At 50.6% G+C, this 462,354-nt stretch overlaps 2 protein-coding genes across 9 annotated transcripts in view; one reads left to right on the plus strand and one right to left on the minus strand.

Annotated features, from left to right (window-relative positions):
* smarcc2 (SWI/SNF related, matrix associated, actin dependent regulator of chromatin, subfamily c, member 2) overlaps positions 1–126,331 on the minus strand; it is a 341,362-nt gene extending 215,031 nt beyond the window's left edge. For 4 of the 5 annotated variants that reach the window (XM_067976775.1, XM_067976773.1, XM_067976776.1 and 1 more), the window contains exons 1-10: positions 126,191–126,331; positions 113,446–113,565; positions 105,796–105,881; positions 75,924–76,005; positions 75,720–75,812; positions 73,170–73,239; positions 29,785–29,854; positions 17,528–17,603; positions 7,042–7,173; positions 6,326–6,441 (exon numbers count right to left, since the gene is read on the minus strand). In XM_067976775.1, coding sequence (XP_067832876.1) covers positions 6,326–6,441; positions 7,042–7,173; positions 17,528–17,603; positions 29,785–29,854; positions 73,170–73,239; positions 75,720–75,812; positions 75,924–76,005; positions 105,796–105,881; positions 113,446–113,565; positions 126,191–126,301 — 956 coding nt within the window. In that variant the 5' untranslated portion in view covers positions 126,302–126,331. The remainder of the gene's footprint in view (positions 1–6,325; positions 6,442–7,041; positions 7,174–17,527; positions 17,604–29,784; positions 29,855–73,169; positions 73,240–75,719; positions 75,813–75,923; positions 76,006–105,795; positions 105,882–113,445; positions 113,566–126,190) is intronic. The other variant, XM_067976774.1, reaches the window with a different exon arrangement.
* Positions 126,332–212,210: 85,879 nt separating this feature from the next.
* LOC137307312 (calcitonin gene-related peptide type 1 receptor-like) lies at positions 212,211–434,962 on the plus strand. Of its 4 annotated transcripts, none has more exons than XM_067976778.1 (14): positions 212,211–212,301; positions 346,816–346,912; positions 349,082–349,181; positions 355,449–355,599; positions 361,684–361,794; positions 363,883–363,995; positions 368,217–368,308; positions 372,409–372,535; positions 378,764–378,917; positions 423,181–423,241; positions 428,356–428,422; positions 429,026–429,244; positions 430,872–430,913; positions 432,735–434,962. In XM_067976778.1, the coding sequence occupies exons 3-14, from the start codon at positions 349,110–349,112 to the stop codon at positions 432,939–432,941; spliced, it is 1,416 nt and encodes a 471-aa protein (XP_067832879.1). In that variant the 5' UTR covers positions 212,211–212,301; positions 346,816–346,912; positions 349,082–349,109; the 3' UTR covers positions 432,942–434,962. The 4 variants fall into 4 exon arrangements, with proteins under 4 accessions (XP_067832879.1, XP_067832882.1, XP_067832880.1 ...); XM_067976779.1 differs by lacking the exon at positions 212,211–212,301 and adding an exon at positions 307,206–307,676; XM_067976780.1 differs by lacking the exon at positions 212,211–212,301 and adding an exon at positions 322,446–322,530.
* The last annotated feature ends 27,392 nt before the right edge of the window (positions 434,963–462,354 follow it).

Here is a 462,354-nt window from a genome sequence, read left to right on the forward strand (position 1 = left end):
AGGGGCAGAGAGAGAGAGGGGCAGAGAGAGGCAGAGAGGGGCAGAGAGAGAGTGGGGCAGAGAGAGAGTGGGGCAGAGAGAGAGTGGGGCAGAGAGAGAGTGGGGCAGAGAGAGAGTGGGGCAGAGAGAGAGTGGGGCAGAGAGAGAGTGGGGCAGAGAGAGAGTGGGGCAGAGAGAGAGTGGGGCAGAGAGAGAGTGGGGCAGAGAGAGAGAGAGAGAGGGGCAGAGAGAGAGAGGGGCAGAGAGAGAGAGGGGCAGAGAGGGGCAGAGAGAGAGAGAGGGGCAGAGAGAGGGGCAGAGAGAGAGGGGCAGAGAGAGAGGGGCAGAGAGAGAGGGGCAGAGAGAGAGGGGCAGAGAGGGGCAGAGAGAGAGGGGCAGAGAGAGGGGCAGAGAGAGAGGGGCAGAGAGAGAGGGGCAGAGAGAGAGAGGCAGAGAGAGAGTGGGGCAGAGAGAGAGTGGGGCAGAGAGAGAGTGGGGCAGAGAGAGGGGCAGAGAGAGGGGCAGAGAGAGGGGCAGAGAGAGAGGCAGAGAGAGAGGCAGAGAGAGGGGCAGAGAGAGAGAGAGGGGGGCAGGGAGAGAGACGGGGGGCAGGGAGAGGGACGGGGGGCAGGGAGAGAGACGGGGGGCAGGGAGAGAGACGGGGGGCAGGGAGAGAGACGGGGGGCAGGGAGAGAGAGAGACGGGGGGCAGGGAGAGAGAGAGAGGGGGGGGCAGGGAGAGAGAGAGAGGGGGGGGCAGGGAGAGAGAGAGAGGGGGGGGCAGGGAGAGAGACGGGGGGCAGGGAGAGAGACGGGGGACAGGGAGAGAGACGGGGGGCAGGGAGAGAGAGAGAGAGGGGGGCAGGGAGAGAGAGAGAGAGGGGGGCAGGGAGAGAGACGGGGGGCAGGGAGAGAGACGGGGGGCAGGGAGAGAGACGGGGGGCAGGGAGAGAGACGGGGGGCAGGGAGAGAGACGGGGGGCAGGGAGAGAGACGGGGGGCAGGGAGAGAGACGGGGGGCAGGGAGAGAGACGGGGGGCAGGGAGAGAGACGGGGGGCAGGGAGAGAGAGAGAGGGGGGCAGGGAGAGAGAGAGGGGGGCAGGGAGAGAGAGAGAGGGGGGCAGGGAGAGAGAGGGGGGGGCAGGGAGAGAGACGGGGGGCAGGGAGAGAGACGGGGGACAGGGAGAGAGACGGGGGGCAGGGAGAGAGAGAGAGAGGGGGGCAGGGAGAGAGACGGGGGGCAGGGAGAGAGACGGGGGGCAGGGAGAGAGAGGGGGGGGCAGGGAGAGAGACGGGGGGCAGGGAGAGAGACGGGGGGCAGGGAGAGAGACGGGGGGCAGGGAGAGAGACGGGGGGCAGGGAGAGAGAGAGAGAGGGGGGCAGGGAGAGAGAGAGAGAGGGGGGCAGGGAGAGAGAGGGGGGGGGCAGGGAGAGAGACGGGGGGCAGGGAGAGAGACGGGGGGCAGGGAGAGAGACGGGGGGCAGGGAGAGAGACGGGGGGCAGGGAGAGAGACGGGGGGCAGGGAGAGAGACGGGGGGCAGGGAGAGAGACGGGGGGCAGGGAGAGAGACGGGGGGCAGGGAGAGAGACGGGGGGCAGGGAGAGAGACGGGGGGCAGGGAGAGAGACGGGGGGCAGGGAGAGAGACGGGGGGCAGGGAGAGAGACGGGGGGCAGGGAGAGAGACGGGGGGCAGGGAGAGAGACGGGGGGCAGGGAGAGAGACGGGGGGCAGGGAGAGAGACGGGGGGCAGGGAGAGAGACGGGGGGCAGGGAGAGAGACGGGGGGCAGGGAGAGAGACGGGGGGCAGGGAGAGAGACGGGGGGCAGGGAGAGAGACGGGGGGCAGGGAGAGAGACGGGGGGCAGGGAGAGAGACGGGGGGCAGGGAGAGAGACGGGGGGCAGGGAGAGAGACGGGGGGCAGGGAGAGAGACGGGGGGCAGGGAGAGAGACGGGGGGCAGAGAGAGAGTGGGGCAGAGAGAGAGTGGGGCAGAGAGAGAGTGGGGCAGAGAGAGAGTGGGGCAGAGAGAGAGTGGGGCAGAGAGAGAGTGGGGCAGAGAGAGAGTGGGGCAGAGAGAGAGTGGGGCAGAGAGAGAGTGGGGCAGAGAGAGAGAGAGAGAGGGGCAGAGAGAGAGAGGGGCAGAGAGAGAGAGGGGCAGAGAGGGGCAGAGAGAGAGAGAGGGGCAGAGAGAGGGGCAGAGAGAGAGGGGCAGAGAGAGAGGGGCAGAGAGAGAGGGGCAGAGAGAGAGGGGCAGAGAGGGGCAGAGAGAGAGGGGCAGAGAGAGGGGCAGAGAGAGAGGGGCAGAGAGAGAGGGGCAGAGAGAGAGAGGCAGAGAGAGAGTGGGGCAGAGAGAGAGTGGGGCAGAGAGAGAGTGGGGCAGAGAGAGAGTGGGGCAGAGAGAGAGTGGGGCAGAGAGAGGGGCAGAGAGAGGGGCAGAGAGAGGGGCAGAGAGAGAGGCAGAGAGAGGGGCAGAGAGAGAGAGAGGGGGGCAGGGAGAGAGACGGGGGGCAGGGAGAGGGACGGGGGGCAGGGAGAGAGACGGGGGGCAGGGAGAGAGACGGGGGGCAGGGAGAGAGACGGGGGGCAGGGAGAGAGAGAGACGGGGGGCAGGGAGAGAGAGAGAGGGGGGGGCAGGGAGAGAGAGAGAGGGGGGGGCAGGGAGAGAGAGAGAGGGGGGGGCAGGGAGAGAGACGGGGGGCAGGGAGAGAGACGGGGGACAGGGAGAGAGACGGGGGGCAGGGAGAGAGAGAGAGAGGGGGGCAGGGAGAGAGAGAGAGAGGGGGGCAGGGAGAGAGACGGGGGGCAGGGAGAGAGACGGGGGGCAGGGAGAGAGACGGGGGGCAGGGAGAGAGACGGGGGGCAGGGAGAGAGACGGGGGGCAGGGAGAGAGACGGGGGGCAGGGAGAGAGACGGGGGGCAGGGAGAGAGACGGGGGGCAGGGAGAGAGACGGGGGGCAGGGAGAGAGACGGGGGGCAGGGAGAGAGACGGGGGGCAGGGAGAGAGACGGGGGGCAGGGAGAGAGACGGGGGGCAGGGAGAGAGAGAGAGGGGGGCAGGGAGAGAGAGAGGGGGGCAGGGAGAGAGAGAGAGGGGGGCAGGGAGAGAGAGGGGGGGGCAGGGAGAGAGACGGGGGGCAGGGAGAGAGACGGGGGACAGGGAGAGAGACGGGGGGCAGGGAGAGAGAGAGAGGGGGGCAGGGAGAGAGACGGGGGGCAGGGAGAGAGACGGGGGGCAGGGAGAGAGAGGGGGGGGCAGGGAGAGAGACGGGGGGCAGGGAGAGAGACGGGGGGCAGGGAGAGAGACGGGGGGCAGGGAGAGAGACGGGGGGCAGGGAGAGAGACGGGGGGCAGGGAGAGAGACGGGGGGCAGGGAGAGAGAGAGAGAGGGGGGCAGGGAGAGAGAGAGAGAGGGGGGCAGGGAGAGAGAGGGGGGGGGCAGGGAGAGAGACGGGGGGCAGGGAGAGAGACGGGGGGCAGGGAGAGAGACGGGGGGCAGGGAGAGAGACGGGGGGCAGGGAGAGAGACGGGGGGCAGGGAGAGAGACGGGGGGCAGGGAGAGAGACGGGGGGCAGGGAGAGAGACGGGGGGCAGGGAGAGAGACGGGGGGCAGGGAGAGAGACGGGGGGCAGGGAGAGAGACGGGGGGCAGGGAGAGAGACGGGGGGCAGGGAGAGAGACGGGGGGCAGGGAGAGAGACGGGGGGCAGGGAGAGAGACGGGGGGCAGGGAGAGAGACGGGGGGCAGGGAGAGAGACGGGGGGCAGGGAGAGAGACGGGGGGCAGGGAGAGAGACGGGGGGCAGGGAGAGAGACGGGGGGCAGGGAGAGAGACGGGGGGCAGGGAGAGAGAGAGAGGGGGGCAGGGAGAGAGAGAGAGGGGGGCAGGGAGAGAGAGAGAGGGGGGCAGGGAGAGAGAGAGAGGGGGGCAGGGAGAGAGAGGGGGGCAGGGAGAGAGAGAGAGGGGGGCAGGGAGAGAGACGGGGGGCAGGGAGAGAGAGAGAGAGGGGGGCAGGGAGAGAGAGAGAGAGGGGCAGAGAGAGAGGGGCAGAGACAGAGGGAGAGATAGACAGAGAGAGAGGGGGTGGGAGGGGGGAAGAGAGAGACAGAGAGGAGGAGACAGAGAGAGAGAGAGAGAGAGAGAGAGGAAGGGCAAAGAGAGAGAAAGAGTGGAGGAGGAGGAGAGAGAGGTAGAAGTGAGGGAGAGACAGACAGAAAGCCCTGACCTGCTCCTGGCCTTCAGCCTTTTCCCAGTGTGTCAGCTCAGGTCCCAGCCTAAAGTGAATTTTAATTTGGAAAGCACTTCAAATCCAATATTTGCTGATTACATACAAGAATACAATCTGCAAATACAGTCACAACAGACTTCACACTTAAAAATGGCTGCAGACCTGGACCCAGATTGATTGAAAGGAACTGGCCCTTGCTCCCAGACCCAACAACCCATTGCCGCCCCTCCCCCACCCCGCCAACTGCTACCATTCAGTGCTCCAAACCCTAGCTCCCTCCCCAGTGCTGTCATATCCTCAGGTCTTCTGCCTCCATTGCTGACAGACCATGGAATCTGCTCTTCTCACAATGCTGCCATATGGCAAACCACCTCTACCAAAGCTCTGCAACCCCTAGAACTGCTGGTAAACCCCAGCATCAATCTGCTATCCATAATCTACCATCTTACGGTGTAACCTGAGCTTTAAAAAAATGCTAAGACATAAAAATTAAAGATGAAGATAAAGGTAATATTATTAGGAGACAACTAATTTCCAGTTTTCATGGGAAAATGGTCAGAATTGCATAATTCAATCCCCAGAACACCAATAAAAACCACAGAACACCATGCAATGAAAACAGAATCAAACTTAGTCACGGTATATCAGTGGCCCTCATGATTCAATTTGCATAACATCCCTGTTATAAAACAATGTATCCTCTGACACACCATGAGTAATACCACGGGAAATCTGCCAGTAGGTAGATTATAAATGTTGTTAAATGTACACTTTTGAGGTTTGCAGTGACTTAGTAAATGCAATAAAAAACAGGCTGAGAATTCTCCATTTTCTTTACTGAGCACTGAGGTTGTACGTGCAGGGAGACCCAAAAAATAACAGCCCAGTTGTACAAAGCAACCTCCAGGAATGGAGCAAAACCATGCCCCAGGTCCCCAAGAGAAGGAATGACTCCGAGAACAAACTTATTGGTCAAATTTCCAAGACTTGGAGAATTCTTTGAGTAAGTTTAAAGTTTTGTTTGGGAATTATTTAAGTTTTTGTGTGTTTCTTGTGTTAGAAACCTTATTTTTAATATCCTCAGGTCACTGGCAAAGCAGGATGGCGGCTGAAAGGGTTTTTTCCCCCAAAAAGTATTTTGAACAATTTAATTAGTTCCCCTTCTCCTTGCTGATTGTTTATTGGTAATTATTTATTAATTCTTCATTGGTACTTTTACTACCTGTTCTGTAATATTTCAGGCAACCAACCACATTTAATTCACAGCGATCTGTTGCTTTTTTACAAACATATTTGAGCCAATCATGGATGCGTGATGGAGAATGTGAAGTATACTTTGCATATATGACACTTGGAAGTGTGACGGACGCGTGTGAGACTTTTAGTTATTTCAGTATATTAATAACCTGAACACAGCACTACTGAACCAGTAATACATTAATTACTCTTTTCACTTATCCCAGAAACGCAATAATGATTTTTGCTTTGAAGAGGGCTTCTTGGGACCAGAAGCCAGTCCAGGCAGTGTATTAGAAGAATTGGTGATTCTCACACTATATCAGCACATACCAACACCTCTAAATGCTACTTCTGTGGATACCACTTTTTGGCTCCTGCTAGCTTTAAGAACAGGGCAGGACAGTAATGTGCTCTCCAGAAACTCAGGGTAACAATGTTGGAAGGATTCAGATTTTCTCTTTTGAGCACTCAAATTTAACACTGGATCAAAACCTGACATTGCCCCTTTAAACTTTCTCAATCTCCCCAATCCCAAGGTCATTGATCTGACACAACCTTCCACTTGCAATGTTTAAAGAGGTGGTCAAAGTGGGGACCCAGATTTGTACAAAGTGGCCAATATAGCATTGCTCTTTTAAGTGTTTCATATTTTGATTAACCTTTTGAGTGGTATAATATTGTTAATTTGCCTGATTTGTTTTGATGAAAAAGAGATTATTTCACTTTCTTTCAGAGGGTGAAGTCTGGGTCAGCAGCCTGGGATACATGAATGTTGGTATACCTTTCTAGATTTTGCCTAAGAAATTCACAAAGGAGGAAAATAAACCTTTAACATTTCTAACTTTAAAGCAAGTAACAATTTCCCAAGACAAGGGAAGTGCCTCACCCTTTCTTGGTGTTCTTTTTCTTGGAGTCAGCTGTAGGAGAAGGAGAAGGGGAACGTTTCCTCTTTTTGTGACTGCTTCCCTTCTTATCTCTCCGATCTGAGTCAGGGCTGTGCACCTTTGAATAAACGTTTAAGAGTCACTCACCTTCCGCACAACCACTGAAACCTCAATCTCACTGAAAGCACCAAATCACCAAGTGCAATTCTGTGTGCTTCCAGACTAGAAAGTCTCTCAATAAGAAATTACGTAGTTATGTCAGTCAGCAAAAGGATACCAACTAATGAGTAAGGTAGAAGAGCTAACAAAGTCCAGAAACAGTTACTAAAAGAAACTTCTCGGGGCTGCTAAATACGGGGGAGTGGAAGTGAATGAAGAGAGATTTTGGCCACTGAATTCTGATGGGAAAGCGAATGGGAAAGGATCTTGTATTTGATTTTTAAACTTCGATGAGGTACACATTTACCTGAAGTCAAATGGTTTTTTCCTTCCTAACTATTTTCAAATAACAAAATATAGTGAACTGAAAACTGTGTACTGAAAGTTTCCATCTGCGTGCTTTTACCAAAGTACATTGCAAGTTCAAATTTAAACATAACCACCAAAAGGAACAATCTTTAGAAAAACAATATTGAGTCACAAGTAGCAGGGCCAATCCCTCCGCTGACTGAAACTCACAAGTCATGAAAGAGGTAAATTGGAAAACAGTGGGAATTACCTCTTCTGTTAATGTTTTGGCAGAAATTCTTTTCCTTCGAACAACAGGAGCCCTGTCATCATTCACCTCATAGTCCTCTTCATTCATCCATTCATTAAAGGTGTCAGTGTCCATTATCCACTTAGCATGGACCTTTCAACAAACAGGAAGTTTAGTTAGTCTTGAAAATTAGTCCATATACCGGCACAGGAGTTAAGAGCAGATGAATGCTGGAATTTTTCCTGAAAACGCAGCTAACACTGTCAGCAGAAGGTGGGGGCAGGTAAGAAACCCGTTTTCTTTCTTTACTAAAATGCATTGTTTTATCTCCTCAACCCACCAGCAAACAATACAGTAGCCAATGAGGAAGGGGTATCAGCATTAGAATGCGGGGGGGGGGGGGGAATATTACTGATTAAAGAAGGGGTATCACCACTAGAATGGGGGGTAATATTACTGATTTAAGAAGGGGTGTCACCATTAGAATGGGGGGGGGGGAATATTACTGATTAAGGAAGGGGTGTCACTTGTAGAATGGGGGGGAATATTACTGATTAAGGAAGGGGTATCACCACTAGAATGGGGGGTAATATTACTGATTAAAGAAGGGGTATCACCATTAGAATGGGGGGGGGAATATTACTGATTAAGGAAGGGGTATCACCATTAGAATGGGGGGTAATATTACTGATTAAGGAAGGGGTGTCACTTGTAGAATGGGGGGGGAATATTACTGATTAAGGAAGGGGTATCACCACTAGAATGGGGGGTAATATTACTGATTAAAGAAGGGGTATCACCATTAGAATGGGGGGGGGGAATATTACTGATTAAGGAAGGGGTATCACCACTAGAATGGGGGGTAATATTACTGATTAAGGAAGGGGTATCACCATTAGAATGGGGGGGGGAATATTACTGGATAAGGAAAGGGTATCACCATCAGAATGGGGGGGGGGAATATTACTGGTTAAGGAAGGGATAACACCACTAGAATGGGGGGAGGTAATATTACTGATTAAGGAAGGGGTATCACCATTAGAATGGGGGGTAATATTACTGATTAAGGAAGGGGTATCACCACTAGAATGGGGGGGGGGAATATTACTGGATAAGGAAAGGGTATCACCATCAGAATGGGGGGGGGGGGAATATTACTGATTAAGGAAGGGGTATCACCATTAGAATGGGGGGGGGGGAGAATATTACTGATTAAGGAAGGGGTATCACCATCAGAATGGGGGGGGGGAATATTACTGATTAAGGAAGGGGTATCACCATTAGAATGGGGGGGGGGGGGAGAATATTACTGATTAAGGAAGGGGTATCACCATCAGAATGGGGGAGATTATTACTGATTAAGGAAGGGGTATCACCATCAGAATGGGGGAGATTATTACTGATTAAGGAAGGGGTATCACCATTAGAATGGGGGGGGAATATTACTGATTAAGGAAGGGGTATCACCATTAGAATGGGGGAGATTATTACTGATTAAGGAAGGGGTATCACCATTAGAATGGGGGAGATTATTACTGATTAAGGAAGGGGTATCACCATTAGAATGGGGGAGATTATTACTGATTAAGGAAGGGGTATCACCATTAGAATGGGGGAGATTATTACTGATTAAGGAAGGGGTATCACCGTTAGAATGGGGGAGATTATTACTGATTAAGGAAGGGGTATCACCGTTAGAATGGGGGAGATTATTACTGATTAAGGAAGGGGTATCACCATTAGAATGGGGGAGATTATTACTGATTAAGGAAGGGGTATCACCATTAGAATGGGGGAGATTATTACTGATTAAGGAAGGGGTATCACCATCAGAATGGGGGGGGAATATTACTGATTAAGGAAGGGGTATCACCATTAGAATGGGGGGGGAATATTACTGATTAAGGAAGGGGTATCACCATCAGAATGGGGGAGATTATTACTGATTAAGGAAGGGGTATCACCATTAGAATGGGGGAGATTATTACTGATTAAGGAAGGGGTATCACCGTTAGAATGGGGGAGATTATTACTGATTAAGGAAGGGGTATCACCGTTAGAATGGGGGAGATTATTACTGATTAAGGAAGGGGTATCACCATTAGAATGGGGGAGATTATTACTGATTAAGGAAGGGGTATCACCATTAGAATGGGGGAGATTATTACTGATTAAGGAAGGGGTATCACCATTAGAATGGGGGAGATTATTACTGATTAAGGAAGGGGTATCACCGTTAGAATGGGGGAGATTATTACTGATTAAGGAAGGGGTATCACCTTTAGAATGGGGGAGATTATTACTGATTAAGGAAGGGGTATCACCATTAGAATGGGGGAGATTATTACTGATTAAGGAAGGGGTATCACCGTTAGAATGGGGGAGATTATTACTGATTAAGGAAGGGGTATCACCGTTAGAATGGGGGGGGGGATATTACTGATTAAGGAAGGGGTATCACCGTTAGAATGGGGGAGATTATTACTGATTAAGGAAGGGGTATCACCTTTAGAATGGGGGAGATTATTACTGATTAAGGAAGGGGTATCACCTTTAGAATGGGGGAGATTATTACTGATTAAGGAAGGGGTATCACCTTTAGAATGGGGGAGATTATTACTGATTAAGGAAGGGGTATCACCATTAGAATGGGGGGGGGGAATATTACTGATTAAGGAAGGGGTATCACCATTAGAATGGGGGGGGGGGAATATTACTGATTAAGGAAGGGGTATCACCATTAGAATGGGGGGGGGAATATTACTGATTAAGGAAGGGGTATCACCGTTAGAAACGTGGAGATTATTACTGATTAAGGAAGGGGTATCACCATTAGAATGGGGGAGATTATTACTGATTAAGGAAGGGGTATCACCGTTAGAATGGGGGAGATTATTACTGATTAAGGAAGGGGTATCACCATTAGAATGGGGGAGATTATTACTGATTAAGGAAGGGGTATCACTGTTAGAATGGGGGGGGGAATATTACTGATTAAGGAAGGGGTATCACCGTTAGAATGGGGGAGATTATTACTGATTAAGGAAGGGGTATCACCGTTAGAATGGGGGGGGGGATATTACTGATTAAGGAAGGGGTATCACCGTTAGAATGGGGGAGATTATTACTGATTAAGGAAGGGGTATCACCATTAGAATGGGGGAGATTATTACTGATTAAGGAAGGGGTATCACCGTTAGAATGGGGGGAGATTATTACTGATTAAGGAAGGGGTATCACCTTTAGAATGGGGGGAGATTATTACTGATTAAGGAAGGGGTATCACCATCAGAATGGGGGGGGAATATTACTGATTAAGGAAGGGGTATCACCGTTAGAATGGGGGAGATTATTACTGATTAAGGAAGGGGTATCACCTTTAGAATGGGGGAGATTATTACTGATTAAGGAAGGGGGTATCACCGTTAGAATGGGGGGGGAATATTACTGATTAAGGAAGGGGTATCACCATCAGAATGGGGGAGATTATTACTGATTAAGGAAGGGGTATCACCGTTAGAATGGGGGGGGGGGATATTACTGATTAAGGAAGGGGTATCACCGTTAGAATGGGGGAGATTATTACTGATTAAGGAAGGGGTATCACCGTTAGAATGGGGGGAGATTATTACTGATTAAGGAAGGGGTATCACCATTAGAATGGGGGGGGGGGAATATTACTGATTAAGGAAGGGGTATCACCATTAGAATGGGGGGGGAATATTACTGATTAAGGAAGGGATTAGGAGGGGTGGACCAAACTCTTGATCAAAGCGATGGGTTTTGATGACATTTTTGAAGGAGGGGGAAGAGGTGGAGAAGTTTAGGGAGGGGAATTCCAGAAATTTGGGCCAGCTGGCTGAAGTTATGGCCATTAGTGATGGGGCAGAAGGAATGCACAAGAGGTTGAAGTCAGAGGCAGTTTGGGAAAAGAGAGCTGGAGGAGAGTGCGGACACCCGGAGGGGTGAGGCCATAGAGGGATTTAAAGACAAGGAGCCAATGTAGGTCAGCAAGCACAGAGGTGGTGGACGAGCGCGACTTGGCATGGGACAAGATATGTGCAGCAGAGTTGTGGACAAGTTGGAGTTTTATGGGGTGAGGGGTGGAGGTTGGGAGGCCAACAAGGAGAGTGCTGGAATAGTCAAGTCTGGAAGTGACAAAGGCTTGATAAGGGTTTCAGTGACAGATGGGCTGAGGTAGATGGAAGAAAGCGAGAGGATATGGGTCTCAAGCTCAGCTCAGGGTTGAACAGGATGCTGAAGATGTGAGTAGTCTGGTTCAGCCTGAGCCCTTGGCTAAGGAGGGAGTGCAATTTGTGACACAGCTGATGTTGATGGCTTCGGTCTTCCCAGTATTAAGCTGGAGCAAGTTAAGATTCATCCAAGGCTAGATGTTGAACAAGCAGTCTGACAGCAAAGAGTGGGTCAAGAGGTGACGATGAGGTAGAGCTGAGTGTTATAGTTGTATCTGTAGAAGCTGACCCCATGTCTGTGGATGACATTGCTGAGAGGCAGCACATAGATAAGGAAGAAGAGGGGCCAAGGATAGATTCTTGGGGGACTCCAGAGATAACGATGCAGGGTCGGGAAGAGAAGCCAATGCTGGAGATGCTTTTGGACAGGTAAGAGTGGAATCAAGCAAGGGCAGTCCCACTGAGCTGGACAACAGGGGAGAGGCGTGGACTTGCTGCAAAACGATGGTTAGGCGACATCTGGAATACTGTGTGCAGTTTTGGGCCTACTCGCTATAGAAGGGATAAAATAGCCCTGGATAAAGTACAACACAGATTCACCACAATGACACCAGGGCAAGGGATCTGAGTTAAGAGGAAAGGGCAACAGCAACTAGGGCTGTAGATTGAGGGGGAATTTGATGACGTGCTCAAAACGATAAAAGGATTAGACAAGGTAAACGTGGATAGATTATTCCCATTGGTAGGGAACTTGAAGACAAGAGGGCATGATCTCGAGAAAAACATTAGATACATAAAGGGTGAGATTAAAGAAACTTTTTCATGCACAGTTATCGGGATATGGAATGCTTTTGTTGATACTAAATTGATTATGCATTCAAAAAAGCACTGGGTAATTACTGAAAGAATATAAAAGGGTCTGGGGTGAAAAAAGGAAAATGGCACTGTGTAAATTCAGCCCTTGAGAGGGGTCTAAATTGGTTCCATTTATGTAAACATTTCTACGTTTACATATGTGTCTCAAATGACAGTATCCTTTTCCTGGCTTATGTAATAATGAGCCCGAGAGTGATTTAGCACAAGGTGAAGCTGAACCTGGTGTGAACAAAGGGAAATTCTCCTTTCCAGGTTACATGGTCAGCCAGCTCAGAATGGAGCTGAACCAGATCGGAGTGTCAAACACGCAAGAACTGCCTCCTTGCAGATAAGTGGCAACATTTAATAATGTTACTTATTCATTTAAGAATTCATTTTATTTCAAATTCCGATTCAAATACTGTCTCTCTTTTATCTCTAAATTAAAACAATTGTTCCAAGTTTTGTATCCATAAATATTACACACAAAGAGCAGGAGGCCCAGGAGTAAACTTGAGGATGATCTGTACAACAATAATCTTGTTAACAGCAGTCAGAATGGATTCGGAGGGGGAAGATCCTGCCTGACCAACCTCAACTTCTTTGAGGAAGTAACAGCCCAAGTGGACAGTAGGAAACTCGATGACATTACTGACCCAGACTTCCAGAAGGCACTTAATGAAGTTCCATATGAAAGGCTATTAGTTAAACTCAACACTGTAAAGATTCAGGTAAACCTAGGAATGTATCAGGAAGTGGCTGAAGGGTAGGAAACAACGAGTACTTGTTAGGGGAGTTACGTGTGGCTGGAGGGGAAAGTACTGAGTGGGATGCGTCAGAGATTGGTGTTTGGACCAATACTATTTTAATTACATCAATGAATTGGATGCAGAAAGTAAATGTGAAGTTGCCAAATTTGAAGACAATATCAAACTTGAGGGCAGTGGAATCGGAGGAGGTAGCTCAGAAATTACAGCATGAGTTGGACAAAATATGTATATGCACAGAAAAATGGCAGATGAAATTTAATGCAAAAAAAAAGTGTAAAGTGCTGCAAATAGGAAGGAATCATGGGCGATAAACGTACTCCATGAATAATGTGGAAATAGTTAAGGATGAAGCCGAAAGAGACCCAAGCAGTCTTAGTGGACTCAACACTAATGGCCTAGTAATTCAATGACACCGCGCCCATTTTACAAGTGTAAAACGGGCGCAGAAACAACCAATATGGCAGGCGGCGTACACGTATTCTAAGCCGGAAGTGTTGGTATAGATATTAAAAGAGGCATCCAGGGCTGACACTTTTAACGGCATTAGGCCCTTTCTATCTGCAAATAGGGGCCTAACCCCTGTTTGAGGCCCCGTGTAAATTGGGCTGCCCTGAACGCAGCTGGTTGCTGGCTGGCTGCGCTCAAGTAAACCACATGCGGCCTAACCGGCGGTCCTTAAAGGGACCGTTCCAGGCCGCCACCAAAAAGGTAGGTTTTGTAAAAAAAATTACTTACCTGAATCTGGAGCCGGGAGCCGCAGAACCGCACCTCCAGGCTCCACATTAAAACCAGGGGTTGCTGCCGTCCCCCTCCCCCTCCTGATTACCTCCCTCCCCCCGGTCCCTCCCTCCCTCTCCCAAGGCCGTTGCATCCCTCCCTCCCCTGGTCCCTCCTTCCCTTGGTCCGTTCCCCCCTCCCCCCTCTGGTCTGTCCCCCCTCCCTCCCCAGGTCCATCCCTCCATCCCCCACTCCCTCCCTCCCTCCCCTGGTCCCTCCTACCCTTGGTCCGTCCGTTCCCCCCCCCCCTCCCTCCCTCCCTCTACCAGTCGCAGCATCCCTCCCTCTCCCTGGTCCCTCCTTCCCTTGGTCCGTCCCCCCCTCCTCCCCAGGTCCACCATCCCTCCATCCCCCGCTCCCTCCTACCCTTGGTCCATCCGTTTCCCCCCCCCCCCCTCCCCCTCCCTCCCTCTACCAGTCGCTAGCATCCCTCCCTCCCTGGTCCCTCCTTCCCTTGATCCATTCCCCCCCTTCACTCCCTTGTCCCTCCCCCGGTCCATCCCTCCATCCCCCGCTCCCTCCCACCCTCGCTCCCTCTCCCGGTCGCTCGCTCTCTCCCTCCCTCCCTCTCCCAGTCGCTCGCTCTCTCCCTCCCTCTCCCGGATGCTCCTCCCTCTCCCGGTCGCTCCCTCCCTCTCCCGGTCGCTCCCTGCCTCCCGGGCCGCTCCCTGCCTCCCGGCCGCTCCCTGCCTCCCTCCCTCCCTCCCTCTCCCGGTCGCTCCCTGCCTCCCTCCCTCCCTCTCCCGGTCGCTCCCTGCCATCCCTCCTCCCTTCCTCTCCCGGTCGCTCCCTGCCTCCCTCTCCCGGTCGCTCCCTGCCTCCCTCCCTCCCTCTCCCGGTCGCTCCCTGCCTGCCTCCCTCCCTCCCTCTCCCGGTCGCTCCCTGCCTCCCTCCACCTCCCTCCACCCGGTCGCTCCCTGCCTCCCTCCCCTCCCTCTCCCGGTCGCTCCCTGCCTGCCTCCCTCCCTCCCTGCCTCCCTTTCCCGGTCGCTCCCTGCCTCCCTCTCTCCCGGTCGCTCCCTGCCTCCCTCCCTCCCTCTCCCGGTCGCTCCCTGCCTCCCTCCTCCCTCTCCCGGTCGCTCCCTCCCTCCCTCCCTCCCTCTCCCGGTCGCTCCCTGCCTCCCTCCCTCCCTCTCCCGGTCGCTCCCCTGCCTCTCTCCCACCCTCTCCCCGGTCGCTCCCTGCCTCTCTCCCACCCTCTCCCGGTCGCTCCCTGCCTCTCTCCCACCCTCTCCCGAGAGAGGTGGGGTAGCAATCCCTCCTTCCTTCCCTCCATCTCCCGGTCACTGCCTCCCTCCTTCCTTCCCTCCCTCTCATAGAGATATAGAAAATAGGAGCAGGAGTAGGCCATTCGGCCTTCGGGCCTGTACCACCATTCAATATGATCATGGCTGATCCTCTATCTCAATACCATATTTCCGCTCTCTCCCCCCATACCCCTTGATGCCTTTTGTGTCTAGAAACCGATCTAGTTCCTTCTTAAATATATTCAGTGACTTGGCCTCCACTGCCCTTCTGTGGTAGAGAATTCCACAGGTTCACCACCCTCTGAGTGGAGAAATTTCGGTCGCTGCCTCCCTCCCTCCCTCTCGGTCCCTCCCTCCCCTCTCCTGGTCGCCCCATCTTTCTGATTGCTACCCCCCCCCCCCCCCCCTCTCTCGGTCACACCCATCCTTCCCATTCGCTTTCCCTCCCTCTTCCGAGACCTACATGAGGTTCGCTGCCGGCAGAGCAGCAGCCCAAATTGAAATGTCTTCGCTGGCGAACTGTCCGGTGACGCCCAGTAGGTATCTGCAGCTCGCCAGTCTGATGTTAATGAGGCCCGATGCCCAATATTGGGTGGACCTTGGGCCTACCCATTCCAGTGCTGCACCCAGTTTGCGCCGGCAGGCCGTGAGAACCAATTTCTAGGCCAATATAGCCAACCAATACAGAGCAGCAATCAACAAAGCCAATAGAACATTCAACTACATAGCCAAAACAGTACAATGCAGGTCAAAGGAAGACATGATCAAAACTGTACAGAGTTCTGGTCAGACCCACCTTGAGTCCTGTGTCCAGCTCTGGTCAGACCCACCTTGAGTACTGTGTCCCAGTTCTGGTCAGACTCACCTTGAGTACTGTGTCCAGTTCTGGTCAGACCCACCCCGAGCACTGTGTCCAGTTCTGGTCAGACCCCACCTTGAGCACTGTGTCCAGTTCTGGTCAGACCCACCTTGAGCACTGGGTCCAGTTCTAGTCACTGAGACACAAGGGAGACATTCGAGTGCTGGAGACAGTGGAGAGAAGAGTCCCAGTGTCAGGCCGGAGTTATGGGGAAAGACTGGAGAAACTGGGCTTTTCAAACTGGAAAGGAGGTGACTAAGAGGTGATCTTGTAGAGGAATATAATATAGTTAATGGAATGGAGAAGGTAAATCCAAAATATTACTTCAAATAAATTGAGAGAATGGGACAAGGGGGTCACAGGGTCAAAGTAATAAAGAATAAATTTAAGACTGATATCGAAATTCTTCAGAGTGATCACATGGAATGGTCTACTGGACAGAGGAGGGTATGCAAAAACCCTGAAATCATTTAAACAACTAGATGTTACAGTGGGGGGAATGTAGGACCTTACTGGGTGGATGAATTAAGATGGGCCGAATGGCCTTCCTTATCTCTAAATATATCGTGACTGGGGTGACGTGCCAAGATGCTACCAATGGTGGAAGGCCTGCAACTGCACTCTGAAGATTCAAAGCACTTTTCAATGATATTTTTGTCAGTATAGGGAGCGTTACAGGTCAGTGATAGATAAACGTTAGAAATCCTGTTACAGCACCAACTACTGGCATCTGGGGGAATAATTACAGGTCAGTGTGGACATTTTAACATGAGAATCTCCAACGAAATATTTACATAGGGTTTTTCAGTGGAATGTGTGAGCCATGTACCAATTTTAACATGTTATGGATTAAACATCTTGAGTCAAATGTGTGTCTCTAGCTTCACATCTCTCAAAAGCGTTATGACAAATGCCGGGAACCCACAATTGCCAGGCAATGACCATCTCCAACAAAAAAAGGCCATACCTCCTCTCCTTGACCTTCAATATCTTAGGGGGTTCACCATTGACCAGAAGCTGAACTGGACCAGCCACATAAATGCAGTGGCTACAAGAGCAGGGCAGAGGCTTGGTATTCTGTGACGAGTGGCTCACCTCCTGACTCCTCAAAGCTTCTCCACCATCTACAAGCCTCAAGTCAGGACTGTGATGGAATATTCACTACTTACCTGGATGGGTGCAGATGCAACAACACTCAAGAAGCTCGACACCATCCAGGACAGAGCAGTTTCCTCTATCAGCATCCCTGCTACTGGATTCAATATCCACCCCCTCCACCACTGGCACACTGGTTCCAGTATGTACAATCTACAGGATACACTGCAGTAACTCATCAAGCTTATCTCAACAGCACCTACCAGCTCTGCGACATCTACCATCAAGAAAGACAAGACCACCATCACCTTGAGACCAGGAGAGGGGGTTGCAGAGGCTGATGGGGGCTTGGGGTCCTGGGAGGGGTGGGTAAGAGGCTGGAGCAGCTATTGGTGACAGGGTCATGGCGCAGGATGCACTATTCAGAAAGCCCTGTATTAATACAACAGCAGCTTTTGCTGATTAAATAAAACAGGCCTTTCTAAGTTTTGAACATGATCTAAACAACAAAATAAACAGACTTTGGTTCTGCGTTACCTATGTTCAGTTTCCAAGGTAATTCTTTATTGAATATCCAAAAATAGTTCAGTATTTTCAGACACAGCGACATAGACGCATGAATGGGCAACACATCTGCCAATTTTTTTGTATCCTCTCTGAATATTATAACTATGTACATTTTAATATATCAGCAATTATAAAACTGCAAACCTTCCGGGGTCGCTCAGTAGGTGGGGGGTCCTCCACTGATGCCTCAATTTCACTGGCTGGAATCCACGTATCATAACTGGAGGGACACAACACAGGGAGAATTTCTACACATGGTCACAGTGCTAATATCTTCACCTACAAGTTCTTTGAAGTTACCCCTACTCCTTAACAAAATGTTATTAAAGCATTAAAACTTTTCAGATCCAGCCTCTAGATTGCTGCTTATAACAATGTTCTATCAGCATTCTGGTAAGCCTCCTTTTTCTGTTTCATTCTCAATTCTAATCTCAATTTCTTTAGTCATCAGGGAGCTCTAGCTTTGGACGCTCTTCCTTTCCCCCTCATAGGAATGTGTTTAGTCTCTACCTGAATGATATCCTCTTTGAAGGCCTCCCATTGCTCATTTATTGTTTTACCTGCCAATCTTTGATTCCACTTGGGCACGATCCCCATTCAACTCACTGAAATTTGCCCTCCTCCAGTTAGGTATTTTCACATTTGATTGTTCCTCGTCCTTTTCCGTAACTATTCTAAACCTAATGATATTATGATCACTGTTCCCCAAATGCTCCCCCACTGAAACATGCTCCACTTGCCCCACTTCATTCCCCAGAACTAGATCCAGTACTGCTTCCTTCCTTGTCGGGCTGGAAACACACTGATCAAGAAAGTTCTCTTGTACACATTTCAGGAATTCCTCCCCCTCGTTGCCCTTTACACAATTATTTTCCAAGTCTATATTAGGATAATTGAAGTCCCCCATTATCACAACTCTACTGTCTTTCTGAAATTCAAGAAATTTACATCTTTCTGATCAAAAAATTTATGCGTAGTGAGATTTCGGCGTAAAACTGGCGCATATCAGTTACGCGCAAATTCCCTCGGGAAAAAACTGCAAGACTCTGCTCTGACGCTGTAGTCACGCCAAAACTTTCCAGGAAAGTGTGGTGGGATATTGGTTTGACAATCTGCAGATGGTAAGGATGCTGGGCTGGGCTTTTTTGAACTGTTTGTCTGTTCAGTAGTCTCAGACAGTTGTGTCGCACACCTGGAATCAGTGTCTATGTGCTGTCCACCACCCCGCAAAGTGCTTCGAGGCACCTCTCCACACCAGGAACGCTATAGGAACATAAATTATCACTCACACTTTTCAATACCTCAGTGCAGAGATTAACTGACAGTTTTGAATTAAAAGGTGTGAAACACTGTATCTGCCTGGGACATAAAACTGATTAAATCAGGTGCACACCCTCTGCCTCCTAAGGTTGTCCTGGATTGGCTCGCCGATGGATATTTCTCCCCTCTAACGAAGACTGACCCACCTTGCTTTATGTTGCACCATACCCCCTGCCCTAACCACTGTGGTGGCGCCATGCACTCGTCTCCAGATCCCTTACCCTATATCCTTACTCCTCCAGCTCCTTCTCTACACTTGAATACCCAACCCTCCAATCTGTTCAAGATCCCCTTTGTCTGCCACCTCCTCATGTCTCCAGATGCCTTCTTCACTCTTGTCAGATTTCAACCCTCTGTACTGAGCAACTCTTCATCCTCAGTGATTTCAATTTTGACTTGAACTCATTCTCCTACCTCTGCTGACTTCCTCGCCCTGCTCATCTCGATTAAGTTCATGCTCCGCATCAAATTCCCAACCACCCCTTCAATCTCTTAATCACACCTGGCCCTGGAGCGCACTGATCACTTTCTCATCTCCTTTCTCCAACACAACCTCCTGCCTGCTTCAAACCCCTCCACTGTCACTTTCCATGCTATGAAAAAAAATACCTCCCATTACCCTCACAAGCGCCCTTGCAATCCCCAACCTTCTTCTCATCTGGCCTGCCACCTGAGGCAACATCAATGCTTCTGTTGATCTGCTACACAATTGCCGCACCTCTACTTTTGCCACCCTTGCCGCTCCCCGCCTCCCAGACAGTCTCCCACTCCCATCGCTGCCCCTGTACAATAGCTACTTCTGCAGGCTGCAAGGTTGAATGCACGTGGCAAGCAACGGGGCTAGCTGGCTCTCTCAAGCTCTTGTGTCGCTCCCTTTTCAAGGCCAAATTCTCAAACTACTCAAAGATCATCCTGAAGCGCAGGAATAACTCCAAAATCCTATTCTTCACTGCCAACCATCACCTCAGATCTTCTCCCACTCAACCTTCATCCTCATCTCAGACACCAAATAGGAGGAATTCATCGAATTCATGTACAAAACAAAGCCATCCACACACCTACATCTGCATTGTTTAACTGCCCCTCCATTACTCTCCAACTCCCAGCATTCCCTCCTCCCAAATGAATTCTCACTCATCCTGTAGTTCATAGTTTATCCCCCATCACTTTCTCAACCATATATCTCATGCATAAAGTGCACCATCTGCTCCCTTGATCCCCTCCTGTTCCAGCTCCTGACTGCCCAACTTCACATTCTCATCTGCATATTTGTTGACATCATCAACCAATTTCGTATCCATGCTGCTACTGCCCCCTTTATTCTATGGGCTTCAATTTGCAATTGTTTTGCAAATGTTAGACCCTTGTTCAAAAAAGGGTGTAAGGATAAACCCAGCAACTATAGGCCAGTCAGTTTAATCTCAGTGGTGGGGAAACTTTTAGAAATGATAATCTGGGACAGAATTAAGTCACTTCGACAAGGGTAGATTGATTAGGGAAAGCCAGTGTGGATTTGTTAAAGGCAAATCGTGTTTAACTAACTTGATAAGAGTTTTTTGATGAGGTAACAGAGAGGGTAGATGAGGGCAATGCAGTTGATGTGATGTATATGGACGTTCAAAAGGCGTTTGATAAAGTGCCGCATGGCAGGCTTATCATCAAGATTGTAGCCCATGGTATAAAGGGGTAGTAGCAGCATGGATACAGAATTGGATAAGTGACAGGAAACAGAGTGTAGGGGTGAACGGTTGTTTCTCGGACTGGAGGGAGGTGTACAGTGGTGTTCCCCAGGGGTCGGTGCTGGGACCACTGCTTTTCTTGATACATATTAATGACTTGGACTTGGGTGTACAGGGCACAATTTCAAAATCTGCAGATGACACAAAACTTGGAAGGGTAGTAAACAGTGAGGAGGATAGTGATAGACTTCAAGAGGATATAGACAGACTGGTGGCATGGGCGGACACGTAGCAGATGAAATTTAACGCAGAAAAATGCGAAGTAATACATTTCGGTAGGAAGAATGAGGAGAGGCAATATAAACTAGAGGGCACAACTCTAAATGGGGTACAGGAACAGAGAGATCGGGGGGTATATGTGCACAAATCGTTGAAGGTGGCAGGGCAGGGCGAGAAAGTGGTTAAAAAAGCATATAAATAGAGGCCTAGAGTACAAAAGTATGGAAGTCATGATGAACCTTTATAAAACACTGGCTCGGCCACAACTGGAGTATTGGGTCCAGTTCTGGGCACCACACTTTAGGAAAGATGTGAAGGCCTCAGAGAGGGTGCAGAAGAGATTTACTAGAATGATTCCAGGGATGAGGGCCTTTCGTTACGTGGATAGACTGGAGAAGCTGGGATTGTTCTCCTTGTACAGAAAAGGCTGCGAGGAGATTTGATAGAGGTATTCAAAATCATAAAAAGTCTAGACAGAGTAGATAGAGAGAAACTGTTCCCATTGGCAGAAGGGTCAACAACCAGAGGACATAGATTTAAGGTGATTGGCAAATGAACCAAAGGTGACATGAGGAAAAACCTTTTTACACAGCGAGTGGTTAGGATCTGGAATGCACTGCCCGAGGGGGTGGTGGAGGCAGATTCAATCATGGCCTTCAAAAGGGAACTGGATAAGTACTTGAAAGGAAAAAACGTGCAGGGCCACGGGGATAGGGCGGGGGAGTGGGACTAGCTGGATTGCTCTTTCACAGAGCTGGTGCGGATTCGATGGGCCAAATGGCCTCCTTCCGTGCTGTAACCTTTCTATGATTCTATGACTCTAATTTTGCTGACAAGCCTATTATGTGGCATTTTATCAAATGCCTTTTGAAAGTCCATATACACAACATCAAACGCATTGCCCTCATCAACACTCTCTGTTACCTCATCAAATAACTCAATCAAGTGAGTTAAACATGATTTGCCTTTAATAAATCCATGCTGGCTTTCCTTTATTAATCCACACTTGTCCAAGCGACTATTAATTTTGTCCCGGATTATCATTTCTAAAAGCTTCCCCACCGTCGAGGTTAAACTGACTGGCCTTTAGTTGCTGGGTTTATCCTTACACTTGCAATTCTCCAGTCCTCTGGCATCACCTCCATATCGAAGGATGATTGGAAGATTATGGCCAGTACCTCCGCAATTTCCACCCTTACTTCCCTCAGCAACCTAGGATACATCCCATCCGGACCGGGTGACTTATCTACTTTACGTACAGCTAGCCTTTCTAGCACCTCCTCTTCATCAATTTTTAGCCCATCCAGTATCTTAACTACCTCCTCTTTTACTGTGACTTTGGCAGCATCTTCTTCCTTGGTAGGAAAAAAAAATTTAAATTTAAAACTTGACATTTTTAAAATCTCCTATATCAATTCACAACCTGAAGGAATGAGACTCCACACTTATAATCTTTTACTTTCTGAGCAAGAGAGGATGATTAGTAGCCATTAGCAATTATCATGTTGTTGAAAAGGTACTTAAGTTGATAATTACTAGACTTTCTGCGGCAAGTTTAATGGGCAATTAGTGTGCAAATGCAGCAACTTCATGAAAATCACGGGGAGGTTAAGCGTGAGATGCCGTTTTCGTGAAGCTAACGGCAGAGCGGTGCAAATCGGCCAGCAACTTGTGGCGATTCGCAATTCACGGGGTATCTCTTCCTCGCCACAAGTTGCTGGCCGACTTGCGCATTAATAATGGTGTATGTCGTTCAGGTGCTGTTATTTTTTCAGCAATATCTGGCCCATTATATGAAGTAGTCCCTGGAGGAGTGGCCTGCGACCTATACACATAAGTCTCCACTATTTTCTTTTCTTCATGCCACTGCTCCTGGAGACCCACAATTTCATGAGCTAAAAGGGAGGAAATCCAGCTCTGCCTTTTTAGGTTGAACTGGAGACCCAGTACTGTCAACAGTGACAGTATTGTGTATTTTCTGTCAACAGCAATCCATTATTGGAAAATTGCTACAAGTTACTGAATAGCCATTAGAAGATGTGAAAATCTGGGCAATTAAACGAAATGTGCAACGAGCCAGAACATGTAACTGTTACCCCAATATGGACTGGGACAGTAACAGTGTGAAGGGCAAAGAAGGAGAGGAATTCCTGAAATGTGTTCAAGGGAACTTTTTGGAACAGTGTGTTTCCAGCCCAACCAGGAAGGAAGCAGTGCTGGATCTAGTTCTGGGGAATGAAGTGGGGCAGGTGGAGCATGTTTCAGTGGGGGAGCATTTGGGGAACAGTGATCGTAATATCATTAGGTTTAGAATAGTTATGGAAAAGGAAGAGGAAGAATCCAATGTGAAAATATCTAACTGGAGGAGGGTTAATTTCAGTGAGTTAAAAGGGGATCTTGCTCAGGTGGATTGGAATCAAAAATTGGCAGGCAAAACAGTAATTGAACAATGGGAGGCCTTCAAGGAGGAGCTCATTCAGTAAAAGAGTAGACACATCCCTAACGAGGGGAAAGGAAGGGCATCCAAAGCTAGAGCTCCCTGGATGACTAAAGATATAGAGATTAAAATGAAACAGAAAAAGGAGGCTCATGATAAATGTCAGGCTCATAATACAGTAGTGAACCAGGCTGAATACAGAAAGTACAGAGGAGATCTGAAAAGGGGAATAAGAGGGGCAGAGAGAGAGTATCAGAATAGATCAGCAGCTGACATTAAAGGCAACCCAAAAGTCTTTTATAAACATATAAAGAGTAAAAGGGTAATCAAAGGAAGGGTGGGACCGATTAGGAACAAAAATGGAGATCTTCTTGTGGAGGCAGAGGGCATGGCTGAGGTACTAAATGAATACTTCGCATCTGCCTTCACTAAAGAAGAGGATGCTGCCAGTGTAGCAGTAAAGGAGGAGGTAGCAGCGATATTGGATACGATAAAAATAGATAAAGAGGAGATTGGCAGTACTCCAAGTAGAAAAGTCACCCGGTCCAGATGGGATGCATCCTCGGTTACTGAGGGAAGTAAGGGTGGAAATTGCGGAGGATCTGGCCACAATCTTCCAATCCTCCTTAGATATGGGGACGGTGCCAGAGGACTGGAGGATTACAAATGTCACATCCCTGTTCAAAAGGCGTTTGATGAAGTACCACATAATAGACGTGTTAGCAAAATTAAAGCCCACTGTATTAAAGGGACAAGGGGATTAACCCGGCAATTACAGGCTGGTCAGCCTAACTTCAGTGGTGGGGAAACTTCTAGAGTGAATAATCCAGGACAAAATGAATTGGCACTTGAAAACGTATGGACTAATAAGTGAAAGTCAGCACAGATTTGTTAAAGGAAAATTGTGTTTGATTAACTTGATTGAGTTCATTGATGAAGTAACAGGGAGGGTTGATGAGGGTAGTGCGGTTGATGTTGTGTATATGAACTTTCAAAAGGCGTTTGATGAAGTACCACATAATAGATTGTTAGCAAAATTAAAGCCCACTGTATTAAAGGGACAGTGACAGTGTGGCTACAAAATTGACTAAGGGACAGAAAGCAGAGCAGTGGTGAAATGTTATTTTTCAGACTGGAGGGACGTATATAGTGGTGTTCCCCAGGGATCAGTATTAGGACCACAGCTCTTTTTGATATATATTAATGACTTGGACTTGGGTAAAGAGGGCATAAACTCAAAGTTTGCAGATGACACGAAACTCAGAAATGTAGTAAACAATGTGGAGGATAGTGATAGACTGGTGAAATGGGCAGTCACATGGCAGATGAAATTTAACACAGAGAAGTATGAAGTGATACATTTTGGTGGGAAGAATGAGGAGAGGCAATATAAACTAAATGGTACAATTTTAAAGGGGGTGCAGGAACAGAGAGAACTGGGGGTGCACATACATAAATCTTTGAAGGTGGCAGGGCAAGTTGAGAAGGCTGTTAAAAAAGCATATGTGAAACTGAGCTTTATTAATAGAGGTATAGAATACAAAAGGAAGGAAGTCATGCTGAACCTTTATAAAATATGGTTAGGCCTCAGCTGGAGTAGTGTGTTCAATTCTGGGCACCACACTTTAGGAAGGATGTCGAGGTTTCAGAGAGGATGCAGAAGAGATTTATTGGAATGGTACCAGGGATGAGGGACTTCAGTTACGTGGATAGACTGGAGAAGCTGGGATTGTTCTCCTTAGAACAGAGAATGTTGAGAGGAGATTTGATAGAGGTGTTCAAAATCATGAAGGGTTTAGATAAAGTAAATAAAGAGAAACTGTTCCCAGTGGCAGAAGGGCCGAGAACCAGAGGACACAGGTGATCAGCAAAAGAACCAAAGGTGTCATGAGGAAAAACTTTTTTACGCAGCGAGTAGTTATGATCTGGAATGCGTTGCCTGAAAGGGTGGTGGAAGCAGATTCAATCGTGGCTTTCAAAAAGGAATTGGATAAATACTTGAAGGGAAAAGATTTGCAGGACGACGGAGAAAAAGTGGAAGAATGGGACTAACTGGATTGCTCTTACAAAGGGCTAGCACGGGCTTGATGGCGCGAATGGCCTCCTTCTGTGCTGTAACCGTTCTATGATTTTTTCCCAGGACTGTAAATTCTGGAGCTCCTCACCTCCCTCGGTCTTCCCTTCCTCCTGCAATCTACCGGCTCCTAAACCCAAGCTTGAGGTCAACTCATCATGACTTTTTAAAAAAATTTGTTCATGGGATGTGGGCGTCGCTGGCGAGGCCAGCATTTATTGCCCATCCCAAATTGCCCTTGAGAAGGTGGTGGTGAGCCGCCTTCTTGAACCGCTGCAGTCCGTGTGGTGAAGGTTCTCCCACAGTGCTGTTAGGAAGGGAGTTCCAGGATTTTGACCCAGTGACGATGAAGGAACGGTGATATATTTCCAAGTCGGGATGGTGTGTGACTTGGAGGGGAACGTGCAGGTGGTGTTGTTCCCATGTGCCTACTGCCCTTGTCCTTCTAGGTGGTAGAGGTCGCGGGTTTGGGAGGTGCTGTCAAAGAAGCCTTGGCGAGTTGCTGCAGTGCATCCTGTGGATGGTGCACACTGCAGCCACAGTGCGCCGGTGGCGAAGGGAGTGAATGGTTAGGGTGGTGGATGGGGTGCCAATCAAGCGGGCTGCTTTGTCCTGGATGGTGTTGAGCTTCTTGAGTGTTGTTGGAGCTGCACTCATCCAGGCAAGTGGAGAGTATTCCATCACACTCCTGACTTGTGCCTTGAAGATGGTGGAAAGGCTTTGGGGAGTCAGGAGGTGAGTCACTCGCCACAGAATACCCAGCCTCTGACCTGCTCTTGTAGCCACAGTATTTATATGGCTGGTTCAGTTAAGTTTCTGGTCAATGGTGACCTCCAGGATGTTGATGGTGGGAGATTCGGCAATGGTAATGCCGTTGAATGTCAAGGGGAGGTGGTTAGACTCTCTCTTGTTGGAGATGGTCATTGCCTGGCGCGAATGTTACTTGCCACTTATGAGCCCAAGCCTGGATGTTGTCCAGGTCTTGCTGCATGCGGGCTCGGACTGCTTCATTATTTGAGGGGTTGCGAATGGAACTGAACACTGTGCAATCATCAGCGAACATCCCCATTTCTGACCTTACGATGGAGGGAAGGTCATTGATGAAGCAGCTGAAGATGGTTGGGCCCAGGACACTGCCCTGAGGAACTCTTGCAGCAATGCCCTGGGGCTGAGATGATTGGCCTCCAACAACCACCACCATCTTCCTTTGCGCTAGGTATGACTCCAGCCACTGGAGAGTTTTCCCCCTGATTCCCATTGACTTCAATTTTACTCGGGCTCCTTGGTGCCACACTCGGTCAAATGCTGTCTTGATGTCAAGGGCAGTCACTCTCACCTCGCCTCTGGAATTCAGCTCTTTTGTCCATGTTTGGACCAAGGCTGTAATGAGGTCTGGAGCCGAGTGGTCCTGACGGAACCCAAATTGAGCATTGGTGAGCAGATTATTGGTGAGTAAGCGCTGTCGACGACACCTTCCATCACTTTGCTGATGATTGAGAGTAGACTGACGGGATGGTAATTGGCCGGATTGGATTTGTCCTGCTTTTTGTGGACAAACCTGGGCAATTTTCCACATTGTCGGATAGATGCCATTGTTGTAGCTGTACTGGAACAGCTTGGCTAGAGGCGCAGCTAGTTCTGGAGCACAAGTCTTCAGCACTACAGCCGGGATGTTGTCGGGGCCTAAAGCCTTTGTTGTATCCAGTGCACTCAGCCGTTTCTTGATATCACGTGGAGTGAATCGAATTGGCTGAAGACTGGCTTATGTGATGGTGGGGATATCGGGAGCAGGCCGAGATGGATCGTCCACTCGACACTTCTGGCTGAAGATGTTTCCAAACACTTCAGCCTTGTCTTTTGCACTCATGTGCTGGATTCCGCCATCATTGAGGATGGGGATGTTTGCAGAGCCTCCTCCTCCCGTTAGTTGTTTAATTGTCCACCATCATTCACGACTGGATGTGGCAGGACTGCAGAGCTTTGATCTGATCCGTTGGTTGTAGAATCGCTTAGCTCTGTCTATAGCATGTTGCTTCCGCTGTTTAGCATGCATGTAGTTCTGAGTTGTAGCTTTACCATGTTGGCACCTCATTTTTCGGTACGCCTGGTGCTGCTCCTGGCATGCTCTTCTACACTCCTCATTGAACCAGGGTTGATTCCCTGGCTTGTTGGTAATGGTAGAGTGAGGAATATGCCAGGCCATGAGGTTACAGATTGTGCTGGAATACAATTCTGCTGCTGCTGATGGCCCACAGCACCTCATGGATGCCCAATTTTGAGCTGCTAGATCTGTTCTGAATCTATCCCATTTAGCACGGTGACAGTGCCACACGACACGTTGGATGGTATCCTCAGTGCGAAGACAGGACTTAGTCTCCACAAGGACTGTGCGCTGGTCACTCCTACCAATACTGTCATGGACAGATGCATTTGCGACAGGTAGATTGGTGAGGACGAGGTCAAGTAAGTTTTTCCCTCGTGTTGGTTCGCTCACCACCTGCCGCAGGCCCAGTCTGGCAGCTATGTCCTTCAGGACTCGGCCAGCTCAGTCAGTAGTGGTGCTACCGAGCCACTCTTGGTGATGGATATTGAAGTCCCCCACCCAGAGTACATTCTGTGCCCTTGCTACCCTCAGTGCTTCCTCCAAGTGGTGCTCAACATGGAGGAGGACTGATTCATCAGCTGAGGAAGGACGGTAGGTGGTAATCAGCAGGAGGTTTCCTTGCCCATGTTTGACCTGATGCCATGAGATTTCATGGGGTCCAGAGTCAATGTTGAGGACTCCCAGGGCCACTCTCTCCTGACTGTATATCACTGTACCGCCACCTCTGGTCGGTCTGTCCTGCCGGTGGGACAGGACATACCCAGGGATGGTGATGGAAGAGTCTGGGACGTTGGCTGAGAGATATGATTCTGTGAGTATGGCTATGTCAGGCTGTTGCTTGACTAGTCTGTGGGACAGCTCTCCCAATTTTGGCACAAGTCCCCAGATGTTAGTGAGGAGGACTTTGCAGGGTCGACTGGGCTTGGTTTGCCTTTGTCATGTCCAGTGCCTAGTGGTCCGATGCCGGGTGGTCCTTCCAGTTTTATCCTTATTATGACTTTTTTTAGCGAGATTTTACAACTGAGGGGCTTGCTCGGCCATTTCAGAGGGCAATTAAGAATCAACCACATTGCTGTGGGTCAGACCGGGTAAGGACGGCAGGTTTCCTTCTCTAAAGGACATTAGTGAACCAGATGGGTTTTTACGACAATCCGGTAGTTTCATGGCCACCATTACTGATACTAGTATTTTAATTCCAGATTTTATTTAATTAATTGAACTTAATTAATTAAATTTAAATTCCCCAGCTGCCATGGCAGGATTTGAAATCATGACTCTGGATTATTAGTCCAAGCCTCTGGATTGCTAATCCAGTAAGATAACCACTATGCTACCGTACCCAATTTATCTTGCTTTCTCTCCTACTCTTTCCAACCCTGATGGTGTCCTGCACCATGGCCCTCAGCCCTTCTCCTGGATTTCTAAACAATAAAAAAAGACTTTGACAAAGGTACATGTCGACTCCAAAATCAATTATGTGTGTGGTCTCACAGATCTGTCAAAATATGTTAACTGAGAAACTCTATAGTATTAGGATACTAATATTATTGTATGTACATGCTTCATGTAAGACTAGAAATTTAGGTTACTGATTTGAAGTTGAAAAGGAACTCAGCTTCTACGTGAGTCATTGTGGTGGATGTCGTCCACTCCCCTGATTTTGGCCCGGTCATGATCTACCGTCTATTATGGACTCTCCAGCACCACTCCCCTCTCTCTGGTTCCTGGTGTGTTCCTCCTTGATTCCTGTTCTGCTCCCCTCTCTCCAGCTCCCATTCACCTTCTCATCCCCCACTCCCTGTCTGTGTACAGTCTGCTTTAAGCCCACAGTTCTTGCTCTCTGGGGACTAGATTTTTCCTCAGTTTCTTTGGGCTGGAAAGTAGGTCACAAGCCTTATACACATGTACGCAAGGTAATTCAATAAAGTTCACTGAGAATCATCTTTCCATGAATCTGTTCCTGAAAAATATCTGAGAATTCTCACCACATTTGTGTGCAGTATCAACTTAACCCAACAATTTGACTGAATATTCAAATCTAAGCGATGCAATTAAACGATCTATATTCAAAAAGTTATCAATTAGATATTTCAAAATGGAGACTGCTGTTTATTAGATTAACCTATAGTTCACCAGAAAATTTGCCTTATCAGTTACGTTTGTTTTGGATGAAGAAGGCCCTTCAGCACATTTTATCTCATCCTTCCAGAGTAAGAACCTTTGAGCACCTTCTCATCACAGCTATTAACATCTACTAGAGCAAGCAGATAAGAGCTGGATTTAACATCGTCTAAAGGACACTACCTCTGACAATGCAACAGTCCCTCAGTACTGAGTGTAATGTTAGCTCAGATTAGCTCAAGTCTTGGTTTGGAGCTGGAACCCACAATCAGCTGAGAATCCTGCTAACTGAGCCAAGCTGACACTTGACTAGTCTATCCTCCAGTCTATGCTGTTATACATATATGGCCATTTTAATGTAACACTGCTGAAAGCCTGGATACTTACCTGTCAGGACAATATCCCCAGTGTAGGAGGACCTGCTTTTCCCGCTTCATAATTGGCCGTACCCACTCTTCTGGAGGAGAAATGGTACACGTTAGAGACAGAGAGATTACAATTGTCATTTATTTTGACCTGTTCAAAAAAGGTGGGTATGTTTCACTGAAACAAAACAAATTTAGTGCTTTTCTGTATTACATGTACAACTGAAGAGATACAAGGTCTGTCAGGGCTAGCAGTGTGGTAGAAGGGAGTGTGCCTGCGGCCATCAGTTAGCTCTGGTAAGCAAGGCTAACAGCGTAACTCGTACAATGAAGTTACAATTACAGAGCAGTCCCACGAATGGGGATTTTATATCTTCCTGGCATGAACATGATTGATTTATACCACAATTTTTTAAACATGTATATCATTTTATACACAAATGTAAGCTACATCCACAATTCTCAGACTACACCAGGTATACAGGATAAAATTATTGATACCAGCTCTCAGATATGTAATGGAGGATTGTCAGTGATAAAGCTGCTGAATATGAATTTATCACAAGATAAATTAATTCACAATCACCACAAATGAGAGTGGATTGTTTTGGTTCCACTCAATCTTCTGCATTCAATCCCTTATCATCAAGTAGCTGTCACAAAGTCCTGCAAATTACTGAGGACTAAGGACACTGCAGAAGAGCCATAACACTAACTGGAAGGACAGATCTGCCAATGTGTGCAATGATTAAATGTAATCAGTAATGTTCAGTAAACATGTGAGCATTGTTCCATATGGCAGTCTAGCAATCAGAACCTGATTGAGACGTGCCCTGGAAGCTCAGGTAGAATGATCTTTAATCAGAGGGTGAAGAACCACCCAGAAGGTGGTTTCAGTGAAGAATGGACTCCAAATGGTTATCTGCCACCTGGTCATTAAGTTTGCCTCTAGCTTATGTCCCATGGTGTTGCTCACAGTGGGTCAGAGGAAATGCTGTTTTGTAAGAGCAGGCGATTTATACCATGAACCAAACAAGGTATTATTCTGCTGATAAAGTACACCCACGTGCAACTTAGCATGTTTCTTTTAAGTCTGTGAGTCAATTAGAGCTGATTTTCTCTTAGGTCAATTGGAGTTCAGACTTGCCTTTGTTTAACACTTTGTTAAGTGACGCAGAAGTTTCCATTTGTGACACCCGAAGTGTCACTGTCTCAAAACTTGTATATACCAGTGAATCTCTCACGGCTTTGCTCACAAGTAGTTTGGGTCTGGAAATGGTTGTAGTGTTTAAATGCTAAACAGCTCTTTCCTTTTAAGACCACTGCTCTAAATAAAGGTAATTGCAAATTATAAATTGATGAGAGCACTTGGGAGTGCTTGTAAATGTCAAACTCCAGGTCACTAACTGGCTGTCTCTCCTTTTTGTAAGGTTGCTTAGGCACTTTGAAGTGTGATATCAGAGTGAGATCGACACACATTAGATGCAAGATATCTATAATCTATTAATCAATATCTATCTATCTGAAATATATTAAAAGTCTTGTGTATAGTGCCCACTTCCTGTAACTGTCACGTTTATTTCCTGCAACACTTTCCTCATCGCACTTTGTTGATAATCACAAAACATCAAATTCAATGTTTAGAGACTTGTTAGAAAATGATAAACCAATGCTGTCAGACATAGGATTGCTCTCCACCCCCCCGCCCCACCCACAGCTGTCAGGTTCATGCTCATTTCCCGTTGTCACAATGTAGTAATATTGGTAATGCCTACATATAACATGTAACGATAACATCTGCTTCTAATATTTTTAATACTTAACACTAATGCCTGCTATTCAGTTGTCCCACCACTGGTGGCGCTACAATGCATGTCATCCACTCTACCCATCATTTTGGCCGAACATAACTACAACACATACCATAATCCTCCAACTAACTGTGGACAAGGCCATGGGGATTCACTCAGATAATAAAAGTTTTGAATGTAGCGTGTATCTTCACATACTTTTTGTGACATTTCTCTAATAGTTCTCGATCACACAAAATCATGGAGAAACTTATTCTAGCCTAAAAAATAACTTGCATTTACATAGCACCTTTCACATCCTCAGGACGTCCAAAAGCGCCTACAGCCAAAGACTTATTTTTGAAGTGTACTCACTGTCATGCAGGCAAACATGGCAATCAATTTGCATGCAGCGAGGTCCCGCAAAGAGCAATGAGATTAATGACCAGTGAACGTTTATGGAGGTGTTGGCCAAGGGATGTGTTTGCCAACACACTGAGAGAACTCAAATACTGCCATGTGATCTCTTACATCTGCCTGAACAGGCAGACTGCGCTTCAGTTTAACGTCTCATGCAAAAGATGGCACCTCTGACAATGCAGTACATCCACAATAGACCACGACACACCTTAGCCTTGAACCCTCGCTCTAGTTTCTCTACTATCTTCTTGCAAGCCTGCCTCCTGCTCCATTGCCACTAAACCGCTGACCACCCAACTTCCCTTCCTTGCTAGCTGGCAATGTAAATATGTCAATGGTTCCTTCTACTCAGATACTGTCCCCTTCCCTTTCAAAACTGCCATCACCTCCTCCTCAAAAAACCCAACCCGACCCGTGTCCTTGCAAACGAACACCCCCATCTCCCACCTCCCTTTCCTCTCCAGTCCTTGGACATGTTGTCTCCCAGATCCATGCCCGTCTCTCTGGCAACAACATGTCTGAATTCCTCCAATCAGGTTTCTGTCCTTCCCACAACACTGAAATGACCCGAATAAAGTATGTGACTGTGACCGTGGTGCACTTGTCATCCTCGTCCTCTCTACAGCCTTTGACACGGTTGACGACACTATCCTCCTCCAATCCCTCTTTGTTGTCCAACTCGGTGGGACTGCCCTCACTTGCTTCCACTCTTATCTAGCTGACTGTCTTCAGCCCCTGCGACAATCTCTGTACCCTCGCCACCCACTGCATTCCTCTCCCCGGCCACTGTTTCAGGTTGACTTAGACTGTTCGTAACCTCGTCACCCTATTTGACCCCATATCTTCTCCATTACAAAGACCACCTACTTCCACCTCTGTAACATCTCTCGCCTCCAGTCCTGCCTCAGCCCAACTGCAGCTGATGCACTCAAAGGAAAGCATCATCTTCAGACTCAACTATTCTAATGTTCTCCTGGCCGGCCTCCCATCCTCCAACCTCTACGAACTTCAGGCCATCCAAAACTCTGCTGCCCATATCCTATCCCCCACCAAGTCCCGCTCACCCACATTTGCTGACCTACATTGGCTCCTGGTCCTCAAACACCCCCAGTTTAAAATTCTTTATCATTCATGGCATTGTCCCTCCCTCCTCCAGCCCTTCAAGCCCTCCTCAAATTCTCCATTTCTCTGACTTTTGGCCGCTTGTTCATTCCCCTTCTTTGCCCTACCATTGGCAGTCGTGCCTTCAGCAACCTAGGTCCCATGCTCTGAAATTTCTAATGTCCAGAATAGGAAGTTTGAGCAGCTAGGGACTAAATTAAAAAGCAGAACCACAAAGGTGATAATCTCTGGATTATTACCTGAGCCACGAGCAAATTGGCACAGGGTAAATCAGATCAAAGAGATGAATGTGTGGCTCAAAGATTGGTGTGGGAGAAGTAGGTTTCGATTCGTGGGGCACTGCCATCATTACTGGAGGAAGAGGGAGCTGTTCCCTTGGGATGGGCTTCACCTGAACCATGCTGGGTTCTGACAAACTGAATAACCAGGGCAGTAGAGAAGGCTTTAAACTAAACAGATGAGTGGGGGGGGGCTCAGGTGGGGCGAAGTTCAGATTGATAAAGAGAAAAGACAAGGAAGTAGTACAGGAAAGTGATGGGGGTAATGATAAACAGAGTGTGTCAGGAAGGGACAGAGCGTACAAACATAAGAGTGCACTAGCAAATGGGGCCAGGGTAGGAAAGAATGGTAAAAAAACAAAATTAAAGGTTCTTTATCCGAATGCGCACAACATTCGTAATAAGATAGATGAACTGGTGGCACAAATAGAAACAAATGGGCATGATCTCATGGTTACAAGGTGACCAAGGTTGGGAGCTAAATATTCAGGGTTATTTAACATATCAGTGGGATAGGAAAAAAGGTAAAGGTGGTGGGGTAGCTCTGTTAATAAAGGATGAAATTGGTATAATAGTGAGAAATGATCTTGGCTCAGAAGATCAAGATATCGAATCAATTTGGGTGGAGGTAAGAAATAGCAAGGGAAAGAAATCACTGGTGGGAGTAGTATATAAGCCCCCTAACAGTCGCTACACGCAAAATATTAATCAGGAAATAAGGGGGGCTTGTAAAAAAGGTAATGTAATAATCATGGGCGATTTTAACTTTCACATAGATTGGACAAATCAAATTGGCAAAAATAGCCCTGAGGAGGAGTTCATAGAGTGTATTAGGGACTGTTTCTTAGACCAATACATCGGGGAACCAACCAGGGAACAGGCCATTTTGGATCTGGTAATGGGTAACGAAACAGGATTAATTAATGATCTCAAAGTAAAGGATCCCTTGGGAAGCAATGATCATAACATGATAGAATTTCACATCCAGTTTGAGAGCGAGAATCTTGGGTCTGAAACTATTGTATTAAACTTAAATAAGGGCAATTATAAAAGGAATGAGGGCAGAATTGGCTAAAGTGGACTGGGTGAACAGATTAAATGGTATGATGGTGGATAAACAGTGGCAAACATTAAAAAAGATATTTTATGACTCGCAACAAAAATATATCCCTGTGAGGAGGAAAGACTCCACAAAAAGGGTGAACCAACCATGGCTAACTAAGAAAGTCAAGGATGGTATCAGGTTAAAAGAAAAAGCATACAACATGGCAAAGATTACTGGTAAGCCCGAAGATTGGGAAAACTTTAAAAACCAGCAAAGGATGACTAAAAGAATAATAAAGAGGGAGAAAATAAATTGTGAGAGTAAACTAGCAAGAAATATAAAAACTGACAGTAAAAGCTTCTACAAGTATATAAAAAGGAAGAGGGTAGCTAAAGTAAACATTGGTCCCTTAAAGGATGAGACTGGGGAAATAATAATGGAAAACAAGGAAATGGCAGAGGAATTGAACAGATATTTTGTATCTGTCTTCACAGTAGAAGACACTAATAATGTACCAATAATAGTAGAAAATCAAGGGGCAAAGGGGAGGGAGGAACTAAAAACAATCACTATCACTAGAGAAAAAGTACTGGGTAAACTAATGGGTCTAAAGGCTGACAAGTCCCCTGGATCTGATGGCTTGCATCTGAGGATCTGAAAGGAAGTGGCTACAGAGATAGTGGATGCATTGGTTGTAATCTTCCAGAATTCACTAGATTCTGGAAAGGTCCCAGCGGATTGGAAAACTGCAAACGTAACACCCCTATTCAAGAAGGGAGTGAGACAGAAAGCAGGTAACTATAGACCAGTTAGCCTAACATCTGTCACTGGGAAAATGCTAGAATCCATTATTAAGGAAGTAGTATCAGGACATTTGGAGACTCATAATACAATCAAGGAGAGTCAACATGGTTTTATGAAGGGGAAATCGTATCTGACAAATTTATTAGAGTTCTTTGAGGAAGTAACGGGCAGGGTGGATAAAGGGGAACCAGTGGATGCAATATATTTGGATTTCTAAAAGGCATTTGATAAGGTGCCAAATAAAAGATTACTGCACAAGATAAGAGCTCATGGTGTTGGCGGTAATATACTGGCATGGATAGAGGATTGGCTAACTAACAGAAAATAAAGAGTTGGGATAAAAGGGTCATTTTCAAAATGGCAATCTGTAACTAGTGGGTGCTGTAGGGCTCAGTGCTGGGGCCTCAACTATTTACAATATATATCAATGACTTGGATGAAGGAACAGAGTGTCTTGTGGCCAAATTTGTTGATGATACAAAGATAGGTGGAAAAGCAAGTTGCGATGAGGACACAAAGTGTCTGCAAAGGGATATTGATAGGTTAAGAGAATGGGCAAAAATTTGGCAGATGGAATATAATGTGGGAAAATGTGAAGTCATCCACTTTGGGAGGAAAAATAAAAAAGCAAAATATTTGAATGGAGAAATACTACAAAATGCTGCGGTACAGAGGGATCTGGGTGTCCTCGTACATGAAACACAAAAAGTCAACATACAGGTGCAGCAGGTAATCCGGAAGGCAAACGGAATATTGGCCTTTATTTCTAGGGGGATGGAGTATAAAAGCAGGGAAGTCATGCTACAACTGTACAGGGTGCTGGTGAGATCACACCTGGGAGTACTGCATACAGTTTTGGTGCCCTTATTTAAGGAAGGACATACTTGCATTGGAGGCAGTTCAGAGAAGGTTCACTGGGTTGATTCCGGGTATGGAAGGGTTGTGTTATGAGAAAAGATTGAACAAGTTGGGTCTATACTCATTGGAGTTTAGAAGAATGAGAGGAGATCTTATTGAGACATAGAAGATTCTGAGGGGACTCGATAGGGTAGATGCTGAGAGGATGTTACCCCTCATGGGGGAATCTAAAACTAGGGGGCATAGTCTCAGAATAAGGGGTCGCCCATTCAAGACGGAAATGAGGAGGAATTTCTTCTCCCAGAGGGTCGTGAATCTTTGGAATTCTTTACCCCAAAAAGCTGTGGAGGTTGAGTCATTGAATACATTCAAGGCTGAGTTAGACAAATTTTTGATCAGCAAGGGAGTCAAAGGATATGGGAAAAGGCGGGAAAGTGGAGTTGAGGTAAAAATCAGATCAGCCATGATCTCATTGAATGGCAGAGCAGGCTCGATGGGCCGAATGGCCTACTCCTGCTCCTATCTCTTATGGTCTAAGCTTTCTAACATAATAAAAACATAAAAATTACATATTTACAATGACATGATTAAACTTATCAATAAATTTGCCTTTTGTATGTTTGAGTACCTTCATTCGTGTTTTCATAAATAAAAAGTGCTTCTGCCTCTCTCAAAAGCCTAGGCTTGAAGTTGATATTTTGACCCAGTGCGATCATTCTTAAAGTCAGTAAGATGGCGCTGCTTTAGCATGTGCAGAATTTCCCATCGTACATCAGTCAGATTCTATCAGCGTGAATGGCAAGCAGATTCAAAACTGGAAGAGCATATTGACCGACCCGATGGTGTAAAATGATTTTTGAATTTCTTTTAGAGTTTATCCAAATCATTTGAAAGCAAGCTCCAGAATGATTTTTTCATACAAAGTTTCATATCATCAACTGTTTAATTTTTAGCTCGGAGAGCTAAGATACAGAGAGATTTGAGTTTTTTTTCATTAAAAAAACAAATTGAATTTTCAAAGCTTTTCAGGTAAACATAAAGGGGTGAATTTCCTCCATGTTTTCAGTTCATTACCGGTGTATAAACTGCACAGGAAATGTCTTTTCGCCAGGAAGATTGGGTGGATGTAATTTTTGCCTGTTTTGCACCATTTAAACACCTCTCTCCCAACTTCCCTTGCACTTTTTGAGTCTTCCCACAATCTGTCCACCTAATCCCCACTAGCCTCATGTGCATACATCAGAGTGAGAGCCCGTGGTGCAGCAGCTGAGAGTTTCCTGGGTTTGTACTCCTTGTACACTCTGGGTAAGTTAGACTGAGATACATGAGGTGCAGCAGCTGAGAGTTTCTTGGGTTTGTACTCCTTGTACACTCTGGGTAAGATAGACTGAGATACATGAGGTGCAGCAGCTGAGAGTTTCCTGGGTTTGTACTCCTTGTACACTCTGGGTAAGTTAGACTGAGATACATGAGGTGCAGCAGCTGAGAGTTTCCTGGGTTTGTACTGTTGGCCAGGGGCTGCAGAAAACTACTGAGTTTAATTCGAATTGCTAACAAAGACACTAACTTTTGAACTGAGGTGACCTGGAGTTCAGTCACTGGTCTGAACTGGCCAGAACCGGTTTGAATTCGTTCCGCTTCTTAGAGGGACAAAGGAGCTTTGATGAGACACCAGGCCTTATTTAGAAAAGGAGTAATGAGGTGATGCTACCTAATCCCTTGGAACAGAGCCAATCAGGGGATGACACTGACCACTCCAGCAACTTTAAGCCAACTGGAGAAGACAGCATCATTCGAAAAGACAGGCTTGAAGTTAAAACTGAAGAATTGCAGGCTTGGGGCCAGTGTGTTTGTGAGGAAGACTCCGGAGTCTAACCATCGCGGAAGTAGGGACCCTACGTCAGGGACGTAGAGACGACGTCGGGAAAGAGAGAACGAATCGCCTGGCCAGCGTTATCTCTCCTTTCCGGGTAATATAATATCCTTTCTATTCTGTGACCACTCAGGGAGTGTTAGTCAGAGAAACCTCGTGGGTGTGCATTTAAATCCTAGTTTGAGTATAAAACTGTATAACCTGCTGTAAACTGCATGCCGATATCTAACCAGACGTATAAGCGGTATGTACATGATCTAATAACGTTAATAAAGCAAATCGAGAATTAAGAGAGAATTGACTCCTCTCTGTGTACTAAGCCAAAACCGTTACCGGTGACTTCCGGTCAACATCTTTGGCGTCCCTGGGTGGGCTCGAGGATAAATCTCTCCGTTGCGTCAGTGGGAGCCTCGAGGCGAACTGAATTTGGCAAAGTATACAGAGAACAGGAGTTTGGGTTAATTCATAGTTAATAACACAAGATGACGAATAAAGGGAAATCACCAAGCCCTGGGGACTTGGACTGTTTTGATTGGAAGGGACGCCTTCAAAAATACGTAATAGGGAAGTGGCCGCAATACGGGGAGTATGCAGGTCACATGGGAGACAAGGGAACACCTGTTGGGAAGGTCCTTTGGAAAATTGCGCAAAGATGTCAGATAGGAAATTTAAAAAAATACAGAAGTCCGTAGCGATCGGATGTTTACTTGAGGAATGGATAGAATGCCGACAGCAGGCTAGGGGAGAGAGAGAGAGGAACATCAGAAAATCCAAGACGGATTAGGGGACGAGAATAAAAAACTCCGTGAGGAGACAGCCCGCCTTCATGAGAAGGTAACTGATCTACAGGGACAGAGAAGTGCAGATTTGATGCACATGAACCAATATCAGTTACAGTGCGAAAAATTGACTAATGAAAAGAGTAAGAGAGAGGGAGAAGCCCAAGCAGCTAAAGCTGAGGTGGAGATATGGAAACAACAATGTAGTGATTTAAAAACTGCTATGAATGTGATTCACAGATCAGCTCAGGAGAAGAGTAGTAGTACTGGCGATCACACAACGTGTCAGAAACTGATAGGGAGGCTGCAAGATCAGCTAGCCGCACAGAGGGGCATATTGTGTGCTTTCGCACCCGGAAGAGGTGAAGAAAGTGGTCTAGGGGATGTAGATTGGGATGATTTAGCAGACGAGGCGGATAGATACAGCAGCGGTGATGGGGACCCACCGCCAGCATGTGCTCCAGAGCCGAAAAAAACGTCTGCCCCAATGGCCCCCCTTGTCACCACTAGAGCACAGATGGGGGAAGATGGCCAGGATATGACATATTCCACCCCACTTGGGGTACAGGAACTGAGGGTTATTGCGAAAGATATTGGAACGTGTGCGCCTGGGTATGATCCTAGGGAGTTGTTCCTAGCGGTCAGGCAACAGAGAGCGATACACGGCTTAGACGATGCTGAGGAAAGAAAATTAATCCTAATATGCCTACACCCACATATACACTCCGCCCTACCGGAGGAACAAAAACTTGGTAGAGGCACAAATGAGGCCTTAAAGGACCAGGTATTATCTGTCATGGGCGATAACAGAGGGGATCCAGTGGAGACGCTGATGAAATGCTATCAAAGGAAAGGTGAACACCCCACTGTATTTTCGGCCCGCATTTGGGCGGTGTTTCAGGGGGTCTATGGTACAGACTTAGACAGGGATAATTTACAGCAGGAGGTTAGGAACCGATGGCTGAGAACACTAGTGTCGCATGGCACTGAGGAGTCGAGGAAGGCACTAGATCAGTTTGACCCCGCTGATGACACACATACGGAACCCTGGATAATTAGGAAGATGGTTAGAGTATGGGAAAGGGAAATACCAAAACGATCCAAGGCATCCGGGGACAGAGCAATGCCTGTTAAAGATCAGACGATAACCTGGAGAAATGAAGGGAGGGGACCTACTCAGGGGGAACCCCCTCCAGCTTATCAGACAGTGGGAAGAGGTAGAGGAAACTTCTCAGGAACAGGGAGAACTCAAGGCGAGGTGTCCAAATGCTATAACTGTGGCCAAGAGGGACACTTTGCAAGGGACTGCCCGAACCCGAGACGAGAGAATGCAGGTCGGGGAAGAAATCAGAGCCGACCCATGGAAGGGCCGAATAGACCAAATCCTCAGTGTGATACGATAGAAATATCACCGAGTTCCGGGTTGTACCCCGAACTGCAATGACGGTCTCAGGCCTCTCCGTTATGGGTGTGTGACGCGTGGTTGGATGACACGGGGAGACCCCTAGTGAATGGTAGGGTCGGAGGCCACCCTCTTACATTCCTTTGGGACACAGGGGGATCCCGAACCACCGTTAACACCACTCAGATCAATGACATAGATTGGAAAATTCAAAACAAAATTATTCTAAGTGGATTCACAGGGCATTCACAAGTGGGATATGTGAGTGTACCGTTGGAAGTCGGTGTGGGAGACATAGTGATAGAGCATTCAGTGTTCCTTATTAAATTACCCAGAGAACAAGAACATATATTAGGGAGTGACTATATGGCCAAAGCGGGATTTTGCTTCGACCCTGTTAATTGTATGATTTGGCAAATGCCTTTGGGCATGGACAGTATAAATCACACACTCGTCCTGGTGGGGGAATATCAGGATAGGATATGCATGATCGGGGAAATGTGGATAGAACCAGGAGAAATGAGTAACGATCGTGAAGTACAACAGATTATTGCACAAAACTCAATAGTATTTGCCCGACATAAACATGATTGTGGGAAAATGACCGGGAGTGTGTGTATACAAGGTCCAGACCCCAAACCACAGAAGCAGTATGGTTTCCCAAAGCAAGCAGAAGAAGAGATAGAGAAGGTGATACAGAGTCTGCTGCAGCAAGGGATATTAAGACCAACAGCTTCAACTAATAACGCACCTATTTGGCCAGTAAGGAAACCCGATGGTAGCTGGCGACTAACGATAGACTACAGAGAATTAAATAAAGTCACCCCGCTAACAACCCCTACTGTGGCAACTAGCCCAGAGACAGTAGTTCGACAAAATGAGGATGCGCAGTGGTTTATGGTTTTGGACATAAGTAACGTTTTTTGGTCTATTCCACTGGAGAAAGAATGTCAATATAAATTTGCATTTACTTTCCAAGGACAGCAATATACATGGACCGCCCTGCCGCAGGGGTTTCACAATTCCCCGTCCATATTTCACCAACGGCTGAGGGAAGGGTTAAAAGGATTCTCGAGGCCTGAATGTCTAGTGCAGTATGTAGGCGATTTACTCCTACAAACTGAAACCAAGAAGGAACATTATCAACTGCTAAGTGAATTACTGCAGTTGTTACATGACTTGGGATTAAAGATTAACCCTAAAAAAGCGCAGATCATGAAACAAAAAGTTACTTACTTGGGGATGATTCTGACGCCGGGACAAAGGGACATTGACAAGCGAAGGGTAGAGACAGTTGGCAGACTCCCTGTTCCACGGGATGTAAAAGGGTTAAGGTCCTTCTTGGGGTTGGTGGGATATTGCAGGGACCATATTGATGGATTCGCCACAAAGGCGGCCCCGCTGATGGAATTATTAAAAAAGAATGTGGCTTGGGAGTGGAAAACAGAACACACCCAGGCCATGACTGATCTAAAGCAAGCACTAGCTGCCGCGCCTGCTCTAAAAACCCCAAATCCAACGGAACCGTTTTCATTGGAGGTGGCTACCACAGACACCACCCTCTCGGCAGTTCTGTTACAGGAGACACATGGGAAATTACGACCAGTAGCGTACGCCTCACGTATGCTCTCACCAGTAGAGCAGGGGTATACGGTATGCGAAAGACACTTGCTAGCTGTCTTTTGGGCAGTGCAGCATTTTACTTATATAGTGGGACTAAACCCACTTACAATATTAACAGAACATAGCCCAGTACAGCTACTGTTAGATGGAAGGATTAAGGATGGTTCAGTTAGCCAAAATAGAATCGCTAGATGGACGTTGTTGCTGCAAGGGAGAAATATAACCGTAAAGGGGGTAAAAACCACTACCAAGTTCGCAGACAACTTAGTTTATCAGGGAGAAAAACATGAGTGTCAATTGATGATAGCAAATGACCCCAAGGGCCCATTTGTATCAAAACAAAAAGGAGGGGGTAAGACAGGGCCTGAAAGCAGAAAGACAAAGGAAACAGGAAAGGAAGAACACTCTTTTAAAACTTTTGTGGATGGCTCTTCATCAGTACAGGATGGGGAAAGGAGAACTGGCTGTGGGATATACATGGAGGATGACCACGGACAGGAAAGATTTAGTGCGGCTCTGAAATTACCTAACACTATGAGTGCGCAGGTAGCAGAATTAGCAGCCGTCGCATATGTGGTTGGTCACCCGGAATATTTTCCGCCCAGATCAGTTATATATTCTGATAGCATGTACGTCTGTAATAGCCTCACAGAACATTTGCCCCTATGGGAAGCGAGAGGTTTTGTCTCAGCGGATGGAAGACCCCTTCCGTCAGCCCCTCTATTACGGTACATCTTTGAAGAAGCACAGGGGAAAGGATATGGGGTCACAAAAGTGAAAGCTCATTCAAAACTATCTCCCGAAGGGAACAGGAAAGCTGATGAACTAGCTAAACGAGGTGCTGTAAGTGGACAGGAATGGCAGCCACCGATTGGGGAAATTGGGGGCCAGAAAGAGAAGCAGGTCAAAGTAATGGATTTAACGGAGGAGCAAAAGAAAGACGGAGAATTAAAAAAACTAATAGAAGGAGCAGAGTCAGACACATACAAAAGGCACAAGGGGGGGTCTATATTCAAGACGGAGTGGTTTTGTGTGAAGGAAAATTTGTGGTGCCGGGGGGGGGGGGGGGGGGGTGGGACGACAAAACCAAATAATCCATGGTACCATGACTTATGGGGACATAAAGGGACGGAAAGCACCCTAGATAGGATGAAGGAGGTGTGTTGGTGGCCCGGAATGACAGGTGACGTGGAACACTATGTCAAGAGTTGTTTGATCTGGGCACAACACAACCCCGATAGAAATGTTAAGAAAGGGGCCCTCCGACATACTAGACCAGTAGAAGGGCCTTGGACTAATTTACAGATAGACTATATAGGACCACTTCCCCCCACTCCAGGAGGATACAAGTACATTCTAGTAATAGTGGATACCTTCACTAAATGGGTGGAAGCTTTTCCGACCAGAACAAACACGGCCAAAGTTACTGCGAAAATTCGATTAGAAAAGGTGTTTACCCGTTGGGGTTTACCCCGAAGCATAGAATCAGATCAGGGAACACATTTTACAGCCCAAGTAATGCAAGATGCTATGACCCTTTTTGGGGTCAGACAGAGATTTCACATACCCTATAGACCACAGTCTAGTGGAATTGTGGAAAGAATGAATCGGACATTGAAAAACATGATCGCCAAAATGGTGCAGCAGCGCAAGACAACCTGGCAAGTGGTTCTGCCCTTTGTGCTGATGATAGTCAGGAATACCGTGGCTTCATCAACAGGCTACACTCCTTATAGACTCATGACGGGAAGGGACATGAGGAGAATGGAGGGGTTGGTAGGTTTGGATTTGTCTGAACCCGAGGTAGACCACATTATATCAGAAAAATGGGTACAACAGCTAGTAGAAACAGTAAAAGAAGCAAATTATGTAGCTGCTCACCGACAGGGAAAGAAGAAACAGCAAAGCAAGGCTTATTTCGATGCAAAAGCCAGCCCGATAAAGTTGAGCCCCGGACAGAGAGTAATGATTAGAATATACCAGCCCACCTCATTCTTGAGTCCAAAGTTTGCCGGTCCCTATGAGATAGTAGACAAAGCTAGCCCATCTGTATACAGGATATTAACGGCACCAGATAAGAGTGGCTGGTACCACATTAATCAGCTAAAGTTGGTAGGAGAAAAACAAGATAATCACCATTGGCATGTGCTGCTCGATGCTAACGATGTTCCGAATTCTGAAGGTCAGGGAGGTCAAGAACAGGACCACTTACAGGTCCAAGAGGAGGTCATTGAACACAAATTTGATACTGTCCGTTCACATGCAGAGGCGAATCCAGGAAAAAAACAAAAGGAACATAAAACAAAAAGGGGGAATAAGTGGGTTAGAAGAAATGGACGGTTAGAATCTGAAACAAATTGGGAGCAGGATTTGGACGGTCTGGCTCAGTATATGGAGAGACTGGACTTGTGATAGTACCTGAAAGAAACTACATAAGAGCAGAAATTACACTTGTTTATTCCAGGTCCAGCCTAGAATGAAGGGGATGATGCATTTTGTTGTTATCGGATTGACCATCATCAGGACTGTGGTTGAACCTGCCTCGGAGCCGTCACGACAAATGAACGTTCCTGAAGCAGTGTCAGCGACGGAGGGATATCCCGAGACCAGGAACAACTTTGCTCTGCAGAATAAGACAGTCCGAACCAACAAAGGGAAAAGAGAGGATTTACATTTGTATTATACGGGAGTGGATGGGTTAACGTGCGCGGGAAAGACTTTGGGTATACCGGAGGGAGCGGGAGTACAGTTTTCATGTAACACAGTTCTAGAGGTGACATTGGCGGTAATCCCAGAGGGAAAAATCATTAATCAATTTGTGGGTCCATTTATGGAGCGACCATCGGGGAGCGATGGTCGAGGTAAAATTATGGTCCACTGGGACCACACCTATGTAAATATTGATTGGGGTGGTGACTCGTATCAGAGATATATTGATTGGGGTGGATATAGTCGGCGTTTTAGAAAGACTGGCTGGATCATCATCAATTGTACAAAGGAAGACACAACACAGAAAGGGGATAGAGCAAAAAGGGCGTTAAGGGTTGCAGACAGGAGTTTCTGTTGGGGGCCAGGACCCTTCATAATTTTAAGGACCCCGAGGAGGCTTACCACACCACCCCCTCCAGTGATTAAAACCACACCGGAACCGAGATGTAGCGAATCTCAGTACAAAATGGACGGTGTAGGTCTGGTACTGGAGGAAACGGGAGAATCTGTCACTTTGGTACCGGGATATCAACATGTGCAGGTGGTCTTCAATTTGACTGAAATAACTGCTCCAGAATGGTGTTCATACGCCACAAAACACTTATTTATCCACCTCCTTAGGAGACAGTTAAGCAGGAACGAGTTCAGGTCAGTAAAAAACAGGAAAAAGAGAGGGCTATTAGAACTAGCAGGGGCAGGTTATGCATCGGGAGTGGCAACAGTTAACACGTTGGACACAGCTGAGTTGGAAAATCAGATACAATCCCTCCAGCAGAAAATGCAGGTTATTACTGGAGAGGGTTATCGGGATCAAATACGAGACAGCCAAATAGGTCAGGATGCATCACGAGTGACCCTAGACACAGTAAAATTGGTGAAACCTTTACAGGATACAATAAATTTGATCATTGACCGTACGGCTAATACTTCAGAGGAGGCCCATAAGGCCGAGACGTGTGCCATATGTACTAGCTGGGTGTTGACTATGATTGGTACTAATTTGTTACAGCTCAATACACACCAAGTTCCAGACTGGGTGTCGGATGAACAGTTAGAGAAATGGGTCGGAGAAGAAACACCTCTATGCCACCTCAGAAGTTTAACCTTAACTAACAGGGTGTTAGGTACCTGTCCTGAGGATAAAGGGAGATATTACGTTGGGGCGGTGTTTCATATTCCCCGGCACGGAAGCAATTTGACCTACCCTTTAAAAAGAGTTCATAACATGGGCAAGTATCATGAGGGTACTTGGATATCTTTGAGCAATCCACCATCTCATGCCATTGTAATGGACGGTGCTGAGAAAGGGGTAGATTTGTCAAAGTGTCACCAAGGAGGGAATCACTGGGCCTGTCCAGAAGAGATAACGAGACAGAAACTGACTAATTGTGGGTTCAGTACTTATGAAAATTGTTCATTGTCCATTTTGCCGGTTAACAACCAGTCCTTTTTACAATACGCCCTTGTGGGACAAACGTATTACATCGCCACAGCGGCTATGAACTATAATAAAGGATGGAAACAGTGCCCTCTGGAAGGACACAATGTGGCCATTAACAATGTGACCTCAGACCTGGTTGTCGGTGGACAAGTTCTGCCTAAGCCAATAATGAGGATGGTAATAAACGAAAACCTCACAGTCCAACGTACCGAAAAAGACCAAGATCTGTGGAAATATGTTCCTACCGAACTACCACCCATTCCGCACCTGACTGCAGATTGGACGCAAATAGCGGAGGAAGCCAATGAGATAATTCATCAATGGACTAAACACACTAAAATAATTAAAACTCATGCTGATAAAGCAGATGAACTGCTACGGGACCCCGGGTTCTGGGATAAGTTTTGGAATTGGGGATCCAATGTGCAAATACATCCATGGGTCAGGATTTTATCACATGCTGCTGTAGTTGTGAGTTGATGTGCATTAATACTTGTCATATTCAATGTATATCAGCTTAGAAGGTGGAAAAATGACATTTTGCAACAATTGAGTGTTAGTGCTATAATGAACCAGAAGAAGCGATTATCAATATAAGGACACTGTGTGAAGTATATTTTATACGCTTCTTTTTTGTATTTTTTCTATAACCATTTATATTTTTTCTATAACCATATGGTATCACGGATGTAACATGCCCATTGGGGGACAATGACAGCCTCAGGAGTGGTGCACAGAAAGGGAGAATAATGATCCTAAGATAAGCATCTTTGGATCAAAAGGGGGGAGATGTTGGCCAGGGGCTGCAGAAAACTACTGAGTTTAATTCGAATTGCTAACAAAGACACTAACTTTTGAACTGAGGTGACCTGGAGTTCAGTCACTGGTCTGAACTGGCCAGAACCGGTTTGAATTCGTTCCGCTTCTTAGAGGGACAAAGGAGCTTTGATGAGACACCAGGCCTTATTTAGAAAAGGAGTAATGAGGTGATGCTACCTAATCCCTTGGAACAGAGCCAATCAGGGGATGACACTGACCACTCCAGCAACTTTAAGCCAACTGGAGAAGACAGCATCATTCGAAAAGACAGGCTTGAAGTTAAAATTGAAGAATTGCAGGCTTGGGGCCAGTGTGTTTGTGAGGAAGACTCCGGAGTCTAACCATCGCGGAAGTAGGGACCCTATGTCAGGGACGTAGAGACGACGTCGGGAAAGAGAGAACGAATCGCCTGGCCAGCGTTATCTCTCCTTTCCGGGTAAAAGAATATCCTTTCTATTCTGTGACCACTCAGGGAGTGTTAGTCAGAGAAACCGAGTGGGTGTGCGATTAAATCCTAGTTTGAGTATAAAACTGTATAACCTGCTGTAAACTGCATGCCGATATCTAACCAGACGTATAAGCGGTATGTACATGATCGAATATCGTTAATAAAGTGAATTGAGAATGAAGAGAGAATTGACTCTTCTCTGTGTACCAAGCCAAAACCGTTACCGGTGACTTCCGCGGAGTCAACAGTACTCCTTGTGCACTCTGGGTAAGTTAGACTCAGATACATGAGGTGCAGCAGCTGAGAGTTTCCTGGGTTTGTACTCCTTGTACACTCTGGGTAAGTTAGACTCAGATACATGAGGTGCAGCAGTTGAGAGTTTCCTGAGATTGTACTGCTTGTACACTCTGGGTAAGTTAGACTCAGATACATGAGGTGCAGCAGCTGAGAGTTTCCTGGGTTTGTACTCCTTGTGCACTCTGGGTAAGTTAGACTCAGATACATGAGGTGCAGCAGCTGAGAGTTTCCTGGGTTTGTACGCCTTGTGCACTCTGGGTAAGTTAGACGGAGATACATGAGGTGCAGCAGCTGAGAGTTTCCTGGGTTTGTACTCCTTGCACACTCTGGATAAGTTAGACTCAGATACATGAGGTGCAGCAGCTGAGAGTTTCCTGGGTTTGTACTGCTTGTACACTCTGGGTAAGTTAGACGGAGATACATGAGGTGCAGCAGCTGAGAGTTTCCTGGGTTTGTACTCCTTGTACACTCTGGATAAGTTAGACTCAGACACATGAGGTGCAGCAGTTGAGAGTTTCCTGGGTTTGTACTGCTTGTGCACTCTGGGTAAGTTAGACTCAGATACATGAGGTGCAGCAGCTGAGAGTTTCCTGGGTTTGTACTCCTTGTACACTCTGGATAAGTTAGACTGAGATACATGAGGTGCAGCAGTTGAGAGTTTCCTGGGTTTGTACTCCTTGTGCACTCTGGGTAAGTTAGACGGAGATACATGAGGTGCAGCAGCTGAGAGTTTCCTGGGTTTGTACTCCTTGTACACACTGGATAAGTTAGACTCAGATACATGAGGTGCAGCAGTTGAGAGTTTCCTGGGTTTGTACTGCTTGTGCACTCTGGGTAAGTTAGACTCAGATACATGAGGTGCAGCAGCTGAGAGTTTCCTGGGTTTGTACTCCTTGTACACTCTGGGTAAGTTAGACTCAGATACATGAGGTGCAGCAGCTGAGAGTTTCCTGGGTTTGTACTCCTTGTACACTCTGGGTAAGATAGACTGAGATACATGAGGTGCAGCAGTTGAGAGTTTCCTGGGTTTGTACTCCTTGTGCACTCTGGGTAAGTTAGACGGAGATACATGAGGTGCAGCAGTTGAGAGTTTCCTGGGTTTGTACTCCTTGTACACTCTGGGTAAGTTAAACGGAGATACATGAGGTGCAGCAGCTGAGAGCTTCCTGGGTTTGTACTCCTTGTACACTCTGGGTAAGATAGACTGAGATACATGAGGTGCAGCAGTTGAGAGTTTCCTGGGTTTGTACTGCTTGTGCACTCTGGTAAGTTAGACTGAGATACATGAGGTGCAGCAGCTGAGAGTTTCCTGGGTTTGTACTGCTTGTGCACTCTGGGTAAGATAGACTGAGATACATGAGGTGCAGCAGTTGAGAGTTTCTTGGGTTTGTACTGCTTGTGCACTCTGGGTAAGTTAGACTCAGATACATGAGGTGCAGCAGCTGAGAGTTTCCTGGGTTTGTACTCCTTGTGCACTCTGGGTAAGTTAGACGGAGATAAATGAGGTGCAGCAGTTGAGAGTTTCCTGGGTTTGTACTCCTTGTACACTCTGGGTAAGTTAGACTCAGATACATGAGGTGCAGCAGCTGAGAGTTTCCTGGGTTTGTACTCCTTGTGCACTCTGGGTAAGTTAGACTGAGATACATGAGGTGCAGCAGCTGAGAGTTTCCTGGGTTTGTACTCCTTGTACACTCTGGGTAAGTTAGACAGAGACACATGAGGTGCAGCAGTTGAGTGTTTCCTGGGTTTGTACTCCTTGTACACTCTGGGTAAGTTAAACGGAGATACATGAGGTGCAGCAGCTGAGAGCTTCCTGGGTTTGTACTGCTTGTGCACTCTGGGTAAGTTCGACTCAGATACATGAGGTGCAGCAGCTGAGAGTTTCCTGGGTTTGTACTCCTTGTACACTCTGGGTAAGTTAGACTCAGATACATGATATGCAGCAGTTGAGAGTTTCCTGGGTTTGTACTGCTTGTGCACTCTGGGTAAGTTAGACGGAGATACATGAGGTGCAGCAGCTGAGAGTTTCCTGGGTTTGTACTCCTTGTACACTCTGGGTAAGATAGACTGAGATACATGAGGTGCAGCAGTTGAGAGTTTCTTGGGTTTGTACTGCTTGTGCACTCTGGGTAAGATCGACTGAGATACATGAGGTGCAGCAGCTGAGAGTTTCCTGGGTTTGTACTCCTTGTACACTCTGGGTAAGTTAAACGGAGATACATGAGGTGCAGCAGCTGAGAGTTTCCTGGGTTTGTACTCCTTGTACACTCTGGGTAGGTTGGACTGAGATACATGAGGTGCAGCAGCTGAGAGTTTCCTGGGTTTGTACTGCTTGTGCACTCTGGGTAAGTTAAAAGGAGATACATGAGGTGCAGCAGCTGAGAGTTTCCTGGGTTTGTATTCCTTGTACACTCTGGGTAAGATAGACTGAGATACATGAGGTGCAGCAGCTGAGAGTTTCCTGGGTTTGTACTCCTTGTACACTCTGGGTAAGATAGACTGAGATACATGAGGTGCAGCAGCTGAGAGTTTCTTGGGTTTGTACTCCTTGTACACTCTGGGTAGGTTGGACTGAGATACATGAGGTGCAGCAGCTGAGAGTTTCCTGGGTTTGTACTCCTTGTGCACTCTGGGTAAGTTAAACGGAGATACATGAGGTGCAGCAGCTGAGAGTTTCCTGGGTTTTTTTTTTTATTCGTTCACGGGATGTGGGCGTCGCTGGCAAGGCCGGCATTTATTGCCCATCCCTAATTGCCCTCGAGAAGGTGGTGGTGAGCCGCCTTCTTGAACCGCTGCAGTCCGTGTGGTGACGGTTCTCCCACAGTGCTGTTAGGAAGGGAGTTCCAGGATTTTGACCCAGCGACAATGAAGGAACGGCGATATATTTCCAAGTCGGGATGGTGTGCGACTTGGAGGGGAACGTGCAGGTGGTGTTGTTCCCATGCGCCTGCTGCCCTTGTCCTTCTAGGTGGTAGAGGTCGCGGGTTTGGGAGGTGCTGTCGAAGAAGCCTTGGCGAGTTGCTGCAGTGCATCCTGTGGATGGTGCACACTGCAGCCACAGTGCGCCGGTGGTGAAGGGAGTGAATGTTTAGGGTGGTGGATGGGGTGCCAATCAAGCGGGCTGCTTTATCTTGGATGGTGTCGAGCTTCTTGAGTGTTGTTGGAGCTGCACTCATCCAGGCAAGTGGAGAGTATTCCATCACACTCCTGACTTGTGCCTTGTAGATGGTGGAAAGGCTTTGGGGAGTCAGGAGGTGAGTCACTCGCCGCAGAATACCCAGACTCTGACCTGCTCTCGTAGCCACAGTATTTATATGGCTGGTCCAGTTGAGTTTCTGGTCAATGGTGACCCCCAGGATGTTGATGGTGGGGGATTCGGCGATGGTACTGCCGTTGAATGTCAAGGGGAGGTGGTTAGACTCTCTCTTGTTGGAGATGGTCATTGCCTGGCACTTATCTGGCGCGAATGTTACTTGCCACTTCTCAGCCCAAGCCTGGATGTTGTCCAGGTCTTGCTGCATGCAGGCTCAGACTGCTTCATTATCTGAGGGGTTGCGAATGGAACTGAACACTGTGCAGTCATCAGCGAACATCCCCATTTCTGACCTTATGATGGAGGGAAGGTCATTGATGAAGCAGCTGAAGATGGTTGGGCCTAGGACACTGCCCTGAGGAACTCCTGCAACAATGTTGTGGGGCTGAGATGATTGGCCTCCAACAACCACTACCATCTTCCTTTGTGCTAGGTATGACTCCAGCCACTGGAGAGTTTTCCCCCTGATTCCCATTGACTTCAATTTTACTAGGGCTCCTTGGTGCCACACTCGGTCAAATGCTGCCTTGATGTCAAGGGCAGTCACTCTCACCTCACCTCTGGAATTCAGCTCTTTTGTCCATGTTTGGACCAAGGCTGTAATGAGGTCTGGAGCCGAGTGGTCCTGGCGGAACCCAAACTGAGCATCGGTGAGCAGGTTATTGGTGAGTAAGTGCCGCTTGATAGCACTGTCGACGACACCTTCCATCACTTTGCTGATGATTGAGAGTAGACTGATGGGGCGGTAATTGGCTGGATTGGATTTGTCCTGCTTTTTGTGGACAGGACATACCTGGGCAATTTTCCACATTGTCGGGTGGATGCCAGTGTTGTAGCTTTACTGGAACAGCTTGGCTAGAGGCGCAGCTAGTTCTGGAGCACAAGTCTTCAGCACTACAGCTGGGATGTTGTCAGGGCCCATAGCCTTTGCTGTATCCAGTGCACTCAGCCGTTTCTTGATATCACGTGGAGTGAATCGAATTGGCCGAAGACTGGCTTCCGTGATGGTGGGGATATCGGGAGGAGGCTGAGATGGATTATCCACTCGGCACTTCTGGCTGAAGATGGTTGCAAACGCTTCAGCCTTGTCTTTTGCACTCACGTGCTGGACTCCGCCATCATTGAGAATGGGGATGTTTGCAGAGCCTCCTCCTCCCGTTAGTTGTTTAATTGTCCACCACCATTCACGACTGGATGTGGCAGGACTGCAGAGCTTTGATCTGATCCGTTGGTTGTGGAATCGCTTAGCATTGTTTATAGCACGTTGCTTCCGCTGTTTAGCATGCGTGTAGTCCTGAGTTGTAGCTTCACCAGGTTGGCACCTCATTTTTAGGTACACCTGGTGCTGCTCCTGGCATGCTCTTCTACACTCCTCACTGAACCAGGGTTGATCCCCTGGCTTGTTGGTAATGGTAGAGTGAGGAATATGCCGGGCCATGAGGTTACAGATTGTGCTGGAATACAATTCTGCTGCTGCTGATGGCCCACAGCGCCTCATGGATGCCCAGTTTTGAGCTGCTAGATCTGTTCTGAATCTATCCCATTTAGCACGGTGGTAGTGCCACACAACACGTTGGATGGTGTCCTCAGTGCGAAGACGGGATTTCATCTCCACGAGGACTGTGCGGTGGTCACTCCTACCAATACTGTCATGGACAGATGCATTTGCGACAGGTAGATTGGTGAGGACGAGGTCAAGTAAGTTTTTCCCTCGTGTTGGTTCGCTCACCACCTGCCGCAGGCCCAGTCTAGCAGCTATGTCCTTCAGGACTCGGCCAGCTCGGTCAGTAGTGGTGCTCCCAAGCCACTCTTGGTGATGGACATTGAAGTCCCCCACCCAGAGTACATTTTGTGCCCTTGCTACCCTCAGTGCTTCCTCCAAGTGGTGTTCAACATGGAGGAGGACTGATTCATCAGCTGAGGGAGGACGGTAGGTGGTAATCAGCAGGAGGTTTCCTTGCCCATGTTTGACCTGATGCCATGAGATTTCATGGGGTCCAGAGTCAATGTTGAGGACTCCCAGGGCCACTCCCTCCTGACTGTATATCACTGTACCGCCACCTCTGGTGGGTCTGTCCTGCCGGTGGGACAGGACATACCCAGGGATGGTGATGGAAGAGTCTGGGACGTTGGCTGAAAGATATGATTCTGTGAGTATGGCTATGTCAGGCTGTTGCTTGACTAGTCTGTGGGACAGCTCTCCCAATTTTGGCACAAGTCCCCAGATGTTAGTAAGGAGGACCTTGCAGGGTCGACTGGGCTTGGTGTTTTGCCGTTGTCGTGTCCGGTGCCTAGTGGTCCGATGCCGGGTGGTCCGTCCGGTTTTATTCTTATTATGACTTTTCGTAGCGAGGTTTTACAACTGAGTGGCTTGCTAGGCCATTTCAGAGGGCAATTAAGAATCAACCACATTGCTGTGGGTCTGGAGTCACATATAGGCCAGACCGGGTAAGGGCGGCAGGCTTCCTTCCCTAAAGGACATGTATCTCAGTCGATCTTACCCAGAGTGTACAAGGAGTACAAGCCCAGGAAACTCTCATCTGCTGCACCTCATGTATCTCAGTCCATCTTACCCAGAGTGTACAAGCAGTACAAACCCAGGAAACTCTCAGCTGCTGCACCTCATGTATCTCCGTTTAACTTACCCAGAGTGTACAAGGAGTACAAACCCAGGAAACTCTCAGCTGCTGCACCTCATGTATCTCAGTCCAACCTCCTTGGACACTCTGGGTAGGTTGGACTGAGATACATGAGGTGCAGCAGCTGAGAGTTTCCTGGGTTTGTACTCCTTGTACACTCTGGGTAAGTTAAACGGAGATACATGAGGTGCAGCAGCTGAGAGTTTCCTGGGTTTGTACTGCTTGTACACTCTGGGTAAGATGGACTGAGATACATGAGGTGCAGCAGCTGAGAGTTTCCTGGGTTTGTACTCCTTGTGCACTCTGGGTAAGTTAGACGGAGATACATGAGGTGCAGCAGCTGAGAGTTTCCTGGGTTTGTACTGCTTGTACACTCTGGGTAAGATGGACTGAGATACATGAGGTGCAGCAGCTGAGAGTTTCCTGGGTTTGTACTCCTTGTGCACTCTGGGTAAGTTGGACGGAGATACATGAGGTGCAGCAGCTGAGAGTTTCCTGGGTTTGTACTCCTTGTACACTCTGGGTAAGTTAAACGGAGATACATGAGGTGCAGCAGCTGAGAGTTTCCTGGGTTTGTACTGCTTGTACACTCTGGGTAAGTTAGACAGAGATACATGAGGTGCAGCAGTTGAGAGTTTCCTGGGTTTGTACTCCTTGTACACTCTGGGTAAGTTAAACGGAGATACATGAGGTGCAGCAGCTGAGAGTTTCCTGGGTTTGTACTGCTTGTGCACTCTGGTAAGTTGGACTGAGATACATGAGGTGCAGCAGCTGAGAGTTTCCTGGGTTTGTACTGCTTGTGCACTCTGGGTAAGATAGACTGAGATACATGAGGTGCAGCAGCTGAGAGTTTCCTGGGTTTGTACTCCTTGTACACTCTGGGTAAGATAGACTGAGATACATGAGGTGCAGCAGCTGAGAGTTTCCTGGGTTTGTACTCCTTGTGCACTCTGGGTAAGTTAGACGGAGATACATGAGGTGCAGCAGTTGAGAGTTTCCTGGGTTTGTACTCCTTGTGCACTCTGGGTAAGTTAAAAGGAGATACATGAGGTGCAGCAGCTGAGAGTTTCCTGGGTTTGTACTCCTTGTACACTCTGGGTAAGATAGACTGAGATACATGAGGTGCAGCAGCTGAGAGTTTCCTGGGTTTGTACTGCTTGTGCACTCTGGTAAGTTAGACTCAGATACATGAGGTGCAGCAGCTGAGAGTTTCCTGGGTTTGTACTCCTTGTGCACTCTGGGTAAGTTAGACGGAGATACATGAGGTGCAGCAGTTGAGAGTTTCCTGGGTTTGTACTGCTTGTGCACTCTGGGTAAGTTAGACTGAGATACATGAGGTGCAGCAGCTGAGAGTTTCCTGGGTTTGTACTGCTTGTACACTCTGGGTAAGATCGACTCAGATACATGAGGTGCAGCAGCTGAGAGTTTCCTGGGTTTGTACTGCTTGTACACTCTGGGTAAGATAGACTCAGATACATGAGGTGCAGCAGCCGATCAAGGTGGAAGTGAAGACTTTGTGAGCCCGAAGAGTCTGGATAGTTTAAACACTGCTTTCTAAAGCTCGGAAACAGTTTTCAAAGGATTTTGTTTTCGACTACAAATACTTGCATCTGCTTCCAACAGCGTCAGCCCACCGGAAGATTTTCAGAACACCCCCATCCACAGTCAGGGATTCACAGGCTTCCCGATGGGCGCACTATTTTGTGCCATTTTCATGGAGAAGGAGGAGGAGCCTCACAGGATGGAGGAAAGGAGAGTCAGGTATCATTTAAGCATGATGCAGCCCATCAGGTCTCCCCTTCCCCCATAGAATATACAAGCAGCACAAGTAAAATGAGGACCTTTCTGACAAGTTGTGCATAAGTCAAGTGGGCTTCAGCAAAGAGACAGTAGGACACCACCCATAACTTGCTGCAGGACGACCTCAGGCCATGGTATCTGCCCGCACTGCTCTCTCTCTGGCTGTGAAGGTGACCATTGCCCTCAACTTCTGTGGCACAGGGTACTTCAGGCAGTCACAGGGATGGATGTAATGTCAGTCGGGCAGCAGTACAGACCTGCATTCCTCAGATCACTGACGCACTTTACAGGGGAGCAGCCCAATTCATAACCTTTGGAATTACAGCAAGGCAGCAGTGAGAGACGACCACACAGTTTGATGGGGTCCCTGGCTAGGGTGCAATCGATGGCACCCACAGTGCATTGAGGGCACCCACAGAACACCCACTCAGATATATCAACAGGAAGGGCTTCCACTCCCGCAATGTCCAGACAGCACGTGATGACAATCAGAGGATCCTGCAGTTCAACACCCCATATTCAGGAAGTTGCCATGACGCCTTCATCCTTCAGAATTCAACCCTCCCTGACTTCCAGGGAAATAAATCACGTCAACGGGTGACTTCTGACAAGGCCTATCATCTGCTCCCATGGATAATGATCCCAATAAGAGTGGCCCGAACAGCAGCAGAGGAGAGCTGCAATGAGGCTGGTCATCGAGAGAATCATCGGAGTGTTAAAAGCACACTTTCACTGCCTGGGCAGATCAGGTGGAGCAGTGCAACATTCTCCAGATCAGGTGTCAGCAATCGCAAAAGCCTGCTATGCCCTCACAGCTTGGCACTTCACGTAGGGCTGAACTTCGACATGGCTGACAAGCAGACCAAAACAATCACCAGCACTCAAAGTCCTCCGTGACTGCTGCAAGGGGTATCAAAACACAGATCATCTCTGAGGTCTTCTCTTCTGTGCAGCACAATCCACCTTTGACACCAAAGCTTGACCTGCTCTCCCGCTATTGCCAACAAAGAGACTTCCTCTCAATTCACTACCAATCCAACATAGGACGACAAATCAATCATCTTTGCCCTGACATGGTCAGGCCAGTAATCACCACCTGAGTAATAAGTCAACACCATGTAAGTGCACATTTTCCTGCATGACTGCAATCTCCATGAAGAACAAAGCTCACTGTCAGCCTATTTTCATGCAATAATTGCAATCACCCTAAACTTTCTGAACACCATGCTTCCCCCGGGTGCCAACAGGTGCCTTTCTATCACCGACTCTCATGCTTCATCCAGCGATCACCTGAGGGCCTGGATCGCGAGAGGTGATTGGCTCCTCATATGCTGTACAAAAGGGCCGTGGGACTGAGGTGGCCCTCGTCTCATGGCAGCTCAATCCCGGGCAGGGAACCATCACTGACTGAATCTCTGGAGGATGATCCTGGGCAGGGAACCATCACTGACTGAATCTCTGGAGGATGATCCTGGGCAGGGAACCATCACTGACTGAATCTCTGGAGGATGATCCTGGGCAGGGAACCATCACTGACTGAATCTCTGGAGGGTGATCCTGGGCAGGGAACCATCACTGACTGAATCTCTGGAGGATGATCCTGGGCAGGGAACCATCACTGACTGAATCTCTGGAGGGTGATCCTGGGCAGGGAACCATCACTGACTGAATCTCTGGAGGATGATCCTGGGCAGGGAACCATCACTGACTGAATCTCTGGAGGATGATCCTGGGCAGGGAACCATCACTGACTGAATCTCTGGAGGGTGATCCTGGGCAGGGAACCATCACTGACTGAATCTCTGGAGGATGATCCTGGGCGGGGAACCATCACTGACTGAATCTCTGGAGGATGATCCTGGGCAGGGAACCATCACTGACTGAATCTCTGGAGGATGATCCTGGGCAGGGAACCATCACTGACTGAATCTCTGGAGGATGATCCTGGGCAGGGAACCATCACTGACTGAATCTCTGGAGGATGATCCTGGGCAGGGAACCATCACTGACTGAATCTCTGGAGGATGATCCTGGGCAGGGAACCATCACTGACTGAATCTCTGGAGGATGATCCTGGGCAGGGAACCATCACTGACTGAATCTCTGGAGGATGATCCTGGGCAGGGAACCATCACTGACTGAATCTCTGGAGGATGATCCTGGGCAGGGAACCATCACTGACTGAATCTCTGGAGGGTGATCCTGGGCAGGGAACCATCACTGACTGAATCTCTGGAGGGTGAACCTGGGCAGGGAACCATCACTGACTGAATCTCTGGAGGGTGGTCCTGGGCAGGGAACCATCACTGACTGAATCTCTAGGGGATGATCCTGGGCAGGGAACCATCACTGACTGAATCTCTGGAGGATGATCCTGGGCAGGGAACCATCACTGACTGAATCTCTGGAGGATGATCCTGGGCAGGGAACCATCACTGACTGAATCTCTGGAGGATGATCCTGGGCAGGGAACCATCACTGACTGAATCTCTGGAGGGTGATCCTGGGCAGGGAACCATCACTGACTGAATCTCTGGAGGGTGATCCTGGGCAGCCTGGTATTGCCTCCCACATTCCACTGGCCTGGTGCTCTGAGGGAGCGGTCAGAGGCCTGGCATGTGCTGTCGTCTTGAGGGATGGTGGTATCTAGCAGATGGGAATCCTACTGTCGTCATTCCACTGGGTCCTGGATCTGTGGCCCCATTGATCGGTGGGATGCCTGATCTAATGACAGTTATCAGATCCTCAAAAGTCCCGAGACACAGCGGTCACCTTCATTTTAGGCAGGTGCTCATGAATTCTGAATCCCACATCTCTGAAACCATCGGCAGCCTTTCCCTCAGCCTCCGCTGGGAAGGTGGCACATCTCGCCCATTTCCCACTGCTCTGCGACCCGCATACTCTGTGAATCAACCGGATGCCACGTTGTTTGTGATGAGGGAGAAATAACTCTCCAGCCCCTCCTCCACTCCTCTTTCTCGTCTTTGTCATCATTATCATCATCTTCCTCCTCCTGTGACCCTCCCATTGCTGTGGTGAATCTGCAGAAACGGAGCTGAGAAGCTAAGAATCGGTGAGAATTGCCCTCTTGGGATTAAGGAAACAGAGAAAGGGGTGGAAGGTTGTGTCTGTGTGCTGCTTCACAGGGATGCTTGGGCAGCAATTTCTAACCTGGAGCGAGCAAGATGCCACCGACCTTACCATCTCCCACGGAAAGAGCGGAGTTGAGTTCCCACTCACTCCATGACCTTCTCCTCAAAGGGGTTTAAAGGTGGAGATACCCTCTCTGGTGGCATGCCTCTGGTGGGCATTATGCACCAATTTTGCCTGAGGAGAAGACTGGCCAAGTGGCATGCGATAGGTGAAGTAAGAATTGTGGGGATAGGCGGCTATTAAAGTGGAGGAAAAGGTTTTAGGGTTGTGCATGTCAGTAATTGGTGTTAGGAGAGCTGTGTCACCACAGTGCAGGACACCAAGTTCGACCTCCCCGTAACCAGCGAGCATGTGAAGGGTCAGTTGAGCAAGTGTTGCTTTAAGAGGGTGACGAGTGTGCTGGTGCCCAGGATGGGTAAGGAAGAAAAGTAGAGTTCCCAGTGTGTTACCTTGCCACCCCTGGTGAGGTTGTTGAACTCTTTGCAGCACTGGTCCAAGGGGGTTGAGGGAGATGGCACTCAGTGCCAGTGCTACCTCCCTCCAGGCAGCATGAGTCAGATTGCTGGCAGCCTTGGTGGCACTCACACCCAGGAGTCTGTGCCTCCTACCTTCAATTTCCTTGAGGAGGGATTGGAGGTCTGCATGTGTAAAGTTGTATGTTGTTCTTCTCGTTGGGGCCCTGCCCTGCTGCCCTCTAGGCACACATGGTCCTTGAGTCTTCATAATTCTGTACAAGTATAATAAAAATAGAAAGAAAGAAGAAAGAAAGGCAGACTTGCATTTATATAGCGCCTTTCATGACCTTAGGATGTCCAAAGGCGCTTTACAGCCAATGAAGTACTTTTGTGTAGTCACTGTTGCAATGTAGGAAATATTGCTACGACATGCAGTGAAGTTATTGGAGAGTGAAGTGAGAGAACCCAGCACTGATGCTCTCTGACCTGTTTGTCCCCAGTCTGCAGCTGAAGAGTGTAGGCTGAACTGGCTTATTAAAGGCTGCACAGGAGTTTCCAGGTAGTTCAGCTGTTTACACCAATGACTACTCCAATGGGTGCGCAAATGAGCAGACACAGGAAACCCACATGTAACTTCCACTGGCAGGCTCAAACATTTTTTTAAAGGTACAATAACAACGTAACTCGCTTTGAGGAAATTCCCCATCAAAATCCTGTTTATAGTTAAAGAATAAACATATTCTAATTAGTTATGTATCTCAGTGCATTGTGAAGAAAATTATTCTGCTCCCCACTTTCAAGTGCCTACTATCCCCCAATGCCCAATTTCCCCCACGTGCCCACTGCTTCCTTCCCTCTTCAACAACCCATTGTCAATACCCACCTCCGCAACTACACACTACCCCACTGACCCAAATTTTTACACCACCCAAAGTACTCACTGACCCCAATCCTTCCTTTGAAACAGAATGCCCCTCCCTACCCCTTCACTACTAAGTACCTCACTGCATTTCTCCCTCAAAATATTCATTACTCTCCTCAAACTACTCACTATCCCCCATAATTGTGCATTACCTCAGCCCCTCTATCTGTTACCACACCCTCTCCCAAATCCATAAAAAGCCAGAACCCGTCTCCCAAACAGTACGTCCCCTCATTTACTACAAGCAAGCCCAACAGAAGATCCACTTCCTTATAAAACAGCGTCTACTGGTTCCTGTGAGCAACACCGCAGGAAATCAATTAGTAATATATAAATGGCACGACTGCACACATTTCCTGTTTTCAATCACATTTCAGTGTCACACTGTAACTCATGCAAATTTCTGTCACACTTATCAGATTTGCTGTATCTCAATTTTAACACCTGATTGCTTGATATGTAAAGTTATTAATTGTGATTGAAATTCCACTGAAATTCTGTTCCATCTGATTGGCTGATATAGAATCATAGAAAGGTTACAGGACGGAAGGAGGCCATTCGGCCCATCGAGTCCGTGCCAGCTCGATGCAAGAGCAGTCCAGCTAGTCCCGCTCCCCCGCCCTATCCCCGTAGCCCTGCAATTTTTTTCCTTTCAAGTACTTATCCAGTTCCCTTTTGAAGGCCATGCTTGAATCTGCCTCCACCACCCCCTCTGGCAGTGTATTCTAGATCCTAACCATTCACTGTGCAAAAAAGTTTTTCCTCATGTCACCTTTGGTTCTTTTGCCAATCACCTTAAATCTATGTCCTCAGGTTCTTGACCCTTCCTCCAATGGGAACATTTTCTCTCTATCTACTCTGTCTAGGCCCTTCATGATTTTAAATACTATCAAATCTCCTCACAACCATCTCTGTTCCAAGGAGAACAACCCCAGCTTCACCAGTCTATCCACGTAACTAAAGGCCCTCATCCCTGGAATCATTCTCGTAAATCTCTTCTGCACCCTCTCTAAGGCCTTCACATCTTTCCTCAAGTGCGGTGCCCAGAACTGGACACAATACTTCAGTTGTGACCGAACCAGTGTTTTATAAAGGTTCATCATGACTTCCTTGCTTTTGTACTCTATGCCTCTATTTATAAAGCCCAGGATCCCGTATGCTTTTTTAACCGCTTTCTCAACCTGCCCTGCCACCTTAAATGATTTGTGCACATATACCCCCAGATCTCTCTGTTCCTGTACCCCTTTTAGAATTGTGCCCTCTAGTTTATATTGCCTCACCTCATTCTTCCCACCGAAATCTATCACCTCGTATTTTTCTGCGTTAAATTTCATCTGCCACGTGTCCGCCCATTCCACCAGCCTGTCTATATCCTCTTGAAGTCTATCATTATCCTCCTCACTGTTCACTGCAATTCCAAGTTTTGTATCATCTGCAAATTTGGAATTTTGCCCTGTACACCCAAGTCCAAGTCATTAATATATATCAAGAAAAGCAGTGGTCTCAGCACCGACCCCTGGGAAACACCACTGTACACCTCCCTCCAGTCCGAAAAACAATTGTTCACCACTACTCTCTGTTTCCTGTCACTTATCCAATTCTGTATCCATGCTGCTACGGCCCCCTTTATTCTATGGGCTACAATCTTGATGACAAGCCTATTATGCTGCACTTTATCAAACGCCCTTTGAAAGTCCATATACATCACATCAACTGCATTGCCCTCATCTACCTTCTCTGTTACCTCATCAAAAAACTCTATCAAGTTTGTTAAACACGATTTGCTTTTAACAAATCCGTACTGGATTTCCCTAATCAATCCACACTCGTCCAAGTGACTGTTAATTCTGTCCCGGATTATCGTTTCTAAAAATTTCCCCACTACCGAGGTTAAACTGACTGGCCTATAGTTGCTGGGTTTATCCTTACACCCTTTTTTGAACAAGGGTGTAACATTTGCAATTCTCCAGTCCTCTGGCACCACCCCTGTATCTAAGTATGTTTGGAAGATTATGGCCAGTACCTCCCAATTTCCACCCTTACTTTCCTCAGCACCTAGGATGCATCCCATCCGGACCGGGTGACTTATCTGCTTTAAGTACAGCTAGCCTTACTAGTACCTCTTCTTTATCAATTTTTAGCCCATCCAGTATCTCAACTACATCTTCCTTTACTGAGACTCTGGCAGCATCTTCTTCCTTGGTAAAGACAGATGCAAAGTATTCATTTAGTACCTCGGCCATGCCCTCTGCCTCCATGAATAGATCTCCTTTTTGGTCCCTAATCAGCCCCACCCCTCCTCTTACTACCTGTTTACTGTTTACATGCCTGTAGAAGACTTTTGGATTCCCTTTTATGTTGGCCGCCAGTCTATTCTCACTCTCTCTTGCTTCCTTTTTCACTTCCCCTCTGAACTTTCTATATTCAGCCTGGTTCTCACTTGTGTTATCAACCTGACATCTGTCATACACCCCTTTTTTCTGCTTCATCTTACTCTCTATCTCTTTTGTCATCCAGGGAGCTCTGGCTTTAGTTGCCCTACCTTTCTCCCCCGTGGGAATGTGCCTGGACTGTACCCAAACTACCTCCTCCTTAAAGATCGCCCATTGTTCAATTAAAGTTTTGGCTGCCAATCTTTGATTCCAATTCACCCGGGCCAGATCTGTTCTCATCCCACTGAAATTGGCCCTCCTCCAATTGAGTATTTTTACTTTAGAGTGGTCCATGTCCTTTTCCACAGCTATTCTAAACCTTATGATACTATGATCGCTGGTCCCTAAATGTTCCCCCAATGACACTTGCTCCACTTGGCTCACCTCATTCCCTAGAACCAAGTCCAGCAATGCCTCCTTCCCCATTGGGCTGGTCAAGAAAGTTCTCCTGAATACACTTCAAAAATTCCTCCCCCTCTTTGCTCCTTATCACTATCCTTATATTACTATATTAGGATAGTTGAAGTCCCCCGTTATCACTACTCTATGGCTTTTGCACCTCTCTGTAATTTCCCTGCAAATTTGCTCCTCTATATCCTTCCCACTAGTTGGTGGCCTATAGAATACACCCAGTCGTGTAATGGCACCTCTATTGTTTCTTAACTCTAACCAAATAGATTCTGTCCTTGACCCCTCCAGGACATCCTCTCTCTCCAGCACTGCAATATTCTCCTTAATCAATACTGCCACCATCCCCCTCCCCGCTTCCTTTCTTTCCTTCCCTATCTTTCCTGAACACCCTGTATCCAGGAATATTTAGTACCCAATCCTGCCCTTTTTTGAGCCCGGTCTCAGTTATCGCTACAACATCATATTCCCATGTGGCAATTTGCGCCTGCAGCTCACCAACCTTATTACCATGCTTTGTGCGTTTAGACATATATAAATTTATTAAATCTGATTTGAATTTATTAATTAAGTCATAAGCAAATTTCTTACAAAGGAGACGTTGAACCAAGTAATCAATCAAATCTCTCTCAACACTTTTTACAAACATTTCTGTCTGCCATTTTCCCCCACTCAGCTGAAAATAAGGCTTGTAATATAGCAGCATTTAAAAACGATGGGCTAGAAATTTGCCCATGCGGTGCCCGTTGTGTACGCGGCCTCCCGAAGTTCCAAAATGGCATCCAGAAAGTGCTCGCTTCTAGCATGACTTGCGCCGGACGCCATCTTGGTAAAGGGGTTAGCACAGGCTCAGATAACGAATGCCGGCAGCATGTAAAGTAGGGAGAATCGGCATTAGATCAGTGTGCAACACTGATTTAAAGGGACAGATACCACTTTGGCACTCCATGATCCAGCCAACGCACTGTCTTAACCACGAACAGCTGAACATGTCTTTGACAACCTGGAGGACCCTCCCCAATCAGTGCTATTTAAAGGGACCATGCAGGATTTACAGATTAGTTGATGGATTATTGCTTTTGGCTGCTGATGCATTTGCACCCATTTTTGGAGGTCTCTTATACTTGAATACTAGGACAAGGGGACATAACCTAACATGTAGAGCCAGGACTTGCATGAGTGAAGTTAGGAAACACTTCTACACGCAAAAGGTGGGAGAAGTTTGGAACGTTCTTCTGCAAACAGCAGTTGATGCTAGCTCAATTACTAATTTTAAATTTGAGATTGATAGATTTCTGTGAACCAAGGGTATTAAGGAATACGGGGCAACGGCAGGTATATGGAGTTAGGTCACAGGTCCACCATGATCTCATTGAATAGTGGAACAGGCTCGAGGGGCTAAATGCCACTGCCACTTGCTGGCTCCTGTTATGCGCCACCTTCTCCTGCAAGAAAGCAGGAAGTGTGTCAGTGAGTGCTCTGCAGGATGTCTGGTGATGTGCCTGTCATGGTTGAATAGCTGCCAGCGTGTGTGACCTGTGAATTGTGGATGTGCGGCTTGCAACAGTGGTAATGTGTGAGGGTGAGATTGGAAGAGTTGAGTACTGATTGAAAGTTCATTGGTATGTGGGTGATGGGGGGTGTGGTGTGTGGAGCAGTGGATGCGGCTAGTAGTGCAGTTGGTAGGAGACGCCACTTGACAGTTGACCTCGCTCATCTTGGCTACTCGTTTGAAAGCATTGAACTTCTTCCTGCACTGCATCCATGTTTGTGGTACTATGTAACTGGCATTGACTTCGTCCCCTATTGCCTCCCACTGCCTCTTGAGCATATGTCTGGACAGCCTCTTGCCCCCCTGGAGATATAGGATGTCCCTCCTTCTGTCCATCTCTTGCACCAAGGCCTCTGGAGCATCAGCAGAGAACCTTGGTGCATGCACTCTCGCAGGCCTGGCACAAACTCAGATCAGCAGATTGGTGAGGTCTGGTGTGCAGATTGGAGGATGTGGGATTTAGTAGTGTGCAACCTTTATTCAATGTTTTAAAATAACTCAACAGTTTGTAAACATAGGGACGGAACCTGCATCTATGTTTTACAAGTGCAATGTCTGATCTCCGTTCAGACTCCGTGTGGACCCGTATCTTATTTTTTGCAAATGAGAGATGCAGCCTGCCTTTAAGAGGTGCAGGCTGCCTTTAAGAGGTGCGAGCAAATCACGCAATATTTGGGTCCCCCCCTGCTGGTGAGAAGTGCGAACCTGGTGAGAGCATCGCGGCTAGGCCTGACTGCTGCGCTTCTATCAGGTAAATGACCGGGCAGCACGAATGTCTCGTGCTGCTTGCATCGGAACCACTGGGCACGGGTTAATTGCGCACCGCGATGCCCGTGCTCGGATTCGGAAGTTATCGAATTAAACCCCTGATATATTTCACAGGAACATGATCAAACTTATAAAACGCCGTTTTGCCTTAGTTGTTATTTTTTACCAGAGCTATTACTTTGTGCCTGTAAGTCCCTGGATGCACTAATCTGAGCATGTGCAGTATTTCTCAGCATGCATCAATGAGCATGATTGTCTCAGTGCAACTGGCAGTTTGCGTCCTCATTGTGTAATAGGATTTGTATTTCTTTGTTTTTTCAAATGATTTGAAAACATATGGCAAATGAATGTTAACATCTTTATTCAGGAAATTTTTCACACTTAAGCTACAAAGTGTTTATGTTTTACCTCAGAGAGAGAGCCTAGCTGAAAGAACAACACAAAGGGAGAGGAATGATTTGAACATATGCGTTTTCTTTGTTTAGATTTAGACTTCAAAACAATCACTGATAAATATATCTCAGTTGAAAGTTGACTTGTGTCTTCAAATGATTGAAAAACAAACTGGAAGAAGAATTTAAGAAGTTTTTTGAGCTAAACTTTCATATGGAATCCATTAATCTTTTTCAGCCTTCAGAAAGAGAGTTTAGCTGAGATAAAAAGAGAGAAACATGTACACACACACAGGAATAATTACCATCTCTTCTGTTTATATTTAAAAATCCAAGACAATTATTCTTTACGTTAGATCTGTTTATACAGCTGCAGTGGGTAAAGGAAACACTATTTATTTTCTAGGTGCTTGCTTCAATGTCTCTGGGCTGTGAAATGATCATTTCTTTAATTGGAATTGTGCACCCCTCCATCGTTCCCATGCCACACGACTCAGAGGGTAACATTGTAAAACATATATTTTTGAATGTTTTATGAGGTAATATTTAACACAAAAAACAATGCATGTCCTCGGACTTTGTTCATATATGCTAGACATTTGTTGATCTAAAAATACTAATTTTACTTATAAGAACCAAAGAACTTACTCCACTGACTCTACAGATCTCTTAAAAACTTTTTTTTCCAAATTCATCACACTTCTCTGCTCCCTAATGTTGCCAGATCCTGGGACCCTCCTCTTGTGCTGCCCGTTCCCATATTCTACCCCAATTTCTGCTCATCTCTAGGCTTCCCCTCCACAGTGCTGCCAAATGACAGGTCTTTATTCACTTCCCTGTGGTCCCAAATGTCAAGGTCCTTTCCCAAAACTTCCACCCCACTCCTGTCAAATACCAAACCTCAGGATCCTCCTCCAATACCTCTAAACTCTAGGAATACCCCCTCCTGTGTTGCAAAACTTTAGGTCCCCAACTATAGTGCTAGCAATCCCCAAAACCCCCACCCCACTGCTGTGAAACCCCAGAGCGACCAACCCCTAGCCTTGTGACCAACCCCATGCTATTAATTACCAAGTGCTGCAAAACATAAGAGCATAAGAAGATAAGAAACAGGAGCAGGAGCAAGCCATACCCCACTCAATAAGATCATGGCTGATTTTTTTTTAAACCACAAATCCACTTTCCTGTCTGATCCCCCATATCCCTTGATTCCCCTAGAGTCCAAAAATCTATAGATCTCAGCGTTGAATATACTCAACGACTGAGCATCCACAGCACTCTGGGGTAGAGAATTCCAAAGATTCACAACCCGAGTGAAGAAATTCCTCCTCATCTCAGTCTTAAATGGCCGACCCCTTATCCTGCGACTATGCCCCCTAGTTCTAGACTCTCCATCCAGAGGAAACAATCTCTCAGCATCTATCCTGTCAAGCCACCTCAGAATCATATATGTGTTTCAATGAGATCACCTCTCATTCTTCATCAAACATCAAGATCACACCCTAGCGCTGTCAATCTCCACTGCCCCACCCCAGATCCTCACCCAGTGTCATCAAACCTCAAGACCACCCCTCAGTGTTACAAAATCCAAGACCTCCTGTGCTGCTAAACTGCCAAGCTGGGGACTCCATCACAGTGCTACAAAATCCCAAGATCACCACTACAGTGCTGCCAATGTCCAGAACCTTCAAGCTGGTTCTCTAAACTACAGGACCACCACTTCCAAACCGAAGACACCCCCAAGTAAGGCTGAAGCGCAGGACTACTCACCAATGCCAGTAAAGCCGAGTACACCCTCTCCTTTCCTGGTTTAACAGCCTCCCCAACCACTGTAAAACTTTAGGTTCCCCCACAACAGTAGTGCCAAACTCAAAACCCCCCACCCCAGTTCTTCCAAATCACCGCACCACCACCAGAGCTACAGAAGTCCAGTCCCCCCACCCCCACCTCCCCATTCCTACTGCTGGTAAATGGCAGATACCTAGAATCATAGGAATTATAGTACTGAAGGAGGCCATTCAGCCCATCATGACAGTGTTAATTCTAGATCTTTAGCCGAGCGCTCCACTCCAATCCCATTTCCCTGCCCTTTTCCCATATTCTTTTATTTTCTTCCTTTTCAAATCTTTATCCAATTCCCTTTTGAATGAAGGAATACCTGCAGATATCTTGGGGATGTGATGGTTGCCCTCCAACAACTACAACCATCTTGCTTTGTGTCAACTATGACTCCAACCAGTGGAGCATTTTCCTCTTGATCCCACTGACCTCAGTTTTGCTACAGCTTCTTGGTACCATACTGGGCTGCATGCTGCCATAAGGGTCGCTACATTCACCTCTCCACTGGCATTCAGCTCTTGTGTACATGTCTGCATCAAGGCTATGATGAGATCTCAAGCCAAGTGGCTCTGGCGGTATCTGAATCCAGCATCCACAAGCAGGTTATTGGTGAGTAGATTGCTGTTTCATTGCACGATTGATGACTTTTTCCATCACTTTACTGATGATTTTGAGGAAGATGATAGCTAGGATGGTACTTTATCCTGTTTTGTTTAATAAACAGGACATACCTGGGCAATCCTCCACATTGTCAGGTAGATGCCAGTGTCATAGCTGTACTGGAACAGCTTGGCTAGAGGAGCAGCGAGCTCTGGTGCACAGGTCTTCAGCCCTACAGCTGGGATCTTGTCAGGGGCCATGGCCTTCGCTGTGTCCAGTGCACTCAGCCACTTCTTAATGTTATGTGGAGTGAGATGAATTGGCTGAACACTGACATCTATGATGGTTGAGACCTCGGAAAGAGGCCAAGTAGGATCATCCAGTTGACACTTTTGGCAAACATTTCAGCCTAGTCTCTTGCACTTGCATGTTGGGCTCTGCCAAGGTCAAGGATGGGGATGTTCACAGAACCTCCTTCTCCCAGTTAGTGCCAGATTGTCCACTCCATTTGTGAGTAGATGTGGTAAGGCTACTCTGATCAGTTACTTGTGGGATCACTTAGCTCTATCAATATTCTGTTGCAGCTTCAGTAGGTTGGTATCTCATTCTAAGGTACACCTGGTGCTGCTCCTGGTGTGCCCTTCAATACTCCCCATTGAACCAGGGTTGATCTGCAGTGCCGGGTTGTGCTGGGCCTTGAGGTTACAGATTGTGGTTGTATACAATTCTGCTGCTGATAGCCCACAGTGCCTCATGGATGCCCAGTTTTGGGTTGCTAGATCTTTCCTTGGTCAGGCTCATTTAGCACGGTGGTAGTGCCACAGTCCACAATGGAGGATGTCTACACGGTGGAGACTAATGCTGTTGTCGATGGACATGTCGGTGAGGATGAGGTCAAGTAGGTTACTTCCTCATGTTGGTTCCTTCACCACCTGTTGTACACCCAGTCCGACAGCTATGTCCTTCTGGACTTGACCAACTCAGTCAGTGGTGTTACTACTGAGCCACTCTTGGTGATGGACATTGAAGTCCCCCACCTGCAGTACATTCTGTGCCCGTGCATTCCTCAGAAATCCCTCCAAGTGGTGTTCAACATGGAGGAGTACTGATTCATTAGTTGAGGGGACAGGTAGGTGGTTATCAACAGGAGGTTTCCATGACCTTGTTTGACTTGAAGCCATCAGACTTCATGGGATCTGCAGCCAATATTGAGGACTCCCAGGGCCACTTCCATTGACTGTATATATCACGGTACCCCCTCCTCTGGAGGGTCTATCCAGCCTGTGGGACAGGACATACCCAGGGATGGTGTTAGAGGAATCTGGTAAATTGGCTGATAGATATTATTCTGTGGGTACGACTATGTCAGGCTGTGTTTGGCTAGTCTATAGGACAGCTCTCCAGATATTGGTGAGGAGGACTTTGCAAGGTTCATAGGACTGAGACTGCCTGAGACTTATCCTGATGCAATGACTGGGTCATTGTCAATAGATATTTGTGTTTCATAACGATTTTTTACAACTGAATAGCTTGCTAGGCCTCTTTCGAAGGTGTTAAGAGTCAACTACGTAGTATCGATGAGAATTACAGGTAGACCAGACAGGGTAAGAGTGGCAGGCTCCCTTCCATGAATGTTAGTGAACCAGTTGGGTTTTTACAACAATCCGGAGTTTTCATGGTCATTTTTTCTGGTGCCAGTCACAAAATCACCAGATTTATTGAATTCAATTTCACAACTTGCCAGAGTGGGATTTGAAGTCACCACCACTGGGTTGCTTGTTTAATGCCGTAACTACACTACCGTAGTCTTGTCAGCAACTACAAAAGCACCTATCTATTCCATTGACCATGGAATCTCCTATTACTGCTGTGTTTCTGCACTTCACTACCCCCTCTCTTTGGCAACCGTTTGCTCCATGGTGTGAAGGTTTTGCTGTCGATTGTCCGATTGAGCTTTTGTTATCGTCAGTACTAAATATATGTTAGTCGATTCCACACTCCAGAAATCCCCGCACTAGCTCCTGTCTCCTCTTCCTATCCCGATGGATGGTAATCCACTGCCCTTCCTCACTAACTCTGTTGCAGGGTGACCACCCCCTGTAATGAGGAACTTTTCAGCCTCCAAAATGTGAGAGTCTTGGCAACTGATTACGCACGGGAATCTTAAGCTCGAGCACAAGCAGTCGGAGACACTTCTCATATGTGTGGTCATGCCAGACACATGGAGCATCCCGAACCTCCCGCATAACACATTTATATTTTATTTGATCAGACTCTCAGGACGTCCCAAATTGCTTCACAGCTAATTAATTTTATTTTAGGTGCAGTCACTGCTGTATGTAGGCAAACGGGACAGCCAATTTGCAAACAGCAAAGTCCCAAACAGCAAAGAAAGAATGACTGATTAATCTGTTTTTGGTGGTGTTGGTTGAGGGAGAAATGTTGGCCAGAACATTGTAACAACTCCCTGCTCTTCTTCTAGTAGTGTCGGGATCGTTAATATCCACCTGAACAGGCTGGTGGGCTCATGGTTTAACATCTCATCCAAAAGACAGCACCTCCAACAGTGCAGCACTCCCTCAGTACTGGAGTGTCAGCCTAGATTACATGCTCAAGTCCTGGAGTTGGATTTGAACATACAACCTTCTGATTCAAAGGTGAGAGTACTACCCACTGAGCCAAGCTGAATGAATAAATTTGTTTCCCTGATGGATATAGTGTGAAGAAATTATTTGAGCTATCTGATTGGTTGGTTTTGTCCATGTGCTTGATTGTCGACTGACTACTTGCTCCTCATTGGTACTTTTGCTACTTTTTGATTTATTCACGTTTAGTCATTTGGATATTTGATTGGTAACTTAACATATCCTCAGGTTGGGTTGGACAGGAGCAAAGCATAGTGAGAGGGGAAGAGGAGCACAGTGGGAAGGGGAGGGAAAGGAGCACAGCAGCATGGGGGCAGGAGGCGGGGCATGGGGGAGGACCAGTGAGCAGAGGACAGGGGAGCCAGGGGCCCGAGAGTGGAGCACACGGAGAGGTGGGGGTTAGGAGTACAGTGAGGGTCAGGGAGCAGAATAGAGCAGAGGCCAACTAGAGTAGCACAATGGTCAAGGAGAGGAGGGTCAATGTATTTGATTGGCTTGTTCTGGTTGGTACATTTTCCTACCGATTGAGTAAAAGGAACTATTTTTTGATTGGTTCAAATATCAGCATTGTTAATTTAGATCGGGGTAATATGAGCCAACCATACAATAGTAACATACATCTTTAAGGTGCAATACAGTACAGATGCTAGATGCAGTACTTTTAACTGTACAGACTTTATATTTTTTCTTAATTAGATTTAAATAATAAATGTATCTGCTATTCTGTGCTTCCACCAACCTGTTGCTCATTTTGGACCTGTGACCCACACAAGTAAAATTCGGTCCAAGGTTGTCTGGCTCCCCAAGTACAGGAGACTGAATGTTAAAGTTTGGTCTGATCACGGCATTGGAGTGACCAGGTCGACCTTTGCCGTCCTTTCCATACCGACATTAAGATGGCTGGAACAACTAAGAGAACTTCTCCGCAGCTCAGAGGAGCAGGCACACCGAAAACACTTCTCACTGGTGCTGGGGGGGTTAAACAATGAATTACTTCAGCTGCTTTCATGATGTCAAGAGGCTGTCACTGTGACATTTTTTCATATTTGTTCATGGGATGTAGGTGTCACTGGCAAGGCCAGCATTTATTGCCCATCCCTAATTGCCCTTGAGAAGGTGGTGGTGAGCCACCTTCTTGAACCGCTGCAGTCCCTGTGGTGAAGGTTCTCCCACAGTGCTGTTAGGAAGGGAGTTCCAGGATTTTGACCCAGCGACGATGAAGGAACGGTGATATATTTCCAAGTCGGGATGGTGTGTGACTTGGAGGGGAACGTGCAGGTGTTGTTGTTCCCATGTGCCTGCTGCCCTTGTCCTTCTAGGTGGTAGAGGTCATGGGTTTGGGAGGTGCTGTCACTTTATCTGAAATGTGAATGGGTGTTTTATTGTCAATAAAACACCCATTCACATTTCAGATAAAGCATCACCCGTGGAATTAACTTCACAAGACAGTTCAAAAAATACTTAGAGGGTTCACAACACAACTACGTTGCTTTAAAGTGCCTAGGCATAACCCACCTGCTCAGCCTGTACCCTATTATGTATTAGTTGCAAATGGCAACTCTTAATGCCATCTAGACTGTCACTTTCACTCATTAGAATTGTAAATCAGGGCAGTGCAGTCACAGTGCAAGACAGCTCTACCATAACTCACTGCTGGCCACGGCAGACTTCAGATCTCACATTTCAATTTTTCAAACAAATATTTGAAGGGTTAAGTCTGCTGAAAACATCTCCAGTTACCAGACCCCACATATCACATGTGGCACTACAACATAACTAGAACTTTTCAATAATAGCTGTTTGAAATATAAAAGAACAAAAGGCTGTATAATAAAGAGAGTAACTCATTGAGGGACGATGACCGCAGAGCAGGAGTCCTGTGCCTTTCACAAAAATTATGCTCAGCAATCTCACTCATTATGACCGTTGCCAATGTGAAACATAATCTTCCCTGGATATTTTGTGCTTTCGAGTGGGATGGGGTTCAACGTCCTGGAAATAGTTTCATTTCAAGGTCACTGGAAATTCCAATTTCAGCTGAATCAGGACAAAACAGAACTCAGAACCAACACTAACACCTACCACTAACTTTTTTTTTAATATTTCAAAACATAATTTATTTCATAAAATTTTAAGATACACTCAGTTCAATGTAAAAAGACACAATTTCAAGCAATATAGTTTGAACCAATACAACGCAGATCGTACATGCTATGATCTCATTTTTACAATTTAAAACACAGTACATATCTCCTAATACATTCTGTACAATACAAGGTGAGGTGGCTTTACATGGTGGCCTTTCCCCATAGAGCCTTTGTGTAGGCTGCACCTCGCCTCAGTGCATCCCACAGCATGTACTCCTGAACCTTGGAGTGTGCCAGTCGGCAGCACTCGATCGTGGACAGCTCCTTCAACTGGAAGACCAGCAGGTTTCGAGCAGACGAAAGGGCCTCCTTCACCAAGTTGATGGTCTTCCAGCTGCAGGTGATATCTGTCTCGGTGTGCGTCCCAGGAAACAACCCGTTGAGCACAGCGTCCTGTGTTACCGACTTGTTGGGGATGAACTGGGACAGATACCAACACATCTCTCTCCACACCCTCTGCGCAAAGGGGCAGCCCATCAGGAGGTACAAGCACTAACACCTACCACTAATCTTCTTATGTTGAAAAACAAATCTAAAATGTAATCAGTCATTCATCTTAGAACTACAAAACGAAGTCACTTGAGTGACTAGCTGAGGCTATACAATTAAGAAAATGAAGAACCATAAAACTCACCTTCTTCGGTACTGCTGGGAAGAGGATAAACAACGTGTGACGCATTTGACTTGTCCTCGGTAACAGTACCCTGTTAGAAAGCACTTAAATAATTAATGTACAGAGACAGACACCGACAGATAACACATGGTTTAATAAACAGAACATGTGGGCGCAGTGAGGGCAAAAACTCTCTTCAGTGAAATAAGGCTAGACATATCTGGGCAAGGACCCAGCATGCCGCTTCTTAAACAAGCAGCACTATGGAATGATATAATAAAAGTTTACACCCAGGATTCTGGCCTGGGCAAGTTCCCACCATCAGGGTGATGAGCTGACCAAAAGAACATAAGAACATAAGAAGCAGGAGCAGGAGTAGGCCATACGCCCCTCTAGCCTGCTGCGCCATTCAATAAGATCATGGCTGATCTTCAACCTCAGCTCTACTTTCCCCTCCAATCCCCATATTCCTTGATTCCCCTCGAGTCCAAACATCCATCGATCTCAGCCTTGAATATACTCAACGACTGAGCATCACAGCCCTCTGGGGTAGAGAATTCCAAATATTCACAACCCTCTGAGTGAAGAAATTCCTCCTCATCTCAGTCCTAAATGGCCAACCCCTTATTCTGAGACTATGCCCTCTAGTTCTAGACTCTCCAGCCAGGGGAAACAACCTCTCAGCCTCTATCTTGTCAAGCCCCCTCAGAATGTTATATGTTTCAATGAGATCACCTCTCATTCTTCTAAACTCCAGAGAGTACAGGCTTATTCGACTCAATCTCTCCTCATAGGACAACCCTCTCGTCCCAGGAATCAATCCAGTGAACCTTCGTTGCACTGCCTCTAAGGCAAGTATATCCTTCCTTAGGTAAGGAGACCAAAACTGTACATAGTACGCCAGGTGTGGTCTCACCAGAGCCCTATATAATTGCAGCAAGACTTCCTTACTCTTATACTCCAAACCCCTTTGCAATACAGGCTTACATTCCATTTGCCTTCTTAATTGCTTGCTGTACCTGCATGTTAACTTTCTGTGTTTCGTGTACAAGGACACCCAAATCTCTCTGAATACCAACATTTAATAGTTTGTCACCATTTAAAAAATATTCTGTTTTTCTATTCTTCCTACCAAAGTGAATAACCTCACATTTCCCCACATTATACTCCATCTGCCACCTTCTTGCCCACTCACTTAACCTGTCTATATCCCTTTGTAGACTCTTTGTGTCCTCCTCACAGCTTACTTTCCCACCTAGTTTTGTATCTTCAGCAAACTTGGATACATTATTCCTTCATCCAAATCATTAATATAGATTGTAAACAGCTGAGGCCCCAGCACTGATCCTTGTGGCACCTCACTAGTTACAGCCTGCCAACCTGAAAATGACCCGTTTATTCCTACTCTCTGTTTTCAGTCCATTAACCAATCCTCAATTCATGCTAATATATTACCCCCCAACCCCATGAGCCCTAATCTTGTGTAACAACCTTGTCACATTGGCTCATTGTCACAAGAAGGGAAGAAAAATCAGATGGGGTCATCCTGGAGCAACAAAGGGCTTTATATATCTTAGACTTTTCAATGCTAGAGTATGACTCTGATACAATTACTGTCACCAGCATGATGTAGCATTCACTCCTCCACCAGCTTACTCAGAGGTAGCAAGAATAAAACAAATATCTCACCTCTATCTCTGTTCCTTCATCATTGCTGGATCAACATCCTGGAATTACTTACTTAACACCATGGTGGGAGAACCATTACGACAAGGACTGCAGTGATTCAAAGAAGGCTCAGGGCAGGCACTGAATGCCAGTGTCACCCACATCCCGAGGACAAATTTAAAAATCTCCATCCAATTTTATAAACATGTAACTATGTGGAAGGTTAACCATCTGATGACCTTTCTTTCTCAGATACAATTATTTTCAATACAACTTAATTGACAGTGGTCCTCATAGCCTGTCTGGATTGGATTGAGAAATAATAAAGGATCCTCTTTACCTTTATCTATTTACAATGTGACCCTCATTAGGTTTTGCTATCTTTAGCTTACTCACTTGTCCTGCTTCGTGACTCTGAATCCCATCTCGCACTGCATCCTTCCTTGTTAAGAGATGCTATATACTGATCCAGCAATGATGAAGGAACAGAGATAGAGGTGAGATATTTGTTTTATTCTTGCTACCTCTGAGTAAGTTGGTGGAGGAGTGAATGCTACATCATGCTGGTGACAGTAATTGTATCAGAGTCATACTCTAGCATTGGGAACACAATGCAGACCACTGAACAGTGGGAAAGAGATGGAGCGTGAGATTTGGAGGCAATTTAGAGAGGTTTTCAATAGGAACAGAGTCCAAGATGATGCAAGAAAATACTAACTGCTGTGGGACTAAGAATGCACATGCCCACTCCTGGAGCATAGTAATGTGTTACAAGTTTATCAATATAGAAGTAGCTGGGAAAACTAGTGTTTTTGCTGCAACTACTGGGCTTTAGGACTTGTGCTGTAGTGTTCCAACCAGGCAAACTCCTACTCAACCCTCACCAAACAATCACAATCTTACCTGGTGTCTCTTAATGATGTCTTTCAGTTTACTCAGTAACTTGGGCTCAATCTCTGAGTTTAGATAGATGTTGGGCCGAGACAAACAGTTGTTCTGCAAAAAAACAGAAGAGATTGCCTCAAAATTTTATTATGGGACAAGCCACCCAAATAAGGCTCACTTCACACAGAAAATAAATTCTACTTCACACAATAATCACCTTACCTGAACCAGTGTCTTTTCTATAGTCATAAACATTTCCACATTGCGGTCCATGCGGGAAGGGTTCTGAAAATCAAAGCGTCGCCTAAAAACAAAATAACAAGGTTTAACTGAGTCAAACCGTCAAATAGATGCGAGGAGTACAGTATGTTTGGTGAAGTGATCCGTATGGCATCACTGCCAATACAGAGCAATCTGGAAATAGCCTGAGATGAACAGCTACAGAAAGCTGCAAGCTAGTGGCGATGGTAGATTCCGACGAGCGAGTCATCTGTTCACTTATGAGGTGCAGAAAGGAATGCGACCCAGGAGAGCGAAGAAGGTGTGGCAAAATAATAAAACACAGCTCAGAAACAGAGGGGGAAAAACATGAAAAAAAAAACACCTGGCAACTCTCATCAAAATCTAAAGAAAAACGATGCAGCCTGTTAAACTTGTTTCCGCTCGTCAAAGCGACAGATGTTAATGCTGGGAATAGAACACTTTCCTTTTCAGGAGCCAAGTGTCAGCATCAAACACTCCCAGCTCAATGACAGCATCTGTTAGATACAGAGTAAAGCCCCCTCTACACTGTCCCATCAAACACTCCCAGGGCAGGTACAGCATGGGTAAGATACAGAGTAAAGCTCCCTCCACACTGTCCCATCAAACACTCCCAGGACAGGTACAGCACGGGTTAGATACAGAGTAAAGCTCCCTCCACACTGTCCGATCAAACACTCCCAGGGCAGGTACAGCACGGGTGAGATACAGATTAAAGCTCCCTCTACACTGTCCATCAAGCACTCCCAGGGCAGGTACAGCACGGGTTAGATACAGAGTAAAGCTCCCTCGACACTGTCCCATCAAACACTCCCAGGGCAGGTACAGCACGGGTTAGATACAGAGTAAAGCTCCCTCTACACTGTCCCATCAAACACTCCCAGGGCAGATACAGCATGGGTTAGATACAGAGTAAAGCTCCCTCTACACTGTCCCATCAAACACTCCCAGGGCAAGTACAGCACGGGTTAGATACAGAGGGAAGCTCCCTCGACACTGTCCCATCAAACACTCCCAGGGCAGGTACAGCACGGGTTAGATACAGAGTAAAGCTCCCTCTACACTGTCCCATCAAATACTCCCAGGGCAGGTACAGCATGGGTAAGATACAGAGTAAAGCTCCCTCCACACTGTCCGATCAAACACTCCCAGGGCAGGTACAGCATGGGTGAGATACAGAGTAAAGCTCCCTCGACACTGTCCCATCAAACACTCCCAGCTCAACGACAGCATCTGTGAGATACAGAGTAAAGCTCCCTCCACACTGTCCCCATCAAACACTCCCAGGGCAGGTACAGCACGGGTTAGATACAGAGTAAAGCTCCCTCGACACTGTCCCATCAAACACTCCCAGCTCAACGACAGCATCTGTGAGATAGAGAGTAAAGCTCCCTCTACACTGTCCCCATCAAACACTCCCAGGGCAGGTACAGCACGGGTTAGATCAAGAGTAAAGCTCCCTCTACACTGTCCCCATCAAACACTCCCAGGGCAGGTACAGCACGGGTTAGATACAGAGGAAAGCTCCCTCTACACTGTCCCCATCAAACACTCCCAGGGCAGGTACAGGGTTAGATACAGAGTAAAGCCCCCTCTACACTGTCCCATCAAACACTCCCAGGGCAGGTACAGCACGGGTGAGATACAGAGTAAAGCTCCCTCTACACTGTCCCCATCAAACACTCCCAGGGCAGGTACAGGGTTAGATACAGAGTAAAGCTCCATCGACACTGTCCCATCAAACACTCCCAGGGCAGGGACAGCACGGATTAGATACAAAGTAAATCTCCCTCTACACTGTCCCATCAAACACTCCCAGGGCAGGTACAGCACGGGTTAGATACAGAGTAAAGCTCCCTCTACACTGTCCCATCAAACACTCCCACGGCGGGGACAGCAGTGGTTAGATACAGAGGAAAGCTCCCTCCACACTGTCCCATCAAACACTCCCAGGGGCAGGTACAGATACAGAGTAAAGCTCCCTCTACATTGTCCCATCAAACACTCCCAGGGCAGGTACAGGGTAAGATGCAGAGTAAAGCTCCCTCGACACTGTCCCATCAAACACAACCAGGGCAGGTACAGGGTTAGATGCAGAGTAAAGCTTCATCTACACTGTTCCATCAAACACTCCCAGGGCAGGTACAGCATGGGGTGAGATACAGAGTAAAGCACCCGCTACACTGTCCCATCAAACACAACCAGGGCAGGTACAGCACGGGTGAGATACAGAGTAAAGCTCCCTCGACACTGTCCCCATCAAACACTCCCAGGGCAGGTACAGCACGGGTTAGATACAGAGGAAAGCTCCCTCGACACTGTCCCATCAAACACTCCCAGGGCAGGTACAGCACGGGTTAGATACAGAGTAAAGCTCCCTCGACACTGTCCCATCAAACACTCCCAGCTCAACGACAGCATCTGTGAGATACAGAGTAAAGCTCCCTCGACACTGTCCCCATCAAACACTCCCAGGGCAGGTACAGGGTTAGATACAGAGTAAAGCCCCCTCTACACTGTCCCATCAAACACTCCCAGGGCAGGGACAGCACGGGTGAGATACAGAGTAAAGCTCCCTCGACACTGTCCCCATCAAACACTCCCAGGGCAGGTACAGCACGGGTTAGATACAGAGGAAAGCTCCCTCGACACTGTCCCATCAAACACTCCCAGGGCAGGTACAGCACGGGTTAGATACAGAGTAAAGCTCCCTCGACACTGTCCCATCAAACACTCCCAGCTCAACGACAGCATCTGTGAGATACAGAGTAAAGCTCCCTCCACACTGTCCCCATCAAACACTCCCAGGGCAGGTACAGGGTTAGATACAGAGTAAAGCCCCCTCTCCACTGTCCCATCAAACACTCCCAGGGCAGGTACAGCACGGGTCAGATACAGAGTAAAGCTCCCTCTACACTGTCCCCATCAAACACTCCCAGGGCAGGTACAGGGTTAGATACAGAGTAAAGCTCCCTCAACACTGTCCCATCAAACACTCCCAGGGCAGGTACAGCACGGGTAAGATACAGAGTAAAGCTCCCTCTGCACTGTCCCATCAAACACTCCCACGGCGGGGACAGCAGTGGTTAGATACAGAGGAAAGCTCCCTCCACACTGTCCCATCAAACACTCCCAGGGGCAGGTACAGATACAGAGTAAAGCTCCCTCTACATTGTCCCATCAAACACTCCCAGGGCAGGTACAGGGTTAGATGCAGAGTAAAGCTCCCTCGACACTGTCCCATCAAACACTCCCAGGGTAGGTACAGGGTTAGATGCAGAGTAAAGCTCCATCTACACTGTTCCATCAAACACTCCCAGGGCAGGTACAGCATGGGGTGAGATACAGAGTAAAGCACCATCTACACTGTCCCATCAAACACTCCCAGGACAGGTACAGCACGGGTAAGATACAGAGTAAAGCTCCGTCCACACTGTCCCATCAAACACTCCCAGCTCAACGACAGCATCTGTTGGACACACAGTAAAGCTCCCTCCACACTGTCCCATCAAACACTCCCAGGGCAGGTACAGCACGGGTTAGATACAGAGTAAAGCTCCCTCTACACTGTCCCCATCAAACACTCCCAGGGCAGGTACAGCACAGGTCAGATAAAGAGTAAAGCTCCCTCCACACTGTCCCCATCAAACACTCCCAGGGCAGGTACAGGGTGAGATACAGAGTAAAGCTCCCTCTACACTGTCCCATCAAACACTCCCAGGGCAGGTACAGCACGGGTGAGATACAGAGTAAAGCTCCCTCTACACTGTCCCATCAAACACTCCCAGGGGCAGGGACAGGGTTAGATACAGAGTAAAGCTCCCTCTACACTGTCCCATCAAACACTCCCACGGCGGGGACAGCAGTGGTTAGATACAGAGTAAAGCTCCCTCTACATTGTCCCATCAAACACTCACAGGGCAGGTACAGGGTTAGATGCAGAGTAAAGCTCCCTCCACACTGTCCCCATCAAACACTCCCAGGGCAGGTACAGCACAGGTTAGATAAAGAGTAAAGCTCCCTCGACACTGTCCCCATCAAACACTCCCAGGGCAGGTACAGCATGGGTGAGATAAAGAGTAAAGCTCCCTCTACACTGTCCCCATCAAACACTCCCAGGGCAGGTACAGGGTTAGATACAGAGTAAAGCTCCCTCTACACTGTCCCATCAAACACTCCCAGGGCAGGTACAGCACGGGTGAGATACAGAGTAAAGCTCCCTCTACACTGTCCCATCAAACACTCCCGGGGCTGGTACAGCACAGGTTAGATACAGAGTAAAGCTCCCTCTGCACTGTCCCATCAAACACTCCCAGGGCAGGTACAGCACGGGTTCGATACAGAGTAAAGCTCCCTCCACACTGTCCCCATCAAACACTCCCAGGGCAGGTACAGCACAGGTTAGATAAAGAGTAAAGCTCCCGCTACACTGTCCCCATCAAACACTCCCAGGGCAGGTACAGCACGGGTTAGATAAAGAGTAAAGCTCCCTCGACACTGTCCCCATCAAACACTCCCAGGGCAGGTACAGGGTTCGATACGGAGTAAAGCTCCCTCGACACTGTCCCATCAAACACTCCCAGGGCAGGTACAGCACGGGTGAGATACAGAGTGAAGCTCCCTCGACACTGTCCCCATCAAACACTCCCAGGGCAGGGACAGCACGGGTTCGATACAGAGTAAAGCTCCCTCTACACTGTCCCATCAAACACTCCCAGGGGCAGGTACAGGGTTAGATACAGAGTAAAGCTCCCTCGACACTGTCCCATCAAACACTCCCACGGCGGGGACAGCAGTGGTCAGATACAGAGTAAAGCTCCCTCTACATTGTCCCATCAAACACTCCCAGGGCAGGTACAGGGTAAGATGCAGAGTAAAGCTCCCTCGACACTGTCCCATCAAACACTCCCAGGGCAGATACAGGGTTAGATGCAGAGAATAGCTGCATCTACACTGTCCCATCAAACACTCCCAGGGCAGGGACAGCACGGATTAGATACAAAGTAAATCTCCCTCGACACTGTTCCATCAAACACTCCCAGGGCAGGTACAGCATGGGGTGAGATACAGAGTAAAGCTCCCTCTGCACTGTCCCATCAAACACACCCAGGGCAGGTGCAGCACGGGTTAGATACAGAGTGAAGCTCCCTCAACACTGTCCCATCAAACACTCCCGGGGCAGGAATAGCACGGGTTAGATATAGATTAAAGCTCCCTCTGCACTGTCCCATCAAAACACTCCCAGGGCAGGTAAAGCACGGGTTAGATACAGAGTAAAGCTCCCTCTACACTGTCCCCATCAAACACTCCCAGGGCAGGTACAGGGTTCGATACAGAGTAAAGCTCCCTCCACACTGTCCCATCAAACACTCCCAGGGCAGGTACAGCACGGGTTCGATACAGAGTAAAGCTCCCTCTACACTGTCCCATCAAACACTCGCAGGGGCAGGTACAGATACAGAGTAAAGCTCCCTCTATATTTTCCCATCAAACACTCCCAGGGCAGGTACAGGGTTAGATGCAGAGTAAAGCTCCCTCTACACTGTCCCATCAAACACTCCCAGGGCAGGTACAGGGTGAGATACAGAGTAAAGCTCCCTCTACACTGTCCCATCAAACACTCCCAGGGCAGGTACAGGGTTAGATACTGAGTAAAGCTCCCTCTACACTGTCCCATCAAACACTCCCAGGGCAGGTACAGGGTCAGATACAGAGTAAAGCTCCCTCTGCACTGTCCCATCAAACACTCCCAGAGCAGGTACAGCATGGGTAAGATACAGAGTAAAGCTCCCTTTACACTGTCCCATCAAACACTCCCAGTGCAGGTACAGGGTCAGATACAGAGTAAAGCTCCCTCTGCACTGTCCCCATCAAACACTCCCAGGGCAGGTACAGCACGGGTTAGATACAGAGTAAAGCTCCCTCTACACTGTCCCATCAAACACTCCCAGGGCAGGTACAGGGTCAGATACAGAGTAAAGCTCCCTCTGCACTGTCCCATCAAACACTCCCAGAGCAGGTACAGCATGGGTAAGATACAGAGTAAAGCTCCCTTTACACTGTCCCATCAAACACTCCCAGTGCAGGTACAGCACGGGTAAGATACAGAGTAAAGCCCCCTCTACACTGTCCGATCAAACACTCCCAGGGCAGGAATAGCACGGGTTAGATATAGATTAAAGCTCCCTCTGCACTGTCCCATCAAAACACTCCCAGGGCAGGTAAAGCACGGGTTAGATACAGAGTAAAGCTCCCTCTACACTGTCCCCATCAAACACTCCCAGGGCAGGTACAGCACGGGTTCGATACAGAGTAAACCTCCCTCTACACTGTCCCATCAAACACTCGCAGGGGCAGGTACAGATACAGAGTAAAGCTCCCTCCACACTGTCCCATCAAACACTCCCAGGGCAGGTACAGGGTGAGATACAGAGTAAAGCTCCCTCTATATTGTCCCATCAAACACTCCCAGGGCAGGTACAGGGTTAGATGCAGAGTAAAGCTCCCTCTACACTGTCCCATCAAACACTCCCAGGGCAGGTACAGGGTGAGATACAGAGTAAAGCTCCCTCTACACTGTCCCATCAAACACTTCCAGGGCAGGTACAGGGTGAGATACAGAGTAAAGCTCCCTCGACACTGTCCCATCAAACACTCCCAGGGCAGGTACAGGGTTAGATGCAGAGTAAAGCTCCCTCTACACTGTCCCATCAAACACTCCCAGGGCAGGGACAGGGTGAGATACAGAGTAAAGCTCCCTCTGCACTGTCTCATCAAACACTCCCAGAGCAGGTACAGCATGGGTTAGATACAGAGCAAAGCTCCCTTCACACTGTCCCATCAAACACTCCCAGTGCAGGTACAGCACGGGTAAGATACAGAGTAAAGCCCCCTCTACACTGTCCGATCAAACACTCCCAGTGCAGGTACAGCACGGGTAAGATACAGAGTAAAGCTCCCTCCACACTGTCCCATCAAACACTCCCATTGCAGGTACAGCACGGGTAAGATACAGAGTAAAGCTCCCTCAACACCGTCCCATCAAACACTCTCAGCGCAGGTACAGCACGGGTTCGATACAGAGTAAAGCTCCCTCTACACTGTCCCATCAAACACTCCCGGGGCTGGTACAGCACAGGTTAGATACAGAGTAAAGCTCCCTCTGCACTGTCCCATCAAACACTCCCAGGGCAGGTACAGCACGGGTTCGATACAGAGTAAAGCCCCCTCTACACTGTCCGATCAAACACTCCCAGTGCAGGTACAGCACGGGTAAGATACAGAGTAAAGCTCCCTCCACACTGTCCCATCAAACACTCCCATTGCAGGTACAGCACGGGTAAGATACAGAGTAAAGCTCCCTCAACACCGTCCCATCAAACACTCTCAGCGCAGGTACAGCACGGGTTCGATACAGAGTAAAGCTCCCTCTACACTGTCCCATCAAACACTCCCGGGGCTGGTACAGCACAGGTTAGATACAGAGTAAAGCTCCCTCTGCACTGTCCCATCAAACACTCCCAGGGCAGGTACAGCACGGGTTCGATACAGAGTAAAGCTCCCTCTACACTGTCCCATCAAACACTCCCAGGGCAGGAATAGCACGGGTTCGATATAGAGTAAAGCACCCTCTGCACTGTCCCATCAAACACTCCCAGGACAGGGACAGCACAGGTTCGATACAGAGTAAAGCTCCCTCTGCACTGTCCCTTCAAACACTCCCAGGGCAGGTACAGCACGGGTGAGATGCAGAGTAAAGCTCCCTCTGCACTGTCCCATCAAACACTCCCAGGGCAGGAATAGCACGGGTTAGATATGGAGTAAAGCTCCCTCGACACTGTCCCATCAAACACTCCCAGGACAGGTACAGCACAGGTTCGATACAGAGTAAAGCTCCCTCTACACTGTCCCATCAAACACTCCCAGGGCAGGTACAGGGTTAGATACAGAGTAAAGCTCCCTCTGCACTGTCCCATCAAACACTCCCAGGGCAGGAATAGCACGGGTGAGATACAGAGTAAAGCTCCCTCTACACTGTCCCATCAAACACACCCAGGGCAGTTACAGCACAGGTTCGATACAGAGTAAAGCTCCTTCGACAATGTACCATCAAACACCCCCAGGGGCAGGAAGAGCATAAATTTGATAGAGTAAAGCTCCCGCTACATTGTCCAATCGAACAATCCCAGGGCAGGGACAAAACAGGTTGAATGGAGCACTACAATGTCACTCAGTACATCTCCCCAGCACCGATCCCTGGGACATCCCACTCAGTACATCTCCCCAGCACTGATCACAGGGACATCCCACTCAGTACATCTCCTCAGCACCGATCCCTGGGACATCCCACTCAGTACATCTCCCCAGCACCGATCCCTGGGACATCCCACTCAGTACATCTCCCCAGCACTGATCCCTGGGACACCCCACTAAGTACATCTCCCCAGCACTGATCCCTGGGACACCCCACTCAGTACATCTCCCCAGCACTGATCCCTGTGAACACTCCACTCAGTGCATCTCCCCAGCACTGATCCCTGTGAACACTCCACTCAGTACATCTCCCCAGCACTGATCACAGGGACATCCCACTCAGTACATCTCCCCAGCACTGATCCCTGTGAACACTCCACTCAGTACATCTCCCCAGCACTGATCACAGGGACATCCCACTCAGTACATCTCCCCAGCACTGATCCCTGTGAACACCCCACTCAGTACATCTCCCCAGCACTGATCCCTGTGAACACTCCACTCAGTACATCTCCCCAGCACTGATCCCTGTGAACACCCCACTCAGTACATCTCCCCAGCACTGATCACAGGGACATCCCACTCAGTACATCTCCCCAGCACTGATCCCTGTGAACACTCCACTCAGTACATCTCCAGACCACTGATCCCTGTGAACACCCCACTCAGTACATCTCCCCAGCACTGATCACAGGGACATCCCACTCAGTACATCTCCCCAGCACTGATCCCTGTGAACACCCCACTCAGTACATCTCCCCAGCACTGATCCCTGTGAACACTCCACTCAGTACATCTCCCCAGCACTGATCCCTGTGAACACCCCACTCAGTACATCTCCCCAGCACTGATCCCTGGGACATCCCACTCAGTACATCTCCCCAGCACTGATCCCTGTGAACATCCCACTCAGTGCATCTCCCCAGCACTGATCCCTGTGAACACTCCACTCAGTACATCTCCCCAGCACTGATCACAGGGACACCCCACTCAGTACATCTCCCCAGCACTGATCCCTGGGACACCCCACTCAGTACATCTCCCCAGCACTGATCACAGGGACACCCCACTCAGTACATCTCCCCAGCACTGATCCCTGTGAACACTCCACTCAGTACATCTCCCCAGCACTGATCCCTGTGAACATCCCACTCAGTACATCTCCCCAGCACTGATCCCTGGGACATCCCACTCAGTACATCTCCCCAGCACTGATCCCTGGGACATCCCACTCAGTCCATCTCCCCAGCACTGATCCCTGGGACATCCCACTCAGTACATCTCCCCAGCACTGATCCCTGTGAACACTCCACTCAGTACATCTCCCCAGCACTGATCCCTGGGACACTCCACTCAGTACATCTCCCCAGCACTGATCCCTGGGACACCCCACTCAGTACATCTCCCCAGCACTGATCCCTAGGACATCCCACTCAGTACATCTCCCCAGCACTGATCCCTGTGAACACCCCACTCAGTACATCTCCCCAGCACTGATCCCTAGGACATCCCACTCAGTACATCTCCCCAGCACTGATCCCTGTGAACACTCCACTCAGTACATCTCCCCAGCACTGAACCCTGGGACACTCCACTCAGTACATCTCCCCAGCACTGATCCCTGTGAACACTCCACTCAGTACATCTCCCCAGCACTGATCCCTGTGAACACCCCACTCAGTACATCTCCCCAGCACTGATCCCTGGGACATCCCACTCAGTACATCTCCCCAGCACTGATCCCTGGGACATCCCACTCAGTACATCTCTCCAGCACTGATCCCTGTGAACACTCCACTCAGTACATCTCCCCAGCACTGATCCCTGGGACATCCCACTCAGTACATCTCCCCAGCACTGATCCCTGTGAACACTCCACTCAGTACATCTCCCCAGCACTGATCCCTGGGACATCCCACTCAGTACATCTCCCCAGCACTGATCCCTGGGACACTCCACTCAGTACATCTCCTCAGCACTGATCCCTGTGAACACTCCACTCAGTACATCTCCCCAGCACTGATCCCTGGGACATCCCACTCAGTACATCTCCCCAGCACTGATCACAGGGACATCCCACTCAGTACATCTCCCCAGCACTGATCACAGGGACACTCCACTCAGTGCATCTCCCCAGCACTGATCCCTGGGACATCCCACTCAGTACATCTCCCCAGCACTGATCCCTGGGACACTCCACTCAGTACATCTCCTCAGCACTGATCCCTGTGAACACTCCACTCAGTACATCTCCCCAGCACTGATCCCTGGGACACTCCACTCAGTACATCTCCCCAGCACTGATCACAGGGACACTCCACTCAGTACATCTCCCCAGCACTGATCCCTGGGACATCCCACTCAGTACATCTCCCCAGCACTGATCCCTGGGACACTCCACTCAGTACATCTCCCCAGCACTGATCCCTGTGAACACTCCACTCAGTACATCTCCCCAGCACTGATCACTGTGAACACTCCACTCAGTACATCTCCCCAGCACTGATCCCTGTGAACACTCCACTCAGTACATCTCCCCAGCACTGATCCCTGTGAACACTCCACTCAGTACATCTCCCCAGCACTGATCCCTGTGAACACCCCACTCAGTACATCTCCCCAGCACTGATCCCTGTGAACACTCCACTCAGTACATCCCCCCAGCACTGATCCCTGTGAACACTCCACTCAGTACATCTCCCCAGCACTGATCCCTGTGAACACTCCACTCAGTACATCTCTCCAGCACCGATCCCTGTGAACACTCCACTCAGTACATCTCCCCAGCACTGATCCCTGTGAACACTCCACTCAGTACATCTCCCCAGCACTGATCACAGGGACACCCCACTCAGTACATCTCCCCAGCACTGATCCCTGTGAACACTCCACTCAGTGCATCTCCCCAGCACTGATCCCTGTGAACACCCCACTCAGTACATCTCCCCAGCACTGATCCCTGTGAACACTCCACTCAGTACATCTCCCCAGCACTGATCACAGGGACATCCCACTCAGTACATCTCCCCAGCACTGATCCCTGTGAACACTCCACTCAGTGCATCTCCCCAGCACTGATCCCTGGGACACCCCACTCAGTACATCTCCCCAGCACTGATCCCTGTGAACACTCCACTCAGTACATCTCCCCAGCACTGATCCCTGGGACACCCCACTCAGTACATCTCCCCAGCACTGATCCCTGGGACACTCCACTCAGTACATCTCCCCAGCACTGATCCCTGGGACACTCCACTCAGTACATCTCCCCAGCACTGATCCCTGGGACATCCCACTCAGTACATCTCCCCAGCACTGATCCCCGGGACATCCCACTCAGTACATCTCCCCAGCACTGATCCCTGTGAACACTCCACTCAGTACATCTCCCCAGCACTGATCACAGGGACACTCCACTCAGTACATCTCCCCAGCACTGATCCCTGGGACACTCCACTCAGTACATCTCCCCAGCACTGATCCCTGTGAACACTCCACTCAGTACATCTCCCCAGCACTGATCCCTGTGAACACTCCACTCAGTACATCTCCCCAGCACTGATCCCTGTGAACACTCCACTCAGTACATCTCCCCAGCACTGATCACAGGGACATCCCACTCAGCACATCTCCCCAGCACTGATCCCTGGGACATCCCACTCAGTACATCTCCCCAGCACTGATCCCTGTGAACACTCCACTCAGTACATCTCCCCAGCACTGATCCCTGGGACATCCCACTCAGTACATCTCCCCAGCACTGATCCCTGGGACACCCCACTCAGTACATCTCCCCAGCACTGATCACAGGGACATCCCACTCAGGACATCTCCCCAGCACTGATCCCTGGGACATCCCACTCAGTACATCTCCCCAGCACTGATCCCTGTGAACACTCCACTCAGTACATCTCCAGACCACTGATCCCTGGGACACCCCACTCAGTACATCTCCCCAGCACTGATCCCTGTGAACACCCCACTCAGTACATCTCCCCAGCACTGATCACAGGGACACCCCACTCAGTCCATCTCCCCAGCACTGATCCCTGGGACACTCCACTCAGTACATCTCCCCAGCACTGATCCCTGTGAACACTCCACTCAGTACATCTCTCCAGCACTGATCCCTGTGAACACTCCACTCAGTACATCCCCCCAGCACTGATCCCTGGTACATCCCACTCAGTACATCTCCCCAGCACTGATCCCTGTGAACACTCCACTCAGTACATCTCCCCAGCACTGATCCCTGGGACACTCCACTCAGTACATCTCCCCAGCACTGATCCCTGTGAACACTCCACTCAGTACATCTCCCCAGCACTGATCCCTGTGAACACTCCACTCAGTACATCTCCCCAGCACTGATCCCTGTGAACACTCCACTCAGTACATCTCCCCAGCACTGATCCCTGTGAACACCCCACTCAGTACATCTCCCCAGCACTGATCCCTGTGAACACTCCACTCAGTACATCTCCCCAGCACTGATCCCTGGGACATCCCACTCAGTACATCTCCCCAGCACTGATCACAGGGACATCCCACTCAGTACATCTCCCCAGCACTGATCCCTGGGACACCCCACTCAGTACATCTCCCCAGCACTGATCACAGGGACATCCCACTCAGTGCATCTCCCCAGCACTGATCCCTGGGACATCCCACTCAGTACATCTCCCCAGCACTGATCCCTGTGAACACTCCACTCAGTACATCTCCCCAGCACTGATCCCTGGGACATCCCACTCAGTACATCTCCCCAGCACTGATCCCTGTGAACACTCCACTCAGGACATCTCCCCAGCACTGATCCCTGTGAACACTCCACTCAGTACATCTCCCCAGCACTGATCACAGGGACATCCCACTCAGTACATCTCCCCAGCACTGATCCCTGGGACATCCCACTCAGTACATCTCCCCAGCACTGATCCCTGTGAACACTCCACTCAGTACATCTCCCCAGCACTGATCCCTGGGACACTCCACTCAGTACATCCCCCCAGCACTGATCCCTGTGAACACCCCACTCAGTACATCTCCCCAGCACTGATCCCTGGGACACTCCACTCAGTACATCTCCCCAGCACTGATCCCTGTGAACACTCCACTCAGTACATCTCCCCAGCACTGATCCCTGTGAACACCCCACTCAGTACATCTCCCCAGCACTGATCCCTGTGAACACTCCACTCAGTACATCCCCCCAGCACTGATCCCTGTGAACACTCCACTCAGTACATCTCCCCAGCACTGATCCCTGTGAACACTCCACTCAGTACATCTCTCCAGCACCGATCCCTGTGAACACTCCACTCAGTACATCTCCCCAGCACTGATCCCTGTGAACACTCCACTCAGTACATCTCCCCAGCACTGATCACAGGGACACCCCACTCAGTACATCTCCCCAGCACTGATCCCTGTGAACACTCCACTCAGTGCATCTCCCCAGCACTGATCCCTGTGAACACCCCACTCAGTACATCTCCCCAGCACTGATCCCTGTGAACACTCCACTCAGTACATCTCCCCAGCACTGATCACAGGGACATCCCACTCAGTACATCTCCCCAGCACTGATCCCTGTGAACACTCCACTCAGTGCATCTCCCCAGCACTGATCCCTGGGACACCCCACTCAGTACATCTCCCCAGCACTGATCCCTGTGAACACTCCACTCAGTACATCTCCCCAGCACTGATCCCTGGGACACCCCACTCAGTACATCTCCCCAGCACTGATCCCTGGGACACTCCACTCAGTACATCTCCCCAGCACTGATCCCTGGGACACTCCACTCAGTACATCTCCCCAGCACTGATCCCTGGGACATCCCACTCAGTACATCTCCCCAGCACTGATCCCCGGGACATCCCACTCAGTACATCTCCCCAGCACTGATCCCTGTGAACACTCCACTCAGTACATCTCCCCAGCACTGATCACAGGGACACTCCACTCAGTACATCTCCCCAGCACTGATCCCTGGGACACTCCACTCAGTACATCTCCCCAGCACTGATCCCTGTGAACACTCCACTCAGTACATCTCCCCAGCACTGATCCCTGTGAACACTCCACTCAGTACATCTCCCCAGCACTGATCCCTGTGAACACTCCACTCAGTACATCTCCCCAGCACTGATCCCTGTGAACACTCCACTCAGTACATCTCCCCAGCACTGATCACAGGGACATCCCACTCAGCACATCTCCCCAGCACTGATCCCTGGGACATCCCACTCAGTACATCTCCCCAGCACTGATCCCTGTGAACACTCCACTCAGTACATCTCCCCAGCACTGATCCCTGGGACATCCCACTCAGTACATCTCCCCAGCACTGATCACAGGGACATCCCACTCAGGACATCTCCCCAGCACTGATCCCTGGGACATCCCACTCAGTACATCTCCCCAGCACTGATCCCTGTGAACACTCCACTCAGTACATCTCCAGACCACTGATCCCTGGGACACCCCACTCAGTACATCTCCCCAGCACTGATCCCTGTGAACACCCCACTCAGTACATCTCCCCAGCACTGATCACAGGGACACCCCACTCAGTCCATCTCCCCAGCACTGATCCCTGGGACACTCCACTCAGTACATCTCCCCAGCACTGATCCCTGTGAACACTCCACTCAGTACATCTCTCCAGCACTGATCCCTGTGAACACTCCACTCAGTACATCCCCCCAGCACTGATCCCTGGTACATCCCACTCAGTACATCTCCCCAGCACTGATCCCTGTGAACACTCCACTCAGTACATCTCCCCAGCACTGATCCCTGGGACACTCCACTCAGTACATCTCCCCAGCACTGATCCCTGTGAACACTCCACTCAGTACATCTCCCCAGCACTGATCCCTGTGAACACTCCACTCAGTACATCTCCCCAGCACTGATCCCTGTGAACACTCCACTCAGTACATCTCCCCAGCACTGATCCCTGTGAACACCCCACTCAGTACATCTCCCCAGCACTGATCCCTGTGAACACTCCACTCAGTACATCTCCCCAGCACTGATCCCTGGGACATCCCACTCAGTACATCTCCCCAGCACTGATCACAGGGACATCCCACTCAGTACATCTCCCCAGCACTGATCCCTGGGACACCCCACTCAGTACATCTCCCCAGCACTGATCACAGGGACATCCCACTCAGTGCATCTCCCCAGCACTGATCCCTGGGACATCCCACTCAGTACATCTCCCCAGCACTGATCCCTGTGAACACTCCACTCAGTACATCTCCCCAGCACTGATCCCTGGGACATCCCACTCAGTACATCTCCCCAGCACTGATCCCTGTGAACACTCCACTCAGGACATCTCCCCAGCACTGATCCCTGTGAACACTCCACTCAGTACATCTCCCCAGCACTGATCACAGGGACATCCCACTCAGTACATCTCCCCAGCACTGATCCCTGGGACATCCCACTCAGTACATCTCCCCAGCACTGATCCCTGTGAACACTCCACTCAGTACATCTCCCCAGCACTGATCCCTGGGACACTCCACTCAGTACATCCCCCCAGCACTGATCCCTGTGAACACCCCACTCAGTACATCTCCCCAGCACTGATCCCTGGGACACTCCACTCAGTACATCTCCCCAGCACTGATCCCTGTGAACACTCCACTCAGTACATCTCCCCAGCACTGATCCCTGTGAACACTCCACTCAGTACATCTCTCCAGCACTGATCACAGGGACACTCCACTCAGTGCATCTCCCCAGCACTGATCCCTGGGACATCCCACTCAGTACATCTCCCCAGCACTGATCCCTGTGAACACTCCACTCAGTGCATCTCCCCAGCACCGATCCCTGGGACATCCCACTCAGTACATCTCCCCAGCACTGATCACAGGGACACTCCACTCAGTACATCTCCCCAGCACCGATCCCTGGGACATCCCACTCAGTACATCTCCCCAGCACCGATCCCCGGGACACCCCACTCAGTACATCTCCCCAGCACTGATCCCTGTGAACACTCCACTCAGTACATCTCCCCAGCACTGATCCCTGTGAACACTCCACTCAGTACATCTCCCCAGCACCGATCCCTGTGAACACCCCACTCAGTACATCTCCCCAGCACCGATCCCTGGGACATCCCACTCAGTACATCTCCCCAGCACTGATCCCTGTGAACACCCCACTCAGTACATCTCCCCAGCACTGATCCCTGTGAACACTCCACTCAGTACATCTCCCCAGCACTGATCCCTGTGAACACCCCACTCAGTACATCTCCCCAGCACCGATCCCTGTGAACACCCCACTCAGTACATCTCCCCAGCACTGATCCCTGTGAACACCCCACTCAGTACATCTCCCCAGCACTGATCCCTGTGAACACTCCACTCAGTACATCTCCCCAGCACTGATCCCTGTGAACACCCCACTCAGTACATCTCCCCAGCACCGATCCCTGTGAACACTCCACTCAGTACATCTCCCCAGCACCGATCCCTGTGAGCACTCCACTCAGGACATCTCCCCAGCACTGATCACAGGGACACTCCACTCAGTACATCTCCCCAGCACTGATCCCTGTGAACACCCCACTCAGTACATCTCCCCAGCACTGATCCCTGGGACACTCCACTCAGGACATCTCCCCAGCACTGATCCCTGGGACACTCCACTCAGTACATCTCCCCAGCACTGATCCCTGTGACCACTCCACTCAGTACATCCCCCCAGCACTGATCCCTGTGAACACCCCACTCAGTACATCTCCCCAGCACTGATCCCTGTGAACACTCCACTCAGTACATCTCCCCAGCACTGATCCCTGGGACATCCCACTCAGTACATCTCCCCAGCACTGATCACAGGGACATCCCACTCAGTACATCTCCCCAGCACTGATCCCTGTGAACACTCCACTCAGTACATCTCCCCAGCACTGATCCCTGGGACACCCCACTCAGTACATCTCCCCAGCACTGATCACAGGGACATCCCACTCAGTACATCTCCCCAGCACTGATCCCTGGGACATCCCACTCAGTACATCTCCCCAGCACTGATCACAGGGACATCCCACTCAGTACATCTCCCCAGCACTGATCCCTGTGAACACTCCACTCAGTACATCTCCCCAGCACTGATCCCTGTGAACACTCCACTCAGTACATCTCCCCAGCACTGATCACAGGGACATCCCACTCAGTACATCTCCCCAGCACTGATCCCTGGGACTTCCCACTCAGTACATCTCCCCAGCACTGATCCCTGTGAACACTCCACTCAGTACATCTCCCCAGCACTGATCCCTGGGACACTCCACTCAGTACATCCCCCCAGCACTGATCCCTGTGAACACCCCACTCAGTACATCTCCCCAGCACTGATCCCTGGGACACTCCACTCAGTACATCTCCCCAGCACTGATCCCTGTGAACACTCCACTCAGTACATCTCCCCAGCACTGATCCCTGGGACACTCCACTCAGTACATCTCCCCAGCACTGATCCCTGTGAACACTCCACTCAGTACATCTCCCCAGCACTGATCACAGGGACACTCCACTCAGTGCATCTCCCCAGCACTGATCCCTGGGACATCCCACTCAGTACATCTCCCCAGCACTGATCCCTGTGAACACTCCACTCAGTGCATCTCCCCAGCACCGATCCCTGGGACATCCCACTCAGTACATCTCCCCAGCACTGATCACAGGGACACTCCACTCAGTACATCTCCCCAGCACCGATCCCTGGGACATCCCACTCAGTACATCTCCCCAGCACCGATCCCCGGGACACCCCACTCAGTACATCTCCCCAGCACCGATCCCTGTGAACACCCCACTCAGTACATCTCCCCAGCACCGATCCCTGGGACATCCCACTCAGTACATCTCCCCAGCACTGATCCCTGTGAACACCCCACTCAGTACATCTCCCCAGCACTGATCCCTGTGAACACTCCACTCAGTACATCTCCCCAGCACTGATCCCTGTGAACACCCCACTCAGTACATCTCCCCAGCACTGATCCCTGTGAACACCCCACTCAGTACATCTCCCCAGCACTGATCCCTGTGAACACTCCACTCAGTACATCTCCCCAGCACTGATCCCTGTGAACACCCCACTCAGTACATCTCCCCAGCACCGATCCCTGTGAACACTCCACTCAGTACATCTCCCCAGCACCGATCCCTGTGAGCACTCCACTCAGGACATCTCCCCAGCACTGATCACAGGGACACTCCACTCAGTACATCTCCCCAGCACTGATCCCTGTGAACACCCCACTCAGTACATCTCCCCAGCACTGATCCCTGGGACACTCCACTCAGGACATCTCCCCAGCACTGATCCCTGGGACACTCCACTCAGTACATCTCCCCAGCACTGATCCCTGTGAACACTCCACTCAGTACATCTCCCCAGCACTGATCCCTGGGACACTCCACTCAGTACATCTCCCCAGCACTGATCACAGGGACATCCCACTCAGGACATCTCCCCAGCACTGATCCCTGTGAACACTCCACTCAGTACATCTCCCCAGCACTGATCCCTGTGAACACTCCACTCAGTACATCTCCCCAGCACTGATCCCTGTGAACACCCCACTCAGTACATCTCCCCAGCACTGATCCCTGTGAACACTCCACTCAGTACATCTCCCCAGCACTGATCCCTGGGACATCCCACTCAGTACATCTCCCCAGCACTGATCACAGGGACATCCCACTCAGTACATCTCCCCAGCACTGATCCCTGTGAACACTCCACTCAGTACATCTCCCCAGCACTGATCCCTGGGACACCCCACTCAGTACATCTCCCCAGCACTGATCACAGGGACATCCCACTCAGTACATCTCCCCAGCACTGATCCCTGGGACATCCCACTCAGTACATCTCCCCAGCACTGATCACAGGGACATCCCACTCAGTACATCTCCCCAGCACTGATCCCTGTGAACACTCCACTCAGTACATCTCCCCAGCACTGATCCCTGTGAACACTCCACTCAGTACATCTCCCCAGCACTGATCACAGGGACATCCCACTCAGTACATCTCCCCAGCACTGATCCCTGTGAACACTCCACTCAGTACATCTCCCCAGCACTGATCCCTGTGAACACTCCACTCAGTACATCTCCCCAGCACTGATCCCTGTGAACACTCCACTCAGTACATCTCCCCAGCACTGATCACAGGGACATCCCACTCAGTACATCTCCCCAGCACTGATCCCTGGGACATCCCACTCAGTACATCTCTCCAGCACTGATCACAGGGACACTCCACTCAGTGCATCTCCCCAGCACTGATCCCTGGGACATCCCACTCAGTACATCTCCCCAGCACTGATCCCTGTGAACACTCCACTCAGTGCATCTCCCCAGCACCGATCCCTGGGACATCCCACTCAGTACATCTCCCCAGCACTGATCACAGGGACACTCCACTCAGTACATCTCCCCAGCACCGATCCCTGGGACATCCCACTCAGTACATCTCCCCAGCACCGATCCCCGGGACACCCCACTCAGTACATCTCCCCAGCACCGATCCCTGTGAACACCCCACTCAGTACATCTCCCCAGCACCGAATCCTGTGAACACCCCACTCAGTACATCTCCCCAGCACTGATCCCTGTGGACACTCCACTCAGTACATCTCCCCAGCACTGATCCCTGTGAACACCCCACTCAGTACATCTCCCCAGCACCGATCCCTGTGAACACCCCACTCAGTACATCTCCCCAGCACTGATCCCTGTGAACACCCCACTCAGTACATCTCCCCAGCACTGATCCCTGTGAACACTCCACTCAGTACATCTCCCCAGCACTGATCCCTGTGAACACCCCACTCAGTACATCTCCCCAGCACCGATCCCTGTGAACACTCCACTCAGTACATCTCCCCAGCACTGATCACAGGGACACTCCACTCAGTACATCTCCCCAGCACTGATCCCTGTGAACACCCCACTCAGTACATCTCCCCAGCACTGATCCCTGGGACACTCCACTCAGGACATCTCCCCAGCACTGATCCCTGGGACACTCCACTCAGTACATCTCCCCAGCACTGATCCCTGTGAACACTCCACTCAGCACATCTCCCCAGCACTGATCCCTGGGACACTCCACTCAGTACATCTCCCCAGCACTGATCCCTGTGAACACTCCACTCAGTACATCTCCCCAGCACTGATCCCTGTGAACACCCCACTCAGTACATCTCCCCAGCACTGATCCCTGTGAACACCCCACTCAGTGCATCTCCCCAGCACTGATCCCTGTGAACACTCCACTCAGGACATCTCCCCAGCACTGATCCCCGGGACACCCCACTCAGTACATCTCCCCAGCACTGATCCCTGGGACACTCCACTCAGTACATCTCCCCAGCACTGATCCCTGTGAACACCCCACTCAGTACATCTCCCCAGCACTGATCCCTGTGAACACCCCACTCAGTACATCTCCCCAGCACTGATCCCTGTGAACACCCCACTCAGTACATCTCCCCAGCACTGATCCCTCTGAACACCCCACTCAGGACATCTCCCCAGCACTGATCCCTGTGAACACCCCACTCAGTACATCTCCCCAGCACTGATCCCTGTGAACACCCCACTCAGTACATCTCCCCAGCACTGATCCCTGTGAACACCCCACTCAGGACATCTCCCCAGCACTGATCCCTGGGACATCCCACTCAGTACATCTCGCCAGCACTGATCCCTGTGAACACCCCACTCAGGACATCTCCCCAGCACTGATCCATGTGAACACCCCACTCAGTACATCTCCCCAGCACTGATCCCTGTGAACACTCCACTCAGTACATCTCCCCAGCACTGATCCCTGTGAACACCCCACTCAGTACATCTCCCCAGCACTGATCCCTGTGAACACCCCACTCAGTACATCTCCCCAGCACTGATCCCTGTGAACACCCCACTCAGGACATCTCCCCAGCACTGATCCCTGGGACATCCCACTCAGTACATCTCCCCAGCACTGATCCCTGTGAACACCCCACTCAGTACATCTCCCCAGCACTGATCCCTGTGAACACCCCACTCAGTACATCTCCCCAGCACTGATCCCTGGGACACTCCACTCAGTACATCTCCCCAGCACTGATCCCTGGGACACCCCACTCAGTACATCTCCCCAGCACTGATCCCTGGGACACTCCACTCAGTACATCTCCCCAGCACTGATCACAGGGACATCCCACTCAGTACATCTCCCCAGCACCGATCCCTGGGACACTCCACTCAGTACATCTCCCCAGCACTGATCCCTGTGAACACCCCACTCAGTACATCTCCCCAGCACTGATCCCTGTGAACACCCCACTCAGTACATCTCCCCAGCACTGATCCCTGTGAACACTCCACTCAGTACATCTCCCCAGCACTGATCCCTGTGAACACCCCACTCAGTACATCTCCCCAGCACTGATCCCTGTGAACACCCCACTCAGTACATCTCCCCAGCACTGATCCCTGGGACACTCCACTCAGTACATCTCCCCAGCACTGATCCCTGGGACACCCCACTCAGTACATCTCCCCAGCACTGATCCCTGGGACACCCCACTCAGTACATCTCCCCAGCACTGATCACTGGGACATCCCACTCAGTACATCTCCCCAGCACTGATCCCCGGGACATCCCACTCAGTACATCTCCCCAGCACTGATCCCTGTGAACACCCCACTCAGTACATCCCCCCAGCACTGATCCCTGTGAACACTCCACTCAGTACATCTCCCCAGCACTGATCCCTGTGAACACTCCACTCAGTACATCTCCCCAGCACTGATCCCTGTGAACACTCCACTCAGTACATCTCCCCAGCACTGATCACAGGGACACTCCACTCAGTACATCTCCCCAGCACTGATCCCTGGGACACTCCACTCAGGACATCTCCCCAGCACTGATCCCTGTGAACACTCCACTCAGTACATCTCCCCAGCACTGATCCCTGTGAACACTCCACTCAGTACATCTCCCCAGCACTGATCCCTGGGACACTCCACTCAGTACATCTCCCCAGCACTGATCCCTGTGAACACTCCACTCAGTACATCTCCCCAGCACTGATCCCTGTGAACACTCCACTCAGTACATCTCCCCAGCACTGATCCCTGTGAACACTCCACTCAGTACATCTCCCCAGCACTGATCCCTGTGAACACTCCACTCAGTACATCTCCCCAGCACTGATCACAGGGACATCCCACTCAGTACATCTCCCCAGCACTGATCCCTGGGACATCCCACTCAGTACATCTCCCCAGCACTGATCCCTGTGAACACTCCACTCAGTACATCTCCCCAGCACTGATCCCTGGGACACCCCACTCAGTACATCTCCCCAGCACTGATCACAGGGACATCCCACTCAGTACATCTCCCCAGCACTGATCCCTGGGACATCCCACTCAGTACATCTCCCCAGCACTGATCCCTGTGAACACTCCACTCAGTACATCTCCCCAGCACTGATCCCTGTGAACACTCCACTCAGTACATCTCCCCAGCACTGATCCCTGTGAACACTCCACTCAGTACATCTCCCCAGCACTGATCCCTGTGAACACTCCACTCAGTACATCTCCCCAGCACTGATCCCTGTGAACACCCCACTCAGTGCATCTCCCCAGCACTGATCCCTGTGAACACTCCACTCAGTACATCTCCCCAGCACTGATACCTGGGACATCCCACTCAGTACATCTCCCCAGCACTGATCACAGGGACATCCCACTCAGTACATCTCCCCAGCACTGATCCCTGTGAACACTCCACTCAGTACATCTCCCCAGCACTGATCCCTGGGACACCCCACTCAGTACATCTCCCCAGCACTGATCACAGGGACATCCCACTCAGTACATCTCCCCAGCACTGATCCCTGGGACATCCCACTCAGTACATCTCCCCAGCACTGATCCCTGTGACACTCCACTCAGTACATCACCCCAGCACTGATCCCTGTGAACACTCCACTCAGTACATCTCCCCAGCACTGATCACAGGGACATCCCACTCAGTACATCTCCCCAGCACTGATCCCTGGGACATCCCACTCAGTACATCTCCCCAGCACTGATCCCTGTGAACACTCCACTCAGTCCATCTCCCCAGCACTGATCCCTGGGACACTCCACTCAGTACATCTCTCCAGCACTGATCACAGGGACACTCCACTCAGTGCATCTCCCCAGCACTGATCCCTGGGACATCCCACTCAGTACATCTCCCCAGCACTGATCCCTGTGAACACTCCACTCAGTGCATCTCCCCAGCACCGATCCCTGGGACTTCCCACTCAGTACATCTCCCCAGCACTGATCACAGGGACACTCCACTCAGTACATCTCCCCAGCACCGATCCCTGGGACATCCCACTCAGTACATCTCCCCAGCACCGATCCCCGGGACACCCCACTCAGTACATCTCCCCAGCACCGATCCCTGTGAACACCCCACTCAGTACATCTCCCCAGCACCGATCCCTGTGAACACCCCACTCAGTACATCTCCCCAGCACTGATCCCTGTGAACACTCCACTCAGTACATCTCCCCAGCACTGATCCCTGTGAACACCCCACTCAGTGCATCTCCCCAGCACTGATCCCTGTGAACACTCCACTCAGTACATCTCCCCAGCACTGATCCCTGTGAACACCCAACTCAGTACATCTCCCCAGCACCGATCCCTGTGAACACTCCACTCAGTACATCTCCCCAGCACTGATCCCTGTGAACACCCCACTCAGTGCATCTCCCCAGCACTGATCCCTGTGAACACCCCACTCAGGACATCTCCCCAGCACTGATCACTGGGACACCCCACTCAGTACATCTCCCCAGCACTGATCCCTGTGAACACCCCACTCAGTACATCTCCCCAGCACTGATCCCTGTGAACACCCCACTCAGTACATCTCCCCAGCACCGATCCCTGTGAACACTCCACTCAGTACATCTCCCCAGCACCGATCCCTGTGAGCACTCCACTCAGGACATCTCCCCAGCACTGATCACAGGGACACTCCACTCAGTACATCTCCCCAACACTGATCCCTGTGAACACCCCACTCAGTACATCTCCCCAGCACTGATCCCTGGGACACTCCACTCAGGACATCTCCCCAGCACTGATCCCTGGGACACTCCACTCAGTACATCTCCCCAGCACTGATCCCTGTGAACACTCCACTCAGTACATCTCCCCAGCACTGATCCCTGTGAACACCCCACTCAGTACATCTCCCCAGCACTGATCCCTGTGAACACCCCACTCAGTACATCTCCCCAGCACTGATCCCTGGGACACTCCACTCAGTACATCTCCCCAGCACTGATCCCTGGGACACTCCACTCAGTACATCTCCCCAGCACTGATCCCTGGGACACTCCACTCAGTACATCTCCCCAGCACTGATCCCTGTGAACACTCCACTCAGTACATCTCCCCAGCACTGATCCCTGTGAACACCCCACTCAGTACATCTCCCCAGCACTGATCCCTGTGAACACTCCACTCAGTACATCTCCCCAGCACTGATCCCTGGGACATCCCACTCAATACATCTCCTCAGCACTGATCACAGGGACATCCCACTCAGTACATCTCCCCAGCACTGATCCCTGTGAACACTCCACTCAGTACATCTCTCCAGCACTGATCCCTGGGACATCCCACTCAATACATCTCCTCAGCACTGATCACAGGGACATCCCACTCAGTACATCTCCCCAGCACTTATCCCTGTGAACACCCCACTCAGTACATCTCCCCAGCACTGATCCCTGTGAACACCCCACTCAGTACATCTCCCCAGCACTGATCTCTGGGACACTCCACTCAGTACATCTCCCCAGCACTGATCCCTGTGAACACTCCACTCAGTACATCTCCTCAGCACTGATCCCTGTGAAGAACCCACTCAGTGCATCTCCCCAGCACTGATCCCTGGGACACTCCACTCAGTGCATCTCCCCAGCACTGATCCCTGTGAACACTCCACTCAGTACATCTCCCCAGCACTGATCACAGGGACATCCCACTCGGTACATCTCCCCAGCACTGATCCCTGGGATACTCCACTCAGTACATCTCCCCAGCACTGATCCCTGTGAACACCCCACTCAGTGCATCTCCCCAGCACCGATCCCTGTGAACACTCCACTCAGTACATCTCCCCAGCACTGATCACAGGGACATCCCACTCAGTACATCTCCCCAGCATTGATCCCTGTGAACACTCCACTCAGTACATCTCCCCAGCACTGATCCCTGTGAACACTCCACTCAGTGCCTCTCCCCAGCACTGATCCCTGTGAACACTCCACTCAGTACATCTCCCCAGCACTGATCCCTGGGACACCCCACTCAGTACATCTCCCCAGCACTGATCCCTGGGACACTCCACTCAATACATCTCCCCAGCACTGATCCCTGTGAACACTCCACTCAGTGCATCTCCCCAGCACTGATCCCTGTGAACACTCCACTCAGTACATCTCCCCAGCACTGATCCCTGTGAACACTCCACTCAGTGCATCTCCCCAGCACTGATCCCTGTGAACACCCCACTCAGTACATCTCCCCAGCACCGATCCCTGGGACACTCCACTCAGTACATCTCCCCAGCACTGATCCCTGTGAACACTCCACTCAGTACATCTCCCCAGCACTGATCCCTGGGACACTCCACTCAGTACATCTCCCCAGCACTGATCCCTGGGACACTCCACTCAGTACATCCCCCCAGCACTGATCCCTGTGAACACTCCACTCAGTACATCTCCCCAGCACTGATCCCTGGGACACTCCACTCAGTACATCTCCCCAGCACTGATCCCTGTGAACACTCCACTCAGTACATCTCCCCAGCACTGATCCCTGGGACACTCCACTCAGTACATCCCCCCAGCACTGATCCCTGGGACACTCCACTCAGTACATCCCCCCAGCACTGATCCCTGTGAACACTCCACTCAGTACATCTCCCCAGCACCGATCCCTGGGACATCCCACTCAGTACATCTCCCCAGCACCGATCCCTGGGACATCCCACTCAGTACATCTCCCCAGCACCGATCCCTGGGACATCCCACTCAGTACATCTCCCCAGCACTGATCCCCGGGACATCCCACTCAGTACATCTCCCCAGCACTGATCCCTGTGAACACTCCACTCAGTACATCTCCCCAGCACTGATCCCTGTGAACACTCCACTCAGTACATCTCCCCAGCACTGATCCCTGTGAACACCCCACTCAGTACATCTCCCCAGCACTGATCCCTGTGAACACTCCACTCAGTACATCTCCCCAGCACTGATCCCTGTGAACACTCCACTCAGTACATCTCCCCAGCACTGATCCCTGTGAACACTCCACTCAGTACATCTCCCCAGCACTGATCCCTGGGACACTCCACTCAGTACATCCCCCCAGCACTGATCCCTGTGAACACTCCACTCAGTACATCTCCCCAGCACTGATCCCTGGGACACTCCACTCAGTACATCTCCCCAGCACCGATCCCTGGGACATCCCACTCAGTACATCTCCCCAGCACCGATCCCTGGGACATCCCACTCAGTCCATCTCCCCAGCATTGATCCCTGTGAACACTCCACTCAGTGCATCTCCCCAGCACTGATCCCTGTGAACACTCCACTCAGTACATCTCCCCAGCACTGATCCCTGTGAACACTCCACTCAGTACATCTCCCCAGCACTGATCCCTGTGAACACTCCACTCAGTACATCTCCCCAGCACTGATCCCTGGGACACTCCACTCAGTACATCCCCCCAGCACTGATCCCTGTGAACACTCCACTCAGTACATCTCCCCAGCACTGATCCCTGGGACACTCCAATCAGTACATCTCCCCAGCACCGATCCCTGGGACATCCCACTCAGTACATCTCCCCAGCATTGATCCCTGTGAACACTCCACTCAGTGCATCCCCCCAGCACTGATCCCTGTGAACACTCCACTCAGTACATCTCCCCAGCACTGATCCCTGGGACACCCCACTCAGTACATCTCCCCAGCACTGATCCCTGTGAACACTCCACTCAGTGCATCCCCCCAGCACTGATCCCTGTGAACACTCCACTCAGTACATCTCCCCAGCACTGATCCCTGGGACACCCCACTCAGTACATCTCCCCAGCACTGATCCCTGTGAACACTCCACTCAGTACATCTCCCCAGCACTGATCCCTGTGAACACCCCACTCAGTACATCTCCCCAGCACCGATCCCTGGGACATCCCACTCAGTCCATCTCCCCAGCATTGATCCCTGTGAACACTCCACTCAGTCCATCTCCCCAGCATTGATCCCTGTGAACACTCCACTCAGTGCATCCCCCCAGCACTGATCCCTGTGAACACTCCACTCAGTACATCTCCCCAGCACTGATCCCTGTGAACACTCCACTCAGTACATCTCCCCAGCACTGATCCCTGTGAACACTCCACTCAGTGCATCTCCCCAGCACTGATCCCTGTGAACACTCCACTCAGTACATCTCCCCAGCACCGATCACAGTGACACTCCACTCAGTACATCTCCCCAGCACTGATCCCTGGGACACTCCACTCAGTACATCTCCCCAGCACTGATCCCTGGGACACTCCACTCAGTACATCTCCCCAGCACTGATCCCTGGGACACTCCACTCAGTACATCTCCCCAGCACTGATCCCTGGGACACTCCACTCAGTACATCTCCCCAGCACTGATCCCTGTGAACACTCCACTCAGTACATCTCCCCAGCACTGATCCCTGGGACATCCCACTCAGTACATCTCCCCAGCACTGATCCCTGTGAACACTCCACTCAGTACATCTCCCCAGCACCGATCCCTGTGAACACTCCACTCAGTACATCTCCCCAGCACTGATCCTTGTGAACACTCCACTCAGTACATCTCTCCAGCACTGATCCCTGTGAACACTCCACTCAGTACATCTCCTCAGCACTGATCCCTGGGACACTCCACTCAGTACATCTCCCCAGCACTGATCCCAGGGACATCACACTCAGTACATCTCCCCAGCCTGATATGATTCCCTTCGCGAATCCCCACTCATTTCTCTCTCCAAACCAATTCCTTATCTCCCTTTACATTTTATCTGGAATACCCACTGCCGTAAACTTGAGTGGAACTTCATCAAAGGGAGGTATTGCTGCAGTTATATAAGGTATTGGTGAGACCGCACCTGGAACACTGCATACAATTTTGGTGTCCATACTTAAGAAAAGACATACTTAGATTGGGACTCTACTCATTGGAGTTCAGAAGAATGAGAGGCGATCTTATTGAAACATATAAGATTGTGAAGGGGCTTGATCGGGTGGATGCAATAAGGATGTTCCCAAGGATGGGTGAAACTAGAACTCGGGGGCATAATCTTAGAATAAGGGGCTGCTCTTTCAAAACTGAGATGAGGAGAAACTTCTTCACTCAGAGGGTGGTAGGTCTGTGGAATTTGCTGCCCCAGGAAGCTGTGGAAGCTACATCATTAAATAAATTTAAAACAGAAATCGACAGTTTCCTAGAAGTAAAGGGAATTAGGGGTTACGGGGAGCGGGCAGGAAATTGGACATGAAGCTGAGTTCGGATCGGTCAAGGCCCGGTGGGTGGCGGAGCGGGCCCAGGGGCTGAGTGGCCGGGTCCTGCTCCTACTTCTTGTGTTCTTTAGATTTGAGGTTAGGATCAGATCTGCCATGATCTTATTGAATGGCGGAGCAGGCTCGAGGGGCCGATTGGCCTACTCCTGCTCCTATTTCTTATGTTCAAAAGGCTTTCTGGAAATACAGTGACAATACATAATCGGGCTGTTCCTTCAGCCTTTCCTCTGTTTTTCTGTTTCATGTCTTTCATTTTGTGTCCTGAGATGATTATTTTTTGTGTGATGAGCATCACAAAAATGGAAGTGTCGTGGTTGAGTGCAAACAGAATATAACTACACCAGCGCCAGTGCATATCATAAACAGATTCATAGGAATGATTTCATGGCAGTAATCTCAGTTTACAGGTCAGATGATGGCGATGAGATGGATGCCCTGTGAACATGCTCAGGTATCTGGCATTTTCTACCCAATTTTTGGACATCAATGAGTACTTCTGGAGAAATCAGTGTTCAGTTGATATGGTGATGCAGGCTGGAGACCCCATGTGGAAGCCTGTGCTTTGTAAGCGGAGGGTACGGGTTAGCTGCTATTCAGCAAATGTTGCAGGCAATGAGACGTGCTTTCTATTAGTATAACAGATGGCCCAACACTTTTGGTTTTTAATTTGGGGAAATGTGCTGTGGAGACTACATGTGGAATTTAGTGATATTTCAATGATGTGGCTACCTCACTGCTCTGTGTATACGGCAATGCTGCTGTTCTAGCAGCACAAGGCATGACTCAGTTTGCCAGTCAGGTCTGTAGAAAAAGCCTTACTGTAAAGCTGATTTAAAGAGTGACACTGTCGAAGAAAATCAACTTACCATCCTTGGTCACTCTTGAATTTGTAAGCAGCTGCTAGAATATGGCACAGAGCTCCGCCAGCTTTAAAGTCTAGAAAGCATTTCATCTGGAAAACAGAGGCAGCAGCTTAGTACTGGGACTGAATATCAGTAAAATCCAACTGAAGTTGTTGGAAACTTAACTGCATTTTTCAGGAAGCTTTTTGAGACAAAAGTACCAAGAGCTTCCATGGAGATACATATTTTTTGAAGCTTTCTCATGTTTTCACAGCACTTGCAGGAAGAGTATCCTGGTACAAGAGGAAGCTTTGGGTGTGTAGATACTTGAGCAATTTGTTTTCAAGTACAGGCTTTCAGTTGGCCTGGGGGCGGGCGCGGGAGAACCATGAGGTTCTGCCCACATTTAACTGTAGGTTATTGCCTGCAACAGTGATCCCGTTGGTTCTATTGCTGCCCTTGCTCAGCTTCAGAACTACTGATGTCTTATTTTCACTCCTGCAAGGTAGTGTCGGGGTTGGTGGGGACCCACAGCTATAAGGACAAGGGATTTTGCTTTGTTGCTATGGGGATGCTGTAGTCACTCTGGACAGAATACTTGCAATAGGTACAGTCAGCACCGTCTTTGACTTTTGCGTGAAGGCCAGAAAATTTGCACCTGGAGATATTTCACTCAGCTTGCAGAAGGAAGGATCATTAAGAAATATCAAATCAGAAATTTCTGTAGGAATGGGACTGGAGTGAACACACAACCTCTGTCCCTTAGCAAATATACCGGATCCGTCACTCCTTTTTTTTTATTGCAGCCGTTGCTTTCATTCTTTTCTGTTCTCTCCCTCCAGTGGAAGCTCCATTATCTGTTGAGTAATGGGCAAGAGAACATAGTGGAGAGTCCCCAAATCTCCTATCAACAGGCATTTTAAATAATCGATGCTAACTTCCCACTTTTTCAAATGAGTCATTTCCTTTCTGAAAAGAAATTCTCCCAGCAGTCAATCTTCCTGATCTCCTGACCTGGATTACATCATAGAAGCAGCCTAAAGTACATGTGCCAGTGATAGCCCTTCAAATGGAGATGTCCACTCTCTCTCCCCCTGACCCGCTGCTTGCTAAATCCAGTAACATCCCACCCAGTTGAATCCCATTCTCCCCTTCACTCCCCATACCCTTTAATATCCCACCCGGTCTAATCTCACTCTCCCCCTTCACTCCCCATACCCTTCAATATCCCACCCGGTCTAATCCCACTCTCCCCCTCACTCCCCATACCCTTTAATATCCCACCCAATCTAATCCCACTCTCCCCCTCACTCCCCATACCCTTTAATATCCCACCCAGTCCAATCCCATTCTCCCCTTCACTCCCCATACCCTTTAATATCCCACCCAGTCTAATCCCACTCCCCCCTCACTCCCTATACCCTTTAATATCCCACCCAGTCCAATCCCACTCTCCCCCTCACTCCCCATACCCTTTAATATCCCACCCAGTCTAATACCACTCTCCCCCTCACTCCCCATACCCTTTAATATCCCACCCAGTCCAATCCCACTTTCCTGCTCACTCCCCATACCCTTTAATATCCCACCCAGTCTAATCCCACTCTCCCCCTCACTCCCCATACCCTTTAATATCCTACCCAGTCTAGTCCCACTCTCACCCTCACTCCCCATACCCTTTAATATCCCACCCAGTCTAATCCCACTCTCCCCCTCACTCCCCATACCCTTTAATATCCCACCCAGTCTAATCCCACTCTCCCCCTCACTCCCCATACCCTTTAATATCCCACCCAGTCTAATCCCACTCTCCCCCTCACTCCCCATACCCTTTAATATCCCACCCAGTCTAATCCCACTCTCCCCCTCACTCCCCATACCCTTTAATATCCCACCCAGTCCAATCCCACTTTCCTGCTCACTCCCCATATCCATTAATATCCCACTTAGTCTTATCCCACTTTCCTGCTCACTCCCCGTACCTTTTAATATCCTATCCAGTCGAATCCCACTCTCCCCCTCATTCCCCATACCCTTTAATATCCCACCTAGTCTTATCCCACTCTCCCGCTCACTCCCAGTACCCTTTAATATCCCACCCAGTCTAATCCCACTCTCCCCCTCACTCCCAATACCCTTTAATAACCCATACAGTCCAATCCCACTCTCCCCATACCCTTTAATATCCCACCCAGTCTAATCCCACTCTCCCCCTCACTCCCCATACCCTTTAATATCCCACCTAGTCTAATCGCACTCTCCCCCTCACTCCCCATACCCTTTAATATCCCTCCCAGTCTAATCTCCCCCTCCCCCTCACTCCCCATACCCTTTAATATCCCACCCAGTCTAATCCCACTCTCCCCCTCACTCCCCATACCCTTTAATATCCCATACAGTCCAATCCCACTCTCCCCCTCACTCCCCATACCCTTTAATATCCCACCTAGTCTAATCGCACTCTCCCCCTCACTCCCCATACCCTTTAATATCCCTCCCAGTCTAATCTCACCCTCCCCCTCACTCCCCATACCCTTTAATATCCCACCCAGTCCAATCCCACTCTCACCCTCACTCCCCGTACCCTTTAATATCCCACCAAGTCTAATCGCACTCTCCCCCTCACTCCCCATACCCTTTAATATCCCTCCCAGTCTAATCTCACCCTCCCCCTCACTCCCCATACCCTTTAATATCCCACCCAGTCTAATCCCACTCTCCCCCTCACTCCCCATACCCTTTAATATCCCATACAGTCCAATCCCACTCTCCCCCTCACTCCCCATACCCTTTAATATCCCACCCAGTCTAATCCCACTCTCCCCCTCATTCCCCATACCCTTTAATATCCCATACAGTCCAATCTCACTCTCCCCCTCACTCCCCATACCCTTTAATATCCCTCCCAGTCTAATCTCACCCTCCCCCTCATTCCCCATACCCTTTAATATCCCACCCAGTCTAATCCCACTCTCCCCCTCATTCCCCATACCCTTTAATATCCCACCCAGTCTAATCTCACTCTCCCTCCCCATACCCTTTAATATCCCATACAGTCCAATCCCACTCTCCCCCTCACTCCCCATACCCAGTCTAATCTCACTCTCCTGTTTACTCCCCATACCCTTTAATATCCCATACAGTCCAATCCCACTCTCCCCCTCACTCCCCATACCCTTTAATATCCCACCCAGTCTAATCCCACTCTCCCCCTCACTCCCCATACCCTTTAATATCTCACCCAGTCTAATCCCACTCTCCTGCTCACTCCCCATACCCTTTAATATCCCACCCAGTCTAATCGCACTCTCCCCCTCACTCCCCATACCCTTTAATATCCCTCCCAGTCTAATCTCCCCCTCCCCCTCACTCCCCATACCCTTTAATATCCCTCCCAGTCTAATCTCACCCTCCCCCTCACTCCCCATACCCTTTAATATCCCACCCAGTCTAATCCCACTCTCCCCCTCACTCCCCATACCCTTTGATATCCCACCCAGTCTAATCTCACTCTCCCTCCCCATACCCTTTAATATCCCATACAGTCCAATCCCACTCTCCCCCTCACTCCCCATACCCAGTCTAATCTCACTCTCCTGTTTACTCCCCATACCCTTTAATATCCCATACAGTCCAATCCCACTCTCCCCCTCACTCCCCATACCCTTTAATATCCCACCCAGTCTAATCTCACCCTCCCCCTCACTCCCCATACCCTTTAATATCCCACCCAGTCTAATCCCACTCTCCCCCTCACTCCCCATACCCTTTAATATCCCACCCAGTCTAATCCCACTCTCCCCCTCACTCCCCGTACCCTTTAATGTCCCACCCAGTCTAATCCCACTCTCCCCCTCACTCCCCATACCCTTTAATATCCCATACAGTTTAATCCCACTCTCCCCCTCACTCCCCATACCCTTTAATATCCTACCTAGTCTAATCCCACTCTCCGGTTCACTCTCCGTCCCCTTTAATATCCCACCTTGTCTAATCACCCTGCTTGCTCCTCATACCAGAAACAGTGGTGAAAGCAGGATCCAAAACAGCTTTTATTTATTCTCTGGAGTTTATTTATCTCATTGAAACGTATAAATTTTTTTTAGAGGTCTTGACAGGGTAGATGCGGAGATGCTGTTTCCCCTGGCTGGAAAGTCTAGAACGAGGGGGCATTGTCTCAGGATAAGGAGTGGGCGATTTTGGACTTAGATGAGGAGGAATTTCTTCACTCAGGTGTTAATTGTATCCATATGATTTATATCAACCAGTGTTAATTGTATTCAGATGGTGCGCATCAATCGGTGACTCTTGTATCCATCTATATGAGAGCTTGTCTAGGGTGTGTGGGTGTATTGTGGAACTCTGTGAATAAAGGCTTGGAAGCAACTGAAGACCATATGAAGTATTCTATCCTTCACCACCTGACTATCCAATTTATTACAAGAGGGTTGTGAATCTTTGGAATTCTCTACCCCACAGGGCAGTGGATGCTCAGTCGCTGAATATATTCAAGACTGAGATCGAAAGATTTTTTTGCCTCCAAGGGAATCAAAGGATATGGGGATCGGGTGGGAAAGCGGAGTTGAGGTCGAAGATCAGCCATGATCTGATTGAACGGTGGAGTAGGCTCGAGGGGCCGAATGGCCGACTCCTGCTCCTATTTTAATGTCCATCACCAAGAGTGGCTCGGTAGCACCACTACTGACTGAGCTGGCCGAGTCCTGAAGGACATAACAGCTAGACTGGGCCTGCGGCAGGTGGTGAGCGAACCAACACGAGGGAAAAACTTACTTGACCTCGTCCTCACCAATCCACCTGTCGCAAATGCATCTGTCCATGACAGTATTGGTAGGAGTGACCACCGCACAGTCCTCGTGGAGACGAAGTCCCGTCTTCGCACTGAGGACACCATCCAACGTGTTGTGTGGCACTATCACCGGGCGAAATGGGATAGATTCAGAACAGATCTAGCAGCTCAAAACTGGGCATCCATGAGGCGCTGTGGGCCATCAGCAGCAGAATTGTATTCCAGCACAATCTGTAACCTCATGGCCTGGCATATTCCTCACTCTACCATTACCAACAAGCCAGGGGATCAACCTTGGTTCAATGAGGAGTGTAGAAGAGCATGCCAGGAGCAGCACCAGGCGTACCGAAAAATGAGGTGCCAACCTGGTGAAGCTACAACTCAGGACTACATGCATGCTAAACAGTGGAAGCAAAATGCTATAGAGAGCTAGGCGATTCCACAACCAACGGATCAGATCAAAGCTCTGCAGTCCTGCCACATCCAGTCGTGAATGGTGGTGGACAATTAAGCAACTAACGGGAGGAGGAGGCTCTGCAAACATCCCATCCTCAATGATGGCGGAGTCCAGCACGTGAGTGCAAAAGACAAGGCTGAAGCGTTTGCAACCATCTTCAGCCAGAAGTGCCGAGTGGATGATCCATCTCGGCCTCCTCCCGATATCCCCACCATCACAGAAGCCAGTCTTCAGCCAATTCGATTCACTCCACGTGATATCAAGAAATGGCTGAGTCCACTGGATACAGCAAAGGCTATGGACCCCGACAGCATCCCGGCTGTCGTGCTAAAGACTTGTGCTCCAGAACTAGCCGTGCCTCTATCCAAGCTGTTCCAGTACAGCTACAACACTGGCATCTACCCGACAATATGGAAAATTGCCCAGGTATGTCCTGTCCACAAAAAGCAGGACAAATCCAATCCGGCCAATTACTGCCCCATCAGTCTACTCTCAATCATCAGCAAAGTGATGGAAGGTGTCGACGACAGTGCTATCAAGCGGCACTTACTCACCAATAACCTGCTCACCGATGCTCAGTTTGGGTTCTGCCAGGACCACTCGGCTCCAGACCTCATTACAGCCTTGGTCCAAACATGGACAAAAGAGCTGAATTCCAGAGGTGAGGTGAGAGTGACTGCCCTTGACATCAAGGCAGCACTTGACCGAGTGTGGCATCAAGGAGCCCTAGTAAAATTGAAGTCAATGGGAATCAGGGGGAAAACTCTCCAGTGGCTGGAGTCATACCTAGCACAAGGGAAGATGGTAGTGGTTGTTGGAGGCCAATCATCTCAGCCCCACAACATTGTTGCAGGAGTTCCTCAGGGCAGTGTCCTAGGCCCAACCATCTTCAGCTGCTTCATCAATGACCTTCCCTCCATCACAAGGTCAGAAATGGGGACGTTCACTGATGATTGCACAGTGTTCAGTTCCATTCGCAACCCCTCAAATAATGAAGCAGTCCGAGCCTGCATGCAGCAAGACCTGGACAACCTCCAGGCTTGGGCTGATAAGTGGCAAGTAACATTCGCGCCAGACAAGTGCCAGGCAATGACCATCTCCAACAAGAGAGAGTCTAACCACTTCCCCTTGACATTCAAGGCCATTACCATCGCCGAATCCCCCACCATCAACATCCTGGGGGTCACCATTGACCAGAAACTTAACTGGACCAGCCACATAAATACTGTGGCTACAAGAGCAGGTCAGAGGCTGGGTATTCTGCGGCGAGTGACTCACCTCCTGATTCCCCAATGCCTTTCCACCATCTACAAGGCACAAGTCAGGAGTGTGATGGAATACTCTCCACTTGCCTGGATGAGTGCAGCTCCAAAAGCACTGAAGAAGCTCGACACCATCCAGGACAAAGCAGCCCGCTTGATTGGCACCCCATCCACCACCCTCAACATTCACTCCCTTCATCACCGCCGCACAGTGGCTGCAGTGTGTACCATCCACAGGATGCACTGCAGCAACTCGCCAAGGCTTCTTCGACAGCACCTCCCAAACCCGCGACCTCTACCAACTAGATGGACAAGGGCAGCAGGCACATGGGAACAACACCACCTGCACGTTCCCCTCCAAGTCACACACCATCCCGACTTGGAAATATATCGCCGTTCCTTCATTGTCGCTGGGTCAAAATCCTGGAACTCCCTTCCTAACAGCACTGTGGGAGAACCTTCACCACACGGACTGCAGTGGTTCAAGGAGGCGGCTCACCACCACCTTCTCAAGGGCAATTAGGGATGGACAATAAATGCTGGCCTTGCCAGCGACGCCCACATCCCATGAACAAATAATTTTTTTTAAATTTCTTATGTTCGTATGCTCGTATAAAACAGAAGTGGAGAACTATTTTAGAAACAAAAATTTGGAAGGGGAAAGGGCAAAGGAATGGGACTGAGTTGATAGCTCTTTCAGAGTGGCGGCAGATATGATGATCTGAAAGGTCTCCCTCTGTGCTGTCAAATTTGTGTATTAATATTTTATGTCAAATCATTGATATATTCCTTCAGTAAATTTGCTGTACTACAGCAATGGATAAATTGCGTTGGAGTAGGCCCCTGGTAAACATCAGAACCTGCACTCCAAGTGCAAGGCTACCCTGAGCAATGCTACAGGAGACCTACTATTAGATATAATTAAATTGGGATGTCCTCCAACCCCGGACAGACTTGTCACAGAATCATGCTGCTGAATTTTGTCCTGATGTGCCGCACAATTCTAGAGACCCTGGTCATTCCATAAGCACTCAGCATAAAGGAGACTTGCCTGATTTGGAAATATCTAAGCATACTGAATTGAGAGACTTAAACCAGTGCTAATGGTTGTACATGTGCTTGTGACAGAAATGATTTGCAGTACTTACTGGCAATTTGGTAAGAGGCGCATTGCTTACGTGTTTTCCAAACACCTCCTCCTGGAACTGCAGCAGCTGGACAACCAGACTGGAGAGAGACTTATTAGTTGGTGGCTCTGCCTGGATGTACTGTAAGAAAATGGAGTGTTCAACATCAGACAACATGGCAGAAACAGTCCATGTGGCTTAATGGTAAAATGTCTGTATCATAACTGTTCACGTTTTAGGGCTGATTTACTGAATGCACCCGCCCAGTACAGAATCTCGCCTACCGGGAGAATATATAAGGATATCACGGATGGTACTACTGCCGCCGGCACTTCTGGAGAGCGAGGCTCTCTGGTGGGAAGGTGCATTCAGAAAATCACCTTTATGGTGTGTGCTTTTACAATTCTCTTTTTTTTTAAACACTAAGTTCCATTCTTCTGAAATAAACTGGTGCATGTCATCTGCAAAACTCACTCTGAGGTCTCCCCTACAGAAAACATGATATGCATTTGGCCAAAATGCTGAGAGCATACAGGAAACTTTCAGGAAATTCACAAAAGGTGCCCAGATCTGACATTCTAATAGTAGCGGAAATAGGAAAATAAAATTGTGGTCCTCTAAAGGCAGTTTCAGCAATTAGGAGAGAGATTGAAGAGCAGGACCTGAATCTCAGAATTACTCTGAGTGCCACTAGCCAGTCAGCATAGAAAGAGTCGGATAAGAGAGTTAAAGGTATGGCTGGAGAGATGATGTAGAAGGGAAGGGTTCAGATTCCTGGGACACTGGGACCAGTTCTGGGGCAGGGGTGGCCTGGACAGAGGCTGGAGAGATGGTGTAAGAGAGAAGGGTTCAGATTCCTGGGACACTGGGACCAGTTCTGGGGCAGGGGTGGCCTGTACAGGGTGAACAGGGGCTAGAGAGATGGTGTAAGAGGGAAGGGTTCAGGTTCCTGGGACATCAGGCCCAGTTCTGGGGCAGGAGGGGCCTGTACAGAACGCAAGCTTCAATTGAACAAGGCTGGAATCAATGTCCTTCTTGGGAGAGTAACTAGTGCCGTAGGAAAGGGTTTGAACTAACAGGACGGGAGAGGGATAAACATGACGAGGAAGCAGAAAGGAAAGTAAAAGGGGCAAGAGGTGTAAGAAAGGAGAAAGAGAAAATCAGATCAGAAGGAGGATGTATTAAAAAGAGTAAGATTGCCAAACAGATCAGCGGGGAGGGATTGTATGTACACAAAAGCAAAAAGTATTGTGAATAAAATTGGTGAGCTAAAGGCACAAATTGTTCCGGAGGTTATGATATAACAACATCAACAGAAACATGGCTTAGACTAGGGCAGGACTGGGAGCTGAAAATTCCTGGTTACAAAATATTCAGGAGGAATAGAATAGACAAGGGGAGGAGGGGTGGCAGTGTTTTATCAAAGATTCCACTACAGCCCTAGAACACAAGGACATGAACCTATATGGTTAGAGTTAAGGGACAGAAAGGGGACAGTTACCTGTATTGGGAGTCTCTTATAAACCACTGAATGCTGGGAAGGAGATCGAGGAAGAGATATGGAGTAAAATTAGAGAAAAATGCAGGTACAGGGGCCTAATAATGGGTGTCTTGAATTATCCATAAAATAGACTGGGATAAGAGTGATGTAAGTGGGAAAGAGGCGGGGGGGGGGGGAGGTGTTTCCACAATATGTCCAGGTCTACTTTAGAGAAGTGCATTTCTAGTACAAGGAGGAAGGAGGCAGTGTTGTATCTGGTTCTAGGTAATGGAGTGGAGCAAGTCAATAATGTTAGGGTTGGGGAACATCTAGGAAACAGCAGACATAACAATCAAGTTTAATATAAAAATCGTTAAGGAGAGGGAACAGTCAAAAATAAAGGTATTTGACTGAAAAAGCCAATTTCAATGAGATTAAAAAAGGGAACTAGCCCAGATAGAAAAACTGGTAAAAAGGATAGTGCACAAACACAGGAGATGTTCAAACAGGAGATATTTAGGGTACAGACTAGACATAGTCTCACAAGTAAAGGGGGTGCTGCAAAAGCTGGAATTCCTTGGATGAGAAGATAGATTAAAATTATTAAGAGTTAAAAAGAGGAATATCACAAACCTGAGGCTAATAATACAAAATAAAGTAAAGCTAAATTTAGAAAATATAGAGGAGAAGCAAAAGAGATTAAAAGGTTAAGAGGAAGTCTGAAGACAGAGTGACAGGGAACGTAAAGGGAAATAATAAATGATTTTATAAACACAGAAAATAAAATAAAGGAAGGGGAGGGACAATTATTGGAGATGAAAAAGTAAATCATCTTATGGAGGATGAAGGAATGGCGGAGATACTAAATGAGGACTTTGCCTCCGTTTTCTCAGGAGAGTGTGGTAGTGGGAATGAAAGGGTTTAAGAGGAGGAGGTGGTGCAATTAGACAGGGTAATGATAGGTAAGGAAGGAGTGCTGAAAATATTGGTGGAACTCACAGGGGAAAAGGCACCAGACCCTGATGGCCGTATCCTACAATGATGAGGGGTCAGAGAGGGAATAGCAGTGGCTCTGACCACAGGGACTAAGAGCTGGAAAGTGGGATTAGGCTGGATAGCTCTTTTTCGGCTAGCACAGACACGATGGGCCAAATGGCCTCCTTTTATGCCGTAAATTTCTATGGTTCTATAACACTTAGCTAGAAAAACATGGGTTAATTAAAGACAGCTGGCATGGATTTGTAAAAGGTGAGCCGTGTCTGACAAATTTAATAAGAGTCTTCGGGCAAATAACAGATTGTATTGATAAAGGACATGCAGTAATATCCCACAGGGGTCAGTGTTGGGATAGGAACATAGGAATAGGAGTAGGCCATTCAGCCCCTCGAGCCTGTTCCACCATTCAATTAGATCATGGCTGATCTGCATTTTAACTCCATCTACCCGCCTTGGTTCTATAACCCTTAATACCCTTGCCTCACAAAAATCTATCAATCTCAGTTTTGAAATTTTCAACTGACTCCCTGCCTCAACACCTTTTTTGGGGGCAAGAGTGTTTGATTTCCACTACTCTTTGTGTGAAGAAGTGCTTTCTGACATCACCTCTGAACGGCCTAGCTCTAATTTTAAGGTTATGCCCCCTTGTTCTGGATTCTCCCACCAGAGGAAAGAGTTTCTATCTACCCCATCATTTCCTTTAATCATCTTGAACATCTCAATTAGATCACCCCTTAATCTTCTAAACTCAAGGGACTACAAGCCTCGTCTGTGCAACCAGCCCTCATAATTTAACTCTTTTAGCCCCAGTATAATTCTGGTGACTCTGTGCTGCACCTCCTCCAAGGCCAGTATATCCTTCCTGAGGTGCAGTGCCCAGAACTGAACACAGTACTCCAGGTGGGGTCTAACCAGAGCTCTCTACAGCTGTAACATAAACTCACACTTCCCCACATTGAACTCCATCTGCCACAGTTTTTCCCACTCTCTTAATCTATCAATGTCCCTTTGCAACTTTCTGCTCCCATCTACACTACTTACTATGCCACCTAACTTGGTGTCATCAGCAAACTTGAATATACGGCTCTCTATTTCTTCATCTAAGTCATTTATAAACTTCCCAACACACACTCACTCTCGCCCTATTTTTGCAGGACAAGACCGTGCATAATACCAGAGAGAGGAACAAGACGGATGGAGGAGCCCCGAACATCATCGTCCTCACATAGGCAGAGCAGGAAGCTCTGGAGATCGGGCTCTATAAAGTAACAATCCTGGATGGGTCACTGGGGAGGTGACAAGTAATGGCCATGTGATTCCTCAGTGTTAGTGAGGGCGACGACCACCAGGCTACTGTCACACAACTCTGAGTGGCTGATTACACTGCAGGTGTGCAGAGATCTGGATAAAGGTGACTTATCCACCCTCATTCCTAGGAAACAGTATGTTTTTTTGAAGAGATTGTGTTTTATACTGGTACACAAGTACAATTCTCAAAACACTGAAACATGGGCCACATTAAGAGAATAAGGGGAGAATCATAGAAATGTCAGCAAATTAGGAGACCATTCAGCCCACTGTTCGTGTACATGTGCTAGTGCTAGCTTCACAATGGAGCTAGCTGCTCTAATCTCATTTCCTGCTCTTTCCCTACACCTTTTAATATTTTCCCTCTTTCAGTGTTTATTTAATCCTTCCTTCAATGCCACGATTAACCTGGCTTCGCTAGCCACTTGTGCTGATTTATTCAATATTCTAATAATCCTGTGTAAATAAAAATACCTTCTAGCCTCCCCCTTCTGATACATGAAGAATGCCTTGCCCTTAATGTGCACTGAAAGTGATTTGCTGAAGTTGATAGCATTACTATTTTACTGATATGAAATCAAGAAACATATTTAAGTATTAGCTTGTTTAACCAATAATATTCCCATTCCTAAATAATCAATGGTATTTTGACAAATTTTATGGCATTATGTTGTCCTAGTATTTCCATTCATTAAATTTTATCTACTTGCCAAATAATTTTTTGCACTTATTCCTATGTGCATGGTTATTCCATCACCTTGAGAGAAATTCTATTTCCTGCATGCTTCATGTAGCACCTCCTGCAGCCTCACGTGTCTTGCAATTCATGAAAAGGGTTACAGCTGCTGGTAAAAATGATGGCTTCATATCCTATCCCAGTAATTGTGGGAAGGAAGGGTGTAGGGAAAGTAAAAGCAAGAGGAAGAGCCAGTAGAGAAGGTAGAAATACAAATTTAAAAGAACTTAGCTAAAGGGATAACATGGAGAAGGAACAAAGGGAGTAGAAAAGGAAAACCAAATTAACCAGTTATAAGCAGCGGAAAAACTGAGATAAAGAAACGAGGTGTTACCTTGGACAAAAAAAGGGAAAAGGAGTAACGTTAAATATGAACTAACAATAGTAAACTGCCGCTGCTTGAGGATATAAAGGCGATGATCTGTGTGTCTGGTAGTCATTTTTAAAATAGTTTAACAAATACGTACATTTGTTTTTTTTCCCTGCAATGAGAATCTCTCCCAAATATAAAGTGTGTGCTCCTGCAGAAATCAATGAAAGCAGCTAGAGATATGTCCAATTTACAATCTAAAACACTGAAAGCCTCTTGAAAAAATTATATTTCATTTATTTAGAGTTGGATAAAAGATACTGAACTGAGGGGAAAAAGGGTCCAATTTGAGAGTCATTCAGAACTGTAAACACCAGTAACTAAAGCGAGTTAAAAGAAAACAAACTTATCTTTCTGGCGGCTTTTAATAAATGTAATTGTATTATGTTATACATTAGGAGGGAACCAAGTTGAGATGGAATAAGAGTAGGTGACACCACACGCAGGTAGGTCTAATTACAATGTGACACGTTTTCAGAGGCAGATATGGAAGTCACGTTTCAGGACTTTTTGACCATTTTTCCACAGAGATTATTTGGAAAAAGAATTACTTTTAATGTTTCTTAAAGCAAAGAGTGTTCACACAAGTTTAGAAATAAAATGCACCTACATGAAAGGTGGTTAATATGCTAATGTAATGGGATTTCCCAAAGACTGCGAACAATAAGCAATTTGTTAGCTTGTCTCAGTAATCAATTAACAGCTCACACCCATTGTGTTGGGAAGTCTCTGATCCCAGCAGGGTGTCTTAGCAAGGCTTCCCTTCTGGGTGTTAAACAAGAGACAGAGCAGAGGCAGTCAGTTAGGTCCAGCAAACGCTAGGAGATCAGTTATTTTTTTTTGAAACAGACAACTGCAAGGGGAAGCTTTCACCAACCTGTGAAGCAGAATGCAGGACTGTAGTTAGGAGTTATTTTGTTTAAGTCAAATAAGACCACCTCCTAACATGGGGTAGTGTAGAGTGTTCATTATTTGTATTATTACATAAAGACACGATTGAGCTATGTGAATCTGACCATAACTGTTACTCTGTATGTTCACTCGCTGTGAAATAAAGCAGCTTAATGATTTATAACTGGCCTCATCCTAGCAAGTGTTTTCATGGTCTGTCTTCAAAGACACAGATATCCAATTCGGATCACAAAGGGGCCCTGTTTTACATCCCTGGGTTGCGCTGTTGTATCTTTAGATATTGGGCAGTATAGGCAAATCCCTAAACCTAAGACGCTCAGACCACTTACAGGAGTGAGAGCACCACTGTACCCGAGAGAATATCTAAGGCAAGGCCCAACACTTGTAACAGTGCATATAGAAATTTATAATGGAAATGACTGATATCAAAGTGTGACAAAAATATCACAACACAAAGTAAGTTTTCATAGACAGGAAGTACACACAGAAGTCAGACATTTAATATATTACTGATAGATATTTCCACTTCTCCAACGATTCTGGTGCAATAATCCTCATTAAATGCTGTTAGCCAACCACTTAGATGTGGCTACACCCAGAGATTCCAGATTCTCTGATCCTAATACACCAACCATGACGAATGATACCTCTAAAGTTAAACAAGTAAAACCTCTAAATCGCTCTATTCTATCTTGTTATCGTATTAGGATATTTGCAGCACAAGATATGTGTAAAAATCCTATTTAAATTTCAATTTAGAAGCTCCACCTCCAGAAGTCCCAAAATATTGGCAGACGCACGATGGATTACCACAAAACGTGGCTCCTATGTAACTACTCAAGCTAGCTCAGCTTCCCAAAAACAAGATTTATCAGCCTGACTGGTGAGTAAGCAAAGTGTGCATGACCAGGTGAAAGGGGCTGTAAGGAAAGGGTTAATCAAACTGTCCTGAAGTCTGCTGATGTTATATGACTAATCATTTCTCTTTATATTGCAGTAATTTAGCCTTCGCCTGTTAAGCAGGGATATACAGGTCAATTTAAAGTACCACTGGACTATTCGGCCAGGGCTGACCTTCAGCAATGGTCAGTTTTAGGATGAAGTAATAAGAAGCTTAATTAAAGACATGCCATTGCACACTGGTTCATAAGTTTCAGAGAACTTTAATCATTTGGTAACAGTGTGGGAAAACAGTTAGTTTTGCAAAGGAAAACATCTGGGCATACATCATCCTTTTTAATTGGTACCAACGATACAGAAACAAAGACAGACTTATAATTAAAGGCTTCACTTGGTAGAATAGCAATTATATGGAACAAGAGTGAAACTATCGATAAGATAACAAAGTAAGGGAGTTACATTTGCTAGATCGATGGAAAAAGCTCGTTAAGTAGGGAAAACTATAGGTATTGTTAAGGGATAAGTCAATTAAATTCTCCTTATATGGAGCTGTATTTTAATTTTTTAAAATTAAGTAATGCAGAATTGTGTGGATTGTAACGTAAAGGGAGTAAGAGAAATGTATAAAAACTGGCTGTTTTTAATGAGTATTTGGATTCGTAAAGGCCCAAGATACTGAGCTCAGAACTGTGACACATTTGAATCCCCAACCAACCATCATTAGGTGTGGTTGAAAGTACAGTCCCCACCCCTTATAGCGTGCGTGCTGGTATCAACGCAATTTGCCCGCTATGTGGACAGAAATCTGTCCCCCATGGGAGGAATCTTCATCCTCCATCACTTCACTTCTCTTGCACCCGTTAAGAATGGGTATGTATCAAACAGTTGCCGTCTCTAAATAGGATTGTTTAGCTGTTAGACGAACCAGGGTGGTTCCAGCAGATTCTATATTCAACAACAACTTGCATTTATATAGCGCCTTTAATGTAATAAAATGTCACAAGGTGCTTCACATGAATGTTATCAGACAAAATTTGACACTGAGCCTCATAGAATGGTTACAGCACAGAAGGAGGCCATTTGGCCAGTCGAGTCCGTGCCGGCTCTCTGCAAGAGCAATCCAGCTAGTCCCACTCCCCCGCCCTTTCCCTGTAATCCTGCAATTTTTTTCCTTCAAGTACTTATCCAGTTCCCTTTTGAAGGCCATGATTGAATCTGCCTCCACCACCCCCTCGGGCAGTGCATTCCAGATCCTAACCACGCGCTGCGTAAAAAAGTTTTTCCTCATGTCACCTTTGGTTCTCTTGACTCTTAAATCACCTTAAATCTATGTCGTCTGATTCTTGACCCTTCCACCAATGGGAACAGTTTCTCTCTATCTACTCTGTCTAGACCCTTCATGATTTTGAATACCTCTATCAAACCTCCTCCCAACCTTCTCTGTTCCAAGGAGAACAACCCCAGCTTCTCCAGTCTATCCACGTAATTAAAGTCCTTAATCCCTGGAACCATTCTAGTAAATGTTTTCTGCACCTTCTCTAAGGCCTTCACATCCTTCCTAAAGATATTAGGACAGGTGAGGTCAAAGAGGTAGGTTTTAAGGAGTTTCTTAAAGGAGGAGAGAGAGGGAGTAAGGAGGAGAGAGAGGTAGTGAGGTGGAGAGGCTTAGGGAGGGAATTTCAGAGCTTAGGGCCTAGGCAGCTGAAGGCACGGCCGCCAATGGTGGAGCGATTAAAATCAGGGATGTGCAAGAGGCAAGAATTGGAGGAGTGCAGAGATCTCGGAGGATTGTAGGGCTGGAGGAGGTTACAGAGATAGGGTGGGGCGAGGCCATGCAGGGATTTGAAAACAAGGATGAGAATTTTAAAATCGAGGCGTTCCCGGACTGGGAGCCAATGTAGGTCAGCGAGCACAGGGATGATGGGTGAACGGGACTTGGTGCGAGTTAGGATACGGGCAGCTGAATATTGGATGAGCTCAAGTTTATGGAGGGTGGAAGATGGAAGGCCGGCCAGCAGAGTATTGGAATAGACCAGTCATGAGGTACCAAAGGCATGGATGAGGGTTTCAGCAGCAGATGAGCTGAGGCAGGGGCGGAGACGGGCGATGTGACAGAGGTGATAGTAGGCGGTCTTGGTGATGGAGCGAATATGTGGTCGGAAGCTCATCTCAGGGTCAAATAGGATACCAAGGTTGTGAACAGTCTGGTTCAGCCTCAGACAGTGGCCAGGGAGAGGGATGGAGTCGGTGGAGAGGGAATGGAGTTTGTGGCGGGGACTGAAGACAATGGCTTTGGTCTTCCCAATATTTAGTTGGAGGAAATTCAATATGAATCAGCCGATGTTACACCTGTTTAATGGATTATCAAACTGTCACGTACAGCAAGTTAGCACTTTAGATGCAAGTTCACATTGAATCAAACAAATAGTCAGTTCAGCCATTCTATATGAGAGTTTGTTGTCACTTTAAATTGGCTACTACAGGGGGAGAGGTGACTGAAGGCGGCGAGGATGCCTGAAAGGACAATGACAGGTAATCGGACTTTCACGAGGTGGGAACGGCTGCTTGAACTGCTTGAAATAGTTACTGCGCTTAATACGGTTTAAGCACCGCCTTTGAAATTGACGTCTATGGTAATGGCAAACGGTCAGCGCTATTTGGCCGATATGGGAGGCTGTCCGGGACAAGTGGGGACAGTGCGAGTGGTGAGGACTGTATTACCATTTAAGTATTATTGCATGTGCTTTATGCTTAATAAATCTTTGCCACCTGGGGGGTGATTTTAAACCCCGAGAACGGGTGGGTTGGGGGCGGATGGGAGTTGAAAACAGTTGTTTTTTTGGGTTGCAATCGCGTAATTTTCGGACTTGGCGTTCCCAGTGGGAAGCCTGTACTTTTCCGCGCTGACGTTAAACCCGGAAATAAAGCCGGGTTGCGGTCGCGACCCAAAAAACAACTGTTTTCAACTCCCACCCGCCCCCAACCCTCCCGTCCTTGGGGTTTAAAATCACCCCCCTGATTTTCAATGTTTAACAACCTTACTGATTTGAGAAGTAAATTATAAGTAAGAATCCCTCCTCTAACAGGGCCATATTTAATACATACCCCAGTTTCTTCTGAAACTCAGACTATCACTATCACCAACTGATGAATAGCATTGACTGATGCACCCACGTCACAGAGCCCAAGTCAAGTCCAACATAGGTTACGTTGGCATCTCCAAGTGTTTATTGTGGTTCCCACTTTATGACATTAAGACGACAGATTTGAAGGCAAGTCCTGCTAAAGCTGAGTGAAAAGATACTGACAGAAACCATGGGCTGCAGCATCCATGTGAACTCTCCATCACCCATACCTTGTAAACGCTGAATTTATCACCCGTAGAAGCTACTAACTCCGCACCCTTGCAGGGACTACAGCCACTAACTTTGCATGTGTGAGCTTCATTCACGCGCAGTTGCTCTGAAAATGCAAGGCAGACATGAAAGAAACTATGGGCCTGGACCCTCGCACCGCTGGTAGCACCACTGGGGTCAATTATTCTGCACTGATTTTCAAATAAAACTGTTGGACTATAACCTGGTGTTGTAAGATTCCTTACATTTGTCCACCCCAGTCCATCACCGGCATCTCCACATCAAGTATAAATTCACTGATTGAAGTGTAGATACTTTTTTGCTGAATGCACAGAGTTTAATTGGACATTGTGATTGGAGCAGAAACACCGGGCCAGAATTTTCTGGAGACTTGCGCTATTCTGCTGTGCCGGATTTGTTTTACACTGTAAAAGTCCCAGGAAATTATGGTGTACATGAGTTAGACCATTATATACGCCGTCCCACCAATCCCCTCGCTGAAACTGGGCAAAATTAATTAAGTCAATGGCAATCGCAAATTTCCTGGATTTACTCACCGCAGCCACCTAGACCGAAAAATAATGGTGCAGGTGAATGTATTTAAATTCATGAATTCAAAATAATTGATTCAAGTAGAATACAATCGCTGCTCTTTCTTGATATTTTTAATTATTAGCCAAAACTCATCAAGACACCACTTCTTCATCATTGTGTGCATGGTGTGAGGCACTGAAGTGCCTCCATACGCCACTGATGAAAGTGAAAGATGGGAGAAATCCTTTCAGGCCTGTTTTCAGGCATACCAGAAGCCGGATGTGACACTGGCAGGGGAGGCAACACACACACACACACACACACACACAGAAATATTGGACCTTTTTTTCCTGTCTCACACCAGAGAAAGGGGCAAAACGAGGTCCAGTTTTGCCCCCGTTTGTTTAATTTGAGATCGTCTAAATAAATGGCAAAAAAATATATTAACTGGACGCACAAAACGGCATAAGGCACAAACTGTTCCAGGAAATTTTCAGCCATGGAATTATCAGCGATTGAACGGGAGTGCACGGCTCGGAGGGTGAGCTGGGCCCTGCTGCCTCGCCCCCTCCCCTCCGAATAATAATAACACAAAAGCAGAGCTTTCCTTTTTTAATTCAAGGCAATGACAATTTCGCTTAAAGCATTGTTTTGAGCTCTTTTGGACAAAGAAGTAAGAATGTCCTTGCCCCATACCACAAGACCTGGGTGAGAACGTTAAGTGACTGATTGCTGTGACTCAGAGAGGTTGTGCACTGCCAGGTCAAGACTGTTGTTGTCAGGAGACCACTCCAGGAATCTTCCTGGATTAAGAGAAACGTTTCAATGAGGCATCAGTTTCTTTCTCTGTACTCAATCTGACACAGGCTGGACGTGCATCCATGCCTTTGTTACCTCCTGACTGGACTATTTCAAAGCTCTCCTGGACGGCCTCCCATCTTCCACCCTCCATAAACTTGAGCTCATCCAAAACCCTGCTGCCCGTATCCTAACTCGCACCAAGTCCCGTTCACCCATCACCCCTGTGCTCACTGACCTACATTGGCTCCTGGTCCAGCTACGCCTCGATTTTAAAATTCTTACCCTTGTTTTCAATTCCCTCCATGGCCTCCCCTCCCTATCTCTGTAACCTCCTCCAGCCCTACAACCCTCTGAGATCTCTGCGCTCCTCCAATTCTGGCCTCTTGCGCATCCCCGATTTTAAAAACTTCACCATTGGCGGCCGTGCCTTCAGCTGCCTAGGCCCTAAGCTCTGGAATTCCCTCCCTAAAACTCTCTCCCTCTCTCTCCTCCTTAAAGACGCTCCTTAAAACCTATCTCTTTGACCAAGCTTTTGGTCACCTGTCCTAATATCTCCTTATGTGGCTCGGTGTCAAATTTTGATTGAAAATCGCTCCTGTGAAGTGCCTTGGGACGTTTTACTACGTGAAAGGCGCGATATAAATGCAGGTTGTGGTAGGGGGCAGCTGCCTGTGACCTCTGGCACTGATCCCATCCAAAGCAGTCAGGTTAGGGACAGATCAATTAAATAGGAGGGGATGGGTGTCCCTGTCACTGGGGGTGAGGGGGGATATATGTGATGGAATGCTGGCTCTGCTCCTCCAGCCCAAATTGACAGCATTTTCCTTGCATCAAATTCAAATGGTTTCACTCTTGAGTGGGGTCCAGGCCGGGCCCCAGAAGCCCCACTAAACTCATTGGGTAGGGGGGGGGGGGGATGGGTGAGAAAAATCTCCCGGGCGGGGGAGAGAAACCTCCCGGGCGGGAGGCCGCCCGCGCGCCACACCCCCTGACCCAGATGACCTTTACACTGAACCTCCACCCCGAGCTCGAGCCGGGCCCCGGGCGGACCCGCGCGGTTCTCGGCCCCGCTGGGTGTGGGGAAACGTTCAGTGACTGGGCGGGCGGGCGGACGGACGATGCCCCACCCCACTCGCCAGCAGCCGGGCTGGGAACGGGAACTCGGCTCGGAAGGTGAGGTGAGGTGAGGTGGGCCCTTGTGGCCTCGCCCCCCACCCCTCGCATTTTAATAACAATAACAGGAAAGCCGAGCTTCCCTTCCCCCGTCCGCCTCTCTCCACCCGCCCGCCCCCGGGGCCACAGGCCCAACGCCACCTCATTATTGTCCGATCCGCGGCCGCTGTCCAAACCCCGCTCGCCACGGCCCCTCTCACCTTTTTATAATTCTTCCCGAGCCACAGCCGCACATTGTCGAACTGCGACACCGTGTCCGACGACTCGAAATATTTCACATTCGGGCCTCCGTCCTTCTTCCGCACCGCCATCTTCAACCGGGCACTCGCGGCACGGCACGGGCGGCGGACAGCGCCCCCGCCTGTCCACAACCGGCACGGCACGGGCGGCGGACAGCGCCCCCGCCTGTCCACAACCGGCACGGCACGGGCGGCGGACAGCGCCCCCGCCTGTCCACAACCGGCAAGGCACGGGCGGCAGACAGCGCCCCCGCCTGTCCACAAGCGGCTGGGCACGGGCGGCGTACAACAGCAGGGCACGGGCGGCGGACAGCGCCCCCGCCTGTCCACAACCGGCAAGGCACGGGCGGCAGACAGCGCCCCCGCCTGTCCACAACCGGCACGGCACGGGCGGCGGACAGCGCCCACGCCTGTCCACAACCGGCACGGCACGGGCGGCGGACAGCGCCCCCGCCTGTCCGCAAGCAGCACGGCTCGGGCGACGGACAGCGCCCCCGCCTGTCCTCAGACGGCAGGGCACGGGCGGCGGACAGCGCCCCCGCCTGTCCACAACCGGCAAGGCACGGGCGGCGGACAGCGCCCCCGCCTGTCCGCAAGCGGCTGGGCACGGGCGGCGTACAACAGCAGGGCACGGGCGGCGGACAGCGCCCCCGCCTGTCCACAACCGGCACGGCACGGGCGGCGGACAGCGCCTCCGCCTGTCCACAACCGGCACGGCACGGGCGGCGGACAGCGCCCCCGCCTGTCCACAAGCGGCACGGCACGGGCGGCGGACAGCGCCCCCGCCTGTCCACAACCGGCACGGCACGGGCGGCGGACAGCGCCCCCGCCTGTGCACAGACGGCAGGGCACGGGCGGCGGACAGCGCCCCCGCCTGTCCACAAGCGACACGGCTCGGGCGGCGGACAGCGCCCCCGGCTGTCCGCAACCGGCACGGCACGGGCGGCGGAGAGCGCCCCCGCCTGTCCGCAACCGGCACGGCACGGGCGGCGGACAGCGCCCCCGCCTGTCCGCAACCGGCACGGCACGGGCGGCGGACAGCGCCCCCGCCTGTCCGCAACCGGCACGGCACGGGCGGCGGACAGCGCCCCCGCCTGTCCGCAACCGGCACGGCACGGGCGGCGGACAGCGCCCCCGTCTGTCCGCAACCGGCACGGCACGGGCGGCGGACAGCGCCCCCGCCTGTCCTCAGACGGCAGGGCACGGGCGGCGGACAGCGCACCCGCCTGTCCGCTGACGGCACGACACGGGCGGCGGACAGCGCCCCCGCCTGTCCGCAACCGGCAGGGCACGGGCGGCGGACAGCGCCCCCGCCTGTCCGCAAGCGGCACGGCACGGGCGGCGGACAGTGCCCCCGCCTGTCCGCAGGCGGCACGGCACGGGCGGCGGACAGCGCCCCCGCCTGTCCGCAAGCGGCACGGCACGGGCGGCGGACAGCGCCCCCGCCTGTCCGCAGACGGCAGGGCACGGGCGGCGGACAGCGCACTCGCCTGTCCGCAACCGGCACGGCACGGGCGGCGGACAGCGCCCCCGCCTGTCCGCAGACGGCACGGCACGGGCGGCGGACAGCGCCCCCGCCTGTCCGCAACCGGCACGGCACGGGCGGCGGACAGCGCCCCCGCCTGTCCGCAACCGGCACGGCACGGGCGGCGGACAGCGCCCCCGCCTGTCCGCAACCGGCAGGGCACGGGCGGCGGACAGCGCCCCCGCCTGTCCGCAACCGGCAGGGCACGGGCGGCGGACAGCGCCCCCGCCTGTCCGCAAGCGGCACGGCACGGGCGGCGGACAGCGCCCCCGCCTGTCCGCAGGCGGCACGGCACGGGCGGCGGACAGCGCCCCCGCCTGTCCGCAAGCGGCACGGCACGGGCGGCGGACAGCGCCCCCGCCTGTCCGCAGACGGCAGGGCACGAGCGGCGGACAGCGCACCCGCCTGTCCACAACTGGCATGGCACGGGCGGCGGACAGCGCCCCCGCCTGTCCACAACCGGCAAGGCACGGGCGGCGGACAGCGCCCCCGCCTGTCCGCAACCGGCACGGCACGGTGGCGGACAGCGCCCCCGCCTGTCCGCAAGCGGCACGGCACGGGCGGCGGACAGCGCCCCCGCCTGTCCGCAAGCGGCACGGCACGGGCGGCGGACAGCGCCCCCGCCTGTCCGCAGACGGCAGGGCACGAGCGGCGGACAGCGCACCCGCCTGTCCGCAACCGGCACGGCACGGGCGGCGGACAGCGCCCCCGCCTGTCCGCAGACGGCACGGCACGGGCGGCGGACAGCGCCCCCGCCTGTCCGCAACCGGCACGGCACGGGCGGCGGACAGCGCCCCCGCCTGTCCGCATGCGGCACGGCACGGGCGGCGGACAGCGCCCCCGCCTGTCCGCAACCGGCACGGCACGGGCGGCGGACAGCGCCCCCGCCTGTCCGCAACCGGCACGGCACGGGCGGCGGACAGCGCCCCCGCCTGTCCACAAGCGGCTGGGCACGGGCGGCGTACAACAGCAGGGCACGGGCGGCGGACAGCGCCCCCGCCTGTCCACAACCGGCACGGCACGGGCGGCGGACAGCGCCCCCCGCCTGTCCACAGACGGCAGGGCACGGGCGGCGGACAGCGCCCCCGCCTGTCCACAACCGGCACGTCACGGGCGGCGGACAGCGCCTCCGCCTGTCCACAAGCGGCACAGCACGGGCGGCGGACAGCGCCCCCGCCTGTCCACAACCGGCACGGCACGGGCGGCGGACAGCGCCCCCGCCTGTCCACAACCGGCAAGGCACGGGCGGCGGACAGCGCCCCCGCCTGTCCACAAGCGACACGGCTCGGGCGGCGGACAGCGCCCCCGCCTGTCCACAACCGGCACGGCACGGGCGGCGGAGAGCGCCCCCGCCTGTCCACAACCGGCATGGCACGGGCGGCGGACAGCGCCCCCGCCTGTCCACAAGCGGCTGGGCACGGGCGGCGTACAACAGCAGGACACGGGCGGCGGACAGCGCCCCCGGCTGTCCACAACCGGCACGGCACGGGCGGCGGACAGCGCCCCCGCCTGTCCTCAGACGGTAGGGCACGGGCGGCGGACAGCGCCCCCGCCTGTCCACAACTGGCATGGCACGGGCGGCGGACAGCGCCCCCGCCTGTCCACAACCGGCAAGGCACGGGCGGCGGACAGCGCCCCCGCCTGTCCGCAACCGGCACGGCACGGTGGCGGACAGCGCCCCCGCCTGTCCGCAAGCGGCACGGCACGGGCGGCGGACAGCGCCCCCGCCTGTCCGCAACCGGCACGGCACGGGCGGCGGACAGCGCCCCCGCCTGTCCGCAACCGGCACGGCACGGGCGGCGGACAGCGCCCCCGCCTGTCCGCAGGCGGCACGGCACGGGCGGCGGACAGCGCCCCCGCCTGTCCGCAAGCGGCACGGCACGGGCGGCGGACAGCGCCCCCGCCTGTCCGCAGACGGCAGGGCACGAGCGGCGGACAGCGCCCCCGCCTGTCCGCAACCGGCACGGCACGGGCGGCGGACAGCACCCCCGCCTGTCCACAAGCGGCTGGGCACGGGCGGCGTACAACAGCAGGGCACGGGCGGCGGACAGCGCCCCCGCCTGTCCACAACCGGCACGGCACGGGCGGCGGACAGCGCCCCCGCCTGTCCACAGACGGCAGGGCACGGGCGGCGGACAGCGCCCCCGCCTGTCCACAGACGGCAGGGCACGGGCGGCGGACAGCGACCCCGCCTGTCCACAACCGGCACGTCACGGGCGGCGGACAGCGCCTCCGCCTGTCCACAAGCGGCACGGCACGGGCGGCGGACAGCGCCCCCGCCTGTCCACAACCGGCACGGCACGGGCGGCGGACAGCGCCCCCGCCTGTCCACAACCGGCAAGGCACGGGCGGCGGACAGCGCCCCCGCCTGTCCACAAGCGACACGGCTCGGGCGGCGGACAGCGCCCCCGCCTGTCCACAACCGGCACGGCACGGGCGGCGGAGAGCGCCCCCGCCTGTCCACAGACGGCACGGCACGGGCGGCGGACAGCGCCCCCGCCTGTCCGCAACCGGCACGGCACGGGCGGCGGACAGCGCCCCCGCCTGTCCGCAACCGGCACGGCACGGGCGGCGGACAGCGCCCCCGCCTGTCCTCAGACGGCAGGGCACGGGCGGCGGACAGCGCCCCCGCCTGTCCACAACCGGCATGGCACGGGCGGCGGACAGCGCCCCCGCCTGTCCACAACCGGCAAGGCACGGGCGGCGGACAGCGCCCCCGCCTGTCCGCAAGCGGCACGGCACGGGCGGCGGACAGCGCCCCCGCCTGTCCGCAAGCGGCACGGCACGGGCGGCGGACAGCGCCCCCGCCTGTCCGCAAGCGGCACGGCACGGGCGGCGGATAGCGCCCCCGCCTGTCCGCAGACGGCAGGGCACGAGCGGCGGACAGCGCACCCGCCTGTCCGCAACCGGCACGGCACGGGCGGCGGACAGCGCCCCCGCCTGTCCGCAGACGGCACGGCACGGGCGGCGGACAGCGCCCCCGCCTGTCCGCAACCGGCACGGCACGGGCGGCGGACAGCGCCCCCGCCTGTCCGCATGCGGCACGGCACGGGCGGCGGACAGCGCCCCCGCCTGTCCGCAACCGGCACGGCACGGGCGGCGGACAGCGCCCCCGCCTGTCCGCAACCGGCACGGCACGGGCGGCGGACAGCGCCCCCGCCTGTCCACAAGCGGCTGGGCACGGGCGGCGTACAACAGCAGGGCACGGGCGGCGGACAGCGCCCCCGCCTGTCCACAACCGGCACGGCACGGGCGGCGGACAGCGCCCCCGCCTGTCCACAGACGGCAGGGCACGGGCGGCGGACAGCGCCCCCGCCTGTCCACAACCGGCACGTCACGGGCGGCGGACAGCGCCTCCGCCTGTCCACAAGCGGCACGGCACGGGCGGCGGACAGCGCCCCCGCCTGTCCACAACCGGCACGGCACGGGCGGCGGACAGCGCCCCCCGCCTGTCCACAACCGGCAAGGCACGGGCGGCGGACAGCGCCCCCGCCTGTCCACAAGCGACACGGCTCGGGCGGCGGACAGCGCCCCCGCCTGTCCACAACCGGCACGGCACGGGCGGCGGAGAGCGCCCCCGCCTGTCCACAACCGGCATGGCACGGGCGGCGGACAGCGCCCCCGCCTGTCCACAAGCGGCTGGGCACGGGCGGCGTACAACAGCAGGACACGGGCGGCGGACAGCGCCCCCGGCTGTCCACAACCGGCACGGCACGGGCGGCGGACAGCGCCCCCGCCTGTCCTCAGACGGTAGGGCACGGGCGGCGGACAGCGCCCCCGCCTGTCCACAACTGGCATGGCACGGGCGGCGGACAGCGCCCCCGCCTGTCCACAACCGGCAAGGCACGGGCGGCGGACAGCGCCCCCGCCTGTCCGCAACCGGCACGGCACGGTGGCGGACAGCGCCCCCGCCTGTCCGCAAGCGGCACGGCACGGGCGGCGGACAGCGCCCCCGCCTGTCCGCAACCGGCACGGCACGGGCGGCGGACAGCGCCCCCGCCTGTCCGCAACCGGCACGGCACGGGCGGCGGACAGCGCCCCCGCCTGTCCGCAGGCGGCACGGCACGGGCGGCGGACAGCGCCCCCGCCTGTCCGCAAGCGGCACGGCACGGGCGGCGGACAGCGCCCCCGCCTGTCCGCAGACGGCAGGGCACGAGCGGCGGACAGCGCACCCGCCTGTCCGCAACCGGCACGGCACGGGCGGCGGACAGCGCCCCCGCCTGTCCGCAGACGGCACGGCACGGGCGGCGGACAGCGCCCCCGCCTGTCCGCAACCGGCACGGCACGGGCGGCGGACAGCGCCCCCGCCTGTCCGCATGCGGCACGGCACGGGCGGCGGACAGCGCCCCCGCCTGTCCGCAACCGGCACGGCACGGGCGGCGGACAGCGCCCCCGCCTGTCCACAAGCGGCTGGGCACGGGCGGCGTACAACAGCAGGGCACGGGCGGCGGACAGCGCCCCCGCCTGTCCACAACCGGCACGGCACGGGCGGCGGACAGCGCCCCCGCCTGTCCACAGACGGCAGGGCACGGGCGGCGGACAGCGCCCCCGCCTGTCCACAACCGGCAAGGCACGGGCGGCGGACAGCGCCCCCGCCTGTCCACAAGCGGCTGGGCACGGGCGGCGTACAACAGCAGGGCACGGGCGGCGGACAGCGCCCCCGCCTGTCCACAGACGGCACGGCACGGGCGGCGGACAGCGCCCCCGCCTGTCCGCAACCGGCAAGGCACGGGGGGCGGACAGCGCCCCCGCCTGTCCGCAACCGGCACGGCACGGGCGGCGGACAGCGCCCCCGCCTGTCCGCAACCGGCACGGCACGGGCGGCGGACAGCGCCCCCGCCTGTCCGCAACCGGCACGGCACGGGCGGCGGACAGCGCCCCCGCCTGTCCGCAACCGGCACGGCACGGGCGGCGGACACGCCCCCGCCTGTCCGCAGACGGCAGGGCACGGGCGGCGGACAGCGCACCCGCCTGTCCGCAACCGGCACGGCACGGGCGGCGGACAGCGCCCCCGCCTTTCCGCAAGCAGCACGGCTCGGGCGGCGGACAGCGCCCCCGCCTGTCCACAACCGGCACGGCACGGGCGGCGGACAGCGCCCCCGCCTGTCCTCAGACGGCAGGGCACGGGCGGCGGACAGCGCCCCCGCCTGTCCACAACCGGCAAGGCACGGGCGGCGGACAGCGCCCCCGCCTGTCCACAAGCGGCTGGGCACGGGCGGCGTACAACAGCAGGGCACGGGCGGCGGACAGCGCCCACGCCTGTCCACAACCGGCACGGCACGGGCGGCGGACAGCGCCCCCGCCTGTCCGCAACCGGCAAGGCACGGGCGGCGGACAGCGCCCCCGCCTGTCCGCAAGCAGCACGGCTCGGGCGGCGGACAGCGCCCCCGCCTGTCCGCAACCGGCACGGCACGGGCGGCGGACAGCGCCCCCGCCTGTCCTCAGACGGCAGGGCACGGGCGGCGGACAGCGCCCCCGCCTGTCCGCAACCGGCACGGCACGGGCGGCGGACAGCGCCCCCGCCTGTCCACAACCGGCAAGGCACGGGCGGCGGACAGCGCCCCCGCCTGTCCACAAGCGGCTGGGCACGGGCGGCGTACAACAGCAGGGCACGGGCGGCGGACAGCGCCCCCGCCTGTCCACAGACGGCAGGGCACGGGCGGCGGACAGCGCCCCCGCCTGTCCACAAGCGACACGGCTCGGGCGGCGGACAGCGCCCCCGCCTGTCCACAGACGGCACGGCACGGGCGGCGGACAGCGCCCCCGCCTGTCCGCAACCGGCACGGCACGGGCGGCGGACAGCGCCCCCGCCTGTCCGCAACCGGCACGGCACGGGCGGCGGACAGCGCCCCCGCCTGTCCGCAACCGGCACGGCACGGGCGGCGGACAGCGCCCCCGCCTGTCCGCAACCGGCACGGCACGGGCGGCGGACACGCCCCCGCCTGTCCGCAGACGGCAGGGCACGGGCGGCGGACAGCGCACCCGCCTGTCCGCAACCGGCACGGCACGGGCGGCGGACAGCGCCCCCGCCTTTCCGCAACCGGCACGGCACGGGCGGCGGACAGCGCCCCCGCCTGTCCGCAACCGGCACGGCACGGGCGGCGGACAGCGCCCCCGTCTGTCCGCAACCGGCACGGCACGGGCGGCGGACAGCGCCCCCGCCTGTCCTCAGACGGCAGGGCACGGGCGGCGGACAGCGCACCCGCCTGTCCGCTGACGGCACGACACGGGCGGCGGACAGCGCCCCCGCCTGTCCGCAACCGGCAGGGCACGGGCGGCGGACAGCGCCCCCGCCTGTCCGCAAGCGGCACGGCACGGGCGGCGGACAGTGCCCCCGCCTGTCCGCAGGCGGCACGGCACGGGCGGCGGACAGCGCCCCCGCCTGTCCGCAAGCGGCACGGCACGGGCGGCGGACAGCGCCCCCGCCTGTCCGCAGACGGCAGGGCACGGGCGGCGGACAGCGCACCCGCCTGTCCGCAACCGGCACGGCACGGGCGGCGGACAGCGCCCCCGCCTGTCCGCAGACGGCACGGCACGGGCGGCGGACAGCGCCCCCGCCTGTCCGCAACCGGCAGGGCACGGGCGGCGGACAGCGCCCCCGCCTGTCCGCAACCGGCAGGGCACGGGCGGCGGACAGCGCCCCCGCCTGTCCGCAAGCGGCACGGCACGGGCGGCGGACAGCGCCCCCGCCTGTCCGCAGGCGGCACGGCACGGGCGGCGGACAGCGCCCCCGCCTGTCCGCAGACGGCAGGGCACGAGCGGCGGACAGCGCACCCGCCTGTCCGCAACCGGCACGGCACGGGCGGCGGACAGCGCCCCCGCCTGTCCGCAGACGGCACGGCACGGGCGGCGGACAGCGCCCCCGCCTGTCCGCAACCGGCACGGCACGGGCGGCGGACAGCGCCCCCGCCTGTCCGCATGCGGCACGGCTCGGGCGGCGGACAGCGCCCCCGCCTGTCCGCAACCGGCACGGCACGGGCGGCGGACAGCGCCCCCGCCTGTCCGCAACCGGCACGGCACGGGCGGCGGACAGCGCCCCCCGCCTGTCCACAAGCGGCTGGGCACGGGCGGCGTACAACAGCAGGGCACGGGCGGCGGACAGCGCCCCTGCCTGTCCACAACCGGCACGGCACGGGCGGCGGACAGCGCCCCCGCCTGTCCACAGACGGCAGGGCACGGGCGGCGGACAGCGCCCCCGCCTGTCCACAGACGGCAGGGCACGGGCGGCGGACAGCGCCCCCGCCTGTCCACAACCGGCACGTCACGGGCGGCGGACAGCGCCTCCGCCTGTCCACAAGCGGCACGGCACGGGCGGCGGACAGCGCCCCCGCCTGTCCACAACCGGCAAGGCACGGGCGGCGGACAGCGCCCCCGCCTGTCCACAAGCGACACGGCTCGGGCGGCGGACAGCGCCCCCGCCTGTCCACAACCGGCACGGCACGGGCGGCGGAGAGCGCCCCCGCCTGTCCACAGACGGCACGGCACGGGCGGCGGACAGCGCCCCCGCCTGTCCGCAACCGGCACGGCACGGGCGGCGGACAGCGCCCCCGCCTGTCCGCAACCGGCACGGCACGGGCGGCGGACAGCGCCCCCGCCTGTCCTCAGACGGCAGGGCACGGGCGGCGGACAGCGCCCCCGCCTGTCCACAACCGGCATGGCACGGGCGGCGGACAGCGCCCCCGCCTGTCCACAACCGGCAAGGCACGGGCGGCGGACAGCGCCCCCGCCTGTCCACAAGCGGCTGGGCACGGGCGGCGTACAACAGCAGGACACGGGCGGCGGACAGCGCCCCCGGCTGTCCACAACCGGCACGGCACGGGCGGCGGACAGCGCCCCCGCCTGTCCTCAGACGGTAGGGCACGGGCGGCGGACAGCGCCCCCGCCTGTCCACAACCGGCATGGCACGGGCGGCGGACAGCGCCCCCGCCTGTCCACAACCGGCAAGGCACGGGCGGCGGACAGCGCCCCCGCCTGTCCACAACCGGCACGGCACGGGCGGCGGACAGCGCCCCCGCCTGTCCGCAAGCGGCACGGCACGGGCGGCGGACAGCGCCCCCGCCTGTCCGCAACCGGCACGGCACGGGCGGCGGACAGCGCCCCCGCCTGTCCGCAACCGGCACGGCACGGGCGGCGGACAGCGCCCCCGCCTGTCCACAACCGGCACGGCACGGGCGGCGGACAGCGCCCCCGCCTGTCCGCAAGCGGCACGGCACGGGCGGCGGACAGCGCCCCCGCCTGTCCACAGACGGCACGGCACGGGAGGCGGACAGCGCCCCCGCCTGTCCGCCAACCGGCACGGCACGGGCGGCGGACAGCGCCCCCGCCTGTCCGCATGCGGCACGGCACGGGCGGCGGACAGCGCCCCCGCCTGTCCGCAACCGGCACGGCACGGGCGGCGGACAGCGCCCCCCGCCTGTCCACAAGCGGCTGGGCACGGGCGGCGTACAACAGCAGGGCACGGGCGGCGGACAGCGCCCCCGCCTGTCCACAACCGGCACGGCACGGGCGGCGGACAGCGCCCCCGCCTGTCCACAGACGGCAGGGCACGGGCGGCGGACAGCCCCCCCGCCTGTCCACAGACGGCAGGGCACGGGCGGCGGACAGCGCCCCCGCCTGTCCACAACCGGCACGTCACGGGCGGCGGACAGCGCCTCCGCCTGTCCACAAGCGGCACGGCACGGGCGGCGGACAGCGCCCCCGCCTGTCCACAACCGGCACGGCACGGGCGGCGGACAGCGCCCCCGCCTGTCCAGAAGCGACACGGCTCGGGCGGCGGACAGCGCCCCCGCCTGTCCACAACCGGCACGGGACGGGCGGCGGAGAGCGCCCCCGCCTGTCCACAGACGGCACGGCACGGGCGGCGGACAGCGCCCCCGCCTGTCCGCAACCGGCACGGCACTGGCGGCGGACAGCGCCCCCGCCTGTCCGCAAGCAGCACGGCTCGGGCGGCGGACAGCGCCCCCGCCTGTCCTCAGACGGCAGGGCACGGGCGGCGGACAGCGCCCCCGCCTGTCCGCAAGCGGCTGGGCACGGGCGGCGTACAACAGCAGGACACGGGCGGCGGACAGCGCCCCCGGCTGTCCACAACCGGCACGGCACGGGCGGCGGACAGCGCCCCCGCCTGTCCTCAGACGGTAGGGCACGGGCGGCGGACAGCGCCCCCGGCTGTCCACAACCGGCATGGCACGGGCGGCGGACAGCGCCCCCGCCTGTCCACAACCGGCAAGGCACGGGCGGCGGACAGCGCCCCCGCCTGTCCACAACCGGCAAGGCACGGGCGGCGGACAGCGCCCCCGCCTGTCCACAACCGGCACGGCACGGGCGGCGGAGAGCGCCCCCGCCTGTCCACAGACGGCACGGCACGGGCGGCGGACAGCGCCCCCGCCTGTCCGCAACCGGCACGGCACGGGCGGCGGACAGCGCCCCCGCCTGTCCGCAAGCAGCACGGCTCGGGCGGCGGACAGCGCCCCCGCCTGTCCACAACCGGCACGGCACGGGCGGCGGACAGCGCCCCCGCCTGTCCACAACCGGCAAGGCACGGGCGGCGGACAGCGCCCCCGCCTGTCCACAAGCGGCTGGGCACGGGCGGCGTACAACAGCAGGGCATGGGCGGCGGACAGCGCCCCCGCCTGTCCACAACCGGCACGGCACGGGCGGCGGACAGCGCCCCCCGCCTGTCCACAACCGGCAAGGCACGGGCGGCGGACAGCGCCCTCGCCTGTCCACAAGCGGCTGGGCACGGGCGGCGTACAACAGCAGGGCACGGGCGGCAGACAGCGCCCCCGCCTGTCCACAACCGGCACGGCACGGGCGGCGGACAGCGCCTCCGCCTGTCCACAAGCGGCACGGCACGGGCGGCGGACAGCGCCCCCGCCTGTCCACAGACGGCAGGGCACGGGGCGGCGGACAGCGCCCCCGCCTGTCCACAGACGGCAGGGCACGGGCCGCGGACAGCGCCCCCGCCTGTCCACAACCGGCACGTCACGGGCGGCGGACAGCGCCTCCGCCTGTCCACAAGCGGCACGGCACGGGCGGCGGACAGCGCCCCCGCCTGTCCACAACCGGCACGGCACGGGCGGCGGACAGCGCCCCCGCCTGTCCACAGACGGCAGGGCACGGGCGGCGGACAGCGCCCCCGCCTGTCCACAAGCGACACGGCTCGGGCGGCGGACAGCGCCCCCGCCTGTCCACAGACGGCACGGCACGGGCGGCGGACAGCGCCCCCGCCTGTCCGCAACCGGCACGGCACGGGCGGCGGACAGCGCCCCCGCCTGTCCGCAACCGGCACGGCACGGGCGGCGGACAGCGCCCCCGCCTGTCCGCAACCGGCACGGCACGGGCGGCGGACAGCGCCCCCGCCTGTCCGCAACCGGCACGGCACGGGCGGCGGACAGCGCCCCCGCCTGTCCGCAACCGGCACGGCACGGGCGGCGGACACGCCCCCGCCTGTCCGCAGACGGCAGGGCACGGGCGGCGGACAGCGCACCCGCCTGTCCGCAACCGGCACTGCACGGGCGGCGGACAGCGCCCCCGCCTGTCCGCTGACGGCACGACACGGGCGGCGGACAGCGCCCCCGCCTGTCCGCAGGCGGCACGGCACGGGCGGCGGACAGCGCCCCCGCCTGTCCGCAACCGGCACGGCACGGGCGGCGGACAGCGCCCCCGCCTGTCCGCAGGCGGCACGGCACGGGCGGTGGACAGCGCCCCCGCCTGTCCGCAACCGGCACGGCACGGGCGGCGGACAGCGCCCCCGCCTGTCCGCAGACGGCACGGCACGGGCGGCGGACAGCGCCCCCGCCTGTCCGCAACCGGCACGGCACGGGCGGCGGACAGCGCCCCCGCCTGTCCGCAACCGGCACGGCACGGGCGGCGGACAGCGCCCCCGCCTGTCCGCAACCGGCACGGCACGGGCGGCGGACAGCGCCCCCGCCTGTCCGCAACCGGCACGGCACGGGCGGCGGACAGCGCCCCCGCCTGTCCGCAACCGGCACGGCACGGGCGGCGGACAGCGCCCCCGCCTGTCCGCAACCGGCAGGGCACGGGCGGCGGACAGCGCCCCCGCCTGTCCGCAACCGGCAGGGCACGGGCGGCGGACAGCGCCCCCGCCTGTCCGCAGGCGGCACGGCACGGGCGGCGGACAGCGCCCCCGCCTGTCCGCAGGCGGCACGGCACGTGCGGCGGACAGCGCCCCCGCCTGTCCGCAAGCGGCACGGCACGGGCGGCGGACAGCGCCCCCGCCTGTCCGCAGACGGCAGGGCACGAGCGGCGGACAGCGCCCCCGCCTGTCCGCAACCGGCACGGCAACGGGCGGCGGACAGCGCCCCCGCCTGTCCGCATGCGGCACGGCACGGGCGGCGGACAGCGCCCCCGCCTGTCCGCAACCGGCACGGCACGGGCGGCGGACAGCGCCCCCGCCTGTCCGCAACCGGCACGGCACGGGCGGCGGACAGCCGCCCCCGCCTGTCCGGAACCGGCAGGGCACGGGCGGCGGACAGCGTCCCCGCCTGTCCGCAACCGGCAGGGCACGGGCGGCGGACAGCGCCCCCGCCTGTCCGCAACCGGCAGGGCACGGGCGGCGGACAGCGCCCCGACTGTCCGCAACCGGCACGGCACGGGCGGCGGACAGCGCCCCCCGCCTGACCGCAACCGGCAGGGCACGGGCGGCGGACAGCGCCCCGCCTGTCCGCAACGGGCACGGCATGGGCGGCGGACAGCGCCCCCGCTTGTCCGCAACCGGCACGGCACGGGCGGCGGAGAGCGCCCCCGCCTGTCCGCAGACGGCACGGCACGGGCGGCGGACAGCGCCCCCGCCTGTCCGCAAGCGGCACGGCACGGGCGGCGGACAGCGCCCCCGCCTGTCCACAACCGGCACGGCACGGGCGGCGGACAGCGCCCCCGCCTGTCCTCAGACGGCAGGGCACGGGCGGCGGACAGCGCCCCCGCCTGTCCACAACCGGCATGGCACGGCCGGCGGACAGCGCCCCCGCCTGTCCGCAAGCAGCACGGCTCGGGCGGCGGACAGCGCCCCCGCCTGTCCACAACCGGCACGGCACGGGCGGCGGACAGCGCCCCCGCCTGTCCACAGACGGCTGGGCACGGGCGGCGTACAACAGCAGGGCACGGGCGGCGGACAGCGCCCCCGCCTGTCCACAACCGGCACGGCAACGGGCGGCGGACAGCGCCTTCGCCTGTCCACAAGTGGCACGGCACGGGCGGCGGACAGCGCCCTCCGCCTGTCCACAGACGGCAGGGCACGGGCGGCGGACAGCGCCCCCGCCTGTCCACAGACGGCAGGGCACGGGCGGCGGACAGCGCCCCCGCTTGTCCACAACCGGCACATCACGGGCGGCGGACAGCGCCTCCGCCTGTCCACAAGCGGCACGGCACGGGCGGCGGACAGCGCCCCCGCCTGTCCACAACCGGCACGGCACGGGCGGCGGACAGCGCCCCCGCCTGTCCACAGACGGCAGGGCACGGGCGGCGGACAGCGCCCCCGCCTGTCCACAAGCGACACGGCTCGGGCGGCGGACAGCGCCCCCGCCTGTCCACAACCGGCACGGCACGGGCGGCGGAGAGCGCCCCCGCCTGTCCACAGACGGCACGGCACGGGCTGCGGACAGCGCCCCCGCCTGTCCGCAACCGGCACGGCACGGGCGGCGGACAGCGCCCCCGCCTGTCCGCAACCGGCACGGCACGGGCGGCGGACAGCGCCCCCGCCTGTCCGCAACCGGCACGGCACGGGCGGCGGACAGCGCCCCCGCCTGTCCGCAACCGGCACGGCACGGGCGGCGGACAGCGCCCCCGCCTGTCCGCAACCGGCACGGCACGGGCGGCGGACAGCGCCCCCGCCTGTCCGCAAGCGGCTGGGCACGGGCGGCGGACAGCGCCCCCGCCTGTCCGCAACCGGCACGGCACGGGCGGCGGACAGCGCCTCCGCCTGTCCACAAGCGGCACGGCACGGGCGGCGGACAGCGCCCCCGCCTGTCCGCAACCGGCAGGGCACGGGCGGCGGACAGCGCCCCCGCCTGTCCGCAACCGGCAGGGCACGGGCGGCGGACAGCGCCCCCGCCTGTCCGCAACCGGCACGGCACGGGCGGCGGACAGCGCCCCCGCCTGTCCGCAACCGGCAGGGCACGGGCGGCGGACAGCGCCCCCGCCTGTCCGCAACCGGCAGGGCACGGGCGGCGGACAGCGCCCCGCCTGTCCGCAACCGGCACGGCACGGGCGGCGGACAGCGCCCCCGCCTGTCCGCAAGCGGCACGGCACGGGCGGCGGACAGCGCCCCCGCCTGTCCGCAAGCAGCACGGCTCGGGCGGCGGACAGCGCCCCCGCCTGTCCACAACCGGCACGGCACGGGCGGCGGACAGCGCCCCCGCCTGTCCACAACCGGCACGGCACGGGCGGCGGACAGCGCCCCCGCCTGTCCACAAGCGGCTGGGCACGGGCGGCGTACAACAGCAGGGCACGGGCGGCGGACAGCGCCCCCGCCTGTCCACAACCGGCACGGCACGGGCGGCGGACAGCGCCTCCGCCTGTCCACAACCGGCACGGCACGGGCGGCGGACAGCGCCCCCACCTGTCCACAGACGGCAGGGCACGGGCGGCGGACAGCGCCCCCGCCTGTCCACAACCGGCACGTCACGGGCGGCGGACAGCGCCTCCGCCTGTCCACAACCGGCACGGCACGGGCGGCGGACAGCGCCCCCGCCTGTCCACAGACGGCAGGGCTCGGGCGGCGGACAGCGCCCCCGCCTGTCCGCAACCGGCACGTCACGGGCGGCGGACAGCGCCTCCGCCTGTCCACAACCGGCACGGCACGGGCGGCGGACAGCGCCCCCGCCTGTCCACAGACGGCTGGGCACGGGCGGCGCACAACAGCAGGGCACGGGCGGCGGACAGCGCCCCCGCCTGTCCACAACCGGCACGGCACGGGCGGCGGACAGCGCCTCCGCCTGTCCACAAGTGGCACGGCACGGGCGGCGGACAGCGCCCCCGCCTGTCCGCAACCGGCACGGCACGGGCGGCGGACAGCGCCCCCGCCTGTCCGCATGCGGCACGGCACGGGCGGCGGACAGCGCCCCCGCCTGTCCGCAACCGGCACGGCACGGGCGGCGGACAGCGCCCCCGCCTGTCCGCAGGCGGCACGGCACGGGCGGCGGACAGCGCCCCCGCCTGTCCGCAAGCGGCACGGCACGGGCGGCGGACAGCGCCCCCGCCTGTCCGCAGACGGCAGGGCACGAGCGGCGGACAGCGCCCCCGCCTGTCCGCAACCGGCACGGCACGGGCGGCGGACAGCGCCCCCGCCTGTCCGCATGCGGCACGGCACGGGCGGCGGACAGCGCCCCCGCCTGTCCGCAACCGGCACGGCACGGGCGGCGGACAGCGCCCCCGCCTGTCCGCAACCGGCACGGCACGGGCGGCGGACAGCGCCCCCGCCTGTCCGGAACCGGCAGGGCACGGGCGGCGGACAGCGTCCCCGCCTGTCCGCAACCGGCAGGGCACGGGCGGCGGACAGCGCCCCCGCCTGTCCGCAACCGGCAGGGCACGGGCGGCGGACAGCGCCCCGACTGTCCGCAACCGGCACGGCACGGGCGGCGGAGAGCGCCCCCCGCCTGTCCGCAGACGGCACGGCACGGGCGGCGGACAGCGCCCCCGCCTGTCCGCAAGCGGCACGGCACGGGCGGCGGACAGCGCCCCCGCCTGTCCACAACCGGCACGGCACGGGCGGCGGACAGCGCCCCCGCCTGTCCTCAGACGGCAGGGCACGGGCGGCGGACAGCGCCCCCGCCTGTCCACAACCGGCATGGCACGGGCGGCGGACAGCGCCCCCGCCTGTCCGCAAGCAGCACGGCTCGGGCGGCGGACAGCGCCCCCGCCTGTCCACAACCGGCACGGCACGGGCGGCGGACAGCGCCCCCGCCTGTCCACAGACGGCTGGGCACGGGCGGCGTACAACAGCAGGGCACGGGCGGCGGACAGCGCCCCCGCCTGTCCACAACCGGCACGGCACGGGCGGCGGACAGCGCCTCCGCCTGTCCACAAGTGGCACGGCACGGGCGGCGGACAGCGCCCCCGCCTGTCCACAGACGGCAGGGCACGGGCGGCGGACAGCGCCCCCGCCTGTCCACAGACGGCAGGGCACGGGCGGCGGACAGCGCCCCCGCTTGTCCACAACCGGCACATCACGGGCGGCGGACAGCGCCTCCGCCTGTCCACAAGCGGCACGGCACGGGCGGCGGACAGCGCCCCCGCCTGTCCACAACCGGCACGGCACGGGCGGCGGACAGCGCCCCCGCCTGTCCACAGACGGCAGGGCACGGGCGGCGGACAGCGCCCCCGCCTGTCCACAAGCGACACGGCTCGGGCGGCGGACAGCGCCCCCGCCTGTCCACAACCGGCACGGCACGGGCGGCGGAGAGCGCCCCCGCCTGTCCACAGACGGCACGGCACGGGCGGCGGACAGCGCCCCCGCCTGTCCGCAACCGGCACGGCACGGGCGGCGGACAGCGCCCCCGCCTGTCCGCAACCGGCACGGCACGGGCGGCGGACAGCGCCCCCGCCTGTCCGCAACCGGCACGGCACGGGCGGCGGACAGCGCCCCCGCCTGTCCGCAACCGGCACGGCACGGGCGGCGGACAGCGCCCCCGCCTGTCCGCAACCGGCACGGCACGGGCGGCGGACAGCGCCCCCGCCTGTCCGCAACCGGCACGGCACGGGCGGCGGACAGCGCCCCCGCCTGTCCGCAAGCGGCGGGGCACGGGCGGCGGACAGCGCCCCCGCCTGTCCACAACCGGCACGGCACGGGCGGCGGACAGCGCCTCCGCCTGTCCACAAGCGGCACGGCACGGGCGGCGGACAGCGCCCCCGCCTGTCCGCAACCGGCAGGGCACGGGCGGCGGACAGCGCCCCCGCCTGTCCGCAACCGGCAGGGCACGGGCGGCGGACAGCGCCCCCGCCTGTCCGCAACCGGCACGGCACGGGCGGCGGACAGCGCCCCCGCCTGTCCGCAACCGGCAGGGCACGGGCGGCGGACAGCGCCCACGCCTGTCCGCAACCGGCAGGGCACGGGCGGCGGACAGCGCCCCGCCTGTCTGCAACCGGCACGGCACGGGCGGCGGACAGCGCCCCCGCCTGTCCGCAAGCGGCACGGCACGGGCGGCGGACAGCGCCCCCGCCTGTCCGCAAGCGGCACGGCTCGGGCGGCGGACAGCGCCCCCGCCTGTCCACAACCGGCACGGCACGGGCGGCGGACAGCGCCCCCGCCTGTCCACAACCGGCACGGCACGGGCGGCGGACAGCGCCCCCGCCTGTCCACAACCGGCACGTCACGGGCGGCGGACAGCGCCTCCGCCTGTCCACAACCGGCACGGCACGGGCGGCGGACAGCGCCCCCGCCTGTCCACAGACGGCAGGGCTCGGGCGGCGGACAGCGCCCCCGCCTGTCCGCAACCGGCACGTCACGGGCGGCGGACAGCGCCTCCGCCTGTCCACAACCGGCACGGCACGGGCGGCGGACAGCGCCCCCGCCTGTCCACAGACGGCTGGGCACGGGCGGCGTACAACAGCAGGGCACGGGCGGCGGACAGCGCCCCCGCCTGTCCACAACCGGCACGGCACGGGCGGCGGACAGCGCCTCCGCCTGTCCACAACCGGCACGGCACGGGCGGCGGACAGCGCCCCCGCCTGTCCACAGACGGCAGGGCACGGGCGGCGGACAGCGCCCCCGCCTGTCCACAGACGGCAGAGCACGGGCGGCGGACAGCGCCCCCGCTTGTCCACAACCGGCACATCACGGGCGGCGGACAGCGCCTCCGCCTGTCCACAAGCGGCACGGCACGGGCGGCGGACAGCGCCCCCGCCTGTCCACAACCGGCACGGCACGGGCGGCGGACAGCGCCCCCGCCTGTCCACAGACGGCAGGGCACGGGCGGCGGACAGCGCCCCCGCCTGTCCACAAGCGACACGGCTCGGGCGGCGGACAGCGCCCCCGCCTGTCCACAACCGGCACGGCACGGGCGGCGGAGAGCGCCCCCGCCTGTCCACAGACGGCACGGCACGGGCGGCGGACAGCGCCCCCGCCTGTCCGCAACCGGCACGGCACGGGCGGCGGACAGCGCCCCCGCCTGTCCGCAACCGGCACGGCACGGGCGGCGGACAGCGCCCCCGCCTGTCCGCAACCGGCACGGCACGGGCGGCGGACAGCGCCCCCGCCTGTCCGCAGGCGGCACGGCACGGGCGGCGGACAGCGCCCCCGCCTGTCCGCAACCGGCACGGCACGGGCGGCGGACAGCGCCCCCGCCTGTCCACAAGCGGCTGGGCACGGGCGGCGGACAGCGCCCCCGCCTGTCCACAACCGGCACGGCACGGGCGGCGGACAGCGCCTCCGCCTGTCCACAAGCGGCACGGCACGGGCGGCGGACAGCGCCCCCACCTGTCCGCAACCGGCAGGGCACGGGCGGCGGACAGCGCCCCCGCCTGTCCGCAACCGGCAGGGCACGGGCGGCGCACAGCGCCCCCGCCTGTCCGCAACCGGCACGGCACGGGCGGCGGACAGCGTCCCCGCCTGTCCGCAACCGGCAGGGCACGGGTGGCGGACAGCGCCCCCGCCTGTCCGCAACCGGCAGGGCACGGGCGGCGGACAGCGCCCCGCCTGTCCGCAACCGGCACGGCACGGGCGGCGGACAGCGCCCCCGCCTGTCCGCAAGCGGCACGGCACGGGCGGCGGACAGCGCCCCCGCCTGTCCGCAAGCAGCACGGCTCGGGCGGCGGACAGCGCCCCCGCCTGTCCACAACCGGCACGGCACGGGCGGCGGACAGCGCCCCCGCCTGTCCACAACCGGCACGGCACGGGCGGCGGACAGCGCCCCCGCCTGTCCACAAGCGGCTGGGCACGGGCGGCGTACAACAGCAGGGCACGGGCGGCGGACAGCGCCCCCGCCTGTCCACAACCGGCACGGCACGGGCGGCGGACAGCGCCTCCGCCTGTCCACAAGTGGCAAGGCACGGGCGGCGGACAGCGCCCCCGCCTGTCCACAGACGGCAGGGCACGGGCGGCGGACAGCGCCCCCGCCTGTCCACAGACGGCAGGGCACGGGCGGCGGACAGCGCCCCCGCCTGTCCACAACCGGCACGTCACGGGCGGCGGACAGCGCCTCCGCCTGTCCACAACCGGCACGGCACGGGCGGCGGACAGCGCCCCCGCCTGTCCACAGACGGCAGGGCTCGGGCGGCGGACAGCGCCCCCGCCTGTCCGCAACCGGCACGGCACGGGCGGCGGACAGCGCCCCCGCCTGTCCGCAACCGGCACGGCACGGGCGGCGGACAGCGCCCCCGCCTGTCCGCAACCGGCACGGCACGGGCGGCGGACAGCGCCCCCGCCTGTCCACAGACGGCACGGCACGGGCGGCGGACAGCGCCCCCGCCTGTCTGCAGACGGCAGGGCACGGGCGGCGGACAGCGCACCCGCCTGTCCGCAACCAGCACGGCACGGGCGGCGGACAGCGCCCCCGCCTGTCCGCAATCGGCACGGCACAGGCGGCGGACAGCGCCCCCGCCTGTCCGCATGCGGCACGGCACGGGCGGCGGACAGCGCCCCCGCCTGTCCGCAACCGGCACGGCACGGGCGGCGGACAGCGCCCCCGCCTGTCCGCAACCGGCACGGCACGGGCGGCGGACAGCGCCCCCGCCTGTCCGGAACCGGCAGGGCACGGGCGGCGGACAGCGCCCCCGCCTGTCCGCAACCGGCAGGGCACGGGCGGCGGACAGCGCCCCCGCCTGTCCGCAACCGGCAGGGCACGGGCGGCGGACAGCGCCCCGCCTGTCCGCAACCGGCACGGCACGGGCGGCGGACAGCGCCCCCGCCTGTCCGCAACCGGCAGGGCACGGGCGGCGGACAGCGACCCGCCTGTCCGCAACCGGCACGGCACGGGCGGCGGACAGCGCCCCCGCCTGTCCGCAACCGGCACGGCACGGGCGGCGGAGAGCGCCCCCGCCTGTCCGCAGACGGCACGGCACGGGCGGCGGCAGCGCCCCCGCCTGTCCACAAGCGGCACAGCACGGGCGGCGGACAGCGCCCCAGCCTGTCCACAACCGGCAAGGCACGGGCGGCGGACAGCGCCTCCGCCTGTCCACAAGCGGCTGGGCACGGGCGGCGGACAACAGCAGGGCACGGGCGGCGGACAGCGCCCCCGCCTGTCCACAACCGGCACGGCACGGGCGGCGGACAGCGCCTCCGCCTGTCCACAAGCGGCACGGCACGGGCGGCGGCCATCGCCCACGCCTGTCCACAGACGGCAGGGCACGGGCGGCGGACAGCGCCCCCGCCTGTCCACAGACGGCAGGGCACGGGCGGCGGACAGCGCCCCCGCCTGTCCGCAACCGGCACGTCACGGGCGGCGGACAGCGCCCCCGCCTGTCCGCAAGCGGCACGGCACGGGCGGCGGACAGCGCCCCCGCCTGTCCGCAACCGGCACGGCACGGGCGGCGGACAGCGCCCCCGCCTGTCCGCAACCGGCACGGCACGGGCGGCGGACAGCGCCCCCGCCTGTCCGCAACCGGCACGGCACGGGCGGCGGACAGCGCCCCCGCCTGTCCGCAACCGGCACGGCACGGGCGGCGGACAGCGCCCCCGCCTGTCCGCAAGCGGCACGGCACGGGCGGCGGACAGCGCCCCCGCCTGTCCGGAAGCGGCACGGCACGGGCGGCGGACAGCGCCCCCGCCTGTCCGCAACCGGCACGGCACAGGCGGCGGACAGCGCCCCCGCCTGTCCGGAAGCGGCACGGCACGGGCGGCGGACAGCGCCCCCGCCTGTCCGCAACCGGCACGGCACGGGCGGCGGACAGCGCCCCCGCCTGTCCGGAAGCGGCACGGCACGGGCGGCGGACAGCGCCCCCGCCTGTCCACAACCGGCACGGCACGGGCGGCGGACAGCGCCTCCGCCTGTCCACAAGCGGCACGGCACGGGCGGCGGCCATCGCCCACGCCTGTCCACAGACGGCAGGGCACGGGCGGCGGACAGCGCCCCCGCCTGTCCACAGACGGCAGGGCACGGGCGGCGGACAGCGCCCCCGCCTGTCCGCAACCGGCACGTCACGGGCGGCGGACAGCGCCCCCGCCTGTCCGCAAGCGGCACGGCACGGGCGGCGGACAGCGCCCCCGCCTGTCCGCAACCGGCACGGCACGGGCGGCGGACAGCGCCCCCGCCTGTCCGCAACCGGCACGGCACGGGCGGCGGACAGCGCCCCCGCCTGTCCGCAAGCGGCACGGCACGGGCGGCGGACAGCGCCCCCGCCTGTCCGGAAGCGGCACGGCACGGGCGGCGGACAGCGCCCCCGCCTGTCCGCAACCGGCACGGCACAGGCGGCGGACAGCGCCCCCGCCTGTCCGGAAGCGGCACGGCACGGGCGGCGGACAGCGCCCCCGCCTGTCCGCAACCGGCACGGCACGGGCGGCGGACAGCGCCCCCGCCTGTCCGGAAGCGGCACGGCACGGGCGGCGGACAGCGCCCCCGCCTGTCCACAACCGGCACGGCACGGGCGGCGGACAGCGCCCGCGCATGTCCAGAAACGGTACAGTCCGCAAACAGCGCCCCCACGTGACCAGAAACGGTACAGGCCGCAAACAGCGCCCCCGCATGACCAGAAACGGTGCAGGCCGCAAACAGCTCCCCCGCATGTCCAGAAACGGTGCAGGCCGCAAACAGCGCCCGCGCATGTCCAGAAACGGTACAGGCCGCAAACAGCTCCCCCGCATGTCCAGAAACGGTGCAGGCCGCAAACAGCGCCCGCGCATGTCCAGAAACGGTACAGGCCACAAACAGCGCCCGCGCATGTCCAGAAACGGTACAGGCCACAAACAGCGCCCGCGCATGTCCAGAAACGGTGCAGGCCGCAAACAGCTCCCCCGCATGTCCAGAAACGGTGCAGGCCGCAAACAGCGCCCGCGCATGTCCAGAAACGGTACAGGCCACAAACAGCGCCCCCGCATGTCCAGAAACGGTACAGGCCGCAAACAGCTCCCCCGCATGTCCAGCAGCATTCACACTGAAAGTGTAGCAACGGTCTGAAGCGGTTTCACTTTATCTTCCTGCTGAAGTTAAAGTGTGAATGCTGCCTGAATCTGGATAGAGTTCGGGCCCATCCTGACACCAGAGTCTCACTTTGCTCCAGTGCCTTCACCCAATTTACCTTCATAAGATAAGAACATAAGAAAAACAAGCAGGAGTAGGCCGTACCGCCCCTCGAGCCTACTCCACCATTCAATAAAATCATGGCTGATCTTCTACCTCAACTCCACTTTCTTGCCCGGTCCCCATATCCCTTGATTCCTTTTCAGTCCAAAAATCTATCGATTTCAGCCTTGAATATATTCAACGACTGAGCATCCACAGCCCTCTGGCATTGAGAATTCCAAAGATTCTGAAGAAATTCCTCCTCATCTCAGTCCGAAATGGCCGACCCCTTATCCTGAGACTATGCCCCCTAGTTCTAGACTCTCCAGCCAGGGGAAACAGCCTCTCAGCATCTACCCTGTCAAGCCCCCTTCGAATCTTATGTTTCAATGAGATCACCTCTCATTCTTCTAAACTCCAGAGAGTATCGGCCCATTCTACTCAATCCCTCCTCATAGGACAACCCTCTCATCCCAGGAATCAATCTAGTGAACCTTCATTGCACCGCCTCTAAGGCAAGTATATCCTTCCTTAAATAAGGAGACCAAAACTGTACACAGTACTCCAGGTGTGGTCTCACCAGAGCCCCATATAATTGTAGTAAGACTTCCTTACTCTTGTACTCCAGTCCCCTTGTAATAAAGGCCAACATGCCATTTGCTTTCCTAATTGCTTGCTGTACCTGTCTGCTAACTTTCTGTGTTTCTTGTACCAGGACACCCAAGTCTCTCTGAACACCAACGTTTAATAGTCTCTCACCATTTAAAAAATATTCTGTTTTTCTATTCTTTCTACCAAAGTGAATAACCTCACATTTTCCCACATTATACTCCATCTGCCACCTTCTTGCCCACTCACTTAACCTGTCTATATCCCTTTGCAAACTCTTTGCGTCCTCCTCACATATCTCTCAAGCCACACATTCATCTGGTCTATTCTCCTATTTCTGCTCTCGCTAGCATGTGGCACTGGGAGTATTCCTGAGATCACTACCTTAGAGGTCCTGCTTTTTAATTTATCTCCTAACTCCTTGAATTCACCTTGCAGGACCTCATCCCTTTTTTTACCTATGTCGTTGGTACCGATATGGACCACGATCTCTGGCTGTTCACCCTCCCCCTCCAGAATGTCCTGCAGCTGCTCCACAACATCCTTGACCCTAGCACCAGGGAGGCAACATACCATCCTGGAGTCATGTCTGCGGCTGCAGAAACGCCTATCTGTTCCCCTTACGATGGAATCCCCTATCACTATTGCTCTCCCATTCTTTTTCCTCCCCTCCTGTGCAGCTAAGTCACTCGTGGTGCCATGAACTTGGCTCTTGCTGCTTTCCCCTGATAAGCCATCTCCCCCAACAATATCCAAAGCGGTATACCTGTTTGAGAGGGAGATGCCCCCAGGGGACTCCTGCTCTACCTGCCTAGTCCTTTTACTCTGCCTGGCGGTCACCCATTTCCTTTCTGCCTGCGTAATCTTTACCTGCGGTGTGACCACCTCACTGAACGTGCTGTCCACGATAGTCTCAGCATCGCGGATGCTCCACAGTGAGTCCACCCGCAGCTCCAGCTCCGAAATGCGGTTAGCCAGTAGCTGCAGCTGGACACACTTCCTGCACACATGGTCACCAGGGACACTGGTAGTGTCCATGACTTCCCACATAGTGCAGGAGGAGCATATCACGGGTGCGATAAGTTACTTAGCCAACAGTCCTAAGAAAGAAGAAAACAGGAGAGATACTCACCACCAACCACCGATCTGCCTTACCTGTGAGTCACAATGCAGTTTTGTTTTGTTGTTGCTTTGACCTGTTCTCGGTACGCTCCTCTCCGCTCTCGGTACGCCCCTCTCCACTCACTAATCAAATGCACCTCACCCCTCACTGCACCGAATCCCCTCACTCACCAAATTCCCAATTATAGACACTGTCGAAACCAGACTCCGTCGATAAATGCTACTCTGTGCTCCCTCACACTGAAGCAGAAGCAGAAGTGCTCCTCTGTGCTCCACAAGGAAAAATGCCTATGGACAGGCCCTACGAATGCACAGGATCTGCTCAGACGAGGAGGAACGCGATGGACACCTACAGACGCTGAAAGACGCCCTCATAAGAACGGGATATGACGCTCGACTCATCGATCGACAGTTCCGATGGGCCACAGCGAAAAATCGCATAAACCTCCTCAGAAGACAAACACGGGACGCAACCAACAGAGTACCCTTCGTCGTCCAGTACTTCCCCGGAGCGGAGAAACTACGCCATGTTCTCCGCAGCCTTCAACATGTCATCGATGGCGACGAACACCTCGCTAAGGCCATCCCCACGCCTCCACTACTCGCCTTCAAACAGCCACCCAACCTCAAACAGACCATCGTTCGCAGCAAATTACCCAGCTTTCAGGAGAACAGTGTCCACGACACCACACAACCCTGCCACGGCAACCTCTGCAAGACATGCCAGATCATCGACACGGATACCACCATCACACGAGAGGACACCACCCACCAGGTACATGGTTCATACTCCTGTGACTCGGCCAACGTTGTCTACCTCATACGTTGCAGGAAAGGATGCCCCGGAGCATGGTACATTGGCGAGACCATGCAGACGCTGCGACAACGGATGAACGGACACCGCGCAACAATCGCCAGACAGGAGGGTTCCCTCCCAGTCGGGGAACACTTCAGCAGTCAAGGACATTCAGCCACCGACCTTCGGGTAAGCATTCTCCAAGGCGGCCTTCGAGACACACGACAACGCAAAATCGTCGAGCAGAAATTGATAGCCAAGTTCCGCACCCATGAGGACGGCCTCAACCGGGATCTTGGGTTCATGTCATGCTACACGTAACCCCACCAGCAAGGGGAAAAAAAAGTTATCTGTTTTTAATATTCTCTCTCTCTCTGCCTTTTGGGTCTCTTTCTCTCTGTCTGTGTAATTTGACACAATGTGTATTCAGCGTACTGGGACCTACTGTTTTCCGTGGCTAACCTACCTGAACACCAACGACACCTTTGATTGGTGTGATGGTGTCCCAGCCTAATATAAGATATGCGATGTGAGAACCTCTCATTCACTCACTCACCTGACGAAGGGGATAATCTCCGAAAGCTTGTGATTTTAAAATAAAATTGTTGGACTATAACCTGGTGTTGTAAGATTCCTTACATTTGTCCTCCCCAGTCCATCTCCACATCATGTCCACAAGGAAAGTCTGGGTCTCAGCTGCCCTGGGTTCCTCACCCTTCCCACCCATGAAACGGCCCCAATCGCCACCCTCCAACCCCCCCTCCCCCAATCCCGTAACTTACCTTGGTGCTGGCAGGCGCTGTGATTTTGACCTGTACAAAACCAGCCATCAGCCTCTTTCTGCCCGTTTCGGGAGGGCAGGTGGCTGACGGGATGTAAATGAGGCCCAGCCACTGAAATCAGCCGAGGACTCCCATGGCAACTCCCGGACTGGAAGGCTGTCGGCTCCCTCAGCTTCCCGGCCTTCCGTAAAAATTCAACACTACCTGTCTGTCAGTAGGCCGAGAACCCTGACCCACTCAGCTGGGCAGGAAGTATCCAATGCTTCAGAAAAGTACCTGTTGGACCCCTGAGGTTTCTGGCCCAAACTGAAGTTGAACTCTTTGCACTGTATAACCATTGACATTGCTAGTGATCACATGTTAAACAACAAAAGAAACTTTTATTACTGAGAGCTACTGCTTCAACACACAAATAAACGTCCAATACAGCTTCATTTTGGAGTCCCAGAACATAAAGCAAGTGTCATGAAAATATCTTCATCCAATGTTTGGGCATGGGAAACAGTCTAGGATTTTGATGGTCTTGCCTCAGGCAAACAAGACCAGTCCCAAGTCCTCCAGTTTCCAATCTAACATTACAAAAATCAGCAGCAACTCGACAGGAGGTTTATTGGGACCTCTGCCTCATCTTTCGCCTCTTGCGTTTCAGTCTGTAACAGAAAAATGATGAAGTGCTTGGTGAGTAGATGTAGCGATGGTCAATCACTACTGTAGACTTTTTCGGATACACGTTTAAAGGATGCAACTCCCATCACATGCACATGAACAATTCTCTTGAAAACTCCCCCTCCAGTCTTCTCTCATTTCCACTCCTGAAGGGGGTGACTTACATTGAGGTCACTCTTCCACAGGCACTGGTGGCTCTCTGCTACTTCATCTTAGCAGCTATTCTTGTGCAAAGCTTCCGACAGTCAATGCCAGCACATTATTACCCCTCCCTAAACCCCGCTGCCTCTGCACCTCTTAGACCCTCCTTAATACCCACCTTTGGCCAAGCTGAAAATCTCCCCCTTGGGCTCAGTGTCTGCTTTTGTTTCCTTACACATCTAAAGCATTTCTGCATTAACAGGTTCTATATAAATGTAAGTTGTTGTATTATTTGCCCATGAAAGTCATCACAACCAGACCTAATCGTGTCCTACTATGCACTTCCAAAAAGGGGTCACTGAATATTGATCAGGAGCACTAACTAATTTCTTTCCCACACGGAAAGAAAACCTGGGGAGGGGAGCCAATTGAAATCATAGAACCATAGAATCGTTACAGCACAGAAGGAGGCCATTCGGTCCATCGAGCCCGTGCCAGCTCTTTGTAAGAGCAATCCAGTTAGTCCCATTCCCCCACTCTTTCCCCGTAGCCCTGCAAATGTTTTTCCTTTCAAATATTTATCCAATTCCTTTTTGAAAGCCACGATTGAATCTGCCTCCACCACCCCCTCAGGCAGTGCATTCCAGATCATAACTACTCGCTGCGTAAAAAAGTTTTTCCTCATGTCGCCTTTGGTTCTTTTGCCACTCACCTTAAATCTATGACCTCTGGTTCTTGACCCTTACGCCAATGGGAACAGTTTCTCTCTATCTACTCTGTCTAGACCCGTCATGATTTTAAATACCTCTATCAAATCTCCTCACAACCGTCTCTGTTCCAAGAAGAACAACCCCAGCTTCTCCAGTCTATCCACATAACTAAAGTCCCTCATCCCTGGAATCATTCCAATAAATCTCTTCTGCACCCTCTCTAAGGCCTTCACATCTTTCCTAAAGTGCTATGCCCAGAACTGGACACAATACTCCAGTTGTAGCCGAACCAGTGTTTTATAAAGGTTCATCATGACTTCCATACTTTTGTACTCTATGCCTCTATTTATAAAGCCCAGGATCCCGTATACTTTTTTAACCGCTTTCTCAACCTGCCCTGCCGCCTTCAACGATTTGTGCACATATACCCCCAGGTCTCTCTGTTCCTGTACCCCTTTTAGAATTGTACCCTTTAGTTGATATTGCCTCTCCTCGTTCTTCCCACCAAAAATGCATCACTTCATACTTCTCTGCATTAAATTTCATCTGCCATGTGTCCGCCCATTTCATCAGCCTGTCGATGTCCTCCTTTTTTTATTCGTTCATGGGATGTGGGCGTTGCTGGCGAGGCCGGCATTTATTGCCCATCCCTAAATTGCCCTTGAGAAGGTGGTGGTGAGCCGCCTTCTTGAACCGCTGCAGTCCGTGTGCAGTGTGTGACTTGGAGGGGAACGTGCAGGTGGTGTTGTTCCCATGTGCCTGCTGCTCTTGTCCTTCCAGGTGGTACAGGTCGCGGGTTTGGGAGGTGCTGTCGAAGAAGCCTTGGCGAGTTGCTGCAGTGCATCCTGTGGATGGTACACACTGCAGCCACTGTGCGCCGGTGGTGAAGGGAGTGAATGTTTAGGGTGGTGGATGGGGTGCCAATCAAACGGGCTGCTTTGTCTTGGATGGTGTCGAGCTTCTTGAGTGTTGTTGAAGCTGCACTCATCCAGGCAAGTGGAGAGTATTCCATCACACTTCTGACTTATGCCTTGTAGATGGTGGAAAGGCTTTGGGGAGTCAGAAGGTGAGTCACTTGCCGCAGAATACCCAGCCTCTGACCTGCTCTTGTAGCCACAGTATTTATATGGCTGGTCCAGTTAAGTTTCTGGTCAATGGTGACCCCCAGGATGTTGATGGTGGGGGATTCGGCGATGGTAATGCCGTTGAATGTCAAGGGGAGGTGGTTAGACTCTGTCTTGTTGGAGATGGTCATTGCCTGGCACTTGTCTGGCATGAATGTTACTTGCCACTTATCAGCCCAAGCCTGGATGTTGTCCAGGTCTTGCTGCATGCAGGCTCGGACTGCTTCATTATTTGAGGGGTTGCGAATGGAACCGAACACTGTGCAATCATCAGCGAACATCCCCATTTCTGATCTTATGATGGAGGGAAGGTCATTGATGAAGCAGCTGAAGATGGTTGGGCCTAGGACACTGCCCTGAGGAACTCCTGCAACAATGTTCTAGGTCTGACATGATTGGCCTTCAACATTATCTATCATTATCCTCCTCACTGTTCACTACATTTCCAAGTTTTGTGTCATCTGCAAATTTTGAAATTGTGCCCTGTACACCCAAGTTCAAGTCATGAATATATATCAAGAAAAGCAATGGTCCCAGCATCGACCCCTGGGGAACACCACTGTACACCTCCCTCCAGTCCAAAAAACAACTGTTCACCACTACTCTCTGTTTCCTGTCACTTATCCAATTTTGTATCCATGTTGCTACTGCCCCCTTTATTCCATGGGCTTCAATCTTGATGATAAGCCTACCATGTGGCACTTCATCAAACGCATTTTGAAAGTCCATAAACACCACATCAGCTGCATTGCCCTCATCGACCCTATTTATTGGTATGTATTAGGAGTTAGATATAATTAGTTACGATATAAATATCTTGGCTGAGACATACCTGCGCATACGCTTCTTCCTCCACTGCAAGGGAAAAGGAGAGATTAGCATTGTGTGTTGAAAGCATTCTCACCCTCCCCAACACCACTGTCCCACCTCAGAAGCCTACAATTCAATAACCAGAACAAAAAAGGAAGGTGTGCATGACCCAGACTGCTCCCGGTAAAAGAAGGGATGTGATCTTCTATTTATTCCCCCAGTGATCACTCCCTTTATCCCATTTAATCCCCAGTGATCTCTCCCTTTATCCCATTTAATCCCCCAGTGATCACTCCCTTTATCCCATTTAATCCCCAGTGATCTCTCCCTTTATCCCATTTAATCCCCAGTGATCTCTCCCTTTATCCCATTTAATCCCCAGTGATCTCTCCCTTTATCCCATTTAATCCCCAGTGATCACTCCCTTTATCCCATTTAATCCCCCAGTGATCTCTCCCTTTATCCCATTTAATCCCCAGTGATCACTCCCTTTATCCCATTTAATCCCCAGTGATCACTCCCTTTATCCCATTTAATCACCCAGTGATCTCTCCCTTTATCCCATTTAATCCCCAGTGATCACTCCCTTTATCCCATTTAATCCCCAGTGATCTCTCCCTTTATCCCATTTAATCCCCAGTGATCACTCCCTTTATCCCATTTAATCCCGTGATCACTCCCTTTATCCCATTTAATCCCCAGTGATCACTCCCTTTATCCCATTTAATCCCCAGTGATCACTCCCTTTATCCCATTTAATCCCCAGTGATCTCTCCCTTTATCCCATTTAATCCCCAGTGATCTCTCCCTTTATCCCATTTAATCCCCCAGTGATCTCTCCCTTTATCCCATTTAATCCCCAGTGATCACTCCCTTTATCCCATTTAATCCCCAGTGATCTCTCCCTTTATCCCATTTAATCCCCAGTGATCACTCCCTTTATCCCATTTAATCCCCAGTGATCACTCCCTTTATCCCATTTAATCCCCAGTGATCACTCCCTTTATCCCATTTAATCCCCAGTGATCACTCCCTTTATCCCATTTAATCCCCAGTGATCACTCCCTTTATCCCATTTAATCCCCAGTGATCACTCCCTTTATCCCATTTAATCCCCAGTGATCTCTCCCTTTATCCCATTTAATCCCCCAGTGATCTCTCCCTTTATCCCATTTAATCCCCAGTGATCACTCCCTTTATCCCATTTAATCCCCAGTGATCACTCCCTTTATCCCATTTAATCCCCAGTGATCACTCCCTTTATCCCATTTAATCCCCCAGTGATCACTCCCTTTATCCCATTTAATCCCCCAGTGATCACTCCCTTTATCCCATTTAATCCCCAGTGATCACTCCCTTTATCCCATTTAATCCCCAGTGATCTCTCCCTTTATCCCATTTAATCCCCAGTGATCACTCCCTTTATCCCATTTAATCCCCAGTGATCACTCCCTTTATCCCATTTAATCCCCAGTGATCTCTCCCTTTATCCCATTTAATCCCCAGTGATCACTCCCTTTATCCCATTTAATCCCCAGTGATCACTCCCTTTATCCCATTTAATCCCCAGTGATCTCTCCCTTTATCCCATTTAATCCCCAGTGATCTCTCCCTTTATCCCATTTAATCCCCAGTGATCACTCCCTTTATCCCATTTAATCCCCAGTGATCACTCCCTTTATCCCATTTAATCCCCAGTGATCACTCCCTTTATCCCATTTAATCCCCAGTGATCTCTCCCTTTATCCCATTTCATCCCCAGTGATCACTCCCTTTATCCCATTTAATCCCCAGTGATCTCTCCCTTTATCCCATTTAATCCCCAGTGATCACTCCCTTTATCCCATTTAATCCCCAGTGATCTCTCCCTTTATCCCATTTAATCCCCAGTGATCTCTCCCTTTATCCCATTTAAATCCCAGTGATCACTCCCTTTATCCCATTTAATCCCCAGTGATCACTCCCTTTATCCCATTTAATCCCCAGTGATCTCTCCCTTTATCCCATTTAATCCCCAGTGATCACTCCCTTTATCCCATTTAATCCCCAGTGATCACTCCCTTTATCCCATTTAATCCCCAGTGATCTCTCCCTTTATCCCATTTAATCCCCAGTGATCACTCCCTTTATCCCATTTAATCCCCAGTGATCACTCCCTTTATCCCATTTAATCCCCAGTGATCACTCCCTTTATCCCATTTAATCCCCAGTGATCACTCCCTTTATCCCATTTAATCCCCAGTGATCTCTCCCTTTATCCCATTTAATCCCCAGTGATCTCTCCCTTTATCCCATTTAATCCCCAGTGATCTCTCCCTTTATCCCATTTAATCCCCCAGTGATCACTCCCTTTATCCCATTTAATCCCCAGTGATCTCTCCCTTTATCCCATTTAATCCCCAGTGATCTCTCCCTTTATCCCATTTAATCCCCAGTGATCACTCCCTTTATCCCATTTAATCCCCAGTGATCTCTCCCTTTATCCCATTTAATCCCCCAGTGATCACTCCCTTTATCCCATTTAATCCCCCAGTGATCACTCCCTTTATCCCATTTAATCCCCAGTGATCTCTCCCTTTATCCCATTTAATCCCCAGTGATCTCTCCCTTTATCCCATTCAATCCCCCAGTGATCACTCCCTTTATCCCATTTAATCCCCCAGTGATCACTCCCTTTATCCCATTTAATCCCCAGTGATCTCTCCCTTTATCCCATTTAATCCCCCAGTGATCTCTCCCTTTATCCCATTTAATCCCCCAGTGATCACTCCCTTTATCCCATTTAATCCCCCAGTGATCACTCCCTTTATCCCATTTAATCCCCAGTGATCTCTCCCTTTATCCCATTTAATCCCCAGTGATCACTCCCTTTATCCCATTTAATCCCCAGTGATCACTCCCTTTATCCCATTTAATCCCCAGTGATCACTCCCTTTATCCCATTTAATCCCCAGTGATCACTCCCTTTATCCCATTTAATCCCCCAGTGATCACTCCCTTTATCCCATTTAATCCCCCAGTGATCACTCCCTTTATCCCATTTAATCCCCAGTGATCACTCCCTTTATCCCATTTAATCCCCAGTGATCACTCCCTTTATCCCATTTAATCCCCAGTGATCACTCGCTTTATCCCATTTAATCCCCAGTGATCACTCCCTTTATCCCATTTAATCCCCAGTGATCACTCCCTTTATCCCATTTAATCCCCAGTGATCACTCCCTTTATCCCATTTAATCCCCAGTGATCACTCCCTTTATCCCATTTAATCCCCAGTGATCACTCCCTTTATCCCATTTAATCCCCAGTGATCACTCCCTTTATCCCATTTAATCCCCAGTGATCTCTCCCTTTATCCCATTTAATCCCCAGTGATCTCTCCCTTTATCCCATTTAATCCCCAGTGATCACTCCCTTTATCCCATTTAATCCCCAGTGATCACTCCCTTTATCCCATTTAATCCCCAGTGATCACTCCCTTTATCCCATTTAATCCCCAGTGATCACTCCCTTTATCCCATTTAATCCCCAGTGATCTCTCCCTTTATCCCATTTAATCCCCAGTGATCACTCCCTTTATCCCATTTAATCCCCAGTGATCTCTCCCTTTATCCCATTTAATCCCCAGTGATCACTCCCTTTATCCCATTTAATCCCCAGTGATCTCTCCCTTTATCCCATTTAATCCCCCAGTGATCACTCCCTTTATCCCATTTAATCCCCAGTGATCACTCCCTTTATCCCATTTAATCCCCCAGTGATCTCTCCCTTTATCCCATTTAATCCCCAGTGATCACTCCCTTTATCCCATTTAATCCCCAGCGATCACTCCCTTTATCCCATTTAATCCCCCAGTGATCACTCCCTTTATCCCATTTAATCCCCCAGTGATCACTCCCTTAATCCCATTTAATCCCCAGTGATCTCTCCCTTTATCCCATTTAATCCCCCAGTGATCTCTCCCTTTATCCCATTTAATCCCCCAGTGATCACTCCCTTTATCCCATTTAATCCCCCAGTGATCACTCCCTTTATCCCATTTAATCCCCAGTGATCTCTCCCTTTATCCCATTTAATCCCCAGTGATCACTCCCTTTATCCCATTTAATCCCCAGTGATCACTCCCTTTATCCCATTTAATCCCCAGTGATCACTCCCTTTATCCCATTTAATCCCCAGTGATCACTCCCTTTATCCCATTTAATCCCCCAGTGATCACTCCCTTTATCCCATTTAATCCCCAGTGATCTCTCCCTTTATCCCATTTAATCCCCCAGTGATCTCTCCCTTTATCCCATTTAATCCCCAGTGATCACTCCCTTTATCCCATTTAATCCCCCAGTGATCACTCCCTTTATCCCATTTAATCCCCAGTGATCTCTCCCTTTATCCCATTTAATCCCCAGTGATCACTCCCTTTATCCCATTTAATCCCCAGTGATCACTCCCTTTATCCCATTTAATCCCCAGTGATCACTCCCTTTATCCCATTTAATCCCCAGTGATCACTCCCTTTATCCCATTTAATCCCCCAGTGATCACTCCCTTTATCCCATTTAATCCCCAGTGATCTCTCCCTTTATCCCATTTAATCCCCAGTGATCTCTCCCTTTATCCCATTTAATCCCCAGTGATCACTCCCTTTATCCCATTTAATCCCCCAGTGATCACTCCCTTTATCCCATTTAATCCCCAGTGATCACTCCCTTTATCCCATTTAATCCCCAGTGATCACTCCCTTTATCCCATTTAATCCCCAGTGATCACTCCCTTTATCCCATTTAATCCCCAGTGATCTCTCCCTTTATCCCATTTAATCCCCCAGTGATCTCTCCCTTTATCCCATTTAATCCCCAGTGATCTCTCCCTTTATCCCATTTAATCCCCAGTGATCACTCCCTTTATCCCATTTAATCCCCAGTGATCACTCCCTTTATCCCATTTAATCCCCAGTGATCACTCCCTTTATCCCATTTAATCCCCAGTGATCACTCCCTTTATCCCATTTAATCCCCCAGTGATCACTCCCTTTATCCCATTTAATCCCCAGTGATCTCTCCCTTTATCCCATTTAATCCCCAGTGATCTCTCCCTTTATCCCATTTAATCCCCAGTGATCACTCCCTTTATCCCATTTAATCCCCCAGTGATCACTCCCTTTATCCCATTTAATCCCCAGTGATCACTCCCTTTATCCCATTTAATCCCCAGTGATCACTCCCTTTATCCCATTTAATCCCCAGTGATCACTCCCTTTATCCCATTTAATCCCCCAGTGATCACTCCCTTTATCCCATTTAATCCCCAGTGATCTCTCCCTTTATCCCATTTAATCCCCAGTGATCACTCCCTTTATCCCATTTAATCCCCCAGTGATCACTCCCTTTATCCCATTTAATCCCCAGTGATCTCTCCCTTTATCCCATTTAATCCCCCAGTGATCTCTCCCTTTATCCCATTTAATCCCCCAGTGATCACTCCCTTTATCCCATTTAATCCCCCAGTGATCACTCCCTTTATCCCATTTAATCCCCAGTGATCTCTCCCTTTATCCCATTTAATCCCCAGTGATCACTCCCTTTATCCCATTTAATCCCCAGTGATCACTCCCTTTATCCCATTTAATCCCCAGTGATCACTCCCTTTATCCCATTTAATCCCCAGTGATCACTCCCTTTATCCCATTTAATCCCCCAGTGATCACTCCCTTTATCCCATTTAATCCCCAGTGATCTCTCCCTTTATCCCATTTAATCCCCAGTGATCTCTCCCTTTATCCCATTTAATCCCCAGTGATCTCTCCCTTTATCCCATTTAATCCCCAGTGATCACTCCCTTTATCCCATTTAATCCCCCAGTGATCACTCCCTTTATCCCATTTAATCCCCAGTGATCACTCCCTTTATCCCATTTAATCCCCAGTGATCACTCCCTTTATCCCATTTAATCCCCAGTGATCACTCCCTTTATCCCATTTAATCCCCAGTGATCACTCCCTTTATCCCATTTAATCCCCCAGTGATCACTCCCTTTATCCCATTTAATCCCCAGTGATCACTCCCTTTATCCCATTTAATCCCCAGTGATCACTCCCTTTATCCCATTTAATCCCCAGTGATCACTCCCTTTATCCCATTTAATCCCCAGTGATCACTCCCTTTATCCCATTTAATCCCCCAGTGATCACTCCCTTTATCCCATTTAATCCCCAGTGATCTCTCCCTTTATCCCATTTAATCCCCAGTGATCTCTCCCTTTATCCCATTTAATCCCCAGTGATCACTCCCTTTATCCCATTTAATCCCCCAGTGATCACTCCCTTTATCCCATTTAATCCCCAGTGATCACTCCCTTTATCCCATTTAATCCCCAGTGATCACTCCCTTTATCCCATTTAATCCCCAGTGATCACTCCCTTTATCCCATTTAATCCCCAGTGATCACTCCCTTTATCCCATTTAATCCCCCAGTGATCACTCCCTTTATCCCATTTAATCCCCAGTGATCACTCCCTTTATCCCATTTAATCCCCAGTGATCACTCCCTTTATCCCATTTAATCCCCAGTGATCACTCCCTTTATCCCATTTAATCCCCAGTGATCACTCCCTTTATCCCATTTAATCCCCCAGTGATCACTCCCTTTATCCCATTTAATCCCCAGTGATCACTCCCTTTATCCCATTTAATCCCCAGTGATCACTCCCTTTATCCCATTTAATCCCCAGTGATCACTCCCTTTATCCCATTTAATCCCCCAGTGATCACTCCCTTTATCCCATTTAATCCCCAGTGATCACTCCCTTTATCCCATTTAATCCCCAGTGATCTCCTTCATAAATTGGACCGCTTGGTGTGTTGATGAAGGAAGAGCAAGTTGGTCAATAGCATTGGGCACAGCTCGAAATTGGTGGCAGCAGAAGAGCCTGATGGGTTTGCGCTTTGCAGAACAATTCTTACCTTGGCTCTCATGTCGACCTGGAAAGGGCTGTCGATAAGAATGAGTGTTTGTGAATCTGTGGACGGGCCGCAAACAAGCAGCTCGCACTCACGGCCTGAAGTGAAGAGAGTGGTGCCCCGTGCCCATAGCAACCGCCCCTTGTGATGTCACAAGATATCTCCATAACAACCAGCCATTGTTGTGTGGTGCACCCTGGGAAACGTTGTTTCACGTCAAGCAGCGTGCAGCCACGCCCAATTGAAAGGCAGCGTTTGTGGGCAATGTTGCGTTCACTCGTGGACAGGCAATGCACAGAAGTGCGACTTGTGAGACACCGGTCAGTCAGCATTCTGCCGAGAATGTGTCATTTGATCCAGTCATTGACAGTCACGTCGGAGGCAAGCAGTGCAGCCGGTTCTGCAAAGATACCAATTTATCGTGGGACTGCAGGCATAACCTCTCGCAGTTCAAATAACACACAGTACTGACAATCCCGAGTACAGTCAACACACAGCGCTGACAATCCCGAGTACAGTCAACACACAGCGCTGACAATCCCGAGTACAGTCAACACACAGTACTGACAATCCCGAGAACAGTCAACACACAGTACTGACAATCCCGAGTACAGTCAACACACAGCGCTGACAATCCCGAGTACAGTCAACACACAGCGCTGACAATCCCGAGTACAGTCAACACACAGTACTGACAATCCCGAGAACAGTCAACACACAGCGCTGACAATCCCGAGTACAGTCAACACACAGCGCTGACAATCCCGAGTACAGTCAACACACAGTACTGACAATCCCGAGAACAGTCAACACACAGCGCTGACAATCCCGAGAACAGTCAACACACAGCGCTGACAATCCCGAGTACAGTCAACACACAGCGCTGACAATCCCGAGTACAGTCAACACACAGCGCTGACAATCCCGAGTACAGTCAACACACAGCGCTGACAATCCCGAGTACAGTCAACACACAGTTCTGACAATCCCGAGTACAGTCAACACACAGCGCTGACAATCCCGAGTACAGTCAACACACAGCGCTGACAATCCCGAGTACAGTCAACACACAGCGTTGACAATCCCGAGTACAGTCAACACACAGCGCTGACAATCCCGAGTACAGTCAACACACAGCGCTGACAATCCCGAGTACAGTCAACACACAGCGCTGACAATCCCGAGTACAGTCAACACACAGTACTGACAATCCCGAGAACAGTCAACACACAGTACTGACAATCCCGAGTACAGTCAACACACAGCGCTGACAATCCCGAGTACAGTCAACACACAGCGCTGACAATCCCGAGTACAGTCAACACACAGTACTGACAATCCCGAGAACAGTCAACACACAGCGCTGACAATCCCGAGTACAGTCAACACACAGCGCTGACAATCCCGAGTACAGTCAACACACAGTACTGACAATCCCGAGAACAGTCAACACACAGCGCTGACAATCCCGAGAACAGTCAACACACAGCGCTGACAATCCCGAGTACAGTCAACACACAGCGCTGACAATCCCGAGTACAGTCAACACACAGCGCTGACAATCCCGAGTACAGTCAACACACAGTTCTGACAATCCCGAGTACAGTCAACACACAGCGCTGACAATCCCGAGTACAGTCAACACACAGCGCTGACAATCCCGAGTACAGTCAACACACAGCGTTGACAATCCCGAGTACAGTCAACACACAGCGCTGACAATCCCGAGTACAGTCAACACACAGCGCTGACAATCCCGAGTACAGTCAACACACAGCGCTGACAATCCCGAGTACAGTCAACACACAGCGCTGACAATCCCGAGAACAGTCAACACACAGCGCTGACAATCCCGAGAACAGTCAACACACAGCGCTGACAATCCCGAGTACAGTCAACACACAGCGCTGACAATCCCGAGTACAGTCAACACACAGCGCTAACAATCCCGAGAAAAGTCAACACACAGTACTGACAATCCCGAGAACAGTCAACACACAGTACTGACAATCCCGAGTACAGTCAACACACAGCGCTGACAATCCCGAGTACAGTCAACACACAGTACTGACAATCCCGAGTACAGTCAACACACAGCGCTGACAATCCCGAGTACAGTCAACACACAGCGCGAACAATCCCGAGTACAGTCAACACACAGTACTGACAATCCCGAGAACAGTCAACACACAGTACTGACAATCCCGAGAACAGTCAACACACAGGACTGACAATCCCGAGAACAGTCAACACACAGTACTGACAATCCCGAGAACAGTCAACACACAGTACTGACAATCCCGAGGAGAGTCAAAACACAGTACTGACAATCCCGAGTACAGTCAACACACAGCGCTAACAATCCCGAGTACAGTCAACACACAGTACTGACAATCCCGAGAACAGTCAACACACAGTACTGACAATCCCGAGTACAGTCAACACATAGCGCTGACAATCCCGAGTACAGTCAACACACAGCGCTGACAATCCCGAGTACAGTCAACACACAGCGCTGACAATCCCGAGTACAGTCAACACACAGTACTGACAATCCCGAGAACAGTCAACACACAGCGCTGACAATCCCGAGAACAGTCAACACACAGCGCTGACAATCCCGAGTACAGTCAACACACAGCGCTGACAATCCCGAGTACAGTCAACACACAGCGCTGACAATCCCGAGTACAGTCAACACACAGTTCTGACAATCCCGAGTACAGTCAACACACAGCGCTGACAATCCCGAGTACAGTCAACACACAGCGCTGACAATCCCGAGTACAGTCAACACACAGCGTTGACAATCCCGAGTACAGTCAACACACAGCGCTGACAATCCCGAGTACAGTCAACACACAGCGCTGACAATCCCGAGTACAGTCAACACACAGCGCTGACAATCCCGAGTACAGTCAACACACAGCGCTGACAATCCCGAGAACAGTCAACACACAGCGCTGACAATCCCGAGAACAGTCAACACACAGCGCTGACAATCCCGAGTACAGTCAACACACAGCGCTGACAATCCCGAGTACAGTCAACACACAGCGCTAACAATCCCGAGAAAAGTCAACACACAGTACTGACAATCCCGAGAACAGTCAACACACAGTACTGACAATCCCGAGTACAGTCAACACACAGCGCTGACAATCCCGAGTACAGTCAACACACAGTACTGACAATCCCGAGTACAGTCAACACACAGCGCTGACAATCCCGAGTACAGTCAACACACAGCGCGAACAATCCCGAGTACAGTCAACACACAGTACTGACAATCCCGAGAACAGTCAACACACAGTACTGACAATCCCGAGAACAGTCAACACACAGGACTGACAATCCCGAGAACAGTCAACACACAGTACTGACAATCCCGAGAACAGTCAACACACAGTACTGACAATCCCGAGGAGAGTCAAAACACAGTACTGACAATCCCGAGTACAGTCAACACACAGCGCTAACAATCCCGAGTACAGTCAACACACAGTACTGACAATCCCGAGAACAGTCAACACACAGTACTGACAATCCCGAGTACAGTCAACACATAGCGCTGACAATCCCGAGTACAGTCAACACACAGCGCTGACAATCCCGAGTACAGTCAACACACAGCGCTAACAATCCCGAGTACAGTCAACACACAGCGCTGACAATCCCGAGTACAGTCAACACACAGCGCTGACAATCCCGAGTACAGTCAACACACAGTACTGACAATCCCGAGTACAGTCAACACACAGCGCTGACAATCCCGAGTACAGTCAACACACAACGCTGACAATCCCGAGTACAGTCAACACACAGCGCTGACAATCCCGAGTACAGTCAACACACAGCGCTGACAATCCCGAGTACAGTCAACACACAGCGCTGACAATCCCGAGTACAGTCAACACACAGTACTGACAATCCCGAGTACAGTCAACACACAGCGCTGACAATCCCGAGTACAGTCAACACACAGCGCTAACAATCCCGAGTACAGTCAACACACAGCGCTGACAATCCCGAGGACAGTCAACACACAGCGCTGACAATCCCGAGTACAGTCAACACACAGCGCTGACAATCCCGAGTACAGTCAACACACAGTACTGACAATCCCGAGAACAGTCAACACACAGTACTGACAATCCCGAGTACAGTCAACACACAGCGCTGACAATCCCGAGTACAGTCAACACACAGCGCTGACAATCCCGAGTACAGTCAACACACAGCGCTGACAATCCCGAGTACAGTCAACACACAGCGCTGACAATCTCGAGTACAGTCAACACACATCGCTGACAATCCCGAGTACAGTCAACACACAGCGCTGACAATCCCGAGTACAGTCAACACACAGCGCTGACAATCCCGAGTACAGTCAACACACAGCGCTGACAATCCCGAGTACAGTCAACACACAGCGCTGACAATCCCGAGTACAGTCAACACACAGCGCTGACAATCCCGAGTACAGTCAACACACAGCGCTGACAATCCCGAGTACAGTCAACACACAGCGCTGACAATCCCGAGTACAGTCAACACACAGCGCTGACAATCCCGAGTACAGTCAACACACAGCGCTGACAATCCCGAGTACAGTCAACACACAGTACTGACAATCCCGAGTAGAGTCAACACACAGTACTGACAATCCCGAGTACAGTCAACACACAGTACTGACAATCCCGAGTACAGTCAACACACAGCACTGACAATCCCGAGTACAGTCAACACACAGCGGTGACAATCCCGAGTACAGTCAACACACAGCACTGACAATCCCGAGTACAGTCAACACACAGCGCTGACAATCCCGAGTACAGTCAACACACAGCGCTGACAATCCCGAGTACAGTCAACACACAGAGCTGACAATCCCGAGTACAGTCAACACACAGCACTGACAATCCCGAGAACAGTCAACACACAGCGCTGACAATCCCGAGTGCAGTCAACACACAGCGCTGACAATCCCGAGTACAGTCAACACACAGTACTGACAATCCCGAGTACAGTCAACACACAGCGCTGACAATCCCGAGTACAGTCAACACACAGCGCTGACAATCCCGAGGACAGTCAACACACAGTCCTGACAATCCCGAGGACAGTCAACTCACAGCACTGACAATCCCGAGTACAGTCAACACACAGCGCTGACAATCCCGAGTACAGTCAACACACAGCGCTGACAATCCCGAGTACAGTCAACACACAGCGCTAACAATCCCGAGTACAGTCAACACACAGCGCTGACAATCCCGAGTACAGTCAACACACAGCGCTGACAATCCCGAGTACAGTCAACACACAGTACTGACAATCCCGAGTACAGTCAACACACAGCGCTGACAATCCCGAGTACAGTCAACACACAGCGCTGACAATCCCGAGTACAGTCAACACACAGCGCTGACAATCCCGAGTACAGTCAACACACAGCGCTGACAATCCCGAGTACAGTCAACACACAGCGCTGACAATCCCGAGTACAGTCAACACACATTACTGACAATCCCGAGTACAGTCAACACACAGCGCTGACAATCCCGAGTACAGTCAACACACAGCGCTAACAATCCCGAGTACAGTCAACACACAGCGCTGACAATCCCGAGGACAGTCAACACACAGCGCTGACAATCCCGAGTACAGTCAACACACAGCGCTGACAATCCCGAGTACAGTCAACACACAGTACTGACAATCCCGAGAACAGTCAACACACAGTACTGACAATCCCGAGTACAGTCAACACACAGCGCTGACAATCCCGAGTACAGTCAACACACAGCGCTGACAATCCCGAGTACAGTCAACACACAGCGCTGACAATCCCGAGTACAGTCAACACACAGCACTGACAATCCCGAGTACAGTCAACACACAGCGCTGACAATCCCGAGTACAGTCAACACACAGCGCTGACAATCCGGAGAACAGTCAACACACAGCGCTGACAATCCCGAGTACAGTCAACACACAGCGCTGACAATCCCGAGTACAGTCAACACACAGCGCTGACAATCCCGAGTACAGTCAACACACAGCGCTGACAATCCCGAGTACAGTCAAAACACAGTACTGACAATCCCGAGAACAGTCAACACACAGCGCTGACAATCCCGAGTACAGTCAACACACAGAGCGAACAATCCCGAGTACAGTCAACACACAGTACTGACAATCTCGAGTACAGTCAACACACAGTACTGACAATCCCGAGTACAGTCAACACACAGCACTTACAATCCCGAGTACAGTCAACACACAGCGCTGACAATCCCGAGTACAGTCAACACACAGCGCTGACAATCCCGAGTACAGTCAACACACAGCGCTGACAATCCCGAGTACAGTCAACACACATTACTGACAATCCCGAGTACAGTCAACACACAGCGCTGACAATCCCGAGTACAGTCAACACACAGCGCTAACAATCCCGAGTACAGTCAACACACAGCGCTGACAATCCCGAGGACAGTCAACACACAGCGCTGACAATCCCGAGTACAGTCAACACACAGCGCTGACAATCCCGAGTACAGTCAACACACAGTACTGACAATCCCGAGAACAGTCAACACACAGTACTGACAATCCCGAGTACAGTCAACACACAGCGCTGACAATCCCGAGTACAGTCAAAACACAGCGCTGACAATCCCGAGTACAGTCAACACACAGCGCTGACAATCCCGAGTACAGTCAACACACAGCGCTGACAATCTCGAGTACAGTCAACACACATCGCTGACAATCCCGAGTACAGTCAACACACAGCGCTGACAATCCCGAGTACAGTCAACACACAGTACTGACAATCCCGAGTAGAGTCAACACACAGTACTGACAATCCCGAGTACAGTCAACACACAGTACTGACAATCCCGAGTACAGTCAACACACAGTACTGACAATCCCGAGAACAGTCAACACACAGCACTGACAATCCCGAGTACAGTCAACACACAGCACTGACAATCCCGAGTACAGTCAACACACAGCACTGACAATCCCGAGTACAGTCAACACACAGCGCTGACAATCCCGAGTACAGTCAACACACAGCGCTGACAATCCGGAGAACAGTCAACACACAGCGCTGACAATCCCGAGTACAGTCAACACACAGCGCTGACAATCCCGAGTACAGTCAACACACAGCGCTGACAATCCCGAGTACAGTCAACACACAGCGCTGACAATCCCGAGTACAGTCAAAACACAGTACTGACAATCCCGAGAACAGTCAACACACAGCGCTGACAATCCCGAGTACAGTCAACACACAGAGCGAACAATCCCGAGTACAGTCAACACACAGTACTGACAATCTCGAGTACAGTCAACACACAGTACTGACAATCCCGAGTACAGTCAACACACAGCACTTACAATCCCGAGTACAGTCAACACACAGCGCTGACAATCCCGAGTACAGTCAACACACAGCGCTGACAATCCCGAGTACAGTCAACACACAGCTCTGACAATCCCGAGTACAGTCAACACACAGCGCTGACAATCCCGAGTACAGTCAACACACAGCGCTGACAATCCCGAGTACAGTCAACACACAGCGCTGACAATCCCGAGTACAGTCAACACACAGCGCTGACAATCCCGAGTACAGTCAACACACAGCGTGACAATCCCGAGTACAGTCAACACACAGCGCTGACAATCCCGAGTACAGTCAACACACAGTACTGACAATCCCGAGTACAGTCAACACACAGTACTGACAATCCCGAGTACAGTCAACACACAGTACTGATAATCCCGAGAACAGTCAACACACACTGCTGACAATCCCGAGTACAGTCAACACACAGTACTGACAATCCCGAGTACAGTCAACACACAGAACTGACAATCCCGAGTACAGTCAACACACAGTACTGACAATCCCGAGTACAGTCAACACACAGCGCTGACAATCCCGAGTACAGTCAACACACAGTACTGACAATCCCGAGTACAGTCAACACACAGCGCTGACAATCCCGAGTACAGTCAACACACAGTACTGACAATCCCGAGTACAGTCAACACACAGCGCTGACAATCCCGAGTGCAGTCAACACACAGCGCTGACAATCCCGAGTACGGTCAACACACAGTGCTGACAATCCCGAGTACAGTCAACACACAGCGCTGACAATCCCGAGAACAGTCAACACACAGCGCTGACAATCCCGAGTACAGTCAACACACAGCGCTGACAATCCCGAGTACAGTCAACACACAGCGCTGACAATCCCGAGTACAGTCAACACACAGTACTGACAATCCCGAGAACAGTCAACACACAGCGCTGACAATCCCGAGTACAGTCAACACACAGCGCTGACAATCCCAAGTACAGTCAACACACAGCGCTGACAATCCCGAGTACGGTCAACACACAGTGCTGACAATCCCGAGTACAGTCAACACACAGTGCTGACAATCCCGAGTACAGTCAACACACAGCGCTGACAATCCCGAGTACAGTCAACACACAGTATTGACAATCCCGAGAACAGTCAACACACAGTACTGACAATCCCGAGTACAGTCAACACACAGGACTGACAATCCCGAGTACAGTCAACACACAGCGCTGACAATCCCGAGTACAGTCAACACACAGCGCTGACAATCCCGAGTACAGTCAACACACAGCGCTGACAATCCCGAGTACAGTCAACACACAGCGCTGACAATCCCGAGTACAGTCAACACACAGTACTGACAATCCCGAGTACAGTCAACACACAGCACTGACAATCCCGAGTACAGTCAACACACAGCGCTGACAATCCCGAGTACAGTCAACACACAGCGCTGACAATCCCGAGAACAGTCAACACACAGCGCTGACAATCCCGAGTACAGTCAACACACAGCGCTGACAATCCCGAGAACAGTCAACACACAGCGCTGACAATCCCGAGTACAGTCAACACACAGCGCTGACAATCCCGAGAACAGTCAACACACAGTGCTGACAATCCCGAGTACAGTCAACACACAGTACTGACAATCCCGAGTACAGTCAACACACAGTACTGACAATCCCAAGTACAGTCAACACACAGCGCTGACAATCCCGAGTACAGTCAACACACAGCGCTGACAATCCCGAGAACAGTCAACACACAGCGCTGACAATCCCGAGTACAGTCAACACACAGCGCTGACAATCCCGAGTACAGTCAACACACAGCGCTGACAATCCCGAGTACAGTCAACACACAGTACTGACAATCCCGAGTACAGTCAACACACAGTACTGATAATCCCGAGAACAGTCAACACACACTGCTGAAAATCCCGAGTACAGTCAACACACAGTACTGACAATCCCGAGTACAGTCAACACACAGAACTGACAATCCCGAGTACAGTCAACACACAGTACTGACAATCCCGAGTACAGTCAACACACAGCGCTGACAATCCCGAGTACAGTCAACACACAGTACTGACAATCCCGAGTACAGTCAACACACAGCGCTGACAATCCCGAGTACAGTCAACACACAGTACTGACAATCCCGAGTACGGTCAACACACAGTGCTGACAATCCCGAGTACAGTCAACACACAGCGCTGACAATCCCGAGAACAGTCAACACACAGCGCTGACAATCCCGAGTACAGTCAACACACAGCGCTGACAATCCCGAGTACAGTCAACACACAGCGCTGACAATCCCGAGTACAGTCAACACACAGCGCTGACAATCCCGAGTACAGTCAACACACAGCGCTGACAATCCCAAGTACAGTCAACACACAGCGCTGACAATCCCGAGTACGGTCAACACACAGTGCTGACAATCCCGAGTACAGTCAACACACAGTGCTGACAATCCCGAGTACAGTCAACACACAGCGCTGACAATCCCGAGTACAGTCAACACACAGTATTGACAATCCCGAGAACAGTCAACACACAGTACTGACAATCCCGAGTACAGTCAACACACAGGACTGACAATCCCGAGTACAGTCAACACACAGCGCTGACAATCCCGAGTACAGTCAACACACAGCGCTGACAATCCCGAGTACAGTCAACACACAGCGCTGACAATCCCGAGTACAGTCAACACACAGCGCTGACAATCCCGAGTACAGTCAACACACAGTACTGACAATCCCGAGTACAGTCAACACACAGCACTGACAATCCCGAGTACAGTCAACACACAGCGCTGACAATCCCGAGTACAGTCAACACACAGCGCTGACAATCCCGAGTACAGTCAACACACAGCGCTGACAATCCCGAGGACAGTCAACACACAGCACTGACAATCCCGAGTACAGTCAACACACAGCGCTGACAATCCCAAGTACAGTCAACACACAGTACTGACAATCCCGAGTACATTCAACACACAGTACTGACAATCCCGAGTACAGTCAACACACAGCGCTGACAATCCCGAGTACAGTCAACACACAGTACTGACAATCCCGAGTACAGTCAACACACAGCGCTGACAATCCCGAGTACAGTCAACACACAGTACTGACAATCCCGAGAACAGTCAACACACAGCGCTGACAATCCCGAGTACAGTCAACACACAGCGCTGACAATCCCGAGTACAGTCAACACACAGTACTGACAATCCCGAGAACAGTCAACACACAGCGCTGACAATCCCGAGTACAGTCAACACACAGCGCTGACAATCCCGAGTACAGTCAACACACAGCACTGACAATCCCGAGAACAGTCAACACACAGCGCTGACAATCCCGAGTGCAGTCAACACACAGCGCTGACAATCCCGAGTACAGTCAACACACAGTACTGACAATCCCGAGTACAGTCAACACACAGCGCTGACAATCCCGAGTACAGTCAACACACAGCGCTGACAATCCCGAGTACAGTCAACACACAGTCCTGACAATCCCGAGTACAGTCAACACACAGCACTGACAATCCCGAGTACAGTCAACACACAGCGCTGACAATCCCGAGTACAGTCAACACACAGCGCTGACAATCCCGAGTACAGTCAACACACAGTGCTGACAATCCCGAGTACAGTCAACACACAGCGCTGACAATCCCGAGTACAGTCAACACACAGCGCTGACAATCCAGAGTACAGTCAACACACAGCGCTGACAATCCCGAGTACAGTCAACACACAGTGCTGACAATCCCGAGTACAGTCAACACACAGCGCTGACAATCCCGAGTACAGTCAACACACAGTACTGACAATCCCGAGTACAGTCAACACACAGTACTGACAATCCCGAGAACAGTCAACACACAGCGCTGACAATCCCGAGAACAGTCAACACACAGTACTGACAATCCCGTGTACAGTCAACACACAGGACTGACAATCCCGAGAACAGTCAACACACAGCGCTGACAATCCCGAGTACAGTCAACACACAGCGCTGACAATCCCGAGTACAGTCAACACACAGCGCTGACAATCCCGAGTACAGTCAACACACAGCGCTGACAATCCCGAGTACAGTCAACACACAGCGCTGACAATCCCGAGATCAGTCCACACACAGCGCTGACAATCCCGAGTACAGTCAACACACAGCGCTGACAATCCCGAGAACAGTCAACACACAGCGCTGACAATCCCGAGTACAGTCACCACACAGCGCTGACAATCCCGAGAACAGTCAACACACAGCGCTGACAATCCCGAGTACAGTCAACACACAGTACTGACAATCCCGAGTACAGTCAACACACAGTACTGACAATCCCGAGTACAGTCAACACACAGCGCTGACAATCCCGAGTACAGTCAACACACAGCACTGACAATCCCGAGTACAGTCAACACACAGCGCTGACAATCCCGAGTACAGTCAACACACAGCGCTGACAATCCCGAGAACAGTCAACACACAGCGCTGACAATCCCGAGTACAGTCAACACACAGCGCTGACAATCCCGAGAACAGTCAACACACAGTACTGACAATCCCGAGTACAGTCAACACACAGCGCTGACAATCCCGAGTACAGTCAACACACAGTACTGACAATCCCGAGTACAGTCAACACACAGTACTGACAATCCCGAGTACAGTCAACACACAGCGCTGACAATCCCGAGGACAGTCAACACACAGCGCTGACAATTCCGAGTACAGTCAACACACAGCGCTGACAATCCCGAGTACAGTCAACACACAGTACTGACAATCCCGAGTACAGTCAACACACAGCGCTGACAATCCCGAGAACAGTCAACACACAGTACTGACAATCCCGAGAACAGTCAACACACAGCGCTGACAATCCCGAGAACAGTCAACACACAGCGCTGACAATCCCGAGTACAGTCAACATGCAGTGTTGACAATCCCGAGAACAGTCAACACACAGCGCTGACAATCCCGAGTACAGTCAACACACAGCGCTGACAATCCCGAGTACAGTCAACACACAGCGCTGACAATCCCGAGTACAGTCAACACACAGCGCTGACAATCCCGAGTGCAGTCAACACACAGCGCTGACAATCCCGAGAACAGTCAACACACAGTACTGACAATCCCGAGTACAGTCAACACACAGCGCTGACAATCCCGAGAACAGTCAACACACAGCTCTGACAATCCCGAGTACAGTCAACACACAGCGCTGACAATCCCGAGTACAGTCAACACACAGCGCTGACAATCCCGAGTACAGTCAACACACAGTGCTGACAATCCCGAGGACAGTCAACACACAGCGCTGACAATCCCGAGTACAGTCAACACACAGCACTGACAATCCCGAGTACAGTCAACACACAGCGCTGACAATCCCGAGTACAGTCAACACACAGTACTGACAATCCCGAGTACAGTCAACACACAGCGCTGACAATCCCGAGTACAGTCAACACACAGTACTGACAATCCCGAGTACATTCAACACACAGCGCTGACAATCCCGAGTACAGTCAACACACAGTACTGACAATCCCGAGTACAGTCAACACACAGCGCTGACAATCCCGAGTACAGTCAACACACAGTACTGACAATCCCGAGAACAGTCAACACACAGCGCTGACAATCCCGAGTACAGTCAACACACAGCGCTGACAATCCCGAGTACAGTCAACACACAGTACTGACAATCCCGAGAACAGTCAACACACAGCGCTGACAATCCCGAGTACAGTCAACACACAGCGCTGACAATCCCGAGTACAGTCAACACACAGCACTGACAATCCTGAGAACAGTCAACACACAGCGCTGACAATCCCGAGTGCAGTCAACACACAGCGCTGACAATCCCGAGTACATTCAACACACAGTACTGACAATCCCGAGTACAGTCAACACACAGCGCTGACAATCCCGAGTACAGTCAACACACAGCGCTGACAATCCCGAGTACAGTCAACACACAGTCCTGACAATCCCGAGTACAGTCAACACACAGCACTGACAATCCCGAGTACAGTCAACACACAGCGCTGACAATCCCGAGTACAGTCAACACACAGCGCTGACAATCCCGAGTACAGTCAACACACAGTGCTGACAATCCCGAGTACAGTCAACACACAGTACTGACAATCCCGAGTACAGTCAACACACAGTACTGACAATCCCGAGTACAGTCAACACACAGCGCTGACAATCCCGAGTACAGTCAACACACAGCGCTGACAATCCCGAGTACAGTCAACACACAGCGCTGACAATCCCGAGTACAGTCAACACACAGTGCTGACAATCCCGAGTACAGTCAACACACAGTGCTGACAATCCCGAGTACAGTCAACACACAGTACTGACAATCCCGAGTACAGTCAACACACAGTACTGACAATCCCGAGAACAGTCAACACACAGCGCTGACAATCCCGAGAACAGTCAACACACAGTCCTGACAATCCCGTGTACAGTCAACACACAGGACTGACAATCCCGAGAACAGTCAACACACAGCGCTGACAATCCCGAGTACAGTCAACACACAGCGCTGACAATCCCGAGTACAGTCAACACAAAGCGCTGACAATCCCGAGTACAGTCAACACACAGCGCTGACAATCCCGAGTACAGTCAACACACAGCGCTGACAATCCCGAGATCAGTCCACACACAGCGCTGACAATCCCGAGTACAGTCAACACACAGCGCTGACAATCCCGAGAACAGTCAACACACAGCGCTGACAATCCCGAGTACAGTCACCACACAGCGCTGACAATCCCGAGAACAGTCAACACACAGCGCTGACAATCCCGAGTACAGTCAACACACAGTACTGACAATCCCGAGTACAGTCAACACACAGTACTGACAATCCCGAGTACAGTCAACACACAGCGCTGACAATCCCGAGTACAGTCAACACACAGCACTGACAATCCCGAGTACAGTCAACACACAGCGCTGACAATCCCGAGTACAGTCAACACACAGCGCTGACAATCCCGAGAACAGTCAACACACAGCGCTGACAATCCCGAGTACAGTCAACACACAGCGCTGACAATCCCGAGAACAGTCAACACACAGTACTGACAATCCCGAGTACAGTCAACACACAGCGCTGACAATCCCGAGTACAGTCAACACACAGTACTGACAATCCCGAGTACAGTCAACACACAGTACTGACAATCCCGAGTGCAGTCAACACACAGCGCTGACAATCCCGAGAACAGTCAACACACAGTACTGACAATCCCGAGTACAGTCAACATACAGCGCTGACAATCCTGAGTACAGTCAACACACAGTACTGACAATCCCGAGAACAGTCAACACACAGCGCTGACAATCCCGAGTACAGTCAACACACAGCACTGACAATCCCGAGTACAGTCAACACACAGTACTGACAATCCCGAGTACAGTCAACACACAGCGCTGACAATCCCGAGTACAGTCAACACACAGCGCTGACAATCCCGAGTACAGTCAACACACAGCGCTGACAATCCCGAGTACAGTCAACACACGGCGCTGACAATCCCGAGAACAGTCAACACACAGTACTGACAAACCCGAGAACAGTCAACACACAGCACTGACAATCCCGAGTACAGTCAACACACAGCGCTGACAATCCCGAGTACAGTCAACACACAGCGCTGACAATCCCGAGAACAGTCAACACACAGCGCTGACAATCCCGAGAACAGTCAACACACAGCGCTGACAATCCCGAGTACAGTCAACACACAGCGCTGACAATCCCGAGTACAGTCAACACACAGCGCTGACAATCCCGAGAACAGTCAACACACAGTACTGACAATCCCGAGTACAGTCAACGCACAGTACTGACAATCCCGAGTACAGTCAACACACAGTACTGACAATCCCGAGAACAGTCAACACACAGTACTGACAATCCCGAGTACAGTCAACACACAATACTGATAATCCCGAGAACAGTCAACACACAGCGCTGACAATCCCGAGTACAGTCAACACACAGCGCTGACAATCCCGAGTACAGTCAACACACAGTACTGACAATCCCGAGAACAGTCAACACACAGTACTGACAATCCCGAGAACAGTCAACACACAGTACTGACAATCCCGAGTACAGTCAACTCATAGTACTGACAATCCCGAGTACAGTCAACACACAGCGCTGACAATCCCGAGAACAGTCAACACACAGCGCTAACAATCCCGAGTACAGTCAACACACAGCGCTAACAATCCCGACTACAGTCAATACACAGCGCTGACAATCCCGAGTACAGTCAACACACAGTGCTGACAATCCCGAGAACAGTCAACACACAGTACTGACAATCCCGAGTACAGTCAACACACAGTACTGACAATCCCGAGTACAGTCAACACACAGCGCTGACAATCCCGAGTACAGTCAACACACAGCGCTGACAATCCCGAGTACAGTCAACACACAGTACTCACAATCCCGAGAACAGTCAACACACAGCGCTGACAATCCCGAGTACAGTCAACAAACAGTGCTGACAATCCCGAGAACAGTCAACACACAGTACTGACAATCCCGAGAACAGTCAACACACAGAACTGACAATCCCGAGTACAGTCAACACACAGCGCTGACAATCCCGAGAACAGTCAACACACAGCGCTGACAATCCCGAGTACAGTCAACACACAGCGCTGACAATCCCGAGAACAGTCAACACACAGCGCTGACAATCCCGAGTACAGTCAACACACAGCGCTGACAATCCCGAGTACAGTCAACACACAGCGCTGACAATCCCGAGTACAGTCAACACACAGTACTGACAATCCCGAGAACAGTCAACACACAGCGCTGACAATCCCGAGAACAGTCAACACACAGTACTGACAATCCCGAGTACAGTCAACACACAGTACTGACAATCCCGAGAACAGTCAACACACAGTACTGACAATCCCGAGTACAGTCAACACACAGTCCTGACAATCCCGAGTACAGTCAACACACAGCGCTGACAATCCCGAGTACAGTCAACACACAGCGCTGACAATCCCGAGTACAGTCAACACACAGTACTCACAATCCCGAGAACAGTCAACACACAGCGCTGACAATCCCGAGAACAGTCAACACACAGCGCTAACACTCCCAAGTACAGTCAACACACAGTGCTGACAATCCCGAGTACAGTCAACACACAGCGCTGCCAATCCCGAGTACAGTCAATACACAGTACTGACAATCCCGAGTACAGTCAACACACAGCGCTGACAATCCCGAGTACAGTCAACACACAGCGCTGACAATCCCGAGTACAGTCAACACACAGCGCTGACAATCCCGAGTACAGTCAACACACAGCGCTGACAATCCCGAGTGCAGTCAACACACAGTACTCACAATCCCGAGAACAGTCAACACACAGCGCTGACAATCCCGAGTACAGTCAACACACAGCGCTGACAATCCCGAGTGCAGTCAACACACAGCGCTGACAATCCCGAGTACAGTCAACACACAGTACTCACAATCCCGAGAACAGTCAACACACAGCGCTGACAATCCCGAGTACAGTCAACACACAGCGCTGACAATCCCGAGAACAGTCAACACACAGCGCTGACAATCCTGAGTACAGTGAACACACAGTACTGACAATCCCGAGAACAGTCAACACACAGCGCTGACAATCCTGAGTACAGTCAACACACAGTACTGACAATCCCGAGAACAGTCAACACACAGCGCTGACAATCCCGAGAACAGTCAACACACAGTACTGACAATCCCGAGTACAGTCAACACACAGTACTGACAATCCCGAGTACATTCAACACACAGCGCTGACAATCCCGAGTACAGTCACACACAGCGCTGACAATCCCGAGTACAGTCAACACACAGTACTCACAATCCCGAGAACAGTCAACACACAGCGCTGACAATCCCGAGTACAGTCAACACACAGTGCTGACAATCCCGAGAACAGTCAACACACAGTACTGACAATCCCGAGAACAGTCAACACACAGAACTGACAATCCCGAGTACAGTCAACACACAGCGCTGACAATCCCGAGTACAGTCAACACACAGCGCTGACAATCCCGAGAACAGTCAACACACAGCGCTGACAATCCCGAGTACAGTCAACACACAGCGCTGACAATCCCGAGTACAGTCAACACACAGCGCTGACAATCCCGAGTACAGTCAACACACAGTACTGACAATCCCGAGAACAGTCAACACACAGCGCTGACAATCCCGAGAACAGTCAACACACAGCGCTGACAATCCCGAGAACAGTCAACACACAGTACTGACAATCCCGAGTACAGTCAACACACAGCGCTGACAATCCCGAGAACAGTCAACACACAGTACTGACAATCCCGAGAACAGTCAACACACAGCACTGACAATCCCGAGTACAGTCAACACACAGCGCTGACAATCCCGAGTACAGTCAACACACAGCGCTGACAATCCCGAGAACAGTCAACACACAGCGCTGACAATCCCGAGTACAGTCAACACACAGCGCTAACAATCCCGAGAACAGTCAACACACAGTACTCACAATCCCGAGAACAGTCAACACACAGCGCTGACAATCCTGAGTACAGTCAACACACAGTACTGACAATCCCGAGTACAGTCAACACACAGCGCTGACAATCCCGAGTACAGTCAACACACAGTACTGACAATCCCGAGTACAGTCAACACACAGCGCTGACAATCCCGAGTTACAGTCAACACACAGTACTGACAATCCCGAGTACAGTCAACACACAGCGCTGACAATCCCGAGAACAGTCAACACACAGTACTGACAATCCCGAGAACAGTCAACACACAGCGCTGACAATCCCGAGAACAGTCAACACACAGCGCTGACAATCCCGAGTACAGTCAACATGCAGCGTTGACAATCCCGAGAACAGTCAACACACAGCGCTGACAATCCCGAGTACAGTCAACACACAGCGCTGACAATCCCGAGTACAGTCAACACACAGCGCTGACAATCCCGAGTACAGTCAACACACAGCGCTGACAATCCCGAGTGCAGTCAACACACAGCGCTGACAATCCCGAGAACAGTCAACACACAGTACTGACAATCCCGAGTACAGTCAACACACAGCGCTGACAATCCTGAGTACAGTCAACACACAGTACTGACAATCCCGAGAACAGTCAGCACACAGCGCTGACAATCCCGAGTACAGTCAACACACAGCACTGACAATCCCGAGTACAGTCAACACACAGCACTGACAATCCCGAGTACAGTCAACACACAGCGCTGACAATCCCGAGTACAGTCAACACACAGCGCTGACAATCCCGAGTACAGTCAACACAGAGCGCTGACAATCCCGAGTACAGTCAACACACAGCGCTGACAATCCCGAGTACAGTCAACACACAGTACTGACAATCCCGAGTACAGTCAACACACAGCGCTGACAATCCCGAGAACAGTCAACACACAGCGCTAACAATCCCGAGTACAGTCAACACACAGCGCTAACAATCACGACTACAGTCAATACACAGCGCTGACAATCCCGAGTACAGTCAACACACAGTGCTGACAATCCCGAGAACAGTCAACACACAGTACTGACAATCCCGAGTACAGTCAACACACAGTACTGACAATCCCGAGTACAGTCAACACACAGCGCTGACAATCCCGAGTACAGTCAACACACAGCGCTGACAATCCCGAGTACAGTCAACACACAGTACTCACAATCCCGAGAACAGTCAACACACAGCGCTGACAATCCCGAGTACAGTCAACAAACAGTGCTGACAATCCCGAGAACAGTCAACACACAGCACTGACAATCCCGAGAACAGTCAACACACAGCGCTGACAATCCCGAGTACAGTCAACACACAGCGCTGACAATCCCGAGTACAGTCAACACACAGCGCTGACAATCCCGAGTACAGTCAACACACAGTACTGACAATCCCGAGAACAGTCAACACACAGAGCTGACAATCCCGAGAACAGTCAACACACAGTACTGACACTCCCGAGTACAGTCAACACACAGTACTGACAATCCCGAGAACAGTCAACACACAGTACTGACAATCCCGAGTACAGTCAACACACAGTACTGACAATCCCGAGTACAGTCAACACACAGCGCTGACAATCCCGAGTACAGTCAACACACAGCGCTGATAATCCCGAGTCCAGTCAACACACAGTACTCACAATCCCGAGAACAGTCAACACACAGCGCTGACAATCCCGAGAACAGTCAACACACAGCGCTAACACTCCCAAGTACAGTCAACACACAGCGCTGACAATCCCGAGTACAGTCAACACACAGCGCTGACAATCCCGAATACAGTCAACACACAGTACTGACAATCCCGAGTACAGTCAACACACAGCGCTGACAATCCCGAGTACAGTCAACACACAGCGCTGACAATCCCGAGTACAGTCAACACACAGCGCTGACAATCCCGAGTACAGTCAACACACAGCGCTGACAATCCCGAGTACAGTCAACACACAGTACTCACAATCCCGAGAACAGTCAACACACAGCGCTGACAATCCCGAGTACAGTCAACACACAGCGCTGACAATCCCGAGTACAGTCAACACACAGTACTCACAATCCCGAGAACAGTCAACACACAGCGCTGACAATCCCGAGTACAGTCAACACACAGCGCTGACAATCCCGAGTACAGTCAACACACAGCGCTGACAATCCCGAGTACAGTCAACACACAGCGCTGACAATCCCGAGTACAGTCAACACACAGTACTGACAATCCCGAGTACAGTCAACACACAGTACTGACACTCCCAAGTACAGTCAACACACAGCGCTGACAATCCCGAGAACAGTCAACACACAGCGCTGACAATCCTGAGTACAGTCAACACACAGTGCTGACAATCCCGAGTACAGTCAACACACAGTACTGACAATCTCGAGTACAGTCAACACACAGCGCTGACAATCCCGAGAACAGTCAACACACAGCGCTGACAATCCTGAGTACAGTCAACACACAGTACTGACAATCCCGAGAACAGTCAACACACAGCACTGACAATCCTGAATACAGTCAACACACAGTACTGACAATCCCGAGAACAGTCAACACACAGCGCTGACAATCCCGAGAACAGTCAACACACAGTACTGACAATCCCGAGTACAGTCAACACACAGTACTGACAATCCCGAGTACAGTCAACAGACAGCGCTGACAATCCCGAGTACAGTCAACACACAGCGCTGACAATCCCGAGTACAGTCAACACACAGTACTCACAATCCCGAGAACAGTCAACACACAGCGCTGACAATCCCGAGTACAGTCAACACACAGTGCTGACAATCCCGAGAACAGTGAACACACAGTACTGACAATCCCGAGAACAGTCAACACACAGAACTGACAATCCCGAGTACAGTCAACACACAGCGCTGACAATCCCGAGAACAGTCAACACACAGCGCTGACAATCCCGAGTACAGTCAACACACAGCGCTGACAATCCCGAGAACAGTCAACACACAGCGCTGACAATCCCGAGTACAGTCAACACACAGCGCTGACAATCCCGAGTACAGTCAACACACAGCGCTGACAATCCCGAGTACAGTCAACACACAGCGCTGACAATCCCGAGTACAGTCAACACACAGCGCTGACAATCCCGAGTACAGTCAACACACAGCGCTGACAATCCCGAGTACAGTCAACACACAGCGCTGACAATCCCGAGTACAGTCAACACACAGTACTGACAATCCCGAGTACAGTCAACACACAGTACTGACACTCCCAAGTACAGTCAACACACAGCGCTGACAATCCCGAGAACAGTCAACACACAGCGCTGACAATCCTGAGTACAGTCAACACACAGTGCTGACAATCCCGAGTACAGTCAACACACAGTACTGACAATCTCGAGTACAGTCAACACACAGCGCTGACAATCCCGAGAACAGTCAACACACAGCGCTGACAATCCTGAGTACAGTCAACACACAGTACTGACAATCCCGAGAACAGTCAACACACAGCACTGACAATCCTGAATACAGTCAACACACAGTACTGACAATCCCGAGAACAGTCAACACACAGCGCTGACAATCCCGAGAACAGTCAACACACAGTACTGACAATCCCGAGTCCAGTCAACACACAGTACTGACAATCCCGAGTACAGTCAACAGACAGCGCTGACAATCCCGAGTACAGTCAACACACAGCGCTGACAATCCCGAGTACAGTCAACACACAGTACTCACAATCCCGAGAACAGTCAACACACAGCGCTGACAATCCCGAGTACAGTCAACACACAGTGCTGACAATCCCGAGAACAGTGAACACACAGTACTGACAATCCCGAGAACAGTCAACACACAGAACTGACAATCCCGAGTACAGTCAACACACAGCGCTGACAATCCCGAGAACAGTCAACACACAGCGCTGACAATCCCGAGTACAGTCAACACACAGCGCTGACAATCCCGAGAACAGTCAACACACAGCGCTGACAATCCCGAGTACAGTCAACACACAGCGCTGACAATCCCGAGTACAGTCAACACACAGCGCTGACAATCCCGAGTACAGTCAACACACAGTACTGACAATCCCGAGAACAGTCAACACACAGCGCTGACAATCCCGAGAACAGTCAACACACAGTACTGACAATCCCGAGAACAGTCAACACACAGTACTGACAATCCCGAGTACAGTCAACACACAGCGCTGACAATCCCGAGAACAGTCAACACACAGTACTGACAATCCCGAGAACAGTCAACACACAGCACTGACAATCCCGAGTACAGTCAACACACAGCGCTGACAATCCCGAGTGCAGTCAACACACAGCGCTGACAATCCCGAGAACAGTCAACACACAGCGCTGACAATCCCGAGTACAGTCAACACACAGCGCTAACAATCCCGAGAACAGTCAACACACAGTACTGACAATCCCGAGTACAGTCAACACACAGCGCTGACAATCCCGAGTACAGTCAACACACAGTACTGACAATCCCGAGTACAGTCAACACACAGCGCTGACAATCCCGAGTACAGTCAACACACAGCGCTGACAATCCCGAGTACAGTCAACACACAGCGCTGACAATCCCGAGTTACAGTCAACACACAGTACTGACAATCCCGAGTACAGTCAACACACAGCGCTGACAATCCCGAGAACAGTCAACACACAGTACTGACAATCCCGAGAACAGTCAACACACAGCGCTGACAATCCCGAGAACAGTCAACACACAGCGCTGACAATCCCGAGTACAGTCAACATGCAGCGTTGACAATCCCGAGAACAGTCAACACACAGCGCTGACAATCCCGAGTACAGTCAACACACAGCGCTGACAATCCCGAGTACAGTCAACACACAGCGCTGACAATCCCGAGTACAGTCAACACACAGCGCTGACAATCCCGAGTGCAGTCAACACACAGCGCTGACAATCCCGAGAACAGTCAACACACAGTACTGACAATCCCGAGTACAGTCAACACACAGCGCTGACAATCCTGAGTACAGTCAACACACAGTACTGACAATCCCGAGAACAGTCAGCACACAGCGCTGACAATCCCGAGTACAGTCAACACACAGCACTGACAATCCCGAGTACAGTCAACACACAGTACTGACAATCCCGAGTACAGTCAACACACAGCGCTGACAATCCCGAGTACAGTCAACACACAGCGCTGACAATCCCGAGTACAGTCAACACACAGCGCTGACAATCCCGAGTACAGTCAACACACAGCGCTGACAATCCCGAGAACAGTCAACACACAGTACTGACAATCCCGAGAACAGTCAACACACAGTACTGACAATCCCGAGTACAGTCAACACACAGCGCTGACAATCCCGAGTACAGTCAACACACAACGCTGACAATCCCGAGAACAGTCAACACACAGCGCTGACAATCCCGAGAACAGTCAACACACAGCGCTGACAATCCCGAGTACAGTCAACACACAGCGCTGACAATCCCGAGTACAGTCAACACACAGTACTGACAGTCCCGAGAACAGTCAACACACAGTACTGACAATCCCGAGAACAGTCAACACACAGTACTGACAATCCCGAGTACAGTCAACACACAGTACTGATAATCCCGAGTACAGTCAACACACAGCGCTGACAATCCCGAGAACAGTCAACACACAGCGCTAACAATCCCGAGTACAGTCAACACACAGTGCTGACAATCCCGAGAACAGTCAACACACAGTACTGACAATCCCGAGAACAGTCAACACACAGAACTGACAATCCCGAGTACAGACAACACACAGCGCTGACAATCCCGAGAACAGTCAACACACAGCGCTGACAATCCCGAGTACAGTCAACACACAGCGCTGACAATCCCGAGAACAGTCAACACACAGCGCTGACAATCCCGAGTACAGTCAACACACAGCGCTGACAATCCCGAGTACAGTCAACACACAGCGCTGACAATCCCGAGGACAGTCAACACACAGTACTGACAATCCCGAGAACAGTCAACACACAGCGCTGACAATCCCGAGAACAGTCAACACACAGTACTGACAATCCCGAGAACAGTCAACACACAGTACTGACAATCCCGAGGACAGTCAACACACAGCGCTGACAATCTCGAGAACAGTCAACACACAGTACTGACAATCCCGAGTACAGTCAACACACAGTACTGACAATCCCGAGTACAGTCAACACACAGCGCTGACAATCCCGAGTACAGTCAACACACAGCGCTGACAATCCCGAGTACAGTCAACACACAGTACTCACAATCCCGAGAACAGTCAACACACAGCGCTGACAATCCCGAGTACAGTCAACACACAGTGCTGACAATCCCGAGAACAGTCAACACACAGTACTGACAATCCCGAGAACAGTCAACACACAGAACTGACAATCCCGAGTACAGTCAACACACAGCGCTGACAATCCCGAGAACAGTCAACACACAGCGCTGACAATCCCGAGTACAGTCAACACACAGCGCTGACAATCCCGAGAACAGTCAACACACAGTACTGACAATCCAGAGTACAGTCAACACACAGCGCTGACAATCCCGAGTACAGTCAACACACAGCGCTGACAATCCCGAGTACAGTCAACACACAGCGCTGACAATCCCGAGTGCAGTCAACACACAGCGCTGACAATCCCGAGTACAGTCAACACACAGTACTGACAATCCCGAGAACAGTCAACACACAGCGCTGACAATCCCGAGAACAGTCAACACACAGTACTGACAATCCCGAGTACAGTCAACACACAGTACTGACAATCCCGAGAACAGTCAACACACAGTACTGACAATCCCGAGTACAGTCAACACACAGTACTGACAATCCCGAGTACAGTCAACACACAGCGCTGACAATCCCGAGTACAGTCAACACACAGCGCTGACAATCCCGAGTACAGTCAACACACAGCGCTGACAATCCCGAGTACAGTCAACACACAGTACTCACAATCCCGAGAACAGTCAACACACAGCGTTGACAATCCCGAGAACAGTCAACACACAGCGCTAACACTCCCAAGTACAGTCAACACACAGCGCTGACAATCCCGAGTACAGTCAACACACAGCGCTGACAATCCCGAGTACAGTCAACACACAGTACTGACAATCCCGAGTACAGTCAACACACAGCGCTGACAATCCCGAGTACAGTCAACACACAGCGCTGACAATCCCGAGTACAGTCAACACACAGCGCTGACAATCCCGAGTACAGTCAACACACAGCGCTGACAATCCCGAGTACAGTCAACACACAGTACTCACAATCCCGAGAACAGTCAACACACAGCGCTGACAATCCCGGGTACAGTCAACACACAGCGCTGACAATCCCGAGTACAGTCAACACACAGCGCTGACAATCCCGAGTACAGTCAACACACAGTACTGACAATCCCGAGTACAGTCAACACACAGCGCTGACAATCCCGAGTACAGTCAACACACAGTACTCACAATCCCGAGAACAGTCAACACACAGCGCTGACAATCCCGAGTACAGTCAACACACAGCGCTGACAATCCCGAGTACAGTCAACACACAGCGCTGACAATCCCGAGTACAGTCAACACACAGCGCTGACAATCCCGAGAACAGTCAAAACACAGCGCTGACAATCCTGAGTACAGTCAACACACAGTACTCACAATCCCGAGAACAGTCAACACACAGCGCTGACAATCCCGAGAACAGTCAACACACAGTACTGACAATCCCGAGTACAGTCAACACACAGTACTGACAATCCCGAGTACAGTCAACACACAGCGCTGACAATCCCGAGAACACTCAACACACAGCGCTAACAATCCCGAGTACAGTCAACACACAGCGCTAACAATCCCGACTACAGTCAATACACAGCGCTGACAATCCCGAGTACAGTCAACACACAGTGCTGACAATCCCGAGAACAGTCAACACACAGTACTGACAATCCCGAGAACAGTCAACACACAGAACTGACAATCCCGAGTACAGTCAACACACAGCGCTGACAATCCCGAGAACAGTCAACACACAGCGCTGACAATCCCGAGTACAGTCAACACACAGCGCTGACAATCCCGAGAACAGTCAACACACAGCGCTGACAATCCCGAGTACTGTCAACACACAGCGCTGACAATCCCGAGTACAGTCAACACACAGCGCTGACAATCCCGAGTACAGTCAACACACAGTACTGACAATCCCGAGAACAGTCAACACACAGCGCTGACAATCCCGAGAACAGTCAACACACAGTACTGACAATCCCGAGAACAGTCAACACACAGTACTGACAATCCCGAGTACAGTCAACACACAGCGCTGACAATCCTGAGTACAGTCAACACACAGCGCTGACAATCCTGAGTACAGTCAACACACAGCGCTGACAATCCCGAGTACAGTCAACACACAGTACTGACAATCCCGAGAACAGTCAACACACAGAACTGACAATCCCGAGTACAGACAACACACAGCGCTGACAATCCCGAGAACAGTCAACACACAGCGCTGACAATCCCGAGTACAGTCAACACACAGCGCTGACAATCCCGAGAACAGTCAACACACAGCGCTGACAATCCCGAGTACAGTCAACACACAGCGCTGACAATCCCGAGTACAGTCAACACACAGCGCTGACAATCCCGAGGACAGTCAACACACAGTACTGACAATCCCGAGAACAGTCAACACACAGCGCTGACAATCCCGAGAACAGTCAACACACAGTACTGACAATCCCGAGAACAGTCAACACACAGTACTGACAATCCCGAGTACAGTCAACACACAGCGCTGACAATCTCGAGAACAGTCAACACACAGTACTGACAATCCCGAGTACAGTCAACACACAGTACTGACAATCCCGAGTACAGTCAACACACAGCGCTGACAATCCCGAGTACAGTCAACACACAGCGCTGACAATCCCGAGTACAGTCAACACACAGTACTCACAATCCCGAGAACAGTCAACACACAGCGCTGACAATCCCGAGTACAGTCAACACACAGTGCTGACAATCCCGAGAACAGTCAACACACAGTACTGACAATCCCGAGAACAGTCAACACACAGAACTGACAATCATGAGTACAGTCAACACACAGCGCTGACAATCCCGAGAACAGTCAACACACAGCGCTGACAATCCCGAGTACAGTCAACACACAGCGCTGACAATCCCGAGAACAGTCAACACACAGTACTGACAATCCAGAGTACAGTCAACACACAGCGCTGACAATCCCGAGAACAGTCAACACACAGCGCTGACAATCCCGAGTACAGTCAACACACAGCGCTGACAATCCCGAGTACAGTCAACACACAGCGCTGACAATCCCGAGTGCAGTCAACACACAGCGCTGACAATCCCGAGTACAGTCAACACACAGTACTGACAATCCCGAGAACAGTCAACACACAGCGCTGACAATCCCGAGAACAGTCAACACACAGTACTGACAATCCCGAGTACAGTCAACACACAGTACTGACAATCCCGAGAACAGTCAACACACAGTACTGACAATCCCGAGTACAGTCAACACACAGTACTGACAATCCCGAGTACAGTCAACACACAGCGCTGACAATCCCGAGTACAGTCAACACACAGCGCTGACAATCCCGAGTACAGTCAACACACAGCGCTGACAATCCCGAGTACAGTCAACACACAGTACTCACAATCCCGAGAACAGTCAACACACAGCGTTGACAATCCCGAGAACAGTCAACACACAGCGCTAACACTCCCAAGTACAGTCAACACACAGCGCTGACAATCCCGAGTACAGTCAACACACAGCGCTGACAATCCCGAGTACAGTCAACACACAGCGCTGACAATCCCGAGTACAGTCAACACACAGCGCTGACAATCCCGAGTACAGTCAACACACAGCGCTGACAATCCCGAGTACAGTCAACACACAGTACTCACAATCCCGAGAACAGTCAACACACAGCGTTGACAATCCCGAGAACAGTCAACACACAGCGCTAACACTCCCAAGTACAGTCAACACACAGCGCTGACAATCCCGAGTACAGTCAACACACAGCGCTGACAATCCCGAGTACAGTCAACACACAGTACTGACAATCCCGAGTACAGTCAACACACAGCGCTGACAATCCCGAGTACAGTCAACACACAGCGCTGACAATCCCGAGTACAGTCAACACACAGCGCTGACAATCCCGAGTACAGTCAACACACAGCGCTGACAATCCCGAGTACAGTCAACACACAGTACTCACAATCCCGAGAACAGTCAACACACAGCGCTGACAATCCCGGGTACAGTCAACACACAGCGCTGACAATCCCGAGTACAGTCAACACACAGCGCTGACAATCCCGAGTACAGTCAACACACAGTACTGACAATCCCGAGTACAGTCAACACACAGCGCTGACAATCCCGAGTACAGTCAACACACAGTACTCACAATCCCGAGAACAGTCAACACACAGCGCTGACAATCCCGAGTACAGTCAACACACAGCGCTGACAATCCCGAGTACAGTCAACACACAGCGCTGACAATCCCGAGTACAGTCAACACACAGCGCTGACAATCCCGAGAACAGTCAAAACACAGCGCTGACAATCCTGAGTACAGTCAACACACAGTACTCACAATCCCGAGAACAGTCAACACACAGCGCTGACAATCCCGAGAACAGTCAACACACAGTACTGACAATCCCGAGTACAGTCAACACACAGTACTGACAATCCCGAGTACAGTCAACACACAGCGCTGACAATCCCGAGAACACTCAACACACAGCGCTAACAATCCCGAGTACAGTCAACACACAGCGCTAACAATCCCGACTACAGTCAATACACAGCGCTGACAATCCCGAGTACAGTCAACACACAGTGCTGACAATCCCGAGAACAGTCAACACACAGTACTGACAATCCCGAGAACAGTCAACACACAGAACTGACAATCCCGAGTACAGTCAACACACAGCGCTGACAATCCCGAGAACAGTCAACACACAGCGCTGACAATCCCGAGTACAGTCAACACACAGCGCTGACAATCCCGAGAACAGTCAACACACAGCGCTGACAATCCCGAGTACTGTCAACACACAGCGCTGACAATCCCGAGTACAGTCAACACACAGCGCTGACAATCCCGAGTACAGTCAACACACAGTACTGACAATCCCGAGAACAGTCAACACACAGCGCTGACAATCCCGAGAACAGTCAACACACAGTACTGACAATCCCGAGAACAGTCAACACACAGTACTGACAATCCCGAGTACAGTCAACACACAGCGCTGACAATCCTGAGTACAGTCAACACACAGCGCTGACAATCCTGAGTACAGTCAACACACAGCGCTGACAATCCCGAGTACAGTCAACACACAGTACTGACAATCCCGAGAACAGTCAACACACAGAACTGACAATCCCGAGTACAGACAACACACAGCGCTGACAATCCCGAGAACAGTCAACACACAGCGCTGACAATCCCGAGTACAGTCAACACACAGCGCTGACAATCCCGAGAACAGTCAACACACAGCGCTGACAATCCCGAGTACAGTCAACACACAGCGCTGACAATCCCGAGTACAGTCAACACACAGCGCTGACAATCCCGAGGACAGTCAACACACAGTACTGACAATCCCGAGAACAGTCAACACACAGCGCTGACAATCCCGAGAACAGTCAACACACAGTACTGACAATCCCGAGAACAGTCAACACACAGTACTGACAATCCCGAGTACAGTCAACACACAGCGCTGACAATCTCGAGAACAGTCAACACACAGTACTGACAATCCCGAGTACAGTCAACACACAGTACTGACAATCCCGAGTACAGTCAACACACAGCGCTGACAATCCCGAGTACAGTCAACACACAGCGCTGACAATCCCGAGTACAGTCAACACACAGTACTCACAATCCCGAGAACAGTCAACACACAGCGCTGACAATCCCGAGTACAGTCAACACACAGTGCTGACAATCCCGAGAACAGTCAACACACAGTACTGACAATCCCGAGAACAGTCAACACACAGAACTGACAATCATGAGTACAGTCAACACACAGCGCTGACAATCCCGAGAACAGTCAACACACAGCGCTGACAATCCCGAGTACAGTCAACACACAGCGCTGACAATCCCGAGAACAGTCAACACACAGTACTGACAATCCAGAGTACAGTCAACACACAGCGCTGACAATCCCGAGAACAGTCAACACACAGCGCTGACAATCCCGAGTACAGTCAACACACAGCGCTGACAATCCCGAGTACAGTCAACACACAGCGCTGACAATCCCGAGTGCAGTCAACACACAGCGCTGACAATCCCGAGTACAGTCAACACACAGTACTGACAATCCCGAGAACAGTCAACACACAGCGCTGACAATCCCGAGAACAGTCAACACACAGTACTGACAATCCCGAGTACAGTCAACACACAGTACTGACAATCCCGAGAACAGTCAACACACAGTACTGACAATCCCGAGTACAGTCAACACACAGTACTGACAATCCCGAGTACAGTCAACACACAGCGCTGACAATCCCGAGTACAGTCAACACACAGCGCTGACAATCCCGAGTACAGTCAACACACAGCGCTGACAATCCCGAGTACAGTCAACACACAGTACTCACAATCCCGAGAACAGTCAACACACAGCGTTGACAATCCCGAGAACAGTCAACACACAGCGCTAACACTCCCAAGTACAGTCAACACACAGCGCTGACAATCCCGAGTACAGTCAACACACAGCGCTGACAATCCCGAGTACAGTCAACACACAGCGCTGACAATCCCGAGTACAGTCAACACACAGCGCTGACAATCCCGAGTACAGTCAACACACAGCGCTGACAATCCCGAGTACAGTCAACACACAGTACTCACAATCCCGAGAACAGTCAACACACAGCGCTGACAATCCCGGGTACAGTCAACACACAGCGCTGACAATCCCGAGTACAGTCAACACACAGCGCTGACAATCCCGAGTACAGTCAACACACAGTACTGACAATCCCGAGTACAGTCAACACACAGCGCTGACAATCCCGAGTACAGTCAACACACAGTACTCACAATCCCGAGAACAGTCAACACACAGCGCTGACAATCCCGAGTACAGTCAACACACAGCGCTGACAATCCCGAGTACAGTCAACACACAGCGCTGACAATCCCGAGTACAGTCAACACACAGCGCTGACAATCCCGAGAACAGTCAACACACAGCGCTGACAATCCTGAGTACAGTCAACACACAGTACTCACAATCCCGAGAACAGTCAACACACAGCGCTGACAATCCCGAGAACAGTCAACACACAGTACTGACAATCCCGAGTACAGTCAACACACAGTACTGACAATCCCGAGTACAGTCAACACACAGCGCTGACAATCCCGAGAACACTCAACACACAGCGCTAACAATCCCGAGTACAGTCAACACACAGCGCTAACAATCCCGACTACAGTCAATACACAGCGCTGACAATCCCGAGTACAGTCAACACACAGTGCTGACAATCCCGAGAACAGTCAACACACAGTACTGACAATCCCGAGAACAGTCAACACACAGCGCTAACACTCCCAAGTACAGTCAACACACAGCGCTGACAATCCCGAGTACAGTCAACACACAGCGCTGACAATCCCGAGTACAGTCAACACACAGTACTGACAATCCCGAGTACAGTCAACACACAGCGCTGACAATCCCGAGTACAGTCAACACACAGCGCTGACAATCCCGAGTACAGTCAACACACAGCGCTGACAATCCCGAGTACAGTCAACACACAGCGCTGACAATCCCGAGTACAGTCAACACACAGTACTCACAATCCCGAGAACAGTCAACACACAGCGCTGACAATCCCGGGTACAGTCAACACACAGCGCTGACAATCCCGAGTACAGTCAACACACAGCGCTGACAATCCCGAGTACAGTCAACACACAGCGCTGACAATCCCGAGTACAGTCAACACACAGTACTCACAATCCCGAGAACAGTCAACACACAGCGCTGACAATCCCGAGTACAGTCAACACACAGCGCTGACAATCCCGAGTACAGTCAACACACAGCGCTGACAATCCCGAGTACAGTCAACACACAGCGCTGACAATCCCGAGAACAGTCAACACACAGCGCTGACAATCCTGAGTACAGTCAACACACAGTACTCACAATCCCGAGAACAGTCAACACACAGCGCTGACAATCCCGAGAACAGTCAACACACAGTACTGACAATCCCGAGTACAGTCAACACACAGTACTGACAATCCCGAGTACAGTCAACACACAGCGCTGACAATCCCGAGAACACTCAACACACAGCGCTAACAATCCCGAGTACAGTCAACACACAGCGCTAACAATCCCGACTACAGTCAATACACAGCGCTGACAATCCCGAGTACAGTCAACACACAGTGCTGACAATCCCGAGAACAGTCAACACACAGTACTGACAATCCCGAGAACAGTCAACACACAGAACTGACAATCCCGAGTACAGTCAACACACAGCGCTGACAATACCGAGAACAGTCAACACACAGCGCTGACAATCCCGAGTACAGTCAACACACAGCGCTGACAATCCCAAGAACAGTCAACACACAGCGCTGACAATCCCGAGTACTGTCAACACACAGCGCTGACAATCCCGAGTACAGTCAACACACAGCGCTGACAATCCCGAGTACAGTCAACACACAGCGCTGACAATCCCGAGTACAGTCAACACACAGTACTCACAATCCCGAGAACAGTCAACACACAGCGCTGACAATCCCGAGTACAGTCAACACACAGTGCTGACAATCCCGAGAACAGTCAACACACAGTACTGACAATCCCGAGAACAGTCAACACACAGAACTGACAATCCCGAGTACAGTCAACACACAGCGCTGACAATCCCGAGAACAGTCAACACACAGCGCTGACAATCCCGAGTACAGTCAACACACAGCGCTGACAATCCCGAGAACAGTCAACACACAGCGCTGACAATCCCGAGTACAGTCAACACACAGCGCTGACAATCCCGAGTACAGTCAACACACAGCGCTGACAATCCCGAGTACAGTCAACACACAGTACTGACAATCCCGAGAACAGTCAACACACAGCGCTGACAATCCCGAGAACAGTCAACACACAGTACTGACAATCCCGAGAACAGTCAACACACAGTACTGACAATCCCGAGTACAGTCAACACACAGTATTGACAATCCCGAGAACAGTCAACACACAGTACTGACAATCCCGAGTACAGTCAACACACAGTACTGACAATCCCGAGTACAGTCAACACACAGCGCTGACAATCCCGAGTACAGTCAACACACAGCGCTGACAATCCCGAGTACAGTCAACACACAGTACTCACAATCCCGAGAACAGTCAACACACAGCGCTGACAATCCCGAGAACAGTCAACACACAGCGCTAACACTCCCAAGTACAGTCAACACACAGCGCTGACAATCCCGAGTACAGTCAACACACAGCGCTGACAATCCCGAGTACAGTCAACACACAGTACTGACAATCCCGAGTACAGTCAACACACAGCGCTGACAATCCCGAGTACAGTCAACACACAGCGCTGACAATCCCGAGTACAGTCAACACACAGCGCTGACAATCCCGAGTACAGTCAACACACAGCGCTGACAATCCCGAGTGCAGTCAACACACAGTACTCACAATCCCGAGAACAGTCAACACACAGCGCTGACAATCCCGAGTACAGTCAACACACAGCGCTGACAATCCCGAGTACAGTCAACACACAGCGCTGACAATCCCGAGTACAGTCAACACACAGTACTGACAATCCCGAGTACAGTCAACACACAGCGCTGACAATCCCGAGTCCAGTCAACACACAGTACTCACAATCCCGAGAACAGTCAACACACAGCGCTGACAATCCCGAGTACAGTCAACACACAGCGCTGACAATCCCGAGTACAGTCAACACACAGCGCTGACAATCCCGAGTACAGTCAACACACAGCGCTGACAATCCCGAGAACAGTCAACACACAGCGCTGACAATCCTGAGTACAGTCAACACACAGTACTCACAATCCCGAGAACAGTCAACACACAGCGCTGACAATCCCGAGAACAGTCAACACACAGTACTGACAATCCCGAGAACAGTCAACACACAGCGCTGACAATCCTGAGTACAGTCAACACACAGCGCTGACAATCCTGAGTACAGTCAACACACAGCGCTGACAATCCCGAGTACAGTCAACACACAGCGCTGACAATCCCGAGTACAGTCAACACACAGCGCTGACAATCCCGAGTACAGTCAACACACAGCGCTGACAATCCCGAGTACAGTCAACACACAGCGCTAACACTCCCAAGTACAGTCAACACACAGCGCTGACAATCCCGAGAACAGTCAACACACAGCGCTGACAATCCTGAGTACAGTCAACACACAGCGCTGACAATCCCGAGAACAGTCAACACACAGTACTCACAATCCCGAGAACAGTCAACACACAGCGCTGACAATCCCGAGAACAGTCAACACACAGTACTGACAATTCCGAGTACAGTCAACACACAGTACTGACAATCCCGAGAACAGTCAACACACGGCGCTGACAATCCCGAGAACAGTCAACACACAGTACTGACAATTCCGAGTACAGTCAACACACAGTACTGACAATCCCGAGAACAGTCAACACACAGCGCTGACAATCCCGAGAACAGTCAACACACAGTACTGACAATCCCGAGTACAGTCAACACACAGTACTGACAATCCCGAGAACAGTCAACACACAGTACTAACAATCCCGAGAACAGTCAACACACAGTGCTGACACTCTCGAGTTCACATAACACACGGTGCTGACACTCTCGAGTTCACATAACACACAGTGCTGACACTCTCGAGTTCACATAACACACAGTGCTGAAACTCTCGAGTTCACATAACACACAGTGCTGACACTCTCGAGTTCACATAACACACAGCGCTGACAATCCCGAGTACAGTCAACACACAGTACTCACAATCCCGAGAACAGTCAACACACAGCGCTGACAATCCCGAGTACAGTCAACACACAGCGCTGACAATCCCGAGTACAGTCAACACACAGCGCTGACAATCCCGAGTACAGTCAACACACAGCGCTGACAATCCCGAGAACAGTCAACACACAGCGCTGACAATCCTGAGTACAGTCAACACACAGTACTCACAATCCCGAGAACAGTCAACACACAGCGCTGACAATCCCGAGAACAGTCAACACACAGTACTGACAATCCCGAGAACAGTCAACACACAGCGCTGACAATCCTGAGTACAGTCAACACACAGCGCTGACAATCCTGAGTACAGTCAACACACAGCGCTGACAATCCCGAGTACAGTCAACACACAGCGCTGACAATCCCGAGTACAGTCAACACACAGCGCTGACAATCCCGAGTACAGTCAACACACAGCGCTGACAATCCCGAGTACAGTCAACACACAGCGCTAACACTCCCAAGTACAGTCAACACACAGCGCTGACAATCCCGAGAACAGTCAACACACAGCGCTGACAATCCTGAGTACAGTCAACACACAGCGCTGACAATCCCGAGAACAGTCAACACACAGTACTCACAATCCCGAGAACAGTCAACACACAGCGCTGACAATCCCGAGAACAGTCAACACACAGTACTGACAATTCCGAGTACAGTCAACACACAGTACTGACAATCCCGAGAACAGTCAACACACGGCGCTGACAATCCCGAGAACAGTCAACACACAGTACTGACAATTCCGAGTACAGTCAACACACAGTACTGACAATCCCGAGAACAGTCAACACACAGCGCTGACAATCCCGAGAACAGTCAACACACAGTACTGACAATCCCGAGTACAGTCAACACACAGTACTGACAATCCCGAGAACAGTCAACACACAGTACTGACAATCCCGAGAACAGTCAACACACAGTGCTGACACTCTCGAGTTCACATAACACACGGTGCTGACACTCTCGAGTTCACATAACACACAGTGCTGACACTCTCGAGTTCACATAACACACAGTGCTGACACTCTCGAGTTCACATAACACACAGTGCTGACACTCTCGAGTTCACATAACACACAGTGCTGACACTCTCGAGTTCACATAACACACAATGCTGACACTCTCGAGTTCACATAACACACAGTGCTGACACTCTCGAGTTCACATAACACACAGTGCTGACACTCTCGAGTTCACATAACACACAGTGCTGACACTCTCGAGTTCACATAACACACAGTGCTGACACTCTCGAGTTCACATAACACACAGTGCTGACACTCTCGAGTTCACATAACACACAAGGCGCTAAATTGGGCCCTGTGGCGCCCGTTGTTTCGGCGCTACACGGCCTCTCCGACATCCAAGATGGCGTTTTGGATGCGCACGCACGTTTCCAGCATTACGTGCGCAAGATGCCATCTTGGTATCGGAGTTAGCGCAGGCGCAGATAACGAACGCTGGAATCATGTAAAGTCGACCGCACTTCGAGTACTGTGAACAGCTCTGGCCTTCATATTATAACAAGAATATAGAGGCATTGGAGAAGGTGCAAAAAAGATTTACGAGGATGATACCAGAACTGAGAGGTTATACCAATCAGGAAAGATTGAATAGGCTGGGGCTCTTTTCTCTCGAAAAGAGAAGACTGAGGGGTGACCTGATCGAGGTCTTTAAGATTATGAAAGGGTTTGATAGGGTAGATGTAGAGAAGATGTTTCCATTTGTGGGGGAGACCAAACTAGGGGCCATAAATATAAGATAGTCACTAATAAATCCAACATGGAATTCAGGAGAAATTTCTTTACCCAGAGAGTGGTGAGAATGTGGAACTCGCTCCCACAAGGTGTAGTTGAGGCGAATAGCAGAGATGCATTTAAGGGGAAGCTGGATAAACACACGAGGGAGAAAGGAATAGAAGGATAGTTTGATGGGGTTGGATGAAGAAAGGTGGGAGGAGGCTCGTGTGGAGCATAAACATTGGCAAAGACCAATCGGGCCGAATGGCCTGTTTCTGTGCAGTACTTTCCACTTAATTCTATGTAATATTTTCACATCATAGTATTATGGCTTTTTTGCCAATCACCTTAAATCTGTGTCCTCTGGTTACTGACCCTTCTGCCACTGGAAACAGTTTCTCCTTGTTTACTCCATCAAAACCGTTCTATCAATTCTCCCCTTAACCTTCTCTGTTCTAAGGAGAACAACCCCAGCTTCTCCAGTCTCTCCACATTACTGAAGTCCCTCATCCCTGGTACCATTCTAGTAAATCTCTTCTGCACCCTCTCTAAGGCCTTGACATCCTTCCTAAAGTGTGGTGCCCAGAACTGAACACAATACTCCAGCTGAGACCTAACTAGTGTTTTATAAAGGTTTAGCATAACTTCTTTGCTTTTGTACTCTATACCTCTGTTAATAAATTCCAATATGCTTTTTTTACAGCCTTCTCAACTTGTCCAGTCACCTTCAAAGATTTATGTGCATACACCCCCAGGTCTCTCTGTTCCTGCACCCCCTTTAAAATTGTACCATTTAGTTTATATTGCCTCTCCTCATTCTCCCTATCAAAATGCATCACTTCACACTTCTCTGCGTTAAATTTCATCTGCCACCTGTCTGCCCATTTCACCAGTCTGTCTGTGTTCTCCTGAAGTCTGTTACTATCCTCCACATTGTTTACTACATTTCCGAGTTTCATGTTATCTGCAAACTTTGAAATTATACCCTTTATACCCAAGTCCAGGTCATTAATATATATCAAAAGATCTGTGGTCCTAATACTGACCCCTGGGGAACACCACTGTAAACTTCCCTCCAGTCTGAAAAACAATTGTTCACCACTACTCTCTGGAAAGATTATCTGTAGTCATCAGGTATTGTTCTCTGACTATATATGCGGTAACCTTCAGGGAATCCCACACTTCACCTGACGAAGGAGAAAGCCTCCGAAAGCTTGTGATTTTCAAATAAAACTGTTGGACTAGAACCTGGTGTTGTAAGATTCCTTACATTTGTCAATGGGATGAGACAGAGACTGTCGACAGTAAATTGGGCAAATCTGTTAATGGGTAAAATGACGGAAGATCAGACAGATGGAGGTGTTCAAAAAATAATTTAATGTGATATAGAACCGGTTTGTACCTCTAAGGGGCAAGAGCTCCATTTGCCAAAAAAAAAAAGCCATAGATGACAAAAGAGGTAAGGGACAACATAAAACTGGAAGAAAAAGCACTCAAAAATGCAAAAAATAGCAGAGATACAAAGAACAGCAAAGGGTGACAAATCAGGTCGAGCTACAAAAAGGGAGTATGAAAAGAAACTTGCAAGGGATATAACAAAATCAACACAAAAAAATTACCATTGTATTAGGAAAAAGAGGGTGGTCAAGAGCAATGTGGGCCCCTTAAAAACTGATAATGGTGATATTGTAAATGAAAATAAGGAAATGGCAGACATGTTAAATAATTGCTTTGCGTCAGTATTTACAGTCGAGGCAGAGGATAGCATGCCAGACACCCCAAGGAAACTAATTTTGAATCAGGGACAGGGACTCACCATAATTAATGTAAGCAAATTAACAGTAATGAAGAAAATAATGGCACTAAAGAGTGACAAATCCCCAGGACCAGATGGTTTCCATCCCAGGGTTTTAAAGGAAGTAGGTGAGAACTCTGCAGAAGCCCTAACTATAATCTTCCAAAGTTCTCTCGATTCAGGAACCGTTCCTTTCGATTGGAAAATTGCACGTCACTCCGCTATTTAAGGTGAGAGAGGGAAACAAAGGAATTATAGACCAGTTAGCCTAATATCTGTTGTCAGGAAATTACTGGAGTCCATAATTGAGGATAAAGTGACTGAACACCTTGAACATTTTCAGCTGATCAGAGAGAGCCAGCATGGATTTGTAAAGGGCAGGTCATGCCTGACGCACCTGATTGAATTTTTTGAAGAGGTGACTAAAGTAGTGGACAGGGGAATGTCTATGGATGTTGTTTATATGGACTTCCAGAAGGCATTCAATAAAGTCCCTCATAACATAGGAACATAGGAACAGGAGGAGGCCATTCAGCCCCTCGTGCCTGCTCCGCCATTTGATAAGATCATGGCTGATCTGTGATCTAACTCCATATACCTGCCTTTGGCCCATATCCCTTAATACCTTTGGTTGCCAAAAAGCTATCTATCTCAGATTTAAATTTAGCAATTGAGCTAGTATCAATTGCCGTTTGCGGAAGAGAGTTCCAAACTTCTACCACCCTTTGTGTGTAGAAATGTTTTCTAATCTCGCTCCTGAAAGGTCTGGCTCTAATTTTTAGACTGTGCCCCCTACTCCTAAAATCCCCAACCAGCGGAAATAGTTTCTCTCTATCTGCCCTATCCGTTCCCCTTAATATCTTATAAACTTCGATCAGATCACCCCTTAACCTTCGAAACTCCAGAGAATACAACCCCAATCTGTGTAATCTCGTCTCGTAACTTAACCCTTGAAGTCCGGGTATCATTCTAGTAAACCTACGCTGCACTCCCTCCAAGGCCAATATGTCCTTCCGAAGGTGCGGTGCCCAGAACTGCTCACAGTACTCCAGGTGTGGTCTAACCAGGGTTTTGTACAGCTGCAGCATAACTTCTGCCCCCTTGTACTCCAGTCCTCTGGATATAAAGGCCAGCATTCCATTAGCCTTATTGATTATTTTCTGCACCTGTTCATGACACTTCAATGATCTATGTACCTGAACCCCAAAGTCCCTTTGGATATCCACTGTTTTTAACTTTTTACCATTTAGAAAGTACCCTGTTCTATCCTTTTTTGATCCAAAGTTGATAACCTCACATTTGTCTACATTGAATTCCATTTGCCACAGTTTTGCCCATTTACCTAATCTATCAATATCGCTTTGTAATTTTATGTTTTCATCTACACTGCTTACAATGCCACCAATCTTTGTGTCATCGGCAAACTTAGATATGAGACTTTCTATGCCTTCATCTAAATCGTTAATAAATATTGTGAATAATTGAGGCCCCAAGACAGATCCCTGCGGGACTCCAGTAGTCACATCCTGCCAATGTGAGTACTTACCCATTATCCCGACTCTCTGTCGCCTTTCGCTCAGCCAACTTCTTAACCAAATCCGTACTTTTCCCTCGATTCCATGGGCTTCTATCTTAGCTAACAGTCTCTTATGTGGGACCTTATCAAATGCCTTCTGGAAGTCCATATAAATAACATCCATAGACATTCCCCGTCCACTACTTTAGTCACCTCTTCAAAAAATTCAATCAGGTTTGTCAGGCACGACCTACCTTTCACAAATCCATGCTGGCTCTCTCTGATTAACTGAAAATTCTCGAGGTGTTCAGTCACTCTATCCTTAATTATAGACTCCAGCATTTTCCCCACAACAGATGTTAGGCTAACTGGTCTATAATTCCCTGGTTTCCCTCTCTCTCCTTTCTTAAAAAGCGGAGTGACATGTGCAATTTTCCAATGTAGAGGGACAGTTCCTGAATCTAGAGAACTTTGAAAGATTATAGTTAGGCTAAAGTTGAAGCTCATGGAATTGAGGGCAAATTATTGAACTGGTTGGGAAAATGGCTGAGCAGCAGGAGATAGAGAGTGGGGATAATGGGCAGGATCTCAAATTGGCAGAATGTGCTGAGTGGTGTCCCACAGGGATCTGTGTTGGGCCTCAACTATTCACTGTATTTATTAACGACTTAGATGACGGGATAGAGAGCCGCATATCCAAGTTTGCCGATGACACAAAGATGGAGTGTAGATGGAAGCATAAAATTACAGAGAGATATTAATAGATTAAGTGAATGGGCAAAACTGTGACAAATAGATTTCAATTTAGGCAAGTGTGAGGTCATCCACTTTGGACCTAAAAAGGATAGATCAGAGTACTTTTTAAATGGTGAAAAGCTCAAAACAGTGTAGGTCTAAAGAGACTTCGGGGTCCATGGACTTAGAACATTGAAATGTACAGGTACAGAAAATAATCAAAAAGGCTAGTGGAATGCTGGCCTTTATATCTAGAGGGCCAGAATATAAGGGGTTAGAAGTTATGCTACAGCTATACAAAACCCTGGTTAGACCACACTTGGAGTACTGTGTTCAGTTCTGGGCACCGCACCTTAGGAAGGATATATTGGCCTTGGAGGGAGTGCAGCACAGGTTTACTAGAATGATACCTGGACTCCAAGGGTTAAATCATGAGGAGAGATTACACAAACTAGGGCTGTATTCCCTGGAATTTAGAAGATTAAGGGGTGATTGATCGAAGCTTTCAGGATAATAAGGGAAATTGATAGGGTAGATAAAGAGAAACTAATTCCTCTGGTTGGGGAGTCTAGGACTAGGGGACACAGCCTAAAAATTAGAGCCAGGAGTTTCAGGAGTGAAGTTAAGAAACTCTTCTCCATGTAAAGGGTGGTAGAAGTTTGGAATGTTCTTCCACAAATGACAGTTGATGCTAGCTCAGTTGTTAATTTTAAATCTGAGATTGATGGATTTTTGTTAACCAAGGGTATTAAGGGATATGGGGCTAAGGTGAGTATCTGGAGTTAGGTCACAGATCAACCATGATCTCATTGAATGGCGAAACAGGCTTGAGGGGCTAAATTGGCTACTCCTGTTCCTACGTTTAGGTCCAACCATAATCTGTGGCTGGATTTTAAGACCAGTTCAAAATGGTTCTGCTGAAAATCAACTCTTGCTTCATTTTAATACTATCATACATTTGAAAGAAGCCGACTGGGATTTTCATCTTGCTCAGGATGGAGTGAAGCTGGGGTCTACCCTTTCCCACCTGGAGTGGCTTGATGGAAGCTCCATATTCAATGCAGCTCTTTGGTCCCTGCCATAAACTCCGTTCCCTGTCCACCGACTCCTTCCCTCTCCCTGGCCACTGTCTGAGGCTGAACCAGACCGTTCACAACCTCAGTGTCCTATTTGACCCTGAGCTGAACTTCTGATCACATATCTGCTCCATCACCAAGACCACCTACTTCCACCTCTGTAATATCGCCCGTCTCTGCCCCTGCCTCAGCTCATCTGCTGCTGAAACCCTCATCTACGCCTTTGTTACATCTAGACTGGACTATTCCAGTGCCCTCCTGGCCGCCTCCCATCTTGCATCTTCCATAAACTTGAGCTCATCCAAAACTCTTCTGCCCGTATCCTAACTCGCACCAAGTCCCATTCACCCATCACCCCTATGCTGGCTCCTGGTCCGGATAACGTCTCGATTTTAAAATTTCATCCTTCTGATCAAATCCCTCCGTGGCTTCGCCCCTCCCTATCTCCCTAATCTCCTCCAGCCCTACAACCCTCCGAGTTCTCTGCGCTCCTCCAATTCTGGCCTCTTGCGCATCCCCGATTTTAATCGCTCTGCCATTGGCGGCCGTGCCTTCAGCTGCCTAGGCCCTAAGCTCTGGAATTCCCTCCCTAAACCTCTCTTCCTCACTCTCCTCCTTTAAGACACTCCTTAAAACCTACCTCTTTGAATAAGCTTTTGGTCACCTGTCCTAATATCTCCTTATGTGGTTCAGTCTTTGATAATCGCTCCTGTGAAGCGCCTTGAGACGTTTTACTACGTTAAAGGCGCTATATAAATACAAGTTGTTGTTGTTGTTATATCCCTTCAGGGTCTGACTGGGCATCCAAGTGAAGACTGCAGCAAGTCCAGTTAAAATTAATGATGGGGATTGGTTTTGAAGTGTAACAAATGCAATATTTTATGGTTGAAAGAAGGTATGTTAAGTGGACCAGCAGGCACCAGAATGTGATTGCCCTCACCTTCCTGTATCTGCAGGCCCTATCACACCTACTTTCGAGTGATCATGCGAATTGGCTCTGCTAGCTCCATGTCAGCAGGCAGTCAATTGAAAAGCTGTGCCATCTACTGCAAGGCCACTTGCAGCTCATCTGCCCCTTATGGATGGCACTGCCAGTGGGAGTCAAGGTCATCTCATCTTTTTTGTCCCCATCTTCTTCTAGGCCAGCATTATGACCATCTGACATATCAGCCAACGTACTGCCAACAAGTATGTCAAACAGATTACTGGTGCACAGCTCTGTACGGTTTTCATTACACTGCTGTCCAATTTTGCCACACTGCTGCATTTCCGAAAATATAAGGGTCATTGGTGAACGAAAGAAAGAAAGACTTGCCTTTTGTGACCTCAGGAAGTCCCAAAGTGCTTTCCAGCCAATGAAGTACTTTTGAAGTGTAGTCACTGTTGTAATGTAGGAAAAGCAGCAGCCAATTTGTGCACAGCAAGATCCCACAAACAGCAGTGAGATAATGGCCAGATAATCTGTTTTAGTGATGTTGATTGTGGGATAAAAATTGGCCAGCACACCCTAGCATTCTCCTAAATAGTGCCATGGGATCTTTTACGTTCACCTGACAGGGCAGACAGGGCCTTAATTTAACGTCTCATCCGAAAGGTGGCACCTCTGACAGTGCAGCACTCCCTCAGTACTGCACTGGAGTGTCAGCCCAGATTTATGTCTCTGGAGTGGGACTTGAACCCACAACCTTTTGTCTCAGAAGTGAGAGTGCTACCACTGAGCCACTGCTGATACCATGGGGAAAAAAAAATTCATTAAGGCCTATTATTGGGCGTAGGTAGCGTGATCCCAATGGCCCCTGCGCAGGCAGGACGAGAACTTTGTTCGGCCTTGGTACTCACCGTCAAGCTCCGTTCAAATCCAGGCCTTGCACATCGATTCAATGCAATGTGCACTTTCCACCAGCAGAGGGAGCCCCAATCTCTTAAAGGGAGGATGTCGCTTCAAATCTCTTAAAGGTAGCTGGTACTTGTTATTTGCTAAAAGTAACAGTCTGCTGGCTGCACGGAGTATGGACGCAGATCAGACATCGCACACATAAAACACAGATGCAGGTCCCGTCCCTATGTTTACACACTGATGAATTATGTTAAAACATTGAATAAAGGTTGTGCACTACTAAATCAGACATCCTCCAATCTGCATGCCAGACCTCATCGATCTGCTGATCTGGCGTGCACCAAGGTTCTCTGCTGATGCACTAGAGGCCTTGCTGCAAGAGGTGGACAGAAGGAGGGACATCCTACATCCGCGGTGGGGGGGTGAAGAAGTCCCGTCTTCACACTGAGGACACCATCCAACGTGTTGTGTGGCACTACCACCGTGCTAAATGGGATAGATTCAGAACAGATCTAGCAGCTCAAAACTGGGCATCCATGAGGCGCTGTGGGCCATCAGCAGCAGCAGAATTGTATTCCAGCACAATCTGTAACCTCATGGCCCGGCATATTCCTCACTCTACCATTACCAACAAGCCAGGGGATCAACCCTGGTTCAATGAGGAGTGTAGAAGAGCATGCCAGGAGCAGCACCAGGTGTACCTAAAAATGAGGTGCCAACCTGGTGAAGGACTACATGCATGCTAAACAGCGGAAGCAACATGCTATAGGTAGAGCGAAGCGTCAGATCAGATCAAAGCTCTGCAGTCCTGCCACATCCAGTCGTGAATGGTGGTGGACAATTAAACAACTAATGGGAGGAGGAGGCTCTGTAAACATCTCCATCCTCAATGATGGCAGAGTCCAGCACGTGAATGCAAAAGACAAGGCTGAAGCGTTTGCAACCATCTTCAGCCAGAAGTGCCGAGTGGATGATCCATCTCGGCCTCCTCCCGATATCCCCACCATCACAGAAGCCAGTCTTCAGCCAATTCGATTCACTCCACGTGATATCAAGAAACGGCTGAGTGCACTGGATACAGCAAAGGCTATGGGCCCCGACAACGTTCCGACTGTAGTGCTGAAGACTTGTGCTCCAGAACTAGCTGCGCCTCCAGCCAAACTGTTCCAGTACAGCTGCAACACTGGCATCTACCCGACAATGTGGAAAATTGCCCAGGTATGTCCTGAGAACAAAAAGCAGGACAAATCCAATCCGACCAATTACCGCCCCATCAGTCTACTCTCAATCATCAGCAAAGTGATGGAAGGTGTCGTCGACAGTGCTATCAAGCGGCACTTACTCACCAATAACCTGCTCACCGATGCTCAGTTTGGGTTCCGCCAGGACCACTCGACTCCAGACCTCATTACAGCCTTGGTCCAAACATAGACAAAAGAGCTGAATTCCAGAGGTGAGGTGAGAGTGACTGCCCTTGACATCAAGGCAGCATTTGACTGAGTGTGGTACCAAGGAGCCCTAGTAAAATTGAAGTCAATGGGAATCAGGGGGAAAACTCTCCAGTGGCTGGAGTCATACCTAGCACAAAGGAAGATGGTAGTGGTTGTTGGAGGCCAATCATCTCAGCCCCAGGGCATTGCTGCAGGAGTTCCTCAGGGCAGTGTCCTAGGCCCAACCATCTTCAGCTGCTTCATCAATGACCTTCCCTCCATCATAAGGTCAGAAATGGGGATGTTCGCTGATGATTGCACAGTGTTCAGTTCCATTCGCAACCCCTCAGATAATGAAGCAGTCCGAGCCCGCATGCAGCAAGACCTGGACAACATCCAGGCTTGGGCTGATAAGTGGCAAGTAACATTCGCGCCAGACAAGTGCCAGGCAATGACCATCTCCAACAAGAGAGAGTCTAACCACCTCCCCTTAACATTCAACGACATTACCATCGCTGAATCCCCCACCATCAACATCCTGGGGGTCACCATTGACCAGAAACTTAACTGGACCAGCCATATAAATACTGTGGCTACAAGAGCAGGTCAGAGGCTGGGTATTCTGCGGCGAGTGACTCACCTCCTGACTCCCCAAAGCCTTTCCACCATCTACAAGGCACAAGTCAGGAGTGTGATGGAATACTCTCCACTTGTCTGGATGAGTGCAGCTCCAACAACACTCAAGAAGCTTGATACCATCCAGGACAAAGCAGCCTGCTTGATTGGCACCCCATTCACCACCCTAAACATTCACTCCCTTCACCACTGGCGCATCGCGGCTGCAGTGTGTACCATCTACAGGATACACTGACACAACTCGCCAAGGCTTCTTCAACAGCACCTCCCAAACCTGCGACCTCTACCACCTAGAAGGACAAGGGCAGCAGGTACATCGGAACAACACCACCTGCACGTTCCCCTCCAAGTCACACACCATTCCGACTTGGAAATATATCGCCGTTCCTTCATTGTCGCTGGGTCAAAATCCTGGAACTCCCTTCCTAACAGCACTGTGGGAGAACCGTCACCACACGGACTGCAGCGGTTCAAGAAGGCGGCTCACCACCACCTTCTCAAGGACAATTAGGGATGGGCAATAAATGCCGGCCTTGCCAGCGACGCCCACATCTCATGAACGAATAAAAAAAAATGCCCTCCAGACATATGGCCAAAATGCAACAGGAGGCAGCGGGGGACGAAGTCAATGCCAGGCGCACAGCACCATGAAAATGGATGCAGTGCAGGAAGAAGTTCAATGCTTTGACACGGGTGGTCAAGGTGAGTGAGGTCAACTGTCAAGTGGTGTCTCCTACCAACTACACCACTAGCCGCATCCACTGCTCCACGGACTACACCTCCCCATCACCCACATACCAACAAACTCTTTCCATCAGTACTCAACTCTTCCAATCAGATGCTTCCTCTCACCCTTACACATTACCAGTGTTGCAAGCCGCCCACCCACAACTCACAGGCCAGACACACTGGCAGCTATTCAACCATGACAGGCACATCACCCAGGCACACATCCCGCTTTCTTGCAGAAGAAGGTGGCACATATCAGGAGCCAGCAAGTGGCAGTGGTATTTAGCCCCTCGAGCCTGTTCCACCATTCAATGAGATTATGGTGGACCTGTGATCTAACTCCATATACCCACCTTAGCCCCATATCCCTTAATACCCTTGGTTCACAAAAATCTATCAATCTCAGATTTAGAATTCACAATTGAGCTAGCATCAACTGCCATTTGCAGAAGAGCGTTCCAAACATCTCCCATCTTTTGCGTGTAGAAGTGTTTCCTAACTTCACTCCTGCACGTCCTGTCTCTAAATGTTAGTCTACGTCCCTGCGTCCTAGTATTCAAATATAGGTGACCTGCAAAAACAGTTATAAATTTATTGGCAGCCAGAAGCAATAATCCAGCCACTGACCTGTAAATCCTACATGGTCCCTTTAAATAGCTCTGGTCGGGGGGTCCTCCAGGCACTCTATGACATGTTCAGATGGTCGTGGTTTAAGACTGTGCATTGAGTTGAGCGTTAAGTGCCAAAATGTTGTCTATCACTTTAAATCAGCGGTGCACACTGATTGTATCCATTTTCTCCCTCCTTTACATGCTTCTGGCGTTCGGTATTTGCGCATGTGCTTACTCCTATACCAAGATGGCGTCCGGTGCACATCACCCTGGAAATGTGTGTGTACAGCCAAGCCGCCATCTTTGATGTTCGAGAGGAAACAACAGGGGCTACACGGCCCAATTTAGTGCCCCTAGTAGCTGGTCTATGGCCCATCTGTGCGCCCCTTAAGTGGCCATGCATCATGTAGGTTGCTTGTTCAATATTATGTGTGAAACCCTTTGATGATATGATTGTGCCAAGAGTGTCAATTATAAGTTGCCCCCTGAATGTGTTCTCAGTTGGAATATGGGCCTGCATGACGAGCAATCGAAGAGCTTTAAGGTTGTGTGAGGGCTTGGTGTGCACCAGCAGTAACTGTGGAACAAGGTACATAACATCTTGTGGCATGAATGCTTGCAGTATATACCTGGTAAATAGTACCAGCTTCCCTAAAGTGTGCCACCTTTATTTTTATCTGTTTCTACGTTGTGCAGGTCCTGTACACAGCATTGATCCTGGATGCCACCTTGTGCTCTGAAATGCAAAGCAGGACAACCCGCCACACACCCGCCTCTTGCAGCATCTCCACTTGACCAGACATCAGACAGGGGTCTAGACGCAGTGTTGCTCCATCACTTGCCTACTGACTCCATTTCTTGCCTCCACCTTTATTTTGCCATCCCTTAGGTTTTGCAGCCATTTCTAGTTCGCCCTTTCGAAGGGCTGCAGCTACTTACTTATTCCCCCTTTAAGTTTAGACTGTAACCCTTAAAGGGTTTAAGACATGCACAATTTCTTGCCCCCACCTTTTGGCAAGCCCAAGTGCCTAACAAGAGCCTGAAGCTGAAGTAATTGGGGATGACCTTGGGAAATCCTGAGGTTGGCCCATTGCTGTACTGACAAGCATTAAGCTCACTGCTCCAAAGTCTTACAGGTTCAGCATACACATTGGAAAACCCACCTTCTTAATCTATGAACTGGGAAACATAGAAAGGATTCCCTTTTAAAATAATTGTGGACCTCTATCTCAGTGCCTGTGTAACTCCTTCCCCCACCGCTAGCAAAGATTTGGAGCGAAAAATGTATCATTTCTTACATTCCTTTTAATTGTTCAAGGTGATGGAAAATGGCTTCCATCCACATGTGACCATTGGTTGGTTGAGAATGAGACGAGCATCCATTTTGTGACCGGCACCGGAGGAGGCCACAACCCAAAACACGTGGTCTGAGGCAGATATGAGAAGGGGATTGATATCAGCCCTAGGTGAGAGGCACATCTATGTAAAGGTGTCTCAGGTGCTATTTAACATAATTAATCAGTTCTGCCTTACTTTCAGTAACCTCAATGGGAGGGGATTGAGGTCGAGGGACACCAGCTGCAAATGGCAGGAGGTTGTTTCAGCTTCTGCGAGAGTGTGCAGAAGTTCTGTAAAGAGTGGAAATCTTCCATAATGAAGCAGCTGGAGTTGTCTGGTTTATCTTCTATATTCTAGGGGCAGAAAATGGAGCCTGGACCAGGAAGTCGGGAGGGTCACAGATGTCTTAATGGGCACAAGCCTGAGCGTCTTCGTTTTGCCACGTTTTCAGAAAGCTATTTTTGAGTTTCAATAGTTTGCATGGTAAGGTAAGGCTCTGTTGAATGGCACTGCTCCTAAAGGAAAGAGCTTCCTCGAGGTCAACTTTGGGCAATGGGCATAGTGTGTGGGCTGCTGGTTTCCACTTCCTCTCACAGTTGTCAAATGATCTGGACAGTAATCCGTGCATGTTTGAGATGATAACGTTCCAAGAGCCTGGTCTGTTGCTAAAATTGGCTACACTATTGTTTATTTATCTAGAAAGTGTTACACTGCAGGAGACTGGGCTGAACTCTGTGCGCAGACACATGCATTTCCTGTCCTGCAAATAGCATTTTTTTCCTATAACGTTATAGAACCTTCCCCCACACTGTTTTATTGCATGTGTTACTGTAATGGGATACGTACTGTGCTTTGTTGCCGGGGACTCCATGTAATGCAAGTTTTATTGTTGGTCTTTGAACTTGAGGACGGGCACTACTGATTTAACGGGTAAGATTACTTAGTACCAGTCGCTGCAGAGAAAAAAATGGGCTTGAGAATTTTTAATCTCCGCTGACTTAACAAAAATCTTTATTTTACCCAGTATGCTGCCACACACACTATTTTGTAGTTGGTGTTTTAGGAAAGACTCAGCCCACTCATTTTTAAGTGTTACAATGTTTTCTGGTTTAATAACTTGCCTATAACTTCTTGAATTGTTTCAAATTGATCGCAAACGGGCGTCCACTGATGCCGTCGCCCAACTGTGCCAATCTGCTCCTGTCGACAATAATCTGTGCAGTGCTTTTTATTCTGTGCCTCAGTTCTGTGTCTTTTTTGTGTGTCTCCCTCTCATTTCAAGTCCTGTATCAGCTTAGCTCAGTGGTAGCACTGAGTCAAAAGGCTGTGAACTTGAGCCCATGATCTAGGCTGACACTCCAGCGCAATACTGAGGGAGTGCGGTACTGTTGGAGCGGCCGTCCATCGGATGAGACGTTAAAGGTTCTCTAACACCATTGGAAGAAGAGCAGGGAGTCCTGTTCTCTGAGCTGACATTCACCCTTCAACCAATGCCACCAAGAACAGATCGACTGGTCATTCATTTCATTGCTGTTTTGGGACCTTGGTGTGTGCAGACTGGCTGCTGTTTTTGCCGACAAAATAATAGTCACTACTTTTTTTTTGAAAAAGGAGTCCATTGGCTGTGAATATTTTGGATGTGTGAAAGACACTGTCCTTTCTTTCTTTCTCCATCTTACCTTTCCTCACCTTCTTCCTCCTCTTCCCCTTTTTGTCTTCAGTGAAGTGTATCTTGGGTTATTTTCTATGTATTTAGAGGAGGCATGATTATTTATTGATGAGAACACCCCATGGGAAAGGGACAATGATAGGATATCTATGGATCAGGGGTACCATGGGCGCTGTTCTTAGGGAGTTTTTTGAGCATCCAGGGAGAGCAGGCAACTCTGAATTTGTGTAACAATCCAAAGATAATCAAAAAAGTTAAGGTTGGGGAACATCTTGGAAATAGCGACTATAACTGAATTAGGTATGGTGTCCGACTCGCCGTGGTTAAGCACAACAGGACAGAGTATTGATTTTAGGAAGGCTGACTATGGGGAATGAGGAGGCCGTTGATGGATCTGGACCTAGGACAGATTGTTAGAGGGCAAAGCTGGGAAAAGAAGTGATATACTTTTAGATGCACAATGCAGGAATTACAATGTCAACCTAGATCAGTAGGCAAGAAACACAAAAGGAATAATGCAGGCAACAAGAGAGGGAATGCAAGGAATACGGGCAAAATGTGGCCAATTTACATCGCAAGTCACTGGAAAAATAATTAGAATACGCCTCAGCGAGCATAGCGGGGGCTTGGGAGCTCTGCGGCTAATGAACAGTTAAGAATTCATTTCAATTGTTGATTTCTGCAGAAATTCCAACCTTTAGATTGTAAATCTGTGGGAGTGTAATGTCAATTATAGTTAAAAATAATAATTTAATTAATCTCTAATCCCAGCATATTGTTTATTTTCCAAATAGAGTTGGTTGAATTCTTTATAAAAGTTGCATTCTATCTCTGCTGTCTGGAACTCGCACCAAATCGAATTCATGAAAACACAGCAGTACCCAATTCGATGAGGTTGCTGCCTCCGGCCAACAATTATTTATATCCGGCAGCAAATTACTAAAAGATATAAACAGGGACCAATATTGAATAAATATTGTGACAAGAACAAACAGTTCTTTGCTAACTCTCACACTATATCACGAGGCTATGGCTGGGAGCTGTGGATTTTAAGAGTATTGTACTTCACCCGTGATTGACATCAGAAAGCGATTTCAGAAGCAATGCAGAAAACAGTCATCCGAAGAATTCGCATTCGCTTTACATTAAACCTTCAAAAATATGGGCTCTGCTTTGATCAATCTGGTGAAGAAAATTTAGAATTGAGATAGCAACTGTATTATAATGCCCAGAAGCGATGTTTTTTTTCCAAAAAATATACTTTATTCATAAAATTTGCAACAATACATACAATACAATTGTCATATCACATTTCAAACGTAAACAATACAGATTATACAATTTGCAGTCTACATCAAGTACAGTTCAATGAACGCCTTGTACATAATGACAGTCCATGACATTCTAGGGTGCCTCATTGCATTACATTAGGAACATAGGAACAGGAGCAGGCCATTCAGCCCCTCGTGCCTGCTCCGCCATTTGATAAGATCATGGCTGATCTGTGATCCAACTCCATATACCTGCCTTTGGCCCATATCCCTTAATACCTTTGGTTGCCAAAAAGCTATCTATCTCAGATTTAAATTTAGCAATTGAGCAAGCATCAATTGCCGTTTGTGGAAGAGAGTTCCAAACTTCTACCACCCTTTGTGTGTAGAAATGTTTTCTAATCTCACTCCTGAAAGGTCTGGCTCTAATTTTTAGACTGTGCCCCCTACTCCTAGAATCCCCAACCAGCGGAAATAGTTTCTCTCTATCCACCCTATCCGTTCCCCTTAATATCTTATAAACTTCGATCAGATCACCCCTGAACCTTCGAAACTCTAGAGAATACAACCCCAACATTCAATACAGATTATTGATTACAGATTCATTACAGGAACATTACAGATTCATTACAGGTACATTACAGATTTGTTACAGGTACATTACATCAATTTGAATTTTACATTCTGCCATAGGGTTTTTTTTCCCTGATTGCAGCCCCTCGGTATACAATGGCGGGAAGGCTCTAAACGGTTGCCCTTCCCAAACGATGTTGCCTTTTCGAAACGTGTTCCTGTTTTCATTCCTGTGCACTCACCCCATCCAGCGCCATTCTGCAATGTTCTCAGTGCCTTTAACTTAGCAAACTCGATCTCAAATGGAGGCGGAGCTTTGATTATTAGCTATTTCAGAGCGGGAAGAAGCGGAGTGGTGCAAAAACCTCAGGAAATTTTGGCGCAGCGCAAGGAATGGCCTGAGTCACTCACGCCATAATTTAATGGTAATAATAATGGCATGTATCGGAGATGCAGCGTTACTATGGCGACACTTAACAGCAAGTAACGGCCCAATGTAAAAAGTACATCCGGAGGAAAGGGGGACTCTGAGAAACATAGCCATGAGGAGGTGGGATTAGCCCATTGTGGCTAGCCTGAACACATTGGGTAGAATTTTCTGAGGCCCTAAACCAGCGGAAAGCAGCTCATCAGAAAGCCATGAGCACGCTGCCAGCAATCTTCTGTCTAGAAACATTCCTCCCTTTCTTTGTGTCTGTGTTCAAGGAAAAAGTCACTGACACCTTAGAAGTGAGGTTTAATGTTCCAGGAAAGGAAGAGGGAATTTTCAGAACAAAGCAACTAGCAATAAAGAAGTGACAAAAATGTTGCAGAGGATAAGGACCATGAGGTCACTGGCCAGCACACAAGGGGACTTAAAGGAAATGACTGACAATATTAGTCATGTTCTGGTGGAGATCTTCAGGGAATCATTAGAATCAGGAGTTGGAGAGAAGCGAACATAAAATGAGAGGACACAAGGGAACATTGTAAAACGGGCGAAAGGACTGTCCTGGAAATATGGACCAGTCAGCCCGACATCAGTCATGGGTAATGTGTTGGAGGTCATCTTGAAGAGGGGTATCACAAAACATCCGGAGGAATATGGAGTCAACAAGGGGAACTGATCAGGACAAAGCTGTTCGAAATGATTGAGCAGGATGAAAGGAACGCTGTGGATATTATTTACCCAGACTGCAGCAAGGCTTTTGATCCAGTGCCCCAGGGGAGGCTGCTTTGCACGGTGGAAAGGTCCTGATCAGACAGGCAGTTATCAAAGTAGATTGGCAAATGGCAGCATTAAATAAGACAGGGTGGCAGGGAAGGGAATGGAGAGATCAGATAGAATTACTGTACAAAGAGGGGAGGGGAATGGACAGATCAGATAGAATTATTGCACACAGAGGGGGAGGGGAATGGACAGATCAGATAGAATTACTGTACACAGAGGGGAGGGAAATGGACAGATCAGATAGAATTACAACACACAGAGGGGAGAGGAATGGACAGATCAGATAGAATTACTGTACACAGAGGGGAGGGGAATGGACAGATCAGATAGAATTACTGTACACAGAGGGGAGGGGAATGGACAGATCAGATAGAATTACTGTACACAGAGGGGAGGGGAATGGACAGATCAGATAGAATTACTGTACACAGAGGGGAGGGGAATGGACAGATCAGATAGAATTACTGTACACAGAGGGGAGGGGAATGGACAGATCTGATAGAATTACTGTACACAGAGGGATGGAGAATGGACAGATCAGATAGAATTACTGTACACAAAGGGGGGAATGGACAGATCAGATAGAATTACTGTACACAGAGGGGAGGGGAATGGACTGATCAGATAAAATTACTGCACACAGAGGGATGGAGAATGGACAGATCAGATAGAATTACTGTACACAGAGGGAGGGGAATGGACAGATCAGATAGAATTACTGTACACAGAGGGGAGGGGAATGGACAGATCAGATAGAATTACTGTACACAGAAGGGAGGAGAATGGACAGATCAGATAGAATTACTGTACACAGAGGGGAATGGACAGGTCAGATAGAATTACTGTACACAGAGGGGAGGGGAATGGAGAGATCAGATAGAATTACTGTACACAGAGGGGAGGGGAATGGACAGATCAGATAGAATTACTGTACACAGAGGGGAGGGGAATGGACAGATCAGATAGAATTACTGCACACAGAGGGGAGGGGAATGGAGAGATCAGATAGAATTACTGTACACAGGGGAGGGGTATGGACAGATCAGATATAATTACTGTACACAGAGGGATGGAGAATGGACAGGTCTGATATAATTACTGTACACAGAGGGGAATGGACAGATCAGATAGAATTACTGTACACAGAGGGGAGGGGAATGGACAGATCAGATAGAATTACTGTACACAGAGGGGAGGGGAATGGACAGATCAGATAGAATTACTGTACAGAGGGGAGGGGAATGGACAGATCAGATAGAATTACTGTATACAGAGGGGAGGGGAATGGACAGATCAGATAGAATTACTGTATACAGAGGGGAGGGGAATGGACAGATCAGATTGAATTACTGTGCACAGAGGGGAGGGGAATGGAGAGATCAGATAGAATTAATGGACACAGAGGGTAGGCGAATGGACAGATCAGATAGAATTACTGTACACAGAGGGGAGGGGAATGGACAGATCAGATAGAATTACTGTATACAGAGGGGAGGGGAATGGACAGATCAGATTGAATTACTGTGCACAGAGGGGAGGGGAATGGAGAGATCAGATAGAATTAATGGACACAGAGGGGAGGGGAATGGACAGATCAGATAGAATTAATGGACACAGAGGGTAGGCGAATGGACAGATCAGATAGAATTACTGTACACAGAGGGGAGGGGAATGGACAGATCAGATAGAATTAATGGACACAGAGGGGAGGGGAATGGACAGATCAGATAGAATTAATGGACACAGAGGGTAGGCGAATGGACAGATCAGATAGAATTACTGTACACAGAGGGGAGGGGAATGGACAGATCAGATAGAATTACTGTACACAGAGGGGAGGGGAATGGACAGATCAGATAGAATTACTGTACACAGAGGGGAGGGGAATGGACAGATCAGATAGAATTACTGTACACAGAGGGGAGGGGAATGGGCAGATCAGATAGAATTACTGTACACAGAGGGGAGGGAAATGGACAGATCAGATAGAATTACTGTACACAGAGGGGAGGGGAATGGACAGATCAGATCGAATTACTGTACACAGAGGGGAGGGGAATGGAGAGATCAGATAGAAATACTGTACACAGAGGGGAGGGGAATGGACAGATCAGATAGAATTACTGTACACAGAGGGGAGGGGAATGGACAGATCAGATAGAATTACTGTACACAGAGGGGAGGGGAATGGGCAGATCAGATAGAATTACTGTACACAAAGGGGAGGAGAATGGACAGATCAGATAGAATTACTGTACACAGAGGGGAGGGGAATGTACAGATCAGATAGAATTACTGTACACAGAGGGGAGGGGAATGGACAGATCAGATAGAATTACTGTACACAGAGGGTAGGCGAATGGACAGATCAGATAGAATTACTGTACACAGAGGGGAGGGGAATGGACAGATCAGATAGAATTACTGTACACAGGGGAGGGGAATGGACAGATCAGATAGAATTACTGGAGACAGAGGGGAGGGGAATGGACAGATCAGATTGAATTACTGTGCACAGAGGGGAGGGGAATGGACAGATAAGATCGAATTACTGTACACTGGGGGGAGGGAATGGACAGATAAGATCGAATTACTGTACACAGAGGGGAGGGGAATGGACATATCAGATAGAATTACTGTACACAGAGGGGAGGGGAATGGAGAGATCAGATAGAATTACTGTACACAGGGGAGGGGTATGGACAGATCAGATATAATTACTGTACACAGAGGGATGGACAATGGACAGGTCTGATATAATTACTGTACACATAGGGGAGGGAACGGACAGAGCAGATGGAATTACTGTACACAGAGGGGAGGGGAATGGACAGATCAGATATAATTACTGTACACAGAGGGGAGGGAATGGACAGATCAGATAGAATTACTGTACAAAAAGGGGAGAGGAATGGACAGATCAGATGGAATTACTGTGCACAGAGGGGAATGGACAGATCAGATTGAATTACTGTACACAGAGGGGAAGGGAATGAAAAGATCTGTTAGAATTACTGTACACAGAGGGGAGGGGAATGGACAGATCAGATAGAATTACTGTACACAGAGGGGAATGGACAGATCAGATTGAATTACTGTACACAGGGGGGAGGGGAATGGACAGATCAGATAGAATTACTGTACACAGAGGGGAGGGGAATGGACAGATCAGACAGAATTAATGGACACAGAGGGGAGGGGAATGGACAGATCAGATAGAATTAATGGACACAGAGGGGAGGGGAATGGACAGATCAGATAGAATTAATGGACACAGAGGGGAGGGGAATGGACAGATCAGATAGAATTAATGGACACAGAGGGGAGGGGAATGGACAGATCAGATAGAATTAATGGACACAGAGGGGAGGGGAATGGACAGATCAGATAGAATGACTGTACACAGGGGGGAGGGGAATGGACAGATCAGATAGAATGACTGTACACAGGGGGGAGGGGAATGGACAGATCAGATAGAATTACTGTACACAGAGGGGAGGGGAATGGACAGATCAGATAGAATTACTGTACACAGAGGGGAGGGGAATGGACAGATCAGATAGAATTACTGCACACAGAGGGGAGGAGAATGGACAGATCAGATAGAATTACTGTACACAGGGGGGAGGGGAATGGACAGATCAGATAGAATTACTGTGTACAGAGGGGAGGGGAATGGACAGATCAGATAGAATTACTGTGTACAGAGGGGAGGGGAATGGACAGATCAGATAGAATTACTGTGTACAGAGGGGAGGGGAATGGACAGATCAGATAGAATTACTGTACACAGAGGGGAGGGGAATGGACAGATCAGATAGAATTACTGTACACAGAGGGGAGGGGAATGGACAGATCAGATTGAATTACTGTACACAGAGGGGAGGGGAGGGGAATGGACAGATCAGATAGAATTACTGTACACAGAGGGGAGGAGAATGGACAGATCAGATAGAATTACTGTACACAGAGTGGAGAGGGGAATGGACAGATCAGATAGAATTACTGTACACAGAGGAGAGGGAATGCACAGATCAGATAGAATTACTGTCCACAGAGGGGAGGGGAATGGACAGATCAGATAGAATTACTGTACACAGGGGGGGAATGGACAGATCAGATAGAATTACTGTGCCCAGGGGGTAGGGTAATGGACAGATCAGATAGAATTACTGTACACAGAGGGGAGAGGAATGGACAGATCAGATAGAATTACTGTACACAGAGGGGAGGGGAATGGACAGATCAGATAGAATTACTGTACACAGAGGGGAGGGGAATGGACAGATCAGATAGAATTACTGTAGACAGAGGGGAGGGGAATGGACAGATCAGATAGAATTACTGTACACAGAGGGGAGGGGAATGGACAGATCAGATAGAATTACTGTACACAGTGGGGAGGGGAATGGACAGATCAGATAGAATTACTGTAGACAGAGGGGAGGGGAATGGACAGATCAGATAGAATTACTGTACACAGAGGGGAGGGGAATGGACAGATCAGATAGAATTACTGTACACAGAGGGGAGGGGAATGTACAGATCAGATAGAATTACTGTACACAGAGGGGAGGGGAATGGACAGATCAGATAGAATTACTGTCCACAGAGGGGAGGGGAATGGACAGATCAGATAGAATGACTGTACACAGAGGGGAGGGGAATGGACAGATCAGATAGAATTACTGTACACAGAGGGGAGGGGAATGGACAGATCAGATAGAATTACTGTACACAGAGGGGAGGGGAATGGACAGATCAGATAGAATTACTGTACACAGAGGGGAGGGGAATGGACAGATCAGATAGAATTACTGTACACAGGGGAGGGAATGGACAGATCAGATAGAATTACTGTACACAGAGGGGAGGGGAATGGACAGATCAGATAGAATTACTGTACACAGAGGGGAGGGGAATGGACAGATCAGATAGAATTACTGTACACAGAGGGGAGGGGAATGGACAGATCAGATAGAATTACTGTACAGAGGGGAGGGGAATGGACAGATCAGATAGAATTACTGTCCACAGAGGGGAGGGGAATGGACAGATCAGATAGAATGACTGTACACAGAGGGGAGGGGAATGGACAGATCAGATAGAATTACTGTACACAGAGGGGAGGGGAATGGACAGATCAGATAGAATTACTGTACACAGAGGGGAGGGGAATGGAGAGATCAGATAGAATAACTGTACACAGAGGGGAGGGGAATGGACAGATCAGATTGAATTACTGTACACAGAGGGGAGGGGAATGGACAGATCAGATAGAATTACTGTACACAGAGGGGAGGGGAATGGAGAGATCAGATAGAATTACTGTACACAGAGGGGAGGGAAATGGACAGATCAGATAGAATTACTGTACACAGAGGGGAGGAGAATGGACAGATCAGATAGAATTACTGTACACAGAGGGGAGGGGAATGGACAGATCAGATAGAATTACTGTGCACAGAGGGGAGGGGAATGGACAGATCAGATAGAATTACTGCACACAGAGGGGAGAGGAATGGACAGATCAGATAGAATTACTGTACACAGAGGGGAGGGGAATGGACAGATCAGATAGAATTACTGTACACAGAGGGTGGGGAATGTACAGATCAGATAGAATTACTGTACACAGAGGGGAGGGGAATGGACAGATCAGATAGAATTACTGTACACAGAGGGTGGGGAATGTACAGATCAGATAGAATTACTGTACACAGAGGGGAGGGGAATGGACAGATCAGATAGAATTACTGTACACAGAGGGTGGGGAATGTACAGATCAGATAGAATTACTGTACACAGAGGGGAGTGGAATGGACAGATCAGATAGAATTACTGTACACAGAGCGGAGGGGAATGGACAGATCAGACAGAATTACTGTACACAGAGGGGAGGGGAATGGACAGATCAGATAGAATTACTGTACACAGAGGGGAGGGGAATGGACAGATCAGATAGAATTACTGTACACACTGGGGAGGGGAATGGAGAGATCAGATAGAATTACTGTACACAGAGGGGAGGGGATTGGACAGATCAGATAGAATTACTGTACACAGAGGGGAGGGGAATGGACAGATCAGATAGAATTACTGTACACAGAGGGGAGGGGATTGGACAGATCAGATCGAATTACTGCACACAGAGGGGAGGGGAATGGACAGATCAGATAGAATTACTGTACACAGAGGGGAGAGGAATGGACAGATCAGATAGAATTACTGTACACAGAGGGGAGGGGAATGGACAGATCAGATAGAATTACTGTACACAGAGGGGAGGTGAATGGACAGATCAGATAGAATTACTGTACACAGAGGGGAGGGGAATGGACAGATCAGATAGAATTACTGTACACAGAGGGGAGGGGAATGGACAGATCAGATAGAATTACTGTACACAGAGGGGAGGGGAATGGACAGATCAGATAGAATTACTGTACACAGAGGGGAGGGGAATGGACAGATCAGATAGAATTACTGTACACAGAGGGGAGGGGAATGGACAGATCAGATAGAATTACTGCACACAGAGGGGAGGGGAATGGACAGATCAGACAGAATTACTGTACACAGAGGGGAGGGGAATGGACAGATCAGATAGAATTACTGTACACACTGGGGAGGGGAATGGAGAGATCAGATAGAATTACTGTACACAGAGGGGAGGGGAATGGACAGATCAGATAGAATTACTGTACACAGAGGGGAGGGGAATGGACAGATCAGATAGAATTACTGTACACAGAGGGGAGGGGAATGGACAGATCAGATAGAATTACTGTACACAGAGGGGAGGGGAATGGACAGATCAGATAGAATGACTGTACACAGAGCGGAGGAGAATGGACAGATCAGATAGAATTACTGCACACAGAGGGGAGGGGAATGTACAGATCAGATAGAATTACTGTACACAGAGGGGAGGGGAATGGACAGATCAGATAGAATTACTGTACACAGAGGGGAGGGGAATGGACAGATCAGATAGAATTACTGTACACAGAGGGGAGGGGAATGGACAGATCAGATAGAATTACTGTACACAGAGGGGAGGGAATGGACAGATCAGATAGAATTACTGTACACAGAGGGGAGGGGAATGGACAGATCAGATAGAATTACTGTACACAGAGGGGAGGGGAATGGACAGATCAGATAGAATTACTGTACACAGAGGGGAGGGAATGGACAGATCAGATAGAATTACTGTACACAGGGGGGAGGGGAATGGACAGATCAGATAGAATTACTGTACACAGAGGGGAGGGGAATGGACAGATCAGATAGAATTACTGTACACAGAGGGTAGGGGAATGGACAGATCAGGTAGAATTACTGTACACAGAGGGGAGGGAATGGACAGATCAGATAGAATTACTGTACACAGAGGGGAGGGGAATGGAGAGATCAGATAGAATTACTGTTCACAGAGGGGAGGGGAATGGACAGATCAGATAGAATTACTGTACACAGAGGGGAGGGGAATGGACAGATCAGATAGAATTACTGTACACAGAGGGGAGGGGAATGGACAGATCAGATAGAATTACTGTACACAGAGGGGAGGAGAATGGAGAGATCAGATAGAATTACTGCACACAGGGGGAGGGGAATGGACAGATCAGATAGAATTACTGTACACAGAGGGGAGGGAATGGACAGATCAGATAGAATTACTGTTCACAGAGGGGAGGGGAATGGACAGATCAGATAGAATTACTGTACACAGAGGGGAGGGGAATGTACAGATCAGATAGAATTACTGTACACAGAGGGGAGGGGAATGGACAGATCAGATACAATTACTGTACACAGGGGAGGGAATGGACAGATCAGATAGAATTACTGTACAGAGAGGGGAGGGGAATGGACAGATCAGATAGAATTACTGTACACAGAGGGGAGGGGAATGTACAGATCAGATAGAATTACTGTACACAGAGGGGAGGGGAATGGACAGATCAGATAGAATTACTGTACACAGAGGGGAGGGGAATGGACAGATCAGATAGAATTACTGTACACAGAGGGGAGGGGAATGGACAGATCAGATAGAATTACTGTACACAGAGGGGAGGGGAATGGACAGATCAGATAGGATTACTGTACACAGAGGGGAGGGGAATGGACAGATCAGATAGAATTACTGTACACAGAGGGGAGGGGAATGGACAGATCAGATAGAATTACTGTACACAGAGGGGAGGAGAATGGACAGATCAGATAGAATTACTGTACACAGAGGGGAGGGGAATGGACAGATCAGATAGAATTACTGTACACAGAGGGGAGGAGAATGGACAGATCAGATAGAATTACTGTACACAGGGGAGGGAATGGACAGATCAGATAGAATTACTGTACACAGAGGGGAGGGGAATGGACAGATCAGATAGAATTGCTGCACACAGAGGGGAGGGGAATGGACAGATCAGATAGAATTACTGTACACAGAGGGGAGGGAAATGGACAGATCAGATAGAATTACTGTACACAGAGGGGAGGGGAATGGACAGATCAGATAGAATTACTGTACACAGAGGGGAGGGGAATGGACAGATCAGATAGAATTACTGTACACAGAGGGGAGGGGAATGGACAGATCAGATAGAATTACTGTACACAGAGCGGAGGCGAATGGACAGATCAGATAGAATTACTGTACACAGAGGGGAGGGGAATGGACAGATCAGATAGAATTACTGTACACAGAGGGGAGGGGAATGGACAGATCAGATAGAATGACTGTGCCCAGGGGGTAGGGTAATGGACAGATCAGATAGAATTACTGTACACAGGGGGAAGGGAATGGACAGATCAGATAGAATTACTGTACACAGTGGGGAGGGCAATGGACAGATCAGATAGAATTACTGTACACAGGGGGAAGGGAATGGACAGATCAGATAGAATTACTGTACACAGTGGGGAGGGCAATGGACAGATCAGATAGAATTACTGTACACAGGGGGAGGGTAATTTACAGATCAGATAGAATGACTGTGCACAGGGGGGAGGGGAATGCACAGATCGGATAGAATTACTGTACACAGAGGGGAGGGGAATGGACAGATCAGATAGAATTACTGCACACAGTGGGGAGGAGAATGGACTGATCAGATAGAATCACTGTGCACAAAGCGGAGGGGAATGGACAGATCAGATAGAATTACTGCACACAGTGGGGAGGAGAATGGACTGATCAGATAGAATCACTGTGCACAAAGCGGAGGGGAATGGACAGATCAGATAGAATTACTGTACACAGAGGGGAGGGGAATGGACAGATCAGATAGAATTACTGCACACAGTGGGGAGGAGAATGGACTGATCAGATAGAATCACTGTGCACAAAGCGGAGGGGAATGGACAGATCAGATAGAATTACTGTGCACAGAGGGGAGGGGAATGGGCAGATCAGATAGAATTACTGTGCACAGGGGGGAGGGGAATGCACAGATCAGATAGAATTACTGTACACAGAGGGCAGGGAATGGACAGATCAGATAGAATTACTGTGCACAGCGGGGAGGGGAATGGACAGATCAGACAGAATTACTGCACACAGCGGGGAGGGGAATGGACAGATCAGACAGAATTACTGCACACAGCGGGGAGAGGAATGTACAGATCAGATCGAATTACTGTTCACAGAGGGGAGGGGAATGGACAGATCAGATAGAATTACTGTACACAGAGGGGAGGGGAATGGACAGATCAGATAGAATTACTGTGCCCAGGGGGTAGGGGAATGGACAGATCAGATCGAATGACTGTACACAGAGGGGAGGGGAATGGACAGATCAGATAGAATTACTGTACACAGAGGAGAGGGGAATGGACAGATCAGATAGAATTACTGTGCCCAGGGGGTAGGGGAATGGACAGATCAGATCGAATTACTGTACACAGAGGGGAGGGGAATGGACAGATCAGATAGAATTACTGTCCACAGAGGGGAGGGAATGGACAGATCAGATAGAATTACTGTACACAGAGGGGAGGGGAATGTACAGATCAGATAGAATTACTGTACACAGTGAGGAGGGGAATGGACAGATCAGATAGAATTACTGTACACAGAGGGGAGGGGAATGTACAGATCAGATAGAATTACTGTACACAGAGGGAGGGGAATGGACAGATCAGATAGAATTACTGTACACAGGGGGAGGGGAATGGACAGATCAGATAGAATTACTGTACACAGAGGGGAGGGGAATGGACAGATCAGATCGAATTACTGTACACAGAGGGGAGGGGAATGGAAAGATCAGATAGAATTACTGTACACAAAGGGGAGGAGAATGGACAGATCAGATAGAATGACTGTACACAGAGGGGAGGGGAATGGACAGATCAGATAGAATTACTGTACACAGAGGGGAGGGGAATGTACAGATCAGATAGAATGACTGTACACAGAGGGGAGGGGAATGGACAGATCAGATAGAATTACTGTACACAGAGGGGAGGGGAATGCACAGATCAGATAGAATTACTGTGCACAGAGGGGAGGAGAATGGACAGATCAGATAGAATGACTGTACACAGAGGGGAGGGGAATGGACAGATCAGATAGAATGACTGTACACAGAGGGGAGGGGAATGGACAGATCAGATAGAATTACTGTACACAGAGGGGAGGGGAATGGACAGATCAGATAGAATTACTGTGCACAGAGGGGAGGAGAATGGACAGATCAGATAGAATTACTGTGCACTGAGGGGAGGGAATGGACAGTTCAGATAGAATTACTGTACACAAAGGGGAGGAGAATGGACAGATCAGATAGAATGACTGTACACAGAGGGGAGGGGAATGGACAGATCAGATAGAATTACTGTACACAGAGTGGAGAGGAATGTACAGATCAGATAGAATTACTGTACACAGAGGGGAGGGGAATGGACAGATCAGATAGAATTACTGTGCACAGAGGGGAGGAGAATGGACAGATCAGATAGAATTACTGTGCACAGAGGGAGGGAATGGACAGATCAGATAGAATTACTGTACACAGAGGGGAGGGGAATGGACAGATCAGATAGAATTACTGTACACAGAGGGGAGGGGAATGGAGAGATCAGATAGAATTACTGTACACAAAGGGGAGGAGAATGGACAGATCAGATAGAATTACTGTACACAGAGGGGAGGGGAATGGACAGATCAGATAGAATGACTGTACACAGAGGGGAGGGGAATGGACAGATCAGATAGAATTACTGTACACAGAGGGGAGGAGAATGGACAGATCAGATAGAATTACTGTACACAGAGGGGAGGGGAATAGACAGATCAGATAGAATTACTGTACACAGAGGGAAGGGAAATGGACAGATCAGATAGAATTACTCTGCCCAGGGGGTAGGGGAATGGACAGATCAGTTCGAATTACTGTACACAGAGGGGAGGAGAATGGACAGATCAGATAGAATTACTGTACAAAGAGGGGAGGGGAATAGACAGATCAGATAGAATTACTGTACACAGAGGGGAGGGGAATGGACAGATCAGTTCGAATTACTGTACACAGAGGGGAGGGAATGCACAGATCAGATAGAATTACTGTACACAGAGGGGAGGGGAATTCACAGATCAGATAGAATTACTGCACACAGAGGGAAGGGGAACGGACAGATCAGATAGAATGACTGTACACAGAGCGGAGGAGAATGGACAGATCAGATAGAATTACTGTACACAGAGCGGAGGAGAATGGACAGATCAGATAGAATTACTGCACACAGAGGGGAGGGGAACGGACAGATCAGATAGAATTACTGTACACAGAGGGGAGGGGAATGGACAGATCAGATAGAATTACTGTACACAGAGGGGAGGGGAATGTACAGATCAGATAGAATTACTGTGCCCAGGGGGTAGGGGAATGGACAGATCAGATAGAATTACTGTACACAGAGGGGAGGGGAATGGACAGATCAGTTCGAATTACTGTACACAGAGGGGAGGGAATGCACAGATCAGATAGAATTACTGTACACAGAGGGGAGGGGAATTCACAGATCAGATAGAATTACTGCACACAGAGGGAAGGGGAATGGACAGATCAGATAGAATGACTGTACACAGAGCGGAGGAGAATGGACAGATCAGATAGAATTACTGTACACAGAGCGGAGGAGAATGGACAGATCAGATAGAATTACTGCACACAGAGGGGAGGGGAACGGACAGATCAGATAGAATTACTGTACACAGAGGGGAGGGGAATGGACAGATCAGATAGAATTACTGTACACAGAGGGGAGGGGAATGTACAGATCAGATAGAATTACTGCACACAGAGGGGAGAGGAATGTACAGATCAGATAGATTTACTGTACACAGCGGGGAGGGGAATGGACAGATCAGATAGAATTACTGCACAAAGGGGGGGAATGTACAGATCAGATTGAATTACTGTACACAGAGGGGAGGGGAATGGACAGATCAGATAGAATTACTGCACACAGAGGGGAGGGGAATGTACAGATCAGATTGAATTACTGTGCACAGAGGGGAGGGGAATGTACAGATCAGATTGAATTACTGTACACAGAGGGGAGGGGAATGGACAGATCAGATAGAATTACTGTGCACAGAGGGGAGTGAATGGACAGATCAGATAGAATTACTGTACACAGAGGGGAGGGGAATGGACAGATCAGATAGAATTACTGTGCACAGAGGGGAGGGAATGGACAGATCAGATAGAATTACTGTACACAGAGGGGAGAGGAATGGACAGATCAGATAGAATTACTGTACACAGAGGGGAGGGGATTGGACAGATCAGATAGAATTACTGTACACAGAGGGGAGGGGAATGGAGAGATCAGATATATTTACTGTACACAGAGGGGAGGGGAATGGACAGATCAGATAGAATTACTGTACACAGAGGGGAGGGGAATGGACAGATCAGATATATTTACTGTACACAGAGGGGAGGGGAATGGACAGATCAGATAGAATTACTGTACACAGAGGGGAGGGGAATGGACAGATCAGATAGAATTACTGTACACAGAGGGGAGGGGAATGGACAGATCAGATATATTTACTGTACACAGAGGGGAGGGGAATGGACAGATCAGATAGAATTACTGTACACTGAGGGGAGGGGAATGGACAGATCAGATAGAATTACTGTACACAAAGGGGAGGGGAATGGAGAGATCAGATAGAATCACTGTGCACAGAGGGGAGGGGAATGGAGAGATCAGATAGAATTACTGTGCACAGAGGGGAGGGGAATGGACAGATCAGATAGAATGACTGCACACAGAGGGGAGGGGAATGTACAGATCAGATAGAATTACTGTACACAGAGGGGAGAGGAATGGACAGATCAGATAGAATTACTGCACACAGAGGGGAGAGGAATGGACAGATCAGATAGAATTACTGTACACAGAGGGGAGAGGAATGGAAAGATCAGATAGAATTACTGTACACAGAGGGGAGGGGAATGGACAGATCAGATAGAATTACTGTACACAGAGGGGAGGGGAATGGACAGATCAGATAGAATTACTGTACACAGAGGGGAGAGGAATGGAAAGATCAGATAGAATTACTGTACACAAAGGGGAGGAGAATGGACAGATCAGATAGAATTACTGTACACAGAGGGAGGGAATGGACAGATCAGATAGAATTACTGTACACAGCGGGGAGGGGAATGGACAGATCAGATAGAATTACTGTACACAGAGGGGAGGGGAATGGAGAGATCAGATAGAATTACTGTACACAGAGGGGAGGGGAATGGACAGATCAGATAGAATTACTGTACACAGAGGGGAGGGGAATGGACAGATCAGATAGAATTACTGCACACAGAGGGGAGAGGAATGGACAGATCAGATAGAATTACTGCACACAAAGGGGAGGAGAATGGACAGATCAGATAGAATTACTGTACACAAAGGGGAGGGGAATGGACAGATCAGATAGAATTACTGTACACAGAGGGGAGGGGAATTTACAGATCAGATAGAATTACTGTACACAGAGGGGAGGGGAATGGACAGATCAGATAGAATTACTGTACACAAAGGGGAGGAGAATGGACAGATCAGATAGAATTACTGTACACAGAACGGAGGGGAATGGACAGATCAGATAGAATTACTGTACACAGAGGGGAGGGGAATGGACAGATCAGATAGAATTCCTGTACACAGAGGGGAGGGGAATGGACAGATCAGACAGAATTAATGTACACAGAGGGGAGGGGAATGTACAGATCAGATAGAATTGCTGCACACAGAGTGGAGAGGAATGTACAGATCAGATAGAATTACTGTACACAGAGGGGAGGGGAATGGACAGATCAGATAGAATTACTGTACACAAAGGGGAGGAGAATGGACAGATCAGATAGAATTACTGTACACAGAGGGGAGGGGAATGGACAGATCAGACATAATTACTGTACACAGGGGGGAGGGGAATGGACAGATCAGATAGAATTACTGTACACAGAGGGGAGAGGAATGTACAGATCAGATAGAATTACTGTACACAGAGGGGAGGGGAATGGACAGATCAGATAGAATTACTGTACACAAAGGGGAGGAGAATGGACAGATCAGATAGAATTACTGTACACAGAGGGGAGGGGAATGGACAGATCAGACAGAATTACTGTACACAGGGGGGAGGGGAATGGACAGATCAGATAGAATTACTGTACACTGAGGGGAGGGGAATGGACAGATCAGATAGAATTACTGTGCACAGAGGGGAGAGGAATGCACATATCAGATAGAATTAATGTACACAGAGGGGAGGGGAATGTACAGATCAGATAGAATTACTGCACACAGAGTGGAGAGGAATGTACAGATCAGATAGAATTACTGTACACAGAGGGGAGGGGAATGGACAGATCAGATAGAATTACTGTACACAAAGGGGAGGAGAATGGACAGATCAGATAGAATTACTGTACACAGAGGGAAGGGGAATGGAGAGATCAGACAGAATTACTGTACACAGGGGGGAGGGGAATGGACAGATCAGATAGAATTACTGTACACTGAGGGGAGGGGAATGGACAGATCAGATAGAATTACTGTACACAGAGGGGAGGGGAATGGACAGATCAGATAGAATGACTGTACACGGAGGGGAGGGGAATGGACAGATCAGATAGAATTACTGTACACAGAGGGGAGGGGAATAGACAGATCAGATAGAATTACTGTACACAGAGGGAAGGGAAATGGACAGATCAGATAGAATTACTGTGCCCAGGGGGTAGGGGAATGGACAGATCAGATAGAATTACTGTACACAGAGGGGAGGGGAATTCACAGATCAGATAGAATTACTGTACACAGAGGGAAGGGGAATGGACAGATCAGATAGAATGACTGTACACAGAGCGGAGGAGAATGGACAGATCAGATAGAATCACTGTACACAGAGGGGAGGGGAATGGACAGATCAGATAGAATTACTGTACACAGAGGGGAGGGGAATGTACAGATCAGATTGAATTACTGCACACTGAGGGGAGGAGAATGGACAGATCAGATAGAATTACTGTACACAGAGGGGAGGGGAATGGACAGATCAGATAGAATTACTGTACACAAAGGGGAGGAGAATGGACAGATCAGATAGAATGACTGTGCAGAGAGGGGAGGGGAATGGACAGATCAGATAGAATTACTGTACACAGAGGGGAGGAGAATGGACAGATCAGATAGAATTACTGTACACAGAGGGGAGGGGAATGGACAGATCAGATAGAATTACTGTACACAGAGGGGAGGGGAATGGACAGATCAGATAGAATTACTGTACACAGAGGGGAGGGGAATGGACAGATCAGATAGAATTACTGTACACAGAGGGAGGGGAATGGACAGATCAGATAGAATTACTGTACACAGAGGGGAGAGGAATGGACAGATCAGATAGAATTACTGTACACAAAGGGGAGGAGAATGGACAGATCAGATAGAATGACTGTACACAAAGGGGAGGAGAATGGACAGATCAGATAGAATTACTGTACACAGAGGGGAGGGGAATGGACAGATCAGATAGAATTACTGTACACAGAGGGGAGGGGATTGGACAGATCAGATAGAATTACTGTACACAGAGGGGAGGGGAATGGACAGATCAGACAGAATTACTGTACACAAAGGGGAGGAGAATGGACAGATCAGATAGAATTACTGTGCCCAGGGGGTAGGGGAATGGACAGATCAGATCGAATTACTGTACACAGGGGGTAGGGGAATGGACAGATCAGATAGAATTACTGCACACAAAGGGGAGGAGAATGGACAGATCAGATAGAATTACTGCACACAGAGGGGAGAGGAATGGACAGATCAGATAGAATTACTGTACACAGAGGGGAGAGGAATGGAAAGATCAGATAGAATTACTGTACACAGAGGGGAGGGGAATGGACAGATCAGATAGAATTACTGTACACAGAGGGGAGGGGAATGGACAGATCAGATAGAATTACTGTACACAGAGGGGAGAGGAATGGAAAGATCAGATAGAATTACTGTACACAAAGGGGAGGAGAATGGACAGATCAGATAGAATTACTGTACACAGAGGGAGGGAATGGACAGATCAGATAGAATTACTGTACACAGCGGGGAGGGGAATGGACAGATCAGATAGAATTACTGTACACAGAGGGGAGGGGAATGGAGAGATCAGATAGAATTACTGTACACAGAGGGGAGGGGAATGGACAGATCAGATAGAATTACTGTACACAGAGGGGAGGGGAATGGACAGATCAGATAGAATTACTGCACACAGAGGGGAGAGGAATGGACAGATCAGATAGAATTACTGCACACAAAGGGGAGGAGAATGGACAGATCAGATAGAATTACTGTACACAAAGGGGAGGGGAATGGACAGATCAGATAGAATTACTGTACACAGAGGGGAGGGGAATTTACAGATCAGATAGAATTACTGTACACAGAGGGGAGGGGAATGGACAGATCAGATAGAATTACTGTACACAAAGGGGAGGAGAATGGACAGATCAGATAGAATTACTGTACACAGAACGGAGGGGAATGGACAGATCAGATAGAATTACTGTACACAGAGGGGAGGGGAATGGACAGATCAGATAGAATTCCTGTACACAGAGGGGAGGGGAATGGACAGATCAGACAGAATTAATGTACACAGAGGGGAGGGGAATGTACAGATCAGATAGAATTGCTGCACACAGAGTGGAGAGGAATGTACAGATCAGATAGAATTACTGTACACAGAGGGGAGGGGAATGGACAGATCAGATAGAATTACTGTACACAAAGGGGAGGAGAATGGACAGATCAGATAGAATTACTGTACACAGAGGGGAGGGGAATGGACAGATCAGACATAATTACTGTACACAGGGGGGAGGGGAATGGACAGATCAGATAGAATTACTGTACACAGAGGGGAGAGGAATGTACAGATCAGATAGAATTACTGTACACAGAGGGGAGGGGAATGGACAGATCAGATAGAATTACTGTACACAAAGGGGAGGAGAATGGACAGATCAGATAGAATTACTGTACACAGAGGGGAGGGGAATGGACAGATCAGACAGAATTACTGTACACAGGGGGGAGGGGAATGGACAGATCAGATAGAATTACTGTACACTGAGGGGAGGGGAATGGACAGATCAGATAGAATTACTGTGCACAGAGGGGAGAGGAATGCACATATCAGATAGAATTAATGTACACAGAGGGGAGGGGAATGTACAGATCAGATAGAATTACTGCACACAGAGTGGAGAGGAATGTACAGATCAGATAGAATTACTGTACACAGAGGGGAGGGGAATGGACAGATCAGATAGAATTACTGTACACAAAGGGGAGGAGAATGGACAGATCAGATAGAATTACTGTACACAGAGGGAAGGGGAATGGAGAGATCAGACAGAATTACTGTACACAGGGGGGAGGGGAATGGACAGATCAGATAGAATTACTGTACACTGAGGGGAGGGGAATGGACAGATCAGATAGAATTACTGTACACAGAGGGGAGGGGAATGGACAGATCAGATAGAATGACTGTACACGGAGGGGAGGGGAATGGACAGATCAGATAGAATTACTGTACACAGAGGGGAGGGGAATAGACAGATCAGATAGAATTACTGTACACAGAGGGAAGGGAAATGGACAGATCAGATAGAATTACTGTGCCCAGGGGGTAGGGGAATGGACAGATCAGATAGAATTACTGTACACAGAGGGGAGGGGAATTCACAGATCAGATAGAATTACTGTACACAGAGGGAAGGGGAATGGACAGATCAGATAGAATGACTGTACACAGAGCGGAGGAGAATGGACAGATCAGATAGAATCACTGTACACAGAGGGGAGGGGAATGGACAGATCAGATAGAATTACTGTACACAGAGGGGAGGGGAATGTACAGATCAGATTGAATTACTGCACACTGAGGGGAGGAGAATGGACAGATCAGATAGAATTACTGTACACAGAGGGGAGGGGAATGGACAGATCAGATAGAATTACTGTACACAAAGGGGAGGAGAATGGACAGATCAGATAGAATGACTGTGCAGAGAGGGGAGGGGAATGGACAGATCAGATAGAATTACTGTACACAGAGGGGAGGAGAATGGACAGATCAGATAGAATTACTGTACACAGAGGGGAGGGGAATGGACAGATCAGATAGAATTACTGTACACAGAGGGGAGGGGAATGGACAGATCAGATAGAATTACTGTACACAGAGGGGAGGGGAATGGACAGATCAGATAGAATTACTGTACACAGAGGGAGGGGAATGGACAGATCAGATAGAATTACTGTACACAGAGGGGAGAGGAATGGACAGATCAGATAGAATTACTGTACACAAAGGGGAGGAGAATGGACAGATCAGATAGAATGACTGTACACAAAGGGGAGGAGAATGGACAGATCAGATAGAATTACTGTACACAGAGGGGAGGGGAATGGACAGATCAGATAGAATTACTGTACACAGAGGGGAGGGGATTGGACAGATCAGATAGAATTACTGTACACAGAGGGGAGGGGAATGGACAGATCAGACAGAATTACTGTACACAAAGGGGAGGAGAATGGACAGATCAGATAGAATTACTGTGCCCAGGGGGTAGGGGAATGGACAGATCAGATCGAATTACTGTACACAGGGGGTAGGGGAATGGACAGATCAGATAGAATTACTGCACACAGAGGGGAGGGAATGCACAGATCAGATAGAATTACTGTACACAGAGGGTAGGGGAATGGACAGATCAGATAGAATGACTGTGCAGAGAGGGGAGGGGAATGGACAGATCAGATAGAATTACTGTACACAGAGGGGAGGGGAATGGACAGATCAGATAGAATTGCTGTACACAGAGGGGAGGGGAATGGACAGATCAGATAGAATGACTGCACACAGAGGGGAGGGGAATGGACAGATCAGATAGAATGACTGCACACAGAGGGGAGGGGAATGGACAGATCAGATAGAATTACTGTACACAGAGGGGAGGGGAATGGACAGATCAGATAGAATTACTGTACACAGAGGGGAGTGGAATGGACAGATCAGATAGAATTACTGTACACAAAGGGGAGGGGAATGGACAGATCAGATAGAATTACTGTACACAGAGGGGAGGGGAATGGACAGATCAGATAGAATTGCTGTACACAGAGGGGAGGGGAATGGACAGATCAGATAGAATGACTGTGCACAGTGCGGAGGGGAATGGACAGATCAGATAGAATTACTGTGCCCAGGGGGTAGGGGAATGGACAGATCAGATCGAATTACTGTACGCAGAGGGGAGGGAATGCACAGATCAGATAGAATTACTGTACACAGAGGGGAGGGGAATGGACAGATCAGATAGAATTACTGTACACAGAGGGGAGGGGAATGGACAGATCAGATAGAATTACTGTACACTGAGAGGAGGGGAATGGACAGATCAGATAGAATTACTGTGCACAGAGGGGAGTGAATGGACAGATCAGATAGAATTACTGTGCACAGAGGGGAGGGCAATCTACAGATCAGTTAGAATTACTGTACACAGAGGGGAGGGGAATGGACAGATCAGATAGAATTACTGTACACTGAGGGGAGGGGAATGGACAGATCAGATAGAATTACTGTACACTGAGAGGAGGGGAATGGACAGATCAGATAGAATTACTGTGCACAGAGGGGAGTGAATGGACAGATCAGATAGAATTACTGTGCACAGAGGGGAGGGCAATCTACAGATCAGTTAGAATTACTGTACACAGAGGGGAGGGGAATGGACAGATCAGATAGAATTACTGTACACTGAGGGGAGGTGAATGGACAGATCAGATAGAATTACTGTACACTGAGAGGAGGGGAATGGACAGATCAGATAGAATTACTGTGCACAGAGGGGAGTGAATGGACAGATCAGATAGAATTACTGTGCACAGAGGGGAGGGCAATCTACAGATCAGTTAGAATTACTGTACACAGAGGGGAGGGGAATGGACAGATCAGATAGAATTACTGTACACAGAGGGGAGTGAATGGACAGATCAGATAGAATTACTGTACACAGAGGGGAGGGAAATGCACAGATCAGATTGAATTACTGTACACAGAGGGGAGGGAAATGGACAGATCAGATTGAATTAGTGTACACAGAGGGGAGGTGAATGGACAGATCAGATAGAATTACTGTACACAGAGGGGAGGGAAATGGACAAATCAGATAGAATTACTGCACACAGAGGGGAGGTGAATGGACAGATCAGATAGAATTACTGGACACAGAGGGGAGGGAAATGGACAAATCAGATAGAATTACTGTACACAGAGGGGAGGGGAATGGACAGATCAGATAGGATTACTGTACACAGAGGGGAGGGGAATGGACAGATCAGACAGAATTACTGTACACAGAGGGGAGGGGAATGGACAGATCAGACAGAATTACTGTACACAGAGGGGAGGGGAATGGACAGATCAGACAGAATTACTGTACACAACGGGGAGGAGAATGTACAGATCAGATAGAATTACTGCACAAAGAGGGGAGGGGAATGGAGAGATCAGATAGAATTACTGTACACAGAGGGGAGGGGAATGGACAGATCAGATAGAATTACTGTACACAGAGGGGAGGGGAATGGACAGATCAGACAGAATTACTGTACACAGAGGGGAGGGGAATGGACAGATCAGACAGAATTACTGTACACAGAGGGGAGGGGAATGGACAGATCAGACAGAATTACTGTACACAACGGGGAGGAGAATGTACAGATCAGATAGAATTACTGCACAAAGAGGGGAGGGAATGGAGAGATCAGATAGAATTACTGTACACAGAGGGGAGGGGAATGGACAGATCAGATAGAATTACTGTACACAGAGGGGAGGGGAATGGACAGATCAGATAGAATTACTGTACACAGAGGGGAGGGGAATGGACAGATCAGATAGAATTACTGTACACAGAGGGGAGGGGAATGGAGAGATCAGATAGAATTACTGTACACAGAGGGGAGGGGAATGGACAGATCAGATAGAATTACTGTACACAGAGGGGAGGGGAATGGACAGATCAGATAGAATTACTGTACACAGAGGGGAGGGGAATGGACAGATCAGATCGAATTACTGCACACAGGGGGAGGGGAATGGACAGATCAGATAGAATTACTGTACACAGAGGGGAGGGGAATGGACAGATCAGATAGAATTACTGTACACAGAGGGGAGGGGAATGGACAGATCAGATCGAATTACTGTACACAGAGGGGAGGGGAATGTACAGATCAGATAGAATGGCTGTACACAGAGGGGAGGGGAATGGACAGATCAGATAGATTTACTGTACACAAAGGGGAGGAGAATGGACAGATCAGATAGAATGACTGTACACAGAGGGGAGGGGAATGGACAGATCAGATAGAATTACTGTACACAGAGGGGAGGGGAATGTACAGATCAGATAGAATTACTGCACACAGAGTGGAGAGGAATGTACAGATCAGATAGAATTACTGTACACAGAGGGGAGGGGAATGGACAGATCAGATAGAATTACTGTACACAAAGGGGAGGAGAATGGACTGATCAGATAGAATTACTGTACACAGAGGGGAGGGGAATGGACAGATCAGATAGAATGACTGTACACAGAGGGGAGGGGAATGGACAGATCAGATAAAATTACTGTACACAAAGGGGAGGAGAATGGAGAGATCAGATAGAATTACTGTACACAGAGGGGAGGGGAATGGACAGATCAGATAGAATTACTGTACACAGAGGGGAGGGGAATGGACAGATCAGATAGAATTACTGTACACAGAGGGAAGGGAAATGGACAGATCAGATAGAATTACTGTACACAGAGGGGAGGGGAATAGACAGATCAGATAGAATTACTGTACACAGAGGGAAGGGAAATGGACAGATCAGATAGAATTACTGTACACAGAGGGGAGGGGAATGGACAGATCAGATAGAATTACTGTACACAGAGGGTAGGGGAATGGACAGATCAGATCGAATTACTGTACACAGAGGGGAGGGAATGCACAGATCAGATAGAATTACTGTACACAGAGGGGAGGGGAATTCACAGATCAGATAGAATTACTGTACACAGAGGGAAGGGGAATGGACAGATCAGATAGAATGACTGTACACAGAGCGGAGGAGAATGGACAGATCAGATAGAATTACTGCACACAGAGGGGAGGGGAATGGACAGATCAGATCGAAATACTGCACACAGAGGGGAGAGGAATGTACAGATCAGATAGAATTACTGTACACAGCGGGGAGGGGAATGGACAGATCAGATAGAATTACTGTATACAGAGGGGAGGGGAATGGACAGATCAGATAGAATTACTGTGCACTGAGGGGAGGGAATGGACAGATCAGATAGAATTACTGTACACAGAGGGGAGGGGAATGGACAGATCAGATAGAATTACTGTACACAGAGGGGAGGGGAATGGACAGATCAGATAGAATTACTGTACACAGAGGGGAGGGGAATGGACAGATCAGATAGAATTACTGTACACAGAGGGGAGGGGAATGGACAGATCAGATAGAATTACTGCACACAGAGGGGAGGGGAATGTACAGATCAGATTGAATTACTGTACACAGAGGGGAGGGGAATGTACAGATCAGATAGAATTACTGTACACAGAGGGGAGGGGAATGGACAGATCAGATTGAATTACTGCACACAGAGGGGAGGGGAATGGACAGATCAGATAGAATTACTGTACACAGAGGGGAGGGGAATGGACAGATCAGATTAAATTACTGCACACAGAGGGGAGGGGAATGGACAGATCAGATAGAATTACTGTACACAGAGGGGAGGGGAATGGACAGATCAGATTGAATTACTGCACACAGAGGGGAGGGGAATGGACAGATCAGATAGAATTACTGTACACAGAGGGGAGGGGAATGGACAGATCAGATTGAATTACTGCACACAGAGGGGAGGGGAATGGACAGATCAGATAGAATTACTGTACACAGAGGGGAGGGGAATGGACAGATCAGACAGAATTACTGTACACAAAGGGGAGGAGAATGGACAGATCAGATAGAATGACTGTACACAGAGGGGAGGGGAATGGACAGATCAGATAGAATGACTGTACACAGAGGGGAGGGGAATGGACAGATCAGATAGAATTACTGTACACAGAGGGGAGGGGAATGGACAGATCAGATAGAATTACTGTACACAGAGGGGAGGGGAATGGACAGATCAGATAGAATTACTGTACACAGAGGGGAGGGGAATGGACAGATCAGACAGAATTACTGTACACAAAGGGGAGGAGAATGGACAGATCAGATAGAATGACTGTACACAGAGGGGAGGGGAATGGACAGATCAGATAGAATTACTGTACACAGAGGGGAGGGGAATGGACAGATCAGACAGAATTACTGTACACAAAGGGGAGGAGAATGGACAGATCAGATAGAATGACTGTACACAGAGGGGAGGGGAATGGACAGATCAGATAGAATTACTGTGCCCAGGGGGTAGGGGAATGGACAGATCAGATCGAATTACTGTACGCAGAGGGGAGGGGAATGTACAGATCAGATAGAATTACTGTACACAGAGGGGAGGGGAATGGACAGATCAGATAGAATGACTGTACACAGAGGGGAGGGGAATGGACAGATCAGACAGAATTACTGTACACAAAGGGGAGGAGAATGGACAGATCAGATAGAATGACTGTACACAGAGGGGAGGGGAATGGACAGATCAGATAGAATTACTGTGCCCAGGGGGTAGGGGAATGGACAGATCAGATCGAATTACTGTACGCAGAGGGGAGGGGAATGTACAGATCAGATAGAATTACTGTACACAGAGGGGAAGTGAATGGACAGATCAGATAGAATGACTGTGCACAGAGGGGAGGGGAATGGACAGATCAGATAGAATTACTGTACACTGAGGGGAGGGGAATGGACAGATCAGATAGAATTACTGTGCACAGAGGGGAGGGGAATGGACAGATCAGATAGAATTAATGTACACAGGGGAGGGGTATGGACAGATCAGATAGAATTACTGTACACAGAGGGGAGGGAAATGGACAAATCAGATAGAATTACTGCACACAGAGGGGAGGGAATGGACAGATCAGATAGAATCACTGTACACAGAGGGGAGGGAAATGGACAGATCAGATAGAATTACTGTACACAGAGGGGAGGGAATGGACAGATCAGATAGAATTAGTGTACACAGAGGGGAGGTGAATGGACAGATCAGATAGAATCACTGTACACAGAGGGGAGGGAAATGGACAAATCAGATAGAATTACTGCACACAGAGGGGAGGGAATGGACAGATCAGATAGAATTACTGTACACAGAAGGGAGGGGAATGGACAGATCAGATAGAATTACTGTACACAGTGGGGAGGGGAATGGACAGATCAGATAGAATTACTGTACACAGAGGGGAGGGGAATGGAGAGATCAGATAGAATTACTGTGCACTGAGGGGAGGGGAATGGACAGATCAGATAGAATTAGTGTACACAGAGGGGAGGTGAATGGACAGATCAGATAGAATTACTGTACACAGAAGGGAGGGGAATGGACAGATCAGATAGAATTACTGTACACAGTGGGGAGGGGAATGGACAGATCAGATAGAATTACTGTACACAGAGGGGAGGGGAATGGAGAGATCAGATAGAATTACTGTGCACTGAGGGGAGGGGAATGGACAGATCAGATAGAATTAGTGTACACAGAGGGGAGGGGAATGGACAGATCAGATAGAATTACTGTACACAGAGGGGAGGGGAATGGACAGATCAGATAGAATTACTGTGCACTGAGGGGAGGGGAATGGACAGATCAGATAGAATTACTGTACACAGTGGGGAGGGGAATGGACAGATCAGATAGAATTACTGTGCACTGAGGGGAGGGGAATGGACAGATCAGATAGAATTACTGTACACAGTGGGGAGGGGAATGGACAGATCAGATAGAATTACTGTGCACTGAGGGGAGGGGAATGGACAGATCAGATAGAATTAGTGTACACAGAGGGGAGGTGAATGGACAGATCAGATAGAATCACTGTACACAGAGGGGAGGGAAATGGACAGATCAGATAGAATTACTGTACACAGAGGGGAGAGGAATGGACAGATCAGATAGAATTACTGTACACAGGGGGGAGGGGAATGGACAGATCAGATAGAATTACTGTACACAGAGGGGAGGGGAATGGACAGATCAGATCGAATTGCTGGACACAGAGGGGAAGGGAATGGACAGATCAGATAGAATGACTGCACACAGAGGGGAGGGAAATGGACAGATCAGATTGAATTACTGTACACAGGGGGGAGGGGAATGGACAGATCAGATCGAATTGCTGGACACAGAGGGGAAGGGAATGGACAGATCAGATAGAATGACTGCACACAGAGGGGAGGGAAATGGACAGATCAGATTGAATTACTGTACACAGGGGGGAGGGGAATGGACAGATCAGATAGAATTACTGTACACAGAGGGGAGGGGAATGGACAGATCAGATAGAATTACTGTACACAGAGGGGAGGGGAATGGACAGATCAGATAGAATTACTGCACACAGAGGGGAGAGAAATGGACAGATCAGATAGAATTACTGTACACAGAGGGGAGGGGAATGGACAGATCAGATAGAATTACTGTACACAGAGGGGAGGGGAATGGACAGATCAGATAGAATTACTGTACACAGAGGGAAGGGAATGGAGAGATCAGATAGAATTACTGTACACAAAGGGGAGGAGAATGGACAGATCAGATAGAATTACTGCACACAGAGGGGAGGGGAATGTACAGATCAGATAGAATTACTGTACACAGAGGGGAGGGTAATGGACAGATCAGATAGAATTACTGTACACAGAGGGGAGGGGAATGGACAGATCAGATAGAATTACTGTACACAGAGGGGAGGGGAATGGACAGATCAGATAGAATTACTGCACACAGAGGGGAGGGGAATGTACAGATCAGATAGAATTACTGTACACAGAGCGGAGGGGAATGTACAGATCAGATAGAATTACTGCACACAGAGGGGAGGGGAATGTACAGATCAGATAGAATTACTGCACACAGATTGGAGAGGAATGCACAGATCAGATAGAATTACTGTACACAGAGGGGAGGGGAATGGACAGATCAGATAGAATTACTGTACACAGAGGGGAGAGGAATGGACAGATCAGATAGAATTACTGTACACAGAGGGGAGAGGAATGTACAGATCAGATAGAATTACTGTACACAGAGGGGAGGGGAATGGACAGATCAGATAGAATTACTGTACACAGAGGGGAGGGGAATGGACAGATCAGATAGAATTACTGTACACAGAGGGGAGAGGAATGCACAGATCAGATAGAATTACTGTACACAGAGGGGAGGGGAATGGACAGATCAGATAGAATTACTGTACACAGAGGGGAGGGGAATGGACAGATCAGACAGAATTACTGTACACAGAGGGGAGGGTAATGTACAGATCAGATAGAATGACTGTACACAGAGGGGAGGGGAATGGACAGATCAGATAGAATTACTGTACACATAGCGGAGGGGAATGGACAGGTCAGATAGAATTACTGTACACAGAGGGGAGGGGAATGGACAGATCAGATAGAATTACTGTACACTGAGGGGAGGGGAATGGACAGATCAGATAGAATTACTGTACACAGAGGGGAGGGGAATGGACAGATCAGATAGAATTACTGTACACAGGGGGGAGGGGAATGGACAGATCAGACAGAATTACTGCACACAAAGGGGAGGAGAATGGACAGATCAGATAGAATGACTGTACACAGAGGGGAGGGGAATGGACGGATCAGATAGAATTACTGTTCACAGAGGGGAGGGGAATGGACAGATCAGATAGAATTACTGTACACAGAGGGGAGGGGAATGGACAGATCAGACAGAATTACTGTACACAAAGGGGAGGAGAATGGACAGATCAGATAGAATGACTGTACACAGAGGGGAGGGGAATGGACAGATCAGATAGAATTACTGTGCCCAGGGGGTAGGGGAATGGACAGATCAGATCGAATTACTGTACGCAGAGGGGAGGGAATGCACAGATCAGATAGAATTACTGTACACAGAGGGGAGGGGAATGTACAGATCAGATAGAATTACTATACACAGAGGGGAGGGGAATGGACAGATCAGATAGAATTACTGTACACAGAGCGGAGGAGAATGGACAGATCAGATAGAATTACTGTACACAGAGGGGAGGGGAATGGACAGATCAGATAGAATTACTGTACACAGAGGGGAGGGGAATGGACAGATCAGATAGAATTACTGTACACAGAGGGGAGGGGAATGGACGGATCAGATAGAATTACTGTACACAGAGGGGAGGTGAATGGACAGATCAGATTGAATTACTGTACACAGAGGGGAGGGGAATGGACAGATCAGATAGAATTACTGTACACAGAGGGGAGGGGAATGGACAGATCAGATAGAATTACTGCACACAGAGGGGAGGGGAATGGACAGATCAGATAGAATGACTGTACACAGAGGGGAGGGGAATGTACAGATCAGATAGAATTACTGTACACTGAGGGGAGGGGAATGGACAGATCAGATAGAATTACTGGACACAGAGGGGAGGGGAACGGACAGATCAGACAGAATTACTGTACACAACGGGGAGGAGAATGGACAGATCAGATAGAATTACTGTACACAGAGGGGAGGGGAATGGACAGATCAGATAGAATTACTGTACACAGAGGGGAGGGGAATGGAGAGATCAGATAGAATTACTGTACACAGAGGGGAGGGGAATAGACGGATCAGATAGAATTACTGTGCACAGAGGGGAGGGGAATGGACAGATCAGACAGAATTACTGTACACAGAGGGGAGAGGAATGGACAGATCAGATAGAATGACTGCACACAGAGGGGAGGGTAATGTACAGATCAGATAGAATTACTGTACACAAAGGGGAGGAGAATGGACAGATCAGATAGAATTACTGTACACAGTGGGGAGGGGAATGGACAGATCAGATAGAATTACTGTACACAGAGGGGAGAGGAATGGACAGATCAGATAGAATGACTGCACACAGAGGGGAGGGTAATGTACAGATCAGATAGAATTACTGCACACAGAGGGGAGAGGAATGGACAGATCAGATAGAATTACTGTACACAGAGGGGAGGGGAATGTCCAGATCAGATAGAATTACTGCACACAGAGGGGAGGGGAATGTACAGATCAGATAGAATTACTGTACACAGAGGGGAGGGGAATGTACAGATCAGATAGAATTACTGTACACAGAGGGGAAGTGAATGGACAGATCAGATAGAATTACTGCACACAGATTGGAGAGGAATGGACAGATCAGATCGAATTACTGTACACAGAGGGGAGGGGAATGGACAGATCAGATAGAATTACTGTACACAGAGGGGAGGGGAATGGACAGATCAGATAGAATTACTGCACACAGAGGGGAGGGGAATGGACAGATCAGATAGAATGACTGTACACAGAGGGGAGGGGAATGTACAGATCAGATAGAATTACTGTACACTGAGGGGAGGGGAATGGACAGATCAGATAGAATTACTGGACACAGAGGGGAGGGGAACGGACAGATCAGACAGAATTACTGTACACTGAGGGGAGGGGAATGGACAGATCAGATTGAATTACTGTACACAGAGGGGAGGGGAATGGACAGATCAGATAGAATTACTGTACACAGAGGGGAGGGGAATGGACAGATCAGATAGAATTACTGTGCACTGAGGGGAGGGGAATGGACAGATCAGATAGAATTACTGTACACAGAGGGGAAGGGGAATGGACAGATCAGATAGAATTACTGTACACAGGGGAGGGAATGGACAGATCAGACAGAATTACTGTACACAGGGGAGGGAATGGACAGATCAGATAGAATTACTGTACACAGAGGGGAGGGGAATGGACAGATCAGATAGAATTACTGTACACAGAGGGGAGGGGAATGGACAGATCAGATAGAATTACTGTACACAGAGGGGAGGGGAATGGACAGATCAGATAGAATTACTGTACACAGAGGGGAGGGGAATGGACAGATCAGATAGAATTACTGCACACAGAGGGGAGGGGAATGGAGAGATCAGATAGAATTACTGTACACAGAGGGGAGGGGAATAGACGGATCAGATAGAATTACTGTGCACAGAGGGGAGGGGAATGGACAGATCAGACAGAATTACTGTACACAGAGGGGAGGGGAATGGACAGATCAGATAGAATTACTGCACACAGAGGGGAGAGGAATGGACAGATCAGATAGAATTACTGTACACAGAGGGGAGGGGAATGTCCAGATCAGATAGAATTACTGCACACAGAGGGGAGGGGAATGTACAGATCAGATAGAATTACTGTACACAGAGGGGAGGGGAATGTACAGATCAGATAGAATTACTGTACACAGAGTGGAGAGGAATGTACAGATCAGATAGAATTACTGCACACAGAGGGGAGGGGAATGTACAGATCAGATAGAATTACTGCACACAGATTGGAGAGGAATGGACAGATCAGATCGAATTACTGCACACAGAGGGGAGGGGAATGGACAGATCAGATAGAATTACTGTACACAGAGGGGAGAGGAATGTACAGATCAGATAGAATTACTGTACACAGAGGGGAGGGAATGCACAGATCAGATAGAATTACTGTACACAGAGGGGAGGGGAATGGACAGATCAGATAGAATTACTGTACACAGAGGGGAGGGGAATGGACAGATCAGATAGAATTACTGTACACAGAGGGGAGAGGAATGCACAGATCAGATAGAATTACTGTACACAGAGGGGAGGGGAATGGACAGATCAGATAGAATTACTGTACACAGAGGGGAGGGGAATGGACAGATCAGACAGAATTACTGTACACAGAGGGGAGAGGAATGTACAGATCAGATAGAATTACTGTACACAGTGGGGAGGGGAATAGACAGATCAGATAGAATTACTGTACACAGTGGGGAGGGGAATGGACAGATCAGATAGAATTACTGTACACAGTGGGGAGGGGAATAGACAGATCAGATAGAATTACTGTACACAGAGGGGAGGGGAATGGACAGATCAGATAGAATTACTGTACACAGTGGGGAGGGGAATGGACAGATCAGATAGAATTACTGTACACAGAGGGGAGGGGAATGGACAGATCAGATAGAATTACTGTACACAGTGGGGAGGGGAATGGACAGATCAGATAGAATTACTGTACACAAAGGGGAGGAGAATGGACAGATCAGATAGAATTACTGTACACAAAGGGGAGGAGAATGGACAGATCAGATAGAATTACTGTACACAGAGGGGAGGGGAATGGACATATCAGATAGAATGACTGTACACAGAGGGGAGGGGAATGGACAGATCAGATAGAATTACTGTAGAAAGAGGGGAGGGGAATGGACAGATCAGATAGAATTACTGTACACAGAGGGGATGGGAATGGACAGATCAGATAGAATTACTGTACACAGAGGGAAGGGAAATGGACAGATCAGATAGAATTACTGTACACAGAGGGAAGGGGAATGGACAGATCAGATAGAATTACTGTACACAGAGCGGAGGAGAATGGACAGATCAGATAGAATTACTGCACACAGAGGGGAGAGGAATGTACAGATCAGATAGAATGACTGTACACAGAGGGGAGGGGAATGGACAGATCAGATAGAATTACTGTACACAGAGCGGAGGAGAATGGACAGATCAGATAGAATTACTGCACACAGAGGGGAGAGGAATGTACAGATCAGATAGATTTACTGTACACAGAGGGGAGAGGAATGTACAGATCAGATAGATTTACTGTACACAGCGGGGAGGGGAATGTACAGATCAGATTGAATTACTGTACACAGAGGGGAGGGGAATGGACAGATCAGATAGAATTACTGTACACAGAGGGGAGGGGAATGGACAGATCAGATAGAATTACTGCACACAGAGGGTGGGGAATGTACAGATCAGATTGAATTACTGTACACAGAGGGGAGGGGAATGTACAGATCAGATTGAATTACTGTACACAGAGGGGAGGGGAATGGACAGATCAGATAGAATTACTGTACACAGAGGGGAGGGAATGGACAGATCAGATAGAATGACTGTGCAGAGAGGGGAGGGGAATGGACAGATCAGATAGAATTACTGTACACTGAGGGGAGGGGAATGGACAGATCAGATAGAATTACTGTACACAGAGGGTAGGGGAATGGACAGATCAGATAGAATTACTGTACACAGAGGGTAGGGGAATGGACAGATCAGATAGAATTACTGTACACAGAGGGTAGGGGAATGGACAGATCAGATAGAATTACTGTACACAGAGGGGAGGAGAATGGACAGATCAGAAAGAATGACTGTACACAGAGGGGAGGGGAATGGACAGATCAGATAGAATTACTGTACACAGAGGGGAGGGGAATGTACAGATCAGATTGAATTACTGTACACAGAGGGGAGGGGAATGGACAGATCAGATAGAATTACTGTACACAGAGGGGAGGGGAATGTACAGATCAGATTGAATTACTGTACACAGAGGGGAGGGGAATGGACAGATCAGATTGAATTACTGTACACAGAAGGGAGGGGAATGTACAGATCAGATAGAATTACTGGACACAGAGGGGAGGGGAATGGACAGATCAGATAGAATTACTGTACACAGAGGGGAGGGGAATGGACAGATCAGATAGAATTACTGCACACAGAGGGGAGGGTAATGGACAGATCAGATAGAATTACTGTACACAGAGGGGAGGGGAATGGACAGATCAGATAGAATTACTGTACACAGGGGAGGGAATGGACAGATCAGATAGAATTACTGTACACAGAGGGAAGGGGAATGGACAGATCAGATAGAATTACTGGACACAGAGGGGAGGAGAATGGACAGATCAGATAGAATTACTGCACACAGAGGGGAGGGGAATGGACAGATCAGATAGAATTACTGTACACAGCGGGGAGAGGAATGGAGAGATCAGATAGAATTACTGTACACAGAGGGGAGGGGAATAGACGGATCAGACAGAATTACTGTGCACAGAGGGGAGGGGATTGGACAGATCAGATAGAATTACTGTACACAGAGGGGAGGGGAATGGAGAGATCAGATAGAATTACTGTACACAGAGGGGAGGGGAATGGACAGATCAGATAGAATTACTGTACACAGAGGGGAGGGGAATGGAGAGATCAGATAGAATTACTGTACACAGAGGGGAGGGGAATGGACAGATCAGATAGAATTACTGTGCACAGAGGGGAGGGGAATGTACAGATCAGATAGAATTACTGCACACAGAGTGGAGAGGAATGCACAGATCAAATAGAATTACTGTACACAGAGGGGAGGGGAATGGACAGATCAGATAGAATTACTGTACACAGAGGGGAGGGGAATGGACAGATCAGATAGAATTACTGTACACAGAGGGGAGGGGAATGGACAGATCAGATAGAATTACTGTACACAGAGGGGAGTGGAATGGACAGATCAGATCGAATTACTGTACACAGAGGGGAGGAGAATGGACAGATCAGATAGAATTACTGTGCACAGAGGGGAGGGGAATGGACAGATCAGATAGAATGACTGTACACAGAGGGGAGGGGAATGGACAGATCAGATCGAACTACTGTACACAGAGGGGAGGAGAATGGACAGATCAGATAGAATGACTGTACACAGAGGGGAGGGGAATGGACAGATCAGATCGAATTACTGTACACAGAGGGGAGGGGAATGGACAGATCAGATAGAATGACTGCACACAGAGGGGAGGGGAATGTACAGATCAGATAGAATTACTGTACACAGAGGGGAGGGGAATGGACAGATCAGATAGAATTACTGTCCACAGAGGGGAGGGGAATGGACAGATCAGATAGAATTACTGTACACAGAGGAGAGGGGAATGGACAGATCAGATAGAATTACTATACACAGAGGGGAGGGGAATGTACAGATCAGATAGAATTACTGTACACAGAGGGGAGGGGAATGGACAGATCAGATAGAATTACTGTACATGGGCGAGGAATGGACAGATCAGATTGAATTACTGTCCACAGAGGGGAGGGGAATGGACAGATCAGATAGAATTACTGTACACAGAGGAGAGGGGAATGGACAGATCAGATAGAATTACTATACACAGAGGGGAGGGGAATGTACAGATCAGATAGAATTACTGCACACAGAGTGGAGAGGAATGCACAGATCAGATAGAATTACTGTACACAGAGGGGAGGGGAATGGACAGATCAGATAGAATTACTGTACACAGAGGGGAGGGGAATGGACAGATCAGATAGAATTACTGTACACTGAGGGGAGGGGAATGGACAGATCAGATAGAATTACTGTACACAGAGGGGAGGGGAGGGGAATGGACAGATCAGATAGAATTACTGTACACAGAGGGGAGGGAAATGGACAGATCAGACAGAATTACTGTACACAGAGGGGAGGGAATGGACAGATCAGATAGAATTACTGTACACAGAGGGGAGGGAAATGGACAAATCAGATAGAATTACTGCACACAGAGGGGAGGGAATGGACAGATCAGATAGAATTACTGTACACAGAGGGGAGGGGAACAGACAGATCAGATAGAATTACTGTTCACAGAGGGGAGGGGAATGTACAGATCAGATAGAATTACTGTACACAGAGGGGAGGGGAACAGACAGATCAGATAGAATTACTGTACACAGAGGGGAGGGAATGGACAGATCAGATAGAATTACTGTACACAGAGGGGAGGGGAACAGACAGATCAGATAGAATTACTGTTCACAGAGGGGAGGGGAATGTACAGATCAGATAGAATTACTGTACACAGAGGGGAGGGGAATGGACAGATCAGATTGAATTAGTGCACACAGAGGGGAGGTGAATGGACAGATCAGATAGAATTACTGCACACATAGGGGAGGGAAATGGACAAATCAGATAGAATTACTGCACACAGAGGGGAGGGAATGGACAGATCAGATCGAATTACTGTACACAGAGGGGAGGGGAATGGACAGATCAGATTGAATTACTGTACACAGAGGGGAGGGGAATGGACAGATCAGATAGAATTACTGTACACAGAGGGGAGGGGAATGGACAGATCAGATAGAATTACTGTACACAGAGGGGAGGGAATGCACAGATCAGATAGAATTACTGTACACAGAGGGGAGGGGAATTCACAGATCAGATAGAATTACTGTACACAGAGGGAAGGGGAATGGACAGATCAGATAGAATTCCTGTACACAGAGCGAAGGAGAATGGACAGATCAGATAGAATTACTGCACACAGAGGGGAGGGGAATGTACAGATCAGATAGAATTACTGTACACAGCGGGGAGAGGAATGTACAGATCAGATAGAATTACTGTACACAGAGGGGAGGGGAATGGACAGATCAGATAGAATTACTGTACACAAAGGGGAGGAGAATGGACAGATCAGATAGAATGACTGTACACAGAGGGGAGGGGAATGGACAGATCAGATAGAATTACTGTACACAGAGGGGAGGGGAACAGACAGATCAGATAGAATTACTGTTCACAGAGGGGAGGGGAATGGACAGATCAGATAGAATTACTGTACACAGAGGGGAGGGGAATGGACAGATCAGATAGAATTACTGTACACTGAGGGGAGGGGAATGGACAGATCAGATAGAATTACTGCGCACAGAGGGGAGGGTCATCTGCAGATCAGATAGAATTACTGTACACAGAGGGGAGGGGAATGTACAGATCAGATTGAATTACTGTACACAGAGGGGAGGGGAATGGACAGATCAGATTGAATTAGTGCACACAGAGGGGAGGTGAATGGACAGATCAGATAGAATTACTGTACACAGAGGGGAGGTGAATGGACAGATCAGATAGAATTACTGTACACAGAGGGGAGGGGAATGGACAGATCAGATAGAATTACTGTACAGAGAGGGGAGGGGAATGGACAGATCAGATAGAATTACTGTACACAAAGGGGAGGAGAATGGACAGATCAGATAGAATGACTGTACACAGAGGGGAGGGGAATGGACAGATCAGATAGAATTACTGTACACAGAGGGGAGGGGAACAGACAGATCAGATAGAATTACTGTTCACAGAGGGGAGGGGAATGGACAGATCAGATAGAATTACTGTACACAGAGGGGAGGGGAATGGACAGATCAGATAGAATTACTGCGCACAGAGGGGAGGGTCATCTGCAGATCAGATAGAATTACTGTACACAGAGGGGAGGGGAATGTACAGATCAGATTGAATTACTGTACACAGAGGGGAGGGGAATGGACAGATCAGATTGAATTAGTGCACACAGAGGGGAGGTGAATGGACAGATCAGATAGAATTACTGTTCACAGAGGGGAGGGGAATGGACAGATCAGATAGAATTACTGTACACAGAGCGGAGGGAAATGGACAGATCAGATAGAATGACTGTACACAGAGGGGAGGGGAATGGACAGATCAGATAGAATTACTGTACACAGAGGGGAGGGGAATGGACAGATCAGATATAATTACTGTACACAGAGGGGAGGGGAATGGACAGATCAGATAGAATTACTGTACACAGAGCGGAGGAGAATGGACAGATCAGATAGAATTACTGTACACAGAGGGGAGGGGAATGTACAGATCAGATAGAATTACTGTACACAGCGGGGAGAGGAATGTACAGATCAGAGAGAATTACTGTACACAGAGGGGAGGGGAATGGACAGATCAGATAGAATTACTGTACACAAAGGGGAGGAGAATGGACAGATCAGACAGAATTACTGAACACAGAGGGGAGGGGAATGGACAGATCAGATAGAATTACTGTACACAGAGGGGAGGGGAATGGACAGATCAGATAGAATGACTGTACACAGAGGGGAGGGGAATGGACAGATCAGATAGAATTACTGTACACAGAGGGGAGGGGAACAGACAGATCAGATAGAATTACTGTTCACAGAGGGGAGGGGAATGGACAGATCAGATAGAATTACTGTACACAGAGGGGAGGGGAATGGACAGATCAGATAGAATTACTGTACACTGAGGGGAGGGGAATGGACAGATCAGATAGAATTACTGTACACAGAGGGGAGGGGAATGGACAGATCAGATAGAATTACTGTACACAGAGGGGAGGGTCATCTACCGGTCAGATAGAATTACTGTACACAGAGGGGAGGGGAATGGACAGATCAGATAGAATTACTGCGCAAAGAGGGGAGGGTCATCTACAGATCAGATAGAATTACTGTACACAGAGGGGAGGGGAATGGACAGATCAGATAGAATTACTGTACACAGAGGGGAGGGGAATGGACAGATCAGATAGAATTACTGTACACAGAGGGGAGGGGAATGTACAGATCAGATTGAATTACTGTACACAGAGGGGAGGGGAATGGACAGATCAGATTGAATTAGTGCACACAGAGGGGAGGTGAATGGACAGATCAGATAGAATTACTGTACACAGAGGGGAGGTGAATGGACAGATCAGATAGAATTACTGCACAAAGAGGGGAGGCAATGGACAGATCAGATAGAATTAATGTACACAGAAGGGAGCGGAATGGACAGATCAGATTGAATTAGTGTACACAGAGGGGAGGGGAATGGACAGATCAGATAGAATTACTGTGCACAGAGGGGAGGGTCATCGACAGATCAGATAGAATTACTGTACACAGAGGGGAGGGGAATGGACAGATCAGATAGAATTACTGTACACAGAGGGGAGGGGAATGGACAGATCAGATAGAATTACTGCACACAGAGGGGAGGGGAATGTACAGTTCAGACAGAATTACTGCACACAGAGCGGAGGGAAATGGACAGATCAGATAGAATTACTGTACACAGAGGGGAGGGGAATGGACAGATCAGATAGAATTACTGTACACAGAGGGGAGGAGAACGGAGAGATCAGATAGAATTACTGTACACAGAGGGGAGGGGAATAGACAGATCAGATAGAATTACTGTACACAGAGGGAAGGGAAATGGACAGATCAGATAGAATTACTGTGCCCAGGGGGTAGGGGAATGGACAGATCAGATCGAATTACTGTACACAGAGGGGAGGGAATGCACAGATCAGATAGAATTACTGCACACAGAGGGGAGGGGAATTCACAGATCAGATAGAATTAATGTCCACAGAGGGAAGGGGAATGGACAGATCAGATAGAATGACTGTACACAGAGGGGAGGGGAATGGACAGATCAGATAGAATTACTGTACACAGAGGGGAGGGGAATGGACAGATCAGATAGAATTACTGTACACAGAGGGGAGGAGAATGGACAGATCAGATAGAATTACTGTACACAGAGCGGAGGAGAATGGACAGATCAGATAGAATTACTGCACACAGAGGGGAGGGGAATGTACAGATCAGATAGAATTACTGCACACAGAGGGGAGAGGAATGTACAGATCAGATAGAATTACTGTACACAGAGGGGAGGGGAATGGACAGATCAGATAGAATTACTGTACACAAAGGGGAGGAGAATGGACAGATCAGATAGAATGACTGTACACAGAGGGGAGGAGAATGGACAGATCAGATAGAATTACTGTACACAGAGGGGAGGGGAATGGACAGATCAGATAGAATGACTGTACACAGAGGGGAGGGGAATGGACAGATCAGATAGAATTCCTGTACACAGAGGGGAGGGGAACAGACAGATCAGATAGAATTACTGTTCACAGAGGGGAGGGGAATGGACAGATCAGATAGAATTACTGTACACAGAGGGAAGGGGAATGGTCAGATCAGATAGAATTACTGTACACAGAGGGGAGGGTCATCTACCGGTCAGATAGAATTACTGTACACAGAGGGGAGGGGAATGGACAGATCAGATCGAATTACTGCGCACAGAGGGGAGGGTCATCTACAGATCAGATAGAATTACTGTACACAGAGGGGAGGGGAATGGACAGATCAGATAGAAATACTGTACACAGAGGGGAGGGGAATGGACAGATCAGATAGAAATACTGTACACAGAGGGGAGGGGAATGGACAGATCAGATTGAATTACTGTACACAGAGGGGAGGGGAATGGACAGATCAGATTGAATTAGTGCACACAGAGGGGAGGTAAATGGACAGATCAGATAGAATTACTGCACACAGAGGGGAGGGAAATGGACAAATCAGATAGAATTACTGTACACAGAGGGGAGGGGAATGGACAGATCAGATAGAATTACTGTACACAGAAGGGAGGGAATGGACAGATCAGATAGAATTAATGTACACAGAAGGGAGCGGAATGGACAGATCAGATAGAATTACTGTACACAGAGGGGAGGGGAATGAACAGATCAGATAGAATGACTGTACACAGACGTGAGGGGAATGGACAGATCAGATAGAATTACTGTACACAGAGGGGAGTGGAATGAACAGATCAGATAGAATTACTGTACACAGAGGGGAGAGGAATGGAGAGATCAGACAGAATAACGATACACAGAGGGGAGGGGAATGGACAGATCAGATAGAATTACTGTACACAGAGGGGAGTGGAATGAACAGATCAGATAGAATTACTGTACACAGAGTGAAGGGGAATGGACAGGTCAGACAGAATTACTGTACACAGAGTGAAGGGGAATGGACAGATCAGATAGAATTACTGTACACAGAGTGAAGGGGAATGGACAGGTCAGACAGAATTACTGTACACATAGCGGAGGGGAATGGACAGGTCAGACAGAATTACTGTACACAGAGTGAAGGGGAATGGACAGATCAGATAGAATTACTGTACACAGAGGGGAGAGTAATGTACAGATCAGATAGAATTACTGTACACAGAGGGGAGGGGAATGGACAGATCAGATAGAATTACTGTACACAGAGGGGAGGGGAATGGACAGATCAGATAGAATTACTGTACACAGAGGGGAGAGGAATGGACAGATCAGATAGGATTACTGTACACAGAGGGGAGAGGAATGGACAGATCAGATAGAATTACTGTACACAGAGGGGAGAGGAATGGACAGATCAGATAGAATTACTGGACACAGACGGGAGAGGAATGGACAGATCAGATAGAATTACTGTACACAGAGGGGAATGGACAGATCAGATAGGATTACTGTACACAGAGGGGAGGGGAATGGACAGATCAGATAGAATTACTGCACACAGAGGGGAGGGGAATGGAGAGATCAGATAGAATTACTGTACACAGAGGGGAGGGGAATGGACAGATCAGATAGAATTACTGTACACAGAGGGGAGGGGAATGGACAGGTCAGATAGAATTACTGCACACAGAGGGGAGGGTAATGTACAGATCAGATAGAATTACTGTACACAGAGGGGAGGGGAATGGACAGATCAGATAGAATTACTGTATACAGAACGGAGGGGAATGGACAGATCAGATAGAATTAATGTACACAGAGGGGAATGGACAGATCAGATAGGATTACTGTACACAGAGGGGAGGGTAATGTACAGATCAGATAGAATTACTGTACACAGAGGGGAGGGGAATGGACAGATCAGATAGAATTACTGTACACAGAGGGGAGGGGAATGGACAGATCAGATAGAATTACTGTACACAGAGGGGAGGGAACGGAGAGATCAGATGGAATTACTGTACACAGAGGGGAGGGGAATGGACAGATCAGATAGAATTAGTGTGCACAGAGGTGAGGGGAATGTACAGATTAGATTGAATTACTGAACACAGAGGGGAGGAGAATGGAGAGATCAGACAGAATTACTGTACACAGGGGGGAGGGGAAAGGACAGATCTGATAGAATTACTGTACACGGAGGGGAGGCGAATGTACAGATCAGATATATTTACTGTACACAGGAGGGAGGAGAATGGACAGATCAGATTGAATTACTGCACACAGAGGGGAGGAGAATGGACATTTCAGATAGAATTACTGTACACAGAGGGGAGAGGAATGGACAGATCAGATAGATTTACTGAACACTGAGGGGAGGGGAATGGACAGATCAGATAGAATTACTGTACACAGGGGGGAGGAGAATGGACAGATCAGATTGAATTACTGTACACAGAGGGGAGGAGAATGGACAGATCAGATAGAATTACTGTACACAGGGGGGAGGAGAATGGACAGATCAGATTGAATTACTGTACACAGAGGGGAGGGGAATGGACAGATCAGATAGAATTACTGTACACAGAGGGGAGAGGAATGGACAGATCAGATAGAATTACTGTACACAGTGAGGAGGGGAATGGACAGATCAGATAGAATTACTGTACACAAAGGGGAGGAGAATGGACAGATCAGATAGAATGACTGTACACAGAGGGGAGGGGAATGGACAGATCAGATAGAATGACTGTACACAGAGGGGAGGGGAATGGACAGATCAGATAGAATTACTGTACACAGAGGGGAGGGGAATGGACAGATCAGATAGAATTACTGTACACAGAGGGAAGGAGAATGGACAGATCAGATAGAATTACTGTGCACAGAGGGAAGGAGAATGGACAGATCAGATAGAATTACTGTACACAGAGGGGAGGGGAATGGACAGATCAGATAGAATTACTGTACACAGTGAGGAGGGGAATGGACAGATCAGATAGAATTACTGTACACAGAGGGGAGGGGAATGGACAGATCAGATAGAATTACTGTGCACAGAGGGAAGGAGAATGGACAGATCAGATAGAATTACTGTGCACAGAGGGGAGGAGAATGGACAGATCAGATAGAATTACTGTGCACAGAGGGGAGGAGAATGGACAGATCAGATAGAAATACTGTACACAGAGGGGAGGGTAATGGACAGATCAGATAGAATTACTGTACACAGTGAGGAGGGGAATGGACAGATCAGATAGAATTACTGTACACAGAGGGGAGGGGAATGTACAGTTCAGATAGATTTACTGTACACAGTGAGGAGGGGAATGGACAGATCAGATAGAATTACTGTACACAGAGGGGAGGGGAATGTACAGATCAGATAGAATTACTGTGCACAGAGGGGAGGAGAATGGACAGATCAGATAGAATTACTGTACACAGAGGGGAGGGGAATGGACAGATCAGATAGAATTACTGTACACAGGGGGGAGGGGAATGGACAGATCAGATAGAATTACTGTACACAGAGGGGAGGGGAATGGACAGATCAGATAGAATTACTGTGCACAGAGGGGAGGAGAATGGACAGATCAGATAGAAATACTGTACACAGAGGGGAGGGTAATGGACAGATCAGATAGAATTACTGTACACAGTGAGGAGGGGAATGGACAGATCAGATAGAATTACTGTACACAGAGGGGAGGGGAATGGACAGATCAGATAGAATTACTGTAGACAGAGGGGAGGTGAATGGACAGATCAGATAGAATTACTGTACACAGAAGGGAGGGGAATGGACAGATCAGATAGAATTACTGTGCACTGAGGGGAGGGGAATGGACAGATCAGGTAGAATTACTGTACACAGAGGGGAGGGGAATGGACAGATCAGATAGAATTACTGTGCACAGAGGGGAGGGGAATGGACAGATCAGATAGAATTACTGTACACAGAGGGGAGGGGAATGGACAGATCAGATAGAATTACTGTACACAGAGGGGAGGGGAATGGACAGATCAGATAGAATTACTGTACACAGAGGGGAGGGGAATGGACAGATCAGATAGAATTACTGTACACAGAGGGGAGGGGAATGGACAGATCAGGTAGAATTACTGTACACAGAGGGGAGGGGAATGGACAGATCAGATAGAATTACTGTGCACAGAGGGGAGGGGAATGGACAGATCAGATAGAATTACTGTACACAGAGGGGAGGGGAATGGACAGATCAGATAGAATTACTGTACACAGAGGGGAGGTGAATGGACAGATCAGATAGAATTACTGTACACAGAGTGAAGGGGAATGGACAGATCAGATAGAATTACTGTACACAGAGGGGAGGTGAATGGACAGATCAGATAGAATTACTGTACACAGAGGGGAGGTGAATGTACAGATCAGATAGAATGACTGCACACAGAGGGGAGGGGAATGGACAGATCAGATAGAATTACTGTACACAGAGGGGAGGGGAATGGACAGATCAGATAGAATGACTGTACACAGAGGGGAGGGAATGGACAGATCAGATAGAATGACTGTACACAGAGGGGAGGGAATGGACAGATCAGATAGAATTACTGTACACAGAGGGGAGGGAATGGACAGATCAGATAGAATGACTGTACACAGAGGGGAGGGAATGGACAGATCAGATAGAATTACTGTACACAGAGGGGAGGGAATGGACAGATCAGATAGAATTACTGTGCACAGAGGGGAGAGGAATGGACAGATCAGATAGAATTACTGTGCACAGAGGGGAGGGGAATGGACAGATCAGATAGAATTACTGTACACAGAGGGGAGGGGAATGGACAGATCAGATAGAATTACTGTGCACAGAGGGGAGGGGAATGGACAGATCAGATAGAATTACTGTGCACAGAGGGGAGGGAATGGACAGATCAGATAGAATGACTGTACACAAAGGGGAGGGGAATGGACAGATCAGATAGAATTACTGTGCACAGAGGGGAGGGGAATGGACAGATCAGATAGAATTACTGTACACAGAGGGGAGGGGAATGGACAGATCAGATAGAATTACTGTGCACAGAGGGGAGGAGAATGGACAGATCAGATAGAATGACTGTACACAAAGGGGAGGGGAATGGACAGATCAGATAGAATTACTGTGCACAGAGGGGAGGGGAATGGACAGATCAGATAGAATTACTGTACACAGAGGGGAGGGGAATGGACAGATCAGATAGAATTACTGTACACAGAGGGGAGGGAATGGACAGATCAGATAGAATGACTGTACACAAAGGGGAGGGGAATGGACAGATCAGATAGAATTACTGTACACAGGGGAGGGAATGGACAGATCAGATAGAATGACTGTACACAGAGGGGAGGGGAATGGACAGATCAGATAGAATTACTGTACACAGGGGAGGGAATGGACAGATCAGATAGAATGACTGTACACAGAGGGGAGGGGAATGGACAGATCAGATAGAATTACTGTACACAAAGGGGAGGAGAATGGACAGATCAGATAGAATTACTGTACACAGTGGGGAGGGGAATGGACAGATCAGATTGAATTACTGAACACAGAGGGGAGGGAATGGACAGATCAGATAGAATTACTGTACACAGAGGGGAGGGGAATGGACAGATCAGATAGAATTACTGTGCACAGAGGGGAGGGGATTGGACAGATCAGATGGAATTATTGTGCACAGAGGGAAGGTGAATGTACAGATCAGATAGAATTACTGTACACAGAGGGGAGGGGAATGGACAGATCAGGTAGAATTACTGGACGCAGAGGGGAGGGGAATGGACAGATCAGATAGAATTACTGTACACAGAGGGGAGGGGAATGGACAGATCAGATAGAATTACTGTACACAGAGGGGAGGGGAATGGACAGATCAGATTGAATTACTGTGCACAGAGGGGAGGGGAATGGACAGATCAGATAGAATTACTGTACACAAAGGGGAGGGGAATGGACAGATCAGATTGAATTACTGCACACAGAGGGGAGGGGAATGGACAGATCAGATCGAATTACTGTACACAGTGGGGAGGGGAATGGACAGATCAGATAGAATTACTGTACACAGTGAGGAGGGGAATGGACAGATCAGATAGAATTACTGTACACAGTGAGGAGGGGAATGGACAGATCAGATAGAATTACTGTACACAGTGGGGAGGGGAATGGACAGATCAGATAGAATTACTGTACACAGAGGGGAGGGGAATGGAGAGATCAGATAGAATTACTGTACACAGAGGTGAGGGGAATGTACAGATCAGATAGAATTACTGTACACAGAGGGGAGGGAACGGACAGATCAGATGGAATTACTGTACACAGAGCGGAGGGGAATGGACAGATCAGATAGAATTAGTGTACACAGAGGTGAGGGGAATGGAAAGATCAGATCGAATTACTGTACACAGAGGGGAGGGGAATGGACAGATCAGATAGAATTACTGTACACAGAGGGGAGGGGAATGAAAAGATCAGATAGAATTACTGTAGACAGAGGGGAGGGTAATGGACAGATCAGAGAGAATTACTGTACACAGAGGGGAGGGAATGGACAGATCAGATAGAATTACTGGACACAGAGGGGAGGGAATGGACAGATCAGATAGAATTACTGTACACAGAGGGGAGGGAATGGACAGATCAGATAGAATTACTGTACACAGAGGGGAGGGGAATGGACAGATCAGATAGAATTACTGTACACAGAGGGGAGAGGAATGGACAGATCAGATAGAATTACTGTACAGAGAGGGGAGGGGAATGGACAGATCAGATAGAATTACTGTACACAGAGGGGAGGGGAATGGACAGATCAGATAGAATTACTCTACACAAAGGGGGGAATGTACAGATCAGATGGAATTACTGTACACAGAGGGGAGGGGAATGGACAGATCAGATACAATTACTGTACACAGGGGGGAATGGACAGATCGGATAGAATTACTGTACACAGGGGGGAATGGACAGATCGGATAGAATTACTGTGCACAGAGGGGAGGGGAATGGACAGATCAGATAGAATTACTGTACACAGAGGGGAGGGGAATGGACAGATCAGATAGAATTACTGTACACAGAGGGGAGGGGAATGGACAGATCAGATAGAATTACTGTGCACTGAGGGGAGGAGAATGGACAGATCAGATAGAATGACTGTACACAGAGGGGAGGAGAATGGACAGATCAGATAGAATTACTGCACACAGAGGGGAGGGAAATATACAGATCAGATAGAATTACTGCACACAGAGGGGAGGGAATGGACAGATCAGATAGAATTACTGTACACAGAGGGGAGGGGAATGGACAGATCAGATAGAATTACTGTGCACTGAGGGGAGGAGAATGGACAGATCAGATAGAATGACTGTACACAGAGGGGAGGAGAATGGACAGATCAGATAGAATTACTGTACACAGAGGGGAGGGGAATGGACAGATCAGATAGAATTACTGTGCACTGAGGGGAGGGAATGGACAGATCAGATAGAATTACTTTACACAGGGGGCAGGGGAATGGACAGATCAGACAGAATTACTGGACACAGAGGGTAGGGGAATGGACAGATCAGATAGAATTACTGTACACAGAGGGGAGGAGAATGGACAGATCAGATAGAATTACTGTACACAGAGGGGAGGGGAATGGACAGATCAGATAGAATTACTGTGCACTGAGGGGAGGGAATGGACAGATCAGATAGAATTACTTTACACAGGGGGCAGGGGAATGGACAGATCAGACAGAATTACTGGACACAGAGGGTAGGGGAATGGACAGATAAGATCGAATTGCTGTCCACAGAGGGGAGGGGAATGGACAGATCAGATAGAATTACTGTACACAGAGGGGAGGGGAATGGACAGATCAGATTGAATTACTGTGCACTGAGGGGAGGGAATGGACAGATCAGATAGAATTACTGAACACAGAGGGGAGGGAATGGACAGATGAGATCGAATTCATTTGCACAGAGGGGAGGGCAATGGACAGATCAGATAGAATTACTGTACACAGAGGGGAGGGGAATGGACAGATCAGATAGAATTACTGTACACAGAGGGGAGGGGAATGGACAGATCAGATAGAATTACTGTGCACAGAGGGGAGGGAATGGACAGATCAGATAGAATTACTGAGCACAGAGGGGAGGGAAATGGACAGGTCAGACAGAATTACTGTACACAGAGGGGAGGGGAATGGACAGATCAGATAGAATTACTGTACACAGAGGGGAGGGGATTGGACAGATCAGATAGAATTACTGTACACAGAGGGGAGAGGAATGGACAGATCAGATAGAATTACTGTACACAGGGGGAAGGGGAATGGAGAGATCAGATAGAATTACTGTACACAGAGGGGAGGGGAATGGAGAGATCAGATAGAATTACTGTACACAGAGGGGAGGGGAATGGACAGATCAGATAGAATTACTGTACACAGAGGGGAGGGGAATGGACAGATCAGATAGAATTACTGTACACAGAGGGGAGGGGAATGGACAGATCAGATAGAATTACTGTACACAGAGGGGAGGTGAATGGAGAGATCAGATAGAATTACTGTACACAGGGGGGAGGGGAATGGACAGATCAGATTGAATTACTGTACACAGAGGGGAGGGGAATGGACAGATCAGATAGAATTACTGTACACAGAGGGGAGGGGAATGGACAGATCAGATTGAATTACTGTACACAGAGGGGAGGGGAATGGACAGATCAGATAGAATTACTGTACACAAAGGGGAGGAGAATGGACAGATCAGATAGAATTACTGTACACAGAGGGGAGGGGAATGTACAGATCAGATAGAATTACTGTACACAGAGGGGAGGGGAATGGAGAGATCAGATAGAATTACTGTACACAGAGGGGAGGGGAATGGACAGATCAGATAGAAAAACTTTTCACAGAGGGGAGGGGAATGTACAGACCAGAGAGAATTACTGTCTCCAGGGGGGAGGGGAATGGACTGATCAGATAGAATTACTGTACACAGAGGGGAGGAGAATGGACAGATCAGATAGAATTACTGTACACAGAGGGGAGGGAATGGACAGATCAGATAGAATGACTGTAAACAGAGGGGAGGGTAATGGACAGATCAGATAGAATTACTGTACACAGAGGGGAGGGGAATGGACAGATCAGATAGAATTACTGTACACAGAGGGGAGGGAATGGACAGATCAGATAGAATGACTGTAAACAGAGGGGAGGGTAATGGACAGATCAGATAGAATTACTGTACACAGAGGGGAGGGGAATGGACAGATCAGATAGAATTACTGCACAGAGAGGGAAGGGGAATGGACAGATCAGATAGAATTACTGTACACAGAGGGGAGGGGAATGGACAGATCAGATTGAATTACTGTACACAGAGGGGAGGGGAATGGACAGATCAGATTGAATTACTGTCCACATCGGGGAGGGGAATGGACAGATCAGATAGAATTACTGTACACAGAGGGGAGGGGAATGGACAGATCAGATAGAATTACTGTACACAGAGGGGAGGGGAATGGACAGATCAGATAGAATTACTGTACACAGAGGGGAGGGGAATGGACAGATCAGATAGAATTACTGTACACAGAGGGGAGGGGAATGGACAGATCAGATAGAATTACTGCACACAGAGGGGAGGGGAATGGACAGATCAGATAGAATTACTGCACACAGAGGGGAGAGGAATGTACAGATCAGATTGAATTACTGTACACAGAGGGGAGGGGAATGGACAGATCAGATTGAATTACTGTACACAGAGGGGAGGGGAATGGACAGATCAGATAGAATTACTGTACACAGAGGGGAGGGGAATGGACAGATCAGATAGAATTACTGTACACAGAGGGGAGGGGAATGGACAGATCAGATAGAATTACTGTACACAGAGGGGAGGGGAATGGACAGATCAGATAGAATTACTGTACACAGAGGGGAGGGGAATGGACAGATCAGATAGAATTACTGTACACAGAGGGGAGGGGAATGGACAGATCAGATTGAATAACTGTACACAGAGGGGAGGGGAATGGACAGATCAGATAGAATTACTGCACACAGAGGGGAGAGGAATGGACAGATCAGATAGAATTACTGTACACAGAGGGGAGGGGAATGGACAGATCAGATAGAATTACTGTACACAGAGGGGAGGGGAATGGACAGATCAGATAGAATTACTGTACACAGAGCGGAGGGGAATGGACAGATCAGATAGAATTACTGTACACAGAGGGGAGGGGAATGGACAGATCAGATAGAATTACTCTACACAGAGGGGAGGGAATGGACAGATCGGATAGAATTACTTCCCACAGAGGGGAGGGGATTGGACCGATCAGATAGAATTACTGTACACAGAGGGGAGGGGAATGGACAGATCAGATAGAATTACTGTACACAGAGGGGAGGGGAATGGACAGATCAGATAGAATTACTGTACACAGAGGGGAGGGGAATGGACAGATCAGATAGAATTACTGCACACAGAGGGGAGTGGAATGGACAGATCAGATAGAATTACTGTACACAGAGGGGAGGGGATTGGACAGATCAGATTGAATTACTTTCCACGGAGGGGAGGGGATTGGACAGATCAGATAGAATTGCTGTCCACGGAGGGGAGGGGATTGGACAGATCAGATTGAATTACTTTCCACGGAGGGGAGGGGATTGCACAGATGAGATAGAATCACTGTACACAGAGGGGAGGGGAATCGACAGATCAGATAGAATTACTGTACACAGAGGGGAGGGGAATGTACAGATCAGATCGAATTACTGTACACAGAGGGGAGGGGAATGGACAGATCAGATAGAATTACTGTACACAGAGGGGAGGGGAATGGACAGATCAGATAGAATTACTGTACACAGAGGGGAGGGGAATGGACAGATCAGATAGAATTACTGTACACAGAGGGAGGGGAATGGACAGATCAGATAGAATTACTGAACACAGAGGGGAGGGGAATGGACAGATCAGATAGAATTACTGTACACAAAGGGGAGGGGAATGGACAGATCAGATAGAATTGCTGCACACAGAGGGGAGGGGAATGGACAGATCAGATAGAATTACTGTACACAGAGGGGAGGGGAATGGACAGATCAGATAGAATTACTGTACACAGAGGGGAGGGGAATGGACAGATCAGATTGAATTGCTGTACTCAGAAGGGAGGGGAATGGAGAGATCAGATAGAATGACTGCACACAGAGGGGAGGGGAATGGACAGATCAGATAGAATTACTGTACACAGAGGGGAGGGGATTGGACAGATCAGATTGAATTACTGTACACAGAGGGGAGGGGAATGGACAGATCAGATAGAATTACTGTACACAGGGGAGGGGAATGGACAGATCAGATAGAATTACTTTCCACGGAGGGTAGGGGATTGGACAGATCAGATTGAATTACTTTCCACGGAGGGTAGGGGATTGGACAGATCAGATAGAATTACTGTACACGGAGGGGAGGGGATTGCACAGATCAGGTAGAATGACTGTGCACAGAGGGGAGGGGAATGGACAGATCAGATAGAATTACTGCACACAGAGGGGAGGGGAATGGACAGATCAGATAGAATTACTGTACACAGAGCGGAGGGGAATGGACAGATCAGATAGAATTACTGTACACAGAGCGGAGGGGAATGGACAGATCAGATAGAATTACTGTACACAGGGGGGAGGGGAATGGACAGATCAGATAGAATTACTGTACACAGAGGGGAGGGGAATGGACAGATCAGATAGAATTACTGTACACAGAGGGGAGGGTAATGGACAGATCAGATAGAATTACTGTACACAGGGGGGAGGGAAATGGACAGATCAGATAGAATTACTGTACACAGAGCGGAGGGGAATGGACAGATCAGATAGAATTACTGTACACAGAGGGGAGGGGAATGGACAGATCAGATAGAATTACTGTACACAGAGGGGAGGGGAATGGACAGATCAGATAGAATGACTGTACACAGAGGGGAGGGGAATGGACAGATCAGATAGAATTCCTGTACACAGAGGGGAGGAGAACGGAGAGATCAGATAGAATTACTGTACACAGAGGGGAGGGGAATGGACAGATCAGATAGAATTACTGTACACAGAGGGGAGGGGATGTACAGATCAGATAGAATTACTGTACACAGAGGGGAGGGGAATGGACAGATCAGATAGAATTACTGTACACAGAGGGGAGGGGAATGGACAGATCAGATAGAATTACTGTACACTGAGGGGAGGGGAATGGACAGATCAGATAGAATTACTGTACACAGAGGGGAGGGGAATGGACAGATCAGATAGAATTACTGTACACAGAGGGGAGGGGAATGGACAGATCAGATAGAATTACTGTACACAGAGGGGAGGGGAATGGACAGATCAGATAGAATTACTGTACACAGAGGGGAGGGGAATGGACAGATCAGATAGAATGACTGTACACAGAGGGGAGGGGAATGGACAGATCAGATAGAATTACTGTACACAGAGGGGAGGGGAATGGACAGATCAGATAGAATTACTGTACACAGAGGGTAGGGGAATGGACAGATCAGATAGAATTACTGTACACAGAGGGGAGGGGAATGTACAGATCAGATATAATTACTGTACACAGAGGGGAGGGGAATGGACAGATCAGATAGAATGACTGTACACAGAGGGGAGGGGAATGGACAGATCAGATAGAATGACTGTACACAGAGGGGAGGGGAATGGACAGATCAGATAGAATTACTGTACACAGAGGGGAGGGGAATGTACAGATCAGATATAATTACTGTACACAGAGGGGAGGGGAATGGACAGATCAGATAGAATGACTGTACACAGAGGGGAGGGGAATGGACAGATCAGATAGAATTACTGTACACAGAGGGGAGGGGAATGGAGAGATCAGATAGAATTACTGTACACAGAGGGTAGGGGAATGGACAGATCAGATAGAATTACTTTACACGGAGGGGAGGGGAATGGACAGATCAGATAGAATTACTGTACACAGAGGGGAGGGGAATGGACAGATCAGATAGAATTACTGTACACAGAGGGGAGTGGAATGGACAGATCAGATAGAATGACTGTACACAGAGGGGAGGGGAATGGACAGATCAGACAGAATTACTGCACACAGAGGGGAGGGGAATGGACAGATCAGATAGAATTACTGTACACAGAGGGGAGGGAATGGACAGATCAGACAGAATTACTGCACACAGAGGGGAGGGGAATGGACAGATCAGATAGAATTACTGTACACAGAGGGGAGGGGAATGGACAGATCAGATAGAATGACTGCACACAGAGGGGAGGGGAATGCAAAGATCATCTAGAATTACTGTACACAGAGGGGAGGGGAATGGACAGATCAGACAGAATTACTGTACACTGAGGGGAGGGGAATGGACAGATCAGATAGATTTACTGTACACAGAGGGGAGGGGAATGTACAGATCAGATCGAATGACTGTACACAGAGGGGAGGGGAATGGACAGATCAGATAGGATTACTGCACACAGAGGGGAATGGACAGATCAGATAGAATTACTGTACACAGGGGGGAGGGGAATGGACAGATCAGATAGAATTACTGTACACAGAGGGGAGGGGAATGTACAGATCAGATCGAATGACTGTACACAGAGGGGAGGGGAATGGACAGATCAGATAGGATTACTGCACACAGAGGGGAATGGACAGATCAGATAGAATTACTGTACACAGGGGGGAGGGGAATGGACAGATCAGATAGAATTACTGTACACAGAGGGGAGTGGAATGGACAGATCAGACAGAATTACTGCACACAGAGGGGAGGGGAATGGACAGATCAGATAGAATTACTGTACACAGAGGGGAGGGGAATGGACAGATCAGATAGAATTACTGTACACAGAGGGGAGGGGATTGTACAGACCAGAGAGAATTACTGTGTGCAGGGGGGAGGGGAATGGACTGATCAGATAGAAATACTTTTCACAGAGGGGAGAGGAATGGACAGATCAGATAGAATTACTTTCCACGGAGGGGAGGGGATTGCACAGATGAGATAGAATCACTGTACACAGAGGGGAGGGGAATCGACAGATGAGATAGAATTACTGTACACAGAGGGGAGGGGAATCGACAGATCAGATAGAATGACTGTGCACAGGGGGGAGGGGAATGGACAGATCAGATAGAATTACTGTGCACAGAGGGGAGAGGAATGGAAAGATCATATAGAATTACTGTACACAGAGGAGAGGGGAATGGACAGATCAGATAGAATTACTGTGCACAGAGGGGAGAGGAATGGAGAGATCAGATAGAATTACTGTGCACAGAGGGGAGAGGAATGGAGAGATCAGATAGAATTACTGTACACAAAGGGGAGGGGAATGGACAGATCAGATAGAATTACTGTACACAGAGGGGAGGGGAATGGAGAGATCAGATAGAATTACTGTACACAAAGGGGAGGGGAATGGACAGATCAGATAGAATTACTGTACACAGAGGGGAGGGGAATGGACAGATCAGATAGAATTACTGTACACAGAGGGGAGGGGAATGGACAGATCAGATAGAATTACTGTACACAGAGGGGAGGGGAATGGACAGATCAGATAGAATTACTGTACACAGAGGGGAGGGGAATGGACAGATCAGATAGAATTACTGCACACAGAGGGGAGGGGAATGGACAGATCAGATAGAATTACTGTACACAGAGGGGAGGGGAATGGACAGATCAGATAGAATTACTGTACACAGAGGGGAGAGGAATGGACAGATCAGATCGAATGACTGTACACAGAGGGGAGGGGAATGGACAGATCAGATAGAATTACTGTACACAGAGGGGAGGGGAATGGACAGATCAGATAGAATTACTGTACTTAGAGGGGAGAGGAATGGACAGATCAGATAGAATTACTGTACACAAAGGGGAGGTGAATGGACAGATCAGATAGAATTACTGTACACAGAGGGGAGGGAATGGACAGATCAGATAGAATTACTGTACACAGAGGGGAGGGGAATGGACAGATCAGATAGAATTACTGTACACAGAGGGGAGGGGAATGGACAGATCAGATAGAATTACTGCACACAGAGGGGAGGGGAATGGACAGATCAGATAGAATTACTGTACACAGAGGGGAGGGGAATGGACAGATCAGATAGAATTACTGTACACAGAGGGGAGGGGAATGGACAGATCAGATAGAATTACTGTACACAGAGGGGAGGGGAATGGACAGATCAGATAGAATTACTGTACACAGAGGGGAGGGGAATGGAGAGATCAGATAGAATTACTGTACACAGAGGGGAGGGGAATGTACAGATCAGATAGAATTACTGTACACAGAGGGGAGGGGAATGGACAGATCAGATAGAATTACTGCACACAGAGGGGAGGGGAATGGACAGATCAGATAGAATTACTGTACACAGAGGGGAGGGGAATGGACAGATCAGATAGAATTACTGTACACAGAGGGGAGGGGAATGGACAGATCAGATAGAATTACTGTACACAGGGGGGGAAGGGGAATGGACAGATCAGATAGAAATACTGTACACAGAGGGGAGGGGAATGGACAGATCAGATAGAATTACTGTACACAGAGGGGAGGGGAATGGACAGATCAGATAGAATTACTGTACACAGAGGGGAGGGGAATGGACAGATCAGATAGAATTACTGTACACAGAGGGGAGGGGAATGGACAGATCAGATAGAATTACTGTACACAGAGGGGAGGGGAATGGACAGATCAGATAGAATTACTGTACACAGAGGGGAGGGGAATGGACAGATCAGATAGAATTACTGTACACAGATGGGAGAGGAATGGACAGATCAGATAGAATTACTGTACACAGAGGGGAGGGGAATGGACAGATCAGATAGAATTACTGCACACAGAGGGGAGGGGAATGGACAGATCAGATAGAATTACTGTACACAGAGGGGAGGGGAATGGACAGATCAGATTGAATTATTGCACACAGAGCGGAGGGGAATGGACAGATCAGATAGAATTACTGTACACAGAGGGGAGGGGAATGGACAGATCAGATAGAATGACTGTACACAGAGGGGAGGGGAATGGACAGATCAGATAGAATTACTGTACACAGAGGGGAGGGGAATGGACAGATCAGATAGAATTACTGTACACAGAGGGTAGGGGAATGGACAGATCAGATAGAATTACTGTACACAGAGGGGAGGGGAATGTACAGATCAGATATAATTACTGTACACAGAGGGGAGGGGAATGGACAGATCAGATAGAATGACTGTACACAGAGGGGAGGGGAATGGACAGATCAGATAGAATGACTGTACACAGAGGGGAGGGGAATGGACAGATCAGATAGAATTACTGTACACAGAGGGGAGGGGAATGTACAGATCAGATATAATTACTGTACACAGAGGGGAGGGGAATGGACAGATCAGATAGAATGACTGTACACAGAGGGGAGGGGAATGGACAGATCAGATAGAATTACTGTACACAGAGGGGAGGGGAATGGAGAGATCAGATAGAATTACTGTACACAGAGGGTAGGGGAATGGACAGATCAGATAGAATTACTTTACACGGAGGGGAGGGGAATGGACAGATCAGATAGAATTACTGTACACAGAGGGGAGGGGAATGGACAGATCAGATAGAATTACTGTACACAGAGGGGAGTGGAATGGACAGATCAGATAGAATGACTGTACACAGAGGGGAGGGGAATGGACAGATCAGACAGAATTACTGCACACAGAGGGGAGGGGAATGGACAGATCAGATAGAATTACTGTACACAGAGGGGAGGGAATGGACAGATCAGACAGAATTACTGCACACAGAGGGGAGGGGAATGGACAGATCAGATAGAATTACTGTACACAGAGGGGAGGGGAATGGACAGATCAGATAGAATGACTGCACACAGAGGGGAGGGGAATGCAAAGATCATCTAGAATTACTGTACACAGAGGGGAGGGGAATGGACAGATCAGACAGAATTACTGTACACTGAGGGGAGGGGAATGGACAGATCAGATAGATTTACTGTACACAGAGGGGAGGGGAATGTACAGATCAGATCGAATGACTGTACACAGAGGGGAGGGGAATGGACAGATCAGATAGGATTACTGCACACAGAGGGGAATGGACAGATCAGATAGAATTACTGTACACAGGGGGGAGGGGAATGGACAGATCAGATAGAATTACTGTACACAAAGGGGAGGTGAATGGACAGATCAGATAGAATTACTGTACACAGAGGGGAGGGAATGGACAGATCAGATAGAATTACTGTACACAGAGGGGAGGGGAATGTACAGATCAGATATAATTACTGTACACAGAGGGGAGGGGAATGGACAGATCAGATAGAATGACTGTACACAGAGGGGAGGGGAATGGACAGATCAGATAGAATGACTGTACACAGAGGGGAGGGGAATGGACAGATCAGATAGAATTACTGTACACAGAGGGGAGGGGAATGTACAGATCAGATATAATTACTGTACACAGAGGGGAGGGGAATGGACAGATCAGATAGAATGACTGTACACAGAGGGGAGGGGAATGGACAGATCAGATAGAATTACTGTACACAGAGGGGAGGGGAATGGAGAGATCAGATAGAATTACTGTACACAGAGGGTAGGGGAATGGACAGATCAGATAGAATTACTTTACACGGAGGGGAGGGGAATGGACAGATCAGATAGAATTACTGTACACAGAGGGGAGGGGAATGGACAGATCAGATAGAATTACTGTACACAGAGGGGAGTGGAATGGACAGATCAGATAGAATGACTGTACACAGAGGGGAGGGGAATGGACAGATCAGACAGAATTACTGCACACAGAGGGGAGGGGAATGGACAGATCAGATAGAATTACTGTACACAGAGGGGAGGGAATGGACAGATCAGACAGAATTACTGCACACAGAGGGGAGGGGAATGGACAGATCAGATAGAATTACTGTACACAGAGGGGAGGGGAATGGACAGATCAGATAGAATTACTGTACACAGAGGGGAGGTGAATGCAAAGATCATCTAGAATTACTGTACACAGAGGGGAGGGGAATGGACAGATCAGACAGAATTACTGTACACTGAGGGGAGGGGAATGGACAGATCAGATAGATTTACTGTACACAGAGGGGAGGGGAATGTACAGATCAGATCGAATGACTGTACACAGAGGGGAGGGGAATGGACAGATCAGATAGGATTACTGCACACAGAGGGGAATGGACAGATCAGATAGAATTACTGTACACAGGGGGGAGGGGAATGGACAGATCAGATAGAATTACTGTACACAGAGGGGAGGGGAATGTACAGATCAGATCGAATGACTGTACACAGAGGGGAGGGGAATGGACAGATCAGATAGGATTACTGCACACAGAGGGGAGGGGAATGGACAGATCAGACAGAATTACTGCACACAGAGGGGAGGGGAATGGACAGATCAGATAGAATTACTGTACACAGGGGGGAGGGGAATGGACAGATCAGATAGAATTACTGTACACAGGGGGGAGGGGAATGGACAGATCAGATAGAATTACTGTACACAGAGGGGAGTGGAATGGACAGATCAGACAGAATTACTGCACACAGAGGGGAGGGGAATGGACAGATCAGATAGAATTACTGTACACAGAGGGGAGGGGAATGGACAGATCAGATAGAATTACTGTACACAGAGGGGAGGGGATTGTACAGACCAGAGAGAATTACTGTGTGCAGGGGGGAGGGGAATGGACTGATCAGATAGAAATACTTTTCACAGAGGGGAGAGGAATGGACAGATCAGATAGAATTACTTTCCACGGAGGGGAGGGGATTGCACAGATGAGATAGAATCACTGTACACAGAGGGGAGGGGAATCGACAGATGAGATAGAATTACTGTACACAGAGGGGAGGGGAATCGACAGATCAGATAGAATGACTGTGCACAGGGGGGAGGGGAATGGACAGATCAGATAGAATTACTGTGCACAGAGGGGAGAGGAATGGACAGATCAGATAGAATTACTGTACACAAAGGGGAGGGGAATGGACAGATCAGATAGAATTACTGTACACAAAGGGGAGGGGAATGGACAGATCAGATAGAATTACTGTACACAAAGGGGAGGGGAATGGACAGATCAGATAGAATTACTGTACACAGAGGAGAGGGGAATGGACAGATCAGATAGAATTACTGTACACAAAGGGGAGGGGAATGGACAGATCAGATAGAATTACTGTACACAGAGGGGAGGGGAATGGAGAGATCAGATAGAATTACTGTACACAGAGGGGAGGGGAATGGACAGATCAGATAGAATTACTGTACACAGAGGGGAGGGGAATGGACAGATCAGATAGAATTACTGCACACAGAGGGGAGGGGAATGGACAGATCAGATAGAATTACTGCACACAGAGGGGAGGGGAATGGACAGATCAGATAGAATTACTGTACACAGAGGGGAGGGGAATGGACAGATCAGATTGAATTACTGCACACAGAGGGGAGGGGAATGGACAGATCAGATAGAATTACTGTACACAGAGGGGAGGGGAATGGACAGATCAGATAGAATTACTGTACACAGAGGGGAGGGGAATGGAGAGATCAGATAGAATTACTGTACACAGAGGGGAGGGGAATGGACAGATCAGATAGAATTACTGTACACAGAGGGGAGGGGAATGGACAGATCAGATAGAATTACTGCACACAGAGGGGAGGGGAATGGACAGATCAGATAGAATTACTGTACACAGAGGGGAGGGGAATGGACAGATCAGATAGAATTACTGTACACAGAGGGGAGAGGAATGGACAGATCAGATCGAATGACTGTACACAGAGGGGAGGGGAATGGACAGATCAGATAGAATTACTGTACACAGAGGGGAGGGGAATGGACAGATCAGATAGAATTACTGTACACAGAGGGGAGAGGAATGGACAGATCAGATAGAATTACTGTACACAAAGGGGAGGGGAATGGACAGATCAGATAGAATTACTGTACACAGAGGGGAGGGAATGGACAGATCAGATAGAATTACTGTACACAGAGGGGAGGGGAATGGACAGATCAGATAGAATTACTGTACACAGAGGGGAGGGGAATGGACAGATCAGATAGAATTACTGCACACAGAGGGGAGGGGAATGGACAGATCAGATAGAATTACTGTACACAGAGGGGAGGGGAATGGACAGATCAGATAGAATTACTGTACACAGAGGGGAGGGGAATGGACAGATCAGATAGAATTACTGTACACAGAGGGGAGGGGAATGGACAGATCAGATAGAATTACTGTACACAGAGGGGAGGGGAATGGAGAGATCAGATAGAATTACTGTACACAGAGGGGAGGGGAATGTACAGATCAGATAGAATTACTGTACACAGAGGGGAGGGGAATGGACAGATCAGATAGAATTACTGCACACAGAGGGGAGGGGAATGGACAGATCAGATAGAATTACTGTACACAGAGGGGAGGGGAATGGACAGATCAGATAGAATTACTGTACACAGAGGGGAGGGGAATGGACAGATCAGATAGAATTACTGTACACAGGGGGGGAAGGGGAATGGACAGATCAGATAGAAATACTGTACACAGAGGGGAGGGGAATGGACAGATCAGATAGAATTACTGTACACAGAGGGGAGGGGAATGGACAGATCAGATAGAATTACTGTACACAGAGGGGAGAGGAATGGACATATCAGATAGAATTACTGTACACAGATGGGAGAGGAATGGACAGATCAGATAGAATTACTGTACACAGAGGGGAGGGGAATGGACAGATCAGATAGAATTACTGTACACAGAGGGGAGGGGAATGGACAGATCAGATAGAATTACTGTACACAGAGGGGAGGGGAATGGACAGATCAGATAGAATTACTGTACACAGATGGGAGAGGAATGGACAGATCAGATAGAATTACTGTACACAGAGGGGAGGGGAATGGACAGATCAGATAGAATTACTGCACACAGAGGGGAGGGGAATGGACAGATCAGATAGAATTACTGTACACAGAGGGGAGGGGAATGGACAGATCAGATCGAATTATTGCACACAGAGCGGAGGGGAATGTACAGATCAGATAGAATTATTGCACACAGAGCGTAGGGGAATGGACAGATCAGATAGAATTACGGGTACGGTAGCATATTGGTTATGTTGCTGGGCTAGTAATCTAGAGGCCTGGACTAAAATCCAGAGTCATGAGTTCCAATCCCGCCACGGCAGCTGGCGAATTTAAATTCAATTAATTAATTAAAAATTCAATTAATTAAATAAAAATTTGGAATTAAAATACTAGTATCAGTAATGATGGCCATGAAACTACCAGATTGTCGTAAAAACCCATTTGGTTCACTAATGTCCTTTCAGGAAGGAAACCTGCCGACATGTGACTCCAGACCCACAGCAATGTGGTTGATTCTTAATTGCCCTCTGAAATGGCCAAGCAAGCCACTCAGTTGTAAAATCTCGCTACGAAAAGTCATAATAAGAATAAAACCGGACGGACCACCCGGCATCGGACCACGAGGCACCGGACACGACAACGGCAAAAAAACACCAAGCCCAGTCGACCCTGCAAGGTCCTCCTCACTAACATCTGGGGACTTGTGCCAAAATTGGGAGAGCTGTCCCACAGACTAGTCAAGCAACAGCCTGACATAGCCATACTCACAGAATCATCTCTTTCAGCCAACGTCCCAGACTCTTCCATCACCATCCCTGGGTATGTCCTGTCCCACCGGCAGGACAGACCCACCAGAGGTGGCGGTACAGTGATATACAGTCAGGAGGGAGTGGCCCTGGGAGTCCTCAACATTGACTCTGGACCCCATGAAATCTCATGGCATCAGGTCAAACATGGGCAAGGAAACCTCCTGCTGATTACCACCAACCGTCCTCCCTCAGCTGATGAATCAGTCCTCCTCCATGTTGAACACCACTTTGAGGAAGCACTGAGGGCAGCAAGGGCACAAAATGTACTCTGGGTGGGGGACTTCAATGTCCATCACCAAGAGTGGCTCGGTAGCACCACGACTGACCGAGCTGGCCGAGTCCTGAAGGACATAGCTGCTAGACTGGGCCTGCGGCAGGTGGTGAGCGAACCAACACGAGGGAAAAACTTACTTGACCTCGTCCTCACCAATCTACCTGTCGCAGATGCATCTGTCCATGACAGTATTGGTAGGAGTGACCACCGCACAGTCCTCGTGGAGATGAAATCCCGTCTTCGCACTGAGGACACCATCCAACGTGTTGTGTGGCACTACCACCGTGCAAAATGGGATAGATTCAGAACAGATCCAGCAGCTCAAAACTGGGCATCCATGAGGCGCTGTGGGCCATCAGCAGCAGCAGAATTGTATTCCACCACAATCTGTAACCTCATGGCCCGGCATATCCCTCACTCTACCATTACCAACAAGCCAGGGGATCAACCCTGGTTCAATGAGGAGTGGAGAAGAGCATGCCAGGAGCAGCACCAGGCGTACCTAAAAATGAGGTGCCAACCTGGTGAAGCTACAACTCAGGACTACATGCGTGCGAAACAGCGGAAGCAACATGCTATAGACAGAGCTAAGCGATTCCACAACCAACGGATCAGATCAAAGCTCTGCAGTCCTGCCACATCCAGTCGTGAATGGTGGTGGACAATTAAACAACTAACGGGAGGAGGAGGCTCTGTGAACATCCCCATTCTCAATGATGGTGGAGTCCAGCACGTGAGTGCAAAAGACAAGGCTGAAGCATTTGCAACCATCTTCAGCCAGAAGTGCCGAGTGGATAATCCATCTCAGCCTCCTCCCGATCTCCCCACCATCACGGAAGCCAGTCTTCGGCCAATTCGATTCACTCCACGTGATATCAAGAAACGGCTGAGTGCACTGGATACAGCAAAGGCTATGGGCCCCGACAACATCCCAGCTGTAGTGCTGAAGACTTGTGCTCCAGAACTAGCTGCGCCTCTCGCCAAGCTGTTCCAGTACAGCTACAACACTGGCATCCACCCGACAATGTGGAAAATTGCCCAGGTATGTCCTGTCCACAAAAAGCAGAACAAATCCAATCCGGCCAATTACCGCCCCATCAGTCTACTCTCAATCATCAGCAAAGTGATGGAAGGTGTCGTCGACAGTGCTATCAAGCGGCACTTACTCACCAATAACCTGCTCACCGATGCTCAGTTTGGGTTCCGCCAGGACCACTCGGCTCCAGACCTCATTACAGCCTTGGTCCAAACATGGACAAAAGAGCTGAATTCCAGAGGTGAGGTGAGAGTGACTGCCCTTGACATCAAGGCAGCATTTGACCGAGTGTGGCACCAAGGAGCCCGAGTAAAATTGAAGTCAATGGGAATCAGGGGGAAAACTCTCCAGTGGCTGGAGTCATACCTAGCACAAAGGAAGATGGTAGTGGTTGTTGGAGGCCAATCATCTCAGCCCCAGGGCATTGCTGCAGGAGTTCCTCAGGGCAGTGTCCGAGGCCCAACCATCTTCAGCTGCTTCATCAATGACCTTCCCTCCATCATAAGGTCAGAAATGGGGATGTTCGCTGATGACTGCACAGTGTTCAGTTCCATTCGCAACCCCTCAGATAATGAAGCAGTCCGAGCCCGCATGCAGCAAGACCTGGACAACATCCAGGCTTGGGCTGATAAGTGGCAAGTAACATTCACGCCAGATAAGTGCCAGGCAATGACCATCTCCAACAAGAGAGAGTCCAACCACCTCCCCTTGACATTCAACGGCATTACCATCGCCGAATCCCGCACCATCAACATCCTGGGGGTCACCATTGACCAGAAACTTAACTGGACCAGCCATATAAATACTGTGGCTACAAGAGCAGGTCAGAGGCTGGGTATTCTGCGGCGAGTGACTCACCTCCTGACTCCCCAAAGCCTTTCCACCATCTACAAGGCACAAGTCAGGAGTGTGATGGAATACTCTCCACTTGCCTGGATGAGTGCAGCTCCAACAACACTCAAGAAGCTCGACACCATCCAAGATAAAGCAGCCCGCTTGATTGGCACCCCCATCCACGACCCGAAACATTCACTCCCTTCACCACCGGCGCACTGTGGCTGCAGTGTGCACCATCCACAGGATGCACTGCAGCAACTCGCCAAGGCTTCTTCGACAGCACCTCCCAAACCCGCGACCTCTACCACCTAGAAGGACAAGGGCAGCAGGCGCATGGGAACAACACCACCTGCACGTTCCCCTCCAAGTCACACACCATCCCGACTTGGAAATATATCGCCGTTCCTTCATCGTCGCTGGGTCAAAATCCTGGAACTCCCTTCCTAACAGCACTGTGGGAGAACCGTCACCACACGGACTGCAGCGGTTCAAGAAGGCGGCTCACCACCACCTTCTCAAGGGCAATTAGGGATGGGCAATAAATGCCGGCCTTGCCAGCGACGCCCACATCCCGTGAACGAATAAAAAAATTTAAAAAAAAACACGGAGGGGAGGGGAATGGACAGATCAGATAGAATTACTGCACACAGAGGGGAGGAGAACGGAGAGATCAGATAGAATTACTGTACACAGAGGGGAGGGGAATGGACAGATAAGATAGAATTACTGTACACAGAGGGGAGGGGAATGGACAGATCAGATAGAATTACTGTACACAGAGGGGAGGGGAATGGACAGATAAGATAGAATTACTGCACCCAGAGGGGAGGGGAATGGACAGATCAGATAGAATTACTGTACACAGAGCGGAGGGGAATGGACAGATCAGATAGAATTACTGTACACAGAGGCGAGGGGAATGGACAGATAAGATAGAATGACTGCACCCAGAGGGGAGGGGAATGGACAGATCAGATAGAATTACTGTACACAGAGGGGAGGGGAATGGACAGATCAGATAGAATTACTGTACACAGAGGCGAGGGGAATGGACAGATAAGATAGAATTACTGTACACAGAGGGGAGGGGAATGGACAGATCAGATAGAATTACTGTACACAGAGGGGAGGGGAATGGACAGATCAGATAGAATTACTGTACACAGAGGGGAGGGGAATGGACAGATCAGATAGAATTACTGTACACAGAGGGGAGGTGAATGGACAGATCAGATAGAATTACTGTACATAGAGGGGAGGGGAATGGACAGATCAGATAGAATTACTGCACCCAGAGGGGAGGGGAATGGACAGATCAGATAGAATTACTGTACACAGAGGGGAGAGGAATGGACAGATCAGATAGAATGATTGCACAGAGTGGAGGGGAATGGACAGATCAGATAGAATTACTGCACACAGAGGGGAGGGGAATGGACAGATCAGACAGAATTACTGTACACAGAGGGGAGGAGAATGGAGAGATCAGATAGAATTACTGTGCACTGAGGGGAGGGGAATGGACAGATCAGATAGAATTACTGTACACAGAGGGGAGGGGAATGGACAGATCAGATAGAATTACTGTACACAGAGGGAAGGGGAATGGACAGATCAGATAGAATTACTGTACACAGAGGGGAGGGGAATGGACAGATCAGATAGAATTACTGTACACAGAGGGAGGGGAATGGACAGATCAGATAGAATTACTGTACACAGAGGGAAGGGGAATGGACAGATCAGATAGAATTACTGTACACAGAGGGGAGAGGAATGGACAGATCAGATAGAATTACTGTACACAGAGGGGAGGGGAATGGACAGATCAGATAGAATTACTGTACACAAAGGGGAGGAGAATGGACAGATCAGATAGAATTACTGTACACAGAGGGGAGGGGAATGGACAGATCAGATAGAATTACTGTACACAGAGGGGAGGGGAATGGACAGATCAGATAGAATTACTGTACACAGAGGGGAGGGGAATGGACAGATCAGACAGAATTACTGTACACAGAGGGGAGGGCAATGGACAGATCAGATGGAATTGCTGTGCACAGAGGGGAGGGGAATGGACAGATGAGATAGAATTACTGTACACAGAGCGGAGGGAATGGACAGATCAGATAGAATTGCTGTGCACAGAGGGGAGGGGAATGGACAGATGAGATAGAATTACTGTACACAGAGGGAGGGGAATGGACAGATCAGATAGAATTACTGTACACAGAGGGGAGGGGAATGGACAGATCAGATAGAATTACTGTACACAGGGGGGAGGGGAATGGACAGATCAGATAGAATTACTGTACACAGAGGGGAGGGGAATGGACAGATCAGATAGATTTACTGTACACAGAGGGGAGGAGAATGGACAGATCAGATAGAATTACTGTACACAGAGGGGAGGGGAATGGACAGATCAGATAGAATTACTGTACACAGGGGGGAGGGGAATGGACAGATCAGATAGAATTACTGTACACAGAGGGGAGGGGAATGGACAGATGAGATAGAATTACTGTACACAGAGCGGAGGGGAATGGACAGATCAGATAGAATTGCTGTGCACAGAGGGGAGGGGAATGGAGAGATCAGATAGAATTACTGTACACAGAGGGAGGGGAATGGACAGATCAGATAGAATTACTGTACACAGAGGGGAGGGGAATGGACAGATCAGATAGAATTACTGTACACAGAGGGTAGGCGAATGGACAGATCAGATAGAATTACTGCACACAGAGGGGAGGGAAATGGACAGATCAGATAGAATGACTGTACACAGAGGGGAAGAGAATGGAGAGATCAGATAGAATTACTGTACACAGAGGGGAGGGGAATGGACAGATCAGATAGAATTACTGTACACAGAGCGGAGGGGAATGGACAGATCAGATAGAATTACTGTACACAGAGGGTAGGCGAATGGACAGATCAGATAGAATTACTGTACACAGAGCGGAGGGGAATGGACAGATCAGATAGAATTACTGTACACAGAGGGGAGGGGAATGGACAGATCAGATAGAATTACTGTACACAGAGGCGAGGGGAATGGACAGATAAGATAGAATGACTGCACCCAGAGGGGAGGGGAATGGACAGATCAGATAGAATTACTGTACACAGAGGGGAGGGGAATGGACAGATCAGATAGAATTACTGTACACAGAGGGGAGGGGAATGGACAGATCAGATAGAATTACTGTACACAGAGGGGAGGTGAATGGACAGATCAGATAGAATTACTGTACATAGAGGGGAGGGGAATGGACAGATCAGATAGAATTACTGCACCCAGAGGGGAGGGGAATGGACAGATCAGATAGAATTACTGTACACAGAGGGGAGAGGAATGGACAGATCAGATAGAATGATTGCACAGAGTGGAGGGGAATGGACAGATCAGATAGAATTACTGCACACAGAGGGGAGGGGAATGGACAGATCAGACAGAATTACTGTACACAGAGGGGAGGAGAATGGAGAGATCAGATAGAATTACTGTGCACTGAGGGGAGGGGAATGGACAGATCAGATAGAATTACTGTACACAGAGGGGAGGGGAATGGACAGATCAGATAGAATTACTGTACACAGAGGGAAGGGGAATGGACAGATCAGATAGAATTACTGTACACAGAGGGGAGGGGAATGGACAGATCAGATAGAATTACTGTACACAGAGGGAGGGGAATGGACAGATCAGATAGAATTACTGTACACAGAGGGAAGGGGAATGGACAGATCAGATAGAATTACTGTACACAGAGGGGAGAGGAATGGACAGATCAGATAGAATTACTGTACACAGAGGGGAGGGGAATGGACAGATCAGATAGAATTACTGTACACAAAGGGGAGGAGAATGGACAGATCAGATAGAATTACTGTACACAGAGGGGAGGGGAATGGACAGATCAGATAGAATTACTGTACACAGAGGGGAGGGGAATGGACAGATCAGATAGAATTACTGTACACAGAGGGGAGGGGAATGGACAGATCAGACAGAATTACTGTACACAGAGGGGAGGGCAATGGACAGATCAGATGGAATTGCTGTGCACAGAGGGGAGGGGAATGGACAGATGAGATAGAATTACTGTACACAGAGCGGAGGGAATGGACAGATCAGATAGAATTGCTGTGCACAGAGGGGAGGGGAATGGACAGATGAGATAGAATTACTGTACACAGAGGGAGGGGAATGGACAGATCAGATAGAATTACTGTACACAGAGGGGAGGGGAATGGACAGATCAGATAGAATTACTGTACACAGGGGGGAGGGGAATGGACAGATCAGATAGAATTACTGTACACAGAGGGGAGGGGAATGGACAGATCAGATAGATTTACTGTACACAGAGGGGAGGAGAATGGACAGATCAGATAGAATTACTGTACACAGAGGGGAGGGGAATGGACAGATCAGATAGAATTACTGTACACAGGGGGGAGGGGAATGGACAGATCAGATAGAATTACTGTACACAGAGGGGAGGGGAATGGACAGATGAGATAGAATTACTGTACACAGAGCGGAGGGGAATGGACAGATCAGATAGAATTGCTGTGCACAGAGGGGAGGGGAATGGAGAGATCAGATAGAATTACTGTACACAGAGGGAGGGGAATGGACAGATCAGATAGAATTACTGTACACAGAGGGGAGGGGAATGGACAGATCAGATAGAATTACTGTACACAGAGGGTAGGCGAATGGACAGATCAGATAGAATTACTGCACACAGAGGGGAGGGAAATGGACAGATCAGATAGAATGACTGTACACAGAGGGGAAGAGAATGGAGAGATCAGATAGAATTACTGTACACAGAGGGGAGGGGAATGGACAGATCAGATAGAATTACTGTACACAGAGCGGAGGGGAATGGACAGATCAGATAGAATTACTGTACACAGAGGGTAGGCGAATGGACAGATCAGATAGAATTACTGTACACAGAGCGGAGGGGAATGGACAGATCAGATAGAATTACTGTACACAGAGGGGAGGGGAATGGACAGATCAGATAGAATTACTGTACACAGAGGGGAGGGGAATGGACAGATCAGATAGAATTACTGTACACAGAGGGTAGGGGAATGGACAGATCAGATAGAATTACTGTACACAGAGGGGAGGGGAATGGACAGATCAGATAGAATTACTGTACACAGAGGGGAGGGGAATGGACAGATGAGATAGAATTACTGTACACAGAGGGGAGGGAATGGAGAGATCAGATAGAATTACTGTACACAGAGGGGAGGGGAATGGACAGATCAGATAGAATTACTGTACACAGAGGGGAGGGGAATGGACAGATCAGATAGAATTACTGTACACAGAGGGTAGGGGAATGGACAGATCAGATAGAATTACTGTACACAGAGGGGAGGGGAATGGACAGATCAGATAGAATTACTGTACACAGAGGGGAGGGGAATGGACAGATGAGATAGAATTACTGTACACAGAGGGGAGGGAATGGAGAGATCAGATTGAATTGCTGTGCACAGAGGGGAGGGGAATGGACAGATGAGATAGAATTACTGTACACAGAGGGGAGGGGAATGGACAGATGAGATAGAATTACTGTACACAGAGCGGAGGGGAATGGACAGATCAGATAGAATTACTGTACACAGAGGGGAGGGAATGGAGAGATCAGATAGAATTACTGTACACAGGGGGGAGGGGAATGGACAGATCAGATAGAATTACTGTACACAGAGGGGAGGGGAATGGACAGATCAGATAGAATTACTGTACACAGAGGGGAGGGGAATGGACAAATCAGATAGAATTACTGTACACAGAGGGGAGGAGAATGGACAGATCAGATAGAATTACTGTACACAGAGGGTAGGCGAATGGACAGATCAGATAGAATTACTGTTCACAGAGGGGAGGGGAATGGACAGATCAGATAGAATTACTGTACACAGAGCGGAGGGGAATGGACAGATCAGATAGAATTGCTGTGCACAGAGGGGAGGGGAATGGACAGATGAGATAGAATTACTGTACACAGAGGGGAGGGGAATGGACAGATGAGATAGAATTACTGTACACAGAGCGGAGGGGAATGGACAGATCAGATAGAATTACTGTACACAGAGGGGAGGGAATGGAGAGATCAGATAGAATTACTGTACACAGAGGGGAGGGAATGGAGAGATCAGATAGAATTACTGTACACAGAGGGGAGGGAATGGAGAGATCAGATAGAATTACTGTACACAGGGGGGAGGGGAATGGACAGATCAGATAGAATTACTGTACACAGAGGGGAGGTGAATGGACAGATCAGATAGAATTACTGTACACAGAGGGGAGGGGAATGGACAGATCAGATAGAATTACTGTACACAGAGGGGAGGGGAATGGACAGATCAGATAGAATTACTGTACACAGAGGGGAGGGGAATGGACAGATCAGATAGAATTACTGTACACAGAGGGGAGGGGAATGGACAGATCAGATAGAATTACTGTACACAGAGGGGAGGGAATGGAGAGATCAGATAGAATTACTGTACACAGGGGGGAGGGGAATGGACAGATCAGATAGAATTACTGTGCACAGAGGGGAGGTGAATGGACAGATCAGATAGAATTACTGTACACAGAGGGGAGGGGAATGGAGAGATCAGATAGAATTACTGTACACAGGGGGGAGGGGAATGGACAGATCAGATAGAATTACTGTACACAGGGGGGAGGGGAATGGACAGATCAGATAGAATTACTGTACACAGAAGGGAGGGGAATGGACAGATCAGATAGAATTACTGTACACAGAGGGGAGGGGAATGTACAGATCAGATAGAATTACTGTACACAGAGGGGAGGGGAATGGACAGATCAGATAGAATTACTGTACACAGAGGGGAGGGGAATGGATAGATCAGATAGAATTACTGTACACAGAGGTGAGGGGAATGGACAGATCAGATTGAATTACTGTACACAGAGGGGAGGAGAATGGACAGATCAGATAGAATTGCTGTACACAGAGCGGAGGGGAATGGACAGATCAGATAGAATTACTGTACACAGAGGGGAGGAGAATTGACAGATCAGATAGAATTACTGTACACAGAGGGGAGGGGAATGGACAGATCAGATTGAATTACTGTACACATAGGGGAGGGGAATGGACAGATCAGATTGAATAACTGTACACATAGGGGAGGGGAATGGACAGATCAGATTGAATAACTGTACACAGAGGGCTGGGGAATGGACAGATCAGATAGAATTACTGTACACAGAGGGGAGGGGAATGGACAGATCAGATAGAATGACTGTACACAGGGGAGGGGAATGGAGAGATCAGATAGAATTACTGTACACAGAGGGGAAGAGAATGGACAGATCAGATGGAATTACTGTACACAGAGGGGAGGGCAATGCACAGATCAGATTGAATTACTGTTCACAGAGGGGAGGGGAATGGACAGATCAGATAGAATTACTGTACACAGAGGGGAAGAGAATGGACAGATCAGATAGAATTACTGTACACAGAGGGGAGGGGAATGGACAGATCAGATAGAATTACTGTACACAGAGGGCTGGGGAATGGACAGATCAGATAGAATTACTGTACACAGAGGAGAGGGGAATGGACAGATCAGATAGAATTACTGTACACAGAGGGGAGGGCAATGCACAGATCAGATAGAATTACTGTACACAGAGGAGAGGGGAATGGACAGATCAGATAGAATTACTGTACACAGAGGGCTGGGGAATGGACAGATCAGATAGAATTACTGTACACAGAGGAGAGGGGAATGGACAGATCAGATAGAATTACTGTACACAGAGGAGAGGGGAATGGACAGATCAGATAGAATTACTGTACACAGAGGGGAGGGGAATGGACAGATCAGATAGAATTACTGTACACAGAGGGAGGGGAATGGAGAGATCAGATAGAATTACTGTACACAGAGGGGAGGGAAATGGACAGATCAGATAGAATTACTGTACACAGAGGGGAGGGAAATGGACAGATCAGATAGAATTACTGTACACAGAGGGGAGGGGAATGGACAGATCAGATAGAATTACTGTACACAGAGGGGAGGGAAATGGACAGATCAGATAGAATTACTGTACACAGAGGGGAGGGGAATGGAGAGATCAGATAGAATTACTGTACTCAGAGGGGAGGGGAATGGAGAGATCAGATAGAATTACTGTACACAGAGGGGAGGGGAATGTACAGATCAGATAGAATTACTGTACACAGAGGGGAGGAGAATGGACAGATCAGATAGAATTACTGTACACAGAGGGAGGGGAATGGAGAGATCAGATAGAATTACTGTACACAGAGGGGAGGGAAATGGACAGATCAGATAGAATTACTGTACACAGAGGGGAGGGAAATGGACAGATCAGATAGAATTACTGTACACAGAGGGGAGGGAAATGGACAGATCAGATAGAATTACTGTACACAGAGGGGAGGGGAATGGAGAGATCAGATAGAATTACTGTACACAGAGGGGAGGGGAATGTACAGATCAGATAGAATTACTGTACACAGAGGGGAGGAGAATGGACAGATCAGATAGAATTACTGTACACAGAGGGAGGGGAATGGAGAGATCAGATAGAATTACTGTACACAGAGGGGAGGGAAATGTACAGATCAGATAGAATTACTGTACACAGAGGGGAGGGGAATGGACAGATCAGATAGAATTACTGTACACAGAGGGGAGGGAAATGGACAGATCAGATAGAATTACTGTACACAGAGGGGAGGGGAATGGACAGATCAGATAGAATTACTGTACTCAGAGGGGAGGGGAATGGAGAGATCAGATAGAATTACTGTACACAGAGGGGAGGGGAATGGACAGATCAGATAGAATTACTGTACACAGAGGGGAGGGGAATGGACAGATCAGATAGAATTACTGCACACAGAGGGGAGGGGAATGGACAGATCAGATAGAATTACTGCACACAGAGGGGAGGGGAATGGACAGATCAGATAGAATTACTGTACACAGAGGGAGGGAATGGAGAGATCAGATAGAATTACTGTACACAGAGGGGAGGGGAATGGACAGATCAGACAGAATTACTGCACACAGAGGGGAGGGGAATGGACAGATCAGATAGAATCACTGTACACAGAGGGGAGGGGAATGGACAGATCAGATAGAATTACTGTACACAGAGGGGAGGAGAATGGGCAGTTCAGATGGAATTACTGTACACAGAGGGGAGGGGAATGGACAGATCAGATGGAATTACTGTACACAGAGCGGAGGGGAATGGACAGATCAGATGGAATTACTGTACACAGAGCGGAGGGGAATGGACAGATCAGATGGAATTACTGTACACAGAGGGGAGGGGAATGGACAGATCAGATAGAATTACTGTACACAGAGGGGAGGGGAATGGACAGATCAGATAGAATTACTGTACACAGAGGGGAGGGAAATGGACAGATCAGATCGAATTACTGTACACAGAGGGGAGGGAAATGGACAGATCAGATAGAATTACTGTGCACAGGGGAGGGAATGGACAGATCAGATAGAATTACTGTACACAGAGGGGAGGGGAATGGACAGATCAGATCGAATTACTGTACACAGAGGGGAGGGGAATGGACAGATCAGATAGAATTACTGTACACAGAGGGGAGGGGAATGGACAGATCAGATAGAATTACTGTACACAGAGGGGAGGGAAATGGACAGATCAGATAGAATTACTGTACACAGAGGGGAGGGGAATGGACAGATCAGATAGAATTACTGTACACAGAGGGGAGGGGAATGGAGAGATCAGATAGAATTACTGTACACAGAGGGGAGGGGAATGGACAGATCAAATAGAATTACTGTACACAGAGCGGAGGGTAATGGACAGATCAGATAGAATTACTGTACACAGAGGGGAGGGGAATGGAGAGATCAGATAGAATTACTGTACACAGAGGGGAGGGGAATGGACAGATCAGATAGAATTACTGTACACAGAGGGGAGGGGAATGGACAGATCAGATAGAATTACTGTACACAGGGGAGGGAATGGACAGATCAGATAGAATTACTGTACACAGAGGGGAGGGGAATGGACAGATCAGATCGAATTACTGTACACAGAGGGGAGGGGAATGGACAGATCAGATAGAATTACTGTACACAGGGGAGGGAATGGACAGATCAGATAGAATTACTGTACACAGAGGGGAGGGGAATGGACAGATCAGATCGAATTACTGTACACTGAGGGGAGGGGAATGGACAGATCAGATAGAATTACTGTACACAGAGCGGAGGGGAATGGACAGATCAGATAGAATTACTGTACACAGAGGGAGGGGAATGGACGGATCAGATAGAATTACTGTACACAGAGGGGAGGGGAATGGACGGATCAGATAGAATTACTGTACACAGAGGGGAGGGGAATGGACGGATCAGATAGAATTACTGTACACAGAGGGGAGGAGAATGGAGAGATCAGATAGAATTACTGTACACAAAGGGGAGGAGAATGGACAGATCAGATAGAATTACTGTACACAGAGGGGAGGAGAATGGACAGATCAGACAGAATTACTGTACGCAAAGGGGAGGGGAATGTACAGATCAGATAGAATTACTGTACACAGAGGGGAGGAGAATGGACAGATCAGATAGAATTACTGTACACAAAGGGGAGGAGAATGGACAGATCAGATAGAATTACTGTACACAGAGGGGAGGGGAATGGACAGATCAGATAGAATTACTGTACACAGAGGGGAGGAGAATGGACAGATCAGATAGAATGACTGTACAAAGGGGAGGGAATGGACAGATCAGATAGGATTACTGTGCACAGAGGGGAGGGGAATGGACAGATCAGATAGAATTACTGTACACAGAGGGGAGGGGAATGGACAGATCAGATAGAATTACTGCACACAGAGGGGAGGGGAATGGACAGATCAGATAGAATTACTGCACACAGAGGGGAGGGGAATGGACAGATCAGATAGAATTACTGTACACAGAGGGGAGGGGAATGTACAGATCAGATAGAATTACTGTACACAGAGGGGAGGGGAATGGACAGATCAGATAGAATTACTGTACACAGAGGGGAGGGGAATGTACAGATCAGATAGAATTACTGTACACAGAGGGGAGGGGAATGGACAGATCAGATAGAATTACTGTACACAGAGGGGAGGGGAAAGTACAGATCAGATAGAATTACTGTACACAGAGGGGAGGAGAACGGAGAGATCAGATAGAATTACTGTACACAGAGCGGAGGGGAATGGACAGGTCAGATAGAATTACTGTGCACAGAGGGGAGGGGAATGGACAGATCAGATAGGATTACTGTACACAGAGGGGAGGGGAATGGACAGATCAGATAGAATTACTGTACACAGAGGGGAGGGGAATGGACAGATCAGATAGAATTACTGTACACAGAGGGGAGGGGAATGGACAGATCAGATAGAATTACTGTACACAGAGGGGAGGGGAATGGACAGATCAGATAGAATTACTGTGCACAGAGGGGAGGGGAATGTACAGATCAGATAGAATTACTGTACACAGAGGGGAGGAGAACGGAGAGATCAGATAGAATTACTGTACACAGAGCGGAGGGGAATGGACAGATCAGATAGAATTACTGTACACAGAGGGGAGGAGAACGGAGAGATCAGATAGAATTACTGTACACAGAGCAGAGGGGAATGGACAGATCAGATTGAATTACTGTACACAGGGGAGGGGAATGGACAGATCAGATAGAATTACTGTACACAGAGGGGAGAGGAATGGACAGATCAGATAGAATTACTGTACACAGAGGGGAGGGGAATGGACAGATCAGATAGAATTACTGTACACAGAGGGGAGGGGAATGGACAGATCAGATAGAATTACTGTACACAGAGGGGAGGGGAATGGACAGATCAGATAGAATTACTGTACACAGAGGGGAGGAGAATGGACAGATCAGATAGAATTACTGTACACAGAGGGGAGGGGAATGGACAGATCAGATAGAATTCGTTTGCACAGAGGGGAGTGGAATGGAGAGATCAGATAGAATTACTGTACACAGAGGGGAGGGGAATGGACAGATCAGATAGAATTACTGTACACAGAGGGGAGGGGAATGGACAGATCAGATAGAATGACTGTACACAGAGGGGAGGGGAATGGACAGATCAGATAGAATTACTGTACACAGAGGGGAGGGGAATGGACAGATCAGATAGAATGACTGTACACTGAGGGGAGGGGAATGGACGGATCAGATAGAATTACTGTACACAGAGGGGAGGGGAATGTACAGATCAGATTGAATTACTGTACACTGAGGGGAGGGGAATGGACAGATCAGATAGAATTACTGTACACAGAGGGGAGGGGAATGGACAGATCAGATAGAATTACTGTACACAGAGGGGAGGGGAATGGACAGATCAGATAGAATTACTGTACACAGAGGGGAGGGGAATGGACAGATCAGATAGAATTACTGTACACAGAGGGTGGGGAATGTACAGATCAGATGGAATTACTGTACACAGAGGGGAGAGGAATGGACAGATCAGATAGAATTACTGTACACAGAGCGGAGGGGAATGGACAGATCAGATAGAATTACTGTACACAGAGGGGAGGGGAATGGACAGATCAGATAGAATTACTGTACACAGAGGGGAGGGGAATGGACAGATCAGATAGAATTACTGTACACAGAGGGGAGGGGAATGGACAGATCAGATAGAATTACTGTACACAGAGGGGAGGGGAATGGACAGATCAGATAGAATTACTGTACACAGAGGGTGGGGAATGTACAGATCAGATGGAATTACTGTACACAGAGGGGAGAGGAATGGACAGATCAGATAGAATTACTGTACACAGAGCGGAGGGGAATGGACAGATCAGATAGAATTACTGTACACAGAGGGGAGGGGAATGGACAGATCAGATAGAATTACTGTACACAGAGGGGAGGGGAATGGACAGATCAGATAGAATTACTGTACACAGAGGGGAGGAGAATGGACAGATCAGATAGAATTACTGTACACAGAGGGGAGGGGAATGTACAGATCAGATAGAATTACTGTACACAGAGGGGAGGGGAATGGACAGATCAGATAGAATTACTGTACACAGAGGGGAGGGGAATGTACAGATCAGATAGAATTACTGTGCACAGAGGGGAGGAGAATGGACAGATCAGATAGAATTACTGTACACAGAGGGGAGGAGAACGGAGAGATCAGATAGAATTACTGTACACAGAGGGAAGGGGAATGGACAGATCAGATAGAATTACTGTACACAGAGGGGAGGAGAATGGACAGATCAGATAGAATTACTGTACACAGAGGGGAGGGGAAAGTACAGATCAGATAGAATTACTGTACACAGAGGGGAGGAGAACGGAGAGATCAGATAGAATTACTGTACACAGAGCGGAGGGGAATGGACAGGTCAGATAGAATTACTGTGCACAGAGGGGAGGGGAATGGACAGATCAGATAGGATTACTGTACACAGAGGGGAGGGGAATGGACAGATCAGATAGAATTACTGTACACAGAGGGGAGGGGAATGGACAGATCAGATAGAATTACTGTACACAGAGGGGAGGGGAATGGACAGATCAGATAGAATTACTGTACACAGAGGGGAGGGGAATGGACAGATCAGATAGAATTACTGTACACAGAGGGGAGGGGAATGTACAGATCAGATAGAATTACTGTACACAGAGGGGAGGAGAACGGAGAGATCAGATAGAATTACTGTACACAGAGCGGAGGGGAATGGACAGATCAGATAGAATTACTGTACACAGAGGGGAGGAGAACGGAGAGATCAGATAGAATTACTGTACACAGAGCAGAGGGGAATGGACAGATCAGATTGAATTACTGTACACAGGGGAGGGGAATGGACAGATCAGATAGAATTACTGTACACAGAGGGGAGAGGAATGGACAGATCAGATAGAATTACTGTACACAGAGGGGAGGGGAATGGACAGATCAGATAGAATTACTGTACACAGAGGGGAGGGGAATGGACAGATCAGATAGAATTACTGTACACAGAGGGGAGGGGAATGGACAGATCAGATAGAATTACTGTACACAGAGGGGAGGAGAATGGACAGATGAGATAGAATTACTGTACACAGAGGGGAGGGGAATGGACAGATCAGATAGAATTCGTTTGCACAGAGGGGAGTGGAATGGAGAGATCAGATAGAATTACTGTACACAGAGGGGAGGGGAATGGACAGATCAGATAGAATTACTGTACACAGAGGGGAGGGGAATGGACAGATCAGATAGAATGACTGTACACAGAGGGGAGGGGAATGGACAGATCAGATAGAATTACTGTACACAGAGGGGAGGGGAATGGACAGATCAGATAGAATGACTGTACACTGAGGGGAGGGGAATGGACGGATCAGATAGAATTACTGTACACAGAGGGGAGGGGAATGTACAGATCAGATTGAATTACTGTACACTGAGGGGAGGGGAATGGACAGATCAGATAGAATTACTGTACACAGAGGGGAGGGGAATGGACAGATCAGATAGAATTACTGTACACAGAGGGGAGGGGAATGGACAGATCAGATAGAATTACTGTACACAGAGGGGAGGGGAATGGACAGATCAGATAGAATTACTGTACACAGAGGGTGGGGAATGTACAGATCAGATGGAATTACTGTACACAGAGGGGAGAGGAATGGACAGATCAGATAGAATGACTGTACACAGAGCGGAGGGGAATGGACAGATCAGATAGAATTACTGTACACAGAGGGGAGGGGAATGGACAGATCAGATAGAATTACTGTACACAGAGGGGAGGGGAATGGACAGATCAGATAGAATTACTGTACACAGAGGGGAGGGGAATGGACAGATCAGATAGAATTACTGTACACAGAGGGGAGGGGAATGGACAGATCAGATAGAATTACTGTACACAGAGGGTGGGGAATGTACAGATCAGATGGAATTACTGTACACAGAGGGGAGAGGAATGGACAGATCAGATAGAATTACTGTACACAGAGCGGAGGGGAATGGACAGATCAGATAGAATTACTGTACACAGAGGGGAGGGGAATGGACAGATCAGATAGAATTACTGTACACAGAGGGGAGGGGAATGGACAGATCAGATAGAATTACTGTACACAGAGGGGAGGAGAATGGACAGATCAGATAGAATTACTGTACACAGAGGGGAGGGGAATGTACAGATCAGATAGAATTACTGTACACAGAGGGGAGGGGAATGGACAGATCAGATAGAATTACTGTACACAGAGGGGAGGGGAATGTACAGATCAGATAGAATTACTGTGCACAGAGGGGAGGAGAATGGACAGATCAGATAGAATTACTGTACACAGAGGGGAGGAGAACGGAGAGATCAGATAGAATTACTGTACACAGAGGGAAGGGGAATGGACAGATCAGATAGAATTACTGTACACAGAGGGGAGGAGAATGGACAGATCAGATAGAATGACTGTACACAGAGGGGAGGGGAATGTACAGATCAGATAGAATTACTGTACACAGAGGGGAGGGGAATGGACAGATCAGATAGAATTACTGTACACAGAGGGGAGGGGAATGGACAGATCAGATTGAATTACTGTACACAGAGGGGAGGGGAATGGACAGATCAGATAGAATTACTGTACACAGAGGGGAGGGGAATGGAGAGATCAGATAGAATTACTGTACACAGAGGGGAGGGGAATGGACAGATCAGATAGAATTACTGTACACAGAGGGGAGGGGAATGGACAGATCAGATTGAATTACTGTACACAGAGGGGAGGGGAATGGACAGATCAGATAGAATTACTGTACACAGAGGGGAGGGGAATGGACAGATCAGATAGAATTACTGTACACAGAGCGGAGGGGAATGGAGAGATCAGATTGAATTACTGTACACAGAGGGGAGGGGAATGGACAGATCAGATAGAATTACTGTACACAGGGGAGGGAATGGACAGATCAGATAGAATTACTGTACACAGAGGGGAGGGGAATGGACAGATCAGATAGAATTACTGTACACAGGGGGAAGGGAAATGGACAGATCAGATAGAATTACTGTACACAGAGGGGAGGGGAATGGACAGATCAGATAGAATTACTGTACACAGAGGGGAGGGGAATGGACAGATCAGATAGAATTACTGTACACAGAGGGGAGGAGAATGGAGAGATCAGATAGAATTACTGTACACAGAGGGGAGGGGAATGGACAGATCAGATTGAATTACTGTACACAGAGGGGAGGAGAATGGAGAGATCAGATAGAATTACTGTATACAGAGGGGAGGGGAATGGACAGATCAGATAGAATTACTGTACACAGAGGGGAGGGGAATGGACAGATCAGATAGAATTACTGCACACAGGGGGGAGGGGAATGGACAGATCAGATAGAATTACTGTGCACTGAGGGGAGGGAATGGACAGATCAGATAGAATTACTGTACACAGAGGGGAGGGTAATGGACAGATCAGATAGAATTACTGTACACAGAGGGGAGGGGAATGTACAGATCAGATAGAATTACTGTACACAGAGGGGAGGGGAATGGACAGATCAGATAGAATTACTGTGCACTGAGGGGAGGGGAATGGACAGATCAGATAGAATTACTGTACACAGAGGGGAGGGGAATGGACAGATCAGATAGAATTACTGTACACAGAGGGGAGGGGATGTACAGATCAGATAGAATTACTGTGCACTGAGGGGAGGGGAATGGACAGATCAGATAGAATTACTGTACACAGAGGGGAGGGGAATGGACAGATCAGATAGAATTACTGTACACAGAGGGGAGGGGAATGGACAGATCAGATAGAATTACTGTACACAGAGGGGAGGAGAATGGACAGATCAGATAGAATTACTGTACACAGAGGGGAGGGGAATGGACAGATCAGATAGAATTACTGTACACAGAGGGGAGGGGAATGGAGAGATCAGATAGAATTACTGTACACAGAGGGGAGTGGAATGGACAGATCAGATAGAATTACTGTACACAGAGGGGAGGGGAATGGACAGATCAGATAGAATTACTGTACACAGAGGGGAGGGGAATGGACAGATCAGATAGAATTACTGTACACAGAGGGGAGGGGAATGGACAGATCAGATAGAATTACTGTACACAGAGGGGAGGGGAATGGACAGATCAGATAGAATTACTGTACACAGAGGGGAGGGGAATGGAGAGATCAGATAGAATTACTGTACACAGAGGGGAGAGGAATGTACAGATCAGATAGAATTACTGTACACAGAGGGGAGGGGAATGGACAGATCAGATAGAATTACTGTGCACTGAGGGGAGGGGAATGGACAGATCAGATAGAATTAGGTTGCACACAGAGGGGAGGGGAATGGACGGATCAGATAGAATTACTGTGCACTGAGGGGAGGGAATGGACAGATCAGATTGAATTACTGTACACAGAGGGGAGGGGAATGGACAGATCAGATAGAATGACTGTACACAGAGGGGAGGGGAATGGACAGATCAGATAGAATTACTGTACACAGAGGGGAGGGGAATGGACAGATCAGATAGAATGACTGTACACAGAGGGGAGGGGAATGGACAGATCAGATAGAATTACTGTACACAGAGGGGAGGGGAATGGACAGATCAGATAGAATTACTGTACACAGGGGGGGAAGGGGAATGGACAGATCAGATCGAATTACTGTACACAGAGGGGAGGGGAATGGACAGATCAGATAGAATTACTGTACACAGAGGGGAGGGGAATGGACAGATCAGATAGAATTACTGTACACAGAGGGGAGGGGAATGGACAGATCAGATAGAATTACTGTACACAGAGGGGAGGGGAATGGACAGATCAGATAGAATTACTGTACACAGAGGGGAGGGGAATGGACAGATCAGATAGAATTACTGTACACAGAGGGGAGGGGAATGGACAGATCAGATAGAATTACTGTACACAGAGGGGAGGGGAATGGACAGATCAGATAGAATTACTGTACACAGAGGGGAGGGGAATGGACAGATCAGATAGAATTACTGTACACAGAGGGGAGGGGAATGGACAGATCAGATAGAATTACTGTACACAGAGGGGAGGGGAATGGACAGATCAGATAGAATTACTGTACACAGAGGGGAGGGGAATGGACAGATCAGATAGAATTACTGTACACAGAGGGGAGGGGAATGGACAGATCAGATAGAATTACTGTGCACAGAGGGGAGGGGAATGGACAGATCAGATAGAATTACTGTACACTGAGGGGAGGGGAATGGCCGGATCAGATAGAATTAATGTACACAGAGGGGAGGGGAATGGACAGATCAGATAGAATTACTGTACACAGGGGGGAGGGGAATGGACAGATCAGATAGAATTACTGTACACAGAGGGGAGGGGAATGGACAGATCAGATTGAATTACTGTACACAGAGGGGAGGGGAATGGACAGATCACATAGAATTACTGTACACTGAGGGGAGGGGAATGGACAGATCAGATAGAATTACTGTACACAGAGGGGAGTGGAATGGACAGATCAGATAGAATTACTGTACACAGAGGGGAGGGGAATGGACAGATCAGATAGAGTTACTGTACACAGAGGGGAGGGAATGGACAGATCAGATAGAATTACTGTACACAGAGGGGAGGGGAATGGACAGATCAGATAGAATTACTGTACACAGAGGGGAGGGGAATGGACAGATCAGATGGAATTACCGTACACAGAGGGGAGGGGAATGGACAGATCAGATAGAATTACTGTACACAGAGGGGAGGGGAATGGAGAGATCAGATAGAATTACTGTACACAGAGTGAAGGGGAATGGACAGATCAGATAGAATTACTGTACACAGAGGGGAGGGGAATGGACAGATCAGATAGAATTACTGTACACAGAGTGAAGGGGAATGGACAGATCAGATAGAATTACTGTACACAGAGGGGAGGGGAATGGACAGATCAGATAGAATTACTGTACACAGAGGGGAGGGGAATGGACAGATCAGATAGAATTACTGTACACAGAGGGGAGGGGAATGGACAGATCAGATAGAATTACTGTACACAGAGGGGAGGGGAATGTACAGATCAGATAGAATGACTGTACACAGAGGGGAGGGGAATGGACAGATCAGATAGAATTACTGTACACAGAGGGGAGGGGAATGGACAGATCAGATGGAATTACTGTACACAGAGTGAAGGGGAATGGACAGATCAGATAGAATTATTGTACAGAGAGGGGAGGGGAATGGACAGATCAGATAGAATTACTGTACACAGGGGGGAGGGGAATGGACAGATCAGATAGAATTACTGTACACAGGGGGGAGGGGAATGGACAGATCAGATAGAATTACTGTACACAGAGGGGAGGAGAATGGACAGATCAGATAGAATGACTGTACACAGAGGGGAGGGAATGTACAGATCAGATAGAATGACTGTACACAGAGGGGAGGGGAATGGACAGATCAGATAGAATTACTGTACACAGAGGGGAGGGGAATGGACAGATCAGATGGAATTACTGTACACAGAGTGAAGGGGAATGGACAGATCAGATAGAATTATTGTACAGAGAGGGGAGGGGAATGGACAGATCAGATAGAATTACTGTACACAGAGGGGAGGGGAATGGACAGATCAGATAGAATTACTGTACACAGGGGGGAGGGGAATGGACAGATCAGATAGAATTACTGTACACAGAGGGGAGGGGAATGGACAGATCAGATAGAATTACTGTACACAGAGGGGAGGGGAATGGACAGATCAGATAGAATTACTGTACACAGTGGGGAGGGGAATGGAGAGATCAGATAGAATTACTGTACACAGAGGGGAGAGGAATGTACAGATCAGATAGAATTACTGTACACAGAGGGGAGAGGAATGTACAGATCAGATAGAATTACTGTACACAGAGGGGAGGGGAATGGACAGATCAGATAGAATTACTGTACACAGAGGGGAGAGGAATGTACAGATCAGATAGAATTACTGTACACAGAGGGGAGGGGAATGGACAGATCAGACAGAATTACTGTACACAGAGGGGAGGGGAATGGACAGATCAGATAGAATTACTGTACACAGAGGGGAGGGGAATGGACAGATCAGATAGAATTACTGTACACAGAGGGGAGGGGAATGTACAGATCAGATAGAATTACTGTGCACAGAGGGGAGGGGAATGGACAGATCAGATAGAATTACTGTACACAGAGGGGAGGGGAATGGACAGATCAGATAGAATTACTGTACACAGAGGGGAGGGGAATGGACAGATCAGATAGAATTACTGTACACAGAGGGGAGGGGAATGGACAGATCAGATAGAATTACTGTACACAGAGGGGAGGGGAATGGACAGATCAGATAGAATTACTGTACACAGAGGGGAGGGGAATGGACAGATCAGATAGAATTACTGTACACAGAGCGGAGGAGAATGGACAGATCAGATAGAATTACTGTACACAGAGGGGAGGGGAATGTACAGATCAGATAGAATTACTGTACACAGAGGGGAGGGGAATGGACAGATCAGATAGAATTACTGTACACAGGGGGAAGGGAAATGGACAGATCAGATAGAATTACTGTACACAGAGGGGAGGGGAATGGACAGATCAGATAGAATTACTGTACACAGAGGGGAGGGGAATGGACAGATCAGATAGAATTACTGTACACAGAGGGGAGGGGAATGGACAGATCAGATAGAATTACTGTACACAGAGGGGAGGGGAATGGACAGATCAGATAGAATTACTGTACACAGAGGGGAGGGGAATGGACAGATCAGATAGAATTACTGTACACAGAGGGGAGGGGAATGGACAGATCAGATAGAATTACTGTACACAGAGGGGAGGGAAATGGACAGATCAGATAGAATTACTGTACACAGAGGGGAGGGGAATGGACAGATCAGATAGAATGACTGTACACAGAGGGGAGGGGAATGGACAGATCAGATAGAATTACTGTACACAGAGGGGAGGGGAATGGACAGATCAGATAGAATCACTGTGCACAAAGGGGAGGAGAATGGACAGATCAGATAGAATTACTGTACACAGAGGGGAGAGGAATGGACAGATCAGATAGAATTACTGTACACAGAGGGGAGAGGAATGGACAGATCAGATAGAATTACTGTACACAAAGGGGAGGGGAATGGACAGATCAGATAGAATGACTGTACACAGAGGGGAGGGGAATGGACAGATCAGATAGAATTACTGTACACAGAGGGGAGGGGAATGGACAGATCAGATAGAATTACTGTACACAGAGGGGAGGGGAATGGACAGATCAGATAGAATGACTGTACACAGAGGGGAGGGGAATGGACAGATCAGATAGAATTACTGTACACAGAGGGGAGGGGAATGGACAGATCAGATAGAATTACTGAACACAGAGGAGAGGGGAATGGACAGATCAGATAGAATTACTGTACACAGAGGGGAGGGGAATGGACAGATCAGATAGAATTACTGTACACAGAGGGGAGGGGAATGGACAGATCAGATAGAATTACTGTACACAGGGGGGAGGGGAATGGACAGATCAGATAGAATTACTGTACACAGAGGGGAGGGGAATGGACAGATCAGATAGAATTACTGTACACAGAGGGGAGGGGAATGGACAGATCAGATAGAATTACTGTACACTGAGGGGAGGGGAATGGACAGATCAGATAGAATTACTGTACACAGAGGGGAGGGGAATGGACAGATCAGATAGAATTACTGTAGACAGAGGGGAGGGGAATGGACAGATCAGATAGAATTACTGTGCACAGAGGGGAGGAGAACGGAGAGATCAGATAGAATTACTGTACACTGAGGGGAGGGGAATGGACAGATCAGATAGAATTACTGTACACAGAGGGGAGGGGAATGGACAGATCAGATAGAATTACTGTACACAGAGGGGAGGGGAATGGACAGATCAGATAGAATTAATGTACACAGAGGGGAGGGGAATGGACAGATCAGATAGAATTACTGTACACAGAGGGGAGGAGAATGGACAGATCAGATAGAATTACTGTACACAGAGGGGAGGGGAATGGACAGATCAGATAGAATTACTGTACACACAAGTTGCAAGTGGACTCCTCCGCATTGTCTCTGGGAGACCGCCCAATGCATCGAGAAATTGCTGGTGCACAGCTGTCAATCTTCTTTTTAAGGCTGGGCCCCAGAAGTCTTCATCTCTGCCCTCTATTGCGGAGCTGGAATGTGAGTTCGCCCTCCGGAGAGCTGTATCCTGTGCCATCCTTTCTCCCTTCCCATTCTCCTGCCCACTTATGCTCAGTGAATCCGCCAGTGCAAAACCCTCTATCTGACTCGCTACATGGGGTGGCAATTTCTGAGCAGGTGCTTGCCAAGGTTGCAGAGAGTGACAGTGCATGTTCTGGAGAGGTGCCCTCCTTTTCTGCTGCTGCTGGGACCAGGTCTCACAAAGGGCCTGGAAAGAGAGGAGGGGCAAGAGCTGGCACTTCGTGGCACTGGAAAGCAGCAACTCTGTCCGGGCTGCCACGTTTTCATGCAGAGTGTGTGAGGGAAAGAATTCAATCTCAAGGGAAGAGACCCGGCAGGACTCCTCCAGCCTCATGGTCAGCCATGCTTCATGCCCTCCCTCTGTCAATGACATGAATGACCGTCTCCTCCATTGGCGTGTGGACTTGTGTAGCTGGTGTCCATCATCTGGTTCTGGTTATTTCCCTCTTGTGTGCTGGCTTGTCCTGCAAGAAGAGTGGGAATGTGTTAGCGTGCGGCCTGTTGATGGGATGTGAAGATGTAGCAGCTTAGCATAGTGCGCATGATGAGAGAAAGAAGCAGGAGGTATGAGGAAGCGGGGCCAGTCATTGTGAGGGCAGTAGTAGGTGTCGAGTGTGCAGGAGGTGCATTGAAGTGTGCTGATGCGATTAGAGGAGAGAGCTGGAAAGCTGGGGTAGGACGGATTGCTTGTGATGGGGCTACAGTGGAGGGGTGCAGGGCTGTGCAGAGAGGAAGAGAGCTGTGAATGGGAATCTTAGCTCAGCAGCTCTCGTCAGCTCATTGAATTTCTTCCTACATTGCTCCCAAGCCTTTGGTGGTGATGCTTCTGGCATTCACATGCTTGGCAACCTCTGCCCACTTTTGCCAAGCTATTTGGTGAGGCACCCTGAGTCCATTTACAGGGAAGAGGACCTCCTTGCTCCTGGTGACCTTCTCCACCAGGACCTCCATGGCACCAACAGTGAGGCGGTCATTTTCCATAAAACCAGCAATACAAAAAGCAGCATTAACGAAAGGCTCCTCTCTTTTAAGAGGTGTGGGTTGCCTTTAAATCGCGGGAGCAGTGCTGGATTTCATGCTCCTCTCCCCCCATGGTCAAGCTGCCAATTACAAGTGCCATGATGTGGAGATGCCGGTGATGGACTGGGGTGGACAAATGTAAGGAATCTTACAACACCAGGTTATAGTCCAACAAATTTATTTTAAAATCACAAGCTTTCGGAGATTATCTCCTTCGTCAGATGCGAGTGCGAGTAATTACAAGTGCGAGTAATCCTGACAGCTCACCCTTCCTATGGTAATGGCTAAGCACCTCAAAATGGTGCATACCTCATGTCGTCGGTTTTGGGTTGGCACCGTGGATGCCCCGCCCACTTCATGCCCATTTTGGGGGGGAAGTTGAAAATCCCCCCCATGACGTCACTCCATCATTATCGCTGAATACAGCTGCCCATATTTGGGAATTGTAAACAATTTTACAACACCAAGTTATAGTCCAACAATTTTATTTGAAATTCACAAGCTTTCGGAGGCTTCCTCCTTCCTCAGGTGAATGTGGAAATGAAATCCTCGAACCCATCGCATTTATAAATCACAGAACAATACCTGGTGATTACATATAGTCTTTCCAACTGCCCGTTGCCAAGGCAATCACAGTGTGCAGACAGAGAGGTGTTACCTACAAGGCCACTGAATATACAAACAACCAAAAAAAAACAGAGAGAGAGAGGCAGAAACATAGAAACATCCGGAAGGAAGAGAAAGACAGCAAATGACCCGTTATATTAAAAACAGATAACATTTGTTCGCTGGTGGGGTTACGTGTAGCGTGACATGAACCCAAGATCCCGGTTGAGGCCGTCCTTATGGGTGCGGAACTTGGCTATCAATTTCTGCTCGACGATTTTGCGTTGTCGTGTGTCTCGAAGGCCGCCTTGGAGTACGCTTACCCGAAGGTCGGTGGCTGAATGTCCTTGACTGCTGAAGTGTTCCCCGACTGGAAGGGAACCCTCCTGTCTGGCGATTGTTGCGCGGTGTCCGTTCATCCGTTGTCGCAGTGTCTGCATGGTCTTGCCAATGTACCATGCTCCGGGGCATCCTTTCCTGCAACGTATGAGGTAGACAACGTTGGCCGAGTCACAGGAGTATGAACCATGCACCTGGTGGGTGGTGCCCTCTCGTGTGATGGTGGTATCTGTGTCGATGATCTGGCATGTCTTGCAGAGGTTACTGTGGCAGGGTTGTGTGGTGTCGTGGACGCTGTTCTCCTGAAAGCTAGGTAATTTGCTGCGAACGATGGTCTGTTTGAGGTTGGGTGGCTGTTTAAAGGCGAGTAGTGGAGGTGTGGGGATGCTCAGACGAGGAGGAACGCGATGGACACCTACAGACGCTGAAAGACGCCCTAGTAAGAACGGGATATGACGCTCGACTCATCGATCGACAGTTCCGACGGGCCACAGCGAAAAATCGCATAGACCTCCTCAGAAGACTAACACGGGACGCAACCAACAGAGTACCCTTCGTCGTCCAGTACTTCCCCGGAGCGGAGAAACTATGCCATGTTCTCCGCAGCCTTCAACATTTCATCAATGACGACGAACACCTCGCTATGGCCATCCCCACACTTCCACTACTCGTCTTTCTCTTCCTTCCGGATGTTTCTATGTTTCTGCCTCTCTCTCTCTGTTTTTTTTTGGTTGTTTGTATGTTCGGTGGCCTTGTAGGTAACACCTCTCTGTCTGCACACTGTGATTACCTTGGTAACGGGCAGTTGGAAAGACTATCTGTAATCACCAGGTATTGTTCTGTGATTTATAAAGGCGAAGGGTTCGAGGATTTCATTTCCACATTCACCTGAGGAAGGAGGAAGCCTCCGAAAGCTTGTGAATTTCAAATAAAATTGTTGGACTATAACTTGGTGTTGTAAAATTGTTTACAATTGTCAACCCCAGTCCATCACCGGCATCTCCACATCATATTTGGGAAGGAGATTTCCTGGCCTTGCATTTATCACTTCCAGAAAATCAACTGGGCTACAAAACATGAGGAAAATCCTGCCTAAGATGTTTACATGTCAAGATTAGACAGGGGGGTGGTCCCGGCAGGAGGCCTGCTCCATTTTGAAAGTGCAGCCTGCCGGCTCTGGGCTGCCACATTATTGAGTGGCCCCTGTCGATCTCCAAGAGTCGGTGCAAGAAGCTCCTCTCACCCTTACTCTGGTCAGATCAGTCCAAAAATAGCATTCGGAGTCTTATTGACATCAAAAGACCCCGATTTCAATTTTAGGCCCAGCGGTAAGTCCCGGGAAACATCGCCCTGACCACAGTGATGGCAGAAACAGGGCAGTAGTGCTCTGAAAATGGTGGGTAATGACCTACCGTCCTGTTTCCGCTGGGCGAGAGGCCAGAAAATTCACCCCAGGATGTCTACATACCAGAATTGGGAAGGGCTTCTACGTTCTGGGACTGGGATAATACTTCTTCACAGTCAATGCACGCAGTGTGAGATTTAAAAACCTGAATCCCAGCTGGACTAAAATGGACAGCTCGGATTTGGTGAGTGCTTCTTGGCTTGTCAGTCAGTTGAACATCGTCCAGCAGCATTATCTAATTCTGTGTACAGGATGGGGCCTATTCAACTCAAAATTGGATCTGGTTCTGATGAAGAAACAGATGAATCACTTTACACTTTCTTGCGCCTGTCATTCCTGTGGCATTCCATTCTTTTTTGTGGTTCCCATTTTAATGTTTCTCGTCTTCTCTGCTGAAAGCACGGACTCCTTGCTGTTTCGGTTGCTCGAGTGGCATTAACCCACCAGCAGCTCATCCAAGGGGCCTTTCCTGATGTGTGTCTGGACAGTGAAGTTCCTGGGGATGTGATCCTGGTCATTACGCTGGGGCTGGAGTTTGTAGTGTCAGTGGGAGGCCACTTTATTAGCATGGGGCACGACGACGACGACAACAACAACAACAACAACAACAACAACATGCATTTATATAGCACCTTTACCGTAGTAAAACATCCCAAGGCGCTTCACAGGAACGATTATCAAACAAAATTTGACACCGAGCCACATAAGGAGATATTAGGACAGGCGACCAAAAGCTTGGTCAAAGAGATAGGTTTTAAGGAGCATCTTAAAGGAGGAGAGAGAGGTAGAGAGACGGAGAGGTTTAGGGAGGGAATTCCAGAGCTTAGGGCCCAGGCAGCTGAAGGCACGGCCGCCAATGGTGGAGCAATTAAAGTCGGGGATGCGCAATTCGAGGAGTGCAGAGATCTCGGAGGGTTGTAGGGCTGGAGGAGGTTACAGAGATAGGGAGGGGGGGCGAGGGTCACGGAGGGATTTGAAAACAAGAATGAGAATTTTAAAATCGAGGTGTTCCCGAACCTGGAGCCAATGTAGGTCAGCGAGCACAGGGGTGATGGGTGAACGGGACTTGGTGCGAGTTAGGATACGGGCAGCTGAATATTGGATGAGCTCAAGTTTATGGAGGGTGGAAGATGGGAGGCCGGCCAGGAGAGCATTGGAATAGTCCAGTCCGGAGGTAACAAAGGCATGGATGGGGGTTTCAGCAGCAGATGAGCTGAGGCAGGGACGGAGACGGGCGATGTTACGGAGGTGGAAGTAGGCGGTCTTGGTGACGAAAAGGATACGGGGGTCAGAAGCTCATCTCAGGGTCAAATAGGACACCAAGGTTGTGAACGGTCTGATTCAGGCTCAGACAGTGTCAGGGTGCGTGCTGCGGGTGTAATACCAGTGTCCGCTTGCCCCATGTGGCCAGAAACCCTGGCACCTGCCCACCATTGCGGGCGAGAGTGCTGCCCAGGCTTTTCCCCCACTCACCCCAGGTCTTTTTCCCCTCAGGCCAATCTGGAACAGTTTCAAAATAAATACCTTGCTCTCTTTGAAGGTCCAGGCCACTTGCCTGGTCTGTACCCCATTGGTGAGGCCCACATCCACCCAATTGGAGGCTGGTTCACTTCGTCTCACTCAGCGTCCCGACCTCCGAGTCCAGACGTAGCACTGGAGAAGGAACTCCCAGCACTGGGAGTCCTCACCCCTGGCTCTGCCCTCTAGCCGTAATTTGCCTTGTCCGGAGTAGGTGGAGGTTGCACCCTTTACAAGGCCAGTCGGAATCTACTGAGAACAGTGGAGACTCGGCTCATCTGGGTCTCCACTGCTTTCCGGAGGAGTCCACCGGTCTCCAGCTGGAGATACAGTGGGAGACCAGCAGAAACACCAATACATTTGTGCCCCTACAGCTCAGCCTGATCCTATCCTCTGCCAAGTCACTCGCACACACGCGCACAGAGACGCTGCTCGGCGCAAACGCACAGGCAGTGGTGCACACACTGGCACTGGTACACACACTGGCACTGGTACACACACTGGCACTCACACGCGCACTTCCCAGTAGAAGTCACTGGAGAGTGATCCGGAGCAGGAACCCTAGCTGAAATTTCCCCTCTGCAGCAATGGGTACTGAGGTCAATTATAGCCACTCAACTGCTGCCACAACTGAGGTCAGCCACTCACTGGCCTACTGATTGGCGATTTGATAAGTTGTTGGTGTGGTAACATCATAGCCCAGCTGAACCGCAGCTTTTGTTTGAAAAATGAAATGAATTTATGATATTGAATCCAAGGGCAGGTACCAAAGAAGGTCGAGTGCTGATCCGATCATGATTAGGGTCAGATTACCGGCCAAATGAGAATCGCCTGCCTCCGTTTGACCTGGTGTGGGGACAGGCAGCGGCCCATGGATTTGAAATAGGTTCTTAAATTAGAATTGAATACAAGTTATTTTTATAAACTCGGTAGCTCTGATCAAGGACAGATACCTCCGCCGGATTCATTGTCCGAATCTGAGCCATATTCCTGTTTGTGCTGAGAATTGTGTGTTTGGAGGAACTTTTATGGAAAAGTGGAGACACTTCCTCAAGGGACTGAACATGATGTTTCCTCTCAGGCTGCATTCTGCCACAAACAGCTGGTTCTTTTAAATGAACTGGATGCCTGTTACATGAGGGCTGTCAATGCTGGGAACAAAATACTTTCCCATGCTTTTCAAACAGTCTCGAACTCAATCTAGACCATCAATATCAGGTGTTAGTTACTGGTTTACTGTCAGGGCCAACCAGGAATTGTGTTGAGACTGATACAACTTCCTTCACTTAGGACCCTCACAGTTGTCAGAGGAAGACCTCCATCTCATCAATCACCATACATCACCTTCATTTTCCACCAGTTAGTTACATTACCACCTCCTCAGTCGGGTGTCTCCACAGCATCGCTGTGCTGCAGCTTTTGCATTGATGCAATGCAAAAATCACGTCATGACAACGCAAAGAACAACTGAATAATTGTGCCATTAAAAACCAGGCACAGAGAGAAATAAGTGAAAAGTTGCTGCATGAGTTAAAGTACGATTGTCGAGACCATGCAGTGAATTAGATTTGGAAAATCAGTGAAGGAATCAATTGCATGAATGTCACTCAGTCGTGCGGTGGTGTGTGTTAAAGCTCGTACATTGGCTGGAAGAGTGAGAGACAGAGAGTAAGGCAGCAGCGTACCGAGCGGCCTCCATGTCCAGCCCTTAGCTGTGCTGTCCTCGAGCTTGAGAGAGATTCTGGGGCCGATTTTTGTTTCCAGTGGACATTGGACCTGCGGTGGGCAGAGTGATCAAGTATTTGCAGGTGAGTGCCCCTTTAAAAAGCGCGGGAAGTCGTTATGCCAGCCTGTACCACCCAGTACGACTGAACGGGTCCAGCTCCTCTCGCTAACTCACCTGAAAACGGAAATGGGGTCCGACTTACAACACAGGACCCTCATTTTCATACCGTAATGAGACTTCCGGCAGCTGCCTGGGCCGCCCGTCTCAAGGGTCCCAGCAAAATGGCAGCGGCTGGAGCAGCAGCGGGAGTGGGCTAGTCAGCGCCGCCAATCCTGCGCACACTATTGCCCCATACCCTGAGAAACAGGGACAAGAATCGTCCGCCCTTGCTCCTGATGCACTCTCCTGATACTGCTTTGGGATGTTTGGTACTTTTTTCGGGACAAAGCTGCCTCCGCTGGCTGCTGACAGTGAAGAATTCTCACGGGCGAATGCCAAAGCTTTGCAGGAAATGACTTCCATCTGGCCCTGGTCAGCAGCAGCTTTTCATAAAACTCCAGCGAGTGACAGCTTTGATAGAGAGACCCCAAACCCAGCCTCGCAGCCCCTTCTTGTAACATTGGCAAACAGAAAAAAAAAGTTTTTTTTTCCCCCAGCAAAAACACAAAAATATTAATTGGAGAAAACCCCATGAAATCCTGGACAAAATCCGAGTATCCTTCCCAAACTGTGAGACCTGTTCCTGTCTTCTGTTGAGAATTACATCTAATTTGAGAAAAATGTTGTTGAAATAAGGACTCTCAGTCCCAGGAGGTTTCAACATGGTGTTTCCTGACAGACTTCGAAAAGTGTGCTGAAATGTTGGAGGGGTAAAGGCTTTAACCCATCCCGCACTGGATTTGCTGATGTTTTGCAGTGTGGGCTTTCCAGATTATTGAAGAATTTCCCATCTGTCGTGTCAGACATGGAGCCCTGAACACAATGGGAGAATGAGCGGGTGGTACATATGCCATATTATGGTACATGGCACCAGTGCCCCTCTTACAAATTAATACAAGAGCTGCAGGATGGTGAGGTGCTGGTCTCCCAAAGCAATGATCATCTCCATAGGTGTACCTCCATTGCTAAGGGCAAGGGGGAGGAGGGTGAAAAATCAACAAGGGATAATATCAGTGCAATGTATCTCCATTATGGACAAACACAGGAAATAATTCATGGTCACAGCTTAGTGATTGAAAGACTTCAGCCTCCTGATACAGAGTGCCACAGGACAGTGCTCAGCAGGAGACGGTGCCCTACTGTACTCTGCATCGAACCCACTCTGTACCTGACCCTGGGAGTGTTTGGTGTGACTGTGTAGAGGGAGCTTTACTCTGCATCTAACCCGTGATGTACCTGACCCTGGGAGTGTTTGATGGGACAGTGTAGAGGGAGCTTTACTCTGTATCTAACCCTGTACCTGCCCTGGGAGTGTTTGATGGGACAGTGTAGAGGGAGCTTTACTCTATATCTAACCCTGTACCTGCCCCTGGGAGTGTTTGATGGGACAGTGCAGAGGGAGCTTTACTCTGTATCTAACCCATGCTGTATCTGCCCTGGGAGTGTTTGATGGGACAGTGTAGAGGGAGCTTTACTCTGTATCTAACCCGTGCTGTACCTGCCCTGGGAGTGTTTGATGGGACAGTGTAGAGGGAGCTTTACTCTGTATCTAACCTGTGCTGTACCTGCCCTGGGAGTGTTTGATGGGACAGTGTAGAGGGAGATTTACTCTGTATCTAACCCTGTACCTGCCCTGGGAGTGTTTGATGGGACAGTGTAGAGGGAGATTTACTCTGTATCTAACCCTGTACCTGCCCTGGGAGTGTTTGATGGGACGGTGTCGAGGGAGCTTTACTCTGTATCTAATCTGTGTCCTCCCGGCCCTGGGAGTGTTTGATGGGACACTTACCTGAAATTGTAAGTGTTTGATTCACAGCAATGACGTGTTTCACCTCAATGAGCCCAATATTCACACATTTAATTGAAGGCCTCTTCAAGACACAACTGTGGTCAGCACACCTCACTGAATTTACTCACCATCCCAATTTGTTTGCCCTTTAACTAAAGATCGTGTTGATATGAATGAAGATCGGTTTTATGTTTGGAAAACTTGAAGCTGTTGTGGTGCTTAGGCAGGTCAAAGGGTTCTGAACAGGAATAAACTGGAAATCCTTTGGGTGTTTCAGTATTTATGGGGCAGTTGCAGGGAAAGGGCCTGAAGCAATGATATTTCTTCAAGTCAGCTGGTGAGAGTGAGACAGAGAAGCAGACTCGGCTGTATGTGAGCCTCATCTCAGTGGATCTGAGTACTGATCATCATCACCATGTCCGCCTCTTTCAGACTCACATTCCTTTTCTTCTGAGGACCTCAAATGTGGCCCTGAGATTATTTCAGCTGAAGAATGAGGAGCCCAGCTCTGTGTCTGGTGCAGAGATCATCCACTGGAGCTTTTTTTAACATAGTCCACCTGGTAAATATGATGCCCAGTGTGGAACTGGGCCGGTCGGTGCTGAATTAAATAATCAGTCAAACAGCTGCCTTCGACTAGAGAGGGAAAATTAGTTTGATCGTTATCCAGTGATCAAGGGAAAGAATCGGCCCAAGTGTGATGTCTCCCATGGTTAAATATTTTGCCAACACTCACTGTCTGGACTCAGACAGGTAGAATAGCCACTTTGGTGAGGTAACGAAGGGTGACCAATGGACCCAAACCTATATCCAGTAACAGAGCCAAAAGGCCACAGATCCAAGGTTGAGTTTTTTCCAAGAATATCAATCCGCAGATCCTTGCAGATGATACGGACTGAAGATTAAAGTTACACTTGTCTGCCAAGTGCTGTTATGTTTGGAACAAGAATCCACTTGAATCAGAATTCTTACAACAAGAACATAAAATTAGCTAATTGACACATTCCTGTCCCATCGAGTAATTAACCATTGAGTCAGTGATGGAAGCTGGAGAAACAGAGCAAGCTCATTATTCCCAAAAGACAATGTGCTCCCGGGAGCTGCACATACTACTGATATCCATAACTGTGCGCTAAGAACAGGATAATGGGAATACTTCCCAATTGGATCAAGAATTCCATACAGTGACAGGGAAAGGAATTGGTCCAATGGAATTCAATCCAATGAAACTGGAGCTGGGAGTGTGTTACACGGGATAACTGGGAGCTGGGAGTGTGTTACACGGGATAACTGGGAGCTGGGAGTGTGTTACACGGGATAACTAGGAGCTGGGAGTGTGTTACACGGGATAACTGGGAGCTGGGAGTGTGTTACACGGGATAACTAGGAGCTGGGAGTGTGTTACACGGGATAACTGGGAGCTGGGAGTGTGTGACATGGGATAACTGGGAGCTGGGAGTGTGTTACACGGGATAACTAGGAGCTGGGAGTGTGTTACACGGGATAACTGGGAGCTGGGAGTGTGTTACACGGGATAACTGGGAGCTGGGAGTGTGTTACATGGGATAACTGGGAGCTGGGAGTGTGTTACATGGGATAACTGGGAACTGGGAGTGTGTTACATGGGATAACTGGGAGCTGGGAGTGTGTTACACGGGAGGATGAGGAGCTGGGAGTGTGTTACACGGGATAACTGGGAGCTGGGAGTGTGTTACATGGGATAACTGGGAACTGGGAGTGTGTTACACGGCATAACTGGGAACTGGGAGTGTGTTACATGGGATAACTGGGAGCTGGGAGCGTGTTACACGGGATAACTGGGAGCTGGGAGTGTGTTACACGGGATAACTAGGAGCTGGGAGTGTGTTACACGGGATAACTGGGAGCTGGGAGTGTGTTACATGGGATAACTGGGAACTGGGAGTGTGTTACACGGGAGGACTAGGAGCTGGGCGTGTGTTACACGGGATAACTGGGAACTGGGAGTGCGTTACACGGCATAACTGGGAACTGGGAGTGTGTTACATGGGATAACTGGGAGCTGGGAGTGTGTTACACGGGATAACTGGGAGCTGGGAGTGTGTTACACGGGATAACTGGGAGCTGGGAGTGTGTTACACGGGATAACTGGGAGATGGGAGTGTGTTACACGGGATAACTGGGAGCTGGGAGTGTGTTACACGGGATAACTGGGAGCTGGGAGTGTGTTACATGGGGTAACTGGGAGCTGGGAGTGTGTTACATGGGATAACTGGGAGCTGGGAGTGTGTTACATGGGATAACTGGGAGCTGGGAGTGTGTTACACGGGATAACTGGGAGCTGGGAGTGTGTTACACGGGAGAACTGGGAGCTGGGAGTGTGCTACACGGGATAACTGGGAGCTGGGAGTGTGTTACATGGGATAACTGGGAGCTGGGAGTGTGTTACACGGGATAACTGGGAGCTGGGAGTGTGTTACACGGGATAACTGGGAGCTGGGAGTGTGTTACATGGGATAACTGGGAGCTGGGAGTGTGTTACATGGGATAACTGGGAGCTGGGAGTGTGCTACACGGGATAACTGGGAGCTGGGAGTGTGTTACACGGGATAACTGGGAGCTGGGTGCATGTTACACGGGATAACTGGGAGCTGGGAGTGTGTTACATGGGATAACTAGGAGCTGGGAGTGTGCTACACGGGATAACTGGGAGCTGGGAGTGTATTACACGGGATAACTGGGAGCTGGGAGTGTGTTACACGGGATAACTGGGAGCTGGGAGTGTGCTACACGGGATAACTGGGAGCTGGGAGTGTGTTACACGGGATAACTGGGAGCTGGGAGTGTGTTACATGGGATAACTGGGAGCTGGGAGTGTGTTACACGGGATAACTGGGAACTGGGAGTGTGTTACACGGGATAACTAGGAGCTGGGAGTGTGTTACATGGGATAACTGGGAGCTGGGAGTGTGTTACACGGGATAACTGGGAGCTGGGAGTATGTTACATGGGATAACTAGGAGCTGGGAGTGTGTTACATGGGATAACTGGGAGCTGGGAGTGTGTTACACGGGATAACTGGGAGCTGGGCGTGTGTTACACGGGATAACTGGGAGCTGGGAGTGTGTTACACGGGATAACTGGGAGCTGGGAGTGTGTTACACGGGATAACTGGGAGCTGGGAGTGTGTTGCAAGGGATAACTGGGAGCTGGGAGTGTGTTACACGGGATAACTGGGAGCTGGGAGTGTGTTACACGGGATAACTGGGAGCTGGGTGCATGTTACACGGGATAACTGGGAGCTGGGATTGTGTTCCACGGGATAACTGGAGCTGGGAGTGTGTTACATGGGATAACTGGGAGCTGGGAGTGTGTTACACGGGATAACTGGGAGCTGGGAGTGTGTTACACGGGATAACTAGGAGCTGGGATTGTGTTACACGGGATAACTGGGAGCTGGGAGTGTGTTACATGGGATAACTGGGAGCTGGGAATGTGTTACACGGGATAACTGGGAGCTGGGTGCATGTTACACGGGATAACTGGGAGCTGGGAGTGTGTTACACGGGATAACTAAGAGCTGGGAGTGTGTTACACGGGATAACTGGGAGCTGGGAGTGTGTTACACGGGATAACTGGGAGCTGGGAGTGTGTTACACGGGATAACTGGGAGCTGGGAGTGTGTTACACGGGATAACTGGGAGCTGGGTGCATGTTACACGGGATAACTGGGAGCTGGGATTGTGTTACACGGGATAACTAAGAGCTGGGAGTGTGTTACACGGGATAACTGGGAGCTGGGATTGTGTTACACGGGATAACTGGGAGCTGGGAGTGTGTTACACGGGATAACTGGAGCTGGGAGTGTGTTACACGGGATAACTGGGAGCTGGGAGTGTGTTGCAAGGGATAACTGGGAGCTGGGAGTGTGTTACACGGGATAACTGGGAGCTGGGAGTGTGTTACATGGGATAACTGGGAGCTGGGAGTGTGTTACATGGGATAACTGGGAGCTGGGAGTTTGTTACACGGGATAACTGGGAGCTGGGAGTGTGTTACACGGGATAACTGGGAGCTGGGAGTGTGTTGCAAGGGATAACTGGGAGCTGGGAGTGTGTTACACGGGATAACTGGGAGCTGGGAGTGTGTTGCAAGGGATAACTGGGAGCTGGGAGTGTGTTACACGGGATAACTGGGAGCTGGGAGTGTGTTACACGGGATAACTGGGAGCTGGGTGCATGTTACACGGGATAACTGGGAGCTGGGATTGTGTTCCACGGGATAACTGGAGCTGGGAGTGTGTTACACGGGATAACTGGGAGCTGGGAGTGTGTTACATGGGATAACTGGGAGCTGGGAGTTTGTTACACGGGATAACTGGGAGCTGGGAGTGTGTTACACGGGATAACTGGGAGCTGGGAGTGTGTTGCAAGGGATAACTGGGAGCTGGGAGTGTGTTACACGGGATAACTGGGAGCTGGGAGTGTGTTACACGGGATAACTGGGAGCTGGGTGCATGTTACACGGGATAACTGGGAGCTGGGATTGTGTTCCACGGGATAACTGGAGCTGGGAGTGTGTTACACGGGATAACTGGGAGCTGGGAGTGTGTTACACGGTATAACTGGGAGCTGGGAGTGTGTTACATGGGATAACTGGGAACTGGGAGTGTTTTACACGGGAGGACTAGGAGCTGGGAGTGTGTTACACGGGATAACTGGGAGCTGGGAGTGTGTTACACGGGATAACTGGGAGCTGGGAGTGTGTTACATGGGATAACTAGGAGCTGGGAGTGTGTTACACGGGATAACTGGGAGCTGGGAGTGTGTTACACGGGATAACTGGGAGCTGGGAGTGTGTTACACGGGATAACTAGGAGCTGGGAGTGTGTTACACGGGATAACTGGGAGCTGGGAGTGTGTTACACGGGATAACTGGGAGCTGGGAGTGTGTTACATGGGATAACTGGGAGCTGGGAGTGTGTTACACGGGATAACTGGGAGCTGGGAGTGTGTTACACGGGATAACTAGGAGCTGGGAGTGTGTTACACGGGATAACTAGGAGCTGGGAGTGTGTTACACGGGATAACTGGGAGCTGGGAGTGTGTTACACGGGATAACTAGGAGCTGGGAGTGTGTTACACGGGATAACTAGGAGCTGGGAGTGTGTTACACGGGATAACTGGGAGCTGGGAGTGTGTTACATGGGATAACTGGGAACTGGGAGTGTGTTACACGGGAGGACTAGGAGCTGGGCGTGTGTTACACGGGATAACTGGGAACTGGGAGTGCGTTACACGGCATAACTGGGAACTGGGAGTGTGTTACATGGGATAACTGGGAGCTGGGAGTGTGTTACACGGGATAACTGGGAGCTGGGAGTGTGTTACACGGGATAACTGGGAGATGGGAGTGTGTTACACGGGATAACTGGGAGCTGGGAGTGTGTTACATGGGGTAACTGGGAGCTGGGAGTGTGTTACATGGGATAACTGGGAGCTGGGAGTGTGTTACACGGGATAACTGGGAGCTGGGAGTGTGTTACACGGGAGAACTGGGAGCTGGGAGTGTGCTACACGGGATAACTGGGAGCTGGGAGTGTGTTACACGGGATAACTGGGAGCTGGGAGTGTGTTACACGGGATAACTGGGAGCTGGGAGTGTGTTACATGGGGTAACTGGGAGCTGGGAGTGTGTTACACGGGATAACTGGGAGCTGGGAGTGTGTTACACGGGATAACTGGGAGCTGGGAGTGTGTTACACGGGATAACTGGGAGCTGGGAGTGTGTTACACGGGATAACTGGGAGCTGGGAGTGTGTTACACGGGATAACTGGGAGCTGGGAGTGTGTTACATGGGATAACTGGGAGCTGGGAGTGTGCTACACGGGATAACTGGGAGCTGGGCGTGTGTTACATGGGATAACTGGGAGCTGGGAGTGTGTTACACGGGATAACTGGGAGCTGGGAGTGTGCTACACGGGATAACTGGGAGCTGGGCGTGTGTTACATGGGATAACTGGGAGCTGGGAGTGTATTACACGGGATAACTGGGAACTGGGAGTGTGTTACATGGGATAACTAGGAGCTGGGAGTGTGCTACACGGGATAACTGGGAGCTGGGAGTGTATTACACGGGATAACTGGGAGCTGGGAGTGTGTTACACGGGATAACTGGGAGCTGGGAGTGTGTTACACGGGATAACTGGGAGCTGGGAGTGTGTTACACGGGATAACTGGGAGCTGGGAGTGTGTTACACGGGATAACTGGGAGCTGGGAGTGTGTTACATGGGATAACTGGGAGCTGGGAGTGTGCTACACGGGATAACTGGGAGCTGGGAGTGTGTTACACGGGATAACTGGGAGCTGGGAGTGTGTTACATGGGATAACTGGGAGCTGGGAGTGTGCTACACGGGATAACTGGGAGCTGGGCGTGTGTTACATGGGATAACTGGGAGCTGGGAGTGTGTTACACGGGATAACTGGGAGCTGGGAGTGTGCTACACGGGATAACTGGGAGCTGGGCGTGTGTTACATGGGATAACTGGGAGCTGGGAGTGTATTACACGGGATAACTGGGAACTGGGAGTGTGTTACATGGGATAACTAGGAGCTGGGAGTGTGCTACACGGGATAACTGGGAGCTGGGAGTGTATTACACGGGATAACTGGGAGCTGGGAGTGTGTTACACGGGATAACTGGGAGCTGGGAGTGTGCTACACGGGATAACTGGGAGCTGGGAGTGTGTTACACGGGATAACTGGGAGCTGGGAGTGTGTTACATGGGATAACTGGGAGCTGGGAGTGTGTTACACGGGATAACTGGGAACTGGGAGTGTGTTACACGGGATAACTAGGAGCTGGGAGTGTGTTACATGGGATAACTGGGAGCTGGGAGTGTGTTACACGGGATAACTGGGAGCTGGGAGTATGTTACACGGGATAACTAGGAGCTGGGAGTGTGTTACATGGGATAACTGGGAGCTGGGAGTGTGTTACACGGGATAACTGGGAGCTGGGCGTGTGTTACATGGGATAACTGGGAGCTGGGAGTGTGTTACACGGGATAACTGGGAGCTGGGAGTGTGTTACACGGGATAACTAGGAGCTGGGATTGTGTTACACGGGATAACTGGGAGCTGGGAGTGTGTTACATGGGATAACTGGGAGCTGGGAATGTGTTACACGGGATAACTGGGAGCTGGGTGCATGTTACACGGGATAACTGGGAGCTGGGAGTGTGTTACAAGGGATAACTGGGAGCTGGGAGTGTGTTACACGGGATAACTGGGAGCTGGGAGTGTGTTACACGGGATAACTGGGAGCTGGGAGTGTGTTACACGGGATAACTGGGAGCTGGGTGCATGTTACACGGGATAACTGGGAGCTGGGATTGTGTTACACGGGATAACTAAGAGCTGGGAGTGTGTTACACGGGATAACTGGGAGCTGGGATTGTGTTACACGGGATAACTGGGAGCTGGGAGTGTGTTACACGGGATAACTGGAGCTGGGAGTGTGTTACACGGGATAACTGGGAGCTGGGAGTGTGTTACATGGGATAACTGGGAGCTGGGAGTGTGTTGCAAGGGATAACTGGGAGCTGGGAGTGTGTTACACGGGATAACTGGGAGCTGGGAGTGTGTTGCAAGGGATAACTGGGAGCTGGGAGTGTGTTACACGGGATAACTGGGAGCTGGGAGTGTGTTACACGGGATAACTGGGAGCTGGGTGCATGTTACACGGGATAACTGGGAGCTGGGATTGTGTTCCACGGGATAACTGGAGCTGGGAGTGTGTTACACGGGATAACTGGGAGCTGGGAGTGTGTTACACGGGATAACTGGGAGCTGGGAGTGTGTTACATGGGATAACTGGGAGCTGGGAGTGTGTTACACGGGATAACTGGGAACTGGGAGTGTGTTACATGGGATAACTGGGAGCTGGGAGCGTGTTACACGGGATAACTGGGAGCTGGGAGTGTGTTACACGGGATAACTGGGAGCTGGGAGTGTGTTACACGGGATAACTGGGAACTGGGAGTGTGTTACACGGGATAACTGGGAGCTGGGAGTGTGTTACACGGGATAACTGGAGCTGGGAGTGTGTTACACGGGATAACTGGGAACTGGGAGTGTGTTACACGGGATAACTGGGAGCTGGGAGTGTGTTACATGGGATAACTGGGAGCTGGGAGTGTGTTACATGGGATAACTGGGAGCTGGGAGTGTGTTACACGGGATAACTAGGAGCTGGGAGTGTGTTACACGGGATAACTGGGAGCTGGGAGTGTGTTACACGGGATAACTGGGAGCTGGGAGTGTGTTACATGGGATAACTGGGAGCTGGGAGTGTGTTACACGGGATAACTGGGAACTGGGAGTGTGTTACATGGGATAACTGGGAGCTGGGAGCGTGTTACACGGGATAACTGGGAGCTGGGAGTGTGTTACATGGGATAACTAGGAGCTGGGAGTGTGTTGCACGGGATAACTGGGAGCTGGGAGTGTGTTACATGGGATAACTGGGAACTGGGAGTGTGTTACACGGGAGGACTAGGAGCTGGGCGTGTGTTCCACGGGATAACTGGGAACTGGGAGTGCGTTACACGGCATAACTGGGAACTGGGAGTGTGTTACATGGGATAACTGGGAGCTGGGAGTGTGTTACACGGGATAACTGGGAGCTGGGAGTGTGTTACACGGGATAACTGGGAGCTGGGAGTGTGTTACACGGGATAACTAGGAGCTGGGAGTGTGTTACACGGGATAACTAGGAACTAGGAGTGTGTTACACGGGATAACTGGGAGCTGGGAGTGTGTTACACGGGATAACTGGGAGCTGGGAGTGTGTTCCATGGGATAACTGGGAGATGGGAGTGTGTTACACGGGATAACTGGGAGCTGGGAGTGTGTTACACGGGATAACTGGGAGCTGGGAGTGTGTTACATGGGATAACTGGGAGCTGGGAGTGTGTTACATGGGATAACTAGGAGCTGGGAGTGTGTTACACGGGGTAACTGGGAGCTGGGAGTGTGTTACATGGGATAACTGGGAGCTGGGAGTGTGTTACACGGGATAACTGGGAGCTGGGAGTGTGTTACATGGGATAACTGGGAGCTGGGAGTGTGTTACACGGGATAACTGGGAGCTGGGAGTGTGTTACATGGGATAACTGGGAGCTGGGAGTGTGCTACACGGGATAACTGGGAGCTGGGAGTGTGTTACACGGGATAACTGGGAGCTGGGAGTGTGTTACATGGGATAACTGGGAGCTGGGAGTGTGTTGCATGGGATAACTGGGAGCTGGGAGTGTATTACACGGGATAACTGGGAACTGGGAGTGTGTTCCATGGGATATCTAGGAGCTGGGAGTGTGCTACACGGGATAACTGGGAGCTGGGAGTGTATTACACGGGATAACTGGGAACTGGGAGTGTGTTCCATGGGATAACTGGGAGCTGGGAGTGTGCTACACGGGATAACTGGGAGCTGGGAGTGTGTTACACGGGATAACTGGGAGCTGGGAGTGTGTTACATGGGATAACTGGGAGCTGGGAGTGTGTTACACGGGATAACTGGGAACTGGGAGTGTGTTACACGGGATAACTAGGAGCTGGGAGTGTGTTACATGGGATAACTGGGAGCTGGGAGTGTGTTGCACGGGATAACTGGGAGCTGGGAGTGTGTTACACGGGATAACTAGGAGCTGGGAGTGTGTTACATGGGATAACTGGGAGCTGGGAGTGTGTTACACGGGATAACTGGGAGCTGGGCGTGTGTTACACGGGATAACTGGGAGCTGGGAGTGTGTTACACGGGATAACTGGGAGCTGGGAGTGTGTTACACGGGATAACTAGGAGCTGGGATTGTGTTACATGGGATAACTGGGAGCTGGGAGTGTGTTACATGGGATAACTGGGAGCTGGGAATGTGTTACACGGGATAACTGGGAGCTGGGTGCATGTTACACGGGATAACTGGGAGCTGGGAGTGTGTTACACGGGATAACTGGGAGCTGGGAGTGTGTTACACGGGATAACTAGGAGCTGGGAGTGTGTTACACGGGATAACTGGGAGCTGGGTGCATGTTACACGGGATAACTGGGAGCTGGGATTGTGTTACACGGGATAACTAAGAGCTGGGAGTGTGTTACACGGGATAACTGGGAGCTGGGAGTGTGTTACACGGGATAACTGGGAGCTGGGAGTGTGTTACACGGGATAACTGGGAGCTGGGTGCATGTTACACGGGATAACTGGGAGCTGGGATTGTGTTACACGGGATAACTAAGAGCTGGGAGTGTGTTACACGGGATAACTGGGAGCTGGGATTGTGTTACACGGGATAACTGGAGCTGGGATTGTGTTACACGGGATAACTGGAGCTGGGAGTGTGTTACATGGGATAACTGGGAGCTGGGAGTGTGTTACATGGGATAACTGGGAGCTGGGAGTGTGTTACACGGGATAACTGGGAACTGGGAGTGTGTTACACGGGATAACTGGGAGCTGGGAGTGTGTTACATGGGATAACTGGGAGCTGGGAGTGTGTTACACGGGATAACTGGGAACTGGGAGTGTGTTACACGGGATAACTGGGAGCTGGGAGTGTGTTACACGGGATAACTGGGAGCTGGGAGTGTGTTACACGGGATAACTGGGAGCTGGGAGTGTGTTACACGGGATAACTGGGAGCTGGGAGTGTGTTGCACGGGATAACTAAGAGCTGGGAGTGTGTTACACGGGATAACTAAGAGCTGGGAGTGTGTTACACGGGATAACTGGGAGCTGGGATTGTGTTACACGGGATAACTGGGAGCTGGGAGTGTGTTACACGGGATAACTGGGAGCTGGGAGTGTGTTACACGGGATAACTGGGAGCTGGGTGCATGTTACACGGGATAACTGGGAGCTGGGATTGTGTTCCACGGGATAACTAAGAGCTGGGAGTGTGTTACATGGGATAACTGGGAGCTGGGAGTGTGTTACATGGGATAACTGGGAGCTGGGAGTGTGTTACATGGGATAACTGGGAGATGGGAGTGTGTTACATGGGATAACTGGGAGCTGGGAGTGTGTTACATGGGATAACTGGGAGCTGGGAGTGTGTTACACGGGATAACTGGAGCTGGGAGTGTGTTACACGGGATAACTGGGAGCTGGGAGTGTGTTACATGGGATAACTGGGAGCTGGGAGTGTGTTACATGGGATAACTGGGAGCTGGGAGTGTGTTACATGGGATAACTAGGAGCTGGGAGTGTGTTACACGGGATAACTGGAGCTGGGAGTGTGTTACATGGGGTAACTAGGAGCTGGGAGTGTGTTACACGGGATAACTGGAGCTGGGAGTGTGTTACACGGGATAACTGGGAGCTGGGAGTGTGTTACACGGGATAACTGGAGCTGGGAGTGTGTTACACGGGATAACTGGGAGCTGGGAGTGTGTTACACGGGATAACTAAGAGCTGGGAATGTGTTACATGGGATAACTGGGAGCTGGGAGTGTGTTACACGGGATAACTGGGAACTGGGAGTGTGTTACACGGGATAACTGGGAGCTGGGAGTGTGTTACATGGGATAACTGGGAGCTGGGAGTGTGTTACACGGGATAACTGGAGCTGGGAGTGTGTTACACGGGATAACTGGGAGCTGGGAGTGTGTTACACGGGATAACTAAGAGCTGGGAATGTGTTACATGGGATAACTGGGAGCTGGGAGTGTGTTACACGGGATATCTGGGAGCTGGGAGTGTGTTACACGGGATAACTGGGAGCTGGGAGTGTGTTACACGGGATAACTGGGAGCTGGGAGTGTGTTGCACGGGATAACTCAGAGCTGGGAGTGTGTTACACGGGATAACTGGGAGCTGGGCGTGTGTTACACGGGATAACTGGGAACTGGGAGTGTGTTACACGGGATAACTGGGAACTGGGAGTGTGTTACACGGGATAACTAAGAGCTGGGAGTGTGTTACACGGGATAACTAAGAGCTGGGAGTGTGTTACACGGGATAACTGGGAGCTGGGATTGTGTTACACGGGATAACTGGGAGCTGGGAGTGTGTTACACGGGATAACTGGGAGCTGGGAGTGTGTTACACGGGATAACTGGGAGCTGGGTGCATGTTACACGGGATAACTGGGAGCTGGGAGTGTGTTACACGGGATAACTAAGAGCTGGGAGTGTGTTACACGGGATAACTGGGAGCTGGGAGTGTGTTACATGGGATAACTAGGAGCTGGGAGTGTGTTACACGGGATAACTGGGAACTGGGAGTGTGTTACACGGGATAACTGGGAGCTGGGAGTGTGCTACACGGGATAACTGGGAGCTGGGAGTGTGTTACACGGGATAACTGGGAGCTGGGAGTGTGTTACACAGATAACTAGGAGCTGGGAGTGTGTTACACGGGATAACTAGGAGCTGGGAGTGTGTTACACGGGATAACTAGGAGCTGGGAGTGTGTTACATGGGATAACTGGGAGCTGGGAGTGTGTTACACGGGATAACTGGGAGCTGGGAGTGTGTTATATGGGGCAACCAGGAGGTGGGAGCGTGTTACACGGATCTTTTTATGATCTCAGGGTTGCTCATCCAGTGCATCGAATTCCATCGAATCACATAGAATGTAAAATACAAAACAGGCCATTCGGTCCAACTGGTTCATGTTGGTGTTTTTGCTCCACACGACCCTCCTCTCATCCTACTTCTTCTAACCCTATCAACATAACCCTCCGGCAGTGCCTCAAGCAGTCGATCACCATATCCAGGGGGCAATCTTGATTGGCGACCCATGTGTCAGAGTGCTATTGCTCTGTAGTTGGCTCACAGATACGTTCAGTACTGGGCATGGAAGGAGGTGGAAGGGAGATGGTGCCATGAAGTGGGTGCACTGTAAAAGCTGCGGAGATCAGTGAGGAATGCACGGGGAGGAGGAAACAGACTAACACAGTCGATGCAGTGGATTAACATGATGTTACAGAGCAGGTCGTCATTCAGGGTGAGCTCATTAATTTGTTTTTGCACTGACTCCAGGTCCTCTGAAAAGTGCGTCTTATGTTCACACAGGTTTGCAGCTGTGGTGAATTTAGAATTGCTATGGGGGGGGACATGAGGGCTGGAGATGGGAGATATATTTTCTTGCGGGGGGCGGGGAGGTTTGGGGGGGCATTTCCCCCCAGAAGGTTTTGATTTTTGACACTTTGTTCTGTGCTTTTTGCGGCCTTTTGGAGCCTACTTTAATTCTGCTTTTCAAACCAAAAATAATTTCTCTTCGAAGGGTCAGAGATTTTAAATAGGGAAATAAAAGTAGTTTTAGGGACTTTGATCCAACTTTACAGATAAAGTTATAATAAACTGGTTAACACCATCCTGTTAAAATAACAGATAGAGGAACGGCGAACAAACACATGAAACAATCACTAATATCGCCAATGGCCATCTATCGCCTGTGTTGCTCTTTTGAACCTAGCAAAGATGTTTTCTTGTACTGGAAATCAAAACCATTATACATGGCAATTGTTAAAAGGAAGTAAAGTCCACAGAAATGTGGACCTGTTTCTCTTCATTATTATTTTCTGCCCCCAGCACCAGTCCTGGCTCCAATGGGTTTCCCAATGGGAATCCACTGAGCTGATGAGGAAGAAGAAAAGGACCTATGGAGGGAAGTTAGGCTGCAGGAGAGGTGCCCTATGTCGCCCCCAGTCCCCGCACCCCCTCCCCCCATCTGCAGAGAGAGGTGACATTACCTCAGATGTTGTGCTGATGGAGGTCGATCTTCCCAGTGGAAGCTGTACCCGCAGACCCCCAATGGTATCAATAAGATATGTCAGCGCCTGACTACCTTGTTATTCCAGATGGCTCTTCAGAAGCTCCCCAATCACAGTATGTCATGCTAACATGGTACTGCAGCATGCCAGGGTGATCAAAGCAGCATTGCCCGACTGGCTGCACCAGTGAGATGCCACCAACCATTGGCACTTATCTGGCACTGACCATGGGAATTGCCTTCACAGGGTTCGGGTCCGCAGAGGTCCAGATGCAGGGCTGTGCCATCTGCTGCCTGGACATCTGCAGCCACCATGCAGCACTGAGCTGGCACATCCAAGGTCAGTAATGGTCAGCTGTGGCCTGAAGTGTGGCTGCATCTCCGCACAGGCCTGCTGTAATACTGACCTATGGGAGTAGTGCCATGGATTGGCACTGAGGTCAACTCTCCTCACAAGGAGCCTTCAGACAGGGGGCCGGGTGCTGGGCATCACTGGCACTGCCACTTGTCTGTACCCAGTGTTCCTTTCCCTTCATTTCTGCCTGACATTTCTTAATCCCCTGCCCCTTCAGGCTCAGCAAAGACTGTTAATGGGCTGAGATTCCTCTCGATGCTCTCCGAAGGCTCTCAGATTTATAGCCCCCTTTTGTGACACCACACCTTTCCTCCTTAGTCTGAGTCTGCACCCAGCACTGTGATTTTTTAAAAATTCGTTCATGGGATGTGGGCGTCGCTGGCGAGGCCAGCATTTATTGCCCATCCCTAATTGCCCTTGAGAAAGTGGTGGTGAGCCGCCTTCTTGAACCGCTGCAGTCCGTGTGGTGAAGGTTCTCCCACAGTGCTGTTAGGAAGGGAGTTCCAGGATTTTGACCCAGCGACAATGAAGGAACGGCGATATATTTCCAAGTCGGGATGGTGTGTGACTTGAAGGGGAACGTGCAGGTGGTGTTGTTCCCATGTACATGCTGCTCTTGTCCTTCTAGGTGGTAGAGATCGCGGGTTTGGGAGGTGCTGTTGAAGAAGCCTTGGCGAGTTGCTGCAGTGCATCCTGTGGATGGGACACACTGCAGCCACAGTGCGCCGGTGGTGAAGGGAGTGAATGTTTAGGGTGGTGGATGGGGTGCCAATCAAGCGAGCTGCTTTATCTTGGATGATGTCGAGCTTCTTGAGTGTTGTTGGAGCTGCACTCATCCAAACAAGTGGAGAGTATTCCATCACACTCCTGACTTGTGCCTTGTAGATGGTGGAAAGGCTTTGGGGAGTCACGAGGTGAGTCACTCGCCGCAGAATACCCAGCCTCTGACCTGCTCTCGTAGCCACAGTATTTATATGGCTGGTCCAGTTAAGTTTCTGGTCAATGGTGACCCCGGATGTTGATGGTGGGGGATTCGGCGATGGTAATGCCGTTGACTGTCAAGGAGAGGTGGTTAGACTCTCTCTTGTTGGAGATGGTCATTGCCTGGCACTTATCTGGCACGAATGTAACTTGCCACTTATGAGCCCAAGCCTGGATGTTGTCCAGGTCTTGCTGCATGCGGGCTCGGACTGCTTCATTATTTGAGGGGTTGCGAATGGAACTGAACACTGTGCAATCATCAGCGAACATCCCCATTTCTGACCTTATGATGGAGGGAAGGTCATTGATGAAGCAGCTGAAGATGGTTGGGCCTAGGACACTGCCTTGAGGAACTCCTGCAGCAATGTCCTGGGGCTGAGATGATTGGCCTCCAACAACCACTACCATCTTCCTTTGCGCTAGGTATGACTCCAGCCACTGGAGAGTTTTCCCCCTGATTCCCATTGACTTCAATTTTACTCGGGCTCCTTGGTGCCACACTCGGTCAAATGCTGCCTTGATGTCAAGGGCAGTCACTCTCACCTCACCTCTGGAATTCAGCTCTTTTGTCCATGTTTGGACCAAGGCTGTAATGAGGTCTGGAGCCGAGTGGTCCTGGCAGAACCCAAACAGCATTGGTGAGCAGGTTATTGGTGAGTAAGTGCCGCTTGATAGCACTGTCGACGACACCTTCCATCACTTTGCTGATGATTGAGAGCAGACTGATAGGGCGGTAATTGGCCGGATTGGATTTGTCCTGCTTTTTGTGGACAGGACATACCTCAGCAATTTTCCACATTGTCGGGTAGATGCCAGTGTTGTAGCCGTACTGGAACAGTTTGGCTAGAGGCGCAGCTAGTTCTGGAGCACAAGTCTTCAGCACTACAGCTGGGATGTTGTCAGGGCCCCATAGCCTTTGCTGTATCCAGTGCACTCAGCTGTTTCTTGATATCACGTGGAGTGAATCGAATTGGCTGAAGACTGGCTTCTATGATGGTGGGGATATCGGGAGGAGGCTGAGATGGATCATCCACTCGGCACTTCTGGCTGAAGATGGTTGCAAACGCTTCAGCCTTGTCTTTTGCACTCACGTGCTGGACTCTGCCATCATTGTGGATGGGGATGTTTACAGAGCCTCCTCTACAGTTGTAGAGATAAGTTTACACCAGAGGATTGCTCAGAATGGCCCTGGGTTTATTACCTACTAGTAACATTGAGAGGCCATTGAGAATGGCCCAGGGATTACAAACCTACTAGTAACACTCAGAGTTTGCTGCTCCCATTAGGGTATCAGTTGCCTGCTTGCTGTCCTGCTCTCGGCCTCCTTCGGTTTCACAGATGGTTGGGTGGATGATGCTCTCTGCTGGATGCAGCCTGAAGGCAGTCAGTCCACTCTTTTGTCGTCCTATCCTAGTGTTCTGGGTGGTTGTAGTCAGGCAGAATGGTTCCGTGTGGAGGACACTAGCAGGTGGTCATTCCCTTTATCTTCCCCAACCCTTAGATCTGAGCACTTGCTGGCCACAGCTGATCTTACAAAGGCAAAGTCAAGCACATCATGGGAGTTGAAGATGCTGCTGAGATAAGTGGACTCTGGGAGATTTGGGATGTTGTAGTCCAGATGATCGGTTATGTCCAGCAGCTCTATGTCTACACTGGTCACGCTGAGCACTGAAATTGCTCAGGATCATCATGGTGCTCATGAATGAGTAGGTTGTGTGTGGTGGAGAGGTCCCCAAGGGGCAACAGGCAGACACAACACTCAGTGGTGCTCCTTGCGCCAGGTAAACTTTGGCTGCTACACCCTCCAGTGAACACTTGTGCCCGACACATCAATCTCACTGTGCTCCGAGCTGCAGAGCTGCTCGGCCTCCCTTCCTGTCCTACCTGTCTGATCTACAATGCGGCAGTCCAGTAGGCTGAAGCAGTCTGCGCTGGACAGACGAGTCTCATTTCCCGAGGCAACAGGGACAGTGCTTTTCTGTAGAGTTCTGAGCCGCTCTCCCCTGTTCTGGATGCCTCTAACGTTCACACGTAACACGTTTATTCCCTCCACAGGGGACAAAGGTGGTGCTTTGGTTTAATGGAGCTGATTCATTGCAGCCATTTGGGGTCTCTATCAGAGCTCACTCGTGATATTTGACATTGCTTGATGAGTGCCAGTGTGCCTTTCGCCCTGTCACCATAATGCTTGATAGTGTCCTCAAGAGAAGTGAACAAAGCAATGGCAAAGGTAAATCCAGAATATTACTTCAAATTAAGTTGACAGAATAGAACAAGAGGTCACGGGGTCAAACCATACAAGGTACATTTAGGAGTGATATCAGGAGATTCTTTACTGTGAATGATCAACACATGGAATGGTCTCCTGGACCGAGCAGTGGAGACAAATACCCTGCAATCATTTAAACAATTGGACGCTACAGTGGGGGGAATGTACGGCCTTTCTGGGTGGATGAATTAAGATGGGCTGAATGGCTTCCTCATTCGTACTTATCTTATGATCTTGTGAATATATATATGTATTTTTAATGTAAGTTTCTTCATTCTTCAAATGGTGCATTCACTGTGAGAGTTTGTCCTATTGGCTCCTGAAGAATCCCATGACTGATTCGGCGATCATGACCTCATGAAATTGTTGCTGGCACGTGATTGGTTGCTGGGGTGCGGTGAAAAGGCAGTCAGCTCAGCTGTTCCACATTTCATAACTTTGAGAACCTCTTAAAACATCACCATTAATCTTGAGAGTTTTACTGTTTTTATGCCTCTCCCGGGAGATTGTGTGTCTGTGGGGGGATGGCAGTGACGATGTGTGTGAGCTACGCTGTGCTGGACAGGACAGGCTCGGAGGACCAGCTGGTCTTTCCCTGACCTTTTTTTTGTATGTTTCGTAACCTTCTCTGTTCCAGTGAAAAAGCTCCTATTTTTCAAGCCTTTCTTCATAACTCTACCCTCTCATCCCTGCTATCAATCAAGTGAATCTTCACCTTCCTCTCTCCGTGGCTCTAATGTCCTCATTATAAATGGGGGCCCCAGAACTGCACACAGTACTTCAACTGTGGCCTAACTAATATGTTGTAACAGATTCAACACCATTTTCTTGTTTTTATGATGCAGAGGACCGCCTACATCCACCTTTAACATCTCCCATCTCTGCCCCTGCCTCAGCTCATCTGCTGCTGAAACCCTCATCCATGTTTTTGTCACCTCCAGACTCAACTATTCCAATGCTCTCCTGGCCGGCCTCCCATCTTCCACCTTCTGTAAACTTGAGCTCATTAAAACTCTGCTGCTCATGTCCTGCTCTGGAATTCCCTTGCTGAATCCCTCCTCGTCTCCACCTCCCTCTCCACCTCCCTCTCCTCCACCTCGCCACCTCCCTCTCCTCCACCTCTCCACCTCCCTCTCCTCCACCTCTCCTTCTCCCTCTCCTCCACCTTTCCACCTCCCTCTCCTCCACATCTCCACCTCCCTCCCCTCCACCTCTCCACCTCCCTCTCCTCCACCTCTCCACCTCCCTCTCCTCCACCCCCTCTAGCTCCCTCTCCTCCACCTCTCCACCTCCCTCTCCTCCACCTCTCCACCTCCCTCTCCTCCACCTCTCCACCTCCCTCTCCTCCACCTCCCTCTCCTCCACCCCCTCTAGCTCCCTCTCTTCCACCCCACTCTCCTCCCTCTCCTCCACCTCCCTCTCCTCCACCTCTGCTCCAAGCTTTTGATCGTCCCATATATCTTCCTTGGCTTGATGTCCATTTTTTGATTGTGCCTCTGTGAAGGGTCTTTGGACATTTTTCTATGTTCAAGGTTCTATATAAATGCTTGTTACTGCTTTTATATCCAATGCCCCTGTGTATCAAACTCAGAATCCCTTTTGCCTTTTTTTATGGCCTTTCCTGCCTTTGCTCCCGCTCCCACCTTTATAAATCGATGTTTCCACACTCCTAGATGAATGGGGCTGGAAACCAGTGAGGAGACTGGAGAAAAGATCAGGAATAACCAGCTTTAATCATTTGGGAGAGGCTCCTTGAGGTACACAGGAAGTATGTACAGCCCACAGAAAGACACTTATGGCATACAATATCTGGTGTAAAAGGCTATCCTGAAAAGGCTGGCTCACTTTTTGATCTTGCAGGATCAGCAGGCTTCTTGAAAAATTGGTCAGAAGCTTGGCTTAGGAATTCAGCAGGTTTAAACACTGAAGTTCCCTGTTGATAACATGACAATGCTTGGTGGGAGGGGCTTAGTTATTGGCTTGGTGCCCAGAACGGAGGCAAACTGTAGTAATATACAGCAACCATGTGCCCCTGAGTCAGTCGGAATGGGCTGTGACACCCCTTACACTGGTTAAAGCCATTTGTGGGTTCGTCTCCACTGGTGGGAGGGTCTAATTACAGCGTGATAAATTTAGATATGCAGTTTCTTTATTCATGTAGACAAAGGAATTGAGAATGGAAATATAAAAATAGGGACAGAATGAATGACTTTGAAATGGGGACTGCACTGGTCCAATTATCTCCCCCCTCTAACCCCATTTTATGTGAAGACTACACATGGTCTTGATTCTGTGTGCAGCGCCATGAGAGATCAGCGAGTCAAGCTGCAAATGACAGGACTTTCCCTTCTGACTATTGTTGTTTTGTCTGTGCAGGCTTGAGTTGTGAGCCAAAGATAATACATTGAGAAATAGTCTTTGCAATTTGTTGAAGATTCTTTTAAAGAAAAACAAATAACATTTAATACAAGTTCCACGCTGGTTTTATCTCAAACACTGAACTGATTACTTGTCCTGAAGGTTCGGGAGGCAGGACTGAGGGGTGGCTGTGTTGACGACTGTCGTACAATGTGTTCGGTTTGACTCTTCCAACTAACTTTGTTTTTTATATTTTTGGTGATTTATTTTTTAACACAAAGAGAACCAGTTTACTTGGTTCAGTTTGTTATCAAGAAACTCCCCCCTCCCGGTGCACTGGCAATGCCAGAACATTTGCCCTGGTGCATTACTACCGACGCACAGATTCCCAGGTTTTCCAATGTCCCCTCGTTTCTGCACTCCCAGTGCGATTTGTGTCACGCTCTGGGAGTACAGAGGCCGAGTGGGGGGGGGAAGAGGGGGCTGGATTTCCTGGGAAGGAGCGTTAGCAGCTCTGTAAAGGGGCACCTACACCCTCTCCTGCCTTCTCTAGGCACTGCACCTTGACATGGTGGGAAGGCTCGTGTGCTCCTATGACCATGAAAGCCATGCTGGTAGGCATATAACTCCTAGGGCCACCCAATTCAGACAGGTTGCCAGACTAAAGGCAGTGCCTCGTCCTCCTGGTGACGATCTGGATTCTTTCCCCTCAGTCTGGTTCAGTAAAAACTGAAGTCGAATACATTTTAAAGTTCATCACAACTTTAATAGCAGGTCTTAGTCTGTAGCTTCAATTCAGATTCCTGAGAGAATCCAAACGATTCTAACAGAATAAGGAGACAAAGACAAAGACAAAAACTCATACCTTTATACAGATCGATAGGGGTTGGAACATCATTAACACAAGAGTCAACACCAATCATAAGCCGGGCACAGGTTGCCATGCGAGGTTACATTATTGCCGGCCAATCATAGATCGTCCATGTGCTGACCATGCTGCTGTTAGACATCAAAGGGGATACTTCCTCACCTTCCAACCTGGAATGTTCTTCCCTGTTCCTTCTGTTCCTTATCTCCCAACCTGGAATGTCTTTCAACTTTGGCTAAGCTCGTTACCTATATTGATCTGCCATAAACATGGAGACATTCAGACCAGTCCTTGAATCACATCAAAGACTCTACATTGATGAGACAATGCAAACCTGCTGACTACGCAAACATATGGCCCAGCAGGAGGCCAGGCCACCTGTACCAATCTCAGTTACTAACTAATTAACCCTTTCTAACCATTTTGCATTCTGCTTCTTTGCCACGTAGGCATCTTAATATTTTACCAAAAACTGACCACGTCGGGATTCTCATTGGTAGGGGTTGTGAGTCAGATTAACAGCCTGTCCATGTAAAAATGTCTTTCAAAAAACAACCCAGAGACAAGATGAGTCTGTTACAGACTGGCAAATATAAACATCAACTGTGGAGAACCACAATCTACTTGATTTGAGGCAAGAGGATACTCTGATCGGTGTCAAATATCTCCAGACAGAAGGGAATGAAGTGGGCTAGCTCATGTGCCACTAGGCTCAGGAGACTCTAACTAAATGAACCAACACTCCCTGCTGGCTGCAATGTGTTGAGTGCTGCTGTTTCTTGTCTGTACTGTGCTGAGGGGAACCAGGGACCTGCCAATTCACATGGGAGAGAGAAAGACGGAGGCCAGCTTCCTTTGCTGAGAGCCCTGCAGGTGGTGCCATTTTTGGGTGTAAGGGCCACTCTTTAGCAAGCTTCAGCCAGGGTGGACTGGGAAGAGGTGTCTGTGATATCTGCTGTAAAGAGTTCATCCTCCCAGGCGAGCAAGGAATTCAACACCTTGATGCCAAGATCAGTGAGTTCCCCCACTTGTCTCTTATGGCCTGCAATGGCCTGCCTGCCATAACACACACACAGACTTCCCCCTCCACCAGTCGCACACTCACACCAGATGCTTCCTTATCTTTACACACCCGTTTGTTCTCTCTGACGCTGGCACAAGGCACCCCAAATTCAGGCATGACCCACTGGTCGCCATCTCAGGAACCTCTCACTGATGGAGGGTGGCACCATGACCCACCCTTCAACACCCAATTCCTGCAGAGCGCGGAGCCCTCCTGCAGAGCGCGTTGCCCTCCTGCAGAGCACGGAGCCCTCCTGCAGAGCACGGAGCCCTCCTGCAGAGCGCGGAGCCCTCCTGCAGAGCACGTTGCCCTCCTGCAGAGCACGTTGCCCTCCTGCAGAGCGCGGAGCCCTCCTGCAGAGCACGTTGCCCTCCTGCAGAGCACGTTGCCCTCCTGCAGAGCACGTTGCCCTCCTGCAGAGCACGGAGCCCTCCTGCAGAGCACGTTGCCCTCCTGCAGAGCACGGAGCCCTCCTGCAGAGCACGTTGCCCTCCTGCAGAGCACGTTGCCCTCCTGCAGAGCACGGAGCCCTCCTGCAGAGCACGTTGCCCTCCTGCAGAGCACGTTGCCCTCCTGCAGAGCACGGAGCCCTCCTGCAGAGCACGTTGCCCTCCTGCAGAGCGCGGAGCCCTCCTGCAGAGCATGCCGCCCTCCTGCAGAGCGCGGAGCCCTCCTGCAGAGCACGTTGCCCTCCTGCAGAGCACGGAGCCCTCCTGCAGAGCACGTTGCCCTCCTGCAGAGCACGTTGCCCTCCTGCAGAGCACGGAGCCCTCCTGCAGAGCACGTTGCCCTCCTGCAGAGCACGTTGCCCTCCTGCAGAGCACGTTGCCCTCCTGCAAAGCACGTTGCCCTCCTGCAGAGCATGCCGCCCTCCTGCAGAGCACGTTGCCCTCCTGCAGAGCATGCCGCCCTCCTGCAGAGCGCGGAGCCCTCCTGCAGAGCGCGCTGCCCTCCTGCAGAGCATGCCGCCCTCCTGCAGAGCGCGCTGCCCTCCTGCAGAGCGCGTTGCCCTCCTGCAGAGCGCGGAGCCCTCCTGCAGAGCACAGAGCCCTCCTGCAGACTGGATATACAGTTTTGCTGTGCTTTATAATGGGGAATAAGGAAATGGCAGCGACGTTAAACAAATATTTTGTATCTGTCTTCACAGTAGAAGACATAAAAAACATACCAGTAATAGTGGGGAACCAAGAGGCTAATGAGAGTGAGGAACTTAAAGTAATTAATATTAGTAAAGAAAAAGTACTAGAGAAATTAATGGGACTAAAAGCCGACAAAGCCCCTGGACCTGATAGCCGACATCCTAGGGTTTTAAAAGAGGTGGCTGCAGAGATAGTGGATGCATTGGTTTTGATCTTCCAAAATTCCCTAGATTCTAGAACTGTCCCAGTGGATTGGAAGGGAGCAAATGTGACCCTACTATTCAAGAAAGGAGGGAGAGAGAAAACAGGGAACTACAGGCCAGTTAGCCTGTCATCAGTAGTAGGGAAAATGCTAGAATCTATTATTAAGGAAGTGGTAACAGGGCACTTAGAAAATCATAATATGATTAGGCAGAGTCAACATGGTTTTATGAAAGGGAAATCATGTTTGACAAATTTATTAGAATTTTTTGAGGATGTAACTAGCAGGGTAGATAAAGGGGAACCAGTGGATGTAGTATATTTGGATTTTCAAAAGGCATTCGATAAGGTGCCACATAAAAGGTTGTTACACAATGTCAGGGCGCATGGGATTGGGGGTAATATATTAGCATGGACAGAGGATTGGTTAACGGACAGAAAACAGAGGGTGGGAATAAACGGATGATTTTCAGGTTGGCAGGCTGTAACTAGTGGGGTACCGCAAGGATCAGTGCTGGGGCCTCAGCTATTTACAATCTATATTAATGACTTAGAATCATAGAAAGGTTACAGCAGAGAAGGAGGTCATTCGGCCCAGCGAGTCTGTGCCAGCTGCATGCAAGAGCAATCCAGCTAGTCCCACTCCCCCGCCCTATCCCCTTAGCCCTGCAATTGTTTTCCTTTCAGGTACTTATCCAGCTCCCTTTTGAAGGCCATGATTGAATCTGCCTCCACCACCCCCTCGGGCAGTGCATTCCAGATCCCAACCACTCGCTGTGTAAAAAAGTTTTTCCTCATGTCACCTTTGGTTCTTTTGCCAATCACCTTAAATCTATGTCCTCTGGTTCTTGACCCTTCCTCCAATGGGAACAGTTTCTCTCTATCTACTCTGTCTAGACCCTTCATGATTTTGAATACCTCGATCAAATCTCCTCGCAACCATCTCTGATCCAAGGAGAACAACCCCAGCTTCTCCAATCTATCCACGTAACTAAAGCCCCTCATCCCTGGAACCATTCTAGTAAATCTCTTCTGCACCCTCTCTAAGGCCTTCACATCTTTCCTGAAGTGCGGTGCCCAGAACTGGACATAATACTCCAGTTGTGGCCGAACTAGTGTTTTATAAAGGTTCATCATGACTTCCATACTTTTGTACTCTATGCCTCTATTTATAAAGCCCAGGATCCCGTATGCTTTTTTAACCGCTTTCTCAACCTGTCCTGCCACCTTCAACGATTTGTGCACATATACCCCCAGATCTCTCTGTTCCTGTACCCCTTTTAGAATTGTGCCCTCTAGTTTATATTGCCTCTCCTCGTTCTTCCTACCGAAATGTATCACTTTGCATTTTTCTGCGTTAAATTTCATCTGCCACATGTCCGCCCATGCCACCAGCCTGTCTATATCCTCTTGCAGTCTATCACTATCCCCCTCACTGTTTACTACCCTTCCAAGTTTTGTGTCATCTGCAAATTTTGAAATTGGGACCTGTACACCCAAGTCCAAGTCATTAATATATATCAAGAAAAACAGTGGTCCCAGTACCGGCCCCTGGGGAACACCAATGTACACCTCCCTCCAGTCCAAAAAAACACTGTTCACCACGACTCTCTGCTTCCTGTCGCTTAGCCAATTCTGTATCCATGTTGCTGCTGCCCCCTTGGATGAAGGGACCGAGTGAAATGTATCCAAGTTTGCTGACGATACAAAGCTAGGTGGGAAAGTAAGCTGTGAGGAGGACACAAAGAGTCTGCAAAGGGATATAGACAGGTTAAGTGAGTGGGCAAGAAGGTGGCAGATGGAGTATAATGTGGGAAAATGTAAGGTTATTCACTTTGGTAGGAAGAATAGAAAAACAGAATATTTTTTAAATCGTGAGAAACTATTAAATGTTGATGTTCAGAGAGATTTGGGTGCCTGGTACAAGGAACACAGAAAGTTAACATGCAGGTACAGCAAGCAATTAGGAAAGCAAATGGCATGTTGGCCTTTATTGCAAGGGGGTTGGAGTACAAGAGTAAGGCAGTCTTGCTGCAAATGTACAGGACTTTGGTGAGACCACACCTGAAGTACTGCCTACAGTTTTGGTCTCCTTATCTAAGGAAGGAAATACTTGCCTTAGAGGGGGTGCAACAAAGGTTCACTAGATTAATTCCTGGGATGAGAGGGTTGTCCTATGAGGAGAGATTGAGTAGAATGAGTCTATACTCTCTTGAGTTTAGAAGAATGAGAGGTGATCTCATTGAAACATATAAGATTATGAGAGGGCTTGACAGGATAGATGCTGAGAGGCTGTTTCCCCTGGCTGGAGAGTCTAGAACTAGGGGTCATAGTCTCAGAATAAGGGGTCGGCCATTTAGGACTGAGATGAGGAGGAATTTCTTCACTCAGAGGGTTGTGAATCTTTGGAATTCTCTACCCCAGAGGGCTGTGGATGCTCAGTCATTGAGTATATTCAAGGCTGAGATTGATAGATTTTTGGACTCTAAGGGAATTAAGGGATATGGGGATCGGGCGGGAAAGTAGAGTTGAGGTGGAAGATCAGCCATGATCTGATTGAATGGCGGAGCAGGCTCGAGGGGCCATGGGCCTACTCCTGCTCCTATTTCTTATGTTCTTATGTTCTTAGGAGTGTTCTGTGTTCTTCAGGAGTGTGCTGTGCTCTTTAGGAGTGTGCTGTGTTCTTCAGGAGTGTGCTATGTTCTTCAGGAGTGTGCTGTGTTATTCAGGAGTGTGCTGTGTTCTTCAGGAGTGTGCTGTGCTCTTTAGGAGTGTGCTGTGCTCTTCAGGAGTGTGCTGTGCTCTTCAGGAGTGTGCTGTGCTCTTCAGGAGTGTGCTATGTTATTCAGGGGTGTGCTGTGTTATTCAGGAGTGTGCAGTGTTATTCAGGAGTGTGCTATGTTATTCAGGGGTGTGCTGTGTTATTCAGGAGTGTGCTGTGTTCTTCAGGAGTGTGCTATGTTATTCAGGAGTGTGCTGTGTTATTCAGGAGTGTGCTGTGTTATTCAGGAGTGTGTTGTGCTCTTCAGGAGTGTGCTGTGCTCTTCAGGAGTGTGCTGTGCTCTTCAGGAGTGTGCTATGTTATTCAGGAGTGTGCTGTGTTCTTCAGGAGTGTGCTGTGTTATTCAGGAGTGTGCTGTGTTCTTCAGGAGTGTGCTGTGTTATTCAGGAGTGTGCTGTGTTATTCAGGAGTGTGCTATGTTCTTCAGGAGTGTGCTGTGTTCTTCAGGAGTGTGCTGTGTTCTTCAGGAGTGTGCTGTGCTCTTCAGGAGTGTGCAGTGTTATTCAGGAGTGTGCTGTGTTATTCAGGAGTGTGCTGTGTTCTTCAGGAGTGTGCTGTGCTCTTCAGGAGTGTGCAGTGTTATTCAGGAGTGTGCTGTGTTCTTCAGGAGTGTGCTGTGTTCTTCAGGAGTGTGCTGTGCTCTTCAGGAGTGTGCTGTGTTATTCAGGAGTGTGCTATGTTATTCAGGAGTGTGCTGTGTTCTTCAGGAGTGTGCTGTGTTCTTCAGGAGTGTGCTGTGTTCTTCAGGAGTGTGCTGTGTTCTTCAGGAGTGTGCTGTGTTATTCAGGAGTGTGCTGTGTTATTCAGGAGTGTGCTGTGTTCTTCAGGAGTGTGCTGTGCTCTTCAGGAGTGTGCTGTATTCTTCAGGAGTGTGCTGTGTTATTCAGGAGTGTGCTGTGTTCTTCAGGAGTGTGCTGTGTTATTCAGGAGTGTGCTGTGTTATTCAGGAGTGTGCTATGTTATTCAGGAGTGTGCTGTGTTCTTCAGGAGTGTGCTGTGTTCTTCAGGAGTGTGCTGTGTTCTTCAGGAGTGTGCTGTGCTCTTCAGGAGTGTGCAGTGTTATTCAGGAGTGTGCAGTGTTATTCAGGAGTGTACTGTGTTATTCAGGAGTGTGCTGTGCTCTTCAGGAGTGTGCTGTGTTATTCAGGAGTGTGCTGTGTTATTCAGGGGTGTGCTGTGTTCTTCAGGAGTGTGCTGTGTTCTTCAGGAATGAGCTGTGTTCTTCAGGAGTGTGCTGTGTTCTTCAGGAGTGTGCTGTGCTCTTCAGGAGTGTGCTGTGTTCTTCAGGAGTGTGCGGTGCTCTTCAGGAGTGTGCAGTGTTATTCAGGAGTGTGCTATGTTCTTCAGGAGTGTGCTATTTTCTTCAGGATTGTGCTGTGTTCTTCAGGAGTGTGCTGTGTTCTTCAGGAATGTGCTATGTTCTTCAGGAGTGTGCTGTATTCTTCAGGAGTGTGCTGTATTCTTCAGGAGTGTGCTGTATTCTTCAGGAATGTGCTGTGTTCTTCAGGAGTGTGCTGTGTTCTTCAGGAGTGTGCTGTGTTATTCTGGAGTGTGCTGTATTCTTCAGGAGTGTGCTGTGTTCTTCAGGGGTGTGCTGTGCTCTTCAGGAGGGTGCATAGTTCTTCAGGAGTGTGCTGTATTCTTCAGGAGTGTGCTGTGTTCTTCAGGGTTGTGCTGTGCTCTTCAGGAGGGTGCATAGTTCTTCAGGAGTGTGCTGTGTTATTCAGGAGTGTGCTGTGTTATTCAGGGGTGTGCTGTGCTGTTCAGGGGTGTGCTGTGCTCTTCAGGAGTGTGCTGTGTTCTTCAGGAGTGTGCTGTATTCGTCAGGGTTATGCTGTGTTCTTCAGGAGTGTGCTGTGTTCTTCAGGAGTGTGCTGTGTTCTTCAGGAATGTGCTGTGTTCTTCAGGAGTGTGCTGTGTTCTTCAGGAGTGTGCTGTGTTCTTCAGGAGTGTGCTGTGTTCTTCAGGAGTGTGCTGTGTTCTTCAGGAGTGTGCTGTGTTATTCAGGAGTGTGCTGTGTTATTCAGGAGTGTGCTGTGCTCTTCAGGAGTGTGCTGTGCTCTTCAGGAATGTGCTGTGTTCTTCAGGAGTGTGCTGTGTTCTTCAGTGGTGTGCTGTGCTGTTCAGGAGTGTGCTGTGTTCTTCAGGAGTGTGCTGTGTTTTTCAGGGGTGTGCTGTGTTTTTCAGGGGTGTGCTGTGTTTTTCAGGGGTGTGCTGTGTTCTTCAGTGGTGTGCTGTGTTCTTCAGGAGTGTGCTGTGCTCTTCAGGAATGTGCTGTGTTATTCAGGAGTGTGCTGTGTTCTTCAGGAGTGGGCTGTGTTCTTCAGGAATGTGCTGTGTTCTTCAGGAGTGTGCTGTGTTCTTCAGTGGTGTGCTGTGCTGTTCAGGAGTGTGCTGTGTTCTTCAGGAGTGTGCTGTGTTCTTCAGGAGTGTGCTGTGTTCTTCAGGAGTGTGCTGTGTTTTTCAGGGGTGTGCTGTGTTCTTCAGTGGTGTGCTGTGTTCTTCAGGAGTGTGCTGTGTTCTTCAGTGGTGTGCTGTGCTGTTCAGGAGTGTGCTGTGTTCTTCAGGAGTGTGCTGTGTTCTTCAGGAGTGTGCTGTGTTTTTCAGGGGTGTGCTGTGTTTTTCAGGGGTGTGCTGTGTTCTTCAGTGGTGTGCTGTGTTCTTCAGGAGTGTGCTGTGTTCTTCAGGAGTGTGCTGTGTTATTCAGGAGTGTGCTGTGTTATTCAGGAGTGTGCTGTGCTGTTCAGGAGTGTGCTGTGCTCTTCAGGAGTGTGCTGTGTTATTCAGGAGTGTGCTGTGTTCTTCAGGAGTGTGCTGTGTTCTTCAGGGGTGTGCTGTGTTCTTCAGGAGTGCGCTGTGTTCTTCAGGAGCGTGCTGTGCTCTTCAGGAGTGTGCTGTGTTCTTCAGGAGTGCGCTGTGTTCTTCAGGAGCGTGCTGTGCTCTTCAGGGGTGTGCTGTGCTCTTCAGGAGTGTGCTGTGTTCTTCAGGAGTGTGCTGTGTTCTTCAGGAGTGCGCTGTGTTCTTCAGGAGTGTGCTGTGCTCTTCAGGGGTGTGCTGTGCTCTTCAGGAGTGTGCTGTGTTCTTCAGGAGCGTGCTGTGCTCTTCAGGGGTGTGCTGTGTTCTTCAGGAGTGTGCTGTGCTCTTCAGGGGTGTGCTGTGTTCTTCAGGAGTGTGCTGTGCTCTTCAGGGGTGTGCTGTGTTCTTCAGGAGTGTGCTGTGCTCTTCAGGGGTGTGCTGTGCTCTTCAGGAGTGTGCTGTGTTCTTCAGGAGTGTGCTGTGCTCTTCAGGGGTGTGCTGTGTTCTTCAGGAGTGTGCTGTGCTCTTCAGGGGTGTGCTGTGTTCTTCAGGAGTGTGCTGTGTTCTTCAGGAGTGTGCTGTGTTCTTCAGGAGTGTGCTGTGTTCTTCAGGGGTGTGCTGTGTTCTTCAGGAGTGTGCTGTGTTCTTCAGGAGTGTGCTGTGTTCTTCAGGAGTGTGTTGTGTTCTTCAGGAGTGTGCTGTGCTCTTCAGGGGTGTGCTGTGTTCTTCAGGAGTGTGCTGTGTTCTTCAGGAGTGTGCTGTGTTCTTCAGGGGTGTGCTGTGTTCTTCAGGAGTGTGCTGTGTTCTTCAGGAGTGTGCTGTGTTCTTCAGGGGTGTGCTGTGTTCTTCAGGAGTGTGCTGTGTTCTTCAGGAGTGTGCTGTGTTCTTCAGGAGTGTGTTGTGTTCTTCAGGAGTGTGCTGTGCTCTTCAGGGGTGTGCTGTGTTCTTCAGGAGTGTGCTGTGTTCTTCAGGGGTGTGCTGTGTTTTTCAGGGGTGTGCTGTGTTCTTCAGCAGGGCGCCACTGTCCAGCTTTGAAAGTTACACAGTGCTGGCATTGCATCAATGACGTGCCGATGCAATTCCCAGGGTAGCAGGGACACCCGCCAAATCCTGGAAATGAAAGGCACGAGTGAGATGCATCCTCCTGCACCCCAAGCACAGGCTGATTGGCAAACCTGGTGCCAACGCAAAGCTCCTGCCATGCCGGTTTCCACGCCCTCTGTGCCCTGTGCTCGCGTGTGTCACCACCTCACAGCAGCGGAAATTCTCATTTACTTTAGTGTGTGGGAATATCAACGGGACATCAGACACGAGATGGGATTCAGCTTTTGTTGCCTCGTTTCCAATGGTCACAGCAGGGAAGTACCTCCAACACCCCAGCGAAGAAGGCTCTGAAAGCACTGACCGTTTTGTTAACCTCTGAGATGGGCTGAGACAGAGTGTGTTGCTCCCGAGCCTGTCGAGCTGGTACTACTTCATAGAATCATAGAATCATAGAAGTTACAACATGGAAACAGGCCCTTCGGCCCAACATGTCCATGTCGCCCAGTTTATACCACTAAGCTAGTCCCAATTGCCTGCACTTGGCCCATATCCCTCTATACCCATCTTACCCATGTAACTGTCCAAATGCTTTTTAAAAGACAAAATTGTACCCGCCTCTACTACTGCCTCTGGCAGCTCGTTCCAGACACTCACCACCCTTTGAGTGAAAAAATTGCCCCTCTGGACCCTTTTATATCTCTCCCCTCTCACCTTAAATCTGTGCCCCCTCGTTATAGACTCCCCTACCTTTGGGAAAAGATTTTGACTATCTACCTTATCTATGCCCCTCATTATTTTATAGACTTCTATAAGATCACCCCTTAACCTCCTACTCTCCAGGGAAAAAAGTCCCAGTCTATCTAACCTCTCCCTATAAGTCAAACCATCAAGTCCCGGTAGCATCCTAGTAAATCTTTTCTGCACTCTTTCTAGTTTAATAATATCCTTTCTATAATAGGGTGACCAGAACTGTACACAGTACTCCAAGTGTGGCCTCACCAATGCCCTGTACAACTTCAACAAGACATCCCAACTCCTGCATTCAATGTTCTGACCAATGAAACCAAGCATGCCGAATGCCTTCTTCACCACCCTATCCACCTGTGACTCCACTTTCAAGGAGCTATGAACCTGTACTCCTAGATCTCTTTGTTCTTTCACTCTCCCCAACGCCCCACCATTAACGGAATAGGTCTTGGCTGGCAATGCTTCCTGCTCTGACTCACTGCTTCCCTTTGTTCGAGTCTACACATCCACCATATTTGCATGCAAGCACATCACAGCAGCTTCCTGATGAAACGTGCACAACAGCCATCAGGATGCCCGATTTTTCGGGAGCCTGCCGCCCTCAGTATCACTGACTGATGTTGACTATGGGCTTGGTTGATGTGTCTTCTTCCACAGCTGCAGCCCTTCTCTTTCCACAGTCAAGTACGCTCTCTGCAGCTGTTTGATGAGACAGTGTAGAGGGAGCTTTACTCTCTATCAAACCGGCCCTGGGCATGTTTGATGGAAAGAGTAGGGCCTATTAGAGACCAAAAAGATAACCTATGTGTGGAGGCGGAAGATGTGGGTATGGTTCTTAATGAGTGTGAAACAGTGGATGGGATGAGCATAGTGAGAGATGAAATATTAAGGGGATTAGCATCTTTGAAATCACCAGGCTCGGATGAAATGTATCCCAGGCTGTTAAAAGAAGCAAGGGAGGAAATAGCAGAAGCTCTGACCATCATTTTCCAATCCTCACTGGATACAGGCGTGGTGCCGGAGAATTGGAGGACTGCTAACATTGTACCATTGTTTAAAAAAGGAGCGAGGGATAGACCGAGTAATTACAGGCCAGTCAGTCTAACTTTGGCGGTGGGCAAATTATTGGAATCAATTCTGAGGGACAGGATAAACTGTCACTTAGAAAGGCACGGATTAATCAAGGACAGTCAGCACGGATTTGTTAAGGGGAGGTCGTGTCTGACTAACTTGATTGAATTTTTTGAGGAGGTAACAAGGTGGGTCGATGAGGGGAGTGCATTTGATGTGGTCTACATGGATTTTAGCAAGGCTTTTGACAAGGTCCCACATGGCAGACTGGTCAAAAAAGTACAAGCCCATGGGATCCAAGGGAGAGTGGCAAATTGGATCCAAAATTGGCTCAGCGGCAGGAAGCAAAGGGCAATGGTCAAGGGGTGTTTTTGTGACTGGAAGGCTGTTTCCAGTGGGGTTCCACAGGGCTCAGTACGAGATCCTTTGCTTTTTGTGATATATATTAACGATTTAGACTTAGATGTAGGGGGCGCGATTAAGAAGTTTGCAGATGATACAAAAATTGGCCATGTGATTGAAAGTGAGGAGGAAAGCTGCAGACTGCAGGAAGATATCAATGGACTGGTCAGGTGGGCAGAAAAGTGGCAAATGGAATTCAGTCTGGAGAAGTTGAGGTAATGCTTTTGGGGAGGGCAAACAAGGCAAGGGAGTACACAATAAATGGGACGATACTGAGAGATGCAGAGGAAGTGAGGGACCTTGGAGTGCATGTCCACAGATCCCTGAAGGTAGCAGGACAGGTAGATAAGGTGGTTAAGAAGGCATATGGAATACTTTCCTTTATTAGCTGAGGCATAGACTATAAGAGCAGGGAGGTTATGCTGGAACTGTATAAAACACTGGTTAGGCCACAGCTTGAGTACTGCATACAGTTCTGGTCACCACATCACAGGAAGGATGTGATTGCACCAGAGAGGGTACAGAGGAGATTTACGAGAATGTTGCCAGGACTGGAGAATTTTAGCTATGAGCAAAGATTGGATAGGCTGGGGTTGATTTCTTTGGAACAGAGGAGGCTGAGGGGAGATTTAATTGAGGTGTATAAAATTATGAGGGGCCTAGATAGAGTGGATAGGAAGGACCAACTTCACTTAGCAGAGAGGTCAATAACCAGAGGGCATAGATTTAAAGTGATTGGGAGAAGGATTAGAGGGGAGCTGAGGAGAAATGTTTTTCCCCAGAGGGTGGTGGGGGTCTGGAACTCGCTGCCTGAGAGGGTGGGAGAGGCAGAAACCCTCAAATCATTCAAAAAGTATCTGGATGTGCACCTGAAGTGCCGTAACCTACAGGGCTACGGACCAAGTGCTGGAAAGTGGGATTAGGCTGGGTGGTTCTTTTTTGACCGGCACAGACACGATGGGCCGAATGGCCTCCTTCTGTGTCATCACTTTTTCGATGATGGGAGCTTTACGATGCAATTAACCCGTGCTGTACCTGCCCTGGGAGTGTTTGATGGGAAAAGTAGAGGGAGCTTTACTCTGTATCTAACCCGTGCTGTACCTGCCCTGGGAGTGTTTGATGGGACAGTGTAGAGGGAGCTTTACTCTGTATCAAACCCTGTACCTGCCCTGGGAGTGTTTGATGGGACAGTGTAGAGGGAGCTTTACTCTGTATCTAACCCTGTACCTGCCCTGGGAGTGTTTGATGGGACAGTGTAGAGGGAGCTTTACTCTGTATCAAACCCTGTACCTGCCCTGGGAGTGTTTGATGGGACAGTGTGGAGGGAGCTTTACTCTGTATCCAACCCGTGCTGCACCTGCCCTGGGAGTGTTTGATGGGACATTGTGGATGGAGCTTTACTCGATATCTAACCCGTGCTGCACCTGTCCTGGGAGTGTTTGATGGGACAGTTTAGAGGGAGCTTTACTCTGTATCGAACCCATGCTGTACCTGTCCTGGGAGTGTTTGATGGGACAGTTTAGAGGGAGCTTTACTCTGTATCTAACCCTGTACCTGTCCTGGGAGTGTTTGATGGGACAGTATCGAGGGAGCTTTACTCTGTATCTAACCCGTGCTGTACCTGCCCTGGGAATGTTTGATGGGACAGTGTTGAGGGAGCTTTACTCTATATCTAACCCGTGCTGTACCTGCCCTGGGAGTGTTTGATGGGACAGTGTGGATGGAGCTTTACTCGATATCTAACCCGTGCTGCACCTGCCCTGGGAGTGTTTGATGGGACAGTTTAGAGGGAGCTTTACTCTGTATCGAACCCGTGCTGTACCTGCCCCGGGAGTGTTTGATGGGACAGTGTGGAGGGAGCTTTACTCTGTATCTAACCCTGTACCTGCCCTGGGAGTGTTTGATGGGACAGTGTAGAGGGAGCTTTACTCTGTATCTAACCCTGTACCTGCCCTGGGAGTGTTTGATGGGACAGTGTAGAGGGAGCTTTATTCTGTATCCAACCCGTGCTGCACCTGCCCTGGGAGTGTTTGATGGGACAGTGTGGATGGAGCTTTACTCTGTATCTAACCCGTGCTGTACCTGCCCTGGGAGTGTTTGATGGGACAGTGTGGATGGAGCTTTACTCGATATCTAACCCGTGCTGCAACAGCCCTGGGAGTGTTTGATGGGACAGTTTAGAGGGAGCTTTACTCTGTATCGAACCCATGCTGTACCTGTCCTGGGAGTGTTTGATGGGACAGTTTAGAGGGAGCTTTACTCTGTATCTAACCCTGTACCTGTCCTGGGAGTGTTTGATGGGACAGTATCGAGGGAGCTTTACTCTGTATCTAACCCGTGCTGTACCTGCCCTGGGAATGTTTGATGGGACAGTGTTGAGGGAGCTTTACTCTGTATCTAACGCTGTTCCTGCCCTGGGAGTGTTTGATGGGACAGTATAGAGGGAGCTTTACTCTGTATCTAACCCTGTACCTGCCCTGGGAGTGTTTGATAGGACAGTGTAGAGGGAGCTTCACTCTGTATCTAACCCGTGCTGTAGCTGCCCTGGGAATGTTTGATGGGACAGTGTTGAGGGAGCTTGACTCTGTATCTAACCCTGCACCTGCCCTGGGAGTGTTTGATGGGACAGTGTAGAGGGAGCTTTACTCTGTATCTAACCCGTGCTTTACCTGGTCTGGGAGTGTTTGATGGGACAGTGTAGAGGGAGCTTTAATCTGTACCTAACCCGTGCTGTACCTGCCCTGGGAGTGTTTGATGGGACGGTGTAGAGGGAGCTTTATTCTGTATCTAACCCGTGCTGCACCTGCCCTGGGAGTGTTTGATGGGACAGCGTAGAGGGAGCTTTACTCTGTGTCTAACCCTTTACCTGCCCTGGGAGTGTTTGATGGGACGGTGTAGAGGGAGCTTTACTCTGTATCTAACCCGTGCTGTACCTGCCCTGGGAGTGTTTGATGGGACAGTGTAGAGGGAGCTTTACTCTGTATCTAACCCGTGCTGTACCTGCCCTGGGAGTGTTTGATGGGACAGTGTAGAGGGAGCTTTACTCTGTATCTCACCCTGTACCTGACCTGGGAGTGTTAGATGAGACAGTGTAGAGGGAGCTTTACTCTGTATCTAACCCTGTACCTGACCCTGGGAGTGTTTGATGAGACAGTGTAGAGGGAGCTTTACTCTGTATCTAACCCTGTACCTGACCCTGGGAGTGTTTGATGGGATAGTGCAGAGGGAGCTTTACTCTGTATCGAACCCTGAACCTGCCCTGGGAGTGTTTGATGGGACAGTGTGGAGGGAGCTTAACTCTGTATCTAATCCGTGCTGTACCTGCCCTGGGAGTGTTTGATGGGACAGTGTGGAGGGAGCTTTACTCTTTATCTCACCCTGTACCTGCCCTGGGAGTGTTAGATGGGACAGTGTCGAGGGAGCTTTCCTCTGTATCTAACCCTGTACCTGTCCTGGGAGTGTTTGATGGGACAGTATCGAGGGAGCTTTACTCTGTATCTAACCCGTGCTGTACCTGCCCTGGGAGTGTTTGATGGGACAGTGTAGAGGGAGCTTTACTCTGTATCTCACCCTGTACCTGACCTGGGAGTGTTAGATGAGACAGTGTAGAGGGAGCTTTACTCTGTATCTAACCCTGTACCTGACCCTGGGAGTGTTTGATGAGACAGTGCAGAGGGAGCTTCACTCTGTATCGAACCCTGAACCTGCCCTGGGAGTGTTTGATGGGACAGTGTGGAGGGAGCTTAACTCTGTATCTAATCCGTGCTGTACCTGCCCTGGGAGTGTTTGATGGGACAGTGTGGAGGGAGCTTTACTCTTTATCTCACCCTGTACCTGCCCTGGGAGTGTTAGATGGGACAGTGTCGAGGGAGCTTTCCTCTGTATCTAACCCTGTACCTGTCCTGGGAGTGTTTGATGGGACAGTATCGAGGGAGCTTTACTCTGTATCTAACCCGTGCTGTACCTGCCCTGGGAGTGTTTGATGGGACAGTGTAGAAGGAGCTTTACTCTGTATCTAACCGTGCTGTACCTGCCCTGGGAGTGTTTGATGGGACAGTTTAGAGGGAGCTTTACTCTGTATCTAACCCATGCTGTACCTGTCCTGGGAGTGTTTGATGGGACAGTGTAGAGGGAGCTTTACTCTGTATCTAACCCTGTACCTGTCCTGGGAGTGTTTGATGGGACAGTATCGAGGGAGCTTTACTCTGTATCTAACCCGTGCTGTACCTGCCCTGGGAATGTTTGATGGGACAGTGTTGAGGGAGCTTTACTCTGTATCTAACGCTGTTCCTGCCCTGGGAGTGTTTGATGGGACAGTGTAGAGGGAGCTTTACTCTGTATCTAACCCGTGCTGTACCTGGTCTGGGAGTGTTTGATGGGACAGTGTGGAGGGAGCTTTACTCTGTATCTAACCCTGTACCTGCGCTGGGAGTGTTTGACAGGACAGTGTAGAGGGAGCTTTACTCTGTATCCAACCCTGCCCCTGCCCTGGGAGTGTTTGATGGGACAGTGTAGAGGGAGCTTTACTCTGTATCTAACCCTGTCCCTGCCCTGGGAGTGTTTGATGGGACAGTGTAGAGGGAGCTTTACTCTGTATCTAACCCTGTACCTGCCCTGGGAGTGTTTGATGGGACAGTGTAGAGGGAGCTTTACTCTGTATCTAACCCTGTACCTGCCCTGGGAGTGTTTGATGGGACAGTGTGAAGGGAGCTTTACTCTGTGTCTAACCCGTGCTGTACCTGCCCTGGGAGTGTTTGATGGGACAGTGTAAAAGGAGCTTTACTCTGTATCTAACCCTGTACCTGCCCTGGGAGTGTTTGACGGGACAGTGTAGAGGGAGCTTTACTCTGTATCTAACCCTGTACCTGCCCTGGGAGTGTTTGATGGGACAGTGTAGAGGGAGCTTTACTCTGTATCTAACCCTGTACCTGCCCTGGGAGTGTTTGATGGGACAGTGTAAAGGGAGCTTTACTCTGTATCTAACCCTGAACCTGCCCTGTCAAGCAATGCATTCCCCAGGCTTTATGAAGAGGAAAATCCGCTCTCTTCCTCTTTTTCTCAACATCAGAAGGAGTACAAATACACTGATCACCCACACAACGTCTGACAGAATCACAAACTCTGTAACCATGGAGACTGAATTGAGCTCAGGACAGGGAAGTTCAACAGAGTTTCGATTTGACTCCTTCATTCAGACTAATGGGAATGTGTGGGATGGATTGTCCAGGGAGATAGTGGAGATTGATGGTGGCTACAGATCCAGGAGGGAACTGGGCTTTGCTTTTGGTGAAGGAAGTGATGGAGGGGTTGCAGACACAGTGTCGGATGGGATATTTTGGACTGCTGAAGGGGCCCAATGGTGTGTCTCTCTGCTGCTTTTCAAATGATCTGAGCTGCTCATTTCCTGATGTCTGCAGTTATTCACGATCGTCTCTCCCCAGGCAAAAACCACTGGATCCGCCCCAGATTACATCAGCGTTGCTGCATTTCGATGTGAGCATGTCATCGGAAGCCACGTCAGAATGAGTGATTAAACAGGTAAGACTTATTCTCATACTCTTGAATTCTCATTCACTTCAAAGGACCTCAGTCAATGACTTTGAACTCAGGTTTCTGTGGTATTATTAATTTTACCAGATGGTCCCTGTGCATCCTGACTGGGCCTGAGTCAGGCTGGGCTTTGAACAGTCCTGCGTCTTCAGGAGGCAATCAGCACTTTTGCTTTGTTTCAGCACAGCAATACTGCAAGAAGTGTGTGGAATAGGGATAAGGAGCCAGAGATTGAACAAACACACAATTAAAATGTTCAGCATCAGATTCACCAGAGACAAGACTGAGGGAATGGGACAGGCTGGAGAGAGGAGTGAGGGAATGGGACAGGCTGGAGAGAGGAGTGAGGGAACGGGACAGGCTGGAGAGAGGAGTGAGGGAATGGGACAGGCTGGAGAGAGGAGTGAGGGAATGGGACAGGCTGGAGAGAGGAGTGAGGGAACGGGACAGGCTGGAGAGAGGAGTGAGGGAACGGGACAGGCTGGAGAGAGGAGTGAGGGAATGGGACAGGCTGGAGAGAGGAGTGAGGGAATGGGACAGGCTGGAGAGAGGAGTGAGGGAACGGGACAGGCTGGAGAGAGGAGTGAGGGAATGGGACAGGCTGGAGAGAGGAGTGAGGGAATGGGACAGGCTGGAGAGAGGAGTGAGGGAATGGGACAGGCTGGAGAGAGGAGTGAGGGAATGGGACAGGCTGGAGAGAGGAGTGAGGGAACGGGACAGGCTGGAGAGAGGAGTGAGGGAAGGGGACAGGCTGGAGAGAGGAGTGAGGGAACGGGACAGGCTGGAGAGAGGAGTGAGGGAACGGGACAGGCTGGAGAGAGGAGTGAGGGAACGGGACAGGCTGGAGAGAGGAGTGAGGGAATGGGACAGGCTGGAGAGAGGAGTGAGGGAACGGGACAGGCTGGAGAGAGGAGTGAGGGAATGGGACAGGCTGGAGAGAGGAGTGAGGGAATGGGACAGGCTGGAGAGAGGAGTGAGGGAACGGGACAGGCTGGAGAGAGGAGTGAGGGAATGGGACAGGCTGGAGAGAGGAATATGGTAATGAGACAGGAATGAGGGACCCTCTCTCCCTGACCCCCCATTCCCCTACTCCCATTCCCTAGTCTCCCTCTTTCCTCCCGCGATTCCTGAGCCCCTCCCGATTCCTGACTCGTGAACAACACAAATCCTGAGAGCCGTCAATTCCCGACTCCCAAACCCCCAATTCCTGAACCCCCGAACTCCTCAGGCCCCCCCGATTCCTGATCCCCAATTGTTCCCGTTGTTCCAACCAGCCCCAGCTCTGTTATCTGTGGCGGGGGAAGGGGTGACATCATGGTGTGCGGGAATAACATCATGGAGCTGGGGAGTGACATCACGGCGCGAGGGAGTGACATCACGGATCGGGGAGTGTCATCACGGCTAGGGGGAGTGACATCATCGAGCGGGGGTGACATCACGGATATGGGAGTGCCATCACGGCTAGGGGGAGTGACATCATGGAGTGCGGGAGTGACACCACAGATGGGGGGAGTGACATCACGGGGGGGAGTGACATCACGGATGGGGATTGACATCACGGATCGGGGAGTGACATCATGGATGGGGGAGTGACATCACTGAGCAGGGAGTGACATCATGGAGCGGGGGAGTGACACCACGGACGGGGGGGAGTGACACCACAGATGGGGGTGTGTCATCACGGAGCGGGGGAGTGACATCATGGAGCGGGGGAGTGTCATTCCGGAGAGGGGGAGTGACATCACTGAGCAGGGTAGTGACATCACGGAGCGGGGGAGTAACATTACGGAGAGGGGCAGTGACATCACAGAGAGGGGTAGTGACATCACAGAGAGGGGGAGTGACATCACAGAGAGGGGTAGTGACATCACAGAGAGGGGGAGTGACATCACGTAGCATGGGAGTGACATCAGAGAGAGGGGTAGTGACATCACGGAGCGGGCGAGTGACATCACGGAGAGGGGGAGTGACATCACGGAGCGGGGGAGTGACATCAGAGCGGGGTAGGGGGTAGTTTGCTGCTGGGGTGGGAAATTTAAATCCAAATGTCTCCCTGGCTGTAGCAGCTCCCAGGAGATCCAAGCCCCATTCTGAGAGACTCTCGTAAACCTGGGAGGTTTGGTAACTCTGACTCTCACCTTTCTGCTTCCTTCATAGGTCACCACTGCTGTCGCTTTTGCTAAGTATGGTCAGGATGATTCAGATTGTGAGAGGAAGTGTGACCATTTGCTTCCTCACAGCTCTGATGCTCACAGAGGTGAGAAAAAAATCAGTCCCGATTTAGCTTCTGTGTAATTCAAATATTTGCATATCGTGAGAATCAGACATGAAATATATATGTCACATATTAAATATATATGTCACCAATTCTCAAGGCCGCAGGATAATTACAGATGAGGAAGGCCATTCGGCCCATCTTAATTCATGCACCCAGAAAGGGACTGTTAAAAAATAAAGTAAAAGGAACAACTATTAAGGATGAATTAAACTGCCTGGACAGCAATGTAAACAGCATCCAAAACAAAACAGGGAAACTGGAGGCAATAATCCCTAGTGAGGAACCAGATATAGTTGGAATAACTGAAACATGGCTACATAAAGGACAGGACTGGCAACTAAATATTGCAGGTTACAACATAATCAGAAAGGATAGGGAAGGAAGAAGGGGTGGAATAGCTGTACTCATTAGAGATAACATAATGGCAGTAGAAAAAAGGGACACAACTAACAGAAGGATAGAAACGGAATCCATATGGATTGAAATAAAGGATAAGGGATTGATCACACTAATAGGGGTATACTACAGACCACCTAATAGTGGAGAGGAGGTGGAGGAGGAAATATGTGAGCAAATATGTGAAATGAGTAAAGGACATAGAATAATAATCATGGGAGATTTTAACTATCCCCAAATAAACTGGCAAGAAGATGTTGGTAAAGGGTTACAGGGAATGGAGTTTTTACACTGTGTACAGGACTCCTTTCTCACCCAGTATATAAAAAACCCAACAAGAGAGGAATCACTGCTGGATCTAGTAATGGGAAATGAACCAGAGCAGATAAGAGAAGTAAGGGTGGGAGAACATCTAGGCAATAGCGATCACAACATTATAAGGTTTAAGATAATGATTGAGAAAGACATAAGTAAGACAAAAAACAAATAAATTAGAAAAAAGCTCATTTTGAGGGAACGAGAATGGAACTTGGGAAAATAAACTGGAAAAATTTACTGATAAACAAAGAAATAGAACAGGAGTGGGAAACATTTAAAACAGTGATCAATAGAGTCCAGGAGAAATATATCCCACTAAAAAGCAAGAACAAACTGGCCAGTAATGACACACCATGGATGAATAAAGAAATAAGGGCAAAATTGAAACTAATGAAAAAGGCACACACTAAGTACACAGACAATAAAGGGGAGGATGTAAAAGGGAATATGAAGAGATTAGGAAAGAATCAAAAAAACAATTAGGAAGGCAAAGAGAAATTAAATTATCGAGGAATATAAAAAGCAATAGTAAAGTATTCTACAGATACATAAATAATAAAAGGAAAATCAGGATAGGGATAGGGCCACTGAGGGATACACACGATAAACTCACAGGTAATGACAGTGAAAGGGCAGAAATATTAAATAATTACTTTGCCTCAGTATTTACCCGGGAGATTAACAAGGTGGGATTGACATTAGAGGAAGAGATCAAAAAAGATATAAACACATTTAAGATAGAAAAAGGGGGTAGATAATTAATAAACTAATCAAACTTAAAGAGGATAAAACCCCTGGTCTGGATGGATTACCTCAGTGCATATTAAAAGAAGTTAGGGAGGAGATAGCAGAGGGACTATTACATATATATAAAAATTCACTAGAACAGGGAATAGTGCCAGAGGACTGGTGGACAGATAATGTGATTCCTATATTTAAAAAGCGAGATAGAACCAGTCCAGGGAACTATGGACCAATTAGCTTAACATCGGTGGTAGGAAAGATCATGGAATCTTTACTCAAAGATGTAATAGAAAAACATCTAGAAACGAAAATACAGCACGGATTTCAAAAGGGAAAGTCATCCTTGACCAACCTTATTGAATTCTTTGAAGAAGTAACAGAAAGGGTAGACAAGGGTAATGTAGTAGATGTAATATATTTGGATTTTTAAAAGGCCTTTGATAAAGTACCGCATTGTAGACTCCTGACTAAGGTCAGAGCATGTGGAATCAGGAGACTTGTAGCAGAATAGATAGCAAGTTGGCTACAAAACAGAAAACAGAGAGTAGGGGTTAAAGATAGTTACTCAGACTGACAAAAGGTGGGAAGTGGTGTTCCACAAGGATCAGTGCTGAGACCACTGTTGTTCACCATTTGCATAAACTATTTGGACACAGGAATTGGAAGTACAATTTCAAAATTTGTGGACAACGCCAAATTGGGGGGTACAGTTAATACCGAGGAGGACTGCGACAAAATACAGGAAGACATTAATAAATTTACAGAATGGGCATGTAATTGGCAAATGAATTTCAACCTAGGTAAATGTGAGATATTACGTTTTGGTAGGAGGAATGAGGAAGCTGCATACTGCTTGGATAATAAGAGTCTAAACGGGATAGAGGAGCAGAGGGATCTGGGTGTACAGATACACAAAGCAAACCAAGCACTGGGGTTCATTTCTAGAGGGATAGAATTGAAAAGCAGTGAAGTTATGTTAAACTTGTATCGAATCTTGGTTAGACCACACTTGGAGTATTGTGAACAGCTCTGGTCTCCATATTATGAAAAGGATATAGACGCATTGGAGAAGGTGCAAAAACGATTTACTAGGATGATACCAGAACTGAGAGGTTATACCAATCAGGAAAGACTGAATAGGCTGGGGCTCTTTTCTCTAGAAAAGAGAAGACTGAGGGGTGACCTGATAGAGGTCTTTAAGATTATGAAAGGGTTTGATAGGGTAGACGTAGAGAAAATGTTTCCACTTGCGGGGGAGACCAGAACTTGAGGGGCCATAAATATAAGATAGTCACTAATAAATCCAATAGGGAATTCAGGAGAAACTTCTTTACCCAGAGAGTGGTGAGAATGTGGAACTTGCTACCACAAGGAGTGGTTGAGGCGAATAGTGGAGATGGATTTAAGGGGAAGATAGATAAACACAGGAGGGAGAAAGGAATAGAAGGATATGCTGATAGGGTGAGATGAAGTAGGGAGGGAGGAGGCTCGTGTGGAGCATAAACATTGGCATGGACCAGTTGGGCCGAATGGCCTGTTTCTGTACTGTACATTCTATGTGATTCTATTTAAAGATCCTACATTCCCCCACTGTAACATCTGATTGTTTAAATGATTACAGGGTTTTTGCCTCCCCTCCTCGGTCCATGTGTCGATCACTCTTTGTGTGAAGAACTTCCTGATATTAGTCCTAAATTTACCTTTTACTAGTTTGACCCTGTGGCCCCTTATCTTAGTCTCTCAATTTAATTTAAAATAATATTCCAGACTCACCTTCTCCATTCCATTAACTATATTATATTCCTTTACAAGATCACCTCTCAGTCACCTCATTTCCAGGATGAGAATCCCAGTTTCTCCAGTCTTTCCCCATAACTCCGACCTGACACTGGGGATCAGCCCCGTGACTCTTCTCTCCACTGTCTCCAGCACTCGAATATCTCCCTTGTGTCTCAGTGACCAGAACTGGACCCAGTGCTCAAGGTGGGTCTGACCAGAACTGGACACAGTGCTCAAGGTGGGTCTGACCAGAACTGGACACAGTGCTCAAGGTGGGTCTGACCAGAACTGGACACAGGACTCAAGGTGGGTCTGACCAGAACTGGACACAGTGCTCAAGGTGGGTCTGACCAGAACTGGACACAGTGCTCAAGGTGGGTCTGACCAGAACTGGACACAGTGCTCAAGGTGGGTCTGACCAGAACTGGACACAGTGCTCAAGGTGGGTCTGACCAGAACTGGACACAGTACTCAAGGTGGGTCTGACCAGAACTGGACACAGTACTCAAGGTGGGTCTGACCAGAACTGGACAGGACTCAAGGTGGGTCTGACCAGAACTGGACACAGTGCTCAAGGTGGGTCTGACCAGAACTGGACACAGTGCTCAAGGTGGGTCTGACCAGAACTGGACACAGGACTCAAGGTGGGTCTGACCAGAACTGGACACAGTACTCAAGGTGGGTCTGACTAGACCTTGTACAGTTTAATTACGATGTTCTCTGATTCTACTCTAGTTCAACATCCTATTGCATTTATTGATTGCTGCCCTGGTCTACTGTAGTTAGACATGTTGAGCATCAAATCTAATAAAGTCCCGAAATCTCTTCCAGCATTATCCCGAGCCATGTCCACACCATCCGTGGAGTCTGTGTGTTGTTCATTTTTCCTTCTGCAGCACTTTACATTTTTTTCTGCATTAGTTTCATCTGCCATCGCTGTGCTCACTCACACATTTTATCCAACTCAATCTGTAATTTGTGAGCTGCCTCCTTTGATTCCACTGCCCCTCCGAGCTTGGGATCAGCTGCGAGTTTCACCAGTTTATATTGACTTTCGGAATCGAAAGGGCCGATTCGAATCACTCCCACAATGGGAACAAAACGGGCGGCTGATAAAAATGGCAGTCGCGTGCCTCTCTCTCCATTCTTGACATACTCCCTCCCACCGCCATTTTAACTGCTGGTTTTTCTGCAGCGTTGTGGGGGCCTCATTAATGTTTAAATACCGGGGTTCCGTGATGCAATTAAGATTCCAACGAGATTTTTACTCTGGATTGCGCAAGTCGCCAGTGAAACTTAGTCGTAAGCAAGAGCAGGGGCCAGTAGAAGTCCAGGAAGGTGAGTATTTGTCATTACCTTGTGGTTTCCTCGTGCTGCTCCGGGCCCCAAAAAGAGATCTTGGACATCTCCTCCCCCTCCTCCGACTGCGATCGTTTCTAGAGCGTCCCTCCCCGCCTCCCCCTCAACATTTACCTTATGCCGGGGACCGTTCCCACAGGACCCTGGCAGAGGCCTCTTGCCGCCTGAAATCCCGCTCACGCCCACTGGCCAGGTAATAATTCCTGCTGGGATTGTGGTGGGAGTCCGAATTCCCACATGGCAGTGAGGCCCACAAGTTAAAATCTCCCCGCTTCTCATGTGGCTCTGTCTTTTTTTTTATTCGTTCATGGAATGTGGGCGTCGCTGGCGAGGGCGGCATTTATTGCCCATCCCTAATTGCCCTTGAGAAGGTGGTGGTGAGCCGCCTTCTTGAACCGCTGCAGTCCGTGTGGTGAAGGTTCTCCCACAGTGCTGTTAGGAAGGGAGTTCCAGGATTTTGACCCAGCGACGATGAAGGAACGGCGATATATTTCCAAGTCGGGATGGTGTGTGACTTGGAGGGGAACGTGCAGGTGGTGTTGTTCCCATGTACCTGCTGCTCTTGTCCTTCTAGGTGGTAGAGGTTGCGGGTTTGGGAGGTGCTGTCGAAGAAGCCTTGGCGAGTTGTGTCAGTGTATCCTGTGGATGGTACACACTGCAGCCACTGTGCGCCGGTGATGGAGGGAGTGAATGTCATGTGAGTGCACCACTCACTCTGGCCCCCTGCACATCTCACTCACACCCCGAGTTAAAATCAGGGCTCTAGACATTGTCCCTGCTCTTAATTCCGAGTTGGTTTTGGGCGGGGGGTGGTCTAATGGTATGAGTTGGAAACTCACCCGTTCCACCAGAAATGAGGCCGGGGCGATTTTAACTCCCAGGCCTCGTTTAAATCCGAGACCACCAGATGGGAAATCAGCAGGAAGAGGTGGAAGATTGTGCTGCCCAGAAGCCACTCGCTGACACAAGGTAGGTGGCGGGATCAGCTTCCAGGGCAATCTCGGGGATGGCTGATATTTGGGAAGGGGGGAGGGTGCAGTATCCCCGTTCCCTTAGCTTGCCTTAGCACTTGTCTCCACATTATGACACTCCTGTTCAAGTTGTGCTGCTCTCTGGCTTCAATCCCTGATGGTTCACTCTCGAGCTCTGATGCCAGTCTGGCCATCGAACGTGATGAACCCAATACTATCCACTCCCCTCAAAAATCCCCTTGCCGTTGTAAGTTCCTATTTAAGGCCACAACTCTTCCTTTAAGCTTTTTACATCTCTTCAACCCTGTATTGTCCCCGGCTTTCTTGTTTGTGACCATCCCAGAGCAAACACACCTCATGGTCTCATCGCTGATCGTAGGAGCACTGACGTCAATCGCAGCAACCAGGGGTCGAACCTGGAATCTTCCTGGTCTGTCTGACTCAGGACCAAACTCGGCCAAAGTTAGCGGATGAATTTTGCCTTATTTTCAGATTCACCTTTTTCTGTTTTGCGTTGTGAAATATTAAATGGTTGTCCTTCTCACTGGAAGGGAACATGGCAGATGCAGCAGGGATTTGAAGCACGCAAGGCGCAGAAACAAGAAACAAACACCAAAAATGCATGATAGCTAAATACGGCCAGGAAATTAAGCTCAAAAGAAATGCTTTTTATTTTCAGTCAGCCCGTCAGGTGCAGACCACCCAGCAGCCTCATGGTTACTCAACAGAGAGGATATCGCCATCGCTGGGCCTGTCACGGACCAGAATAATGTCAGCACAATATGAGTGCTACTTAAAAATCATCAGGGACCCACCATATGAAAGGGAAGGTATGTACAGAGGATTTAATGAAGCCGACAACAGCAGCGCAATCGCTGAGATACAATATCTGAATAAAGTATTCCTTTGTAAAACCATTTCCCAGCAGAGAGGGAATTGGAGTTAGACATGGCCCTCTCACACTCTGGGACTGGGTGATACAGTGGGTTATCACACTGCCCTCTCACACTCTGGGACTGGATACAGTGGGTTATCACACTGTCCTCTCACACTCTGGGACTCGGTGATACAGTGGGTTATCACACTGTCCTTTCACACTCTGGGACTGGGTGATACAGTGGGTTATCACACTGTCCTTTCACACTCTGGGACTGGGTGATACAGTGGGTTATCACACTGTCCTCTCACACTCTGGGACTGGGTGATACAGTGGGTTATCACACTATCCTTTCACACTCTGGGACTGGGTGATACAGTGGGTTATCACACTGTCCTTTCACACTCTGGGACTGGGTGATACAGTGGGTTATCACACTGTCCTTTCACACTCTGGGACTGGGTGATACAGTGGGTTATCACACTGTCCTTTCACACTCTGGGACTGGGTGATACAGTGGGTTATCACACTGTCCTTTCACACTCTGGGACTGGGTGATACAGTGGGTTATCACACTGTCCTCTCACACTCTGGGACTGGGTGATACAGTGGGTTATCACACTGTCCTTTCACACTCTGGGACTGGGTGATACAGTGGGTTATCACACTGTCCTTTCACACTCTGGGACTGGGTGATACAGTGGGTTATCACACTGTCCTTTCACACTCTGGGACTGGGTGATACAGTGGGTGATATAGTGACCATAAAGTAAGTAACTTGAGTATGTTTTTTGATGAGGTAACAGAGGGGGTCGATGACAGCAATGCGAATGATGAGGTGTGTATTGACTTTCAAAATACATTTGATAAAGTGCTGCATATTAAGCTTGTCATCATGGGGAAAAAGGGGCAGTGACAACGTGGAGATGAAATTGGCTAAGTGACCGGAAACAGAGAGTAGTGGTGAATGGTGGTTTTTCGGACAGGAGGGAGGTGTACAGTGCCAGGGGTCGGTGCTGGGACCACTGCTTTTCTTGATATACATTAATGACTTGGACTTGGGTGTACAGGGCTCAATTTCAAAATTTGCAGTTGACACAAAACTTGATAGTGTAGTGAACAGTGAGGAGGATAGTGATAAACCTCAAGAGGATATCGACAGGCTGGTGGTTGGACTTACACATGGCAGATGAAATTTGACACAGAGAAGTGAGAAATGATACATTTTGGCAGGAAGAATGAGGAGAGCCAATAGAAACTAGAGGGCACAATTTTAAAAGGGGGTGCAGGAACGTAGACCTGGGGGTATATGTGCACAAATCTTTGAAAGTGGCAGGACAGGTTGAGAAATTGGTTGAAAAAGCATACGGGATCCTGGGCTTTATAAATAGAGGCATGGAGTACAAAAGCAAGGAAGTTATGATGAACCTTTATAAAACACTGGTTCGGCCACAACTGGAGTATTATGTCCAATTCTGGGCACCGCACTTTAGGAAGAATGTGAAGGCCTTAGAGAGGGTGCAGAAAAGATTTACTAGAATGGTTCCAGGGATGAGGGACTTCAGTTACGTGGATAGACTGGAGAAGCTGGGGTTGTTCTCCTCAGAGCAGAGAAAGTTAAGAGGAGATTTGATAGAAGTGTTTAAAATCATGACGGGTTTAGATAAAGTAAATAGAGAAACTGTTCCCATTGGTGGAACGGTCGAGAACCAGAGGACACAGATTTAAGGTGATTGGCAAAAGAACCAAAGGCGACATGAGGAAAAACTTTTTTACGCAGCGAGTAGTTATGATCTGGAATGCGCTGTCTGAAAGGGTGGTGGAGGCAGGTTCAATCGTGGCTTTCAAAAAGGAATTGGATAAATATTTGATGGGAAATTTTTTTTAGGGCTATGGGTAAAGAGCGGAGGAATGGGACTAATTGGATTGCTCTTACAAAGAGCCGGTATGTGCTCGATGGGCTGAATGGCCTCCCTCTGTGCTATAACCGTTCTATGATTCTATGACTCTATAAAGGCACCATGACTGCTGCCAGGGAAGGTGTGGGGGGATGGGTGCGGGAGGTTCATGGACATTATTCTGTGTTTATTGTCATATGTGAGTTGAATAGTGATTGAGTGGATTCACTTTCAGTTCGACCACAGGGCACTACGATTCACTGGCCGTTGCTTACTGTGGCAAACAAGACACCAGTTTAATGTAGAGATGCACTGCAGACTGACTGATATCACTGATGTCCCACTGCCCCCTTGCAGAAAGTGCCATTACTGCCCAGGTGTTGGGCTGCAACTCTTGCAGCAAGTCACACAACTCAAACACTGCCTCCTTGGTCAGTCGGAGTCTGTGATAGGTCTTGCTGCTCTGTAAGGTCCAGATAATTCTTTGCACCCATTAGATTCAGTTGGCAGGGTACCTTCCCAGTAGGTGCCCTCCTCTTTCAATGTTGGCACAGTTCCCTGGCAAGGTTCGTGCGTCAATCCTTGATTGACTGGACTGTATACTCGTGACTGTGCATCAACTGTCCTATGATCCTCTCCAGACTACACTCGTCCGATTAACTACATGCCCTGCTTAATCCCCATTGCCTTTGCTACTACTTCAATCCCCTTTGGATAATAAATCTACTCACTATTTTCCAAAGAAGCTGCAGCTACTTTATATCTGTGTCTGCTTCAATATTTCGTTCTTGGTCGCTATCCTGTTTATCGCAGTCAGATTGCAAGGAAAAGAGGAGCAGGTCCTTCAGAGTGCTGCCTTCCCAATTTCCCGCCTTGTGAAAAATATGCAGGGAGCATAATCGAATGTTCTTGCTTGTATGGGCTGACCTCGGTGAATCCCACTCCCTGCAGAAAGCAGGTACCTACTGCAAGCTCACAGACATTTTCCCTGCAATTAGGCAATCGGGCCCTTCGTTTTATAAGAAATGCTAGACTTTCAACCCAATGTTTTTCTTCCCAATGGCTTAGGAAGTAAATCCCACCACCCAGTGAGCTCCTGAGCCATTGGAGTTCAGGAATGTGCGGTCCCGAAACATTCCCTGTGGTCCAGCCCCAGTGAGGAGGGAATCGCCAATCCCACGGTCTATCTTATATCCCCTCTATCAGATGTTCCTCCAGGTACTTATCCAACTCTCTCCTGGATTTGCTGATACATCAGCCAATGTCGTGCTGGGCTGTTCCATATGTTCACCTCTCTCTGTCTGAACTGTCCTTTCACCCTCCCAACTTCTAGGCTTGAGCCTGTGTTCTCACAGTCCAATCCCTGGGCCGTGCTGATTTAGTGGAGCTCAGGCAGACGGCAGTCAGCGAGTATTTCTTCAGTGCCCCTGGTTTGGAGGGTTTGGAGCAGCCAGGGTTCCGATATGAGCAGCAGCTTTGCAGAGAGCGGCTGGTGTCCTTCCATCTCCTTTTATTACACAGCTACCATCGCTGGCATCACACGCTTCCATATACAGACTCAGAAATGTGATGCTTCATTTCCTTTAGCCACCTTGAAAGTGAGGCCCACTTTACTTTACGGTCTCCCACCTTCTACCTTCCATAAACTTGAGCTCATCCAACACTCTGCTGCCCGTATCCTAACTCGCACCAAGTCCCGTTCACCCATCACCCCTGTGCTCACTGACCTACATTGGCTCCCGGTCTGGGAACGCCTCAATTTTAAAATTCTCATTCTTGTGATCAAATCCCTCCCTGGTCTCACCTCCTCCAGCCCTACAACCCTTCGAGATCTCTGCGCTCCTCCAATTCTTGCCTCTTGCGCATTCCCGATTTTAATCGCTCCACCATTGGCGGCCGTGCCTTCACCTGCCTCGGCCCCAAACTCTGGAATTCCCTCCCTAAACCTTTCCACCTCTCTCTCCTCCTTTAAGACGCTCCTTAAAACCTACCTCATAGACCAAACTTTTGGTCACCTGTCCTAATATCTCCTTATGTGGCTCGGTGTCAAATTTTGTTTGATAATCGCTCCTGTGAAGCGCCATGAATTTTATGGTCCCTGATCAGCCCCACCCCTCCTCTTACTACCCATTTACTGTTTACATGTCTATAGAAGACTTTTGGATTCCCTTTTATGTTGGCTGCCAGCCTATTCTCACTCTCTCTTGCTTCCTTTTTCACTTCCCCTCTGAACTTTCTATATTCAGCCTGGTTCTCACTTGTGTTATCAACCTGACATCTGTCATACACCCCTTTTTTCTGCTTCATCTTACTTTCTCTTTTGTCATCCAGGGAGTTCTGGCTTTAGTTGCCCTACCTTTCCCCCTCGTGGGAATGTACCCAGACTGTACCCAAACTACCTCCTCCTTAAAGATCGCCCATTGTTCAATTTCAGTTTTTGCCTGACAATCTTTGATTCCAATTCACCCGGGCCAGATCTGTTCTCATCCCACTGAAATTGGCCCTCCTCCAATTGAGTATTTTTACTTTAGAGTGGTCCGTGTCCTTTTCCACAGCTATTCTAAACCTTATAATACTATGATCGCTGGTCCCTAAATGCTCCCCCACTGACACTTGCTCCACTTGACCCACCTCATTCCCCAGAACCAAGTCCAGAAATGCCTCCTTCCTCGTTGGGCCGGAAATGTACTGATCAAGAAAGTTCTCCTCAACACACTTCAAAAATTCCTCCCCCTCTCTGCCCTTTACACTATTACTATCCCAGTCTATATTAGGATAATTGAAGTCCCCCCGTTATCACTACTCTATGGCTTTTGCACCTCTCTGTAATTTCCCTGCAAATTTGCTCCTCTATATCCTTCCCACTAGTTGGTGGCCTATAGAATACACCCAGTAGTGTAATGGCACCTCTATTGTTTCTTAACTCTAACCAAATAGATTCTGTCCTTGACCCCTCCAGGACATCCTCTCTCTCCAGCACTGCAATATTCTCCTTAATCAATACTGCCACCTCCCCCCTCCTTTCTTTCCTTCCCTATCTTTCCTGAACACCTTGTATCCAGGAATATTTAGTACCCAATCCTGCCCTTTCTTGAGCCAGGTCTCTGTTATCTCCACAACATCATATTCCCATGTGGTTATTTGCGCCTGTAGCTCACCGACCTTGTTTACCATGCTTCGTGTGTTTACACACATGCACTGTAAACCTATCTTAGACCTTCTTGTACTCTCTCTTAGACTGGTCCCATCTAATACTGTACTATTTCTTACTCTAGTGCTATCTTTCTCCCCCGATCCTCTGTGCCCCTTGTTTCTCCTTTCCAATGCTACATCCTGTGCCCATCCCCCTGCCAAATTAGTTTAAACCCCCCCTCCCCACAGCACTAGTGAACCTCCCCGCAAGGACATTGGTCCCAGCTCCATTGAGGTGCAACCCGTCCGGCTTGTACAGGTCCCACCTCCCCCAGAACCGGTTCCAATACCCCAGGAATCTAAAGCCCTCCCTCCTGCACTATCTCTCCAGCCACGCATTCATCTGCTCTATCCTCCTATTTCTAAACTCACTAGTGCATGGCACCGGGAGTAATCTGGAGATTACTACCCTTGAGGTCCTGCTTATTTATCTCTTTCCTAGCTCCTTAAACTCTGCCTGCAGGACCTCATCCCTCTTTCTACCCATGTCATTGGTACCGATATGGACCACGACCTGTGGCTGTTCACCCTCCCCCTCCAGAATGTTCTGCAGGTGCTCAGTGACATCCTTGACCCTGGCACCAGGGAGGCAACATACCATCCTGGAATCACATCTGCGGCTACAGAAACGCCTGTCTGCTCCCCGAACTATAGAATCCCCTATCACTATTGCTCTCCTGACCTTTCTCCTCCCCTCCTGTACAGATGAGCCACCCATGGTGCTGTGGACTTGGCTCTGGCTGCACTCCCTCAGTACTGCACTGGAGTGTCAGCCTGGATTATGAGCTCAAGTCTCTGGAGTGGGAGGACGGAGATGGAGGGAGAAGAGTGTGCAGCATGGCAAACTTAAAGCTTAGGAGGGGCAAGGCAGGAAAGTTCAGTGGACCAATCAGAAAAGCAATATGAAGAGTGCGGCCATTTAAAGTGCTGCTCTTGCTGATTCCTAGGCTCCTACTGTAACCGTACGTGGGATGGATGGCTGTGTTGGGACGACTCTCCCGCTGGATCAATCTCGGTGCAGCACTGCCCTGATTACTTTCAGGACTTTGATCCCTTGGGTAAGTCTGTAAACTGCTATGTTTTTTGCACTTAACGTCTCTTAATCTTCAGCCCATTATTTTGTGACCTATGACCTATGACAACACAAAGCACAAGGGGAAAAAAAAAACCAAATACGGCTCCCCAATTAAAACACACACAAACTTTGCTCACTGACAGCCAACAAAGGCATCAGCTTTCTGACTTCAGGTTTTGCCATGCGTACTAATTGAATGATGGCGATCACAAAGCAGCCGATGGATTTTGAAGTTATCAAGTTACTGCAATGTATTATCAATAATAAGATAAACTGTTAGGAATCCACAACAGCCCTGTGCCATTGAAAAGAGAAAAGGCACTTAACAAATAACATTCCATGTGACTGTGACTGTCGTGCATTTTCCCTTCTCGTTCTTCTTGACCTGCCTGCAACCTTTGACATGGTTGACCACACCATCCTCCTTCAATGCCTCTCCTCCGTTGTCAAGTTGAGTGGGACTGCCCTCGCCTGGTTCCATTCCTATCTATCCAGTCGTAGCCAGAGAATTTCCTGCAATGGCCTCTCTTCTCGCTCCTGCACCGTTACCTCTGGAGTCCTCTAAGGATCTATCATTGGCTCTCTCCTATTTCTCATCTACATGCTGCCCCTTGGTGACATCATTGAAGACAAGGGGTCAGTGCCACATAATGACACCCAGCTCGATCTCTCCAGCACCTCTCTCGGCCCCTCCATTGCCTCTGTGTTGTCAGCCTGCTTATCTGATAACCAGTCACCGCACCTCAGGAAGGATATATTGGCCTTGGAGGGGGTGCAGCACAGATTCACCAGAATGATACCGGGGCTAAAAGGGTTAAATTATGAGGTCAGGTTGCATAGACTAGGCTTGTATTCCCTCGAGTATAGAAGATTAAGGGGTGATCTAATCGAGGGCTTTAAAATATTAAAGGATTTGATGGGGTAGATAGAGAGAAACTATTTCCTCTGGTGGGGGGAGTCCAGAACAAGGAGGAATAACCTTAAAATTAGAGCTCGGTCGTTCAGGGGTGATGTCAGGAGGCACTTCTTCACACAAAGGGGAGTGGAAATCTGGAACTCTCTCCCCCAAAAAGCTGTTGAGGCTGGGGGTCAATTGAAAATTTCAAAACTGAGATTGATCAATTTTTGTTGGCAATTGTAAACAATTTTACAACACCAAGTTATAGTCCAACGATTTTATTTGAAATTTACAAGCTTTCGGAGGCTTCCTCCTTCCTCAGGTAAATGAGCTTTCGGAGGCTTCCTCCTTCCTCACATTCACCTGAGGAAGGAGGAAGCCTCCGAAAGCTTGTAAATTTCAAATAAAATCGTTGGACTATAACTTGGTGTTGTAAAATTGTTTACAATTGTCAACCCCAGTCCATCACCGGCATCTCCACATCAATTTTTGTTGGGTGAGGGTATTAAGGGTTACGGATCCAAGGCGGGTGGATGGAGTTAAGATACAGATCAGCCATGACCTAATTGAATGGCAGAACAGGCTCGAGGGGCTGAATGGCCTCCTCCTGTCCCTATGTTCCGATGTTCCCATCCTGGATGAGCTGCAATTTCTTCCAGTAAGTACAGTGGGAAGATTAAGGCCATTGTCTTCAGCCCCCACCACAAACTCCATACCGTTGCCACCAAGTCCCTTCCTGGCCCGGCTACTGTCTCAGGTTGAACCTGGTTCACAACCTCAGCTCCCGATTTGATCCTAAACTGAGCTTCCAATCCCTTCCTCTCCATCACAAAGACCGTCTACTTCCAACTCTGTGATATCGTCCATCTGCACCCCATCTCAGCCCACGAATGCCCACATCCAGAGAATAGAATAAAGTAAATGAAGACTGTGGGAAACAGTGGGTATTTTTGTGGGCCCAAGTGTGTGCTGGTTTCCTGCGGTTAATGTGAGCTGAGTCCTCTTTGAATTGATAACCTCAGTCTCCCACAGTCATGGTCTCGCTCTGTCTGTCTCTGTGTTACCCTTTACATTCTATCAAGCTGCTTCTTGCAGTAGCTCTATGCTTCGTGTGTGTTTAAGGAGATGATTTGCCTGACAGAGCTGTCTGTAACTTCCGCTTTTCCTTTTCAGAAAAGGCAACCAAGATCTGTGTTGAAAATAGCTGGTGGTTTCGACACCCTGTCAGCAACCGGACCTGGACAAACTACACCCAGTGTACAGCCTACACCAGGGGCAAGTTAACGGTAAGAGATTCTGCAGAAATCTGCGGCTTCTTGACTAGGGACTGGAAGCTGTGTACACTCACTTTTAGTGATAGAGCACCACTTGCAGATGCAGCAAGCTGCGGGTGTGGTGGAGTCTGTCCGCTGTGTATTAGACGCCGCAAGGCAGCGCCGACTACACACACAACGGGAGAATTTGTGCAGGGATCGCCCGATCTCCAACCATCACTTCAGGAGGAAATCGTGAGAAGTCTTGAAATCTGGCATCCCCCAAAAAGCGATGGATGCTGGGCAATTGCAATTCTCAAGAGATCAATAGATTTTTGTTAGGTAAGGTTATCAAGGGATATGGAACCAAGGAGGACATTTATCCCATTAGCCCAGAGGAGACCTTTATCCCATTAGCCCAGAGGAGACCTTTATCCCATTAGCCCAGAGGAGACCTTTATCCCATTAGCCCAGAGGAGACCTTTATCCCATTAGCCCAGAGGAGACCTTTATCCCATTAGCCCAGAGGAGACCTTTATCCCATTAGCCCAGAGGAGACCTTTATCCCATTAGCCCAGAGGAGACCTTTATCCCATTAGCCCAGAGGAGACCTTTATCCCATTAGCCCAGAGGAGACCTTTATCCCATTAGCCCAGAGGAGACCTTTATCCCATTAGCCCAGTGGAGACCTTTATCCCATTAGCCCAGAGGAGACCTTTATCCCATTAGCCCAGAGGAGACCTTTATCCCATTAGCCCAGAGGAGACCTTTATCCCATTAGCCCAGAGGAGACCTTTATCCCATTAGCCCAGAGGAGACCTTTATCCCATTAGCCCAGAGGAGACCTTTATCCCATTAGCCCAGAGGAGACATTTATCCCATTAGCCCAGAGGAGACCTTTATCCCATTGGCCCAGAGGAGACCTTTATCCCATTAGCCCAGAGGAGACCTTTATCCCATTAGCCCAGAGGAGACCTTTATCCCATTAGCCCAGAGGAGACCTTTATCCCATTAGCCCAGAGGAGACCTTTATCCCATTAGCCCAGAGGAGACCTTTATCCCATTATCCCAGAGGAGACCTTTATCCCATTAGCCCAGTGGAGACCTTTATCCCATTGGCCCAGAGGAGACCTTTATCCCATTAGCCCAGTGGAGACCTTTATCCCATTAGCCCAGAGGAGACCTTTATCCCATTAGCCCAGAGGAGACCTTTATCCCATTAGCCCAGAGGAGACCTTTATCCCATTAGCCCAGAGGAGACCTTTATCCCATTAGCCCAGAGGAGACCTTTATCCCATTAGCCCAGAGGAGACCTTTATCCCATTATCCCAGAGGAGACCTTTATCCCATTAGCCCAGAGGAGACCTTTATCCCATTAGCCCAGTAGAGACCTTTATCCCATTAGCCCAGAGGAGACCTTTATCCCATTAGCCCAGAGGAGACCTTTATCCCATTAGCCCAGTGGAGACCTTTATCCCATTAGCCCAGAGGAGACCTTTGTCCCATTAGCCCAGAGGAGACCTTTATCCCATTAGCCCAGAGGAGACCTTTATCCCATTAGCCCAGAGGAGACCTTTATCCCATTAGCCCAGAGGAGACCTTTATCCCATTAGCCCAGAGGAGACCTTTATCCCATTAGCCCAGAGGAGACCTTTATCCCATTGGCCCAGAGGAGACCTTTATCCCATTAGCCCAGAGGAGACCTTTATCCCATGAGCCCAGAAGAGACCTTTATCCCATTAGCCCAGAGGAGACCTTTATCCCATGAGCCCAGAAGAGACCTTTATCCCATTAGCCCAGAGGAGACCTTTATCCCATTGGCCCAGAGGAGACCTTTATCCCATTAGCCCAGAGGAGACCTTTATCCCATTGGCCCAGAGGAGACCTTTATCCCATTAGCCCAGAGGAGACCTTTATCCCATTAGCCCAGAGGAGACCTTTATCCCATTGGCCCAGAGGAGACCTTTATCCCATTAGCCCAGAGGAGACCTTTATCCCATTAGCCCAGAGGAGACCTTTATCCCATTGGCCCAGATGAGACCTTTATCCCATTAGCCCAGAGGAGACCTTTATCCCATTAGCCCAGAGGAGACCTTTATCCCATTAGCCCAGAATAGACCTTTATCCCATTAGCCCAGTGGAGACCTTTATCCCATTAGCCCAGAGGAGACCTTTATCCCATTAGCCCAGAGGAGACCTTTATCCCATTAGCCCAGAGGAGACCTTTATCCCATTAGCCCAGAGGAGACCTTTATCCCATTAGCCCAGAGGAGACCTTTATCCCATTAGCCCAGAGGAGACCTTTATCCCATTAGCCCAGTGGAGACCTTTATCCCATTAGCCCAGAGGAGACCTTTATCCCATTAGCCCAGAGGAGACCTTTATCCCATTAGCCCAGAAGAGACCTTTATCCTATTAGCCCAGAGGAGACCTTTATCCCATTAGCCCAGAGGAGACCTTTATCCCATTAGCCAAGTGGAGACCTTTATCCCATTAGCCCAGAGGAGACCTTTATCCCATTAGCCCAGAGGAGACCTTTATCCCATTAGCCCAGAGGAGACCTTTATCCCATTAGCCCAGAGGAGACCTTTATCCCATTAGCCCAGTGGAGACCTTTATCCCATTAGCCCAGAGGAGACCTTTATCCCATTAGCCCAGAGGAGACCTTTATCCCATTAGCCCAGTGGAGACCTTTATCCCATTAGCCCAGAGGAGACCTTTATCCCATTAGCCCAGAGGAGACCTTTATCCCATTAGCCCAGAGGAGACCTTTATCCCATTAGCCCAGAGGAGACCTTTATCCCATTAGCCCAGAGGAGACCTTTATCCCATTGGCCCAGAGGAGACCTTTATCCCATTAGCCCAGAGGAGACCTTTATCCCATTAGCCCAGAGGAGACCTTTATCCCATTATCCCAGAAGGGACCTTTTTCCCATTAGCCCAGAGGAGACCTTTATCCCATTAGCCCAGAGGAGACCTTTATCCCATTAGCCCAGAGGAGACCTTTATCCCATTAGCCCAGAGGAGACCTTTATCCCATTAGCCCAGAGGAGACCTTTATCCCATTAGCCCAGAGGAGACCTTTATCCCATTAGCCCAGTGGAGACCTTTATCCCATTAGCCCAGAGGAGACCTTTATCCCATTAGCCCAGAGGAGACCTTTATCCCATTGGCCCAGAGGAGACCTTTATCCCATTCGCCCAGAGGAGACCTTTATCCCATTAGCCCAGAGGAGACCTTTATCCCATTAGCCCAGTGGAGACCTTTATCCCATTAGCCCAGAGGAGACCTTTATCCCATTAGCCCAGAGGAGACCTTTATCCCATTAGCCCAGTGGAGACCTTTATCCCATTAGCCCAGAGGAGACCTTTATCCCATTAGCCCAGAGGAGACCTTTATCCCATTAGCCCAGAGGAGACCTTTATCCCATTAGCCCAGAGGAGACCTTTATCCCATTAGCCCAGAGGAGACCTTTATCCCATTGGCCCAGAGGAGACCTTTATCCCATTAGCCCAGAGGAGACCTTTATCCCATTAGCCCAGAGGAGACCTTTATCCCATTATCCCAGAAGGGACCTTTTTCCCATTAGCCCAGAGGAGACCTTTATCCCATTAGCCCAGAGGAGACCTTTATCCCATTAGCCCAGAGGAGACCTTTATCCCATTAGCCCAGAGGAGACCTTTATCCCATTAGCCCAGAGGAGACCTTTATCCCATTAGCCCAGAGGAGACCTTTATCCCATTAGCCCAGTGGAGACCTTTATCCCATTAGCCCAGAGGAGACCTTTATCCCATTAGCCCAGAGGAGACCTTTATCCCATTGGCCCAGAGGAGACCTTTATCCCATTCGCCCAGAGGAGACCTTTATCCCATTAGCCCAGAGGAGACCTTTATCCCATTCGCCCAGAGGAGACCTTTATCCTGTTCGGGGGTTTCCTGCACCTGCTTACTGTCCAGTCGGTGCTGCTCTCATGTCCATATGTGGATGTTGGGTGAGAACAGTATGGGGCGCAGCTCTGATGCTGAATGTCTGACACTGGCTTTGTTCTCACATCAGAATGGCCACTTGGATGAGGTCGCAGAAACGTAGGCCCGGATCCTGGTCCAGCATAGAAGGGAGGAAATGAATGACTGAAAACTTTAAAGCTAACCTGCAAGAGGGTGTGAGCATTAGTGCCGTGCTTTGTTCTCATTTGCCTTCTATCACAGGATGCCGATGGCTTGTTCTATTTTTTTTGTCTTTGTGTTTTTGCAGACGGCGTGGAACGTGTACTATTTGGCCGTTACAGGACATGGAATCTCCATCATGTGCTTACTGGTTTCCCTTTGTATATTCTTCTACTTCAAGTAAGTTCACACTTTCAAAGCTTTTCTACCGAAAAACTGAGTTGAACTAAAATATGTGGAGTGCAGACATCCCACTGGCTGGACATCGGCAGATAATCGGTGGCTTTTTACATCTATTTCTATTGTATGTTAAATAAGGTGCCAGGACAATCTGGTGAGGGCACAATGGCAGCGCTCAGTGTGATCCCAGACTCAATCCCTGCTCTGTGCCCAAGTGACCATTCATGAGCACAGATAGTGAAGCAAAGTTCTCCTGACAAGTGACACCATGAGCAGGGCATGATCTGCACCCTGACTGGCAGCCTGCCATCTTCCAGTCAGGTGGTACTCGGGGGCAGAAAGCTCAGAGGCAGGAGGTTCACTTTAATACCACAACACTGAAATTCAAATGAATGGTGATGAAGGCACACATAATTTCCCATGATCCCCATCAGGAAGACAACATGCCTGCACGGATCGTGTTCTGATAGAAAGTCTGCACTTAAAGGGTTGCTTGCTAGTTTTTCACTTGGATTTCTGGAGCCTGCAGGAGAGAAATATCTTTGGTGCGCTTTTTATTTGGGTATTTATTTTGGACTGTTTGTCTCAAGAGTTTAAACTTTGCCATTTCAGTGGATGCAATTTATATTAGCAGCATGGGTAATGGCAATACCCTTATATCTGTTATTTGAACAAAAAGGGGGAACAAAGAGGGGATGCCAGTTCCGCCAGGACCACTCGGCTCCAGACCTCATTACAGTCTTGGTCCAAACATGGACAAAACAGCTGAATTCCACAGGTGAGGTGAGAGTGACTGCCCTGGACATCAAGGCAGCATTTGACCGAGTGTGGCACCAAGGAGCCCGAGTAAAATTGAAGTCAATGGGAATCAGGGGGAAAACTCTCCAGTGGCTGGAGTCATACCTAGCGCAAAGGAAGATGGTAGTGGTTGTTGGAGGCCAATCATCTCAGCCCCAGGACATAGCTGCAGGAGTTCCTCAGGGCAGTGTCCTAGGCCCAACCATCTTCAGCTGCTTCATCAATGACCTTCCCTCCATCATAAGGTCAGAAATGGGGATGTTCGCTGATGATTTCACAGTGTTCAGTTCCATTCGCAACCCCTCAGATAATGAAGCAGTCCGTGCCCGCATGCAGCAAGACCTGGACAACATCCAGGCTTGGGCTCATAAGTGGCAAGTAACATTCACGCCAGATAAGTGCCAGTTGGTGGTTAGACACTCTCCAACAAGAGAGAGTCTAACCACCTCCCCTTGACATTCAACGGCATTACCATCGCCGAATCCCCCACCATCAACATCCTGGGGGTCACCATTGACCAGAAACTTAACTGGACCAGCCACATAAATACTGTGGCGACAAGAGCAGGTCAGAGGCTGGGTATTCTGTGGCGAGTGACTCACCTCCTGACTCCCCAAAGCCTTTCCACCATCTACAAGGCACAAGTCAGGAGTGTGATGGAACACTCTCCACTTGCCTGGATGAGTGCAGCTCCAACAACACTCAAGATGCTCGACACCATCCAGGACAAAGCAGCCCGCTTGATTGGCACCCCATCCACCACCCTAAACATTTACTCCCTCCACCACCAGCTCACCGTGGCTGCAGTATGTACCATCCACAGGATGCACTGCAGCAACTCGCCAAGGCTTCTTCGACAGCACCTCCCAAACCCACGACCTCTACCACCTAGAAGGACAAGGGCAGCAGGCACATGGGAACAACACCACCTGCACGTTCCCCTCCAAGTCACACACCATCCCGACTTGGAAATATATCGCCGTTCCTTCATCGTCGCTGGGTCAAAATCCTGGAACTCCCTTCCTAGCAGCACTGTGGGAGAACCGTCACCACACGGACTGCAGCGGTTCAAGAAGGCGGCTCACCACCACCTTCTCGAGGGCAATTAGGGATGGGCAATAAATGCTGGCCTTGCCAGCAACGCCCACATCCCATGAACGAATAAAAAAAAAGGCAGGTGAGGTCACACTAAAGGAAGACAGCCCCCACTCACCTTTACCCTCAAACCCAGATATACAGGCAGAGGTGCACTTACCTGGACCTGTGGAAGGGAATCTGTTTCTTTGACTGTGATGGACAAGACAGCCTGCGATCCAATTCTGCCACAAGCTGGAATCTGACCTCCATCCAATCTCCATCAGAGACTCCACACTGCCAATAGCTGTCGTCACCACATTACTCAACATTTACATCTCATAGCTTATTCCAAGGTGCCATAGGGAGGGGGTGCACAGAAGGCCTTAGTCACCCACTGATACATTATCGAAATCATACTGAGAGTCCCATTCCTCTCACCCACCGAAACACTTTCTTGGCGTTGCCACACACCCCTCTGTTCTTGCAAACTACCACTCCATTTCCAACCTCCCTTTACTCTCCAAAGTCCTTGTACATGTTGTCGTTTCCCAAATCCCATCTTTCCCACAACTCTATGCTTGAACCTATCCAATCAGGTTTCTGCTCCTGCCACAGTGCTGAAATGGCCCTTCTCAAAGTCACAAATGACATCCAAGTGACACACCATTTGCAGGGATTCAGTTAAATCCCATTCTCCTGCTCACTCCTCGTACCCTTTAATATCCCACCCAGTCTCATCCCACTCTCCCCCTCACTCCCCATACCCTTTAATATCCCACCCAGTCTAATCCCACTCTCCCCCTCATTCCCCATACCCTTTAATATCCCACCCAGTCTCATCCCACTCTCCCCCTCACTCCCCATACCCTTTAATATCCCACCCAGTCTCATCCCACTCTCCCCCTCACTCCCCGTACCCTTTAATATCCCATCCAGTCTAATCCCACTCTCCTGCTCACTCCCCGTACCCTTTAATATCCCACCCAATCTAATCCCACTCTCCTGCTCACTCCCCATACCCTTTAATATCCCACCTAGTCTATTTCCACTCTCCCGCTCACTCCCCATACCCTTTAATATCCCACCCAGTCTAATCCCACTCTCCCGCTCACTCCCCATACCCTTTAATATCCCACGCAGTCTAATCCCACTCTCCTGCTCACTCCCCATACCCTTTAATATCCCACCCAGTCTAATCCCACTCTCCTGCTCACTCCCCATACCCTTTAATATCCCACCCAGTCTACTCTCACTCTCCCCCTCACTCCCCATACCCTTTAATATCCCACCCAGTCGAATCCCACTCTCCTGCTCACTCCCCGTACCCTTTAATATCCCACCCAGTCTAATCCCACTCTCCCCCTCACTCCCCATACCCTTTAATATCCCACCCAGTCTAATCCCACTCTCCCCCTCACTCCCCATACCCTTTAATATCCCACCCAGTCTAATCCCACTCTCCCCCTCACTCCCCATACCCTTTAATATCCCACCCAGTCTAATCCCACTCTCCTGCTCACTCCCCGTACCCTTTAATATCCCACCCAGTCTAATCCCACTCTCCCCCTCACTCCCCGTACCCTTTAATATCCCACCCAGTCTAATCCCACTCTCCTGCTCACTCCCCATACCCTTTAATATCCCACCCAGTCGAATCCCACTCTCCTGCTCACTCCACGTAAGAGCAGAACAGTGGGATTAGACTAAGTGGGATATTAAATTGTATGGGGAGTGAGCAGGAGAGTGGGATTGGACTGGGTGGGATATTAAAATTCTCATCCTTGTTTTCAAATCTCTCCATGGCCTCCCCCCTCCCTATCTCTGTAACCTCCTCCAGCCCTACAACCCTCCGAGATCTCTGCGCTCCTCCAATTCTGGCTTCTTGTGCATCCCCGATTTTAATCGCTCCACCATTGGCGGCCGTGCCTTCAGCTGCCTCAGCTCTAAGCTCTGGAATTCCCTCCCTAAACCTCTCCGTCTCTCTCTCCTCCTTTAAGACGCTCCTTAAAACCTACCTCTTTGACCAAGCTTTTGGTCATCTGTCCTAATATTTCCTTATGAGGCTCGGTGTCAAATTTAGTTTGATAATCGCTCCTGTGAAGCACCTTGGGACGTTTTACTACGTTAAAGGCGCTATATAAATGCAAGTTGTTGTTGTTTTTGTTGTGTCAGCCGTCTCACAGTCAATCTAAAACACACCCCATATTTTGCTTCTTGTCCCCCAGGAATCTGAGCTGCCAGAGGATCTCACTGCACAAAAACCTCTTCATATCATACATCCTCAACTCCATAGTCACCATCATTTGGCTGTCAGCTGTGGCTAACAACAAGGACTTGGTAGCGCGGAACCCTGTAAGTCTTCACTGCTTCAAAAGAAATGTCGGTGCCTTTCACCGGTGAATTTATTTGACCACAAAAGCAATCGCTGTGTTTGGCCCCACCCCATCACACCGCAACGACTGGTCACCCAGTTCCACGCAACAGAGCAGAACCTCGGTACCGACAGCCTGCCTCAACACCGTGCTCAATTTGAGCTAATGCGCTCGTTCAGAAACCCACCTGCTCCTTTATGAGGGTGGTCTCGGCTGCAGCCTGAAATGCTTTCTCGCGAATCCCCAAACTTGCGCTGAAGGCCTGCGCTGAAACGCACTGGTAGTCTCTTCGTCGTGTCCTGTGAGAGAGGTTTAAAGGTTTAACAGTGGGCTGTGTTGCAATGAGTCTTGTTAAAAACCAACTGGCCCGAAAATTCCGATCAGGCCACTGAATCGCCAGAGGTAGAACAGGGCAGGGCCCGACCTCAACACCATCTAAAGTCACAGCACAGCAAATAAATGGGTATTGGTCAAGGCCCTTGTACCATTTGGACACAACTTGGGCGCTTGTTTTGGAGAGGGGGGGATAATATGAACAGGAGCCGGTCGGGCCTGACAGATTGGACTGAGGAGGGGCTGAGAGACCCTGAATTTAAGAATCCCCCCTGTCGCATGCAAAGAGACAAATCAAACAACTGCTGGGCCTGTTTCCTACTGGGACCCACACTAACCCTGCTTGAGCCAGCTGTGCAGGGCATCGGAGTAACTGAGACAGAGCTGGCGAAATTTAGGATACCTGACGCCATCCTGCCACTCCCACCTCCTCCTCTGGCATCAGGATAGGATGGGGTCAGACAGAAGGAGCACCCAAATACTTGGAGGGGAAAAATCTGCAGGGCTATGGGGGAAAGAGCAGGGGAATGGGACTAATTGGACAGCTCTTTCAAAGAGCCGGCACAGGCAGGATGGGCCGAATGGCCTCCTTCTGTGCTTTATAGTTCTATGATTCTATGATTCGAACCTAGTTCTAGCCCAAATTCTTCCCCCTCCTCACACTCAGATTGTGTGATCTACAGGCTATAAAAAGACACGAGCCCCTTCATCAGTGAATCACTCACACGGAAACCTATTTTGGGATATTTTCAAACAGATGCTCATAACGAAATGGGCCATAAATTGGTGGGAGGACACCGAAAGAGATGCAAAATGAGGCTGACACATGGATATGCTGGGGATTCTCTGGGGACTGCGAAGGGTTTGAGAGTTTCTGCGCTGGCCTGACCCGAGCCCCTGTTACTCCGCTGGCTAAGTTTGGAGCCGGTAGAGACCAGCGCAGAAACTCTCAAACCCGTGGGAGTTCCTGCGTCTGCAGTTTCTCAGCAGCTAAGCGGAGCACCAGGTGAAACCCGGCAGAATGGGGACCCTCTTAATGGGCAGGAGGGGGAATCCAGCATCCATCCAACCCAACAAGTAATGCATAGCTCCCTCTACGCCATCCCATCAAACACTCCCAGGGCAGGTACAGCACGGGTTAGATACAGAGTAAAGCTCCCTCTACGCCATCCCATCAAACACTCCCAGGGCAGGTACAGCACGGGTTAGATACAGAGTAAAGCTCCCTCTACACTGTCCCATCAAACACTCCCAGGGCAGGTACAGGGTTAGATACAGAGTAAAGCTCCCTCTACACTGTCCCATCAAACACTCCCAGGGCAGGGACAGGGTTAGATACAGAGTAAAGCTGCCTCTACACTGTCCCATCAAACACTCCCAGGGGCAGGTACAGCACGGGTTAGATACAGAGTAAAGCTCCCTCTACACCATCCCATCAAACACTCCCAGGGCAGGTACAGCACGGGTTAGATACAGAGTAAAGCTCCCTCGACACTGTCCCATCAAACACTCCCAGGGCAGGTACAGCACGGGTTAGATACAGAGTAAAGCTCCCTCTACGCCATCCCATCAAACACTCCCAGGGCAGGTACAGCACGGGTTAGATACAGAGTAAAGCTCCCTCTACGCCATCCCATCAAACACTCCCAGGGCAGGTACAGCACGGGTTAGATACAGAGTAAAGCTCCCTCTACACCATCCCATCAAACACTCCCAGGGCAGGTACAGCACGGGTTAGATACAGAGTAAAGCTCCCTCGACACTGTCCCATCAAACACTCCCAGGGCAGGTACAGCACGGGTTAGATACAGAGTAAAGCTCCCTCTACGCCATCCCATCAAACACTCCCAGGGCAGGTACAGCACGGGTTAGATACAGAGTAAAGCTCCCTCTACGCCATCCCATCAAACACTCCCAGGGCAGGTACAGCACGGGTTAGATACAGAGTAAAGCTCCCTCTACACCATCCCATCAAACACTCCCAGGGCAGGTACAGCATGGGTTAGATACAGAGTAAAGCTCCCTCTACACCATCCCATCAAACACTCCCAGGGCAGGTACAGCACGGGTTAGATACAGAGTAAAGCTCCCTCGACACTGTCCCATCAAACACTCCCAGGGCAGGTACAGCACGGGTTAGATACAGAGTAAAGCTCCCTCTACGCCATCCCATCAAACACTCCCAGGGCAGGTACAGCACGGGTTAGATACAGAGTAAAGCTCCCTCTACGCCATCCCATCAAACACTCCCAGGGCAGGTACAGCACGGGTTAGATACAGAGTAAAGCTCCCTCTACACCATCCCATCAAACACTCCCAGGGCAGGTACAGCACGGGTTAGATACAGAGTAAAGCTCCCTCGACACTGTCCCATCAAACACTCCCAGGGCAGGTACAGCACGGGTTAGATACAGAGTAAAGCTCCCTCTACGCCATCCCATCAAACACTCCCAGGGCAGGTACAGCACGGGTTAGATACAGAGTAAAGCTCCCTCTACGCCATCCCATCAAACACTCCCAGGGCAGGTACAGCACGGGTTAGATACAGAGTAAAGCTCCCTCTACACCATCCCATCAAACACTCCCAGGGCAGGTACAGCACGGGTTAGATACAGAGTAAAGCTCCCTCTACACCATCCCATCAAACACTCCCAGGGCAGGTACAGCACGGGTTAGATACAGAGTAAAGCTCCCTCGACACTGTCCCATCAAACACTCCCAGGGCAGGTACAGCACGGGTTAGATACAGAGTAAAGCTCCCTCTACGCCATCCCATCAAACACTCCCAGGGCAGGTACAGCACGGGTTAGATACAGAGTAAAGCTCCCTCTACACCATCCCATCAAACACTCCCAGGGCAGGTACAGCACGGGTTAGATACAGAGTAAAGCTCCCTCTACACCATCCCATCAAACACTCCCAGGGCAGGTACAGCACGGGTTAGATACAGAGTAAAGCTCCCTCTACACTGTCCCATCAAACACTCCCAGGGCAGGTACAGCACGGGTTAGATACAGAGTAAAGCTCCCTCTACGCCATCCCATCAAACACTCCCAGGGCAGGTACAGCACGGGTTAGATACAGAGTAAAGCTCCCTCTACACCATCCCATCAAACACTCCCAGGGCAGGTACAGCACGGGTTAGATACAGAGTAAAGCTCCCTCTACACTGTCCCATCAAACACTCCCAGGGCAGGTACAGCACGGGTTAGATACAGAGTAAAGCTCCCTCTACGCCATCCCATCAAACACTCCCAGGGCAGGTACAGCACGGGTTAGATACAGAGTAAAGCTCCCTCTACGCCATCCCATCAAACACTCCCAGGGCAGGTACAGCACGGGTTAGATACAGAGTAAAGCTCCCTCTACACCATCCCATCAAACACTCCCAGGGCAGGTACAGCACGGGTTAGATACAGAGTAAAGCTCCCTCCACACTGTCCCATCAAACACTCCCAGGGCAGGTACAGGGTTAGATACAGGGTAAAGCTCCCTCTACACTGTCCCATCAAACACTCCCAGGGCAGGTACAGGGTTAGATACAGGGTAAAGCTCCCTCTACACTGTCCCATCAAACACTCCCAGGGCAGGTACAGCACGGGTTAGATACAGAGTAAAGCTCCCACTACACTGTCCCATCAAACACTCCCAGGGCAGGTACAGGGTTAGATACAGGGTAAAGCTCCCTCTACACTGTCCCATCAAACACTCCCAGGGCAGGTACAGCACAGGTTAGATACAGAGTAAAGCTCCCTCGACACTGTCCCATCAAACACTCCCAGGGCAGGTACAGCACGGGTTAGATACAGAGTAAAGCTCCCTCTACACCATCCCATCAAACACTCCCAGGGCAGGTACAGCACGGGTTAGATACAGAGTAAAGCTCCCTCTACACTGTCCCATCAAACACTCCCAGGGCAGGTACAGCACGGGTTAGATACAGAGTAAAGCTCCCTCTACGCCATCCCATCAAACACTCCCAGGGCAGGTACAGCACGGGTTAGATACAGAGTAAAGCTCCCTCTACGCCATCCCATCAAACACTCCCAGGGCAGGTACAGCACGGGTTAGATACAGAGTAAAGCTCCCTCTACACCATCCCATCAAACACTCCCAGGGCAGGTACAGCACGGGTTAGATACAGAGTAAAGCTCCCTCTACACTGTCCCATCAAACACTCCCAGGGCAGGTACAGCACGGGTTAGATACAGAGTAAAGCTCCCTCCACACTGTCCCATCAAACACTCCCAGGGCAGGTACAGGGTTAGATACAGGGTAAAGCTCCCTCTACACTGTCCCATCAAACACTCCCAGGGCAGGTACAGGGTTAGATACAGGGTAAAGCTCCCTCTACACTGTCCCATCAAACACTCCCAGGGCAGGTACAGCACGGGTTAGATACAGAGTAAAGCTCCCACTACACTGTCCCATCAAACACTCCCAGGGCAGGTACAGGGTTAGATACAGGGTAAAGCTCCCTCTACACTGTCCCATCAAACACTCCCAGGGCAGGTACAGCACAGGTTAGATACAGAGTAAAGCTCCCTCGACACTGTCCCATCAAACACTCCCAGGGCAGGTACAGCACGGGTTAGATACAGAGTAAAGCTCCCTCTCCACTGTCCCATCCAACACTCCCAGGGCAGGTACAGCACAGGTTAGATACAGAGTAAAGCTCCCTCTGCACTGTCCCATCAAACACTCCCAGGGCAGGTACAGGGTGAGATACAGAGTAAAGCTCCCTCTGCACTGTCCCATCAAACACTCCCAGGGCAGGTACAGCACGGGTTAGATACAGAGTAAAGCTCCCTCTACACTGTCGCATCAAACACTCCCAGGACAGGTACAGGGTTAGATACAGAGTAAAGCTCCCTCTGCACTGTCCCATCAAACACTCCCAGGGCAGGTACAGGGTGAGATACAGAGTAAAGCTCCCTTTGCACTGTCCCATCAAACACTCCCAGGGCAGGTACAGCACGGGTTAGATACAGAGTAAAGCTCCCTCTACACTGTCCCATCAAACACTCCCAGGAGAGGTACAGGGTCAGATACAGAGTAAAGCTCCCTCTGCACTGTCCCATCAAACACTCCCAGGGCAGATACAGGGTTAGATACAGAGTAAAGCTCCCTCTACACTGTCCCATCAAACACTCCCAGGACAGGTACAGGGTTAGAAACAGAGTAAAGCTCCCTCCACGCTGTCCCATCAAACACTCCCAGGGCAGGTACAGGGTTAGATACAGAGTAAAGCTCCCTCCACGCTGTCCCATCAAACACTCCCAGGGCAGGTACAGGGTTGGATACAGAGTAAAGCTCCCTCTACACTGTCCCATCAAACACTCCCAGGGCAGCTGCAGGGTTGGATACAGAGTAAAGCTCCCTCTGCACTGTCCCATCAAATACTCCCAGGACAGGTACAGGGTTAGAAACAGAGTAAAGCTCCCTCTACACTGTCCCATCAAACACTCCCAGGGTCAGGTACAGCACGGGGTTAGATACAGAGTAAAGCTCCCTCTACACTGTCCCATCAAACACTCTCAGGACAGGTTAGATAGTGGAGTTCCCCTTTCTCTGAGCTAACAATGTGGCCTCTTTGTTAAGGATTCCCTCTGTGAATTATGTGTAAACTTATTTAGAAAGCACAGGTCAATAATTTTGCTGCAGATCGCACATGGAAAACGTGCCCTCTCTCTCTGAGGGGGATTGCTCATTCAGACCCAAATTACTGGGGTTTTGCTGCTGACTGTGACACACACTGAAGGGTTTCAGGCTGTCCAGAGCCCTGCAGTGGTCGCTGAACTCCACCATTGTCAGTGCACAGTCTGTATATCCCAGCTCGCCGCGTCTTATGTGTCTGTGTGTGTCCTGTCTGCAGGTTGGCTGTAAGGTGTTACTCTTCGTTCACTTGTACTTGATGGGATGCAATTACTTCTGGATGCTGTGTGAGGGGATCTACCTGCACACTCTCATCATCGTGGCTGTGTTTGTGGAGGAGCAGCAATTATTCTGGTACTACATACTTGGATGGGGTAGGTACTGTCAGTGACAGAGTCATTCCCCAAATCCTTTGATAGGTTTGAGGAAAGCTCTTCATACATTAAGATTCAAAAACATGCTCTTGTTTGAAGCCTGCACCCAAATAATCCCATTCTGGGATTCAACTATCAGCTGTGGCTCGCCTCTGGGTTCAAGTCCCACTCCAGACTGACACTCCCAGTGAGGGAGCGCTGCACTGTCGGAGGGTCAGTACTGAGGGAGCGCAGCGCTGTCGGAGGGTCAGTACTGAGAGAGCGCCGCACTGTCGGAGGGTCAGTACTGAGGGAGCGCCGCACTGTCGGAGGGTCAGTACTGAGGGAGCGCAGCGCTGTCGGAGGGTCAGTACTGAGGGAGCGCCGCACTGTCGGAGGGTCAGTACTGAGGGAGCGCAGCGCTGTCGGAGGGTCAGTACTGAGAGAGCGCTGCACTGTCGGAGGGTCAGTACTGAGGGAGCGCCGCACTGTCGGAGGGTCAGTACTGAGGGAGCGATGCACTGTCGGAGGGTCAGTACTGAGGGAGCGCTTCACTGTCAGAGGGTCAGTACTGAGGGAGCGCCGCACTGTCGGAGGGTCAGTACTGAGAGAGCGCCGCACTGTCGGAGGGTCAGTACTGAGGGAGCGCCGCACTGTCGGAGGGTCAGTACTGAGGGAGCGCAGCGCTGTCGGAGGGTCAGTACTGAGGGAGCGCCGCACTGTCGGAGGGTCAGTACTGAGGGAGCGCAGCGCTGTCGGAGGGTCAGTACTGAGAGAGCGCTGCACTGTCGGAGGGTCAGTACTGAGGGAGCGCCGCACTGTCGGAGGGTCAGTACTGAGGGAGCGCTTCACTATCAGAGGGTCAGTACTGAGGGAGCGCCGCACTGTCGGAGGGTCAGTACTGAGGGAGCGCCGCACTGTCGGAGGGTCAGTACTGAGGGAGCGCTGCACTGTCGGAGGGTCAGTACTGAGGGAGCGCCGCACTGTCGGAGGGTCAGTACTGAGGGAGCGCCGCACTGTCGGAGGGTCAGTACTGAGGGAGCGCCGCACTGTCGGAGGGTCAGTACTGAGGGAGCGCTGCACTGTCGGAGGGTCAGTACTGAGGGAGCGCTGCACTGTCGGAGGGTCAGTACTGAGGGAGCGATGCACTGTCGGAGGGTCAGTACTGAGGGAGCGCTGCACTGTCGGAGGGTCAGTACTAAGGGAGCGCCGCACTGTCGGAGGGTCAGTAGTGAGGGAACGCCGCACTGTCGGAGGGTCAGTACTGAGGGAGCGCAGCACTGTCGGAGGGTCAGTACTGAGGGAGCGCCGCACTGTCGGAGGGTCAGTACTGAGGGAGCGCTGCACTGTCGGAGGGTCAGTACTGAGAGAGCGCCGCACTGTCGGAGGGTCAGTACCGAGGGAGCGCCGCACTGTCGGAGGGTCAGTACCGAGGGAGCGCCGCACTGTCGGAGGGTCAGCACTGAGGGAGCGCCGCACTGTCGGAGGGTCAGTACTGAGAGAGCGCTGCACTGTCGGAGGGTCAGTACTGAGGGAGCGCTGCACTGTCGGAGGGTCAGTACTGAGGGAGCGATGCACTGTCGGAGGGTCAGTACTGAGGGAGCGCTGCACTGTCGGAGGGGCAGTACTAAGGGAGCGCCGCACTGTCGGAGGGTCAGTAGTGAGGGAACGCCGCACTGTCGGAGGGTCAGTACTGAGGGAGCGCAGCACTGTCGGAGGGTCAGTACTGAGGGAGCGCCGCACTGTCGGAGGGTCAGTACTGAGGGAGCGCTGCACTGTCGGAGGGTCAGTACTGAGAGAGCGCTGCACTGTTGGAGGGTCAGTACTGAGGGAGCGGCGCACTGTCGGAGGGTCAGTACTGAGGGAGCGCTGCACTGTCGGAGGGTCAGTACTGAGAGAGCGCTGCACTGTTGGAGGGTCAGTACTGAGGGAGCGCAGCGCTGTCGGAGGGTCAGTACTGAGGGAGCGCTGCACTATCGGAGGGGCAGTACTGAGGGAGCGCAGCGCTGTCGGAGGGTCAGTACTGAGGGAGCGCAGCGCTGTCGGAGGGTCAGTACTGAGGGAGCGCTGCACTATCGGAGGGGCAGTACTGAGGGAGTGCAGCGCTGTCGGAGGGTCAGTACTGAGGGAGTGCTGCACAGAGGTGCCGTCTTTCGGATGAGACGTTAAACCGAGGCTCCGTCTGCCCCCTCAGGTGGGCGTAAAAGCTCCCACGATACTGTTCGAAGAAGAGCTGGGGAGTTCTCCCCGGGGTCCTGGGGCCAATATTTATCCCTCAACCAACATCACTAAAACAGATTATCTGATCATTATCGCGTTGCTGTTTGTGGGATCTTGCTGTGCGCAAATTGACTGCTGCTTTTGCAAAAGCGACTAAACTCCAAAAGTAATTCATTGGCTGTGAAGCAGTTTGGGACCTCCTGAAGATCTGAAAGATGTTTAAAAAGGCAAGTCCTGCAGGTGGTTTGGTGCTGTGAGAGGCAGACCGAGCTCGCTTCGGCAAAATGGCAAAAATAAAACATTTCGAAAATCATCTCCCACCTGCAGAAAACTGCGCTCAAAGATCTGCAGACTTTTCTCTGTGGGGGAGTCCTCATCACGTCCGCCCGTGTTGGCTGTTCCTGGCAGCTGCTGTGCCTCTTCCAGGAATTTCCTCAGAACTGCTCCCATTCTGGCACCGTAACCTGGCCGTGTGTGATTTACCCCGAGTGCGAAAGTGCGGCATATCCAAGAAACCCTCGTGTGCAGCACCACTGGCCGACAGGTGGTCTTGAGTAAATGGCGGCAGTGACAAATCGGCAGGCCTGAGGAAACGCAGGGGAAGTCTTTCAAAAGCAGGCAAGCACCAGAGGCAACCTCCATGTGAGCTTCATCGCTGAAAACATTTCTTGCACTGTTCCGGTTCCACTAATAAGGAAATTCACCCCCATTAACTGAGAGTTTCCCCCAGTGTTTCCTGCCAAAATTGCCTCAGGATGGGACTTAAACCTGCCGATGTGACCCCCCCGCTCTGACCCCGTCCTATTTCATTGTTATATTCAGGGCGGTTCTCGGCACTCTCTCCATTGGGTGCTGCCACACTTTAAAGGGGCATGCCACTGAGATAAGAGCAAGGAGCAATGATTTGGAAGGGTGCTTGCAGGAAGCATGCCTGAGGGAGCTGCAGCAAGGCCCAGAGCCTCCCTGTTTTCAGACTCCTCCATTTGTTGGTACAAATAAGGGAAAGAAGGGAGCAGTCATTTGGGAACGAACTGGGGAGGAATGAACCAAAGGAACTCTCCAGGCGGACTGGAAGACTCAGTGTTGGGAGACATTCAATAACCTCACTGGATAGGAGGAGACAGTCATACCATTTTACAGTGCGCTGTTCCCATCTGTGCACTATATTCATCACCATCTACAAGTTACCAGGAATCCACACATGGTGCTGTGTGACCTATCACACCCCTTTCCTTCCAATACATGTCCTCCTTTGCTCACAGCCTCGTGTGAAGGGAAGCAGTGGTGGGCTTTCTATGACAACACACTCGTTTCCTTCCCTTTTTCTCATCCCATTAAGGACTACTATCTCACACCTGAGCACCTTTCTCTACGATGGCAAGTGGGCAGCCTTCACTCTACTTAAAGGAGAAAATAGCCCACAGCCAACACCAGAGCATAGTCGCGGGCAGGAGAGACTCCAGCCTCTCACCCCTTAGGAGGAGATATCCCTTGGAAATTCTGGCTAGGCACATGGGAGAAGCAGTCGGAGATTGGAGTGTGAGAGGGGAGGGACTAGCTACGGGTATCTGTCATCACAGCTTCAAAGGCCAACCAATCCCTCTTCACCAAGTCCATCATTCATTCTCTCTCCCAAGCCCAGAGACACCCACCCAAGGTGGAGGTTACTTGGTGCGACTGAGGGGAGGGCACAGGATGACACAGGGCACATGAGGGGCCAGGAGGAGCTGGGGGGTGGAAGGTGAGATCATTGTTGCTGACTGCAGTGTGGGGATATGGGTGCCCTCCATTAAGGAACCTGAGGATTCAGGTCTTGGGGTACAGCATTTAAAAGGATGCTTGCAGACTATCAGATGTATGTGCAGGGCACTGGGGACAGTCCCAGATTGTGCTGTAGACGCCAGCTCAATTGGAGTGCACGAACTGCCTTGGCAGCATTGTGATGGACGTGTGTCCAGCACTGCAGCCAACTCAGGAGGGCATTGCAGTACGACCTGGAATGCAGCCCACTCCACCCCTCCAATAGAGGTTCAGAGGTGGATGGCTGGTGCTTTTCTCCAAGGACCTTTGGGAACTGAGGTGGCTCTTGTTTCAGGGCAGCTGAGTCCCCAGAAAGACCTGCTGCCAGCTGCGTCCCATCTGACCCTGCAAGGGCTGCCTGTCCCTGGCTACCTTCTGCCGCTTATGCAGGCATCTGAGGGGCTTGGTGGGAGGGCATACACATGTGGCACCATCCTGAGAGACAGCATCATCGTGGGAGCGGACAGTCACCGGGCCAACGGAATTGGGCCTTGGCTCCGATCGGCCACTGAGCAGCGGGAAAACTGCCCCAATGCACCCAATCAGATCGTTAAAGCTCTGAGATACTTGTCTACTTTCCAGCACCAGTCTCTCGGAGACCGGAAGAGATAGTCCTTTCCATTCCAGCACACAAGGGTCGATGGCAGCGGTCCCAGCTTCAATGTTAAAAGGTGTGACACACACTAGGTCCTCTGTTGGTGGGGGGCGCGGAGTGGGCTGTGTTACAGATCATTCTGCAATGCCCTCCTGAGTTGACTGCAGTGCTGGACACACGTTGAGGCAGGGTCTGAGAATCTGGCGGCTGTTCCAGTTCGAGGCCGCACACCCTCCCACTGTCACACCCCAGGGTGCGACTTCTGCCGCTCTTGCAAGAAAGTGATGTTGTCCTTTAACTGGCTGCAGCCTCCCAGAGGCAGTAACCCGATCAGGGGCAGTATTGGCGATCCAAACCAGTCTAACGAAGCTCATTAGAGAACATGGAAAAAAGGGCAGTGGTTAGCGGTGGATTAACATCAACAGGTTGTATTCCCGCTGGACAGGAGGGAGTTCGAGGGCACGACAAACCCCCGTGATGGTGGAAACCACACTGTGTATCTGATGGGGAGACTGACACTGTGTATCTGATGGGGAGACTGACACTGTGTATCTCTGATGGGGAGACTGACACTGTGTATCTCTGATGGGGAGACTGACACTGTGTATCTGATGGGGAGACTGACACTGTGTATCTCTGATGGGGAGACTGACACTGTGTATCTCTGATGGGGAGACTGACACTGTGTATCTGATGGGGAGACTGACACTGTGTATCTGATGGGGAGACTGACACAGTGTATCTGATGGGGAGACTGACACTGTGTATCTCTGATGGGGAGACTGACACTGTGTATCTGATGGGGAGACTGACACTGTGTATCTGATGGGCAGACTGACACTGTGTATCTCTGATGGGGAGACTGACACTGTGTATCTGATGGGGAGACTGACACTGTGTATCTCTGATGGGGAGACTGACACTGTGTATCTGATGGGGAGACTGACACTGTGTATCTGATGGGGAGACTGACACTGTGTATCTCTGATGGGGAGACTGACACTGTGTATCTGATGGGCAGACTGACACTGTGTATCTGATGGGGAGACTGACACTGTATCTGATGGGGAGACTGACACTGTGTATCTCTGATGGGGAGACTGACACTGTGGATCTGATGGGGAGACTGACACTGTGTATCTGATGGGGAGACTGACACTGTGTATCTCTGATGGGGAGACTGACACTGTGTATCTGATGGGGAGACTGACACTGTGTATCTCTGATGGGGAGACTGACACTGTGTATCTGATGGGGAGACTGACACTGTGTATCTCTGATGGGGAGACTGACACTGTGTATCTGATGGGGAGACTGACACTGTGCATCTGATGGGGAGACTGACACTGTGTATCTGATGGGGAGACTGACACTGTGTATCTGATGGGGAGACTGACACTGTGTATCTCTGATGGGGAGACTGACACTGTGTATCTGATGGGGAGACTGACACTGTGTATCTGATGGGGAGACTGACACTGTGTATCTGATGGGGAGACTGACACTGTGTATCTGATGGGGAGACTGACACTGTGTATCTCTGATGGGGAGACTGAGACTGTGTATCTGATGGGGAGACTGACACTGTGTATCTGATGGGGAGACTGACACTGTGTATCTCTGATGGGGAGACTGACACTGTGTATCTCTGATGGGGAGACTGACACTGTGTATCTGATGGGGAGACTGACACTGTGTATCTCTGATGGGGAGACTGACACTGTGTATCTCTGATGGGGAGACTGACACTGTGTATCTGATGGGGAGACTGACACTGTGTATCTGATGGGGAGACTGACACTGTGCATCTGATGGGGAGACTGACACTGTGTATCTCTGATGGGGAGACTGACACTGTGTATCTGATGGGGAGACTGACACTGTGTATCTGATGGGGAGACTGACACTGTGTATCTGATGGGGAGACTGACACTGTGTATCTCTGATGGGGAGACTGACACTGTGTATCTGATTGGGGAGACTGACACTGTGTATCTGATGGGGAGACTGACACTGTGTATCTCTGATGGGGAGACTGACACTGTTTATCTCTGATGGGGAGACTGACACTGTGTATCTGATGGGGAGACTGACACTGTGTATCTGATGGGGAGACTGACACTGTGTATCTCTGATGGGGAGACTGACACTGTGTATCTGATGGGGAGACTGACACTGTGTATCTCTGATGGGGAGACTGACACTGTGTATCTCTGATGGGGAGACTGACACTGTGTATCTGATGGGGAGACTGACACTGTGTATCTGATGGGGAGACTGACACTGTGTATCTCTGATGGGGAGACTGACACTGCGTATCTGATGGGGAGACTGACACTGTGGATCTGATGGGGAGACTGACACTGTGTATCTCTGATGGGGAGACTGACACTGTGTATCTGATGGGGAGACTGACACTGTGTATCTGATGGGGAGACTGACACTGTGTATCTCTGATGGGGAGACTGACACTGTGTATCTGATGGGGAGACTGACACTGTGTATCTGATGGGGAGACTGACACTGTGTATCTGATGGGGAGACTGACACTGTGAATCTCTGATGGGGAGACTGACACTGTGTATCTCTGATGGGGAGACTGACACTGTGTATCTCTGATGGGGAGACTGACACTGTGTATCTGATGGGGAGACTGACACTGTGTATCTCTGATGGGGAGACTGACACTGTGTATCTGATGGGGAGACTGACACTGTGTATCTGATGGGGAGACTGACACTGTGTATCTCTGATGGGGAGACTGACACTGTGTATCTGATGGGGAGACTGACACTGTGTATCTCTGATGGGGAGACTGTCACTGTGTATCTGATGGGGAGACTGACACTGTGTATCTCTGATGGGGAGACTGACACTGTGTATCTGATGGGGAGACTGACACTGTGCATCTGATGGGGAGACTGACACTGTGTATCTGATGGGGAGACTGACACTGTGTATCTGATGGGGAGACTGACACTGTGTATCTCTGATGGGGAGACTGACACTGTGTATCTGATGGGGAGATTGACACTGTGTATCTGATGGGGAGACTGAGACTGTGTATCTGATGGGGAGACGGACACTGTGTATCTGCTGGGGAGACTGACACTGTGTATCTGATGGGGAGACTGACACTGTGTATCTCTGATGGGGAGACTGACACTGTGTATCTGATGGGGAGACTGACACTGTGTATCTCTGATGGGGAGACTGACACTGTGTATTTGATGGGGAGACTGACACTGTGTATCTCTGATGGGGAGACTGACACTGTTTATCTCTGATGGGGAGACTGACACTGTGTATCTGATGGGGAGACTGACACTGTGTATCTGATGGGGAGACTGACACTGCGTATCTGATGGGGAGACTGACACTGTGTATCTGATGGGGAGACTGACACTGTGTATCTCTGATGGGGAGACTGACACTGTGTATCTCTGATGGGGTGACTGACACTGTGTATCTCTGATGGGGAGACTGACACTGTGTATCTGATGGGGAGACTGACACTGTGTATCTCTGATGGGGAGACTGACACTGTGTATCTGATGGGGAGACTGACACTGTGTATTTGATGGGGAGACTGACACTGTGTATCTCTGATGGGGAGACTGACACTGTGTATCTCTGATGGGGAGACTGACACTGTGTATCTGATGGGGAGACTGACACCGTGTATCTGATGGGGAGACTGACACTGTGTATCTGATGGGGAGACTGACACTGTGTATCTGATGGGGAGACTGACACTGTGTATCTCTGATGGGGAGACTGACACTGTGTATCTGATGGGGAGACTGACACTGTGTATCTGATTGGGGAGACTGACACTGTGTATCTGATGGGCAGACTGACACTGTGTATCTCTGATGGGGAGACTGACACTGTGTATCTGATGGGGAGACTGACACTGTGTATCTGATGGGGAGACTGACACTGTGTATCTCTGATAGGGAGACTGACACGGTGTATCTCTGATGGGGAGACTGACACTGTGTATCTGATGGGGAGACTGACACTGTGTATCTCTGATGGGGAGACTGACACTGTGTATCTGATGGGGAGACTGACACTGTATCTCTGATGGGGAGACTGACACTGTTTATCTCTGATGGGGAGACTGACACTGTGTATCTGATGGGGAGACTGACACTGTGTATCTCTGATGGGGAGACTGACACTGTGTATCTCTGATGGGGAGACTGACACTGTGTATCTCTGATGGGGAGACTGACACTGTCTCTCTGATGGGGAGACTGACACTGTGTATCTGATGGGGAGACTGACACTGTGTATCTGATGGGGAGACTGACACTGTGTATCTCTGATGGGGAGACTGACACTGTGTCTCTGATGGGGAGACTGACACTGTGTATCTCTGATTGGGGAGACTGACACTGTGTATCTGATGGGGAGACTGACACTGTGTATCTGATGGGGAGACTGACACTGTGTATCTCTGATGGGGAGACTGACACTGTGTATCTGATGGGGAGACTGACACTGTGTCTCTGATGGGGAGACTGACACTGTGTATCTCTGATGGGGAGACTGACACTGTGTATCTGATGGGGAGACTGACACTGTGTATCTGATGGGGAGACTGACACTGTGTATCTGATGGGGAGACTGACACTGTGTATCTCTGATGGGGAGACTGACACTGTGTATCTGATGGGGAGACTGCCACTGTGTATCTGATGGGGAGACTGACACTGTGTATCTGATGGGGAGACTGACACTGTGTTTCTGATGCGGAGACTGACACTGTGGATCTGATGGGGAGAATGACACTGTGTATCTCTGATGGAGAGACTGACACTGTGTATCTCTGATGGGGAGACTGACACTGTGGATCTCTGATGGGGAGACTGACCCTGTGTATCTCTGATGGGGAGACTGACACTGTGTATCTGATGGGGAGACTGACACTGTGTATCTCTTATGGGGAGACTGACACTGTGTATCTCTGATGGGGAGACTGACACTGTGTATCTGATGGGGAGACTGACACTGTGTATCTGATGGGGAGACTGACACTGTGTATCTGATGGGGAGACTGACACTGTGTATCTGATGGGGAGACTGACACTGTGTATCTCTGATGGGGAGACTGACACTGTGTATCTCTGATGGGGAGACTGACACTGTGTATCTCTGATGGGGAGACTGACACTGTGTATCTGATGGGGAGACTGACACTGTGTATCTGATGGGGAGACTGACACTGTGTATCTCATGGGCAGACTGACACTGTGTATCTGATTGGGGAGACTGACACTGTGTATCTGATGGGGAGACTGACACTGTGTATCTCTGATGGGGAGACTGACACTGGGTATCTGATGGGGAGACTGACACTGTGTATCTGATGGGGAGACTGACACTGTGTATCTGATGGGCAGACTGACACTGTGTATCTGATTGGGGAGACTGACACTGTGTATCTCTGATGGGGAGACTGACACTGTGTATCTGATGGGGAGACTGACACTGTCTATCTGATGGGGAGACTGACACTGTGTATCTCTGATGGGGAGACTGACACTGTGTATCTCTGATGGGGAGACTGACACTGTGTATCTGATGGGGAGACTGACACTGTGTATCTCTGATGGGGAGACTGACACTGTGTATCTCTGATGGGGAGAATGACACTGTGTATCTCTGATGGGGAGACTGACACTGTGTATCTGATGGGGAGACTGACACTGTGTATCTGATGGGGAGACTGACACTGTTTATCTCTGATGGGGAGACTGACACTGTGTATCTGATGGGGAGACTGACACTGTGTATCTCTGATGGGGAGACTGACACTGTGTATCTGATGGGGAGACTGACACTGTGTATCTGATGGGGAGACTGACACTGTGTATCTCTGATGGGGAGACTGACACTGTGTATCTCTGATGGGGAGACTGACACTGTGTATCTGATGGGGAGACTGACATTGTGTATCTGATGGGGAGACTGACACTGTGTATCTGATGGGGAGACTGACACTGTGTATCTGATGGGGAGACTGACACTGTGTATCTCTGATGGGGAGACTGACACTGTGTATCTCTGATGGGGAGACTGACACTGTGTATCTGATGGGGAGACTGACACTGTGTATCTCTGATGGGGAGACTGACACTGTGTATCTGATGGGGAGACTGACACTGTGTATCTGATGGGGAGACTGACACTGTGTATCTGATGGGGAGACTGACACTGTGTATCTCTGATGGGGAGACTGACACTGTGTATCTGATGGGGAGACTGACACTGTGTATCTCTGATGGGGGGACTGACACTGTGTATCTCTGATGGGGAGACTGACACTGTGTATCTGATGGGGAGACTGACACTGTGGATCTGATGGGGAGACTGACACTGTGAATCTCTGATGGGGAGACTGACACTGTTTATCTCTGATGGGGAGACTGACACTGTGTATCTGATGGGGAGACTGACACTGTGTCTCTCTGATGGGGAGACTGATACTGTGTATCTCTGATGGGGAGACTGACACTGTGTATCTCTGATGGGGAGACTGACACTGTGTATCTGATGGGGAGACTGACACTGTGTATCTGATGGGGAGACTGACACTGTGTATCTGATGGGGAGACTGACACTGTGTATCTGATGGGGAGACTGACACTGTGTATCTCTGATGGGGAGACTGACACTGTGTATCTGATGGGGAGACTCACACTGTGTATCTGATGGGGAGACTGACACTGTGTATCTCTGATGGGGAGACTGACACTGTGTATCTCTGATGGGGAAACTTACCCTGTGTATCTCTGATGGGGAGACTGACAATGTGTATCTCTGATGGGGAGACTGACACTGTGTATCTGATGGGGAGACTGACCATGCGTATCTGATGGGGAGACTGACACTGTGTATCTCTGATGGGGAGACTGACACTGTGTATCTCTGATGGGGAGACTGACACTGTGTCTCTGATGGGGAGACTGACACTGTGGATCTGATGGGGAGACTGACACTGTGTATCTGATGGGGAGACTGACACTGTGTATCTGATGGGGAGACTGACACTATGCATCTGATGGGGAGACTGACACAGTGGATCTGATGGGGAGACTGACACTGTGTATCTGATGGGGAGACTGACACTGTGGATCTGATGGGGAGACTGACACTGTGTATCTGATGGGGAGACTGACACTGTGTATCTCTGATGGGGAGACTGACACTGTGTATCTGATGGGGAGACTGACACTGTGTATCTCTGATGGGGAGACTGACACTGTGTATCTGATGGGGAGACTGACACTGTGTATCTGATGGGGAGACTGACACTGTGTATCTGATGGGGAGACTGACACTGTGTATCTGATGGGGAGACTGACACTATGCATCTGATGGGGAGACTGACACTGTGTATCTGATGGGGAGACTGACACTGTGTATCTCTGATGGGGAGACTGACACTGTGTATCTCTGATGGGGAGACTGACACTGTGTATCTCTGATGGGGAGACTGACACTGTGTATCTCTGATGGGGAGACTGACACTGTGTATCTGATGGGGAGACTGACATTGTGTATCTCTGATGGGGAGACTGACACTGTGTATCTCTGATGGGGAGACTGACACTGTTTATCTCTGATGGGGAGACTGACACTGTGTATCTCTGATGGGGAGACTGACACTATTTATCTCTGATGGGGAGACTGACACTGTGTATCTCTGATGGGGAGACTGACACTGTGCACCTGATGGGGAGACTGACACTGTGTATCTGATGGGGAGACTGACACTGTGTATCTCTGATGGGGAGACTGACACTGTGTATCTGATGGGGAGACTCACACTGTGTATCTCTGATGGGGAGACTGACACTGTGTATCTCTGATGGGGAGACTGACACTGTGTATCTCTGATGGGGAGACTGACAATGTGTATCTCTGATGGGGAGACTGACACTGTGTATCTGATGGGGAGACTGACCATGCGTATCTGATGGGGAGACTGACACTGTGTATCTCTGATGGGGAGACTGACACTGTGTATCTCTGATGGGGAGACTGACACTGTATCTCTGATGGGGAGACTGACACTGTGTCTCTGATGGGGAGACTGACACTGTGGATCTGATGGGGAGACTGACACTGTGTACCTGATGGGGAGACTGACACAGTGGATCTGATGGGGAGACTGACACTGTGTATCTGATGGGGAGACTGACACTGTGGATCTGATGGGGAGACTGACACTGTGTATCTGATGGGGAGACTGACACTGTGTATCTGATGGGGAGACTGACACTGTGTATCTCTGATGGGGAGACTGACACTGTGTATCTCTGATGGGGAGACTGACACTGTGTATCTGATGGGGAGACTGACACTGTGTATCTCTGATGGGGAGACTGACACTGTGTATCTGATGGGGAGACTGACACTGTGTATCTGATGGGGAGACTGACACTGTGTATCTGATGGGGAGACTGACACTGTGTATCTCTGATGGGGAGACTGACACTGTGTATCTGATGGGGAGACTGACACTGTGTATCTCTGATGGGGAGACTGACACTGTGTATCTCTGATGGGGAGACTGACACTGTGTATCTGATGGGGAGACTGACACTGTGGATCTGATGGGGAGACTGACACTGTGAATCTCTGATGGGGAGACTGACACTGTTTATCTCTGATGGGGAGACTGACACTGTGTATCTGATGGGGAGACTGACACTGTGTCTCTCTGATGGGGAGACTGATACTGTGTATCTCTGATGGGGAGACTGACACTGTGTATCTCTGATGGGGAGACTGACACTGTGTATCTGATGGGGAGACTGACACTGTGTATCTGATGGGGAGACTGACACTGTGTATCTGATGGGGAGACTGACACTGTGTATCTGATGGGGAGACTGACACTGTGTATCTCTGATGGGGAGACTGACACTGTGTATCTGATGGGGAGACTCACACTGTGTATCTGATGGGGAGACTGACACTGTGTATCTCTGATGGGGAGACTGACACTGTGTATCTCTGATGGGGAAACTTACCCTGTGTATCTCTGATGGGGAGACTGACAATGTGTATCTCTGATGGGGAGACTGACACTGTGTATCTGATGGGGAGACTGACCATGCGTATCTGATGGGGAGACTGACACTGTGTATCTCTGATGGGGAGACTGACACTGTGTATCTCTGATGGGGAGACTGACACTGTGTCTCTGATGGGGAGACTGACACTGTGGATCTGATGGGGAGACTGACACTGTGTATCTGATGGGGAGACTGACACTGTGTATCTGATGGGGAGACTGACACTATGCATCTGATGGGGAGACTGACACAGTGGATCTGATGGGGAGACTGACACTGTGTATCTGATGGGGAGACTGACACTGTGGATCTGATGGGGAGACTGACACTGTGTATCTGATGGGGAGACTGACACTGTGTATCTCTGATGGGGAGACTGACACTGTGTATCTGATGGGGAGACTGACACTGTGTATCTCTGATGGGGAGACTGACACTGTGTATCTGATGGGGAGACTGACACTGTGTATCTGATGGGGAGACTGACACTGTGTATCTGATGGGGAGACTGACACTGTGTATCTGATGGGGAGACTGACACTATGCATCTGATGGGGAGACTGACACTGTGTATCTGATGGGGAGACTGACACTGTGTATCTCTGATGGGGAGACTGACACTGTGTATCTCTGATGGGGAGACTGACACTGTGTATCTCTGATGGGGAGACTGACACTGTGTATCTCTGATGGGGAGACTGACACTGTGTATCTGATGGGGAGACTGACATTGTGTATCTCTGATGGGGAGACTGACACTGTGTATCTCTGATGGGGAGACTGACACTGTTTATCTCTGATGGGGAGACTGACACTGTGTATCTCTGATGGGGAGACTGACACTGTGTATTTGATGGGGAGACTGACACTGTGTATCTCTGATGGGGAGACTGACACTGTTTATCTCTGATGGGGAGACTGACACTGTGTATCTGATGGGGAGACTGACACTGTGTATCTGATGGGGAGACTGACACTGCGTATCTGATGGGGAGACTGACACTGTGTATCTGATGGGGAGACTGACACTGTGTATCTCTGATGGGGAGACTGACACTGTGTATCTCTGATGGGGTGACTGACACTGTGTATCTCTGATGGGGAGACTGACACTGTGTATCTGATGGGGAGACTGACACTGTGTATCTCTGATGGGGAGACTGACACTGTGTATCTGATGGGGAGACTGACACTGTGTATTTGATGGGGAGACTGACACTGTGTATCTCTGATGGGGAGACTGACACTGTGTATCTCTGATGGGGAGACTGACACTGTGTATCTGATGGGGAGACTGACACCGTGTATCTGATGGGGAGACTGACACTGTGTATCTGATGGGGAGACTGACACTGTGTATCTGATGGGGAGACTGACACTGTGTATCTCTGATGGGGAGACTGACACTGTGTATCTGATGGGGAGACTGACACTGTGTATCTGATTGGGGAGACTGACACTGTGTATCTGATGGGCAGACTGACACTGTGTATCTCTGATGGGGAGACTGACACTGTGTATCTGATGGGGAGACTGACACTGTGTATCTGATGGGGAGACTGACACTGTGTATCTCTGATAGGGAGACTGACACGGTGTATCTCTGATGGGGAGACTGACACTGTGTATCTGATGGGGAGACTGACACTGTGTATCTCTGATGGGGAGACTGACACTGTGTATCTGATGGGGAGACTGACACTGTATCTCTGATGGGGAGACTGACACTGTTTATCTCTGATGGGGAGACTGACACTGTGTATCTGATGGGGAGACTGACACTGTGTATCTCTGATGGGGAGACTGACACTGTGTATCTCTGATGGGGAGACTGACACTGTGTATCTCTGATGGGGAGACTGACACTGTCTCTCTGATGGGGAGACTGACACTGTGTATCTGATGGGGAGACTGACACTGTGTATCTGATGGGGAGACTGACACTGTGTATCTCTGATGGGGAGACTGACACTGTGTCTCTGATGGGGAGACTGACACTGTGTATCTCTGATTGGGGAGACTGACACTGTGTATCTGATGGGGAGACTGACACTGTGTATCTGATGGGGAGACTGACACTGTGTATCTCTGATGGGGAGACTGACACTGTGTATCTGATGGGGAGACTGACACTGTGTCTCTGATGGGGAGACTGACACTGTGTATCTCTGATGGGGAGACTGACACTGTGTATCTGATGGGGAGACTGACACTGTGTATCTGATGGGGAGACTGACACTGTGTATCTGATGGGGAGACTGACACTGTGTATCTCTGATGGGGAGACTGACACTGTGTATCTGATGGGGAGACTGCCACTGTGTATCTGATGGGGAGACTGACACTGTGTATCTGATGGGGAGACTGACACTGTGTTTCTGATGCGGAGACTGACACTGTGGATCTGATGGGGAGAATGACACTGTGTATCTCTGATGGAGAGACTGACACTGTGTATCTCTGATGGGGAGACTGACACTGTGGATCTCTGATGGGGAGACTGACCCTGTGTATCTCTGATGGGGAGACTGACACTGTGTATCTGATGGGGAGACTGACACTGTGTATCTCTTATGGGGAGACTGACACTGTGTATCTCTGATGGGGAGACTGACACTGTGTATCTGATGGGGAGACTGACACTGTGTATCTGATGGGGAGACTGACACTGTGTATCTGATGGGGAGACTGACACTGTGTATCTGATGGGGAGACTGACACTGTGTATCTCTGATGGGGAGACTGACACTGTGTATCTCTGATGGGGAGACTGACACTGTGTATCTCTGATGGGGAGACTGACACTGTGTATCTGATGGGGAGACTGACACTGTGTATCTGATGGGGAGACTGACACTGTGTATCTCATGGGCAGACTGACACTGTGTATCTGATTGGGGAGACTGACACTGTGTATCTGATGGGGAGACTGACACTGTGTATCTCTGATGGGGAGACTGACACTGTGTATCTGATGGGGAGACTGACACTGTGTATCTGATGGGGAGACTGACACTGTGTATCTGATGGGCAGACTGACACTGTGTATCTGATTGGGGAGACTGACACTGTGTATCTCTGATGGGGAGACTGACACTGTGTATCTGATGGGGAGACTGACACTGTCTATCTGATGGGGAGACTGACACTGTGTATCTCTGATGGGGAGACTGACACTGTGTATCTCTGATGGGGAGACTGACACTGTGTATCTGATGGGGAGACTGACACTGTGTATCTCTGATGGGGAGACTGACACTGTGTATCTCTGATGGGGAGAATGACACTGTGTATCTCTGATGGGGAGACTGACACTGTGTATCTGATGGGGAGACTGACACTGTGTATCTGATGGGGAGACTGACACTGTTTATCTCTGATGGGGAGACTGACACTGTGTATCTGATGGGGAGACTGACACTGTGTATCTCTGATGGGGAGACTGACACTGTGTATCTGATGGGGAGACTGACACTGTGTATCTGATGGGGAGACTGACACTGTGTATCTCTGATGGGGAGACTGACACTGTGTATCTCTGATGGGGAGACTGACACTGTGTATCTGATGGGGAGACTGACATTGTGTATCTGATGGGGAGACTGACACTGTGTATCTGATGGGGAGACTGACACTGTGTATCTGATGGGGAGACTGACACTGTGTATCTCTGATGGGGAGACTGACACTGTGTATCTCTGATGGGGAGACTGACACTGTGTATCTGATGGGGAGACTGACACTGTGTATCTCTGATGGGGAGACTGACACTGTGTATCTGATGGGGAGACTGACACTGTGTATCTGATGGGGAGACTGACACTGTGTATCTGATGGGGAGACTGACACTGTGTATCTCTGATGGGGAGACTGACACTGTGTATCTGATGGGGAGACTGACACTGTGTATCTCTGATGGGGAGACTGACACTGTGTATCTCTGATGGGGAGACTGACACTGTGTATCTGATGGGGAGACTGACACTGTGGATCTGATGGGGAGACTGACACTGTGAATCTCTGATGGGGAGACTGACACTGTTTATCTCTGATGGGGAGACTGACACTGTGTATCTGATGGGGAGACTGACACTGTGTCTCTCTGATGGGGAGACTGATACTGTGTATCTCTGATGGGGAGACTGACACTGTGTATCTCTGATGGGGAGACTGACACTGTGTATCTGATGGGGAGACTGACACTGTGTATCTGATGGGGAGACTGACACTGTGTATCTGATGGGGAGACTGACACTGTGTATCTGATGGGGAGACTGACACTGTGTATCTCTGATGGGGAGACTGACACTGTGTATCTGATGGGGAGACTCACACTGTGTATCTGATGGGGAGACTGACACTGTGTATCTCTGATGGGGAGACTGACACTGTGTATCTCTGATGGGGAAACTTACCCTGTGTATCTCTGATGGGGAGACTGACAATGTGTATCTCTGATGGGGAGACTGACACTGTGTATCTGATGGGGAGACTGACCATGCGTATCTGATGGGGAGACTGACACTGTGTATCTCTGATGGGGAGACTGACACTGTGTATCTCTGATGGGGAGACTGACACTGTGTCTCTGATGGGGAGACTGACACTGTGGATCTGATGGGGAGACTGACACTGTGTATCTGATGGGGAGACTGACACTGTGTATCTGATGGGGAGACTGACACTATGCATCTGATGGGGAGACTGACACAGTGGATCTGATGGGGAGACTGACACTGTGTATCTGATGGGGAGACTGACACTGTGGATCTGATGGGGAGACTGACACTGTGTATCTGATGGGGAGACTGACACTGTGTATCTCTGATGGGGAGACTGACACTGTGTATCTGATGGGGAGACTGACACTGTGTATCTCTGATGGGGAGACTGACACTGTGTATCTGATGGGGAGACTGACACTGTGTATCTGATGGGGAGACTGACACTGTGTATCTGATGGGGAGACTGACACTGTGTATCTGATGGGGAGACTGACACTATGCATCTGATGGGGAGACTGACACTGTGTATCTGATGGGGAGACTGACACTGTGTATCTCTGATGGGGAGACTGACACTGTGTATCTCTGATGGGGAGACTGACACTGTGTATCTCTGATGGGGAGACTGACACTGTGTATCTCTGATGGGGAGACTGACACTGTGTATCTGATGGGGAGACTGACATTGTGTATCTCTGATGGGGAGACTGACACTGTGTATCTCTGATGGGGAGACTGACACTGTTTATCTCTGATGGGGAGACTGACACTGTGTATCTCTGATGGGGAGACTGACACTATTTATCTCTGATGGGGAGACTGACACTGTGTATCTCTGATGGGGAGACTGACACTGTGCACCTGATGGGGAGACTGACACTGTGTATCTGATGGGGAGACTGACACTGTGTATCTCTGATGGGGAGACTGACACTGTGTATCTGATGGGGAGACTCACACTGTGTATCTCTGATGGGGAGACTGACACTGTGTATCTCTGATGGGGAGACTGACACTGTGTATCTCTGATGGGGAGACTGACAATGTGTATCTCTGATGGGGAGACTGACACTGTGTATCTGATGGGGAGACTGACCATGCGTATCTGATGGGGAGACTGACACTGTGTATCTCTGATGGGGAGACTGACACTGTGTATCTCTGATGGGGAGACTGACACTGTATCTCTGATGGGGAGACTGACACTGTGTCTCTGATGGGGAGACTGACACTGTGGATCTGATGGGGAGACTGACACTGTGTACCTGATGGGGAGACTGACACAGTGGATCTGATGGGGAGACTGACACTGTGTATCTGATGGGGAGACTGACACTGTGGATCTGATGGGGAGACTGACACTGTGTATCTGATGGGGAGACTGACACTGTGTATCTGATGGGGAGACTGACACTGTGTATCTCTGATGGGGAGACTGACACTGTGTATCTCTGATGGGGAGACTGACACTGTGTATCTGATGGGGAGACTGACACTGTGTATCTCTGATGGGGAGACTGACACTGTGTATCTGATGGGGAGACTGACACTGTGTATCTGATGGGGAGACTGACACTGTGTATCTGATGGGGAGACTGACACTGTGTATCTCTGATGGGGAGACTGACACTGTGTATCTGATGGGGAGACTGACACTGTGTATCTCTGATGGGGAGACTGACACTGTGTATCTCTGATGGGGAGACTGACACTGTGTATCTGATGGGGAGACTGACACTGTGGATCTGATGGGGAGACTGACACTGTGAATCTCTGATGGGGAGACTGACACTGTTTATCTCTGATGGGGAGACTGACACTGTGTATCTGATGGGGAGACTGACACTGTGTCTCTCTGATGGGGAGACTGATACTGTGTATCTCTGATGGGGAGACTGACACTGTGTATCTCTGATGGGGAGACTGACACTGTGTATCTGATGGGGAGACTGACACTGTGTATCTGATGGGGAGACTGACACTGTGTATCTGATGGGGAGACTGACACTGTGTATCTGATGGGGAGACTGACACTGTGTATCTCTGATGGGGAGACTGACACTGTGTATCTGATGGGGAGACTCACACTGTGTATCTGATGGGGAGACTGACACTGTGTATCTCTGATGGGGAGACTGACACTGTGTATCTCTGATGGGGAAACTTACCCTGTGTATCTCTGATGGGGAGACTGACAATGTGTATCTCTGATGGGGAGACTGACACTGTGTATCTGATGGGGAGACTGACCATGCGTATCTGATGGGGAGACTGACACTGTGTATCTCTGATGGGGAGACTGACACTGTGTATCTCTGATGGGGAGACTGACACTGTGTCTCTGATGGGGAGACTGACACTGTGGATCTGATGGGGAGACTGACACTGTGTATCTGATGGGGAGACTGACACTGTGTATCTGATGGGGAGACTGACACTATGCATCTGATGGGGAGACTGACACAGTGGATCTGATGGGGAGACTGACACTGTGTATCTGATGGGGAGACTGACACTGTGGATCTGATGGGGAGACTGACACTGTGTATCTGATGGGGAGACTGACACTGTGTATCTCTGATGGGGAGACTGACACTGTGTATCTGATGGGGAGACTGACACTGTGTATCTCTGATGGGGAGACTGACACTGTGTATCTGATGGGGAGACTGACACTGTGTATCTGATGGGGAGACTGACACTGTGTATCTGATGGGGAGACTGACACTGTGTATCTGATGGGGAGACTGACACTATGCATCTGATGGGGAGACTGACACTGTGTATCTGATGGGGAGACTGACACTGTGTATCTCTGATGGGGAGACTGACACTGTGTATCTCTGATGGGGAGACTGACACTGTGTATCTCTGATGGGGAGACTGACACTGTGTATCTCTGATGGGGAGACTGACACTGTGTATCTGATGGGGAGACTGACATTGTGTATCTCTGATGGGGAGACTGACACTGTGTATCTCTGATGGGGAGACTGACACTGTTTATCTCTGATGGGGAGACTGACACTGTGTATCTCTGATGGGGAGACTGACACTATTTATCTCTGATGGGGAGACTGACACTGTGTATCTCTGATGGGGAGACTGACACTGTGCACCTGATGGGGAGACTGACACTGTGTATCTGATGGGGAGACTGACACTGTGTATCTCTGATGGGGAGACTGACACTGTGTATCTGATGGGGAGACTCACACTGTGTATCTCTGATGGGGAGACTGACACTGTGTATCTCTGATGGGGAGACTGACACTGTGTATCTCTGATGGGGAGACTGACACTGTGTATCTGATGGGGAGACTGACCATGCGTATCTGATGGGGAGACTGACACTGTGTATCTCTGATGGGGAGACTGACACTGTGTATCTCTGATGGGGAGACTGACACTGTATCTCTGATGGGGAGACTGACACTGTGTCTCTGATGGGGAGACTGACACTGTGGATCTGATGGGGAGACTGACACTGTGTACCTGATGGGGAGACTGACACAGTGGATCTGATGGGGAGACTGACACTGTGTATCTGATGGGGAGACTGACACTGTGGATCTGATGGGGAGACTGACACTGTGTATCTGATGGGGAGACTGACACTGTGTATCTCTGATGGGGAGACTGACACTGTGTATCTGATGGGGAGACTGACACTGTGTATCTCTGATGGGGAGACTGACACTGTGTATCTGATGGGGAGACTGACACTGTGTATCTGATGGGGAGACTGACACTGTGTATCTGATGGGGAGACTGACACTGTGTATCTGATGGGGAGACTGACACTATGCATCTGATGGGGAGACTGACACTGTGTATCTGATGGGGAGACTGACACTGTGTATCTCTGATGGGGAGACTGACACTGTGTATCTCTGATGGGGAGACTGACACTGTGTATCTCTGATGGGGAGACTGACACTGTGTATCTCTGATGGGGAGACTGACACTGTGTATCTGATGGGGAGACTGACATTGTGTATCTCTGATGGGGAGACTGACACTGTGTATCTCTGATGGGGAGACTGACACTGTTTATCTCTGATGGGGAGACTGACACTGTGTATCTCTGATGGGGAGACTGACACTATTTATCTCTGATGGGGAGACTGACACTGTGTATCTCTGATGGGGAGACTGACACTGTGTACCTGATGGGGAGACTGACACTGTGTATCTGATGGGGAGACTGACACTGTGTATCTCTGATGGGGAGACTGACACTGTGTATCTGATGGGGAGACTCACACTGTGTATCTCTGATGGGGAGACTGACACTGTGTATCTCTGATGGGGAGACTGACACTGTGTATCTCTGATGGGGAAACTTACCCTGTGTATCTCTGATGGGGAGACTGACACTGTGTATCTCTGATGGGGAGACTGACACTGTCTATCTGATGGGGAGACTGACACTATGTATCTCTGATGGGGAGACTGACACTGTGTATCTCTGATGGGGAGACTGACACTGTGTATCTCTGATGGGGAGACTGACACTGTGTGTCTCTGATGGGGAGACTGACACTGTCTATCTGATTGGGAGACTGACACTGTGTATCTCTGATGGGGAGACTGACACTGTGTATCTGATGGGGAGACTGACACTGTGTATCTCTGATGGGGAGACTGACACTGTGTATCTCTGATGGGGAGACTGACACTGTCTATCTGATGGGGAGACTGACACTGTGTATCTCTGATGGGGAGACTGACACTGTGTATCTGATGGGGAGACTGACACTGTGTATCTCTGATGGGGAGACTGACACTGTGTATCTGATGGGGAGACTGACACTGTGTATCTGATGGGGAGACTGACACTGTGTATCTCTGATGGGGAGACTGACACTGTGTATCTCTGATGGGGAGACTGACACTGTGTATCTATAATGAGGAGACTGACACTGTGTATCTCTGATGGGGAGACTGAGACTGTGTATCTCTGATGGGGAGACTGACACTGTGTATCTGATGGGGAGACTGACACTGTGTATCTGATGGGGAGACTGACACTGTGTATCTCTGATGGGGAGACTGACACTGTGTATCTGATGGGGAGACTGACACTGTGTATCTCTGATGGGGAGACTGACACTGTGTATCTCTGATGGGGAGACTGACACTGTGTATCTGATGGGGAGACTGACACTGTGTATCTCTGATGGGGAGACTGACACTGTGTATCTGATGGGGAGACTGACACTGTTTATCTCTGATGGGGAGACTGACACTGTGTATCTCTGATGGGGAGACTGACACTGTGTATCTGATGGGGAGACTGACACTGTGTATCTCTGATGGGGAGACTGACACTGAGTATCTGATGGGGAGACTGACACTGTTTATCTCTGATGGGGAGACTGACACTGTGTATCTCTGATGGGGAGACTGACACTGTGCATCTGATGGGGAGACTGACACTGTGTATCTGATGGGGAGACTGACACTGTGTATCTGATGGGGAGACTGATACTGTGTTTCTGATGGGGAGACTGACACTGTGTATCTCTGATGGGGAGACTGACACTGTGTATCTGATGGGGAGACTGACAATGTCTATCTGATGGGGAGACTGACACTGTGTATCTCTGATGGGGAGACTGACACTGTATATCTCTGATGGGGAGACTGACACTGTGTATCTGATGGGGAGACTGACACTCTGTATCTCTGATGGGGAGACTGACACTGTCCATCTGATGGGGAGACTGACACTGTGTATCTGATGGGGAGACTGACACTGTGTATCTCTGATGGGGAGACTGAAACTGTCTATCTGATGGGGAGACTGACACTGTGTATCTCTGATGGGGAGACTGACACTGTGTATCTCTGATGGGGAGACTGACACTGTGTATCAGATGGGGAGATTGACACTGTGTATCTGATGGGCAGACTGACACTGTGTATCTGATGGGGAGACTGACACTGTGTATCTCTGATGGGGAGACTGGCACTGTGTATCTCTGATGGGGAGACTGACACTGTGTATCTGATGGGGAGACTGACACTATGTATCTCTGATGGGGAGACTGACACTGTGTATCTCTGATGGGGAGACTGACACTGTGTATCTATAATGAGGAGACTGACACTGTGTATCTGATGGGGAGACTGACACTGTGTATCTGATGGGGAGACTGACACTGTGTATCTCTGATGGGGAGACTGACACTGTGTATCTCTGATGGGGAGACTGACACTGTGTATCTCTGATGGGGAGACTGACACTGTGTATCTGATGGGGAGACTGACACTGTGTATCTGATGGGGAGACTGACACTGTGTATCTCTGATGGGGAGACTGACACTGTGTATCTGATGGGGAGACTGACACTGTGTATCTCTGATGGGGAGACTGACACTGTGTATCTCTGATGGGGAGACTGACACTGTGTATCTGATGGGGAGACTGACACTGTGTATCTCTGATGGGGAGACTGACACTGTGTATCTGATGGGGAGACTGACACTGTTTATCTCTGATGGGGAGACTGACACTGTGTATCTCTGATGGGGAGACTGACACTGTGTATCTGATGGGGAGACTGACACTGTGTATCTGATGGGGAGACTGACACTGTGTATCTGATGGGGAGACTGACACTGTGTATCTGATGGGGAGACTGACACTATGCATCTGATGGGGAGACTGACACTGTGTATCTGATGGGGAGACTGACACTGTGTATCTCTGATGGGGAGACTGACACTGTGTATCTCTGATGGGGAGACTGACACTGTGTATCTCTGATGGGGAGACTGACACTGTGTATCTCTGATGGGGAGACTGACACTGTGTATCTGATGGGGAGACTGACATTGTGTATCTCTGATGGGGAGACTGACACTGTGTATCTCTGATGGGGAGACTGACACTGTTTATCTCTGATGGGGAGACTGACACTGTGTATCTCTGATGGGGAGACTGACACTATTTATCTCTGATGGGGAGACTGACACTGTGTATCTCTGATGGGGAGACTGACACTGTGTACCTGATGGGGAGACTGACACTGTGTATCTGATGGGGAGACTGACACTGTGTATCTCTGATGGGGAGACTGACACTGTGTATCTGATGGGGAGACTCACACTGTGTATCTCTGATGGGGAGACTGACACTGTGTATCTCTGATGGGGAGACTGACACTGTGTATCTCTGATGGGGAAACTTACCCTGTGTATCTCTGATGGGGAGACTGACACTGTGTATCTCTGATGGGGAGACTGACACTGTCTATCTGATGGGGAGACTGACACTATGTATCTCTGATGGGGAGACTGACACTGTGTATCTCTGATGGGGAGACTGACACTGTGTATCTCTGATGGGGAGACTGACACTGTGTATCTCTGATGGGGAGACTGACACTGTCTATCTGATTGGGAGACTGACACTGTGTATCTCTGATGGGGAGACTGACACTGTGTATCTCTGATGGGGAGACTGACACTGTGTATCTGATGGGGAGACTGACACTGTGTATCTCTGATGGGGAGACTGACACTGTGTATCTCTGATGGGGAGACTGACACTGTCTATCTGATGGGGAGACTGACACTGTGTATCTCTGATGGGGAGACTGACACTGTGTATCTGATGGGGAGACTGACACTGTGTATCTCTGATGGGGAGACTGACACTGTGTATCTGATGGGGAGACTGACACTGTGTATCTGATGGGGAGACTGACACTGTGTATCTCTGATGGGGAGACTGACACTGTGTATCTCTGATGGGGAGACTGACACTGTGTATCAAAAATGAGGAGACTGACACTGTGTATCTCTGATGGGGAGACTGAGACTGTGTATCTCTGATGGGGAGACTGACACTGTGTACCTGATGGGGAGACTGACACTGTGTATCTGATGGGGAGACTGACACTGTGTATCTCTGATGGGGAGACTGACACTGTGTATCTGATGGGGAGACTGACACTGTGTATCTCTGATGGGGAGACTGACACTGTGTATCTCTGATGGGGAGACTGACACTGTGTATCTGATGGGGAGACTGACACTGTGTATCTCTGATGGGGAGACTGACACTGTGTATCTGATGGGGAGACTGACACTGTTGATCTCTGATGGGGAGACTGACACTGTGTATCTCTGATGGGGAGACTGACACTGTGTATCTGATGGGGAGACTGACACTGTGTATCTCTGATGGGGAGACTGACACTGTGTATCTGATGGGGAGACTGACACTGTTTATCTCTGATGGGGAGACTGACACTGTGTATCTCTGATGGGGAGACTGACACTGTGCATCTGATGGGGAGACTGACACTGTGTATCTGATGGGGAGACTGACAGTGTGTATCTGATGGGGAGACTGATACTGTGTTTCTGATGGGGAGACTGACACTGTGTATCTCTGATGGGGAGACTGACACTGTGTATCTGATGGGGAGACTGACAATGTCTATCTGATGGGGAGACTGACACTGTGTATCTCTGATGGGGAGACTGACACTGTATATCTCTGATGGGGAGACTGACACTGTGTATCTGATGGGGAGACTGACACTCTGTATCTCTGATGGGGAGACTGACACTGTCCATCTGATGGGGAGACTGACACTGTGTATCTGATGGGGAGACTGACACTGTGTATCTCTGATGGGGAGACTGACACTGTGTATCTCTGATGGGGAAACTTACCCTGTGTATCTCTGATGGGGAGACTGACACTGTGTATCTCTGATGGGGAGACTGACACTGTCTATCTGATGGGGAGACTGACACTATGTATCTCTGATGGGGAGACTGACACTGTGTATCTCTGATGGGGAGACTGACACTGTGTATCTCTGATGGGGAGACTGACACTGTGTATCTCTGATGGGGAGACTGACACTGTCTATCTGATTGGGAGACTGACACTGTGTATCTGATGGGGAGACTGACACTGTGTATCTCTGATGGGGAGACTGACACTGTGTATCTCTGATGGGGAGACTGACACTGTGTGTCAAAAATGAGGAGACTGACACTGTGTATCTCTGATGGGGAGACTGAGACTGTGTATCTCTGATGGGGAGACTGACACTGTGTACCTGATGGGGAGACTGACACTGTGTATCTGATGGGGAGACTGACACTGTGTATCTCTGATGGGGAGACTGACACTGTGTATCTGATGGGGAGACTGACACTGTGTATCTCTGATGGGGAGACTGACACTGTGTATCTCTGATGGGGAGACTGACACTGTGTATCTGATGGGGAGACTGACACTGTGTATCTCTGATGGGGAGACTGACACTGTGTATCTGATGGGGAGACTGACACTGTTTATCTCTGATGGGGAGACTGACACTGTGTATCTCTGATGGGGAGACTGACACTGTGTATCTGATGGGGAGACTGACACTGTGTATCTCTGATGGGGAGACTGACACTGTGTATCTGATGGGGAGACTGACACTGTTTATCTCTGATGGGGAGACTGACACTGTGTATCTCTGATGGGGAGACTGACACTGTGCATCTGATGGGGAGACTGACACTGTGTATCTGATGGGGAGACTGACAGTGTGTATCTGATGGGGAGACTGATACTGTGTTTCTGATGGGGAGACTGACACTGTGTATCTCTGATGGGGAGACTGACACTGTGTATCTGATGGGGAGACTGACAATGTCTATCTGATGGGGAGACTGACACTGTGTATCTCTGATGGGGAGACTGACACTGTATATCTCTGATGGGGAGACTGACACTGTGTATCTGATGGGGAGACTGACACTCTGTATCTCTGATGGGGAGACTGACACTGTCCATCTGATGGGGAGACTGACACTGTGTATCTGATGGGGAGACTGACACTGTGTATCTCTGATGGGGAGACTGAAACTGTCTATCTGATGGGGAGACTGACACTGTGTATCTCTGATGGGGAGACTGACACTGTGTATCTCTGATGGGGAGACTGACACTGTGTATCTGATGGGGAGACTGACAATGTCTATCTGATGGGGAGACTGACACTGTGTATCTCTGATGGGGAGACTGACACTGTATATCTCTGATGGGGAGACTGACACTGTGTATCTCTGATGGGGAGACTGACACTGTGTATCTGATGGGGAGACTGACACTGTGCATCTGATGGGGAGACTGACACTGTGTATCTCTGATGGGGAGACTGACACTGTGTATCTGATGGGGAGACTGACACTGTGTATCTCTGATGGGGAGACTGACACTGTGTATCTCTGATGGGGAGACTGACACTGTGTATCTCTGATGGGGAGACTGACACTGTGTATCTGATGGGGAGACTGACACTGTGTATCTGATGGGGAGACTGACACTGTGTATCTCTGATGGGGAGACTGACACTGTGTATCTGATGGGGAGACTGACACTGTGTATCTCTGATGGGGAGACTGACACTGTGTATCTCTGATGGGGAGACTGACACTGTGTATCTGATGGGGAGACTGACACTGTGTATCTCTGATGGGGAGACTGACACTGTGTATCTGATGGGGAGACTGACACTGTTTATCTCTGATGGGGAGACTGACACTGTGTATCTCTGATGGGGAGACTGACACTGTGTATCTGATGGGGAGACTGACACTGTGTATCTCTGATGGGGAGACTGACACTGTGTATCTGATGGGGAGACTGACACTGTTTATCTCTGATGGGGAGACTGACACTGTGTATCTCTGATGGGGAGACTGACACTGTGCATCTGATGGGGAGACTGACACTGTGTATCTGATGGGGAGACTGACAGTGTGTATCTGATGGGGAGACTGACACTGTGTATCTGATGGGGAGACTGACACTGTGTATCTCTGATGGGGAGACTGACACTGTCCATCTGATGGGGAGACTGACACTGTGTATCTGATGGGGAGACTGACACTGTGTATCTCTGATGGGGAGACTGAAACTGTCTATCTGATGGGGAGACTGACACTGTGTATCTCTGATGGGGATACTGACACTGTGTATCTCTGATGGGGAGACTGACACTGTCCATCTGATGGGGAGACTGACACTGTGTATCTGATGGGGAGACTGACACTGTGTATCTCTGATGGGGAGACTGAAACTGTCTATCTGATGGGGAGACTGACACTGTGTATCTCTGATGGGGAGACTGACACTGTGTATCTGATGGGGAGACTGACCGTGCGTATCTGATGGGGAGACTGACACTGTGTATCTCTGATGGGGAGACTGACACTGTGTATCTCTGATGGGGAGACTTACACTGTGTCTCTGATGGGGAGACTGACACTGTGGATCTGATGGGGAGACTGACACTGTGTATCTGATGGGGAGACTGACACTGTGTATCTGATGGGGAGACTGACACTATGCATCTGATGGGGAGACTGACACTGTGGATCTGATGGGGAGACTGACACTGTGTATCTGATGGGGAGACTGACACTGTGGATCTGATGGGGAGACTGACACTGTGTATCTGATGGGGAGACTGACACTGTGTATCTCTGATGGGGAGACTGACACTGTGTATCTGATGGGGAGACTGACACTGTGTATCTCTGATGGGGAGACTGACACTGTGTATCTGATGGGGAGACTGACACTGTGTATCTGATTGGGGAGACTGACACTGTGTATCTGATGGGGAGACTGACACTGTGTATCTGATGGGGAGACTGACACTATGCATCTGATGGGGAGACTGACACTGTGTATCTGATGGGGAGACTGACACTGTGTATCTCTGATGGGGAGACTGACACTGTGTATCTCTGATGGGGAGACTGACACTGTGTATCTCTGATGGGGAGACTGACACTGTGTATCTCTGATGGGGAGACTGACACTGTGTATCTGATGGGGAGACTGACATTGTGTATCTCTGATGGGGAGACTGACACTGTGTATCTCTGATGGGGAGACTGACACTGTTTATCTCTGATGGGGAGACTGACACTGTGTATCTCTGATGGGGAGACTGACACTATTTATCTCTGATGGGGAGACTGACACTGTGTATCTCTGATGGGGAGACTGACACTGTGTACCTGATGGGGAGACTGACACTGTGTATCTGATGGGGAGACTGACACTGTGTATCTCTGATGGGGAGACTGACACTGTGTATCTGATGGGGAGACTCACACTGTGTATCTCTGATGGGGAGACTGACACTGTGTATCTCTGATGGGGAGACTGACACTGTGTATCTCTGATGGGGAAACTTACCCTTTGTATCTCTGATGGGGAGACTGACACTGTGTATCTCTGATGGGGAGACTGACACTGTGTATCTCTGATGGGGAGACTGACACTGTGTATCTCTGATGGGGAGACTGACACTGTGTATCTCTGATGGGGAGACTGACACTGTGTATCTCTGATGGGGAGACTGACACTGTGTATCTCTGATGGGGAGACTGACACTGTGTATCTCTGATGGGGAGACTGACACTGTCTATCTGATGGGGAGACTGACACTGTGTATCTCTGATGGGGAGACTGACACTGTGTATCTCTGATGGGGAGACTGACACTGTCTATCTGATGGGGAGACTGACACTGTGTATCTCTGATGGGGAGACTGACACTGTGTATCTGATGGGGAGACTGACACTGTGTATCTCTGATGGGGAGACTGACACTGTGTATCTCTGATGGGGAGACTGACACTGTCTATCTGATGGGGAGACTGACACTGTGTATCTCTGATGGGGAGACTGACACTGTGTATCTGATGGGGAGACTGACACTGTGTATCTCTGATGGGGAGACTGACACTGTGTATCTGATGGGGAGACTGACACTGTGTATCTGATGGGGAGACTGACACTGTGTATCTCTGATGGGGAGACTGACACTGTGTATCTCTGATGGGGAGACTGACACTGTGTATCTATAATGAGGAGACTGACACTGTGTATCTGATGGGGAGACTGACACTGTGTATCTGATGGGGAGACTGACACTGTGTATCTGATGGGGAGACTGACACTGTGTATCTCTGATGGGGAGACTGACACTGTGTATCTGATGGGGAGACTGACACTGTGTATCTCTGATGGGGAGACTGACACTGTGTATCTGATGGGGAGACTGACACTGTGTATCTCTGATGGGGAGACTGACACTGTGTATCTGATGGGGAGACTGACACTGTTTATCTCTGATGGGGAGACTGACACTGTGTATCTCTGATGGGGAGACTGACACTGTGTATCTGATGGGGAGACTGACACTGTGTATCTCTGATGGGGAGACTGACACTGTGTATCTGATGGGGAGACTGAGACTGTTTATCTCTGATGGGGCGACTGACACTGTGTATCTCTGATGGGGAGACTGACACTGTGCATCTGATGGGGAGACTGACACTGTGTATCTGATGGGGAGACTGACAGTGTGTATCTGATGGGGAGACTGACACTGTGTATCTGATGGGGAGACTGACACTGTGTATCTCTGATGGGGAGACTGACACTGTGTATCTGATGGGGAGACTGACAATGTCTATCTGATGGGGAGACTGACACTGTGTATCTCTGATGGGGAGACTGACACTGTGTATCTCTGATGGGGAGACTGACACTGTGTATCTGATGGGGAGACTGACACTGTGTATCTCTGATGGGGAGACTGACACTGTCCATCTGATGGGGAGACTGACACTGTGTATCTGATGGGGAGACTGACACTGTGTATCTCTGATGGGGAGACTGAAACTGTCTATCTGATGGGGAGACTGACACTGTGTATCTCTGATGGGGAGACTGACACTGTGTATCTCTGATGGGGAGACTGACACTGTGTATCAGATGGGGAGATTGACACTGTGTATCTGATGGGCAGACTGACACTGTGTATCTGATGGGGAGACTGACACTGTGTATCTCTGATGGGGAGACTGACACTGTGTATCTCTGATGGGGAGACTGACACTGTGTATCTGATGGGGAGACTGACACTGTGTATCTCTGATGGGGAGACTGCACTGTGTATCTCTGATGGGGAGACTGACACTGTGTATCTCTGATGGGGAGACTGACACTGTGTATCTCTGATGGGGAGACTGACACTGTCTATCTGATGGGGAGACTGACACTGTGTATCTCTGATGGGGAGACTGACACTGTGTATCTGATGGGGAGACTGACACTGTGTATCTCTGATGGGGAGACTGACACTGTGTATCTGATGGGGAGACTGACACTGTGTATCTGATGGGGAGACTGACACTGTGTATCTCTGATGGGGAGACTGACACTGTGTATCTCTGATGGGGAGACTGACACTGTGTATCTATAATGAGGAGACTGACACTGTGTATCTGATGGGGAGACTGACACTGTGTATCTGATGGGGAGACTGACACTGTGTATCTGATGGGGAGACTGACACTGTGTATCTCTGATGGGGAGACTGACACTGTGTATCTGATGGGGAGACTGACACTGTGTATCTCTGATGGGGAGACTGACACTGTGTATCTGATGGGGAGACTGACACTGTGTATCTCTGATGGGGAGACTGACACTGTGTATCTGATGGGGAGACTGACACTGTTTATCTCTGATGGGGAGACTGACACTGTGTATCTCTGATGGGGAGACTGACACTGTGTATCTGATGGGGAGACTGACAATGTCTATCTGATGGGGAGACTGACACTGTGTATCTCTGATGGGGAGACTGACACTGTGTATCTCTGATGGGGAGACTGACACTGTGTATCTGATGGGGAGACTGACACTGTGTATCTCTGATGGGGAGACTGACACTGTCCATCTGATGGGGAGACTGACACTGTGTATCTGATGGGGAGACTGACACTGTGTATCTCTGATGGGGAGATTGAAACTGTCTATCTGATGGGGAGACTGACACTGTGTATCTCTGATGGGGAGACTGACACTGTGTATCTCTGATGGGGAGACTGACACTGTGTATCAGATGGGGAGATTGACACTGTGTATCTGATGGGCAGACTGACACTGTGTATCTGATGGGGAGACTGACACTGTGTATCTCTGATGGGGAGACTGACACTGTGTATCTCTGATGGGGAGACTGACACTGTGTATCTGATGGGGAGACTGACACTGTGTATCTCTGATGGGGAGACTGCACTGTGTATCTCTGATGGGGAGACTGACACTGTGTATCTATAATGAGGAGACTGACACTGTGTATCTGATGGGGAGACTGACACTGTGTATCTGATGGGGAGACTGACACTGTGTATCTCTGATGGGGAGACTGACACTGTGTATCTCTGATGGGGAGACTGAGACTGTGTATCTCTGATGGGGAGACTGACACTGTGTATCTGATGGGGAGACTGACACTGTGTATCTGATGGGGAGACTGACACTGTGTATCTCTGATGGGGAGACTGACACTGTGTATCTGATGGGGAGACTGACACTGTGTATCTCTGATGGGGAGACTGACACTGTGTATCTCTGATGGGGAGACTGACACTGTGTATCTGATGGGGAGACTGACACTGTGTATCTCTGATGGGGAGACTGACACTGTGTATCTGATGGGGAGACTGACACTGTTTATCTCTGATGGGGAGACTGACACTGTGTATCTCTGATGGGGAGACTGACACTGTGTATCTCTGATGGGGAGACTGACACTGTGTATCTCTGATGGGGAGACTGACACTGTGTATCTGATGGGGAGACTGACACTGTTTATCTCTGATGGGGAGACTGACACTGTGTATCTCTGATGGGGAGACTGACACTGTGCATCTGATGGGGAGACTGACACTGTGTATCTGATGGGGAGACTGACAGTGTGTATCTGATGGGGAGACTGACACTGTGTATCTGATGGGGAGACTGACACTGTGTATCTCTGATGGGGAGACTGACACTGTGTATCTGATGGGGAGACTGACAATGTCTATCTGATGGGGAGACTGACACTGTGTATCTCTGATGGGGAGACTGACACTGTGTATCTCTGATGGGGAGACTGACACTGTGCATCTGATGGGGAGACTGACACTGTGTATCTCTGATGGGGAGACTGACACTGTCCATCTGATGGGGAGACTGACACTGTGTATCTGATGGGGAGACTGACACTGTGTATCTCTGATGGGGAGACTGAAACTGTCTATCTGATGGGGAGACTGACACTGTGTATCTCTGATGGGGAGACTGACACTGTGTATCTCTGATGGGGAGACTGACACTGTGTATCAGATGGGGAGATTGACACTGTGTATCTGATGGGCAGACTGACACTGTGTATCTGATGGGGAGACTGACACTGTGTATCTCTGATGGGGAGACTGACACTGTGTATCTCTGATGGGGAGACTGACACTGTGTATCTGATGGGGAGACTGACACTGTGTATCTCTGATGGGGAGACTGACACTGTGTATCTCTGATGGGGAGACTGACACTGTGTATCTGATGGGGAGACTGATACTGTGTATCTGATTGGGGAGACTGACACTGTGTATCTGATTGGGAGACTGACACTGTGTATCTCTGATGGGGAGACTGACACTGTGTATCTCTGATGGTGAGACTGACACTGTGTATCTCTGATGGGGAGACTGACACTGTGTATCTGATGGGGAGACTGACACTGTGTATCTGATGGGGAGACTGACATTGTGTATCTGATTGGGAGACTGACACTGTGTATCTGATGGGGAGACTGACACTGTGTATCTCTGATGCGGAGACTGACACTGCGTATCTGATGGGGAGACTGACACTGTGTATCTGATGGGGAGACTGACACTGTGTATCTGATGGGGAGACTGACACTGTGTATCTGATGTGGAGACTGACACTGTTTATCTCTGATGGGGAGACTGACACTGTGTATCTCTGATGGGGAGACTGACATTGTGTATCTGATGGGGAGACTGACACTGTGTATCTCTGATGGGGAGACTGACACTGTGTATCTCTGATGGGGAGACTGACACTGTGTATCTCTGATGGGGAGACTGACACTGTGTATCTGATGGGGAGACTGACACTGTGTATCTGATGGGGAGACTGACACTGTGTATCTGATGGGGAGACTGACACTGTGTATCTCTGATGGGGAGACTGACACTGTGTATCTGATGGGGAGACTGACACTGTGCATCTGATGGGGAGACTGACACTGTGGATCTGATGGGGAGACTGACACTGTGTATCTCTGATGGGGAGACTGACACTGTGAATCTGATGGGGAGACTGACAGTGTGTATCTGATGGGGAGACTGACACTGTGTATCTGATGGGGAGACTGACACTGTGTATCTGATGGGGAGACTGACACTGTGTATCTCTGATGGGGAGACTGACACTGTGTATCTCTGATGGGGAGACTGACACTGTGAATCTGATGGGGAGACTGACAGTGTGTATCTGATGGGGAGACTGACACTGTGTATCTGATGGGGAGACTGACACTGTGCATCTGATGGGGAGACTGACAGTGTGTATCTGATGGGGAGACTGACACTGTGTATCTCTGATGGGGAGACTGACACTGTGGATCTCTGATTGGGAGACTGACACTGTGTATCTGATTTGGAGACTGACACTGTGTATCTGATGGGGAGACTGACACTGTGTATCTCTGATGGGGAGACTGACACTGTGTATCTCTGATGGGGAGACTGACACTGTGTATCTGATGGGGAGACTGACACTGTGTATCTGATGGGGAGACTGACACTGTGTATCTCTGATGGGTAGACTGACACTGTGTATCTCTGATGGGGAGACTGACACTGTGTATCTGATGGGGAGACTGACACTGTGTATCTGATGGGGAGACTGACACTGTGTATCTCTGATGGGGAGATTGACACTGTGTATCTGATGGGGAGACTGACACTGTGTATCTGATGGGGAGACTGACACTGTGTATCTCTGATGGGTAGACTGACACTGTGTATCTCTGATGGGGAGACTGACACTGTGTATCTGATTGGGAGACTGACACTGTGTATCTCTGATGGGGAGACTGACACTGTGTATCTCTGATGGGGAGACTGACACTGTGTATCTGATGGGGTGACTGACACTGTGTATCTGATGGGGTGACTGACACTGTGTATCTGATGGGGAGACTGACACTGTGTATCTGATGGGGAGACTGACACTGTGTATCTCTGATGGGGAGACTGATACTGTGTATCTCTGATGGGGAGACTGACACTGTGTATCTCTGATGGGGAGACTGACACTGTGTATCTCTGATGGGGAGACTGACACTGTGTATCTCTGATGGGGAGACTGACACTGTGCATCTCTGATGGGGAGACTGACACTGTGTATCTCTGATTGGGAGACTGACACTGTGTATCTCTGATGGGGAGACTGACACTGTGTATCTCTGATGGGGAGACTGACACTGTGTATCTCTGATGGAGAGACTGACACTGTGTATCTCTGATGGGGAGACTGACACTGTGTATCTCTGATGGGGAGACTGACACTGTGTATCTGATGGGGAGACTGACACTGTGTATCTCTGATGGGGAGACTGACACTGTGTATCTGATGGGGAGACTGACACTGTGTATCTCTGATGGGGAGACTGACACTGTGTATCTGATGGGGAGACTGACACTGTGTATCTCTGATGGGGAGACTGACACTGTGTATGTCTGATGGGGAGACTGACACTGTGTATCTGATGGGGAGACTGACACTGTGTATCTGATGGGGAGACTGACACTGTGTATCTCTGATGTGGAGACTGACACCGTGTATCTCTGATGGGGAGACTGACACTGTGTATCTGATGGGGAGACTGACACTGTGTATCTGATGGGGAGACTGACACTGTGTATCTCTGATGGGGAGACTGACACTGTGTATCTCTGATGGGGAGACTGACACTGTGTATCTCTTATGGGGAGACTGACACTGTGTATCTGATGGGGAGACTGACACTGTGTATCTGATGGGGAGACTGACACTGTGTATCTCTGATGGGGAGACTGACACTGTGTATCTCTGATGGGGAGACTGACACTGTGGATCTCTGATGGGGAGACTGACACTGTGTATCTGATGGGGAGTCTGACACTGTGTATCTCTGATGGGGAGACTGACACTGTGTATCTGATGGGGAGACTGACACTGTGTATCTCTGATGGGGAGACTGATACTGTGTATCTGATGGGGAGACTGACACTGTGTATCTGATGGGGAGACTGACACTGTGTATCTCTGATGGGGAGACTGACACTGTGTATCTCTGATTTGGAGACTGACACTGTGTATCTGATGGGGAGACTGACACTGTGTATCTCTGATGGGGAGACTGACACTGTGTATCTGATGGGGAGACTGACACTGTGTATCTGATGGGGAGACTGACACTGTGTATCTCTGATGTGGAGACTGACACCGTGTATCTCTGATGGGGAGACTGACACTGTGTATCTGATGGGGAGACTGACACTGTATCTGATGGGGAGACTGACACTGTGTATCTGATGGGGAGACTGACACTGTGTATCTCTGATGGGGAGACTGACACTGTGTATCTCTGATGGGGAGACTGACACTGTGTATCTCTTATGGGGAGACTGACACTGTGTATCTGATGGGGAGACTGACACTGTGTATCTGATGGGGAGACTGACACTGTGTATCTCTGATGGGGAGACTGACACTGTGTATCTCTGATGGGGAGATTGACACTGTGGATCTCTGATGGGGAGACTGACACTGTGTATCTGATGGGGAGACTGACACTGTGTATCTCTGATGGGGAGACTGACACTGTGTATCTGATGGGGAGACTGACACTGTGTATCTGATGGGGAGACTGACACTGTGTATCTCTGATGGGGAGACTGACACTGTGTATCTCTGATTGGGAGACTGACACTGTGTATCTGATGGGGAGACTGACACTGTGTATCTGATGGGGAGACTGACACTGTGTATCTCTGATGGGGAGACTGACACTGTGTATCTCTGATGGGGAGACTGACACTGTGTATCTCTGATGGGGAGACTGACACTGTGTATCTCTGATGGGGAGACTGAGACTGTGTATCTGATGGGGAGACTGACACTGTGTATCTGATGGGGAGACTGACACTGTGTATCTGATGGGGAGACTGACACTGTGTATCTCTGATGGGGAGACTGACACTGTGTATCTGATGGGGAGACTGACACTGTGTATCTCTGATGGGGAGACTGACACTGTGTATCTGATGGGGAGACTGACACTGTGTATCTGATGGGGAGACTGACACTGTGTATCTCTGATGGGGAGACTGACACTGTGTATCTGATGGGGAGACTGACACTGTGTATCTCTGATGGGGAGACTGACACTGTGTATCTGATGGGGAGACTGACACTGTGTATCTGTGATGGGGAGACTGACACTGTGTATCTCTGATGGGGAGACTGACACTGTGTATCTGATGGGGAGAGGGACACTGTGTATCTGATGGGGAGACTGACACTGTGTATCTGATGGGGAGACTGACACTGTGTATCTGATGGGGAGACTGACACTGTGTATCTGATGGGCAGACTGACACTGTGTATCTGATGGGGAGACTGACACTGTGCATCTCTGATGGGGAGACTGACACTGTGTGTCTCTGATGGGGAGACTGACACTGTGTATCTCTGATGGGGAGACTGACACTGTGTATCTCTGATGGGGAGACTGACACTGTGCATCTCTGATGGGGAGACTGACACTGTGTGTCTCTGATGGGGAGACTGACACTTTGTATCTCTGATGGGGAGACTGACACTGTGTATCTGATGGGGAGACTGACACTGTGTATCTCTGATGGGGAGACTGACACTGGTATCTGATGGGGAGACTGACACTGTGTATCTGATGGGGAGACTGACACTCTGTATCTCTGATGGGGAGACTGACACTGTGTATCTGATGGGGAGACTGACACTGTGTATCTCTGATGGGGAGACTGACACTGGTATCTGATGGGGAGACTGACACTGTGTATCTGATGGGGAGACTGACACTGTGTATCTCTGATGGGGAGACTGACACTGTGTATCTCTAATGGGGAGACTGACACTGTATATCTGATGGGGAGACTGACACTGTGTCTCTGATGGGGAGACTGACACTGTATATCTGATGGGGAGACTGACACTGTGTATCTGATGGGGAGACTGACACTGTGTATCTCTGATGGGGAGACTGACACTGTGTATCTGATGGGGAGACTGACACTGTGTATCTGATGGGGAGACTGACACTGTGTATCTGATGGGGAGACTGACACTGTGTATCTGATGGGGAGACTGACACTGTGTATCTGATGGGGAGACTGACACTGTGTATCTCTGATGGGGAGACTGACACTGTGTATCTGATGGGGAGACTGACACTGTATATCTGATGGGGGGACTGACACTGTGTATCTGATGGGGAGACTGACACTGTGTATCTCTGATGGGGAGACTGACACTGTGTATCTGATGGGGAGACTGACACTGTGTATCTGATGGGGAGACTGACACTGTGTATCTGATGGGGAGACTGACACTGTGTATCTGATTGGGAGACTGACACTGTGTATCTCTGATGGGGAGACTGACACTGTGTATCTCTGATGGGGAGTCTGACACTGTGTATCTGATGGGGAGACTGACACTGTGTATCTGATGGGGAGACTGACACTGTGTATCTGATGGGGAGACTGACACTGTGTATCTGATGGGGAGACTGACACTGTGTATCTCTGATGGGGAGACTGACACTGTGTATCTCTGATGGGGAGACTGACACTGTGTATCTGATGTGGAGACTGACACTGTGTATCTGATGGGGAGACTGACACTGTGTATCTGATGGGGAGACTGACACTGTGTATCTGATGGGGAGACTGACACTGTGTATCTGATGGGGAGACTGACACTGTCTATCTGATGGGCAGACTGACACTGTGTATCTGATGGGGAGACTGACACGGTGTATCTCTGATGGGGAGACTGACACTGTGTATCTCTGATGGGGAGACTGACACTGTGTATCTCTGATGGGGAGACTGACACTGTGTATCTGATGGGGAGACTGACACTGTGTATCTCTGATGGGGAGACTGACACTGTGTATCTGATGGGGTGACTGACACTGTGTATCTGATGGGGTGACTGACACTGTGTATCTGATGGGGAGACTGACACTGTGTATCTGATGGGGAGACTGACACTGTGTATCTCTGATGGGGAGACTGATACTGTGTATCTCTGATGGGGAGACTGACACTGTGTATCTCTGATGGGGAGACTGACACTGTGTATCTCTGATGGGGAGACTGACACTGTGTATCTCTGATGGGGAGACTGACACTGTGCATCTCTGATGGGGAGACTGACACTGTGTATCTCTGATTGGGAGACTGACACTGTGTATCTCTGATGGGGAGACTGACACTGTGTATCTCTGATGGGGAGACTGACACTGTGTATCTCTGATGGAGAGACTGACACTGTGTATCTCTGATGGGGAGACTGACACTGTGTATCTCTGATGGGGAGACTGACACTGTGTATCTGATGGGGAGACTGACACTGTGTATCTCTGATGGGGAGACTGACACTGTGTATCTGATGGGGAGACTGACACTGTGTATCTCTGATGGGGAGACTGACACTGTGTATCTGATGGGGAGACTGACACTGTGTATCTCTGATGGGGAGACTGACACTGTGTATGTCTGATGGGGAGACTGACACTGTGTATCTGATGGGGAGACTGACACTGTGTATCTGATGGGGAGACTGACACTGTGTATCTCTGATGTGGAGACTGACACCGTGTATCTCTGATGGGGAGACTGACACTGTGTATCTGATGGGGAGACTGACACTGTGTATCTGATGGGGAGACTGACACTGTGTATCTCTGATGGGGAGACTGACACTGTGTATCTCTGATGGGGAGACTGACACTGTGTATCTCTTATGGGGAGACTGACACTGTGTATCTGATGGGGAGACTGACACTGTGTATCTGATGGGGAGACTGACACTGTGTATCTCTGATGGGGAGACTGACACTGTGTATCTCTGATGGGGAGACTGACACTGTGGATCTCTGATGGGGAGACTGACACTGTGTATCTGATGGGGAGTCTGACACTGTGTATCTCTGATGGGGAGACTGACACTGTGTATCTGATGGGGAGACTGACACTGTGTATCTCTGATGGGGAGACTGATACTGTGTATCTGATGGGGAGACTGACACTGTGTATCTGATGGGGAGACTGACACTGTGTATCTCTGATGGGGAGACTGACACTGTGTATCTCTGATTTGGAGACTGACACTGTGTATCTGATGGGGAGACTGACACTGTGTATCTCTGATGGGGAGACAGACACTGTGTATCTGATGGGGAGACTGACACTGTGTATCTGATGGGGAGACTGACACTGTGTATCTCTGATGTGGAGACTGACACCGTGTATCTCTGATGGGGAGACTGACACTGTGTATCTGATGGGGAGACTGACACTGTATCTGATGGGGAGACTGACACTGTGTATCTGATGGGGAGACTGACACTGTGTATCTCTGATGGGGAGACTGACACTGTGTATCTCTGATGGGGAGACTGACACTGTGTATCTCTTATGGGGAGACTGACACTGTGTATCTGATGGGGAGACTGACACTGTGTATCTGATGGGGAGACTGACACTGTGTATCTCTGATGGGGAGACTGACACTGTGTATCTCTGATGGGGAGATTGACACTGTGGATCTCTGATGGGGAGACTGACACTGTGTATCTGATGGGGAGACTGACACTGTGTATCTGATGGGGAGACTGACACTGTGTATCTCTGATGGGGAGACTGACACTGTGTATCTCTGATGGGGAGACTGACACTGTGTATCTCTGATGGGGAGACTGACACTGTGTATCTCTGATGGGGAGACTGAGACTGTGTATCTGATGGGGAGACTGACACTGTGTATCTGATGGGGAGACTGACACTGTGTATCTGATGGGGAGACTGACACTGTGTATCTCTGATGGGGAGACTGACACTGTGTATCTGATGGGGAGACTGACACTGTGTATCTCTGATGGGGAGACTGACACTGTGTATCTGATGGGGAGACTGACACTGTGTATCTGATGGGGAGACTGACACTGTGTATCTCTGATGGGGAGACTGACACTGTGTATCTGATGGGGAGACTGACACTGTGTATCTCTGATGGGGAGACTGACACTGTGTATCTGATGGGGAGACTGACACTGTGTATCTGTGATGGGGAGACTGACACTGTGTATCTCTGATGGGGAGACTGACACTGTGTATCTGATGGGGAGAGGGACACTGTGTATCTGATGGGGAGACTGACACTGTGTATCTGATGGGGAGACTGACACTTTGTATCTGATGGGGAGACTGACACTGTGTATCTGATGGGCAGACTGACACTGTGTATCTGATGGGGAGACTGACACTGTGCATCTCTGATGGGGAGACTGACACTGTGTGTCTCTGATGGGGAGACTGACACTGTGTATCTCTGATGGGGAGACTGACACTGTGTATCTCTGATGGGGAGACTGACACTGTGCATCTCTGATGGGGAGACTGACACTGTGTGTCTCTGATGGGGAGACTGACACTTTGTATCTCTGATGGGGAGACTGACACTGTGTATCTGATGGGGAGACTGACACTGTGTATCTCTGATGGGGAGACTGACACTGGTATCTGATGGGGAGACTGACACTGTGTATCTGATGGGGAGACTGACACTCTGTATCTCTGATGGGGAGACTGACACTGTGTATCTGATGGGGAGACTGACACTGTGTATCTCTGATGGGGAGACTGACACTGGTATCTGATGGGGAGACTGACACTGTGTATCTGATGGGGAGACTGACACTGTGTATCTCTGATGGGGAGACTGACACTGTGTATCTCTAATGGGGAGACTGACACTGTATATCTGATGGGGAGACTGACACTGTGTCTCTGATGGGGAGACTGACACTGTATATCTGATGGGGAGACTGACACTGTGTATCTGATGGGGAGACTGACACTGTGTATCTCTGATGGGGAGACTGACACTGTGTATCTGATGGGGAGACTGACACTGTGTATCTGATGGGGAGACTGACACTGTGTATCTGATGGGGAGACTGACACTGTGTATCTGATGGGGAGACTGACACTGTGTATCTGATTGGGAGACTGACACTGTGTATCTCTGATGGGGAGACTGACACTGTGTATCTCTGATGGGGAGTCTGACACTGTGTATCTGATGGGGAGACTGACACTGTGTATCTGATGGGGAGACTGACACTGTGTATCTGATGGGGAGACTGACACTGTGTATCTGATGGGGAGACTGACACTGTGTATCTCTGATGGGGAGACTGACACTGTGTATCTCTGATGGGGAGACTGACACTGTGTATCTGATGTGGAGACTGACACTGTGTATCTGATGGGGAGACTGACACTGTGTATCTGATGGGGAGACTGACACTGTGTATCTGATGGGGAGACTGACACTGTCTATCTGATGGGCAGACTGACACTGTGTATCTGATGGGGAGACTGACACGGTGTATCTCTGATGGGGAGACTGACACTGTGTATCTCTGATGGGGAGACTGACACTGTGTATCTCTGATGGGGAGACTGACACTGTGTATCTGATGGGGAGACTGACACTGTGTATCTCTGATGGGGAGACTGACACTGTGTATCTCTGATGGGGAGACTGACACTGTGTATCTGATGGGGAGACTGACACTGTGTATCTCTGATGGGGAGACTGACACTGTGTATCTCTGATGGGGAGACTGACACTGTGTCTCTGATGGGGAGACTGACACTGTGTCTCTGATGGGGAGACTGACACTGTGTATCTCTGATGGGGAGACTGACACTGTATCTCTGATGGGGAGACTGACACTGTGTATCTGATGGGGAGACTGACACTGTGTATCTGATGGGGAGACTGACACTGTCTATCTCTGATTGGGAGACTGACACTGTGTTTCCGTCTGTTTCCAGGGTTCCCACTGATTCCAGCCATTATCCACGCTGCTGCCAGGAGCACATACTTCAACGACAAGTAAGAGCTTCTTGGATTTCTCATCTTAGGTTATGGATGGGAACTCCGCAGTGTTACTGTAAGATATCTCAATTCAAGGAAAACATTTGAAGCATAATTTTAAATATGTGGGATAATTGCACAAAATTCAAAACGGAAGCCTCCGAAACCGCCACCAAAATGTTAGATCAGAGCAGTTAAAATGCGAACAGTGATGGACACAAACTGGGCAAAGAGCAGTGGGAAAACGGGGCCAGGAGGAATTTGGTGAAACCAGGTTGAAGAAATCTTCGGAATGATGATGGGCCCTCGAGATGAGGAGAGCACTGGACATTAAATATAATGAATAAATCACTCAGATGAGCCTGTCAATCTCTTTGAGTGGTTCTCCCTGTGACGTACAGTGGGATTTGGCTCGAATGATCAATTGGATCATCACTGTCCAGTCGATCTCATGCATGAAATTCTATCATTCTATTTGCTGGCGCACTGCACCAATGAGAGAGGAGTGGGATTATGTCCAACAGCATCTGAAGTGTCACTGCTTCAGAAACAGTGTGCAACGTTCCTGTGATATTTGGTCGACTGTAGGGGACAGGGAGCCAGGCTTCCCGAGGGATAAAATGAGTCCGCATCGCGAGTTGCTCCTCCCGCCATTTCTTGCAGTATTGGTTTCCCCTTCACTTCTCCCAGTTACACTGCTGCTTTCTGATATTGTTGGACTGATAATAACAAAGTCAGCACATCTCAGGAGAGGAGCAGAGAAACAAGATTACAGTCGAGAGCAGACGAAACTCTCTCCGCTGGAGGAGGTGTGGTGGACTGGGAATTCTGCTCATTGCTCTGATGGATCCCTGAGCCGGGGTTAGGATTCGTGCAATCATTTTATCCTCTGCCGGGAGCAGCTGGAGAATGGCAGTATTCTGCCCTGTGTCGCATGGGGGCTCGACGCAAAGTGCCAAATTTATTTATTTTCTAAAATGTGCCTCAGCCTGATCCATGTGCCGCCCTGGGATAAATCTCATCGGCTTTCCAGTACTTTCATTTTTAACCCCTTAAAGTCTTTCCTTGCACTTTTTTACCCCTCCCCATAATTTCACAAGTAATTCAGAAAACTCGAATAGACAAACCAGCCCTGATCCAAATAATCCCTTATTGGCCACGCAAGATTCGGATTTCGGAAAGGATTTTGACAGGATTCCCTCCCTCTTAGAATGATACCCGGACTTCAAGGGTTAAGTTACGAGGAGCGATTACACAAATTGGGGTTGTATTCTCTGGAGTTTCGAAGGTTAAGGGGTGATCTGATCGAAGTTTATCAGATATTAAGGGGAACAGATAGGGTGGATAGAGAGAAAATATTTCCGCTGGTTGGGGATTCTAGGAGTAGGGGGCACAGTCTAAAAATTAGAGCCAGACCTTTCAGGAGCAAGATTAGAAAACATTTCTACACACATAGGGTAGTAGAAGTTTGGAACTCTCTTCCGCAAACGGCAATTGATACTAGCTCAATTGCTAAATTTAAATCTGAGATAGATAGCTTTTTGGCAACCAAAGGTATTAAGGGATATGGGCCAAAGGCAGGTATATGGAGTTAGATCACAGATCAGCCATGATCTTATCAAATGGCGGAGCAGGCACGAGGGGCTGAATGGCCTACTCCTGTTCCTATGTTCCTATGTTCCCAACAGGAGAGACCTTCTCCCAATCTCATGGTTCAATTCCCTACCCCAATCTGGCTCCACTCTGTTTGCAGGTTCTGGAGCTCAGTTCAACCCCAACTGGGACCCTCACTCAGCTTGAGAAAATGAATATGGTGTCTCATTGAGAAACATTAAATGCGTAAAATTTCAAACTTCTTTTGTGGAAAATACCACTTTACCAGCGAGAGCTTCTGACTGTAGAATAAGTGAATCACAGAGGCCCACTGCAGAGCCCCACCTTGGAGCCCCACTGCAGAGCACCACCACTGAGCACCACCACACATCCCAGCACAGGGGGACTCACCCCAGACCCCACCTCAGTCTCCACTGGAGACCCCCACCACAGACCAACCCTGTCTTCTTTCTCACCCTGATTGGTTCCACCAATTCTTGTCCGTCCCCACATATCTAACCGTGCTCAGAATCCTGCACAGCCTTCACCTTTAATCAATCTGGATAGCTCCATAAGTCTGGTGACTATCCGTCTCCTATGGTTCGAACAGACTGGGAAAACCATTAACTAAACGCATATGGCTAATTGGATGGTAGGAGGTATTGTGCAAAGAGCCTAAGGTAGAATTAAGAGCCCCTGCATTTTTGTAACGGTTTCATTTGGGCCTTGTATGAACCTGTTGAGGTTTGTTATAAAGCTACAACATGGAGCAATCCCCACACATTTACAAAATATCACTCTTGACACTCAAGTCACCTCCCAAGAACTAACTTTTAGCAATGCTGTTCTTCCAGCCAGTGTTAATACCCCATCCCCTCCTCATCCTGCCTGCTGCTCTGGTATGTTCCTGTGGTGTACGTCTATATGAACATACGAACATATGAATTAAGAGCAGGAGTTGGCCATTCGGCCCCTCGAGCCTGCTCTGCCATTTGATAAGATCATGGCTGATCTGATTGTGACCTCAACCCTACTTTCCTGTCTACCTACTATAACCTTTGACTCCTTTGTTAATCAGGAATCTATCTAACTCAGCCTTAAAAATATTCAATGACCCTGCTTCCACCGCTCTCTGGGGAAGGGAGTTCCACAGACTCACGAACCTCAGAGAAAAATTCTCCTCATCTCCGTCTTAAATGGGAGACCCCTTATTTTTAAACTGTGGCCCCTAGTTCTAGTCTCTCCCACCAGGGGAAACATCCACTCAGCATCTACCCCTTCTAGTCCCCTCAGGATCTTATGTTTCAATAAGATCACCTCTCATTCTTCTAAACTCCAGTGTATACAGGCCCAACTTGTCCAACCTTTCCTCATAAGATAACCCCCTCATCCCAGGAATCAGTCGAGTGAACCTTCTCTGAAACACCTCTAAAGCAAATATGTCCTTTCTTAAATAAGGAGACCAAAACTGCACACAGTTGTCCAGATGTGGTCTCACCAATGCCCTGTACAACTGTAGCAAAACATCTCTACTTATATATTCCATTCCCCTTGCAATAAATGACAACATTCCATTTGCCTTCCTAATCACTTGTTGTACCTGCATACCAACTTTTTGTGATTCATGTACTAGGACATCCAGATCCCTCTGTACCTCAGCTTTCTGCAATCTCTCTCCATTTAAATAATATACTGCTTTTCTGTCCCTCCTGCCAAAGTGGACAAGTTCACATTTTCCCACATTATACTCTGTCTGCCAAATTTTGTCCACTCACTTAACCTATCTATATACCTTTGCAGACTCCTTATGTCCTCTTCACAACTTACTTTCCTACCTACCTTTGTGTCATCAGCAAATTTAGCAACCATACCTTCGGTCCCTTCATCCAAGTCATTGATATAGATTGTAAATAGTTGAGGCCCAAGCACTGATCCCTGTGGCACTCCACTCCTTACATCTTGCCAACCTGAAAATGACCCATTTATGCCTACTCTCTGTTTCCTGTTAGCTAACCAATCCTTTATCCATGCTAATATGTTACCCCCTACACCATGAGCTCTTATTTTGTGTAGTAGCCTTTGATGTGGCACCTTGTCAAAAGCCTTCTGGAAATCCAAGTACACTACATCCACAGGATCCCCTTTATCCACGTTGCTTGTTACTTTCTCAAAGAACTCTAATAAATTAGTCAAATACGATTTCCCTTTCACAAAGCTGTGTTGACTCTGCCTGATTGCATTGAGATTTTCTAAGTGCCCTGCTATAACCTCCTTAATAATAGATTCTAGCATTTTCCCTATGACAGATGTTAAGCTAACTGGCCTGTAGTTTCCTGCTTTCTATCTCCCTCCTTTCTTGAATAGAGGAGTTACATTTACTGTTTTCCAATCTGATGGGATCCTTCCAGAATCTAGAGAATTTTGGAAAATTAATACCAATGCATCTACTATCTCTGCAGCCACTTCTTTTAAGACCCGAGGATGAAGTCCATCAGGACCTGGGGACTTGTCAGCTTTTAGTTCTAATATTTTTTTCAGAACCCTTTCCCTGGTGATTGTAAATGTTTTAAGCTCCTCCCTCCCTTTCACCTCTTGATTCACAATTATTTCTGGCATGTTATTTGTATCCTCTACAGTGAAGACGGATGCAAAATATCTGTTCAATTCATCCATCATTTCCTTATTCTCCATTATTAATTCCCCAGACTCACTCTCTAGAGAACCAACGCTCACTTTACTTACACTTTTCCTTTTTAAATACCTGTAGAAACTCTGACTATCTGTTTTTATATTTCTAGCTCGCTTTCTCTCGTACTCTAATTTCTCCCTCCTTATTATTCTTTGAGTCATTCTTTGCTGTTTTTTATATTCTGTCCAATTGTCTGACCTGCCTCTAATCTTTGCGGAATTGTATGCTTTTTCTTTCAATTTGATACTATCTTTAACTTCCTGAGTTAGCCACGGATGGTATGTCCTTCCCCTAGAGTCTTTCTTGCTCACTGGAATGTATCTTTGCTGAGTGTTATGAAATATCTCATTAAATGTCTGCCACTGCATCTCTACTGACCTATCCCTTAACCTAATTTCCCAGTTCACTTTAGCCAGCTCTGTCTTCATGCCCTCATAATTGCCCTTATTTAAGTTTAAAACACTGTGTGGAGAATGCCAAATTCCCTACCTCAGCTTAGGTCTTCATTCTTTGAATGCGTGCAGTCTCCACACACTGTGCTCCCTCCCATCGTCCCCACAGTCTCTGACAGGGACCTCCAGTTTCATTTCCAGTTCTGTTTCCATTTCCTTTTCCACGTCCTGGGTATCACTAAATTACACAGTCAGCTTTTTATAGCGGGCAGGAGCAGCCAATCCTGTCCCAACAAACAAACTGAGGATGTCACCTTCTGCAATGTTGTGTTTCTTATCGCCCAGGATCAGTTGGTTAACACACCAACCCTGCGGTGTCTGGACAATGCTGGATGAAGAAGGTTAGTGATCCATCGTTCCAATGTCAGTGTTTGACTCTGCTCTTTCATTGTCTCTAGTTGCTGGATCAGCTCAGGTACTCACCTCCTGTACATTATCCATGGCCCAATATGTGCTGCCTTACTGGTACGTATGTTATTCTATTTTTCTAAACTCTGCATGAATCAAGTAATAGAGATGACACATGCACTGCCCAGTGAGCCATTTAGATCAGGAAGGGCACAGGTTTCACCAAGGTCTGTGGTGGGTGAGCTGATCTCTGCTGTGGAAGTAGTTTGAGACATTAAAATTGCCCTTGGACCAAGGTAGAGTGTATCTGCCAGAATTCCCACTCCTGATGGCTATCCTGTGAGATGCTGGAAAGTGCGTGCACTTGGACATGGAGCAAGGACAGGATCAGGCTCGGCTGTGATATCCTACCACAGTCAAATAGCATGCCAGTGCTGATTCTTTAGGCTCACACTTGGGTGAGTTACTACAGGGTAGTTGGTGCTCGTGAAATCATAGCATGGGCACGTCATTGGAGGGTGGGGGGGTGGTGGGGAACAAGGAGTGAGTGTGAAGTCATAGAAAAATAGAAAGGTTGCAGCATAGGAAGGAGGCCATTCGGCCCATCGAGTCCGTGCTATCCAGCTCGTCCCACTCCCCCATGGAGGAGTGATGGGGAGCCTTGATCCAGGTGCTGTTGTTGCCCATCTCTCGTGACTCTCTGTTATCCTTGGCTCCCAGGTCAATCTGTTCTTTCTGCTGAACATTGTCCGAGTTCTTATCACAAAGCTGAAGGTCACCCACCAGGCACAGTCCAACGCCTACATGAAGGCCGTCCGAGCCACGCTCATACTCGTGCCACTGTTGGGGATCCAGTTCGTATTGGTTCCATCCAAACCTGAAGGCCGACTGATTGGAGAGATTTATGATCTCGTGATGCACATCTGTATGCATTATCAGGTAAGTGTCTTTCGAAGCCTCCTGTGTAACGACCATCTCAGGACCAACACCCAGCTTCCAACAGCGGGGGCTTGAAGCCATCAGCAATCCGTCTGCAATTAAACGGGTTCAATTCTCACACTCGTTAGAAACTTGAGTAATGAGTTACAGGGATACAGCCAATCATCAGCAAGGCGTTACATTAGAAAATGTAAAACAGTAGACAAGTGGGAAAAAGCAACAACGCAGAGCGGGAAGGAGTCAGGTTCCATCCCTGGCCTGTGCTGATCACAGCTGGAATAGGTACAGGGACTATAATTGGCCAGAGTGTCCCTGGACCAAGGAGGGTTAAAATCAGCCTGGGTTCCCGCTCCCATTCTCTGTGCAGTGACCCGTGTTGGCCACTTGGGTGAAGTACTAAAGGGAGCTTGTGGCCCTGGGGCAACACCTCATCAGGACAGCATCCTGGGGCTGGCAGAGGAGAAATTGTTTTATTTCATTTAATAAAAGATATCATTGCAATTCAGATAAAATGATTGTGGCAACTGGGACTCAATCCTGGGGCCTAGATGTGGTTAGCCCACCCCAGATTCTGACCTTCCCAGTTTTTTTTATTCTTGCAATCCCTCCCTCCATCCCATTCCCTCCTCCAGATATTCCTGTGATCTCCCAGCTCTGGTCTATCCCAATCCATAAGCCTGGAGTGTGTGTGTACTCAGGACCATACATTGTCAACACTATATAACACATGACACCCACAATCCCAACCAATGTCCTTCTCAAGGGCCACCCCCAGGGACGCTGCCCCAAGGAGAGATGGGATGGGGGCTGTGGGAACTCCCCCACACACGGGGCTCCTCATTCCAGTCAGTTCACTGTGGGCGGTTCCCAGCTGGAGGGTGGGTATTAACCCTTGAAGGGACAAACCTAACTATGGCCCAATAGTTCTATTTTAATGGGCCTTTTCACCCACTGAGACCTGGGATAACCCAGTCTCCTCAGAGCATTCCTCGTCTCCTTTTGTCGGAGAGCAAGAAAAGGAGCATTGAATCCCAGCTCGGTCAGCACCCCACAGCTGGGGAGGGCCCAGAGGTACGTAGAGCCGTGAGTCTGCTGAGGGAGATGGTGGAGGGTGAACAGACTTGGGCTGTCATGTGAGTTGCTGCTCCCATCTCTATGACATTGTTCGTCCTGTAGTATTAAACTGTGCTCTCCAAAATCAATACCAGGGTTAAAGAACGAAAGAAAGATCTTGTATTTATACAGCACCTTATCACGTCTTAACTCCATTATCGTTGTATTATGCCACTACCAGGGTGGTAGAAGGTGAACTAGATGGAATTGGGTCTTTTTTTGTCTAACAATTCCTATGTTCGTAAAGCTGACCCACAGCATGTTACAACCAATGGATTAGTCGTGAAGTGCAGTCACTGTTGTTATGTGGCCAGTTCGTGAACAAGTGGATTCTCCATTCTTGTAGACCAGTTATTTGAACCCATTACAAATTGGGCAGGGGTGGCTTCAAACCTCACTGAAAGTTCTCACATTCCAGGTAAGGAATGGGGGTGTCCAGCCTGAGCTGGGAGAATGACTATGTGCTTGTTCTAATAGGGCGCACCCAGCACAACCAATCTATTCTGTTTCACAGGGTTTACTGGTGACAACGATATTCTGCTTCTTCAACGGAGAGGTGAGTGTGACCTCCAAGAATCTGCGTCTGTTACTGAGTGCTGGCCTCAACCCATTAGAGTTGAATTCCTGCTCCCAGCGTGGAGCTTTTCCCGCCAAGATCGCTTATTGGGAATTGGGACAGAATGTCTTTGGGAATTTCTGCCTGTGAATTATAACAGATTGGAGATTGTGTGGGGCTCACGAACCTCCGTGCCTCAGTTTCCAATATGTGCTTTTGGTGGCAAAGCGCCAACACTGGGGGCACCAACTGCAATAAGTTGTTATCCAGAGGGCTGGATTAGCCTCAACCCACACACAGAGGATCAGGGTGGGACTCCCGACCTCACTGTGACCCCGGCCTAGTTTTCTCCCTGGGGCCTGTTCAGTTATGCAGGGTGGGCTCCTGGCAGGATCTCCACCACTAAGAGGGCGTTAGCCGCTGCTAAGAGGGAAATACAGCAAGACGCCCACTACAGCACCCAAAGAGTTGTCAGTTTCTGTTAAAGGGGCAGAAGAACCTCGAAGATTGATCTGTCAACGTTGGCCAGTGCCCTTCAGGAGTCATGTTACTTCTGAAAAAGGTAAGGGCCTTAGAGAGGGAGAGGGGCCCCCTCTCTCTCTCTAAGGCCCTTACCTCTTTTCAGAAGTAACATTCCTGGGCCCCCTCTCCCTCTCTAAGGCCCTTACCTCTTTTCAGAAGTAACATTCCTGGGCCCCCTCTCCCTCTCTAAGGCCCTTACCTCTTTTCAGAAGTAACATTCCTGGGCCCCCTCTCCCTCTCTAAGGCCCTTACCTCTTTTCAGAAGTAACATTCCTGGGCCCCCTCTCCCTCTCTAAGGCCCTTACCTCTTTTCAGAAGTAACATTCCTGGGCCCCTCTCCCTCCAACATGGTGCTCAGTAGGATTGCCATTGCAGCCCCATTACCTACCCTCATTCACCTCCAGGCGGTCCTTGGGGGTCAGTGGTGGCCCCACCGCCCCACCATTATTTCCAATGCAGTGGGGCACTGAGCAATGGCCAAACAGCCTTCCTGCTTGGGCAGGGCGAGGAAACTCCAGGTCGGGGCGGGGAGGCGTGGATAGGCCTCCCCACTGGCCTCTTGCATTGATTCTACTGCCACATCACCCAACTTGGAGCAGGATACTGGAGGAAAATTCAGCCCAGAGAGTCCATGTCTTTGAAAAAATGGCCAATGTAAAACAGTTTCTGCCCCTCTCTGGCGAACATGCATTGTCTGTTGTCGGGGGAGTGAACAAGGCCAGTATTATTTCAATGCCAGTCTGTCCATCGGGCCTCAGCTGACTCTTCTTCAACCCCCTGTTATCAGTGGTGATTTACTTGGACTCTACATGTTGCGATGGCAACCTTACAGGATGGGGATCCCAGGATTGGTTTGGGGGTTTACAGAGTGGGAATCCCAGGGATTATTTAGGAGTTTACAGAGTGGGAATCCCAGGGATGATTTGGGAGTTTGTAGGGTGAGAATCCTGGGGATGATTTGGGAGTTTGTAGGGTGAGAATCCTGGGGATGATTTGGGAGTTTACAGAGTGGGAATCCCAGGGATGATTTGGGAGTTTACAGAGTGAGAATTCCGGGAATGGTTTGGGAGTTTACAGATTGGGAGTCGCTGGGCTGGTTTGGGAGGTCACAGAGTGGGAATCCCAGGGATGGTTTGGAAGGTCACGGAGTGGGAATCCCAGGGATGGATTGGGAGATCACGGAGTGGGAATCCCAGGGAAACTTGGGAGGTCAGGAATGGGAATCCTGGGACTGGTTTGAGACTGCAGAAGTTCTGGCCACTGAGATATGCTTGCACTAACAGGACCGTTTCCCTATAGGTGCAAGGTGTGTTCAAAAGGCAGTGGTCACAGTACAAGGTCCAGTGCAGCCACCAGTTAACGAACACAGATGGCTCCCACTCCAACATGGTGACTTTATCAGAGGTCACCCGTTGCTCACTCGCACAGCCCATCAACAACAACCGCACCAACGGCAAAAGCTGCTCTGAGACAATCGCTTTGAAAGTACCAGACACCCCGATGTGAGGGATACTCTCTTACCCAGACCAACACCAGCCTTTTAAAGCTTCCTGCAAAATCTTCCCTATATAGAGAAAGAAAAAAGCCTTACCTTTTATATAATGCCTTATCCTGTGTCTCAGGAATATCTGCGTGCTCCACATACAAGGAATTTGTTTGAGGTGCAATCTCTGTTATGTTGCTAATATATATGTAGATGTTTTCTTAAGCACAGAGCTGGTTCCATTGAACAAGTTCTATCAAAAATCTCCCTTTCTACCCTCAAAAATTAAACTCTGTGACTCATTCATTGTGAGATCTTCTGAACAGTTTGACAGGCCAAGCAGTCACTAAAACATTATCCAGGAGGAAAGGTCATAAAGTTGGAATTTCAGAAGTCACGAAAGCATTTCAACAACAACTTGCATTTAAATAATGTCTTTAACGTAGTAAAATGTCCCAAGGTGCTTAATTCCATTGCTGGATACCTCCGTGAGACCTTGGGGAACTTGTGAAGAAACTGCTCTCGACATTTCCTGACTCTGTGTGGAGTGACTGCCAGACAAGAGCCAGTTACATAGAAGACGACAGAAAGAAGGAACTTGCATTTTGAGAGCACCTTCCACGATCTCAGGATGTCCCAAAGTGCTTCACAGTCAATGAAGTACTTTAGAACTGTAGTCACTGTTACATGTTTCTATGTTTGGTAGGAAACGAGAGCTTGCTTTGGGCTTCGAATCATTTCCATTTAATCACCGAAAGACTCCACATGATGAATGCAAATTCCTATCAACCATTTGTTAAAGAACATGCAGGGGACCTGAGTAAATACCCCTTTAAATAAAGGCCCCAATTCATTTGGTACCGAGATGGCCTGTACATTCCTGGGAATTGGAGACGGTAACTGGGTGTCAAAGGCAGGATTCAACCACTGAAGACCCCCTTGCTCATAGCTGTTTGCTGGAGCCTAACCTCCATTGGTCAAACGTGGGATCAGGCTCAGCTGCGATGCCCTCCAAGGTCAAATAACCTGATGGCACTCATTTCTTAAGCTCATTCCTGAAGGATGGCCACAGTCAGCTGCTCCAGGACAGATGGGGAGAAAATGAAATTAAATCTCCCATTCCCACCCTCCTCCTCCCCTCCCCCTATCTCAGTGCCAGTCTCCTGCTCTGCAACCAGACAGGAGGAGGTGTGTAAAGGAGCAGAGTGCTGGGCCGTGTGCTCCCAGGATTCGTTTTCTGCTCGAGGGGCAAGCGACATGCTTTAGAGTTCCAGCTGAGAGGCTCCAGCTCACTGTCTTCAGAACAAGTGAATAGTGAGCTGAACATTAACCCCATTGAAAGAGGGGAAGGGGGCGAGTTGGCACAGTAGAGTAGTAAACTGTCCACTCACCCACAGGACCAGGGTTCCAAATCAGTTCAGGCTGCAGGCTGTTAGGGTCAGACATGAAATGAGTCTGGGCAGGTTCAATCCAGTGTTGGGACAGTGCAAAGAGAGCTTTACTCTGTATCTAACCCGTGCTGTACCTGCCCTGGGAGTGTTTGATGGGACAGTGTAGAGGGAGCTTTACTCTGTATCTAACTCTGTACCTGCCCTGGGAGTGTTTGATGGGACAGTGTAGAGGGAGCTTTACTCTGTATCTAACCCGTGCTGTACCTGCTCTGGGAGTGTTTGATGGGACAGTGTAGAGGGAGCTTTACTCTGTATCTAACCCTGTACCTGCCCTGGGAGTGTTTGATGGGACAGTGTAGAGGGAGCTTTACTCTGTATCTAACCCTGTACCTGCCCTGGGAGTGTTTGATGGGACAGTGTAGAGGGAGCTTTACTCTGTATCTCACCCTGTACCTGCCCTGGGAGTGTTTGATGGGACAGTGTCGAGGGAGATTTACTCTGTATTTAACCCGTGCTGTACCTGCCCTGGGAGTGTTGCACTCAATCAAGAATGTCGGATATCCAGGACCAATAAGCATTTAGCATTGAATTGAGACAACCTCCAGACGACCTCGTGTAGTTGTTGCTGAATAAAATGGCCTCCTCAAAACTGATGATCTGTTTTTCAGAATTCATTTTCTCTGATTGTATTGTGGTATTCTCAATTCACAACCCATTGTTTCTTGCGTTAGTGATTGACAAGTTTCTAAACCAAGAAACTGCAGCATAAACATATTCAACAATGAAGAGAAAAAAGCTAAACATTTAGCCTGAAGCAGCAAACTCCTTTTGGTCAGCTCAGGAATGATCCCTGCTCCTCCTCCTCCCACAGTCCCAGGAGTGAGACCTCCTCCCCCTCCCACAGTCCCAGGAGTGAGACCTCCTCCCCCTCCCACAGTCCCAGGAGTGAGACCTCCTCCCCCTCCCACAGTCCCAGGAGTGAGACCTCCTCCCCCTCCCACAGTCCCAGGAGTGAGACCTCCTCCCCCTCCCACAGTCCCAGGAGTGAGACCTCCTCCCCCTCCCACAGTCCCAGGAGTGAGACCTCCTCCTCCTCCCACAGTCCCAGGATCGAGACCTCCTCCCCCTCCCACAGTCCCAGGAGTGAGACCTCCTCCTCCTCCCACAGTCCCAGGAGTGAGACCTCCTCCTCCTCCCACAGTCCCAGGAGTGAGACCTCCTCCCCCTCCCACAGTACCAGGAGCGAGACCTCCTCCCCCTCCCACAGTCCCAGGAGTGAGACCTCCTCCCCCTCTCACAGTCCCAGGATCGAGACCTCCTCCCCCTCCCACAGTCCCAGGAGTGAGACCTCCTCCCCCTCCCACAGTCCCGGGAGTGAGACCTCCTCCTCCTCCCACAGTCCCAGGAGTGAGACCTCCTCCCCCTCCCACAGTCCCAGGAGTGAGACCTCCTCCCCCTCTCACAGTCCCAGGAGTGAGACCTCCTCCCCCTCCCACAGTCCCAGGAGTGAGACCTCCTCCCCCTCCCACAGTACCAGGAGCGAGACCTCCTCCCCCTCCTACAGTCCCAGGAGTGAGACCTCCTCCCCCTCCCACAGTCCCAGGATCGAGACCTCCTCCCCCTCCCACAGTCCCGGGAGTGAGACCTCCTCCCCCTCTCACAGTCCCAGGAGTGAGACCTCCTCCCCCTCCCACAGTCCCAGGAGTGAGACCTCCTCCCCCTCTCACAGTCCCAGGAGTGAGACCTCCTCCCCCTCCCACAGTCCCAGGAGCGAGACCTCCTCCCCCTCCCACAGTCCCAGGATCGAGACCTCCACCCCCTCCCACAGTCACAGGATCGAGACCTCCTCCCCCTCCCACAGTCCCAGGAGCGAGACCTCCTCCCCCTCCCACAGTCCCAGGATCGAGACCTCCTCCCCCTCCCACAGTCCCGGGAGTGAGACCTCCTCCCCCTCCCACAGTCCCAGGATCGAGACCTCCTCCCCCTCCCACAGTCCCAGGAGTGAGACCTCCTCCCCCTCCCACAGTCCCAGGAGTGAGACCTCCTCCCCCTCCCACAGTCCCAGGAGTGAGACCTCCTCCCCCTCCCACAGTCCCAGTAGTGAGACCTCCTCCTCCTCCCACAGTCCCAGGAGTGAGACCTCCTCCCCCTCCCACAGTCCCAGTAGTGAGACCTCCTCCTCCTCCCACAGTCCCAGGAGTGAGACCTCCTCCTCCTCCCACAGTCCCAGGAGCGAGACCTCCTCCCCATCCCACAGTCCCAGGATCGAGACCTCCTCCCCCTCCCACAGTCCCAGGAGTGAGACCTCCTCCTCCTCCCACAGTCCCAGGAGCGAGACCTCCTCCCCCTCCCACAGTCCCAGGATCGAGACCTCCTCCCCCTCCCACAGTCCCAGGATCGAGACCTCCTCCTCCTCCCACAGTCCCAGGAGTGAGACCTCCTACCCCACCCACAGTCCCAGGAGTGAGACCTCCTCCCCCATCCACAGTCCCAGGATCGAGACCTCCTCCCCCTCCCACAGTCACAGGATCGAGACCTCCTCCTCCTCCCACAGTCCCAGGAGTGAGACCACCTCCCCCTCCCACAGTCCCAGGAGTGAGACCTCCTCCCCCGCCCACAGTCCCAGGAGTGAGACCTCCTCCACCCACAGTCCCAGGAGCGAGACCTCCTCCCCCACCCACAGTCCCAGGATCGAGACCTCCTCCCCCTCCCACAGTCCCAGGAGTGAGACCTCCTCCCCCACCCACAGTCCCAGGATCGAGACCTCCTCCCCCGCCCACAGTCCCAGGAGTGAGACCTCCTCCCCCTCCCACAGTCCCAGGAGTGAGACCTCCTCCCCCTCCTAAAGTCCCAGGAGTGAGACCTCCTCCTCCTCCCACAGTCCCGGGAGCGAGACCTCCTCCTCCTCCCACAGTCCCAGGAGTGAGACCTCCTCCTCCCACAGTCCCAGGATCGAGACCTCCTCCTCCTCCCAGTCCCAGGAGTGAGACCTCCTCCCCCTCCCACAGTCCCAGGAGTGAGACCTCCTCCTCCCACAGTCCCAGGATCGAGACCTCCTCCTCCCACAGTCCCAGGATCGAGACCTCCTCCTCCTCCCACAGTCCCAGGAGTGAGACCTCCTCCCCCTCCCACAGTCCCAGGATCGAGACCTCCTCCTCCTCCCAGTCCCAGGAGTGAGACCTCCTCCCCCTCCCACAGTCCCAGGAGTGAGACCTCCTCCTCCCACAGTCCCAGGAGTGAGATCTCCTCCTCCTCCCACAGTCCCGGGAGTGAGATCTCCTCCTCCTCCCACAGTCCCAGGATCGAGACCTCCTCCCCCTCCCACAGTCCCAGGATCGAGACCTCCTCCTCCTCCCACAGTCCCGGGAGCGAGACCTCCTCCCCCTCCCACAGTCCCAGGAATGAGACCTCCTCCCCCACCCACAGTCCCAGGAGTGAGACCTCCTCCTCCTCCCACAGTCCCAGGAGTGAGACCTCCTCCTCCTCCCACAGTCCCAGGAGTGAGACCTCCTCCTCCTCCCACAGTCCCAGGATCGAGACCTCCTCCCCCTCCCACAGTCCCAGGAGCGAGACCTCCTCCCCCTCCCACAGTCCCAGGAGCGAGACCTCCTCCCCCTCCCACAGTCCCAGGAGTGAGACCTCCTCCCCCTCTCACAGTCCCAGGATCGAGACCTCCTCCCCCTCCCACAGTCCCAGGAGTGAGACCTCCTCCCCCTCCCACAGTCCCGGGAGTGAGACCTCCTCCTCCTCCCACAGTCCCAGGAGTGAGACCTCCTCCCCCTCCCACAGTCCCAGGAGTGAGACCTCCTCCCCCTCCCACAGTACCAGGAGCGAGACCTCCTCCCCCTCCTACAGTCCCAGGAGTGAGACCTCCTCCCCCTCCCACAGTCCCAGGATCGAGACCTCCCCCTCCCACAGTCCCGGGAGTGAGACCTCTTCCTCCTCCCACAGTCCCAGGAGTGAGACCTCCTCCTCCTCCCACAGTCCCAGGAGTGAGACCTCCTCCCCCTCCCACAGTCCCAGGAGTGAGACCTCCTCCTCCTCCCACAGTCCCAGGAGTGAGACCTCCTCCTCATCCCACAGTCCCAGGAGTGAGACCTCCTCCCCCTCCCACAGTCCCAGGAGTGAGACCTCCTCCTCCCACAGTCCCGGGAGTGAGACCTCCTCCTCATCCCACAGTCCCAGGAGTGAGACCTCCTCCTCATCCCACAGTCCCAGGAGTGAGACCTCCTCCCCCTCCCACAGTCCCAGGATCGAGACCTCCTCCACTCTCACAGTCCCAGGAGTGAGACCTCCTCCCCCTCCCACAGTCCCAGGAGTGAGACCTCCTCCCCCTCCCACAGTCCCGGGAGCGAGACCTCCTCCTCATCCCACAGTCCCAGGAGTGAGACCTCCTCCCCCTCCCACAGTCCCAGGAGTGAGACCTCCTCCCCCTCCCACAGTCCCAGGAGTGAGACCTCCTCCCCCACCCACAGTCCCAGGAGCGAGACCACCTCCCCCTCCCACAGTCCCAGGAGTGAGACCTCCTCCCCCTCCCACAGTCCCGGGAGCGAGACCTGCTCCTCCCACAGTCCCAGGATCGAGACCTCCTCCCCCTCCCACAGTCCCAGGATCGAGACCTCCTCCTCCTCCCACAGTCCCAGGAGTGAGACCTCCTCCCCCTCCCACAGTCCCAGGAGTGAGACCTCCTCCCCCTCCCACAGTCCCAGGAGCGAGACCTCCTCCCCCTCCCACAGTCCCAGGATCGAGACCTCCTCCTCCCACAGTCCCAGGATCGAGACCTCCTCCCCCTCACACAGTCCCAGGAGCGAGACCTCCTCCCCCTCCCACAGTCCCAGGATCGAGACCTCCTCCCCCTCCCACAGTCCCAGGATCGAGACCTCCTCCCCCTCCCACAGTCCCGGGAGTGAGACCTCCTCCCCCTCCAACAGTCCCAGGATCATGACCTCCTCCCCCTCCTACAGTCCCAGGAGTGAGACCTCCTCCCCCTCCCACAGTCCCAGGATCGAGACCTCCTCCCCCTCCCACAGTCCCAGGAGTGAGACCTCCTCCCCCTCCCACAGTCCCAGGATCGAGACCTCCTCCCCCTCCCACAGTCCCAGGAGTGAGACCTCCTCCCCCTCCCACAGTCCCAGGAATGAGACCTCCTCCCCCTCCCACAGTCCCAGGAGTGAGACCTCCTCCTCCACCCACAGTCCCAGGAGTGAGACCTCCTCCTCCTCCCACAGTCCCAGGAGTGAGAACTCCTCCCCCTCCCACAGTCCCAGGATCGAGACCTCCTCCCCCTCCCACAGTCCCAGGAGCGAGACCTCCTCCCCCTCCCACAGTCCCAGGAGTGAGACCACCTCCTCATCCCACAGTCCCAGGAGTGAGACCTCCTCCTCCACCCACAGTCCCAGGAGTGAGAACTCCTCCCCCTCCCACAGTCCCAGGATCGAGACCTCCTCCCCCTCCCACAGTCCCAGGATCGAGACCTCCTCCACCTCCCACAGTCCCAGGAGTGAGACCTCCTCCCCTCCCACAGTCCCGGGAGTGAGACCTCCTCCCCCTCCCACAGTCCCAGGATCGAGACCTCCTCCTCCTCCCACAGTCCCAGGATCGAGACCTCCTCCCCCTCACACAGTCCCGGGAGTGAGACCTCCTCCCCCTCCCACAGTCCCAGGAGCGAGACCTCCTCCCCCTCCCACAGTCCCAGGATCGAGACCTCCTCCTCCCACAGTCCCAGGATCGAGACCTCCTCCTCCTCCCACAGTCCCAGGAGTGAGACCTCCTCCCCCTCCCACAGTCCCGGGAGTGAGACCTCCTCCCCCTCCTACAGTCCCAGGAGTGAGACCTCCTCCCCCTCCCACAGTCCCGGGAGTGAGACCTTCTCCCCCTCCCACAGTCCCAGTAGTGAGACCTCCTCCCCCTCCCACAGTCCCAGGAGCGAGACCTCCTCCCCCTCCCACAGTCCCAGGAGCGAGACCTCCTCCTCATCCCACAGTCCCAGGATCGAGACCTCCTCCCCCTCCCACAGTCCCAGGAGCGAGACCTCCTCCCCCTCCCACAGTCCCAGGAGTGAGACCTCCTCCTCCTCCCACAGTCCCAGGATCGAGACCTCCTCCTCCTCCCACAGTCCCAGGAGCGAGACCTCCTCCCCCTCCCACAGTCCCAGGATCGAGACCTCCTCCTCCTCCCACAGTCCCAGGAGTGAGACCTCCTCCACCCACAGTCCCAGGAGTGAGACCTCCTCCCCCTCCCACAGTCCCAGGATCGAGACCTCCTCCCCCACCCACAGTCCCAGGAGTGAGACCTCCTCCCCCACCCACAGTCCCAGGATCGAGACCTCCTCCCCCTCCCACAGTCACAGGATCGAGACCTCCTCCTCCTCCCACAGTCCCAGGAGTGAGACCTCCTCCCCCACCCACAGTCCCAGGATCGAGACCTCCTCCCCCGCCCACAGTCCCAGGAGTGAGACCTCCTCCTCCTCCCACAGTCCCGGGAGTGAGACCTCCTCCCCCTCCCACAGTCCCAGGAGTGAGACCTCCTCCCCCTCCTACAGTCCCAGGAGTGAGACCTCCTCCTCCTCCCACAGTCCCGGGAGCGAGACCTCCTCCCCCTCCCACAGTCCCCAGGAGCGAGACCTCCTCCTCCTCCCACAGTCCCAGGAGTGAGACCTCCTCCTCCCACAGTCCCAGGATCGAGACCTCCTCCTCCTCCCACAGTCCCAGGAGTGAGACCTCCTCCCCCTCCCACAGTCCCAGGATCGAGACCTCCTCCTCCTCCCAGTCCCAGAGTGAGACCTCCTCCCCCTCCCACAGTCCCAGGATCGAGACCTCCTCCCCCACCCACAGTCCCAGGATCGAGACCTCCTCCCCCTCCCACAGTCCCGGGAGCGAGACCTCCTCCCCCTCCCACAGTCCCAGGAATGAGACCTCCTCCCCCACCCACAGTCCCAGGATCGAGACCTCCTCCTCCTGCCACAGTCCCAGGAGTGAGACCTCCTCCCCCTCCCACAGTCCCAGGAGTGAGACCTCCTCCCCCACCCACAGTCCCAGGAGTGAGACCTCCTCCTCCTCCCACAGTCCCAGGAGTGAGACCTCCTCCTCCTCCCACAGTCCCAGGAGTGAGACCTCCTCCTCCTCCCACAGTCCCAGGATCGAGACCTCCTCCCCCTCCCACAGTCCAGGAGCGAGACCTCCTCCCCCTCCCACAGTCCCAGGAGTGAGACCTCCTCCCCCTCCCACAGTCCCAGGAGTGAGACCTCCTCCTCCTCCCACAGTCCCAGGAGTGAGACCTCCTCCACCCACAGTCCCAGGAGTGAGACCTCCTCCCCCTCCCATTCCCAGGAGTGAGACCTCCTCCTCCTCCCACAGTCCCAGGATCGAGACCTCCCCCTCCCACAGTCCCGGGAGTGAGACCTCCTCCTCCTCCCACAGTCCCAGGAGTGAGACCTCCTCCCCCTCCCACAGTCCCAGGAGTGAGACCTCCTCCCCCTCCCACAGTCCCAGGAGTGAGACCTCCTCCTCCTCCCACAGTCCCAGGAGTGAGACCTCCTCCTCATCCCACAGTCCCAGGAGTGAGACCTCCTCCCCCTCCCACAGTCCCAGGAGTGAGACCTCCTCCACTCTCACAGTCCCAGGAGTGAGACCTCCTCCCCCTCCCACAGTCCCAGGAGTGAGACCTCCTCCCCCTCCCACAGTCCCGGGAGCGAGACCTCCTCCTCATCCCACAGTCCCAGGAGTGAGACCTCCTCCCCCTCCCACAGTCCCAGGAGTGAGACCTCCTCCCCCTCCCACAGTCCCAGGAGTGAGACCTCCTCCCCCACCTACAGTCCCAGGAGCGAGACCACCTCCCCCTCCCACAGTCCCAGGAGTGAGACCTCCTCCCCCTCCCACAGTCCCGGGAGCGAGACCTCCTCCCCCTCCCACAGTCCCAGGATCGAGACCTCCTCCCCCTCCCACAGTCCCAGGAGCGAGACCTCCCCCTCCCACAGTCCCAGGAGCGAGACCTCCTCCCCCTCCCACAGTCCCAGGATCGAGACCTCCTCCTCCCACAGTCCCAGGATCGAGACCTCCTCCCCCTCACACAGTCCCAGGAGCGAGACCTCCTCCCCCTCCCACAGTCCCAGGATCGAGACCTCCTCCCCCTCCCACAGTCCCAGGATCGAGACCTCCTCCCCCTCCCACAGTCCCGGGAGTGAGACCTCCTCCCCCCTCCAACAGTCCCAGGATCATGACCTCCTCCCCCTCCTACAGTCCCAGGAGTGAGACCTCCTCCCCCTCCCACAGTCCCAGGATCGAGACCTCCTCCCCCTCCCACAGTCCCAGGAGTGAGACCTCCTCCCCCTCCCACAGTCCCAGGATCGAGACCTCCTCCCCCTCCCACAGTCCCAGGAGTGAGACCTCCTCCTCCACCCACAGTCCCAGGAGTGAGACCTCCTCCCCCTCCCACAGTCCCAGGAGTGAGACCTCCTCCCCCTCCCACAGTCCAGGAGTGAGACCTCCTCCTCCTCCCACAGTCCCAGGAGTGAGAACTCCTCCCCCTCCCACAGTCCCAGGATCGAGACCTCCTCCCCCTCCCACAGTCCCAGGAGCGAGACCTCCTCCCCCTCCCACAGTCCCAGGAGTGAGACCACCTCCTCATCCCACAGTCCCAGGAGTGAGACCTCCTCCTCCACCCACAGTCCCAGGAGTGAGAACTCCTCCCCCTCCCACAGTCCCAGGATCGAGACCTCCTCCCCCTCCCACAGTCCCAGGAGTGAGACCTCCTCCCCTCCCACAGTCCCGGGAGTGAGACCTCCTCCCCCTCCCACAGTCCCAGGATCGAGACCTCCTCCCCCTCCCACAGTCTCAGGAGTGAGACCTCCTCCACCCACAGTCCCAGGAGTGAGACCTCCTCCCCCTCCCACAGTCCCAGGATCGAGACCTCCTCCTCATCCCACAGTCCCAGGATCGAGACCTCCTCCCCCTCCCACAGTCCCGGGAGTGAGACCTCCTCCCCCTCCTACAGTCCCAGGAGTGAGACCTCCTCCTCCCACAATCCCGGGAGCGACACCGTCCTCCCCCACCCACAGTCCCAGGAGTGAGACCTCCTCCTCCCACAGTCCCAGGAATGAGACCTCCTCCCCCTCCCACAGTCCCGGGAGTGAGACCTCCTCCCCCTCCCACAGTCCCAGGATCGAGACCTCCTCCTCCTCCCACAGTCCCAGTATCGAGACCTCCTCCCCCTCCCACAGTCCCAGGAGTGAGACCTCCTCCTCCCACAGTCCCGGGAGTGAGACCTCCTCCCGCTCCCACAGTCCCAGGAGTGAGACCTCCTCCCCCTCCCACAGTCCCAGGAGTGAGACCTCCTCCCCCTCCCACAGTCCCAGTATCGAGACCTCCTCCCGCTCCCACAGTCCCAGGAGTGAGACCTCCTCCCCCTCCCACAGTCCCAGGAGTGAGACCTCCTCCTCCTCCCACAGTCCCAGGAGTGAGACCTCCTCCCCCTCCCACAGTCCCAGGATCGAGACCTCCTCCCCCTCCCACAGTCACAGGATCGAGACCTCCTCCCCCTCCCACAGTCCCAGGATCGAGACCTCCTCCCCCTCCCACAGTCCCAGGAGTGAGACCTCCTCCCCCTCCCACAGTCCCAGGAGTGAGACCTCCTCCCCCTCCCACAGTCCCAGGAGTGAGACCTCCTCCCCCTCCCACAGTCCCAGGATCGAGACCTCCTCCCCCTCCCACAGTCCCAGGAGTGAGACCTCCTCCCCCTCCCACAGTCCCAGGAGTGAGACCTCCTCCCCCTCCCACAGTCCCGGGAGTGAGACCTCCTCCCCCTCCCACAGTCCCAGGAGTGAGACCTCCTCCTCCTCCCACAGTCCCAGGAGTGAGACCTCCTCCCCCTCCCACAGTCCCGGGAGTGAGACCTCCTCCCCCACCCACAGTCCCAGGATCGAGACCTCCTCCCCCTCCCACAGTCCCAGGAGTGAGACCTCCTCCCCCACCCACAGTCCCAGGAGTGAGACCTCCTCCCCCTCCCACAGTCCCAGGAGTGAGACCTCCTCCCCCACCCACAGTCCCAGGAGTGAGACCTCCTCCTCCTCCCACAGTCCCAGGAGTGAGACCTCCTCCCCCTCCCACAGTCCCAGGAGCGAGACCTCCTCCACCCACAGTCCCAGGAGCGAGACCTCCTCCCCCACCCACAGTCCCAGGATCGTGACCTCCTCCCCCTCCCACAGTCCCAGGAGTGAGACCTCCTCCCCCTCCCACAGTCCCAGGAGTGAGACCTCCTCCCCCACCCACAGTCCCAGGATCGTGACCTCCTCCCCCACCCACAGTCCCAGGAGTGAGACCTCCTCCCCCTCCCACAGTCCCAGGAGTGACACCTCCTCCCCCACCCACAGTCCCAGGAGCGAGACCTCCTCCTCCCACAGTCCCAGGAGTGAGACCTCCTCCCCCTCCCACAGTCCCAGGAGTGAGACCTCCTCCCCCCACAGTCCCGGGAGCGAGACCTCCTCCTCCTCCCACAGTCCCAGGATCGAGACCTCCTCCTCCCACAGTCCCAGGAGTGAGATCTCCTCCCCCACCCACAGTCCCAGGATCGAGACCTCCTCCCCCTCCCACAGTCCCAGGAGCGAGACCTCCTCCCCCTCCCACAGTCCCAGGATCGAGACCTCCTCCTCCTCCCAGTCCCAGGAGTGAGACCTCCTCCCCCTCCCACAGTCCCAGGAGTGAGACCTCCTCCTCCCACAGTCCTAGGAGTGAGATCTCCTCCTCCTCCCACAGTCCCAGGAGTGAGACCTCCTCCTCCTCCCACAGTACCGGGAGCGAGACCTCCTCCCCCTCCCACAGTCCCAGGATCGAGACCTCCTCCCCCACCCACAGTCCCAGGATCGAGACCTCCTCCCCCTCCCACAGTCCCGGGAGCGAGACCTCCTCCCCCTCCCACAGTCCCAGGAATGAGACCTCCTCCCCCACCCACAGTCCCAGGATCGAGACCTCCTCCTCCTCCCACAGTCCCAGGAGTGAGACCTCCTCCCCCTCCCACAGTCCCAGGAGTGAGACCTCCTCCCCCACCCACAGTCCCAGGAGTGAGACCTCCTCCTCCTCCCACAGTCCCAGGAGTGAGACCTCCTCCTCCTCCCACAGTCCCAGGAGTGAGACCTCCTCCTCCTCCCACAGTCCCAGGATCGAGACCTCCTCCCCCTCCCACAGTCCCAGGAGCGAGACCTCCTCCCCCTCCCACAGTCCCAGGAGTGAGACCTCCTCCCCCTCCCACAGTCCCAGGAGTGAGACCTCCTCCTCCTCCCACAGTCCCAGGAGTGAGACCTCCTCCACCCACAGTCCCAGGAGTGAGACCTCCTCCCCCTCCCATTCCCAGGAGTGAGACCTCCTCCTCCTCCCACAGTCCCAGGATCGAGACCTCCCCCTCCCACAGTCCCGGGAGTGAGACCTCCTCCTCCTCCCACAGTCCCAGGAGTGAGACCTCCTCCCCCTCCCACAGTCCCAGGAGTGAGACCTCCTCCCCCTCCCACAGTCCCAGGAGTGAGACCTCCTCCTCCTCCCACAGTCCCAGGAGTGAGACCTCCTCCTCATCCCACAGTCCCAGGAGTGAGACCTCCTCCCCCTCCCACAGTCCCAGGAGTGAGACCTCCTCCACTCTCACAGTCCCAGGAGTGAGACCTCCTCCCCCTCCCACAGTCCCAGGAGTGAGACCTCCTCCCCCTCCCACAGTCCCGGGAGCGAGACCTCCTCCTCATCCCACAGTCCCAGGAGTGAGACCTCCTCCCCCTCCCACAGTCCCAGGAGTGAGACCTCCTCCCCCTCCCACAGTCCCAGGAGTGAGACCTCCTCCCCCACCCACAGTCCCAGGAGCGAGACCACCTCCCCCGCCCACAGTCCCAGGAGTGAGACCTCCTCCCCCTCCCACAGTACCAGGAGCGAGACCTCCTCCTCCACCCACAGTCCCAGGAGTGAGACCTCCTCCCCCTCCCACAGTCCCAGGAGTGAGACCTCCTCCTCCACCCACAGTCCCAGGAGTGAGACCTCCTCCTCCTCCCACAGTCCCAGGAGTGAGACCTCCTCCCCCTCCCACAGTCCCAGGATCGAGACCTCCTCCCCCTCCCACAGTCCCAGGAGTGAGACCTCCTCCTCCTCCCACAGTCCCAGGAGTGAGAACTCCTCCCCCTCCCACAGTCCCAGGATCGAGACCTCCTCCCCCTCCCACAGTCCCAGGAGCGAGACCTCCTCCCCCTCCCACAGTCCCAGGAGTGAGACCACCTCCTCATCCCACAGTCCCAGGAGTGAGACCTCCTCCTCCACCCACAGTCCCAGGAGTGAGAACTCCTCCCCCTCCCACAGTCCCAGGATCGAGACCTCCTCCCCCTCCCACAGTCCCAGGAGTGAGACCTCCTCCCCTCCCACAGTCCCGGGAGTGAGACCTCCTCCCCCTCCCACAGTCCCAGGATCGAGACCTCCTCCCCCTCCCACAGTCTCAGGAGTGAGACCTCCTCCACCCACAGTCCCAGGAGTGAGACCTCCTCCCCCTCCCACAGTCCCAGGAGCGAGACCTCCTCCCCCTCCCACAGTCCCAGGATCGAGACCTCCTCCCCCTCCCACAGTCCCGGGAGTGAGACCTCCTCCCCCTCCTACAGTCCCAGGAGTGAGACCTCCTCCCCCTCCCACAGTCCCGGGAGTGAGACCTCCTCCCCCTCCCACAGTCCCAGTAGTGAGACCTCCTTCCCCTCCCACAGTCCCAGCAGCGAGACCTCCTCCCCCTCCCACAGTCCCAGGAGCGAGACCTCCTCCTCATCCCACAGTCCCAGGATCGAGACCTCCTCCCCCTCCCACAGTCCCGGGAGTGAGACCTCCTCCCCCTCCTACAGTCCCAGGAGTGAGACCTCCTCCTCCCACAATCCCAGGAGTGAGACCTCCTCCTCCACCCACAGTCCCAGGAGCGACACCTCCTCCCCCACCCACAGTCCCAGGAGTGAGACCTCCTCCTCCCACAGTCCCAGGAATGAGACCTCCTCCCCCTCCCACAGTCCCGGGAGTGAGACCTCCTCCCCCTCCCACAGTCCCAGGATCGAGACCTCCTCCTCCTCCCACAGTCCCAGTATCGAGACCTCCTCCCCCTCCCACAGTCCCAGGAGTGAGACCTCCTCCTCCCACAGTCCCGGGAGTGAGACCTCCTCCCGCTCCCACAGTCCCAGGAGTGAGACCTCCTCCCCCTCCCACAGTCCCAGGAGTGAGACCTCCTCCCCCTCCCACAGTCCCAGTATCGAGACCTCCTCCCGCTCCCACAGTCCCAGGAGTGAGACCTCCTCCTCCCACAGTCCCGGGAGTGAGACCTCCTCCACCCACAGTCCCAGGAGTGAGACCTCCTCCCCCTCCCACAGTCCCAGGAGTGAGACCTCCACCCCCTCCCACAGTCACAGGATCGAGACCTCCTCCCCCTCCCACAGTCCCAGGATCGAGACCTCCTCCCCCTCCCACAGTCCCGGGAGTGAGACCTCCTCCCCCTCCCACAGTCCCGGGAGTGAGACCTCCTCCCCCACCCACAGTCCCAGGATCGAGACCTCCTCCCCCTCCCACAGTCCCAGGAGTGAGACCTCCTCCCCCACCCACAGTCCCAGGAGTGAGACCTCCTCCCCCTCCCACAGTCCCAGGAGTGAGACCTCCTCCCCCACCCACAGTCCCAGGAGTGAGACCTCCTCCTCCTCCCACAGTCCCAGGAGTGAGACCTCCTCCCCCTCCCACAGTCCCAGGAGCGAGACCTCCTCCACCCACAGTCCCAGGAGCGAGACCTCCTCCCCCACCCACAGTCCCAGGATCGTGACCTCCTCCCCCTCCCACAGTCCCAGGAGTGAGACCTCCTCCCCCTCCCACAGTCCCAGGAGTGAGACCTCCTCCCCCACCCACAGTCCCAGGATCGTGACCTCCTCCCCCACCCACAGTCCCAGGAGTGAGACCTCCTCCCCCTCCCACAGTCCCAGGAGTGACACCTCCTCCCCCACCCACAGTCCCAGGAGCGAGACCTCCTCCTCCCACAGTCCCAGGAGTGAGACCTCCTCCCCCTCCCACAGTCCCAGGAGTGAGACCTCCTCCCCCCACAGTCCCGGGAGCGAGACCTCCTCCTCCTCCCACAGTCCCAGGATCGAGACCTCCTCCTCCCACAGTCCCAGGAGTGAGATCTCCTCCCCCACCCACAGTCCCAGGATCGAGACCTCCTCCCCCTCCCACAGTCCCAGGAGCGAGACCTCCTCCCCCTCCCACAGTCCCAGGAGCGAGACCTCCTCCCCCTCCCACAGTCCCAGGATCGAGACCTCCTCCCCCTCCCACAGTCCCAGGAGTGAGACCTCCTACCCCACCCACAGTCCCAGGAGTGAGACCTCCTCCCCTCCCACAGTCCCGGGAGCGAGACCTCCTCCCCCTCCCACAGTCCCAGAGCGAGACCTCCTCCCCCTCCCACAGTCCCAGGAGTGAGACCTCCTCCTCCTCCCACAGTCCCAGGAGTGAGACCTCCCCCTCCCACAGTCCCAGGAGTGAGACCTCCTTCCCCTCCCACAGTCCCAGGATCGAGACCTACACCCCCTCCCACAGTCCCAGGAGTGAGACCTCCTCCTCCTCCCACAGTCCCAGGAGTGAGACCTCCCCCTCCCACAGTCCCAGGAGTGAGACCTCCTCCCCCTCCCACAGTCCCAGTAGTGAGACCTCCTCCCCCTCCCACAGTCCCAGGAGTGAGACCTCCTCCTCCTCCCACAGTCCCAGGAGCGAGACCTCCACCCCCTCCCACAGTCCCGGGAGCGAGACCTCCTCCCCCTCCCACAGTCCCAGGATCGAGACCTCCTCCTCCTCCCACAGTCCCAGGAGTGAGACCTCCTCCCCCTCCCACAGTCCCGGGAGCGAGACCACCTCCTCATCCCACAGTCCCAGGATCGAGACCTTCTCCCCCTCCCACAGTCCCAGGATCGAGACCTCCTCCCCCTCCCACAGTCCCAGGAGGGAGACCTCCTACCCCTCCCACAGTCCCAGGATCGAGACCTCCTCCCCCTCCCACAGTCCCGGGAGCGAGACCTCCTCCCCCTCCCACAGTCCCAGGATCGAGACCTCCTCCTCCCACAGTCCCAGGAGTGAGACCTCCTCCCCCTCCCACAGTCCCAGGATCGAGACCTCCTCCCCCACCCACAGTCCCAGGATCGAGACCTCCTCCTCCTCCCAGTCCCAGGAGTGAGACCTCCTCCCCCACCCACAGTCCCAGGATCGAGACCTCCTCCTCCTCCCACAGTCCCAGGAGTGAGACCTCCTCCTCCTCCCACAGTCCCAGGAGTGAGACCTCCTCCCCCTCCCACAGTCCCAGGAGTGAGACCTCCTCCTCCTCCCACAGTCCCAGGAGTGAGACCTCCTCCTCCTCCCACAGTCCCAGGAGTGAGACCTCCTCCTCCTCCCACAGTCCCAGGAGCGAGACCACCTCCCCCTCCCACAGTCCCGGGAGCGAGACCTCCTCCTCCTCCCACAGTCCCAGGAATGAGACCTCCTCCCCCTCCCACAGTCCCAGGAGTGAGACCTCCTCCCCCTCCCACAGTCCCAGGAGTGAGACCTCCTCCCCCTCCCACAGTCCCAGGATCGAGACCTCCTCCCCCTCCCACAGTCCCAGGAGTGAGACCTCCTCCCCCTCCCACAGTCCCAGGAGTGAGACCTCCTCCCCCTCCCACAGTCCCAGGATCGATACCTCCTCCCCCTCCCACAGTCCCAGGAGTGAGACCTCCTCCCCCTCCCACAGTCCCAGGATCGATACCTCCTCCCCCTCCCACAGTCCCAGGAGTGAGACCTCCTCCCCCTCCCACAGTCCCGGGAGCGAGACCTCCACCCCCTCCCACAGTCCCGGGAGCGAGACCTCCTCCCCCTCCCACAGTCCCAGGATCGAGACCTCCTCCCCCTCCCACAGTCTCAGTAGTGAGACCTCCTCCCCCTCCCACAGTCCCAGGAGCGAGACCTCCTCCCCCTCCCACAGTCCCAGGATCGAGACCTCCTCCCCCTCCCACAGTCCCGGGAGCGAGACCTCCTCCCCCTCCCACAGTCCCAGGATCGAGACCTCCTCCTCCTCCCAGTCCCAGGAGTGAGACCTCCTCCTCCTCCCACAGTCCCAGGAATGAGACCTCCTCCCCCTCCCACAGTCCCAGGAGTGAGACCTCCTCCCCCACCCACAGTCCCGGGAGCGAGACCTCCTCCCCCTCCCACAGTCCCAGGAGTGAGACCTCCTCCCCCTCCCACAGTCCCGGGAGCGAGACCTCCTCCCCCTCCCACAGTCCCAGGAGTGAGACCTCCTCCCCCTCCCACAGTCCCGGGAGCGAGACCTCCTCCCCCTCCCACAGTCCCAGGAGTGAGACCTCCTCCCCCTCCCACAGTCCCAGGATCGAGACCTCCTCCTCCTCCCAGTCCCAGGAGTGAGACCTCCTCCTCCTCCCACAGTCCCGGGAGTGAGACCTCCTCCCCCTCCCACAGTCCCAAGTTCGAGACCTCCTCCCCCACACACAGTCCCAGGAGCGAGACCTCCTCCCCCTCCCACAGTCCCAGGATCGAGACCTCCTCCTCCTCCCATTCCCAGGAGTGAGACCTCCTCCTCCTCCCACAGTCCCGGGAGTGAGACCTCCTCCCCCGCCCACAGTCCCAGGAGTGAGACCTCCTCCCCCTCCCACAGTCCCAGTAGTGAGACCTCCTCCCCCGCCCACAGTCCCAGGAGTGAGACCTCCTCCCCCTCCCACAGTCCCAGGAGTGAGACCTCCTCCCCCTCCCACAGTCCCAGGAGCGAGACCTCCTCCTCCCACAGTCCCAGGAGTGAGACCTCCTCCTCCTCCCACAGTCCCAGGAGTGAGACCTCCTCCCCCTCCCACAGTCCCGGGAGTGAGACCTCCTCCTCCCACAGTCCCAGGAGCGAGACCTCCTCCTCCTCCCACAGTCCCAGGAGTGAGACCTCCTCCTCCTCCCACAGTCCCAGGAGTGAGACCTCCTCCCCCTCCCACAGTCCCGGGAGTGAGACCTCCTCCTCCCACAGTCCCAGGAGTGAGACCTCCTCCCCCTCACACAGTCCCAGGAGTGAGACCTCCTCCTCCTCCCACAGCCCCGGGAGCGAGACCTGCTCCTCCCACAGTCCCAGGAGTGAGACCTCCTCCCCCTCACACAGTCCCAGGAGTGAGACCTCCTCCTCCTCCCACAGCTCCGGGAGCGAGACCTGCTCCTCCCACAGTCCCGGGAGCGAGACCTGCTGCTCCCACAGTCCCAGGAGCGAGACCTGCTCCTCCCACAGTCCCGGGAGCGAGACCTGCTCCTCCCACAGTCCCGGGAGCGAGTCCTGCTCCTCCCACAGTCCCAGGAGCGAGACCTCCTCCTCCCACAGTCCCGGGAGCGAGACCTGCTCCTCCCACAGTCCCGGGAGCGAGACCTCCTCCCACAGTCAATTAAACATTTGGAAGTTGTGGTCACTGTTGCAATGTAACAAGGATCACCACCCACTGTGGTATCAGAGAAAACAAACAATTATGGAAATATCTATTTTAATTAAAGCATATAAACATCTGAATTATGTACATATCTTTGATATAATATAGTGCACAAGGTCGATTATTTGTACAAAAGAGCTGGTAGAAGTCTGCCACATGTCAAATGTCATTTCTCGAACGTATTCACAATCAATAAGCAATTTACAATCACTCAGATTATATCAAAGCTCAATTGGGGGAAAACTGGAGCCATTTGTTATTTTGAACCCAAGTGTTTCAGCCCCTTTCAGGGTACCTCAGATTAACACATAGTATTGTTACAGAAATCACTCGAAAATCCAATTGTTTTCAATACAAAAAAATGAAATAATACTTTCCACTCAAAAGTCCCTTTACCTCAGTACAATGCTTGCAGTAAAGCAGAAGTGCTCACTATCACCTCCTGTTCACATGCTTAATCTCGAAGACCACCATCGGAAAAGGCTGGTTATGCAGAGGGCCAGAAAATCCAGCTCAGACTGACGGACAAACATCTCCTCAATCTGCTCTGCTCGCTGGAAGGGTCTAACATCAAATACGTTAAAGAAGTGTCAATCTCATTACTACTGGACATGGGTCCACAGCACAAACAGAGCCCATAATTGGACAAGTTCACCATCATCTCAGACAAGGGGCAGAGGGAAGTAACCAGTCACACCATCATCTCAGACAAGGGATGAGGGAAGTAACCAGTCACACCATCATCTCAGACAAGGGACAGAGGGAAGTAACCAGTCACACCATCATCTCAGACAAGGGACAGAGGGAAGTAACCAGTCACACCATCATCTCAGACAAGGGACAGAGGGAAGTAACCAGTCACACCATCATCTCAGACAAGGGACAGAGGGAAGTAACCAGTCACACCATCATCTCAGACAAGGGACAGAGGGAAGTAACCAGTCACACCATCATCTCAGACAAGGGATGAGGGAAGTAACCAGTCACACCATCATCTCAGACAAGGGATGAGGGAAGTAACCAGTCACACCATCATCTCAGACAAGGGATGAGGGAAGTAACCAGTCACACCATCATCTCAGACAAGGGATGAGGGAAGTAACCAGTCACACCATCATCTCAGACAAGGGATGAGGGAAGTAACCAGTCACACCATCATCTCAGACAAGGGACAGAGGGAAGTAACCAGTCACACCATCATCTCAGACAAGGGATGAGGGAAGTAACCAGTCACACCATCATCTCAGACAAGGGATGAGGGAAGTAACCAGTCACACCATCATCTCAGACAAGGGACAGAGGGAAGGAACCAGTCACACCATCATCTCAGACAAGGGATGAGGGAAGTAACCAGTCACACCATCATTTCAGACAAGGGACAGAGGGAAGTAACTAGTCACACCATCATCTCAGACAAGGGACAGAGGGAAGGAACCAGTCACACCATCATCTCAGAGAAGGGACAGAGGGAAGTAACCAGTCACACCATCATCTCAGACAAGGGATGAGGGAAGTAACCAGTCACACCATCATCTCAGACAAGGGACAGAGGGAAGTAACCAGTCACACCATCATCTCAGACAAGGGACAGAGGGAAGTAACCAGTCACACCATCATCTCAGACAAGGGACAGAGGGAAGTAACCAGTCACACCATCATCTCAGACAAGGGATGAGGGAAGTAACCAGTCACACCATCATCTCAGACAAGGGATGAGGGAAGTAACCAGTTACACCATCATCTCAGACAAGGGATGAGGGAAGTAACCAGTTACACCATCATCTCAGACAAGGGACAGAGGGAAGTAACCAGTCACACCATCATCTCAGACAAGGGACAGAGGGAAGTAACCAGTCACACCATCATCTCAGACAAGGGATGAGGGAAGTAACCAGTCACACCATCATCTCAGACAAGGGATGAGGGAAGTAACCAGTCACACCATCATCTCAGACAAGGGATGAGGGAAGTAACCAGTTACACCATCATCTCAGACAAGGGACAGAGGGAAGTAACCAGTCACACCATCATCTCAGACAAGGGATGAGGGAAGTAACCAGTCACACCATCATCTCAGACAAGGGATGAGGGAAGTAACCAGTCACACCATCATCTCAGACAAGGGACAGAGGAAAGTAACCAGTCACACCATCATCTCAGACAAGGGATGAGGGAAGTAACCAGTCACACCATCATCTCAGACAAGGGACAGAGGGAAGTAACCAGTCACACCATCATCTCAGACAAGGGATGAGGGAAGTAACCAGTCACACCATCATCTCAGACAAGGGATGAGGGAAGTAACCAGTCACACCATCATCTCAGACGAGGGACAGAGGGAAGTAACCAGTCCAACCATCATCTCAGACAAGGGATGAGGGAAGGAACCAGTCACACCATCATCTCAGACAAGGGATGAGGGAAGTAACCAGTCACACCATCATCTCAGACAAGGGACAGAGGGAAGTAACCAGTCACACCATCATCTCAGACAAGGGATGAGGGAAGAAACCAGTCACACCATCATCTCAGACAAGGGATGAGGGAAGTAACCAGTCACACCATCATCTCAGACAAGGGACAGAGGGAAGTAACCAGTCACACCATCATCTCAGACAAGGGATGAGGGAAGTAACCAGTCACACCATCATCTCAGACAAGGGATGAGGGAAGTAACCAGTCACACCATCATCTCAGACAAGGGACAGAGGGAAGGAACCAGTCACACCATCATCTCAGACAAGGGATGAGGGAAGTAACCAGTCACACCATCATCTCAGACAAGGGACAGAGGGAAGTAACCAGTCACACCATCATCTCAGACAAGGGATGAGGGAAATAACCAGTCACACCATCATCTCAGACAAGGGATGAGGGAAGTAACCAGTCACACCATCATCTCAGACAAGGGACAGAGGGAAGTAACCAGTCACACCATCATCTCAGACAAGGGATGAGGGAAGGAACCAGTCACACCATCATTTCAGACAAGGGACAGAGGGAAGTAACCAGTCACACCATCATCTCAGACAAGGGATGAGGGAAGAAACCAGTCACACCATCATCTCAGACAAGGGATGAGGGAAGTAACCAGTCACACCATCATCTCAGACAAGGGACAGAGGGAAGTAACCAGTCACACCATCATCTCAGACAAGGGATGAGGGAAGTAACCAGTCACACCATCATCTCAGACAAGGGATGAGGGAAGTAACCAGTCACACCATCATCTCAGACAAGGGACAGAGGGAAGGAACCAGTCACACCATCATCTCAGACAAGGGACAGAGGGAAGTAACCAGTCACACCATCATCTCAGACAAGGGATGAGGGAAGTAACCAGTCACACCATCATCTCAGACAAGGGATGAGGGAAGTAACCAGTCACACCATCATCTCAGACAAGGGATGAGGGAAGTAACCAGTCACACCATCATCTCAGACAAGGGACAGAGGGAAGTAACCAGTCACACCATCATCTCAGACAAGGGATGAGGGAAATAACCAGTCACACCATCATCTCAGACAAGGGATGAGGGAAGTAACCAGTCACACCATCATCTCAGACAAGGGACAGAGGGAAGTAACCAGTCACACCATCATCTCAGACAAGGGATGAGGGAAGTAACCAGTCACACCATCATTTCAGACAAGGGATGAGGGAAGTAACCAGTCACACCATCATCTCAGACAAGGGATGAGGGAAGTAACCAGTTACACCATCATCTCAGACAAGGGATGAGGGAAGTAACCAGTCACACCATCATCTCAGACAAGGGATGAGGGAAGTAACCAGTCACACCATCATCTCAGACAAGGGATGAGGGAAGTAACCAGTCACACCATCATCTCAGACAAGGGATGAGGGAAGTAACCAGTCACACCATCATCTCAGACAAGGGACAGAGGGAAATAACCAGTCACACCATCATCTCAGACAAGGGACAGAGGGAAGTAACCAGTCACACCATCATCTCAGACAAGGGATGAGGGAAGTAACCAGTCACACCATCATCTCAGAGAAGGGACAGAGGGAAGTAACCAGTCACACCATCATCTCAGACAAGGGATGAGGGAAGAAACCAGTCACACCATCATCTCAGACAAGGGATGAGGGAAGTAACCAGTCACACCATCATCTCAGACAAGGGACAGAGGGAAGTAACCAGTCACACCATCATCTCAGACAAGGGATGAGGGAAGTAACCAGTCACACCATCATCTCAGACAAGGGATGAGGGAAGTAACCAGTCACACCATCATCTCAGCCAAGGGATGAGGGAAGTAACCAGTCACACCATCATCTCAGACAAGGGACAGAGGGAAGGAACCAGTCACACCATCATCTCAGACAAGGGACAGAGGGAAGTAACCAGTCACACCATCATCTCAGACAAGGGATGAGGGAAGTAACCAGTCACACCATCATCTCAGACAAGGGATGAGGGAAGTAACCAGTCACACCATCATCTCAGACAAGGGATGAGGGAAGTAACCAGTCACACCATCATCTCAGACAAGGGACAGAGGGAAGGAACCAGTCACACCATCATCTCAGACAAGGGATGAGGGAAGTAACCAGTCACACCATCATCTCAGACAAAGGACAGAGGGAAATAACCAGTCACACCATCATCTCAGAGAAGGGACAGAGGGGAGTAACCAGTCACACCATCATCTCAGACAAGGGATGAGGGAAGTAACCAGTCACACCATCATCTCAGACAAGGGACAGAGGGAAGTAACCAGTCACACCATCATCTCAGACAAGGGACAGAGGGAAGTAACCAGTCACACCATCATCTCAGACAAGGGACAGAGGGAAGTAACCAGTCACACCATCATCTCAGACAAGGGATGAGGGAAGTAACCAGTTACACCATCATCTCAGACAAGGGATGAGGGAAGTAACCAGTCACACCATCATCTCAGACAAGGGATGAGGGAAGTAACCAGTTACACCATCATCTCAGACAAGGGATGAGGGAAGTAACCAGTTACACCATCATCTCAGACAAGGGATGAGGGAAGTAACCAGTCACACCATCATCTCAGACAAGGGACAGAGGGAAGTAACCAGTCACACCATCATCTCAGACAAGGGATGAGGGAAGTAACCAGTCACACCATCATCTCAGACAAGGGACAGAGGGAAATAACCAGTCACACCATCATCTCAGACAAGGGACAGAGGGAAGTAACCAGTCACACCATCATCTCAGACAAGGGATGAGGGAAGTAACCAGTCACACCATCATCTCAGAGAAGGGACAGAGGGAAGCAACCAGTCACACCATCATCTCAGACAAGGGATGAGGGAAGCAACCAGTCACACCATCATCTCAGACAAGGGATGAGGGAAGTAACCAGTCACACCATCATCTCAGACAAGGGACAGAGGGAAGTAACCAGTCACACCATCATCTCAGACAAGGGACAGAGGGAAGTAACCAGTCACACCATCATCTCAGACAAGGGATGAGGGAAGTAACCAGTCACACCATCATCTCAGACAAGGGATGAGGGAAGTAACCAGTCACACCATCATCTCAGACAAGGAATGAGGGAAGTAACCAGTCACACCATCATCTCAGACAAGGGACAGAGGGAAGTAACCAGTCACACCATCATCTCAGACAAGGGACAGAGGGAAGTAACCAGTCACACCATCATCTCAGACAAGGGACAGAGGGAAGTAACCAGTCACACCATCATCTCAGACAAGGGACAGAGGGAAGTAACCAGTCACACCATCATCTCAGACAAGGGACAGAGGGAAGTAACCAGTCACACCATCATCTCAGACAAGGGATGAGGGAAGTAACCAGTCACACCATCATCTCAGACAAGGGATGAGGGAAGTAACCAGTCACACCATCATCTCAGACAAGGGACAGAGGGAAGTAACCAGTCACACCATCATCTCAGACAAGGGACAGAGGGAAGTAACCAGTCACACCATCATCTCAGACAAGGGACAGAGGGAAGTAACCAGTCACACCATCATCTCAGACAAGGGACAGAGGGAAGTAACCAGTCACACCATCATCTCAGACGAGGGATGAGGGAAGTAACCAGTCACACCATCATCACAGACGAGGGATGAGGGAAGTAACCAGTCACACCATCATCTCAGACAAGGGATGAGGGAAGTAACCAGTCACACCATCATCTCAGACGAGGGATGAGGGAAGTAACCAGTCACACCATCATCTCAGACGAGGGACAGAGGGAAGTAACCAGTCACACCATCATCTCAGACAAGGGATGAGGGAAGTAACCAGTCACACCATCATCTCAGACAAGGGACAGAGGGAAATAACCAGTCACACCATCATCTCAGACAAGGGACAGAGGGAAGTAACCAGTCACACCATCATCTCAGACAAGGGATGAGGGAAGTAACCAGTCACACCATCATCTCAGAGAAGGGACAGAGGGAAGTAACCAGTCACACCATCATCTCAGACAAGGGATGAGGGAAGTAACCAGTCACACCATCATCTCAGACAAGGGACAGAGGGAAGTAACCAGTCACACCATCATCTCAGACAAGGGACAGAGGGAAGTAACCAGTCACACCATCATCTCAGACAAGGGATGAGGGAAGTAACCAGTCACACCATCATCTCAGACAAGGGATGAGGGAAGTAACCAGTCACACCATCATCTCAGACAAGGGATGAGGGAAGTAACCAGTTACACCATCATCTCAGACAAGGGACAGAGGGAAGTAACCAGTCACACCATCATCTCAGACAAGGGATGAGGGAAGTAACCAGTCACACCATCATCTCAGACAAGGGATGAGGGAAGTAACCAGTCACACCATCATCTCAGACAAGGGACAGAGGGAAGTAACCAGTCACACCATCATCTCAGACAAGGGACAGAGGGAAGTAACCAGTCACACCATCATCTCAGACAAGGGACAGAGGGAAGTAACCAGTCACACCATCATCTCAGACAAGGGATGAGGGAAGTAACCAGTCACACCATCATCTCAGACAAGGGATGAGGGAAGTAACCAGTCACACCATCATCTCAGACAAGGGACAGAGGGAAGTAACCAGTCACACCATCATCTCAGACAAGGGACAGAGGGAAGTAACCAGTCACACCATCATCTCAGACAAGGGATGAGGGAAGTAACCAGTCATACCATCATCTCAGACAAGGGATGAGGGAAGTAACCAGTCACACCATCATCTCAGACAAGGGACAGAGGGAAGTAACCAGTCACACCATCATCTCAGACAAGGGATGAGGGAAGTAACCAGTCACACCATCATCTCAGACAAGGGACAGAGGGAAGTAACCAGTCACACCATCATCTCAGACAAGGGATGAGGGAAGTAACCAGTCACACCATCATCTCAGACAAGGGATGAGGGAAGTAACCAGTCACACCATCATCTCTGACAAGGGACAGAGGAAAGTAACCAGTCACACCATCATCTCAGACAAGGGATGAGGGAAGTAACCAGTCACACCATCATCTCAGACGAGGGACAGAGGGAAGTAACCAGTCACACCATCATCTCAGACAAGGGATGAGGGAAGTAACCAGTCACACCATCATCTCAGATAAGGGACAGAGGGAAGTAACCAGTCACACCATCATCTCAGACAAGGGACAGAGGGAAGTAACCAGTCACACCATCATCTCAGACAAGGGACAGAGGGAAGTAACCAGTCACACCATCATCTCAGACAAGGGATGAGGGAAGTAACCAGTCACACCATCATCTCAGACAAGGGATGAGGGAAGTAACCAGTCACACCATCATCTCAGTCAAGGGACAGAGGGAAGTAACCAGTCACACCATCATCTCAGACAAGGGACAGAGGGAAGTAACCAGTCACACCATCATCTCAGACAAGGGATGAGGGAAGTAACCAGTCACACCATCATCTCAGACAAGGGATGAGGGAAGTAACCAGTCACACCATCATCTCAGACAAGGGACAGAGGGAAGTAACCAGTCACACCATCATCTCAGACAAGGGATGAGGGAAGTAACCAGTCACACCATCATCTCAGACAAGGGACAGAGGGAAGTAACCAGTCACACCATCATCTCAGACAAGGGATGAGGGAAGTAACCAGTCACACCATCATCTCAGACAAGGGATGAGGGAAGTAACCAGTCACACCATCATCTCAGACAAGGGATGAGGGAAGTAACCAGTCACACCATCATCTCAGACAAGGGATGAGGGAAGTAACCAGTCACACCATCATCTCAGACAAGGGATGAGGGAAGTAACCAGTCACACCATCATCTCAGACAAGGGATGAGGGAAGTAACCAGTCACACCATCATCTCAGACAAGGGACAGAGGGAAGTAACCAGTCACACCATCATCTCAGACAAGGGATGAGGGAAATAACCAGTCACACCATCATCTCAGACAAGGGATGAGGGAAGTAACCAGTCACACCATCATCTCAGACAAGGGATGAGGGAAGCAACCAGTCACACCATCATCTCAGACAAGGGATGAGGGAAGTAACCAGTCACACCATCATCTCAGACAAGGGATGAGGGAAGTAACCAGTCACACCATCATCTCAGACAAGGGACAGAGGGAAGTAACCAGTCACACCATCATCTCAGACAAGGGACAGAGGGAAGTAACCAGTCACACCATCATCTCAGACAAGGGATGAGGGAAGTAACCAGTCACACCATCATCTCAGACAAGGGACAGAGGGAAGTAACCAGTCACACCATCATCTCAGACAAGGGACAGAGGGAAGTAACCAGTCACACCATCATCTCAGACAAGGGATGAGGGAAGTAACCAGTCACACCATCATCTCAGACAAGGGACAGAGGGAAGTAACCAGTCACACCATCATCTCAGACAAGGGATGAGGGAAGTAACCAGTCACACCATCATCTCAGACAAGGGACAGAGGGAAGTAACCAGTCACACCATCATCTCAGACAAGGGACAGAGGGAAGTAACCAGTCACACCATCATCTCAGACAAGGGATGAGGGAAGTAACCAGTCACACCATCATCTCAGACAAGGGACAGAGGGAAGTAACCAGTCACACCATCATCTCAGACAAGGGATGAGGGAAGTAACCAGTCACACCATCATCTCAGACAAGGGACAGAGGGAAGTAACCAGTCACACCATCATCTCAGACAAGGGACAGAGGGAAGTAACCAGTCACACCATCATCTCAGACAAGGGACAGAGGGAAGTAACCAGTCACACCATCATCTCAGACAAGGGATGAGGGAAGTAACCAGTCACACCATCATCTCAGACAAGGGATGAGGGAAGTAACCAGTCACACCATCATCTCAGACAAGGGACAGAGGGAAGTAACCAGTCACACCATCATCTCAGACAAGGGATGAGGGAAGTAACCAGTCACACCATCATCTCAGACAAGGGATGAGGGAAGTAACCAGTCACACCATCATCTCAGACAAGGGATGAGGGAAGTAACCAGTCACACCATCATCTCAGACAAGGGATGAGGGAAGTAACCAGTCACACCATCATCTCAGACAAGGGATGAGGGAAGTAACCAGTCACACCATCATCTCAGACAAGGGACAGAGGGAAGTAACCAGTCACACCATCATCTCAGACAAGGGATGAGGGAAGTAACCAGTCACACCATCATCTCAGACAAGGGATGAGGGAAGTAACCAGTCACTCCATCATCTCAGACAAGGGATGAGGGAAGTAACCAGTCACACCATCATCTCAGACAAGGGATGAGGGAAGTAACCAGTTACACCATCATCTCAGACAAGGGATGAGGGAAGTAACCAGTCACACCATCATCTCAGACAAGGGATGAGGGAAGTAACCAGTCACACCATCATCTCAGACAAGGGACAGAGGAAAGTAACCAGTCACACCATCATCTCAGATAAGGGATGAGGGAAGTAACCAGTCACACCATCATCTCAGACGAGGGACAGAGGGAAGTAACCAGTCACACCATCATCTCAGACAAGGGATGAGGGAAGTAACCAGTCACACCATCATCTCAGACAAGGAACAGAGGGAAGTAACCAGTCACACCATCATCTCAGACAAGGGACAGAGGGAAGTAACCAGTCACACCATCATCTCAGACAAGGGACAGAGGGAAGTAACCAGTCACACCATCATCTCAGACAAGGGATGAGGGAAGTAACCAGTCACACCATCATCTCAGACAAGGGATGAGGGAAGTAACCAGTCACACCATCATCTCAGACAAGGGACAGAGGGAAGTAACCAGTCACACCATCATCTCAGACAAGGGACAGAGGGAAGTAACCAGTCACACCATCATCTCAGACAAGGGACAGAGGGAAGTAACCAGTCACACCATCATCTCAGACAAGGGACAGAGGGAAGTAACCAGTCACACCATCATCTCAGACAAGGGATGAGGGAAGTAACCAGTCACACCATCATCTCAGACAAGGGACAGAGGGAAGTAACCAGTCACACCATCATCTCAGACAAGGGATGAGGGAAGTAACCAGTCACACCATCATCTCAGACAAGGGACAGAGGGAAGTAACCAGTCACACCATCATCTCAGACAAGGGATGAGA

Source organism: Heptranchias perlo, chromosome X (genome assembly GCF_035084215.1).
Source record: "Heptranchias perlo isolate sHepPer1 chromosome X, sHepPer1.hap1, whole genome shotgun sequence".
In the NCBI taxonomy this organism is placed as follows: Eukaryota; Metazoa; Chordata; class Chondrichthyes; order Hexanchiformes; family Hexanchidae; genus Heptranchias; species Heptranchias perlo.

Excerpts from the sequence above, each read along its gene's own strand:
- LOC137307312 (XM_067976778.1), top strand. The coding sequence starts at position 349,110 with ATGGTCAGGATGATTCAGATTGTGAGAGGAAGTGTGACCATTTGCTTC. Across the intron at positions 361,795-363,882 it reads TCAGGACTTTGATCCCTTGG|AAAAGGCAACCAAGATCTGT; the intron begins GTAAGTCTGTAA and ends TTTCCTTTTCAG. Across the intron at positions 378,918-423,180 it reads GTACTACATACTTGGATGGG|GGTTCCCACTGATTCCAGCC; the intron begins GTAGGTACTGTC and ends GTCTGTTTCCAG.